This window comes from Python bivittatus, unplaced genomic scaffold (genome assembly GCF_059951505.1).
Source record: "Python bivittatus isolate LINGU-HERP-01145 unplaced genomic scaffold, Pbiv_v1 ctg000340_np1212, whole genome shotgun sequence".
NCBI classification, from domain to species: domain Eukaryota; kingdom Metazoa; phylum Chordata; class Lepidosauria; order Squamata; family Pythonidae; genus Python; species Python bivittatus.
The window spans coordinates 24,493,897-25,018,801 of NW_028277056.1; the positions used below are offsets into that span (position 1 = coordinate 24,493,897).

The 524,905-nt window shown below is 36.4% G+C and overlaps 2 protein-coding genes across 4 annotated transcripts; one reads left to right on the plus strand and one right to left on the minus strand.

Moving 5' to 3' along the window:
- Positions 1–23,750: 23,750 nt before the first annotated feature.
- Positions 23,751–464,946, plus strand: NBEA (neurobeachin). 3 transcript variants are annotated; one of them, XM_088140729.1, is made up of 59 exons: positions 23,751–24,487; positions 59,513–59,744; positions 63,294–63,394; positions 63,851–63,946; positions 64,463–64,584; positions 72,465–72,591; positions 74,959–75,078; positions 76,613–76,759; positions 78,883–79,080; positions 79,634–79,767; positions 97,977–98,085; positions 101,658–101,810; positions 102,632–102,800; positions 103,321–103,400; positions 110,933–110,995; positions 111,165–111,262; positions 117,584–117,676; positions 118,312–118,420; positions 120,244–120,325; positions 121,284–121,407; positions 122,832–123,024; positions 123,216–124,229; positions 137,131–137,348; positions 144,151–144,304; positions 145,190–145,198; positions 147,301–147,481; positions 152,349–152,479; positions 154,301–154,408; positions 154,953–155,121; positions 157,865–157,960; positions 174,224–174,662; positions 181,389–181,543; positions 182,945–183,071; positions 195,139–195,266; positions 209,517–209,578; positions 219,430–219,494; positions 227,428–227,536; positions 241,040–241,206; positions 280,441–280,565; positions 293,731–293,874; positions 311,209–311,345; positions 366,222–366,339; positions 367,329–367,431; positions 374,276–374,391; positions 382,077–382,189; positions 394,116–394,256; positions 400,923–401,042; positions 408,647–408,799; positions 421,864–422,031; positions 440,946–441,008; positions 441,324–441,413; positions 446,225–446,417; positions 448,007–448,078; positions 448,435–448,590; positions 449,794–449,964; positions 458,133–458,234; positions 461,237–461,433; positions 462,123–462,274; positions 463,166–464,946. In XM_088140729.1, the coding sequence occupies exons 1-59, from the start codon at positions 24,173–24,175 to the stop codon at positions 463,254–463,256; spliced, it is 8,922 nt and encodes a 2,973-aa protein (XP_087996855.1). In that variant the 5' UTR covers positions 23,751–24,172; the 3' UTR covers positions 463,257–464,946. The 3 variants fall into 3 exon arrangements, with proteins under 3 accessions (XP_087996855.1, XP_087996856.1, XP_087996857.1); XM_088140730.1 differs by lacking the exon at positions 440,946–441,008; XM_088140731.1 differs by lacking the exons at positions 157,865–157,960; positions 440,946–441,008.
- Positions 311,376–315,444, minus strand: MAB21L1 (mab-21 like 1). The gene has a single exon (XM_007425968.4). The coding sequence runs from the start codon at positions 314,643–314,645 to the stop codon at positions 313,566–313,568; it is 1,080 nt and encodes a 359-aa protein (XP_007426030.1). The 5' UTR covers positions 314,646–315,444; the 3' UTR covers positions 311,376–313,565.
- Positions 464,947–524,905: the final 59,959 nt, after the last annotated feature.

Here is a 524,905-nt window from a genome sequence, read left to right on the forward strand (position 1 = left end):
AGAAATTGCACATAGGAAAAGCCTCCTTTGGACTATTTTGTGCACAGATAAAGGGTATATCATAGATAAATGTATATCAAATAAATCATAGAATGGAAAAGATGGATTAAAAGTGTTTTTCTCCCTGACAAATCGAACTTGGGACCATCAACTGAAACTAAATGCAGGGAGATTCAGGGCGGAAAAAAGAAATGCTGATACAATTTTACACAATGCATAGTTAATTTGCCACCACCAGTAAATCATAGCTGCCACTAGTTCAGGTGGATTAAAAAAAAGGAGAGGGGACAATAAATAGAGCTATCAAGGACTGCTAATCTTTTTATTTCTATGCTACCACCAGAATAAAAGAAAAAAAACCCCTGTTCCTATGAAATGCAAAAGAATGTTACCCTAATGCCCTAATTTTGAGTTTTGCATCTAAGCAACTACTGCATGATACAGAATGTTGGATTACATGGAACATTGGCTTGATCCAGCAGGGTCTTCTTATTGTCTTACACAATTTGTATTGTTATTGCTAAAGGAGTTTAGGAATTCCAATAGGTAATAGGATAGGGAGAGCAAAAGGAGGTTTTGTTCTGAGATCAATTTGCAAATTAAATATCACATGAAAGTTATTAAAATATTTAATTACATAATGTTTTCATCTTTGAAATGTAATATTTGCTTTTGTTTTGAAGAAAGAAAATCAGGTTTAATTAGAAATCCACAGAGAGCAGAACCTCTGCAGTGCCTCAGGGATCTTAGGACTGCTTATAGCCAGGAAGACAGTTATAGTTGGGGAGATAAAAGTGAGAGCACTGAGATGTTAAAGAGCAGCAACTGGAAGATTTGCTATGCAAAATTATCTCTACAAGTAGTCCCCTTGAGAATATCAGATGTCAGCAGGAGCATCTTTAACGTTTCACAATCATTCTTTGCTTTAACCAGAACTATTCTTGGATGTGAAGTGATGAACAGTTGTGACCTAACCTCAAGAACAGAAATGATGTGAAAAGAAGGTGCATATAAGTAGTTTATTTCAATTGCTCTCTAAGGTTCCAAGCTTTCTAACCCTCTGAAGTGGGCTGGGGATTAAAATTGGGATCTGTTGCACACAAAGCATATGCTCTATGATTGAATTAATGTTTCCCAGACTCCTGAAGAATCACTGCTATCCAGAATAACAGACTAATACCCTTGGACTTGAAATCTTTGTTAAAATTTATTATGAGAATTTTATCCTGTCTTTCCTCTCTGAACCCAAAGTGCTCAAGGCAGAACTAAAATATTTTATAACTTGAATAGGCTAAAACTGGTGAAGATAAGAGAGTGGGTTTAATCTGTTTCATTACAGAGTCCCAAACTTTCATTCTATAATTTAAGCACTGAAAAATACAAAAACACGTGAGGCAAGCACATTAACATGCTGTGGTTAAGTCCCTTAAAACTAATTCACTCTGAGTCCTCTGTCTTTCCTCCTAACTTACTAGAAAGTCATGTGCTATAGAGGAAGCCAGCTTTTTTTAAAAGCAGAACCTCCTTTTTATTGTCAATGGGGAAAAATATATTACTTTCCTAATCCTAATCTCCATTAACACAGTTCTTTGAACCAGTCTTCCATATCTAGACGGCACAAGATGGAACCTGCCTTGAACAATTCTGTTTCTCTTTTGTATAATTAAGGCTATATACATTTTGCTGGAATGGTCATGCATATTATTCAGTATTAAGTTTAGAGCAGTATAGGATTCTACTGAAAAAGACACAATTGGAGGAGAAATCATATTATTTAATCAGTCATTATAATCTAGATTACACAGAGTAAAATCAATAGTTTCTTTTCAAAAACGAAGACATTCAGTGACTTCCGTGCTCAAGGAATGTTTCTTCCTGTTAGCTCTGTTACTGTGGGATAATTTTCTCAGCCTGTAAGTGTACATATGCATCTAGGCAATGTGCCTTTTTGGTAAACACTGCAAACTTAAAGTTGGATTAAATAGTGATATGTATTACAACCTAATATTTGCTTTTGTGGAACATAGGTTCAAGAATGGAGAGTCAATTACTTTTCCATTATCATGTAGATTTGAAAAGAGTTTTATTCTCTGCTTACAAAACAAAAACATCAATGTAACTCATCTATAAAAAGGATTGCTGTTAATAAAAGTGGTGAAATTGCTTAGAAGCAGATGGTTTTCTGTGAGGTTTTGACTTATATCGCATTCCATGTCCGGTGTCTTATATTGACAATTGCAGCAAAAGTTTTCTAGACTGGGAGACTTCTGATTTCAGTCTCAGCAAAGCTAATTCATATAGCTACTTTATATTGGTTTTGAAGCTTGGCCTGAAATTTGAGCACTGCTTCAGAATTGCAATTCAGAGAGCACATCCATTTCTTTTTGCAATACTTAAATAGTGGGAGAATGCATTAGCACTTTCCTCCCTGCCCTTTCTTCCCCAGGTGCATTAAAGCCACATTTTCTTAAAAAGACAGTGACAGAGCACTAGTTTTACATGCAAAAGATCTCAAGTCCAGGGAAAAAAAAAAAAGAGCCAGCCACTCCCAACAATTATTGGAACAGCACACAGCAATCTGTGATCCTCAGGAAAGGGATTGGATACAGAAAGAAACAGTGCAAGAAACAAATGGGTATAGCCCCTCCCATAGTTTATTTACTGTCAACCAATCTAATTTCCAGATACATCATTCAGACTTTTCAGCAAAGTTTACTCATTCACTGTAATGCAACATATGCCCAAGACCTATCTGCTGGGTTTTGCCTTTTCTCAGTCAATAGCATTGTGCTCTAGGAAACACAATCTTTCACAATTTTGGTTTTCTCCTTTCCTTAGCAAGCTCTTTTCTTTAACAATCTATCAAATTTTGGCAGGCTCTCAAAAAAAGTAATTTCCAAGCCATGTTAAACTGTTGTTATCATCATCATCATCATCATCATCATCATCATCATCATCATCATCATCATCCCCCCACCTTTTTTTTAATATATACATCCACTCCTCATTTAGCGACCAAATGCTGTTCCAACGATCAGGTTGTTCAACAAAATGGTTGCTAACTGAATATGTGACTGAGAGAGGAAAGAAACAAATGCTGTGAAGGCCATTGATTGCTGCCATTTCATTCAGATAAAGTTCTCTCATGCCACAACACCAGTGTTACTCTTACTCTGGCCTGTGTTGTTTTCAGGTGCACAAAATTTGGTCATAAGTGCATGCATTGGTTGGAATTTTTTTTTTAAATTATTGTCATATTTACAAATGGTGGCTAATCCAGGTAGTCACTAAATGAGAAGTGGGTGTATATAACTCAAGGTGATGAACATACTTAGTACTTCTGCCTCCTATTTCCTCACAACAATCCTGTGATGTGGGTTAGGCTGGCCCAAAGTCATCCAGCCAGCTTTCATGCTTAAGGGAGGCCTAGAACTCACAAAGGTAATTTCTAATGTTGCTTTTCCCCCCCCCCCCATTTTCACATGTGTACTTCTAAGCATTTTAGTGTTAGTCTACTGGAGTTGGAACTAAAGAACCTTGTGACATTTGAAGACTAACAAATTATTATATTAACAAATTATTATTATAGCATCATACTTTTATTCATTTTTAAGATACAAGCATGTATTTGATTTGCAGTAGATCCAGCCTACCTTTCCTTTGCTTGTCTTTACCAACAGGTGCTACCACTGTTGAGTGCAAGCTTGGAGGCATGATGGAGAATTAGCCTTTCCAATTAAAAAAAAATCACAGGACAGGAGGCATGTGTATTCCTCCAGATGCAGAAGTATGGGGGAGGAAACCAACCTTGTTTCTTGAGCTTGCAAAATCTCAGAAATGTTTGTCATCTTGCAGTGCCCCAGTGCTGGATTATTGTTGCTATGTGAACAGATGTGGAGTATAACTCCTATGAGATAGGGTGCAAAACCATAGGCTAAGCAACTACAATGCACTGGAAAAATTGGGATAAGATTAAAGAGGTAATTGAAAAGATCACTGAGATAATGCTTCCACTAAAGCTATTACTGTTCTTGTTATTTGTCAAGGTTGAGATAATTAATTTGGCAGTTATCCAGATGAAACAGAAGCTGAGAACCAAGACTTAAACCAGGGACTCAAAACCTAAGAAAAAGTCAGAGTCAGAACTGGAAAGCAGAAGCCAAGAATGGAGCAAAGAGTAAGTGGAAGTTGAAACTACTATAGAAAGCGAGGCAAAGAACACACCAGACCTAGGAAGATCTTACTGCTCAGCCCAAACAGAAAGCTTTTATAGAAATGCTAGAAAGCCCCACTGAATACATAGCTGAATATACAATTGAATGAATTGAGTTGAATGAGTTTACTGAAAACTATTACTGGGTTTTCATGTGAAACAACTGAACCATCCCACTGGAGATCAGCTAGAGCAAATACCTTCAAAACGCCATCCCTTGTGCTCCCATATGCCAAAGTTATAAGCAAGTATGTGTGTGTACACTCGTAGAGCGCTTTCAAATCAAGACTACTGCAAAGTCAGTATGTCATCATACATATACCATAAATGGCAGCAACATCAAGTATAGATAGATAACTTCTATATTTTTTGTGTTTAAGTCTGAATAAGCAAGAGACTAGCATCGGAAATACAAACACGAAAGAGACTGGCAACCTAATTACAATAAAAGTAATTTAAACAATATACCTGAGAATGATTATGAACATTTTATTTCCATATCTTTATGTCCATATTTTTTAGACCATAAAAAGGCAGCACATGGCCCTCTAGATGTTGTTGGACTGCAATGATTTTAGTTATATTGATTTAAAATTTTATTTTAACTATATTGATTTTATTATGTTCTATATTTTGTATGTTTTTAATTATTGTGACTTGTTATAAAGAAAAAAAACAGTCTAAATTTAACAGTAAATAAATATTCCACTAGTTTCCCCACCATGCTGGCTATGGCTATGAGGAACTTAAATCTCTGTGTTACGGGTTTGAACTAGGCTGCTTCTTAATGAGCACTGCTAAATATGTTGATTTATAATCACCTGTTTGTAAGTGTAAAAAGTTTCTAAAGGATGAATAGACAACATATTTGGTTTGATTTACTTTTCATAACAGCATTGTCAAATGTATGCATAAGTGACAGTGTACAGGTGAGAAACACAGAAAATTGGAATATATATACATGCACCCACATACACCTTATACTACTTCCTTTTCAGATAACCAACTATGCAAATCAGAAAAAGATTAAAAAATAGTGAACAAAATGAATTACAGGCAGAAGATAAAAGGAAATCTATCCTTGTAAACCATTTTAGTTTCTACCACATCTGTACATCAGTACATATATTTCCTTTTGCTCTTTAACTTTTCACTTTCTCATTCTGAGGATCTCATCAACTTCACTGAAACTTGTAATTATTTACTTTGTTTTTACTGCCAAACAACTTGATCTTTGAGATATTAATTTTCAGATCCATAGTTCTTATTGCATCATACAATCTATCTAATATTTGCTGCTAATCATTTGATTGTCAGCCAACAACACAGGATACTTTGCATGGAAAGAAAGAAAGAAAGAAAGAAAGAAAGAAAGAAAGAAAGAAAGAAAGAAAGAAAGAAAGAAAGAAAGAAAGAGAAAGCATTCTTACCCCCAACCACTACATCTCTAATACAATCACAAGCATTTCTTCTACATTTATCCATAAATACATTAAACAACAAATGGACCTCAGGCATTCTGCTCTTTTTCCCTGGATAATATTAAACTATTTACTAAGTATTTGTGCATGCTTTATTTCTACTATATAATGTTCTTATTGCATTCATTAACCAGCCTTCCATTCTGTATTCACATAGAATGTTCCATAATTTAAGCCTCCTCTGTTGAAACAACTGTACAATACAAAATATAATACAACAGTCATAAATTTTCTTTCTCACATTCATACAGTTTTCACTGACCAACTGAAAAGTAAAATCTGGTTTGTGCATCCTCTGCTTTGCTTGTACCTGCACCGCACTTGCTAAATTTTGCTCATTATTGACTCCTGTACCCTTTTGGGAATTCTGTTATGCACCTTCCCAGGCACACTTAACTAATCCAATTGCAACTGCAGTGACACAAGCATGGTCCAAAACATATGTGCTGCCATGATGCACTTGAGTCCTGATATCTGAAGCAGGTACATAAGCTATAGCATTTGTGTAATGTCATCATGGAGAGAGAGAGAGAGAGAGGGAGAGGGAGAGAGGGAGAGAGGGAGAGAGAATGAGAATCTGCTGCCCCCTTGCCTCTCCACTGATACCCATTGAATAACAACATTCTTTCAATTGTCAGGCACTTATGTAGCCTTAACACACATGCTAAACGAGTAGCATAGCTATGGGGATAAGCAAAGCATCTCCATATTTTAATATTTCTCCAGTTTCATCATTTATTCTGCAGCCTTAACATTTTTCAATATTTTACCATTCACCTTTCATCCATTTTTGGAGGGCACTAACATTTATAGGAGAGCCAGTTTGGTGCAGTGGTTAAAGTATCAGGCTAGAAACCGGGAGACCATGAGTTCTAGCTGGACAAAGCTAGCTGGGTGACCTTGGGCCAGTCACTTACTCTCAGCTCTAGGAAGGAGGCAATGGCAAACCACTTCTGAAAAACCTTGCAAATGAAAACTGCAGGGACTTGTCCAGGCAGTTCAATCAGACATGATTGAATGAAAAAAAAAAAAAAGCATTCATTTCAATTCAAGTGTGTGACATATTACTCTACTTCCCATAGAAATATCTAAAATATACCTTCTAGCATTCATTTCAGTACCTTTACAAACCATTTCATCATTTTATTCTTAATTCCATTCATTCCAAGATTCCTTGTTCAGCTGTTTTCACCCACTTCCAAAGCAATTGAAGATTGCCACCCCATCCATCTCTGAAGACTGATTAAATGGACAAAGAAAAAGACTGGGAAGACAATATTAACTAAAGTATTTGGTTAATGGAAAGAAGACCATTGTTTTTATAGAATTAACATGTTTAGGTAACATCTGTTTCTAGAAAGACAATCCTATTTTGTGTATTCCTTAAGCTTAAGATAAACATAGAGAAATATTAGTTATTTCAGACTAGTTTCCAACACATTCTTGTACATTCAGGATTGCATTAAGAAGTGTTTTCACTGGGTTGTTACTATCTATGTTACAGTGAGTTGCTCAATAAATCTGTGACCTTTTTAATCCAAATTTTCTGGTTCTTACCATTAAGAGGGGCATCTTATATATCAACTTTACCATTTCTTTTCTTTCAAGTTCAAATGATTTTTTTTTTTTTGGCAATGAAGCTTAGCACTGGCTGTGATGGCTGGATAACCTTAATTAGCAACTCTTACATTGCACAGAAAATGTTTTTTTCTCCTCTTTCTCTTGTAAATAATTCACTATTGCTACTTGCAATTTCTTTGAACAATAAAAGCAATAAAATCTTAAAATAATTTGACTTGTTTATACAAAGCAGATTACTCATGTATTTAAATCTTCCAGTTATATTTTATTTCAGTCTGATGTGGTGTTGTATCATCTTTTCTGAAATATTTATCATGGACCATAGATGATAATTATGATGATGATAATAATGATAATAATAATAATTTTATTTCAGTGTAGTTGTAATTTCATGCTAGATGTTGGGAAGAAAGGGATCAAACAACTTTAATAATGAATTGGTTGCAAACTGACATAATGCCATTGTAATAATGGTCAAAGTCAATCATGTTTAGTGGATCTGTTTTAAGTATAATGAAGTTTGACTTCAAGACATTGTCTTTGACTGTTCACCATCTCATAACAGCTAAGGAAAGAATAATGGCAGTCTAAATAAGCAGTCAAAATAACTTTTTATAACTAAGTGTACCAATGTAGTTGTTTACAGCATATTCAATAGTGTATTCAGGGCTGTTTCAGATTTTTCAAACTGAGGATAGTTTTATCACAAATGGAATTTTTATCAGAACACACTAATTTCTGTAATAATGTTCAAATTATTCCTAATTGCATGTTATTCTTCAGCAAAGTATGTTTACATTTGTTTCTGCACTGAACCTTAATGATCATAGATTCATATTATAGGCTTCATGTCTTCAGTCCTAAAAAGTAGATAAAATGTAGCAGAGGTGACATCAATTACTCTAGCCTTACTCCCTGATGCCATCCTGTTATATGCTACCTGCATTAAGACTGCAGATCTGAAGCAGGGATCATGCTATGTGCTTATAATCATGTGACAGGGGAAGATTTGTGCTTTTTGGAATTTGCTGGTTAGTACAGCAGTCCTTAATACTTTCAGCAATTAAATCTAATCCTTACTTATTCATACTTCATTGCACAAGGAACAATGCCATTTGTGTCCTGTGGATTCAGAACATAGGGGAATCTGTATGTATTCAACACTGCTGATTTTTCCAAGTTCCTACTTTGGAAATTCAGATTATGCACCTGACCTGTGTGTATGTTTGTGTCTCTGTTTTCTGGAGGCAAATTTGATCCTGAACTATCGACTTGCAGTTAATATCATCCTTATGAATTTTTGAATTAAGATGTATAAGATTTATTAAAATAATAGTGATAAGAAATTTGTTGCAAAGTAATCTCTAGCTTCTCTAACTGTAAATATAATACATTTTCTGATCATTTGACCAGGTTATTCATTTATATTGTTCAGTTCTTGAATAAACCAAGTTAATGAAATGTTTCTGGAGAGCTGTATTCGAGCTTGGACTTCGGTGTTTAATGGCAACTTATTTATAGTTATTCACATAATTTCTATAAATCTTAGTATTATCTGTAGCTATATAGACATTTTATTACAGCTATTTATGCATGCTTACATATTTTCAAATACAAATAAAAATTATAATAACTAGCAATGATAATAATCAGTGATTCCTGAGAAAGTGGACAGGGTCCTCTGTGCTAGCAGCTCGGGCACTTTATTAATGGGACTCAGGCCCCTCCTGGGTTGTGAAAATGTTGAAGGAGGTGGCTTGTGGTTGGGTCCAAGCAGCTGTGGTGTTAGCCTCTTTGAGGGAGGTGTGTTACCTTCTGCCTTGCAGGAGAGAGTGATGTGCCCTCTCCTCAGAAGGCAGTCCTTGAATCTAACAATTTTAAGTAACAATTTTCCTGTCTCCCACTTCTCATTTCAGATGGGTTTCATGCTGGGATTTAGCCTTGGTTGTGCTTGTTGATGACTTGTGGCAGAGTTGAGATGAGGATGATGAATCCATCCTTGTGCTTCTTGATCCTTTAGTGGCTTTTGATATTCACCACCACAGTATCCTTCTGGGCTGGCTCCAGGAGTTAGGGATAGGGGGCATCATTTTATGTGGCTCTTTTCCTTCCTCTGGGGCTGGTTTCGGTCAGCACTGGTTAGATAGAGGTCGTTACCTAGGTCCCTCCTTTTTGGGATCCACTTCCTCTCCCCTTTAATTCAACATCTATAGTAAACAGCTGAGTGAGTTTATCCAGTGGTTTGGGGTTTGGTATCATCAGTACACTAATGATATCTAATTATATCTTTTGACCACAGACTGGCCAAGTGAGGCTGTTGAGGTTCTGTCCCAATGCCTAGAAGCTGTGCAGGCCTGGATGGGGAGGAACTAACTCCAACTCAGTCCTACCAAGACTGAGTGCTGTGGGTATTAGGGCCACATAGATCTGGAGATTTTCCATCTTCAACCTCAAATGGGATAGCACTTCCCGATTCAAGAGTGGTGTACATTCTGGGGATCTTCTTGGACTCACAGCTCCTGCTTCTTGAACAGGTGGCAGCTGTGGCCAGGAAACCCTATGCACAGCTCCATCTGGTATGCTAGTTGTGCTGTTTTCTAGATCAGGAGGCCCTTCAGACACCCCTCATGCCCTAGTCACCTCATGACATGACTACTGCAACACTGGGCTGTACATTTGGCTGCTCTCATGAGCTGCACTGGTTGCCAGTTTGCTTCTGGGTGCAGCTCAGGTTCTGGTTATGACCCATAAAACCCTACATGCATAGGACCACGTTACTTGAGGACCTGCCTGTCTCCTGTGGTATCAGCTGGCCAGCTCAATCCAACAGGCTTGATGAGCTCTGGTTTCCTTCAATCAAGCAGTGCCATCTATCAGGACCCCAGGAGTGTGCCTTCTCTGCCATGGCACCTGCCCCCTTGAATGAGATTCCCCCTGAGATCCTGGGGCTCCTACCCTGATGGCATTTTGGACTCCATTAAAGACCTGGCTCTTCTCCCGGGCATTGTCTAGGGTGGTTAGAATCTCTTGTAGATTTATGACATGTTTGTCTTGTTGACTTGTTCTGCCATCCTGTTATTGTTGTTGCTTTTTGTATATTTGTTGTTTATTTTTATGTTTTGTGAGCCACCCAGTTTGAGTTGGGTGGTGTCCAATTGAATAAAATAAATAAATGTTGATTGTTCAGTGCTACTCCTGGATTTTTATTATTTATAAATGGTGGTTATACATAACTCAGCCAGTTTGGTGTAGTAGTTAAGGCATCGGCTAGAAACTGGGAGGCTATGTGTTCTAGTCCCACATTAGGCACAAGACCAGCTGGGTGACCTTGGGCCAGTCACTCTCTCTCAGCCCTAGGAAGGAGGCAATGGCAAACCACTTCTGAAATCTTGCCAAGAAAATGGCAGGGACTTGTCCAGGCAGGCACCAGGAGTTAACACTGACTCAAAGACACACACACACACACACACACACACACACACCCCTCAAGGGTTGGGTTTACATATCAATAAGCCCAATTTTGAATCATGATTCACTGAATAAACTCTAAATGATAAAACATGATTTACAAACTACAATGACTGGATTTACATAATACACTCAACTAAAACCAAACAACCCACATCATAGTTAAATGCAATGTGTTATTTCATCATACTTTTATACCTCACTCAGATAGAATTGTTATTTCAGTGTGTCTGTCTGTCTGTCTGTCTGTCTGTCTGTCTGTCTGTCTGTCTCTATCTATCTATCTATCTATCTATCTATCTATCTATCTATCTATCTATCTATCTATCTATCGGAGGGAGACAGAAAGAGAGTGCATCAAATGTCTGAATATCTGAAAATGATCACTAGATATCATTCCCAAAAGTTAGAATTTGAGGTTTATTACTATGCCATTTTCTTTCATTTACTGACATCAAACAATTGCCTTGTTTTTTTTTACATTTTTTCCTTTAGTGTTCACTTTGACCCAACAATTTTCTTGTTCTTGAGTGGGTGCCTGCTTCGTAACAAATCTTTTCATGCTAATCTGGTATACAGTACGTTTCCAGAGCTGGTGTAATTTTAGATTTCAAACCTTTAAGTGAGATTATAGGCATTTCAGTCTTTGTAGAAATTCACTGTATAGGAATATCTGGCTATTGTTATAAGATATCTGATGTTATATTACCAACTTATTTCATAGAAGAAAGAGCATTTAGATTTCAAAAGAAGTTAGCTACTGCACTAGTGATTAACAGAAAAGCCCCAGAATGTGAAGATTTTTAAAATATGCAATTATGTTAGTGGATAGAATCCAAAACAAAACTCCAAAGCATTATGTAACTGCTGTTATTTTACAGTTTTTCTTCCTTACAGACTTGGTAGTAAAAAACCAACACTGTATTTATGGTAAAATGGCTCTGCCAGCTCGGGTGGGGCTCAAGGAGGGGTAATCATCTGATCCCATCAGATCTGGCAGCGAAGGCATGCTACGGATCCCGTCTACTAGAGAATTACACTTGGTGGTTCCCAGGAGGTGGCCTTCGCTGCCGTGGGGACCCCCTTGTGGAAACTTCTCCCCCCAGAAGTGAGATTAGCTCCATCCCTCTTAACATTCTGTAAGTCCCTCAAGACCTGGCTATGTGATCAGGCCTGGGGCTATGTGATCTTCGATACCATCCAAGATTGCATTGGCCTTTTTATAGGATGCATCACACTGCTTGCTCATGATCATCCAGTGGTTGATTGGAGCCTCTAAATTCTTTTCATGTGTTCAACTGCCTACTTCAGTCAATCCTATCCTTTGATTTTTCCTACCCAGATGTTTAACCTTAAACGTGTCATTATTGAACATCATCTTATTGTATTTGGCTCAATATCCAGGCATGTCAAGATCATTCTGAATTGTAATTTTATCCTTTAAGATATTAGAGGATATAAGGTATATCCCTCCCATTCCAATTTAGGTCATTTATATAAAGATGTTGAATAGGGCCAGGAATGGAACCTTGTGGGACCTTACTCAAGGATGCTGCTGAATCATTTACAAGCAGCCTTTAAGTGCAGGTTTTCAATGACCTGCAAATCCAGTTGACTTTTATACCGGAAGTAATCTTTAAACAGGAGAGTCAGAAGAAAATGAAATGCAGGATATAGGCAATGCTAATTACCAAATGAGTATAGTCCGTTTACAAAATAGCAGGTGATAATGCATGTTAGGGCTGTGCAGCACTTTGGATTAAAAGGCAAAACGGTCTTCAACTCCTTTTCCCAGGATGGTGCTGCAGATGCACTATCCTGGGAAAAGATATACCTGTTTTAAGGAGTTGCTGTGCAAGCCCGAGTGCTCACTTTGAATCCTAAGTGCTGCAGAATCCTACTAATCTGATAAAAAAAGTATTTATTTGTCTTCAAGTCACAGAAAACAGAGTTGCCTGTCTTGGTCAATTGTGGCTTTTGTTGAGTTGAAATTAGCTTTTGCTCCATTGCTCAAGACTGGCCATATTAATGTCAGCACTGGAGTATCTGGGAAGTGGAAATAATCTCTTATTATTGATTGCATAGTGCCATTTCTGATATCACCTTTATGGCCTATTATTTTATAGCACGCAGCACGCAGGGATAGGGAATGACTCTTGGGGCCAGGGGGTCTGAGAACAGTCTCAAGATTCTTTGTCTCACCTAAGTTTAATTTAAAAATATGTCAGTTGGAAAGTATGAAGGAAAGGAAAGGAAAGGAAAGGAAAGGAAAGGAAAGGAAAGGAAAGGAAAGGAAAGGAAAGGAAAGGAAAGGAAAGGAAAGGAAAGGAAAGGAAAGGAAAGGAAAGGAAAGGAATAATCTTTTTTGTTTTAGCAGGAATGTAACTGGACACCAAAAAAACGGGTGACTGTAATTAGGATAAGTTATTTTGTTTTGATGGTTTATTTTGTAAGAATGTCTACAACACATTCTAAACATCCCAAATATACCCATGGGTTAAAAAAAAAATGCAATCTTTGGCAGAGAGACAAACTTGCTTTTTTGTTCAGTGCCTGTTATAATAGCGAAACAATATTAAGACCTACTGTTCAAGGCCTGTAAGAGATAGTCATGGAGGTTATATTTAAGTAGTTAATCACTGTGGTTTCTCTTTGTTGGGAAATTGCATCTTTTCATGTTACCTCAAATGGTTTATGGACAGGGAGGGTGTAAAGACAAAATGCATGATTGAAACTTGAAAAACAGCTTGGGGAATTGTTTTTAATACAATGTATGCGTATGCCAATGTATGTGTACCTTCCCTCTGATCCTTTTATGTACTCGGACAGAAAGGGATATTACTACTGCAATCTAGGCTTATGATAATAAAGACTACATTACATGTCTTATAAACAGCATAGTCACATGAACAATACATATTTATTATTGTAGGAGAATGTTTAAGAGTTCATTCTGAACAGGAGACAAGAATTTCCACTGAAGCACAAATTGGTACCAGAGGTGAAAGACAAGGCGAATGCAATCCCTCCATATAGACATATGCAAATGATAATATACATTTAATCAGTACAACAGATATTTGATTGGGTTATGTCATGTGTGTGTTAATGAGGTCAAGTGGTGAGTCGATGGGGATGAATACGGTGACTTTTTGAGTTGAACAAAGGGATTTAAGCATGTGTCTGTTAAAGATGTTGCTTTTACCTAGGTTTTATCAAATTCCCTTGCTTCCCAGCACTACTACAATGCTTTAGTATCTGACAGACCTTTGAGGTAGGCCAAGTCAAGAAACAGACACTGAAGGGATTCCAGGAATGCTATTTTATTATTGTAGGGTACAATAACAGACCCCTTCATGGATCACTGCCTTGTTGTGGCGAAAGGGCTTGCGTAACTCAGTGAAGCCATGAGCTATACCGTGCAGGGCCACCCAAGACGGACAAGTAATGACAGAGAGTTCTGACCAAATGTGGTCCACTGGAGAAGGAAATGGCAACCCACTCCAGTATCCTTGCCAAGAAAATCCCATGGACAATGTCAAAAGGCTAAAAGATATGACGCCGGAAGATGAGCCCCTCAGGTCAGAAGGTGTCCAGTGTGCTACTGGGGAAGAGCGGAGGGCATTTCCAAGTAGCTCCAGAAAGAGTGAAGCGGCTGGGCCAAAGCCGAAAGGATGTTCCGCTGTGGATGTATCTGGAAGTGAAAAGAAGGTCTGATGCTATAAAGAACAATATTGTATAGGTACTTGGAATGTAAGATCTATGAACCAAGGTAAGCTGGATGTGGTCAAAAATGAGATGACAAGATTGAACATCGACATCTTGGGAATCAGCGAATTAAAATGGATGGGAATAGGTGAATTTAATTCAGGTGACCATTATATCTACTACTGTGGGCAAGAAACCCTTAGAAGAAATGGAGTAGCACTCATAGTCAATAAGAGAGCGGGAAAGGCAGTAATGGGGTACAACCCCCAAAATGACAGAATGATCTCAGTGCGAATCCAAGGCAAACCATTCAACATCACAGTAATCCAAGTCTATGCCCCAGCCACTGATGCCGAAGAAGCTGAAGTTGACCAGTTCTATGAAGACCTACAACACCTTCTAGAACTAGCACCAAAAAAAGATGTCCTTTTCATCATAGGGGATTGGAATGCTAAAGTAGGAAGTCAAGGAGTAATCAGAATAACAGGCAAGTTTGGCCTTGGAGTACAAAATGAAGCAGGGCCAAAGCCAATAGAGTTCTGTCAAGAGAACAAGCTGGTCATAGCAAACATTCTTTTCCAACAACACAAGAGATGACTCTACACATGGACATCACCAGATGGTCAATACCGAAACCAGATTGATTATATACTTTGCAGCCAAAGATGGAGAAGCTCCATACAGACAGCAAAAACAAGACCAGGAGCTGACTGTGACTGAGCTTCTTACTGTAAAATTTAGGCTTAAATTGAAGAACGTAGGGAAAACCACTAGACCACTCAGGTATGACTTAGATCATATTCCTTGTGAGTACACAGTGAAGGTGATGAATAGATTTAGGGGATTAGATTTGGTAGACAGAGTGCCTGAAGAACTATGGACGGAGGTCCGTAACATTGTACAGGAGGCAGCAACTACAACCATCCCAAAAAAAAAGAAATGCAAGAAAGCAAAATGGCTGTCTGATGAGGCTTTACAAATAGCTGTGGAAAGAAGGAATGAGAAAAGCAAGGGTGAAAGGGAAAGATATAACCAACTGAATGCAGATTTCCAGAGAATAGCAAGGAGAGATAAGAAGGCCTTCTTAAATGAACAATGCAAAGAAATCGAGGAAAACAATAGAATGGGGAAGACTAGAGATCTCTTCAAGAAAATTGTAGATATCAAAGGAACATTTAGTGCAAAGATGGGCATGATAAAGGACAAAAAAGGCAGGGACCTAACAGAAGCAGAAGAGATTAAGAAGAGGTGGCAAGAATACACAGAAGAACTATACAAGATCTTAATGTCCCTGATGTCCATGCTGGTGTGATCACTGACCTTGAGTCGGATATCTTAGAGAGTGAAGTCAAGTGGGCCTTAGGAAGCACTACTAACAACAAAGCTAGTGGAGATGACAGTATTCCAGCTGAGTTATTTAAAATACTAAAAGATGATGCTGTTAAAGTGCTGCACTCAATATGCCAGCAAGTTTGGAAAACCCAACAGTGGCCACGGGATTGGAAAAGGTCAGTTTACGTTCCAATTCCAAAGAAGGGCAATGCCAAAGAAAGCTCAGACTATCGCACAACTGCGCTCATTTCACATGCTAGCATGGTTATGCTCAAAATCCTACAAGCTAGGCTTCAGCAGTATGTGAACCGAGAACTACCAGATGTACAAGCTGGGTTTCAAAGAGGCAGGGGAACTAGAGATCAAATTGCCAACATTTGCTGGGTCACGGAGAAAGCACGAGAGTTCCAGAAAAACATCTACTTCTGCTTCATTGACTATGCAAAAGCCTTTGATTGTGTGGATCACAACAAACTGTGGCAAATTCTTAAAGAGATGGGGTACCAGACCACCTTACCTATCTCCTGAGAAATCTGTATGTGGGCCAAGAAGCAACAGTTAGAACTGGTCATGGAACAACCAATTGGTTCAAAATAGGGAAAGGAGTACAAGACTGTATACTGTCACCCTGCTTATTTAACTTATATGCAGAGTACATTATGAGAAATGCCAGGCTGGAAGAACCACAAACCAGAATTAAGATTACAGGGAGAAACATCAACAATCTCAGATATGCAGACGATACCACCCTAATGGCAGAAAGTGAAGAAGAACTAAAGAGCCTCTTGATGAGGGTGAAAGAGGAGAGTGCGAAAGCTGGCTTGAAACTCAACATTAGGAAAACTAAGATCATGGCATCTGGACCCATCAATTCCTGGCAAATAGAAGGGGTAGAAATGGAAGCAGTAACAGACTTCATTTATTTGGGTGCCAAGATCACTGCAGACGGAGACTGCAGCCATGAAATTAAAAGACGCTTGTTCCTTGGGAGGAAAGCTATGGCAAACCTAGACAGCATATTAAAAAGCAGAGACATCACCTTGCTGACAAAGATCCGCATAATCAAAGCTATGGTTTTTCCAGTAGTAATGTATGGCTGTGAGAGCTGGACCATAAAGAAGGCTGAGCGCCGAAGAATTGATGCCTTTGAACTGTGGTGCTGGAGAAGACTCTTAAGAGTTCCCTGGACTGTTAGGAGGTCAGACCAGTCAATCTTAAAGAAATCAACCCTGACTGCTCATTGGAAGGATTGATAATGAAGCTCAAGCTCAGATACTCTGGTCACCTGATGCGAAGAGAGGACTCCTTGGAAAAGACCCTGATGCTGGGAAAGATTGAAGGCAAAAGGAGAAGGGGACGGCAGAGGGTGAGATGGTTAGATAGCATCACTGAAGCAATGAGCATGAAACTGAGCAAACCCAGGGAGGTAGTGAAGGACAGGAAGGCCTGGCGCGATATGGTTCATGGGGTCACAAAGAGTCGGACACGACTTAACGACTAAACAACAACAACAGCACAATAACAGAATCTTGAAAGTTGTCATTTCTCTCTACTCCATCTTATTTATTTATTTATTTGTTTGTTTGTTTATTTATTTATTAGATTGATATGGCTTCCCAGCTTGTAAAACACAACTTTGGGTGGCTTGCCACAATAATAATATCAAAAACAGGAAACAACAAGAAAAACAGGCACCTGATACACCATCTCCAATCCATCAGTCCGTATTATCCTTCGGCTCTAACCTTACCCTATCCAGTGCCTGGGGGAAAAGTCAGCCCTTTACAGTTTTCCAGAAGGCTAAAAGGGTGGAGGCCTGCCAGATCCTGGGGGAAGAGTGTTCTACAGGACAGGGGCTGCTACAGAAAAGGCATGCTTTCTAGCTCCCACTGGATGGAAGCATTTAAGGGACAGAATCTTATACGAGACAAAATCAAGGCAGGGCTATTTTCTTTCTGAGGACTGATTTGTCATTTCTCTTTCTTTAATAGTTCATGCATTCCTTCTCCAATGTCATCTCTACATTGCTTTATACAACTTCCCCTTCAGAATCATTCTTTGCCCCCACATGTGAAGATGGGCCAGGCAAATCTCTAAGGGAAATTGCTCCAGATTAAAATGTCTCCCTTCCTTTGTTAAAGCTTGGAGGAGAGCAGGCCCCAAGTTCAAGTCTGAGGCATCTGTTTGCACAACAAAAGAATGAGGGAGGTTCAGATATTTATCAGCAATGGCTAGGAAGAGAAAAGAATGTTCAAGTCCTGAAATGCTGCTTACTTTTGGGTGGACTATTTGAAGTTATGTTATTTCTTTGGAAGTTGTGAGAGTAGTTTTGTGTACTCCACAAAATTAGGTATTAAATTTCTATAGAAATTGGCAACCCCCCCAAAAGACTGAACATCCTTCACTTTTCTAGATGCCTGCAATGAAAGAATGGATTGCACTTTTGCTGGATCCACTTGTATTGCATCTGCTTTGTTCTGGTGATCCAAATAGTTCAACTGGGGAAGATCAAGCAAACATTTTTTTTCAACTTGTTTGTGCTTGTCCCCTAAGAGATTTCTGATATGTATCTTGTGCAAAGCTGGGTCTTCTGAAAGAATCATTATGTCATCCAAGTACACTACAAAATATTTGTCCTAAATATCAAGAATCTGGAGAAGACTGTGGAGCAATTAACCAATCCATAGGGCATTACTGTATATTCAAATTTGCAATACCTAATGTCAAAGGCAGTTAAATAACCATGTCCCTTTTTAATTCTGAATAAATTGTGACTCCGAAGTCCAATTTTGTAAAAGTCTATATCTATTGAAGGTGGTCTAGCAGATCTGTAATAAGTGAGTAGGGAGTCCGCAGAGTTAAAAAGGCTATAACCACGAACCCAAAGAATTATCTTTCCTTTTAATATATAAAAAAAGGGTGCAGATGCAAATAAGGACAAAAGGCAAACAACCTTTCTTTAGATTGTCACCCCAAAGCGCTTTAAACTGGCTAACTCTTAAAGGGCTAACTTTTGTGTACACCTAGGTTAATGTCTTTTAGCTAAGATTTGGGCTCCCAGTTTATAATACAGTCACATGGTTGATGAATAGACAATCTAGTTGCTTCCTTCTCCGCCCAAACATCAGCAGTAAAAATACAGCTATGTATTTTTCTCGCAAGGAAAAGGATTCAAAGCACTGTGATGGAGAAAGAGAGGTGGTTAAGAGTGGGAGGCTTGCAAATGGTGCTGCTGACACTTTGGAGATGGAAAAGAAATTGTCTCTTGTTCCCAGTGGACAGCTGGACCATGAGTTTGCTGCCAAACAATGCCTAGCACAATGGAGGCATGTAAGGAAGCTCTTGCATAATGTAGCAATTATTCTGCATGATCATTTATTATTGGTTGCACAGGTACTGCACTTTACACAATAGGATCAGTTGCTTGCCTGTCAATAATTTCCATAACTATATATTTCTGTAGTAACTGTGTGGGCAATTTAAACTGAAATAGTCTCATTTATGAAGTTACTCTATGTACAAAGAGTAACAGGGACAATAAAATGCACTTGTCTGTTGGCTTCTTCAGCTCTTCTTGTGTCAGGCCTTCCCTGCTGAGCTCTTGTGAAGGGACCCTGATACATTTTCTGAAGATGAAGCTCTGGAGCAATCTGGGCACCTGCTTGCTATGTGGCTTGCAGTTCCACAGATGAAACACTTAGCAAATTCAGAGGTCTGTACTTTAGCACTGCAAGCCTTGACTAGGAATCCACAGGAGAAACACAAACCAAGATATTTCCTCTGTTTCTCTGCTGAGGACAGGGGTTTCTTTACTGGTCCTGTTTGCATGGGGTCTCTGGTGTTGGTGTCTGAGAAGACCACAAGGAAGGGGATAGGAGTGAAGAGAGGATGCAAAACTTCCTCTGCTTATGATTTCCTCTGTGCCTCAACTCCTCCAATCACTCATTAACGCACAATTTTGGAACCAAATTATCTGGTGTGCCTTGTCTTTACTAATTCATTTCTCAGTTCATCAGCAAGTCCTTCTGAAAACTGGTCAGAGCAAGGTAAGTCCACCCCACATATCTGGCTTATAATTAAAAATCTGAATCTGCAGTTCCTCTGTTTCAGCTTGCAAATCTCTTAATTTGTTGTCGGTCTTTTACATGAATTGCTAAATATTTGCATGAAGATTTGGTAACTACCCAGTAATGGATCATTGCCCTAAATGAGGGGCACAGCCCACTTAGTTTCCCATTCTTCCAGCAGACTCAAAAGTCACCCTGGGGTGATCTGGAGGAAATTCTCTTGATCACCTTATCATAAACAATTCACACTGAGTTGTGAAAGTCAGAAATTGATTCTGGGGTCCTCCAAACCTCTCTGACAAACTTCCATGATGTGAAGAAATATTAGTTGGGCTTGTCCCAAATACTGTTAGTTGTACTATGGCATTGTGCAGCTTTGTTATTTATATATCAACCTATTATTGATGTAAACTATGCTTCAGCAAGTTCTTCTATGGACAGTGGATGCCCCAAGGATCTTATGCCATTGTCATGATCAAGGCAAAGTTCAATGCATCTCTGAATAGAGAGCAGTGAGCCTTTTTGAAACTCTCAGTCTTCAGAGTAGGCCATGTCAGATAATAGATGCTACAAGGACTATTAGAATTCTACTCTATTGTTGAAGGGTATAATAACAGAATCTTGAAATCTGTCCCCTCATAGTAAAGAAAATCATGGTGGAGTATCTTGAGTTTCTTCTCCCTGCTTACTTCCCGAAAGTAAGTGAAAGTGTACCAAACCATTTCTGCATTGCTTTTCAAGGTTAGTTCTGTACATCTCTCTAATACTATAAGAATACCTTGGCAACTTGTTCTACAGACCCCAGGGTGTGCTGAAGATCAGTTGCCATCTTCAAGATCTAATGGCAAGGTTCGATGCCTCTCTGATAAGAGACTAGTGAGGCTTTAAAGATTGATGTCAGCCCTTTGAGGTAAGCCAGATCAAGAAACAGACACCACAGGGATTCTAGGAATGCTATTTTATTGTTATATATTATAATAAAATCTTGAAAGCCTGTGAAGAGTTCTTCTCTTCCCCCTCTTATACAGACAAAATCAAGGCAGGATTATTTTGAATTTCTCACACTTTCCATTTTTTCAGGATTGAGCTGCCATTTCTCCTCCCTCACCGGTTCATGCATTTCTTCTCCAAGGCTATCTCTACATTCCTTTACAGTATCTGAATCAGCATTCCTTTGTGTCTGTTTTATGGCTGAGCTGACAGTTTATTTTCCCTGTGAAAAGTATATTTGAGGGAGTCTTCTGTTTACCTAAGTTGATGCCGTATTTTCTTCTTCACTAGAGCTCTGCATGCTTTGAAAACAATTCAGAAAAAGTGCTTTGAAACATGCAGGAATGTGAATGCAGCATTACTTTAAAGCAAGTATGCCTTTTTTCAGGCTTGCATGGAATCCTGAAAAACAACTTGGCTTTAATGAGCCATGTTAAAGATCCAGCTACTTTAATAAGTCTACTCATTAAATCAGCAATGTCTTTTGGGGGCTCAACTGAAGTCTAAAAAATGCAAGCATTTAAAGAGGTGCTACGCTCATGTTCCTCGGCATTCTTAAACAATTTTTCTGAATATTTTTGCAGCATAGCACTCATCATCCTAACATATTAGCATGGGACCAGGTTACCTAAGGGACTGCCCCTTCCCCATGACTTCAACCCATCCCACCCGATCACACAGAGAGGGCATGCTTCAGACCCCCTCAGTAAAAGAGCTCCGATTAGCAGTGGCCAGAAAGTGGGCCTTCTCGGCTGTGGCCTCCGCCGTTTGGAATATCCTGCCCCCGGAGTTGAGACTGGCCCCTTCACTCCTGGCCTTCCGGAGGGATTTGAAGACCTGGCTCTGCCACATGGCCTGGGGTGAGGAGGGAAGACATCAAGTGTGGAGATGACTAGTCTCTTAGAAGGCTTTCATCTGCAGCTCTGGAAACCATCAGCCTCTTGGACTTTTTCTTTTTTGGTAATGCTTGGTATAGTTTTTGTTTTTTGTAATTTTATATATATTTATTGTTTTAATGGATTATGTGAGCCCCCCAGAGTCCCCCATTAGGGGGAGATGGGCGGAGACAAATCTAATAAATAAATAAAATAAACAAATAAATAAATATTCAGATTACTATATGGATGACAGTGAACATGCTAAAATTAAAATCAGACAATTAAAAGCAATTTTTAGACTTGGGCATTGGAGTCAAATCTTTTCTGAAAGTGGTAATCTTTACTGCTGAAAGAACAGGCTCATAGCTTGAGAGTTCCTTGACATGACATTGTTCTTAGACTTCTAAGTAGCAGTGCTGGTAAAGAACACATTTGCACAATTAACATTAAGTGTAATGTTTGTGATTATACCTGAGCTGTTGCAGTATGTTGAAGAGAACCCTAAAGCTTTAATTGATGCAAAATGCAGCAGGCTGCTAACTGGTGCACAGTTGTGATTACATCATGTCTGTACTGACAGATTTGCACTGGTTGCCAACTGTTTTCTGGGCTCAATTCAAGGTGTTAGTTTTAATTTTAATGCTTTAAGCTGGGCCAAGATATATTTGCCTACCTAACTAATTTTACTGGTAGGCATATGAGCGGAGTTAGAAAGGGAATTTATTTAAATATGTTACCACTTTTCACTTATTTACTATCTATGTATCCATCCTAAACAATATGATGGATTAGATATGCTTCTGTGGAAAAATAATGAAGATCCATACCTCACATCCAAGTATTTGCACCCCGGATGTATAAAAGCAATGAATTTATGATGTTCCGAGTGAAAACCGGAGGTTTTTGAGTTGTGATTTGGTAGATTTAGAAAAATACCCCCATATGCTTAAAATCCATTTTTTTAGAGTGATGATGATCACTCTATGTAGCCATGTTGGAGATCTTTTAAAACACACACACACACACACACACAGACACACACACAGGGATTTGTGTTTCTAGATTAACCACCTCCAATATTTTTATGCTGGAACTAGAATCTGGACAGGGGATTCATACTAAAATCTTGGGAGTCTGACATCATCTGTGCCTCACATGGATGTGCCAATGCCACAGCTGGATCTATTGTTTCTATCCCATCATCCACAAGTTACGTGGAGAGGTGATGGGGAATCCTATGCTAAAACCTCTGAAGATCGTGCCAGCAAAGCTATGGATTTGTTATTTTTAAGACAGGCAGGGAGATGAGAAATGGTTTGGGCAAATCATCACGCACGGGAGCCATTCTAAAAATCCGTATTTGTTTTCGCGACCAACAGTGATTTTTGTATTGCGGGTCACGGCCATAGGTGCCAACTGTCCTTCAATCCTTCCCCTCAACCAATACAAATGTTGTAAAATGATTCAAAACGCGGGGAGTTCTCCGCCACTTTTATTCTCCTCCTCCCCCGTACAGGCCAGAAGCGCGAGCTCCTGGCTGGCAGCTGGACCCCCTCGCGCGGTCACCCGGCTCTCCCCCAGGCAGGCGAGAGCGGAGGGGGCAGCCGCCGGCCGCAGACACCTGCCGCTCCCGCCACGGTCGCCGCCTGGGGGCCGTAATAAGCTGGCCCCGCCGACCTCCTTTCCCTCACGCCGTCGTCTTCTCGCGCTGCCGCTGCAACCGTGAAAGGTGGAACGAGGTCTCGCCGGTCGACGAAGCAAAACCCGAACCCGTTATGTCATCCGCTCTCCGCTGCAGCTACCTGGGGGAGCCGGCTGCTGCTGCTGCTGCTGCTTCTGGCCGGCCGGGAGGGGAAGTCAGGCAGCCCAGCCACGAGGAGCGCAGGCTACCCTGCCTCGTCCTGCTCTCCCGGCGAATGTGCGGGACTCGGCGAAAGGAGGAGGGGTAAAAGGGGCTGCTGAGGGAGCCGAGCCACTCCTCCGCGGGCTCCGCAGCGCAGGCGCCCTGGCAGCTACCGCAGGCAGGGGGCGGCAACATGGCGGAGTGAGCGGCGGCGGCGGCGGCGGCGGCGGCGGTTCTGGCTCCACAACAACAGCGGGGGCTGCGGAGCGGCTCCCTGGCCCCCGTCGCCTTCGCCGGTTCCCTCCCTCAGCCGCCGGCTGGTAATTCCGCGGAGGCTCTTCCCGTCGCTGTCGGAGGGGAGCGGGCGAGAAGCCGCTCCGGCTAACGGGGCAGCAGAGCCCATAATAACCTCATTATAGAGTCCAGCGGGGGAGCGGCTCCTGGGACGGTCTTCGGCGAGGCGGCGGCGGCGGCAGCTCGGTCCGGTTCCTGCGGCCCCGCCGGCGCTGTTGCTGCTGCCGCTGCCGTGGTCTTGCCGCTGCGGTGGATGCGCAGCTTCTCGCTCAGGGAGGAGCGCGGCGGCAGGCAGGGTCGGCGGCAGCCGAGGCTAGATGGCGAGCGAGAAGCCCGGGTCGGGGCCGGAGCCGCAGCCCGCGGGTCTCATCCCTGTCGGGGCCAGCAGCGCCGGGGGAGCTTCAGCCCCATCGCCCGCTGTAGCAGCGGCGGCGGGAGGCGGCGGCGGCGGCTCTGCGGCCGTGATGGGGGAGCTGAGGGCGTCGGGCTCCGGCTCTGTCGTGCTGCCCGCGGGGATGATTAATCCGTCCGTGCCCATCCGCAACATCCGCATGAAATTTGCCGTGCTGATCGGACTCATTCAAGTCGGAGAGGTCAGCAACCGGGACATCGTGGAGACCGTATTGAACCTGGTAAGGGGGCTCCACCCCATCAGCGGGGGCACGAGCAGCCTTCCACCCTTTCCCCACAGAGGGGAGAGAAAGTGCTGCCGCGCGCGAGGCTTCCTTCGGGTTCTCTTTGCTTTGCCCAGGCAAAAGTCTCTAGCTCTGGAAGTCCCTAACTCCACTTGTGCCCTCTAAGTGCTCTGTCATCTTCTACCTACTTTTCCTCCCTTTCCTTCTTTCCTCATTTTGACACATCCTTCCACCAGCCCATAGACGAGGGGAGGAGTTAGGAGGTCCTCTTGAGCTACTTGGAGGCTTACCTAGGAAGTCTTTTCTCTTCCACTGGTCCACAGAGAGCTCCTATAGCTCGCACGGGCCTGCTTTGCCCTTAACTTGCTTCTTGCCATACTGGTGTTCTCCTAACTGCCTTTTCTGTCAAGTTTTTCAGCTCGTCCTTGATCTTGATCAGGCCTGAGGCAGCTAAATCCCTTACATCCAGAAGTGAGAGGCTTTTTTCACTGTGAATTAGTAGCGACTGCTGTTCCAGCATTGATTTCCTCTTTTGTACAGATGAAGTTTGATTCTTTTCATCCCTTCCCAACTTTTATGCTCAAACTCCCTTCAGATTCCATCCAGCCCTATGATTTCAGTATGAACAGTGAACCAAAAAGAGATTATAAATGAAGTTGAGTTGCCCTGTTTAGAATACTGTATGGGATGTTGCTCTATCACATAAAATTGTATAGCTCTATCTGTTGCTTTTCCAAATACAATTTTTTTTATTAAACATAGATTTAATGTTATTCTCAGTTTTAATGGATCATAAATAGCTTTATTGTTAAGAAGAGGATTTGATATTAATTTCTTTTTTAATTGTGCAAGATTAAAGTACAGCTACAGATAGCATTTCTCCTCTGTAGTTGACATGTGAATATTTAACCTTATTACCTTACTAGCAGTTGGGTTTGACATGTTGAAGAGAGGCTGTGTCTCTTACAAAGTGTTGATGTGATGGTCTTCTGTTACTTCATTGCACTGGGAATGAATTGTCTGATTATTTAGAATAGATTTTTTAAAAAATCACTTTAATCTCTAAATTATGCTGAAATTCCCCCCCCCCAGTAACATTTTATATGTAGCTCTTATTCTATTCATGGTGTACAAGAGTTAATGCAGAGGTGTATGGCAATGTTCAGCTCTGTCTGTACCAGAAGTTTAGTAGCTTAATATAGGGAAACAATAAGAACTAAGAAATGAATGACTTCCAATTATAGATGATTTGGTGCCTCTCCTGAATGAAAGATTTGCTGCGGCAAAACTGATGAAATAGCTGAATAAATGAGAATATTCTATCTTGGTGGGAAAGTCAGTAACATAGCACAAAATATTGGGTGTTTTTGTGACTAAGTTTTAAACATTCTATGCTAGTTTATTACTACAGCAGAAGCTGAAATAATCACTTGGATATCTTGTATTGTCTTGATTTTTAATAAATGTTATCTAGTTTTACAGAACGACAGTGCTGTTAACACAGTCAGAAATGGGATATTTAACATTTATAGTTTATGGATGAGTGAAAGTTAAAGCTCTGTTGGTTTTATGAGGTTTGTGAATCTAAGATAAACTATTTACAGTTCTTCAACATTCACATCTGTTTGTCAGTTTTCAAAGGTGTCTTTTAAAATAAACACCTGTTGTTTAAGTTGTTACATTTGTTGCATTTGTGTTAAAGATACCGTTTATTTATTTCAATAAGGCAGTGGAATAATGTTATCAAAATAAAGCAGCTTTCATTCATTAAGCAGATCATGTCCTGGAGATAAAGTGTTTAATTCATTTTCTGAACTTTTCCTTATTCATTGTTTTGGCATTGTAGAAGCTTAAACCCCCATGAACCTGTTGATGTGTCAGGTGATACTTTATCCATTCATAAGCTTGTCTCTAGTTTTGTTGGGGTGTCTTCTACTGCACATAAATATGTAGAATTCAAATGCATTTGCTTCTTTAATGATTTTGGTGATAAACTGCTGTGATGGTTTTACATTAGAATTGTTTACTGAAATATGCACAGAATTAAGTTATGAAAAAATTAGGTAAAATTTTTTACGATGGTTAATACTTGCTGAGAGCATAAGTTTCAATCTGATATAAAAACATACTTGCATACTTGTGGAAAGAACACATGGTAGTTAAAAACTAGAAAGCAGAATCATAATGGTCTAGCACTGATGATGTTACCTAGTCAGGTAGTGAAATGTCTGCAAGCAAACAACCAAGCTCAGAGAGCACCAAGGACTCCACAATTCAATCCTGAGCTATGTATATTCTCTTCTGTCTCCAGCTACACAAAGGGCCATTACTACAGGTTTCTTGATTCAAATTGCAATCAGTTTACTTTATAATTGTGTAAGGAACATAGGATAGGTAGAAGCCTAAGACTGGGAGTTAGAATGTATGAATTTCCTGCCATTTAAATTGTTATGCAAAAACTGAATAACTATCATGTGCATTATGGGATTTTAGATGACACAATTTGGTCTTCATATTAAATTGCTATATGGGAAAGCATCTCCCAAGAACTGAAATACAGAATAAGAATTAGAAGTGACAAAGCTGATATAGAATACATGTATAAGGACATAAGTATAAGATTCAACAGCCCCCTTAAAACGAAATGTTCAGTTTCTTCTTAAAATAAAATAAAAGGTAGCCTTTTGATTAATCTTAAAACTGACAGTTCAAGGAAAACTAATGATTTAATGTGTTTAAACACCTTCTAACAAATCAGTTTTACTGTATTATAGAAAATTGTCTATTGAATTGAAAAATCATTGAATTGATTTGAATTCGGTTTGATTTGGAAAGTTGGTTTGATTCTCAATCATAAAATAAATTTGGAGATCCAATTTGATTTAATGATTCATTGATGCAATGTGAAAAATTGATTAGATTCAGAGATTTAGTTGAATCACTTTCAATCACATATCTATCTTGAAAGGTTATATAACCAAATTCATATTTGCAGTGGGGAAATCTTATGGAACAAAAGCATTGTTAAACATGTAAAGCTCTTTGGGTAGTTCCTTATTAGTGGTTTTGTAATGAATAATTATATGGGGGCGAACAGTATTTCACAGGTTATTTGTGCTGACAGATATTGCTAATTTACAGGTGAAGATGCAAAGTTGGGAGCAAATATATGTGAAATTTCATATTTAGCTTTTGTAATAGCTATTCTGGGAAATTATAATCAGAATATTATATTTACTTTAAATGGGAATGAAATAACTAGGACAAGTGTGAAGGACAAGCACAGAGATTCTAAACTTCTAAAAGTTTTTCTTGTTGTATTGCAAAACATTTTGATAATGTTATTACTGGTGTGAAAAGTTCTTTTATATAGAAACTCCTAGAGTTATTTTTAATATTTTTTAGTAGAGAAGTCAATATATTGTAGTTCAGAGATGGATATCTGTGGCTGTCCATGTTTTGTTAGACAGACTCCTATTAATCCAAGCCAATATGGCAATTGTCAGAAGAGTTGTAATTCAACACCTAGAGAGGTACAAATAGCACAGTCCAAATGTAATGGATAGAGTATCAGATGAGGATTGTTTAAAGTCAGGTTGAAATGTTTAGCAGCTACAGCAACTGCAGAAACTGTAGTTGAAATAATATGTAGAGGGGAAAAAACCTGAATGAATCATATATACTGCTTATGCTTCTAGGTGGAATATTAATAAAATAACTAAAGGCAATTTGATTACTTTTAATGAAACAAATATAATTATGGGTGGGCAGTAGCTTTAAATACAGGTAGTCCTCATTTAGTGGCTGCCCCATACAGCAACCATTCGCAGTTACAACAGTGATGAAAAAGTAACTTTGTGGCCAATCCTCGCATTTACGTCGTTCACAGATCTGTAAAGCAAAGGAAAGCTGAAGTAAGATCATAAACACAGTCTCAGTTTTACTTAGCAACTGCTTTGCTTAATGACTGAGCTGCCAGTCTCAGTTGTGAATGGTTTGCCGCCCTCAAGCCTAGATTTTTTGTAGACATATATTAGCTCAGACAATTTTGTTTATAGGTTCTTAATATATAGATAAAATAAGTAATGACAATCTTGTAAGTAGCTCATCAAAGGCTATATGTCCATGGATTTTTAAAAGTCATCTTGCTCACATATTACTAAGTTTTTGGTGTATTAACAGTATCTTGATTTACTTCAGCTCATTTACAGGCCACATTTTGACAGAGCAACATGCAGTAAATATAAAATAAATTTTAAAATGTTGATAATTCAAAAGGCCAGGTCATATAAAGGCAGTTCTGCTAATCACAGAGTAAATTAAGTGTCAGAGTACTAGACAGAATGCTAGATTGCCTGTTTAATAGAATTGTGTAGTGCTTTGGATTTGATGTGGAGGAAGTGCTTCAAAATGCATGTACCTGTCTATACCTCATAAAGCGGGACAGCATTTTCTAGGATCACGTGGCAGCTGAAGCGAGGTTACTGCATTGCACACCTCTGTTAATTAATATGATAAAACAAAGAACCAGCAGTATAACTGCTAGGAGAAGGAGCTTCCTGATTGATTGGCCTAGCCAAATTTTAAAAAAGTATAGATGAAATGTCACCAAAATGAGTGTATACTCTTATAGGAGTACCATAGATATTGAGGTCACCATAGGGAGAAAATGGAGACTGGGACATGACCGAAAAGATAACGTTTTTTATGATAGCGTCTGCCATACCATGTATGGAGAATATACTTAGATGCCCTAAGTTAAAAATGCAAGTTATTCCTTTTAAGCCCGTTATCATAAACTCTTGTCCAAACTCATGTCTGAAGTCAAATGTAATAATGGCACAAACTGAGGACGTTTTGAATATTAAGCACTTTTAATCTGTATAGATAAGTTTATATCATTATCATCATTAATCACGGACAAGATGCCCATTACATTTCAGCATGACCATGGAGAGGCTTAGACTTCCTGACTTTCTTCCAGCTCAACTTACATGTTTATCTATAAGTATAGAATGTGCGTTAATAACATTTTAATATTCTTAAACAAATTCTTGAAAACTTTAATCAGGAACATTGTTGAAATCTGGAAGTTTTAGTCTTTGGACTTAATCGTCCCATGGATTCAGAACTTTTAGGTTATCATATGTTTTAAATGTGGTAATTCCTCCTTGCTGGCTTTGGTATTCTCTTCTTCATTCTGTTAGGTGGCCCTAGCTTTTAGTCCCCTCCCCCTATCCTGGTGGGAATACTGGCTGGAGATTGTTTTAAAAGGAATATTAAAGAAATCTTTTACTTAACATTTTTGCTGTTAGTTTATGACATTACTTTCTTAATTTAGCATTAATAGTTTTTTCCTTAGTGGAAATGGTGAAAAGAAGCAAATACTTTCTGTCTTGATTAATCTTACCAACTGGGTGCCCTTCAGAATGTGTTGAAGTACAACATCTTTCATTCCTGGTCTGTTATTTATTAAAACAAAATCTAGGTGAAAGAAGTGGAGGTGTAGTTGTTTATATATAAAAGTTATGCCTTAATGAACAATCAGGGAAGTTGTTATCTTGACTTGTGAATGAATATACGAACACTGAAACAAGATGATTTTGTATATAATAAATAACTTTGATTAAACTATTTGTTTATAATTTTTCCCTAACATACATTTGACCACTAACTTATTGGTGTAATGATTTTTTAAAAATTGTTGCTGATTCCTTTCTTGATTTTCAGGAAAACTGCCTCGAATAGTTCTAAGAAAGGTCAGAGTAAAATGTTGAAGATAAATGTTCTGTTTTTATAAATGCTAAACGTGTCAGTTAATCAAATTATGTCCTGTTAAAATTAAATGAAATTCTCTGGACTAGATTTGTGTAGGTTATTAAATCATTCATAACATATATTGAATTTGTATGCATAGTTAGAAAAAAATAAGTTGATAGGGAACAAGACACAGAATGTTCCAGGTTAGAATAGATTCTATGTTATTTTTTCCTCCTGCAGCATATGTTGTGGGCACTGTCTCTTGTTTTCGTCATATTCATTATGCATACAAACATGTTTTCAAATCATATTAAGAGCATTACGGAAGAGTCACACTATACTTACCATAGCTAGTATCCTTTATTTTTAGGAATTGCTTTCAGGAAGTGTGTACAGGTAGTCCTTGACTTATGACCACAATAGGGACCAGAAAATTCATCATTAAGTGGTGCGGTTGTTAAGTGAGGCATTACATGGCCACATCCAACTTTACTACTTTTTTGTGGCAGTCATAAAACGAATCACATGGTCATTAAGTGAATCACGTGGTTCCCTATTGATTTTGCTTGTCGGAAGCTGGCTGGGAAGGTCACAAATGGCAATCACATGACCCTGGGATGCTGCAACTGTTGTAGATACATGCCAGCTACCAAGTGCCTGGATTTTGATTATGTGACCGTGAGGAATGCTGCGACGGTCATAAGTGCGAGGACTGGTTATAAGTCACTTTTTTCAGCACGATTGTAATTTCGTTGTTGCTAAACAAATGGTCGTAAGTCGAGGACTACCTGTATATTACTTTTGTTATAAATGGTAGATTACTATCAGCCCTAGGAAGAAGGCAATGGCAAACCACTTCTGAAAAATCTTGCCAAGAAAACTGCAGGGATTTGTTTAGGCAGTCTCCAGGAGTCAAAAAACTGACTTGAAGGCACAAAATCAAATAAAAAAAACAACAACCAAAAACCAGAACCCCAGAAAACCTAAAAAAACCCACAACCCTTTCATTAGTTTGTTTTCTTTCTCTTTGTGCCTAGGATAATTTCCCATGAAATCATTTGCAGGTGGTGTGCAATATATCTTGAAAGCAAAGAAAATCCAGAGATGCATGTACACTTGCTCTTATACAAATAGCTCTCTGCAATACTTCACTTGTTATGTAAAGTACAGTTTTATTAGTTTAAGACAGTTTCTGAACAGCATTTTTTCACATCTGAGTTGAAATTCAGAGCAAGATTTTGAAGATGAGACTGGGTTAAATGTTTAATGGTTATCTCTGTATTCTGTGATTAAATCAGTGAGCTGGAATACTGCGTAACTTGAAAGTTAATTTATTAACATACAAGTTAATAAAACATTCTAAAATCTCTCAAATTGCCAATTTCATATATGATAGGTGTATATTAAAAATAAATATAGGGAAAAGATAAGATGATAGAATAGGGTTACTGTATTGGACATTATTGTATTTATACAATCAGATTGATGGTAATTCTATATGTTCCATGCTTATGTCACTTGTGAGAAATTCAGGGGCATGAGAAATGGTTTATGTAGAAGTCTTAAACCATACTGAACAAAATTGATACTGTTTCCAAATATGCATAGGATTGAACTGACAATTTTCTTTGGATGAATATGAAAGACTTGCAATGTATCTGTAATAACTGCTTACTTACAAGGATGCAGCTGAAATAGTTTTGAAAATAAAAAGACTATTTTAACGGACAATAAAACCCATATATTTTATATTGGATTCTGTATAGAGTGTGAATTTTATGGTCCTCATGCGTTTCCTGTTCAGCTGCCACTTTTCTGTCTGACTTTTAGCATGAAATTCAAACTGCATGTTCTGTCCTCCAAGAGAATGCTTATGACAAAGACTGTTTGACTTGACTAAGTTTGGGGAACACACATAGTCTGTTCATGCAAAATTGATAAGCAAAAGAGTGACCCAACTCAGTATTTGAGGCAAAAGAAATGATACATTATCCAAGAGAGTCAGATGAGAAACTTGATCAAGTCATAGGTGAAGTTGAGCATCCGGAGAAACAAGCAGGATTGTTCTTTCTGGAAACAAAGTGCAGAGCTTGCTTTAAAAACATGTTCTAGCAATTGCATTAGTTTGCTGCATAAACTCTTATTCTGCAGGTAACTTACCCCATCCTGGGCTCACCTGGCAGCAGTTCTTGAAAAAACAACTATGCCAAAAAAGAATATCCTTGTGTTCTGATCCTTCAATACTGTTTATTTTCTTGCTGTTCTACCTGTTTAGGGTGATACCTTAGAAATGACTCTGAAATGTTTGTCTATATAGAGTTGGAAGGAATAGAGTCCAGTCTAGGCCCTATGCCAGGGCTTGGTTCCCCTGTCAAGAGAGGTTGATAAGAGAAGCTGGTAAGAGAGACTTAATAGGTTCAACTTTCTTGCTTGCCAATGCTGCTACTTCCCTCTCTGAATTGATTATCAGAGTCACCTGTTGGGGGAGACAGGCGGCATACAAATTTAATCAATCAATCATGGCACTGTAGTAACTCCCTTTGCCTAATTCTACTGGATGAAGAATGTTTTCTTCCAAAGCACTAGGGAGAGAGTTCCAGTTATTAAGTAGCTGTTTCAATGAGGTCAACTGATAATTCCTAATAACTAATAACCATTTATTTTAATCCAGGCACCATAATTGTATAAATTAGTAAAATTGCAGACCTCTGACAATGGCCTCAGTGCAGATAACATTTATTTCTGCCCTAATATATATGTGACTTTTGACTGAACAGTTTTATAGCCAGCAAAACTTGCATCTAGAAAATCACATCTGAAACACTGGGGATTTCCCCATAGTTAAGGAGTGTATCTGTGGTGACTTTATAGAATCATATAATGAAAAAGACCTAAGAGAAGAGACCTAAGACATCATGTAGTCCTAGAGCAGGAATCCACAACTAAAGCACCCTGACAGATAGCCATCCAGCCTCTCTGTTTAAACACCTCCATTGAAGGAGAGTTCGTACAATCTGTTCCACTGCTGAACACTTGTAACATTAGGAAGTTTTTCTGATGGCCAGTGAAATCTGCCTTCTTGGAATTTAAACCCATTCTTTCATGTCCTGTCTTCTGAAACAGTTCTGAACAATTCTGCATAACAGCCTTTGAAGACAGCTACTGTGCCTCCGTGCAGTCTTCTTTTCTTCAGGCTAAACATTCCCAAAAGCATTCTTCACAGATTTTTCCTTGTAGACTCCTTATCATTTTGGCTGCTTTCTTCTGAACATATTCCAATTTGTCAATGTCCTTCCTGAAATATAGTACCTAAACCTGAAGTAGTATTCTAGGTTTGGTCTGACCAATGCAGAATAGAGAGGAACAATTACTTGCTACTTGCTTGATCTTGACCTGTTGATACAGCCTAGATTTGCATTTGCTTTGGGGGGGTTTTTGTAGCCACATTACACTGCCTGCCTGCACTCAGAGTTGTGAGAAGTGGAGTTATCCCACTTGCTTCAATAAGTCAAGGATATGCAAATCTTATTTGCATTTCTGTATAGTTTTCTGTGTGGTAGAGATATTTCAATCTTTCAGTCAAGGAATTAGGATGTTATCGGAACTCAGTTTTGCCTTAAAAAAGAGAAGCTGTAAAGATAGAAAGCAGGATATGGATACTGCAGCTGTGATATTTCGATCCAAGTCTGAAAGACCTACATAATTGCCTGATTCCTTGGAATCCTTTCCTTGAAGGACTGGAAACATTGGCATATGGGGTTGTGCTCCTAAAAGTCCATTGTCCAAGGAACATGATGCACTTTTAGCAGCTGACTGTCATTTCATTACATCATGTGTGATGATGAAGACCATTCTATCAAATAATTGGTCTGTGCCATTTTTTTTTTTTTTTTTTGCCCTGTTGCATTGTGGGCTGATGTGCTATGCTGTTTCAATGATTTTAATCTTCTTTTTATATTCTTCAATTTTATGGCATTGTTTCATTTTGAAATTTTAAGTATAACCTTTTTCTAGGTCTGAGAATTGGGGTGTAAAACTTTAACGTTCATAATATAAAGATATTTGTGAAATTGTGAGAGTTACTGTTCAAAGAAAAAGTAAATGTCCTAATATGGTCAGCAAGGGAATATAGCTGATGTATCAGATATGTTGTACTGTTTCTAGTATTTTTCTAGAATGAGTATAATTCTGATACACTATTGCTGTATTGTTGTCTGATATTCTGACAGATGGCTGTGTATGGTATATCTTGACAACTGTATCTCCCAATACATATAGACTGAGTGTATTATCTGCAACTGAAACAAAAATAGCTGTTTGATCAGCCTTCTGTCCATATTCCTATTTATGCCATAGATAACTAGTACTGAGCTGGATCTGGTATAAGAAAGCAAGAAACTGGGTATATTCTACTGTTTCTTCCTGTTCCTAAATTTCAGTGCACACCTGTATATTTCTGCTGTACTCTCGATAGGTGTGAAGAGATTTATGGAGAGCAGAATTTCTTTCACTTGGGCTGAGATTTTAAAAATGTAACAGTAATAAAGACTTCCAGTGTTTCTTATTTTATCCAAACCAGGATTAGTGAGAAAGTTGCTATAAAAGTTCTCCCCCAAAAAAAGAGTGTAGAGAAGGGGAAAAAAGTAGAGTTTCTCACATTGTTCCTTATTTAAATTCCTTTCAGGCAAAATGACTCTTTTTCTCCATTGCAAGATTTTGTTTTTTTTGGGGGGGGGTGTCTCTCTTTTCTGATTCAAACATAGGTCTGATTTTAAATGTATTAATAAATAGTACATTAGCAGTATTTGTGAAATAGCTTCTACTTCCCTCTCTTTCTGCCATGAATGAGGAGGAAATTGGAAGTGTTTACTTCCATTTTCAATTGTTATTTCATCTGAACAGAAATAAAATTGTGAATAGCTTAAATGGTGGTTATGAGCAATCCTGGTCAGGAGCTGCACTTTGAATGTCTCGTCTCCATTTATATGGAAAGGAAAATTGAATATTTAAAAATGGAAGCAAATGCTTATAGCCTCTTCATAACTGAAACAGAGGAGACAGCAGGAGGGAGGAGTTGGCATGAAGCTTGAAGTTAGTTCACAGAATTCTGAAGTATGTTTTAGTGGGGTATGCAGTGCTTCAAATTTGATTATGAGAAGGTTCTTCTGCAATACTTTGAAATAGCTTCACTCTTTAATGGGATTTTGTGACAGCAGGCATACCATCCTGGAAAGATCTAGCTACTTTTAAGCTGTTGCAACCTCATGTACTCTGAAGTGCTTTTGGGAAATCTTTCAATTGGAAGCAGATTCTTGATCTTAAACCAGAATCAAACTGACATTTAAAAACTTACTTTGATTGAAATGGCAAACCAGCTTTTTTTTGGAAAAATGTTTTTGCTTTTATAAATGGAATACAATATATAAATAAAATAAACAGTGCACAGAATTATAAAGAAAGAAAATAAAGCGAAAGTTATATCAGTGGATGGCAAAAAGGTCTTTGACAAAAATTATAGACACTATATGTTTAGTACTATAATTAAATTTGGATTTCCTGAAGAAACCAAGTTTTGGCTGGTCTACAATCTGGGTTCCTACTTGAACTGAGATAACTTAACCTCAGTAAACCCTGCCCTCATGACTTCTCAATAATTTCAGTACGCTCTACATGGGGCTTCCCTTGAAGATGATCCAGAAGCTGCAGCTGTACAGTATACAACTGTCCAGTTGTTTAGAGGAGTTCCTAAATGGAATCATATAATACCAGTTTTGAAAGCACTGCATCAGTTCTCTGTGAGGTTTCAGTTTAAGGTGCTGACATTATGTACTTAAAATACTACTTCCTGTAGTACAATGAAATCATAAATGGGACCTTCCTATTTTATCCTAATGCATGAATTGAAAGGTCCCTCAATGGAACCATAAGTAGGATCTTCCAATTCATGAATTAGGATGAAATAGGAAAGTCCTGCTTGTGTTACCATTGCAGTAGCCAGGAATTGGACCTTCAGAGTGACAGTCTCCCAATTATGAGAGAGAATTAGCTGATTCTGGTGTCATTTTCTTTCAGAAACAATTGAAGAATCCTATTTTTCCAGGCATTTATGAGATGATGACTCAGCCAATCTTTAAAAATATCTTTAAGTTTGCTTATTTTGTTTTTAAAATAATGTTTGATTAAATTTTCTATTTATTTTTAACAACTGTTGGTGTCATCGTGATAGTTTTTTTAAAAAAACATTCTTGTAAACTGCTTTGCTTTCTTCTGAAGGAAGACGGAGATGATGATGATGATGACGATCATCTGATGATGACAGTTTGGATATTTTTCAAAATTAAAAAGCAGGAAATTAATATTTTATAAGAAATAAAATATGTTTATTTGGAAGGCTACAGTGGTTTATTGTTATTAGGCCAATAGCTAGGGAAAGTTTAATGATTCAATATGTTTTGAGGTAACTAGATTTTAATAGAAATCTTTCAGTTGTTTTTTTTTAAGTTGTTACCAAGGTAAATTAATGTGTTGGATGGACTATATAATGGATTGAAAAACAAATGCGTGTATAAGAAAATACAACTTTTTAGGTGACGAAGGTGAAAACTAAGATTCCCATGTAGAGAGCCAGTTTGGTGCTTCAGTTGTGCTTTCCCCTCTCCCAAAATAGGTTCATTGTCACAAACTGTCCTGAGGGAAGAGTCCTTGAAGAGAAAAGGAGGAAGCAGGTGCGAACTATCCCCAACACCTGCTCCAGTTGGATTTTCTGCACTCTTCTCTATTAATTCCAGTAGTAATGTATGGCTGTGAGAGCTGGACCTTAAAAAAGGCCGAGCGCCGAAGAATTGATGCCTTTGAACTGTGGTGCTGGAGAAGACTCTTGAGAGTCCCCTGGACTGCTAGGAGGTCAAACCAGTCAATCTTAAAGGAATTAAAGAATTAATTTTAATTAATTAAAGAATTAATTGCTTAAAGGAAGCAATGAGCATGAAACTGAGCAAACTCAGGGAGGCAGTGAAGGACAGGAAGGCCTGGCGCAATATGGTTCATGGGGTCACGAAGAGTCGGACACGACTTAACGACTAAACAACAACAACCATGTAGGTTTTCATTTAGAGTGTGGTGTGTTGATAGGATCTGTTCACTGAAAAGCAGGGTAGAAATAAATGTAATACTTAATGTAATACTTAAATTAATAAATCTGCTTTCCTGCTGGTAATTTTAACTATCAGGAATCAATAAAGCATATTTTTTAAAATTTAAATAAATAAGCTTTTATTCTCTAGTTTCTCTTCAGATCATATAAATCTTTTGCCTTTTACCTAATTTTATTAACAACAAAACTAGCTAAATTAATAAACCCAAATTGGAAAAGCAAAATAATTTCTCAACTTAATTGTTTGAATAAGGAACAATCAAAACAAATGTATTCTTTTAATGAGGTGAACCATTAGTTATTGTATACGTATAAAAAACATACTCATCTTTAAAGATGGTAGTTTTGTGTTGTTTGTATGTTAAGTTATACAAAAGAATCAATATTATGGACTATGCAAAACAATGAGGTCCATAACATAACGTTTTTAAAAGTTAAATTGTTTTTATACAGAAATGTAATTTGCAAAACTGCAGCTAAATAAAAAGAAATAATACAGGATAAAACCTATTTTAATGTAAGTTACAGGAAGACTAATGTAACTGTCAGCCTGCCATATTTCTGTTACAAGCTTTTTCATAACATATGGGAAGGCTCTTCTGGAGGACATGTTCTCTTTCTCTTCCTTCCTTTTTTTTTTTTAACACTTGTGCTAATTAAATCTCAGGATACTTTAAAACATCATTGATGGTTATGTGGCTCTCCTTGACAAATTCCCATTTGGATAATTATATTGTCTATGTAAACTCCCCCTGTAATTTTTGGTTGATAAAGGAATCTTCCTTCATTTTCTTTAAGGAAGTATGGAACTTTGCATATTGTTTAAAGTAGTAGTTGAATTTCTATTACAATTATGGTATATATTTAATTGGTTTAACATCATAAAAAGATTTAGAGATTTCCAAGATAAAATGTTTAAAATCTTGGGAATGATAAGACATCATTAACATTTAAATTCTGAGCTTGGATTTGGGATTTATGCATATATAGTTAGCAACATTTATTTGTAGTATTTAATCAAAGCTGCACATATTTTTAATTACATCTTGGAGCCTGGAAAAACACATTTAATTTTAATAATATAATAAAATATGATTAGTGTATTTTCTAATAATCTAGATTACAATCACACACATACTTGTTCTAAGACATTCCCTGTTGAACTTAATGAATGCTGGATTGCTGCTATAAGAATTTTTAGTTAGGATGAACTGATCCACGAAGTCTGTGTCAGTGGCTCCACATCAAACTTTAGGGAAGTGTTGAGTGAGGTACCACAGGGCTCTGTTGTAGGCCCTGTGCTGTATATATAAATTACATGAATGAATGATTAGAAGGTGTTATATCCCTGCAGTTTGCAAGGTTTTCCAAGCTAAGGCAGTCCCAGCATTTTTATGGCTCCCAAATGTGTTCTTCTGCAAAGTTTAATATTCTTGAAACTATTCAAAATAAGTTTATTAGAGTCATACTGATGGTTCCAAAAAGTATCAGAAATGCTGTCTTGTAGTTAGAGACAGGTATAGTCTCACTGGATGTTAGAGCATGTTTTTTTCTTATAACCTTTTGGCTGAAGTTTATCCTACTTCCAATAGGTTTGGCCCCATTAGTACTTAGAGATCGTTTTAAATCATGACTTAAAAAAGCCCTAGGTAAAATTCATTTACTGGGCTTCTGTATGGAAAGTCTGTGCTAGAACTGCCCTCAGATAATGAATCTGAGATATAGATCTCCAGACAAATTTAACCAAGGTGGCACACCCCTTTTTTTATCAGATTCTTCTGAAAGGGTTCACTCCAGCCTCTTTTTTTTATCATCCATTATGATTCTGAAAATTTGTAAGGCCTTCACTTTAGCCAGGCTGGATGCAGTGCCCTCAGCTGTCTTTTTTGGATTTTTTAAGGGTACTCCCATGTCTCTCTGGTTATGTCCATATAGTGATGGCTCAAAAGAAACTGTAAGTCATAAGCTACTATGCTGCTCACTATATAAAGACTCTAGACAGACCTTCATTTATACTGTCTTGAAAAAATTACTGTGATTTTTACTTACTGTTAATTCTCTCTAGTCACCCAGTTTTGTGCTCCCATCTGTATAATATGTCACATCATTAATTACGTTTGGATACTCATTTATTCATCATTTTCATATTATACTATTTTTATTTTATTTCATTATATATGCTCTTATTATTTTTAAATACTATTTTACTCATTGTTTTTCTGTTATATAGAGAGATGTACATAACAGTTCTACTATTAGATATTTTACTGTATCTAGCCTTATGGCTATGATAAACTGATTTGATTTGATTATTATCAGATTTGCAGAGAATCTGGATCATCTGAGCAGAGAATCTAGAACATTTGGTCGAAAATCAGCAAAAGAAATTTCAACATAGAATAATGCAAAATCCTTTATTTGGGTAGGAAAAATCAAAAGCATGATCTAGGATCGGGAACCACAGTAGATGGAAAATGGATGGGTATCTTGATGGATCACAAACTGAGTAATGTGATACAGCTATAAAAAAACAAATGGAATTCTGTAGTGCATCAACAAAAGCATAATTCATCAAAGAAGTAATAGTTTCTCTCTATTCTACTTTGGTTATATTGCAACTAGAATATTATATCCAGTTATAGAAACTGCATTTTAGGGAGGATATTGATGCGTTTCAGAGGAGGGCAGCCAAAATGATAAGGGAACAGGAAGGAACAGGAAGGTTGGAGATACTGGGTATATTTAGGCTGAACAAAAGAAGACTAGGAAGACAAGATTGCAGTCTTTAAATGTCTGTTATGTAGAAGATGGAGAGGAATTTTCCAGAGTGGTTCCAAAAGACAGATAAGAAACAATGGGTTCCAAGGAATAAATTTTGATTGAAAATCAGAAAAAAAAATCCTGATGTAAAAGCTGTAACAGAGTGCCTATGGTGGTCTCTCCATCGGAGGTGTGTTTAAACACAGCTAGATGGCCATATATTGGGGATGCTGTAGTACTAGATTCCTGCACTGGGCATGGGGTTTAGACTAGATGTTGTCAATGGTTCCTTCCAATTCTTATATTCTATCCATTGGAAAAAGCCTCTGTTAATCAAGTTCAAATTGTTATACATGTCCATGTTGCATAAGCTCCTAAATATTATGTAATGTAATACTGTAATTGTTAAATCAGTATAAAACCATGTGAGATTGTTAAGTTTACCATATTTAATAATGAAAGTGTTCCATTGTTAAAGATTGATTAAATTGTAACTATAATAAAATTAATTTGTTCTAACATTTACTATCTGTCAATCTCTCTTACATAGCCTTTTCTGAAGTACTAGAGTAGTAGAAATTGCAATGCTAATGTTAAGATTTATTTCCTGGCTTATTCAAAAATGAATAATATAATGTTTCAGTTGGCATTTTACGCCTTTTTTTTTTTATGTGCTTCCATCTTCATTTTCATCCAAATTCCAGGATTGATAGATCTGTAAGACTGAAAACAACCGAAAATTCTATGATTTTAAAAAAATGTGCATCAGACTTTTCATAGTTAAAAAATCAGGTTTTATTCTTTTTATATTATTAAAATAAACTATTAAAAGAAATAAAAATCTGCTGTTGGTTATGATTCAGTTTTATGATAAGAGACTTTTTCAGGGTTTTTATTTATTTATTACATTTTTAAATCAGCCATCAGCAGGAGTTCTCTGGGTGATGTACATATCTTTAAAAACAATAAAATGTAACATAATATCTAAAAATACAGTATTAAAATATATAATAACACAGCATAGACAGTAAACCAGCAACATAACATAAAACAATAACAGCTACATTAAAAATAATCCTGTTAGAATAGCGAATAAGATCTTAGTAAAACCAGAAATTGAATAATTTCTTTGGCGATAAAAACACATTTCCCTGTCACTGAAAGGACCTTTAATGCAGGTAATTAACACAGGTAGCAGATTAACTTTTCTGGGGAGGGTGTTCTACAAACAGGACACTAGTATGGAAATCCGCCTTTTTTCTTGTATCTGTAAGGTTTATCCTGTTCACCTCAGAGAAACTCTCGTGACACTTGTGTTCAGGAAAGAAGTTTACTCAAGTGTAACGTAAATAAGTACAGACAAAGCCAGGGTTGGCTTGGCATAGCTTACATGGTATTTTATAGCTTCCCCATTCCCGCGCTTTACCTGTTGCTTAGTTACAGATTACCCGCAGTAATCCCCCCTCACCAAATGGCAGATTCAGTCCCTGCTTTTGTCTTTCTGATTGCAGTCTATGGGTTGTGCTGTTGTTGCCTTTGTTGGGTTTGCCTGTTTGCGTGCAAAGCCGGGAGTTCTTGATCGCTCTTGATTGCTTTGCTTCTTCTGCGCTTTCCTTTGTTTGCAGCGCCCCCCGAGGGAAGGCTGCGCTGATACAAAGTATCCGCTTGCGGTTTGAGCCACCTGTCAGCAATCAGTTCGCAGTTTCACTTCCCCTTTTTCTCTGCTAGCGCCTGGGTGGTGAAATTGACTAGGCGAAGCTGATACTACTTCATTATGTAGGGTATACTTTAATAGGGTCTCTGATGAAGATCTTAATATCCAGCTAGAAAAATGTGGGAGGAGATGTTTATTTAGGTAACTTCTTCCTAAGTTGTTAAGTATGCTTATATGCAGAGTATGTCATTTAAATTATGTTCTGTGTGGGTTTCTTAGTGGATTCAGTGGTAAGTAACTACAAATATTAGGATTTAGATACTGCATTTTACATATTGTAATTATCTATACTGTTCATAAGCTTTTACAGGCTCCAAAGTAAGAGTTCTTGAGTTCGACTATATATTCAGTTCTCAAATAATGTAAAATAGGTTTCTGGATATATCCAAAGTAGCAACTTAAAAAATAAATCCTGTTATTTGAACTTTGCACCTAATCATATATGGGTGTCAGAAAGTTTCTCATAGTATATTTCCCTTGCTAGATTAGAGAAAAGGGTGTAAGGGCTGAAGCTGATGAGATGAGAAGCAGAGATTCTGAAACCAGACGAATTTATGAAGCATAGAATATTTATTTACAATTTTTATATACTGCCATGGTTCAGAACTTTACATAGATAACAACATTAATATTAGTGGTTTTTATATTTTACTAAGTTAAATGTTACAAGACTTTGTTTATGAAACAATGAAATAACCATCAACTGTGGTGTTATTTGTTGACTCTGATTCTGTTTATATATCACTAGGACGCACATGAAACTTTGATAACAGTCAAGGGGAAAGGTACACAGAACTTCAGATAATCTGAAAAGGGAGAATACTGTCTCCCAGTACTGTAGTTACTGAATGCTGGGTGAATTTTTTTTGAACTGCAGTTTATTGCCATGTCTTCTGTGAAATCTGACAATTGGCATGTAAAAAAAATTACTCGATTATTAGTTTGGTGGCTACAAAAAAGGCAAATACCCTTGTAGACTCTATAAACAGAACTATAGTTTCCAAACCCCTAAGAATTGATAAACCACTTCATTCTGCACTAGTCAAGCCCTCTTCAAGTATTGCATGCATTGTACAGTTCTGGACATCACACTTTAAGCATTCAGACAAACTGCAACAGATTCAGATTGCAATGATGATTAGGAGGTTAGAAACTAAGAGATAAGAAGTCAGATTGAATGAGCTGGGCTTATTTAGCCTTTAGAAGAATTGGTACTGGAATTTCCATTGCTAAGTGATGTGGTCATAAAGCTCGATGTCACGTGAGCACATTGTTTAGCAGTGGCACTCCTGGCACTCCCCGTTGCTGTCATTAACCAAATTCCACTGGTTATTAGCTGAAGACCCACATAAATCCAAGCCATTTTGGCCTTGGTTCCTCCCATCCCTGAGCCTGCAAGAAGCCCCTGAGTTGCAGCCAGCATGAAGCTGCAGTCTCTCCAGGAATTCCCAGCCGCCCCAGCAGAGTGGCGCAAAGCTGCAGCTGCCCCAGCTCAGTCCCAGCTGCAGTCATCCTTGCCACCCTGCACTCCAAGACCCCTGCTGCCCTGCATTCTGCCACCCCAGCTGACCTTCACCATCTTCTTGCTCCTGCTGCTGACAAGGTGTGCCCACCCTGGCCCTTCGCGAGGCAGCTGCTGGCCATGTGAGGCCATCTTCCCCAGGTCTTGTGAGGAAACCTCCTTGTGCATGCTTGGGAAGAAAGCTTTGTGCAGCTGCTTTGTGAAGGGCCAGGGCAAGCATACTTGTTCAGCAGCGGGAGCAAGAAGACAATGAAGTTCAGCTAGGGTGGGAGGGGCCGCAGAGTGCAGGGGGCCAAAAGAGCATAGATGGGGGAGATAGACTGGTGAGGGGAGTTGAAGTGCCCCTGCAGTCATAAGTGCAGGTGAGCTGCCAAGCACCTGAATTTTGATCAAGTGACCGCAGGGGTGCTGCAATGGCTATAACTTTGGGGACCAGTTGTAAGTCCCTTTATTCAGCACCACCATAACTTTGAACAGTCTCTGAATGAATGGTCATTAAGCGAGGACTACCTGTACATAACTTCAGCAGTGTTTGGTATATATATTATGTCCTGAAGTTGAAAAAATAATTGAAGATCAGCCAGCCAGCAACTATTCCATTAGGGCCTGAGCCAAGGAAGAAAAGAGAATTTGACTAAATGACCATCTGCATTTGGTTTTCCAACCATCACTTTGTGGCAGTAATTCCAAGGGGCAGTGCAGTGAAAGTACAGAAGAAATTCCATTGCCTTTGCTGGGTGGTTAGCTGTTTTTATCTTCCTTCCACTAGCAACTAGCTGGCAGCCCATCCTGTTACATTTTCTGAACTGTTTTTCATCCCACTTGGTTGTGATAATTGTGAGTGTCTGTGGGATTTTTGCCAAAATCTGCAAGTCTCACCTCTTTTATAAGCACGTGTAACATTAATGCATATATGAATGGAGCATGGTTTGGGTTGTGACATCCCTCCATCTGACTCTTCTTGTGATGAGAGTTGTAATTTAAAAACTGTTTTCCTCCTTTCTCCCTCCCAATACCTTTTTCTTGAGTCTCACCTCTTTTGTGAGGTAAGCCGGAGGGCAGGGAGTTTCTCACTATTACTGACTTTTTTACCTGTCAGCAGGTAAAAAATAAAATAAATATATAATATAAATCAATAAAATATGGTATTTGGACAAAGTAAGTGTATAACTAATAAAGGTTTAGTAACACTTCCTAAATATAACTATAACACATTGTACATTTATCAAAGAAAATTGTGAAATAGAAAGCTTGCAGATGCTTAAAATATTTCTGAACTTTTTGAACAGGCTGAAAATATTATTTATTCACTGAAATCATTACTTTGGATGAATGGTGAGGCTAGCACTTGGACTTAAAGTCTGTCAGTATAAAATCAGCAAATAAGATCAAAGTGCAGAATTCAGAGAAAAAATATTACTTTTATGGCATTCTGTTTATTGATACTTTCGTCATAGACAATTATATAACTACATAACATTTGAAGATACTATATGTTATTTTAAAAATAAAATAACACATATGTTGGACATTCAAATAAATGAAATCTTACCATATCAACTTGATAACAACTTAGTGTTTCTTGGATTAATGAATTAGAGATGTAATAGTTTGTTTTTGTAGTTAAAAATACATTGGATGCTAAAAATATCCCCATTTTATATTAATGATAATGAACTTTAATATTCCTTAAAGTTTCCAATTTCAGCTCCATTTTTATACCTTCTATATATTTTCACTGTTAGATAATTGAGGCATTGCAGAATTAAGGGGTACTGGGACTTTTGGACACTGCAATGCTATATGGGGGAAGTAGAGACAGAGCACTGCTTGACATGCCTTTTTATTTATATTTTTGACTGAATTAGTTTTTAGTCTTCCCCAGTTGTTACTTAGAATATATTGTATACCTGAAAAGCTCCTTAATTGTCATATAAATTCATACTATTACATGTAATAGTTCCTGTTAGTTCCTTAATATCATCTGATCTCAGACATCTCAGGAGAGTTGCATCATCATGCTGTGGGATTTCAACCATTATTTGCTTAAACAAAAGCATGAACCCAAACAGCTTTTAACAGTTCTTTCATTTTCTTATTTCCATGCTTCTATTAATATAGTAGAATATTGTTTACATTAAACACTTGCTTGACATATTCTGCAAGATACCAAAGAAGTTTTGTTATACAACATGCTGTTGCAAAAATAGCCTTAGTACAAACTGTGTAATGTTTATCCACTATTCTATAGTAATTCTGTTAATTGATACCAACATTACAAAAGCAGAGATTCCCCAGAGTAGAGGCAGCCTATAATACTATAAATACGAGTCCCACATTAACAGTGATTGGTATTTTTGAGTTTTGACATCAGTTTGCTCAATGTTTCCAGACAAAAATGGTGTATTTAACTTATAATTTTCATCTGATAAACGAAGAGTTAGAAATGTGAAGTTTCAGAAAGAAATAAACAACACCTTGACTGTCCCCAGTTTGTGGAAACACTGAAAATTTTTGGAAAGAGTTTAAAAAAGCCCAAGGAACTGTGTTCTTTTAGAATACAGAGTAAGTAGGCCAGGGTGCTTATATGTTTCTGTCTTATATTCATTCCAGATATTTCTAATAGCTTGTAATAGGCAGACTGTATCAGAACATTACAGTTCCTCTACATAGAACACTAATATATGAAAGAGTAGAGAGGCTTGTCTCAGTCTGAGCAGACTTTCAGTTTTCAGAAATAGAAGTCGATTGAAGTCAGAAATAAGTCAATTGAAGTATCAGCCTTAGAATAAGCAGAAATGGTGATATTAGTGATAGGTCAGAAAATGATACTGAATTGATATTGTGTAAATGCAAAATCTTTAGGTAATAAGTCTTCTTGTTTTCTGTTTTCCTCAGTTCTTTTTCTAATATGTGAACATGTGGAAGAGTTTAAGGCTAGAATATATAATTGTTTCATTATTGACATATTGAAAGGTTTTTATCTGTCTTGTCTTTGTTCTTGCCAATTTGTCAAATTGACAAGATTAAGAGATCCAATTTTTTTTACAGTTACATAGCGTTACATAACCACTACTGCTAACAAATTTTAGTTTTTTTATATAATATACCAAACATGGTAATGATTGTTTATAGTTTATGATATAGAGTTGGCTTTTATTTTGAATGGAAGCTCAACATTTCAAAATTTGTATCAGGCATATCTTGGATTAGATTATAGTACCAAATCAATAGAGTGAAAAAGCAGTTTGATACTCAGGTATAACTGTTGAAAAACAGACCTGGAAAAAAAATGAAAGAACTCTATTTATGATTAAATACTTACCTTGTGAATGCTTACACTCATCCTAAAGCCTTTTTTTTTTTTTTTTTGGAAACAGCAAGGGATACGGGATGAGATACAGGCATTTTTGAGTAGTTGTGGATGGATGAGGGAGTGTGACTAGTGTGAGAGTGTAACATCCTGGGAAACTACTGTAAGGTGTTGCCATTAACAATTTTTTCCACTTAATTTCGTTCCATCATGATCATTTTTATTATGATCATTTGACCAGAAACCACTGAAATTATACATTATAAGCATAAAGCACATTGCAGACATATGAAAGTGTAAGTCCTACATTTTGTTTTAGGCCTCCAATAAAATATATAATAAAATCTGCCAAACTTTATCTTAATCCTATTTTTACTAACTACAGCCAAACTTCCATTGTTCAAAGTGAAGCAAGTTCCTTAGTAGGTAGATACACTTCCAAGGAACTGAGTTACTATTGTGAGGGTGGTCCCCTCCTAGCCCATCTCTGCCAGACTTCTCAGACAGGGAAAAGAATCAGCATTCCATCTCAGATGCGTTCCTGCTCATGTAGGCAATAATGAGAACCCCCTCAATAGTTCCTTGGTAAAATTAAAAAAAAACACATTACCTATTGAAATGGGAGAGTTTCATAAGTAAATCAAGCAGCAAGTGTGTGTATTGTGATTGAGAGAAGGAAAAGGCAAAAACTCTTCTTTATTCAGTTTCAGATTAAGTTTAGAAATTTCCAGAAACCAGAAAGCAGATAAAATTGAATTAGAAATGAAATTCTAGTTCAAGGAACTGTTAGTTGGGATACATAGGTAAATGTCTAATTAGAATTTTAAAGGTTATTTTTTTAGTTTCTGTATACTTAAATTTTCTTTATTGACTCTGGTATCCATTGTCTGTGTAAGTTCAGATGATTTGATCAATTTCGGATCTGTATGCAGCAAAGTTTCCCAAATTTCTTAGAGAGCAATACTTCTATTTCCAGAATCTTATGAAGTTCCTATTTACTTCTCTATCCTGTGTAATTATAGGAGCTCTGGTTTAATGATAAAAGAGATTATCATTAGTTGTTTTTGAATGTGGAAATTATGTTTTATGTTACTCTTTTTCTTATTTTTAAGATAGTTGATTTTGAATTATATATTGTACTTTTTATTCAGTTTCCAAAGAGCAGTGACTGTCAGTTTCCTATTCACACACTCTAACAGCTGAAAACCGGTGCTATAGAGCTTATTTTCTATTATTGTTGTTATTATTCCCTTTCTACTGGCAAAAAGGACATAGGATGTGAAATTCCTGTCTTTTGGTCCTTTGAGCTTGACCAGTTCAGGAAACAGAATCCAAAAGTTGATCAGAACAGAATCTTGCACGCCTGTGTTTTCCCTTTTCCCCCTCTAATACCCCAGAGGGTTAGGGCACAGCCAGTCTGAGTCTCTTACTAAGACTTTCCCTGTTTCTGGGGCTTAAAGCATGTTGTAACCTTCTCTGAATAGTTTGTCAGAGGTCATCTCCATGGCTCTTTATATAGTGCCACACAACAGGTGAAAGGGGGAGGGCACCAGATAAAGGCATTGCAGAAAATAAAGGAGTTGACCTTGGCAGAAATACACAAGAACTGTTACATAAACAAAGAGAGAAGCATGATAGTATTCAGAAGGGTCATTCAAATGTTAAGTTTCTTTGCAAAGACTATAACTTTCATTTTCTAATAATTAATAGTAGAAAGTTCTGCTTTGCTATAGGTATTAAATATGTATGAAGTTATTGGAAATGTGATGGGACATAAAAAATATTGCAGTAGCATCTACACATAGGAGTAAAGCAAGAGATCTCTTAGGATAGTGTCAAATCCAACCCTCTGCTCAGTGCAGGAAACTAAAAGCATCTGAGACAGTTGTTGGGCCTCTGAAACCATCCAGCAAAGGGAAGCCTATTATTTCTCTAGGTAATATCTGTTCTATTGTTAAACTGCTCTTAATGATAAGTAGGTTTTTCTAATATTATAATAAGGTGCTGGTTGTTACCTATAAAGCCCTTCATGGCATAGGGTCTGGTTATCTGAGAGACCACCTATTGTTTCTGCCCACCCAATATGTTCGGTCAGAGTGGACGTTCTCCACATCCCCTCAATTAAACATTGTCTTGTGGGGCTGAGGAACCTTGCCTTCTCTATCAGTGCTCCTACCCTCTGGAACAGCATCCTCCCAGGTATACATATGATACATATATATACATATATGATATGGTGTCAATTCTTCTGTGATTTTGGAAGGCCCTTAAGACCTGGCTCTGTTTCCAGGGCTGGGGGTAGTATGTCTGTAGAGCCGCTGTTGTGTTTTTATGTGTGTGGTTATTTTTTTTTAATGTGTTTTGTTTATTTTTAGTCTGGGCTGCCATATTTAGTTTCATGTTTTTAACTGGTTTAATTGTATTGGATATTGAATATTGTAAGCCTTCTGAAGTGGGCAGCCATAATACATTTAATAAAATAAATTTTAAAAAATACAGTTGGAATCTGCCTTTCTGTAACTTAAATCCATTATTCTGGGTCTTGTACTCAGATCAGATCTTGACCTTCTTCTATATGACCACTTTTCTGATTTTTGAAGGATACTATCTTATCCCCATCTCAGTTGTCTTTTCTCATAGTTAATCAAATTTAGCTCCTTCAGTCTTCCATTGTAGGACAGTTTCTAGTTTCCTATTCAGTCGTGTGCACATTATTGAACCTGTATGCGTTTTTCTGAATCCTTTTTAGCGTGGTGGTCAAAACTAGACATAGTACTTGAGGTGGGGTCTCACCCAAGCAAAATAAAGTGGAATGAGTTTGTCAGTTTGAAATTATACCTCTGTTGATTCAGCCTAATTGTCATTTGGTATATTTGCAGCTACATCATTTTGTTAGTTTATACTCAGTTTGCAATCAAGTACTTGTCCAAGGCCTTTTTCATAAGTAATGTTACATGCATGGATTGTCCATCTGTTCATTTGATTTTTCGGTTCATTTGATTTTTGTTTTCTAAATGGAGAGCTTTGGTCTTACCTCTGTTGAATTTCATGTTGTTACTTTGTGGCCATTTCTCTAACCTATCAAGATAGATTTGAATTTTATTTTTGTCTTCTATTATGTTAAGTATCCCACCTAATTTTGTGTCATTCATCTTTTTTATCCAGGTTATTAGTAAAAACATTGAAAATCCTTGTGGCACTTTACTTGATTCCACTTTCCAATAATGAGTAGCCATTTATGAGTATGCTTTTCAAGATGGCTATAGTCATTAAGAGTCAGGCAGTGAACAAGTTCAATAAATTGTTGTTATTATTATTATCTACTTAATTGTTGTTCCATTTAGCCCACACTTAATTTGTATGCTAATCAAAGCGTGTAGTGTCACTGAGGAAGAAATGATAAGGAGATGTAGTTTTCCCTCTGCACATATAAATACCTGACACCCATTATTAGAAAGGGTTACTTAACAAATTGTTGCAATTTGTTATGTAATCACCCTCACTAGTGAGCTTTTTATCTGTATTGCTACTTATAACAATCAAGATAAATATAACAGCACAAGTTTCTAATAAAAGAGAGAGAGAACACCAAGAACTCTACAGCATGAGCTTCCTAATCTGATATCTGCAGAGGGGAAGGTAAGCACTAGAAACAATGTCTTGTGTAAAATATTTTTGGCAGTGGGTCAGTTGTCTGAGCTCCCAAGTTATTAACAGGATTTGTCATCAGATTATCTCTAGGTGTTGAAAACTAGAGAACATGTCTTACTTAAAAGCATCTTTGGAATTAGGTCACCTGTTTGAGTTATGACCAAGTCACTGATATAATGTGCCACCGAGCTATCCCTGGTATATCTATATTCTCTGTCCTTTGGGGGGGGGAGGTGGCCAGAGATCCCAGACACTTTGAACCTTGGGGTAGACCGAAAGACCTGGGAAGGTCCTATCCAGCTGCCAGCTGACTCGAAAGGTTCCTGACAAGCTGAAAAGGTATAGACTGGTATACTTTCTTTTTCCTCTGTAGCTCTCTTAATCAATACTTAATAAAATCACTTTCATATTCACCATAGTTTGGGTCTAGTGTTTTGGAATTCTAGAATGTATTGGTTACTGACACTCTACCAGTTCCAACACAGCCTATCATGGGATACTTTTTCAAATGCTTTGGTGAATTCAGGTTATAGTATGTCTAGAGTTTTCCTTCAATCTACTATGGAAATTACCCTGTCAAAAAATGAGATAAGATTGGTCTGTTCAATTTGTTCCTGACAAATTCATTCTACAATACTGTATTGTTTTTAAGGTGCTTATTGATCAATCTTTTTATGGTTTGCTGTAGAACAGTGTTTCTCAACCTCAGCAACTTTAAGATGCGTGGACTTCAACTCCCAGAATTCCCCAGCCAGCATGGCTGGCTGGGGAATTCTGGGAGTTGAAGTCCACACATCTTAAAGTTGCTGAGGTTGAGAAACACTGCTGTAGAATCTTCTCACCATCAAGAAAATTAACTGATCTGCAGTTTGTTGGATCTTCCTTATTGCTGTTTTTGAAGATAGGGACAGTATTTGTTTTCCTCCAGTCATCTGACACTTCACCAGTTCTGTGGGCTTTAAGTAATCATTAAGGATTCAGCCAGCTAGTTCCTTTAGTGCCATAGGATGCAATTAATATAGCGTTGGAAATTTATATTAATTAAAGCCGTATTCTGTTACCACATTTCTACCCATTTCAGGCTTCAGTCCTGCCCCTTCCTGTAGCTTTTTTGATGGACCAGATACTTGTTGGAGAAGATTAAACTAAAATAAGAGTTCAGTAGCTCGCTCTGTATTTCTTTTGTTATCTGTTAGCATTTTGCCATATGTATTGAGTAGCTGGTATAATTACTCTTATTTTTTCCCCTTTGATTCTGAACATTACTAAAGAAGCTCAGTTTGTTGATCTTAGTGGCTTTCACTTACCTCTGCTTATTCTGAACTTTTACTTCCCTAAGAAAAGCTCTCTAATCCCAAGCTACCTATCTATACTCTTCCTTTGTAACCTTTTCATTTCTTATATATGGCTTTTTTATTTTCAGCTCTCCATTAAGCTTTTGAGTGTAGCCACACTAGCTTCTTCTGCATTCCTCCATTTTTTTCCTCATTTGAATTCTTGGAATTGCCCTTTTTGTTATCTCTTTCATTAGGAACTGCCATCCATCTTGAATTACTTTTCCCATTAGGCTCTTTTCCCTGGGACCCTACTTATTGTTCTTATTAAAATGTGCTATTTTGAAGTACTGATATATATTTGGCTATGGTCAGGTTTAGTCTTCTGTAGAATGAAGAACTCCAGCATTTCTTCCAATGTTCCTGCTACTTCTTCAAGTAAATCTTCCCTATTAATTAGTAATCAAGTTAAGGATATCTGATTCCTTTGTTCCTTTGTCCACTCAGTGAAAGAGAAAATTGAACAGAACTCAACCAAATGTGATGTGTGGGGAGAAGCTGGTAAAATAAATTAACTTCAAACAAGGGTTGAATAAGGTTATGAGTGGCAGAGAAAAATTTCCAGAAAAATTCCCTGAGTGCACCGCTGTGGAAGAGACAGTTGTGCATCATCCCTGAATGCTGCTGACTCCTCTATTGCCTTGATTCCTGCAGTGTGCAATACAAATTCAGTTCCAAATCAACTGAACGAATTTTCTAGTGATTTGTGTCATCACCATCAGATTGTACCTACCAATTTGGGAGAAAGTAAATGCTTACTTCCTGCAGCACTGTTGTCCCTATTTTTCATAAGGATAAAACTTATCATAGAACAGGAGTAGGAACAATAACAACGTCAACAATAGTAATAATATAATTTTAAAAACGTGTTGATCTATAGATCAGTAATCTTGAATGTTTCATGAGGAAATAATTAAATTGAGCTTGTTTTGAACCTAGTGCTCTGTTGCTAGTGGTTAACAAGTTGCACAGCTATCTGTATGCAGCATGGGACTTCCATGCAGAACTTGAGAATGGAAAACATTGTCCATGATGGGGTATAAATTACTGATAATAATTTGAATGTGTTTTGAACAGTAATAATAGTGTGTGATGTTCTAATATATAATGCCACAGGGAAACAGATATAGGAACCAAATCCTGTGGCAAATCCAGATGACAACTATGCTTTTATATATATTGTGAAAACACTACTACAGGATCTGTAACATCAATCATAACTTCAGGGAAATGTATATTTGCTTCTTCTCCAGTGTTTGTTTATATGTCACATTTATATAGTTTTTGCTGGTCTATGACTGTAATAAAGATTTGATGTGATTCGACTTCTCCAGTGTAGTATATGCCATCAACTGTTGGCAATGCCCATGACACTTTACATTAAATAAACTGGGCAGTGTCTGTGTAGAAGGATAAATCAATACAAATTTGACATCAGAAATAATATCCAAAACCAGCGGGAAACATTTCAGCCATCTAGGATACTCTTAAAATGGCATTCTTGAATAAAAGATAATAAGAGATACTGATTTCATTATGAAAGTGTTTAACTAGAATTAAGATTTATCACTATTTCTTAGGAATTAGAGACCAAGTTTTCTTATTACACCATATTACTGAGAAAGCAATGGTTATGCTTGGTTATTTTGTTAAACTATTCTGTGTCTCACATCTCCTTTCAACTTCTTTCTCAAAGTACTCTCTTTCTTTCACAATTATACATTTTGCGTCCGATAAAGAGAGCTGTGACATGCCAAAGCTTTGTTTGTTTTTTGTTGTTTTTGCTGGAAAGACTAACACCTACTAAATACTTATGACCAAGTCCATTTGCAAATACTACCAAAGGTGCTTCTAAAAATCTTATAAGGTGAGGAACTTCAGTTGAAGGAAGAGGAAAAGGCTCTGGACATATAAATAGCAAAGAATGTAGAGCTACCTCTTTCTCTCCAGCTTCCCCAAAGATACTGGGTTGTACTGTGTTTAGGAACTGGTATCAGTTGTGTGGATTTGCTTGTAGATGGGGACATAGTTTTTCAAGGAGAGGAAAGGGCTTTGAATTAAAAGGATGAAGACTGGTGTTGAAGGCAAATGTGAAACATAGAACAACATCCAATATCACATTGTGGTTCTTTACTTACTACAAGCACAGCTATATACAGATTTGAAAATGAAGATCACAGTTAAAACCTTGGGAAATGAAAGTTAATCAAGCCTATTTCATGCAAAGCATTGAAGTGTTAAAATCACTCTTTAAAGAGAGTGATAAAGACAGATAATAATGAACAACTTAGTTTCTTGCTTTCAGGTTTTATTGTTGCTGGAGTTTTATTCTTCTGAGTTGATTAAAAAAATATGCTAAGATATGTGAAAGTTGCTTGAAAATTAAAACACTATCTCGTTTAAGCCCAAGCTTTTATAAAATAAAAAAAGCAATTGTATTGACAGTCTTGCTGTAAGGATATACATTAATATATGTGCCACTGGAGACTGTTGTGAAATGCTCATGGCACCATTTTTTCTGTGACAGTATTAATACCTGTGGATGGATTCTGTGTGGTGACTGTTTTATTTGTACATAAACCAGTATAGATAGTTAACCAATAAAATTGCTTCTGGATGCTATCATTATTTTTAATAATTGAGGTAAGCCCTTGAAAAATGTATCTCATGGCTTATTATGCTCAACACCTTCTTTATAAATAGGAGAGTTGGGCTACCAAGCTTCATTCTAAATAGTGGGTTAGATAGGATTTGGAGATGAAAAAATACTTTATTTCTGTCATTTATATATCATCATAATCTGCATGGGCTCCTGATAAACTACAACAATAAAACAATATTAAAACCAAGACAACAATGTAGTAATAATACATTAGGTAATACAGATGGCATGAACTTATCCTGCCTCTTATGCTTTCTACAAAAGCTGTGTTGTTACTAGCTTTTGGTCGCACTATATACAGTGGTACCTCGGGATACAAACTTAATGCGTTCCGTGACTCTGGAGGTATCCCGAGTTGGTTGTAACCTGACGCAAATTTCCCTATAGGGCTCAATGTAAATCCGGTTAATCCGTTCCGCCCTCCGAATTTGGTTGCACCCCAAAGCAAATTTTCCCATAAGGTTCAATGTAATTACCGTTAATCCGTTCTGGCGGCCGTGGACCACGCGTCAGGGGCGGGAGAACAGCTGCGCGCGGCGCGGCGGGAGAACGGCCGGGCGCAGCGCGGCGGGAGAACGGCCGGGCACAACGCGGTGGGAGAACGGCCGGGCGTGGCGCAGCAGGAGAACAGCCGCAGACCATGTGTCAGGGGCGGAAAAATGGCCGCGGATCACGTGTCAGGGCGGAAAAATGACCATACCCCGAGGCGGAGTTCGCACATCAAGGTAAATTTTTGCGGCCGGAGCTGGTCATAACCCGAAAAGTTCATTAGTAGAGGCGTTCGTATCCCGAGGTACCACTGTACAGTTCTCTTAATTAAGGTCCTAGTGATATATAAAGAATCTCTGAGTGAACAAATAATGCCAAAATTTGGTGGCTGTTTATTTCATAAACAGTCAGTTCTGATTTGGGCCTGATTTATCCCTATATAAATCTTACCAAATTTGGTTCCCTTCATCACAATGGATTTCTTACCACACAGGGTCTATAGACACTTCTTTCCGTGCTCAAAATAAATTTCTAAAAAAAGTCATAGAAAAAATTAGAAAACGATTTCTAAAGCCCTGGAGCTTCAGCAATACATAGTCATAGATGAAATCTTGAAACTGAGAGGATTTTAGACAAGAGTAAATCTTCCCAAAAGTGACTGTCCTGTCAAAATCACTGCAAGGGCACAGTGTAAATTCCTCTAGGAAATCACAATGAATCTCAAACCAACATCCAGGGATCTTCAGACTTCTTTCACATTGGCTACAGTCAGTGTTCAATGACTGCATTGTTAGCAATCTGGTTGAAAATGGGATTCATGTGAGAGTTAAGAAGATAAACATATAAAATTTGCCAAAAGGCATTTTCTGACTTCTGGAGGAAAGTTCTACGGACAGATAAGTCAACAGTAGAACTTTCCAGGCTATATGTACATTGTTATATCTGGCATAAAACACTGCATTCCACAATAAGAATCTCATACCACCTTTCAAGTATGGACATGGTAGTATCACCATTTGGAGATGCTTTGCTGCCTCAGACTTGCCATCACTGAAGAAAGCATGAATTAGGTTTTCTATCAGATAATTCTATAGAAGATTGTCAGGCCACCTGTCAGCTGAAACATAATTGAAAGTGGATCGCGTAGACAATACTCCCAAACATTCAACCAAGTCTACAAGACAATCAATCATGACAAACTATTCACTTATTTTGGAAGGGCCAAGTTACTGTGAAGATCTGAACTCTAATTTTCTCTAAGCATAATATTGGGTGTATGTGTAATATTCTTCCATTCTGTATCCATTTAATCATACAGTCTTTGATTTGTTTGGTTTTTGAGTCATACTTCACCAGCAATTTATAAATATGTCCCAGCAGATGTTCATAATTACATATTATAAGATTTTTAAATTCAGTCAAGTCTCTAACTGTTCCCCCTAATTTCTGCAATTCTTTTAATATGCTGCTTGTTTGAAGATATTGTTACCAGTTAGGTGGACTAAGCCATTGTGAAATAAGTCTCAAAAGATTTTATCTTTGTCTTATTAATAATCAAATTATGCAATCTGAACAAATTATTATCTTTCCATTAAGCAATTTTCTTTGTGCTTTCCTCTTCATAAAAATAAGCATTTAATAGTGAAGCAAGAGAGAGGTTTTTTTTTCCTATTACCCTTTTTAACGATATTTTTCTTTGATTTTTTGTGTTTTTTTCCCCTGTGACTTTCCAATTTTCTTTGATTTTTCCATTTATTTTAATGATCATAAGATTTTTGATGCATGTTCTTGTGGACATCCGGAGTTTAACAGCTATCAGCACCAGAGCACCCGAAGTCTCTTGGAGAATATTCACTAGTTGGGAAAAAATGGGTCAGAAAAGGCAGCTGTAAAGGCTTCTCTGTTTTATAAACCTAATCACAGAATTCCAGGTTAAGTGAGATCCAGAGTGTTTCACTGCTCCAGAAAAAGCAGGGCCTGTGTTTCATCCATAATCATGGCATATAATAACATTTTGCTGCTTTAAAGTGTTGCACCTATCCTGATTCTGATGCTTTTCTTATTGTGAGTGATTCTGGGCTGGAGGAGCCTATCATTTATTTCTCTTCAGTGGAAAAAGATTATGGTCTCTAAATATAACTCTAAAGGAAAGGAGGATAATAGGTAAAGGATATTGTGCTGGGTCTCTTGTAAAGAGTGGTAAGACTACACTTTTTTATTTAATTTGATTCAGGATTTGGAAATTAAGTTTTGCTCATTTCTTTTTACCATTGGGTTTATGAAGGCTCAGGTTAGGTTTATGGGTTTTATTTTAATGTTTCTTAAAATTGTTTTGGAATGACATTCCAAATGGAATGTTTATGATTTTTATGACAATTATTATTTTATTAAAGTTACTTTGAGCTTGGTAAGATACAAGCTTGAAAATAAAAACTACAAACAAGTAAAATGGGTACCTCAATAAGTGAATATATAGAAGTTTTTTCTCTGATAACAAAAGCTCCTTTAATTAAAAGAAGAAAATGTATTAAGTGTAAATAATAGTTTACAGAGTTTATTGGCATCTAAAATTTGCCATTGAGGAAGTTACATTAAGTCAGCTTCCTTAGGAATATTCTAGGCATATCTAATTGGCTGGTGTGGGTCTTCTGGGCTGTGTGGCCGTGTTCTGGAAGTTTTGTTTCCTAACGTTTCGCCAGCACCTGTGACTGGCATCTTCAGAGTGCAGGAGCACAGACAGGAGCAGTTCTCTCTGTGCCCAGGGTGATGTGACCCTTTTGTGGATATTTATAGAGATCTGGGGGGGGAAGGGGGATTGGGGGTGTATGGGGGAGTTGGGTTACTGAGTGGCTGCTTGTTTTGGTGTCAGAATTGTGTGTATCTTCCTGGGGATTAGGCAGGGTTTTTTCTTCTATTGAATTGTTAACGAGGGGCTGCTGGGGGTGATTAGCAAGTTCATTGTGTGAATTGTTCACATGTCCTGGTGGATGAGCTGAGTTCATTGACCTTTTGCAGGCTGTATTTTTCAGGATTGGTAGCCAGGTTTTGTTGATTTTTAGACTCTCCTCTTTTTTATTGAAACTGTGCTGGTATTTGTGAATCTCAATGGCTTCCTGGTATAGCCTGGTATAGTGGCTGTTGGTGTTGTCCAGTATCTCTGTGTTTTCAAATAGGATTTTGTGTCCAGTGTGCTTGAGAGTATGTTCAGCTACTGCAGATTTTTCTGGTTGCTGTAGTCTGCAGTGTCTTTCGTGTTCTTTTATCCTGGTATGGATGCTGCGTTTTGTGGTCCTGATGTATATTTGCCCGCAACTGCATGGTATGCGGTATACTCCTGCGGCGGTGAGGGGATCCCTTTTGTCTTTTGCTGATTTTAGCACTTCTTGTACTTTTCTGGTGGGTCTGAAGATTGTTTGGAAATTGTGTTTTTCCATCAGTTTTCCATGCGGTCTGTGACCTCTTTGATGTAGGGCAGAAATACTTTGTTGGCGGGTGGCTGTTTTTCTTCTTCAGTCACATGTTGTTTTCTTGGTTTGATGGCTCTTTTTATTTCATTCTTGGAGTAGCCATTCACTTGTAGGACCCAATTAAGGTGGTTAAGTTCAGAGTTTAGGAATTGGGTTTCGCAGATCCGATTGGCACGATCCATGAGGGTTTTGATAATGCCTCTTTTCTGACGTGGGTGGTGATTGGAGTTTTTGTGTAGGTACCGGTCTGTGTGGGTGGGTTTTCTGTAGACTTTGTGTCCTAATTTGAGGTCTGGTTTGCGTATGACCAACCTGTCTAGAAATGGAATTGGCCATCCACTTCTTTTTCCATGGTGAATTGTATATTGGGGTGGACGCTGTTTAGGTGGTTCAGGAACTTCTCTAGGTCTTCTTCATCCTGACTCCAAATTGTGCAGGTGTCATCCACAAATCGGAACCAGACTGTTGGGGTAACGGGTGCGGTTTCTAAAGCCCGTTTTTCAAAATGTTCCATGTAGAAATTTGCTACGACTGGGCTCAGGGGGCTTCCCATAGCGACACCGTCCATCTGTTCGTAGTACTCATTATCCCATAGGAAGTAACTGGTATAAATACCCACAAAAGGGTCACATCACCCTGGGCACAGAGAGAACTGCTCCTGTCTGTGCTCCTGCACTCTGAAGTTGCCAGTCACAGGTGCTGGCAAAACGTTAGGAAACAAAACTTCCAGAACACGGCCACATAGCCCGGAAGACCCACACCAGCCATCATATGCCAGCCGTGAAAGCCTTCGACAATACATATCTAATTCTTTTCTTTTGTTTTAGTCTGAAAATGCTGGCATAGGAAGGGTGAGAAATTGAATTATGTTTAAAAATTTCTTTAGCCTTTGTCACACATTCTAGAGTATATATGATCATAGATATACACATTATGCTCTTAAAATATAATTTGTCATTATGCTATTAATTTACCATCATATATTTTAATTAATATCAGACTATTTTACAAGTAAGCATCTAGGTTGCAACTCTTGAAAGACAGTGTATAAAGAAAATCTTGAAGATAATACCTTAAGAATACATTCATTTTCATAGATCACAAAGTATTCTATAAGCATCAATAATGAGTTAGTTTGCCTGAATCTTGTAAAGATTTAGTAAATTAACATTCTTTTTTTCTTTTTTTAATTTTCAGTTGGTTGGTGGAGAATTTGATCTAGAGATGAACTTTATAATCCAAGATGCAGAAAGTATAACATGCATGTCAGAACTTTTAGAGCACTGTGATGTAACATGTCAAGCAGAAATTTGGAGTATGTTCACTGCCATCCTTCGTAAAAGTGTCCGGAATTTACAGACCAGCACAGAAGTTGGTTTAATTGAACAAGTGCTATTGAAGATGAGTACTGTGGATGATATGATTGCAGGTATAAATCATATAATAGATTATCATAATCCAGATTATGTTTGGAACATTGTGTATGGACTAATTAATTATTAAAGTACATTATCTACACACGTGGAGGAAATATAGTTTGAGGATTAAAAAAACCCAGATTCATAATAGTTTGCAATTCATGAAATTATATATTTTAAAGAAATATGTCTGTAGATTATGACTATTGCTGAGATCATTTTCTCAGACTCTTTTTAAAAATTTTTATCTTCTCAAAAATATAATTTTGGAAGTTTGTATTCAGTTTATTTTTAGTCAGAAAAAAGTTTGTCAATCTGAATTTGGAGTTGTAATCAAAGTAAATCAAACTTTTAACTCTGCAGATGCTTAAAAAATTGCTCCCTCAGGATTATTTGAATGAAAATTATAATGTTGTGAGGGACTTAGTATTTATCAAAAATCTCCCCCACCAAACAAAAAACAAAATTAAAATGCAGATTTAGCTGGTATATTATAAGCTTTTAATGTGTAAATATATATGTGATCCAGAAGTTTCCACAATGTCTTACACCATGAAATGTAGATATTGAACTGTGTCCTAAAGAACAAGGATCCCAACGTTTGTCAGGATTTCAGTAGGGGTCTGATAATAACTCTTGATTTGAACCAAGAAACTGAATATGACATTCCTGTTCTAGCCACTAATTTTCACAGTGAACACTTATAGGATGCAGTTCTCAAATGTATTTCGTGTGTTGTAAAGTTGTTTAAAATGATGAATGACATAAAAATAGGAAGGTAAATCAATCTTGGTGTTAAATTAATCTTTACATTTATCTTACCATGAATACTAAGAGGAGTTCTAGAGCATCTAGTGAGATCTTCTTTAATTTGCATCAAAACAGGGAATATTTTTATATTTACCAGTTGAGAAAGCTTCCTGGAAATTCTTATGCCAGCATAAAGGAGTCCTTATGCTTTTCTAAATTATTACTATGACCCGTTGGCATTGAATCTGATTTACTCTGACTTACAGAATAACTATAACTGTTGGGACTTGTCTATATTAATTTAAACCAAAAACATGAATTAAAAATGTGAGATTCTCATCTTCTGTTAATGAAGAATTGATACTATAGTGTTTAGAATAAAATTTAAACATTTTTGATTAATGATGTCTGTACTCTATGCTTATTCCAATTTTATCGCCAATAGATGCTACCATATTACATTGTGAAATTCTGAAGTATGAAGACAAATAATGTACTGGACTTCCTTTCTCCAGTATAATTTCTATATGTACCATAATAAAAATTAGAAGCATAAAATTTGTTAAGCTCATATTTTGTAAAGAACAAAGATCTAAATTTCTAAGAAATAGATGCTATGCCTAAAGAGTTAAAAAAATTAATTTTAGCCACTTTTTGCTTCTTTTATATGAGGAACTTATAATTGAGTAAATGCGATAATGCTGTCCAGTAGCAAAGAGATATAACTAAGTCCCTTTTAATATGAAAAATAAAATCCTATGCCATTTTCTGTTCTACCTCCCTAATAACATTTTTATCATTCAGCAAATATACATTCAAGGACCACTTAAAGTATATATTTAGATTTTTACCAATAAAACAATAAGCTTCATAAGACCATGGTCTGAAATTAAAGTATTTCCATCATATGCTTTAACTACACAAAATGAGATATCAGGAAATAATCTAGTTGAAAACAGTTTTTCAGTGGAGAAGAAAGGAAGGTATATTCTTGTTGAGAAGGAGCAAGAAAATGCTCAGTATCCACTCAGTTAAATTCAGAAATGCTTCTTGGAAAGTGTTATGGATTTAACAATATTATTTGGGTGATGGAGTGTTATGTTTTCAAAAATAATCCAAAATTTGATTCAAAGCATTCCCAACTATTATATATTCAACTTTCTTTGTGTTCAGCTGTTAAAAACAATTGCATGTTTGTTCTGGAAAATCTGTAGTAATCTATATACATTTTGAAGTACTAGACATTGAACATTAGTCTGGAGATCTTCAACAATCATCTTAGAACATTTACTAATTAAAGTTGCAACACATCTTGTAAATTTAGAGTTACTACTTACATAAACCCTTCTTCCCCACCATTCCTCACCACCAGCTTTCTATAAAATTGCTTGCCTTTAGGAAAAATATGTATTTCCTACAAAATAGCAATTTCAATTCCCATATTTTTCAACTCAGTTTAGTTTGAGAACCCAGCTCTTTCACATTCCATGTTTCAGAGAAGAGTGCCATTAGACTTAATAAATTATAAATTTATCTGGATCATACTGAAGACAAAGTGAGTGAGTGAGACTAGGTGTCTCCCCCAAAAAATAAATAAAAAAATAAAAAATCTATAAATGCCAAGTAGCAGTAATCAAAGATTATGCGATGCATCCCTGCTGCTCCTTCCCAAATTAATAAACTACTGTTGATTGTTATTATTTGATCCAGTGGGATGGAAGAAATTTTAATGAAGAGAATCATCTTTAATAAAGTCTAATTTAGAAAAGAAGGAAAAGCAAGGAATTGTGGTGGGGGGAGGAAACAGGCACAGCTGTGGATGAAAAGCTACACATTATATCCTTTCCCTATAATCATTAGATGTAAGAATCAAATGTGTAATTCAGAGCCAGAGATAAGGATAACTGCCTGAATATAAGTACAGGTAGTCCTTGCTTAACAATGGTAATTGGGACTGGAATTTCCATACTAAGTGACAGTTGTAAAGCACAACATGACATGACTGCACTGCTTAGCAATGGCAGTTCCAGCACATCTGGTTGCTGTTGTTAAGTGAATCCCGCGATGTCACATAGTTGCCATTTGTGACCTGCTGCTAGCTTCCCCATTGATTTTGCTTGTCAGAAACTGGCAGTGAAGGTTGCAAATGGTGATCGTGTGACCATGGGACACTGCAATGTTGTAATTGCGAACCGGTTGCCAAGCGCCTGGATCACAATCATGCAACCACAGGGACACTGCAATGGCTGCAACTATGAGGCCGGATGTAAGTACCACCCATTCAGTTCTGTTGTAACTTTGAATGGTCACTGAACAAGTGGTCGTTAAGTGAGGACTACGTGTAAGTATAATAGCAAAAAATAAGAGTAAAAAAATAATATTCCTACTTCAAGTTAGGGTTAATGGTGATAATTTTCAGCTTCCATATAGTTACAAAATGATCATTTGAGAAACCTGATAAAGTAGTGAAGATTCTTCTTTTGAACAATATTTCTTGCATTATTGAAAACCTTTCTATGCTGCTGAAGTTGTTTAGTGAAAAGAACAGAAAAGCTCATAATATGAAATTTTCATCTGCCCAAATAATTGCACTAGTGGTTTGGGCTTTCTGTCATGGCACATCTGAGAAACCTCAGAATGAATTGTTGGGGCTTATCATGATTCCTCTGAGTTTTGCAAGACACGGTATTAATTGCTGGGAAACCTAGCATTCAGAATTGTTAGTTTTTACAGTGAATCCAGTTTGTACTTGTGAAATATTACTTATATTACTTAAGGAAGCATTAGAGTAATTTTATTTTTCTTTGAAGATCTTCTCGTTGATATGTTGGGGGTTCTTGCCAGCTACAGCATTACCGTTAAGGAACTGAAGCTTTTGTTCAGCATGCTTCGTGGTGAAAATGGAATCTGGGTAAGCTGTAGCTAATGCAAATATAGTTATGACTTGCTTAATTAAGGCACAACATTGTGTGAAATTAAACATTTAGCAAATTGTGTTTTTTTTTTTTAATTTTAAGTCAGCTTCTGATAACTTCTTTAAAATGAATTTCTACTCTATTTGGAAAATTAGATACTAGCTTCATTGTAAAGTGATTAAAATTAACATCTAACTATAATTACAGATACTGGTGGCATAGTGGTTATAGTGTTGGACTAGGACTGGGGAGACCCAGGTTCAAACATATCAGGGAAATTCACCGGTAACTTTAAGCCTATAACTTTCAGCCCAATTTAGTTCTCAGAGTGGTTCTTCTGGGGGAAATTGGAGGAGGGAGTTTTATGTATGCTGTCTTGAATTCTTGAAGGAGAGGTGGGATATAAATCTAACAAATGCAATAAAATAATTGTACAATTTTGTTTTTGATAGCCTAGACATGCAGTCAAGCTATTGTCAGTCCTTAATCAGATGCCACAGAGGCATGGCCCTGACACTTTTTTCAACTTTCCAGGCTGCAGTGCTGCAGTAAGTTTTAAGCAATAATTTATTGTTCATAATAAAAATGAATTCCACTTCTGCTGTATAAATGTACTTCTAGAAGCCAAGTGGAAATACCGTGTTTAATACTTTTACTTACATAGAATTAGTTTGAATACATTTGGAGCTTTAATGTCTGAGAAAGGAATTGATTTAAGATGGTAAATCAATTTTGGTAAAATAGTTACTAGGTAATAACTTGGTAAATCTTGGTAAAATAGTTACTAGGTGGATTCTGCTGCATTTTTCATCCCATTCAACACTGAGGGAGGTGCATTATCTACCCTAAAGAAAGAAATGGAAAGTGGGCAGAAAAAAACAAGCTCAGAGAGATTTTGTATTCTCATCTGTCTTCCAAATTCTAGTCTCCTTATGTGAATTATGATGGGGTGATATGGAATAGTGTGTAAAACTGTACTGAGATTGCAAATTACTTATTTTTTTTTGCAAAACTTCTTTAGTATTATAAGCCAATAGCTAACTTTGCTTTTATTTTTTCCATAGGCAATTGCATTGCCTCCTATTGCCAAGTGGCCTTATCAAAATGGGTTTACGCTTAACACTTGGTTTCGCATGGATCCATTGAATAATATTAATGTAGATAAGGATAAACCATACCTTTATTGGTAAGTATGATTGTGATATTTTAGCCTTGTTCTATATTTTAATTAAATAATTGCTTGCTTACTTCTTTCAGTAAAGAAAATTATCTATAGGACATAGGACTTTTCAGATCTTCTTGTAACCAGATGGAAATATCCTAAGAAAAGAGAAAATCTTTATACCATAGTTATCATGAGCTACAATTCAGTCTCACTCTGAATTTGACTCTGAGGATGTTACTTCAGCTGAGTCTGTGGAATGTCAGCCTCAGGAATAATTAAGTCATCTGAGGCTAATCAGCCACAGGCATCTCCTAATCAGCTGGAGCAGTCAGATGACAAGGCACACCCCAAGCCCCAGATACAGACACACTCAGAGGTGAGCAGAGCAGCGTCAATCAAGGAGACTCCTTGCAAGGCAAAGGGTGAGGCCTGAATAATTGCAGCCAGCTGCTGGTGAAGAGATTTATGTAGCTTGCTTTGCCTTTACTCTCTGTTGGAAAACAACTGTTTGAAAACCTAGCTTGTGTCTTGTGTGGATCCTCTTCTTGAATTCCTGATTTCTGGACTGGCCGACTACCTGATTGGGCTTTGTGACTTTTGGCAATTGCTTCTCGGACTGCAAACAGTACTTTACTTTGCTAAGTCTTTGATTTACCACTTGTCTGCTGTTATCTGCTTCTGCTCCTTGGCAACTGTGTCTGCTACTTTGAAATAGAACAATAGTCTTCTTCATGTCTGCTCACTATCACCCAGTCCAACCTACCTCACAGGGTTGCTGTTATAGGAAGAATTGGAGGACAGAATGCTGTGTGTTTATGGAGGAAAGGCTAACATAAACCAAACTATTAAAAAAGTAACCTTATTCCAAGATAGCATATAGGATTCCTATATAATATATTAATAAACTGATGCTGTGCTCCTATGTACATTTCCTAGGAATCAGTGGTACTAAGCATAGTGGGAATTTCATTTGAATAAACACAAGATTGTGCTTTTGAATAAATGCAGTTTGGATTTGATCATTTCCACCTGGATTGAGATAGGCAGCTACAGAAATTGCATAAATAAATATATATTTTTTCCATATCCATCATTAAAATCTGTAGGGCTTGGAAATGTACTGTATTACATAGGGCTGAGATGGCCAACTCAAACAGGCTGGATTTACTCTGTACATAATTTTATATCTACCTCCATTTATAAAAATTAATCTAATTAAGCTGGAGTCACTATTATTATTATAATAAAAATGTGAGATGTAGAGTCATTTTGCACTTCGGCTTTACTTAGAATTTCCAAATGTCTGAAATTAACAAACAATAAATTGCTCTAGTTTTCTTTTGGTAACCTAAACATCTTTGGCATAGGGTTTAGGAATGGGAAAATGGGAAAAAAATGATAGATATGGTAGCCCTGCATTGCATGACTGGCACTGTGTTCTTAAATAGATTAGACTTGTGTAAAGACAATTTATGTCCTGTATAGTTTTCACATAGTGGATATGCCACACCAATCGGGTGAGCCTTGTGTGAATTCAGTAGGAAAATCATTGCTTTCACTGATACTCATTTCTGTCACATCCTTTCTCCCCACCCACCTGATAGGCTAAAAGAAGGGAAGCGTCTTCATCTTTCTGCTAATTAAAAAAAAGGGGGGGCGGAATGATAGTTATAGCCCAGGAATTGATAGTCAATCTGCAGAATCCTAAGCCCTCTGTAGCGTGTTAACAGATTTGTTGTTGTTTAGTCGTTAAGTCGTGTCCGACTCTTCGTGACCCCATGAACCATACTGCGCCAGGCCTTCCTGTCCTTCACTGCCTCCCTGAGTTTGCTCAGTTTCATGCTCATTGCTTCAGTGATGCTATCTAACCATCTCATCCTCTGCCGTCCTCTTCTCCTTTTGCCTTCAATCTTTCCCAGCATCAGGGTCTTCTCCAAAGAGATCTCTCTTCGCATTAGGTGGCCAAAATATCTGAGCTTGAGCTTCATTATCGATCCTTCCAATGAGCAATCAGGGTTGATTTCCTTTAAGATTGACTGGTTTGACCTCCTAGCAGTCCAGGGAACTCTTAAGAGTCTTCTCCAGCACCACAGTTCAAAGGCATCAATTCTTCGGCGCTCGGCCTTTTTTATGGTCCAGCTCTCACAGCCATACATTACTACTGGAAAAACCATAGCTTTGACTATGCGGATCTTTGTCGGCAAGGTGACGTCTCTGCTTTTTAATATGCTATCTAGGCTTGCCATAGCTTTCCTCCCAAGGAGCAAGCGTCTTTTAATTTCATGGCTGCAGTCTCCGTCTGCGGTGATCTTGGAGCCCAAATAAATGAAGTCTGTTACTGCTTCCATTTCTACCCCTTCTATCTGCCAGGAATTGATGGGTCCAGATGCCATGATCTTAGTTTTTTTAATGTTGAGTTTCAAGCCAGCTTTTGCACTCTCCTCTTTCACCCTCATCAAGAGGCTCTTTAGTTCTTCTTCACTTTCTGCCATTAGGGTGGTATCGTCCGCATATCTGAGGTTGTTGATGATTCTCCCTGCAATCTTAATTCCGGCTTGTGATTCTTCCAGCCTGGCATTTCTCATGATGTACTCTGCATATAGGTTAAATAAGCAGGGTGACAGTATACAGCCTTGTCGTACACCTTTCCCTATTTTGAACCAATCGGTTGTTCCATGACCGGTTCTAACTGTTGCTTCTTGGCCCGCATACAGATTTCTCAGGAGACAGGTAAGGTGGTCTGGTATTCCCATCTCTTTAAGAATTTGCCACAGTTTGTTGTGATCCACACAATCAAAGGCTTTTGCATAGTCAATGAAGCAGAAGTAGATATTTTTCTGGAACTCTCGTGCTTTCTCCATGATCCAGCGAATGTTGGCGATTTGATCTCTAGTTCCTCTGCCTCTTCGAAACCCAGCTTGTACATCCGGTAGTTCTCGGTTCATATATTGCTGAAGCCTAGCTTGTAGGATTTTGAGCATAACCTTGCTAGCATGTGAAATGAGTGCAATTGTGCGATAGTTTGAGCATTCTTTGGCGTTGCCCTTCTTTGGAATTGGAACGTAAACTGACCTTTTCCAATCCCGTGGCCACTGTTGCGTTTTCCAAACTTGCTGGCATATTGAGTGCAGCACTTTAACACCATCATCTTTTAGTATTTTAAATAACTCAGCTGGAATCCTGTCATCTCCACTAGCTTTGTTGTTAGCAATGCTTCCTAAGGCCCACTTGACTTCACTCTCTAGGATGTCTGGCTCAAGGTCAGTGATCACACCAGCGTGGACATCAGGGACATTAAGATCTTTCTTGTATAGTTCTTCTGTGTATTCTTGCCACCTCTTCTTAATCTCTTCTGCCTCTGTTAGGTCCCTGCCTTTTTTGTCCTTTATCATGCCCATCTTTGCACTAAACGTTCCTTTCATATCTCCAATTTTCTTGAAGAGATCTCTAGTCTTCCCCATTCTATTGTTTTCCTCAATTTCTTTGCATTGTTCATTTAAGAAGGCCTTCTTATCTCTCCTGGCTATTCTCTGGAAATCTGCATTCAGTTGCTTATATCTTTCCCTTTCACCCTTGCTTTTCGCATTCCTTCTTTCCACAGCTATTTGTAAAGCCTCATCAGACAGCCATTTTGCTTTCTTGCATTTCTTTTTCTTTGGGATGGTTTTAGTTGCTGCCTCCTGTACAATGTTACGGACCTCCGTCCATAGTTCTTCAGGCACTCTGTCTACCAAATCTAATCCTCTAAATCTATTCATCACCTTCACTGTGTACTCACAAGGAATGTGATCTAAGTCATACCTGAGTGGTCTAGTGGTTTTCCCTACATTCTTCAATTTAAGCCTAAATTTTGCAGTAAGAAGCTCATGATCTGAGCCACAGTCAGCTCCTGGTCTTGTTTTTGCTGTCTGTATAGAGCTTCTCCATCTTTGGCTGCAAAGTATATAATCAATCTGGTTTCGGTATTGACCATCTGGTGATGTCCATGTATAGAGTCGTCTCTTGTGTTGTTGGAAAAGAGTGTTTGCTATGACTAGCTTGTTCTCTTGACAGAACTCTATTAGCCTTTGCCCTGCTTCATTTTGTACTCCAAGGCCAAATTTGCCTGTTATTCCGATTACTCCTTGACTTCCTACTTTAGCATTCCAATCCCCTATGATGAAAAGGACATCTTTTTTGGTGCTAGTTCTAGAAGGTGTTGTAGGTCTTCATAGAAGCGGTCAACTTCAGCTTCTTCAGCATCAGTGGTTGGGGCATAGACTTGGATGACTGTGATATTGAATGGTTTGCCTTGGATACGCACTGAGATCATTCTGTCGTTTTTGAGGTTGTACCCCATTACTGCCTTTCCCACTCTCTTATTCACTATGAGTGCAACTCCATTTCTTCTAAGGGTTTCTTGCCCACAGTAGTAGATATAATGGTCACCCGAATTAAATTCACCCATTCCCGTCCATTTCAGTTCGCTGATTCCCAAGATGTCGACGTTCAATCTTGTCATCTCATGTTTGACCACATCCAGCTTGCCTTGGTTCATAGATCTTACATTCCAGGTACCTATACAATATTGTTCTTTACAGCATCGGACCTTCTTTTCGCTTCCAGATACATCCACAGCTGAACGTCCTTTCGGCTTTGGCCCAGCCGCTTCACTCTTTCTGGAGCTACTTGGAAATGCCCTCCGCTCTTCCCCAGTAGCATATTGGACACCTTCCGACCTGAGGGGCTCATCTTCCGGCGTCATATCTTTTAGCCTTTTAACATTGTCCATGGGGTTTTCTTGGCAAGGATACTGGAGTGGGTTGCCATTTCCTTCTCCAGTGGACCACATTTTGTCAGAACTCTCTGTCATGACCTGTCCGTCTTGGGTGGCCCTGCACGGTATAGCTCATGGCTTCACTGAGTTACGCAAGCCCCTTCGCCACGACAAGGCAGTCCCCAAAACTTTTGGCACCAAAAATACATCTTTAAAATAGTGCTGACTTTATTAGAAAGCACAGAACAATAAATAAATAGCGAAAGGTGTTGGGCTTAGAGAAAGAAGATTGATTTCACAGAGTAAGTATAAACAAAAGAAAATAAGTTCACCCAAAATGGAGAATTATTATTATTAGATTTTTTTATCTTACCCTTTTTTGTGTGTATATGTAAATAGAATATGTAGAAAATGTATAGAAAAATGTATGTGTGTGTATGTATGTGCGCACACACAAACATATATACAGAGAGAGAAAATTATTCTGTATTACAGAATGTGGTTAATGGAAAATTTATTGGGAAAGATATTAGGCAAGACTCTGAGCACATCGAAAAATAAAATAACAATTCTTAATTATATAATTGATTTTTTACTGCCTAGGAATAATTGACAAGTGATTAATTTCTGACATGAGTTCTGGAAAATTCTCATGTATAGCCTGAAATATGCTCTATCTTCCCTTTTACCTTGTATGATAAACAGCCCCCATCGAAGTCCCCCCTTGTCATTTAACTTTGAGAGATATTCGGCTTACTAAAGATAGAGAGACCATTCCACAGGTCAGCTATGTGTAATTGCTGATCCAATGGGAACCTGTAAACCTAAACTTCTGGAGGTTCCTTTTACAATCTGAATTTGTGACCCACAAAAGTGTCAGAGAAAAAAACAGAAGGGTAGTTATATAGAATTGCCTATTACTTTAAAACTTTGTCTTGTGATTTATAGTATTTTAAAATAATTAAATCTGAGTTGTTAAGTGAGTACTACCTGTATATGTATTTACTTTCATCAATGTAATGGATTAATATTCTGCATGGTCAAGTTTAAATGGCATATTTAAAAACTTTGCCTTTCAAATATGTACAGTATTATAAGGTGCTTTGTTTTGTTTTTTGTTTATTTTTCTTCATTTATCTTTGTATATTAACAAAAACAGTGTTAAAAATCATAATGAAGATAACATTTATTTGTAGCATTTGAAATACTGCAAAACATATATGGTGATTTAAGAAAAGAAGCAGTAACAAATTCTCTCTCGGGAAGAATCTGAGTATTCTTTAAAAAAAAACACAAACTGGAAGAATGTTCCAAGAAGTTTGATAAGAGTTCAGATATTTCTTCTTCTGTGTACTGTAGTGCATATAGCAATAGTCAAATTGTTAAAACTTAGTTTCAGTTTCCCCTTCATGGATCTCTGCCTTGTCGTGGCGAAGGGGCTTGTGTAACTCAGTGAAGCCATGAGCTATACCATGCAGGGCCACCCAAGACGGACAGGTCATGACAGAGAGTTCTGACCAAATGTGGTCCACTGGAGAAGGAAATGGCAACCCACTCCAGTATCCTTGCCAAGAAAACCCCATGGACAATGTCAAGCAGAGGAATTAGAGATCAAATTGCCAACATTCACTGGATCATGGAGAAAGCACGAGAGTTCCAGAAAAACATCTACTTCTGCTTCATTGACTATACAAAAGCCTTCGATTGTGTGGATCACAGCAAACTATGGCAAATTCTTAAAGAGATGGGGGTACCAGACCATCTTACCTGTCTCCTGAGAAATCTGTATGTGGGCCAAGAAGCAACAGTTAGAACCGGTCATGGCACAACCGATTGATTCAAAATAGGGAAAGGAGTACGACAAGGCTGTATACTGTCACCCTGCTTATTTAACCTATACGCAGAGTACATCATGAGAAATGCCAGGCTGGAAGAATCTCAAGGCGGAATTAAGATTGCAGGGAGAAACATCAACAACCTCAGATATGCAGATGATACCACCCTAATGGCAGAAAGTGAAGAAGAACTAAAGAGCCTCTTGATGAGGGTGAAAGAGGAGAGTGCGAAAGCTGGCTTGAAACTCAACATTAAAAAAACTGAGATCATGGCATCTGGACCCATCAATTCCTGGCAAATAGAAGGGGTAGAAATGGAAGCAGTAACAGACTTCATTTATTTGGGCTCCAAGATCACCGCAGACGGAGACTGCAGCCATGAAATTAAAAGACGCTTGTTCCTTGGGAGGAAAACTATGGCAAACCTAGACAGCATATTAAAAAGCAGAGACATTACCTTGCTGACAAAGATCCACATAGTCAAAGCTATGGTTTTTCCAGTAGTAATGTATGGCTGTGAGAGCTGGACCATAAAGAAGGCTGAGCACCGAAGAATTGATGCCTTTGAACTGTGGTGCTGGAGAAGACTCTTAAAGAGTCCCCTGGAGTGCTAGGAGATCAAACCAGTCAGTCTTAAAAGAAATCAACCCTGATTGCTCATTGGAAGGATTGATAATGAAGCTCAAGCTCAGATACTCTGGTCACCTAAGGCGAAGAGAGGACTCTTTGGAAAAGACCCTGATGCTGGGAAAGATTGAAGGCAAAAGGAGAAGAGGATGGCAGAGGATGAGATGGTTAGATAGCATCATTGAAGCAATGAACATGAAACTGGGCAAATTCAGGGAGGCAGTGAAGAACAGGAAGGCCTGGCGCAATATGGTTCATGGGGTCACGAAGAGTCGGACACGACTTAACGACTGAACAACAACAACAAAGTTTCGGTTTGTGACATGTAAAAGGAGCAAGTATTGATATAGGTCAGAACAGATAATCATAACAAAATGCTTCTGAATGTTCATCAAAATTTAGGGGCTACATAAACATTTTGGAAAAAAAGTGAATTTACATTATGCAGAGTGGCAAAATGTTACAGAGCATTTTTCATTATTAAAGAATTCAGTATTTAGACATTAATATGAAAATAATTAAAACAACTTGGTCTTATTCTCACCTATTTGAAATATTTTTCCTAATTCTGTGGAGGAACTCTATTGATTAAGATTAATTTAAAATAAATGTATAACATTATTTTTCTAAAAAGTTTATTTTCTTGGAAAGCTTTTTAAAAATATATTTTTATAATTTTTCAGTTTTCGCACCAGCAAAGGTGTTGGCTATTCTGCACATTTTGTTGGTAACTGTTTAATAGTCACATCATTGAAGTCAAAAGGCAAAGGTTTTCAACACTGTGTGAAGTATGATTTTCAGCCTCGCAAGGTAAGCACAAAATGCTTATATAAGTAATTGTAAAGAATTATCAGATACTGATGCTGTCAGCCTATCATATAATTATGATTAAAGTCATAGAGGTCAAATTATTAGTTTTATTCTTAACTTTTTGGACAATTCTGAAATCGCCATAATAAATGCATGCAAAAGATGAATTGTCAGAACAAATATATGTGGCTGAACAAAGTTCCTATGTGCTGATAGTTTTATAAGTTTTCAGAGAAAAAAAAATTAAGAAGATGCTTTAACTTGTACAACAGGCAAAACAAAGTGTCAGTTTTTTCTCATTTAGATTTAAATAGCTTTTATAAATTCTTTGATAGTTGACTCTATCTTTTGCAGTCACATAGAGATCAGATTGCCCAGTTTACACTGAATGCTTTTACAAAATCCTGCAACACTATCTTGAAAGAATTGCTTACAAAATTTTATTTCTGGACACCTTCAAAATAGTTTCAGATTCAGCAGTGTGCTCTTTTCTTAACTGTCAACATTACTGGGAAACTTTTAAACATAATCCTAGATTTTCTACTTTAATATAGATACTAGTGCCCTTTTGAAGTCAAATGATCTGCCTTACTAAAATTCATAAAAAGTATTTAGTATCTCTGTATATGTTTGTCTTTGCTATTCAGTGATGCTTCCATTTTTTCCTATGTTTCTTTTTTTCTTTTAATTCCTCTTAATGCCTCAGTGCCTTTGTGCTGGAATGGTATGAGTATAATTTGTCCTAGGGAGCTTCTATGGGGCCTCCTACTAATTAAGTGTTTTACTTGCTGGGAATGGATAAGTAGTTTATATAAACAGGAAAAAAAGTCCGAAAACACGTTTGCCTTTTATGTACATTCCAGAATCCTTTCAGTTTGAGATTTACATTTAATTTTATTTTTTGCACAAGAATGGACTTTAAGGAAATTCCTTTAAGAATTTAAGAAAACTTTAAATTTCTTTGGAACTGGGAGGGGGTTTTTTTGGCAATTGCTTGCAGTATAGAGTTTTTATAGATTTTCTCACTAAACAAATGGAACTGGGAGGGTTTTTTTGGCAACAGAATATCACTAAATTGCTTGCAGTATAGAGTTTTTATACAAATAACATTTTTATACCAAATAATAAATGTACATCCACTATTCACACTATAGCTGGTCTTACTATGTACAACCACATAGATAGATTTTCTCCATGACAATCTATTCCTAACCTGGTTTTTCAGGTCTTCCAGTGGTGCACTCATCACCACTGTAATTGACTACAGCCACCTTGCTGCTGGTCATCCACTTCTTCTCTTTCCTTCTACTTTTCCCAGCATTAGAGCCTTTTCCAGAGAGCTAGGTATTCGTGTAATGTGTTTGAAGTAAGATATTTTGAGCCTGGTCATTTGTGCCTTGTGTGAGAACTCTGGGTTGATTTGTTTGGTGATCCATTTGTTTGTTGTCTTGGCTGTCCACGGTATTCTCAGGAGTCTTCTCCCATACCAAAGTTCAGAAGCGTCAATACTCTTCCTGTCCTGTTCCTTCAAAGTTCAACTTTCACTTTAATAGGGTGTCACAGGGAATACCATGACTTGCATGATTCTCATCTTTGTAGGTATAGAGACTCCACAGTATTTGAATATTTTTTTCAAGGTCTTCATGGCTTCTGCACCAAATGCTAGTGTGCAGTGTATTTGTTGATTGCTTACTCCTTTACCATTGACGGTTGATTTTAAAAGACAGAAGCTATCTATCTTTTTGATATTTCACTGCCAATTCTAAGGCTGGCTGTTGTACCTGTTATCATTAATTTAGTCTTCATATTTAATTTTAGTCACATTTTTTTCACTTTTTCTTAACTTTTATTATTAGAGCTTGCAAATGTTTTGCATTTTCAGCTGTCAGCTGTCAACTTGTTATTATATATTAGGTTCAAGTAAGGGAATCCTGGATAAGGTAGGGTACAAGTTCCTAGTTTAGGTAATGGAGAGTAACTGTTACAATGCTATGACTGAAAGAGATACCTAAGCATGCCTATGGCCAGTCTATTTTTCATTAAATTAGAAGATGCAAGCTATAGACATACTGTTTATTGGAACTTTTCACTAAACTGATTACTGTTTCTCATGGAGGTTGTTTGATAGACTTATAATTTGGAAACTGATGCTTTGAATTTTCAGTTTAAACTGCATTATGGATTGTTTGATGTTTAAAATATATTTTTCAATAAAATTTTCATAAAACTTGAGTTATTAATTTTGAATTTTAAGGAAAGCACTATTCTACTGTATTATATTTTAAAATACCATAATTGTTGGAAAGTAATGATAATTAAAATGTAATGCTGCATATAAATTATTATATATTTTGCTTTTCTTTTTAGTGGTACATGATCAGCATTGTACACATCTACAATCGCTGGAGAAATAGTGAAATTCGCTGTTATGTTAATGGTCAGCTAGTATCCTATGGTGACATGGCTTGGCATGTGAACACAAATGATGTATGTTTTTAAAAAATTCTTGTAGTTCTTAATATATGCAGAAAATGATAGTATTTATTTATCGTTTACTTATTTAACATTTTGATTTATAAGGCCACCCCAACAGAAAACTGACTCTGGATGGTATGCATTAAAAAACTATAGTACCTAAAAAAGCAAACAAAATTAAAAAGGATATTATGTATCAGGGAAAATACATCCCATGGCCCAAACAAGCTAATATTCATCAAACAGATATACCACCAAGTTATCCAAGAGCCACATTTTTAAAGATTAATAAATATATGTCCTTTCCAGAAACTGCTGAGAAGGAAATAACGGACAATGATAGTCCCCAAGTCCAGAGAACTCTCTTTAAAAACAACTGGGAACAGATCTGTTAGTGGGCCATCTCTTTTCTAAGCCAAATTATAAGTTATTGGAGTCCTGTGATATTTTATTTTATTTTTTAAGCTGTCATGGAGGATTCCTATTTTTGTAAGAGCAACAGCACTCAGGAAGGAAACACTTCCTTGAGCACCATATTCCCAATCTATGCTGTTGTTTAAAAACACAATTTTACTTTTATTACAGTGGAACAAATTGCTCCTATATAATTTGGAGGAAGGGGCTTTGACTGTCTAAGGAAAATAAAGATCTGGAAAGACTGAGCCATAAATCTCCCAAATAATATATATTTTGACAGCAGTGAATCAGATTCAAATTGAAGTGTACATCTTGCCTTTTGCTAGTCCCCTACAGTGTTTATTCCCCACTCTTCTTTGTTTCTTAATATAGGTAGTCCTTGACTTATGACCATTCATTTAGTGACCATTTGAAGTTACAACGGTGCTGAAAAAAGTGACTTATGACCAGTCCTTGCACTTACGACCATTGTAACATCCCCATGGTCATATGATCAAAATTTGGGTGCTTGGCAACTGGCATGTGTTTACGATGGTTGCAGCATCCCAGGGTCATATAATCGCCATTTGCGACCTTCCCAGCTGGCTTCCAACAAGCAAAATCAGTGGGGAACTGTGTGATTCATTTAATGACCAGGGTGATTTGCTTAACGACCGCTGCAAAAAAGTCATAAAATTGGGTGTGGTCATATGATGCCTTGCTTAATGACCACACCACTTAATGATGAATTTTCTAGTCCCTATTGTGGTCATAAGTCGAGGACTGCCTGTGATGTCAAACAATAAGAGATCATAGCTTTATCATAGTTTCAGATTAGATTATGTGCAAGTAGTATACTATGAACATTTTCATCTTTTAATATACCAACAGATTGATCATTTTAGTTATATTACCAAAGAATCTCCTAATAGATTGGCTTTATTTGTGTAACTTTCTTTCTGAATATAAACTATGAATGTGGATGTTTGTATTTCTCCTTAATGTTTCATATTCATTCAGTAGTTATCTGCAAATTTTTAAAAACTTCTTAAGTAATTGAAATAGCTTGCATCTTTTTTTCCATGCATTTATGTGTTTTTTATTGTCTAATGTCCTAAATCTTTCTCCTTTGGTCCCTCTTTTTATATAGAGCTATGACAAATGTTTTTTGGGATCATCTGAAACTGCTGATGCAAATAGAGTCTTCTGTGGTCAACTGGGGGCAGTCTATGTATTCACCGAAGCTCTTAACCCAGCGCAGATATTTGCTGTACATCAGTTAGGACCTGGATATAAAGTAAAGTTTTATTACAATTCCAGTTCAGAAAAAAACCCATTGCATTAAATTATAATGAGCTACCCTGATGTTATTTGGGCACCTTTTAAATAGTCTTTAAATTATAATTGTTATTTTATAGAATATGCTTTCAGATATATATCCACACGTATCTAACCATTGTACCAAAGCAAATCTAACAGATGTCCGTAATAAAAAAAATGAATAGAATATTGATTGTTTTTAAGATTGCATTGTATTAGGCTCTATAATACATTCATTTCCAAAAACATTGTGAATACGTAACAGTAGAAATTTGTCTTCCATTGTCAAATAATGTAACAAGTCAGCAAATTCTCTCTTACATATTGAAATAAACTCATATTTGCTAACTCTAATATGATCTGTCATATGATTCTGCATGGCAGAAATATTTACAAGTGCTTTATTTGTTATGACATTGGCTGGAATGCCTTCTTTTTGCAAACAATTTATTTGCATCTGTGAGAGTAACTCTGTGTTCCTCTTGGCCCTTCTCTGCTTACAAAAGTGCATTAAATTCAGGAAAGAGTTTGCAGTATTTTAGAAATTCTTGTAGTATCTTTTATTAAAAGAGAAGGAAAAAATGCTAGATTTTGCACTTAGATAATTCCTGTTGGAATAAGGGAACTTGTCCCTCATGGTGTATATTATAAATTGGGTAGATGTTTGAAACAGTTACCTCAATAGATAAAATACTTATTTTTATTTTTGTTATTCTTCAGTCAGGTAGACCTTGACTTACGACCACATTTGGGACTGGAATTTCTGTTGCTAAGTGATACGGCCATAAAGCGAGATGTCACATGACTGCATTGCTTAGCGACTGCAATCCTGGCAGTCCCAGTTGCCAGCATTAACCAAGAATCTCAGGTCCTTAAGCAAGTACCCACCCTAATCTAAGCCATTCTGGGCTTGGTCCCTTGCAGCCCTGAGCCTCAGTAAGGTAAGGGACTGCCTCCAACTCCCCACATCTCCTATCTTCATCCCATCTCTGCCCTTCTGGCCACCCTGCACCCTGCCTTGTGGAGTGGCAAGCAGCCCCAGAATGGTGTCATTCTGGGACTGCTTACTATACCCTGGGAAGCCACAGCTGACCCAGCCTAGGCCCAGCTGTAGTTGCCCTCACCACCCTGCACTCCGAGACCCCTGCTGCCCTGTGCTCTACTGAACCAGCTGACCTTCGCTGTCGTCTTGCTCCTGCTGCTGCTAAGGTGTGCCCAGCCTGGCTGCTTGACCAGGCTGGCCTGGGCATTAGTGTGGAAAAAAAAAAAAAAACCTCAAAAGCAGTCCCAGAGCTGCAGCATGCCAAAAATGCCCCTTGGCAAAAAGCTCCTGAGGTGTAGTGCGCCAAAATGCACATTTGCACCATGCTCCTGGAGTGTGGCGCAAAGGGGCATTTTGGCGCACTGCTGCTCAGGGGCTGCTTTTGGCTTTTTTTTTTTTTTTTTGCAGCATGAAGCAACAGCCCAGCCCAGCTCTGCCAAGGAGCACAGCGCACAGACTGGGTTTTGGCGCACCATGCTCCAGGAGTTTTTTTTTGCAAAGAGGCTTTTTGGCATGCTGTGGCTCTTTTGCTTCTTTTTTTTTCCTGCAGTTGAAGCCCAGCCCAGTAGCCAGGCTGGGCATGCCTCATCAGCAGTGGGAGCAAGAACATGGCAAAGGTCAGTGGGGCGGTGGAGCGCAGGTGGGCAGGAGGCAAAAGGGCATAAATGGGGAGGAGATAGGTAGGTGGGAGAGTTGAAGCACCCCTGCGGTCATAAGTGCAGGCGGGCTGCCAAGTACCTGAATTTTGATCACATGACTGCAGCAGGGGCACTGCAATGGCAGTAACTTCAGGCACCGGTCATAAGTCACTTTTTTCAGTGCGTTTGTAACTTTGAATGGTCGCTGAATGAATAGTTGTAAGTTGAGGACTATTTGTAAGAATATTTTAGGTCTATTCAGAGGGGAAATAACATGCCTGATTTTAGTAATATGTAAGGAAGTGGCCATATCTTGATTATTCATTATGGCATAATTGTTTGTCCTTCCATGTTTTATAAGGGCTGTACTTTTGTAAATATAGTGATTGTCTGCTTTAACATTCTTCCTTTCTTCTGCAGAGTACTTTCAAATTTAAGTCTGAAAGTGATATTCACCTTGCTGAACACCATAAGCAAGTTCTGTATGATGGGAAACTTGCAAATAGTATTGCTTTCACCTACAATGCTAAGGCTACAGATGCTCAACTATGCCTTGAATCCTCACCAAAGGAAAATCCTTCAATTTTTGTACATTCTCCACATGCTCTTATGCTTCAGGTTTGTATAACAATAGATTTATTGTTTTCGGTGCACTGTTTTATAAATGGCCTATAAAGCCAAGTTTGAAAGCTACTAAATTTTAAATAAATCTTGAAAAATAATTTTTATAAACTATTGATTTGTGCAGTGTATACAAATTGTTTTCTTTTCTCTGTGTTGATTAATTTTGTGTTATTATTATCATTATCTTTATTCTGTAATTTATTTATTATAACGTGTGAATTCATGATCTTGGTTTTGGTAATGGTAATTCTTGGATTATTGATGAAATGGTGGCCTTAATTATTTATTATAAATGAAATCTTTGTATGTATCTTTGTATGTGTGTATGTGTGTGTGCTTTTTTGTTTATTTATTTACTTGAAGTGAGATAAAAAGTTTCAAATTATGTTTTTTAGAAGAGAAACAATCCAGTCTTAAGTATCTTAAATAAAGAAATGAACCTAAAGCAGATTAACTTTGGGTGGATTGTACTCCCTCTGAGTAGCACATATCTGACCCTGGCCCAATACAAAGAGAACTGCTTCCTTTCCTTTTTTTTTTAATGCAGGATGTGAAAGCAATTGTGACACATTCTATCCACAGTGCGATTCATTCAATAGGAGGAATCCAAGTCCTTTTCCCTCTCTTTGCTCAATTAGACAATCGGCAACTCCATGACAGTCAAGTGGAAACCACTGTCTGGTAAGTTTTTGTTAGAAAACCCTGTTGTTGGAAATTCTGGTAGTTTTGAATAATATTTGATAAATGTGTTGAAGTCTATTTCTTCTCTGTACCATGTTCTGTCATTTTTCTTTTCAACTCCTTTTTTCGTGGTATTTATAGACTGCTTTATATACCACATTAATCCATGGTTTGCTTAAACACAGTTTGCTGAATAAGTACAGTTGTCTGGGCTTGCACAATATGCTGAACTATAAACCATAGTTTATGAACATTGACTGGATTCACCCAATACGTACGGAAGATCAAAAACATCACATTATGACTTAGGACAAATATGTTAATCTAGTTATACTATGATCTAAGAGGAGGAAAATTATTCAACTTGAATCTAAGAACAAGAAATCATATAACCCAGCAACATCTGCAGGGGGAGTCAACATTGGCAAAATGGTGGATGGAATGTCATGAAGCATGTCCCAGCTCCACATGCAAAGCGGGGAGTGCTTGCGTTGCAATGTCCAATCTACTATCTTGATTCCCAGCCCTGACAAACACTCCGACATAGTCTGTGGTGGTATAGATGGGATAGGATAATTAAAAGAACTGAATTTTTTTTTAAACCACCTGATTCATATTTGGGTTACAAAATTTCTGGTTCATAACCACATTTAGCAGTGGTTTGATTAACCATGGTTTGTTCACCTGCACAGTGTCTGGGTTCATAATAAAGTAAAGCTGTGAAGTATGACCAGTATGCTATAATGCTGAGTACAGGTAATCCTTGCTTAAAGACCACAATAGGGACCGGAAAACTGGCTGTTAAATGAAGCGGTCATTAAGTGAGTCAGCACATGACTTGACCTGATTTTACGACCATTTTTATGACAGTCATTAAGCGAATCCAGCTTCCCCAGTGGACTTTTTTTGCCAGAATTTGCTTATTGACCATGTGATTTGCTTAATGACCAAGTGATTCACTTAATGACTGTGATGATTCTCTTAACGACCGTTGTAAAAGTAGCAAATTGTGATCATGTGACTACGGGGGTTGGTGTGATGGTTTATGACAGTCGTAAGTGCAAGTACAGGTCATAAAGAACTTTTTCTGAGGCCATTGTAACTTTGAATCATTGTTAAACGAACGGCCATTAAGCAAGGACTACTTGTACACACTAAACCAAAATCAAAATCACATTAGACTTTACACAAAGTGGGAACTCGGTCCTTATCTTTCAATAAAACTCTTTTCTTTCCATGCTATCATAACTGAAAAATAAATCCTTTCTGAAGGAATTAAAGTGAAGGAATTAATATTAGGCATTTCCAAGCCTATCCTGTAAATGCCAATGTCTGTTAAAAATAGATTCCCCAGCAAGTGACAACACCTGGCTAACCTATTAAGGGCTCAGAAGTTTAGCAAGATTGAGCCTCGTTAGTCCTTGAATGGGAGACCATTTATGGAATATTAGACCTCCTAGGCTAGACCATGTGAACCTTTTAGGCTTGGCATATCAGAAATTCGGAAAATGCCTAACTTGACTCTGCTGGTGTGTCACACATCCGCCCTGAACGAAAGAGAAACAATTCTTTACATATTCATTTATTTAAAAAAATACAGTCCAATCATGTGTGGCGCTGTGTATTATATAAAGAAACGTTAATTCAAAATGAAATACGAGTAACTCAAACAGGAAGAATAGTTGTTAGGTGTTGAATGCTGGCGTGTCACCTAAAACATTGTGGTGTGTCACCTTTGACAAGCGTGTCATAGGTTCGCCATCACTGTGAATTGAAGAATGGAATGGCAAACCATGTCCATACCATTGTCAGGAAAATTATGAAGTCACCAAGAATTAAGCTTGAGTTAAGGCAGATTTTACCTTTTTGCCACTAAATGGTTACAAAGGTGAAATATGAATCGCTCATAGTAAGAGAATTTGCTGTTTTATTTAACATTTATAAATATATACCCCAAATTGTTTTAGAGCACTTACACTGGATATTTTTCATTTTGATTTTTTCTTAATTAATCAGAAGTAAATGCTACTATGTGAATTGCTTGAGTAAACATTAATGACATGCTGGAATGATATTTGGGGAGTTTGCTACTTCATAGCATTAAATGACATCTAATATATAAAAATTCACAAAAGCTAGCAAATGAAAACTAGTAGTAGTAGTGAAAACACTGCAATTAATTGTTTCCAATTATATTCCTGGAGCTAAATAAATATTTTATATTGGAGTGAGACACTCTACGTTTAGTAAATAACTCCTGACTGTTACTGAAATTTGCTTTTCAGTTGCTCTCATTAGATATAGATATTAGGAATGCACATTTTAAAAATGTTTGGGAAGAAGTCGTTTGGACCACTAACTTTAACTTCATTAAATAAAGGGTGCTATTAATTAAACACCCCATCTTTTCTCAGGTTTCTGTGCAGAGATCCTAAAAAGGTAGCCTGCTTTAATGAATAACTTTGTGTGAAGTTCAAAATACCTTCCAAATTATTTTTGGAGTGTGCACATCTGAGAAAAAGTGAATGTACATAGTTATTTGTGCTCTGATAAAACAGCAGAAAAATTTCTAATGTAGTTCAAAGTATCACCTGAGCATTCATTCTCCATTTGTACTAAAAGTGCTCTTCAAGTCCTACTTCTGGCGGCATGAAGATGTCTCTTAGTAACAAGTTTTGAGTGACACGTTTATATATTTATTTAAAGCATTTATATAGCTGCCCATCTTGAACCAAACTCTGGGCGGCTCAAAACCCCAAAATAAAAACAGTATCTTTCTACAATAAAATAAAAACATTAAAACAAAAAGACCTGAAACCACAGCTAAACTTTCCTATGCAGCCCACAACAAGTTTGTCCCATGTCAAACTCATCCTTTCCCAGCTCTTGGGCAAAAGGTCAGGTCTAAAGTGCTTTTTGGAAAGTTAAAAGGATGGGGGCCTGCTGGACCTCAGGAGAAGGATGCTCCATAGGGCAGGGGGTGCCACAGAAAAGGCATGCTTCCTAGGTCCCATAAGTTGACAACATTTAAGGGAAGGGACAAGGAACGTGCCTATCCTGTCTGTTCTGGTAGGATGGGCAGATGTCCTTAGGAAGAGGCAGTCCTGCAAATAACTTGGTCCTGTGCCATGTAGGGGCTTAAAGGTAATAAGCAGTACCTTGAATTGCACCTGGAAGGAAACTGGGAGCCAGTGCAGCTCATGCAGCAGGGATGTAATATGGGTGAACCTAGGGGTGCCCAACATTGCATGTGCTGCTGCATTCTGGACCAGTTGTAACTTCCAGGTAGTCTTCAAGGGGAGCCCCATGTAGAGCACCTTATAATATCCTCATAATATCACCCTATGTCATGCCTATTCTACTGCTGACATCCATCTTTTATTTTTTTTATTATTAGATTTATATCCCACCTTTATTTTGTAGAACTCAAGGTAGCATACATAATGCTCTCTCCTTGAATTTTCCCCACAACAACCCTGTGACGACTAGCCCAAAGTCAACCAGCTGGCTTCTCTGATTAGAGCTCATAATCTTCCACTTTCTAGTCCAGCAGCTTAACCACTGCATCAAACTGGTTCTTAGTTGTTCCAGTTTGTAAATGATGTTTTATCTTTCTCTCAAAACAAAACTGTCTTTGTGGACAATCTACATACCTCAGGGATGAACCCAGGCATGATATAATCAGGAAGAACAATCTACTCATCTCCAAATGTTCCAGCAAGTCTGTGGCAGAAACATTCCTTCACTATCTGGTTGCCCAGCAGTATACCTGCATAGCCATTTTGGCTTTGGTTGTAAGAAAAGACAGGATATCTGATCCTTTAGTCTTTATACTGGAATACTGAATTGTCAGCTAATAACTTTTGTTTGCTTTTTTAATGTGGGAATGTTGATAATCCAATCACAATTCTTTTACTGGGAATGATCACTGCTGCTGCAGCTGGGCTCTTGCTATTTGATATGTGTATATTATGTGTTATTTGGGGAGAAATGTGCTAGGGAGATTGTACAGTAGGGAAAGCACATGAAGTGCATGTGCACTCACATACTTACAAATGTGGAATGGGGGACAATGGGAAATAGAAGAGATCTTTGCTTGACTGAAGATGATTTGCAGGGGAAATTCATCTCAAGAGGGAGAAAAGAAAGTTTCTCCCAATAGTATTGAGAAGTCTCTGGCTTGGGCTGCTCTACTTTGTATTTCAAATCAACTTTTCTGATCACTCAGGAAGATTTTGTGTGTGAGGATTATTTGACATAGATATATTAATCTTCTCTTTCTCTGGCAGGAAACCAGTAGTCTTACGAAACAGTTTTAAAGATGATGCCATCTAGAAGTTGCTCAGAGTACTGCCAGTTGGAATCAGAAATAAAAAAAAGTAGTAAGAAGGTTGGGAAGGAGAGAGATACCCCAATGCTTTAATCCTTTCTTGACACTCTTATGTTGCCTGCTTGTTGCTTTGAAGAAGTTCTGAATGCTTCTTCCTCTCTCCCACCCTCTACCCTGTATGAATAAAAATGGCAACAAAGCCTTTCTCCTTTTTACATGTTTGAGGATTAAATAACATTTTTCTTCCCATCATAAATATTATTTATTTTAGAAGCATTTTGGGGTGAGAAATTAGCAAGTCTCCATATCTGATCTGCATTTCCTCTCAGGTTCTCAAAAACCTAACAGCAATTTCTCCACGTGGCCATTGTGGGATAAGATTTTTCTATTATGAATGATCAGAGAGTTGGCATTCTTGGGCCCAGTGTTCTGAGATATTTTAATTTCTCTATACTTTGGAAGTGTTATTACTTCAGTTAACATATTGTTGTGGGAAGTGACAAGGGTGTAGATTGTTCCTATTCTGTTAGCAATTCTTAGACATTTGCAAACATCCCTGTTACTGCATGCTGAATATGCTGAATATTTTAAATAAAGATAGAGACCATAAGGATTGCTTTTGAAGCTACTTTTTAAAAATGGATTTCTGGTTTCTCCCCTTCTTTCTTCTTCCATCCACTGGTTTTTTTTCTTTTCTTCCGGTGTTATTCATAGAGCCTTTCCTAATTCTGTGGTGACTTTCTTTTTCTCCTTTACCCACTTTTCTTTATATCCTAGCTTAGAGTCACATACAAGTTTGTTTAATTTTCTATTTTTTTCATGTGTTATTACATGTGTTAGCTGTTGCTAAAGACAGTTGATGCTACAGGCTATCTAGAGACAATTTGGTCAGGCTTCTTGACTAATCTGGAAATGGTCTTGGTTGCCTAATGGGCAATAATGCTGGGAAATGTACAAAAGGGATGTCATTATGTTGATTTTGCTAAACCCTCCATCACCAAACATATCCTTGGATGTCTAACTGGAGCTTGAGGATTTTGTTATGGTCACCAGGTACTTCTTAAATAAATTCCCAAAGACAGTACTGTGAAACTGCATCATGGCTTGATTGACTCTGGTTTATTTTAGTCTTTCAATCTATCTCCCATTGTTTTTAATAGCTACACAGAATCACTGGAATAGTTCGTCTGTGTATTTGCAGTTTATGTCATCAGTATGTAGATGATAGCCTGCTATATCTTTCCATCTCATTCTAGGAAAGCTATGCAAGTCATGAAATAGTGCCTGAAACAAATAATGGACTGGATGTCTGCTGAGGACCAAAACCATATATTCTAATAGAACTCCTAGTGCAGTCATGGTTTTTAGCTCGTTTTGGATATGTTAATCTTACCTTTGAATAATAAGGCTTATAATTTGGATGTGCTCCTTGTGTCAGTTTTGCTCCTGGATTTCTAGATTGCAACTGTAACCAAAAGTATTTTGTCCAGTTTAGGTTGGGTGCTAACCACTGTATCCATGACCATGATTATGCATGTCATAGTTACATCACGAATGGGTTACTGTGATATGATGTAAATGAAAATACATTTGAATGGATGATGGAAACTTAAGCTAGTTTAGATAGCAGGCATTGTCAGCCTACTGGATGTGGATATTACTATTTGTTTCCTTTTCATTTATGAACATGTTCATACTTTAAAGATCTTAGAACAAGAATGTGATTATTTCTTTAGTCACGAGTTTCTCCATGGAGAAGCTCAAGTGATCTGTGTGATAGTTCATTTATTGGCACAGCTCTGAAATAGTATGTCAGAGAAGGCCCATTTTGTCTAATCTTTCCTAGTATTCCACTATAATTTGAAGTTGTTACTGAAAGTTGTTACATATGTTTATGTTCTGCTTGTTTTACTAGGAAAGGGCTGGGATTTTTAGATCTAAATAACCTAAAAAAAAAAAAGCTGGGTAGATCAGATACCAAAAGATGTGCTTTATCCACATTGTACACTCACAGGTATCAACCTGCACTAGCCTTTTTTTTTACTGCACATTTATTTAATATTAGAAAATAAAATTTGGTTCAAATAAAATGAATGTAATTAGTAATTTTGTGTAGCTACTTAATGGAGATATGGGAAAGAATGGGAATAATATTCAATGTTTTAATAATTTCAGATATTAGAATGCTTCATGCTTTGTGTTTGCTACCATTGAGAATGCCTAGATTTTAGCAGCCTTTTTAATGTACTAATTTACTATAATTTAATTTACTATAGCTGTTTTAAATATATAACAGTTCATGAAATAACCCTTTGTGATCAATGTTATACATATTTTTAAACTTAACATTATAACTATATTTTTGTAAACTTCCATAACATCTGTTTAATGACAACAGAATTATTAAATTCAGTATTTCTATTTAGAAGAAATTCTTGTAATCCATTGAGATTTTGTACATATTAAGAATGTCATTTATATTTTATTTTTCTTTTACTATATGCAGTTTATGATGGAAGCATTTAGGCTCTTAATATTTCATGAATATTAAGAGCCTAAATGTACAGAACAAATAAGGATTATTTTTCCTAGTTGCTGTCTAATGCCAAAAAACAAAACAAGAACATTTTATGTTTGAATTTGCAATTTGCATTTTTAATTTTCCAAGATAAAAATCAAATATTATTTCCTCTATATTTCCTTTGTCTCTCTATCCATCCTTCTATCCACCCATCCATCCACACATTCTGTATCAATAGAATGGATATTATATCAAAAGACATGGCAGGAGATTTAATAGAATCATGACTGAAGTGAGGATGTTGGGCTAAATTGAGTTCTCTTTAAGGTTTATATGACTGAATCAGTTGAGGATTTAAGAGATACATCATTCCTGCACTGACAATATTCAGCTCTATTTCCTGTTCCCATTGCTGTCAAGGGAAGCTTTGCAATTCCTACATTGTTATCTGGATTATAAGATACTAGATGTTGATGAAGAATTTGAAACTCAATTCTGACATAATAAAAGTGCTTTGAATCTTACATTTGGGAGGTTGGTGTTTATCCCATTTTCAGCAAGGTTGTAATATGGGATTGATTGATCCAGCATTGTTACTGAAGGTACCAATAGCCTTGGCAGAACAAGGTATATTTTTCAGCTTAAGTTAGTTTAGCAACTGAAGTATTCTTGGATAGGTATAGCTTAGGTCTAGAGATCCATGCTCTGGTAACCTCCTGATTGGATTACTGTAATATATGAAGTTGCCCTTGAAGATGATTCTGAGTGTTCAGTTCAGAACTTGTCTGCTAAGATTTAGCTAAATGAACCATAGTACCCCAGCTCTTAAAGAATTACATTGGCTCCTTCTTCATTTCTGAGCCTAATTCCAGCTCCTAGTTGTTATCATTTAGGGCCTTCAGTAGCTTGGATTGAAATACCTGAAAATGCGCCCATCTTGCATTGTGACTCTGGATGGTGAACACAAGATTAAAAATCAAAGGAATAAAAACAAAACAAGCAACAGTAACACAATAATAGCACAATAGTACGTGAGGACAATGAAACTCAAGCCATATAATCCCAGTCACATCAGAAAAAACTGCAATAATGGGTCCATCCAACCTACAGACCAATATCCCTGGGCTTGAGGCCTGTAGGATTTATGAAACACCAGCAGGGTCAGGGCCAAGCAAATCTTTTTTTGGGGGGGGGGGATTATGATGTTATAAAGGGCAGCTCCCATGACAGAGAAGGCACACTGGACAGGACCAGGAGCATTCTCACACTGATGGATCTAGTGGGCTGGATAGAAACAGCTGGAGGGAAGTGGTCCTGCAAATAACCCAGTCCCTTGAAGGGCTATAAAGCCCTTGAAGGGCTTTATATGTGGTAACCAGGACCTTGAATTGTACCTGGAAATCTACTAGGAGCCAGTGCAGCTCATAGAGCAGTGGTGTAATTGGTGTAAGGAGATATACCCATAACTGCCCATGCCGCTGTATTCTGGACTAGCTGCAGCTTCTGAGTGTTTTTCAAAGGCATATTGCATTAATCCATGTGGGACATGACCAATGCATGCGTGACTCTGAGCACGGTCTCCTGATCCAGGAAAGAGCTCAATTGGTGCACAAGGTGAATCTGTGCAAAAGCCCTCCTTAGCAATGTCTGCCACCTATTTCTTGAATAGGAACTGCAAATCCAGAAAAAGCCCCAGAATTGTATACCAGTTCTGTCTGGAGTTGTGCCACCCAATCAAGAACTAAAGATGGAAAAGCTCTGGATCCAGGGGCCTTTGAAACCTAAAGCTATTTAGTTTTCCAAACCCCCATGGCTTCCAGAAGAGAACTTCAACAGCATCACTTGGTTGGGCCAAGGAAGAGATGTATAATTGAGTATCATCAGCATACTGGTGATACCAAACCCCATGCTGTCAAATGACCTTACCTAGTGGCTTCATGTAAACGTTAAACAGGAGTATGGAGACAACAGAACCTTGAGGGACCTCACAAAAAAGCTGTTTCGGGTCAAATCTCTTCCCTCCTAACATCAGTAACTACAACTGGCCCTGGAGAAAGGAAGGTTCCAGATAATCATATTCCTTTAGGGCCTTCTGAAGCTGCAGTGCAACCACCTTCTCAGCTACCTTCCCTAAGAAGAGAAGGTTGGATGCAGGATCAAAATTGTCCAGCATAGTTAGGTCACCCTTCATCAGCACTCTAAGCATCTCTTCTGACATTTCATCACTCGGAGCTCTTCTGTAAACCAAGGGCAGCCCTGAGCTCCATGAACAGAGAGAAGTCCCATAGATGCAATGTGATCCAAGTCTGTAATTGCTCACTCATTCCAGGTGGCACCGGAAGGGTTTGATCAAATTGTGCACCTGACCTTCAGGAACAAACCCAACCTCCCTCTAAAACCCAACTGGGTCCATCAGCCACCTGGGGCAGACTGATAGAATAGGTCCTATCTTCTTTGGGCTCCTCAAAACCAACCCATGTCACTGCTGCCCCAACACAAAAACCAGACTTGGGTTCCATGGTTGCCATGGTATCCTGAACTCCCAAGCTGCATCAGAATCTGTGTCCAAAGAAAGCTGGTGGAAATCCCCCAGGGCCATATGCCTGTGGAACTCCACTGCCAACTGAGCCACAGAGTTGAGAAGCTTAGACAGGGAAGTTGCTACTGATGGAAGAATTTCTTCCCTATGGTTTGCTCCTTGCTCAGGTCAAAATGCCAGATGCTGTAATTCAGAGTTCAAAAATTTATTTAGTACACAAGTCAAGAGCACTGAGTGTTGAATGTGGCCAGGGCCCTATGCAAGGGGTGCAACACCATTTTATAGTCAAGTATAAACAACCAGTTTGCACATGCCTAATTCTAAAATCTTCAAGTTTTACTTTGCTAATACAGCATAACCTGATTTCTCACTGTTCTAAGTGGTATACTTTATCTCTGTTGCCAGGAGTCTAACCGTTTCTCCTAATCCTTTCTTTATTTGCCTATGTGACTGTCTCACTTCTGTATACTGGCAAAGTACTAACTTTCTTTCTAAAATGGTGTTAGTTTAGCTTTCTAATAATTACTTTCCACACTAAGCAACAATCCCAAATGATTGCTAGAGCCCAACTTTACAAATAGGTTCTCGCATCCAGTCATCTGCAGAACACCTCTGAAGGCCTCAAGACTATTTTGGATGTCAACAGCTAGTCTAGCACCCCTGTTCTGGGGTCTCAGCTGTTTCAGCCCTTCAGGATAGATCAGACTAGGAAACCAGTACCATGTAGGTCAGTACTACTTTTATTGTAAACCTATAGTAATAGAATCTTGCAAATCTGAAGGCATTTCCCCCTCCCTTTCCTTATCTTTGTATGAACTTGGGAGGGGCTTGCATTCTTGTCCTGGACTCAGGGCCCTTTTATCTGACTATTGACTTGGTAGCAGCTCTTCCTCTTTTCCCTTAAGGCCATTCCCTCTGCCCTCTATAGGCTGATGCTATACCCCAAACCTGGATGGGGATATTTTTGAGAGGGTAAAACTCCCCTCTGTGCCATCCAGGTCTTGATGATCCAAGTTGGTCACAGATGAGAGGAGCTTTATTACAAGCTGTCCTGGCATTCATTAGCAACAGCCAAAAGCCTGGTCCTCTTAATGTCTGGTGACAAACACTGGGGAAAAGATCAGGGGCCTGGAATGCAGAATCAGTATAAGAAACCGAGAGCGCATTCCTTGAATGTGGCCTGCCCCCATCTCCTGCCCCCCATCTCTCTGTGACCGTAGCTCCTGCCCCCACCTCCAAAACCAGATTTCCTTTTCCCCAACCTCAGGTAGCCCTCCCCAGAACAAAGGACCCTAGTTCAAACATCTTCCTAACACCCTCACCATGGGGTGACCTGATTCTGCAGAAGGACTCAGATCCCAGATAACACTCCCCAACAAACTGTACAACTACAGATATTTTTGCAACCATGAGCCACCTGCAGAAACCAACCATGATTCGTATTTTCACTAAGGTTATGTGATTACAGTAAGTGTTTTTCAAAGTCACATCATACATGCACAAAAACATGTACACATACAGACACAAACACACATTCAGAAATGACAGCACAAATTGGAATACTGTCCATTTAAAGTGGAATAGGTATTACAATATTTTTAGGCATGAGATGAAGGAATTTATTTCACAGCTGTTTAAATAATCTTGCTTTTTGTTTGCAGTTTGTGGTTTTGATCCCAGTTATGAAGGATATATAAAGAATGTTGTTAGATTTTGTTTTAAATATATATACCCTGAAATCCTTCAGTATGAAGAGCTATCTAAAATCTTTAAAATACTTATTTTCAAAAGAATTGCTAGAGAACACTATTTCTTAATTTCTTGAACTAGATTTTGTATTTGTTCTTATTTGCAGCTTATCATAACTTACAGTGTATTTTAGAATGTGATACATTGAAAAATATTTTTTCCTGAAATAATTGATTTATTGAACATCTGTTCATCTTTAGCTATTTATCTTTATTTGTTTCCACACTTTTATTTTTTTCAAGTAACTATTTTTGCCAGAAAAGATTAAGCAATAACCATTTAAATATATTAGAAATAACAGCTCAAAAGAATTGAAAAAATATATAAAGCTCTTTAAGAATTACCTTTTCATTATGTACAAACTATCTGGAGGATTGTTTTTCCAATGAACTTGCTTTTGGATAATGTCTCCCATATTCCATAATAATGGGTAGGCAAGCTAGTGCCATCCAGTTGTTTTGGGATAAAGTCCCAAAAACAACCTCTGACCATTGAAGATACTACCTGATAGAAGTCCAAAGAAGATGAAGGTTCTGGGTTCCCTCTCCTTAGGAAACTGATAGTGATTAAGGAAAACACCAATGAAATCTGGATTCATCACTTCATTTTAGATTAAATCAGTTGATAAATGTGCCTGTCAAACTTGTGTATAATGCCATATTTCTATCTCCTATAATTTTTAGTCACTCTCATCTTATCTCAGAAGTATCCATTCAAATCTCTTAAAATGTATTCAATTTTTGCCCACAACAGTGTTAATGAATGTAATGTTGAGAGGCATACATAAATCATATCTGGCAGGGCTCAAACAGACTGAACATGAATGCCTACATGTGAATGTCTAGGAGGACTATGCTGGCCTATATTGAAAGAATGCTGAATTGATACAGACTAGTAACTAGTCCCAGGCCGCAAATGCAAGATGGAGTGAGTTTTGAATTCTCAAAGACCAAGCCACATTTTTGATTCTACGTTCAAAGCTTCATCTTAATTAGCAAAGTAATGTTTTATAACTATAAATGAAATATGTTACCTAACAAATGGATGAAATCCCACAGATCTGTCTCAGTGTAGCTCAGTCTTGGCTATATGTTAAGGCTATATGTTAAGGCTATATGTTAAGGCTGCCATAAGTTCTTGTTGGGTTTAAAAAAATCACAAAAGCAGTTTATTGAGAGTAACAAAGCATGGTGAGAATGGAATGTATTTTCATATGTTAATTCTAAAGCGTCTTCACTGAAAACTGGCAAGTTTCATTTTATCCTCATTTCCTTATGACTAGCATTATTAAGAATGCGATTGTATATGTACAGATGAGTTAACTAAGGCATGGTGTTTTATCATAAAACTTGTTTCATTTAGTATGGAAATGACAAACTTTCTAGTCCTTATCTCCATTGTTGCTAAGCTTAATTTCAGGTCTAATGATATTTAGGTAGATATCAGGCAGCTTTTCCTGCCAATCTTCTGCTTCTGAAGCTAGAGAGGATAAGAACTGGTGGCAGGAAAGAACTGGTGACAGATACTTACTTTGAGGCTTATTTTTAGGCCTTTGATAATGCTGAATATACTCAAGAGTTTCCAATTTTAGATGGAAATTACAAGGATTCTTCTGTTGTAGCAGTTTTTCCTCCTCCTGGTCTTCTCTGCTTCTCAAGGATAACTTTGGTTAATATAGGATTGACAGAGAGGAACCAGGTTTTTCTGAGACTTCTAAATTTGGAAAACTCAATCATAGGTGGGCAGTTGGGTTGGTTCATCTAATGCTGTTACTGATGAACTTGAGTAGTATTGGCCATTGTATTGTTTATATATTACTATTTTATGGATACTGTTGTATACTAGATGGGACATGGTATAGTGAAGATCTAGGAATGGCCTGAAGTATCCTTTATATTTGCCTTTATATCTAGGGGAGTTGGAAATAGGCAACAATGGAGAGAAATTTTTATGGCAATGCACAGAATTTTGCAAGTTTAATGTGAATCCTGCACCAGTCCAATGCAGTTTAGTTCCTGGTAAGTTATTTTCAAACAGAATTTAATGTCCATCTTGAAAGATTACTTTCTTATAAATGTTACTCCCCCTCTGTTCAATAATGATTTTTTATAAAGATTTTCATGGAGTATACCCTGGAATAAATTTTATATTTAAGTAATGCAAACTAACTTGCTTACACTGGCCACCATGTCAAATATTAAGCTGTACTAAGAATTCTTTTAGAATTGAACAGTTGGATATAAATATATGTAAATAAATAGTCCTTATTTATTTATGTATGTATTTTTGTGTAGGATTGGCACTTTGACATACGAGTCCTAGACTTCAGGCGAGATATTGCCAAAGTAGAGCTTTCATTCCTAAGTGTACATGTAAAAATGGATTCTAAGAAAGAAAAGCCACATATTAATGACATATTGTCCATGCAAAGGTCCAAATCAAATCTCTAACCTCTCCTGAAAGAATTGGGATTTTTCAATCAAAATTCTGGAGTGTGACTGGCAGTCAATACTGAGCTAGAAGAAACAATAAGGGTATTTGTTCTTATACTGTATGCTGTGGTAGAAGAACATATAAATTAGATGAAAAACTAGAAAGATGTTAAGAATCATACTCTATTAGTATATTTAATTTTTGTTAACTATCATTCACAAAAATGTAATTCTGTATTTTGAATTTATATATATACACCCCCCCCCCATAGAAGAGAATATGTGTAGCTCAGGGTTGAACTGTGGAGTCCTTGGGGTTCTCTGAGCTTGGTTGTTTTCTTGCAAATGTTTTGTTACCTGGGTAGGTAGCATCTTCAGTGCTAGAATAGCACTGAAGATGTTACCTAGCACTGAAGATGTTACCTAGCCAGATAACGAAACATTTGCAAGAAAACAACCAAGCTCAGAGAATCCCAGAGACCATATATATATACATAGAACCCCAAAGACCACACACACACACACACCATACATACATACATACATACAATTTTAGCATTATAAATAATATCTACAAAATATGGGATCAGTGATTGAAGAAGCTTCTTACTGTACCTAAGGAAGATAATTCAGAATTGCATTGATAATTTCTCTTTGGATGGTAGTTTTTCATATGTTCCAAAAAAAAAAAAAAAGGAAGGAAGGAAGGAAGGAAGGAAGGAAGGAAGGAAGGAAGGAAGGAAGGAAAATATTTAAGGTGTATATCATGTTGTTAAAAGCTAGCTGTTTAGGAATATATTAGTTGCATTTGCAACATACAACAGTGAGGAAGTATACTGCTATACAATGATGGTTTGCTCTCTTGGTTATCTTGCCAGTGGGAGTGGATGAACAACCCAATGTTTGCTTCGTTTAGAAAGCCTATCTTCAAAGAAGATAGGAATTCAGTGCCAACAACAGATTATATCTTCAGATTTTTTTTTTGTTAGGAAAATAAATAAAACAATGGGATTTACTTTCATAGTGCAAAACAAACCATGGATGGAGTTTCTGCTTTACTGAAGCATTCCTGCTGGGACAAATAACCAAACAGTATGCACACCAAACTTGAGAAGCCATCTTTTTTTAAAGTCAGACTAGCATAGAAGCATAGCTATTGATTTTAATCTACAAATAAAATGGTCAACTGTTATAAAAGTTGTATTGGTCACTTTCAATCCATGTTATCCTTATCAGCATCCTTTGTTATTTTCATTTGATAGAGTGGAGGTGTGAATTATTTTAGCAGTGATTTCCCCATCTTTGTTCTTTATTAATTATGTTTTTCCATAAAGGGCATTGTGATTTTATTGTCCTATAATTCATTTTTATGTAACAGTCATTTGGGTATCTACTGTGTTTGTTTTTCTGAACAGAGAAAAAGGTGTTTTCATAAATTATTGTTGTAAAGTAAGTAATCTGTCCTGACTATTAATATTTAAAACAGAAGTTGAATATGAATGGATTCTATTTCATTGTTTTTTAAAAATGTTTTTAAGCATCCAGCAATTTGTTTTATTATGATAGATTTCGGAAGACAGGCAGATTTGTACAGAACTGTATTTTGAATTTAATGCTGACAGAGGGGGAAAGAGTTGAACAAAACATAACTGCAGGAAGAAATATCAAGGATGTTTCATCTATCTTCAGTCATTTTTATTATGCATAAAGCATCATTATGACCTTTAAAAAGAGGATGAGAATGACTCCAGTACTGTGACAGATCTGTCAACTACTATTGATTATGTTGTATTTCCAGGCTAATTAGGTACAAGAGTAATATAAAGCTAAATTGATTAATCATATTGACAAATTGTTGAAATCATTTTAGTTATTGAGTTGTACCAAAATAGTTATATTTAGAGTACGTAGATGATTTATCTATATGAAAATTAAATTAGCTATAAAATAGATCTAAATCCTTTATGTTTTTGAATGTTTATGGCAATGTATTTAGGTTCAGTCTTGTGGGAGAAATGTAGTAAGTACATTTCTATTCCTATGGTTCCTAAGATTTGAAGAGTATACTGTTTGTTAGTAGAAAAATTAGGGACATGTGATCTTGTTCCTTTTGTAGACTTGATTAGATAAAGTAGTTTGATTATACTGTTTTATATAGCCCAAAGACTTTGGTAGAGATGGTTGGGAAACAGCTGCACATATGCATACGATCTAGGCCTTAACTGTGCGGATGACACTGAATGTGTGCTAGTTTTACTTAATTAATTTTTAAACAAACAAACAAAAAGAAACAGCAAGGGTGAATCCAGAGAAATATAAGCAATATTCTGCTCACAGAGCAAAATATTTGCAACCAGCAGCATTAGCCTAAAAAAGCTGATCTTGAAATGTTGTGCAGCATATTGCTGGTAGAGGGAGAGTTGGCAGAAATACATGTATCCATTTTAGTGGCAAAATCACCTTTCCACTTGTGCAATGAACCTCTAAATCATCTAATCATAGAACACTATGGTTAAATTTAAAAACAACACATTCCAGAACAAGGCAATGTATGGTTGCCAGGAAAACAACATGGAGGTATCCTTGAAACCACCAAGAATCAAGCTTGATGCAAAAGAGATTTACCTTTTTTTTAAAAAGATGGGGGAAGAGGTGGAAATTAGCACTGTATTGTTTTTCCCTTTTTTAGTTTATCTAGTTAAGTCTCTGCATCAGTGAAACAATTTATTTTGGTAGGGTTCTTCATATCATAAGGTATAAAATTTAGAATTACATTGATGCATGTATTTCTTTAACACCTGCGAGCATGTACTTACTGTTCGTTCATGCAGCCCTCTGAGGATTGGATTTGGCTATAAATATTGAATTATTTCTGTCAATACATTTTGGAGCATGTAAATTATATGTGAATCTTGTTTATTGTGATATGCTATGCATAGCCTAGGGCAGTTATTTTGAATTTAAAACACAGGGCAGATGGAATTAGAGTGCACAGTGTCATTTTTAGATAATCAAAGAAGACTTGCTCAAAGATTTAAATCATATAATAGAGAATGATTGAACTTGCATATTGTTGAAAACGTTCCAAGAGAACATTTACTTATTTACTTAGCTTATTGTAAGTAATCTTCTTTGGCCAACAACACATAAGGTGACTTATAAAATATCTTAAAGCTATGAAAATAAATGATTAAAATCACTTGAATTACAGGTACCTTTAATTACAGGTACCCTATAATCCGCCCCCCCAAGTGAGTAGATTTTTTACTGTATTCTGATATGCTAGTGTATGTGCTTATTTATGATTTTAAAAACAATATCATAAGGATATGTTCATATAGTTTTAAGAAAAAATGCTATAGATTACAGTCCTATCTCCACTATTCTCCGGGGGCAAGCCCCACAGAAATTAATGGACTTCTGAGTAGTCATGTATAGGATTGCTTTTTTCATCTCACCTCAGGGCCATTTGTATGGTTAGATTGAGACCAAGGTGGCAGCTGATTAACGAATGTTGCTTTGTGGCTCTAAAAGGTTGATCGACAACGTTCATGGTAAGCTGGGTCTTCCTCATAAGAATAGATGGGAGAGACATGATAGCTGATTTAGAAGAGCTGATTCATCAATATACTAACTAAATAAGACATTTTCTTTATTTTTTCAATGTAAATATATATTTACTTTCTTTGGTGTAAATATATTTTACAGTTACAGTGCTTTCATTTTCTGGCTCTTTCATATTTTTATTTCAGCTAATATTAAATTGCTTTCAGATAACTATTTTCTCCATATAATTCATATAACTGAAACTTTCACTCCATATTACATTTTTTAAAAAAGCTATTAAATCAAGGACTGTTAAGATTTCAAGTTAGTTTTGTCACTTATCTATGTATTCAGATACCTTTTCTTATTTAACAGCTGAGCCATTTTTGACCTTATGGAAGTTGCTTTCTTCTCCTTCCCATTGTGCTAGAGTTTGCTGCTAGTTCTAAATCACATAAAAACATGGTTTGCAAAAGCAACACCCATTGTCATCTGTGGTCTCTGAGTTGGGGCTAGTGTAGAATTGATGGCAAAGGATTTTTAGCCCAATCTGGAACTGGAAAAGCAGCACAAACCATAGGTTTGGTAACTCATGTGAAATCTTAAGATAAACATGGATGGTAGTTCTATATTCTACAAATCTTTTTTCCTTGTCACTTGTAAGAATTGCACTGATTTTTGTTTTGTTACTGTGTATTTGACAGAATTGACTTCTTGTACCTTGATTCTTATGCTGAATCTTCTCTATAAGAAGAATTAAGCCAAAATTACCCGTTACTGTTGTTGAAACCATATAATTTTTCCTTGCATATACACGCTGTTATATATCAGTGACACTGTTTATAAACCTGAGCTGATTTTGCAGTTAAATTTATAAACTTATTTGCTTTGATATCCTGAAACATGATATATTTATCAACTCTTACTTTTAATTAACTATGAAGTTAATTAATAAGCTTAAATCTTCACATACAAATTACACTATTTTTTGTTCTTGTGTAATTGTTCTGAAGTGGTTCGTTTTAGAATTTATACCATAAAATCAAATATACAATATTTTATATCTCATTGGTATCTGTATTTTATGTGCAGTGCTACACTTTTGGCTTTCTTGGTGGAGCTCCTTAAGAGTTCAGTAGCCATGCAAGAACAAATGCTGGGTGGAAAAGGATTCCTAGTGATTGGTTATCTTCTTGAAAAAGTAAGTGATGCTAATATTGTCGGCATGTCTGAATATTTTGATATAATTTATTTGACCTAATTCCCTGTTGTACTATTTGAATATTATGGTAGCTAGCATTAATATCTCCCCTCCCTGGAATATAAATTCCTCCAAGAGATCCAACATACTTTCCCATTAGCAGTGAAGAAAAGCAAAATGGGTGCATTAAATCATCTTATTTCTTTGTATTCAATCCTGCTGGATTCTTGCTTAACATGCGTATTATCACAAAGAGGGTGAAATCTGATCATACAGAAAAAAGCTACCAAGATCAAGAAAACATTAATTTTATTAGGAAAGGTTTCAATATTTGGAAATAAATAAAAGGCAAATAAAGGAAATGTGTAAGCACATACAAAATCGGAGAAGACTGATAGTCTTCTGTCAGAAGTACTTTGTACAACCGTCTTGTTAAATTGTGAAATTTGCTGCCACAAGAGATAAAGCTCATTCACATAGGACACAAACGTGTATGTTGCTGTTAGCTTTAGAGTGAAGTCTATTCCTGGACTTTGCCTGAGGTTCTAGTTAATAATCTGAATCACAATCTAAAAATATAGTTTGTTTTTAGTATACATAGCTAAGCATGGGTTCACATGTTATCTGAATCTAGAATGGGTAGTTGAGGTAAACAATACTTAACTTCATTTTTGGACTTTTGGACATAGAATGGAATGGCGGGAGCATCTCTACCATTGCAGTTACTTACTTACTTAGGTTCTTTTCATTTATTTTATTTATTTAGTCAAATTTGTTATAGCCACCCAACTCCAGTGAACTCTTGGCAGTGTACAACACCCGCCCAGCAAAATCCATAAAACAGGTAAAACCTAAAAAAAACACCCCACAGACAACCCAGACTAAAATGATCTTAAAAGTAACACAATTTTTTTTAAAAAAAAAAAAGAGTCTAAAAATACATGAATACATTAACCCCAGGCCTGGGATCAAAGCTAGATTTTAAGAGCTTCCTGGAACCCTGGGAGATGGGGGACTGTCCTTATCTCTGTTCCAGAGGGTATCTATCTCTTCATCCCATATCCCATCTCTTATCTATAATCAAATCTATAAAACATCATCTTTTCCGTCCTGGTGTCAGCAGAAAGTCCGTAAAGGGTTACCAGAGGTAACAACATATCTTGTTTTAATGTTAATCAAATAAACCAATGTTATATTCCTTCCTTTTACTTCTAACAGTCTTAATCTTTAGTTCATTCAAATATGGTCATAAGATTTGATTTCTCTTCATTTGTTCTTTGTCCCATTGCACAGAGTTCTTCTAGATTTTAACAAGTCTCTTTTGTAAATCCAGTAGGAAAAAAATTATCCAGGTCACTCTCTTGGTTTGTCATTTGTATTTTCTCTTTTAAATTTTAAAGCTTCAACCAGTTTCTTTTGTAGATCTTGTGAACCATCCTTTTCTAAGTCATTCAGTTGTAAATCCACTTTCAGTACCATTTCTATCTTGTCATCTAAAATTTGTTCTACACCTGTCATTTCTTCAATAACATTTTTTTGGACATAGTCTGTCCATAGAAGCAGATACCATTACTGACATTGTTGATATTATGGCTACTATTTTCTGATTCCATTATTCAAAAGTCTCCTTCAGTATTTTCATTGTTAGAACGTTTTACAACATTTTGCAGGTTTGTAAATCTTTCCTCTACTTAAAAAACTTTAGTTAGTCCTCTCTAGTGTCCCATTTTTGAAATCATGAAATTGCTTATCTTTGTTTTGTCTTGTAAAAAACAAAACAAAATCTATTTCCCATGAGAAGCTGTTTGTTCTTTGTAATTAATTCCAAAATCTTATTTAAAAGTTTCAATATTCCAATTTTATCTGGTCTCTTAGTTTGTTTATAACATTCTAAGATCAAAATCTTATTTAGCTTTTTGCTATTTATTTCAGATTCTTTAAATTTTTAAGATTATGGTTAAAATTTTCGTTCAGGATTAAAGGCAGACTCACCTGGTGTTTTCAGACTTGTCTGTCCGAAGGTCTCTAATAGCTTAGAAGTAGTTAATGAGCAATTTCCAAAAGTGATTAGGAAGTGAAGTTTGCAAACTTAGTGTTCTTTAAAAGTCTCTGCCCCGGTTGCAACCAAGATGGCTAATACCATCATCTCCCAGCATTCAAACCTGTGGAAAACTGCTGTCCTGTGGTCTTCTTGCGAGGAGCAGCTATCAGAGCACATGTGGGCAATCTCACATCCTCTCTTTACCAGAGAAGTTGCAAGGAACCACTCTACTCACTGGTTCCTTGGTCTTTGCTGTGGTCGTCGGCTCCACTTTCACACAGTCATCTTCAGTTTGCCATACCTCCCCTGTAAGTATCTGCAGATCCTCCATTGTATGGACTCATAAACACTAATATTAAGTCTCCTTTAAAGGAAGGCTTGCTTATTGAATCTCTCTTTTTCTAACTTTAGATATTTTGTTGACTTCATTTTCTAATTTCTTTAGGATTGGCTTTTGGTGGCAAGAGTCCAAGTCATTTGATCTTAATAAGAATCTGCATATATATTTCTAATAATTCTATCCTATAAAGATGCCTTTTTGAACTTATTTTGAAGTTATACTACCTTAGGACAGTAAATTTACTCCAGTCTTACCTACCTGACTTAATGTTACTTAGTATTTGAAATTTTCTAGATGCACCAGGCTACAAGTTCTTTTATTCCTAGTGATCATACTGGGTGAGAATGATGGAGTTAAAGGGTAGTAAATTAGGAAAAGCTGATTTAGGAAGTTTCATTTTTAATTGTTTTGACATTTAATGGTATTTAAATAAATTTTGTTGTTGCTCAGTATTATTACTCAGTGCTCCTATATTGACTATTGGATTTTGGTTTTTTCCCCTATGTATTTAAATGACTGTGCAAAATTAAATAACATTGCAGAAATATGTAGAAGTTCATAAACTAAATGAACAATAAATTTGGCAGTAAACCAGCTTTAAAATTAGGCAATAATTTTTATTACTTCCAACATGAGAGGTAGTTGGACAGAAATTATGTAAAGGGGAATTGGAAATCTGTCTCTGTCTTTGTCTCTATTCATCTTCAGGATAACTTCCCCAGAACTGAGCAAACCAGGACCAAATTTTGTGTGTGGGGGCAGAAGCCACAGAAAAATAGATCAAGTTTAAAAATGCACCTGATCAGGCCAGGGGCTGCAGAAAAAAAAAAGTCCAGAAAAGTTGCCCCAGTGCATCCCAGTGTGAGAGTCAGTTAGACAGCTTCTCAACATACTTGGTGACTGCTTCATTCTAAGCCCTACTTCCTAAACCCTGTCACATGACTCAGAGCAGAGCTATTTTTAACAAGCTGGAAGAATTCCAGAAGTTGTGCTCTGAATGCTTCCCCTAACTTCTTTAATAGTCAGTTATAAATACATTCCAAAAACATGTTTATACTTGTCCAGCAGTTGTTTTATCGGCTGTACAGCAACTCTTTCATAAAAACAATCCTTTCTCAATTTTTATCTCTTCAATGTAATATTCATATTTGAATATCTACTGGTATGATATGTAATATTAATTTTTTTCAGTCATCCAGAGTTCATATAACAAGAGCTGTGCTGGAACAATTTCTGTCTTTTGCAAAATACCTTGATGGGCTCTCACATGGAGCACCTTTACTAAAGCAATTATGCGACCATATCCTTTTTAATCCTGCTATTTGGATTCATACTCCTGCAAAGGTCAGTGAACCATATATTTTTACTGTGTTATTAGCACTAGTAAACACAGATATTGTATTTTTAAATTAATAAAAACTAATGCATTGGTTTTAGTGCTTTATTTGCATTTTGTAAATTTTTCTTTTGTTATTGTAAGCTGTGTTTATTATTAGTTATAGTAGAAGTAGTAGAAGGATATAAATTAAATATATTCATATATTTAATAAATGAATTATTAATAAAAGTGAAGAATGTGGGACTTTCTTAGTATCCATGCTGGCAAACCTGAGATTGTCTGGAAGTTATAGCTGTTTTGACAATCAGAAAATAGACTTGAAAATGTGAGAACTAGACCATTTTTCCTGCATCACCTAACTCATGTGTTCAGATTAGCTGGAGCAGCTTAGTTTGTAGTTCCTTCTATTACTATAAATAGGGCTTTCTTGCCTTTCATATGGAGTCTCTCTGGATGAAGTATGGTTGGCCTTACTCTGTCTAACTTCACATGACAGTGAACATGCTTGTTCATTGGAACATCTGCAGGGTAACAATGTTTCCAGGATAAAACATTCTTCAAATACATTGTTCTATTCATATATTTTGTTCTAAGTTCTTGTATAGCTCTCTGCTTCATTTATTATTTTTTAATAATTTCATTTCATTTCATTTTATTATTGTCTCATACTGGGCTACCATGTTTATGTAATGAATATTAATAACCTTTCATAACCTGGAAATAAAACCTGAAAGGAGTAAATATTTGTTTTGTTTACATGTTTATCATCAAAATTATAACTAAAACTTGGATAAATTAACATCATATATTTTATAATGTTCTTTAGGTGCAACTATCACTATATACCTACTTGTCTGCTGAATTCATTGGTACTGCTACTATCTACAATACGATACGTAGAGTAGGAACAGTATTACAACTAATGCACACACTAAAATACTACTACTGGGTGGTTAATCCTGCAGATAGCAGTGGCATTACTCCTAAAGGTTTGGGTAAGTATAAGAAAAAAATGTATTGTTATAAAATGCATTTTCATAGTTCAAAATATGTGTGTCATTATCTTATAACAAGTCTATTTCAAGCTGATGTCTTACTTTAAATTATTTGTGGAGTACTTTGAACAAAATGTTTTTATCTGGTAGTAAATTCCTTTGAACTCAATTGGATTTTCTTCTAATAGACCTGGATCTTGTCCCACTGTACAGATTTGTTTTTTCTAACAGATAGTCCTCTACAATTAATTTAGAGTCCAGTGCAATTAGAAAAATGTGAAGTGAAACAAGTAAGGAAAGATGCATGTTTTAAAATAATAATTGACACTAAATAAGGAAATAAATACATCGTTAACTTGATTTTAAAGTAGAGTAAGTTATCTGCATGCAGGATTTTCTGCAAGACACAACTAGTAAAATATTCATTTATTTATTTAATTGTATGCTGCCTGACTCCCAGTGACTCTGGGTGATATAAAGTATAAGCTGAAATCATGCAACTCTTTTTCATTTATTTCAGAAGGTCCTCGGCCATCACAGAAGGAAATCATATCTCTGCGAGCATTCATGCTTCTATTTTTGAAGCAGCTTATTTTGAAGGTAACTTAAGATATAAAGATTAGTGAGTATTGCCAAGTCTGAAATAAGGCAATCAGATATAGGTTGTCCTTTGTGGTCTCTATAAATCACAGATATGAATTTGTTCTTGGAGCCCTGTTCAGGAATCTAGAACTGAAGGATTTTTGGCGTGAACTGCTTGCATTCAAGGGTGCATGCTCAAATTAGAGCTTGTTTTTCTCATATAGCTATTCTTCACCTGCCATAGCAGCTGGCACATACAGTGGGGCAAAAGAGTATTTAGTCAGCCACCAATTGTGCAAGTTCTCCCACTTAAAAAGATGAGAGAGGCCTGTAATTTTCATCATAGGTATACCTCAACTATGAGAGACAAAATGGGGGAAAAAATCCAGAAAATCACATTGTCTGATTTTTAAAGAATTTATTTGCAAATCATGGTGGAAAATAAGTATTTGGTCAATATCAAAAGTTCATCTCAATACTTTGTTATATATCCTTTGTTGGCAATGACAGAGGTAAAACGTTTTCTGTAAGTCTTCACAAGGTTTTCACACACTTGCTGGTATTTTGGCCCATTCCTCCATGCAGATCTCCTCTAGAGCAGTGATGTTTTGGGGCTGTCGCTGGGCAACACGGACTTTCAACTCCCTCCAAAGGTTTTCCATGGGGTTGAGATCTGGAGACTGGCTAGGCCACTCCAGGACCTTGAAATGCTTCTTACGAAGCCACTCCTTCATTGCCCGGGCAGTGTGTTTGGGATCATTGTCATGCTGAAAGACCCAGCCACGTTTCATCTTCAATGCCCTTGCTGATGGAAGGAGGTGTTCACTCAAAATCTCACGATACATGGCCCCATTCATTCTTTCCTTTACAAGGATCAGTCGTCCTGGTCCCTTTGCAGAAAAACAGCCCCAAAGCATGATGTTTCCACCCCCATGCTTCACAGTAGGTATGGTGTTCTTTGGATACAACTCAGCATTCTCTCTCCTCCAAACACGACAAGTTGAGTTTAGACCAAAACGTTCTACTTTGGTTTCATCTGACATTCTCCCAATCTTCTTCTGGATTATCCAAATGCTCTCTAGCAAACTTCAGATGGGCCCAGACATGTACTGACTTAAGCAGGGGGACACATCTGGCACTGCAGGATTTGAGTCCCTGGCGGCGTAGTGTGTTACTGATGGTAGCCTTTGTTACTTTGGTCCCAGCTCTCTACAGGTCATTCACTAGGTCCCCCATGTGGTTCTGGGATTCTTGCTCACCATTCTTGTGATCATTTTGACCCCACGGGGTGAGATCTTGCATGGAGCCCCAGATCAAGGGAGATTATCAGTGGTCTTGTATGTCTTCCATTTTCTAATTATTGCTCCCACAGTTGATTTCTTCACACCAAGCTGCTTGCCTATTGCAGATTCAGCCTTCCCAGCCTGGTGCAGGTCTACAATTTTGTTTCTGGTGTCCTTCAACAGCTCTTTGGTCTTGGCCATAGTGGAGTTTGGAGTGTGACTGTTTGAGGTTGTGGACAGGTGTCTTTTATACTGATAACAAGGTCAAACAGGTGCCATTACTACAGGTAACGAGTGGAGGACAGAGGAGCCTCTTAAAGTAGTAGTTACAGATCTGTGAGAGCCAGACATCTTGCTTGTTTGTAGGTGACCAAATACTTATTTTCCACCATGATTTGCAAATAAATTCTTTAAAAATCAGACAATGTGATTTTCTGGATTTTTTTTCTCATTTTGTCTCTCATAGTTGAGGTATACCTATGATGAAAATTACAGGCCTCTCTCATCTTTTTAAGTGGGAGAACTTGCACAATTGGTGGCTGACTTTTTTGCTCCACTGTAGGAGCATTTGCTGCTTCTGTTTTTCCAAGAGAATGAAACTGAATCTAAACTTGATCTTTTTTCTTTTGACCTATTCACTATTCTATTTAGAAGTTTTCTGTCTCTTCCATTTGTGTTTTTGTTTGTGTCTTTTCTTAATGAACTTAATTTTGATTTTTGGATTTATACACTAACATTCCTTTCAGGACATGCTTTTGTATTCTACTTTCGCTTTATTTTACCTTTGCCTCTTGCTCCATTTGTGCTTTTATTATACAAACCATTTGGAATAATTCCTCAGGGCACTACACATTCCTTTTAGAGGATACTCTTCAAACACTTTGTTTAGGAATGAAATCACAGGCATTTCTACCTATTGCTGTCTCTACAACCCAACTTATGGTATTATTGATCCTGAATCCTGAATAGTATGTTTGATCACTTCTGAACTCTTGTCTCTCAGAATGCTTTGGCATTCTCAACACACACATATGTGCAACTGCTGAGTTTGGAACTTCCATATTCTGATTTTTAATAAAATGTGTCAATGACTTGATCTCTAAGCTTTTAACTTCTTGATTCAAGATCAAAGAAGAAAGGCAGATACTGTAGCCCATATTTATCAGTGGAGATGTTATTCCTACTATATCTTAACACAGAAATGCTGTTCAGTGAGGCTGTGGATTCATATAGAATCCCTTTGGTATTGTTACTCCAGATTCTCTTTATCTGTAGATTTATGGTTCTCCATAGAAACTGGCGTATTCATTCTGACAAGAGGATATATTACAAGCCCTGTTTCCACTGATAAGAGACAGGCTTTCTTTATATTCAAGCTGTCGTCATCAAAGAAGGATTATAATGTTCATTAGTATGAAGTTTCTGTGATACTTTCAAAACTATATAAAGTGAATTCTGCTGTACTTGACACTACTATTGAATTTTATTAGTTTCTGTGTGCTCAGTTGAATGGAGTTTAGGCATTCCAGTCAAATTGTATATTTCCACCAATTCCTAAGTGGACAGAAGCTTACATAGCTCTGCATAGTACAAAATAACATCTTTGGGTAAATGGGTGCATATTTACTATTTATTTTGAGTTGTTTACAGACTCAAAATAAGAAAGTAGTGAATGTGACATATACAAAAGTTTGGACTTTCTTCCAATCAGTACTTTGGGACACTTCGTTTGACAGAAATAAACATTTCCTGTAACCAACTAAGAATCTTTATGTTATTTCTTTTGGAGTTTTTCCCTATTCTCCCTTGCAGAAGTCTTTTAGCTAGATAAATCTTCTTACGATTCATTGCATGCACTGCATGTTTGAGATCACCCTATAAATTTTCAACAATATTCAAATCTGGGAGTGTGAAAGCCATTCCAAAACCTTAAATCTTTGTTTCCTATAAGCATTTCATAGTTGAACAGGATGTATGTTTTGTTTTGCTGAAATATCCAATCTATTGAAATTCACATAAATTGATTTTGAAGCAGTCATGCATTGAAATGGTCCTGCGTTACTGTTATATGTAACTTAACGGTTTATAGTTTTGCTTTGTGCAATTTGTAGGCTTAATTTCATACTCTTAAAAATGAAGCAAACTATTGACTGCGGAGAAAGCAAAGCTATAAAGCTAGATCCTATAGATGCAGTCTGCTCAATTACAACTTTTTTCATATTGCTCCAAAACCTTTATCAAACTATTTGACCACAAAGATACCATTTGTCTGCAAAGATACCATAATTACAAAGAATCTGAAAAGAAAATAGTAGAAAAATGCAATTTAGTTAATTTTTACTTCTCCAGAACCTACATCAAATTATTTGACTGCAAGGAAAGCAAAGCTATAAAACTTGGATCTAGTATAATTTTTATCTAAGATCCAGAACCTTCATTCTGCTCTATCAAACAGGAGTTTCTACCTCTTAGTGTCGGATGTTCTTATTCAAGTCGTTTATTCATTTTAATTGTTACTTTTGGAGTTCACATTCTTAGTGTGGTTACATTGGACTATGAGTTTTGCACACTGCTTGAATAATCTTCAAAATTAGGGCCTTCATTCAGATGTAATATTTTTGCAAAAGTTATGTCTGTGTATGATGTTAATAAAGATTCTGGGTTTCTAGTATTTCCTTCATTTTGTGTGTGTGTGTGTGTCATATATTGTCATATATTAATGACAATAGGTATAGAAACCAGTCTTAGAATTGACACTAAAGGTTTTGAAGTGAACTTAGGTTTGATTTTGAACAGTAAAAGAACAAGCAGTCAAGCAATATATCACAGACCAGCACTTAGTAAGGTAGCAATAAGGGCCTTGGAAGAGATATTCAGTGCTGTGATGTGTCTTTACTTAAAAATCTCAGAATCATACAGGCAATGGTTTTCCTTGTGATACTAATGCCAGCAAAAGCTGGACTCTTAAGAAGCAGGATAGAAGAACAAACGTTTGACCTATGGAGTTAAAGAAGACTCCTGAGAATACATAGATTGCCAAGAAAATGAACAAATAGACCACAGAACAATAAATTCAGAATTCTCACTCAAGGCACCAATGATCAGGCTCAAGTTGTTATATTTTGGACACATTATCTAAAGTCCTAGCTCTTTTGAGAAGTCTGGTGAAGATGGAAGGAAAGAGAAGAAGAAGAAGATGACCAACAACAAGGTGAATGGACTTGATTACAGCAGTGATGTGTGCATTGTTGGAAGATCTGACGGGCTGAGTTGAGGACAGATCACTCCTGGAGAATATCTATCCTTGTGGTCGCCAAGAGTTGAAACTCACTTGTTGGCACATAGTCCATCAATAATTGGAGTCTGTTTTGCTTTTGTTAGATTTTCATAGAGCAATTACTTTATCCAAGAAACATGTGTTGTGCTTCAGCTAAGCAAAATCTTCTTTGTATATTATGATTATCCATGAAAAGGCTTAGCTGAATCCATGCAGTGTTTCTTGGCTTAGGTGACTTAACACAATTAATTAACAATTAATTTGTCAAGCAATCTTTAGCTTAAATTATTAAACTCCATTCTATGAAAGCAGTTTCAGCCTTCACTACTTTTTTCCCAATGAATTTTTGGTATGTAGTGTGTACCTGCTGTCATAAATCAGTATGTTCATCATTCATATGTGTGAAGCAGATTGCATATCTGTACAAGTGATCATTTCTGCATTCATAAAACTTACGTTTTCCTTCACTGTCAGTGCCACAGTATATTTTCATCCTTCTCTATCTAGGATTGCTCTGATTGACTGGGAAACTTCATTGACATAGTCTTTGAAATATGTGGGACCTTGCTTTCTAGAGAGCCACTGTGCTGTAGTGCTTAAGGTGTTTGGTTGGCATCAGGGAGGCCCAAGTTCTGTTTATCCTTCAGCATGGAAGCTGTTGGGGTAATATCGGGCCAATCACTGCCTATCAGCCCAACTTACCTTACAGGGCTGTTCTGGAGAAGAATAGGAGGAGGGAACTATAGGTGCACTGCGTTCAGCTGCTATATGAAAGGTACGATAAAAATCTAATAAACTACATTACATAAATAGAATGCTATAGAGAATAAGGAAGATGACCTTGATGGAAATATGCAAGAACTGTTACCTAGGCAAAAGGAGCTGAAACATTTTTTAAATCCTGAGAATCAAGGAAATATTTGGAAGTGGCTCAGGCAGACACCTCCTGATTCACTGATATATAAGAAAGATGGTGGTACAGCACAATCAGACATTCAAGATTCTGTAATTCTAGCAAATCTCAGTAAAGGTAGTTTTAGCCTTCCTGTGGAGTTGATTTCCTGGTCTAGTCTACTTGGTGGGGCTTTCAAATGCAGTGGGCTCTCTTTAAAAATTATGTAGAAAATTCCTGAACAGGGCTCTGTCAAGTCACAGAACTCCAGTATATAAATGCCCCAAATGTTACCTAAAGAAATACAAATAAGCAACTTGTTTCTATAGATATTGCTATGAGGCAATAACATATTTGTTAATTATCCAGTTGTATTTTTTAAGTTAAGGACAGTGATGGTAGAACTAAAAAGTATTGATTTTTTAAAAAAATATTCATATATCAGTTTGCCTTAATTTCCTGTTAATTAGCTAAAATCAGAAAGAAAATCCTCAGCTTCCTCTTATGACCATAGGAAGTTCATATTCTGTGATTCAGCTTACATAGCCCATTGTTTGCTGCAATGTATACTCGCACCCAAAGGTTTTAGCAGAAATCTGTCCTAGATGCTGGGGTGTACCTTGGTTTTAAAAGAAACAAAACAGAACAGTATGAATCATAAACACAAAGCAGATGCTACTACTTATATAGTCATCTGATTTTCTTCTTACTACTTCCAATAATCTAGATCTAGGATCCCCAGCATGATGCCTATAAGGACCAGAGTATCCATGAACACTTTCCTTCCTTGGTGCCTTCTAGGCTCTAGGCCTCAGTTGACATTATTTGTTTATTTCAGTTCTTCTAATTAACAACAAGCACCACCACCAGGAAGCTTGTTCTCTGAAAAGCAAAATCAACTTCAAGCATAATCTTTATTTTCAGATTACTTCTGGACTTTGCATATACCACAGAGGCATTCTTAAATAAAATAAAAATGATGGAACTGCAACCCATTATTTATCTTGAAGGGTATCCCTTTGCCCAGAAAATAGAGAGTTATAAACTGAGAGATACTCCTGGGAAACTAGATTAAGTGATGTGGAGAAACCTCAGATTGCCTTCTGCTACATGGGTAGCAGTAGGTAATTCTAGAATTACCCACTGACCAAAACAATATTGGGGATCCTGCTCAAAATCACTTCTATAAATTATATGAACAATATTCCTAAATATTTTGAAATTAACATTTTAAATATCTAAGCTTCCTGGACATAGTGATTCACTAAATTATAATTTGTAATTCAAATACGAATCTTAAAATTGGGAATATGTGATAGAAAACCATATAAAACATGAGACTTGGGAAAAAAGGTTACCATAAAGTTTTGTGTATTTCCTATAAGATATGTCACCAAAGAAGTAAATGCTAATTCCAGTTGCAGTATGAGGGTCTCACCTTTATTGTTTAATGGATTGGAACTTTATTCTTAACCATATGAAATCATGTGCTGTATTTGTATAAAATATGAAGGTAATCCCAACAATTCATGTGAGTTATATTTTTTCTTACACAAATATTTAATAAGCAATTAATTTCCTTAATTAATTATCAGATTCAAGAATAACTATCTTTTTCTCTTCCTCTTTGGTTAGATGAAGATGTCTTCTGTAGTAACAGAGAACATAATCAAGCTAGTAAAGAGTAAAAAGAGCCAAATTAGTTTGTAAGTTAGTAAGGTCTAAAATAAAATAATTAAATGTTTAAATTATATTTAAATTTCAATCAGTTTTTATTCCTTACAATATATAAGATAAAGTGAAGAACAGCAGTGGTTCTGTAGTACAGTTTTGCATCTAGTCCCAGGGTCAGTCCTTGGTCTTTTCTTTTAAACAGAAGTTGAGTAGCATAAAACCTTGGGCTGCTTCTGCTACCTTGACTGAGCAATAATAGACTACATGGACAACAGTCTAATGTGGTATAATGCATATTTTAAATAAACTTTTCATTTTGAAGTTTAATCTAATATATTTAAATGATTAAATGTAATGTAATGTAATGTAATCATTGAAAATTTTCAATGTAAAATTTAATGGTCCATTAAATAAATTTCTGTAGGATCGAGGAGTAAAAGAAGATGAACTACAAAGTATACTGAATTACTTACTAACTATGCATGAGGTAAGTTGGTAATAGTTATATATACAGATCTTTTAATTTTAATCTATTACTGTATGCCATTCTGAGATCTTTCAAGCTGAGGACCTGGGTATAAATTCTGAACATTTAAATATTAATATAAAAAGTTCATGAAATAAGTATTTCTCTAACATTATAATGTGTTATGTAGGATGAAAATATTCATGATGTGCTTCAGTTGCTAGTGGCTTTAATGTCTGAACATCCAGCATCTATGATACCTGCCTTTGATCAAAGAAACGGAATACGGTAAGATTAAGTAGAAATAATAATTCTGTAGCGCTCATTTTTTTGGTAGATGAATACGTTGGAAAATGGCAGTATCCTTATGAAAGAGAGGGGATTTTGGCATTTAATGTTGCTATAATGCATTAAAGATATAATTCAGAATTGAAAGAGATGTCAGTATTTAAACATAAACAATGCCTTGTTTTCTGTTATTTTATTTTAGACGTAATGTGCAAATAGTCATATTTTTTTCAAAATACCAAGTGATTAGAACATTTAATATAACTGCTTATGTGTTTCATATGTAACAAAAGCATAACAACAACAACAACAACAACAACTTACTAAATTTATATGCTACCTGACTCCCAATGACTCTGGACTTCTTTTTCTTTCTATACTGAACAAAATATGGTATACAAAGACAAACTTGCTGCACAAAGCAGTGTTTAAATAGTTAAATATGTTGAATGATGATTTTTTAATATTGATACATACATATTCATCATGCTATTCCCTTTAGGGCTAAGCAACATTATGCAAAGCACAGAAGAATAAAAAGTACAGATAGTCCTCACTTAATGACCATTCATTTAATGATGGTCCAGAGTTACAACAGCCCTGGAAAAGTGCTTTATGACCCCCGCGGTCATGTAATTACGATTTGCAAACTTTTTTATGACAGTCATTAAGTGAATTACCACAGTTGTTAAGGAAATCATATGGTCATTAAGCAAATTGCATGGTCATTTTGCTGAATTCCAGCAAAAAAGTCAATTGGGGAAGCTGGATTTACCTAACGAGCACATAATTTGCTTTACGAACATGGTGTTTTGCTTAATGATCGTCATAAAAAAGGTAGTAAAATCAGCTCTGATTCGTTTAATGACCAAATTGCTTAGTGACCTAAATTCCAATCCCTATTGTGGTCAGTATTAAGTGAGGACTGCCTGTAGTAAACAAAAAAAATTAAATGCAAGTGATAATATAAGAGAAAAAGATACCTAATTAAACCTAGATTGCATCAACAACATTTGCTTAGCTCAACACTCCTTTCTATCATACAAATCATACAGTACTTCTATCCTCCATATCTACACACTGATTCATACATTGGCTTTTGTTCATTAAGGCTCTCACCCTTCCCTTTTGGAGGATCTCAAATTTCACCAATCATGACTTTTTCAGATCTCACCTCTGTCTCAACCCATTCATTTTGCATTATATACTTGTTTTGCAATTAGGTCCTTATTCATTTTCTCTGTATGAACAAAGGACAACTCCCCTTGCTCCCTGTTTTACCACTTCTTGAATAACCCCTTTTTACTGCATTACTTTTTATTTCTTCTGACATAGCATAACTCTCTTCCACAAAGTGGGCGTCTGAATTGTCTTGTACATAGCCATTTTTGCTTCTTTTAATAAGCTTTGATTCTTTGCAACAGACCACTTAATTCCCACTGTCTGTCTTTCTTTTTTAATAATATTTTATTGAAATTTTAAAATTACAAAGTCAAAAGTTAGAAATGAGAAAGAAAATGAAAACTACAAATTATAAGGAAAAGGAAAAGAAAACGTGAGTTAAAGTAAAAGAAAAAGAAGAAAGACATGAAAAATAGATAGCTTCCAATCTATCTCTGGTCTTGAGAATAATAAGAGTGTCATAGGTGCTAGTTTTTAATGCATTAAGTAGGAATAATTCTTTGTCAAAACATATCCCATTACATTTATAATCTAATCTTCAAATCCCCATGTAAGCTTCGCCCCGCCTGCCTTTTGCAAATAGTCCATCAATGGTTTAATTGGTTCCATTAAGGTAATAATTATTTGATTTTTCTTTTAATAAACAAGTCAGTTTATCATTTTCTGCCATTTCCATCAGTTTTAGCAACCATTCTTGTATTGTTGGTAGTGTCTGGGTTTTCCAAAATTGTGCATACAAAAGTCTTGCTGCGGTAATCATGTATTGAGTAATTCTGATAAGATGCTTTCCGATTTGAAAGTCCATTATACCCAACAGGAATAATTCTGGTTTAAATGGAACCTGTATTTGTAGTATGCTCTGCATCAAAGATTGTATTTGAGTCCAAAATTTCTTTGCAATTTTACATGTCCACCACATATAGTAGAACGACCCTTCTTGTTGGTTACATTTCCAACAAACGTTGGAAATTGTCCCATACATCTTTGATAATCTTTGGGGTGTCATGTACCACCGATACAACATTTTATAGAAGTTTTCTTTCAAATTATAACAAAGTAAATTTTAATCCTTTAGACCACATATTTTCTCATTGCTGCATATGTATATTATGTCCAATATTTTTTGCCCATTTAATCATGCATTCTTTAACTTGTTCTTCAACCATTTCTTCTCTCAACAATAATTTATACATTTTTGCTATTAAGTGCTCATCTGTTTCACATAGTTGAATTTCAAATTCCGATTTATTCTGTTCAAATCCAAATTCTTTTTTTATCAATTTTGAATTTTTCTTTATATTGCATATAAGAAAGCCATTGAAAAGTATGTCCTTCTAAAACCAATTGCTTTGATTTGATTTTATATTCTCCTTGTTCTTTTTCTAAGAAGTCTTTATATCTCATCCATTTATTTTTACGGTGGGGCAAAAAAGTATTTAGTCAGCCACCAATTGTGCAAGTTCTCCCACTTAAAAAGATGAGAGAGGCCTGTAATTTTCATCATAGGTATACCTCAACTATGAGAGACAAAGTGGGGGAAAAAATCCAGAAAATCACATTGTCTGATTTTTAAAGAATTTATTTGCAAATCATGGTGGAAAATAAGTATTTGGTCACCTACAAACAAGCAAGATGTCTGGCTCTCACAGACCTGTAACTACTTCTTTAAGAGGCTCCTCTGTCCTCCACTCGTTACCTGTAGTAATGGCACCTGTTTGACCTTGTTATCAGTATAAAAGACACCTGTCCACAACCTCAAACAGTCACACTCCAAACTCCACTATGGCCAAGACCAAAGAGCTGTCGAAGGACACCAGAAACAAAATTGTAGACCTGCACCAGGCTGGGAAGACTGAATCTGCAATAGGCAAGCAGCTTGGTGTGAAGAAATCAACTGTGGGAGCAATAATTAGAAAATGGAAGACATACAAGACCACTGATAATCTCCCTCGATCTGGGGATCCATGCAAGATCTCACCCCGTGGGGTCAAAATGATCACAAGAATGGTGAGCAAAAATCCCAGAACCACACGGGGGGACCTAGTGAATGACCTGCAGAGAGCTGGGACCAAAGTAACAAAGGCTACCATCAGTAACACACTACGCCGCCAGGGACTCAAATCCTGCAGTGCCAGATGTGTCCCCCTGCTTAAAGCAGTACATGTCTGGGCCTGTCTGAAGTTTGCTAGAGAGCATTTGGATGATCCAGAAGAGGATTGGGAGAATGTCATATGGTCAGATGAAACCAAAGTAGAATGTTTTGGTCTAAACTCGTCATGTTTGGAGGAGAGAAAATGCTGAGTTGTATCCAAAGAACACCATGCCTACTGTGAAGCATGTGGGTGGAAACATCATGCTTTGGGGCTGTTTTTATGCAAAGGGACCAGGATGACTGATCCGTGTAAAGGAAAGAATGAATGGGGCCATGTATCGTGAGATTTTGAGTGAACACCTCCTTCCATCAGCAAGGGCATTGAAGATGAAACGTGGCTGGGTCTTTCAGCATGACAATGATCCCAAACACACCTCCCGGGCAAGGAAGCAGTGCCTTCGCAAGAAGCATTTCAAGGTCCTGGAGTGGCCTAGCCAGTCTCCAGATCTCAACCCCATGAAAACCTTTGGAGGGAGTTGAAAGTCCGTGTTGCCCAGCGACAGCCCTAAAACATGGATGCTCTAGAGGAGATCAGCATGGAGGAATGGGCCAAAATACCAGCAACAGTGTGTGAAAACCTTGTGAAGACTTACAGAAAATGTTTGACCTCTGTCATTGCCCACAAAGGATATATAACAAAGTATTGAGATGAACTTTTGATATTGACCAAATACTTATTTTCCACCATGATTTGCAAATAAATTCTTTAAAAATCAGACAATGTGATTTTCTGGATTTTTTCCCCCATTTTGTCTCTCATAGTTGAGGTATACCTATGATGAAAATTACAGGCCTCTCTCATCTTTTTAAGTGGGAGAACTTGCACAATTGGTGGCTGACTAAATACTCTTTTGCCCCACTGTATCTCTTGTTTCAGTTCTATAAAATGCTTCTTGTATAGAAGTCCACATCAGCATCTTAGGGCATAAAAGTGGTCTGCACTTAGTCCAAACTTTTAATAAAGATCTTCTAATATAGTGGTTTTTAAAGTCCACATTAACTTTGACTGTATCATACCACAAATATCCGTGCCATCCAAATCTCAAATTATAACCTTCCAAATTTAATAGTTTTTCATTTCTCAAGGTAATCCATTCTTTAAGCCATAGTAAACAGCAAGCTACATAGTACAATTTCAAATCAGGAAAACCCAAACCACCTCTTCCTTTCACATCTTGCAAAACTTTATATTTTATTCTTGGTTTTTTCCCTTGCCATATAAACTTAAAAATGTCGCGTTGCCATTGTTTAAAGGGTGCTTCTGAAGTCAATATTGGAATTGTCTGGAAAAGATATAAGATTCGCGGCAAAATATTCATTTTAATCCCCAATATTCTTCCTAATAATGACAATTGTAACTTTTCCCATCGGTCTAAATCTTTTTTAATATCTGTCCAGAGTGGAACATAATTATTCTGAAATAAACCAGCATTCTTAGATGTCAAATATACTCCCAGGTATTTTATTTTTTTCTCTATTGTAAATCCAGTTAGTTCATTCAGTTTCTTCTGTTGATAAAAATCCATATTTTTAGTTAAAACCATTGTTTTTTGTATGTTTACTTTGAACCCTGCTAGTGACCCAAAGTCTCTCAATTTTTGCATTAACGATTTGACCCCCTAATTCCAACTGTCTTTCTGTAGCATGTGTATACCTTATCATTTGTCCATGAAGTTTTCCAAGTTACAGAAATTAATCTACTTTTGCTAATTTTTCACCATTCATGTATAACTTATAATTTGTTCATTCAGTTTTCTTTGTCAAACACAACTATCTTCTTTGATACATTAATTTTCAAATCCATACTGTTTGTTGCACTGTGTAACCTATCTAACACTCATTGCCAATCAGTCAAATTTTCAGCCAACACAGAATGGTATTCCCTCGATACAAAAATATAGACACGCTAACATCCCCAACCAACGCACTTCTAATATGTGACAACCATTCCTTATGCATTTATCCATGAATATATTGAACGTCCAATGGAGCATATCATACCCTGGTCTTATTTGGTGCTCAGTGATGGACCACTTGCTAAATATTAATGTTCTGATATGCTTTACTTCCATCATGTAACACTGTTCATCACATTCAGCGACCAACCTACAATTCCATACATATTTACTCAGAGTGTTTCTTCATTCAATCTATTCACTTTATCTTACCTTCTCTCTGAGATCATCTTGAGTTTCCTCTTACCACCTATAAGATAGCTCTGTGTTATTAACTTACCTCTTTTTTCTGCTCAGGTAGTTATATTTCCTTCAGAGCAATGCTCAGTACCTCCATCATTTTTATTTTCTAAAATGTCTGTGGAGCTCATGTGGGTTCATAGCAATGACTGTATATACTTTGAGAACAGTTTGGAAAAATTGTTTCAGACCTTGTCCTAGCATGAGCCCAGCAACCCTCTGTAATGCGCAAAAGCAGCCAACCATTTCCAGGCTTCTGTGTGAACTTTGGGGGGGGTGGGGGGGAAGCATGTCCAGGTCATATTGGTGCCCAAAGGCTTCATATTGCCTGTGACAATATTACTGCATACAGGCACTGGTCTACTACTATGTCATCTGGTTCAGATAAAAAAAAGGAATAGTTGGATATTGTTTTCATATTGATAACAATGTACCACATAGCCCAGTGTTTCTCAACCTTATCAGCTGTAAGATATGTGGACTTCAACTCGCAGAACTCATGCTGGCTGGGGAATTCTGGGAGTTGAAGTCTACATATCCTAAAGTTGCTAAGATTGAGAAACACTGCCATAGCCACCAGTTATTTCACTTGGCAATTTCATGTAAATATTAAATGGCTTCAGATAGATCAGAGAGAGATGCAGATACTCTGCAGGATGTAAAGCATAAATGCTCAGAAAGAGGCACTTTGAATATGAGCAGAAGAAGCAGAATGACTTGATTTTCTTTTACCCGTTTAAAACGTTTTGCTAAGTGCCAAATTTTACATTGTCTTATACTTCCTTCCTTCAGGGTGATTTATAAATTATTGGCTTCAAAAAGTGAGAGTATTTGGGTTCAGGCTCTGAAGGTGCTAGGATATTTTCTCAAACATCTGGGTCATAAGTAAGTAAACTGTTTCAGTTGCTAATGTGTAATTTCAAACCCTCTTGCTTTTTAGTTACATAATTGCCCTTTTATTTTTTCCCTTTTGCCTATTAAAAAAAGACTGTAGAAAGCAGGAGCTAGATTTGATCATACTTTGAGGTATCCATTGAAATCAGTGGATTGTTAGGCCTAATTGGTCCCACTGGTTTCAGTGGGCATTATTCTATTATAACTAAGTCTTGCTCCAAACTCGAATAAATATTTATTTATTTATTTATTTCTTAGTTGATTGTTTTATGAGTTTTATTTATATTTCATTTTTTTCTAAAGATGTGGTCACAGTTGTTTTGGTTCAAAATATTTCAGTAGTTCTGATCTGGCAAGCTTAATGTATGTATTAGAATTCTGTAGTGGATTTGTCAGATTCTGAAATGATTTTGTCTATATAGTTATGAAAAAAACAAAACTGATATTTCTTTGAAATATATATGTTAAAGATATATGCATATTGTATCATGTGTGATTGGAACTATGGAATCCCACAAGATTGAAAGATTCTTCAATATTACATTTCTTCTAGATAATGTTAATTCTTATCTTTTATTGTGAAAATCTGCTTAAATTTTAGTACATTCCATACTTTTGTCCTTCAGGCGAAAAGTTGAAATCATGCATACACATAGTCTGTTCACTCTTCTTGGAGAGAGGCTGATGTTACATACAAATACTTTGACGATTACAACTTACAACACTCTGTATGAGGTATATTATATTAACCTCTTAACTGAAATATCCTTTGTGAAAATATTAATCAATTTAAAAGATGGCTTGTTTCAGTAATTATTAGATTCAGTCTACAAATAATCAATAAAAATATTTGTTTCATCTCTATTAATCATTCATTTACATTAATATTACATTGTGGCATGAGTAAAACCTGTTCCCTATGATTAATCTATGCTTATTTTTAATGTAATTTTAATGTATATTTCATTATTCTGTGCTTTTGTTTTATAAATATAATGATTAGCATGTTATTTGAATGTTCTGATCCTGAAATGAGCATCTTTATCCTCAGCATAGGCAGCTCAGATTTTGGAACAGGCCATTCTGAGTGTTGTGGAAATGGACCAACCTTAGGATTGGCTGGGTTGGACCAGTTCTGGACCATATGGAACAGCTTGTTCTGAGATTAGACTGGCCCCTTTTCAGACCATTTCTAGGACCCTCAGAGTGGTTCTTTCCAAGGTCAGAACAGAAGGCTTGCACATTCCTACTTCTGTCTTTCTTAAACTCATAATAGCAGCTGATGCTTGAACAATTATGTTTGTACCTGCTAAATGAGTATGAGGAATTGAAATGTAGTTATATATTAGAATCCATTTTAAAATGTATGTCCTGAGTGAAAAACATTTTTGCAAGGCTAAAAAAGGTAGGGTATAAATTGCAATAATAATAATAGAAAGTCAAGGATTGCATAAACTGAGAGGAAAATAAGTTAAAATGTGTATTTATGCATGCAACTAAATGTATCATTTATTGGGAAAACAAAAAGGGATAAAAATAAGGACTAGAAATATAATTAAAGCATTTTAATTTTAATTAAAATATGACATAGCATATAAGACTATCAGTATATGAAGTATATGACATACAGTGCTGGAGATAGTATCCATCTCAATAATACTTGTTGAAAAACACAAGGAAGCAATCGTACTGTCCTGTATGTGGGATTCCAGTGAGCCATCTCGCTTGTCCTTGTGTTTCATCACAGTTCTTTTGTATAAGTATTTCAAGAAAAAAAGTGAAATTCAAAACAATGCATAATTCATAAAAGTTATATCATACATCAAGGTATAAATATCACAATTATGATTTAAATATCAAGATTTTCATTCCATACCACACATAATTGTTGTCTGCGTAAGTCAATTCAGTTAAATCAGTAACTTAATGTGTTTAAAGGCATATACAGTGTCTTTGCCATTGTGATAAACAATGCCACCTGTTAAGTAATATAACTTAAGTTATCTATTAATAGTCTAGAAATCTGGAGGTAATGTTTGTAGCAAAAGTGAACATTTTAGTATATTTTTTTCCTTCAAAACTAATTTGATATAACTGAAATTATTGGTTATGTTCAAAACAGTTCATTTGCTAATTTAGTTCTGGAACTAATTCAAGAAATTTGAACATAACTTTGACATTCTGGTTCAGTGGTAGCATCTAATAGATCCAGTTTGCATACTTTTAAATTCAAATATAATATGGTTATTTCCATTTTTTCCATTTTTAATTTTTTTGGTTCCATTGTTGCCTTCTAATAATCTGATTATTATTTTCTTTAATAATATGGATATGTTATACAGTTTTAAAGGCTTTTAACTATGTGCTTTTAAAAACATGAATACATTTGCACAAAGTAAATTAAAGCTAAGAATGAATCACCCAAGTTTACTGCATTTAGTTTTTAAAGAGGAATTGAAATGGAGGTCACTTCGTTTTAGTTCCAGTATCATTTTAGTGCAATCCATTTTTTCGCAAATGATTTGAAATACAGTGAATGGAGTATTTTTCTGTTATAGATCTTGACTGAACAAGTCTGCACACAGGTTGTTCATAAACCACATCCAGAACCAGATTCTACTGTGAAAATTCAAAATCCAAGTAAGAATTTATCTTTTTAATTTTGAGAGATGGTTGTACTAAATTTCAAACTTTCTGCTAACTGAACTGAACACCTCAGTACTGACAGTCCACAGGTCCTATCACACTACAAAATGCTTTTTGGTTCCAGAGTTGCTGCATTCCTGATGAAATGTAAGATGGACACCAGAGTGCAGTGGCATTCATGGGTGGAGAGAGGGCAAGGGGGAGCAGAAAGAAAGCAGCATAACAGTGTCACAGTGGAAACCCCACCCCTTTGGTATGTGTGTTATGACACCACAACCTACATACAAAAGAAATGGAGCTTGCAGCGCCACAACACTGCTATTCTTATTTTGGCAAAAGCAGGAAGCTCCTGCAGATGTGTATTATTAGATAAGGATTCCTCCTTGTTCTCTCTTGTTTTCTGCATCTCTTTATCTCATGTAAACTTTCTCAAGAGGTATAGGAAAAAAGAGAGAAAGAGCAGGGTTGCACACACAAGAGGAACATTCTTTCTTTTATTTATGTATTCTGATATATCCCTGCCTATTTATTCAGAGTTGGACAAAAGATGGAGAGAAAGGATAAATTAACACATGAAGAGATTTTTATGGGCTCTGAACTGTTACTGAAATAAGTCAGGGTAAAGAAGTGTATTCCTCTGATACACTTTAGCTTTTTCTACTTTGCCCCTGTAAAGAAGGTCTAGTGTTGTTTATTATTGTAAAAATCACGGTTAATACAATTATTAGAAATAGTTTGGAACTGATAGTAGGGAAATGTTACTGAGTTGCCTGTTACCCAGTTAATTTTATTATACTGTAATGCTCCATTTCAATGAATGAATGAATGAATGAATGAATGAATGAATGAATGAATGAATGAAGGTTAGACATTGTGAAAAGCCATGTTTGCAGTTTTATAATGATTAAAACAATTGCTTGTAAACATATGGTGTATATTTGCTCTTTTAAAGTGATCCTGAAAGTGGTGGCAACATTGTTAAAGAATTCTGCACCAAGTGCAGAACTCATGGAGGTTCGGCGTTTGTTTTTATCAGATATGATCAAACTTTTCAGTAATAGCCGTGAAAATAGGAGGTATGTAAAGAATTGTCATATTCAGTAATACAGCTGTTCTTATGCAAATACTACAAAATAAGGGAAGGTTTTGTGTGATTAGGAGGGAAATAGTTTTCGTTTCTGTTTTGTATCACAAGATAAAGTTGTCAGGATTGTCCTTCACAAGGATGCCTTGTGTTTAATTCATGCTGATACCCAGCATACCTGATGTATATGATTAGCGCTTATGGTGCCAATGTCCACAACAGTATTTCTCAACCTTGACAACTTTAATATGGGTGGACTTCAACTCCCAGAATTCCCCAGCCAGCCATGCTGGCTGAGAATTTCTGGGACTTAAAGTCCATCCATCTTAAAGTTGCCAAGGTTGAGAAACACTGGTCTACAACAACCTCCCCAAACGTTGTGTCCTTCAGATGTGTTCGATTTCCACTACCCATAACAGCATATCCTTGATCTACCACTTCAGGGATATGGCTTTCTAAGGATATTATAACTATATGTCTGTATCGCCCTGTTTGGGCACAGATCATCACTGAATAGTGTTTCCTCACACTTTTTTTGTTTCTGAATATATTTTATTAATACATCATTTCCTGTTTTCTTTATGTGAAAAATAAAGTTAAAAACAGGTAGTTAAAAATAGCCTACCATAATTGCTGTTAAGTTTGGTGAAGTCTCTTTTTGTCCTGTATTCTGAATCCTGATCCTGTTACTGGAGGTTATAGTTTTAGCACAATTTTAAAATTGTACACACTGTTTTCTTCTATTTCTGAATGTGTAATGAATACATATTGTTTACTTATGGTTGCAAATCAATTGAAAAATACTGTTTTTTCATTAATGTTTAGAATAGAGACTTCTATTTTTCTGTTTTGTTTTATCTATCTATCTATCTATCTATCTATCTATCTATCTATCTATCTATCTATCTATCTATCAAATAAATTTATATAGCCATTCATCTCAGAAGAAGTGACTCTGGGCAGTTTACAGCAAAAATATTAAATCAGTAAACATGTCAAAAAACAGTCAAATTAAAAAGTAAAAAAAAAATAACATAAAACACACAAGAGATTAGATCAGCCAGGGAGCCACCTCAGCATTTAACCAGCTCGAGATTCACAAGCCAGATGATATAGCCAGGCCTTGAGGGACTTCTGGAAAATAAGTAGGGATGGAGATGACCTCACTTTGGGGCAGAGAATGTTCCCTAAGGCGGGTACCACAGCAAAGAAGGCCTACCTCCTTGGGCCCACCAACTGCGGTTCCCTGACTGACAGGACCTGTAGCATGTCTCTCTTGCTAAATCTGATGGGACTGGCAGAAGTAACCAGGGAGAGGCAGTCCCACAAATAACCCAGGGTTTTCTCTTTTTTATCTATATGTACAATTAAAAAGTTCAAATGCCACGGAATCTTACTGTAACTATTTTATTTTAGGTGCTTACTTCAGTGTTCAGTATGGCAAGATTGGATGTTTTCTTTGGGATATATTAATCCTAAGAACTCTGAAGAACAGAAAATTACTGAGATGGTGTATAACATCTTTCGTATTCTTTTGTATCATGCAATAAAATATGAATGGGGAGGATGGAGGGTCTGGGTTGATACACTTTCCATTGCCCATTCTAAGGTAAGAATCTGAAGTTTAGTTAATATCATATATCATAGATAAAGTTTAGTGCCATCTTGTGGTCAGCATGCAAAATGGCATGTTGTAATTGTTTCTGAATTATTTTATTACAGTTCTTTTTCCAGCTCCATTTTTAATCTGGTTAAATTACAGTTATTATTTTTCTGACATTGTAATTTGCTTGTGTTAAGGTTACCTATGAAGCTCACAAGGAGTACCTAGCAAAAATGTATGAGGAATACCAAAGACAGGAAGAGGAGAATATCAAGAAGGGGAAAAAGGGGAATGTGAGCACTATCTCGGGCCTTTCATCTCAGACAACTGGAGCAAAAGGTGCAATGGAGATTCGTGAAATTGAAGATCTTTCACAAAGCCAAAGCCCAGAAAGTGAAACAGACTACCCTGTCAGCACAGATACCAGGGATTTACTCATTGCAACGAAAGTATGTGATGATGTGCTTGGAAGTTCAGATAGACCAGGGAGTGGTGTACATGTAGAGGTTCATGATTTGTTAGTTGATATAAAAGCAGAAAAGGTAGAAGCCACAGAAGTAAAGCTGGATGATATGGATCTATCACCAGAGACGCTGGTAACCAGAGAAAATGGTACCCTTGTGGAAGTTGAATCGTTATTAGACAATGTATATAGTGCTGCAGTTGAAAAACTTCAGAACAATGTTCATGGGAGTGTTGGCATAATTAAGAAAAGCGAAGAGAAGGACAACGGTCCCTTGATTACACTTGCTGATGATAAAGATGAACCTCCTAACAGCACCTCATTCCTCTTTGATAAAATATCCAGCCAAGAAGACAAGCTGCTCCCTGAATTGTCTAGCAATCACATCACTATTGCCAATATTCAAGAGACTCAGATACATCTTGGTGTAAATAATGACCTTGGGCTTCTTTCTCATATGCCTAGCAGTACTGAAATAGCATGTGGTTCAAGCATAATAGAAGATAAAGAATTTAAAATTCATACTTCTGTTGATACAATGGACTCACTATCTGAGAGAGAGCTGGCTTCATCATCTAAAGGATTAGAATATACTGAAATGGCAGCTACAACCCTTGAAACTGAGTCTTCTGGGAAAACTGTACCAAATGTAGATGGAGGGAGTATCATATCAGATACAGAAAGATCTGATGATGGAAAAGAAGTAGGGAAGGAAATAAGAAAAATACAGACAACTACTACAACTCAAGTAAGTTTTTTAACACATAATTGTATAAAAGTTACTATATTATTAAACATACATATTAATACTTTATTGATTAGCCATTAAGCCATATCAGAACAAAATATAAAATACAGAATAATAATAAGACTATATGTTAAAAAATAGAGTAAAAGACATGAATAAAAGAAAATGCAAATCATATTTCTGTGTCACCCCTACAATTGACCCCAATCAGATCCACGTATGCAGTTCTCAATTGTATTGTTTTGTTGAAATAAAGGGACGTATTATGAAATAACATATACATTAAAATAACATAACTATCTCAATAGGTCATCTGTCTAATGTACGGTCCAAGATACTGATCTCTCTCTTTTTATACAGTTGACACTCAGATAATATATATGTTCTGTCCTGTTTCTGGGGCTCCGCAAATACAAGTATGTTCATCATAAGGACTTGGTTAAACTTTCCATATTTAACCATTGTGTCCAGCTGCTCAAATCTTGCTTGGGTAAATATCCCCCTAAGATATTTGAGCATTTCTGTGTTTAAATGTTTGGCAATTTGGATGGTGTGTTTGTAGCAGCTCATCCATTTCAATGTGCCAGCCTTACAGAGGGTGGCTATATCCCTCTGAGCTTCAATATCCAAAAGTCTTTGTGCTGCAATCTTTTTAACTTGTTTTCCAGTTGGACAAGAAACAGGAAGCTCCTGATATTATTTGTCAGTTGTACAATCCAAGAGGTCTCTAACTTAGATTTTCTCTGTTCTAACAGATACAATTTTGGGAGTCTGCCAGTTTCTAGTAAACATATATATTGTATAGTACCTAACATAGTATGTATATTTTAATACTTTTAACTAGGCATCTTGTTTCAAATTATTTCCTGTGATATTGTGTTCTGCATTAATTTGTTTGGTTGCTATTCCAACAGATAAACCAACATTACACAGATATATATATAATAATATAATATCTATTATAATACAATAATTAAGACAGTTTTTCCTAAACTGAGGTAGATTCTTGGTTTTCAAATTTAATGGATAATGGAATTACATAGAATATGGAAATTTATACACAAAAATTTAAGAAAGCATTTAACTGCTTCAGAATAGCAAGTGTCAGTTTGGCATTTGTTATAAAATATACTGCATAGGAAATGCTCATTGATTCAGAGAAAATGCAGATGATCCATATACAAATTATATATATTTCTTTATTCTCCTAATATGGGTAAGTTCAAAAAGTTGAGGTGGCTTGTGTTCTCTCTCAAATGAATGTGGCTAATGCTTCCTTTCCATTCAACAAAGCCATTGCTTAAATTTTGGAGGAACAGGTGGATAAATCACAGTGAAATTCACAAGCCCTACACTTGTATAGCTAGCAAATCATTATCAACCTTGTAGTAATCTAAAAATAATATCTGATTGATGTTGTATGTGATACATAGGATGAACATCTGTGATTTCTCATGGGTGTTTCATTAGGACCCTTTCACACAAAAGTTTTCCCTGCTCACTCCTATGTTTGAATTCAAGAATATTTTTATCTTACACTCATGTTTCCTTTGGATCTTAACATTGCCTCAAGTGCAGAGAATTTAGTGAAGCTGTTCCACTTGGCTGGAATGTTCCCAGTTTATTGATTCATTATATCTCCTTTCTTCTTGGTGTTCAAGGGCATGCATAGTATTTCATCCTCTATCTTTCTTTCAGAACAAAAACCCTATGAGGTATAGTGGGCATAAAGTAACTCAGTGAAAATTTTACGTCTGAGGATGGATTTAAATCTGGAATTTGCCAATCCTAATCTAGTTTTTTATCCACTATACATCATAACTGTCTTCTTGCACATCTGGGAGCTTTGAGGAGTGGTATCAAAATGTAATTGATAGGAGGGGAATCAGTAATGGGGTAGGAATCTACAGCCAATGGACCACAAGTGTTTTTCAGTAGGAGATGCATGGGATCAGCGATGGTTGTCCAAGCACCACTATCCAGAACAGGTCCTGCAGTTAAAAAGGCAAAACAGTATCATTTTGTTTCCAGTTTCCATCCAATGAGTCAAAATCTTACCTTAAATTTTGAAGCAGATGCAATAGAGACTCTTTTGAGGTTTGTTTGTTTGTTTGTTTTGTTCTCTGTCCCACATTTTAAATTGATTGATAATCTGCCATCAAGTTGGTGTCTACTCTTAGCGACCACATAAATACATTTTCTCCAAGTCAGTCTGTCTTTAATCTGGTCCTTAGATCTTTCAACAGTGCATCTATTATCACTATAATTAGGTCCATCTGCCTGAGTGCTGATTATTGTCTTTTTTCTCATTCCTTCCATCTTTCCAGGAATTATGGACTCCTCAAGAGAGCCAGGTCTTTGTATAATGTGTCCAAAATGATAATATGACTTTGGTTATTTGTGCCTCAAGTGAGAACTCTGATTTGTTTTAATCTTTCTAAGTATTCATCCATCCTGGCATCCTAAATCCTGGCATCCAATCCTAAAAGGCAGAAGCTATCCATCATTCCAGTATCTTCATTATCCATTCTAAGGCTGGTTGCTGTATCTCTTGTTAATAGTTTGTCTATATTTACTTTTAGTCCCTTTTTCCCCATTGGTTCTTTGACTTTCATTACTAGAGTTAGTAGATCATTTTACTTTTTCAGCTGTCAAGATAATGTCGTCAGCATGGTGCAGTTTATTGATGTTTCTTCCTCTCATTTTATTAAAAAATGTGTTATAAACAAAGGTCTGAACAAAAAGTTTGCCAATCATAAATCTGAAGATCTATCTGTAGATTAACACTATTCAGCAAAGAAAGCATACTGACATATACTTCCCCATAAAAACATTATCATGTCATTCACTCGCCTTTAAAAGGGTAATGTGGTGACTAAAAAAATGAATTGATTAGACATTTCCCAATATGTGACATGAGTTAACCAGCTGATACTAAATAAGCTATGCTGTCTCAGCCTCAGCCCCACATTTGCAATATATTGATCATAATATGTGCTTTTACCAGGTAGCTAAAACATTACAAGAAGATAATGCAGCACTTATCACATACAGTACTTTATGTTTGACAATATAAAATGGTGTATAAATACCAATTTTATTATTGATTCCCCTCTACATTAATGGGCTGGTTGTTTCAGTTCAGTAAATGCTAGAAGCTAAAGATCTATTATTTACAAATTTTATTCATGTATTTACACTCAGAGACCAAAGGAAAAGCAACAGTATAATAATAGCCAATAAAACAATACAAGGAGGACATCAGCAGGACAGATTTCATTGCCTTGCTCGGTCCCATAGATAATTCCTTTTTCTCACATTTTAATATGGTAGACCCTATCATTTTAAGGACAAAGAGATTAATACTGAAGGACAGAAGTTGGCTAAACTGGCCTTTAATTTGATCTTTTGATTTTAGACCAACAGCCCAATGTCTGGCAGTTCAGTGGGTGGACTCACATTCTAGGGAAGAAGGGGCACAGTATGATTAATGATATTTATTTGTTTGTTTGTTTTGTTGTGGGAAAAATGCCCAATTTGAACAAGGAGCCAAAGTATTTGGAGATAAATGCAATGAAGTATCTTTTATTGGCATGTTCAACTACAGTGATAATTGGGCTTTTGGCCCAAAAAATGCAAACGAGTCCCGAACTAAACAAGATTAGGGGTTACATAGCCCCAAAAATATTACATAGGAATGATAAATAAAGCCATGTAAATCATACCTTTACAGCTGGAAATGTAACATTTAATAATGCTATGGGATGCCCTTGCTGTGGTTTAACCAAGTGCTTCTAAATTCTACATTCCTACAAAGGCCAAAGCCCTTTATACTAGTACCTTCAAACATAAACAATGTCCTTTATTGTACTCATGTAGTGTCTCCTTTCACACCAGAGAAAGGGCAACAATCTGGTTTTTCTTATGTGTCTTCTTCCCTTTCAGGGTCATCAGGTTGTTTCAGTTCTTCTGCTCTAATACATACTGCAGAACCATAAGGAAAGGGTAGAATATTATTTATCCCCCACAATTTACTTACTTTATTTGTATGCTGCCCATTCCTGAAGGCTCTGGTAATGATAATTTCATATAAATTGCCCAGCAGTTGTACTGATTTTAAAGTGGTTTTCTGTCCTGATTGTGATCATTTCTCACTTACTGCATATTTGCTTTTAACACTTTGATATGTAGGCAGGACCACAAGTATGTGGAAGAGACTGTCTAAGCTCAGAGCCCTCCAATAAAATGGATAAGTAGTGAGTAGTTTGATAGTTCTTTAATATACCCAAAACATTAAACAGTCTATATTAAAATGCTTTAATATACCCAAAGCATTAAACAATCTATGGGAGATGGAAAGGATGTTTGTGAGTTGTAAGCATTTACTACCTAATGTAGGAACTCTTAAAGTCAAGTGTTACTCCTGTTCAGAAATCTACCACTAAGTTCTCCAAGTCTTGGATAGACAACAATGCACCCTAGCCAAGGCTTAGTTTATGCATGTGGGACTCCTAGATGTAATTCTTAGAATGTATTGTGTGTTCTGGGGGGGAAAAGAAAAAGAAAAGAAGACTATAAGGCCATACTAAAAATGAAGGAACTGATGTTGCAAATGACCAATTTGATGCAGATATGAGCAACCCTGGATGAAAATTCTACTGCCTTCTAATGCCTTGTTGGCATTTCAGTTCCAAAATCTGATTCTGAAATTGGGAGTTTAATCCTTCCAGGGAAATGGATGAAGTATTTTAATGAGATACTGTACATAGCAGCTAGTGAATTGCATGTTCCATGTAATTGGATTTTGGATCCTTTCCCTGACTGATCAAATTTACTGTACAGCTGAAAAATAGGAAAGCTACTGGGGGAGACTCAATTCCTATAGAATTCCTAAAATAAAATCCTGACTGGTTATCTCCAGTGCTGGCCATGTTTATAATCTTTTATAGATGTCTAAATAGTGGGGTCTTTCTAAAACAAACCCAATCCTTAAAAAAAGCTAACTCAGCTATATTGCAACTAGTCAGCTTTTAAATAAATTCTAAGGGCCAGGTTGAGGGCAGATCATCCTGGAAAAAGTCTATCTTTGTAGTCACTAAGAGTTGACACCAACTTGATGACATATAATCAACCATTCTTGCATCTTTATGTGAAACTAGCAGATTAGATGATCCAAGAGAAAGTGCTAGCTGAGTAACAAGTTGGTTTTAGACCTGAATAATCAAGATTTGATCAAAGTATTATTCAGTGTATGATTTGGCAGAAAAAACCTCTAACATAAAATTGTCTAACAGAGGAACTCTGTGGGCCATTTATACTGATTTGAAAGAAGCTTTTGATTTGTTCCCCTGAAAGAGGCTGTGGAGGAAATTGCTAGCCACAACTATAGATTACCCTAACTTGTCATGATGCTGCCTGAGGACCCTTATAAGCAGATAAAAGTGCTGCCATTGGAGGTATTTCTCCATCAATCCCCACTCTGAATAGAATTAAGCAGGGTTTTAGCTTTAACCCGTACAATTATATTTGATTCCATAGTACAGGCACTCTCAAAACATGAGTTCTAGCTTCAATAATCCTACATCCATCCTACTTCACATTTATTGTTTAGAAGCAACATAGTTGAGAAACTGTAGCCAATGCTGAGAAGGGTTCCAATGCTAAAATTAGATTTGCTGGTTGTAGTCATAACCTATTCTTGGAGAAATGGTATAGCTTCAGAGTTGTCTCACTGCAGCTTCTCAGCTCAGTCCCTGCTAATACCTGGATGAGAGAAAACCATTCTAGAGGTCAAACAGAAATTTCTTGATTATCAGCCCATTACTGTGGAGAAGCTCAGTAGCAGATCTTTTTCTGTTCCAATTAACTTTATACCATTTTCTCTATTGCACCCATGAAAGCATTTACATTAGAAGGGTTAATATTTACTTTGAAGTAAATTGTATGAGAGGTTCCCACACTCAGACTACCTCTGCCCATGTTCAGATGAGCCTGTTGAGACAGTTCTGCATGCCTTGTTGTGCTGTGATCTATATCATATCTGAGTTAATACTCCTCCTCCTTGCTAAATTGAGGTTGGCCTGAAATTGAGGATGTGTGAGGATTAGTGGATTAGTCTACTGAGGTTTCTTTGAGACTTGCCAAAATCTTTTCAGTCGCAATTGGCAATTGAGATGCTGGGTTTGAATGATATTCAAGCTTGGATGATTTAGCTAATTATACCTTGTGTAGAAGAATTTAATGTGTGTCAATAATTTCCATTATTTTTTTTTACCTTGTTTTGACTTATACTGTATTATTTTCCTTTTAGTTTTTATCCTGCAAAACATTCAAGTACTTTTCTACACCTGTATTAAACATTTTCTACTTTTCCTGTCCTTAGCTTTGCTCAATATCTCTCTTCTCTTGTCCAACATATTTCTTCTGACAGAGGTTGGAATTAATCGGTTGAATATATTTGTTTGCAGGTCTCAGTCAGATGTAGAGTTAATCAACATTGTTTTTTCTTGGACTGCCAACTCTCTACCATTGTCTACTCATATATCAAAAGTAAAATGGAAAGACTTCTATCAGTCATATACCTTGAAAAAATTGTAGAATTTTCTCATTCTTGCTAATATTATAGTTAGCCCTGGGCACTATTTCTCTTATCTAGCTATAGATACCTCTCTAGTAAAAATGCTTACTTTTCTCTCTTTACCTAGAGAGTTATCTGTCTATCTTAACAGTACTGGTTTTAGCTGAGAACTAGTCAGAAATTCAAGCATATATTACTTTGGTACAAATACTTTGGGGAACTGAATAAATTAGGTGTTAAAAATAAGACAAGTACTCATTGCACTTTGCAAAATGCAATTTTTTTTTCCATTGGAGCTGCCAGTCAATTTTTTCTAACAACTGCAGGTTTCCTACATGAAGAATAGATAAGTCAGGTTTTTGTGAGAATTACTTTCAGTACTTGCAAAAATCCTATATGCTATATTAATTGTAGAGAGCAAGGAGAAGACTGCTGCTTATAAATATTTCCGTTTACCCTATTAAACAGATTGGACAATGAGGGTTTTTTAGCTCATATAATTTCCCGTGAATGGGGATGGGGGGTGGTATCTAGAATTCCACTGAAGAAATTAGAGAAAGCTGTTGGAAATAATGGAACAGATGGGATATTCAAATGACTGCAGACTTCCCTCCAGAAAAGCTGGATGCCTATGAAGTTTAGCCTAAAGATTAGCCATTGCTTGGATGGAGTTGTTTGCTTAGTGGATATAATCTTTTTAAAAATACATAAATAGGGGTGTTCTCCCCTTTTTCCCCCTCCTTCCCTATCCAGTTTAACTTTCCACTGTTCATGTCCTCCTGGTTTTGTTCTCTTCCCAACCCCTCTTCCCAAGACTAGGTTACCCTAAACAGGGCTGCTAGATGCTATCTAGTGATAAAGGTGAAAAAAATAAGGTTTGGCCACACTTATCGCCTCAAGATAGTCCTTAATAGAGGCTCAAACAAATGTTCAGTCTGATGATCCCTTCATAGTCGTCTAGCAGCACTTTTGGTAGCTCTTCTGCTGCTTCATCATCTGGAGTTTCTCTGTAAACGAGGGGAACACCAGATTCCAATATTCCATATTAAAAAGGATTATTCCGTTCAGGTTTACAGAGTAATCTTTTTGGCTATCCTTCATATTTGATTGAACCATAATTCATGATATAGTAATAAGTTCTAGGTATAGAAATTTTGGTATTACCATATTAGGTTTTTTATTTGTAAGAACAAACATATGGATATTAAATCAAAAGAGAGCAATAATGAAGCAATTGAATTTAAGTAAGCCATTGAAGCTATATGATTTGAGTAAATTGCCCTTCATTTATTTTACTCATCCAACATATTTGGTTGATATTGGTTGATAACCAATTTTTAAAAACATTCTCTGGGATGTCTAATATTTAGTTGAACTAACCTTATCTTAATATAATAAGAAACACACTTAATATTCTTTAACTCCCTTAGCTATTAATATGGAATATTCCAACACTTTATTCCAGAGTTCTTGCAAACCAAATGGTATGAAATATTTGATTACACTATAAATATATTAATATGTTGAAGGATGAGAAGTGATAGTTATAGACGATGCATAGTGATGTTCTGGTAAGTGAAGTGAATTTTATTGTTACTCAGCGACCAGCATAGTGAATAATTTGTGCTGCCGGTGTTCAACTGTACTATCTTTATATATTCCATATGTGTGCATGTGTGATTTCTTAATTGCAAGCCTAATTTAAGAATATCTAACTTAAATTTATTTACAAAGCTTCCTTAAAGTTTTTCAAGTACTTTAACTCCCTTCCTTATCTATACCTTATGTTAACTATCTATTCTATATAACGTAGCTTAACGTTCTTTTTCCTGTTTCCTAGTGTTTTCTAAGTTAAAGAGGAGAGGGAAGGGGGGGGGGGAAACCTTTTTCAAGCCCTTTTGAGAAATTGACACCTGGATTATACTTCTCTACTCCATTATAGCTCTCAAGCTATCTTTCCAATGTGGCTCCTCCTCAGCATGATTCAGTCTCTTCCCCAGCTAGTTCACTTGCATGTCCTTCCTTGTAGACTCTACTGCTGCTGCTACTGGAGAACTGCATAAATCCATCATACATCCCTCATTCTCTACTGATCTTTTTTCCAAGTCCATCATCTCTTCTCTTTTGATGTTTTTAGTTGCCCAGCTTCCTGGAGGCATGTCTGCATTTTAGTGCAAGACTTATAAGGGGCAGTTTGTCAGAAGAAGTTAGGAAAGTTTTGGATTTCTACGTGGTCCATGCATCCCAGCTGCCTGAGACTCCCTTCTTGCTTATGGCAGTTGGACAAAAATCCAGCCTTGAGACTTCAGAGAAGCAAAAACAGTACAGATCCAGCTATGGCAGCTCACCCTATCACACCTTATTTGTCCATGATTTCAGAAAAGAAAAAAATATATATCAATATCCAAGATCATTTTTAAAATAAGGGGGAATAAAGGATACCTTCAATTTCCATGAAACTTTTTTTAAAAAATAAGAGATAATTTCATTTTAATAACTGCAGCAAAAGGAGTAGAGTACCACATAAGGTATAAATCCATAGAAACTAGTTTCAGAAATTTATAATGCACCATGCCAAAGGCCATTTCGGCATCTAGCAAGGCTACCCTACCAGTTTCAGTTGTTTTGATTATTTATTTATTTATTTATTTATTTATTTATTTATTTATTTATTCAGTTTATAAGCTGCCCATCTCACTTTTCCAAGCAACTCTGGGTGTTGTACAACAAAGTTATAAAATAGTCAATAAATACATTAAAAAGTATTTATATATATATATATCAAACTAAAACAGAAAATAATAGACAAAAGGATGTTAAAAATAATTGAGCCACCTCACTAGTTCTGAATATACATTCAGAATGTCAATTAGTAATTTAATAAACTTGAAAAACTTTTATCAAACCACATTGTATAAAATGGATAGTCAGAGGAACAATTTTTTGGAATCTACATGCCAGGTCAGGGTTGTCAGTAGTTTTGCATTTAAAAGGAAGTTGGAAAAATCACTAAAGAGGGTAGCAAAAGCCTTGTTTTAAAAAGCATAATTATAAATTACCAATAAAAAGGGGCAAAGTAGTACATGTCTTATGGCACACAGTGGAAAACGATCGGTACTGGGAACTTTTCTGGCTTTAATAGATTTATAGATACCTATCATTTCCTGGAGACACAAAAGTACAGCTAAATATGCAACTTGATCAAGTGTAATCTTAAGAAGAGATATAGTATATAGACATTTATACAACTGGGAATAAAAACCTATTCTGTTGAGTCAAAATCATTATGTTCTTTGTCATGGATGGACTTAATAATAGAGATAATGCTACACTGTTGCAACTATTTCAGCTGTGAGGCTAGATACAGTAAGGCCTCACTTACTGACCACTTGTTCAGCAATTGTTCGAAGTTACGATAGTGCTGAAAAACACGACTTATGATTAGTCCTCAAAGTTGCAGCTGTTGCAGTGTCCCTGCGGTCATGTCATTGCGATTTGGGCGCTTGGAAACTGGTGTGCATTTACAACAGTTGTAGCATCCCATGGTCATGTGATCACTATTTGCGACCTTCACAGTAAGCTTTTGAGAAGCAAAGTCAATGGGGAAGCCAGCAGGAAATTGCAAGTCGCAGTCATGTGACATCACACTTAACTACCTGCAGTGATTTGCTTAATTACCACAGCCAGAACTGACATCGTAAGTTAGCACAGTCACATGATATTGTGCTTGATGACCGCACCACTTAGCGATGGAGTTTCCAGTCCCAGTTGTGGCCGGTAAGTGAGGACTGCCTGTAGTTGTTTATTCCTGTGTTTGGTCATCAACTTCAGAAGTATCTTGAGTAGTCTCAACACTAGGAAATTATTGTACTGATTATATTACCTTACCTTACCAAACCTTAAATAGAGATAAATCAGGAAAATAAAACAAGAGATGAAATAAGAAGATGAAAATAGCATATATAAATAGTAGACATAGTATAGACAAATTGGTTACAGGGAGTACCCGAGTTAGAAACACCCAGGTTACAGATGACGCATAGTTAAGAATGGAGCTTACTGTAGCAGATTTGAGTTAAATGCACAATGATTTGAGTGAATTACACAGTGGATCAAGTTCATTACACAATACTACTTATACAGTATTATATAATATATTTTGTTCCGGCTTACATACAAATTAGACTTAAGGACAGACCTTTGGAACAGAGCTCATTCTTAAACTGGGACTACCTGTATAAATAAGAAAGTGATACATTGTTTCTTTTATAATAAAAGCAAACTGTTTTTATAATAAAAATACTTTTCTAAAATAATTGGTATGCGTACATTCTGCTTGGATCTATACTATTCTTAAACCAATAATAATGACTGATGAATGTAGATTAATGTTCACTGGTGAACCTGTCAGAACCTGACCTTTACCCTTCATTTTGATTCCATTGTAGTTGTAGTAGCAGTAGTAGTAATTTTATTGTCTTGCATATTTCCTCCTGTGATACCCTGGAGCAACCTTCTATTGATTGTTTTCCCAATTCTGACATGAATGTCAGCTGGAAGAAAAACAAAATCACTAACCAAATGAGATTGATGGCATATATGAAGAGAGTTACTGTGAACAGAACCTTGTGATTTTAAAACAGAATTAAAACATTTTTTTAAAATGTTTATTAAAATATAATCCAGACTGTTAACATATAGACATACTGAAAAGACTATTTCCTTGGATAAAATATCTCTATAGAAAGGTTATTGATATTTTTGTTTTATTTGTGCATGTACTTATATTCCATAATATTTTAAGGAAAATACTCTTCTAAACAAAAATGCTGATTTCATTATTTTAAAAGGAAATTAAATCAAATTAGTGGTCATATAGAAAGTAAAATACTGTGAATATTGCTGATATTGTTGATAGAAGATACATAGTCTTAGCAATCAAACGCTAACAGTGGAAAGCCTGATTCCGTATAGTTTCTGAGGAAAATTGAGGACCTAAATAAAAGAAATAATGGTATATAATATGCTGTTATATAATTAGGCCTCAGGACTTTAGATGCTATCTCTTCTTAACCTAAAACCTTGAAAAATGTTTATTTTTTAATCTTAAAATTTGTGTATGTCATGTAAACCATACCAATTTTTCACTGTTACTCTACATTTTTAAGAAAAAATATTTCAATCCATTGTGAATCCCAGTCAGACAGTTTGAACCATTTGAGGCCTATGTTGGAAAAAAATGATATAATATCAAACTGTTAAACTGATTGGATGCAAAAAAGTGATTTAAAGCTGTTTAAATATGTCTGATAGAAAAACTGTAAGAAATTCTAAAGAGACCTTTGAACTAAAACCTTGGCGTTTAACAAGGACAAAGTATCTTGAATTAAATAAGCAAATATATAACTATGCAGGTGGTACAGTGGCCACAACACAATAATTGCAAATAACATCTAGGTCATTATGATACATTGGTCTCTGCAGTTGCTTTTGAGAGGTTTGCCCTCTGTTGGAAGGAACTATTCCATGATTTGGAGGCCATTCTGGAAAATGGCTCCTGGTGAAACAAAGATGGCAGCTTTGCCTGGGAAGCGTTTGCCCACCTTTGGCTGGCAGATCAGTTATATCCTACCTACACTGGGAGGTCTTGGCAATTTTGATTCACGCCCTTATGATCGCATTACTATTTTACTGTAAAGCATCCTACTTGGAATGAAGGCATCTCAAAAGATAAATTTTTCTAAGAATATAACAGCCAGATTACTAGCAGGAGATAATCATTATTGTACGGTAATGCCTGTTTTTCAGTTGCCGTACTGGTTATTAGTAGGCTGTTGGGTCCAACTGAAGTCTTGGGATAGGGGGATATAAATGGCTCTGAAATAAATTAAAAAATGACCTAATGTAGCTGGTAAAATCCTTCAGGCAATTAACATTTACTTCCACTAAGAACCATGTAAACAAGCTTGTAAATTTTTTATCTTGCATTTGAACTGTTTCTGTGGCAAATGAAAACATGTATTATCCTTTACCATTTCTCACCATTTTACTTCTTCACATGCTGGTAAAACAAAATAGGCATTTTCACTTATACAATCTGTGTAATTCATAACACTTCTGTACTCTGTTTCATATAGCATAGTATTAAAATATGCAAATTTAAACAACTTTACCTAACAAGACATGTGGAAGTAGGACAAAGTTTCCTTAATAAGATTTGCTAATTTTCCTGTATGTGCTTAATTGAATGCACTTGAATTGCAGTTTGTGCCAGATTTCACATTGCATATTTTAAATGAAAACAAATATTTACTGCTTATGTAGGCTGTGCAAGGTCGTTCTATTGCACAACAGGATAGAGACTTGCGTGTTGATTTGGGATTTCGAGGAATGCCAATGACAGAAGAACAGAGGCGACAATTCAGCCCAGGTCCACGAACAACAATGTTCCGTATTCCAGAGTTTAAATGGTCCCCCATGCACCAGAGATTACTGACTGATTTACTGTTTGCTTTAGAAACTGATGTGCATGTTTGGAGAAGGTAAGAGATCATTTATTTTTCTAGTAATGGACAGGCATGATAAAACATGTAGAGAATTATTTAATATCTTCATATTATAAGATTCTCATATTTGATGTAGTCTAGATACCAGTTGGGCAGAACCACATGATGAAAACGAGGCAAGGTCTTACATAGTGAATTGGGATTTTTTTGAGATTGTGGAACCTGACAAAATGGATGGGTTGTTCTGTGGTGTAAGCTTTGACACCTGTGGGCTAACTTCATATCCCACCTGGCTCCTTTGGATGATGAGTGCCTTGATAGAGCAGTGCTGCACATTTTCTTGAAGAGGCCACCTCTCCATTCTGCTGTATTTGAGATTTCTGGCCAGCCTCCAACCTTCCTTTAGGAGGGAAGGTTGTGGGAAATAAGCTACACAGGATCATAAAAAAGTAGATTATCTAGATCAGTGTCTCTCAACCTCAGCAACTTTAAGATGTGTGGACTTCAACTCCCAAAATTTCCCAGCCAGCCACACATCTTAAAGTTGTCAAGGTTGAGAAACACTGATCTAGAATCAGGCTCCATCATGAGACGGGAAGTTATCTGTACTGCAGATAACTCTCATTGAAAGCTGAATAGAAGGAATGCACCCCTCTTGGTCCTATTAAGCTTCCTAGCAGCATTCAGTACCATCCTTCTGGGCAGCCAGCAAGGGGTGGGAGAACATTTTATAGTGGTTCCACTCCTATCTAAGCAGACAGTTTTAGTTGGTAGCCATGGGATGGGAGTAGTTGCAGGTACTGGAGGGCTCGGTTCTCATGCTTTTTAACATGTACATGAACTGTATTGACTGAGGTGTCATCAGCTTTATTCACCTGCATTTTGCCATCACAGTCTTAAATGGAAATGCTATGGAAGTCTTCAACCATATTCTGGAAACTGTGAGCAGTTAGGGGCATTATGACAGTATGTTTGCTGCCCTGGTTAACGTTAGGCTTCTGGGTGCTGGTTGTCATCTATAAAAACCATGGCATAGGGCACTGTTATTTGAGGGATGCCTTTCTCCTGTGATGTCTGCCTGTCCTGTAAGATCTGACAAAGTCAGCATGCTTCAGGTCCCATCTTTCAAACAATGTCATCTAATGGAACTTTTGAGGTGTGCCTTCTTTAGTTGTGGTACCTACCACCTGGAACAGTATCTCTCCAAGCCCTGACTCTACTCTCTTTTAGATGAACCTTTAAGGATTCTTTCCACAGGCTCTGGGCTCAATATGTGTTGGTTTTGTTGTTATAGTGTTTGCTGTTTCCCTGTTCAGCATCTTTTCTCCTTTTATGGTTTTGATTGTGGTTTGAATATTTATGTTTTTAATATATACACTGCTGAAAATGTGTTTAGATATTACCTTGAGGAAGGTATGAAAGAGCTGTTAAGAGGAGAGGGAAGGAACAAGCTTTAACAGTCCAGAGATCAAAGCATGCTTGAGAATGAAACTCAAAACAAAATACCCCATCTTGATTTTGTTTAATATAAAATGGGACACAGAGAAACTTGGTCAGGCTTTCAAGATTCTGTTATTATACACTACAACAATAAAGTTGAATCCCTGGAATCCCTGTGGCATCTGTTTCTTGGCATGGCCTACCTCAAAGGATTGACATCAATCTTGAAAGCCTCACAAGTCTCTCATGACAGAGGCATCAGACCTTGCTTTTAGCTCTTGGAGATGGCAACAGATCCTTGGATCATCCCACCGTCTGTAGAACAAGTTGTCATGACATTACAACCAACAGTAAGTGAACATACAAATCATGGACTTGCACAATGCCATGCTACATCTAATATAGCAACTGGGGCAAAGCTTGCCTCAACCAGAAGCAGCTCCACAACTTGTGGCCCAGCCAGTGTTGCTTCATTTTCATGGAAGTTTCTGGAGAACGTATGGGAGAAGGGGAGTTGCTCAGGATCAATTTCTGACTTTCACAACCCAGCATTAATTGTTTATGGAGAGTTGGCCAGGGGAATTTCTCACAAATCGCTCTAAGTTTGCCCTTATTCTTAGTCTACTGAAAGAGGGGACTGCTAAATAGATTGTGCCCCTCATTGGGGGTAATTATATACCATTGGATAATTGTCATCTTCATGCAAAGATTTAGAACTGCTCATCCAAGAGATCAACAGCAAATTGGAGGATTCACAGGGTGAGCCAGAAAATATCTGAATTCATAAACATGTAGTTGATTTTCAGCTGTATGCCAGAGATGTGGACTGGAATGATCTTGCTCTGACTAACCAGGAAACTTGCTGGTGAACTGATGCACACCAGAACATTTGGAAGAATTGTTTCAACATTGTGTGTTAATCGATGGGTGATTGGAGGAATTGAGGCAAAGAGGAAATCATTTTATATCCTCTCTTCACTCCAGTTTCCTTCCCTGTGGTCTTCTCAGTTATCAGGGGAGGAGGTTTTACAGCCTTTCTTTGACCCAACCACCTTCCCTCTAGCCTCTTTGGCCTCCAGTTCTGGAGAACCCATACAAATAGAAGCAGTGAAGAGATCCCTGTTCTCAGCAGAGAAACGGAGAAGGTGAGATCTCAGTTTATATTTCTACTGTAGAACCTTAGGACACCTAGCCAAGATGTACATGGTTAAAGTACAGACCTCTGAGCCAGTTATGCAGTGCTGCACCTGTGGAACTGTAGGCCACATAGCAAGCTAGTTTCAGAATCTCTCCAGAGATTCATCTTCAGGAAACCTCTCAGCCTCCACTCCCATGAGCTTGTTATGGAAGCCCTCAGACAATTAAGAAGTTGCAGAACTGATAAAAGGCAAGTGCATTTTATTATTCCTGTTAATCTTTGCACCCCCTCAGGCATAGAAATACAGCTGTCCACTCTTTCAGGCTCTGGTGTAACAGCTAAATTCATATTAATTGCTCACACAGTTATTAGAAAAAACCAAGCTTGTGGAAACAATTGGCAGGCAATTGTTTTGACCTGGCCCCATTTTGCAATATACAGTTCCTCTACAGCTGAAAATAAATCATATGGAATTCTTGCCATTCTGTATCACAGGTTCCATCCATGTCTAGTACTGGGCATAGATTGGATGAAGACTTGTAATACATATGTCCATGGGGAGCAAGGCACAATTTCTTTCCATCTCAAAAGTGTCAGTAGCACTGTTTACAGGTATCCCACCCTTTTCCTTGTCACTCTTCTGAACCTATACTATTATAGATCACACTACCTCTTCAGAACGGCTAGACTACCTTAAGAAGGCATGCATTTTTACTAAATTGGATTTGAGAGGTGCTACAATTTGATCAGAATGAAAAAGGGCCATGAATATTTAATAGCTTTTTATATGAGTATAGCAAATTTGAATAAACAGTAATGCCATTTGGACTGATTAATTGTTCATCAATCTTCTTTAGATTTGTGAATATTTTTTGATGTTTTGGACAAATATGTAGTTATATCTTAGATGATATACTGACTTTTTTTCAGAAGACCCACTTTGTACAAGACCCATATCAGAAATGTTTTAGAGCAATTCTACACATACTTTTTGCTAAATTGGAAAAATGTGGATTTGATCTTCACAGTTGGATTCTTTGGGTTATTGGATCTCTACAATCAGGATACAAATGGATCCTACAAAAGTACAATATGTGCTTTTGTAGCAGACACCTAGAAATGTGAATGATGTCCAGTGTTTTCTGGGCTTTGATAATTTCTGTAGAACTGAATACCTAAGACCATGTTCTTAACTTCTAAAGAAAAGAAATTCAGATGGTCTGTTTAAGAGCATGCAGCTTTTTAAAAGTTGAAAATCCTCTTCCCAGCCCTTTATTGTGCAAACTGATGCCTTGGACTTGCCCTTGGGAGCTGTTCTCCAACTTTAATCAAAGGAAAGGGAGATCTCTTGCCTTATGCATTTTATTCCAGACTGCTTCTTCCATTTGAAGAAATTATGACACTTTCAGTAGAGTTGCTTGTTATAAAAGCAGTATTCCAACATTGGAGGTATTTCTTGGATAGAATATCCAGTACAGGTATGCATAGGTCATAAAAATTTGGAGCACGTGCAGAAAGCCCTATGCCACATCAGATCAGATGGTGCACTTTTTCTTCCATTTCAATTTTTATATCATTTATATTACTGGCTCACAGAACAAGCTACCAAATGCACACATAAGCAATGAATATGATTTTCCACGCCCATTCCTCTCTACCATGATTCTGCATCCAAGAAACATTGCCCCTCTCCTGCGTATAGGCCTTCCAGAAAGTTTGGGGGCAGAAAGTAGATCTGATGATTGGATTAGATTGCAACAACTACAGGATCCACGTGTCAGGGCTTGCTTGGATGAACCATAGATTAATTCTTCCCTTTCTCAGTGACTAACAGATAGTTCCTTCACAATGGCCATTTATACAACTCTGCTATGATAATACAACTGAAGAACATGAGGGTTTAAAACTCTGCATTGGGTGTTCAGAGAGTTTTGGTGACTTAAGGTAAGAGCAGATATCAAAGACTATGCCTCCTCCTGATATCTCTCAGTGGGCCAATGCTGTACTTGCTAAACTGGCAGGTTTCCTTCAGCCATTTCCCTCCTCTCTTGGGCCCTAGGACAGGTATCTATGGATTTTATTACTGATATTCCACCTGTAAAGGGTTACATAATCATTTGTGATAGTGGACTTGTTTACCAAAATGGTTCATTTCATTCCTTACAAGGGCCTCCTGTGGGTTTATGAAACTACACAATTATTTCTAGACCACTTTTTAGATATATGGGCTTAGTCAATCATGTGATTCCATAGCATGGCTCTCAATTTACATCCAGGTTTTGGAAGGCCCTCTTCCATTCAGATTCACTGTTGTGTTTTCATCATCTGGCCTCTAATGGGTCATCAGAGAAGATGAATCAATTACTAAAACAATGCTTGAAGTGTTAGGCCTTTTATCAGCAGGACAAGTGGGTTGAACTGTTGCCTCTTGCAGAATTTGCTTATACAGGTAGTCCTCAGGTTATGTCCATTCATCCAGTGACTGTTCAAAGTTATGACGGTGCTGAAAAAATGGACTTACAACAGGTCCTTGAATTTGCGGCCATCTCAGCATCTCCGTAGTCATGTGATCAAAATTCAGGCGCTTGGTGAATGACCTGCATTTATGACCGTCACAGTGTTCCATGGTCATGTTTTCCTGCCCTGCACAAATTGCCTCTGCTTCAACTCTCCGCACCCGCTTATCTCCTTTCCATCTCTGCTCTTTTGGCTGCCCTGAACAGCATGGCCTAGATGAAGAGGCTGCTGTATTCTGATGCCACCATCCCCCCTTCACTGCCTCCCCCAGCTGACCTTCATTGTCTTTGCTTTACCTTCCCTCCACTGGGTTCGCTTCCCTGGCTGCCAGGCTCCTGGTGGGCCTGCCCTGCTTCAGCAGTTTCAGCCCACCAGTGGCTGTCATGCCTTTCCTGCAGGAAGCGGTTTGCGCCAGCCTGCCCCAGACCTGCCTGGTCCCTGTGTATTTATATGGTCACTTTTGTTCTAAAGGTTTTGCTACTTCCCTTCCACAGCAAAGTCTTCCCTCTTGATTGGCATCAAGTCAAGGATAATTGATCCTCTGATGCCTTCCTCTACCCTTTCAAGGGTTGGAACATTTTCAGTTTGCTTTTTAGGAGCATCATTGACACCCTCTCCTTGGTTGGGTGTAACACCATTGCTTTTGTTTGCTCCTCCATTTATTTTTAACCAGATGTTCTCTGTGATGTTGCCAAGCTCATTCACCTGGATTTCTGAGCAGGTGCAGGTATCTTTAACATATAGAATTACTCCTCTTCCCTTTTGATTGCTTCCTTTGAACAGATGTACCTTTCAGATGTTACATTCCCAAAATGGGTGGGGGAGGAGGAGGAGTTGTACCAATATCTACTATACCTATTAAATCATATTTGACTTTTTGTAGTATGAGTTCAAGCCCATTTTGTTTATTTCCCATACTCTGATATATTGTATAGCCACTATCTTTTGTAGAGGATTGCAGAGATAACTTTGGCAAAGGAATGCAAGAAATGTTAGCAGTACTGTTAAAGAATGTCTTTTATTAAGACAGTTCATCCCTGGGAAAGTGGGAGTGTGAGAAAGAGACTCAAAATAAACCTACGTTGATTCTGCAAGGTATAAGTGGATGCAGATGAGAACTGCAGGCTCTTAAGATGTTGTTATTATACCCAACAACGATAGAGTTCCAGTACTTCTTGCAGTATCAGTTTCTTGTTGTAGCCTACCTTGAAGGGCTGACAGCTTTGAACTGTACTAGCCTGGTTCTCTTTCTGATTTCTCATAGAATCTTTTTCATAGGCTCCTTTACAGCAACATTCCCACATTCTTCTACAGTGTGCAGGATTTTATCTAAGGTCATAACTTCAGGGGTTTTGTCTCCAGCCCCCACAGCATTAAGTTTAAAGCCCTCTTGATCAAGTTTGGCATGCTTTGGCCAAACATAATTTTTACCAATCACGTGAGGTGCAGTCCATGTCGTAGCAGCAGTCCATCATCCAGATTGGATAACAGCAGTTCATATCTCAGTTTCCTCTCTCAAATGGTCTTTGGTCAATTTGTGAGACTTGTTAGGCCAATATATGCTTATAACTTGATATCACAAGGGAGATAAATTTTATATATGGGTGTGTGTGTTGCTTATTGTTTTTCAATAGTTTCCAATTTGATTTATTCCTGTTAACTAATTTTCAGTTGGTTTTGATCTTTGCAGTAGCAATTGACGTTATAGTTTTACTTACCGACTTTTTTCTTTTCTTTTTATAGTCATTCTACAAAGTCAGTCATGGACTTTGTAAATAGCAATGAAAATATTATTTTTGTACATAATACAATCCACCTCATTTCTCAAATGGTAGACAATATTATTATTGCTTGCGGAGGAATTCTGCCACTGTTGTCTGCAGCAACATCCCCAACTGTAAGTACAATATTTCCATCTAATGGATATGCTGTGAATTGCATTTCAGTGTATTAGTAACATTCTGTTTTGGGCATGGTTTTCTGTATAAGAAGAAAATAGTCACATTTTTAAGTTTTTTAATCTCTAGGATGTAAGTTTCATGCAATTTAGCAAATTTGTATACAAAACTTATTTTATATATATATATATATAAATTATTATTTATATATATATATATATATATATATATATATATATATATATATATATATATATATATATATAAACATTACAACTATATGGGTGTTTCAGCTAGGTATACTGAGAAAATCAGTGGCCAAACAGCCTCCCAAATTATATTGCTCCATTTCTATATCGTAATGGTTTACACATTCCTATTCTCATCTAGCACAGTTTTAAATGCAGACTTGACATAACAGCTATTGGATATTTAAAAGTCAGTCATAAAATAGCATATTCAACTGAACATGCAGAAAGGAGTTTGTTTAACATGAAATAAGATACAATTGCAGTGTCTTCTCTTTAAATTTTGAAAGGAGAGTAAAATGAAAGAATGTTATTAACATCATTTAAAATTGTAATTGTTTAGGTATCCGCAGTGAAATTAATAGCCTTACAATCTTTTATGTATCTAATGAGTACTTTATTAATGCTATACTAATTCTTTATCAATTTGGATTACAGCGATGCCATACAATTGAAGTTAAAATTTAGAAAACAAGTTTTCAAAAGTTCACTTTTTAAAGTAAATTATTCAAATTGTGAATTAATACATGATTTAAAAATATTACTTTCTGTTTTGCATTGTATTTTCATTTGACTGTAACATTTCTTTTTCTTTTTGTTGTGATCTGTTGTCTGCTTTGTCTATTGCATGTCCAGGGTTCTAAGGTTAGTATTACTGTTACAAGTTTCAGTTTTTAGCTTTTAGAATTAGGTTTATTTTTTTTTTTCTGTGTGTATTTTTAAATTATTCAGCCTCTTTCCATAAAAAAGTAAATACATTATGAACTGGTTTTGATTGTATAATCTAACTAAATAAGAGTAAAAGCCACATTCAAAGGACATCACTTCCAATATTTTTATTTAAATATACCATGACATGAGAGAACAGACTTTGATTTTGCATTTCCTTTTTGCTGCTTCTTGCATCTTTTTTGGGTCCTGTGAGGTCCCATAGGACATTTGAACATGGTGATACAACTGTTCTCTGCCTTACCACATGGACAGCAATTTCTGAACTAGGGGTCTTGGCTCAATAAATGTGTCACTTTAAAGGAAAAAAATGAATTGGAGCAGTATTTAAGAAGAAAACTCAAGAAAGCGCTGATTTTGTTTCTTAATCTTTCCAGAGTTTATAAATATATTCAATACTAATGTTAGAAAAGGCTAAATATTTTTTCTCTTTCAAAAGCACACATCATTTGGGGGCCCAGAATATATCTTGAATGGAAATAGCATGTTTCCATTGCTGTAACTCCAGCTGTAGATGAACACATGCTGTTATAATTTATAAAATACTCATTTTTATGAAACCAAAATTTAGAGAACTCTAAAAGCCTGTAGAAGCTCAAACAACTTTGGGAGCTCCCCCCCCCCCCATAACTATCCTGTGGACCCTGAGCATGAAGGAACACTGATGCTGACTAATTACTGGAGGTGGATGGGGAAGGGGGGGGGGTGAATGAAATGTCTGGAAATAGGAAATGGAATTGCAACACTGTGTTGCAGAACACAATAATACATTCAAATGTGCATCCTGAATAACATTTTCTAATATGAATAAACAGTATCTGCATCTTTAACTTCAGAGGGTTAGCAGCAAAAGAGCAAATAATCTTATGATACTTTACAACAAAGAGGTTTATTATGGCATTAGCTTTCATGGATTTCACTTAATGAAGTTTCTGTAGCCAACAAAAGCTTTTAACATAATAAATCTTGCAGTCTTTAATATGTTCGTAAGTTACCGGTAAGGCACTTTGTTGATTTTTCTGTTATCTGGAGTGCATTGAAGATGTTCTCTACAAAACTCTGTTTTTATACTGAACATTACAACAGAATGTTCTATGGTCTTGTTGCTAAAATAGTTGTTTAGTTAGCATGAAAAAACCTGTCTGATTGGTGAATAAATTGTTTAACTGGAGAGTAATGATAGCTTTCTACAGAACCATGCACCATTTTTTCCTATATTTTAATGAGCATAGAGCCCTATTTCAGTGTTTGCAGAATGTTTCCCAATGAAAATAGATTTTTCTATTTTGGTTTTATTTAGTGAAGACTAAAATATAAATATAAAACCTAATGGGTTTGAATAAATTAGAAGAAAGGTGTGATTCTGAGATTTCATATGTATAATATGCGCAAGTCAGTCTCTCTCTCTCTCTCTCACATACACACACATACACACACACACACACAAACAGACAATACATAGTATGTCTGTGTACAATAGTTTTATACCCAAATTACTAATAGAATATTTTTGCAGAAGTTATTGCAAAATTGTTTCTTTTAAAAGTGATACTGTAGCTTCTGAAACACGGAAAAGAATGGATTTTTAAAAATATTTTTAAAATCTGTTTAATTATATTATTACAAGACATAAGTAATACATTCTGGTCAAAGTCTTAGTTCTACATAACATGCCATGTTTATGGTATTTTACTCTTAATTTCCCAGTGAGGAGAAAGGTATAGCTGATTTATGCAATTTCTTATTCTCTTGTATTCCTTTAACAGAGAAAATGAGAATCCATTCTGCCTTAACTTATATGCCCACTTTATTGAAGTTGGTTCATAAAAATAGTTTTTGTTCTAGGGGTTTCATATTATATAATATGCATGCATGTAAAATTTTCATATTTGTTGCTATCCTATTTATTCTGTGTTTCCCCATAGTCAACATGCAAAGACGAAATGAAATAAATGTGCATTTAATGCATTCACATGTGTGCTACATTAGGAGTCTAATGTTATGACTTTCTTTTCAAGACGGAATTGGAGAATATAGAAGTAACTCAGGGTATGTCCGCAGAGACAGCAGTAACGTTCCTCAGCCGGCTGATGGCTATGGTTGACGTACTAGTATTTGCCAGTTCACTAAATTTTAGTGAAATTGAAGCCGAAAAAAACATGTCTTCTGGAGGCTTAATGCGACAGTGCCTAAGGCTTGGTAAGTTTCCGCAGAAGAGCTCAGTGCATTAAGTAATTACATATAGACCAATTAAATTTGGTTTTAGTGTGGGGAAAGAAAAAAAAAAAGCCATATGTGGAAGCTCACTTGATTTTGACTCAGAAGGAATATTTTATGGGACATTAATGGGATGTTAACTTTTTTTTTTAACCTTTGGATATAAGAAACTTTTGATTTAATATTTGAATTCTAACAGAGACAAATTTTTAATGAAAAATAAAATTTATCATTCAATCATGAAGTGTGTTAATGGTTTTGCTTCTTTTGAGGATATTTCTGCTTTTCTTCACCTTTAGGAGAAATATTTTTTTCTACCAATTAGAGATTCCCCAAATCTAGAAATCAGTTGTCAGTATCTGTACATCCTGTTTTATACCATCATTTATTTTTCTTCTGATAATTATAACACAGCTGTAGGAGAAACACATTTCAAATATATATTTTAAGCAAGCAACTGACAACATGAACTGCTGTAAAGTATTATATCTACATTACCATTTTCCCTAGTGCTGGAGTATACAAGCTATTGTAGTTGTGTTAGCCATAAAGAAAAACATATAAAATCTGAAGAGGCAATATCTTTATTACCTGAAGTTCTACAAAATTGTTGCAAACTGTCAAGCACCTAAGAATTCATCATCAGGCAAGTTGGTTCAAAACTAGGGAGGAAAAATAGAGGAAATTTGGCTGATCTTCCAACTCCTGTTGATTGTCTTAAATAATTTAGGTGGTATTATGGAAATAAAGGTTGGGCTTTGAAGAAGCAGGATAGAAAGAGCATTGATGCTTTTGAACTTTGGTGTTGGAGAAGACTCTTAAAAATACTGTGGACAGCCAAGAAAACAAACGGATCAACAAATCAACCCAGAGTTTTCACTCAAGGCAAAAATGACCAGGCTCAAATTATCTGGCTTTGGACACATTATGTGAAGACCTAGCTCTCTGGAGAACACTAATGCTGGGAAGGGTGGACGGAAAGTCTGTACCCTATTTATACATATTAAAATCTTAAAATAAACTTTCAATGCTGTCATTCTTTATGCTAGAAGTCCAAGCATTCCAAATGTCTTAGTTTAAGTTTTGTTTCAAAATTAAAAGCTCAAGTAGACATTCCTTATGTCAGAGCTCCCTCTTGTGGTTCTAAATATCTCATGAAGTTCATAGAAAGAAGAAAGCATAAAAGCACCAAATAATGTGTAGACTAAACAAAGCTGGTTGCAGGAAAATAAATTCAGGTAAGGGAAACAAAGTGGCAATCATCATCATCATCATCATCATCATCATTTATGATTGTTCTTATCCCTCTTATAAACCAATATGTAGTTATAAAACTATTATAAAACGACTAAACTATTGACCATTCAAAAGGAAATAATAAGCAGTTGGAAAAATTAATTAGGCTGTCTTGGATCACAAAAGCATATGCTCCTAAATCCCAAAATTAAAGAAAAGAATGAAAAGGAGATATAATGAAAAAGAAGGATTATTAAGTGAATTTAAATTAAAACTTGAAAGTTCTACTTGGCTGGGTCGCATTGTTCACTGCCTGCATAAAATTCTAATTTGGATGATACCTCCTTTAAAGAAATTCTGTGTCTCTTAATGAGCTACCATCTAGAATTGAATTTGTAAGTAAAATTAGATTCTTCTAAGGCTTACTTTAATGATAAACATGACAAATTAATGACCAAATTAGGACACCAGGGGGAAAAAAATTGCAGACAAAACACCAGGAGTTACCTTCAGTTCAATCATCCCAAAAGACAACTAAACAAGTTGGAAGTTAAACTACTTTCCTGGATATCTGAAACAGAATTACATTAAAATAACCTGAAGTTTAGAAATATATCTGAGGATTTGAGGAAATAAGATTTAGAAAGAGAAATGAAAAACGTATTCAAAACTTACCTTGACTTGGATGTAGAAGAAACTTTGGAAATTCAAGATATTCTGGGACAGCACAAAAAAGAAAATTGCCCTGTGCTATATGTATTAATTTTACATATGCTATATTTTTACTGGAATTTTAATTCTAGTGCTGGAATTTTAATTCTAGTACTAGAATTAAAAAGAAGTAATACTCCCTTAAAATTTGGGGACACAGTAATTGAGATTCTATCAGATGCATATTCATACATTCTTAGAGGACAAACCTGAAATTTCTGACAACTGTTGTTTAAAAAAAAAGTCAGATACAGGAGAACTATTACACTCCATCCAGAGGATAAAGATTTTGTATATTCCACTGATGATGCCAATAGAATGCTCATTGCCTGTGAAAGAACAAGGGAATGAAGACTGAGAAGGGACAGAAGTCCAAAAATTGGACCCAAAGGTTTCTATTTCTTCATAAATTATCTTGATAATTGACATAATGGATCAAATTAAAATATTCCTCAACTATTATTAATGGGATTAATTGCCCATTTCAAATTAAAAAAATCATCCCAAAAAAGAAAATGCACATATAATATGTCTTCAAGAGCCATGTATTTAAAAAGGTAATATAAACTTGTTGGAATGTAGATATTTTGTGGCCTGAGGCAGATGGAAAAAAAATGGAGTGGCTATAAACATGAAAAAATGTACTATGGAATTTGGAAAAGCAAATCCAAGATTAAGATGGGTCATTTGAAATGTTAGATTTTCAAACTGAATTTGGGGAAATAATAGTTGGCTCAATTTATGACTCAAATGACAATGAAATAAAGCTCTGTGAAACATTTTTCTCGACATCTTGATATTATAGAGGGAGATATTATGATTTTTGGAGATATAATTTTTTTCCTTCAAACAAATATGATTTATTTAAAAGGCAATTTGGTAAACTCCCACAAAATTTCTTAGACTTATGCCCTTATTATTTCATTTTAATGCACAGAGATAAAAATAAACTGCAGAGAAAAAATATATACTTATTGTTCTTCAGTTCACAAAAGTTCCTTAAGAATAGATATACGACTAACAAATTTAACTGCTAGAACAGAACATCATATTTGAAGTGCTAACAGGAATTAAAGAGCTTCTTCCAAATCAGTTTAACCTCTGATGTTAAACTGATATGACTCTAGCAAAGCATCCATGAGACAATTGTTTATTTTTCTAGCAGTTACTGGGCCTTATTTATATATTTTTGGTGAAATATGATTCAGAAACCAGAATAAAGCAAGTTTGTTTCTGAACATTCAAAAGCTTAAAACTTTATTTGGTGTCCTAATAAATATATTGCCTTTAAGGATTTTGGAATTCATTTTGTCTTCTTGTTTCAATAATTACCTTATTTACATGTTGTTGTTCAGTCGTTAAGCCGTGTCCGACTCTTTGTGACCCCATGAACCATATTGCGCCAGGCCTTCCTGTCCTTCACTGCCTCCCTGAGTTTGCTCAGTTTCATGCTCATTGCTTCAGTGATGCTATCTAACCATCTCATCCTCTGCCGTCCTCTTCTCCTTTTGCCTTCAATCTTTCCCAGCATCAGGGTCTTCTCCAAAGAGATCTCTCTTCGCATTAGGTGGCCAAAATATCTGAGCTTGAGCTTCATTATCAATCCTTCCAATGAGCAATCAGGGTTGATTTCCTTTAAGATTGACTGGTCTGACCTCCTAGCAGTCCAGGGGACTCTCAAGAGTCTTCTCCAGCACCACAGTTCAAAGGCATCAATTCTTCGGCGCTCGGCCTTTTTTATGGTCCAGCTCTCACAGCCATACATTACTACTGGAACCTTATTTACATGAGATTGCCTGATAGTTAGATGAAAGACAGGCAGTGCTCTAGTCTTCCCCATTTTTTTTTTCTGTATCATGAGGCTGATCAATCAAGTGGGTGGCTCCCAACTCGACTTTTTTGACCCCTACAGATAGTTCTAGTTCCAGTTTCTTTTTGTACTTCTTGCCATCTTTCAGGATTGTACTCCCTAATTTGGTTGAAAAATGCTAAATAACAGCGGAACATTTTCCACTTCTCAGTAGAAATAAAATAAACAGATGCATTAGGCATCTATTACATCTTATATGTGGTTAACACATAAAACAGAACATCTTCTTTCTTCCAAAAGAAGAAAAAGAACTTAAACTTTCTCTCCTCCCCCCCCCCCGCTTTCAGATATTATAGCATCATTCACTGTGGCTCTCAGGTGACAAAATAATTATAGTTTTCAAAATATTTAGCTTCCAGCTGCAAGAAGTTTGTCTACTTCTGAGTTCAGCATTGTATACTTTGATCATCAGTTGGTCTCAAAATCTTAACAGAAGTGTAATTATTAATTTGCCAAAAATTGAGCCTTACACCTTTTGTATGTTAAAGATACACTCTGTCATTGTTACATTCCCTCTGTAGTCACTAATTTGTCATTTATAGGCTTTGTGTCATGCATTTCCTTATGTGCCAAATTCCCTTTTTTCTGCTTTTTGTTTTTCTTCTGTTATTTTTGAACCACCTTAGTTTTGAACCACCTTGCCTGCTTATCCTCTTTTGTATGACATTCCTGGACCTCACCAAGTAATTTACATATTGGTCCTAAATTTCTTCTCCCTTCCTATTTTAAATTGAACATACCTAAATGTGTTCAGTTATACAATTTGTCCTATTGCTCCTAAATAAATGTTTAGCAATATCACAATTTTTGAATAAATACATACGATTAAGAGACACACCTAATACTAACCTTAATTTATCTGTTCATAAATACACTCTAAAATAAAATTAAGACATACTATAATAATTCATTTTGATAGAACTTGCGTTTTGATATATTTGTTTCATTGGCATTTTAATGACTTTATTACTGAATAGTAGTTGCAATTAATATATGTAATAACATATGTGTATATATATTTCAATTATTTAGTTTGTTGTGTTGCTGTGAGAAACTGTTTGGAATGTCGACAAAGGCAAAGAGAGAAAGTAAACAAATCTTCACTAATTTGCAGTAAAACACAAGAGACTCTTCAGGGCATAAGTGCAACTACTACTACCAAGGTAAAATATTTTCTTTTAATATATAACAGTCCATTAAAAATGAATAGGGAAACTTCACAGTTTGGTAATACCAAAATTATTTTCTTCTGTGCTTCCAGAAAGGCACCTTTACAACTTTCACAGTCTTGAGACAGCATCTGGATTTACTAGGAATGGTTGCATTTCATTTATTTATTACCAGTGCTTTTCATCCCTTCAGACAAGTGAATCTAAGAAGCTTACAAAGCTACCAAGAGTAATACTGACAAAACAAAAGAGAAAAAAATGTATATATCAAACAATTCAACATCAGTTATAGCAGTACAATATTTTATTTATTTATTTATTCAAATTTGTTATAGCCGCCCAACTCCAATGGACTCTGGGTGGCTTACAAAACCAAAAAAAGTTATAAAAACAGATAAAACATAAAACCACACAGACAGTCCAGACTAAAATGATCTTAAAAGTGACAGAAAGCAGAGTCCCCCAAAATACAATAATACAACGCCAGGCCTGGGACCAAAGCCAGGTTTTAAAAGCTTTCTGGAAACCTAGGAGAGAGGGCAGTGTCCTTATCTTGAGGGGATGCTGTTCCAGAAGGTGGGAACAGCTTCCTTGGTCCTGCAAGATGCAACATTTCATAGAGGGGACCTGGAGTGCTCCTCCTCTGCTGGAACATACTGTGTGGGCAGAAATGATTGAGACAATTGGTCCCTTATAAGGCCTAAAAAGAAGGTGTCTTATATATTCCACATATCTTCTTCATCAGTTCCTCAAGTCTTCACAAGCTTTCTGAATGTTACTAGTAACCATATGTGTTTTTTTCTGGGGAAGTTGTTTCAACAGAAGGGGAACTCTAGCAAACAACGTTTGGTTCTGAGTCTGTCCTGCTGTAGTTCCTGGGGAATGGTGATTTTCTTTAGGCATGCCTCAGGCAAGCAGTCTCCCAGATTCCCAGGTCCCATGCCATGTAAGACTTTATAAGTTATTAATGGCACCCTAAATTGCACCCAGAAACAAATGGACAACCAGCATAACTCCCACAGTATTGCTGTTGGTTGATGATATGGGGTGATGATAGTTTGTACCAGCTGAAATTTCTGGGTGGTCTTCAAAGGCTGTCTCATGTAGAGCAAATTACAGTAGTCCAGTCAATAAGTTACAAAGGCATGAGTCTTGCCAGTGCTTTTAGTTCTATAATATGGATAATTTAAAATGCAACATTATATGAACTTCCCTTTTTTTTTCCTCTTAGACTTTTTTTTTAACAGAATATCAGAGAAGATAAAAGGATTGGATATGAAATTTTCTTTTAAAATAACATAGTCAATGAAATAGTTATCTCTGGTATTCATAATCAGTATTTACATTGATGAAGCCTCCAGTAAACTTATTTTATTTAAGTAGATATGGAGAGAACTTATTATATAAAACAAATGAATCATTGTGTTAGAGGAGCTTATATTGATCTTTAAGATGTGAAACTGACATACTGTATATGATAGGCACTTTAAAAGTTTTTGATGATAGTTGCCTGTGTCCATTTTTTAAAATATGTTTATAATTTGTTGTATAGAAATGCAATGTAAAGAATTTTAATTGACAACATTAAAATTTAAATTTGTGTCATATAGAAGCCAACTGAAACATAAACTGATTGTACAATATTGGTTTTAGCACTGTTCTAGTAACAACCAGATTGGGGTGCCAAATTTTAAATCTGAAACCAACTTCACATACTGTATTTGAAACCAATAAAATACAAACTGCCTGACTGGTTGATAACTTCAAAAGCTGACTCTACAATTTGCTGAAACTCTGCAACTATTGCATTTTTAGGCTCCATTGGAAAATGTTCCCGGTAACCTATCCCCAATTAAAGACCCAGATAGGCTTCTTCAAGATGTTGATATTAATCGACTGCGAGCGGTTGTATTTCGTGATGTGGTAAGTATTATTGTGCTGCAGCTTTTAAAGAAAATATTGCCCCACTGGGTACATAGGCAAAGTGGGGAGCAAAGTCCAAACTGAGTGTTGATGACTTTCCTGTTTTGTCTACACAAGTCTGATTAACTAGTAAAAAAGTTTTATGGCTTCCTTCTAAGTTCTCCTCTGGGAGGAGTCACAAACTGGTTTGAGAATCTCTGAGTTAACATACATGGTATGATTAGAGTGATGTATTTGATTTTATTTCCCAACATTGCGATAGTTCTCATGTGTACATGTCTCAACCTTCTATAAGATGATAATTAAAGTACGTAGACCCAGTCATACCCTCTCTCACAGTCTACATTTTGGGAAGGTGAAAGAAATGTTCACATAAGTACCAGTCAAGGAAATGTCTAAAATGACTGTCATATAATAGCTTGTTTGTTTCCTTTTAATTTTAGTAATTTGCTCTACAACATTAAGACAGAAATGATAACTCTATCGTGTATTTTAATTGTATTTTATTTTGTGTGTGTGTGTATGTTTTTCTTTTCTCCAACAGGATGATAGCAAACAGGCACAATTTTTAGCTTTGGCTGTAGTTTACTTCATTTCTGTTTTAATGGTCTCCAAGTATCGGGATATTCTTGAACCACAACGAGAAACTGCAAGGTCTGGAAGCCAGGCAGGTAGAAATATCAGGCAAGAAATAAATTCACCAACAAGTACAGGTACTGCTGTTTTTCAGTTAATGCTGAGGAACTGTTGGGACACTTGATATTTGAATGTAGAAATTGAAGAATAAAGAATGCCTATTGACTTTTGAAAATATTTCTGCTTTTTCTACCATTGTAGTTAGGATGGTCTTAAGGACTAATTCTGAGTAAAGTTTTATTGGCAACAGATAGGACACTTTCTTCTAAGGCATGTAATTAATTGCAGGACACCAGCTAATTACTTACCCATTTTTTTTCATGAAAAATCAATTTTTATGTTTATTATATGATTTGAATTCAGATCATAAGTTATGTGATTCCGTTACTTTATGACAGTTTAGCAGCTGGGTATTTTTACACCATAATAGAATCTATATTTTGCCTGCACAAAATCCCAGATTTAATTTTTACTTATCAACATCTCTAAGGAGAGCCCCTGTCATGGCAAACTAGAGCAAATAATCTTATTTGGGATATGGTGTCATTTGAACATTAACAGTAACAACCATGGATGCAATATAATATATGTGCACTAGAAGAGAGAGACAGACATTTTATATTAATAAAATAAAAATATACTGGTTTATTTTTACTTATAAGCACCTATCTTGAAATACTCCTACTGTCTGAAAGGTGGTGTTTTGCCATTTGGCAAATACTGCCACCAGTCCATATTGCCAGTAGAGCAATCATTCAAAATTATCATCTAATCAATGAAAGTAAACAAAAACATATTTTGCGTAGATAAAATCTAATTATCCATAAAAGGGGAATAGTACTATATTTAGACAGAACTGAAGATTTTATAAACATTTAGGTGAATTTTAGATACAATACATGGCATGAAGGCATTTGTTCTCCTTAACAAAAACTGGATTAAATTTACTTTTTAGAGGCCTGAAAAGCTAGTGGAAATTTCGTTGTTGGAAAATATGTCTAACTACATGTCCTAACTTTGCTAGTTAAGTTAATAGTTGTTTGGGAATTCTAGTGTAACAGTGTATTTTCAGAAACTGTACTTGCTTTTAGTCCTCTAATTCACTAGGATTGTTGATTCAGCTTTTATGGAAGTGATTTAGGTGCTGTTTGTTTCAAGAGAGCTGGATTAAAACCAGCTTTGCCCTGGGTCATACTGCAAGGTCATAAAACTTTGTTTTCTCTGATGTACATTCCTTTGGGAAGACGATATCTTAAAGTGCGTGTGAATTCTTACCTATGAAACCTCTTTCTTCAGAGGCAGAGGTTCTTTGGATGAGACTCTTTAAAGATTGCCTCATTGGCATATTTTGTTTATATTGCAAACATACTGGAAAGAGAGTCAAAATTAATGGCAGATCCTTCCTTGTATTTTGCCTTCCCTTCATCCTCCTCCTCCTCCTCCTCCTCTTCATCTTTCTTTTTCTTCATCTTTTAATATTTTTGTAAGTAGCTCCCTGACCCTCTATCTTTTTCTCACTCTCTGCAAATGGAGGAATAAGAATATTCTTATGACATGAAATACAGTGAGCATTCTAATATTAGTTTGGATCAAGTTCCATTTGTTTAAATTTAAGCATAATTTAAAAAGAGAAATCTTGTCAGAGTCCAGTTCCTGGAATGTTTAACTTGTTTGTTAGAAGTACCTATTGTATGTAATGAGAACAGCTGTATCTTTGTTTACAATATAATCCTAGGCATGCTTATTCATGTGTCTTCTTTCCAAGTATATAGGAATAGGATTGGTGCCTAAAGACATTTTTAAAGTAACTAGAATAGTGCAATTAAACACAGTGACTTCATTTCAGATCCTTTGTTTGCTGTTTGTTTAAGGCTACTGAATCTTTCAAGATTTTCAGTATCATTAAGTGTAAGATTTGAAAATGAAATTGGTAGCAGTATATATGCTTTTTTTTTTTTTTAGCTCTTGGGGGGTTACAAATACCTTATTGATACTTTGATTATTAAATGACAAAATTGATTCATGAAAATCTGTCCTATGCTAAAATAGACAACATTACCATCAGTTCACCTAATTAAAATAAATGTTTCTGGCTCCTTAAATGCTTGAAGGATTTTGACTTAGGGTTTTTTTTTTAAAAAAATCAAACATATCTGTGTGAGAATCATATCTTTAAAATATGTATGGCTGTGCCATGTAAGCCCAATCCTTTCTTCCCAGAGAAGGTTGTTTAAAAATCAGTGGCCAAATCAGTACATGTTGTAATACTGTATATATATATATATAGGAGTTTGTTCTTACTTATTTTCTGACATATTTTTAATTACTAGTCTTCATGTTGTTTATATTATTGTGAACTATTTTCATTTTAGAATAAAACTATTGATTTCCATTGTTTATGCATGTAGAGTTCATGATATATTTCCTTTATTCAAACCATAATCAAGTAATTAACTATTCCTGCATTAATTTTTTTTAAATAAAAATAAAAATTATATTGCCTATTTTTAGATGATTTGCCTTAGAATTCAGCTACCTTTTGTGGCTGTGCTACAGTTAATGTATTTTTCTGTTTGTATGTTATTCCATATATAAAACTATTCCAACTGTTTCTGTCTTATATATGTGTATCCGTCTTTCCATATAAATGTTTCTCTGTATGTTGTATTATTTGCAAGTATGTTGTTTTTCTAGATTTCTCCCTGATAAATTGTTAGTGCCTTTGCGTGTTTCAGTAAGCTTCTGACATGGATCCTCAGTGGACTAAACTACCGGCAATAAGTAGCTGGCTCACAATTGACTCCATGATTTTCTTCACAGTTGTGGTTATACCATCTATCCCACACCCAAGTTTGAACCATGGATTCCTTGCCAAGTTAATACCTGAACAGAGCTTTACCCACTCATTTTACAAAGGTAATATTAACATCACCTCCTATTGTTTGGCACACTTATTTCATATTATATAATTCAAGAAGTTAATTATAATACAAAGTTTTGATCAAGAAGATGATATTTTGGGTTACATACAGATCAGAGTTTCTGGCAATGATACTGTGAACATTTTGTGCCTTGTTCATTAACAGTGTTATAGGAGATAATTAAAATTTAATAGTGTAAAGAAGTCTATTTCAACCCTTTAAAATAATACTGCAGTATAAGGAAGTTATATAGTACTATGTTCCTGAAACAGTTTGCTACCTTTTTTAAACCCTTTGTTTCTTTTGATTTAGAAACATGTCTTTTTCTATATAGCTTCCAATTCTTTTTACTTCCAGTAAGCAGACAGTATGATTGGAGATACCACTGAGGACAAAAAATTTGATGTCATTTCTAGGAGCAGTCACTTGGTCCCCTCCGTTTTATGCTATTACAGCAAAAAATGATGCAGAATTTTCTTCTTTTTTCTTCCATATAGCATGACATTTCTTTACCAGCTGACATACAATACATGGTTTTGCAGATATGTATAACTATACAATTTCTTATCTATCCTTTTTTTCTATGCACTGTGCAATATTAGCTGTATTTTAATTTAAATTGAATGGATAGATAGATAGATAGATAGATAGATAGATAGATAGATAGATAGATAGATAGATAAAAATTCCATAGAGACAGCCCAAAATGCTTAAGTTAGTCATACAAAGAAATAAAGGAATATTAATTTAGAATGGAGATCAGAAGACAGATGCCTTGGGCTTAGGGCAATGAGAACATTTACTGCTGCAGCAAAATAACAATTTCATAAAAAGGCAGTCTAGTGAGACTACAAACCAAACTCTTTTGAAGCCACAATTTTCTAGCTGAAAACTGTTTCAGATAAAGGTATACTTTCCCTGGAATATGTAAGAATTATAAAATCCTCACATACTTCACATTGCCAACACCACACATCTACACACAATACAAAGAAATGTCACCTTATATCGCCAGAGCCAAAAACTAACCTGTCTCCAAAAACATGTACACCCACCCTCTGGATTAAACCTAAAATTACACATATACATATTCATCATTTCTTAGCACATAGTCAGACAGTTTATATATCCATTCAAAAACACTCATTCTTATCCCAGAAGCCTTTCTCAAGGTTGCACCGCTAACTTTCCATAGGCTTTCCCAAATTCCTTACTAGTGCACATCTGTGGTCCCTAGTTCTGTTCTCCCTAGCCTTTCTTAGAAACTACTCCTGGCTAGCTTTATTAACCCTTCAATGTCTTCCATTTATTTCCAAATCCCCAGATAACATTTTGGTGCTCTCCCCAGACCCTAAAATTTATGTGGCAGCAGATTTTCCCACTGTGTTTTGTTTTGTTATCCTTTCATTTTTATCTAGTTAGTAGAATGCCAAGTTTTAGTTGCCTTGTCTTTGTTCTTTTCTTTGAAAAATGATTTTGATCCATATTATAGAACTAGGAGGCATTGTAAATAAGAAAAATGAAGAGTGAAGACCAGCTGGTAGTCATAGCACTGCTAGTTTTTAGCTAACCTCATTTTTTAAAACATTTTTTATAAATGGACAGGGAGATGAGTAGATGTCAGGATATTTTAGTTTTTCCACATAGCCTCAGGTTGTAGTCACATAACTGTAAATTAGAGACTAAACTATAACTAGAATATATTATTGGAATAAATAGGAATGGTATTGGAATTAGATCGTTGAGGTATGAGAAGAAACTCCTCTGCATTCCTGGTGTGGTGCCTATGGGTATCCTTCTGTCTTTCATATATCTCAGAGGCATTGTTAGAAAGCAAAAAATAAAAGGAGCTTGCAACATACAGCTCTGTGCCCTCCTCACAAATAGAGTTGATCTGAGATGATAGAGAGCCTGAAAAACTAACTAAAGATCCTTCAATTTTCTCCAAAAAGATACAAATGCATCAAGATTATTATTAGAATGTTTTCTGTATAAACTAGCAATAGGAATAGGCAGCATCCTAATGATATTCAACAATATTAGAATATACAAAGAACAATATTTCTTTTTCTGAATTATCTCGTCCTAATGGATTATTGCTAGTCTTCACTAGCAAAAATTAGGCAATAAATTATGTTGTATATGAAATTTTGGACTCGGATAATGATGGATTTATGTTGATCATTATCAAACTAATACAGCTTTAGACTGATTCTACAAGAAATTATTCATTCTTAAAAGAGGGCAGTTTTCCATTTTCCTTAATTCTATATTATTATTACTACAGGTGATCCTTGCTCGCAGTTATGAGGTTGCAACATTCCATGGTCACATGATTGCCATTTGCAATCTTCCCTGCTAGCTTCCAACAAACAAAGTCAATGGGGAAGCTGGCAGGAGATTGCAAATGGTGACCACGTGACATTGCACTTAATGATGGCATGGTATTCACTTAACAACAACAATCAGAAGTGCCAGAACTGCTGTCACTCAGTGGTGCGGTCACATGACGTTGCGTTTTATGACCATATTGCTTAACGACAAAAATTACCGTTGTTGACTGAGGACTACCTGTATTATTATAGTAGAATTTTGAAAAGCATTTCTGTTAATAAATGCCACAGTTGGTAATAAGAAATACCCTGGTAATAATAAACAATAAATCCATTTAGTAAAATAATTAGCCATATTATTAACCAATAATTAATAGCACAAAAATAACATCAACATAATTTATATCGGTGATTGGCATCACGTAGACTATATGCAACAGTAATTAGTGGCTATTGTAATCTTCCATGCTATGATTCAGCAGTGTGATTACTCAATGATTTTAGATAAGTTATACATTCTCAGTAATGTCAGTCTGGCTTTTTGCCTGCTTTTGGAATAGAAATGACTGCAGCAGCCCTGCGGGTAATCTGTGTCTGAAAATAATACAGAAGATATGACCCTGTTGATCTTCAAGGATTACTTAGTGACTTTCAACATGATAGTCTATGAACTTCTTTCAGATTTACTATAGTATTTGGAAGAATATGAGATGGAGTTATGGTTCACATCTTTTTTTAATAGATGCTTACAGAATGGATTGGTAGTCTTGTTGGCAGAAAAAAAAAGTTTTTTTTTTTTAAATTTTGTGGTTCTCCTCACAAATCATTTCTACTTTTAGCAATTTGAAACTGTTGAAGAAAATAATCCCCCCACATTTATGTGAATTTATTAATATAAGTTTACCAATTCTATATTTTATGTACAAATTGAAGAAATGAATAATTGACAGCTGCGACTAAACACACATTTAACTAACAAAAATGAATCCAGCCAAAATTAGGGGTGAGTTGATGGGTGATATCCTTTGGTTTGGGAGAAAACAGGCATGACCATGATTTGTGGTGTTTCACCACCTCTAAAATATATATGTTACAGCCTGTGTGTTTTCCAGGAAGCAGCAATAACTCAGAGGGTGCTTTTTTCCCCCTGTTAACTCCTTGTAGCTTTATAGCTGAGACCTTTCCAGGGTAGTGATGACTTTGCAGTAATTAGTTAGTAATTAGTAATTAGTTAGAAAGTAATTTTTGCCCTGTGAACTACAAGAGGCTGGATTTAAAGCTGCAGAAAAAAAATCCACTGGGTGCAGGCAGTCCTACAATTATTTAATGAAGCACCTAATTTCTGATGAATTATTTAAAATTGAGGCGAGGTTTAATTAGGGTTGGAGATACCATAGTTACTTAGGTGTGAGGCATTCAAATCACTTTGGCTTCATTATTATTTTCTTTCCTATATCTAAGTCATGCTACATTTTGAAAAGTATAACTTTCCCATTTCCATTTACAGTGGTACCTTGGTTCACGAACTTAATTCGTTCCGCGACTCTGGTCGCGAACTGAATTGGTTGTGAACCGAATCAAATTTTCCCATAAGGTTCAATGTAAATATGGTTAATCCGTTCTGACCCCTCCGAATTTGGTCGCCAACCGATTTTTGATCGCGTCCCGAATCAAATTTCCCCATAAGGTTCAATGTAATTACGGTTAATCCGTTCTGAACCATATGTTGTTGTTTTTTTTAAACCGCAAAAATATGTCACAAAGTACAGCACGAAGAGAGAGAAAGCTAACCTTGCGCGATGCAGCTTCTGGCGTGGAGGACAGGAAGGCGGGTGGGGAGGTGGATATTGCTTGGAGGGAGAGTCCCCCTCCCTACAGGAAGCCGCAACCACGTGTCACGGGAGGGCAAATGGCCACGGATCCTATTCGTAACCCGATCCGGCGTTTGCGAACGGAGGCAAAATTTTGCGAACAGAGCTGTTCATGAACCGAATTGTTCGTGAACAGAAGCGTTCGTGAACCGAGGTACCACTGTATTTCTAAACAATGGGTTGTGACTTGTTCAACTCTTATCCAAAATACTTTAATTTCTATAATACTTCCATTTCTTATTTATTCATTCATTTGAGAATGCCCCTATTATTCACATTTTTTCACTTCTGCAAGTAGAATTCTATCTCTTGTAATCTGATGCTGAACCCCGCTTCCTCTCTTGCAATGTCAGTTGCAGGCTATTCAGGACACTCCCCACCTCTGTCTCCTTCATTTCCCATTATGCTACCTCTGCTCAACACATACACATATGAGTTGAGAGCTCCTTTCATGCTGTGAGTTGTCACATTGTCTATATTCATCATTGCAATTTTACTCTCAAACTGATGCTGTCTAACTATTTTTAGTGATCATTTCACAAACTCTTCTGGTCATTACAGGCTCTTCATTTGCCTCTCTAGTTTATCCTCACTACTAATAATCCTTGCTTTTCTTCTTTTTCTGTCTCTTAAACATTGCTTGTGCCTATCTAAGGGGAATCATATTTATTCTGGAAAGGAGGAGTGGCTGAGCCTTTGGTTACATTGAAGAGTTTGTAATACCTTCCAGATTAAAATTGCTACTATGGTACAAGCTAATGTGGATCACTGTCTGTTCCATCTAATGACGTAGACAGTGACTCATGAAAGCTCATGCTATATAGATATTAGTCTTCTAGGTGTCATAATACTCTTTGTTATTGTTTCAAAGTAAATTAGTTATTTATCAGAACAGTATGGATCTGTATGGCATAATTGTATGCATTTGTCAAATTTGAAGAACTGTGCCAAGGTATTGGGTGTCTGTACATATATTTCTGTGCAATTTTCTTGCCAACAACAAAGAAGTGGCTTGATTTTTTTCAGGATTTTGGGTTTTTTGTTTTTTGTTTTACTTCCCGGTAAAGCATTCAGCCCTGAAATTCCCTGTTGGTCTTTCATTCAAGTTCCATGCAGATCCAAACCTGCTTAGCTTCTGAGCCCAGGCAAGTTCATCCAGGTTTTGCCAATTGCTGGGATCAAATTATTGGTGACTTCCTGGATATATCTATGAATGTACTTTTCCTGACAACAGTATGGAAGCTGTTTGCTATGACCTTCTCCCAGGATTTTTTTTTTTTTTACCCAGAGCCCAGCTATTTTCTAGATCCTGTATATAACTTCTAGTCAGATCCAATTATATTTAGCTTTTCAAGATCAGTAAAGGTTAGTTAGATGCTTAGAGCTCACTCTAGTCCACTGTATATTTTAGTATGCATACTTTTATAATTATATAGTTTGCATTATAACAGACATTATGTGCAAGACAGCATTAAAACATAATTTGACTGTTTTTAAAAATGTTGAAACTGCTGGACTGGCATTGAGATGACCCAGGCATTGGGATGACCCAGCCAAAGAAGACTATTGGATGACTTTTGACCAGTTACTCTCTAGCCCAGCCTATGACACAGGGATGCTGTTGTGAGGGAAAATGGAAGGAGGGAGCCCTCTGTGAACCACCTTCAGCTTCTGAATGAAAAAGAGGATATAATAAATAAACAAACAATCAATGTAACCTCATATCATCTGTTATAGGAACTGATTCACCTCAGCTTTCTATCTTAGAAAATGTTTTATCAATTTCAGCTATATTGAGTTTATTCTAAATATATTTTTTCCCTTTGGTGGTAATAAATAACGCTATTTCTAAGTACTACAGTGGTGCTTAAAAGTTTGTAAACCTTTTGAATTTTCAATATTTCTGCATAAATATAACCTAAAACATAATCTGTTCTCCACACAAGAGGTAAAACTAGATAAAGAGAACCTAATTAAACAAATGAGCCAAAAACATTATACTTGTTCATCTATTCATTGAGGAAAATGATCCAAAGCTACATATTTGTGTGTGTTAATCAAAACTTGATTCAGGCAAGTGCATCTGGGCCTGTAGTCTAAGTCTACTGCATTCATCAGCTCCTGATGAGCTTTCCAAAGTCACACATGCTTTATTCTTGAGTGTGAGATACTTTTTGCACATTTAGATATTTTCTGAGTCTCTAATTATGTAACACTTACATGGCAGCTAAGCTTCAATTGCTGTGTAGGAAAAGATTTATGATTATTATTAGCCCTTCCTTCTCCAGCAACAACTTTGTTCTGAAATGCCTCTCTTCAGAGCAGTTTGTTTATATTGACTTCAGTGGAGACTATTTTACAGCCATATTTCCATGTGTAGATTTTGTGTGCGTGTGTGTGCGTGTATGTATGCATGTATTTATTGGTTTGTTCTGGGGTATTTTGAAGGGAGAAATCACAACATGGCAGAAGGGAAATGCTTCCTGCACAATAACCGCTTTTGTAAATAGTATTTGTTGATGAATGGTTTTTAAAATAATTGCCAGGCTCCAGTTCACTGCTTGGACATTCTCTGTATCGGATTAACAGAAATGTAGAGTTCCTGATCTTCAGTCATTTGTTTCATATTAGCATGTTACTTTTGTATGATTAAACGATTTTCAGTAATAACTAAGGTAATTATTGTTTAATTCTTAGGCACCTGCTTCATGCCACCCCTTTACATTCAGTGTAACTTTTGGTTGTGGTAGTGACATTTCTTGCATGACTTTCATGTTTCTGGGGTAGATAGCTTATATATGTGATGTATGCTTGTAGCTGCAGTTCTGAATTTACCAAGAAAGCAGTCTTTGCTGAACTCTGGGTACTGATTGTCAGCACTGGAATGCTGGAAAACAAATGATGGTATGACCTTAACAACAGAAGAACCTGTCAGCGTAATAATCTGCTCTTGTAATGTACCTTATATTAGCATTTTATCCAAACACTCTTTAAATTATTACCATTTATCCCTGACATTCTTCTAATGTTGTGTACTATCACTGTAAATAGTTTTAAATTGAATTTTAACTTATTTTTTTATATAATCTTAGAGCTGGAAAGAGCATTTAAACTTTGCTCAGTTCAGGAAGTTGTTTTACAGGAGTTTGATCTCCCATCCTTTTGGCCTCTGCTTTAATAAGCCTCAGTATATTTACCCTAGAGGAAGAGGTCTCCCCCCCCACAATAATTTATTGTGAATTGGGCAAGTTGATAAGAATAGAAAAAGATTTAGTGAATCAAGAAATGAGCAAGAGATACAGTGAGCCACAGACATCTATGCTGCAAAGCTTAGATGCTTTGCAGATTAGCCTTTAGATACAGTAAGCTGCTACTTGAGAGGGCCTGTTCATCTGGTGAATTAAACTCTTATTGTAACCCCTAAATAAAACTTTACTCACTTTTCTTTCCTCCCTTCCCCGTCCAGTTATCTCTTTTCCTTACCTCATCTCCACCTAGTTTTGTTCTTTCTCTTTCTTTCCCTTCCCAGCATAGCTAACTCTTTGCTTTATCCCATCTCCACCCTGTTTTTTCCATATACCTGTATATTTGTATATGTGAAGTTGGTGTGTTTGAGAGCTGGTTGTTGTATGCAATCTGTTTTGTTAATACCTTAGTTTACATGCAATTATTAATGTAATATTTATTAAATCAATTAATGTAAATTCTTTTTGGGGAGGGTCATAGCCCTCTCCTTTGTTTAGAGTGTGCCCTGTAGGTATATACTGGATTTTTATCTATGTTCATATTGTTTCTCTTGGTGGAGGTGGTGATAGTGGTTGTCATAACTTTCAAAGTCTTTATTTTGGGTGAATCCTATATAACTTGCATAAAAGATTAAGAGATAAGAATTATTAGCTGTACATACACTTTAAATAGCTAAAGTATAAAAGTTTGGAATTGCCAAGTAGTGGAAACTGTAGCTTACATGGATTTTTAGAATGCATAGTACCTATTGTATTTGTCAAAAATGGATTAAATACTTCAAAATCACAGTAAAATATGGCTTGGTAAAAAGAAATATCAGGACACTACATATGCACTATTACTTAACTAAGCTTCAGAGAGATAACTTGTGTTAGTCTCCTGCAGCAAAACTAGAGTGTCTTGGTGTACTATCTTAATACATTGATTATGTTACAGTATTGCAACTGACTGACTTTTGCTGATCTCAGAAACCTAAACAGGGTCACACCTGGTAAGTACTTGAATGAGAGACTACTAGGAAATACCAAGGTTTTAGGCTAGACTAAGAATTAAACACACACACCCCAACACACACACATCCCAGGAGAAAGTAATGAATTGAGTTTGACGTAAAGAGACTTTGCTTTAATTTAAAGACTAAAGTATACTTTCTTGAAGGGAAGACATAAAAGTTGTTATTTCAAAACATGCTCGTTATTTATATTATATTTCATTCATTTACTAAATTAATGGTTTCTATGGGAAATAGTGGGAAAAAAGGTATCTGCTGTCCAACTCCCAGGCAAGCTTAAAATATCGGTTCAACATTATTTCTTTGTTATGTGTTTTAAATAATACAGAATTGAACTGATAAGAATTGCTGAATATTTTGAAAGCAGACTCTTAATTATGAATACATGAAGTCATTGTTTGGTTGCTGCCAATGTTTCTTTTGACTAAAGTAATTGAGTGTAAAAAAGTTAACAGTGCTAAAATTTATGATAAAATGTATATGCTTTTAGGAAGCAGATGAAATTGGTATTTAATTCTATAATTTTAAAGAGTTAAATGAATTAATTAAGTTACATTAATTGATGTTCCTCTTCTTCAATTCTACATTTATGTGTGTCCAAACAAGCACATATATAGCTGTGAGTACAAAGCAAAGAGACGCTTCCTCTTCTAAACTGCTAGTAGATTTCTGATTTGTCACTGTGGAAAACCGGGGTTTGTCAGCTGGTGTTGCTAGGAAAGTAGGTGAATGGGAAGTTACGTCCATCCACTCACCCCTTAAATCACACCCCATCTCTTAGGAAACTTTCACATGAGGATTATGTGCCAGTATGAAACAAATCTGAACCTCTTGATTCCTTAGCAGTAGCTGTGTTCAACTGGCTCACCTGTAATGTATTTGAAACTTATGAAACCAACCTCCCCTTTTTTTAATGCTATAGTCCATGATGCTTGTGGGCAGATCTCGCAGGAGAATAATGTGCCTTGAACCTCAGAGGAATTGCTTTTAGTTTTTGCTTTTGTTGCATATGACAACATAAATGCATACAACATAAAAAAGGATGTGGTTAGAGGTAGTGGTGGCGAAGGCAATTTATTTTATTTAGCTTTTCAAGCTAAATAAAATAAACCTTTATTTCCCTTTTTGCACAGAATAGGAGTGAAGGGATTAGTATTACTGCAGTACCTGTGGCAGCTCAAAGAAGGGAAATAACTTTTGGTCTATATTGTCAACATTTTAAGGTTCAAACTGCTTGTGAGTGGGGAGTGGAAACAGTAGTGGCCGTGCTTTTAGTGATCATAGAGTACAGTATCTGTTTTACTTTATGATCACTAGACAGCAAACCTTTTCATTTTGTCCTCCTGTCAGAAATCAAAGAGAAGCCAACTTCATAGAGTTTAGATAAAAGAGGGAATAGGAAGCTGGAACAGAACAGAGAGAAAGAATTAAAAAAAAAATAAAATAAAAAATGGAGAGAGGAAGATCATAAATTTTAGCACTGTTAACTTTTTTATACTCAGTTACTTCAGATAAAAGAAATGTTGACAGCAACCAAACATTGTTAGATTTCAAGCAACTGGAGAAAATCTTAGATCTCAAGCAACTGGAGAAAATGAGGCTAGAGCAGATAGGTACAGAGAAAAGAGAAGAAAAATGCAATAATATTAGGTGACAGGAAAGGGTAAGGCGGGAAGAGAAGAAGATTGAGTGAAAGAAAGTAAGCAATTAATGGCATGGAACTTGTACAGTTGGGGCCGTGAGGAAGAGCTCTTATTTATTTTATTTTATTTTATTTTATTTTTTAAATTTATTTGTTTGTTTGTTTGTTTGGATTTAGAGGCTGCCTGGCTCACAGATGACTCTGGGCAGCTTACATTTTAAAAGTAAGAAACAAACAATAAAAATAAGAGGAAAAACATGTATAGTTGGAAGAAAAAACCTCAACACGCCAGGAAAAAAAAATGTCAGAGGCTCAACAACCACCCTACCCCCAGACCTGGAGCAAAGTCAGGTTTTACTTTTGGAATAAATATAGTGTGAAAGCCATATGGATCTCTGGGAGGAAGCTCTTCCTGAGGACAGATGTTGTGACAGAGAAGTTGCACTTCCTAGATTCTGATAGATGACATTGTTTGAAGAGACCTGGGGCGCACCCACTCTGCCCAATCTTATTGGGTGAGCAGAAATGATGGGAGATAGGTGGACCTTCAAATAACCAGACTCTATTCCATGGAGGGCTATATAAGTAATAACAAGCACATTGATTTGCTCCAGGAAGCCAACTGGCAACCAGTACAGCTTGTGAAACAGCGTCATATGGATATACTGTGGTGCACCCATCATTCTTCTTCAGAAGGTTCTGCTTCTGTGTTTCAACTGACACATTCTTGAGTCTGAAAGTCAAACAACCACCACTGACAATGTAGAATCCAGTTTTCCTGCTGGTACAAGTCTCAAACAATTCTGCAGCCCTAATTTGAGTGTTTGCCATCTTGCTGAAGACAGCTTCAGCAGTAAACTAGCCACCATGCTACCAACTTCTCACAACACAGAAAATGCAGACTAAAGGAGGATCGAAGCTGATTTCTGTTCTATCCCATTCTATTATAGTTGAGGCATATCAGTCAAGTTTCCACTTCCAGTGGAACATTCCTTGCCCGTGAATAAGAAAACCAAATTGAAGTCTGAATAGGCACTAACAAATCTAAATAGTGAAGTACCATCATTTTTTTGCGTGCATGTGGAGAAGTTATCTCTAATTTTATCCTATTTGCTGGAGAACAAACATCATATATTCTAGGTTTTCCAAGCTGAAGTAGTGCAGTTGGCAAAGCTGAAGCTGATGCAGCATGTCACAGAGCAGAGTTGTCAACCTAGGTCATGGTGAGATTGAAGACCAAAGTTAGAACTGAAGATTTCTGTTTGGATGAGGATGGCTATTCAGTACTAAATCTGAAAATACCCTAGTCAGGGACCCAGATCAGCTATCACAACTTTTATTCCAGCTTATCTGGTTCATAGGTGTAGCCACAAAAAAAAACTGCCTTCCTCTTGCTTCCAAGGATGTATGCTACAGGATCTCAGGGGCTAAGTATCCACCACTGTAATCTTGAGGGCCCCTGTAATTCTTCAGCTGCTATTTCAAATAGGAGCCACAACCTCTGTTATTCTTACCTGACCTCTGGAAGCTCCCTTTGCAAATGTGATAGCTCCATCAGGTAATTCTTCCACTCAGCAAAGGTATTGCTTTTATACTCCTTTCATGATGCAGTTTTTCACCACTGATGAATTCCTGCCTGGGTATTGATCACAGCTCTGATCCCTTGACATCTAAGGAACTTGGACTGTACTAGAAACATTGTGGCATATTAAAAAATTGAAGCTTTTGGCAGCTTCTTCCAAAGCCAAACTGTCCAGATTGCAATAGACAGCAGTGTGGAATATATCTCCAATTTCTAGGGATGCCTTCCTGTTTTCATGGAAAGGACCTCTTCTGCAGCTTTCTGCAGTTATTCCTCTGCTGATCAAGATTTTTGCAAAGATCTGCAGGGTCTTATTACTTAACAGTGACTTCAACAGCCATTTTTTTCTCCATTCTTGAAGCTGGTTCACCAAGTGACTCCCAGATAATAAAGCTGTACAACCCAGATCTTTTTCTCCACATCACAGTTGGTGGATGTGATCCCAGCTTCTCTTAGAGATAGGGCAGATGAGCTCTTCCTAAATTCTGTACCTCCTTTCCAGCTATATACAGATCTTTTGTGGATTTCTTGGAAGCCTGTCTCAAGAACTTCTTAATCAGTGTGTATTATCCATACAGAAAGGGAGCCTTTTGATATTCTTCACCATGTTTTTGCATTTGTCTTACATTGGAAAGAATGTGCCTGGCACTTTGTTCTATAAATGACTATTTTGCAGCTTTTCACATTCTATTTAGATCAGTGTTCCATATCTTTTTTCTTCAGTTTCCATCCTCTTGATTTTTGAATAGTGCTAATTTACTACTTGCATTGTTTCAAAGAGACCAATGTCCAAGTTTGGTTTTTCAAGTTCCTTCTGAAGGGATAGGACTTCTCTTGTCTTTTTCCAAATGGATAATTCTATCCATAAAACTTTGTTTTGAACTAGCTAGCCAACAGTGTCCTCTTGAGTTCCATGATAATGGTTCAAGAGCTACAGCAACATATGGGACTCTGCTATGCAGGATTCATGTACCAGAATTATGCTGGGTTGCTACTTGGGCTTAGTCTTCTTTTGTTAAGATGATCTGGATTTTCATTCTCAAACGGATGCAACTTTTGGAAGAGTAGTTCTTTCTTTGGTCATTAGAGGCTTCAGTTTCTGTTTTGATAATAAGTTAGCAAATCAACCATAAGTATGAATCACAGAGATCATGATGAAGAACTAATTATTTACTTGTAACTGAAGTTTTTTGAATGATCAGGTGTGAATTCAATCTATCCATACTCCTATCCTGTTTGGTGTCAGATGACCTCAAAATAACTCTTCAGATGTAGTGTCTAAGTCTCAGGAAGGAAAGAGTATCCTTCATATTTGGTAATATGCACCAAAAAGGAGACTCTTAATACGAAACCTATAAGTTCTAGAGGATAACCTATATGTGTGAATTTGCAGATGATTCCAGTTACAGGTAAGTACTGTATATACTAGTGGATCAGCCAAGAATTTCAGGTGCCAAAATACACCCAAAAAAATTATCCAAGGATGGGCTTATCCACAAATATATACAGTAGGTAGGTATAACGGTAGGCTTTTCCCTCAATATTTTTAAAGTACCCATTTATCCTGTATATACTTGCTTATAAGCCCAGATCCTTGAATTTTTAACCAAAATACCATGAAAAATAAGCAGGCAAGCCAATTGTGAAAATTAAAACATATGAAAATTTCGAGGTCAGTTTATCCATGGGTAGCACATTTTTAATGGTGCTTTGGTTAAAAATTTGAGGGTCAGTTTATCTGCGGGTGGCCTTATATGCAAGTAATGAATACTGTAATGAATTCCTATGCATGGTATTAAGAAACCTATCTGTAATAAAGCTAGAACTTGGGATCATTTAGTAAAATTAATGATGACAAATAATAAAAAAAACAGTTCTTCACAAAATACATAATTCAGTTATGGAATTTATTGCCATAACTTGTAGTAATAGTTTCAGTTTGCAAAGTTTTTAAAGATGATTAGTTAAATTCATGATGGATGACATTATCAACAGTTACTAGTCATGTGTATGTATTTATTTGATATGCCTTTCAATAACAGACTTGGAGAATAGGGCAAAAGGAGGGTGCTATTGTGTTTTTTTCCTGCTCATGGGCTTCCTGTCAGCATGTGATATCTGTATGCAAACAGAATGCAGAACCTAAATACATTTAGTCTGGTCCAACAGGGCTTTTCGTACATTACACTTATCCTAGGTAATGAGGTAGCTTGATTCTCTGTTATTCTAAGCTGTTTGTTTGTTTTTTATATATCAAATTTATATCACCGCCCAACTCCCCCACAAGGAGGGACTCTGGGCGGTTAGATTTATTCCTACTGAAATCAAAAGAAACAATTCCATTTGTAATATTGAGTTCTTCATTCTACAGATCTTGTAGTTGGAAAACCACTATTATTAGAAAAGAACTTTAGGTAGAAACCATGTCCACAATTTCATTCTTGGCAGTGAATTTCATGTATAGGTAAAGTTATAGGAAGAACTTTTGAGTATTATGAATTCTTTAATTAGGAAAGAAACTACTTTTCATAAAAATCATGTTTTTGTATGGTGTTTTCAGAAACTGAAATTAACAAAAATAAAGTTTACAGTTTGATACGGTTCCTAAGATTTATGAAAACTGTTATAAAATATCAAATATTTGAAAAATTGACAATAAACAGAACTTTAAGAACTTTAAGGTTAAGTTATTTTTGAGAAAGGAAGTATGTATTGTATATAGGGGCCTAGATTTTGGGTTAAGTCATACAGTAATACAGCCCACTTATTCCTGTAAGAAAATGGAGCTAAGAACTTCATATGTTTAGCCTAAATAAGACAAGAGTAAGGGGAGATATGATAGCAGTCTTCCAGTTCTTCACTTCATCCACTTGAAGGGCTGTCAAAGGGAAGAGGGTGTGGATTTATTTTCTATAATGCCTGAGAATAGGACAAGGACCAATGGAAACTTTACAGAGAGATATCCAAACTCAGAAAGAGGAAGAAATTCCTGACCATGGGAACTATTCAATAATGGGACAGCCTGCCTCTTCGAGTTCCAAGTGTTTTACCATTGGATGTTTTCAAACAAAGGTTTGACAGCCACTTATCTGGAATAATCTGAAGATTCTTGCCTGGAGATTGAACTAGAAGACCCAAAGGTCCCTTCCAACCCTATGATTCTATTTTAAAATGAACAAAACATCATTAAAATAATACATAAAATAGTTGAATAGAAAATGGGACGATTTAAACACATCATAGATGACCAGACATTTTATACTCCTGAACAGCAAATGTCTATACTATGTCAAATGTTTGCCAAAAGAATTTTTATCAGCAGAAATGACATTATGAGTGAAAAGGATTTTTATTCACCCTGCAGCTCATATGAATTTAGTAAATACAATAAATTTGCATTTATTTATTAAATTTACTATGGCCACCCAGCAGTCTTTTTTAAATCCAAAAACCAAATCATTTATCTCAGACCTCTATACATAATCTTTCTATTTTTTAAAAAAACCTTTCCTTTTCCTGTTTAAAATTAATTTCAGAAATAGGAACAAGAACAGCAATGTCTCAAGAAATCTGAAGTTGATTACAAGAAATGTAATGCAACTTCCATGACAATTGTACTAATATTAGGCAGCAGTGATCATTATGACAGCGTGCTCCATTTTTAATTACAAAAAGAAATATCTGTATTCTGGCTGATTTCTAGTAATAGGTGTATTGCATTCAAAATGTAGTTTCTAAAAATTGGAATGATGTACTGAACCAGCTGAGCACATTAACTAGAATCTGAAGATTTCCTATGTCCAAAAAGTACCAGAGGAAAAAGCTAGGAATACCAAAATATGTAGACATCTTGAGACATTGATTCAAGTTTCTTGTCAAAGTGCAATATACCTGTGCCTTCAAAATTCAGGTTGGGTCATCTGCTGCCTTCTCTGTTTGATTGTCAAAAGTTGGTGAAACATGCCTTTATTTGGGCAGGTTGTATGAAACAGTATAGGAAATTAGCAGATCAGACTGTTTTTTTAAAAAAATCTTTGCTGCTAAATAAATTATGGAATAGATACAGAATGTTAAGAAGGAATTGGACTAGGACCAAGGAGACCTCGGTTCATAGCTATCTTCAACCATGGAAGCTCACTCTCAGTGCAACCCTTCCTTACAGGATTACTGTGTGGAGAAAAATTGGAGGGGGAACGTTATGTGCTTGGCCTTGGGTCCCAGGAGGAAAGGCAAGATATAAACAAACACGTATATGCAAAATAATTTGTTGTATTCTGCTATCAGTTACTTTGTTTCCATAAGTTTGAAAGTACCCAAGTAGGCATTTCTGAAGCATTATTCTTCCAATCCCGCATTGAAGCCTTGCAATGTTGGCTGGACCAGTAAATGTATGAGTCATGGCTGCTGTGAAATTCCAGAATAAGAATGTATCACTAAGTGCCTCTTATATATTTTGGAGGGTTTTTCACCTATATTTTTATGCCTTATTTTGAGCTGACATCTGTATTAATTTTGGGGATATAATACTACTAATTTACAAACTTGAACATTTCTCTACTTTTTCTGTTGCAGAAACTCCTGCTGTATTTCCAGATAATATCAAAGAAAAAGAAACTCCAACAGCAATTGAAGATATTCCACTAGAAAGCTCCATTCCTCATACTGATTCTGGAATTGAAGAGGAACAAATACCCAGTATTTTAAATGGGACAGATTTAGAAACAAGCCCTGGTCCAGATGCTATGAGTGAATTGCTGTCTACTTTGTCATCTGAGGTGAAGAAATCTCAGGAAAGTTTAACGGAAAGTCCCAGTGAAATTCTGAAGCCTGCATCTTCAATATCAAGTATTAGCCAAAGCAAGGGTATTAATGTTAAAGAAATATTGAAAAGTCTGGTAGCAGCCCCTGTTGAAATTCCAGAATGTGGTCCTGATCCTATTCCATATCCTGATCCTGCACTGAAAAGAGAAGCTCAGCCTATTCTCCCAATGCAATTTCACTCTTTTGACAGGTATGTGACACAGTTCACTATTCTGTCTGTCTGTCTGTCCGTCCGTCCATCCATCCATCCATCCATCCATCCATCCATCCATCCATCCATCCATCCATCCATCCCCCTCCCACACATTACTCTTGATACTGGAGTCTTTAATTTGTTATGTTCATACATAACACAAAACTAACATTTTAACCATGGTTTGGTGAATAAACCAGAAATATTGGGAATATTCAGATGACATTATTTTTGCCAGCCAGTTTAGTTCTCAAGCTGCTTTATTGACTCCTCTTCCTAAGGAATGAGACAGCAACACTGCTCAGGGTGAAAGAGTCAATAGGAATGTGTGTAGCTAAAAATGGTTAATAGCAACTGGGTCATGTGAATGCAATTACTTTCACAGATGTGCACAATAATCATAGCTCATATGGTCAACTCAAAGGATAGTTTATTTTAGGTTGTAGTTTACTTGGGTGAATATTTGTTAGTTTTACTTGAATGTTTGTGGTGTATATTTATATGTGTGAATGCCTGTGGCAGTATTTGTGGAAGGATACAGCAAATGTTTGTGTGCCTATACATGTAGAGTCTGGATTTCTGTAACAATTCCAGTGCTGAAAAGAAAAAAGAGAACAACACAAGACACTACTGTGGTTGCACAAAAAGTTTAGTGAATATCTGAAAGCAAAAGAAGACAGATATGGGAGGTGTAAAGAGAGTTGGGACACCATGAAGATTATAAACAGATACCAAATAATTGTACAGGCAGTGTCAGAAAAACTAAAACCCAGTCATGCTGAAGTCAACAGGATGTTAAGAACAGCAAAACAGGTTTCATGAGACATGTTTGAAATAAAAGGAAGAGAAAAGAATAAATATACCAGCATATTCAGCTGAAGAAAGCAAAATGCCAATGGTAACCAAAAAAAAAAAAAAATCTATTTAGTCAATCATGATTTTGGCTTAGTCTTAGTAAAGGGCACTTATTTACTGTGGATGAATTTAAATCTCCAGGGCATATCTCCAGAGAGTGATCTGTTAGCACTTTGAAAACCAAATTTCAAAATAAACACAATTTACTAAGGAAGTTAACCCATTTTTAAAATATGATATAAAGCCAGAAATCAGAATGAGCAAATCATGGTGGCTTTATATCATATTTTAAAAATGGGTTAACTTCCTTAGTAAATTGTGTGAATGCTATTGGCAAATATTTGACAAAGTATCTCATGATATTTTGATTATCACACCGACTAAATGTGGGATTGATGGCAATTCCGTTAGGTGGTTTCACAGTTGACTTGACCATCATATTCAAAAAGTGCTGTTCAGTTGAATACTCATACAAACACAAAGTTTTAAGGAAGTTGCCACAGTCTCTGATCAAGAAGGCATATTCTAATTGAATGTTATAAAAAATTCCCAAGAGTAAGGAAGTAATAGTATCAGTTTGACAGGAACTAATTACTCAGAGAAGTGGTGGGCTTCCCTTTGTTCAATGGGTTGAATTAGCACATGGAGAGTCATCTGTCAGGGATGCTTTAACTTGGATTAATCAAGGGGTTGAACTACTTTTAAATGGTTCCTCCAATTTTGTTGTCCTAATTTGTATTTTGCTATTGCTACTGTGCAGGAGAGATTGTTGTTGTATGGGTTGTATGCTTTTGTTTGTGGGATAATGCTTGTAGGTTCCTTTTTTGTGGATATTATGTGTTGAGTGTTTTGTTTGTGCAGTACAGATGAACAGATTTATGAGGACCAGAGGTGGGAGGATAATTCTAGGAGTAAGAACCTTGGGGGGGAAAGGTGGGCAAATTTTGCAGTTTTTCAATTTCTTATCCAATTCTAACATATTTGAGACTGAATTTGTTTCTAAACCCATGTAGTTATTCTTCAAATGTTAGAGAAGGGTTGTAATCAGTTAATACAGTCTATGTAAATGTAAAAAGGTATAGAAGAAACTTTTTAAAATCTATTATTAATGCTTAGATAATATTCATTTTTTCATATTTTACTATATTTTCAAATCTCTTATTTTCACTTTTAATTTTCAGTGTTTTAGTTCTAATACTAGGTGCCCAATATAAACAAAGTTAAAGCCATATTGCTATTATGAAAATAAGCCATGCTGAGCCTTGATCAAACTTTTGTGATAAATACTGTACGATAAACTGTAAAATAAACAGAATATGTCAGATTTGATGTTACAGGAGACTGCAGCTTATTTGTGGATGAAAACAAACTCTTTCAATCCCTTCCTGAAACACAAAGGAGGAAACAGAAGTAGTGTTAGCACTATCATGTATGTGTTGCAAAAACTGGATGGCTAGTTGATGATGGCAAGGAGATATGGGAAACTTAACTCTTTGCTGCCATCTAATCCAGATTTTTACACCCAGATACTGTCGCCATAGGTAGCAGAAGCCCAAGTCTTGCTACACTACTTTCTTATACTTTCTTATGCTGCATGGAAACAGTTTTAAATCTGAACTAGTCCGAGATAATGTGTATTATTTTCTTAAGAAATATTATAAATTTGTTTTTTCTTCTATTTTGCATAACTATGAATGTAACCCATGAACTGAATGTCAGGGTATGCTTGTGCAATTCTTTGTACTATTGCCATATTTATTTAAAATATTTTTATTAGCATTCTAAAAGATACTCATTTCTTTGCAGGATTGTTCTGCTTCTTATAAATATATTCTAGTTGATGTTATTTTTAATAAATAGTTTTATAAGATCTTCTAAAGTAGCTAAAGATTATTAAAGATTTACTGGGGAATCTTAAAACCCATTTAAAATAAGATGTCTGTTAAAAAAAACATTTAAATGCCCAGCTTCACATAGAAAATAAACACGTACTATGCATTTACTCGTTACAAATAAACCAAAGAATGATACAATTCTACAGAACTGTCTTATAGGGCGTACTACAATTCTTTTTAAAACACACAGAATTGTAAATGAAATGTAAAAATAATATATATATATATATATATATATATATATATATGCGTATATATACTATATATACTATATATATATATATATATATATATTATTTATATATATAAAATACTCAAGTAGATCTTCTGTGTAGTTAATGTATTCAGCAGTTCAAGTACTATCGAATGTAAATGATGAGGTGATATTGATGAAAGGAGGGATTGAGGTCTCGGGGGGCGCTGATGACGGATTGAACAGAAGCGCCCTTGCACTGCACGTAACTCAAGTCTGTCGTCTTCACTACTCAAAGCCATAATGGAAGGTGGCAGTCTGAAATGAGTTGCCACGGCAAAGAGTATTATTTTTGAAATGCTTTCACACAAATCACTAGGCCCTGCATACAACTTAGTTTCATGCTTTAATGTCATCAGGAGGCACAAATTGGTGTGTCTAATTGTTTGCCACCTGCCAGCAAAATGAGCTGCCAGCTAGCCAGACGGGTTTGATTGTCTGTCAGCTTTTCAATAGATTGAGAGTGACAACATCAAAAATTTCACTTCAAACTCTGAAGCTCTGAGCAGCTTTTCAGAGACCTCTTCCCCACAAGTGCTTCTGGACAACTGCATTTTTCAATCAGTTTCAATATATTCCTGCTTTCTGCCTCATCTGTCTTAAGGTAGCTGTAATTACATTAAAAACTATATAAACAGATTTCTTTGGCCCTGGAGTCTTGACTCAAAGTTATGACTCCAATATCACATGAAAAACAAAAAAATGTAGTGGCATTTGCAGCAGCACAAGCAAGTGATTATTTGCTAGAGGCTATGACAATTCTAGAGTGAATGTGACAAATTTTCATTTATACTTTATTTTATATGTGACAGATATTTTGCAGTATATTCAAACACACGCAAATGCATTCATGGATTAAATATTTTATTTTTACTCATTTAAAGCAGTGCTTATTTGCAAATAAATCTGTAGTATGTTAATACATTGACTGTAACGTTCTGAAAATTTGTGAGATTTGAAATCTTCATTACACAGCGGTGGGAATCTAATAAATTACTTAATGTGAGCTATCCTAAAAAAAAGTAGGACTGCAGGGTCTGTACATATAAAAGCAGGCTAAATTCACAATCTAAAAGCATGAACCCTAAATTTGGTTTTTAAAATTATGCTTTCTCCCGGCCCCCAACCACCTTTTGAAACTCATATCAATTTAGAAAATAGATTGGTTGATTACTCCAAAGAAACATACAGAAGAAATAGTATGTGGTTTCTGAAAACAGTTTCTTTTTGGTAACTGTTGCCTAAATGCTCAAAATACTGCTTCTAGCAGAACAGAAGATGGAGAAGCTGTCCATGGTGAATATACTAGCTTTTACATGAAGCAAATGTTAGAAATGTTTTTTTGCTTTGTTTTTTAGTATTTAAGCTCTATGGTTTGATGTATGTTGATTGAAATGTGCATTCCCGTTTTAAACCAAAACTTGATATTCTGTAAATTTCATGCTATTAACATTAAAATTGTTTTAAATTACAGACACTGAGGACAGTCTAGTTAAATGACCAACTGTTATTCTGTTTTAGTTTCACTTGGAACTTGCATGTGAGCCACTAGTGATCTTTTCCACTGTCAGCCACTGGCTCTTTGCTGTTAACTGTGCTTTTCTACCTCCTGGTACCAATAATACAATTTCATTTCTTTGTGCTCCATTGGGTGATGCCCATGTATATAGGCACCATTTTGTTTGTTTGAAAATTGTGTTAGCAATGAAGAAATCATTGGATCAGAAATTGTTGTCTTTCTCATGCTCCTCCCCCCCCCCCGTTTCCTTTGACCATATAGTCTAACTAGGTTTTCTTCCTACTATTTCCAATTTTGGCTTTCTAGTTTCCAAGCACAAGCAACACACCTTGCTTGCATTTCTCTTGATTTCAGATTGAACTTGACCATAAAACCCATCAATCTCCTCTTCTTCTGCATCAATGGTTAGAGCCCAAAGTTGGATAATCATGATATTAAATGGTTGTCCATGAAATTTAATTGATATTATTCAGTCACTGACTGCATTATACCTAAGTAGCACCTTTGCTATAACCTTCCAAGCAACACTGTTCATTCTTTCTTTTTCATGTCCTGAGTAGTAAACGGTATGATCTTCCAGTTCCAGCCCATTTCAATTTGCTTATGCCCAAGATGTCAGCGTATAGTCCAATTCATTTCATCTTTCACTGTGTGGAGCTTTCCCATGTTTATGCTTCTTATATTCTATGTCCCCACTGTAATTGCGTTTTTGCAACTTTGGATTTTCCTTTTCTTGCATGGCAACATTAGCAACTAGACATCTGGAAGGCTTTAATCTAGCTGCATCAATAAACACCAGTACTCTCAGATACACAGCTCTCCCTCAGTACTATGTTGAGCGCCATCCGACCTAAGGGGCTCACCATGAAGTACTATATGGTTAATCGCTTAATTTTGCCTATCCATTTAGGTTTTTTGGGTAAAATACAGAAGTGATTTGCCTTTGCCTTCTCCTGCACAATATGAAATTATGCCTTTCCCATTGTCACTAAAGTGATCATCTGCCTCCAGCATTTTCCTATATTGTTGCTGCCTGATATAGGTGCTTGCTTGCTTTAGCTGGGCAGCTGGGATGACTTTCGTACCTTGGAAAATTCTGCTGGGAGTATATACTCTTGGTGTACACTCCTGTTGTTCTTTGCTCATCCCTCCTGGAGACACTCCCCACCCCCACTCCTGATGATACAACATAGAGATGGGCGTTCTTCTAGGCTTCTCTGTTATTCCTGGAACTCTTCATTAAATGCATGTCTCAGACCCTTTCCTTGAATCCACTATGTCTATAAAACCTTTAACTTAATAATTTAGTTCTACACTTTGCCTACGTTGTCTATTGAATTTTCTCTTTGTTACATCATACTCCATCAAAATGTATACTGTAATTATCTCTAGTTGTAAACCTTTCTGTATCCATTTACCACACATAATGCACAAGGCACATTAAAGATGTTATAGTAATATAATACTATGGTTATGGCACTGCTGGAATGAATAATTTTAATTAACTAATTCTACGTAAATGTATTATTGTTGTATTTGGAGATATGAGCAGCAACGCCATAAGCGGAAGTAACAACATAAGGCTATGAGATCTGAGCCGCAAAAATCTGGACCATCCCTAAACAGCAGCAAAGAGTTAAGAGCTTTTTTGTTCTTTTGCTGTCTTCTAGTGGTCATCTGGATTTTTTGCAGCCCAGATCAGGTAGCCCTAAATCAAGTTACTGATTGTTGAGATCATTTCAAAGTTAAAGAAAGTTAAAGATACATTTTCATCAAAATATCAAAATGTTTTTATCATTTTAATGGACATGAGTTGAAAGATGAAATGTGGCTAATTTCAGAAATGGTTAAAAAAATTAAAGCTATTTATGCACTATATTTATAATGTTTTAAAATATATTACCTTTCTCTCTACAAATGTCCTTCTAGGTACACATTTTTAATATTGATGTTTAAAATGTTTTTAATCACTCCTTCAAATCTTATATGTGTTCCCACAAGTGCTTTAATTTTTTAAAATTGCTTTTGTCCCTGTTTTCTTTCTTTTTAACATCCTATAAGTTTTATGTTTGTTTTGATGTTTTATTTCTGTAATAATAATACATTGATTTCTTCCTCCTATGTATGTGTAGGGGAGGGAAAAGGCATTTTTTTTCTCAGTGAAATTTCCTGATTTTGCACTGATTTTTTTTCCTCTGTAGAAGTGTTGTAGTTCCAGTGAAAAAGCCTCCTCCTGGAAGTCTAGCAGTCACCACAGTTGGAACGGCCACAGCTGGAGGTGGACTACCCCCAAGCAGTACACCAAATATATTTGCTGCCACAGGAGCTACCCCAAAAAGTATGATAAATACAACAGGTATTGTCTTTAGATATTTTTGTGAATTTTGTCTTTTTCTTTCTGCTTGTGTTTGTTTGCTTTTGGTATCTTTCTTACAACTGAAATCCTGATGTAATAAACACCTTTAAGCATTCTCACTCCCTAATGAGCAGACAACTGAAAAGATCATTTTCACCCAAAACATTTTCTTAAGAACATGTTATCTTCTAAATTAAGCAATTCAGTTAGTGGTTGGAAAAAGGGGGAAAAAATTGTTGAGGAATGTAAACATTATAAGCTGAATCTGCTATGTGAAAATGCCCTTAATGTATCTCAGCAGTCCTTGACTTTTTTTTTTTTTAAATCAGTTCATAGGTTTTCCCCGCTTGAATCCACCTGAGTAGACATTAATTTAAAATATCTTGGAAGAGATATTTAAAAGCTTTTATGAAAAATTTCCCAGTGGAAATGCTTACTGAAATGAGTGTATTCTAAAAAAAACTGTACAGCATGGCCAAATGCTTAATAATAGGATCACTAATCAAGGGCACTGCACATCGATTTCATTATAACGGTAGATTATTCCTTTCTGAATGCCAGCTGCATTGGTGCAAATGGTATCATTTGGGTTCACATATTTTCATTTTCTCTGTATCTCCAGTATTTGCCACAAACATAGACCAACATCTGTTTATAGTAATTTTAAACACATATTTTCAGAGCATCCAGTTTATAATATTTCTTAGGGATTTTAACTAGATGTAACCAGAGTAGTGGCTAATTTACTGAAGGGTATAGTTGTCATCTTATTGGTTTATGGAGACCAGATACCTCCACATGTTCATTTTTATTTTCATTAGCACTAGATGATACTAAAAATGCTTATTGCTGTTTTTATGGTGGTAATTTTTAAAACGATAATATCTTAGCCTTGAGTTTTATAATTAATGTTTGTTTAAATCACTGAAATGGGTTTGACACTTTGTTCAAAAGTGGTATGTGTGTTTGTGTCTCTGTGTAATATAGTTATAGTATAGTTATAACACTTTTTAAACATTTGGATTATAAATTGGATATGGGCAAGATATTCTAGATGATTTTCTAGATGATAATTTAAATAATTTTGTCTCAGAGTCTTTTCCATACATAATTGTGAGAGTACTTGAAAGTACGTATCTATAATATAGAATATTAGTCTATACTTAAGAAAAGAATTAATGATTTAAACTGATTTTTGGAGTACCCTCTGATTGAATAAATTATTTAAATTTATCCAATTCGATTTTTAATTATTAGTTGCCAGCTCTTTGTGACAGAGAAATGTTGTCTATAAATAATAGTGTCCCAGAGTTACAGTGCTTAGAAAATAGATGCATTATGATTTACTGTGAAGTTGATGCATTGTTTTTCAGACTAAATACACTCTATTTTGGTGGATAGGTGCAGTGGATTCGGGATCTTCATCATCATCATCGTCATCTAGTTTTGTGAATGGTGCTACTAGTAAGAATCTTCCTGCTGTTCAAACTGTTGCACCAATGCCAGAGGATTCAGCTGAAAACATGAGGTATATTTTATAGATTAGTCTAGAGGTGGATAGAAGGTAGATGGTTTAGAACTTGCTAGCAGTGGATATCTTTGCAAAGTCTTCTAGGTCTTTGAAATAAAATGGACTTCCTTGAGAACTCACTGAAGTACAAATGTGGGCTGTAATCATGATTCTAATTAATTAATCAACCAGTTAATTGGACAACATTTCATGCTGTTAAAAAGTATTGGTTGTGCATTTTCCCTTGAATTAAAGTAATGTGTGGGAGGGAGGATAGAAGGAAGGAAGGAGGCACAAGATCAAAACAATCTTCTTTCTGCTTAGGTCTTTTCTCATATAGCTAACATTGCTGATGTAAATATATAAATTTGTAAATGTTTATATATAAAGGCCCTGCTGGCATGGGGACCAGGAAATGTGGCACAGCTGGCACAGTGGTTGTACTGAATGTTAATGTTAGATGTGATTATCTCAGCTATGAATTTTATGATGATTTTTATATGCTTTTATATTGTTTTTTCTTGTTTTTTAAATTGTTCTGTTCTTTTTTGTTTTTTTTAATATTTGTTTTAATTGTTTGTAAGCTGCCCAGAGTCATATATATGAGATGGGCGGCTATATACATTTGATAAATAAATAAATGTAAATTTTGAAATAAAGAAAATATACTATAGAGGATACTTTAATTTTTTTAAAATTAAAGGATTTAATTTCCTGGATTCACAAATTTCCTGAGAAAATTTTATCTCAAATGTTACTTTCCGCTTATAAGCTTTTCTTTTATCGGAAATATTAACTTCCAAGTTTTCAACTTTAAGTTCCTTAAGTTACAGTAGCAGCAACAAAGTTAATTGTTAGAGTTGTCTCTTGATGACTTCAGACTTACACAGAATCACTAATTATACCTTAGATAGTACTTACAAAAAGAAATACAATTGATCCAGTTTTCATTTTAAATGAGTTTCAAAGATAGATCCTTTATTTATGTTTTGTTTTCTCACAACCTACAACATTTTCTCCTCTGCTTGTTTGTAAGGCTGCATTTTAGGGCAGAACATGGAAGGAAGGTAAAAGTCATTCTATTTAGGTTAGGAGAAAAAGTTATGGACTGAGTCACTTATTAGGGTACTTATGATAGTCCTTGATATAAACAATGGATCATATTGGCAACCAATTACAGGATTGTCTGCATTAAATAATTGTAATATGCTGGATAAATATTTTGCTAGAGTTATTTAATGTAAGGAATAATGACTTGATTTATAGGAGACTGAGTTAAGATAAATGTCCCTAAGTTCTACCTTTAATTGAATGATGTGATACATAGAAAAAGGGGATTATTTTTCCACTCAGTAAATTGTATCTGTATTGAGATTTAGAGACGTTGTTAATCATGTTGCAAACAGATGGAATTTGTTCTGCATCTTATATTATTTCGGCAATGTGAGAAATCTGATTGCATTTTTCCCTAAGATATAATAATGAACATAAACCTTTGCTTATTACATGCTGTTCTTGTGGTTTGTAGTAGAACACCAGCTGTTACCTATCTGCGCTTCAACTCTGCAAAGAGTATGAATGGATCGCATATCCAAGTTTGTTGTTGCTTGATGTCATTTATAATAGGCCTGAGATGCATGACTGGCTTTTTTCAGTTATCTTATTTATGTTAATTTTATTTTGCAATTTTATAACTATATTTATTTAAACATTATTACAAAAGATGAAATGGTATTGTATAGTTCCTCTATGATTCACAGTGTGACCTTTATATTTCTGCTTAGAAAAAAGACCATTGAATTCAGTGTAAGATGTTAGTCTTGGAATGTTCTCTGTGGTTGCCAGTGTTTCAGAAACTGAATTATATATGAAGTATTATTTTTCATAAAAGGACTTCCATTTTCTTGCAGTTTCTATAATGCAGTTACATGTAGTTTAAACAGTAAAATAAGAAATTACTAATTCCCTAATGCTAATTTTTTTCCGTGTTTCCAGAGATAATTTAAATCTGTTGAACAATATACTGTGGGCAGAAAACCTCTTCTCTACAAGAAGAGTTTTAGGAAAACCTTCATTTTTAAAAATGTCACATCTATATTAAGAACATACGTAACCTTCTAAAATATGTGCTATGGGATGTCAGGAGTCAGCATAATTCTTTCTACTCTCCTTCACGACTGCTTTGTGGTACTTCTTGTTAAAATGACAGAATGATTTTGCAAGAGCATTACTATGAAATAAATGCCATAAGAGGAAAAATCAAATGCTAGTAATGGCCAGTGTTATATATGTGCTTTTGACCTATATAACACTGGCCATTACTAGCATTTGATTATTGGAACTTTCCCCCTGAAAGGCAAGGGGAGAGTTCCAATAATTACAAAGAGTAGAAGTTTTTCTCTATTCTTTCTTTTGGGTTGCTAATATATTTTATAGCTTTGGAGTAGGAGAATAGCATTTTTTTCGGGGGGGGGGGGAATAACTGAAAAGGAAATGGTTGGTTGAACTGGACAAAATGCAACTTCTTAACAGTTTGGAACAGTGATCTTGTAAGGCTGCATAGTATCATGGGGCTTTTGGAAGAGATTAAACAAGAGAAAAACAGTTTAAAGGAAGATACAGCAACTCAATGTTTCCTCTGCCTGGTTGGCAGTGCAATAGAGTGACAGCTTCAGTGCCTCTTTTACCACCTAGATAGCTTGCATTAGAGATTGGCTGTATCATATGAACAGGGAGGCCTGATTTTGCAGTTCATTTAGCCCTATAATTTACTGATAGAAAATCTACTGAAAGAAATAAGTCAACTCTGGGCTATAACACTGTAATCCCCTCTCTTTCCCTAGTCCGTGTTTCGAACCTCTGTATTCTTAATAGTGGTTCTAACTGTTCTAACTATTTAGAACTGCAAACTGGCGTCTGCATACAAATCTAAACAGAAACAGCAGAGTCTCGAGGCACCAAAAAGATTAACTAATGAATTATAGCATAAACATTCTTGGATTACAATTTGCTTAATCCAAATATTTTGCTAGAATGATTTATGCCAATGTAATTCCTTTCTACCAGTAATCTAATATGTTAGCCCAGAGGTTCTCAGGCTGACACCTAGCTTGCCAAGCAGAGCAAGAAAGAAACCCTGGAGCTTAGTCTAATAAGGATCAGGCTGTGCATGTGCTTGTCTACCCCATGAAATTCACCTCTGGGCTCCTGGCACAAATAGGTATTTCTTTTCTGAGCTGCCAGACCCAGTTGCATACTGCATGGACAAGGCCAGGTCCTTTATACCACATCCCATCAACTCTGGGCACCACAAACTTTCACCTAGCTAGGCAGGTGTGTGACCAATCTTAGCCTGTGCCAACAGTTTGACAGAATGGGCCCTAAACTAAGCACTCTTGGTCGCAGCCTTGGATTCAGAGATGGTGTAGGGGAGGAGTTGATAGGTGTGTTATATACACAGTAGGGCATGGCAGACAGCATACTTAGGACAAACAACAGAAAACAACAAATATATTTTCACCTCTATCAAATAAACCAAATTTATATTCCTTCCCTTTACTTTATGGCTTTCTCTAAAACTACAACAAAGAATCTTTTTTCCAAATCTTTAAAGCTTTGTCATTCGGTCCTAGTCAGCAAAAATCCATTAAGGGTTACCAGAAACAGCAACATGCATATTTTAATCTTGATCAAATTAACCAACTTTATATTCCTTCCTTTTGATTTAACAATCATGATCTTTAATCTCTTTAAATAATATCCCAGAATTTGATTTCTTTTCTTTTTCTCTTTGTCTTTTCTCAGCAAATCCTTCAAAACTTTGACAAGTCTCTTTTGTAAATCCAGAATCAGAAATCCTTAGTGGACTTTTGTTGACTAGGACTGAATGATAAGGCTTTAAGAATTTGTTTATAGATAAGAGATGAGATATGGGAAGAAGAGATTTTTTGTTTTATTAGAGAAGGTGATAAGTTACTAAATTGTTTGTACTTGTGAAGAAGGGGAAGTCATTTCTTTATAAATTTCTTTTCTTTTCCGTTACTATATTCTTATTTTTTCCTTCTATTCTTCTTTATATTTTTTTCTGCACTTTCTATCCCCTTTTTCATTCTTTTATACTTTTTTTAGTTTGTATTAGTCTTTTATCTTTGTAACTGCAAATTTTAATAAAATTATTATTTATATAAAAAGGACAAACCACTGAAGCATAGTGATTTTGAAGGTGCCTGGTGATGCCAGTCTATAAATACCAGGAACTAAGCACTTTGTGGTTCTCCATGTCTACCACTCAGATTGCTGAGCAGGAATGATCAATACACTGTGAGATACCACAGCTTATTGATCCTACTAGTCCTGCCTCCTGCTGCTTATCGTGCCCTATCTCTTATCTGCTTAGGAATTGGTTATTACTTAATTTAAATAATGTCCTCAGTCATGAGCTCTTTCTGAGCCTGTATATTGCTCAACATGAATTTGCTGAGCTGACTGGGAATAAAGGGCAGCTGAAAAGGGACACTTTTTGACAGTGGTTCAAGGTGAAAAAGAGGTGCATTGGATGGGAACAGGCAGCAGCCTCATGATAAATTTTGTGACACTAACAGGAAAGGGGAGATTAATGTGGCCACATCTGGATGCCCAAAGAGAAATCCAAGGAACTTGTGGGTGCTGAGGGAAGGGAGATGGTGATACTACTGGCCCTACAAACTGAGTCAGGAAAGCAGAAGAGGGCTGCAGGACAGGGCAGGGGGCTGCAGGACAGGGCAGCTGCCATACTTCAAATTCCAACAGAAGCTCCAGACCAACAGTCTTAGCCACATTGCCCAGAACACTGCCAGGGACAAAGAAATTGTGAATGAGGATGGAGTGTTATAGTTGCACCTCTTGTTTGAAGATCCTTAGAACTCCATTCTGTCCTTTCCTACAGTTTAAGTTGACAGCACACCACACTGGCAGCTCCTTTGTCCCATAATAAGACTGGCCTTATCTTATTCCCCACCCAAGATTGTGTTGATCTTTTGGTGCTGAAAAATGCACCTTCTCAAGGCATTAGGGTCAAGTAGCCTGTTTTAGGGTGCCATCATAAGTGTGCCTTGGATGAATAAAAACATGTCATCACAATCCCTGTCCCTTAGGCCATTAGGTATGGGGCGGTGGGGAAGGGGCATATCAGGAATGCTGAGTATTAACATCACAGGTGTGAAAATAGGTGCAGCTTCTTTATGAGGATATGGTGTTTAGATGGCAAAGAACTATGAGTAGAGGAAGGGGGCTACAATCTGGACACCCCAATTTTTGTGGCCGTTCCTTTGAAGACCCGAGTGGAACTTTTTTTATCTTGCCTGCCAAAGATGGAATGGGGTAGGTACGTTTGTGGCCAATGGCAGCTAGAAAGGTTATACAAGAGATACATGTGAGTACAGAGTTGTCCCAGAACTCATAGTGGTGTAGTGGTAAAGTGATAAGGAACCCATTTTATGCCATACTGATAGCTGGTATAGTCACTACCGAAGAAGAACTCATGAATTATATTAATTTGAAGGGGTGGGAGATAGAATAACACATTCATACATTATTTGGGAAGGGTGAATCATAGCACTACAGAGTTTGGGAATGTCTGTACAGTAGTAGCCTATTTTATCTTTGATGAAAACATTTGGAACAGTGTGGAAACAGGACATAGCATATTTTCTGGCCATTGTCAAGTGTCAGAAAACTTAAAACTATACTTTGCAGTACAATGTTTGGGTAGTTTATTGTACCCAATTTAAGAATCATTGAATGATAGGACTGGAAAGACCATTTAGTTTAGTTCTGTCTTCTAATACTTGAAATGTCAAAAGATTTAGAAATTCCTAAAAGTTGTTCAATCCAGATTAAAATATATGGTTAACTAAATGTTTATCAACAAATTATAACTGTAATAAAAATACCTTTGCTGATTATTCAGTATTAAGTGGTGATCAATAATGTGTTTAAGCTGAGTTTCCAGTTACAGAGTATAGTTCTTTAAATATGATTATATCTTTATCACCTGGACCAATTGATCTATCTATATGAAATGATACAGTACTCTTCCCCACTCACACAATTCAAGTTGGTTTTGGCAGATAACATGCACTCATCATGTCTTTCTGATTCTTAAATATTCAGTAGTTAAATTCTGTTTTTATGTTAGGTTTCACAAATATTAAATATACCTCTTTATGCAGATCTCTTATACAAGTGGTAGAAATCTATTTCCATTTCCACAAACATAAAACCTTGCCCTTTACATATGAACACAGAGTTCAGAAATTTCCTGAAGGACATAGTGGACAACATCATTTCTGATCTAAGCCAAGCCAGAGGTCTATTTGTTCCAGCCATGAAACTGCCCACCCTGTGTAATATTTAAACAGACTATGCATTGCTAAATCACTATGTTTTATGGTTTATTATTTTCTGCTTCTGACCAGTGTCCAATTAAAAAAATATATTAAGCTCTATGGCCTAAAAGAGTACAACAACTCAGGCTTAGTTATGGGACAGACACTGCTTTGGTCACTTTGATGTATGATATATGCCAGGAACTAGAGAGCGTATATCCTTTATTTGTCCTTTTGACTGTCTCAGCTGCTTTTGATAACAGTAGCAGCCTTATGAATTGCCTAGGTTGGATGGGATTTTGACAATCTATTTAATGGTAGCTCCACCCCATAGAGGGATAGTTGAGAGAAGTGCTGGGAGTCTTCAGTATCATTGGCCTATGATGTTCCTTAGGATTTCAGCTGGTACCCATATGCTATTTTAGATACAGAGGAAAATGCAGAGGAAGATTGTGTGTTATTTTAATAGTTTGATGTTATCAATATGAAGGTGACATTAAACTTTATCTTGCCTTTCTATCAAATCCCTGAAAGTTTATATATTGCTAATGGACTAGATAAGAACATTCAAATTGCTTAATTTAGACAAGACAATTAAACAATGAAATTAAATTAATTTCATTGTTTAATTGTCTTGTCTAAATTAAATTAAAATCAGGAAATAGGAATAGGAGCAGTCTCCATTTAGGCAAACTTTTGAATTCAGAAACAAGATGTCCACATCACAGTGGTGGCAGAAACTATGTTTCCACAGCTAAGGCTTGTGTCCTAAATAATCTATTCCTGGTCTGATCAGAGATACATATTATTTGGACTACTGTACAGGTACTCCTCAACTTACAACCACAATTGGGACTGGAATTTCCATTGCTAAGTGATGCAGTTGTAAAGTGCAACGTCATGTGAGTGCATTGCTTAGCGATGGCAATCTGGGTGCCCCTGGTTGCCATTGTAACCCCAAGATGCACAGGTTATTAAGTGGGAAGAGGCAGGAGTCCCAAGTAAGGAGCCCAGGGGTGGAGGAGGCCTGGGAGGGCTGACAAAGCTGTGCCCAAGTTCGGGGAGGGGGCGCTGAGGTGTGGCATGAGCTCAGGAAGGCTAGGGAAGGAATACACTGTGGCTCAGGGACTTCCTAGTGTGCTGTGGCTCTGGGGCTACAAAAAGCCACAGAGCCACAGAGAGCCAGGAAGCCCCCCTGTGCCATGAGAAGCCCAGCCCAGCTCCAGCCCAGCCCAGCCCAGCAGCACTCCATGGCTGCCCCAGGAAGCCCCAGCAGCATCGCACAAAGCCACCACCCAGCAGTGCAGTGCAAGCCACTGCCCCAGGAAGCCCAGCACTCCACCACCCCAGCTGACCTTCTCCATCTTCTTGCTCCCACTGCTGATGAGGTGTGCCTGCCCTGGCCCTTTGCGAGGCAACTGCTGGCCACATGAGGCCATCTCCCCCAGCTCTTGCAAAGGGCCAGGCCAGGCATGCTTGGTTAGCAGTGGGAACAAGAAGATGGTGAAGGTCAGCTAGGGCGGCAGGGGACAAAAGGCCATAGATGGGGGGAGATAGGTAGGTAGAGGAGTTGAAGCACCCCTGCGGTCATAAGTCCGGGTGGGCTGACAAGTACCCGAATTTTCATCAGGTGACCACAGGGGTGCCAACGGCCATAACTTCAGGCACCAGTTGTAAGTCCTTTTGTTCAGCACTGTTGTAACTTTGAACAGTCACTGAACAAATGGTTGTAAGTTGAGGACTACCTTCTATGTGGTACACCCTTCAAAAAGTATTTGAAACTGTCTATTCATTCAGGAAGCTATAATCAGACTATTGACTAGGTTCAGTTATAAGAGGCACATACTCCACTGACAGAATAGTTTCTCTCCCTACTTTCTGTTTCTTGGGACTGTTCACAGTATAGATTTTGGTCAGTAAAGTTCTTTCTACTTTGGGTTCAGGTTATACTTATCATAATTATCTTAAAACTTTCTATACCTTCATTAGAAATACATTTATGGACATGTGAGAAAGGGTCTTTACAGTCACTGTTACAAGGCACTGGAACTTCTCCAGTGGAGTAAGGCCAAATTCTCTGTGATGTTTTTTCCAGCAGACAAAAATATTTTTATTTAGGCAGATCTTTTGTAGAAAAGCTGTATTAGTTGTAAAGTTTGTTTTTAATTAGCCAGATATGGTTTATTTTGATTATTTTGATTGTTTTGATTTCTAATGATTTGTTCTGTTTTAAAGAGTGTTTATAAGTTTCTTTGTTTTGTTGGTGCCTTCTGGAAGCTAAGAACAATGTTCTGTGTGGATAATATGAACCATGACACAAGACATTTATAGATCAAGATACACTTGTAGGGATTAATAATTGAAGTTAAATGCAATTTAAAATTTCTAGAGTTGTTTGAAGTTTAAATAAGGGTTCTAGATTGATTTTAAACAGTCCTGAATAATTACATACAGTCAGGTCCAGAAATATTGGGACATCAACACAATTCTAACATCTTTGGCTCTATACACCACCACAATGGATTTGGAATGAAACAAACACAATGTGCCTTAACTGCAGACTGTCAGCTTTAATTTGAGGGTATGTACATCCAACTCAGTTGAACGGCGTAGGAATTACAACAGTTTGCATATGTGCCTCCCACTTGTTAAGGGACCAAAAGTAATGGGACAGAATAATAATCATACATCAAACTTTCCCTTTTTAATACTTGGTTGCAAATCCGTTGCAGTCAATCACAGCCTGAAGTCTGGAACGCATAGACATCACCAGACGCTGGGTTTCATCCCTGGTGATGCTCTGCCAGGCCTCTACTGCAACTGTCTTCAGTTCCTGCTTGTTCCTGGGGCATTTTCCCTTCAGTTTTGTCTTCAGCAAGTGAAATGCATGCTCAATGGGATTCAGGTCAGGTGATTGACTTGGCCATTGCATAACATTCCACTTCTGTCCCTTCAAAAACTCTTTGGTTGCTTTTGCAGTATGCTTTGGGTCATTGTCCATCTGTACTGTGAAGCGCCATCCAATGAGTTCTGCAGCATTTGGCTGAATGTGAGCAGATAATATTGCCCGAAACAGTGCAGAATTCATCCTGCTGCTTTTGTCAGCAGTCACATCATCAATAAATACAAGAGAACCAGTTCCATTGGCAGCCATACATGCCCACGCCATGACACTACCACCACCATGCTTCACTGATGAGGTGGTATGCTTAGGATCATGAGCAGTTCCTTTCCTTCTCCATACTCTTCTCTTCCCATCACTCTGGTACAAGTTGATCTTGGTCTCATCTGTCCATAGGATGTTGTTCCAGAACTGTGAAGGCTTTTTTAGATGTCATTTGGCAAACTCTAATCTGGCCTTCCTGTTTTTGAGGCTCACCAATGGTTTAGATCTTGTGGTGAACCCTCTGTATTCACTCTGGTGAAGTCTTCTTTTGATTGTTGACTTTGACACACATACACCTACCTCCTGGAGAGTGTTCTTGATCTGGCCAACTGTTGTGAAGGGTATTTTCTTCACCAGGGAACGAATTCTTCGGTCATCCACCACAGTTGTTTTCCGTTGTCTCCCGGGTATTTTGGTGTTGCTGAGCTCACCGGTGCGTTCCTTCTTTTTGAGAATGTTCCAAACAGTTGTTTTGACCACGCCTAATGTTCTTGCTATCTCTCTGATGGGTTTGTTTTGTTTCTTCAGCCTAATGATGGCTTGCTTCACTGATAGTGACAGCTCTTTGGATCTCATCTTGAGAGTTGACAGCAACAGATTCCAAATGCAAATAGAACACTTGAAATGAACTCTGGGCCTTTTATCTGCACATTGTAATTGGGGTACTGAGGGAATATCACACACCTGGCCATGGAACAGCTGAGAAGCCAATTACTTTTGGTCCCTTCACAAGTGGGAGGCACATATGCAAACTGTTGTAATTCCTACACCGTTCACCTGAGTTGGATGTACATACCCTCAAATTAAAGCTGACAGTCTGCAGTTAACGCACATTGTGTTTGTTTCATTCCAAATCCATTGTGGTGGTGTATAGAGCCAAAGATGTTAGAATTGTGTCGATGTCCCAATATTTCTGGACCTGACTGTATATATAGTTGATTGCCCTAGATTTGCAGATTTTATAACAGTTCACAGCAGCAATGTGGTGGCAGAAAAGGTAAGGAGAAATGAGTATAGTTGATGCCTTGTTTCATTCCTCCAGTGGGAAAACTCCACTGGATCTTAATTCACCAATGGAACAAACCCTTCCATTGATGAACAGTTGATTCTCAATCCAGTTTATTCTGTCAGATGTTTTGCTGATTTTAGAAGTACAAGATACTAGATATATCAGGTATATGTATCCCACTCTGTTGACTTCAACTTTAAACCTAGCTGAATCTTCATTAATCTTTCTCTCATTAGAATATGTAGCAACAGAGAATACTCTATGAAAATATAAAGCCTGCATTAAGCTACATTATTAATTTACTATAAATTTGGAGTCTGGTAACCACCATAGACTAACACATTCTATAGTAGTCTGCTATAAATACATTTATTTTAAAGGTAGTTGGTTAGAAGATAGACTCTTGCTGACCTTAGCTGATTTCAGAAGGCAGGCAAGGCAGACGAGCATTAATACTTGAATGGGAGACTACAGGAAATCTCAGAGATACAGGTAGTTCTCAATTTATGATCACTTGTTCAGCAACCATTCAGAGATATGACAGCGCTGAAGGAGTGGTACTTATGCCTGGTTCTTGAAGTTCTGGCCGTTGCAGCACCCCCACAATCATGTGATCATGATTTGGATGCTTGACAATTGGCTCATACTTACAACAGTTGCAGCATCCCATGGTCATGTGGTCACCGTTTGCAAACTTCCTTGTCAGCTTCTCAGAAGCAAAGTCAATGGGGAAACCAGCAGGGAAGGTCGCAGATCATTCCTGTAAGTTGTTCCCACTGCTTTTTCTCCTGAGGAGTCCTGCTATGAAGTATGATATCCCAGGGTTCTCATATTCCATAGCAACCCCCACCCACCTGCCCACAGGTAGCACATGCCCACACCACTCCCCCGCCCACCCAAGCTCCCTAGCGCCTGCCTTCAGCCCTTGCTGGCCCACCTACAGCCCCCGCCAGCCCACCTGCACCCCCTAGCACCTGCCCACAGTCCCTATCAGCTCACCTGTGGCCCTCACCAGCCCACCTGCAGCACCCCCACACTCCACTCCTTATCTGGGTCTCCCACCTCTTTCCGCTTAACAACCCACACAGTCCTGGGGTTACGACAGTAACTGGAACTACTGGGATTGCCATCGCTAAGTGATGCAGTCATGCTTTATGTCTGCATTGCTTAGCGATGGAAATTCCGGTCCCAATTACCATTGTAACCTGAGGACTATCTCTATAGGCTAAATAGGAACTAGGCAGTGGCAAACCCAGAGTGTGCCAAAAAACTATATGGATATGTCCATGAGATCACCAAGAGGCAAAATCATTTTAAAGGAGACTTTATCTTCATATTATGTTTTTTTGTGAGAGATATGTTATCCTTATGTAATCTATGAAAACTGGGTATACCTTTTCTGATTGATTCATTAAATACAAAGTATTAGGACGCTGTCCTAATTTAAAATATATTACTAATTATTTTATTCACCTATTTTAAAAAGCATTAGACTGCTTTATGATTGCATTGTTTATATCACCTACTGTGCTCTACTTTCAACAGCATAACCGCAAAGCTTGAAAGAGCTTTGGAAAAAGTGGCTCCTCTTCTTCGGGAAATCTTTGTGGATTTTGCTCCATTCCTATCTCGCACATTGTTGGGCAGTCATGGACAAGAGCTTCTAATAGAAGGTAATGCATATTCAATAATTATTTTGTTATTTCTTTAAATTTCAAATTAATTTTTATGACAGTCAAAGGCCATCTATATTAACTGTTTACAAACAGATTAAACGTATACATGTAACTCCACTACCACTAATTAATATACTCCTATAAAAAAATTAAGGTATATTCATGTAGCATGCAGTCAACAATAACAGTTTGTATAGATGTTCTCTCTGACATTGCAAGCTATTGCATGGAATTTTGCCACATTGTGGTTGATATGGCATCTGATAAAAATACAGAATAAAATAGTGTATTTCAATGGCATTGGAGTAATATATTTAAGCTGAGTATCTCTTTAAACTTACAATATAAAGGCATAAAGATAACATTCTCAATTGCTCTTGATCCATAGAGGAAGAGATAGTCCATATATGAAATACAGAATACTCTATATGTGCCCTGTGGAACTGCCAGTGGTAACATAGCAAATCTTGATTTTGTAAATACCCTCCTTTGTTTAGATAATATAAAAAAAAACTGATATGGAGCAAGTTTCCCTCTAGGGCAAATCACTTGGTCTCTGATTCAGCCAAACAGGAAAGCAATAACTTGCTTTTGCTTTGCCAATGTTACATGTTCCATCTGTGATTCATACTACCTGAGGAATGGAATAGTGTATCACCTCCTAGGTATTTGAAGCATTTAAGCTATTTACCGATGATGTCTTACTTGTGCAACTTCGGTCTTTGGGCAAATATCATTATTTTAATCTCTTGGTAATGGATGTGTAAATGTTCTTCACTACTGTAATGAGCTAACATCCCCAAAGTCCCCCTAAGGCCAATAAAATTTGTAGAGAGAAGGATTGTATCGTTGGCATAAATAATACTGGAATGCTTAAATCGGCTTGCTGATTAGGATGCTGCTGCACTTTATCTACTTTAATTATTTTGTATTTATTGCTGCTTTAATTTTGTAAGATACTAAGAGTCATCTGGAATGGTGTGTCCTACAAATCCAATAAATAAATAAATACCTAAATGATTTAAGTGTTGCTATAAAGATTGAAAAGTAAAGGCATAAAAATACTGTCATTGTCTTACATCTTTTTTACACATATTTGGAAGTGCCCCATTCAGATTACATCTAACTGTCACATAGGTATTGGTATATAATCTGGTGATAAGCAAAAGCAGCCATTTGTTAATGTCAGTGTACCTGAGTTTATCCCAAAGTTTCTCTTTAGAGATGGAATCAAAAATATTTCCATCATCCACATGTGTGGTGTGGCATATAGAGATGATTTTGACTCCAAGCAATATTTATTGATTAGGTGTTGGAGCACAATTCTATGACCTATAGGGAACACCTATCAGCTCCACTAGGTAGACCAGACCAAGAAATCAATTCCACAGGAAAGCTAAAACTACTTTTATTGAGATTGATCATAATAACAGAATTGTGCAAATCTCATTATGCTGTACATCCTCCTTCTGATAGTTCAGTGAATTAGGAAGGTGTCTGTTTAAGCTGTTTCCAAATGTTATCTTCTTCTAGACTTAAAAATGCTTTAGCTCCTTTTGCCGAGGCAACAGATCCTTCATATCTGTGTATTCCTTACTCTCTACAACACCTGCCATAAGCCCTGTTCGCTTTTCACTTAAAATTGATTCACTTTCTATCCAATCCAATAGTTTCCATTATAAACTGCTTGGCACAGAGTTTACTTATACAGATAGTCCTCGCTTAACGACTGTTCAATTAACGATGGTTCAAAGTTACGACAGCCTTGGAAAAAGTGCTTTACAACCTGTACTCACACTTATGACCATCACAAACCACTGCACCACCTCCGTGGTCACATGATCACGATTGGCAACCATTTTCATGACGGTCGTTAAGTGAATCACCGTGGTTGTTAAACGAATCAGTGCTGTCGTTAAGTGAATCACATATCATTAAGCCAATTCCAGCAAAAAACATCCATTGGAGAAGCTGGATTTGTTTAATGACCACCATTTGCTTAATGACTGCAGTAATTTGCTTAATGACCCTTGTAAAAATGGTTGTAAAATTGGGTCCAGTCACATGGTGACTCACTTAATGACCACCCCACTTAACAACCAATTTTCCAGTCCCTATTGTGGTCATTAAGTGAGAACTACCTGTAATACTCAACAAATGGAATGGCCTATGATTGCTAGTCTAATTTTCAGAACCTTTATAAAAATGGGAAATATAATAGCCAATTCCCAGTTACTGTGTACCACTGCTGAGTTATCAATACATCAGTTGCCTTCTGAGTGCAGTTCAAGGTACTGGTCACTACTTACATGGTATAGGGCCTAGCTATCTAAAGGACACCTATCTCTCCTAAAGGTTGCTTGTCCAATGCATTTTGATGGGATTGGGTTGCTTTGGGCTCCTCAATTAAACAATATCATCAAATGGAGCCCAGGAGGTCGACCTTCTCTATTATAGCACTTGCTCTTTGGAAAATATCCTCCCTGGACATCCGAATGGCTCTCAACGTTACAGCCTTCAAGTGCTCTTTAAAAATTTTTCAAGCAGGTTAGACATGCTCCAGGAGTTTTGAGGAATTTGAACAGGGTTTTTTGCCTCTTGAATTGACACTGTTTTATCGCTGGAGTCATTTTGTATTTATTGCTGTTTTAATTTTGTAAGATACTAAGAGTCATCTAGAATGATGTGTCCTGTGTATCCAGTAAATAAATAAATACATCTGAAGATAGAAGCCAAAAATTGATCTACATTCTACATTTGTCTTAATTGACTCTGGTATAACATGATCACTTCCTCTCCCTTTACCTACCTTTAGCTGTTCTATCAGTTTTTTCAAGTCAGAAATTAAAACTGGGGCCAATGGGAAAGTCTGTGAGCAAGAAAATAATGGGCAGGCTGAACTGTGTTATTGATTACTTCTATAAAGAACTTTAAACTGGTATTCTTAGCTCTCTACCTGGATATTACTAGTTATTCTAGGATGAGTGTTACTGGGCACCCAAGCTGACTGTCACTAAAAGACAGCTGATAACATATATTTATTTTGTCCTCTCAAAGTGTTAGGGTTGTGTCTATAGCTGTGGATCTGTAATCCACACTAAACAAGTCTCAACAATCTACTCGGGAGATGGTGGCAGCCTTTTTTACTAAGCTAAGTGAGGCCCCAGTGAAAGCTGGGATTGTTGAGCTCCAGCAATTAAGTATATACAGAGAAGAGATGCCACAATCAAGTCAGTGAAGTGGCTTGTGTAAGTTGTGAGAGTAAAAGTAAGACTGCATTTACTTTTGCTATAGCATTTTCTTTTGTTGCAGTTAATCATAGGAATCTCAAATATTACTGTTTGATTGAAGCAAAAGCAGTGTAGATGGTTATTATCAGTCATGGCACATAGTCTTATTCTTGAGTCAAATCTCCAAGTCCGCATGCACTTTTGGGCTATTCTCCCTCTTTTTATAACTATGTTTATTAGTTTTATTGTCTTCCATCTTAATTGAATTGAAGAAATTCTTACAAATTTCTTCTGTTTCTTCTTCTAACTGCCTAATGCATTCTTGACCTTAAATTTTAAATCATCAATTTTGTCTGTTTTGTTTTTGACTGCTCAGATTGAAATCACTCTACAGCAGGGTTCTTCAGCCTTGGCAACTTTGAGATGGGTGGACTTCAACTCCCAGAACTCCCCAGCCAACAAGGCTGGCTGGGGAATTCTGAGAGTTGAAATCCACCCGTCTTAAAGTTGCCAAGGTTGAGGAACCCTGCTCTACGGGCAGTGATAAGTTTTTTGCTATTACCTCGATATGGAGTGACTGTTGGACTCCCATTGTCCTGAGATTCTACATGAACTGTATTGGGCCCTCCCCATTAACTAAATGACTTCTCACCAAAATTTAAAGTAGCAGACTGGAGGATAGCAAATTTATTAAATATAAAATATGATTCCAAGATGTTTACCCATTCTCTCGGCTTTCTCTAGTTTCTGTGTGAAGATAATCATTCACATGTTTACCAGAGCTTTTCCTGTGCCTCTTCTTGCTGTTTAATTCTTTCCTTCTCCTAACTACAGTAGGCTTTTTAAGTAGCTTTGATTATTTAGTTGTGTTGAATGCCTATACCCTTTTTTAAAATGGTTGTGTGTGTGTATGTGTGTATAGTATTATTAACAGCCAAAAGACCCAAATAGCAAAATACAAATATAATCTAAAATTTGGCATTACATAAAACAGTTTAACAAATAAAATATATTGAAAAATATTACATAAAACATCTATAACTCAAATTTATTGATGTGTTACTTGTTTGATCTTGGTTTGACCAATAGTTAAAAATTTGACTGTTGCCACTGTAATTTTATCATCTGTGAGTAAAATGTTAACATATTCAGAAATATCTCTTCCTGGTATTGATTTTAAAATAGGCCAGATAGTATCTTGCCAAAAATTCTTGTAAAAATTAACAGTGCAATAAAATATGATCCACTGTTTCAAGGTCAATACCATTATAAGGACAAGATCTTTGAAAGATGGGGATCTTTTGAAATCTATCATATAGAATATTTGATGGCAGCACATTTAATCTGTCTGTTGAAAAGGCTATTGTGTATTTGCCTAAATGTAAATTACTAAGATTTATAGGGAGTTAAAAAGTATCTCCTTTCTTTAAAACAATAACACAAGTAAATACATCTAATTTTTCAGTTTCATCATATTGTATGTTTGATATGTAGTATTTTATATTACAACATAGTAATCGATCTGCTAAATGAACAGATAGATATAAAGTCACTAAGCCATTATAAAACCATATTAGCTTTAAACAGGATTGTAACCATTCATTTATTTATTAATGATACACAGTACAGGATATCAAAATATATATCTTTTCCTCCTTCTGCCTATAAGCTTCTTGCAACATTTCTACAGAGGCCCAGATATCTTAAATAGTTTGGTAAATATATAACATATAGCATGCATGTGTCATATACATATAAATATTTATCTTTTGATTTTAGCTTCTAAACCATTTAAGGACACTAGTTTACACTGCTCACTCATCAGGGTGAGTGATTACTGTTACTGCCTTTAGTCTTTGTGTAAGTGAAAAGATGAAACTTTTACGACTCAAGACCTTGTGCTGTTGGCATTCTTGTCTCTCCAGGTAACATGATATACACACATATTTACACATATCTTCCTTTTCACCTCTACCAGCATTCTTCCCAGTCCTCCCACTCCTCTGCTCTCCTTCTCTCCTACCCTTCCTTCATGCTCAGCCCATCCATGACAGTTCTTTCAAATCTGATTCAGATTGAGTAATCTCTAAATGAGATTCACAGATAAACCCTTTCCTTGATCTAACATATGAGGGCTATGCTGCATTTCAATGTCCTTTCATCCAGCAGATCAAATTAAAATGTTTTTATAACTTCTGATAACTGTTTTCTTATCAGTGTCTAATCTTTCTTAGACTAAAGAAACAGCTGTTATGTTGTGAATAATTATACAAATATTTCAAATTTTTGGAAAAAAATTATTCTTGATTGTTTTTGTTGGCATGTTTCTCTTTTTATATTCTTGCTCTGCAGCTGCATCCCATCATCAGAAGTCTTAAGATCTTTTTTTTCTCTATAGAAAAAATCCAGAACTGTTTGCATGTCATGAAAGGCAGAAATTACTTTCATACCTATCTGATTTATAAGTGATTAATTTGAAGGGGAACACTCCTTTTGTAACAAATTCCAAGTTCAATTAATTGTTCAATTAGGTGGTTGAACGTGCTCCATTTCTGCAAAATAACCAGGCTAATCTCTTGATAGCACTGAGCTTTTTCACCTTCTGAATGTATTTCTTCCAACTCACGTGCTTTTTGAAGAATGTTATTTATAGTATGTGTATTAACAACCCTATTGGTAAACTAACTCTTGGTTTTTATTGCCTTGTAAGTCAGGATGGACATTCCGTGTACACATTCTGTTTTCTTAACAGATAAAGAAAACCGAGGGAATAATTCATTCACCATATAGCAACAAATCTAGAATATCAACCTTCTAAATACTTTCTTTGGCCCCTCTTACCCGAAGATTTCTTCTTATGTTTCAGTTCTCAGGATCAGTCAAACATGTTCTAGTGTCCACAAGTTCTATATATTAAAAGCCCTATATATATTCTGATAACTTAAATCATAACCTTGACTGGTGACATATTTCCTGTTCCATATATCTTTAATAAATATATGTCCCCTTTGTTTCTTAATTTCTTGCTTCAATTGTTCAATTTTTAGACGTGATCAGTCAGGATCCCCTCTAGAACTCTGAGATGTTTGGGTGCCACATTTTGCTTATTTTCTTCCTCCTCTACTACAAGAGAGATTGTTTGATCTGGACTGCTCATCAACACATACTTTAACCCTTTGGGGATTATGAGAAATAGCTCCTTGAGATAGCTCTTTAAGACATATATGGGATTAATCCAATTTGTTAATCCAATATTATCAGGGAAAGGAATTTGGCTTAATTAAATAATTGAGGCAAGTCAAATTATTGAGCTAAAGGAAGCATGAGAGATTCAGCATGTCATCATTTCTCCTCTCCCCTACTTTAAAATACATTTTTGAAGGAATACTTCAGGAGATTAAAATGTTGCATATTATTACCATTGCTGTTGACTTCAGTTGAGCATACTTAATTGGTCAGTACCTAATACCTAATATTGGCATGGAAGCAATTTCTCAGCTTTTAAAAAAGAATTAAGTTTATTTTAAATATAAGAACAAAACAAAAATTGGAGAATTCACTGCATATTTTTAAATGGCTCATTTTCATTTCTTTAAAAAAATACAGAATTTTACACTGAAATCAAAATAGTGTCCAGCTAATTGTATAAGTCAAGGTTCAGATTTAATTTTTTGTACCCGGAGCCACATTTTTTAAAATCAGTTTCTATTGCTAAAGGGACTTTTCTTTCTTTTTGTACAGAAATACAGTATATTTAAAGCATTTTAAATATGTGGAATAAATTTCACTGGATATTGGCCCTTTTAATAGTCAGTATAAACAGATTGGAAAGATTGGAATTAGTTCCTTGGGTACATAAGAAACAAAATGGCACACCGACATAATTGCATAGGAATATTAAAATAATAAAATATTTTGGATTGTGTTTCATTTTGAACTACATTGATGTTTCATCTTAGAATTCAATTAAAATTATTTTAAAAGGGTTTTTACACAAAACTGGCTTCCCTATATAATTCTTTGAATTTAATAAAAATTATTTTTCATGGAAATTATGAACATTTTATATCAAAATAATTTCAACACAATTGTAAAAAAATGTGTACATATTAAAATAATTCACTTTCACTCTGAGTTGTTTTTTTCTTCCAAATTGTTATGTGCAGTTTTATACTAAATACTTTTTACTTACTATTTTGCAATATTTTAAAATATGGGATTGTGTGGTCTTTATATATTTCTAATGTAAGGAAGATTTTATATTAAATGGAGCTGGAAGAACGCCTGGTGAGATTTGAGGTCCCAGTTTTTCAGCTAAATAAATTAGTGTAGATGGGTGGGAAGAAAAAGCAAGGTTTCTAATGCCAGTGCTGACTTATAAGTGGGCCTTGATTCCTGTTTTTTTCATTAGGCAGATCTCTCTCTCTCTCTCTCTGTGTATGTGTGTGTGTGTGCATGTAAATATATATATCTCAATGAGTGACTTCTTTCTTGTTTGAAATAAAACAATTTTTCTAATCATGCCAAGCCTATGAAGCTTTTTCTTTTGATGCTGAAAGCAGGGTTCAATTTTTGGAGAGTCAGTCCTTATTACCCTGTTTGATAAAGCGGTGACAGTTAGTTAGAAATGAGGAGCTTTTGGTTTCTTGCTTCTTCAGTCAAAGCTTGTTGGAAATATGTATCCTGTTGCATAGATGTTTAAATATTTACATATATTGATAGATACTACATTCCATGTACGTCGTCTCTCTTCCAGCTACTCCCCCGTTCTCTCCCACTCACCCTGGAACCTGTGATGCTGATGTTTGAAAGCTTACCAAACAACTTAGCAAAGAAAAAACAATTCTAATATCCGTATCTCATGTTCTAAAGTTACTATATCTCTTCCATTCATTTATTCATACACACACATACACACATACATACATACACAAACATATACATAGGCTTTCATGTGCAAACAGATTATAGAATGAAAGAGTTTGTTCTTGGAACAGTTTTATGTACAGTACAGTATTCAACTGTTGGCCTCACTAGGTAGACCAGACCAGGAAATCAACTCCACAGGAAGACTAAAACCACTTTTATTGATATTGCCTATAATAACAGAATCCAGATTATTTGGACCCTTTTCAGTCTGGATTCAGGCCAGGGTACAGTATTGAGATAGCATTAGTTATGTTTGTAAATTACCTTTGAAGGGATTGGGATGAGTGGTTCAACTCTCCTGGCCATCCTGGATCTCTCAGCAGCTTTCAGTACTATCAACCATGCTATCCTTCTGAACCAGGTTTGGGGACTGGGAATGGGACTGTTTTGTGGTGGATCTCCTCCTTTTTTTGTGACCAGTTTGAGTTGGTGTTGGTGGGAGGAGAGAGGTTGAGCCCTAGGTGCCTGCAATGGGGGGTGCCTCAGGGCTAAGATCTCTCTTGTCTCCTCTTTAACATCTACATGAAACCACTGGGTGAGGTCATTCACCAGCATGCTGATAATACCACCCTGGATTGGACAGATGATGCTGTCATGGTGTTGATCAACTGCTTGGAGGCTATGAGGATCTGGATGGGGAGGAACCAAGTTCAACTAAACCCTAGCAAGATGGAGTGGCTTTGGAGTTTTGGCCCCCAGGGTCTGGGGATGCGTGGTCTTTGCACTTCTCTGGGGTTGGACTTCAGATGGAGCTTGTAAGCAAAGATGTGGGCTTTATTGCTTGGAGGTCCTCCTGGATTCACAGCTACTGCTAAATTATCAGGTGGTAGCTGTGGCTAGGGGGGCCTTTGCACAGATTCATCTTGTGCACCAGTTGCACCTTTTTGTGGCCTGGGAGGCCTGGCTTATGGTCATTCATGTCCCATGATGTAATCCCATTTGGATTACTGCAATACATCTATGTGGGGCTGCCCTTAAAAACTACTTAGAAGTTAAAATAGGTCCAGAATGCAGCAGTGCACAGAGTGTTGGGTGTCCCTAGGTTCATTCGTATTACACCCCTATTGGGGATCTGCACCGGCTCCCAGTTTTCTTCTGGGTGCAATTCAAGGTGCTGGTTATTCCCTTTAAAGCCGTGGGATTGGGTTATCTGCAGGACCACCTCTCCTTGAGAACATATGTCAGTCCCACAAGAGCAGATAGGAATGACGTGTTCCAGGTCCCTTCCCTTAAACATTGCCATCTTGTGGGTCCTCAGAAGCATGCCTTTTCCATTGTAGTCCCTGCCCTATGGAACACCCTCCTCCCTGAGATCCAATAGGCCCCTACTGTTCTATCCTTCTGGAGAGTACTTAAAAAACTGGCTGGGATAGGACTAGTTCGGGGTGGGGCAAGTATATGGGTGCATCAAAGAAGTTTGGCTGTGGCAAACTTTTTAGTTTTATGGCTATTGGTTTTATACATTGATTTATATTGTTTTATTGGTTGTAAGCTGCCCAGAGTTGTTTTAAGATGGGTGGCGATACAAATGTTTTAAATAAATAAATAAATCTTGCAAGTCTGATTGTGCTGTACCTCCTCCTTTTCCTCATCCTTATAGTTCAGTGAATGAGGGAGGTACCTGCCTGAACCACTTCCATATGTTATCTCATTCTGGATTTTAAAAATCCTTCAGCCCCTTTTGCATAGGCAATGGAGCCTGCATATATCCAGCAAGGTCATATTTCTTATTCTCTACATCAACAAAGTGTGAAATTGATACTTTAACAGTGGAAATTATTTGCTCAGTTATCTATTCATGTTCAAAGTTATGTATGTTATTTTTTAGCTTACATATTACCCATCCATGGTCCAATGGATTTTCTGTTGCTTTGAAGGGCTAGAACCAATGGGTTAGAACTATAAGGAAGGAAGTTCAGGTTACACTTAGGAGGAACTTCCTGAAAGGTCAAGCTGTCAGCCAGTGGAACTAGTCCTTACTTGATGTGGTGAGATCTCCTTGGCCAAGGGTCTATCAAACACAGGTTGATAGTGATCTGTCAGAGAAGTTCTAGTGAATCCTGCATTGAACAGAGTACTGTTCAATAGACAACCTTTAAAATCCCTTCCAATTCCATGATTCTATAAAAATAGGTGCTTAGAATAAGTGATGACACTCAGTTCCAGACTTTATTGGTTCAAGCTTTTTCTGGTTCAAGATGAAACCAGAGTCAGGCCTACTTTGGACGTGGGCTTTATTGCCTTAGTGAATGAGCAGCAGCAACAACAACAAAATCCATAGAAATAGTGATATATTAGATCTTTTAGTGGAACTGAACCGGTTATTCCTCTAGAATGTTTAACTGATCTGTTATTTGTTTTGTAGTTTTTGTGGTCCTAAATGGCTGAGTGTTCGCAGGAAATGATGCTAGTGGACTGACTAAATTCCTAAATGAAATTATGACGTGGGGTTAGAGATTACATGGAGTTTCACATTGGGTCCTATCACTGTTCTGAGAATATCCAGTTTTATATATGTATTGTGAACACAAAGCAGGGAAGCAAACTGAGCTAAGTTTTAAAAGATGGAAATTCTTTTCATTAGTAAAAAAGTCAGCCCTGGATTGGAGAGGAACCTTGTTCTGGATGGAATTATATTTTGTCTGAATTTCCAGTTATACTACCTGGAATGTTCCAATATTCTCTTGGAAAATCAGTTGACTGTGCCTTTTCCAACTTCTGGTGCTGTAGCTTCCTGGAGAAGACATATACGATTGTGGTCCCCCATGCCTTAAGGATTTATTGCAGTGCACTATATGCGGAAATCCTTTTTTCTGCTGTTTGTTTCTAACTGGAAGGTTGCTGTAGCCTGCCATTATATATTGCAAAACTCTGTGCTGGCAGATTCTGAACTTAGAACAACTTTAAATGAAATTGCCATTTTAATTTATCCTGTTTTCCCTGAAGAAAAAGCAGTAGAACCTTAGATGATCAAATCCTGCTATTTGTGGAGTGCAGCCAATAAGTGAACTTACTGAGAGGGCAGTGGGGCTCAAACCATTGCCTTGCTACTCCGGTGCCCTTACTGCCAGGTTTCTGACTGATGTTACTCTCTTGTTTTTGCTTTGCTCTCATTTAAAATGTTACAAGGCTTCAGTCTCGGATGTTAGTGCAGTTCTGTCTTGCTAGTACACAAGGGTTGCTGCCCCCTCCTTGGAGTTGCCTTGGGTGTCCTCCACATTGTCATTGTGTGATAATATATATCTATTGTGATTAGTTTAAAGCCCATAGTGCCTTGGAGACTACAGCACAGCACCTAATTCTTTGTCATACAGAATAAAGAAAAGTACCAAGTTTGTTATAAAGTTGTTCAAGAAGCAGTTAACTCAGTAGTAATATTTTACAGCTCCTTCTCTTCAACTTATCAATGGAGTCATGTCTGTATCACCCTGTAGCTTTCATTGTGTTGCTTGTAATCCCAAACTCTGGAGTTTCCCCAGAATGCGCGAAAAACCTCTAAAACAAGAAGTATGTTTATATGAGTAGTGTGTCTTTGCACAGGATAGCAGTTTTCTATGGTAAGAAGGCTGAACTGCAAGGTATCCAAGATTAGAAAAGAAGAGCTGGATATTAATATTTATAGCTGTGATCATTTTAATTATGGGAATTTGACTATGCTCCCTTCTGTTTAGCTCCTTTTTTGACAGTTAATAGTTGAAGTGGTTTGGAGGTGATAAAGTGTCCCATTAATCTTTTTTATTTTCTTTTTTGAGAATGCAAAAAAACCCTGATCAACTATACCAATTGTCTTTTTAAATAAGATTTTTACATCTATCTCTTATTTCATTAATTAATTGTCTGCTTGTAAATCTAAAAGAATGGAATTATGATATCTTTCTGTAGCTTGTTCTGCTTACTGTACAATAATATGGGATTGTTAGCAAAAGAGTTTTTATCCATTATTTGCAATAAATATACATATAATTGTATAAGGCTACTTTTATCTCTAGTGGTTCTTTCTCCATGTCTGTTTAAAATCAGTTTGCCTTTTCAGCATGTGTATTTGAAGCTATACATAGCTACAAGCAATTATTTTCATTGAAGGAATTTATTTAATTTCCAGAAAAGTATCTATGTATTTGTCTGACTATAATTCTAAATGACATTTTGTTTACTTTTATCTTTGAAAAGTATTCATTTAAAGATCAAATTTAACATTGCTTATACTAAATCAAACATTATTTTGAATACACATGGGGTATTAAGACTACTCTGCTTTTTATTATTACAGAAACCTAAAGAACTGAAATTGAAAAACAATTTTGGCAATTTTTATGAAGTATCATTTCATTGATGTCTGCATATTTAACAAAGGATGTTACATTTAGTATTGTTGATGAAACTCATCAAGCTTATGTCCATATATGACCCTTGAAAAATTGTAACATGCAAATTTTTCACTCTCAAATTCTACTCCACTCTCAGATTAAACTCTAATTCAGAGGAGAATTGGCTTACCTTCACATACACCCATCCTGCCTTAACAAGCCCATATGGCAGTTTTGCTCAGCAAAGAGAAACCCTATTGAGACATCCCCTGATTGTGCAAAACGTAATAGATTCAGCTTCCCATAATCTCCAGCTGACTTTGGCAAAAAACATTTGTGAAAAGTATTGGTGAGCAAAATGTTTTGACTGCCAACAACCATCTTCACTTCATCAGTTTCCTAGCAAGCAGTTGTTATTTGTGTATCAGCCTTTTTTATATGAATGTTCTCTTTACTTCAAATGTTTTGCATTTCTGTGATGTGACAGCTATCAGTTGGGGAGGTTTATAAGTCAATTTTGACTTTTTAAGAGAGAAGGATCAGATCTGTATCGATTCAGAAATGAGCTGAAACTTCCTTTGTTCCATCTATCCATCCATCCATTGTTGAATGATTCAGCTTATTTTCAGCCTAACTGAAGCATGGTATCTCTAATTAATATATAAATCACCCTATTGGACATTTAACTATCAGAAGTATACAGGGAAAATGCTCTCTTCTACTTAATATACAGTAAATAGACATTTATATTAACTGAGGGAGGAAATATGAATGTAATTGAGAAAAAATATTGGCCACTGTGTGATAATTTCTGTCAAAAAGTTTGCATGTTATTTATCTTTATATATGTTTAAAATAGGACTTGTATCTGCAAAGTAGGAAACTAAAATATTCTTCAGAATAGCTATGTTACTTCTACAGTATCTTCCAAACTGAAAGAGGGTACATGCATAGCCTAAAGCAGGCTAATTATTAGTACAGTTTTTTTTTTAATTGAAGATAGGGCATGGCATTTATATTGGTGAAATCTCCGGGACAGAATGGGGCATAACATGAATTTAAAATGTTAAAAGACACATGTTTTAATCATCCCAAGACATATTTGAGTACCAGGCACAAATATATCTCTGAAAATGTATGTGTGGGCATTTGAACATCTCAGAGGAGGAATGCTATTCCAATATTAACTAGAAAGATTCATTTTTACATAGGGGTTATATCTAAATGTTCGAGGGACTTCCTTAGAATAAAGAAAGGAAGCATTTTCAAACATTCACCTCAAGACACTTGATTATTAGAAATGTTTTATAGTGTGACACTTTTAAATTTAAAAGTTAAAACTCAAGAAGTTTGCTTTGAGATTAGAGTTCAGCTGTCATTATATACCAGTTGCCTTGAATGTTCAAATTAAAGAACAAGGTGGGATATCAATCAATCAATCAAATAGATAAATAATCTTCTTTGTGTATGCTGAATTGAGCAAATAACATGGATTTATATTTTAAAATGCATGTTTCTTTTCTTGTGCCAGTTTGTGGCTTTTTCCACATTCCACATAATTTAAGGTAGAATTTACTATTGAGTGAAAAATATGTATAATTGGGTCACAAATGGTTTCTAATTTAAGGTAATTGGAAATTATTGCTGAGAAATGTTTGCTTCGTATACCCCACTGAAATGTTACAGGTTCTGACTACGTAACTATTTCAAAAAACAACTTAAACATTGAATTTTATACTTACTGCTTTGCAGGATTAATCCTTGTTTTCACTTTTTTACAGGACTGGTTTGCATGAAATCAAGCACCTCAGTGGTTGAACTTGTTATGCTTCTTTGTTCACAAGTAAGGTGATTCCTAGTTTTTACAAATAGTGCTTTCATTTGTTTTCTTTGGAGAAACATAATTAGATGCATGCAGTTCCATCTGTATTAAAGAAGTAACTATTTGATACTGTGCTCTCTTATAGAGCTACAGAACTGATACTACAAAATAAACTTCAATATAGACACCTTTATTTTTCTTTGCTTAAATAAACAAATATGACTTCAAGAATATGTTCTAATATTTAATTGATAAAGCCTTAATAAAATAATTCATAATTAATTGAATGAGTAGTAATTCTGATATCAATAACAGATAATTCAGCACTGTGCACCGCCAAAATTTATTAGCAATTTGTTTGATTATTTGGTTTATTTAAATATATTTCTTGTTGACAATATTGCTTGTGCAAGCCAGTTAGAATAAGACATGACATCTGAAAAATATGATATTGATAAGTAGCAATATATTACATAGTAGACAATTGGAAGCATGTGATTAAAATGCAATGCAGATATGCACATGGATAAGAATGGTGTGCATGGTCGGGAGTAGTAAGGGTCAATTGCTGTAGGACAGGCATAAAACATGTTCAGGATAAATGACCATCTAAAGTAGAAATCTGGATATGAGGCTTTGTTTTTGTTGTAATGGATAATAAATCTAAATTTAAGAATTACTCTGAAATGTCAAAGGACCAACTATCATTTTAATCTGATAAGTATATTATGCTTTCTGCAAATAATAATCTAATATCAGCTTTTGAATAAAGTTATTTCTTTCAACAGTTGTTTGTATTCCATTAAACGTGATATAAAGTAGTATTTAAGGCGATTATTCTTATAAATATGGCAAATTCCCAGTAGCTGTATGCTTGCTATTAATAGTCTCAGTAGAGCCAGGTTTTAATAATAAAATTACATTTGCAGATGTTCAAAATGTGTAATGCAGTCATAAATGAAAATTAACTCATGTAACTTACTTTAGGTATTGTACTTTACTTACCCACATTTTGATGATCCACAAGCTGTGATTCTTCAGTGGACACCATAAAAAAAAAGGGGGGGAGACTTTTTGTTGTAGGAATCAGAAAAGACTAAGTAAAAGATGTCTGTATCTGGAATCTTCACTGTGGCTCAGCTTCAAAACTTTTCTTGCAGAAAACTTTTTAAAACTTGTTACATAATGATTAAGTCCTTGGCTCAAGAAACTGCAAAATATACATTTAAGTCCACTGAATTCTCTCACCAGCTGTTCATAGGCAGATTCTTAGATGGACTAATACAATATATTCTTCCCTGCTCCTTGTTTGAACTGCAGCTCGCAGAGATAAAGTCGAATGCTGCATTACAGCTTAGTGTGTTTTGATGGTCTCATCATCTAATCATAGGTTTAACATTACTCATTTGCTGGCTCCAGGAATTCCTGCCATTAAGGACTCTAGAGATGTAATGTGCCTCAAATATTGATTGTGGGAAGAGTGAGAAATTCAAGCTTCTTTGCTTTTCCCCCTTCCTTTTCAGCCTTATATAGAAGCTGTGCAGTAAACAAAACAGTTGTTTTTAAACTTGAAATATTGTCCTGGAATATATATTTAGATGAAGGTGTGGTTTATAGATACTCTAACTAAATGCATTATTTTTAAAGGGCAGTGTTAGATGGGCTTATAATAAACTTTCACTTCAGCCCCTCCCCCAAATATCAAATTAGATATTTTGTTTGTAATTTCACAAAATAAAGGAAACATTCAACTTTTTAAATTCTAGAACTGATAAATAGTCTATTGTAGAGCTGTGCAGAGCTGACCTCCAAATGGTGCCTTGGAATAATTTTGCAAACCTTTCTATAATACTTTAAAGCAGTTGTGTCTTTTTCCCAAGTTCACATGCTTGCCCTCCTCAGCAGCCCCACAATCCTGAGAAAGGGCATGGCTGATTGAAGATGCTGCACTTTTTGAAGAGGAAATCCAAAGAGCTGTGCATCAGTGTTTCAAAAGAAATTTATGAATTCTCCTGTTAACAGGAGGAAGATCCAATTGATTTCTAATTAGCAGGACATCAGATGCTTAACTTTTATTTGCACCTTCTAGAAATAGTTAAGAATTTATGATCACCTGAGGAAGGAATTCTTAATTGATTAAAAGTATAAGAAAAAAAAAAAGAATATTTGAAGCTGATGCACACATGTTCCAACAATATCTTAAAAGACATGTCTTTTCTAACACATAGAATATCAGAGATAGAAGGAGTATTTACATCTAGTAGAACCCTCACATTCACATACTGTACACATATAACTCGCTACATTTTTCTAATGATTTCATTGTCCTTTAGGAAATATATCACCTTATTGCTGCAGTTCTAGTTAGGACATGGAGAACCATGATGGCTCTCTTCCAGCGTACTGTCCTCCATGTCCTAGAGGCCAAGGGTAATTGGAACATACCTTAGAGATAATCTAATCCATTTTTTCTCAGCTGGTAGTACACAGAAGCAGTCTACGTGGGAAATAGGCTGCCTGTTTACTACAAAAGAATAAAGAATGACAGTTTTGAGCTAGTAGGCAAGAACTGCATTATTTCATTCTGTGGAGGAGAAAGAAGGTTCTTAAAATGTTTCTCTTTTGAAGGTAAAAATAAATGTACCTGTATGTAGCAGAGCAAAAAAGTAGTTAAGCATGATCTTCGTGAGACATACATGTAAATTGGAATGCAGCTAATTGCATGAATAATGCTCAGTCTGCAATATAAACAGACTCTCCTTTGCAAGAAAGAGGCAAGAAGTCCCTGTTGGAGTTGCAGATGCCAAAGAGATGCTGTCCCATGCTCCCACACTGATTATTTTGAACAGCCTGTCATATATTATATTGTCCCAGGACAATATGGTGTGGCTGTTTGCTGTTTTCTGTAGTATTTTTAATCATCTTTTTGATAATCCTGGGCACCAGCTTCTTTTTCAGTTGTGAGTTCAATAACATCAAGGACTAATTCACACCCCTCCCTGGCCTGGCCAGTGCACTTCCCAGCTAACAAGGCCAAATGCTTTTCTACCCAGAAGCTGAGCACTGAGTGTGTCTTTGTCTCCTTAATAGCGATAGCTGCCAAAGAGGGCAGCGTGTTTATCCCAAAGCAGAGTGCTGGATCATGACTACCAGTGGGTTCTTGGATGGCCTTTGAATGTGCAGCCACAGTTTCTGTTGGAGTGCCAACCCACTTCTCTGCGCCCATTGAAAATGACCCAGGGAGGATCAAGGCATTGTAGACTAAGCTCATCTTCCCTGTCTTCTAAATATAGCTTTTCATGGGCTTCAGATTTGTCCAGCTCTCTACTTAAAGAAGGTTAGGGAGTAGGAAAAAATTGAGGGAGCAAATTAGAATGGGCAGTGGTGAATAAGAGAGTGTTTTGCTTATGCTGCAATTTGGTGTGAAATTTTCTAATGTTGTGTTAGCTGTTTGTTACCTTTATTAGATGAAATGAATGAGGCATTTGGTGTCTGGATTTTACTATATTTTTCAGTTTGGACTCAGGCTGTATATATTTTTTTAAGAGTTCTAATATTTGTCATTAATAACAAGCACAAATCAGTTATGTTGATAGCGGGACAAAAATACCTATTGATACATTATTTTTCAAGATTCAAAAAAATATGTATCATCCAAACTAATGATAAAAACTATAATGGGTGTTCAAACATGCCTGCATAAAATACAGGCTTAAATGAAATATGAAAAGGGCTGCAGATAAGTAGCTTGTTGGATCTACCATTTGGGATCTGGGAAACAGTACATGCTGAAAAATGGGGAAGATATGTAAATAAACAATATTTTGTGCCATACATGGTACATTATATAACCAGGTCACTATTCTGTTCCTGACACATGGCAGGTACCTATAGAATTTTCATAAAATATCCCATTAATAATAAATATAACAGCAGATTCCTGTAAACATATGACTGTTTTTCGCAGAAAAAGCGGGCGTTTGGTTCTTATCATGATGGGAACCATTTGTTTTGAAAGAGTTGTGGGATAAAAAGTAAGATATGAAAGATTGGCAACCACTGATCAAATCCCATTTCCAGCACTGTGCAAGATTTGCAGTATAGCATTCAATTACATAATCTGACCAGAGATGGTCAGCCAGCCCTTCTTAAAGGCTTGTAAAGAGCAGAGAATGTCATATACCTGAGAATCACCCATATTAAATTTAGTGTGGCCTGGTTTCTGAGTAAACTGCATTGTCTTGTATTACAGTTAGTCCTTGTTTAGCAACTGCCTTGTTTAGCAACCATTCACAGTGATGAAAAAATAACTTTACAACCAGTCCTCACTTTACAACTGTCTCAGGTCTATAAAGCAAAGGAAAGCTGAAGTAAGACCATAAGCATAGGTGCAGTTTCACTTAGCAACTGCTTCACTTAATGACCAAGTTGCCAGTCCCAACTGTGGTTGCTAAATGAGGACTACCTGTATGCCTACAAAAATATTTAAAAAGATCAATCTAATCAAACTAAAAAGCAGCAGTAGGAACCAGTAATTGTTATTATTAAGAGTAAAATAAAGCTGGAGACTTGAAAAACCTGAGATTTTTCTAACATTAGATTCCAGATTAAAACATTTCATTGATGTTTTAATTTTATTTTTGACATTTTTAATCTTCTGTACTGCATTCAGTGGGTTTTTCTATGATTGAAGCCTATCCTATTGACTGAAGCCTGTTTCATCACACTTCATTCAGTAAAAGGATTGATTTTTGCCAGTTCACTCCTTTGTACCCCTTTTCCCCACAGCTGAAGTTTCCTCCAAGCATCATGGGACATTTGGAGGGAATGTGACATGTGATAAGCAAAATATCACCTCTATTTCCTTTACATTGATAGAAGCCTCCTGTATAAGAAAAAGCCTTTTGTCAGTAGAGTAACAAAATGCCTACAATTCACAGTGTTATTTTCCCTTCACCCCAAACCTGGTAATACTGGCTATATAGTGTTTGAGATTTTGAATTTTTGTTCAAAATTAATTGCACTTTTCAGTCTGTTCTTGCAGTCTGTTTTGAAGACAAATGTATCTTCAAAAAGATAGATGATTGAGAAGGCTTTTGAAGACTTTTATTTACATAAACTAGGGTAATAGTAGACACTGAAAAAGGAAAGGGAAATGCAAAGTTTGTTTTCCTTTCATTTGCTACAGCAAATTAGATGCTTTTATGCTCTTTATTTGGAAATTCCATGTTAACGACTACAGATTAGCAAGGATGTCAATTTTTTTTTCTTATCTGAGCTCCTGAGTAAACTTAACATTGCCAGCGGCTCATGTCCAAGGTATGGTCTAAATTTACATGAAATATCACATTACAAACGTCTGAAGGTACATGTCATGGATAATTCAGTTCATATGGGCAGGTTTTTAGACTCTGAAGGATATGCAATCAAGTCTGTTCCCCAGAGGAATTCCGTCTTTGTGAAAAATTTGCTTTAAGCTTTACAGGAACTCCTATAGGGATACCGCATTATTCGACACTGAGAAACCACTTTTTTTCTTTTTGTATTTTGGTTATTATTGTCCTTTTACAATAGCTTTCTTTCATGTGTGCTAACAATTTGCGATTCCCAAATATGAGCCTGAGGTTATACTTAGATTGATTTTGGTCTACAGTGTTCTTAGAAAATTTATAATAAATAACAACATATTCAATGCACTTGAACTGGGTTAATTTTCAGGGGTGGGTGAGATTAAGATGGTGATTTTGACAAGATCTGTCCTTTATTAGCTAGTCTTTGTTCACTGTATTCTAGTTTTATATGTCACAGCTGTTATACTGTTTTGTAGTAGATTTCTCAAATAAACCATGACGTTTTTCCTAAAGTTTGGTTTTCCTTTTTAAAAGCATGTTTGATATTCATTAATATTTCCTTCTTCTTTTGCTTCAAGAACTACAATAGATTCTAAGTATTTCCAGATTGTTATAAAATTTCCCTGTTCAGAGCAGTAATATATTCAAACATAATTATGCTATTTCAAGTGGGTCTTCACCTTTGTATTGTAAATAAAATTTTTAAAATAACACTTTCATTCCTCTGTTAGATCCATTAGTGACAGAAAGAAAGGAGGTATCAGTACTAAATATAAATCATTACTTAATATAGCAGATATTAAACCATAGAGTGAAAATACTTCTTGACTCTGTTCCAAGATTCTAAAATACATTTATAACATTTTATACCTGTTCTTCTGATTAACCAAAATGGACTTTCTTGCTGTGGTGGTGTAACTTTAGTGAGATCCATAATCTTTTATTTTGAGTGAAGATTTTAAATAAAGAGACAGCACTGAAGGGAGAAAAAGGCTGTTCCAATTTTAGAATAAATTTACAGTACTTTCATATATACTTTGAATGTAAAATCACTCTTGAGATGCTACTTGGGGATTTGTGAAGAAGTATTTAATTTCTAACAAGCAAAAAGTTTTAATAGGTAAGAGTCACTATGAGATTCACAAGGAGAAGAGAATGTAAAAGAGTTCTACTGTACTATATTTTGGAACTCTTGTCTTAAAGTGGAGAATAATGAAAGAAATTACACATGTAAACAATCTATTTTCATAGAGACTTTAATATATTGATAGTTAATTTGAGACAGGTGCTGGTTTGATATAATTTTTTTAAAAGTTATTCAAGGTTATCTTAATCTTGAAAATTAAAAATAGATTAATTCTGAAATTGGCAGCAGGCTATTGACTGGTCCAACCTTCAGGCAACATATGTACTATTTTAAGCAATGAAACTATTAGTTGACATCTGAACCGAGTACAGAGTTTACTGCCCCTTTTTTTCTCATGATATCTCAAGAATTCTCCTGAGATGAAAACAGTGACCAGGGTAGACATCCCAAGAGCCATATGCAATACTTAGGAATGCCAGCAACTATGCTGAACCTGCAACAAATTCCACCATCCCTGCCCAGACAAGAAGTCTACAGCATCCAGACCTCAAGAATACCATCAAATGGGGGTAAAACAGAGATGTATAGGAGTGCTTGGCTACACTGAAAGACAGCTGAACCAAGAAGGGTACTCTGGAGTGAGGGAGATCAGGACCAGCTGTACAGAGGCTGAACTGGTCAGGGTCTACTAATGTTTAGGGAGAAGGCTGGGTAACATAAAGCTGTGAAGGTCTGTCTTAATTTTCAGCTTGTCCATCTCATTGTGTCCAGACTTCCTCTGAGAAGAGGAGTTGGAAACCATGCAGATACATCTTCAGAACCAGAAATAGAATCGCAGTCACCAGTCAGGGAAAAACTGGAGCTGAATTCTTCTCATGAGCTGGAGAAGAGAAGCTGCTAGAATCAACACCCAGTTTCCTAGTGCTAGAGAGTAGAGACAACTCGGGCTGCAAGAGCAGAAATATTGTAAATGGGTAAGATTACCCCAGCTGCCTAGTTAAACAGCACATGGGGAAGATGCCATATTTGGCAGATTTAAGCAAGCTCACTGTTTGCTCTGTTGCTGGCAACTGAAGAACATGCCTAGCCCATTTTTTAATCTTCTTTGACTCCAAAACCACATGTCCCAAACCTTTAGATCATCTAAGACTTCTTCTGCTCAGCTGACCCTTGGACTTGACTGCTCTTCAAAGAATTTTAACACAATCTGGCTATAGAAAACCAAGTATAAACTGCTGACGATACTGTATATCTTGTAAGCTTATTTTCTTTTCCAGACTTTTAGTCTATTGTTTTTTGGGGGGGCTTACCTCAACTCCTGACTAGCTGCTTCCCTGTAAGAGGGATTTGTAACTATTGTGGCTAAAAACAAGACAATGTGAAAGAAGTCTCTGGCATTTGACTGTAACTTGTCTTTGGACTTCCCTATTCCCTTACTCTTTGGACACTGTTTGTCAGTGAACTTGCATTTGGTTCTAACCTTGGACTATATTTATGACTATGAAATTAGCTTGACATATTTAGTGTGCTAATAACCCAGATAATGAGCTGCTGTTCATGAGGCCAGGACACACATAAACCTATCTGTCACGACGAATTGCAGTGATGGAGCTGGCTCCTGATCTACTAGCATAGATCTATTACTCTGTTTTAAGTGATGTTGTGGGGAAAAAAACCAGTTTGGAGATGACATATTTGAAATGCTTTTAGGAATGCCATTGGGGGTTAGCAGGTCAGTTAAAAATATGGGATCAAACAATTACTACCTCTTCTTGCATCAGATGGAATATTCTCCATCCCGTTGTCCAGTAATCATTCTAACTGCAAACAGAAATACTTGGAGCTGGTGTTGAGGTAACCAGCCTGAGACAGCAGGAGCTAGGATTATTCATGTTGTGTTTTTTTAAATCCAAGATAGAAGAAAGATGACCTATTTTGTATGTTCTGCCTTAGGAACTTGAGATAAACACTTTGCTCCCTTGTTTTTCATACTATGCCAGAATCTACTGACATACTTTTTGGAGAACTTAAAAATATGGTTAGAAGAACCCATGTTATGGCTAGTCTTCTAGATTATGCTTTAGGAAGATTGCAAATACCAATTGACTAAAACAGAGCTTTAGGAAGAGCTAGGTGAAGAGCAATTATTCTCATATCTTTACTAGAAATCTAACAATTTAGGAAGATTCCTGTAATATGAAGTTTATTAGGTAGTTGTCTTAGTATTGTAGATACTGACATGACACTAAACATTATCAGCTGATTTACACATTTTATTTATTTATCAAATTTATATGGCCGCCCATCTCACAAAAAGTGACTGTGGGTGGCGTACAACAATTAATTAAAACAATAAATATGTAAAAGCAGTCATTATTAAAGAATAAAAATATTTATTTATCAAATTTATATGACAGGCCATTACATTAAACTATAAGAGGTACTAGAAATATCTGGCTTATGTGTTCCACTCTCGTGTTTCTCTCAGGGGTTACAATGAGAAAATCAGAACATTCCAGTTCCATTTTAGATTAACCACAATTTAGGGGTTAACTGAGTCCTAAACCGTGGTTAAATTTAAGTATGATTAGTTGGTTGGTTTGTATCAACTATACAGCAACACTTTGTTGGGATCAAATGACATGACTAGCTTGCAAACAATGTCTGCGCTAGAGGATGACTCATAGCACTAATCTATAATTCAAATAACCTTATATGTTATAGTTCTCTTGTCAAAGTGTTATAAGAGAGGAAAGCAGTTGAGGAGAAAGCTATGGTTCCTAAGCCAAAGAGAATAGATATTCAGACATTTCCCCCCTGCTTTCCAAGGACAGCAAGAAGCCAGCAAAATATCCATTGAATCAAGACGGCAGGAGGACAAAGCCTAGAGTTTAAATATTGGAGCGTGGTTATACGTGTAAGCCCTGACTTTGTCAGCATTAAAGTCTATACTCTAGATGAGTCATATTTGACAGTCTTGTGCCATGTCTAATCAAGTGCTGAGGAAGAGATTACATTTTTGGAGAACCATCATTTACTGCTGAGCCTAGATATGGAAACTGACAAGAGTGTAACTTTATCATTTTTAGAATTTCATCCAAAACTTAAGTATAAAAGAAATCTAATAAAATGTATTTATTTTTAAAAATATTTATAAACTGTGTGGTTTAGAAATGTATTATTATTTGCAAATTCACCAGCAAAGTTTTTAATGATAAAGGAAAACTTCACGAGTGGGTCTATTACTTTGGACTATTGGAATATCTGATGCCCTCGAACAATGCACTGTACCGCATTACAGTTCAATAAACTACAATGGCCAGAAAAAAATCATGTCAAAGCTCAGACTATTTTTAATTAATAAAAAATTGTTATATTTTCAGAAGTAATTGCCACTGTCTAAAACCTGTGGATTTTTTCCCCCTCTCCTTTAGGAATGGCAAAATTCTATTCAGAAGAATGCTGGACTTGCTTTTATTGAGCTCATCAATGAAGGAAGGTAATTAATTTTAAAGCTTTGGACCAGTAGTCGTTTTGTGTGTAATTCCATTAGACAATAATACTTTCACCATCTGCTATAGGAATATTAGAGAATGAAATATTTTAATTAAACAGTTTTACAGTAGAGATGTTTTGCATAAAAATACTCAACATGTTTATACATAAAATGTTGAAATGGTGAACTCTATGTTTGTTTTCTGAGAATACCTATGCAATAGTTGTAAGATTTATCTGAGAACTGAACATCATCTTCCAAGGACGGCACAGCTTTTTTTTCAGACAGAATCTAAGAAACCCAATCTATAATCCATCTGTCACTCCATCTGCTTTGGAGCATCCTTAGTACAATAAAGTGTTTTTATGCAGTAATGAGGAAGTGCTATTTTTATCATAATTCCCAATGCTATTTTGAGGTACTTTAACATAAAATAGAAATTTTATGTGTGCTAGGGTATTATGGAAGGAGTTAAGATACTGGATGTAGTGCTGTTGTTTTTATTTGGAATACTGTGGCATTATACTCTCAACTAATAGTAATTTTAATGCTGATGCTATTATTAAGGGAATAACAAGATTGGCCTTTTTTGAGCTTAGGGAGAACTATTTAAATATTAGTACTTCTCTACAGCATTTTTTATGTGTATTTGTTGCACTAATACATTATTTGGATCCTTAAGGCTGTATGTAGAAGTGAAAAAATGGTCACAGCTTTTTTGAGAGTTTTTAAAAATCTCTGCTTTCAAGTTTATTCTGTTACTGTCAAAATACTATTTGCAATTATAAAATTATAAGATTCAAATTTATGTAACAATATTCTGTTCAAGAAATCTGTTAATTTACGACAGTCTTTTTGATAGTATATTTTGTAGTACATTTGCAGAATTCACTCAGAAAGAAATACGCATTTCTTTTATTTTAATTTTGTGGAAATATGAGTAACCTTTTTGAGCAAATGTTTTTAATTTGATTTTTGTTTGAAGATGTAGTACAGCTTTCCTGTGCTAATACCTATATGAATTAAATAGTAATATTTGTGGTAGAAGTCAGCAGCCACAGCTGAGGTTAACATGATTAAGAATAGTTCGATATAAGAGCAGAATCTAGATTAACTACATAAAGAAAACTGTTTTTCTTGTTCCTAAAATTTTCTTGTTCTAACATTTGTTAGACAGACATCATTCTTTTCTGACTATGGGAGCATATATGTTGGTAGGCTTGATCACAATTTTATATGCACTGAACAAATCAGTTTTGTGTTCCTTTTTTAAAATGCTAGTAGTGCTCTTCTTCTGATCAATAAGTTTCCAGCAATAATGTTCCTTCTTTTGCTGACTTTTCTGAGGTGAATAAAAATGAGCATGCTTTATCTATAGATAGATATAGAAAGATATCGATAAAAATATAGATGTGTGTGTGTGTGTGTGTGTGTGTGTATATATATATATATATATCTCACATGCTTATATTGTTAAAACACATGCTTTTTTCTGTCCTAAGTTTTGATTTTACTCTGCTAATAGCAAAAAGCAAATTATTATAAATATTTATTCTTCTTAATAGGTAAAGTTTGAATGCAGTTCATCAATCATAGCTAGAGAATGCAATTGTGCTGTTGTCAACAATTAACAGGACATAAACAGTTGATGAATGTGTACTTGAATTAAAGTGCTCCCTTGAACAGCCTGAAATTATAAAGCAGATCATTTATAGGAATCTAACAAAGGAGCTTTATAATTAAAACAAAACAAGCTTAATGGATTGTAAAATTGCTTATAATTACTATGCAATTATGATTGAATTTTAAATTGTGAATTGAAGAACAGTGCAAAAGAATTTGAGAACTAGATTAAGACTACATTTTTCTTTTTAAAAAACTGAAAGAAGTTTCCGTAATTCATGACAATTATTGAAAAAAAATAAAATTAATTTTATTAAACACAATGTCCAGAGTTGTGTTTAAGATGGGTGGCAATACAAATCTTTTAAATAAATAAATTAAATTAAATTAAAAATCATTATAAAGAATGCTAGTAATAGATAAATAAGGGTTTAAAGCATATAATTAATATGAAATCACTCCCATGGCTAGCATTAAAAAAAAATTAACTGTCCCCAAACTTTTCAACATGCATAATGGAATTTCTTTACTGCAAGTTTCAATGCCATTTTTAAAATTGCTCTCCATCTTCAGTTTCAAAACAGGTTATAGTCATGTATCATGAGAGCCAGTTTGATATAGTATTAAGGCATCAGGCTAGAAACTGGGAGACTGTGAGTTCTAGTCCCACCTTAGGTATGAAGCCAGTTGGGTGACTTTGGGCCTGTCACTCTCTCTCAGCCCTCAGCAGGAGGCATTGGTAAACCACTTCTGAAAATGTTGCCAAGAAAACTGCAGGAACTTATCCAGGCAGTCACCAGGCAGTCACCAACATTGACTCGACAGCACATGCACACATGTTTCATGGGACATTGCAGTTTGACCAAAACACATATCCAAATCTTCCTATGTGAGTGTGTGAGCAAGGTGCATAGTTTCATAACTTAAGGGTTTTATAAATGGATAAGTATTGTTCAACCAGTATGGATGTATAGTATCTAAAGAACTATTTACAGTGCAGTCCTACACAAATGGAAATCTCTCAAAATTCAGTGATTCTTACTCCCAGCTCTGAGATGTTGCAAGGTCTGGACTTTGAGAATGGGGAAGATCTAGATGAGAGCCAGTGCTAGACTTCACGTCTCTCAGTTTCGTGAGGGTAGTTCTCACCAGTTCTGTCCCTGGTGAGAGCAGGGGAAGCAGCTGGGGAGTGAGAGGCCAAGCAGGTAGTGTATGTTGTCTGGGTAATAATTTGTTGACCAGGATGCCTGAGGGACTGTTTAAGCCTGATAGCTCAGTTGAAAGTCCCTATTTCAGATGGTTCAGGTTCTTCCTGAGCAGGAGACCCTGCTTAGGAGAGCAAGGGGCATGTAGAGGAATAGGATATCAGCTGTGAAGGGCAAAGGGAGGTGTGGCAGGAAATCAAGAGCAGGCCACACTTAGGGAACACGGGATTCAACATCTTCATGTGATCCCTCATTCTGGTTCTTAGTTCTTTTACCATGAGCCAGGGTTTCAGATCCTTAGAAACCAACAGCTCCACCTACGACTATTTAATGCAGTAATAAGATTTTCTTGTTCCATAATTTAATAATGGATGGATCAGCAGACCTAGCCTGTATGTGTTCAAGGCTGCCCTGATAAGTATGGACTTGACCCAACATATTGAGAACCTGACACGCATAAGAGGTAACATGTTAGATCCATTTTTTGACTCAAGTTTGATACAGTGTGATTTGAAAGTAGGGGCATCAAACTTTACTCTTTGTTATGGGTGGATCAATTTCTGATTGCCACGAAGCTCTGTAGTACAATTCCCTTCTGCGTTGGGGAAGGACATATTAGATTGGTTTACTCCTGGTGCATGATGGATTCTGTTGGTTTTTAGAGGATTCTTGGCGAGTTTCCTGAGGATCTGGTAGGCAGTTCAGCTGAGACTCTGGTCACCCAATAAATTAAGTGGACACCTGTGACACTGGACCTGATTGCTTCAAAGCTCCCTCACACTGTTCATAGATCCACTGCACCCCTTCATTTACTGAAGAGCTCAGGAAGATGAAGTGACAGGAAATGTCTAAAGGTCCCTGGAAGAATACAGGAATCTATCTGGACATGGGTCCAAGTTCAAGCTTGAGTCTATAAATCAAGTAGCAAAAATGAAATATTTTGCCACCCTTATTATATGTACCAAGAGCTGCCCGTTATCCCTTTCTAAGGTGACTTGTTCACTTTAAGGAAGGATGTTCACCAAGACCATCTGAAGGAAGAATTTTTACAGCATTCAGCAGACAAAACTCCTCAGATATGAGAAAAGGTAGACTGCAGCTGAACAATACCAAAGATGATGATGAGACCCTTGTCTTGTAAAGTGAGTCTCAAAGTGTTGGTTCTACCATCTCTCATTTGGATCCCTACCATTCATAGTTGGTTAATGCTTCCTGTGATTTACCCAAAGACCTCTATTTTTTGGAAGCCTCAAGGAACTCTTCTTTCTCTTCTGCTTTTTAACATTTACATAAAGCCAATGGGTAAGGTCATCCATCAGTGTGGTAGTTAGTATCATCAGTATGATATCCAATTATATATCTCATCCTGGGGCCGAAGAAGTGATGTGGTACAAGTGGTAATCTGATGTCTACATCTGAATGGAGAGGAACTGACTTCACCTGAATGGAGTGGCTTTGGGCTGTGGCCCCCCTGATTCCAGAGAAATTCAGGAAAACTCTGAAGACCTACCTGTTCCATCTTGCAAAAGAGAGAGTGTTCTTTGACTGAAAAGGAATCACTGATATGTGGTATTTGTATTTCTTGGTGTTTATTTTTTGTTTTTATCCTTCCATGTTAAATTGGCCATTTTCTGGCTCTGCGATGCTTTATTTGAAACTGAAACAACATAGGCAATTTCTTTTACTGTGCAAGGTTGGAATTGCTCTCTATTTTCTCATTGGCAGAAACTCGTACCTTTCCCCAAGATTTAGCTCTTAGTTCAAGCAAAGCATTTCTTTTTGAGACAGTAGCTAAAAAAAGAAGCAGCAGCAGCAGCCACCTGGCACTTGTGGAAAACGAAAAAGAAACTAGAAAATATTCCTGTCAATTTCATCCCTGCTTGCTTTGTCTGAGCTATACTGTGCATGGGAAGAATCACAAGTATGTATAGTCAAAATTGTCGCTGTATTTTAAAGTGGAATTCCTGGAATCTGTCAGCATTGTTTGGGACTTACTTCCTTGTTCTGGTTACCAGATATGGTTAAAACCATGGTTCAGTTTTTAAACAAAATCCTAATTTATAGAGGGATCTTTAAATGCTGCCAAAGATATATTTGGGTGAATTGAATCCATACATACAGTGGTATTTTCCAATTAAATACCAGTTAACACAGGTAAAGTACACAAAGAATTCAGATAATTTCTTTGCAGAATTAATATAACAAATCTAATTATTTTCGTTGGGAAAATTAGTAAAGTACAAAATAAAGAATAAAATACAAAGTCAAAAAGGGGCATATACATTCACTTCAAGAAAATTTAAGAATGGTGCAGCTCCAATTTCATGACAGAAATCCTCCCTGGAGACAGAAGACAGGGATCAAAAGATTGCATTTTCTAAATACCCACTTGGGCTAATCTAGAAAGTAGTTGGAGAGCATAAGTAAATTGGATTTAAGTTACAATATAATAAAAAAAGCTCAAATGGATGACTGCAGCATCACAAGATACACAGAAGCTTAGCATTTTGAAAGTATCTGGGAAACTTAGCATTTTGCCTCTGTCTGGGAAAATCAAGAAAAAAATTCTGTCTGGTCTACAAGAATCTTATCTTTCTGAAACTGCCCACGCTACTATGAATACAGTGGTCTGGGACTTCTCTCTCTAAGTGTATAATGTCTCCAGGTTTCTTTGGAAAGTTTGATAGGAAGGACAGCAGTTTCATTCTATATTTCTTTCTGCTTGGCTAAGTTTATAGGACTACCCAAACAGAATAAATGGGTAAATGTGCATTTGCTGGGCTTGGAAGATTGTGGTTACAAAATTGTAAAACTCACAAAAATGAAACAAGGACTAGATCATAAATCGATTGGCTTTAGCCCACTAGAACAAAAATACGTAACGGAACGATGATGATATTGTGGGGAAAATCAAAAAAGAAATATCATTCAAAAATAGCTTAGCTTGATTAACCTAGTACCTCAGAAATTTACTATTGCCTGAATTAGCATATGACTAAGAATAAAGTCAGTCTTTGAGACTGACATGTTATCATACCTAGGTATTCCGCAAACTTCACAAATTCAATTAAGATTTAGAAGCATTAAATCTTTCCTTTTCCAGAACATTCATTCATATATTTATGTTTAGTGAGAAATTACTTTTTAAACTCCAAGCCTCACACTTAGAATCAGTTCTTTGATTTTGTTTTCTACCCGAAGATCACCTCAAACAGCTTGGCCAAGGGAGGAAGACTGTGTTGTTGGTACTAAATTTCTTTATGGGACTGGGTTTGAAATTCACAGTGATACTGTAGAGGTCTTTTCACATTTGATCATTTTAGCTGCCCAGAATCATTGGGAGTTGGATGGCATATAAATTTGAATAATAAATAAATAGTTAATTGGACTATATGGACTGTATTAGAGATACTGATGACTATCTAGTATGTTTCACATGATTCTTATATAGAACCTGTCTCCAGAATTAACCATACCCTGTTTAATATCTACTCAGGTTGAAATGCCATGTTCTAAAGCAGTGATGGAAAATCTGTCCCTGTGGTCAAATGCAGCTTTTGAAGCTCTTTTTGTGGTCTTTGAATCCCTCTCCCACTAAACTTACAGAAAATAAGGGATCCTGTTTTTCTTTGTTTTGTTTTGTTGTTTTTTTAGGTGGAAGCTCATGAAATGAAAACTATTGTATAAATCATAATGTAGGATTTCTGTAGTTTAGAAAAACAAAGAGAATCATATCTTATCCCAACCCAGGACAAAAGAAATAGAAACCCTGGTTGGTCACATATATGACATTTCATATAATCAGTACACCTACTTTGGCTCTCCATCTCCTAAACATTCATTATGGTTTCAGCCACCATGCTTTTAAAAAAAAAATAATAACAATATATCTTGGGTTCAGTCTGTCTGCAAAGCTGTGTCAAATCACTGAGATATAAATATTCTTCTATACCATCAACTACAATAAAAACTAGGTATTTTACTTTAAAGAATTCTGGAAGACACATTGCAGTTTGTGTGTCATAACTAATTTGATGGTAAAATATCTGACACCCTCTCTTGATGAAATAACACACAACTGAGTAATTTGCCTTTCCGTCTCTGTGAGGGGAAATTCCCCATTAGGAGTTGGTATGATTCATTACGGTAGTCAATACATATTAAAAAGGAGGAAAAAAATTCCAAATAGAGAACAAAACTCCAAATAGATCCACAACTAAGAAGAATTTCTAAAACTATTTGTCTCTGAAGAAATATAAAAATGAGACTTCTAAAACAGTTATTTAAAATCTGCTGAAGTTGTAATAACATGTTTATTATATTCAGTTAGATCAGACTTACTCTAATATTAGCTCCTTACATTTCATCTAAGTAATAGTGTTTTTTAAAAAAAAAACATAAAGAATAATTATTTGTTGATTAGATTATGCTTTTTATGTATGTGGACTTTTCACAAAGTTTTTACAGATCAATTTGTTGCTAATAACACTGGATGTAAGTTAGGAAACTAAAAAGTGCATAGTAGTGGTCCTAAACTTTTTGGGGTTAGTGGGAGCAATTAGAAGTTTGAGAGTGTGTTTTTGGCACTCTAGCAAATGGTTTCCATTTGGTGGATGTGGCCACTGAGAAAACATCCACCATTTTATTTTCTAAAAATGTTTCCTGGATCTCAGTGGAACCTAAGTGCATTGTTAGAAATGTAGTTTATTTTCAGGCAGAAGCTTAGCTCTGTGGCATGGTACCTTCCCATAATTTTTTTTTTTTAAATCTATATTATCCTAAAAATAAAATTGAGGGAAGACCTTGATGAGGGCCAAGTAATATGCTGGTGGGCCATTTTCACTATTGTGTGCTATTTTAGAAGTGAAGGGTAATTTGGTTGTTTTCTTGGGATAAAAAGATGCAAAGGAAAGTTTATAAACTTCTTAAATATGCCACTAGGATGAATATGGATGAAAAATTGCTCTTGGACATTTTTTGCTGATTTTACAAAGCTGTTAATGTATTGTTTTGTAATGTAATGAGGTTTAAAATGGTGATGAATACAATATATAATATTCTTTAATGAAATTGTATCATGACTGAGATCAGTTCACTTTTTCCTCTAGATTATTGTGTCATGCAATGAAGGATCATATTGTACGTGTTGCAAATGAGGCAGAGTTTATTTTGAACAGACAAAGAGCTGAAGATGTACACAAGCATGCAGAATTTGAGGTAAGCCTGGCAGTTGTTGAATCCCTGGATTTCTGTTTTCATCCATTTTGTCACCATCCTGAGAAATAGATTTTGAAAGGAAAACTTAGATTATTGGCATTCAAAATCAATATTAAACGTTTTTATAGAAATAACATATATTATTATTTTGTTCATTAAAACCTTATAGAAATAAATAGAATTATATTTGGAACACTCTTTATTCACATTTTAAAAAGTCACAATATTATTCTGATATTTCTGATGTAAGTTACTAGTTCAATTACATTTTTATATGTAAAATATGTTATCTGGATTGTCTGAAGTTTCAGAGCAAGCTGATAGGTAATATAATTTATTTTTTTCTGGTTTAGTTAAGTTAGAAACACTTTTCTAGATGGCAGAGCACACTTTTGGAATTTTTTATTCCCCCCCCCCCCCCACCAAGTCCTGCTGTGCTGCCTTAACATGGCGGGGGGGGGGAGATGTTACTGGGAGGGATGAGCAGAGAATTTCAGGAGTGTATGCTGGGAGTATATACTCTCAGCGGAATCATCCAAGGTGTGAAGGTCATCCTAGCTACCCACTTCAGGCAAGGAGGCCTCTATATTGGGCATCAGTCATATAGGAGGATACTAGAGGTGGAAGATATGGCAAAGGTATCATTTTAGACTACGTGGGAAAGGCAGTGGTAAACCGCTCCTGTATTTTACCAAGAAAACCACATGAATAGAAAGTATAACAAGACTGGCATGCTACTGAGGAAAAGCTGAGGATCTTTCAGAGTATAATGGTGTTTATGATGTGGCTAGCTTAAAGCCTTCCAGATGTCTAGTTGCTGATGTTGCCATGCAGGAAAAGAAAATCCAAAGCTGCAAAGATAGAATTACAGTGGGAACACAAAACATAAGAAGCATAAACTTGAGAAAGCTCAACACAGTGAAAGGTGAAATGAATTGAATACACATTGACATCTTAGGTAGTAGTAAATTGAAATGGACATTGGACACTTTCAGTATCACACTGTTTACTACTCAGGAGATGAAAAACAAGGAACGGTGTTGCTTTCATAGTTAGGAGGGATACAGCAAGAACAGTACTTGGCTACAATGCAGTCAATAACTGAACAATAACAATTAGACTTCATGGACAATACTTTGATATGTCAGTTATCCAAATTTATGCTCCAACCACTGATACAGAAGAACAGGAAGTTGATGAGTTTTATGAACAAGTTCAAGTTGAAATTGACAGAACATGCAAACAAGAATGACAAAGTTGGAAATGTTAAGGAGGAAAACGTAGTTGAACTGTATGGCCTATTAACTGAAATGAAGCAAGAGAATGACTTATCAGTTTCTGCCAATCCAGTCATTTCTTCATTGCTAATACAACCTTCAAACAACTAGAATGATGCCTGTATACATGGACATCACCAGATGGAGAACACAAAAATCAAGCTAAAGCAGAAGAAGAAAGCCAACTAGTTCCATGGTATATATGATCTTGAGGATATACCCACCATTTTCAAGCAGAACCTCAGGCATCACTTTGAAGTCCTGAACCTTATTGATCAAGTGCTGTGGATTTAACTTAAAGAAATAGTTAAGGATGAATGTGAACAGACACTGCTGAAAACTAAGAAACTGAAGAAAGCAAACCAGGGATTAGAACAAACTGTGGAAATTGCCAAGAAGAAAAGAGACACCAAAGCCAAGAAAGTCAAAGCTTTCAGAGAGCTTTTCAGTAAATAATTTCAGAGAGCTGTTGGAAGAGACAAGAAGCGGTATTACAACAACATTTGTAATGATGCTGAAGATGGGAACAGTTACAGAAAAACAAGGCAAGCATCTCAAAAGATCTCTGAACTCAGAAGGAGATTCCAACCTCATATTGGTATGCTAAAGAATGCTAATAGACAGATAGTAACAGATTCAAAGGAGATCAAAGAAAGATGGAAGGAATGTATTGAAATAGTGTACAGTAGAGTTTTCAACATCCAAGATACCTTAGAAGATATTCCCTAATTACAAGAAGATGTACTGGAAGATGAAGTTAGATCAACACTCCAGTTACTACCAAGTTGTAAGGCTGCAGGAATTGATGGCGTAGCCACAGAAATATGGCAAGCAACAGAAGAAGAACAATTAAGGTCCTAATCAAGTTATGCCAGCAAATCAGTAGGATGACACCACGGCCAACAGATTGAAAGAGGTAAATCTGCATACCTGTACCAAAGAAAGGATACTTAACAGAGTGTGTGAACTATTATACAATATCCTTAATTTCACACACTGACCAAATAATGCTTAATGCTTATCTCCAACACTGCTTAGATCCCTACATGGAAAGGGCAATGCCAGATGTTCAAGCTGGCTTTAGGAAAGACTGAAGAACACAATGCATTATTGCTGATGCACACTGGATAATTGAGAAAGCCATAGAATACCAAAAAAAATAATAATAATAAATTAGTATGTTTTTTATTAATTACAGGAAGCTTTTGATTTTGTTGATCATGTCAAGCTGTAGAATGTGCTTATTGCTTGCCATTTACATGATATGAAAAGATCATGAAGGCAAAGAAATTGCTTTTCTGTCATAGTGCTTCCTAAGATGCTGAGCAATGGTCTTGAGAAACTCAAAAGGATATGTGGGAACCACAGTCAGAGCTATGTGCTCTGGGAGCATGTTCTCTCCTCCACAAGATTCCTACGTGGTTTCACAGAGGCACACATCACCCAGACTCTGACTGGGCAAGTCCAAGTGAGATGCCTGGAGTTGTGAGGTTATCTGGACTGAATTTGATTCTGTGACTCCTGATTTTGTGTCATCTAATCATCCAGGCCTTTTGGTTAAAGCTCTTTCCCTATATAACTGCACTGGATGATAGTTTCCCCAATTATTAAAATGTGCATACCAGTTTTTATTATGCAAATAGGGCAGAAATCTCTCTTTTCCACAACAGACAATATCCATTTTTGACCAGATCCTCAATATTTGAGAAAAACAGCAGTTGAATCCAAGCTACGTTATTTGAAGCTGGGTCTGATTGAAATCAACAGAATAAGTTATAATTTCAATGAAAACTATGCATTTGTGTGTATATTTCTATATTTTTTCTTTGAAAGTGTTTCCTATGGATTTGCATATAAAGTACACAGTTTTGTGTAATGTAACCTGGGGATGGGAGCTTAGAATGAAACAGTCAGCAACATTCCAATATACTGCCTCTCCTATAGAATTGATTTGGATTTTTTTTTTTTCTGGAATGTTTTTCCCCACACACCCCTGGCTTAATCTGTGTTTCAAATTGCTTTCCTAGCTTTTCCCCACCACCACCTCAGTTTTGGTCCCATTCCATTGGTCTGGGGAAAAAATTGTATAATTTATATTTAAATGTCTCATGATGCAATCTTAACTTACATTAAGGTTGAGACAGAGAGGAACTCTATCAATGAGAGCTATGTTTGTGGAAATTATTTTACTACTGATGGGATTTTGTCTCATATCTATTATTTTTCTAATAGATATTAGAAGAGCCAGAAATGAAAGAGTTGAGGCATAGTTTTGCTAGAGTTAAAGTCTTTCCAGTCATTAGAGAATCCTTACTATTTAAGCTCCTGTCTGTTCATCTTTGGGAGCTGGCACAACATATATTGTATTTTGACTTCTTTCCTCATTTGTATTGTAGATTGCCCAATAGCAATTTATTCACTTCATTATCATGGTAGGTAAGATGGAAGAAGAAGAATTCTGTGTGTGTGAGTGTGGGTGTGTTTTGCTATTTCTTGAACTACAGTTCAATCCTGCTATTTTTATTTTTATTGCTTTGGCAGAGATTAAAAACAGGTATTTGACTTATATTTCAGATACACACACACACATATACACACTGTATATATAACCTTTACTTCATTCTGTCACCTGAAACAGCATTCACTTCTCTTACAGGCTTGCAACAAATTTATTACCAAACGTATTCTGGATATTTTGACTTTAAATTAAAAAATATCACATTTGCAATTAAGTGTATGTCACACTGAAGTTTCATACAGCTTCAGTGGTGAATAACATTTGATATTTATCAGAGCATTCTGCAGTAAACTTAAGATGACAGTAGAAGATTGAGTTATCTGCCCTTTGAAGAATTTATTGCAGTATAAGATCTGTCAGAATCGTAGACAAAATGAGAATATTCAATTAGATTCCAGCTTCAGTTAGCAAACACAATTTAGAATATTAAGCAAATTCCCTTAAGGGGAAACCTTAAGCCGATTTTCTAGTAAACAAATCAAGACATTTCTGAAACATGGGTTTCTTTAAAGAGGTAAGATCTTTTAAAAATATTACTTTTGCATAAGTAAAAAAGAGTTTTTAAAAAAATTAAAAATAGAATTTCAGTATATGTATACCAGATCTTCTGAATCACTGATCACACCTTGGCCTCAAAAAAACTGCTCCAGAAAAACAGACTGGTCCTATTGGGCTTCCAGGTCTTTGATACATTGTTTAAATATGCTGAGTGCACACTCATAACTCCATCATTTGGAACGCCTCACTGGAAAAGCTAAGATGTTTTGGGGAGATTGTCCTGAACCATATTGATTTGTAATTTTCCTCAATAAGGAAAGAGCTCAAACCTGTGGGAAAGAACAGTAACTTTAACCAATGTTCTATGATACAGGTGTGAGACTAGGCTGGAGCTGCCATAACTAAAAGATGAAGCAGGCAGATAAGGAGAGAGGACAAAAGCCAGGAATCTTTTCTAAAAGTTCCCTTCAGGGAGATAGATAAGAAGAAAACAAATTGTTAAGGAAACAAAGAAAAAATGTCACCTGAAGCAGACAAAGGAAGTTGGGCCTTAGCACTTGGAAACCTCTCCCCAATCCCATCAACAGCTACCAGGCTTGTAAATTAACAAGGCAAGAGTAGCTGCCAGCCTTGTGAATCAACAAAGCAAGGACTTTTGGGGATAAAAGGGGTCCTGAAGCCCACCCACTCCTTGACTCATCTTTGAGATGTCTTTGGATCCAGACTTAGTGGCTTCCATCCCTGTAACTAGTGCCTGGCAGCCTAGTTGAGAAGGACATGGGTAAGTGTGGATGAGTATGTATGTGTGTGTAAGAGCAAATGTTCATTGTAACCAGTAAAGTTTTGCTGTTACTTTAAATTCACTGGGTCTCCGTGTATTCCAAAGAACCTGCTGTGCCTCAGTGTTCAGTTGAAAGTGATATGTGCATGTCCCTAATTACTTCCCCAATTACTGTTGCCCAGGGCTGTGTGTCTTTCTGCTCCAGCCGCACCTATCTGGAAAACCCAGCTAGAAAGTGTGTGGGGGGCTTACAAGAACCGTGTGCCTCAGCAGGCTGTGAGTGAGCAACCATAAACTGAACCTGGGAGTCCCTGTAACACAGGTCCATGCACCTGTTTCAGCTTTAGATTGCCCTGCCTCCCTCCTTGGTACTACATGTGGAATGCAGGGAGCTGCCTGGAATATAGCCCTTAAGAATTCAGATTAGATTCTTTCAAGAGAAGTAAATGAAGTGTAAGGTCCTAGCTGGGCACCAAAAAGCAGCTGTGCATGAGCCTTAGCTGAGTATAGCTTCAGTGCTGCTGGGACATGCTGTGCTCCTCTGGTGAAGTGAAAAGATTGAATTGCGGCCACTGTTTTTTGAGCATTTTGTATGACATAATTTTGGTGTGCGCTGCATTTGGTGGAGCTATGGAAAACCATGCCGAAATATTTAAAAGATTTCACTTGATCAGTAGTCTGACCGTTTATCCTTCAGGCACACAGTTTAGGTCTCTTTGCAAAGATAAGACTCTTAGTTTTAGTGTAGTTGATTTCAAGTGCTCCCTCAGAGCAGTAATTGGCCAGAGCATTCAGAGCTCATTTAAGGCCAGTTACATCTTTGATAAACGTACTATGTCATCTACACACAACAAAGTTGCAATATGTCCATTTGCTAGTTTTGTGGGGGTGATGTTTTAGTTGATTTATTTTGGCCACGACTGGATTTATGTACAGATTAAACAGGGGAGATAAAAGACCTCCCTGCCTCACTCTTCTGTAGGTTGGAATATCATTAGTGTGGTGGCCTTGCATACTACATCGAACTTTGATTCTAGAATTCTTATAAAGGTTATGCATAAGCAAAAGTAGCTTATCAATGGTAGTATCAGTGGTAGTAAAAGTATCAGTGGTAGTATTCATAAGCTTAGTCCATAGTCTTGCTCTGGCAACCAGATCAAATGTGGACCTAAAACCCATAAATGAGTATGTAACATCGAGCCTATTTTTGATGTATAATTTTTCGCCAGGTGTTGAAGCATAAGGGCATGTCCATAGATAGAATGTCCAGTCCTGAAACCCACTTGCTCACCTGCCAATATATGCTCTAGGTCGATCCAGTCAACTAATTCATTGTATAGGTGTCTGTCATAGAGCTTACTTATTATACTTAAAAGGCTAATAGGCCTCTAATTAGGAGGCAGGTCTCAGGTGCCCTTTTTGTCAATTGGCACTATGATGGCTAGGCCCCAGTCCTCTGGGGTTTGTGCAGTATGATCAATATAAGTAAACAGGGAAGCAAGACTGGGGTCCACCATTCCAAATTATTACATATATTTCGGGAGTAATAAAATCATTGCCTGGAGCTTTAGCAGTCTTTAGCTGATTTATAAGCATCTTCATTTCAGCACTTGAAACTGGGGCCCCATTAGGGAGCAGGTTAGCATTAAGATTTAAGTCAAATTTTGGAGACTCTTCTTGTGAATATAATGCTCTAAAGTGGTCCTCCCACAAAGATGCAGGTAAGAGGTGGGGAAGTGAAAAGGGCTTGTCAATTGGGTGGGAAGCTATCAGGCACTACAATAAAATGGGATTTCTGGCTTGATATGCTGTTATCAGTTGCTGTCAGGAAACCCTAGTGAATTCACTTTTCTTGTTTTAGATGTTAGAAAATAGATGTTTTATTGTTTTTTTCAGGAGCATACAGTCCTGGATGGAGTGCTCAGCTCGGTTCTCTTTATATAAATTGAATTTCCTAAACAGTTTACTCTTGGCCTCAAAACATTCCATGTCAAACCAGGGCTGAGAGGGATAAGCCTTGTCCCCATGATTTTCTCTCTTCCACAATATCTGGGTAGAGAACACTGGCTGGAGTAACTGAATCAGTTGGATGAATGTCTGCAGAAGGGAATTCTCAGACCTATCTTTAACTATAGTAAAATGGAATTGCAATGCTGCTTCAGGCAGAAGCAGGTGAGAAGTTTGCTCATTGAGTTGCAGAGTCCATCTGGCATGGACCAACCCTGGCTCTAGATCTGTTTCCAAAATTGGAGTAGGTTGTTTCCAAAAAGCAATTGTTGAATGCTTTTATAACTGTGATATCTGCAAATCAGTCACTATCAGGTCAATTGTTTAAATAAAATTTTTGTACAAGAGTAATCAAATTCCATGAGCATAAAGTATAATCAATCAGGGAAGGTCTTGAGCCAACTCAGTGGGAGAATTTGCCAGGGAAATCACTACTGTTAGATCCATTCAATAGGTATAAATTTAGTTTGTGTTTGTAATAAACACAGCCCCTTATAATCTCCCTTTTAATCTTTAGATTACCAGGTTGATGGGGGGGGATTGTAACTAGTTCTCAAGGGTATTGATGGAACTGAATAAAAAGTGTCTTAACATTTGCCCCTGCCCTTGCATTTAGGTCACCAGAAACTATTACATAAGCAGAGGGGTTATTAAACATAAGGGGTACTTACGTTCGCTTCAAATTTGGTTCATTATTTGTTAAATGGGGATCTATTTTGAGAAGGTGGAACACAGACATTGATCAATAGTAATAGCATTGTTAAATTTTAGCAGCACAGACATTGCATAGTGCTCCATTGGGTCTAACTGTATAATGTTTGAACATAGATTAGTTGAAATTTGTATACTTAAGCCACCACACAATCTGCCTCATCCTGCTCCAGGAACTTCTGCAAGTGAGAAAGACTTATACCCACTTATAAACAAGCTGTTATCTAGCCACGTTTCTTGAAGTGGGAGTAAGTCCAATTCAGCAGCATAATTCATGAAAGTGGAATCTTTGGATTTAGCATTCCAGCCTGCAATATTCCATGAAAGAATTGTTAGGGTTTTAGAGGTATCCAAATGTCAATCTGAGTTCCCAGTAGTGGCTGTTGTGAGAGGTAGATCCTCAAGAATGATGGGAACATAAGTTGGTACATACGTTTGGTGTTAATCTTAACTGTCAGAAAAATGGGTGTATTTTGGGTATCAGAGAAAACAATATCAGTATTAGAAGAGCCAATTCCAGGGATGGCATGAGATCCAAAACCAGACTTCTGTCTCTAAATGGTTGCTAATCGCTGGGATAAGAATTCTCCTTTGTCAGTTTGATCTTCAGCATCCCCATCGAGCCCCCACAATGATTTCTAAGTATTTTCAGCAGGATACAATTGGGGAGTTACACTATAGGAGAGTATTGGTGTTAAAAGCATGCCTGGATCCAAAGAAGGCAAGAAATGAGCCTTTTTCTCAGGGTCTGTGTACTTTAGATTCTCTAATTGATGTAGCATTTTGTCAAGCTGCACACTATCAGGGACTGGCTTAGACATTCAAGGTTCTCCAGTGGTGGCCTGTGTGCATGGACTTTGTATGGCTATGGCAGCATAGGCAATTTGCTGATTGAGTTTACTGCCATAGTTCTGAGTACATGGTAAGACCAGATTAATTAATGGTTTCTCTGTGGTGCATATTGTCACCAATGTTTCTCTTAATTCATCCAATATCTGTATGGTGTCTGCTTGCTCTGAATCTGGCAATGCACCAAATGAGTCAATCAACTTTACTTCCATTGAGTCCTCGGCAGGCTCTGTAGTTGTAGATAACGCAGTTTGTTGATTAGAGCTCCTCTTTCTCAAGGCCGTTGCTAGTGAAACATTCCTGAGGTTATCTGAATTCACATTGTTACACTTAGATTTTAAAATGGTAATACCTTCTTGGGAAAACTGATTCACAAGCAGGCTTTTTGAACAGAAGACATGTACTGGGAATATGGAGAAGGTGCTCAGGAAGGGCTTCATTTTGAAAAACATACTAGGGACTGTAGATTGCTTAAATGTTAGCAGAATTCGCATGCAGCCTCTTTTAGATGGCAGCCATTTGGCATGTAATAGATTGTCAAAAAGCTTTCACAGCAGAGCAACTTGCTCAAGGACAGAATAACTGCCTTTTTGAAGTCCCATCGCCCTCTGTTCACTCTATTGTTGGAAGTCTGCAGAGTGATCTGATTGGTCTGTAAGGAATAATTGCAGTTATCTTGCCTCTGTCCTTTTTCTACTTGAGAGTTAAACCCTCCACAGTTATTTCTTTCTGTCCTAGTAGATTCAGGAGTGGAGTCAGCTCTAAATTCCCTGTTAGCTGCTTGTTGGTGTGAGCAGCAGGTGTCATTACAGCTTCTGCTGTTTTATTTGGGTGACTCTTCAGTATATTTTACAAAGGACTCCTTTAGTAGGTCAACCTTATTTTTGACTGAAGTCAAAAGTTTGAAGATTGAGATCACCGTTTGCGCTGTAATCAGGCATTACCTAGTTATGAAGTCTGTTACATTCTCCCTTTTTAAGCTCATGTCTTGCATAAGCAATGCAGCTGCTGAACAAACAGCAGCAGTTTGAGGAGGGGAGTATCCTCTACCAAGGAAGAAGAAAGTTCTATAAGCTGTTGACTTTCCATTTCTATCTGTAGATCCCATTCCAAAGAGTTATAAATGTCATGTCTATCTGGAAAGTAGGGTCAGAGTTACTTACTGAAATTTCTTGTTTCTTGTACATTGTTTCTTGTATATTCATCCATTTTCTGTTGCTTCAAAAGCTTGGGTGGTATCTATGTTGTGGAGTGAACACACTGTCTCTTCTTCCTTCTTCCCATTCTTGAGTCCTGTTTTTTAGTTTATTGAGATGTAGCTGGAACAAATAGATGACCTCCCAGGTATTACAATTTATAAAAAGTAAATTAAAAGTATATAAAAATGAAAGTAGCAAGTTGAAAGATAGAACAGAATAAAACAGAGAGCATAGATTCAGAGCTGCTCACCCATCGCCATCTTGAAGCCACCCTCCCTGTAATTAAAAACAGTGAAATCATAGATAATTCTTGTTTAATACTGAATTAGATACAAATATATAAAATTTCTCTCTGTGTTTCTACTGTATGGTTGAAGAAACTTTATTTCATCATTAGTCCAGTTACTCTAGAAAGCCTATTTCACAGTTAATATCCATTCATCTGTTAACTTCTATAATTGCTCAGAATGAAAAATGAAAATTTGATTTAACTGTCCAATAAGCTGATGAAATATTAACCTCATTACTGAAGAGTATTATTGTACTAATTGGTGTTTCTTTGTACAAGTAGCTAAATTGAAAAAATAATTAACCCCATAATGTCTATGGACTTAAAATACATTTAACTAAAACATGTACATTTCATGATGGTGAAATGTGCAATGTTTTTACATTATGCAAACATGCAGTTTTTATGCCTTTTCATATTAGAAAACCAAATAAACTACAAATTATTATGAAAACCCTCCCAAGTGATATAAAACAGATGGGGAATCTTTTGAGACATATTCTCAAAAGGTCCAGATGCTGATAATAACCTCTTTTCCTTTCTGTCACCTCTTCCTTTACACATACACCCTTTCCCCCTCAAATTCTTGCATGTCCATTTGAGTACGGTTTATTCTTCTATATATTTGAAATGTAATGGCACAATATCTTTTAAATTAGATCAGGAGCTACTTGTATCACCTAGAATACAATTTTCCCACCCCGATTCTCAAATCTATACATTATAATGTTAATTCATACTATGTGATGCACAAAGCTGCAAGAATTGATGAAATACTAGCACAACTGTTAAAAATGCAACAAGATGATAAAGTTAAATTGCTAACATATGGTTGGTAAGCAGGTACAAAAAATCATAGCTGTGGCCAAGATCAATTTATATTCCAATTCCAGTAAAAGGGCAAGGCTAAAGAATGCTCCAACTACTGAATAATTGCACTTATTTTACATGTTAGTAACATAACATTTAAGATTTTGAAGTCCAGACTTCAACAGTCTGGGGAACAGAAACTGACAGATGTATAAGCTGGACTCGGAAGAGACATGGCATCTAAAATCGCATTGTTAATATCCAAATGACATAGAAAAGGCAAGGAAGTTCCAAAATGATATAAATCTTTGCTTTATTGACCGTACATTGCTTCTGACAATATAGACTATGGCAAATTGTGGTTATTTCTTAAAAACATGAGTGTATTAAAAATTGTTATAAGGACCAGGAAACAATAGTTCAGATAGAATATGGAGCAACTTAATGGTTCAGAATTGGATAAGTAGTAAGCCAGAGTTGTGTACCTAACCTTATCCATTTAACTTATATGTAGCATATATCATGAGAAATGCTCAAGTAGAAGAAATAAAAACTGGAATTATAACTGCGGGAGAGACATCAACAACCTCAGATATGCTGATGATACCATGCAAGGAAGACTTTAACAGCTTTCTTGTTGAAAGTGAAAAGAAAGTGCAGAAGCTGATCTGCTGCTGAAGATTACAAAAACAGCAACAATCTAAGATTTTGTCAATAGACAATAGCAACCCAATGTACTGTATATATGTGGTTAAGAAGTTGAAATAGTAACAGACTTCATTTTTCTATTCTCAGAGATTCACTGGGATGGTGACTGTAGCCATGTATTAAAAAGTTCTTTGCTACTTTGGAGAAAGACAGTAACAGTAGCTAAATAAAATATTAAAGTGCAAAAATACATATTGCAAAAGTATGGTTATCCTAGCTATAACATATGGTTGTGAAAACAGGACCATCTATAAAGTTGAATTAAGAAAAAACGATGCCTTTGAATTGTGGTTCTGGTGAAGACTGTTAATAATATCTTGGACCACAAATAAAACAATATTAGTTCAAGTAAACCAGACTATTCATTAAAAGTACTAATAATGATGCTAACTTTAAATATACAGTCGTGTGAAAAAGAAAGTACACTCTCTTTGATTCTATGGTTTTACGTATCAGGACATAATAAAAATCATCTAGTCCATAGCAGTTCTCAAAAGTAGGTAAATACAACCTCATATGAACAATAACACATGACATATTATACTATGTTATCATTTATTTTACAAAAAGAAAGCCAAATGGAGAAGCCATGTGTGAAAAAGTAAGTACACCTTATGATTCAATAGCTTGTAGAAGCTTTAGCAGCAATAACTTGAAGTCATTGCCACCTTTAGCAGCAATAACTTGAAGTCATCGTTTTCTGTATGACTTTATCAGTCTCTCACATCGTTGCAGAGGGATTTTGACCCACTCTTCCTTACAACATTGCTTCAGTTCATTGAGGTTTGCAGGCATTTGTTTATGCACAGCTCTCTTGAGGTCCCACCACAGCATTTCAATTGGGTTGAGGTCTGGACTTTGACTGGGCCATTGCAACACCTTGATTCTTTTCTTTTTCAGCCATTCTTTTGAAGATTTGCTGGTGTCCTTGGGATCATTGTCCTGTTGCATGACCCAGTCGGCCAAGGTTTAGCTGTCAGTCAGATGGCCTCACATTTGACTCTAGAATACTTTGGTATACAGAGGAATTAATGTACTACCATCTGTAAGCACCATATTGCTTGATGGGATTTAGAAGGAAAGGATATAATATACTGATTGCATTCCAGATTCTCATTGAAATATTATGTACATCATAATTTTACCTTCATTTTCAGTGTTCTAGTAGAAACTTTCTGAATTTTGATGCAAAAATATGAGAGAATGGGGTTAGCATGTAATAAAAATGAAGAATCAGTTTATAAGGAAGCATGACTTTTCCATTAATGACTTCTAGGTCCCATAATATTTTTCTCTCAGATCTGTTGTTCTTCATGGCATAAGCTCTGGATTTTCATTTTCTAAGAAAATTATTATCTTCTAGTAACAAAAGGAAAAAACAAGAGGCTTGTATTTTGCTTAACTAATCAATGAGTTATAGGAATCCATGCCCTGAAGTTCAGTAAAATATATTTTATTTAAAGTATTTAATAAAATACTTTTTGCACATGTGTTTGGAATTGTGTCTGTGTGTATATTTTAGCAACAGTGCTCCCCTCTGTGTTGCTTTCTTTCTGAGTCCTCTCTATCTGGCAAAAAGCATCTTTCAAGAGTCATAGGGGCCATCAGGGATTGCGTGCAGTGTTGCTAGCACAGAACCTTTTTGGGCAAGCATGAATCTCTTTCACTTGCACCCATTTTTGGACCTATTTACAGTATATGTTTAGGGATAAACCGATTGAATTAATTGTATTTTATTGCACACGGTGCATAGGCTTAATTGATTATTTTTTAAAAAACGAAGAAAGGTTTAGCAAAACAAAAACAAGCTTAAGATATTTGCCTTGTGAAATTATAAACGTGATTTCTCTTTTTAGTCACAGTGTGCCCAATACGCCGCTGATAGAAGAGAAGAGGAGAAGATGTGTGATCACCTTATCAGTGCAGCCAAGCATCGTGATCATGTTACAGCAAATCAGCTGAAGCAGAAAATATTGAATATTCTTACTAATAAGCATGGTGCTTGGGGAGCTGTTTCATACAGGTATGTTGTTAATTACTATAACCAATTATATGCTTCTGATCAGCTATTTTGAATGGTTGTGAGCATTTATGATACAAATAACCTGAATCCATTGTGATCATACAGTTATTATGTTGTAAGCATAATCTGGTACTCAACTGAAATTTTACAATAAAATGTACTATTACCTCATGAAAATACTGTTATTAGGTGCTAGGTTCTGCATTTAGAATCCTAGTTTTCTTTCTTTTCTTGCTTGATTTTGAAATTCATTTGTAGCACACGCTTGATAGCAGATATTTCCCAAGTACTGTTTGTTAATGGCCTACCATTAATGTACATGGAATTATAAAGGAAAAAAAAACATGTTAAAGGTTCTCATTCCAAGTCATTTACAATATTGAAAAAAATAATAAAAAGGCAGAAGAGGGACAGATAGAGGCAGGGAAAGCAAGAAAGAATCAGTCCTTTATTATCAGTCACAGTTTGGCTTAGCTATAATGCTGGATTTAGCAGGATTGAGATTAATGAAAATTTTCAAAGATTTTCTAAGAAATACTGGTGTTGAGGATGAAGTTTTAAAAAGTAATGCATTTAATGGAAACAGCTTCAGACTTGAGTAATAATAAGAGAGAAAATAATAGTGTTGTCTCAGGCAGTAGGCCTATGGACTGGAGCCGGGTGAGCGAAACTCATGGAAGAGATATATTTGGATATAAGAACAAGGAGGAAAAAACACTGAGAGGTCTGAAGTTGAGAGAAAGGGACTTTGGAGAACTGTTGAACAGTTACATTGATAAAGAAAGATGTTAATGAAGGGAAGACCAAACAGAAGATTGCAGCAATGAAGGCAAAAGGTGGCTAGTGCATAATCAAGAGCTTTTACTTGACAAAGAAAAAGGGCTATATGTAATGCATTTTAAAAAATTAACAATAAGCTTAATTTTGCTATTTAAAAATTGTAAAAAAATAAAAACCGAACTTCATTCTGGGATGGTGGGGAGGGACTGCTATATACTAGCTGCCCTGTTGTCCAATAGTATCCTTCCTTGGCCTTCTCAATCTTGTATCTGGGTTGTGGTTGATTCCCTGGAGCTTTTAGTATTGTGTGATTTCAGTCTCCATTCCAGAGTGACAGGCTGAGGAGAGGCCCGGTGGTTATGGCCACATGGCCATTGGTGGCTTGTCCCAAATCATAATCATCTTGATTCATGCAGATGACATATACTTGTTCTGGTTTTTATTTTGGAGAAATTGGTTCGTGATCTGAAGGAGAGGACATTTCCATCCCTCCTTTGTCATGGTCAGATTACTTTCTACTCACTCTGAAGTCTTATGGCATTGCCAACTGCCACATGGCAGTGGGATCAGTTAGGATCATCTGCTCCTCTGCACCTTATGGATCCAGTGCATTTCCAGCAGGCACATGGAGAATTACCCAGTTTGACAGACAATTCAAACAATTGGATTTCAGTTAGGGCATTGGGTGTGATTTCCCTTGAGTGACCTATTCCTGTCCATTGATCCAGGGGTGCTCCTTGGTTCACCAAACATCTCAGGGAGATGAAGTGGCAAAGAGGTGCCTATAATGCCAGTGATGAAAAATGAGTGAACATGACTGATCACAGGTACATGCTTATGTTTGATCACAGGTACATGCTCATTTTGATCCCATATTGACAATAAGAGTGGCAAGGGATCAGTACTTTTCTACCTTTGCCATCCAGTGACCCATTTAAGGTAATATGCTCTCTTTTGGGTATTAGCAGACAGGCCAGTCTCCCTGTGCCCACTGTGATTTTTTGAGAACCGTTGTAAAAATGAAATCACTCTTTTTCACTCAATACTTTTCATGCAGAGTCAAATTTCTGAATGATTAACTGGGATTCATTTGACCATGTGGACAATAGGAAAATGGACAGCGTCCTTTGCAGTATGAACTAGGCCACTTTAGGCTCGACCCTTGCCTTTCCTGGTTTATTTGATCTGCCAGGGAGGGGACTAGGAGCTGGATCAGAGAGACTGTGAATACTACTTCAAGGGAGAGGGTAATTAAGGAGACTATAATATACCCCTTCCTGAAGAGGCCATCCTTGGACCTGGCAATATTAGAACTTCCCATCTCCAATCTCGCCTTTCTGAGCAAGAGTTTGGAAAAAACTAGTTGGGGCTTAGTTCAAAGGATTGTAGAAGAATCAGATTACCTGGATCCTAGCTATTCTAGCTTCAGACTTGGTCAAGGAACAGAAGCTTCATTAATTGCTGTTGTAAACGATTTACAATAGAACATAGATGTGGGGAGTACAGGCCTACTGTTAGACTTCTCAACAGCTGTTTATTACAATTGTTCATGGTTGTGAGAGCTATTTCTCACACAGTCAAAAGTAAACAGCATGATATTAGATTTGTCTATTACCAGAACAGAAGACAAATTAAACCAGGCCTTCTACCCAAAGGGAATTAATTGCCAAGTAGCTTGATACATCATCCATATGGAAAAAAGAGGAGCAACAATGTTGAACCTTGATTTCATTATAAATAGTGCTCATATTTAATACACAGTTGCTAGAATTCTTTTGTAATTGTTTCATAGCTTTTCTACACTAAACCTCCTTGTCTGAGTTTTTGTCTATTTGGAAATATGTTTTTGAATGTTTTTTTGGCATTGCCAACCCAGGGAAAACTGATAATGCTATTTGGAGTCATTGTTTTACAGTAGTTTCACTCCTTCATGCATGGGCAGTTTCAGTTGGTAGTAAAGGGCAAGAGAGTTTGAAAGTCCTGACACTGCAATATGAGGCACTCCAAGATTTGGTCTTCTCACCCATCTTGTTTAACATCTATATGAAGCTCCTGGCAGAGGTCATCTACCAACAAAATAAGGAATAATCAGTATGCTGATGATATACAGCTGTATATCTCTGTTCTGGGTTAAAGAAGGTATATAGATGTCACTGAAGGATCAGCTCTATGATTTGTGGATTCTGTTGGATGGCTCCTGCTGGAACTGGAGGTGGAGGCTGTGGTCAGGAGAACCTTAACTCAGTTAACTCTTGCATTAGATGCAGCCAATTTGGAATTTGATGTTCTGGCCATAGTCACTCATGCCCTCATCACCTCATATTTGGACTACTGAAGTATGGTCTAGTTAAGGTTGCTTTTCAATACACTTTGGAAAATTAGTCTTTCAAAGTGGCATATTCCAATTGATTATAGTGGCCCACATGCTGAGAAATGAAAGCTGATTTAGCAAGGTAGCACTCCTCCTTTGGTTGCTACCCAGTCCCTATAGATTTCCTGGTACAAGTGCTGGGTGTGGGTCAGGCTATCTTTAGGACTATCTCATGTAGAATCTGCTCATCATGCAACTCATGAAACCATGCTGAATATCTCCACATCCATGAAGCTAAAGCTGGGGTGAGGTTGTAGAATTGGGACCAGAAAACCTCAATTCTTTGTGGCTGCCCTAGATTTTTGGAACAGTCTATCCTCCACTGGGCAGTGCCTCTCTGGAAATAAAAACAATCTTATTTTACTAAGTGCTTGGATTATAATTTATAGGAGGATTGCTGTTACCATGTATCGCTGCCTGGGATTATTTTATTTTATTTTATTTTATTTTATTTTATTTTATTTTATTTTATTTTATTTTAATATATATATATATATATATATATATATATATATATATATATCCCACCTTTATTATTTTTATAAATAATTCAAGGCAGCAAACATACCTAATATTCCTCCCTCCTCCTATTTTTCCCACAACAACAACCCTGTGAGGTGAGTTGGGCTGAGAGACAATGACTGGCCCAAAGTCACCCAACTGGCTTTCATACCTAACTCAGGACTAGAACTTATTCTTTTAATATTGTTTTTATGGTTTGTTTTATTTTTTATAAGCTTCCTTTTGTCTTACAATAAGATAGCATATAATATTCTATAAAATATTATAGAAATATGAGAATTTAGTCTTGGCTGTAGTAATCCTGGGGTGCACATTGGTTTACCAAGGGGCTTTTGGAAATGAAACACCAGAAGAGATGCCTGGAGCATCATTGGAAGGCGGGAGTTTGACCAGACATGAGTAAAAGCCCATATTAGGGATTACCTCATGGTGATAAGGATGGCAAAACGTCAATATTTCTCCACTATTATTGCATCCACTGCTAGCTGTCCAGAGGCTCTGTTTAGGTAATATCTTGGAATATCTATTGGGCTGCTATGAGGATTATTCAGGCTATCTGATGGATAAAGTCACTCAGATTTGCTCTGACTGGGACTCTTGACTGAGCAGACCAGGCTGAAGTGCCTGGGGCACGGTCTGAGGATGTGATCGGATGCGTTTGAGCTTGTGACTCCTGAGGAAGTGAACAGGGATCTCTGTGCTGTCAGTTTGGCCACCTATTTACTGGATCCAAGCCACTCCTTGATCGTAAAAGCAGCCAAGGAGGTGACCTATGGTTGAGTCCATGCCATGGTGCCTCCTGCCTTGAAAGAGGCACTAGTACGCCTCATCCTCAAGAGGCCATCCTTGGACCCAACAACCTTTAACATCTATCAACCAGTCTCTAACCTTCCCTTTTTCGGGAATGTTGTAGAGTAGGTGGTTGGTTTGCAGCTGATGAGAACCCTGGAGGAAATGGATTATCTAGACCTATTTTAGTTGGGTTTTAGGCTAGGAATACTGAGACAGCCTTGGTCATGCTTGTTGATGACCTGTGGCAGAGCTGGGATGGCAGTACAGTATCCATCCTTGTGCTCTTTGATCTCTCATCGGCTTTCGATACCATCAATCATGGTATCTTGAGCTGGATCCCTGAGTTGAGGATTGGGGGCACCGTTTTACAGGGGTTCTCTTCATTTGTCTGTGGTTGCTTCCAGTGAGTATTGATTGGGGGTAGAGATCACTCCCTAGGCCCCTCCTGTGTGAGGTACCACAGGGTTCTATGCACTCTCCTCTCCTTTTCAACATCTACATGAAACTGCTGAGTGAGGTCATCCGCAGGTTTGGGATTTGGTATCATCAGTATGTTGATGATATCCAATTATATCTTTCAACCCTGAGCCAGTCAAGTGAAGCTGTCAAGGTTCTGTCTCAGTGCCAGGAGGCTGTGCAGGTTTGGATAGGGAAGAACCATCTCTGACTCAATCCTACCAAGATCAAGTGGCTGTACTGTAGGTGTTTGAACCACCCAGATCAGGGGATATTCCACCTTTGACTATGGATGGGATAGCACTTTCCTCTTCAAGGTTGGTATGCAATCTAGGGGTCTTCCTGGACTTGCAGCTCCTACTTGAAGAGCAGGTGTCAGCTGAGGCTATGAAGGCCTTTGCACAACTCCATCTGGTGTGCCAGTTGCACCCTTTCCTAGATCAGGGGCCCTTCAGACAGTCACTCATTCCCTAGTCACCTCATGGATTGACTACTGCAGTGCGCTTTACCTGGTTGATTCGATCCTGCGGGATTGATGTGCTCCAGGTTCCTTCTATTAGACAATGTCATTTCTAGAACCCCAGAAGCATTGGCTTCTCTGGAACGCCTGCCCTCTGGAACAAGGTTCCCCTCAAGATCCACACAACCCCGACTCTGCTTTTGTTTAGAAGAGCCGTATAAACCTGGCTCTTCACCCAGGCCTTTGGTGAGGGAGAATAAAACACCTCACTTCAACGTGCTTACCATCTTTTATCTTTATTTTGTATGTTTTATAGTAATTTATTTGATTGTTATGAGCCACCCAGAGTTGGGCAGCATACAAATTTAATTTGTTGTTGTTGTTATTATTTTGAGACACAAAATAAGTGTCTCAAGTTAAGTTAAAAGTCACAACAGGATGAACAGAATATTAAAAGGCTTGGGAGAAGAAAAATGTATTTGGTACCAAAAAGATGGCACAAGGTCTACCTTACTGGAGTGGGCATTCCAAAGTTGGTGGTATGCTGAAAAAGCCTGCTTCTAGGTGGCTACTCACTTGTCTCACCTTGAGAGGTGCACTACAGAGCAGACCCTCTGTAGATAGCCTTAAGGTATAGGTATGAATGTGATAAAGAGGTGTTCCTTCAGATACTGTGCTCCCAACTAGTGAAAGGATATGTAGGGTACATGGCTTTTTCATGTATGTTTGGTTACCCAGTTATATAACTCTGTAGCATATAGCCTGTAAAGTTCCTTTATTATTTTTTTTAACACTGTTGCTAGGCTCATTTCATTATAATTAAGATAAATTAAAAGGACTAGAATTACATCAGCCTTTTTTTCCTCAATAATATTTTAATAATGCTTCTAAAAATTGTGAATGATGCATCTGTACTCAAAGATTTATGGAAGGTTAATGTATTATTTGGGATAGTAACCATTTACCAGGAATAGCTAGTGTGTATCTCTATACATACAATGAAAGGAACATGATTAGAAGGAAATGCTTAAAGATAACCCAGATGACAGATAAAGAAGTATATAGATAAGAAAAGTTTGAATGAGTAGTTATCCAAAATATGCAATTAAATTAAAGCAGGAGTCAAAGCCATCCTCAACATTATAATAGAGTAAATGGAACAAGGCTGTGAGATGAAACACATCCTGTCAAAATAAAAAGGAAAAATAAAATCTAAGACTCTAACAAATCATAGGGTTTAAGTAAATCCCAAGTAAAACTGAAACAGAATATTGAATGGAAGATCTGAGAAATAAGTCTATAAAAAAATGACAGCAGTGGGGTATGGGATAGAGAAAAGAGGTATAAAATAATTAAGTGAAGAACCTTTGGTAGAAGTGATCGAAACAGCTCTTCTAAGTCAAAGAAAAAAAATGCTAAGATGTCAAGGACATAAAAATGCTTCAAATGTCAAGGACATAAAAACTGATTATAAATTTTTGATTATTGAGATTATAAATGAATATTTAAGATAATGAAGACATAATGTGGAATGATAGGAGCAGTCTTCTAAAGCACTCTTTTGCAAATTCACTTTTTCTATTGCTATTTAAACCACTTTCAGGAATGCTTACAGAATGCATCTGGTAGATATTAAAACAAAAATTCAAGCAAATTACTTCAGCAGAAAAGCATACAGTACTTTAACTCAGCTTTTATTGATTTCAGAAGGAACTTGTATTCCTTTTGTCAATGACAAAACAAGGATATTATTAAGACAAATGATTCACAGAAGCAAAAAAAAAAAAATCAGTAAGGTCAGGTAAGTAAGGTATTTTTAAAAATTTTTGTTATATGAGTTATTACATATCCACAGATTTTAATTTTTTCAAGAAACTCAGAAAGAATTTGTGCTTTCTTCCAAGCCATGTCATTGATTAAATTCAATTCTTACAATTTCAAAGGGAATACCAAAGACCAACAATACAGAGGGGAAAAAAAATATAATATTGTATAAGTGAAGAGTTTTAGTGCTTTATGACTATGGTTTATTAAATTCAGAGAATGGTTTATACATAGGTCTGACTAGACTAGTACGTGGGACCCTTTTGCTGCTGAGGTCAGCATTCACCAGAGGTACTACCACTGATGCACAGACCAGGACAAACAACACTTTTTTCTATTCCCTCTTTCACCTTTCTCCACTTCCCCTTTCTCTGTCTGCTGTCTGTCTTCTTTCTCAGTCTTTGTACCAACCCAATTAGCTCTTTTCTTCTTTCTTTCTTACTTGCCTAGTGAGTGGCCAGGATAGATCACTCTTTTGGACTTCTAAATTGATTTGCTTATAGAGAACTTTTGAAATTTGTTCCCTAAATTTCCCAGCCTTGATTTAGAACCATTGATGTTTAGTAATATTGACAAAAAAGTGTTATAATAACATCCAGTTGCATCATATAGTTGGAAATAATATAGAAGGAATGCTAACTACTAACATGTATTGCATTCTATGAAAGCAATTTAAAAAAAAGAACCTTGGGCCATGTGAGCTGCTGTTGGTTGGGGCCTTTCCCCCCCCCCCTACACATGTATTTATTTATATTTACTAAGAGTTTTCATTTAATAAAAGGCAAATAAAGAGAGAGAGAGAGAGAAAGAAAAGAAAGAAAAACAAAAAAGTGCAAGAAAAGAAAAAGAAGACTAAAGTGAAGAAATATATAAATATTTCTTAACCTTGGTAAAAGAGCTCCGATTAGCAGGGTCCAGAAGGCGGGCCTTCTCTGCTGTAGCCCCCACCCTTTGGAATATCTTGCCCCCGAAGGTGAGATTGGCCCCTTCACTCCTGGCCTTCCGGAGAGATCTGAAAACCTGGCTCTGCCACTTGGCCTGCGGTGGGGAGGGAAGACACCAAGTGTGGGGATGGCTAGTCCCTTAGAAGCCTTTCGTCTGCAGCTCTGGGAACCATCAGCCTCTTGGACTTTTTCTTTTCTTTTGGTAATGTTTTGTATAGTTTTCATGTTTTATGTAATTTGGATATATTTATTATTTTACCGGATTTTGTGAGCTGCCCAGAGTCCCCCATTAGGGGATGATGGGCAGAGATAAATCAAACAAACAAACAAACAAATAAATGGCTTCCAACCTTCTTTTCAACATATAATTACAATCTTATTGTCCTTCCTCCCTCTTAAATATCTTGCAAATCTCTTCACCCCCTCATTTAATCTACACATTTTTCTTAATCTTCAAATCCATAAATCATCAATTCATTTTTTTTCTTCTTTCACCAAAAAGTCCATATAAGGTTTCCAGTCTTTCAAAAAATTTTTGTTGTTCTCTGACCAAATAAATCAGTTTCACCATTTCTGCAAATTCTGACATTTTCACAATCCATTCCTCCACTCTTGAGAGTATCATTTTTCTTCCATTGTTTTGCATACAATAATCTTGCTGCAGATACCATATACAATATCAGTCTACCATGAGTTTTTTCTAATTCATTGTCCATAAGTCCCAATAAAAAGAGTTACGGTTTCTTAGTAATATTAGTTCTTAAGATCCTTTGCATCATTATGTGAATTTGTATCCAAAATTTCTTAGCTTTCTCACAAACCATCATGCGTGATAAAATGTCCCCTCGTGCTTTTCACATTTCCAACACCTGCTTGAAATACTTTTGTACATTTTTGATAGTTTCCCTGGTGACACACACCAACAATTCATCATTTTATAAAAACATTTTCTTAAATTATGACACAGTATAAATTTAATACCAATTACCCACATTATCTCCCAAGTGTCCATCTCTATGTTATATCCAAAATTAGTAGCCCATTTCGTCATGCAGTCTTCAATCTGTTCTTGTTCTGTTTTGAATCTTTAAAAAAGTTTATACGTTTTTGCTATTACACATTCATCATTTGTACATTTTCCTACACATATAGCTCATGAAAGGAGCACACGTAATACCTCATACTTTGTGAAGTATCAGTCTGGAGTTACATGGACTGCTAATTACATCTGTTGACCGAACTGTAATAGCCCTGGAGGGAAATCACCAGCAACCAGAGGGGTAGGCGATTGCTTGCAGCAGCCGAAAGTGGCCAATAGGAGTTGGGCAGATTCATGTCTTGCCATCATCATGGTCACTGTTGAAGTGCCTATATACTTTTGCATATAGTAAAGCTTGTGTTGGAAAAAGGTAGGAAATACAGCTTTAACAATGATCAGCAAAATAAGAAGTTACGCGACAACAATGACTCACTGCCTACATTTGAGAGAAATATCAAATTATTTTTCTTACATCTTCAGTTCTCTGAGTAAAGCAATCAGGACTACATTTTCTAATCTTTCTTATGAAGAAATAGCATCCGATCAAGGAAATTTTTCATAGGATGAAAACTTTTTTCTGTCAGTCTTCTTTTCCAGAACCACTCAATTATTCCTCAAGGGTTTAAAATTAACTTCAGTTTAATTGTAGCATTTAGAACAGATTCCTGAACTTGTGATAGTAATTTGATAAGAAAGGTTAGTGTTATTTGAAATTTTCAAGGGTCATGGCAGTACGAAGTTTGATAACTCTTGCCTTACTGGCATTGTTGTGATTCACTATTTATTTTAGCTTTGTTGAAATAATACAGTGTTTTAAAAATATGCATTGGTATATCCTATTGTTAATTATTTTGATATTTCTCATTTCGAAGGGCTAATATTACAAATTCTTGTTGGAACTGGTTGCCCAATTCAGATAAGGTCCGTGAGCAGTGATATTTGTTGGTGATTATGATGATGATGCAGCCACAAGGGAATTGTGTGTTCTTTATATAAATAAAAGCAGTCCTTAAGATATCCAAGGCCAAAACTATTTACGATTGTAAGTTGAATTGAATCCTAAAATGCTTTGAACTGAACCCAAAATTGTAAAACTTAAAATTTTATGCAAAGTTTATTGAGGCTAGTCCTTTTATCTTACCCATGCATGATAAAGAATTAGTGATTGTAATTGAAATATAGTATAGAGCATATGCTGAAATAAAACTGACATAAGGTATCCTGTTATATTAAATATCCTAGCAAATGATATATATTTAAAATTCTTATACAGTGTCTATATTTCGAAGTCATTGTAAAATGTATTATGTGCCATCTGTAAAACTATAAAAATAATCCATGACTGCTTTCTTTCTGTTGTATAAAAATTACATTCATATTTTACACATTTTCACCTCAGATATGTGCAACATCTATGCTGGATCATAGTCCATTTGTGTTATATGTGTTTGTTTTTGAAACTGTGGGATGAGAATATGAGATAAGCTTCTTTTGTAAATTTAAACAGAAGGAACCAGGATTTGCTTCAGACTTGAGGATATTTACAAAATCTTGTGAGCAGCTCCAATAGAACTAGTGAGCCCAAAGTCTCACAGGTTGACCCTAATCAGAAAAGGACAGCCATAACCATAGTGGCATGTGTCAATCTGGAGTAAAATTGAATTCACTTTCTTTACAGATTTGGATCCACTGCCATGGAGATAGATGAGGAAAAATAATGGTAGTTCTGTAATAAAAAACTAAAGATACCCTTGAGTTGAGCTCAGTTCCTTGTGATTGCATCCATGTAGTGTCCCTAGTAGCATTCTTCCACATTGCCTTGTTTTTCCAGGATTTTTTCCCCCAACTTCCTAGGCTAGCCAATAGCCTTGGAATGCTCAGGTGGTCACTTCAGATATTAACCAGTGCTGGCCTTGCTTAGTTTTCAGTCAAAATTGTCTAGGGGGTGCTACCTCCTGAGATCCAACTCTATAATCATATATGGAAAACTAGATTGATTATTGAAGATGTTTTGAAAAAGTGTCAGATTTCTTTAAAATGGTGATCATCCATGGACTTGGTTGAAATGTGATCTACTAATCCATTAGCTTCTTACATTGAAGCTTGCTCTTCATTGCATAAATTTGTGGAAATTTGCCCAGGGGGCAGGTGGAGAATACCTTCTTAATTATACCAACCAAATTTTGTAATTTTTTTCAAAGGGAAGCTTATCTACTCTTCATATTAAGGAAGTAAGCAAAGTCTCCCTTGTTTTAACAAGTTTTCAGGAACAGTTAGCTGAAATTTTATTTTGTATTTAGTTACTATTTAGCTGTTTTAAAGAACACTATTTTTATATAATTATTTTCATTAATTTAATAAAAAAGGGAAGATGAAATGCCTGGTCACACATAATTGGTAGACATGAGATTGATTGGACCGACCAGGCAATTAGCAGTTGTTTACTACAGGATATGACAAACTTCGTATGGTTTCATGTTTTCATATGAATGGACATAATTCACATTTTCTAAACTAATATCTGAACCAATATGCAGTGATCTTCTATTTTTTGCACTTCTTCAATATTGTGATTTTTTGCACTTCTTCAAATAACATTTCCATAAGAATAACATATAAAAATATATGTGTTAAGGGTCGAAAGCTGAGTAAATACTTTAATGGAATGTGTTGATTTTTTAAAGAAAATTTCATTAACTTTTTAAAATACCAATGTTGAAGTTTTAATATATTCCTCAAAAATCTTAAACTTCCTGACAATGAAATATCTTCACCCACCCCTAGTGTTAAACAAAGCTTTCTGAAATATAACTGCCTCAATGGCAGCCTTTAGGTTTTGGCAAGGACAAATCCAACTTTGATTGATTGCCTTTAAAAGATTATAGTTCTTTATTTATTGTGCTGTAGAAATAATCAGACAGCTGCAGCCTAATCAGATTCTGTGGTACTTTAACATTTCTTAATTAGTATCATCTTTCTTCCTATAGATTTCTGAAATATTTTGTTGTGATATTTTATTTCTTTGTAAATAAACAAGCAAAAAAAGAAAGTTATATTAATCGTGTATACTTCTGGTGAGAGAAAGGGGGGATTAGAAAAGTGGAAAAGTTTTGATGATGATGGTAATAATAATGCCCTCAATATGCAGAAAGAAGTTATACTTTCTGTTGTAAAGCAGAACTATTCTTTTGTTATTGTTAGTTATTGTTAGTTATAATTTATAAGTGCGTGGAGAAAAAAATGTTGTATTAATACCTTCTCAATAAACCTGACATGGTCTTTGCTGACTCAGTCAGGATCATATCCCCAACAAATTTTCTCCATAAATAACAGAAGCTATAGATATAGTATCATTTTCTGGGAAGTGTAAGACCTATAACAAGCCAATAGAATATATACCCAGAACTCTGGAAATATGAAGCCTCATCTAACCATTAACTCTGAGATAAAAGAATGGACTCATCCATTCTGTTAATCTACCAAGGAAGAGTAATCTGTTACTCTTCTCCGTTTGATGTTTAGTATAACTGAAACAGTTATTTTTTTAACTGTCTTGATGTGATCATTCTATTGAAAGTTATTTTCTCACTTTTTATATTTGTTCATGTATTTGATAAATGAGATTTTATACAGTAAGGTATCTTCTACACTTTTACTGACTTTTACTGTATCTGTAAATCTAATTCCTTTTGGCCATAGGTGGAACCTTTATAGCCTTAGATACTATATGTCTAGGGCAACATTTTTTCTGATTGCAGACACTAACATGTGAATAAAATTTAGAGTGTCATTGCTTCTGTTGCACTGTTGCTACTCAGAAGTAATAGGTAGGATTAGAATCACAGTAGTAAGATGCTGTAATAAGCCGTAATAATTTTAAGCTTATTTAAGCAGTATTTATTCATTTATTTGTTGAATTAATTATTGTAAACCATAATATTATTACAACAATAACAAAATGTACTTGACCAAGAAATGAATTTCAGATTGGTCAGAGAATTGAGCTTTAAAACCGGTATTGAGCCAAACCATACAAGAAATATATATTTCATTTCTTATATAATTTCTTAAAAAATAAATAGCATATGGAAGGCAGGGCATATCAAGATCAGAGTCATTATCTGGCTATGTGATAGTGCTTGAATAAAATATTTCTCCTTATCTACTAGCAAGCTCTCATCAGTACTGATTATGGCATTCTTGCCTGAGCAAATAAAAATAGGTTGGGGATTCATTGTGGCTGAGGCAAAATGAAACTATCCTTCCCAGTCATCAAGCAACTATTCTGTCATGCTTCCCCTGCCCCATTTGACATCCATGCCCTTGGTCCAACATGTAATAGAAATGTTAATAACCTTGATTCTATCTGACAAGTGCTTCACATCTGCATGCTGATCTCTGTTCACTGAGAGCAACATGTATGGAAAATTCTCAGTCCCTACAGTTTTATGTACTCATATGTGGATGCTGTCTCCGCTCCACTTATTTTAGTGAAAAAATGTTTCTGGACGTACATCCATCTAACTCCGCTGAAAGCAATTTATTATGGATAAACTTCATCTAAGCTGCTGCACATCTAATATATGTTCACAGCAACATGGTAGTCTCTTTCTACATGGAGATCTTTTGAAATGTATTGAAGTGAGGAAATACAGGTAGGGTGGGAAAGGAGAAGTATATAAAACAACATGTCTCTCTCTCTGTCTTGCAATAATTCTTATCTTTTAAAAAATTGTTATTTGTTGATAGTGTTGTTATAAAGATGTACAAATACATATTTTTGTACAATAAATGTATACTTTTGTATGGTAACTAGAGAATAGGAAATTAAATTACTTCATAGTCTTAGGACATTAATGAGAGTCCTATAATTTATAATGAAATGGGTGATTTTATTATAGTTTTTATAATTACTTTTAAATTTTAGTATTTCTGCTTATTGGTGTCATTCTAAGGCTCTCAAGTTCAGAGGCCCCAGTTACAGGCAAAGAACAAAGAACAGTTCTGGCATCAACACCTGGAATTATTTATTTCTTATTTAAAATAGTTATATACTGCTTCCTATTTTTAAAAAACCCAAAGCAGTTTTTAAAAAATCAGCAACAAAAACTTATTTAGAAAATATATTTAAAACACACATTAAAGCATTATAGAAAATATATCATACTCACCATCTTTATGTTAGTATCTTTTTTCTTCAGCAAATTATGGTTATTTTTAAGCAAATATGTTAAAGTGATTCTCAAGCACGGAATGATGGACTGGGGGAGAGAGAAAAAGAAATATTAGATGGATGCTTCACAACTGAAGCAGTATACATGTCCAATTAAAATGGGACAGACGGGGGAGAAAATAAAATCTCAAAACTCAGCATCTGGAATACACAACTATTTTTATTCACAGTTTAAAATAGCAGGTATTCTATTCTATTTTAGCAGTGATTCTTTCTCTTACACACCTTACTGTATTTCACATATCTTTTAATAACCTTTTTGAATGAAAGTTTATGAAATAAATTTCAAGATTATTTTCTGTAAGCTGATGATGTATGTTCTTTTCCTGAAGTTATATCAGAAAATCAATATTTGTAAAATTGAAACAGTATAGGTTTGTATTGATCTATGTGGCTAAATCAAAACTACAGGCTTTGTAGCAGCTTTCTCAGACAGCTACCTACCTACCAGTGGCAACTATCAATTTTAGCTTTCTACTGATAAATCAGCTTGAAAATTGGATGTCAGATTTTTTCAGTGAAGTAGTGATTTTTTGTATGCCCTTTAACCTTTTCTTATATATTAGATTGGTTTATAAGGCTAAGCTTACCTTCTGTAGCCAATTTGTTATAAAGAGAGATGGCGGGGTGGGGGGAAGAGAAAGAGAGAAAAATTTTTCAGTGGAAATATTTGCAGGAATAAAGTTCTTACAAATAAATTTTATTTCCCAATTTTATATTTGCTTGTTGACTTAAGTATTTTCAGATTTTCTTTCAAAAATGAATGTAATGTTTTAGATAGATTTGTATTTGATTCCTGTTGTTTAAAATAAATTCTACTTTAAGGTGGCAGGAAACATTGCTTTAATAAATGAGGACATCTTGAATTGTTTTTGTGATATTTAACAATTATTCTAACTACCAGTTACAATTATGAAACAACAGATTCATTTGTTAGATTCATATGTGTTCTTTCCACTCCCTTTTTTTAAAATAAGGCAAATGACTCTATCTGTCTGTCTATCCATCCATCTATCTTATGACTGTTAGAAATACAGACTTCTTCTGAAAGTAGTTATACAATACTTGTTAACTCTACTCCAAATCATAAGTTAACTTAGGAGAGAATATTGATTGAGAATTCTTCTGTTGGATAATTACTTCTTGCTGGAGAAAAATGTGGCATGTATTGATCTAGATAGAAGCATTTCAGTAACAGTTTCCCTTGGTTAATAGTGAGTGTCATCTTTCAGTCATGATAAATAGTAACACAGAGGCGCAGTGTAATTATTTTGTAATGAAATTAACCACTTGTATTCTTTTCTGAACCACCTTCACTCATGTAAAGGGGTTACCATGATTTACTACACTAAATAGCCTTCTCTCAATAGAACAACCTTCTGTATTGCATTCCTGGTATACATTTAAATGCCTAGCTTCTACTCTTCCTTCTGGAAAGAGAAAGGCAAACTTTGTTTTCATTTGTGTTTTTGTTTTTTGTTTTTTTACTGCCTCTTGCAATAATAGTGTGTTTAGTTTTTCTTTATTAACACAAAAATAAAAACTGTGCTATTAGGTTATTTATCACTGTATTCTTTTGACTTACATCCTACCTTTTTTGTGAGAGCTGAAAGCAGCATACATAGTATTCTGTCCTTCAGGTTTTTCCCATGATAGCAACCTATGAGGTAGGTTAGGTTAAATAAAAATGACTGACCGAAAGCCATCAGAGAGCTGCCATAGCAGAGAATGGGCTTCACTTGGGATTCCATGGTCTTTATGGAAATAATACTCTCTTGTGACAATAGCTTCAATAATACTGCATTGTGAAGTAATCCTTGTATTTCCTAAAGGTACATATCATGTCAGATCTAATATTACTTTGTTAAAGTTACTGAAGGATTGAGATAGTTCCCTAGATTTCATTCTAAAAATATTGTTATATTGCTAGTTCATATACCAGCACAGATTGTATACCAAGAAAGCATATATTTTACCACCAATTAGTCTCACTGTTAATTTTTTCTTAATGCTTGAAGCTATAGTTCTTTCTTCTGTTTTTAGCTGACTGAATAATACAGATGATATATTGTTAGTAAGATATTTATAGACTGTACTGTGACCTCTTGCCTTTCAGCTTATAGTCTAAATTTAGCTAATTCAGCTACTTTCATAAATCATCCTTCATTCTGTATAGTTCTTTGATTGCTATTGGCACATTCTCCATGTTTCTCCATAGTCTCTAGACTGTTTCAGATAGTGTTGTAAGAAGCCCTTCATAGCTTAAAATGTTCTACACAATTTAATATGTACATTAAAAACAATGCGGAATTTTTTTGGTTGGCACAGAGAGATCATGTTACATTTCAGTTTTACTGCCTCAGAAATGTTGCAGGTACATGTAAAATAATAAAAGTAAAACAATGTCTGGTTGAGCTGATGTCTGGTTTTGACTGGACTGATGGCAGAAGCATTTGTTTAATTGCTAATGTTACAATATTATTTTGCTTCTGAAAGTGTAGTGGTACCTGTCAAAGAGGTAAAGGATATGTTACATAGAAAGGCAATAATTTAAACAATCTTGGTAGGATAAATTAAAGTCATATGAAAAATGTAATTGATGATCTTGAGTATTATTGGCCACAAGAGATATCAAAAGTAATTTTTCTGGGGATGTTGACATCAAGAGAGGTGTAACTGTCTTAAGCACAGTATTTTATCAAGTTTAATAATGCTAATGGATGATACTTAAAAACAATGACCTTTGACCTGAAATCTGTTGTACTTACCCATACATACAAAATAATTATACTATGCAGTATTTTAAGACCTAAGCTATAGCGTTTGTTAACTAATGTTCCAATTCTAAAAGCAACAGCATGGAAAAATAATTAATGATGTTTAATTTTAGCAGAAAAAAGATGATCTATGCTACAGTAAAAATACATTATTTGGTTTATGCTACTAACACTGTGTAACTGTACTGTTTTCTCGGTTTTTCTGCTAAAAGACTTACTAAGCTGGTACCACGTGTTGAATGTGGAAACTTATAAACTTCCCTTGTTCAGATATTCATGACAGCTGCTGTAGGCTTGTTTCTTCTTTCAACACATTGTTAGATATCTTTATATAAGGCACAGTAATCAACAGACAATCTATGAAAGAGTTTGAAAAGGTCATTACAAAATCACTGCTTACAATAAGGTATCAAACAGGCTGAGGAAAGAATGGAAAGATCATATCAATGTAAAATAAAAGGTAAGGTATTTTCTGAACTTCCTAGGGGTGGAGCTAGGATATTCATATATGCACTCTTTTTAATGTTTTATTTATCTAAATTCAATATTAAATTTGATGGAATTATATAAACAATAGGTAATTAATTATTTGAATCTATAAAAGTCTTGTTCTGATTTTAAACCATATAGCAATAATACTTCATTTTAATGCAATTGTGAGCCATAAAAAACAAAATTAGTTGAAACAAAACAAGCATATTTAGCAAGCAATGGATCCATTTGTAGAGGGGACTACTTTATCTGTTCTGTTCTCCTACAAAACCCAATAAACCGCTGTTACACCCATTTTAAATGGTTCCATTACTACAATTCTAGAACAGTCTCTTGGTAATTATAATAAACGCCTATAATCAAAGCAGGAACCATTTAAAATAGGAAATACTGTTTTCTATCAACACTTTCTTGTTCTCTCACCTTTAGAGCATTAAACTACAACATAAGTCAGAAAAATAGCTTTACCAACATAGCTTCCTCAAATAAAAGTTAAGTGGCTGAAGTCAATGAATATATAGATTGGCATATTAAGTGCTTTTTTTCCCCCTTTCAAGCTTTATACAAAATAGGAAAACAAATAGATAATAACACTAGCTTCTCACTGGTTACAAAATCTGTGGAATGTAGTTCACAACCTTGTAATTTAGTTAGAATGTTAATCCTGCTTTAAAACAAAGTGATACATTAGAAAACTTTAACTGAGCTGCACAAACGCTGCTGAGCTTTATAAAAGTTTTTTAAAAACATAAAAACTAATATTGTATTTAGATGAACAACCAATCATTTCCAGAGATCATGTAAATAACTGTAGGCTGATAAAATTACGGGAAATGACTATATGTGATCAGAATGGCTTTCATCTGCATTTTGTTAGAACAGGCATTGATTTCACTTTTCAGCTGTGAACAGCAAGAGGCCAGCTGTGGCCAAAGAAGGAAGCAAGCAATGAACTAATGTCAGACTGAGCTGTCAGAAGATACAGCCCTGAAATCATTAGAAAGAAAGAGAGAAAGAGAGAGCTTCAAGTTACAACTGTTTAAAAATTATATCCAGTGGATTTAAATTAAGGCAAATTAAACTTTTGAACTGTGGGTAAGAAAGTAAATAGGAAAAACACAAACAAGTTTAGCCAAATATAACTAAAGCAGGAACAACTATATTTTATTGCAAGCTGGGTTCTTGGACCTTGGCTGGGTTCAAAATCTAAGCAGGGTCAGGCTTGGATAATACTTGGGTGGGAGACCTCCAGGGAATATCAAAGCTGTAAACTACACTGGAAAGTTTTTTAAAAAGTCCTGAAAGAAGGCAGTGGCAAACCACAACTGTATTTCTGCCATGAAGACTACCCAGACATGTCTACATGAGCACAACTTTAAGGGGATATTCACTATTTCTTATTAGTGTCATGTATCTTTTAGTAAAATAATCCAAAAAGCCAATCTGCATTTGAAAACTTTTCACAGGCAAATCAATAAAATTAATGTTTATCTAAATTCTTTACAGTTGCCCTAAAATGTTTTATTGCCAGATATGTTTTTAAACAGCATTACATTAAAAAAGTCATTCTTCAGGGCCGTGATACATTGCTGCTGAACAAACACGAGTCCATTACTGAAATACTTATAAGCCATTAATCATAGTATTTGAAATGCTATATATCAATGTATAGAATATCAGTATGGGCTAATTTTTCTTTTTAGGCATATTTGTACTATCTAGTTAAACATTAAGTAAAGAATGTCGTGTTTTTTTTCTTCCTCTTCTGAATTTCCTTGGGAGGAGCCGCTGACTCTGCACACATATCCAAATTGTGGAGTGAAATCTTCCTGGGCACAGGAAGGAATCTAACCCATCTAAGTTTCGTGAGGAAACAGACAAGAACTATATAATGGCGTTAGGGTTTGTTTTTATTTTACATATGCTCAAGGCAGTTTTCTTTAAAGTTACTTTTCTCTGGAGCCTAATCATTATCTTAGACAGGCCTGTCCATTGTTCCTTTGTTCACGTTTGCTCTTTGGAAGCAGACAACCTGTCCTTGTTTTATTTTGCTGTCGCATATCCTTATATAACTACTGTATCCACGTGGTTTCCTTCTAGATCAGCAAAATACAGAAATGCACAGTACACAAAAGGAGTAAGACGGAATAAGCTAAAGAATTTGGTGATAGATTTGCTTTCTTTTTCTCTTATCTTCTAACTAAACCTAGTTAAGACCAACACTAGTCACTGTACATTTACAAACCATCCTTGCTTCCACTGAGCCATACACTGATTCATTCCTTACTTTTCTTGCAGTTTTTCCCCTCTCTTTAGCTCCATCCAGCCACAGCTCTCATGGTCTTCCGCTTCCTTTTTACCAACTTACTTTTCCTTCATATATTTATTTTGTGATCCAGTCCTCATTAAGTCTCTCTATATAACACCTTGACATACTTCTTTCATATTGGTTATTCATATTTGCATTCAATCCATTTTCACTCATTTTTATCCTATCTCATTTTTTTACCACACACTTTTCTTAAGTGCCACATTCCCACAGCAGTCTACTTTTATTTTTCTCCTAAAATAACCAACTCTCACTTCCACATAACAAAGTTCATAGACCTACAGTCTTATACACAATCATTTTTGCTTTTTTCAAGACCAATTTATTCCTTGAAAGTACCTCCCTACTATCTATTACCTTTCTGCCAGCATTTGCATTCTTAAAAACTACCCATCCTGTTTTTGTCTCGGTAAATATTTTCCTGAAATACACAAATTCATTTGCTTGCTGTAGGAATTTTTTTTGGGGGGGTGGGAGGGACATAGTTCTGTTCTAACTTATTGTTCACACCATTTCTCCTATCAAGCAAAAGTATCTTAGTTTTATATATTATTTTTCAGATCTGTATGTCTTGTTGTATCATATATAGTCTATCTAACATTTCCTGAAAATTATTTAGATTGTCAGCTAGCAATACAGCATCTCTGCATAAAAAAGTACATTAATGGCTCAAATTAATAAACATTATGTAGTCTTACCCAAGGAAATATCACACATCTTTGTCTTACTCCATTTTTGTATTTTGTTCTTTGTTTGCCTATTTATTTATATAAATTTATATGGCTACCTATCTCACCAATGCGACTCTGAGTGGCTAACAAGAATTAAAATACAATATAAGCATTATGTATATTTAAATTAAAAATATCATTCCCAGCTAACTAACACTAAGTGGCTCCTGAAAACACCATTCACCAATAGCGTAGGCTTGATTACTCTTCTGGCTCCCGTGCCTGTGTAAACAGCCAGATCTTCAAGGCTTTCCAAAAGGTGAGCAGAGTTGAGGTCAGCCAAACATTGGACTCTGTGATGTATCAGAGGGCAAGTGCTGTTATGAAAAAAACACACGTTTTGGGTCCCGCTAGATTAGAATCTCTAGTAGACAGGACCCAGAGCATGTCCCTCCTGCCTGACCTAATGGGACAGGTAGAGATGTTGGGAGTAATTACCCTAGTCCCATGCCATGTAGTCCCATGCACCTTTGATTACCCAGAAGCAAACAGGAAGCTCGCCAGAGCAAAGGTGTAGCATGGCCAAAGCAAGACACAGTTATAATTGCTCAGGCTGCCATATTCCGGGCCAGTTCAAACTTCCAGATGTTCTTCAAGGGGAGCTCATGTAGAGTGCATTACAGTAACCTACTAAAGCATGAGTGACCAAACAGAGTGCCTCCTGGTCCAGGAAAGGGTGCAATTGGTGCACAACACAAAGCTGTGCAAAGGCATGCCCTGGCCATAGCTGCCACCTGCTCTTCAAATAGGAGCTGTGAGTCCAGGAAGACCCCCCTATTCTGTCTGGAGTAGTGTAACCCTATTCAGAACTAAGGATGGAAAATCACCAGATCCAGAAAGCCATAACACCCTAAACTACTCTATCTTGCTAGGGTTGAGCTGAAGCCTGTTGATCCCCATCCAGACTCCCATAGCCTCAGGCACTGAAACAGAACTACCACAGCATCATCTGACCAGCCAGAGAGAGAGATACACAACTGAGTATCATAAGCATATTGATAATACCTCATCCCACAGTCAAATGACCTTAACTAGTGGCTTTCTGTAAATGTTAAACAGGAGCAGGGAAAGAGACAAGCCATGAGGTATCCCACATAAGAGAGGCCATGGGGCAGACCCCATAAACCATAATTATAATTCCCCCCATAAACCATAATTATTCTGATTTGGAAAAAGTTTATTCTACCTGATTGTACACTTCTTTGCTGCTCCACTGAAAAGGTCTAAATAATTTTGAGTCATCTATCAGGCTTGCTCTGTGGTAAATATTATTTAAAATTGTGATTATTTAAGTATAAACAACAGTGAGGAGAATTTTATTCAGCTTGCATTTCCAAAGCAGAGAGCCAGTTTGGTATAGTGGTTAAGGCATTGGGATAGAAACCAAGAGACTGAGTTCTAGTCCTGCCTTAGGTACAAAGTCACCCAAGGGTGACCTTGGCCCAGTCACTCTCTCAGCTCTAGGAAGCAGGCAGTGGCAAACTACTTTCAAAGTCTTGCCAAGAAAGCTTCAGGGGCTTGTCCAGGCAGTAATCAGGAATCAACACTGACTCAAAGGGATTAAAAAAAAAAAATCAAAGCAGTACGCTAACTAAACATGCTTATACTTTATAACCTCAATTTTTGCATTCTCCTTACAATTTTCCTATTATACAATGTAAGCAAGAATATGTATTTTAGGGGAAAGTGTAGTAGAGATAATAGCAGACAAAATGTATCATATGAGAACATTTAAGTATTAGGTGAAGTTGCATATAAAATAATTGGGGAAAATACAAATTTTATATAGACTTATGACAATTGAACTCATAGATGGAAAAATGAGAAATTAAGAAAGTTTGTTCCCTTTAAACAATTTGTCTAACCTGTTTAGAAATGCCAAATATATATTACTTCCAATTACGAAGAGCTTTAAAATACTAAAATTGTATTTTAGGGTGTGGATTAGAATTCTTGCATTGTCATTCCTCCTTCCTTTTTCTTTTTTCTTTTTGCAGTAGGCAGACCTTTTCATGATCTTCTACGAAATTTCTAATCATGGCAAAATTGTGGATAATTCCAGTGTGTTTTTATTTCATGTTCATCAAAATCTATAGTTGTGTCCAGTATTAATCCTGACTCTCCTCACCAAGTAAAAACATTTTGAGTTCAATCATTTCCATATACATCTGTTAGCAATATTTTCTTTTCTTATGCTTCCTTTCTATAGGAGAAGATTTATTTGTGCTCAAGGTTTTTTTTTTCCTTATGGCAAAGTTCAGTGTTCATCTTTTGAACAGTGGCAGTTTCAGCAGTGTTGCCTCTTTAAATTTCCTTAATGTTTACATTTAAAGTAATTTTAACAGCTTCCAGTAGTTATATCTCCTTAGAGAATAAACTGTTAAAACAATCAGCTTACAGTGGCACTGACTATCAACTTCATTACTTACTTAGAAAATTCTAATTTTAATGGCATTTTTCTATTATGCAATTAATTACAGTGATTCCGAACAGTTTAATCTTTAAACTGTGTTAGGCAGGGATCTTTTTTCTCATATAATTAACTTCAGTAGTACCATTCCTAATGTATTGATTTTTCTGATTCTCCACTTCAAGATTTTAAAGTATCATTATCTACTATTTTACAGGTCATTCGTGTTATGTAATATGAAGATTGAAATTGCTGAGTGTTGTTCTAATAGAAAGATTGGAAATTTTTAATTTCCTGATTCGATTTTTTCTGAAATCAATGGATCACTTTGTTTCATAGAATTCACAATGGTTTAGATTCTCTCTTGAGAGTCCAGAGGCTTAATAATTCTTAGAAATGTGAGATGATATCATTTATCAGAATAGCAGATTTTTAGCCAAGGTTTCATAGATAAATATGGTTGCAATAACATTTAATAAAAAAGGTTGTTGACATTACAGTAATTATGATTATTTTTTTCTGTACCATGACTCCACAATGTCATTACTATATTGTAGCCTGGTGTAGAATAAGGCAATTTTGTGTGCAAAGTAATTTTGTTTTGGGGAAGGTGGAGTGAAGAAGATTAAGAAGACCCTCAAGGTTCACTAGTTTTTTGGCAGCTTTGAAGGCTAGACAGTTTTTTAGTGCCAGGAAAGTAGGAGGTAGAAACTGCAGAAATGCCAGAAGGAAATGAAAAGAAACAGAAGAGTGGAGAAGAGTGTGGAAGCTAGAAGATAAGTTTTTCATGAAGAAGCTGAGAATACATGAAAGGAAAATGAGTTGGCAGACATGAATGTGGGTAAATGGAACAGGAGGGAAGAGAGGAGGAAAGAAGAGAAAAGAAGGTACAGTGTGAATGTGATAGAAGAGAGGGGGAGAAGGAGAAAAAACTGGTGACTTAGAATTGCCAGAAAATGCAACATATTGGAAAACTACAGAGAGATATTTATTTATTTTTGTACCCCACATTCTTCTTCTTGGAGTTTTTATTGATACTGTGGGTAACAAGGAAGGAAAGATATGGCAATTCATCACCACTGCTGATTGGGGAAGAGATGCCATTATTGCCATTGCTGTTTGGAAACAGGATGGTTTTACAAAGGAAGAAGATGAAGAATTGGTTCTGAATATGACCAAACAAGCTCTAATTGAGATCTACTCTTTCCTAAGTGGCGAGTTCCAGTTTGTAGGAATGGGAGATAACTGATTAAGGCCATATCCGCTCAATTGAGGGATGCCACAGAGTTCAGCTCTCCTGCAATGTTAATATAATCTATATTAAACTGTTGGAAGTTGTCATTCACTGATTCAGTGTGAGCTTATCACAAGTACATATTATATCCAGGTATATATCTCTATAACAGGCTGAGCTAGAGATGCAATGGGAGTCTTCACCCAGTAAGGTTATGAGGGATTGAAGATGATGAAACAAGCTAAAACTGAATCCTAATAAGGTGAAGTTACTGTTCATTTAGAAACCATCTGGCCTCTGATTGTCTCTGTATTTGCTCTGGATGGGTTGTAGGTTCCCTGAAGGAGCTGGTCTTCTCCTAGATCAGAACTTCTGCTTGATTGATCAGGGCCAGGGAATCTTTGCCCAACTTGTTTTGTGGCCCTTTTTAGGGCAAGAAGTCTTAGTGACAATCACTTATCTCTTCATCACTTGAAGACTATACTTTTGCAATGCACTTTACCTGGGGTTGCCTTTGAAGACACTTAGTACATTGGTGCAGTACTATACTTTACTTTACTATATACAGTATAGTACTGTACCAATGTACCAAGTGTCTTCAAAGGTAGCCCCAGATAAGGTAGCCCCAGTACTGCTTCAAAGTACTATACTGTGCTATATACAGTATAGTATATAATAACCCTCATGCTGACAGATGTCACTTCAGCAGTGTAACAACTATATTGTAGATATATTGTAGATGTTGCCTTGATTTCCAGTATGTTTCGAAGTATACTTGGTGACGGAGTATTTATCAGATTTTCAGATGACTCAAAAACTGAGAGGGCAGCTAATCCTGAGGAAAAGAGAAATAAAATTGATGTTAAAGAAATGGGCTGAAATAAAATATAATACAAACTGTCAGGGTTGAAACTGGTGAGGCAGAGAATCAACAATGGTCAGGCCAGACAGGGCCATCATATATTGTGTTCAGTAGGTGCCTCCCAATTTCAAGACTAGGAAAATAATAATCCAAAGTCCATTGACTCAAAGGACTGTATGGAAAAGGCTTAAGTTTAAACCTTGAGGCTGACATATAGGGGTTGATTTTTGTGTTTTGCAGCAGAGATTTCCTTTTTGGCTGTTATAAAGTAACTTTTAAAAGTTGTGTGAGTCAGTGCAGCTTTTGTAATTAACAAGGTACTGAATGCAAGGTTGAGTTCTGAAGAGCCGAGATTTATTGTGTCTAATGTGAAGTCTAACACCAATACAAAGTTCTTCATCTGAGGAACAAAAACCAAACAGATAAAAGATGAGGGATACCAGGCTTGGTAATAGTATTTGTGACAAAGCAAAAAAGTTGGAATAGTAGCTGATTGTAAACTCAAGATTGCAAATGCAATTTTAAGATGCATCAAAGTAATGGACATAATTGTTCCACTTTATTTTCTTTGATAAACCCCATCTCAAGTACTGTTCCAAGTTTTGGGCACCATAGTATATTGAAGATTCTGTGGGAGATCAAGGCTATCAGGAGGGAGGGGGTGCATTCCAGGAGGGGAAAGGAGACAAGAGACAATATAGTCTGCAGGGGGAGGGTGGGAAGTGAAAGAGGTTCAGGATAGCCACTCCCTAGAATCTCACAGGGTATATCCACTAGTTGCTGTAGTATTGATTTAGTTTGGCAAGATTCTGTCTATAAGATATAAGCAAGTAAAGGAACTGGACTAGACTGGACTGTTTCATCAGTGTTCTTGGGCTGGGCCTGACAGATTCAGAGAAATTAGAACTGGTTCAAAAAAGATGATCAATGGACTAGAAACTAAGCCCTATAAAAGAAAGACTGAAGGAGTTGAGTATGTTTAGCTTTGAAAAAATATGGTAGGACAGGACAGATGGTGGAATATGAAAGCACTCTTCAGATACTTAAAGGATGTCACATAGAAGAATGATAAGGCTTGTTCATCTTGTTCTAGAGTACAGGATATGAAATAATGGATTTAAATTTTGGGGAGACAGATTCTGACTGAATGTTAACAACTTTCTAAGAGTAAGAGTTAGGGTTATGGTAGTGTGCTCTCCTTTGTTAGATGGTTCAAGCTGAGGTAAACAGTCACTTTGTCTGGAATGTTTTACAAGTAGTCCTCACTTACCAACCACTCATTCAGCAACTGTTTGAAGTTACAACAGTGCTGAAAAAGGAGATTTATGACTGGTCCTCAAAGTTGCAGCCATTGCAGGTCCCCGCAATCATATGATCACAATTCAGGCGCTTAGCAACCGGTGCGTATTTACAATGGTCACAGCATCCCATGGTCACCTGATTGCCCTTTGTGACCTTCACAGTCAGCTTCCAACAAGCAAAGTCAATGAGAAAGCCAGCAGGAAGTCACAAGTTGTGATCATGTGACATTGCGCTTAATAACTGCAGGTGATTTGCTTAAGGACCACAGCCAGAATTTATGTCGTAAGTCGGCACTATCACGTGACATTTCACTTTGTGATCACATTGCTTAGTGGTGGAGTTACCAGTCCCAATTGTGGTCAGTAAGTGTGGACTACCTGTATTTGAATTCCTGCACTGAGACTCAATGGCCCAAGTAGCCTCTCCTAATTATATGATTCTACACTAATTGCTAACAATTTAACTTAACATATAATTAAATAAAAACGGTGCAACTTAAAAGACTTGGCTGAATCAAAAAATTTTTAACTCTTTTTTTGAAAGTAGAAAAAGTGAAGGCCAACTCCAACTGTTGCGGGACTATCAGGAGCAATGTAGGAGAAGCCAGTTTCTCATAGGCAGGTAGAGTTACTTATAAAATTATTACCTTTCCACATTCATGATTATGTTTACGAAGAACATTAAATTGAAAGACTTTCATAGAGCAGAATTAGCCTGTTGAGGCTCTCCATTTAATGTTGAAGCAAAAAGAATGGTAAGAATTAAAGAATTGTAAGTATGTTATTAGCTGATAAGACTGTATAGGTTTTCTAAAAGAATATTAAACCCTCATGCTTCAGTGCATAAGACAACTGCTAACTGATGGACGTTAAGTGCAGCCCTATCCCTGGTGTGACATTTATTGCATAAATGTCAACTATAAAGTTTTTTGCACCTTCCTTGGAAACATTCAGGTCTTGCTGTTCTCAGGTTTACCCAGCTGAAACAGTTGTCTCTCTCGCACTTAGGGAAATAGTTCCTTTATAAGGTACTAGGTACAATATTTCATTATTGGAAGAAACAGACATTATTTTTTGTAATTTGATATAATGCTGATATTTGCACAAAGGAAAACATCTGAGCTAGGTTTTCCTCAAATGGGACTTCCAAATTTTCTCACTTCCACATCAATACCTTTAAAATCTCTGCCAACAGCATAAAGTTTACTGTTCTTTTGCTTACAAGTAACTATATACAGTCAGGTCCAGAAATATTGGGACATCGACACAATTCTAACATCTTTGGCTCTATACACCACCACAATGGATTTGGAATGAAACAAACACAATGTGCGTTAACTGCAGACTGTCAGCTTTAATTTGAGGGTATGTACATCCAACTCAGGTGAACGGTGTAGGAATTACAACAGTTTGCATATGTGCCTCCCACTTGTTAAGGGACCAAAAGTAATGGGACAATTGGCTTCTCAGCTGTTCCATGGCCAGGTGTGTGATATCCCCTCAGTACCCCAATTACAATGTGCAGATAAAAGGCCCAGAGTTCATTTCAAGTGTGCTATTTGCATGTGGAATCTGTTGCTGTCAACTCTCAAGATGAGATCCAAAGAGCTGTCACTATCAGTGAAGCAAGCCATCATTAGGCTGAAGAAACAAAACAAACCCATCAGAGAGATAGCAAGAACATTAGGCGTGGCCAAAACAACTGTTTGGAACATTCTCAAAAAGAAGGAACGCACCGGTGAGCTCAGCAATACCAAAAGACCCGGGAGACAACGGACAACAACTGTAGTGGATGACCGAAGAATCCTTTCCCTGGTGAAGAAAACACCCTTTACAACAGTTGGCCAGATCAAGAACACTCCTCAGGAGGTAGGTGTATGTGTGTCAAAGTCAACAATCAAAAGAAGACTTCACCAGAGTGAATACAGAGGGTTCACCACAAGATCTAAACCATTGGTGAGCCTCAAAAACAGGAAGGCCAGATTAGAGTTTGCCAAACGACATCTAAAAAAGCCTTCACAGTTCTGGAACAACATCCTATGGACAGATGAGACCAAGATCAACTTGTACCAGAGTGATGGGAAGAGAAGAGTATGGAGAAGGAAAGGAACGGCTCATGATCCTAAGCATACCACCTCATCAGTGAAGCATGGTGGTGGTAGTGTCATGGCGTGGGCATGTATGGCTGCTAATGGAACTGGTTCTCTTGTATTTATTGATGATGTGACTGCTGACAAAAGTAGCAGGATGAATTCTGCAGTGTTTCGGGCAATATTATCTGCTCACATTCAGCCAAATGCTGCAGAACTCATTGGACGGCGCTTCACAGTACAGATGGACAATGACCCAAAGCATACTGCAAAAGCAACCAAAGAGTTTTTGAAGGGACAGAAGTGGAATGTTATGCAATGGCCAAGTCAGTCACCTGACCTGAATCCCATTGAGCATGCATTTCACTTGCTGAAGACAAAACTGAAGGGAAAATGCCCCAAGAACAAGCAGGAACTGAAGACAGTTGCAGTAGAGGCCTGGCAGAGCATCACCAGGGATGAAACCCAGCGTCTGGTGATGTCTATGCGTTCCAGACTTCAGGCTCTGATTGACTGCAACGGATTTGCAACCAAGTATTAAAAAGGGAAAGTTTGATGTATGATTATTATTCTGTCCCATTACTTTTGGTCCCTTAACAAGTGGGAGGCACATATGCAAACTGTTGTAATTCCTACACCGTTCACCTGAGTTGGATGTACATACCCTCAAATTAAAGCTGACAGTCTGCAGTTAACGCACATTGTGTTTGTTTCATCCCAAATCCATTGTGGTGGTGTATAGAGCCAAAGATGTTAGAATTGTGTCGATGTCCTAATATTTCTGGACCTGACTGTATGTCATGTAATAAATAATTAAGGAAAAGGTTATTCTTTATTATTGTTTCACAATCTGAGACCAGACCAACATACAGTAAAACATACACAAGAATTAAAATGCATGCTTAAAATTACATGAAGCCAAGACAGTAGAAGCTGTGAGGAAGACATCAATCAATTTCTATAGGCTACAGGTACAGGGAGAAATTTTGCCACTGTTCTTAATAATCTAAAAATTGATCACTTAAAAGAAAAGCAATGATCTCTTCATGATGAGGCAGGTTAAAATTCATAAGGGCGGTAAGGGTAAAAAAGCATCAGTATTTCTCTGCTCCTGCAGATAGCCATCTGGTGACCCTGTTTAAGGTGACCCAAGGCTTCCAGAGTAAGGGGGACTCAGAGGTTTACTTACAAGCTCATGCAGAGGCGTATGCACCGCATCTGGCAGATAAAGGCAGTCAGATTCATCTCAGTTGAATGCCAGCCTTAGTACAGGTCCCTTAGAGGTGCCCAGGATGCAGTCTTCCTTTGTTATCTGGGATGAGTTTGATCCTCTTGGGCCTGAGGAAGTGGACAGGGTCCTCAGGACTGTAAGCTCAGCCCCTCCTGGTTGGTGAAGCCACCTGGGAGGTGACACATGGCTGGGTTCTAACAGTGGTCAATTCTTTCTTGAGAGAAGGGGTTGTCCCTTCACCTCTTAAAGAGGCATTGGTTCATCCCCTTCTCAAGAAACCATCACTAGGCCCAACCATACTGGACAACTTGCATACAGTTTCCAACCTTCTCTTTCTAGGTAAGGTTGTTGAGAAGGTGGTCACACAACAGCTTCAGAGTACCTTGGATTAATCAGTTTATCTGTATCCCTTTCAGTCGGGTTTCAAACCTGGGCATGGGACTGAAACAGCATTGGTCTCATTTTTGGACAACCTCTGGCATGAGTGGGATGGGAGTAGTGCATCCATCCTCGCTCTTGACTTCTCAGTGGCATTTGATACCATCAGCCATGGTATCCTTCTGGACTGGCTCTGGGAGTTGGGGGTGGGTGGCACTGTTGGTTCTCCTCCTTCTTCTGGGCTTGGTTTCAGTTGGTGTAATCGGGAGCGAGAGGTCCCACCCTCAACCCCTGTTTTGTGAGGCTCCACAGGGTTTAGTTCTCTCTCCTGTTTAATATCCACATTAAATCTTTGGGTGAGGTCATCCATCATCATGGGATAAGGTATCATTATACACTGATGATACCCAGTTTTATATCTCCACCCCAGGCAAATTAAGCAATGCTGTTCAAATCCTGTCCCGGTGTCTGGAGGCTGTAGGGGTCTGGTGGAGATCAACAGGCTTTGGCTCAACCATAGCAAGATTGAGTGGCTTTGGGTTTGGGGGCCTGCTGGTCCCAGGGACTTACCGCCTTTGGTTCTGGATGAGGTAGCACTGCACCAAACAGACCCAGTGTACAATCTAGAGGTTCTCCTGGACTCATGGCTCCTGCATGAAGAGCAGGTGGTAGCCATGGCTGGGGGAGCCTTTGCACCTGTTCCTGGGCTGGGAGGCTCTGCTCATAGTCACTCATGCTCTGGTCACCTCTCAAATGGATTATTGTAATGTGCTGTACATGGAGTTGCCCTTGAAGAGCATCCAGAAGCTGCAGCTGGTACAGAATGCGGTGGTGTGGACAGTTGTGTGCACTCCTCAATCAGCACATCTCTGTGAGTTGCATTGGTTGCCAGTATGCTTCCTGGTTCAATTCAAGTTGCTGGTTATGACCTATAAAGCCCTATATGGCTTTACCTCTCCCTGGTTACATCTGCCTGTCCCATCAGGACAGAAGAGGCATGCTATGGGTCCAGTCCATTTTCTGTCATCTGGTGGGACCCAGAAAGAGAGTCTTTTCTGCTGTCGTGCCTGCCCTGTGGAATATCATCCCATTGGACCTTAGATTGGCCGCAACCGTCCCAGCCTTTAGGAAGGTCCTGAAGACATGGCCCTGCTGCTGTGCCTGGGGGTCTAGCAATGACAGGGAGCTTTTACAATGGCTCTGTTAAGCTGATGTAAGGATGGATTCCACTGCTGATCATGATGCTTTGTTTTAAATTGATTATGGATAGTTTTTATATGTTTGTATATTGGTTTTTAACTTGTTTGTATTGGATTGTTTTTTATTTGTTGTGAGCTGCCCAGAGTCGCTTAGATGAGATGGGTGGCCATACAAAATGAATGAATGAATGAATGAATGAATGAATGAATGAATGAATGAATGAATGATAATTTGGGTTATGAATTCTGATTGTCAATGTATATAGAATAGACATTTTAATAAGACATGAGATACAGTTCAGTCTCTGTGCTTGGACGCATACAATTTTCATATGCAAGATTGAATATTTTCTGTTGTTGACCTGATGGGTAATGCATTGACTTGGGACAGAGAAAAAAGTTCCTATGTAGAGCATGCATGATCTTGAAAAAAACATTAGAAAGAGTCCAAAGAGGGGGGTGATTTTAATATAAGAAAGATGGGAAATTTTAGCCATATCCACCTGGATATCTTAGTCCCAGACCCTCTGCTTAAATTCTGCTAGGATTTTATCAGGGCATAGCATACATAAGGCTGGTTAAATCAAACCACAATATACAGTATCTGATCTTGGTCAATTTGTCTTTGCAGTATGGATTCAAATCTATTTTCAGGGTAAGATGAACCATGAATGTCCCCTAAAGGATTTTCTTTGCCCAAGATCTTATGTGGAATAGTCTTGCACAAACCCCAGAAGAGATGCTGCTCAGCTCTAATTGTGTTAGAGCATTAGAGGTCGAATGAAGAAATGTGTACTATTGTTTTTAGAAATTTAGATTTTATAGAATACAGGGTTGAGATCTTGTAGATACACAATTGAGTTGCATAAGGCAACATACCTGCAACTTTGGCTTTAAATAATTTTATACAGGTATGACAACATTTCCCAGATCTAGTAAAATGGGCATGCTCCAGGTTCCATCTTTAAAATTATGTCATTTTGTGGGACTTCAGAGACAAAGTATCTCTGTTGTCCTTGTTGTGTGGAATAGATCCCCCCTGAAGTCTGCATGGCCCTGATCCTGTTGTCATCTAGGTAAGTCCTAAAAATATGGGTTTTTCAAAAGGCCCTGGGGCAGGGTGATTTGTTGAACCCACATTGTTATGGGAATATTTTTCCTTGGTGTTCTTGGTGTTTCCTTCCCCAATATAGTAACATAGTACTCTATACAATTTTGGACAGCTTTTAATCTGAATAAGCAAATAAATTAACATTATTATTACTATATTTTTATTATACATATTTGTAAACTACCTAGAGTCTGACTGGAGAACTGGTTTATAAATTTCATAGATAGATAGATAGATAGATAGATAGATAGATAGATAGATAGATAGAGTGATTTGATTAAATTGAAAAGAAAATATTAGGATCACTAGTTTTTATTTTAGGATTTTTAAAACTTTAATAATTTTGAATTATTATTTAACTTTTATTTATTTATATGATTTATATGTATCATCTCACACAAGTGACTCTGGGCAGCTTACAAGGATTAAAAGAGAAAAACCCACAACATATTTTTCATAAAATAGTTTTAGTACCTGGAAATATGTAAGTTTTGTTTTCTATCTCTTTTCTTGTGTTAGTATACTAATATTTCCATCATGCTGGGTATCAATTTACATTAATTATCACTTTTAGAAATATAGCAAATAATCATATGGGACAGAAGATGCAGGGACAGAGATGCAGGAGGAAAGGGGATTACTCTGTTCCATCTGCCATTGTCAGTCATGAAATATTTGAGCTTGATCTGGCTTTATACTCAGGAATTGACATTGTCTTGTCTCCAGCGTATATGATATTTAATATGAACTTGTGCCTGTATTTTAAATGCCAATATAATCTACCTACCAGAAAACAAAACAAATAAAAAACAAAAAAACTGGCAGATTCTATAAGTGCAATATACTCATATAAGCAGCTATGCCCATGACACCCAGTTCATTTTAAAGTATGCTGGGGGCAGTATTTCTGTATCTACCATTACACTTAATACTAAATTGTCGCAATCAAAGTAGTTCAGCATAAAAGGAGGACAACAGAATTTTAACTTGTCCTATAAGCTGGTCAAATTCCTCCATAAAAATATGTTCCTGAAAGTCTTCATTGAAAGAACCAAATAATACACAAAACAGTTGCAATGGAGTTTTGGACAATAGTATGTACTTTTTAGGTGCCTGTGAAAACTTATCTCTTCACACAGGTCTTTCCTGTGTGACTGTTACAGATGAATGTGTGAAGGGAACATTCTCCTTCCTTCTTTTCTCTCATCATCTTAATAACTGTTACTAATTTGTTGTAAGTTTACTGTTCTATTTAGTAATTATTGTTCTGCTATTTGAATATTGCTTTGAGATGATATATAGAAGCATGATATAAAATGTATTAAGTAAAAATATAATAAAATATAAGTGTGTTTGTATGGCACCTGTTTCAAAGGTAAATAAAACTTAGGTCACAGCAAGAGTACATTCTGGAGTAACAAAGAAGAAGCCTTTCCCTATGTGCCCACTAATTAAACCTCTGAAAATAGGAGTACCTTTGAAAGGGCTGATCTTAGTTTTAGATACAAAGTGAGAAGGGTGGTCTCCCAGTCCAACCCCAAAAGGCACATTTTTCCCCCAAAGGGTCATATACAGTTTGAAGTAATATGCTAGAGCCAGCACTTCAAAAAATTAGATAGGAAAGACTAAATGAGATGTAATTTATATTTAAATTAAATTAAAATTTGATTAATAGTCTCTTTCTGTCAAATTACAAATTACAATTTGATGGCAACTTTGGGGTGGGGGGCTTTATGGATAGTATCTAAACTTCTAGGGTCCATATCAGCCATACAGCCTCATGTTCTTCATTCCTTACTTAGGACTTTCAAGGAAGATGTCAGTCATAAAGTTTTATTGATGCAGTTTTTGTTCAAAAGTTATTTACCCTGTGCTTTTAAAATGCTAAATGAGCTGTTAGACAAAGGATTTGGAACAAGGACCATCAAAGAAATAGAGGCCAGATTCCTAATCATTTATATGCTGAGTTTTTAACAGCTGAATCCCCACATACTCTCTCTTCTTATTAATGCAGAAAGTTCAGGTGGTCCTATTATTTACAGGACTTTCATTCCTCCCTAGAACCATACATAACAAAAATGGAAATGATAAGATCTTGTGTTTATGGGAATTGGGAAGGTAGTGAATCACTGGAAAAAGGTAGCCAGTCAGAGATTCTACATTTTATACATCTTACATTTTATAAGACCAAAAACTAAGCATTTTCTGTAATGTAACTAAGGTTTGTGCTACCATCTATTCCAAAGATAATATATGGTCAAAGACAAATTAATGCTTAAGAAAGGGTGATATACCAACAGGTTTTTAACTATCATTTTATTTTTAAATGTGTTTTGAAATGCATGTAACTGCAAAATTATGTTCATAGATGTGTATTCCAGCATTCTTCACTCATCCCTCCCGGGAACACACACACCACCACCATAATGAGGCAGCACAGAAGACTTTAGGAGGAATTAAAAAGACTACTAATCTCTTAGGGTTAGCATTTTATAGTTCAGTCAGAAAATCATATTGTATACTTCTTAGGACATGAAAACAAATAAGGAATGGCATTGCTTTCATAGTCAGAAGGATATAGCAAGGACAGTATGTGGGTACAATGCAATAATGACCAAATAATATAAATTTAAATTTCACAGATAACCTTTTAATATGACAATTATCCAAGTTTATGCTTCAACCACTAATGGAGAAGAAGAGGAAGTTGGTGAATTTTATTGTAAAGTTCAATTTGAAGTTGACAGAACGAGCAAGCAAGATGTGCTGCTTGTGGTTGGAGATTTGAATGCTATAGTTGGAAATATTAAGGAGGAAAACATACTTGGACTATATGGCCTAGGAAATAGAAATCAATCAGAACAACTTACAAATTTCTGCCAATCCAATTATTTTTCATTGCTAATAGTAATAATAATTAGCAATATAATTATAATAATAATTCCAACAACCAAAACAATGCCTATATACATGGACATCACCAGATGGAGTACATAGAAATCAAATTCACTATATTATTGGGCTATAAAGGTAGAAGAGCTCAGTTATAACAACAGAGATGTGGCCAGGGTCTGACTGTGAAACAGACTGTGAACTGTTCATATGCAAACTCTTCCAAATCAACTGTTCCAAATCAAGGTAAGCAGTAGAAGAAAGCCAACCAGCTTCCACAATATGATCTTGAACATATACCTACTGTTTTCAAAGAGAACATCAGGAATGGCTTTGAAATCCTAAGCCTCCTTGATAAGGAAGCAGAGGAACTGTGGAATGAAATCAAGAAGTTGCTGAGGATGCATGTGAAAAGAGACTACAAAGACCAAGAATCAGAACAAAGCAAACTAGATGTCCGAACAAACAGCGAAAATTGCCAAGAAGAGAAGAGAAGCCAGAACCAAAAAAGACAAAGCACTCAGGAAGAAACTAAAAAGGAATTTCAGAGAGCTATTAGAAAACACAAGAATCAGTATTAAAAAACTGTAAAGACATTGAAGATGAAAACAAACACAGACAAGAAAAGTCTTCCAAAGTCCCTCCAAACTCAGGAGGTTCCAACCTCAAATGGGTATGCTAAAGGATGCCAGTGAATACATAGTATGGTAGCTAATTCAAAGAAGATCAAGCAAAGATGGAAAGAATATACTAAAATTATGTACAATAGAGATGTAAACATCCAATATACCTTAGGCGATATGGGAATCCAAGAGCATCTCATTGTCTTCATGTGAAATCTATATGCAAGTCAAGAAGCCACAGACCAGGCAGAACATGACAAAACAGATTGGCTCCCAGTTGGCAAAAGAGTGAGACAAGATTATTTTCATTCATTCATTCATTCATTCATTCATTCATTCATTCATTCATTCATTCATCCAATGTACTGTGAATATACATTGAGGGAACCTGGACTGGAAGAAGATGGTTTTAAAAATGGAGAAAGAAACATCTGTGCTATATTGATGAGACCTGTTAGCTGAAATGCTATAGTAAGGAAAGTCATGGAGCACAGTGAAAAAAATAAATATAAAGACCAAACTAATAACAACAGGTATAACAACCAGCCTTAGAAATGACAAGATAATGCAGTAGTAGATATTTTCTGCCTTTTAGGGTCAATCATCAACAGTAATGCCACAAGCAGTCAAGGAATATGCTGCAGACCAGTTCTTGGTATAGTAGCAATGAAGTCCTTGGAAAAGTTAATCAGATGCTGGGATATGTCTAACATCTACAAAGATCAGAATCAAGCAGGCAGTGATCTTCCTGTGACATTCTATGGAAGGAAAAGTTGAACTTTGAAGAAGCACAATAGAAACAATATTGATGCTTTTGAACTTGGGGTTGGAGAAGACTCCTGAGAATGTCATGGATAACCAAGAAAACAAACAAATAGATCATTGAACAAATCAATTTAGAGTTCTCATTCAAGGCACAAGTGACCAGGCCCAAATTATCATCTTTTAGACACATTATGTGAAGACCTAGCTCTTTTCAGAAGTCTATAATGTTGGAAAAGATGGAAGGAAAGAGAGAAAGAGGACAATCATCCTTGGATGAGCCAATGTAACCATGCCAGGGTAAGGCAGATTCAAACTGCACAACATTCTAGTGACTCACATCATTACAGCCCAGTGCATATTGGATCAGCCACTTCTTTAAGCAATTCCAAAAGACCACCAGGGTTGATGGGAATTACTTATATTGACCCAATATTATGTATTGATTAAAAATCTAGCTTCTGATTTTCTACCAGCTTAAAGTTCTACATGCTCCACAGATTAAATTGTCTAATTTTTATGTAAGATCTATTACCAGAACCAACTAGCTCAGAAACAGTCAGGACTGACTCATTAGAGATAAGTTTTGCAAATAATTTGAATTAGGTAATCTTAGATTCTGAAAATAAAGGCTTTATGGGGAGCCGTTTAATCAGCTATATGTCTGTCTTGGCAAAATGGACCATTTTATTGCAGAGAGTATCTGTATTTCAAGTAAACATAATAAAGTACACATCTATAACTATGTATGTATAGTTGATTTGTTACTCTGAAGATAATTAAAAGAGAAATAAATGGAGAGATTATTGTGACACTTAATCTCATAGGATTTCAACAATCACGCTACAGGCTATGCAGTGCACTCCCTCCAGAATTGTGTTCAACACAGTTCTTGCTTAAAAAAAAGAAAAGTAGCTAAGAAGATAATCTTGCAGGACAGAAAATCCCAGATAGAGGGTGCCAATAATAAGAAAACTCTTGCCTGTTATTATCAACATATTCCTAAAGGCAGTGGGATATTCAAGTAGGTTGTAATAGGTCATCTTAAATGGTGGTCCGGTTCATATGGAAGTGGATGGTCCACTATTTCTCACTTCATAATCATTGGGGAGACATGAAGGAACTGTCAGTTGGAAGTATACTTAACCTTGTGGCCCTGTGCCAGTTTCTCCTAACAAAAGTCTTCTCTGAATGTGGTCAAACATTTTCTTCAGCCTAGTTCTAAAAATAGAAGCTATTGGGTAAAAGGTCATTTGTATAAGAGGCAAAAGAGAGGGATATGCACCCTTCCATCCCCCAATTACCAATTATTCCCTACAATTATGTGCATAAATTTGTTTTCTTTATCACAGCAAATTAATTTCCCTTAATAATTTCTAGTGCCTGAGAAAAATACATATACCCTGTTCAAAGAAGAATATTTATTTAAAGGTTTTATATGGCCACCCAACAAGAGTACAATCTTGTCTTGATCATCCATCAACATCATAATCTTATTATGTAAAACAATAATTGTTTGCATTTTTGGTTAGTGTTGCAATGTTAATTTTTTTATTCTTGAAAGTCTCATGTATAGTAAAGAAAATTTAATTTTCTGTCAAATGAATGCATGCATTTGCATTTTCAGTAGGATACAGAATAACAATGGTTTCTGAATCATTATGTGGAAGTTTAATATAGATTCTGAATGTAAAACAGGCAATGTAACATGAACGTGGCCATGGTTGTTAATGGCTTGTTTTAGCTGGAAGCTATAAAATCATCCAAGGACTCTGTTGGTGTTGGAATAATAATTTACCTAGACAATTACCACATGGTGGATTTTTTGCAGCTCTAATTCTGTGTTATTAATAATGAATAAAATTGCAATTTTCTCAGGTTGCTGGGGGCAATGGGGAATTACTTCAATGAATATTTCAGTGCATTATTTTAATCATAGCTCCACAGAATTCAAGTGGCCAGTGTTTTATACTTTTAAGTTTACTCTTCTAAAGGACTATAGTAATTAAAGTGAAAAATATTTGCTCTTAGGTCCACTCTATGATTTACAGTTCTTTTTAAAAACACTGTAAAAGAAAGCAAGCTGTGTCATTAATACTTGTAATTTGATGCTGCATTTGTTAATGGGCTTCCTCTGATTAATGGCTCTTTTTTTCAGTAGACAGAATATTCTGAGACAGGGAGGCAGAATCTGTGAATATTTAAATGAAAGTAAAGAAGTTATTGAATAGTACTCATTTTAATAATTCATATATTTGTTATAGTTTTGTTTCTTTGTAATCACTGCAACAAACATGTGCTTTATAGAGTTTCCTTTCTAACAAATGGTACAGAAGGAATCTACATGTATGGTAGATGATGATTAGTTTCTTTTATGCTTTAATTCCTTAGCCAACTACATGATTTCTGGCGCTTAGATTACTGGGAAGATGATCTTCGTCGGCGGAGGCGGTTTGTTCGTAATGCTTTCGGCTCCACCCATTCTGATGCATTGCTCAAAGCGGCTGGGGAATATGGTCAGTATCACTGTAACACTCCTACAGTCTTAAATGCGGTTAGAATTGTTACTGGACTTCTTTTGAATGAAATCTGCCCATTTTTATTGTTTTCTCTTTTTTACATTTAGCACTTTATTTGTCTTGCAGATCTAAACACATTTCAATGTAGTTAACAGTTTTCAAGCTTGACCAGTTTATATCTTATCTAAATACAAACAGGGTTGGGGACATAGGAATAATGTACAGTATATGTGTAAAGGAGAAACTGTAAATAAAGTAACAATCCACTTAGTTTTAGAAAAACTATGGTTCATTGAGTTCAGAGAAGGAGTTTCTTTTTTGACCGAAGGTTAATATAAAAGAAGTTTCACGTTGCTCAATTTTATAATTCTCTTTTATTTAAGAGAATACTGAGACAAGCCCATTCTTGGAGGCTGAAAAATGAGAATATGATAAACCTTTCTGAAGAGTACTGTGCTCTTAAAGTATTTCTTATTGTATTGTATGATTATGGAGAGAGACTTATTGCACTGCTTAAAGCTGGCAGTGTGTATGGCGTGTGTGTGTGAACACATTCCTTCTCAGGGTGGGGCAATAAATTTGCAAGAAGCTAAGAACTGCATCTCTTAGAGGTGTAATTAGTCAAATTTAAATGGGAGAATTTACAATCTCATTGAATTTATTGGGAATGTAAATCAATCAAAAAAATTATCTGACAGTAGTAACCTCTGTAGTTTGGTTGAATTATGTAAATTCAGTAAGTTTGGGTGCACTCTCTCTGTCTCTGATTGGACAGTTAGTTGATTTCCTTTGACAAGATATGATTTAACTTTAAAAAATAACTAAAAAGGGGAAACTATGGAGAAAAGAGAAAAGACTTGCAATAGAATAGAATTATAAAGAAAGAACCTAGGAAATATTTGGTTCCTATATGCATAGTAATAGAAATCCTAGTTTGTGCCCCACAGGTCAGTCCATTTTAATTCTCATCTCTTCAGCTTCCTAACAATTTTTTTTTTTTAATGAAAACTGATCCTACTGAGAAGTAAGACAGACTGAATTTCATGGAACTCATATTTGAAGGGCATATAGGATTGCACTATTATAATTCTTGGAAGCTGCTACATTCAAAGCCTTTCTCCATACTCTGTAGTATAGTTCATGCTGTTTTCAGACCCCTTTGTATGTTTTTCTTTCTGGAAGTATAATTGAACAGTATAATGCTGCTTCAACCTAGTTTAGACTAGTAAAACAAATATTTTAAAGGTTTTGTATGGTATATTCTTAGATTTTATGTTACTGCTTCTCTAGAACATTGAAAAGTGCCTTGTATTAGGTCAGATTGGTCTGTGTACTTCAATAATGCATCATTAACTAGCAGCATCTCTCCATGCTTTCAAACAGGAATTTTTGTTAGTCTTGATGATAGTAGAATATGAACCTTATATCTTTTGACCTGCGAAACTGTACTTCTCACTAATCTTGATATGTCTGCAACCAAGAAATCAAAAAGCAAAATTGGATTACAGGTCATCTTAAGACACAACCACTATTTTATTTCATGTCTTTGTTATTTGTCTAATTTATTTAAAGAACAAGAGGAAATAGATGGCACAGGGAAAAAAATAGGACATTTTAAAAATAGGGGCATAGTAAAATATAAAGAGAAAAATAATGCCTGATTAGTTTTAAGTATTGATATAGACAAGATAGGTGTATCCTGCTGCTCTTAGCCCCTCTTTCCTTGGCCCTTGCAGCTCTACTCAACTACCCTATTGTACAGCTAATTAAGTAGTGATGTGGTAGTTGGAGGATCTTCTGGCACTTTTATTAGCAGAGCTGTGAACAATGGTTTTAATAGGGATTGCTACATGGGAGAGATTTTAACTTCCCTCCTCCAGTGAACTGAACCCTGTGTTTGCTGAGATGTGTGTGTGTGTGTGTGTGTGTGCATGCACGCATATGTGTATACGCCTGCTTGTATGCATAGCCAGCTCTGATACATCATGCCATCACAATTAAAAAGGCTTCCCATAATACAGACTACTATAAGACACCGTGTCTATGTTACTACATTCAGTCTTGCTTTATTTGTAGTCTGAAACTAACAGAGGGCAAGAGCAACAAGTCACGCTTATGTAGATGCACAGTCGAGTATATTCACTGAGTGCCAAAGACCATAAATGAGAGAGATGCGCTATTGGGTTTAAAAGGATTTTTTAAAAAGACCATTATCTAGCTTAATCATGAGAACTTCATATAGTTGGTCATTGACATTTCTCCTTATACATGTCACATTTATTTCCCATGATATCATGTATGAGGAGAAATGTAGATTGTGTTATCACTGTTTATGTTACAAATCATGGTGGAAAGATGTTATCTTTTGCAATTTTAAAGTGCTTTTTTCTAAAGCTTTCAGTATGAAAATTAAGAACAGACTTCTAGAAGAATTTAAAACAGCTTTCACTGAGATTAAGTCCAGAGAATTTTTACCTGATTTGGGGGTGGGGGGTGTAGTTTGGAAGCTTGTACTTATGGATTTTAATATTAAAACTTTTACTTGACCCTACTGTATAAGAAAACATCCTTAACACTGATGTTATTTTTATACTTCCCGGTGATACTAATTAGTTGAATAATTTATGAGGTTGTCATGTAAAAAGGATTTGGTGCAGTTTGATGTATTTTCAACCTCTGGTGCTGGAATGTGATTAATAAAGAGCTGGAGGCACAGCATTTTTTTTTTTTCCATGGGGGCTTAACTTTCCATTAGGGATTTTTCATCAGTTTTATTTTGATCATTTTATATCTCTCTTCTTTAATACCAGAATCACACATAAGAACTACTTTAGAGAAAGCCAATGATTTTTGTTATATAAAGAAGTCGCAAGTTACATAAGGCAATTCACAAATATCTTCATAGTGGAAATGACAAAAGAAAAAATGGATTACATGGATGAGTGGGGTTTTTTTTAAATCTTATTTCCAAAATAGTACCATAAATACTACTTTGGGTTTCTATAGAGAATGTACTGACAGTTGTCATTGAGGGGGGTTGTGATTAAATATTGCAGCACAGAAATGTTTAGTCAGAGCCTAAGTCAGCAAGCTCATCTGTGTCTGTGATCAAAGGCATCAGCTTAAATAGGTCTGATCAGGCATTGCAGACGAGGGCAGGCAGCCTCAGCTGAGCAAAAATCACAGAGCAAAGATGACAAAATTAATCAGTCAATTCTTTGGCAATAAATAACAAGATATGCTGAGGTCTGCAGATGAGAGAATTTCTAGGTTCTGTGGAGATGCATCTACTTAATGCCTGATTTATCTAAGCTTGCATAGCCATCAAGACATGACCTTGATGAATAAAAGAGCACTCTGTAACTAATCTAGACTTAAATCAGTATTGATAGTGAATGCATGGTATATAGTAGCAATATGATACTAACTGATCAAGGAATACAAAAGTTTATGAAAATGACAGGTCTCTCTATGGATTTTGTACCTGCTCAAGGGAGGAATGGCAGGTATTACCTAAAGAGGTAAAAAATAAAAATAAGGTGAAAATTATTCAGATAATTTGAGCGCCTGAGAACTATAGGTTTATTCATTTTCATTTGACTATTTGATGTTTCAGTTGTTTGTACAACATATTTTGTACAGAAAATATTTTAAAGCAGCATTCCTCATTAAATTCTCTTTTCATTGTACAGTATTTTGTATTACAGTTTCCATAGTAGTTTTGTTAATTATACAATTCTGTTATTGCCATAGGGAGTTTACATGGCCCAATCCATGTGGGCCACTGTTTATATAACTGACTGTGTGATTGCTTGACTCAGCCTGACATAAAACCGATCCAAATCACAAGGCTTGCAACTCAGAATCACAAGCTTCTTTAAAACTCAAACATTTGGAAAGAAAATTTGCAGTGTTGGCTTTCTGATACGTATACGTGCTACTAGAGCCACTTTATGCATTGGGATAGAGGAATTAGATGGAACACCTGAATTAGGGAATGGTTTAGAAACCTGAATACTCAATACCCCAGCCCTGATTCTGACTCTGCATGTTCATCCTCACATCTCTTTGTAAACTAATGGAATAAGTTTACATCTCCATTAACTAGTATGGAAATGAAAAAATGCTCCAAGGATGAAAGTAGAGGGCTGTTCCCCACTGATCCTTAGCACTTTTATCCATAGAGGATTTTGGATTTTGGCCTGGATTCTCCTTTTTACCATGCTTTGCCTCCAAAGGCTTCCAGGTTTCATCAAACAATTTCGTCTATTCTTCAGTCTAATAATGATGGTCTTAGAGGAAGCAATAAAAGAAAAGCATGTAAACCACTCTGTTTCACTTAAAAACATGGCTCCCCCCTTCCTAGTTCTTGTTTTTGTTTGCATGTTTGTTTGGGTTTCGGGTTTTGTATTGTTTTGATGCCACTTAGTACCAAAGTGATAAATAGAAAAGTGATAAATGGGAAAAAATGGGCGTGAGAGGGTATAAAAGTATTTTCCTTCCCGTATATTTAAATTAAACATTTTAAAGTTAACATTTTTCTTAAAATAAATGTTATCATTATTTTCCAAAGAATTTACTTTCTTATAGTACTTATTGTGATTGCATAATATGCAATCGCATTGTAATTGGTTATTACATATTCAGTAACATATTTTGGAAATAACTCTCTTAGTATAAACATTTTATAAGCTTTTTACCTTTAAAAATAAACTAGATTTCTGTTAAAATATTTTGAACTTGCATTTAGAAGAAGGAGGAAAATGCTGTGAAAATTAAATAGTGAAAATACTGCATGGCTTTGAAAGCCAGTACACTCTATTAGCAAAACTGTCAATATAAAAAGTGCATTCCATTTCCACCTCCTCCTCTAATAACCTTTTCTATGTTACTCACAGACAGTTCACATAATCAGAGTATATTGTCAGCTTACTGGAGTTGGGGAAGCATGAAATGAAAATCACGTTAATATTGATCCAATTCTTTCTTGCAAGTGTCCTTGATGTCCTTTTCTACTGAGCAGTAACTATTTGTTTTAGTTAGGGAAATAACTTGGTTATGACTGCTCTTTGCAAAATGTATGTCAGGGCAATTATTATTAAAAATAGTTTTTTGCAGCTTATTATTTTCCCATATAATTTTTTATAATAGAGTGGCACCAAATCACAAGTAGTCACTATCTACTTGTGAAAGATATGTATAGTATGGGTCAAATTATCTGAACATACCACTAATAAGACTTTCATTGACAAATGCAGCATATAAGGTCAAATGTCATTGTTCTGTCCAACCATTACGATACTCAATTTCCTTATGTGACTAACCCATGGGAAAGAAGATAACATCTAATGTTTTAGATGTTGTCTTTTTTTTTTTACAATAGCCTCCAAATTAAATTGTTTTTAAAATAAGTTGAATCCAGTATTTATTCTTAAATTTGGAATGCCACCTATATTTATCTGTTTGTTTTTATCTTTCGATTCAATAACAGGATCTTCCTTCCTTCCTTCCTTCCTTCCTTCCTTCCTTCCTTCCTTCCTTCCTTCCTTCCTTCCTTCCTTCCTTCCTTCCTTCCTTCCTTCCTTCCTTCCTCTCTCTCTCTCTCTCTCTCTCTCTCTCTCTCTCTCACACACACACACACACTAATGCAATTTACACAATTTAGCATATAAGAAAATAGGCCTCTTCTATTAAAGATAATTTCAGATATTTACCTTGGATAGACCTAGCTCCACCCTAACTCAGTTTCCTTAAAAATCTCTTTAAAAATAAATCAATTTCTTTTTGGTAATGCAGCAAATGATAGGATTTATAGAGCTTCATTTTGCTGAGCTCTCAGCAAAAAAAAGTTAAATGGACCTGAACATTTTTAGAGGCTATAATGGTTAAGTGATTTCTACTGATTATATTTGGGGCTTTATAAACCCAAAATGTTTTTAAATACGTGGAAATAAATATGTTGAAACTTTTAGAAAGGGTTGAATTGGATGTTAATAGATAGCTTAAAATTCCTTTAAGCCTGTGGGGCAAAGTTAATGTTATTAAAATTATTATTGTCCCTTGTTTTATTTAGAGATATTCCTGTGTTAACATCAAATAAATATTTCCTTTTGATTGATAAATTATTTAAGACATTTATTTGGGGTAGTGGACCACCAAGGTTTTCCTTAGCTAAATTGAGGAAGGTGGTTTTAATTTATCTGATTTGCATAAGTACCATTGGGCTAATGTTTTATCAGCCACCTGTTGGCAGAATAAAAATATAATGGAATATTATCCCTTATGGACTAAGTTGGAAAGTTATTATCAATTTCTTTTGTGATCACAAGTGCTTGGAACAACATATAGCGTAAGAGCTTTTATTTCCAGGAGCACGGGTGGTGAGAAGTCTGTGGGCCATATTGAGTTTTGTTAATGAGCTGAACTCTTTGGAAAAATTCTACTTTGAAAATTGGTAGTAAATCATTTTATTGGAAAGCATGGGCAGAAGCCAGAGTCATGACTTTAAATCAACTACTATGTAATGATTATTTTAAGGATTTTTCCCAACTTTGAATTGAATTTGGTCTTCCCAGTTCACAACTGTGGAGGTATCTTCAGCTTAAGCATATTCTAACAGATCGAAATGGACCAGATGCTTTGGCTGCCTCAAAGACACCTGAGTTGTTTTCTTGCAATAAAACTTATAACATATCTCTATCAAAAGCTCAAGAATATTTTTAAAGTGGACATATCTGGGATATTTCAAACATGGATTAAAGAACTGGAATTTCCAATAAAGCCACAGCAATGACTTCAGGTTCTTAAAAATGTTAAAATAGTATATACAGATTTGAGATTCATTAAAAATTTGTTTAGAGTGTATTGGACTCTCCAAAGAATGTATTTGATTTCATTTTTTTATTCTGGAGGTGTAAGAAATTTGAGGACTCACTGACCCATATGATATGGTCATGCAATCATTTAGTATCCTTTTGGGATGGTGTATTAATATATATTAGTAGATTTATGTGGAAATCTTTAAATGTTAAAGATGCTAATGTAATGTTGAATTATATACCAAAGCTTTAGAATGCTACTGTTTATAGGGAATTACGGTTACATCAAGAATGGGGAGTCAAAAATATTATATTAAGAAACTGAAAAAGTGATATTCCAGATGTCAAGGAATGTTTGTTGGAAATATGTGATCTATCTGTTTTGGAAAAGGGTGTAGCAATATGTGTTACTATGACAGAGATTCTGTGATATTTTACAATAATATCTTGCATTGTTCGTATTTTAGTAGTGAATTCATTGGTAAACCAGTGACTATTGCTAAGTATGAAATATAAGATTTTTTTCTTTTCCTTTTTCTTTTGTACTTTTTTTTAAATCCTTCTTTTTATTAAAGATTGTTTTGTTGCAAAAAATAAAGATAGAAAAAAGTGAGGGGTGGATATGAAATTTTGTTGAGGAACAAGGCTTGCAGTAATACTCATAGATAAGTGATAATCAGTAATAAGTGATAATAATAATAGTGCAGAACTAAACTGAGTATCACTATCTCAAGCCTGAAAATTGGCAGGTTTTTAAAAACTACCTTAAATTCATGGAGCATAAGGCGATCAAAGGTAGTTTAGTAGTTATGACGGCTACATAAATTGCTTCCACTTCAGGAGAGTCATGCCTCTTAATACCTCTTACTGGGAAATGCAAATGAGAAACTGTCCTTCTTTTGCATGTCCTATTGGCACCAGGTTATAATGGGAACAAAATACTGGATTGCGTAGAATTTGGGAATCCCAAAACCTAGTCACCTAGAACAGGAAAAAAATCTAATTATTTTGCCACCTAGTTTACCACTGTTTCCTTTAACTGACAATGAGTGATAGGCAGATATTTTTCATATCACCTTTTACATTTAATACAGAAGGAGAAACACTCAAGAAGTGAGAAATAATAATATGCTTTTATCTCCACATCTGAACAAGACTGTTGCATTAAACTTTTTGTAAAGTTCTTCTATGTGTTGACTCCTCTTCAGAAAGGAATTTTATTTTCTGCCAGTTTACCAAATGGAATTGTAATGCTCCATTTCCTCATCTTCTAATACAGAGGTAAAAATCTGCAACATCTTACATTCTTTGTTAGAAGAACAGCAATTTTATATAAAGTTATTCAAAGTCAGAAGACATTAAAAGATAGAAACTGTAGGAATCCAATCACATTCAATTCATTCTGTCAAGTATTCATGGAGAATTATGACTTCAGGATGGTTTTGAGTAAAGAATAAGCTAGGTATATTAATAAACATATAACTTAAAAATCATTAAATAGAATTTCACCATGGCCTACATGAGCTACTTTGAGTACTGATGACAGAAACTTATGAAAAGTAAAGGTTTTTGTGCTAAAGCCTTTACCTTCTTGATGTTTTAACTGTTTCTGATCACAGTAATATAGTACTGGTAAACTGGCAGAAAGGCTTAGAATGGATTTAGGTTTGCAGTTCAATAACGATGCAGTTACAACTTTCAAATCTTAGAGCAAGACCCATGGAATTTCAGGTGGAATGGAGCAAAGCAGAACTTAACTCTTAATTTCTTGAGAATTTGTAAAATTCTGGCTAGTGAAGAGCATCACACTGGGATCTTAGAGCCTGATATAGTTATGTAAGGTCATTACAGCTTCTGTTGTATTCTTAGATCATCTGACTCAGTTGACAAGATACCCTTTGCTTTTTTGCTAATACCAGAATGATGATGTGGATGGTAAGAATAGGCCAGAAGATTTTTGGCTTATGACACACCCAGCTGTAAAGTAATTAAAGTGGCTTCTTGCCATATCCCTTAGTTTGAGCCTGATAGTGTGTTGTAATCATATGATTATATTTTGAATGTCTTTATTTTACACTTATCTTACAATAATAATTTGAACAAAAAAAAATTCTGCTTAGGAAAAATATACCTTATCGCTTTTTTAGTTTCTTTTCAAATTTCAGTTAATAAAATACTGGTATTTTTAAAAAAACTACTAATGACTATGAAGAACTTATGATGGTATAGTAAAAGTTGTACACTGGCTAAGGTACTTTCAGAAAGAAGTAACAGGAGAGTAAAGTTTTACAAAAAACATCTTTATTGTGTAAAGTATTTTTTTTTTACTTGAATGCAATGTTTTATTGTGAATGGTACAGACTTTAGTTATGTTGAAACACTTTTAGAAGCCACATAAATCTGTAAAATATGGTATAAGAAAAGGCATTCTTTAAGAAAAGAAATCACCCCATGAAGCTGATTTCCAGATGTTTGGAAACATTAGAATTTCCTGTCAGTACATTTAGGTAACACTAAAATGAGTTAACTTTCCATTCTGCCAGCCCTCTTCAAAGATGAAAGAAAAATCACTGCATAAATTGCCTTATCTATAATTCACTGAAGTAAGCTGTGGAATGAATTCTGAAAGAAGCAGAATTCTCTTTTGGCTTGTATCACAGCTTCTAAACCAGCTGTACTTTTATTTCCACTCTACCTTTAAAATGAAATTAGTAACTTTAAAGTCAAATAGATGTTAATGAGTTATGATGTTGAGTAGTTTGTTTGAACCGAGTTGTGTGTTTGGTTTAGATTTGGATGTTTTGTTTTGTTTTTTTGCTTTTACTCTTCAGTCTACTCATGTCTAAAATCAGCCACATTCTGTCTGTGCATTTATTCAAGTAGCCTTGAACTGACTTCTTATAGTCATGGACACAGCAGGTAATCTTTGATGTTTAGCTTGCATACCTAGAACCAGCTGTGACCTGAAGAATCTAAATGAGAATTTACAAGTTTAAGTGACATTTGAGAGGAAAATATGGATGTTACCAAAATCAATGTTGATGTGTCAAATGCCTTTTTAAAAAGTTTCTCTATCTTTCTATTTTATGGTTCTTGCTGTTTTCTCATGCTTTATGAAATGTGCTCATGGAAAGAAAAAGAGGAAGGGAGGAATATGAATGAATATTATATATATATATATATATGTGTGTGTGTGTGTGTGTGTGTGTGTGTGTGTATGTATGTATGAAAGGCTCCTTATTGTATTGAATAAATGGCTAGGTTTTTCTGGTTTCATAAGAGCTTTGGTTTACTACTCGTTCATACTTTGCTCTGTCTACTAATAATACCTATTATTTCAGTGCATCTGAATTATTCAGTATTTCTTTTTTCTTACTGTTACTTCATTTTTAAAAAAATAATAATAATAAGTGATCGTCTGTGGACGTCATGTACCCTTCCCCTTTGCCTGATTAATTATATAAAAGGCCATACTTCGTTGTTGTTGTTGGGGGAGGTAGATAGTGTCTATAACCAGCCAAACTTCATCATTGACAAATGTGTCTTGAAAGTGAATGGTTATATGGGATCATATCTCATACATGGTAGTTTTATCTTGGACTAAAAAATTCTGAAAAGAGATCCTGGCTTGTATCAATAGAATTATTTAGTGTACAGTTCCTTTTGATAGTGTCTTTGATTCATAAGCCAAGGTATGGAAATATATCAGTATCCCTAAGGTTAGAAACTGGAATGAACAAGTACGAGATAATGTTTCTTAAGGCTTAAAAAAAGATAAATCCAAGTCAATCACATTTTTCAGGAGACCATTAGGGTTAATTCTGTTAATATAGCTAGTACAAGATATGCAGTTGTTTGAAGAGTGCCTTGTATATCTTCTTATTTCTCTATATTATGATTTTCTCAGAAGTTTCATTTTGATCCACACTATGGTATATTTTCCATCCATTATTTTTATTTCCTGTACTGAAGTCATTATTTAGAATATATACATTTCTGCATATTTATGTTTATGCTGAATTAATTCAGTTGTAGTCTGTAAGCAAATAAAATAATAAAGTCTGATAAAGTTCAGCTGGATCAACATGTCCTAAATCTTAATTGTTAATTGTAATAGGAGTGTAGTATTGTGTTCCATTGTATCAGGTACAAAAACATTAGAAAATCATATATTGTTATTTTAGAAATGTAAAATGTTCAGAAGATGGGAGGGAGGGGGGAGGGAGGGGATATAAATATATCTAAAATTGCATACAACTTTCCACAAGACCAAGAGATTTCTTTGTTGCTACACAAGAAAAAGAGATTTGTGAATTTTCCTTAAATTCATTTATTTAACAGGAAATTTGAATGTTGTTCCCTGAGTTTCTAAAAAAGTATATAGGCCAGATTTTGAGGCTAGAGTAAAATAAGATGAACCAGCATCTGCAGTCATTTAAGTACACCAAATTTATAATGAAAATGTAAGTGATTTTTTTTTTGTCTATGACTCTAGACTTTTTTTATTTAGAATTGTCTCTCAATTCTAAAAACACAAAGAGAGATAAATATTTTCATGTCACACTTTGATGAATTGCTTAGCTGTGGCCTGAAATAAAAAATAACTAAAATACTGCCATTAATATTAAAATTCAGTCAAGGCACACCCATAGGTGCTATACTACAAAACATAGTGTATGTTTAAAGAATATTTTTGATTAAATATTGAATGTGGAACACAACAACTACATTCTAAATGAAATATATAAAAGAAAATGTATTACTTTTAATGAGATGTTTATGCAATGTGTTAAAATAAAGTTATAAAATATTGAAAATATTTTATTAAAGCCAGGACTTTTTAATATCTTAATACTAAGGCTGACTACCTTATACCAATTAAGTAACATTGCTTATTATTTGGTATACTTTTACAACACTTAAAATAACCTTATTAAAAGAGTGGTTTTATTTTAAACTGTGCTATTTCTGTTGGTAATTGTAATAGAGAAGTTCCAAGAGGTTGTCCAGTTTGAATATTCAATAGTGGAGACTCTTGGGATGTTTAAATACTATTTAAAAAAAAAAAAATCCAGTATATAAGTCCAGTCCCACTTTTGATTCCAAAATGCACTTTGGACCCTGGCCAATGTTTTATGAAATAAAAATAAGGGTCCAAAATCTTGCAACACTGGTAGAATTCATCGTAATCAGGGAACTTTATTATTAGCAGTATTCCTTCATAAAATGCTAATGGTAAAATATATATATATTTTTCCTGGTTGCCTCATCACACAGAGATCATCTTTGTCAAAGTTATTTTCAATTTTTAATCTGAATGCTTAGATATAAAAATGTTAAATAGTCATAGTAATGTTGGCCTTTCTATCTTGTTCAATGTTAGGATTATTAGCTATCAGTAATTGAAAGCAAATGCATCTTCAAACTGTATTTGTGCCCTTCTGTTTCAAAAGAGAAAAATATTGATCTGTTTTTTGAGAACCTTTATATACCTCTTTAGAAATATCTAACTAGAGCATCTGTAACAAATCTCCTCAGAACATATTGTGTATTTCAGAATACAAGGTGATCTGGTAGTTTATAGAAGCTGCTTGTTAATTTCTTGATGAATGTGTAGTGAGGCCAAAAAGTCCATTCAGTGTAGCATGTTTTCTGAAGATAGATGATCTCAAATAAATGCAATGCCCAATCAATATTTGATTTGTTAGGTGTTAAACCATTTCTTTGCAAGGACAGTGTTTATAAGCCTTGTAATGAGAGAGCCCCCTGTGACATTATAGTTCTTTCTGTAATTTTGATAAATGAAATTCTAATTCATAAATGATTCATTGATTGAAGGGCAAACCTATGCTTTCATTTAGATAAATGTTTATTTCATTGTGGCAAACTGAATGATAAATTTAGAGAATGGTAAAAAAGCTGCAGTTTCAATCATACTAAAGAAGCCAAGCCAACTCTTTAAAAAAAATGTATATTTCGTATTGTAAAACAAAATTAATTTCAAAAAGATTTATATAAATTGTTAAACTGCACATTGGCCAAATTCATCTAAATGTCTAGTGTATTTCTAGTGCATATGCTTCATCAGGTTGCGATAACAGAGTAACTGCCATCAATGTGACACTTTAGTTTTTTAAGGTGGGATTCTATCTTCTATTTTGAAGTTTACTCCAATATTTACATAATAATCCTAACCCATCTTGTCTAAAACATATAGTCTCTTTTTTGTAAAGTTTTGAAAGCATATTTTGAAGTATGAATTGATTCCATTAATTTTGCATTTGAAAACAGTTAATGGATGTTCAGACTGAACCAAAATGAAGATAATTTTTGTTTGTTTACAGGCACTGAGGAAGATGTAGTGAAGTCCAAGAAAACCTTCCGAAGTCAAGCTGTAGTCAACCAGAATGCTGAAACTGAACTCATGCTAGAAGGAGATGATGATGCTGTCAGTCTGCTGCAAGAGAAAGAGATTGATAATCTTGCAGGTATCAAAAACTTGTTGTTATATATCTAATTAGAATACTTGACCTAAAAAGTCAACTTTTGGGGGGGGGGGAAGTTGTCATCTGTCTCCTGTATTTGCATTCATTTGTGATAAGGAGTTCTGTGATTTTGGAAAGATTTTGCAGCCTATAGAATTTGTAACAGTTGCTATTTAAGATACTGGCTAGTGTAATGTTTTCTGTTGAATCTGGATCACTCATCGCTACATTCATCATACCATATATTGCATTAAACTATTATCTAGCACAAAAATAAAATTGCTACATATTATAAATAAATATGGATAGATCAGTCTGACTAGTAACACTTTAAAATACTTTCATACAAAACCTAGTGTGAATGCTTTGTTTCATTCCAAGCAACTATTGCTAGATAGATTCAACAGCTGTAATTACATGTTAATTCTAGCAGGGCAATTGGCGGTAAGACAATAACAATATTAAAAATTGATTCCTTATATTTTATTTAAATACAGAATTCTATAACCATGGTATTTAACCCTGTCATTATCCTTTTAACTTAAAAATAGGTTGCTTCCACATGTGTACCCAAAATGCTATGAGAAACTGAGCTGATTTACCTTATGGTTCAGTTCCTTCTCCAAAGGACAATTTTGTAGTATTTTTTTTTTTAATTACAGCATGAACAGCTTCCCATAGGATATGGATACTCACCATATCCTACCTCCCATGAGCAGTTGGAGAGATAACCTTGTTCTTCTCCCTTTCCACAGTCATTGGTTTCCTTGTTTTCTCACTCACTGCAAAAATAAACACGGCAAGAAAATGGGAAAGATAAAAGTGAGGTTCAGGTCCAGGCTGGAGGACTGATTTTTATGCTCCTCTATTTTTTTCTCACCCCTCTTCATCTGCCAAAACCCCAAGGATGTGAACACTTATGTGAGAATATAAAAATGGAATAGGAATAGAGTGGAAGAAGCATAAGGCTGATGGCTGTATGGAAATGGCCAGAGTTTATTTAGGGCGTTAGTTATGATTTCCTAATAACATAACTAGAATATGATTGACGATGTCTTTTTCTTCTTAGCCATTCTCTTCCTTTCGTAACTTTCAGTAACTTGTTATATAATTATAATTTTCTATAGTTTTCTATCAGTTAATTTATAAGAAATAATAGTAACAACAATAATTTATTAAATTTATATGCTGCCTGACTCCCAAATTGTTTACAAATTGTTAAAAACATTTAAAAACAAATAACAATACAAGAAACACAAGCCAAAGAAACAAAGATGGCAGAGAAAACAAACTGGAATGGAAACAAGGAAAAGGTAGAAAAGGGGCATCAGTTGTCCTCACCAAAGACCTGGGCAAAGAGCTACATCTTCAGGGCCCTTCGAAATACCAGTAGAGTGGAGGCTGTCTGAACCTTGGGGGAACTTCATTCCAGAGGGTGGGTGCTCCTACAGAGAAGGCACCCTTCTGGGGTTCTGAAAGATGGCATTGTTTAATCAATGTAACCTGGAGCACACCAACCCTGCCAGATCAAACTGATTGGATAGTATGGGAGAAAGTAACCAGGCCCCACATGCCATGTAGAATTTTACGGCCAGTTTGACTTTCTCAAAGATTTCAGCAAAATAATACCAGAGACATCTGACACTTCAACATGTGACTGAATAGCAAAGTAGCACATCAGACTGAAATAGGAAAAAAAAAAAGTGTTCTGCTGTCTCATTTTGTATACATATAGATAATTAATTATACATTATAAGAATTTGAACTGAAAATAAATCTTGTAGAACTTCTGTGCTATCAGCATATCATACTTGGTTAGCCTAAAAATATTACCTAATATTATTTATTCCCTTTATCCCTTCTGATAATCTAAAGGGATGAATCTATACAGTATAACCATTGGCATGTATGTCTCTATAGAAAGACATGTTCTTTAAAAGTATTTTTGTTAAAGAACATCACACAACAACGAAGTCTTCATAGTTAATGCAAAAGGTTCATAAATAGTTCCCGACAGATAAATTAGATAATAATTCCTAATATAGTTAATAGTATTGTCTGTACCACACTGAGGTTTTAGTCATTTTTCTGTGAATAGTATAGTGGCATAACTCATGACATTATACCAAGGACCAATTCTAAATAGCTACATCTAAGAAATCTTCAGCTGACTAAATACCACAAAACACACAGCTGGTACTGTTACTCAATCTCTAATTTTTTCCCATATAGGCTTTACTCCTTCTTTTACCAATATTTCCTCTGTGGTCCTGGGATTCCCCACCCCACTCCTATCCACTGTTTTCCCAAGCCCCCATTACCATCCCTCGTACCACAACTATGGCAGCTACTACTTCCTGCCTCATCTTCCAACAGTTATTAATTTGATAAGTATTAATTTTCTATGTCTCTTGTCCGGGATTTCTGTTGGAGACCTACTGCAAAGTTTTCTAGTTGCTATTGTTACTTCATAGGTTCATATTTTTTCTGCTTTGCATCTGGGAAAAACTGGGAAACACTGTGGAGATTTTCTGGACTCTTGCAAGGATCCCAACTTCCTACTTTTTCGATATAATTGAAGTGCATATAAATTACTTTAAATAACTTAAAAGTGTTAGAATTTCAATTGCACCTAATCCTATCACAGTTAAATGATCTTTAACTGGTAAATGGTTTTAAGATTTTAAGAACCACAATAATGTAGCTGGCTAAGAAAGTATGGCCAATTTAAAGCAGAAATCAATTTCAGTGTCTTATTTTAATATTAACAAATGTTTCACAATTTTCCGTTCCAGTTTTAGCTCCTAAGTTCCTTCCCAGACTGTTCATTTCAAGAGGCAAGTTTTTATTGATAAATTACAGACAGAAAGATCAATACCTAGTAGCAGTTTCTGATAGCTAACTCTGTAAATCAGCAATATCCTATTTGCACAATTGTACTGAACTGATCATCATTAACCCTCTTTTTTATTTTCTAATCCATCAATTTTTAGACATGATTTTCAGTAATTTTTCTGACCATTAATTATACTAACTTGCAAGTGTAAGAGGTAAGTTTTCTATTATAAAAGAATTGTATTATGTAACAATCATTTAGTAATAATATTAGAATAACCCACTTTTTATATTAATATTGGGCTGAATGTTAATTAAATAATGAGTAAAATGTATTTTTAATACAGCAACATACTACTTCAAAATTTATTTCTGAAGAACAGAGATATGGGCAGGACAAACACCAACCATGGTAACTTAAAGAACACATACGAGTGTATAAAACTGTTATGCAATCAAGCCGTAGACCTGTTTCATCTGCCTATTTCAACTGGCAATGGCAATCCCAGCTCTCATGTATTCTTTTGAATGGCTTCATGCCCATTCAATGCATTTATCCCCTATCACTTCTCTTCTTGGCTCCACCTATTCCAAGCTCATCTTTTCTGCGTAAATTCCTCACATCAGTTATGCAATGAAACCTTCATATTGTTTGGAAAGATGCCTCTGAGTTCTTTGGACTGGAAACAAGCCACAGGAGATATTGTTAGGCATGTGTTGTGCTTGTACAAGAAAGAAGAAAGAGAGAGAGTGATTAATAATGCCCAAGGAGCTAAATTAAACACAAATCAGAAGCCCCAAGTAGTAAACACAAACTGTCTGCAAACTATTTTCTTTTTCAAAAATTATCATTCTTCATATAGGGAAAAGGCTGCCCCACAAGTATGCTCCATACAAAATTTTTCACATTCATTAACTCAACTTTTGAATTTATTGCTGCAGATGTGATGATTGACAGTTTAAGAACGAGTTCCAATCCCAAGGTCTATTCTTAAGTCGAATTTGTATGTAAGCCAGAACAGTATTATTGTATAATACTGTTAAGTAGTATTGTGTAATTAACTCAAACCATTCAAAATTGAATTTTGCTACAATAGGCTCCATTCTTAACTATGGGTCATTTGTAAACCAGGCATTCTTAACCCAGGGACTACCTCTGTGTGTGTGTGTGTGCGCACGCATAATTATTTAAAGATTAAATCAAGTTAGTTACCAACAGTTACTAACAGTGATAGCTAAATGTATCTTCTCTATGTTCAGAAGAATATACCGTATTTTTCCGACTATAAGACGATACTTTTTTCTAAAATCCTTATGCTCAAAATTGAAGGGCGTCTTATTCAAGGAAGTCAGCCAAAAAGAGAACCACGCAGTGGCAAAACTGCCCATACCTTGTCTCTGCGAACGGGCTTCCTCCTATTGCTAGCCTCTAACCACGAGTGAAATTGCCCATACCTTGCCTCTGCGAACGGGCTTCCTCCAATCACAAGCCTCCAACCACAAGTGAAACTGCCCATACTTTGTCTCTGCGACAGGCTTCCTCCAGTCACAAGCTTCCAACCACGAGTGAACCTGCCCAAACTTTGTGCCTGCGAACGGGCTTCCTCCAATCAGGAGCCTTATGTAACTGATGTCAGCTGATGCTGAACAAACCAATTGGAACGCATCCCATTGGAAGTGGATGGGATGTGGAAGTGGACATAAAGATGTCAGAAAATAAAAATATAAATAAGGGAATGTCTTACTGTGCAAAATTTAAACTGAATGTAATCAGTTTTGCAAAACAGCATGGAAACAGAGCTGCAGAGAGACAGTTTGGACCTCCTCCCACTGAGTGTATCAGGTAAATATTACCTAATTACTAAATAAAAATGTGCTCTGCTTTATCTTTAAAATATTGATTTCTTAATTTTGGGTTGGAAAAATGGGGGGCGTCTTGTACATGGGGGCGTCTTATAGTCAGAAAAATACGGTACTTCCAAAGAGCAAGTGTAGGAGACAAGTGACTCTCTTCTTATAGTATCATTGAACTTCCATGGCTGATCCATATTTACCTAAACTCTTTGCAAAATTCATTTCTGCAAATGTCCACACAGTGGCCCCAATTCATTTTTCAGTCTGCTGCCTCTCACAGAATGATTTTTTTAAAGAATTATCAAATCATACTTGCTTTAATTTTCAACTTTCTACAACATACATAGCTTAATCTGGTCCCCATTTTTCTCACTCTCTTCAAAATCAGTCAGCAAGAGCATTTCTTTTGTTCAATTTTATTCCTGAGAAAACAGCCCAGTCCCCATCTGGCTGTGGCTGATAGGCAATAATAAATTATTGATCTTTAACAGTTATCTCCTTTTGTAATACTACTGTGCCTGGAATAAGTTAGAGATCTTTATTTTGGAATTAACTTTACTGTATCCAGATGGAGGCACTTTAAGGGCAGAGATTTAATGTTAGATTAGATTACCGGATCCAACAATTTCCCTCCAGGCAACTCTTTATCCCTACTCCTTCCCTGATGTTCCAGAGGCAGAGTTAGTTCCAATTGGCCATGAAATTTCTCATTGGCATCCTAAATGGATCTATCAAAGGGGACTGAGAAGGAGAGCTCACATATTTTTATTTCAATATTTGGGGCAGGATTTTCCCCTAGTTTTGACTAGTATATTTTTCAGTATTACCTCCTTCTCAGTCACTACACTACCTGATAGTAATCACTTCCAAGCTACTGTGAAACTAGAAGCCAATGCCCAAACTTGCAGGAAAACCACATTTTCCCCAAAGAACAAGCTCAGATATTTGGTGGACTAAGAGTTGTACTGCACTATTTTATACTTTCTAAACTCAGTCAGTGCCCTTCACCTTTGACAAGCTGCCTATTTGAAATGTCTTGAGTAATGTCCATATGCTAAAAAGTAACATCCAGGAAGTCCTAAGACCTTGCATAAGACCCAGGAACTAAGGCCTCCCATAAGCCATGGTTTGAATGTGTTAAAGATAGGCCTAGGAAATAAACACATGGCAAATTATATTCAGCAATAAAAAAAAATTTCTTAAATGGAACGCTCCTTCCTCAAATGGAATTGAGCTAAGCTGTCATATAGCTTGTGGAACGAGTGGGGCTATCACCTAAATGTCAAGGCTGAGAATGTTCTAAATTATACTTTGTAGAAGCAAAGAAAGAATCCTTACATGTGTAGACCATAGAGTAGGAATAGAACTTAGTGACCTGTACACACACACACACACACACACACATACACACACACTGTGTCCTTGAGTCAGTGTTAACTCCTGGCAATGGCCTGGACAAGTCTCTGCAGCTTTCTTGGGAAGATTTCAGAAGTGGTTTGTCATTACCTCCTTCCTAGGGCTGAGAGAGAGTGACTGCCCAAAAGCACCCAGCTGGCTTTGTGCCCTAGGTGGGAATAGAACTCACTGTCTCCTGGTTTCTAGCCTGGTGCCTTAACCACTACCCCAAACTGGCTCTCGGTTTATTTGTATGGATGTCTGTACACTAAAATCTGTGTCACTGCCATTAAGATCTGTTAGGCTAGCATGGATCTTCTCAACAGTAGCCAAAATACTTTGGAACCCTATTCCTATTGAGACACAGTTTGTACATGTGGTGCACATATTTAGGAGACCTGACTTCAGTTTAATTACAATTTACTTTCATGCATAAAGAAGTGATGTATTAAGCTTCTACATGATTCCTAGTGCTGTTTTGTATGTTGCTTTTTATCTTCTAAATACACTCTTGTATGGAAGAACACAATTTCGTGAACTTTCTAAAAATGCTATTTATCTGACTAAACAACAATAGTAGCAGCAACAAAGCAGAGGTAATCCAATATTAATATGCAAAGACCTCCCCAAAGGCATTTTCCCTTAAAGCTTGAGGTTGCTCCCAATGGGTAGGTTTTAAAAAAGTTCCTATATTTCTTGGGAAGGATGATGTTGAATTTAATGATAAAGTCCAGCAAGGAAGGATCTTTTCTTTTTGATTGCAATCTGTCTATATTCCAGGAGAAACTTTCTCTTTCTAATGGGCACTGGTGAATTCTTGTTTCTATTGGCAAGAGCCCTGTTCTTCCTACTTAAGAGGCATTGGTAGGTGCTCAAGGCATCTAATACAGTCACTTCAGATAAATCTTCCATGAAATCAGCTATGTCAGGATTTGGGAGCAAAACAAGAATTTAGTAATATGCTGATTGCCTGGACCAGACTCTGTCCCAATTGCCATTCTGTTAGTACCCTCTTTCCAAAAATAATAATTAGATGGAGGGTTTGGCTATACTATTCTATCCTTGTGAGTAGGATTGTTGTTTCTATCATTGTCCTTGATACCAACTACAAGAAGCAGATTGTGAATGATTGCTGCCATTTCCAGACCTCTTTTGACTGTTGTAACTACTGTGGTACATTGCATCTTCTTTACGAACTAAAATCTCTTCATATGATTTCTACTGCTACCACAGTGTTGAGTTCACTCTGATGGTGACTGGGGTCATTGTTTATCGGGCACAGAAGGTTATGTGTCGTTGTTGTTGTTGTTCAGTCGTTAAGTTGTCCGACTCTTCATGACCCCATGAACCATATTGCGACAGGCCTTCCTGTCCTTATGTGTGGTAGGTTTGTGTGTTTTAATCCTGTAAGCCCCCCCAGAGTTACATGTGTTTATATATGGCAAAGCTGATCAGAATGTTAATTATAAGCCAGTTATTTTTCAAACACATTATTTATTAATGGACAATGCATAGGTGATATTCTATATTGAAAGATGATGCTATAATATTAACAAGATTTTTATTACATTAATCATTACGACACATACTTCTAATTTGAATCCACATAGATTTGAAGAGCATTCCATTTCTATATATTAAAGTAAAAAAAAAAATACCACCCATACATTTTAAACATTATAAGTCATTAGGTATTATATATTTATAGATTCTTTCCTAATGATGTTACAAAATACATTTGGAACCAGGGCATTTCAGAGGGAAGTGAATTATTTTTAGTTTACTACCAACACAAGCAGAAGTGTCTTCTCACTGATAAGGGAGATTTTTATTAATGCAATATGCTGAGCTTACATTTTATACACTGGAATAAGTTTAATATCACACAGTTCTTTGCTTGTATCGTAAACATGTATCGTAAAACATTTCCAAACTTACCTTGGCTGTATCAGTTGTAATCTCTCCTGTGCTGTGGCACTCTGTTCATGTTTTCTGTAAAGAGGAATTGTTTCTAACAAAGGAGCTACTTAACATACTTGCCAGCTCCATCTTTTATTCCCCTCATCATAATGAATCATCATTATCAACAGCCTCAATATCCTTGGTAAGAGCATCATACTGACTTTTAATACCATATAAACTAGCTCAAAGAATTGACCATATCACTTCTCCATAATGATAAATATGATATAGATTTGATTGGGGGATCATCTATTCCCCATCAGTTGCTTCGATTTGTAGAATCATAAACTTGGAAACAACCTGAGACATTATAAGTACTTCCTTCACATAATGTGCTTGCCTGCCTGCCTGCCTGCCTGCCTGCCTGCCTGCCTGCCTGCCTTTTTTTTTTTTTTTTGGTAGCTTAATGTTTTGGGTGAACCGTAACCTGTTTGAAAAGATTGTAGTTTGCAATATTGTGCCATCCTTGAAAAAAAGTCGAGAATGATATGTGTGTATGCATATGTATATGTGTGTGTATTTGTATACGTGTGTGTGTGTGTGTGTATGTGTGTAGTTTTGAGAATGGCAAATGATATTTGGAAATGAGGTACTCTTCTTTAGATTGTGTACCCTGCTACAAATTCTGGCATCTATACTTCAAGGTGTACTATGAGTCATAAAACATTTATGGCAAAAGCCATTACTTACACTTCTAACTTTCAAACGTATTGAAAAGTGTATGAGGAAATCTGAGAATCCCTTGCTAGATGTGGTCAGAAAGACTGTAATGCTGCAGCTAAAAAAAAGTACTAGAAAAGAAGATTGAAAGACTGATGTTATAGCATAAGAGCTCTGTGCTACCAATACCTTATATATAAAAGGAGCAAGTTGTCAGATATGTATGGCTTAATATTTCCTATGACAGAAGATTGCACCTAAGTTGATTAACTTATTTAATGACCAGCATGCAAAGACTACATTTTTCAGGAAAACGCCCGTTGGCATACCAGAACTCAGTAGTGCCCATCATTCTGCAGATGTACTTTCAAATTTTAACAAGAACAATCACATAATGTAGATATGTATAACTGAGATCTAAAGGCATCAAGAACTGTATTTAGGTTTTCAATTTGGTAGTGAGAGACTTTTCCACATTGAATCAGATGATGAGATAGAGTAATTTAAAAGTTGTACCAAACAGGTATGTCTACTGCCTGAACCTTTTTATCCTGAGCACATCAGTGAATAAAACTTTTTTTTCCCCCTCAGCAAATTCTGAAATCTCTTTCCCTTTATAGTTAAAGCAAACCTCCAGAGGTCACCCTTCCCCATACTTTTTTTTTCCCCACACATGCCCAGTGGATTCATGCCCGGTGAATTCAAGTAGGTCTTCACAATAATCAAGGCATTATTTTTTGTACATGCATACAACTTTTCTGTAGATACCAAACTTTGGGAAATCAATTATTCCATTTCATAGGTGTTTAGACAGTTGGTCTGCTGAATCCAACTTTTGTTTGTTGGAGATATGCTGTTGTGTCCAGTCATGTACTACCACCTCTGCACTTTATACCTATAGCTCTTCTATTCTTTTACTAGAGAAGGTCAATTTTCTACTTTCTCAGGGATCAACTAAGTAGATATCCATCTTGAAGCAAAGAAGAAGATGTTATTTCCATTCTTTTACTACCATGAAAAAGCATGGATGACTTAATGCAGTGGTAGACTTAACACAACTCAACAGTTTGTTAACTTGTGATACCTTTGAATGGTAGACTGACATTGATCCTCCTTTTCTTATCTGCGGAAAAGAAGAATGAGCGTTTCACATCTTGATCTGAACATATCATCAATTTCTAATAGAAGAACAGATTCAGTTTCACATCTTTGCTTTTGGCTTCTTTGCAGTTCTCAGCATCTTCACTAAGTAGTAGTTACAGTAACCCTCTTACATATAAGGGATGTGCTGTTTTTTTCTTATATCTATAACATTAATTCCTAGTGGCCCCATAAAAAAAGACTTTGAAAAACTGTGTTTCTTCTAAACCTTCTGGTTTTATGCATCAATATAGTACATTTTAATTCTTCGTTTTGAACCTTACAGTTTATTGGGTTGAAGCTGGTCTATTATGCTTTTCTGTCTCTGGACTCATGCCAACTATTATCAATTTTGTCTACTGGCTTTCAGAAATAAAGGTAGTCAGCCATGAATATGTAACCATTCGTGGGTTTTGTTATATAAATTTATAGTATTGTATACAAGTCTTCAAGAACTAGTTCCTCTGCAAATTCCCATCCCTTTGTCTTCTTCAATGAGCCCTTCAGAAATCCAAACCTCCCTTGCTTGCTGGTATATGATCAGCAACTTATACAGTGGCATCTCCTTTTGTGCCCAAACTCCAGATTAGATTCTAGCAACAGATGCATCCAAGTCAAGCTGTGTGTTGCAGTGTGTAGTATACACAGGGAATGTGTTGCAGTATATACTGTACACAGGCCTGATGGCAAAACAAGAAGCAGAGTCTTCATGGCAGCTTGTTAGAAATTTTAGCCACATTTAAGATGCTTTGAGCATCCAAGGAAATCTTCTCAGGTCATGTGATCCAATTCCAAATTCTGACTTTCAGATGACCACCAATTTTTTATAAAAACAAACAGGTATTTGCAGTACATCTTCATTCTCAAAGCACCAATATTTATGTGTAATTGTATGTGTCTAGAAGTTCTCTACTGTGTATGAAATGTCTGCCGCCCAGTAAAGCCTGCACCTTCTTAAGTATTCTCTTGGCTTATTCCATCTCTTTTTCTCATAGTTGTTCTTAAATGCTGGTGGCAGGTATATAGAATTACTGCAACCAGATCCAGCTTTTCTGTGAAAGGTGTGTCTTCTCTTCCTCACGCCTGTTGTCCAACTAACTTGCCCCAAGTTTGACAGATCTTTCTGTGTCTGTTACATCAGTAACTGAACTCTTTGTTCTAAATGGGGCATACCACCTATGCTGAGAACATTGTACTACATAGTTGAGGGGTATGTCTGTGTGTGTGCGAGAGAGAGAGAGAGGGAGAACTCCATAATGTGACTGATTTTGTCTGAGATTTCTTGTGCAAGGATAACAAAAAGGGAAATGAAAAATAGGGAGAACATGGGGATTTCACTTAATTACAGTTTACTACCATTACTTTTTTAAAATTTTTATATGTATGTATGTCCCCTTCATGGATCACTGCCTTGTCGTGGCGAAGGGGCTTGCATAACTCAGTGAAGCCATGAGCTATACCATGCAGGGCCACCCAAGATGGACAGGTCATGACAGAGAGTTCTGACAAAATGTGGTCCACTGGAGAAGGAAATGGCAAACCACTCCAGTATCCTTGCCAAGAAAACCCCATGGACAATGTTTGAGCATGAAACTGAGCAAACTCAGGGAGGCAGTGAAGGACAGGAAGGCCTGGCGCAATATGGTTCATGGGGTCACGAAGAATCGGACACGACTTAACGACTAAACAACAACAACAAATGTATGTATGTATGTACATATATTTTCAGCTAGAAGCAGAATGAAACTGTAGGAACTGTAGTTGCATTGCATGGTGCAGTGGTATTGTCTTTCCTAGAAGCAGATGGAAGAAAGAAGACCTAATATACTTTAATTATTTAAAATGAAAGTGTATTCATTTATCCACACATGTAGCTCTAACATGTGGACCAGAAAAACTAGTCACAATTTATAGATATTGAGGAAGTTAGCATTTTTAAATAAGGTATTCAAGAGTTATTATGGAAAAGGCAAGAAGAGTTGTGATAGGCCAGGAAAGCCTGAATGTATATAAAAATAACAAATCATAAGAATGTATTGAGAAGATTTAAAGAAGCTTCTGCTAACCTTCTGTGCTGACTGACTACAAAAATAAAATATTTGCTTTGCTTGCAGCGATATAAACCCATAAGCATCAAGCTTTTATATAATTGCACTAACCATATTAAATATGTTGTTAGGAATATCAAAATGCAGTTATGCTTCGAGCTGCCTTCCATTTTAAATAATTGTGATTAGGAAAGAATTAAGTCCCTCCATAAGGAGCTAACTATATATGAAATAAATGCTCTTTATATCTTTATATCTCCAAAGCGAATTCACTATCACACTTTACTTTTTGTGGTATTAAATTTTTGTGGTATTAAATTAGGCACTAGATTCTTAATTTAAATATAAACATTTTAATTTTATATAAAAAAGGGATCAGCTTATTACTTATTTCTTTTCAGTTGTTATGTTATAGTGGGACTGTTAAAGGTAAAGTCTCCTTGGTGTTGATTTGGAAGATGTTTTCCATACAACAGCATGGGAGGAATTTATCACTGTCTTCTCCCAGGATGTCTTAGTCTTCAGCCCTGAGATTTCCTGGTAGGGTTACGTCCAGGTACTTGTCAGGTCCTGCTTAGCTTCTGAGCCAAGACAAAAACAGCCAGGTGCTGCTTCCTGCTGAAGTATTACAGTGGAACATTACAAAGTGTTAATTTTAAAAACTGGCAACCTGGACTGCTGAATTAACTGTTATCAGTGATTTGTGCAGTTTATCTGCATAAATACCAAAGGGCCAAATACTTCAGTTTAATTCTTTTACTAGTCTGTCTTCCAGATACTTTCACTTAAATTAGTGCTTTTCTAGTAGCCACAAAAACCTGATTAATAACCCAGCACAGAAGGCTAATGACCTAACAAAGTGTAATTTGCATTCTCTACTCCCAGTTGTTCTGGATGGGGCACATGTGATTGTACCCCAAATGCTGTGGTACAGTTCACCCAGAAACAGATTTCAAAAGAAAGTTGTCCTGAATATGCACCCACTATTTCAATTTTTTTAAAAAAATCTGAGGAGAGTTAATAGTGTTTAATGATGATCCAAGTAGGGAATTTGTTTGAAAAGCAAGCCATCCGACCTGTAATGTCATCCTGCAGATGTTTCTTTTTGCATATCTGCTGATAATTCCTAGGCTACAGTCATTTCTTGAGAAGTAATTCCCAACGGGTTCAGCAGGATGTGTCCCCCCATTTGAAAGCCTTGGGCTACAGAGCCACAGAGGATTGGTGCTCGGAAATTGGATGGGACAGAAGCAGTGGAAAAGCTGCTTCTGGATTTTATTATTAACTTACATCCTTGCTCCAAAGCTAATTTGCATCGACGGACTTTTGGTATACTTTAAACTATCCAAACAAAATCCATCTTTTTTTTTCTTTTTTCCTTCCACTACCTGCACCTTTTTCACCATTTGTTTGAGCACTAATCTTGCAGCTCCTTTTCGAAATGTATTACACGTGTTCCGCAGAGGCAACTCAGCTCGATCGATGATCCACCTCGGAGCCTTTTCGTTATTATGTGATTCTGCTTGTAAGTGAGGGCAGGCCGCCGCTCTGTCGCGTTCCCGCGTTCTTCCTTGTGCGAGAGGCTGGCGACGCCCACGAGGGAGACCTGCTTACAGACCCACGGCTGCTGGCCGCCTCCTTTGCCTTTTGTTAGCAGGCGGGCTAGGGACAACAAAGGGGGTGTCCTCTGGACAAGTGGAGGCGAGCGCAGGTGGGAGCATCTTGGGCGCCTCCTGAGCCAAACAGCGAGATTTCGCACGGTCCCGATTTCAGTGGAAAGAGGCTCCTGGCTCCCCTGCGCCTGTGAGATGGGCTTTGTTCGACTTTCACACGTTTAACGAACTCCAACATTTCTTGCCCAACTCTTAACATCTCAGGGGCTCCTAGGAATCGAGGTCTCTCTTCCGCGCTCTTCTTTGGGGTATCAGGTGCGTGATCCTGGGTGGGGGGAAGCAGAACGCTGGCTGGCCGGCCGCCTGTCTCGGGGCCATATGGAAAAGCTGCACTATTTTGATTATGCCTTGTGTAAACAGTTTAATGTCGGATCCTTAAAATCCAGAGCCTGTCCCAAAGGGGATTAAATCATAATCCTCCTGCTCTATAGCTGTAGTGGATTAATTTGGTATTCTCCCAGTGGCTGCTTCGCTCCCTGAAGGCTGTAACAAAAAGACTCAGCGCTCCTTAAATGTGCCGTGGTATTGGAAGTTGTAATTGGAGATTTCCAAAGGAAAAGTGTTAAAAATGACATACCATTAAGAGTGCATGTTTCATTTGCGCCTTTTCTAGGGTTTGGGAGAGGGGGGGAGATGTTCAATGACAGGAACTCTGAGTGAGACAGAAGGTAAACAGGTTATGGAGAGGTGGCATTCCGCCGGTAGACCCGATCCTAGAGGGGCCGAGTCGCTCCTTCCCTACTGTCCGCAGAGAGAATCCCTGCAGCCCCTCTGAGTAGCGCAGCGGTGAAGCTCGGGCATCGAAGCGGGACGGGCGGAGCTAACCAGCAGGTACTTTGCGCCTTGTTCTCATTGTGGATGAAGCCCGTTCGCTGAGTTCACCAGGGAGGACGAGAGGCTGGAGTCAGTGTTTCTTCTGGCCCTGGTTTCAGGGGTAGGAATGCTCTCTAGAAATAGGAACACTGTTTCGTTGGTATGTGTGATAAACATGTTAATGGAAACATCATGTGATACCATAAAAATGCCGGGTTTAGTAATACCGCGGCTGTTTTTGTTTGGTTCAGGCCTGTATTGGGTTTCACAAGGTTCAGTCTTTTTTAAGGGTGCCGTTACTTGCCTGCCTTGTGCATGGCAATCTTCCTGATTAATTTATTTCCAGCAGCAGTTTCAGAAATTATATCCTCTTAAACACTGAACCGTTCATTCATGGTTCCTTTCCCCCTGTGGTGCTCACGAGTCGCCCACAAAAGACTTAAACCTTCTCTCGGAAAAGATTTCGTGTTATAGGCTTTGGCCTTCTGACCACCAACTACCAACTGCTTCGTTTTTATTTGGTTCATATAACAAGCGGAGAACTGGGAGGTAATTGGGTTAAGTACCCGATCTTTCTTCTGGGAACGAGAGAGGCCCACTAAACGCCTTCTTATAATGATGGACTATCAGGCGGCTCCCGAACTGTATCATCTTTAGCGCCCTTTTATTTTAGCGCCGTGGCCTGAAAAGCCGGAGCTCTGGGAGAGGCAGCCGGGCAGGAAGGGTTAAAGAGCCCCGGGAAGAGGAACCGGCGCGGCTGCCGGGGAAGGGCGGCGAATTGCCGCGGGAGGGCAGGGCAGGGCAGGGCGCTGCTGTCTGGAGAGCTCCTCTTACCGTTAAACACAAAGGAAGGAGCCCAGGGAATCGAAACCCAAATCCACTTGTAATCGCACGAGAGAATCGCGCATAATTACTTGAGCAACCTAGATTAAGATTGATGAGCCTTTAAAGCGCCGTTTCGGATCGATCCCCTGCCCCTAGCAGGAGCCCGGCCGTTACGCCAGCCTGCCCAGCGGCGCGCCAGGACAGCGCTCCGCCGAGCGCGGGGAGGAGAAAGCAGGAGGCGGCGCAGGGGGAGAGCGAGCTGAGCCCGGCGCATGTGATCCGGATCAGCTGACTGGGGTCAAGAGGCCAGGGTGGCCTATTAGGAGGGAGAAAAACAAGAAAATGAAAGAAAATAGAGTTTGTATCAATATTATCCAGCCCCTGGTGGGCTTGCCTGAAAGCTGTCATAGGCGACAAACCGAGCGTTGCTTTGGACTCTGAAAAGGGACGCGGGGGGAGAGGCGATGCCTGCCGCAGGGAGGGAAGTTAGCACGGAAATCAGGGCTGAACCACGCACGTCTAGCAGCTAGAGGGTACATGCGAGTTAAGTGGGTGGTGGGAAGTTGGCCTCCAGAAATCCGTGCGTGCGTGGAGAGGGAGCGCTGCATTGCGGCTCCGAGCCCGGGTCACCATCTTTCGCCAGAAAAGAAGGGCGAAGGGGTGGCTGGCAACTTACCCTGGCGGCTGGCAGAGGGACCCAGATTTGAAGGGAGCCCTTTAGAGAATTGATTTTCCGCACTCCTCAGACTCAGTAAACTGGACTCGGTGGGAAGGGGTGGTTTCATTTTCTAAATTGGGCAATGCTTAGTTCCTCTAGCTTCTAGAAGGTGCCAACTAGGTATTATATTTCACGTTTCTTGAATGGGCATCTCGATTTATTTCATCTTAGGACTACATCTTGATTTCTATCTTGATTTTAAACCTCCCATTTTTTAAATATGGTCCGCATGGATGGAACTTACCATAAAATATATTTAGATTCCGAAATCCACAGGGCTTGATTGTCTCTTGCTGTCATCCTAAATTCACATCTTATTGGTAGCAATAACCTTTGCTACCTTATCTCAGAATAATTCTGTAATGTGTTTCCCTATTCTTACCATTGTTAGAAATATACCATTACTGTAGTTTCAGGATTCACTTGCCAAGATGAAAACGTGATTGCATTTTGCTCACATATACTTGGAAACAAGACTAAGCAAAATCCGTACATATTTATGTCAAAATCATCTTTTACGTTCAGGAAATCAAAATAATTCTGTTTAACTCACTCAATTACATTTCTTTGACATACTGTTTTAAAAACATTGCTGCCAGAAACCAGGTTTTAATGCTCAGCTTTCCTTTTTACTCAGTTGTAAGTGCTGTTAGGTTCAGTAGGACTTACTCCCAGGAAAGGTTGCAGCCTAAGACAGTCTGATTAGAGATCAAATGGCGGTAGACAAGAGAATATTTCTGGCATCATTTCTGACATTTTTTTCACAATGCATTATAACAGCTACTTTCTTACAAATATGCGTGCACGCCCACACAAACAAAACAGCATCAGGGGCCTTGCAGATGGTTTTATAGTGTGGAAAATAAGCCTTGACTAATGTCATGGATAATAATAATAATAATAAAGATGAAATTAAAATGTCTCATTGCTCATTCGATATTGTAAAGAACTGATTTTAGAACTAAAAGTACTTGGAGGGAAAGAAGCGCCATTAAAGGCAGTCCTGGTTCCACTGTAGTTTTCTTCAATGGGACGTATTCCCAATTCATGTTGATAGGATTCCTACATATCCACGATAGATAAAATATTTTCAGTTATGATTTTCTTCCCCTGGTGACCAACCACAGTTCCAACCAGATCCCTCCGTCTTGGAGAGCTCAGGGTCTCGGGTTGAGCTGCAATTAGAAGACCCAGGCAATCTTGTTTCTCCTACCGCCGTCCCTGAGCGACCACCCTTAGGCAGGTCCTTTGGTGCAGCGCAGGGTCCTGCTTTAGGAAACACGCAGCACCAGCCTCCTGGCACCTTGTCCTTCAGAGTGCAAAGGCTTTGCTTTCGTTCTCGGCAAAGGAAGGGAAGCAGGGCACATTTGCCTCCGAATTGCCACATCCTGATGTCGCCGCTCTTATCTTGCAGGGCCCGTGGTCCTCAGCACACCGGCTCAGCTTATCGCCCCAGTGGTAGTGGCCAAGGGGACACTCTCCATCACCACGACTGAAATCTACTTCGAGGTGGACGAGGATGATTCGGCCTTCAAGAAAATCGATGCAAAAGTGAGTAAACTGCCGGGAAGGGGGAGCGGCGGGTGGTTTGCTGCAACTCTTATTTGAAGAAGGCTCAACGTCTGTTCCTTCTCTTTCCCATTCCCTCCCCCTGGCTCCGTTACAGCTTTAATTATATAAAATCAGCTATTACTCCGGCCTCTCCTTTTATCAATCTCCCCCCACCCGCTGTCCTGCCAGCCCGAGGGTCTTTGTGTGAACGTGGACAGATTTGGTTGTTAAGCCAATTGTTTGGAAATCCCTGGAGGTAATGGCGGGCCCACATTGCAGACCCAGTCCTTGGGCATACAACTGCAGGCCAGGCGCCTCCTTTGGAACTGAGTGAAAATAAACCGCCCCATTTCAAGGACTTGATTTTCAGGGGTGGGTGCTCCGGAGGGAGGGGAGGGGTTGTTGGATGGTGCTTAGTCTGAAAGTGGAGCCAGGAACACGCTCCATTTTCCGAGTGCGGAAGCAGAGGCACCTCTCCATTACGCCGACCAGCAGCATTGATGCCGTAAAGCACGATCCTTGTTCGTCCCCCTCCCCTCCCCTCCCCTCCCTCCCCATACATGCGCATGAACAGCGTGAAAGGAGGAATTATGTGTCTGGAAGTCAGATCCGTAAAATGCTGCCTAAAATTAATACTGATTTAAAAGAAAAAACGTGCCTGACTCTGATAGTACCATTGTAGGCAGTGTTTCTGATGAGATTTGTTGTCCACCTTTGATTCTTGAAAGCGGAGTCAGGTTTAAAAGATGCATTCCGGTTCACTTCGCAGCGAGTTGCGCCCTCTAATTTTGGCCCTTGGGCTTAAGCATGGTCTACCTCCGGAGGAAAGGCCCGTCTCCCTGTCTGTCGGCCGACGAGGGCAGCCCTGAAGCACTGGTGGACATGTCCTGTGCACTTCTTCCTGATGGACGTCCGGAGAAGCCGGCACTTGTTTTGCAACTGGCTGATGGCCAGAGTGATGACCTCTAAGTCCAGTGGAACGCAAACCCTAACCTAAGTACCGTTAGCTCGATTTTTGCCATAGATAAATTTCACAGATTTCCCTCCCTTTTCCTGAAGTGTTAATTTTGTGGCCAACTAGGGCTCCAGAGCTACAGATCCTGACAAAAACAGGCAGCCAAATTAACGCAATCTAGTAAATCCTTGATGGGTAGATTTATTTCCTAGAGGTTGTAAAAATGTTACTCAGTTAATTAAGGCACCGTCCTGTGTGGCAGATGTTGACAGGGTCTGAGACCCGTTTGGGGGGCTGTTATCCCTTTTAAAAAATCCTTAAGTAAACCGGCCGCCAATGATTTAACTGATGTAGGTTGTAAAATGCAGCACCAGCCCAAATTGAATCCAGCACTGAAACCTTTGACCATATTTCTTTTACTTGTATTTATTAGTTTGTAATTAAATAAAATCAACAACAGAAATTTAAATCACAAAAAGTAATTATCCAGTGTATCTCAAGTGCATTTTTCCAATATATAATTCCAATATTCACAATTATATAGACAAAATTCAATTTCTTCTGAATATATTTAAATAACATTTCAAGTATATTTATGGAATGTTAGAAATAGAACAAGCAATATATTTGAAACAAAAATGTAAACTTTTAAGTTTAGACACTTCAAAAGACAAGAAACATAAGTACCATGATAAAATCTACCTTTTGAAAGGGTATCTTCTTGAGCAGAAAATGTCTTGAAGTATCCAACAATGGCAATTTAACTTTTTCACCAAATCACAAAACACTAACATCCACAATTTCAAAGACAATGTGAGATCACAATATTCCATACAATGTTTTAAAATGTACATGCGTGGGAGGGGAGGGGAGAAAACCGCGGTAGGCTTCTTTGCTTTTCTTTGTTCGGGTGGCCTCTCCAGATCAGCATTTCCTCACGCAAAAATACTGGCCTGGTTAATATAATCCCCTGGTCTGGTTTCTGTTCCGCGATGGTCGCAGCAGGCTGCAGGATAGCCGCTATTGCCTCTCCCCAGGTGATAATCACGCTCTTTGTTTTGTTTTTCCGAGCGGGAGGTGGACGCCGGGTTGGTGACAAGTCGTAATCCTTGCGGTGCGGTGCGGTTCGCCTGCGGGGACGGCCTCTTCCTTCTGTGCAGGCTGGCGTTTGCGTGGTCGGCTGGCAGCACCTGAGTTTTCCCCACAGAATCCTCGGAAGAGAAGGAGGCTGCGTGAATAGTTGACGGCAGCGTCGCCTCGGCCTCCTAAAGTTTTTCCAAACTTTTGGGGTTGGTGAGTATTTCCCTCGCCAGCCGCCACGTTTGTTTGGCTGCGTTTTCCAGGGCGGAGTGAGGTTTGCCTTGGAAGAGGTCTAAGTTGGGCAAGAAGTAATGCGGGCACCGCCTGCACTGAAGGCAGGAGATGAGCTGCAGTAAAATCCCGTTCAGGCGATCGCCCAGGCAGGACTCGTCCCAGTCCGATTCCCGCGGGTGCTTTTCGCACTCGTAGGAAACCAGCGTCTTCATGTGGTAGTTGTTCAGGGGCTGCCCGGGTAGCTCCAGGTGGCGATCCCGCAGCGTTTTGAGGATCGAGAGGCATTTCTTTCGGCAACCGCCCATTTGTAGTCTGTTCTCGGCCTCGGCGAACTGCAGGACCCAGGCATCGCTCTCGGCCGAGCTCTGCTTGCCTGCAAGCGAGTGGCATTCCTTGGACAGGAGGTTGAAGCCTTCGGCTTTGACCTCGGCCACGCGGTTCGGCCCCGGCCAGGGAATGTGGGGCAGGGGCCAGTGGGCAGCGCTTCTGGGCCAGATCCCGGTGCATTTAAACGCCGGCGTGATCTGCACCACGTATCTATCCCGGATCCGCAGCTTCACCTCGCTGGTGTCCGCCACCATTTTCACGACGTCTCGGTAGCTGCATTTGTCCACGGCTTGGGCTACCAGCGTCTGGAACCGGGAGCGAATTTTGCGGGCTGAGAGGTAACCCGAGGCCGTGATGAACTCCACCCAGAGGGACATGCTCCTCTTGCGCCCATCGCTCAACTTGAGCACCGCGCAGCCGGGCAGCGAGCCGTCGTCCACGAAATTGAAAACGCCCATCTGGTTCAGGTAAAGGACCACTTCGAACTCGGTGGGCGAAATGACTTCCAGGCCCTCGTAGCGGTTGTCCATTTCGTTCAAGGAGCTGATGAAGCGGGGTTCCTGCACTTCCACTTCCTTCAGCACGTCCGAGACCACTTTGCAGACTTCGCGGATAGTTTTCGCGATGGCCGCTTTCCTGGCTTGGCATTTCTCATTGTAGTATTTATTGAGATGGTAAACCAGCTTGGCCTGCGCTGCGATCATGTTGGGGCAGAGATCCGGATTGTAGACCGGAGTCTCGCAGTATGCTGTGGGATCCAATGCGGCTGCTAAGGCTGGAGCCAACTTCAGAGGAGAATCAGACTGCCTTACGCTTGGAAACGTAACCAGAAGCTTATAAAAGGCGCTAGGCGGCGGCGGCGGCGGCGTTTCTGCTCCTTTCCAGCCCAGATGCTTTCTCTTGCTGCTGCTGGATGGACCGTTTAGCTCTGGACAGATTTCGGGTCCTTATCAAACACACACCCTGTTTCGATGTGCTCAAATGGGTGCCGTTAGAGGATCTTTGAGTGAGCAGCGGAACGCATGGAGATCTGCTGTTAAAAAAAAAGTTGAAAAAAAGTTTGAACCGATTTAGCAAGGCTCCCAACAGTCTGAATTACACCTCTATATATATTTATTTGAGCTTCTCTCGGAGTAGCAAGCATGTGTGTTGGGTGGCTAGACTGCAAGGGAAGTGCCGGTGTTTCTCTCTCTCAGTGTGTGTATGTAGCAGAAGAAGCTGGCTGTTGGTTTGTATAAGAACCCAGATGCACTCGTGTGGAAATTATAAAGGCAGGGCCAGGCAGGCGGGCGGCCAATCGCCACTGGGCTCGTCACGGCAGCCTCTTTCAGCTCCAGCCCGGTTAATTAATCCCTCTCTTGGCGGTAGAGAGAGAAACACACAAAGTAAAGGTAGGGGGCTGATGGCACAGAACGACCAGCCAGGCCTATCCATGGGGAATGATGGAGAGGGCACTTAAAAGCGGTGCCACTAGGAAAAGACTTCGCGGAACTCGAGAGGCGCAGTCAGAGCCGCTTTCTGGCGCAAACGGGACTGCAGGTGTCACAAGCCCGCCATCCTTCGACCAGCAGACTGAAGAAGAGGTTCGCTGACGGAGAAAGGAAACGGGGACCCTCTGTCTTTCTGAACGGGACTTCAACTGGCGCTGCCTCATAGCCATTGGAAACCGCCAGGACAGTTTTCCACTGGTCAGCTGGCCAGCCTAGTGTTAGGAAGTCTCCGATCCTTGACCGTAAATGCCAGGAGAAGGCTCCCCTCCTCCTCCGACACAGTTAAATAGCATGAAGGGCGATCTGACGGGTCTTAATCGATCGGATGCAAATGTTGTCTTCACAGATTGCTAGCAGACGAACGAGGTATCCCGTTGACGACCGGGTTTGTCAGTTTTCCGGACTGAGTTTCCGAAGCCATGCAGCTGGTGGTCAGCATCAATTGTGTTTGTTAGTGATTAGGTGCATTGTTGCCTTCTTTGCGTCACATCCGTGTAACAGAGGTATCTGCGGGAAACGCTGAGTGTTCTGGACATACTTGCAAAAATAAATGTCTCTTAACGATCCGAAGTGGGCAGTCTACCCTCGTGTGAATTCCGTTCGCAGTCTATTCGGGATTAAATAAAAGGGCACGTGTGGCAGAGGGGGCGGGCCGGATCAGCGGAGCTCATACTGGCGCTGGCCGGCAGCATTTTTCTCCGCATGGAGCACCCCAGGAAGGGCTGAAGTGGGCGCAGATTTTGTGGGGCGCCTCCCGGCAGAGCTGCTCATTGCGGGGCGCTGGCCCCAGAAAACCGGTTCCCGAGGAGGGGGAAGTGACCTGCAGGAGCGCCCCGTTCTTGGAGGGGCCTTCCGAAGCCCCGAGCGGCCTCTTAAGGTTAACCTTACTTGAGTGCCATCCGGAAAGCGCGAGGCGTGCACGCATCAGCGAGATTTAAGCCCTCGAAATCAGTGGTACCTTCTTCCACATTGTAAAGTGGGGGCTCCCCCAGGCAAACGGGTCTTGCCTTTGGCCTTCAGGTTCCATTTAATTCTCATGGATGTTGGTGGTTTTAAACAGGCGGGTTTACTATGCGCTGAGACTGTTTCAGGGACTTTTTTCCCTCCCTCAAATTTCATCCATTTCCCCGCTAGTGTAATTATGTAGGATCTGGGGGTCAAGATTCACCCCTCAGACGCACTGCTTAAGCCCTCTCCTTGAGCAATATTCTCCCCCTTTCCCAAGCGCCCCGCGTTCGAAATCAGGCGCCCCTGAACGTGGAACTCGCCTGAGGCCAGTCGGCGTCGAGCTCCCCGAACGGACCGAGGCGAGTCCGTGTGGGCAGGCGTTTCATGGGACGGCGGTGAAGATGCGGCCCCTCTAACCGCTGCGGAGAGGGCGCCGGTCTGAAAGTGCCTCCGGCGGCCGCCTCGGCGGGGTCGCTGATCGCCGGGCGGGAGCTGAGGGAGTCGCGTTTTCCGGGAGTCGGCGCTTCTGATCTGTCAGCGCCCTTCCCCGCTGGTAGCGGGCGGCTGCATAGGAAATGGCAACAGGGCACTTCCAGATCAAGCCGGAGCTTTGAGAACGACTTTCCACCAGGGCCGGAGAACTGCACAGGCAGGCGTTTCGATTGGCGATGCATCGCCCCCGTGCTTCTTTCCCCCCAAAGTTGGGGCTTCGGGGCGGAAAGGGAGTGGGCCAGGAGCCGCTTCAGCGCTTGACTTTTTCGGCTGCCCCAGGCGGCAGGGACTGCCAACAGGTGAAGGCGTGCTTCGGGAGACGTTTCTCGCCTAAGAATTGCGCCCTACGTTTGCCCCGTTGGTCTAGCGCGACAGGCCTCCTATTTCCCTCACCCAGGAAGACGCCTTTGCCTTCCGAGCCGAGGACCGACTGGCCGGGGCGGGGCGGGGCTGAGCTGGCCGACGGACACAGCCCTCTCCTCTGGGGGCCGCCGTGAAGGGCGATTCGCGCTGGAACGCCGTGCAGAGCCGGCGCTGACGCTGCGGGAGAAGCGACCCGGCCTGCGGAACCCGAGGGAGGTGTCTGGAGCGCGCTTCTGCAGTTGCCTCCGCTGTCTGACGTATCAGGGCTTTCCGATTGTCTTCTCCAATCGCCAGCTTTTAGCTGAAAACATAAACTGAGTTATGAATTACCTGGTACATGGCACCAGCCGGGCATTTAGATTCTCTTCTCAGAGGAGATGCAGCACTAAGCTACAACTGAAAGCATAAGACAACAGGAATCGTCCTCCCTTCCTTCGCTGTCTACTGAGAGAAGACGCATACTGTGAAGCATTTAGTTACATTGACCTTGTTTCTATGATAGCAAGATGCAGACCTAAACAACGGAGTATAATTAAGTCCCACTAAAATCGGAGGGTTTTGATTTGGACTAAAATGATTGTCAGGATGGGGCTTAAGAATGTCCTGTTATACTTCCTGGAGGTAAATATTTCTTGCAGAATATATTCTGTAAATACATTACTATTACTTAACATAGAAAAAGCTAACAATAATTTGTAGGCCTGGACGGTCAAACTGGATTGCTAAGACCTTGATAGTTTAGACTGCAGTCTTTACATGCTGAACAGCATTTTGTCCCCAGTGGGCCTTACTTCTGGCTAAACACACACATCCCATCGCTGTTGCTATATCCTCCTGAGATCACTGAGACAAGTTGTGTAGATCAGGTTTATCTTCTCTTAGGATACTACTACTACTACTACTACTACTACTACTACTATTATTATTATTATTATTATTATTATTATTATTATTATTATTTCAGCAGTTGCCACTACTGATTCAAATGGCTTTGGCATATTGAAGTGTACTATAGGAGCCATGCAGTTAATAAAATAAATATGAGTTATAAAATACACTAGTTTATTTCGATTTATATGAAATGGAAATTAGCATATTAGTTTTAAACTAAATTTCAAACATTTTAGAAGACATACAAATGAATTGTAAAATGTTCAGGAAAAAAAGAGACTATACTTGAAATTGGTAGAGTCGCCAAGCTCAGTGTGAACTCAGTCATTTATTATTTAAAAATCAGTCTAACCAACTAGTCAAACTTCATTGACTTTACCTTGATTTTAATTTCATGCAATCAAAAGAGAAACATACTGACAAGAATCCCAGTACTTTTCTAAGTAGGTGGTGGATTGGACTGAATATTAATAAATGCCTTCCCAAATACATTGTCATAAAATAATGGTGCATTAGATAAAAGATTGAGATGATTGTTTGGGGTTGATATGCTCACAAATTTAAAGCATTGCACTTTCTACTTTTCTTTGTTCCAGATACCAACTGGATACTAGTTTCAGTTTTAGTGTCATGTTTTGTTGGGAAGCAAAACAGAAATAATTTGATCAAATTTATTATTGTGCAAAGAACAAAAGGGGATAGGAAGTATAATGAAATGTTATATCCTTTATTTTTTCCTCTCCAGTTGCTTAGATCTGCCCACTTTTACATTATTTGTTGCAGTTAGAATTTCCAGACATCCATATAAAATATTATGTCAAAAATCATTCCTGTATTATTTTAGAAGCCAAATTTAGTTAAAGATACATGTTGATGAAAATATTTTGTGTTCCAGTAAATGACTGCATGACTTCAGGTTTAACATTTCATTAAGCAGCCCTTATAAGCATATTGATAACGGGTTAGATTGCATATATTAGCACAAGTGCTTATATTTATAACACATTTTGCATATTGTGTAGTTGTGATTCTACACACCCCCTACTCATGAAGTTTTATTTTTTAATAACTGTCTATAGCACTGAGGAGGCAGCACATGAAGTGAGTTTTTATTAAATTATTTATCCCAGTTGGTGCAGTGGATTTGAAAGCTCATTGAATGTATCTGATATTTAACTGTGTTTTCTTCTTTTCATAATACATTCTCCTGCCACCCCAATAAATTTATTTTTGCACTAAATTAAACAAACACACACATCTATAGACCATTCATTTTATTGACTTCTTTTTCAAAATAAAATAAACAGAAGTCTATTTTCCAAGCACATCTGGAGATACTTGTGATTTTTTAAAAAAATATTTTAATTATGGTGGCTTTTTTAAACAGAGCCCAGATCAATGGGTGAAAAAGCAATTTTAAAAGGCTATTTTTTCCTCAGTGCTTTTTGGTTTATAATATTAAAAGATGTATACCCTATATGCAATGAATATGCATAATTATATTACAGATGGCTTCTTCATACATATATGCATTTGGTGTCTAAAACAGTTCAGGTTGGGTTATTTAAACAGGAGCACTTCAATGTTCTGGTATAGATTAAGATACTGTATAATTATACTTGTTCTGCTTCAGGACTTTGCTACATATACAGCCTAGAAAGAAACCTTCTCCCATTCCCCAAAGATTAAGGCATAGCAAATCTTTCAGGCATGCCATTCATCTTTGGAAATAAGGATTACTCAGCTTTCTACATTGTGACTCTGTTTAAGTTAAGTGATGGAAAGGGTGCTCCAGTCCCATGCCTGCCTTGCTGCCTATTCACTCTGGCTGAGAAGAATCCTCAACCTTCTCTACCCCAGTTGCAATATGGTAATGAATCTCAGGACTAGCTGTTGCTTTTTGTCTCCCTCCTTTACCTCATGTTGTGATGACTCTTACAGTGTAGCCAAGAAGAGAAAAATAATCATAGACCCCACCTTGTACACATTTAGAAAGAACCAGTCTCAGGTAATCTGAATTCCTATATACAGATTAATAGGAATCTATCAGAGGAAACACCATTGAAAGCAATGATAAGAGTAGACACATGCAAAATTACATTGTCAGTCTGTAGTTCTGAAGCAACTATAGAGCTGTTTTTATGGGCTATAGCAATATCCTTTCCTGTATTTTTGAAAAGCAGGTTTTGTTTTTTTTCCAACCACCAAAATCCTGATTCTAACTGTCTTTTCTCAGATGATCCTTGAAAAAAGCAAATACTACATTTCTTTTGTGGACCATGTGTAGTCAAAAACTCACATCACTTAAATCCAATATGTATAGATAGTCCAAAGTAATTGTGCTGCTTCAATTCTTACAAGTTAGCTATGGCCCTGTACCAAAATTCATAAAATTATCTCATTATAATTCCAAGATGGCATTTATATCATGCTAGGTGCACATTGGGAACAATCACTAGAGTTTCTCTTATATACATTCTTATTCTTATTTGAAATAAAAAATTAGTATGCATTGTTTGAAGAATTTTTAACATAAACACTTTTTTGCACAAAGTTACACTCAAAATAAATAATAAAAATGATGAAAATAAAATGTATCAGAGAAAAATATGGCATATTTACATGTCAGGTTTTAGTGAAGCAGTCCAACAACAACATTTTAAGAATCCTACTTTGAGAATGTTCTTTCTTTCTGAAGCTCAAATGGTCAGTAAGGGATTAGTTCTCTTTAATCTACTACATCTGCAGTGGGTCACTTAATAAAACTCTCACTACTATTTTATATATGATTAATCAACTAAAATATACTGTGTTGACCTTGAAAATATAGCAATGTGTATTGGATGAACAGCTTTGAAAGCTTAAAGTAATCTCTTTTGTAAAGAAGATTTCTAAAATGTATTCTTTAATGCAGGGAATAGAATTTCTAGAAATGCTTTCTGTCATACCTGAAATTAGAAGTTTCTAATAATTCTATTCTCTCCATTAGGCAGAAGTAGACAGAAGTAACAGTTAACCCGAAGTTAATATATAAGAGCACATTACTAACTGATGTCATTTAATTATTGCAAAGACTAGATATTTGATACCAGGGGATTCTTTTCCTTCAGTAGCTTGTATTCTTCAGGGGCCACTGCTGGTATTCAAAGACATAAATTGTAAACAGGATTTGTAGGTGTAACATTAGTTATTTTGCATTTGACCACCATCTCCAATACTTGTCTTTTGAATTAGGAGTATGTGACAAAGCTACAAGATTAACTAATGAAAAATAAACTCATTGCTTTTGAAATCACTAGCATATGGGCATAATCTGAAAGCAGTTAGGTGTACGTGAAGCCCCACTGAAACCTGTTATATTCATTCAGGTGTTGCCCTTTTAAAATCTTGAATAGATGGAATATCCATCTTTGAAGAATTCTCCACTTATAAATCATCTACAGAGGTTTGACCATAATTCTATTGTAATCTGTGGAATTATCCACCCCCCCAAATAAATATAAATATATATATAATATATATATACACACATACACACACACAAAAGTCTATTGACGTATTCTGGTAGTCTTTCACATTCAAATACAGATACTTAATAACTCTATGACTATTTAATTTTATATATTATAAGCAGTCTTGATTTTATTACATAAAATGCAAGACAGAAGGAAGGACAAACAATAAAGCACTGCTATTAAAGTTACCTGTATCATTTTTTATTCAGTATTTATAACAAGGTAATAGTTTTATTTTCTTAAACAGAAATTCCCCTCCCATTTTCAGTTTGTTGCTACATGGTAACTATTTTTTAAATGTAGGAACATTCCTAATGTATGTGAGATAATAGAAATATATTTACTTGTTAAAGTACAGACTGAAATTCCACAAGACTAGTGAAATCAACTTGTGTGTACCTTTGCAGCTCTGAGGCATCTATAATTCTTATGGCTGAGTACAGAGAAAATCAGCAAGGATGGTAAGGGGCTTGGAGGCTAAATCCTATGAAAAGTGGTTAAAGGAATTTGGTGTGTTTAGCCGAAAGAAAAAAAGGCTAAGGGGAGACATAATAGCAGTTTTCCAATATATGAAGGGATGTCACAGGTCAGAGCGTGTGAATGAATTCTCTATAGCACCCAAGGCTAAGACAAGGACCAATTGGTGGTATCTTAATGGAGACAAATCCAAATTTGAGATAAGGAGGAATTTCCTGTGAGACTTATTAAACAGTGGAACAGCCTGCCCCCTGAAGCTCTGGGTGCTCCATCATTAGAGATTTTCAAGAAACTATGGGTAGCCACTTGTCTATGGTACGCGGATGGTATGAGAATTCCTGCACTACACAGGGTGCTGGGCTAGATAATATCCAAGGTCCCTTCCAACCCTATGATTCTATAACTCTTGTATCCTAGCCCGGGTTGTTAACAAAATAAATGGAATGATTGCCATTAATTCTAAAACAAAATCCCCCATAATTGCCTATTTTTTTAATCTCAGATATTTTAATTCAAAAGCCCATACAATTGTTTCATATCACAAAGCATTTGGGTTTCAAGTGAAAAGCTATTTTGACTCCTGTTGAAAATGTTGAGTTGTATAATGAAATGTAAGGTTTTCAGCATGAAATCTATAAAAGTTTTTTCAAGATTTATCCCACACATGTTATATTTCCATTGAACTCAGTAACACTTATTCCTGAGTGTATAGGATTATGCCATCGATCTCTAAAATTCACCAGTTCTGAAAAGTTGCAAGGTAGGAAAACCTTATTTAAATTATTTTAGAAGTTTTCGGTATTAATGGACTTAGTGTACATTTCAAAGAAAATTCAAAAGCAGTTCATCACTAGATACCTTCATACTGCTGTTCCATATAGATATAACTCACAAAACTGTTGTGTTGACAAACCAAGCTAAAGAACAGGGGTTGTCAACCATACATGCTCTGGAATTATAAACCCTGGAGCGTACTTTTTTAAACTGAAAGTTGTTGCATCTTCCAAATCTCAATAGCACTTGTTATTATATAAATAAATATAATAAATAAATAAATAAACATTTATTGGACACTAGTAGACATTTATTGATAGAGATGCTATTGGCTGCCTTTAAAATACTGGCAAGAGAAAGTGCCAATGGGTCACACCCTATGCTGACACTATATATGTTATTTATTAGGAATTAATATAAAAACAAACACTTTCTTTTAAATGATTTTCATATACTATGATGTAGTCTTGGTTAAATACAGAGAACAAAGGGACTGAGATTATTTTAATAATCTTTTTTTTCATCTTTGAAGGTGAATTGTCACCAGCCATAACAAATCTTGCTTAGTAGACAGTTCTAGTATATCAACTGTAAAGGATGATATACAGTGAATATTCTTCTCCAAAAGACATTTTCTTCTTCTTCTTTACTCAGGAGTGAGCCCTGCTGGGATCCAGAGAAAATTATTCCCAGATAAATGAGTATAGGATTGCAGCTTTAATGCCTTTTAAAAATACCCTAGATTTTTGTAAGTACTTCTAGATTTAAATTTATTGCAGCATTGACAATGTGATGAAGAACCTCAACAGCTAAAAGAAAGTTCATTAAAATTCTGGGAGGCAGTCTTGTGCCAGAACAGTTCTCATGCTTCAAATATCATGCTTGGATTTCAGGAACATTTTTTTTTAGAAAATATCATTTAATCTTTTTATTAAGATCATTTCCTCAAAAACAAACATGCCAAATTACAACCAGAAAGACATGTTTTTTGATAATACATATAGCAAATGTACCACACAAACTCTTTCCAAACAGCTTTTAAAGTAGGTCAATAAGCAGTTAAAATAAGGAATGTCATCTCCATAACCCCTCTTTTACTAACTGGATGAACTAGTAGTCAACCCTGAATTTCAGGGTGTCAGAGTAACATAGCAAGTGGATTGGGGGCTGCTCGTTTCCTGTTTATTATCTCTAGGAATTTGATACATGAGCTTAGAATGTCATCTAAACAATTATGCTTAAAATCTAAAGTATTTATTTAAAGTATAAGCAGGTATAATTCTTCCTGTTAGGTAAGTTGGAAAGGGATGTAGGATGCAATCCTTTTTCTCGAGATGTGGGAAAACGATGCAGTTTTCAAAGAATGCTTTAAAACTTCCTCAAGACAAGGATAGGTGCTGGTTTTGACCTTTAAAGCCCTGCATGGCATGGGACTGGATTATCTGAGGGACTTGCATTTGGTGGGTCCCAGGAGGTGGACCTTCTCTGGTGTGGCTCCCTCCTTGTGGAACATTCTCCCTCCTGAAGTTAGGCTCGCCCCTTCCCTGCTATTGTTTAGGAAGTCCCTCAAGACCTGGTTATGCCATCAGACCTGAGGGGTTTTTTGGACCCGGAGATATTCTTAGATGGCTCCACTATAATTGATATTCTGCTCTCTCTGTGGGGTTTGTATATTTTAAAATTTAAATTTTTTTAAATTTTTGATAATGTTTTCATTTTAATAATCACTTTTTATATTTTTATAATGATTGTTTTTATCTATTTGCTATTTTATTTAATTGTTGTATGCCTCCCAGAGTCACTTTGTGTGAGATGGGTGGCTATATAAATGTGATCAATCAATCAATCAATCAATCAATCAATCAATCAATCAGGCAGTGTGAAGAAGTTGCCTTTCCTTATCCAAAGATAATGCAATCTTGAACTGCTTTAAATAACCACTAATTTTCAAAATAAAATATAGTGGGCATGTCTTGTTTGGTAAGTACCTTGTCAAAACTTTGTCTAGGAATTGTGTTCAGTTGTTATTGTTTATTTTTATTGATATCTTGGCTTTTCTGGTTATATAAGTAATAAAAAAATACAACTGTGAATGTATGCTTTGCTTTCTTAGTTGTATTTTTAAAGTATGAAAAATTAAATTGAGGAAACCATGATAGACCTGCATGTATTATGAATATAAAGAATTTAAATATTTTTCTCAAGACTCTAAAACTTGGAGTCATCCAATACATTCCTGGTTAAAAGCATAGGACAAATAACATAACATAATAATCAGTTAAATAACTGCTATAAAACTAAGCTGCCCAATGCAGTAGCTGGTCTAGCTAGACTTTGGCTTCCTCCAGAACGACTATTTGAGAGCAAGTTTCTGTTTCTTTGATACTCCAGATAAAGTTACCATTAGTGTCAATGTCAGGAAGAGAGGCTGAGTTCTCATTCTTTGCATCATATAAAAATAGATTCGTAGTTTTAGAATCAACACTGTATTTAAGATATATCACAAAGTACAAATAGAGAAAAAAACTTATAAACAGAGACAAATATTCTGTGCAGTGCTCACCTTTCCCATGTTGTTATCCTAGAGTGGCTAACTGAAATCCATTCTGGAGATTCTCCCTCCCCAATAAATACATGTACATGACACACCAGTGTATGCAAGTACATGTATGTATCCAAATAGATATTCCTGCCAGACTGAAGCCACCGTCTAAAAAAGTCAGGACCAGGATAAAAAATGTATTACTTGAATTAATTGCTAATTAAAATTAATTGCCTGTAACATTTAACAAAATTAACTGATGGGCATCTGCATTATCATTCATACATAAACCATTTTCAACAATAGAAACATATTGGTAAATACACACACAGTATTCCCTCTCTCCTTCCAGCTGAAACATCACAGGAAGGAAGGAGGGGGATGAGGTAAAGAGGAAGGGGGACATAATGAACAAGTAGTCAGACAGAAAAGAAAAGGGAGAAGTACTGCTTGGGGATTACAAAAAAGGGTTAAATTCACCAGGCAAACAGCTCCTCCAAAAAGGAGTTAATTTCCATAGTATTCTTAAACACATGAATCTTTTTTTATCAGCAAAGCAGCTGGGGGCTGCAAGCATTTACACCTCTTATTCTTTTAAACAAATGCCAAACAATCCCAGTTACAATTCCCAGGAAATTATTTGGAGAAAAATATTTTCCTATTAAATAAACATGGTATTACTCCCTTTTGATACAGTGTTAAATTCTAGACATCTTTAAAACTTCAAAATGGTCAATGAACCATTAATCTTGCCACAAGATTATTTATCTTGTAAACTGCTGTTGGCTTTGGTTTTGGGGGGAGAAAGAACACCTGTAGCAGTTTCTCTCCTCCCACTCCCCAAATAAAATGTTCTTTATCCTTTAAAATATTTCTTAATGCCATCATTGACATATTTAGCTCTGGGCTGGGTCAATTTCTTACATTTTCAATCTTCCTGCCAAATTTGAACTCTGATGTGTACTAAATCCCATATATTTAATAGATTGTTAAGTACTAAGAGACAAGAACCTGGTACAGATGAAATGAATAGATGACATCTTATTGGTGTCTGTAGCAGTTAAGAAATTGCATGGCACCATTAAGTGGAAAGATTTTGAACAATTGGAATGACCATTTTTCCATTACACAGTAATGTTCAAGCAGTCCTCTTATAAATAGCTGCCCAGAACCCAAGATGGTGTATCACATGCAAACCTACCATCACAGCACACTGTGTTACATAATTCCTGGCAAAAATAGACATAGATATTATCACATTTACTATTTTTCTACGATGGGATAATTTTTGAAATTATGTACTTGATAGTAAATACCTAAATGAGGTTCAGTTTAGTGAACCTCACTCAAATCATGTTAATATCACATTGAACTCCTAGCCGAACATATTTTGACCTTGGACAAAAAAAAGTTGACTTTTATCCTTTATTCAATAAAATTGCTTAGTTTAATTTTAATGAGAGTAGTCATCTGTTCTATTAAGAGGGTAAAAATAATTGCAGGAACTAACATTTCAAATGAGAATATATTTTAGAAATCTTTACAATGTCTCTGTGTAACAATTGCAGAATCAGATCTATAATAAGAATAAATGTTGTATCATATCTGATAATGCATAACAAAGCACAGAAATATGTTTCAGTTTTGGAAATCAAACACTGTTCAATGTTGATTATTCATAGAGCTATTCTGCATGGTCCTAGTTCTGGAAGCAATCTCTTCTATGAAAAAGAAGTTTTCATCATATACAAAACAAATAATTATGTGAGTGTGGAAAGAATTTCCTTTATTTAAAAGAATAGGGAACTTAAAATGACATCTAAAGCACATTTGGGGTTTAATACGCTATCAAAAATTAGATTAATTTCAAGTGAAGACACAAATATTCCAAAAATTTTCAGGGTTGGAAAGGCCAGGTGTGGACGGGGGTTCCCTGTTTCTGAAAGTGGGCTTAAGACAGGAAATAGACTTGAAGTTTGAAATATAAAGAAAGTTCATTTATACAGTCAATTGGACCTTCTCCTCAAAGAGTTGTTTTGATTATTAATATTTTTTCATCTCCTTTGTTTATACTTCTAAATAAAAAATGTGATAATGCTTGTTCCTGCTTTAATGTTATATGCTACTTATTTAATGTATAATTTGCACTCTTAGAGTAAATATACACTTCTTTGTTAGGAATATATATTTCTACATGAAAACATATATCTTTATGTGGTGTACATATACAATGCTTTGTTTATCTATTGTTTATAAATTGTTTGTAAAGTTAAAGCAGAACTTCTTAGATGTTTTTGGAATATAATGTGACATCACAAAATATTTTGTATCAGTTTTGCTTGCATAATGTGGTCTAGAAATACTAGAATTCTGCCAGCAGAGTGCAAGCAGTAAATTAAATATATAATTTATTTTAGTCTTAATACAATAATTGAAAGACATATTGCAAGTCATTTTTTTGCCTGTTTACAGAACTTTTAAAAGAAAAGTTAGTTTGATAAATAATACTGAATAATTTTTAACAAATATTCTACTAAAGGCACATTTTCTTTCCTGCAAATCATTTCTCAAATATATCAAAGGCTAACTTAGGCCTTTACATGTTGTTTTAATAACTCTGTAAAACAAAACAGTTAATAAATATAGGCTTCTCATTGGCAGTAGGAAGTATATGTAAGTAATATCACATTTACTAGATTGTCCCTTAATGTTTGTAATTTTCAGCTGCACCTCAAGAGATTTCCCTTTAGTAAGGTAAAATAACAGAACATGCAAAGAACACAGTTGCCTCATTGTACTCATTAAACATGTTCATTGTTTGTGAGAATAAAGCTGTGTTGATAATTTATTTTGGCAAAGCAGCTCTATGTCCCTTACGGTTGTTGCTTGTAATTCTACATTTTTATTTGTTTTTGCACAACATTTCTTGCCTTTATTTTTAAGGAAATAACATGGAATATTTATTGTATACAACTTACTACTCTCCTAATTTGCACTTCATGAACAAATGGCATACTTTAATAGATGGGAAGATTCCCCCCGCCCTACCAAAATTCAGTTCTTCATTTGTTTTGCTCACCATGCCGCATTAGCACAGTTTTCCCTTGTGTCCATCTGCCCGTGTACAATTTAGCCATGGGCATCTGTAGACCTTGTGGTGATCAGTATTGCAGCAAAAAGCCATATGTGTTTAAATAAAAAAACCTCCTTATTTCATTTGCTGTTTTAACTGGATGGATAACTTTTGTGCCTTAAGTCAGAGGAAGAGAAAATACAAAAATAATTGCTTCTATTCTTTAGGCAGTTTCATTTTCCCTTTCCAATATGGAATGCTTGTCAGCTTTCCTGATAAATGACGGCATGTATTTGCATAGATTTTACATTAGCAGAAAAATTAGTTTATTTGTGAAAAAGTAGTTTACATAATAATGCAAAGAATGGTATAAATCATGTTTATTAAGCTAAGGAAAGAAACTGTAGAAGCCTTTGCAGTAAAGGAAATATTGCCCCCTCCCCCACCTTCGCTTATTTTAAACTTTATTTTAAATGCATATGTGTTAGAGAACTTTGTAGTCCACTGACCAGATATTTCTAAAAGCAACCTTTTTTTAGAACAGGAATTCCACTTCTATTATTTAAATATGGAAATCTATTTACTAAAAGCTCTCAATAAACTTAATTTATACTTTATGAATTTTATTTACAAGCTTCAATAGAAAACTGTTGTTGCTTATAGATTATGCATAAAAGACACATTTAACACTTCTGATTCCTCTATTGATGTATTGTTGTCTGAAGTGTTTCTTTGAAAGATTTCAGTTGCTGTATCATCATTTAGCATAGCCATGAAAATAAGTGGTGTGGGATTTTTCCTATAGTTTGAATATATTCTTTTAAATCTGAACATTACTAGTTTCAAAACACATTTTAAACACTGGAATTTAGTCACACTTTGAATTATTACAGCATTCTTCATACAGAAGCGCAATGCCTTTCTTTGGGTGAAAAATGTCCAGAAATTTTTCAGGGAAAAATGTCCAGTTGTATCTTGTGGCCTAGGGGCAAACATTGTGTGCAAAGTATTGGGCATTTTTATGCTGTGGAAAACGCAGCTGTATTCAGAGCTGTTGTCTCATCCAGTTTTGCAAAATATCCTGTTGCTGATGGAACTTGCCATGCTACCGAAGTGCTTTAAAAAGTGTGCCTTTGCCACTTCTCGAATCTGGGGCGCCCTGGGTACCAGCTGTCATAGCTCAGCTAATGATGACAAATATCCCTCTTCATGCAGATTGCGAGTTTGCTGGCTGCTATGATCAGGCAGCCAGATTACCTTTCTCAGACACTAACTTAACCTTTTAAACTCAAATTCAGAATGGGATTATCTAAATGATTTTCTTTCTCTTTTAAGTGAATACATAAATATATTCCAAAACAGTTTTCATTCCTGTTGCACTAAAAGAATGGGGAACTGATCTGATCATGCCCATAAGCAGTAAATACACTTTGCAGGTTAAAACAACCTCTCTGTGCTGTTTGAAATCAGGGCTGATTTCCCCACCGGCATCAGAGAGCCTCATAACATCTATTTGTTAACAATGTGATTGTGTAAGATTTGCCTGAAGTTTTAGAATAATATTCAAATTTATTGGATATTAATACTGTGACCATGTCTGGGAGCCTTCAGTCTAATTCATATTTCATTTACTCATTTGAACCAAGCCTTAGGCCTCAGCTCAACGTGATCTCTAAAATTTCCCTAGTGTTATATGTACAAATGTTTGCAGTTAATTCGTGGGATTGAGTAAGCATTACAGGAGTAATTGTTTTTTCAATGTTTTGTTCTTAATAGAAGCTTTCAAATATGAACCATTTTGTACAGTTTATGTTGCTGTGCATTGCTCTCTTGTATACTAATACTGAATTCATTCTCTGAATGTGAATCATTCTGAACCCATACAAAGCCTACCTGCACACAAGAAGATGACTTGGCTTTGAAAAAGTAACATAACAATCTTTATGGCTTTTTTTTTTACAGAGAAAAGCCACAAATAGCCCAATGAAGACTAAACATAGATCAGAATATGCTGATAAAATCTTGGGAGGGAGAACTGGAGGTGGAGAGTAGAATGGAGTAATCTGAAACCTTCAGTAAGAGCACTCCACAGTGTAACTCCATGTTGCAGTTCCTAATTTTCCTATTATTATTTATCACAAGGCATGATTGCGTAGAAAGATTTAAAAATAAAGGGAAAGGATGCAAATTGAAATCCAGTTATTTATTTTTACTCTAGTACTTCTTTTTTGCCAAGAAGCTGCCAAGGCAGTGTTCAATAAATAAAATTTTAAAAATGTAACAATATATTTAAACAGCAATTATTCTTATTATTTAATATAGACTGAGATGTAGCTGAAGAGGCAGAGTGCTTTTTCAATAGAGGATGAAGAAGTCCTAAGAGGTCTATGTTGTGCTTATATGCTTTCACCTGAAATAATGAGCTATTTCAGTACTTAATTAATGTTGGGGGAGTCACTCTAATCAGAAGCTTCATGAAGAAAGCCATTCACTACCTCAGATCACTAACAGCTAAAGGAGAATTTTCACAGTTCCTCTCAGCAGTCCATTTATAAGCCCAGAAAAATTGTTCTAATAAAAATTGTTCTATCTAGAAGTGGTTTTGCTAACTTGAATGTATGGGATGTTCTGGTAGTTCTAGAGAGATCCCAGCCAGAGAATTCTGTGTCAGCTCTGATATGAGAAGGATGCTCCAAGATTATATGCTAAATAATCTTTACTGGACAAAAATCTCCCAACTGATTTCACTATTTGGAAAACTTGCTATTCTTAATGGTTTCTGACCCTGTGCACCTTCACATAACTTTAACCAAAAACTTTCTATAGATAAGATTTTAGTGAGAAACCCACTCCTCAAATGTACAAGGTTTTCCCCCACTTTTTTTTTTTTTAACCATTGCAGCAATAGTAACAATAAATTTATCTAATTTTATGCTTTATGTTTGGGAATGGAAGATCCAGGAAACAATTAAATCAAAATACTGTTAAAACTGTAATTATTCCAATGCATGGCTTCATGTAAAGGGTAGGGAAACATAAAGCAGTATCAAGGATGCTGGCTTTCCAAGGACTGCCTTTCAGTTTGAAAAAGGAAGAGGTAGACTTGGTCTTGATGGTGATGTATCCGCATGCTGATATGAGAGCAGGTCAGGGAGATTAAATTTCCTCTCTTGTCTATCCCACATGTGATGTTGAATATTGCAGCTGTCAAATTCTCTACTCACCCTTCCCAAAGTTATATATGATTGGCTATAGACAATTGCTGGTTGCTGTGATTGCCTGAAGAAAAAAATGTATTCTCCTATGTGATTGGCCTAAACATCATGTCTTCCCCATACCACTTGGATGGCATTTTAGTAGGCTTATATTTTATTATTTTTTCACAACCTGGTGATGATGGAGGCATTGACTGGTCCATTGCACAGATAAGCAGACAATTGTTCTGCTCAAATTCCTAAAAAGGAGATATCTAAGGTCCAGCACAAAGGCTAGCATATAGCAATAGTCCTCACACACATGCAGTTACTCCAGGCTGCACACCGAGTGATGAATTGCCAGCAGTTAGGTTGCCAAATTATCCCTGTCCTGTCCTGTCCTCTGTGAAACATATGTAAATTGCATCAAATAAAACCTGGTTCTTGGTGTATGTTGTTATACATTCTAAGGTCTGGATGGAATAGAATAAACCATACTTAGGGTCAAAACAGAAAAAAAATCTGGCTATACAGTAAAAGTATATTAAAGTATACAGTATACATATCACAAATAAGGAAATAAGAGGAATTATCTGTAATTTGTCATAAAAATTAATAGTAATATAATACTTGTAATAACCAAACCAGAGTCAAGAAATTGGAGCATCACTTCAAACTGAATAGACAAGAATCAGTGGATTTTACCACTTAGCAGGGTTGTATGCTAGAAACAAAACTGTTATGAAAGCTGTCCAGTTTGTAGGGTAAATGTTGTAGATGCAAATAGAAATTTCTAGCCAGTCAAGGAAAAAGTACAAATAGCCATTTAAAAATGGAACATGACACTGAAAAGCTGTTAGTCTATAGTTTGACCCAAGTAATTCTGTAGCCTCATAGCTAAAAGTGCAGCCATTTTTTTTTCTAGGCTAGCATTGCTGTTTTATAAACTGCTCCTGATTGTCGCATACCACAAAGTGGTATGAAGTGAAATGGCTGTGCCTGCACACACTGAAGCAATAGATTCCAAGGTAGCTGCATGAGCTGCTTTAATGATTGGAAATAGGTGTTCTGTACAAGATCTCACACATTCTGAACCACTTCTTGCAAAGTAGTTATACAGCTCTAATAACTAATATTGCATCTACTAGGAAGCAAAGCTGGGGGCAATTGCTAAGACTCCAGAAGACAGGCTGAATATTCAAAAGGATCCTGATAGATCCATTGAGTCCTATTCAACAAAATGTCGTTCAATGGCGAGAACGCATTTCAGCAGAAAACAACAGATGCACAGGTACAAGACAGGCAGTACCTGGCTTCGCATTAGTCCTTGTGAGAAGGATCGGGGTGTCTTGGTAGACCACAGATTAAGCATGAGCCAGCAATGTGCTGCAACTGCTAAAAGAATCTATGCAATTTGGGGCTGCATCAACAGAAGTATCAAATGATAGTGCCATTCTATGCTGCACTGGTCAGACCACACCTGCAATACTGTGTCCAGTTTTGGTCATCATAATACAAAAAGGATGCTGAAGAACTTGAAAGAGTGCAGAGAAGAGGGACAAAGATAGTAAGGGGCTTGGAGGCTAAATCTTACGAAGAGCAGTTAAAGGAACTTGGTATAAAGAAAAGAAGATTAAGGGGATATGTGATAGTGGTCTTCCAATACATGAAGGCATGTCATAGGGCAGATAGTATGGATTTATTCTCCAAACCACTTGAAGGTAAGACAAGAATCAATGGGTGGAAGCTTAACAAAGAGAGATCCAAACTTGAAAAAAAGGAGGAATTGCCTGTCTATGAGAGCTAGCCTCATAGCCTGCCTCCTGAAGTCATGAGTGATCCATCACTGGAAGTTTCAAGAAAAGATTGGATAGCCCAGGATGGTATGAGGATTACTGCATTGGGCATGGGGTTGGACAAGAAGATCTTCAAGATCCTTTCCAACCCTATGATTCTACCTTAGTGAATGTTTTTTATTGTCAAGCATATGCAATTTTAGTATGTTATTTTAATTAAATTAATTAAACTTAAATATTTGAAATGGCAGCTTGTGCACACTTTTAAGTGCTTCAGAACCATGTCCAAAATCATTAATTTTGATAAGGCATTCTACTCGAATACCTTTGTAATACATAAACATAAATTGGCAATTACAATTTGTTTAAAAGCTTCACAAGCATCAAGGGTAGTGCAACACATTATTTTATGCAACAGTTATACTGTCTGAGAAGTAAAAAGAGCAAAGATGCAACACTTGGTCCACAGTATTCTGCAGTTTGTTGCTTGAATAGATATCAGTGCTGAAACAAAAGAAGCTTTTTCATGTTTGAATTTGTCCCATCTGTGTGATCTGGTGGCTGTGTGGGAGGAGGTGTTATCACATGAATCCAAATGCACAAAGTCAGTTGTTTTATAGACTCTTTTCTGTGCTTGAAGGAGTTTATAGGTTGCCTGCTCTATTGTGTGTCACTTGCAGCTGACATGTGTGCATTGTCCTGAGCATATTTGAGGTGTAATTACAACTAATGAAGCCTAGAACACAGCTCTTTCACTGAGTATTGCATTCATTTTTCTCTGATTTTTCAAAAGTTGCTATATAATTTTTATATGATGTACAATATTTGAACCTGCCTGGAGGTATTTGACACTATTCCATTTCCTTATGCATGTGGAAGTCAGCTTCATTTTTAGAACTCTGACAATTATGCATTCCATCTGCTAGGTATGTGCCTTAAATATTTACCCAAATGGGTTGAGATGTGGATCCTTCAGAAGTAAAACAAAATAATAAGAGTGTATGAAAGCTCAATTTCTTATTAAATTAGATGTACAGAAGAATATGTAAACATTAATTTTTAAATCAAACAACAGATATGCAGTATAAGTTATAATTAAAGACGATATATCAGCTCCCCCCAAAAAAATAATGACTAAATTTTTCCCTTCCAAAGTTCGTGGCTCAGTAAGAGTCTATAAGAGCTGTACACTATCAGTGTACAGAATGTTAAAAAAATCAAAACCAATAAAATTTTATATTTTATTAAATTTTGGTTTGTGATCAGGGGAATATTATTTTGTGTCTGGTTTGAAATCTGAAAGTTTTGCTTCACCTTAGTGAAACAGATGTGATAGATTTTCATTTTTGGAGGATAAGATTCAAGTTACAGGGAGTTACACCTGTTATACAGGTGTCTAAGAACAGGGAAGTCTTCAGAAGGCGAAGTAGTTTGTATTACAAAGTGAATCAGTAAATTAGTAGTATATGAATACCTATATTATCTTAACTATACTATTTAGATTTTAAAAGTTTAAAATTTTAACTTTCTGGGGAACTATACTAAAGTTTTATAATCACTTTCACCAGTTTACTCTCTAAGATTTGCTCTTGTTCAGTTTTTCTGTTGAGAATCTCAGCTTAACCCTTCTATTCAGTTGCTAGATAAAGATAGTTGGTATTTAATATGTCATAATAATCCGGGGGGGAGAGGGGGGGAGGGAGGGAGGGGAAGAGAGAGAGAGAGAGAGAGAGGTCAACCCAAATTAATCCACTGTAAAATGAAGGCCTCTTCTTGAAGGTAATGGACATTTAACTAACTGCTGTACCTCACTGGTCCATTGTGAGTTGGTAGCTATATGTTTTTGACTTCCCAATTTAGGACTGAGAGTAACTAGGTTTTCAAGAGTTTAATATTTAGATCTAAATATTAAAAACTTGTTTAAAGCTGAACTGCAGTCAGGTCCAGAAATATTGGGACATCAATACAATTCTAGCATCTTTGGCTCTATACACCACCACAATGGATTTGGAATTAAACAAACACAATGTGCCTTAACTGCAGACTGTCAGCTTTAATTTGAGGGTATGTACATCCAACTCAGGTGAACGGTGTAGGAATTACAACAGTTTGCATATGTGCCTCCCACTTGTTAAGGGACCAAAAGTAATGGGACAATTGGCTTCTCAGCTGTTCCATGGCCAGGTGTGTGATATCCCCTCAGTACCCCAATTACAATGTGCAGATAAAAGGCCCAGAGTTCATTTCAAGTGTGCTATTTGCATGTGGAATCTGTTGCTGTCAACTCTCAAGATGAGATCCAAAGAGCTGTCACTATCAGTGAAGCAAGCCATCGTTAGGCTGAAGAAACAAAACAAACCCATCAGAGAGATAGCAAGAACATTAGGCGTGGCCAAAACAACTGTTTGGAACATTCTCAAAAAGAAGGAACGCACCGGTGAGCTCAGCAACACCAAAAGATCCGGGAGACAACGGAAAACAACTGTGGTGGATGACCGAAGAATCCTTTCCCTGGTGAAGAAAACACCCTTCACAACAGTTGGCCAGATCAGGAACACTCTCCAGGAGGTAGGTGTATGTGTGTCAAAGTCAACAGTCAAAAGAAGACTTCACCAGAGTGAATACAGAGGGTTCACCACAAGATGTAAACCATTGGTGAGCCTCAAAAACAGGAAGGCCAGATTAGAGTTTGCCAAACAACATCTAAAAGCCTTCACAGTTCTGGAACAACATCCTATGGACAGCTGAGACCAAGATCAACTTGTACCAGAGTGATGGGAAGAGAAGAGTATGGAGAAGGAAAGGAACTGCTCATGATCCTAAGCATACCACCTCATCAGTGAAGCATGATGGTGGTAGTGTCATGGCGTGGGCATGCATGGCTGCCAATGGAACTGGTTCTCTTGTATTTATTGATGATGTGACTGCTGACAAAAGCAGCAGGATGAATTCTGCAGTGTTTCGGGCAATATTATCTGCTCACATTCAGCCAAATGCTGCAGAACTCATTGGATGGCGCTTCACAGTACAGATAGACAATGACCCAAAGCATACTGCAAAAGCAACCAAAGAGTTTTTGAAGGGACAGAAGTGGAATGTTATGCAATGGCCAAGTCAATTACCTGACCTGAATCCCATTGAGCATGCATTTCACTTGCTGAAGACAAAACTGAAGGGAAAATGCCCCAAGAACAAGCAGGAACTGAAGACAGTTGCAGTAGAGGCCTGGCAGAGCATCACCAGGGATGAAACCCAGCGTCTGGTGATGTCTATGCGTTCCAGACTTCAGGCTGTGATTGACTCCAACGGATTTGCAACCAAGTATTAAAAAGGGAAAGTTTGATGTATGATTATTATTCTGTCCCATTACTTTTGGTCCCTTAACAAGTGGGAAGCACATATGCAAACTGTTGTAATTCCTACACCGTTGGATCATCCAACACCTGAGTTGGATGTACATACCCTCAAATTAAAGCTGACAGTCTGCAGTCAACACACATTGTGTTTGTTTCATTCCAAATCCATTGTGGTGGTGTATAGAGCCAAAGATGTTAGAATTGTGTCGATGTCCCAATATTTCTGGACCTGACTGTATTTCCATAGGTCTGTGAAATCTGAATTTCAATTAGGAAATCAGATTTGCCTAAATACAATAAATTATAGTATGCAATTCAATACAAAAAGATTGTCTACCGGGTTTAGAATGTTATCTAGATACTAATCTGAGCCTGGAAATAAACCAGATTCATAAACAATCATTCAAAAAAGCATATTTTAAAATGTGAATATTAACTCAGTTTATAATATTCAGATGACATGAGAAGACAAAGGCTATTTTTGTGACAGTGCTGGAAGAGGAAAGAGGGAAACAACCAAGAAATTATGATGTAGCAAAACTCATTCTTTGATGTCTTTATTGTGAAACTAAGATAGTACATTAAAAATATTAAAACAGCAACAGATTTAGGGTAGAATTTCAACACAAAAGATGCTGAATTCTCCAAAATAATAATACAAATGGCTGTACTATACAAGTCTATAGTAGGTTGCATTAGGAATCACAGAGTAAATATAGCTCTGGGTAGGAGGCGTGTAATGAGTTAAGAAGAAGAGAGGAATATATTCACGTAGAAGCAATTTAATCCTGAAGTATTAAGGATTAAAATCCCTAAATCTTGTTTTTCTTTTCCCTCTCCACTCCATCTTGCTTACATGCCTTGTCTATTTATAGTATAAACCTTATGATAGAGTTTTTTATTTATGTGTTGAAACTCTGAGATTCTGGGTTTTTTAACATATTTTTGCTAATACAAATATTTATAATATAAAGAATATTTTGTTAATGAGAGGGTTTTTTAAATTAAATCTTCCTTGGAGATTTTAAAATAAGAAATGGACAATATGCAAGAAATATAACTCAAACATATAAACTCTTAGCACAGCCTACTACTGTGATTTTTGCATAGCAATCTGTGATCAAAAATGTAGATTTTGAGATGTCTTTCAGGTTTTCTTTTAAACTCTAAATCCTGTTTAGTGATTCTGCTTTTGAGTTTAATTCAAGCAGTCTGTTCTGGATTTAGCACATACTAAAGTAGGAGAGATCAAAGGTGAGTGTGGTACTTTGCCTCTCTTCCATTCATTTCATCCCCCTCCTTGGGTGAGGTCAACTTCTGAAGCAGGTTCCCCACACAGTTCAGAAGCTAGATTTTCAAGAGTCCTAGACATCTAAATATCAAGCACTTGTTTTCAGCAAACAATCTCCATAGCTCTATGAAATCTGCATCTTAATTAACTTAACTGTTACCCAGGGTAATTAATAACTGTTTACTGAATCCTAAGATTTTTATGCAATACTACTACAGTGTTATGCATTGGGGTATATATGTTTACAAAATGAAGCACTTCATACCTTATGCAAACTAGCACCTCTCTGCTATTCCTTAAAGCAAATTATCTTTTTTCTCACCCTGTATGATATGAACCTGAAAATTTTACAGCTACTTTAAGTAGTCAAATCATTAACATTAATGTGACTTTTAAAGCAGATGCCATCTAGAAGCCAGTAGAAAAGTTTTATGAACTATGTATATTGCTGTCTCATTTAATAAATGTATTGCTGTATTTTGCATGAACAGTTTCCAAAGATTTATCACAGATAGCCTTGTATATTGTTCATTGCAATGCAACTGAGACTTATTAGATGACAAATAATTGTATCCAGAAGCGTCCTTTCAGGAGGGTTTGCTGATAAAGTACCAACCTACATTTCTGGCAAATCAAGATCTGCAGATACCTAAAATATAATGTAAAATTATTGTTTTATCTATCGATAGTTGTAGAGTCTTTTTGTTGCCATTTAGTGGTCATCTCGGTTTTTTCTGCCTGGATGTGGTAGCTCCATGGAGTACTATCATTTTTGTGCAGATTCAAAGAAATATGAGCAGCATTCTATTCATAGTTCTAACAGTTTTCCTTGGTTTTCTTTCCCACTGAAGACACTGCATGTATCAAAAAATGATGTTGAATTCCACCCAGAAAGCCAGTCCCGAAAGCTGTGAGGTCCTTTAGAGAAGTAATGAAAATAAAGTATATGATTCCACCTAGAACTGGTAATAGAAACAGGAGACATTTCCTTCTGCAAATGTATATGCCTTCTGTTCATGAAGGTTTTCCAGATTCTGTGCTTTATGTCTTCTCTAAAGTTAGTGGTCATTTCAACAACTTTACCTACTCAATTGGAAAAAAAGATTGGATTACCAAATAAATGAATAAGGTCTGATGATACAGCAATTAAAAGGCTTATTCATTCTCTTGTCAGCATGACTTACATCAACCACATGTCCTATAAAAATCAGCTTTTGAACTGCTTGTTTCAGCTTTTCCTAAAACAATCTTTTTCTTGCCTAGATACTTTTTAAAATTGTATATTCCATTTAAATATCCGATGGACATATATTGTGTTGAGCAGTTGCCTCATTAATCCTGACCTTACATCTTGTTTATTGTAAATCATATTAACTATCTACCATTATATTTTCTAATAGTCTTACAGTGTGAAAAATAGAACTCTCGTAGTCTTAAATCAGAGAAAATGGATGTGTTATGGTACATTGTCCTTTCTTTATTTTATTTTTTTAACAGAAAGTCTAGTATTTACCTGGTTGAAATTCAGATTGTTTTATTATGGTGTCAATTCTTTGGTTTTGGCAGCACTTCTAAAAGTGCCTATCCACAAAAGGACTACCACAAGGAATGAATGCAAGTGTTGACACCACCTAACAAGCAAGGATTATATGTTTACAGAAGGAGTAATATGATAGGTCAAGTCTAAGAGGCACTTCTCAAGAGCACTTCGCCACATAATGAGTGACTGACTAGCAAGCGCACCGCTGCCACTCTTTGGCTTCATTTCAGTGCTGATGCCTGCCTCTCTCCTCCAAAGCCCTCTTGATCATGTTCAGCTGCTCTGTTCTCATGTGGGGAATAATAGTAGAGTAAAGCTGCTTTTCTGTCTCATTTTTCTTGCTAATTTACACATTCAAGCCATTTTTTCTTTGCTATCCTTATTTGCTATTCCCTTTTGTCAAGGCACTGTTCTCTTTTTTGCCTCAGGCCTAGGAACTAATTTGAGCTTCTATAATTACTTCATGTTTTACACCTGTCTGCATATCATGCACCCCTTGTCTCTGCACTTAAGCTGTATATTTCCTTGCAAATAATAAGGAAAAAAGGCTAGTTTTCACAGGAGAAGAATCCTCAGGTTTTTCTCCCCTCCCTCTCCACTTCCAGAAGAAACACAATCAAACTGCTGAGATGTTTTCAGCAGTGCAGCTGACCTTTGGGGTTCATGAAGGACGAATGAATGCTGCCCGTTCAGACAGTTTGTGTTAAGACATTGCTGAGGAAAGAGCTCTAAGCATTATGCCTCTTGAATGAAGTACTGGTTGTAATCATTTTAAAATAATTAAGACACTGAACACACTAGTATCATTCCATGAGGCTGCTGTTCAGCTGTTCTTCTGCTTTAATAATAGCTTATTAAATCTGGGTCAAACACACTCCAAAGACTTCCACAATGAATGAGCTATTCAAAAAGTTATGTTTCTTTTTTTTTATGCAGCTGATTAGATTTTTAACTTAAGTGACAGCTGCAGTTCATTGCTTGCTCTATAGTGTCCTGCAGCCAAAGTAGAAGCCTTTTGTAAATTGTTCTTCGGTTGGCAAAAGCATTCTTAAATAAAGCTGGGTTGCTTTCCTCTTAGAGCTTGCCCCAATCCAATTAGGAGTTTAACAAGGGTCAAATTAAGGAGACTTTGCACTTCATGTTTGCATCATTAGCCATAAGACTGTTTTCTGAGTGTATGACCATCAAGGGGTGGGCTGGCAGATTGGATGGGGGGAGGGAAGGCAGCAAGGCAGAATGGACACAAAGCTGTCATCCACCATGTGGTGCATCTCCTGAATGAATGGAGGCCCAGCAGGCTAGGAACAACACTTCCAGTTGTCTTTGGGGGTTTGTTGTCTTGTAAGTTTCAGCTGGTAGATAGTTGTTTGAAGGCTACAGGTGTGAGTCAGAGCTGATGAAGAAGCGTGTGCTCTGTGCCAACTCATTTCTTTCCTAGTAGCCTATTGTTATTGGACAAATGACTGGGAAGACATGAAGTTAGAAATCTCTTGAGAATTCATTATTTTTGATGAGATGACAACTATCCAGCTTCATTGTACTCATTGCTCATGCTGTTTCTTGGCATTAATTTTTTTCTGCACATTAAGGATATCATAAAATCCAATTTTTTTTAAATAACAGTATTTGAGAGAAGGTGAGGGGGGGAAGAGACAAGAACCAGACTGATAGAGACTATGTATTTAATTAGCCAACTTTGTTGGTAGCAGAATGGGATAATGCAGGAAATCAGAATATCTATCTGATACTTCCACTCTGTAACATCTTTGTCTTGAAATGAATATTTACATTGTCTTACTTTATTTATGTCTTGCCTAAAAACATAACTGAAATTCTTAAAATTTTCATTGGAGGAAGAAAGGGGAAGAATAGGTAAGACCCTATTTCACACGTAACTTTTAACAGCAAGAAAAAGCCTCCTGCTAATTAGTGTTAAGATGTGTGGGATATTGCCAGAAAACTGTTGCGGTATCTCCTTAGTAAATTCTTTGTGCTTCCACACAGAATAATTATTTATCTAAAAATAGCACTTTCATTGTTCCTCCCCCACCACAAACCCATTAAAAGGTGCTTTAATATCATGTGAGTTTTTATAGCTTAATCCCTTTTCAAAAAGCTTTTCAGAATAAAAGCTCTGAATGGTTCTCAGTATTAATTTGATGTGACTTCTGTACAATATGATTTGAAATTCTTAGAAGTGTGAGTGTGTTTTGCAGCTTATTCTTTGAGCTTGAGTGTGTAGACAATACCAGCTAAATGTTCAATAGAATCTAGGTTACAAGCCTTTATACAAAGTCCTATTTTGCTGCTTTTTTTCTATTTTTATATAATTTACTTGATTCCAGAATGAATTAAACATGCACTAATCACTGATTTCTAGATATATGCATTGCTATATGAAACTTTATTTCTTAAGTTTCATACAAATGTGAGAAATTTAAAATAGGATTTCAAAAACTGAAATAATGTTGAATATATTTAAATATATTTCACATATCTTGAAATAATGTTCACTTATTGATCTGATTTGATAATGATTTGAATCTACAAATATTTTTACACTTGAAATTTAATCATTTTCTATCATCCTAGACTTAAAAAAAACATTACTTTGTCTTTTGCTTTTGCTTTAACAAGGTTGGAGTGAATTTATCTTTGTGGTTTCTCTAAAAAAAATCATGTCCTGATTAATGTGTCTCAACACATTTTGTCCAGTGAATGCAGATAGAGAATTTAGTGAGTTTGAATAAATAAAATAATATTTAATTACAGGTTCAAAATACTGTTACTGCTCACCCAACAGTAATCATTCAAAACAATGGTATATTCAAATTTACATTTACTCTGCAGTTCCCATTAAAATCTTCAATGGATATTTTTATGCTATGATAGATCTGTAATCTGGAAGGTATAAGCATTTGACTAATAATGACAGTAAATCCTGTGAAATTTATTAAAAGCGACATGTTTTCCTGAACAAAGCATCCCAGAGTCTGTCATAGTCATAATCGGAAAATATTTTAGAAATGTTTAGAAATAATATATTTTACAAATGCTGCCTTTTTACTATTGAACTGAATACAGAGAAGGTCTGTCAGTCAAGTGCCATTAATAAAAGAATAGGTTATAAAAATGAATGGTTCTTACTAATTAAAAATACCACACTTTTCTATTTGCTATTAGTAGTTCTGATAAAATCAGAAATATCCAGGGGCTAGTTTATTTATTAAATAAATATAGGCATACCTTTTTACAGGCACTATTGTTGGAAGCATAGGCATCAGCAGTGGGAAGCAAAGGAGGGCAAGGAATGAAACATGCATAACAACGTTGAAGTGCAAACTCCACTCCTTAAGCATACGTGTGACATGGCAACACAAGTCGGAAATAATTGAGGTTACATTGTGAGTCACAATGCACATTTCATCATTTTAGCATCATTGTGGTCAGGAACAGACATCTGTGGCTAGAAGATGAATGATACACTACTATACAGAAATAATCCCTTCAGTTAAACTTGAAACTTAATCCCCTTGTGCTTTTCTCTTGATAAAGAAATTGAGAAAGAGAACCCAACATCCACAGTGATGTGTTTAGTATCCCGTGTCTAAATCCAGACATTTGCTTTCCATAGACTGCATTACCCATGTGAATTGGCACCCATGTTTTATTTGCATAAGCAGAATATCTTTAAATGTATTTACTTTTTCTTCTATTTTTTCCTCATATAGATTTTTTTTCACATAGATATTGATGCCTAGTATAGAGTGTTAAAGATCTGTTTTGAAGCAAAGGACTTTTTCCAGGCTTGTTGCATAGTGCTAAGTAAATGTAAATGTATTATAAAAAAAACTGACTGGCATTACAATAGAGATGGGCAGACTTCAAATGCTGCTGAACCTCAACAAGCCACAATCCCAGCCAAGATAGTCAATGAGTGACTGGAGTTGTACTTCAGCAATAATTGGAAGGCCACAGGTTGCCCTTTCCTGTGATAAAATTACTGAAACAGTTACCATTAGATAATGCAGTGTTGACTTGACAATGTCATACAGATGTTGCTTAGCGTTTATTATCTTTAATGCATTATAATCTGTCTATATAAATTGTGAATTTGGCTTATTTATGCTAATCTAAGAAGATCCAGTATAGATTTTTAAATAACTGAATACAATTTTGGGGAAAATATTTATTTGTTTAAATTAATATTTTTTGCGCCCATCTCATAGCAATGATTCATGTAAAATGAAGGATACTCTTTAGTTAGTTTGGATAATATTCTCTTGCTAGAATCTCTACACAATTTTTAAAAGAAATGTATGATTGCATGTATCATTTTCATTGGAAAACAGTTCTTAATATATATTATATGTGTAATCAATATTATCTTGTAAAAGGAATGTTGTGCAAAAAGTAGGAGGATTATGCAATTTGTAGAATTGCTATCAGTATTCTGTGCTGCTAACAACTATTGTATATCTTTCTGTTCAGTATATTTTTATACATAAATAAGATATTAAAAATAGATCCTATAACTTCTGTGGAAATAGATAGCATTTATTTTATTACTTTGACAGAACTTTTTCATTAGTTTTAGGGTTATCCCCCCCCCCCATTTGTAGTAATGGCATTCCTTTTTTTATGCTTTATGTGTGTGGAAGAGACAGAGATAGGAATAATTTAGATCTGGATTGACAGCCCTGAAAACTAAAGGCCTTTATTTATGCATGAGCACTAGCAAGGCAGGCTTTCTAACCCTACTTCACCCTTCCTTGACCTGAAGAACCAAAGTCTGCTCTAGGGATAAATGCCAAGTTGCAGTCTTGAACCCAGACAAGAATAAGTCCCACTGCAATTACGTTTAATTTAAGGGTGCATCCAGAAGAGCAGTCTTAACATATTTCATTTCAATGTACTTTTACCTTTTTGTTTACTTGAAAAAGTGGGTCCATATTTTCTACACAAGTGTTTCTTCCAGTTGCAATTCTGAGCCCTGCATATTTTTGTCTTACAAATGTGAGTTTTGCTAGATTGCATCCATTTGGTACAATTGTATCAATAAAGCTATCTCAAAACAAAGCATTGAGCCTTTCCAGCAGATTAAAGAAGGAGATCTTGATTAATGGATACATAGTAAAAATGGCTTATAGTCATTGATAAAACCATAAATATGTATAGTAACACTTGGAAGCATACAGCCTGTGTTGAATTAATAGAAAAATGTAAGTGAATTAAAATTAGCAGCAGCAGTATTTACTTAAGAGATTTGTATGGCCACCCATCTTAAAGCACAACTCTGGGCAGCTCACAGCAACAAAACCACGGAACCATAAAAACATAAAACAAAAACCTGGCACTTCAGTCAGCTCCCTGGGATGCCACAATAACCAACCCTAGACACCCTACCTCAGCACCTAGGTAAAAAGCCAGGTCTTGATGGCCTTCCAGAAGGCTAAAAAGATGGAGGCCTGCCAGATCACTGGGAGGAGGGTATTCTACAAGGTAGGGGCAGCCATGAAAAAGGCATGCTTCCAAGGTCCCACTAGATGGCAGCATTTCAGGGAACAGACCTGGAGCATACCTGCCCTATCTAACCTGGTGGACCAGGCAGATATATTGAGGGAGAGGGTCCTGGTCCTGTGTCATGTAGGGCTTTAAATGTGATAACCCAGCACCTTGAATTGCACCCAGAAGGGAACTTTGAGCCAGTGCAGCTTGCACAACAGAGATGTAAACCTAGAAGCACCCAACACTGTGCGAGCCACTACATTCTGGACCAGTTATAGCTGGTCTTGAAGAGTGGTCTTTAAGGGTAGCCCAATGTAGCGCATTGCAGTATTCCAAATAGGAAGTGACCAAGCCATGAGTGACCGTAAGTGACCATGAGTAAGGCCTCTCAGTCCAGGAAAGGGCGTAATTGGCACACAAGATGAATCTGCGCAAAGCCCCAACACCCCCAGGCACGGCTTCTACCTGCTCCTTGAGCAGGAACTATGAATCCAGGAGGACCCCCAAATTGAGCACCAGCTCAGTCAGGGAAAGTGCAACTCCATCCAGAGTCAAAGATGTCACCAGACCCTGCAGGGCCAAAAACCCAAAGCCACTCCATCTTCCCCAGGGTTGAATCAAAGTCAGTTCCTCCCTATCCAGACCCTCACAGCCTCCAGGCACTCAGTCAGCACTGCAACAGTATCACTTGCCCGGCCAGGGTTGGAGATGTATAGCTGCGTTTCACCAGCGTACTGATGACACCAAGCCCCTTCCATTGAATGACCTCGCCCAGTGGTTTCATGTTATAAGTAATAAATTTCCATCTCTGCTATTAAAGGGAATGGAATATTTTTAAAGGAATAGTTTCAAAATTACACTGAATATATTTACATTTGCTTTTGTATTATAGCATTTCAGGAGCAACTTTAAACAAATACATTTCCCTTGGTAATGTAAACCAAATTAATTTCAGAGTCTGCAATTCCAGAATCTCTATCAATCTTACGAGCTCTTACTTCTATTGTAGAAGTTCGAGTCAAGATAGTTCAAACTCAGGAGTAATACTGTAGTGCCTCGTATTTTCATTTTGTCTGTCTTATTTTGGGTTCAGGAAGTATTAGGGTAGGAAATTCATGGAAAGAACATAGAGGGCATAGAGGAGATAAACAGGAAGGCGTGAGTTGTAATTTAACTCAAGTGGACATAAGGAATGCCCACTTACCTTCTTTCATGCTATTGCATATGTCTGTTTCTCATTTCCCATGGCTCAATTTTCTGTTAGCTTCAGTAATATCACTAGGGAGGTGCCTCCATGAGTTATACAAAATGTAACAAACATAAAGTATTAAAAATATATATATTTGGAATGCTTTATAGGATCAAAAGGATGTAGCAGGTATATTATACTTTTCCTTAAAACAGTATCCACTTTTAGCAGATGTTTGCTGTGTCTGTCCTGGAAATCACTACAGAAAGAGATGGTTCAACTTCCTTGGGCACTGATAAATGACCATCATTTATTCTGAATAATTAGCCAGACATAAGTTCCATTGTGTAATTTTGTATAATTAGCCAAATATGAATCCCATTGTTTTCCATAATGCATTGATAGTTTGAACATAAGAACATAGGCTGCCTTGTGCCATGTCAGACTATTTCTTCATCTAGCTGAATATTGTCTGCTAGAGCAAGCAGAATTCTCCTAGGTCTCAGGCAAAGTTCTTACATTGCTTGCTACTTGATCCTGTATATTCAGAGTGGGGAATTTATTTTGGTCTGGGAGATAAAGAAACTGGAATCAAGTAATTAAGAAATTATGTGGAAGTAGTAAATTGGATGACAGCCATAAGTAGGCAAGGATGGAAACTAAATGGGTCACCTCACTGGGCCATGCAAACTCCATCCAAACCTGCTGGCATTTAGAAAAGCTGTTAAGACCTGGCTATTTCCAAAATTATTTGGGACTGGTAAAATGGGGGTTTCTGCCTTGTGCTAGGTGATTGGCTGTTATTGAGGTCATCATTCCTTGGTACAATGATGAATCGGAAGATTGTTGTTGTTGTTAGTATTGTCTGGTTTATGTTATCTGTACAGTATATTGCTGTTTTTATTCTATTGTTTGTATTATTTGGTAAACAGCTGACAGCCTTTAGTTGCATATCAATTGTAATTTAAAAAATGTAAACGCATACTCCTATTTGCACGGGACAATATGACCCATCACTGTTTTTCAGTGAGAATCACAGCTTCATGAAGGGAAAGGCTAGCCTGTCCCCAAAAATATCTCATCCCCAAAATATATACACATAGACAATGAAGTACAGTAATACCCCGGTTCACGAACGCTTCTGTTCACGAACAATTCGGTTCACAAACAGCAGCGTTTGCAAAAGTTTGCTTCTGTTCGCAAACTCCGCATCGGGTGATGAACCCGACCCGCGGCCATCTTCCCTGCTCTGACACATGGTCGTGGCTTCCTCTAGGTGAGATTGCCTGTACTTTGTTTCATATTTTTGTGGTTTAAAAAAAAAATACATATGGTTCAGAACGGATTAACCTTATTTACATTGAACCTTATGGGGAAATTTGATTCGGTTGGCGACCAATTCTGTTCACGACCACGTTCGTAGGGGTCAGAACGGATTAACCTTATTTACACTGAACTTTATGGGGAAATTTGATTCGGTTAGCGACCAATTCGGTTCACGACCACATTTGTAGGGGTCAGAACGGATTAACCTTATTTACACTGAACCTTATGGAGAAATTTGATTCGGTTCACGACCAATTCAGTTCGCGACCAGAATTGTGGAACAAATTAAGTTTGTGAACCAAAGTACCACTGTACTAAAATGCCACTGGAAGCTGTATTAAAAATTTACAGATAGGAAATCTACTTCTCTTTGATCAGCTTTTTCCCCATTCTGGAAGAGAGGCAGACCTGGCAGGAAGAGAGAGCTTGTGAGCTACACATTCTTTATGTCTGTTTTAACTGGAAGTGCCAAGAATCTGGAATGCTGTGGAAGGAAATAGATATTCTATAACTGAGATACAAACTTCTCCAAAATGAATCTTTCTCATAAAGCTGAATTTTTTTATCCTGGATTTCAACATTTCCTCATATGATTTGCCTTTTACCGACACAGCTTTGATGTGAATCCTTTCTAACTTGTTAGGCTTCAAGTATTTTATAGAGTAAGGATTGTACATTGAATAAGTCCTGGAAAATAAAAAGGAAGGCATGGTGTATTTAGATTAATAGCGAAATATCTTAGTTCTACCCAGGTCATGGAATGATTCATGATTTTGAGGAAGTGGGCAATGAGAAATAATAACTCTGTATGTTAGCAGCCAAGAGTTAAGGTTGCAAGCTTTTCAACAGAAGAAGTCAACAAAAGTACCCATAATCACTCTAAAATTTAGATTTAGTGATTATTTTAGGAGTATATGAATGCTGTATCATTGAACTATGTATCAATTATATTATTCAATATTACCAGGGACCACCCCACATGCCACCACTATTTGAGTTTACTTCTTTAGCCCTGCAGAGATATTTTCTTGAATGTTCTAAGATAGAAAAAGGAAGAAGATACATTATTTCTTCCCCCTGTATTATTTAATAAATATGGAAAGCAAAGATCATTTGCTTTCCATGTTTTTCTCCTCTCTAACCAGTATGATTAATGTGTTTGTGATAGAATAAATGCTTGCCTGCATCTTTTTATGAAGCATTTATTAAAATGGTCAATAAACATACAAATGCACAAATACAAAGCAATTAATATCAAAAAAGTAATATTTCTTTATTGTATAATTTTTCACTTTGGAACTAAATAACATACAACCTTGGAAAGCTCTTAAAAGGAGGTACACTATTGATTTTAAAAGTTTAAAGGAGTATTTACAGGGGAAACTCGAAAAATTAGAATATCGTGCAAATGTTCATTTATGTCAGTAAGGCAACTCAAAAGGTGAAACCAATATATGAGATAGACGATTATGGCGTACAGCTTATGAAAACCCTGCGGCAGTCATTGCTGCAAAAGGGGCCCAAACCAAGTACTGAGTACATATGCGTGCTTATACTTTGCAGAGGTCCGATATTGTTCTATTTCCAATCCTTGTGTTATTGATGTCATGTAATATTCTAATTTTCTGAGATTGTGAATTTGGGGTTTTCATAAGCTGTACGCCATAATCATCACAATTATACCAAAGTAAGGCTTGACATATCTCGCTTTGCATGTAATGTGTCTATCTGATCTATTGGTTTCACCTTTTGAGTTGCCTTACTGACATAAATGAACATTTGCACGATATTCTAATTTTTCGAGTTTCACCTGTATATTTTAAAAAATGTGTTTATAGTAATACTCAATGTATTTGTATGGTTAAATGGATAAGAAAACAACAAAGATAGGAAAATCTACCACCAGTGGCAAGTTAGAACAAAATGTTTGAACGGAAAACAGGCAAATTATAAACAGGCATTTTATATCCTTGTAGGTATACACTTTATCTTTGAGATCCTTACAAAAGTTTTATTGCACAGTCTTCCTTTTTCTTTTTTTTTAGTAAATGTAAACCTATGCAAGTTGTGGCCAGAGGTGTATGTCAGCTCTCCAGGACAATTTCCCAGGAAAGTGCCAAAACTAAAAGAAAACTAGTAAAAGGGGCGGGGGGGGGCATCTCCCCAGAGGGTGACTTTGGGCAGCTTACAATTAAAAACCAAGACAATAAAATGTTAAAAATATAAATATCCTCCCGATTAAGACACAAACAACAAATCTATAAAAAAACATAAAATACATAGCTAGTTAGCAGTACTTAATTTTATGGGTCTCAAATATTGCAAACCTGCCTTAATATCTAGCCGCCACAACATAATTTGTCTCTAATGGTATTAAGATTTAACAGTGCAGACCACTCCTTTTGAACAATTGAATCCACCCTTTCTCTTTCCCACAGGTGATCAGTACTCTTAAAGCTAGCCAGAAAACCAAGGTTTTAATGAAGATACATCTGCATAATTTAATGTGTACGGATTAATTTTAATCAGTAAAACAGTTATTTAAATATCAAGAGATGGGGTTAGCACCAAGTATGTTTTTAATAATTAGAGTCAGATATGCTGAAGCAGCCTATAAGCTAAGTAATAAATAAATACATTTATCTTATTTTCATTTAAATTATTTCTGTCATTTGCTTCCTAAAATCTTAGAAATATTAAACAATAAATACACTAGTATAGAGGAGCACAGAGCTGTCCTTGGAAAAACTATGTGGTGAACATTAGTAAAAAGAAGAAAGCATGAGAAAGAAACTAAAGATTGCCCTGCTTTGACTGTCTTTAGTATAAGAGGGAGAGAAGAGGAAACAATGTCAGGCTTTCAAGATTATGTTGTTATGCCCTACATCATTAAATATAGTTCTAACATTTCTTAGGGTGTTTGTTTCTTGACTTGTCCTACCTTGAAGGTCTGATAGCATGAACATTCCTAGCATTGTGCTATTGAGTATATTATAAATTATCAACAGGCTACAAAGAGTTCACCTCAAAGCCAAGAAAAATCACAACTAGAAATAATACATTAAAAAGGAACAATAAGAAACTAAATTGATATGATAATTGAAAAGGCCATTTCTTTGCTGAGTGATATATCTAGGTAACAGATTCATACTGTGTTTTATGATTACTGCGTAAATGAAAAGTATAGATCAAGGCTAATCACACAGATGTTTAATACTGCCCTCTAGTTATTTTCTGTCTGCATTCAAAATACTTCTCTGTTTGTTTAACTGGAAACAAAATTCTAGAAAGAAGTTTCTTCCTGCTTCTGGACAGTGTTTATCAAGCCTATGGAAAGCAGATTTTAATTCTACATCAAAGAACCCCTTGAGGTGGAAAGTTAGGGGAGGATACATGAGTATGTAGCAGACAAAATGTCACTTGCATTTTGCTGCTCAGTAGTTTGATATAGTCATTTGCTGATGTGAAATGACGAGGGCTTAGAAAGCAAGGTTTTGTTTTTTATCTGTCTGTAGACCTAGTGGGGCCTTACAGAACCCAGTCAGCAGGTCATTAACTTTGTAGAAAACAGCTTGCATTAATATGCTCTAATCCAGTATAATTAGTCAAATTACTGCATGCCGACCAGCTTGTCATGTTTGTCAGATTTGGCATGCATGCTGGATAGTCTTGGTCCCTCTGGAATGCCACCCTGGACCTAGGCAAACTGCTTGCTTGTAGTATGGAGAAGCCTGTAGTAGTTGTGTGCTGAGAAAAGGAAGGCATATGAGGGGGGGGAAAGTGTATATCTCTCCTGCTTATTTTAGAAAGGAAAACTGAATTAGTGCAACAATTTCTCCTTAACTGCAGCAAGAACTTTAGGTACAGGAGATACAAGCTAGTTGTTCTTTATCACTTCCCCATATCTAATAGAATTAGCAATCTGTTATAAGAGATTAGCATTCATAAAAAGATTTGCAATAAATAATTACAAGAGGATCATCTACGAATTACCTACTGTGCTATGACACAGATTATCAAACAACCAATGTCTGTGTGAAACAAACATAAACACACACTTATGCATATCCAGCAATACTTTTTTCCACTAGGGGAGGAGGTTATTAAACTGTAAAAGGGCCATATTAGCATAAATTCGCAAGAGCTCTTGTTCTGGCGGCATGATAAAAACCTGTGTTACCTTTGCATTAACACTGAATTGCTTGTTGTGCTTTTGGCAATGACAGATAAGTCAGTGTAATTCCCCATCGCGACGGAAATGATGCTCCAGATTCCAAACGCATCCTCAAGATGTCACTGACAATAATCTTCAAAGAACGGCCAGTGAAAGTGGGCTGTATGTTTGTAGGATGATATACTGCAAATGACAGGAAGAATTATGTGAGTGAAGACGAATCTGTAACATATTATTAAGCAATTTCACGAGAATAACAGGGATAAAAGGATAATGGATGAGGGTGTCATTATTACCTTCATGTAGAGGGAAAGCAAAAGCAAAGGTAGAAAGACAAGATTAATTGAGGAAGGGTGAAGCATTCATTGCTCATCAGCTCTTTTGTACTCTGTGTTCTTGAAATTTCAGGCAAAAAAAATTGCCCAGAGCCGCATTTTAATGCAGCTGGCAAAAGGGAGCATAAAACTGACAGGGCAGTTTTTAGACACCACTCAGTTTCTATCAATCCACTCTCTAGCATCCTCATAAAGCTATTTGTAGGTTTGTTTTTTGTTGTAAATAGGCTATTGTATGAAACTCCTCTACTTATATTTTGCAAAAGATGAAGAAATGCCCTTTTGCTGGACTCTTGTGAATGTTGTTCCAAAGTCTATGCCAGCTACTGCTTAACTTACTTTAGTTTCAGAATAGTATTGCTAATGATATTTGAAAGAATTGAAGAACAATAATATTCCTTATTTGTTTTCAGGTTAATAACCATGATATGAAATAGCTACTGAAGAATTACAAGGAATGTAGGTATAAATGTAGGTATCAACTGAACTCATCAAAGTAGAAAGTTCCAGGATCAATTCTTTCCATCTCTAGAAAGAATTGAAAAAAGCTGTCTCCAAATTTGTAGAACAGCTACTAGATAATATAGACAAGAGTCGTTCAGAGTCAGGCAGCATACAAGTTTAAATAATAATAATAATAATAATAATAATAATTATTATTATTATTATTATGGTTATTATTATTATTATGGTTGGTCTCACAGTCAACCAGATGTTTACACTGGCTTTGTCATTTTTGTCCACCTATCAAGTCCTTCCCAAGCACCTGGGATAGGCAGATGTTGTTTAATAATATTAAAGGTATTGCCACAGGATGTAAGCTGTTCCAAGTTAAGATGCCTTTTGCAATTGACTGATGGTGATTTTGTCAATGCTGATGGTGCTCAAGTGGTGCCCCAGATGTTTTGGAATTGCACTTAAGGCGCTTATAACTATTGGCAGTATCCTTGCTTTATTTTGCCATAGTCATTCTATATCTATTTGCAGGTCTTTGTATTTTGTGATTTTCTCTCATTCTTTCTCTTCTATTCTGCTGTCTCCAGGTATTGCAATGTCCACTATCCAGACTTTTTTGTCTTTCTTATCAACAGTTGTTAAGTCTGGGGTGTTGTGTGGCAGGTGCTTGTCTGTCTGAATTCTAAAGTCCTGGAGCACTTTAGCTTCTTCATTTTCCATTACTTTGTCTGTTTTGTGGTCCAACCAGTTCTTGCTTGAAGGCAAATGGTATTTCTTGCAGATATTCCAATGCACCATTGTTGCTGCTTTGTCATGTCGTTGTTTGTAGTCAGTCTGTGCAATCCTCTTGCAGCAGCTGACTCGGTGGCTTCTGTTTCTTCAGCTTCTTCGCAGAGGCAGCATTTGGTGTTGCTGTCTTCTCAATTCTGTCTTCTCAATTCTGGCTTTGTATGAAATTTGTAGAAAATTTGTAGAAAATTCTACAATTAATTCTTGGTCTTGTGCAGCCATAATTAGCCCCTCTGTCTCTTTCTTCAGTTTCCTGCTCTTAACCATTGCCAGGTCTTGCCACAGGATCTGCTTTGCCTGCTAGTTTTTTTGCGTACTGGCCATGTAATACTTTGCCTTGCCATGTCTCTTTTCTATTCTTCATTTGGTCTTTCTTGTAGGCCAGTTTGATCTCTTCAGTATTCAGTAAGCCTTCATGATGTACTACAGTGCATTTTCTTCACTGTCCTTCAGAGATTCTTCCAATGCCCTTTTTTCTTCTTCAACAGTCTGGTGTACTTGTAATATTCCATGACCACCTATGCTCCTTGGTAAGTAGAGTCTGTCAATGTCTATGCGTAATGAAGGCATGATTCATTGACATTATTTTTCTGGTCTTCCTGTTCAGGGCTTCTAGTTCTGCTTGAGTCCAGTCCACTATTCCAGCTGTGCATCTAATGATGGAATTCCCCAGGGGTTAATTGCCTTGATTATATGTGTTTGGACTTAAAATCTTCTTCACTCTCATGATGTATTCATTACTAACCTTCTTCTTGACTTCAGTGTGCTTAATGTTGTCAGCTTGAAGGATGCACAAGTATTTGTAGTGATCTTCTTCATCCAGACTCTTGATGTTATTTCCATAGGGTATCTTGATTCCTTCAGTTTTCATATTTTTCCCCTGTCGATGGTAAGGATGGCACATTTGTCCAGTCCAAACTCCATTGCAATATCTTGGCTATATATTCAGACAATGTTGAGCAGCGATTCTATTTCAGATGGTGTTTTTCCATACAGCTTCAGATCGTCCATGTAAAAGAGGTGGGATAGCCTGGCAGATGTTTTTGATGTTTGGTAGCCATGGACTGACTTGTTCAGTATTGTTGATAGAGGAATCAATGCAATGACAAACAGTAGTGGTGATAGTGAGTGTTAGACTTCTAGGCACTTGATTATCCAATCACGTGGCAGAGAATCGAATGCCTTCTTGTAATCAATCTAAGCTACATTCAAGTTGGTCTTCCTTCTCTTGCAGTTTTGAGTTTTCCAAAATCATTTGTCAATTAAGAGCTGATCTTTTGTTCCTTTGCTGTTTGGGCAGTTTCCTTTATGTTCAGGTGGAAAGAGCTTGTTTTCAACTAGAAGCTGTTGGACTGTATTAGCTACAATACCAGTTAGCAACTTGAAAGTTGTTGGTAAGCAGGTAATTGGCCTGTAGTTGCCGGGTGCTGTCCCTTTTGTTGGATTTTTCATTATCATTATAGGTTTTGCCAGATGTTCACCAATCTGTAATTTCACCTTCTTGCAGTATGTTGTTAAACTGCTTGACAGTGAGTGGGTGCAAAGTAGTCAGATGTTTCAACCAAAAACCATGCAGTTCATCTTCACCTGATGCTGACCAATTCTTGATCTTCCTCGCTCTTTTCTCTACCATTTCTGGTGTTATTATTACACGGTCTTTCATTTCAGCTTCTTTTTTTTATTCTTATCCGCATCCTTTATCCAAGCTGCATTCTTGTTGTATTTGGGTTGTCCCATAAGAACTTTATTCTGTTCTTTTTGTGCTAGATGTTCAGTTATTCTTTCTTTCAATTCCTCTTGTTTTTTAGTTAAAGAACTTTGTTCTTTCTGAGGAGAAGGCAGAGGAGAGGGGGCCTGGTTTGGGAATGAAAACTATTCAGTAGCTATGCTGGCTTCCTCTACTGCCAACTCCCCCTGGTTTGCCTCTACAGTCTGAGGTACTTCTGGCATGGCTTCGATTTCTTTACCCTGGGTAGACCTTTGTAGTTCTTCCAATTCTGCTTCTGTGAATACTTTATTTTGTATTATAAATTGACATTGATCTCCTAGTCTCTGTTCTGTTATTTCTGATTCTAGATGTTGTTCTTTCCAGAACTGGTGCATTCTTTTCAGATATCCTCTTCTCATTGGACTTAATTTGTAATAGCAGATCATTATTTCTTTGTTTTCAGTTTTCTTTTATATGCGGTAGATAAACAACTTTTCTTCCAGTAGTCCTGCAGCTGCTGGCCCTGGTTGCTCACCCAATAGTCCTGAGTCCTGTAGCCCACTTGTCCATTATGGTTGAACTGCTGGCATAGCTTTCATTCTCCTTGGAGCACTCAAGACCCACAACCACATCAAGGTAGTGCCTCACTGGGGATGATGATGATGATGATGATGATGATGATGATGATGATGATGATGATTTTTGTATGGATCAAGGATCTGATGTAAAAAAGCAACCCCCTAAATTCATATATAGAGTTAATAAAAAAGAGTAAAAATTAATAATTATTAGAAAGTTTAAAGCTGAGAATTTATTAGTATTGTTTAACCCTGGAGTTTAACTTGGTAGTGAACTTCAAATCCAATTTAGGGGATTTCATTTTCAGTGAACTAGAACTGAACTCAAGGATCCCTGAAATAAAAAGATTATAGAAGTGATTCCAAATAAAAGGCCCATTATCAGAGATTTCATAATTGGGTACTATCAGTTAATTATTTTGAGGTGGTAGGAAAAGGCCTTTTTTCCCCCTCTAAAGAGACAACTATGCTATATTTCCAATAAAGGCTGTGAAGAAGAAAAAGGCAATAAGATAGAATGTTCTGAGACTAGTCAATCTCCTGTATCCTATACTTACCTTGATGAAGGAACGGAGTATCTATAGATCTATTTGCTAAAATGCACAAGTGTGGGATATCTGAAATGTCTAACATTTTATATTGTACATGGAGAAGTTGTAACCTTCTGTCAATTTACCTGGGATTAAGCCCTGTTGAACTCACCAGGAATTACTTCTAAGAATACCCTATAAGATTGGACTGCTAGTTGTATAGTTTGTGGATTGTTGTATAGATTGTGGTCCCAGGGTTGAAAAAGGCTTTTTATTAGAAAGACATAAAAATAAAGTTATACCTTCACAATGAGATTTATACTGTTGCAAGGAACACTAGGTTACTGAAATGTTTCTAAGTTCTGATGAAATACTTTTGTTGTATAGTAATTGCTAAATAAAATGAGAGTAATTTTTTCAACAGATTATTAAGTAGAGATTAATGCTAAATTTGTGCAGTAGAAACCTGATTGCTTACTATAATGGGGGAAAAGTTAATATTTTAAAGCAAGGCTAAAGGTTGACAGGAGATAAATTGAATTTGTTTGCAAAAAGAAATTTGTTTCTTTAAGTGAAAATTGGGGTCAGCAGGTCAGAGCTTTCTTTGCTTCTAGATGAATGAAATGAATTGAATAATGCCACTGTTAGATAGCAATATGTAAGCTAATGACAAAACAGTACAAGTTTGAATATGTCAAAATTATACAATTATATTATGATACTTTATGCTGGTTATTCTATAACCTGGTTCATCTTTGAAAAACAATATATAAAATAAATTATCTCATTATTTTTGGTTCCTTATACTCCTTGTTTCCATTTTGTTTTGCACGACTGAATTTTATTATTCATTGGGGGTGAAAAAACACTGAGGGCTAGTTTCAGTGGGTCATATATATCAAAACTCAGATAAGGGCAGACTATACAATCCTGCAATCCAAAAGGAAGAGGGGTATAAAACAAATAAAAACCACAATCCAAGAACCAGTTAAGCATTCTTAACCTAATTGGTTTTGGTGCATACTTCATTCTGTGTTGGACTCTGATCTAAGAGAGGACCAGTGCTGTCCTAAATGAGCACAGTGATGTCAGTAGAGAGGTTCTGCAATAGCATGAAAAAGCTTTCTAAATTTGTCAGTGGTCTGCAACAACATCTCATGTATACTGTCTGTGCCAAAAAACGTTTGTGCTACATTTACAATGCACTCCTATAAATCTTACATCCAGCTAGCAATTTTCCATTGACCTTAGTTTCAACAAAGCAGCTGTATCATGTACCTTCAGGTCACACTATGGCCTCTTTTACAAAATTCTTCTCTCCATTACCCAGCTTGATTACTGCTGTTATTTTTCAGAGGTTGGCTAAGCAGAAATTGCCTGAGAGACCTGCACTATAGTGATATGGCCTGGGCATACATGCCTGCACATTCTACTTTCTACTCTTGATGAAATATATACCCACATTGCATTTTAGATTATGGTATATGCATTTTTCCTATATAAATGTTATTTTTCTGCAGGGTACCAATGTTACATATTCACCAATCAGTCTTACCATTCAATGGTGGATTCTTAATCAGTTTTTCAATCACATTCATTGATTTTACAACTATAGACAGATATCATGAGTAGTTTTGGAATATAAAAAATAATGTTTCTCATTTGTCCAGAAGATTTCTGAAATGCCTTATGCTTTGTGCCTCAGTAAGTACAGTCTATTTTGTACTTTTTTGTTTCCTTTCTCCTATTCTTAATTCTCACTTTTAAATTAATTTAAACATAAATCACAGGCATATATCTGATAGAAGTAGACTATTGCCTGTGCAAATATGTGTCATGTTTAGTAAGACGCAGCAATGATACTTCTGCTGCTGTAGACTAACAGTATTTTTTTTTTTCAAACTGTTACTTCACTTGTTGTTTTCATCAGTTTATAGCTTTGAATCTCAGAAATGGACCGGATGGAATTTTCTAAATTAGTTGTAAATCATCTGCCAGCAGCAAGAATTTTATCATGCCAACTTTGTTAAGAGTTTATGCATTATTTCCATAGTTGAAATCCTTAGGATATATGATTGAGAATGACCTGGAAATAGTACTTTATCCTTCTAGACTGAATCTACCAATGCTTATCCACTTATAATTACTGCAGCTAAATCTGCAGGGGACGTTTTTAAATTGTTATCATTGCTATTATAGCAGTACATAGCAAGGTGAAAAAAGTCTGAGTCTTTCATCAGCACTACCCCCTCCAAGCTGTGATGAGCTCTTCTTTTGGGAAAAACATACAGTACATAGCAATAGCATAGCATAGTCCCCTCCTCTCATTAGCAGGGCTCATAGCAGTATGGGAAAAGAGTGAATTCAGTTAGGAAAAATAGTGTGAAGGAATGTGTTAACAAATATCTCCTCAAGGGTCAGTTCTCCATTCCCTTTTCCTCATAGCTGCTTTAGAAAAAACAAAACTGGAAGAACCAACAGATTGCATCTGTTTGGTCTCAACAAACTCATTAAAATTTATATGCCTAAATCATGTACAGACATACACAAAGCTAAAGTTGGGCATTTTGGTGAATCTGCCTCAGTATTTGATAGGGCAGGATCAACATTCTTGAAAGATAATTCCTTAATTACATTGGAAACATTTGTAAGGATGTGGCTTGCTAACTGCTTCATGCTTATGTATGGTATAATTATCATCATAGAACATTGTTCTAGGAGTGTAATTTGGGTTGTACTTTGTAAAAAAAGGTAAATACTCATTTAAGTTCAGCATATACCCTGGTGACTTCATGGACATATCCACGAAGTTTTCTTGTCAACACTATGTATTTTGTCATTGCTTTCCTCCCATTTAGCCTATAACCCTGGTATTTCTTGATGCTCTCAAATATCATTCAAATATTAACCAGCTCCAACCATGCTTAGTTTTTTGGGATTACCCAAGTGTTCATACATTAAGAGTTTGCAGTTTACTACTAATATTTGGGTATGTAATTCTGCAGATTATGCAGGCTTTTTTTTTTCTTTTTTCTTTTTGGCTTTTTGTTCTAAACTAAACTATTCTTTGTCCTTAAGCTATCTTTCTGGAAACGTACTAGAGGTAGTACATTCTACCATAATATATAGTCTTAATCCAATTAAAAGCAAGACAGAGTAAAACGCTTTGTGAATACATAATGCAATTTAATAATTAACATTTATTTTGTCGAGATAATTTTTAAAATAAAGTACAGTGGAACAGACATTTTCATGCCATTTTCATTGATTTTCAATAAATCAATTCCCACTTATTACTATTTTATTAAATAGGGTAGCCATAATCTGTAATACTCTCCAGATGTATTGAACTATAAATCCCATGAGTACCAGTTTGGGAATAATGTGAATTGGCATCTAAGAATCAGTTTGGTGGGAAGCTGTCTTGTTATTTTGGTCAACCTTTACAACTATCCTAGAAAAATCTACAACTATCTTAGTTCAAAATTCGATTAATCTTGAATAGCATGGAATATATTCAGCTATGCTTCCTTTTAACATTTCTCACCAGAGAACAATTTGTAATTAAATGACATAGCATTGTTTCAGCTTCTGACACTATTTCTTTTTTCATTGAGCCCATCTTTTCAGGTTGAAAGCATAGAAAGTTATTTTCTGGTGGTGTGATTAGATTGGGGTTGAACTCTCCAGCTGGCAGGCCTGTCTATGACTGGCGGCGGACTGTCCCCAGTGCTTGTCATTTCCTGACATGCCTGACAGGATGGGGACAGCAGCCCCAGACAGGTTCATTAGATGGTGTTTTCTACAGCTGGGCTTAAAATAAAATAAATAAAAAGCTGCTGGGGCCTTTCTTGTTGGTTTAAACCTAGTCCTTGTTTTGACAAATTTTGATCTGTGCACTTTTTAGATTTTGTGACACATTTTTGTTTCTTTCCCCTTTGGCCTGCACTTTGTGCTGTTTGCCTTGTTGCTGCTTCAAAATCCTAACATAGCTTCCCCCATGAGAGCATGGAACATGCTTATCAGACCCATAAAGAAAAATAGAGCCGTACAGTAAGCTAGGAATAACTGTTCATTTCCATGGTGATCAGCACAATGACCAGGGTTCTCAATAAGCCAATTAAAAAAAAAAGTTGGAAATTTTTTTGATGCCAAAAATGTGCCATTTACCAGAGAACGTTATATCATTACTAGCAAGCTGCACTGAGAAATGTATAGCTCTGTGGTGCTGCCAGAAGTTTAAACTGACTTCATAAGGGTACTTTACTTTTCTGGAAAGAGCCATAATTTTTCTATTAATTATAAGCTTTGAGACAATATGAAATTCGTCAAAAGCATTAGTTTACTATTATTTAGAAATGATAATTTATATAGAGATGATCAGCATTGTCTTATTTGAATAAGATGGTAATTGAACTGAGTTTAAGGAATAGGCCAGACATAATCTCAAATATATAAAATAAGCTACTGTAAAAGCTTCTTAATTCTCATGCACAGATTATTAATAAAATTATTAAAATGGATCTAGGTATTGTTGTATCGCAATTTCCATGCAATTCTACAAAGGCATTTCCATTTTATGCATTCATACCCATGCAAATTTTTCCTCTATTTATTAAATAATAATCCCTTATTGAAATGCTGGATCCAGTAATTTCAATAGAAATTATATCCAGTAATAGAAATCATATTAAGCTGGTAATTAAAAAATAATTATTGACTTTTTTAATTTACTGGTGGCTGATTATATATATCCTAGTCGCTATACTAGGTTTGGTACTGATCCATAAAGAGAGTTTATTCATTCTGAATAATTTAGATAGTGGAAAAATGGTCACATACAAAACACTTGTCAGGTATGGGTGTCTATCAAGATACAAATGAAATTCCTTGCTGGAATCATTTACTTTGCTTGTTTCCACCGAGCTGCTTGGCATATTACAGCCTTTTATGCTGGCTGGGTTTAATGGCTTGTATATATCTAGTGCAGCTGAAAACCAACCCCTCCATTCATAGAAATCTGAGCACTTACCTTTCCTTTGTATTGTTAGTTACTGCTGCTTTAGTTTGTGGTCTCTATGACAACTGTTTAAATTGGGATGGCCAACTGTCATCTGGAGTATTACGGAAAGAAAAGTGTTAGTGAGCCCGTAGTCCCACAGATAGAGCATTTCAATATAATCCAATTTTAATTGAGCTCCAGAGACTTTGATGTGCTGCAGAAGGTTGGGAGAGAGCTATTCCAGGGAGAAATTAAAGCAGCACAGCAAGGCTTCACTACTCCAGACTGTCACCATTTTAAAGAAGCATTAGCATCAAACTTAACCTTCCCCTATGGAACATCTCTTTCAGCCTTTCCTGCTTTTTTTTTTTTTCCATGCCATATGTTACAAAGGCAAAGGTACTTTCATCTTTCTATATACATTTTTACACCCTCTTGATTAGGTTTGAAAGGCATGTACTGGACTTGAGACGCATCAGAGGCTGCCTCTTGGACCTTGCTTTGCAATTCATAGAAAGAAATAAAAAGCAGGAAAGGGATTAGTTTACAATTGTCATCTGGCATGTGCTGGATTTTTCTCTGAAAGATTGCTGAGAAAGCAATCCAGCCTGGTGTTAGAAAGTTAAAGATTAGATATCACAATTATTTTTAGCTTGGTTTTAGCATTTCCCATGAGTGTGTGAATCCTACTTTATTTGAGGATGTGTACATCAGGTAAGAAACCCCTCTTTAGCCATTTCCACAAAATACTCTTATTTTACCAACAGCTGAAAATACTCACAGGGGAATGAAAATCAGCAATGAAACTGATATTGACTAATAATAATTGGAGAGGAGGGAATGCAGACTCTTTAACTGATCATAAATACGAAATAATTTCTAGTTTTATTTCATTGTTAGGTGCTAAGTGATTTCAGTGGTTCCATAAACTTGCAGCAGTGCATGCAGATTTAGATAAAATCAAAAAAGCAATTTCTTTACTTTTGGGGCCTTAACTTTCAAGTCTGCTATTGATACATAAAATGTAGTCATTAAAACATTGAGAGCACAGTGTGTCAGAAGTCTTAAGAAAGAAATGAATGAAACAATGGTTAGGACTGATGCTTCCTCTTTATCAGAAGTGATAAATAGATACTACTGTTAAGTGGAAATATCAGTCTTAAAGCCATACTATTTAAGAATACATTTATTCATATGTGCATACCATCCTATCCCTTAAAAGGCTTAGAATGGTTCATAGTGATAATATTTTATCTGTTATTTGATGACAGTAGATGTACCAACTGGATCTGCAATCAAAAGTTGCAGGAATAGTCCTGCACTATGTTCTAGATAGCCAGTCTAGCCTTCTTAAGGATATTCCATTCCATTTTCCCTCTCATCAGTTGTTTACTCACCAATTTCTACAGACTTAACTATCATTTCATTCTATTTAAGTACTATTAGTAATATATTAATAATGAACGAGCTTTGTGGAACCAGCAGATCATTCTGTGAGCTGTCTTGATAGACACAATTGAGAAAAATGCCTAGCAGATGCCATCCAAACACAAACCAAATAGTGATTAAATGCTGTTTCCTCTTTTAGCTGTTTCCGGCAGATAACGTGCAGAGACAAATGTTGGGCTTTGAAATGGTTAAAAGAGCTGTTACACAAAGGATTGTAGACATTGATCTTCAAGGGTGGTATCTTTACCAGCTGTACCCTACTACCTATTTCCTCCATACTAGCACCTGGACATATTGTCATGCCTTTATACTGGCTTAGTTCAGTGCATGACCATTTGCATTATTGTTGGGCATTATGTTACCATCTATTTCACATGTAGTATATGGTCAGAGATGAAAAGGTGATGTCAGAGCAGGTTTTTAGACTAGCATATTATTTGGATATATACTTTCTGTTGCATCTACATAACTGGGAAACTGTGAATACATATCAGTCCCTGTCGCTAGTCTTTTTGACATAATAAAATTGCTTGCTTACTTAGTAGAGACTTAGGTAAAGGGGGTTAAAGGGGGTAAAAAGTAATAATGATACAACTAAACTTTTCTTCTGTTCACTCATTCCCTAATCTGCCACTGTTTTATGGACTCTTGCTTGTCATTCTTAGTTCAATTGTACTATTCAAATGCAATTTAAATTCAAACAGCAGGAAAGTACATCGATACCAGTTAATGTATAAAGATGTATATTACAATATCATGGAAGCTACTTTCCTGGGTTGTACAAACAAGATCAAGATTCCAGGCCAAGGGGAAACCCCACTTACCATGAATAGTGGTTTTCAGTGGCAATGTCTTTCTTAATAATGCAAAGTGAAGAGGGCAGCATTCAGCTGAAGGAAGAAGCATGTGTATTTCTCCATCAGACTCCTCCCAACTTGAGAACTGTACTCAGAGAAGTAAAACCTAAGCTGGTAAATTTGACTTGATAAATACAAGTGGAAAACTCCCATAACTGGAAAGTAGTACTTGCTCAAAACATGTTCCAAAATGTATACTGTACTGTACATTCAAGAGAGTGAAAAGAATATCCCTGTGGAGATTAGAAATAAATGGAGGAAGAAGTAAAAACATTTTTCAGTTTACATTTACTACAGATTGTCCAAACAAATAAAGACTGTTGATGCTATTTTCCTGATAAAAATTACAGAGATTTCAGAAAGCAATGATTAGTAGTCATGGAGCACATCAACTATTCTGATATTTCCTGGGAGGAAACTCCACTCAGCATGGAATCTTCAAGTAATTACTGTCAAGTATTGCTACAACTTTCTCTTAGAAGATAAGGTTATCAGCTATCCTTGATTTGATTTAATCAGTAGGAAATAATTGGTCACTGAGATTGAAACAGTAGCAAGTTGAGGGAAATGATAGGGTAAGGCTGGAATTCATGATATTAAAGAAAGCTAACGGTGAATGTAGCCCTTTGCATCTTACATTTTAGGCAAGGCATTTTAATAACTTCAGGTAAAATTAGATAGGAATATAAAACTGATTGAACAGTTATGAAAAAGAATCCAAGATATGTATAAATCCTGAACGAAAAGAGTTATTTAATAGCATAACAACAAAAAATCCAGTAAAGGTAAAATTATGAGAAATCTAAAATTCTGAGAGGTAGGTATTTTCCAAGCAACACCATTATGGATAAGGCATAACACCTTGCTAGCAGAAAAGTTTGGTAGATTGTTATACTAGAAAAATTAGTTAGCTGGCTTCAGAGAATAGTTAATTCTATCCAAGTTAATGTTTGGATCAGTGACCAATTCAGAGATATACTTTGTATCTTTTTGTTTGATGTAGATCTGGCAATCCCTAATCAAATGCCTAGAGTGTTCTTGGAGAAAAGCCATACAATTGAAACCTAGCCCCCATTCAGCAAATCCAAGGAGTTCGATAGGATTCTGGAAGTATATAAAGGCAATAATTCAATTAATTAATTTTAACCTATAATAACCAGATCTTTGTCACCACTTTCATAAGTCCAACCTCAAATTGCAAAATGCTGTTGGGGAGCACAGGAACTTGAAAGATTGAAAATATACTGATATTTTTGCTAATAAGATCTTCCATACACTCCATACCATACACTCTTAGATTCGTGTTATTATCATTTGCAATCCATTAATATATATTTCTTCTAAAAAGGTTAATTACATAGAATCTACAAAAATACCTTTTACAGAAATTGGTACAAGCCCAAGAATACTTATTTTGGGTTAACTCAACTTTTGTGTTAAAGATATTTGATATTAAGTTACTATATATTAAAGGGGAAACTAAAGCTCTGTTAAGAAATATTATGAGGTGCCTTTGTCAGTATATAATTATGTTCATGGGAGAAGTTATTTGATTCTAGAAAGCTCTTTAATACAATAAAGGCCTTCTACAATAAAGATCTAGTAATTATATGTTCAGTTGGGCAAGTTTGTTTAAAAATAGCTTAAAGTCATCAGAGTATCATGGAAATATTGGTTACTGAAATACGTCTAGCATTTTTTGTTCTATGAAGGCTTTAGCACAAGGAATATTATATATAATGCACAGTAAGTGAAAATGTTGCCCAGCAATCTTCATTTACACATAAATACAAACTCCCATCTGGGCATGTGTGGCCAAATGTGAAAATGAGGGATCTTTTCACAGAATTGCAACAGATCTATGCACTGTTTTACTAATTAAGGAAATGGTTACTTCTAATTGTAAATGGGAAACTTACTCAGAAATAATAAGGAATGTGTAGCTCAAACAGGCTCTCAGTCTGAATGATTAGCTTAAAAAAACATGTCAAGTTAAAAGGCACATAAATTCATTTTACACCCCCCCCCCCATACACCCAGAGTGGCAAGAAATGCCAATCATTTATATTACAGGAAAGAAGAATGGGTTAATTCAGGGATGGGCAACTTTTTTCTCCCAGCAGATCCACTTTCTTTAAAGTTTTGTCTTCAAAAGATTACAGGGGGAGGGAGTGATGATGCTGTGTCATTTGCCGAGTTGGCTAAAAGCAATTTGTTGTTGATTCTGAAAGAGTTTGTGAATTTGTATCTATTTTAGAACATCACTGAGTCTTTCCCCAAAGTCAACATGATACTACAAAATATTGCAATATTGCTTATGATATTCACCAGCAGGATCCTAAAGAGCTTTGGGAGCCACAAAAATGGGTCATGCTGTTTTTCGGTTGTAGGGTACCTATCCCTGGGTTAACTGTTTTGTTCATATCCATGTAATAGTTTTAATCATATTAATTACACGATAGCACAGTTGAGAGACTGTGTGAAGTCAGAAGAAAATACAATGGAAATGGATTTGGATTATCATATGGCCCAATGGAGCTTGGGTGTCACAGCAAGCCATTTCCTTAGAAAATTAAAATGTTGTTCATATTGTTACACACAAAACAGCAGTCAATATGTGTCCTTTTTATTGTAAAGGTTCTTGCTTATACAGAAGGCCTTCATGGAAAATGGATGTTCAGTGAAATTCGAGCTGTTTTCTCAAGACGTTACCTTCTTCAGAATACAGCCTTGGAAGTATTCATGGCAAACAGAAGTATGTTTATTACATCTTTAATATAAAGCAAGATTTTTAAAACATTAAAAATAGTACCAACTGAAAATGTGCATCTAGATTAAGCATTTCTCTTTTAGTATATTCACATTTCCTATAAGGAAGTAATTTGTGGAGGGTCTTGAAGAATAATTAGTACTGGCTTCTATTCTGAGAAGGGTAGCTATTCAAGACCTAACAAAGGTGGGATAAAGAGACTACCGAGTAAAGTGCAGTGGGATGGATCATATTTTAATTATGGATCCTTATTAAGTAATGATGGTCCTGAATTTGCTATGCTGTATTATCCTCATAGCAGCATAAGAATTGACAATTATACATTCCAGACCAAAACACAATGAGAGGGAAATGGAGAGAGAGATCTAATTCTGTCCCTAGTTTAAGAAAACTTCCTCCATACTTCCATGAACCTCCATTTTTTTTCCTCATCTAATGATAAAGCTCAAATGTTGGGAAGGGAAGGATTGTAAATATATTATCAGGGAGATCTAAGTGAAATCACATTTTCCTCTTCAAAATTAAAGCTGTCTTTTTTATCTGGGAAAGGAAATTTCAGTCTGCAAATATGACTGAAATTAATGGAATTACTGTTATATAAAGTAAATTCATTTAGCCTGCAATCCTGTGACCCTAAAACTGTTTCACTGATGCAACTCCAGATCAGAAGATCTTGGGTTTTGTTTTGTTTTTTCATTGAATAGTCCCCATTGTTAATAGGTAGCATGCATATTGTGGCTTTTGTAGGCATCAGATTCCCACAGAACCTTTAAGATGACTATATATGTCTCTGTGTGCAAAATATGAGAATCCCTTGCCTTTTAATTTCCTAGAAAAATAAAAATATAGTTGGATTATATCTCAGGTTATGTTCTTGTTTTGTTTTGTTTGTTTTTGAGCACATATTCTGAGTGTTGTACATAAAACACTTTCTCTAGCAATTCTCTAACCTTTCAATTCTCTTTGTACTGCAGCTTCTGTAATGTTTAATTTTCCTGATCAAGCAACAGTGAAAAAAGTTGTATACAGCTTACCTCGTGTCGGAGTGGGAACCAGCTATGGCTTACCACAAGCAAGGTATCTTTCAGTATTTGATTTTCTGTTTGGAAATTCATGGAACAGTGCAATGTGATGGTAATACATAAAAGGGCAATTATGTTGAACATCTGTTATGTAAATTATCTTTATATTACTTTAAAGTGGATTTGAATTCATCCTCACATGACTTCCTTTTCAGAACTGTTTCATTGTGATTGCTAAGTAGGAATGCGTATTTGTTTATAGTTATTTCTAGATACCCACACACCAAAGGACTCAAGGCAGTTTACAATCTAACCTAACTAATTAGGTTAATTAACTATCATCAGCACCCTAGGAATGCTGGGGAGGAAGGGTTATGATTTTTAGGATCCTAACATCTCCCATAATGCCCTTTCCAAACTAATTCCAATATCGCTGTTTTTGGTCTTTCTGAAAATGGAATTTCCTGGGCTCAGAAAAACTCTGCCAAGAAACTGGTGGAGAGGCAGGAGAGGATCCCTTATCAGACCATTTTTTCTCCTGGAACAGGGCCTTATACATGTCTCCTTTTTTTAGTTTATTTAGAAAATTCCTAAGCAAAGATAATCAATATTGTTGGGTACCTTTACGGCAGTTACATGAGTCATGCATTTAGGGATATAGAGTGGATTATATAGATAAATATTTTCCTTTTGAATTTAATTGGGGTAGAAAAACACCATAAACTTTATTATCAGTAAAGATGCTTATAGCAATAAGAACTCTGCTGGAAGATTTTCTGAATGCCACACCTTCATAAGACATGGTTCACCCATTAGTGCTTTCCTAGTGAAATATATATGGAGTCCTTGGTGCTCTCTAAGCTTGGTTGTTTGTTTGCAGACATATCATGATGATATTACCTAATTGGGTAATGAAACATCTGCAAGCAACCAGTTGGGCTCAGAGAGCACCAAGGACTCCACAGATCAACCCAGATCTACACATATTCTCTCTCTCATATATATGTATGTGTATATGTGTATGTGTATGCATGTATGTGTATAAACACACACATACACATGCACACATACACACCAGATCCATAGAAGCAGGGGTCTACCACACTAGGCAGGATCCAAGGTGCAGACTGTGCAAAGAGACCTCAGAGACAGTCCAACACATAGTGGCAGGGTGTAAGATGCAGGCAGGAACAGCATACACTGAACAGCACAACCAAGTAGCTGGCATTGTATATAGGAACATCTGCACAGTGTATGGGCTAGGCCTTCCCACGTCCAGATGGGAGATTCTACAGTAGGTTGTAGAGAATAACAGAGCTAAAATCCTATGGAACTTCCAGATCCAGACAGACAGGCAGGTACTGGCCAATCAACCAGACATTGTGGTAGTAGACAAAGACCAGAAGACAGCGGTAGTGATAGATGTAGTGACAAGTGACAATTGTCACTTATTAATTAATTAATTAAATAAATAAATAAAATTAATTAATTAATTTAATTAATTAATTAATTAAATAGAATTAGTTAATTAATTAATTAATTAATGCTGTCTCCAAGTGACAGCAACATCAGGAAGAAGGAGCATGAGAAGCTGGAGAAGTACAAGGGCCTGAAGGAGGAAATAGAGAGGATGTGGAAAGTAAAGGCCAAAGTGGTCCCAGTGGTGGTAGGAGCACTTGGGGCTGCGACTCCTCAGCTGGGAGAGTGGCTCCAACAGATCCCAGGAACAACAACAGAGCTCTCTGTCCAGAAGAGTGCAGTGCTAGGAACAGCTAAGGTACTGCACAGCACCCTCAAACTCCCAGGCCTCTGGTAGAGGACCCGAGATTGAGGAAGACACAGACCACCCATAGGGGTGAGAAGGGATTTTATAAGTATATATGTATGCATGCATGCATGTATGTATAAAAGCTGTGATACCAAATGAGTGTAGGGAATTTCTTGCTTCGTTGGTCTGTTAAAATGTTGCCACTCTCCAATTAATAAAGAGATTATTCCATATATACCTTTAGGTTAGTATATTCAAAAAATAATCTTGATCAAAGCTGGGCAGATTTAGCAAAACACTATAGTGATATGTCTTTCCACCATTACCTGAACCATACATGCATCATTTATTTGATTCTGCTACAGTAATATTTCTATGAATCTCTTTTGTTACTCCCTTAAAGAAAGCAAGTTATGCCTAAAAATAAGATTACTCTAATACCTTTATGTTGTGAATAAAACAACATTCATTATTTTCTACATTACAGCTGTAAAGTTGTGTACAATTAAATATTTTTGTGGTACAGTTCTTTTGAATAAAATATAATTATTTTAACAATTAATTAATATAAAGTAATTTGGATTCCATTGGTAATGATAGCATGGCATGCAAGCAGTTGCAAATGCTGGACACATCAAAAGAATAAGGAGTTTGATTCGATTTATTCACACCTGTACCTTTAAGCTCTCAGGGACAGGGCTTTAAAACAAATACAGTCTCCTTTGAAGCTTCAGTCTGTCAAACTATTAAATCAAATCAAAATGTCCAATTAAAAAGATAAGCCAGCTTAGAGTAGCAATTTATGTCCTTTTACCTTTCTCTCCCCAACAGGTAAGTCTGGAATATCAGCCTCAGCTGAGGAAGTGTAGGCAGCCCTTTTTTTGGACAGCTCCCTTTCTTCCCATCTGGCATTATTCTTTGATGGAACATCTCAGTTCTCTGCCAGGGAAGTGAGCTATGTCACAAACAGGCCTCTTTGAAGTCCAGCAGCACTTTCTTTTGACAGTCGGTTTGCTGTCTGCCTTATCTTTCCTTTTTCTCCCTCCTCAAAAGCTCTGTTCTCTCACAACTTTTAAGATCATCAAGCACTGAGTCTAAAAATACTCACACCCTGATGATGAGGCTTACTGTCAAAGAGGCTGGTTTTTTTCCCTTCAAAGAAACATTAGCAATTGTTTTCCATTGCAATTGCTTCATGGAGTTTGTTAGTGTTTGGATTTACCCACCATGCTCATTACAACTGTATGTTACCTGTGGAAATTATTCATGGATGTGGCTGAACTGTCCTCAGTGTTCAGATGATGTCCAGCATTATTTCTCCTTTCATCTTTCTTTAAACTGAAGGTTGAATAGGCTAATAATTTGAATGAGGGCCAATCAATTGAAGCTCAATCCAGAACAGATAGAGTTATTGTCCAGTGAGTAGTTCTTAACCTGTTCTTGAGGAGGTTTGGGAATGTTCTTGGATCCCTCACTGTCAGTAATTGCACATCCGGCCTTAGAGGATAGGATCATATTACATCAACTCAGGCAGATATACCAGTTGAAACCCTGTTTGTTCAGAGTTAACCATCAGACACTCTGGACTAAGACTCAGCTATAAATCTCCATCCCCAACTGCTAGGCTCAAACTTGGCAAAAATCTATCAGTTAATAAACAGACTGTTCTGAAGCTGTATTAAAGTTGTATGTGCTCTATTAGCACAAGGATGCCATTCCCTCCTGTACCCACAGTAGTTTGAACCTTGCTGTTTTTTCCTGTCTTTCCCACATTCTAAAGAATTGGAATGAGCTTGATAGCATAAAAACTGAGCAGTTGTTCGTTGCTGGCATAATTGACATCTCTGCCCTGGAACCCCTGGTTTTCTGAAATCTGATTTCAATTATCTAAACTGTAGTAACCAATTCAGTTGGATTTTTACAATGCATTGTGCGTAGGGCTGTCTCTGAATTGCTATTTTGTCTGGCTGATGTGTTAATGTAATTCTTTGTCAGTGCCTTTCCTATGGAAGCTTCCCAGATTGCATCCTGTTGTCTTTATAGTTGTAGGCAAATATGTTTCCCATCTCTACTGCATTTCATATTATGCAGTCTCTTAGCCCACTACTGCATCATCTCAAGACTAATGTTTCTTTCCTTTCTTTTGATGTACAGACTGTACATCAAAGACACTTCAATAAATTTTTGAAGGTTTAAAGTGCATACTATCTAAATACGCTTTTAGTAGCATTGTAACAAAATAAAAAGAAAATTAAATATAAAATATAAACTTGTTCAGTTATAGGATACCAATTGATAGTTTACTAATCAGTTAATTATTGGTGTAATATTCTTAAATTTTCTGTAATACAGAAAGAAACTAGATGTAGAATTAATTGACAGATGGGTCCCAAACAAGTGAGTCAATTTATTGGCTGAAAAATACTGCTCTGCAAGAAATCCATATATGAATGGGGACATTTAACATTATATAAGTAAAATAAAAGTGAATTAGAAGAATACTAACAGATCTCTCAGCTATAAATCTCCATCCCGAACTGCTAGGCTCAAACTTGGCAAAAATCTATCTACAGACTATTCTGAAGCTCTATGTATGTGCTCTATTAGTCTATTTTCCCCTGCATTCCAAAAAAAAAACCAAACATACCTCTCTACATGGGAATAGCATGCAGTAAAAGAATGTCAAGAGTGCGTGTTTAGGGTGTAGAAATCAAAATACAATTTTCTTGACATATTTTGTTATAGCAAGGTGCCTTTAAAGCCCTACATGGCATGGGAGTAGGATAGGGTAGGCACATTCTAGGTCCCTTCCCTGAAAAGCTGCCATCCAGTGGGACCTAGAAAGCATGCCTTTTCCATGACTGCCCCTATCTTGTGAAACACCCTCTCCCCAGTGATTTGGCAGGCCCCCACCCTTTTAGCCTTCTGGAAGGCCATCAAGACCCAGCTCTTTACCCAGGCTCTAGTGTACAGTGATGGGAGCCTGTGGGTGGTTGTTCGGACATCTTAGGAGGATGACTGAGGCACTGGGTTTTTAGTTTTTGTTTTATGATATTATGGTATTTATAGTTTTGTAGTTTTATTGTTGTGAGCCATCCAAAGTTGTGCTCTATGATAGGAAGCCATACAAATCTTTTAAATAAATAAAATATAGCTGTCGTGAATTCTTGTTTTGTAGCATAGTGTGTCTAAGAGTGATTAGGTGCTTATAGAAAATCACAAAACAATTGTCATGGTTTAAGATCTCCCCTCTTTGTCCACATAAGATTACCATATATTTGCTCATCTTAGCTTTTCATAGCAATTTATTCATGCCTGAGCTGTCATGTTGGCAGGTGAAAACTGCTTCTCTTAACTAATTACTCTTTATTTTGTTTTAGTTGTCCAAGTAACTAAAAAGAATGAATAGAGAGGCTCTTAACATTCTCAATGTCAGTAATCTTTTGTATGATAAACACTTGTGAGATACCTTACAGATATTTATAATATTCTACTAACCTTACTGAAGAGAAAGCTAGAACAATAAAAATTAGAAACAGAGAAGGTGTTATAAGTTAACTTTTATAATGTTGTCTCTGGAGATAGATAGATAGATAGATAGATAGACAGATAGACAGATAGATAGATAGATAGATAGATAGATAGATAGATAGATAGATAGATAGATAGATAGATAGATATTCATTCATTCATTCATTCATTCATTCTTTATTTATGTATTTATGTATTTATGTATTTATGTATTTATGTATTTATTTATTTAACTTAGTTTATATGCCACACAAGTTATTGACCAACTCTGAGTAGCTTCCAATCCCACCACACCTAAATAGGATTAAAACAACACAAGTGCAACACAAATAATTAAGAGAACTTAACATTAACAAATTAATAGTGAAATATTATGTGCCAAGGAACCATAAAAACGTATATAATCAATATGCTTACACAGGAGGAATTTGTCTCTATTTATCTTCTGAACAAAGGCGTGCGGAAATAATCAGGTTCTTATTAATTTCCCAAACCTCAGCAAAGTTGGGCCAAGTTGAATTTCTAGGTGGGTATTGTTCCAGGAAAGGGGGATAGCAGTCAAGAAAGTCTACTTCCACGAACACTTTAAGAGAAAAAAAACGGGGAGTCTACTCTTCATGATCTAATTGGGTGGACAGAAACTGTTGGAAGCAGGTGGTACTCTAGATATCCAAGTCCTAGGCCTTGAAGGCAGCCCACCTTGAACTGCACCCAGAGCTGAGAATGCAGCTCTCGAAGTATATGGGCAAACTAGGACACATCCATAACTACTCAAGTTGCTGCATTCTGGACCAGCTGTAGCTTTCAAGTGGTATTCAAGGGCAGCCCCATGTGGAGCTCACTGCAAGTCTAAATAGGAGGTAACTAAGGTTGTAATTGGCACACCAAATGAAATTGCGTGAAGGCCATCTTGGACAGAGCTCCTGCCTATCCCAGATATGCCTCATTTCATATACATAATTGTGTATAATACCCATATAATTATACTGATTTTTATTTCTGATGCTTCATGATTTATTCTGTAAAAATCATGAAAATCTGTATTGTGAAGTGGATAGAGAAGTATTTAAATATTTTGCTTCAGGAAGTGAAAGCCTTGTACTGCCCATAGTTCACATGACTAGACCACTTCTGTGAAAAATTAATTAATATGGTAGTCAGAGTCAGGGCATTATGGTGTTCAACCTCCATACCCTTGGACAGCAATGAAGATAATAGGGAAAGATAGGTTAGCTTATTATCAAATCAGTTTTGATTTTCCTTGATCACATTCTCAGAACCCAATTCTGCACAAACTCTGTCCAGTTAAATTATCCATGAATTGAAAAGCTTTAAATGTATTAGTCTGTATTGGATAGATGATCTATTATTTAATTTTAGTTTTTCTATAAATGTGATTTTATATTTATAGATATGTTCATAATTTTACATAGGTATGTTCTTAAGTTTAATTGTCTCTGATAATTTGCTAGTAATGGTAAGTTTTTTTCAATAAGACTGTTACTTTTCAACAAAGGATAGATTATTTTGAGATTGAAAACATGAATAATTGTCAGTAGAGAAGCAGATCTTTGACTTATATTTTAATTATAATTTCTAGACGAATTTCTCTAGCTACTCCCCGTCAACTTTATAAATCTTCCAACATGACTCAGCGGTGGCAGCGAAGGGAGATTTCAAATTTTGAATACCTGATGTTTCTCAATACTATAGCTGGTGAGTCTTCTGTATTTTAATTCTTCATAATATATTTTAATTTGTCAAAGTTTTTAGTACTATGAATGGATGGAGTACAATATTCCTCTGTGATGTAAATGCAACTTTATGATTAGTTCTGAAAAAGTGTATAATTTGTTATTTATTAAATTTATTGGAAAAATAATTTATCACTCTTCAGATTTATTTTTTGTGGTAGTAAGTTTTTTCTTTCTACCATTTACTCTAGGGACAGCATGAAGCTTTGCTGAAGCTTTATTAGAGTCAACAAACCATTGTTAATGTGAGACTGGATATAATTATGGAAAAATGTAATTTTGCTGTGTTGTAATTCTTAGCAGTAACAAGATAGTAAAATAACAGTATTCTGCTTAGTTCAGAAGGTATTTTAAGTCCTGTGGACAGTATGTGATCATAATTAGCCTAAAATTTATCTATAGTAATTAAAACAATGTTATTAATGCATATCTAATTAACATATTATACTACATTGATATTTATATTGATATGGTATCTGATTATTCCTCTGATTATTCCTTTGATTGATATGGTAACAGATTATTCTCTGATATTGAGAGACTCAACTTATTCAAGTCTTCAGTATTTTATAGAAATCCTTTTGTGCAACCATTTTACTACAAGTAATTTTTTTTCCTGATGGAACTGAAATTCAGTTGATTTACCAGAAAGCTTTATTTGTTTTGTCTCACATCCAATAAATGAGTGGCTTGTAAGTCATGTGGACGCTTCAGCAAGCGGAAGATGAAATGATTGGTTTGTTGAATGGTAGTAAAGGATTTACAAGTGCTAGTCCAGTATTAATTTATTTCTATATTTTTTAATTAGATTTCTATCTCGCCTTTCATTCTGGAGCTCAATACTATTATGTATAATATATATCCATGAATCTCATTTAATGTATTTTTGATATTTGTATCTTCTGATATAATAGTGTATTATTATATGACATAAACTTTCTTTATTTTCTTACAATTCTCTTACATTACAATGATAATGGCCAGCATCCCTCTCAATAGTCCTAGGCTAAATGACTCAGTATAAAGCAGATTACTACATAATTTAGATTACACACCCGTTTTGGTAACTTATTATTATTGCAGATTTCTCTTTTCTTAACCTCTTTCTATTATCTCCACTAATTTCCTTTCTGTCCTTTTTTCAGTAGCAATAATTTCTTTCTTTTTCTTTTTCTTTTCCTTTTTCCGTTTTACTTTTCCCTAATCTAAATAGGGAAATACCCCTTGGTTTTCATCAGAGTCTCTGTATAACATACATATGTGGAGTCTGGTGCTCTCTGAGCTTGATTGTTTGCTTGCAGACATTTCATTGCCCAACTAGTTTACATCATCAGTAGTATTAGTGTGGGGTTTGCTCCCTGTTTATATACAGTAGCTTTCCCCAGGCCCCACACTCACTAGCATTGATGATGTTACCTAGTTGGGTAATAAAACATCTGCAAGCAAACAGCCAAGCTCAGAGAGCACCAAGGACTCCACAGTTCAACCCTGAGCTACATATATTCTCTTCTATTGGAACATACATATGGTTTTTATGTTCTACACCTGCATAGAAACCCTCATCAAAAACTACCATGGTTGTGTTTTTGACCAGTTGGCCTACAACTTTGCATACACCTAGAGATCCAGTCCCTCTATTTCTTTGAATGCCTGGAAAAGTATATAACTTCAGGATGTACCATTGAAATGTTGTAAGTTGCCTCCTGAACAATACCATTGCATCTCCAAGTTACCTCCAGTTCTCAGAGAAGACAGCCAAGTTCTTAGTGAAGGGCACATTAAACCCATACTATCAGCAGAAGATCTTATCCTGGACCATTAGGTCTTCAAAAATGCATCTAATCTGAAAGGACAGTAGTACTTCGGAATAACTTACTACTATTGAGGCAGGGATACTTACTGGATCTAAGAGGGGGTAAAAAATATACATCCACATCATAGTATATTCTCAGTTTAAAAATTTGAATTTGCAGTAGAGGTAGAAGCATTCTAGTTCAGCATCCTCCCTTGGACTGTCAACCAACCTAGGGATTTTAAGAAATAAATGTATGGCAGTAGTAGTAGTAGTTCATTTAAAGCTACAAGGTGCCCAGATAATTGGCTAGTGGTTATTGATTCTAATTTTTACCTCCTCAGCCATTTAATCATAACCTCTTAAAAATGCCTGCTGTTCATCTCCATAACAGAAAATCCTCTCTGTATTTGTATTATATATAAGCCTAACTAGTTTTCCTTGAGTACCCTCAAACATGGTATTCTTATGCACCATCTCTGGACATTTAGAGATCTCTGGGAGGAACTGTTCTGCAGTGATTCTGAAGGGGTAGTTCCATTCTGTGGTGGTGGGAGAGGAGAGTTCTACTCAGAGATTTCTGTTCAGTGGAGTGCCTCAGGAATCTTTCCTCTTTCAACTCCATTTTAGCATCCACATGAAACCACTGCAGGAAGCCATCTGTCAGCATGAAGTTCAGTATCATTAATATCCTGATGACATCCAATTATGCATCTCATCCCCAGCATGAACAGGTGGTGCTGGAAGTGCTGACCCAGTGCCTAGAGGTTGTCAGGGTTTGTATGTAGAGGAACACACTTCAGTTGGATCCCTCCAAGAGAGAAGGATTCTTTGATTCCAGGGAAATTCTATCCCTGACTCTGATCAGGGTTGTTCTCCCCCAATTAGAATAGTAAAACTCCCAAAATGAAGATCACCTCTAACAGCTTGTGTTTGAAGAGCAGATGGCAGCTGTGACTAGGAGGGCTTTATGCAGCTATATTTTGTGTGCCAGTTATGACCATTCCTGGACCAGGAAACTCATTCACAGTCAGTTATACCCTAGTCACCTCCCACTTGGACTATAACATGCTCTACATGGAACTGCCATTGAAGAACATTCAGGAACAACAGCTGATACAGAATGTCACAGCCCAGGCAGTGGTGGGCATATCCCAATATACTTGAATAATCTGTCTGCTTCAGGAGCTACATTAATTGCTAGCTGGCTCTGGAGTAATGCAGGGTGCTGGTTGTCACTTTTAAGGCCCTATATGGCTCCTGATTATCTGAGGTCCCACCTTTTCCTGTATTCATCAGCCTGTCCAACAAGATCAAATAGCTCAGTTCCCTCCAGCTCCCATCCCTAAGGGATTATCACCTGCCGGAATCTCAGAAGCAGGTATTTTCAGTAGCTGCTTCCATTCTTTGAAATTCCCTTCCAGCAGAGATTTGGTCAGCTTTATCCTTTTTTGCTTTAGGGTAATTGTGAAGACCTACCTGTTCTGTCTTGCATAGGAGAATAATTTGTTGTATTTGAAATTGGTTTTGCAGGCACATGGGATTGTTATTTATCTTTTTTCCTTTTTAAAATGTTATATGTATTTGAGGTCATTATATGTTGGCATTATCAACTGCCCAATGCCTTCAGGATTAGGCAACATACAAACAAATGAGTGAGTAAATAAATAAATAAGAATCAAGGGCTCAGTTGGTAGACCTAGAAGTAGCTGCAAACAGACATAAATTGGAATGTGGCGGAATAATTCCAAATAAATAAATAAAATAAAAAGTCCAACGGAAATAGTGAAAGAAGTTGTTCTGGAGCAATTCCTTCAAGTTGTTCCTGCTCCAGTGAGATTTTGGTATGAAAACATCACGCAGAAACAGGATGGATTGGCAAATTAACAAATTTACCCTCATGGAGTTATGCATTCACTCTTGTTACTGTGCTCTATGCATGGAACAGTATTTTAACAACATTCTTCCAGACATCAGGCACAGATGCAGTCTGCAAAATTACATGTTAAACAAGTAATTCAGCTATTCCATAAGCAAGCCACTTCCATATTTTAACATTTTTCCATTTACACCATCTACACTTGTAGCCTTACTGCTTTTAAACATTCACACAAGTTTATGTCTTCCTTTTCATCAACTTTTTCTTTGACATTCATAGCATTCATTTCAATGTCATGCTTGATTAATATCACTATTCCCTCCCATATACTTCTCTCATATACTTCTCCCCACATTCCCTCCATTCAATTTCATTTCAGGTCATTTCATCACATTTACTTTTAATTACATTCACTTAACTGGAGCTCCCTTGTTTAGGACAGCACCCATCAACAAGCCTCATTAACAAAGAAACTTTCCTAAATTATAATCAAGTCTAATCCTGATTCTTTCTACACTTTCTTTGGTTATGTACAGTACATTACTAATATTTCTTATTTAAGTGTTTGTTATCTTCTGTTTTAACCATGTTGGCATGGTTGCACAGATGAGAGAAAGAGTTGGGGCCCAGAGTCCCTGCAAATGATGGGGTCTTTGATTTTCCTACTGTTGGCCTCTATCTTGCTCTGTGATATTGGCAACCAAATAATTGTTTCTTTAGAGGATAGCAACAGGACTTCCAACATGACTCATTCCCAAGTTCCATAAATCTTTATATTAAAAAGTAATAAGTTAGGGAGAATCTGCTTTAAATTTGCTGAATGGAAATTATTGATGAATAAATTTTCATTGCAAAATAACTTCTAATAGATGGACAATATAGAGCAGAAATAGTGCATTTATAGATTATATTAAATATTAATTAGAAAACTAATTTACATTTCTGTCTTGTTTAGTAGTGTTATGAGTTCTTCCATAGTGGTCCTGTTCTCATATATCTTTTCCACTTTGGGGGAAAATTATAATTTCTTGCTGAGATGTCAACTTCAAAATTTCTGAAACATGTTTGCAATATTTCTTACTGTCCTGGACTTGCAAATATTCCTCTGAAGTTACTTTCATCTGCACTTTTTAAGAAATCCCAAATCAAAGACTGTCAATGTTCTATTCAGTAATAAAATTATACTTATCTATAAAAGATGGGTTGTTAATGTGAAATTCTCTTCATTTGCCTAACTAGATCTGAAGCTTAGAATCTGTTTAGACTTCTGAATCTGAGAACTCTCATTCTGACAAGCAGTTGCCTTCTCACTTCATTCTGCTTCTAAGGCTTTGCCTCTTTCCTACCATTCTTGTCACTGAACATATTTCATCATGTTTACAGCTCTGTGTGTTTTTTTCCAAAGGTAAACACAGCACTCTGTTACTTATCAATCATGCTAAGTTTTATACTCTGCCTGCCCTGGTTTTTGTCTTTATTTTGTAGACTTAAGACTTCCTGACTGGATTATATTATGCTATGGTCAGTTCCCAGAGATCCTTTGATTTATATAGTGCAGAAGGAAAGATCGCTATTTTACTTTTCTCACTGAGTAGTAAAATATAATATATAGAACAGAAACTCTGCTTTTCAAACAGTAAGCATTCGCTACTTATTATTTTTCTGAACTCAGGAACAATATAGAAAAGCATAATATTTGAAGTAAATTGTTCATTACAGTACTGGTCACTACAATATTTATAGTTAGCAGGCTTATTGCATTACATACCAGAATGCATTTAATGTTAAGTTTAAAATCAATATACCTAATATATCATAAGTGAAAATACTGAAGACAGAAAAGCAATCTAAATACTTTGTTAGAAAGTATTCCCTAGAAAAGATGGAAAGTATTGCTTAAGTAGAGCATATAACATGAGAAAGCTTTAATAAATAAAAGAGACTATTTGTATTAAAAAGGATGAGGAATATTCCACCCTTATTTAGGATGGAAAGTATCTTTACATTTTAGTCTAAAACTGACATGTTCAGGTAATGAATTCAGCGTCATTTCTCCCCCTTGTTCCCCCCTCCCATCCTTTTTAGCATTTTCCACATTTTTACTCTGTAATGTACAAGCCCTCACTGGTTAATTATGTATATATTTAGGTACTGCATGTGTTGGGCTTATTATTGTCATCTAATTAGATGTAACTTGAACTGCTTGCTTCGAGAAAAACCATTAAAAATTCTTTCCTAATGACCTAGAGATGACAAAATGTCTGTAAAGTGTGAAGAAGCAGACAAGCACAGGAACATCGCTTTTAAAGAGTGTTAATCCAGATGCTGCAATCATCTAATTAAACAATATTTTGCTGTCATTAACATTTTCACCAAGGAATTGCAGTTATAATTTCTTTGTCAGCTGTCTCTGTATCACTTTCCTTCAAAACTAAAGTGCCATATAAAAACATCAAATTGGATGGTTTAATTAAAAAGTTACTTTAATGAAGAAACATTGAAGATATTTCTGAAATTTCATTTTTTCTGTGCCTTAGGTTTTATTGTTCAAGTAGTTTAGTGTTATAGGCTTGCAGTATTTAATATTCAGGGTTTAATCTTAATCTGTATAAACCTAGCTGGGAGAAATTCTGATCCTTCAGGATGAGTAAATCATATGCCAATAAAAGCATGTCTTTATGTAGTTCATTCTGTAGCTAAAAAAGTAGCAGAAATCTTTGTGTGTCAGTTATCAGGGACAGTGTAACAAATAAAATAGGCCTCAGCCTTTTTGGCCTCCTGACTACCATTGTGCTGCTAACTATAACTGGAAATGTAAGATGTCTCCTGGGGAAAAGCAAGTATCTGTTATACGTGGAGGTGTAAATATCCAAGCAGGCACACAGAGGAATGTGAGAAGTAACCTGTGCAGATCACACTGAGCCTTCCAGTGGCAGACACCATTGGAAGTTAAATCAGCATGCATTGGGTCAAGCATTCTAAAATAGCTATAATCATTTGCTTAGAACATGAATTAAAGTTATGAGATGTTGCTTACGTTAGAAAAAGTTTATGTATGGTGGTGCCTTTTTAACAAACCTGGGCACATTTTGTTATAGATAAAATGTGTGATCTATCTGTTTTGGAAAAGGCAATATTTTCTACTAATCAAAGGATGCAGCAATATGTGCTACTATGGCAGAGATTCAGTCATATTTTACAACAATATTTTATACTGGTTATATTATCGTACTGTATTTATTAGTAAATGTTTGTCTATTGATAAGTATATAACATAAGTTAGATTTTTTTTCTTTGTATTTTTTATTTGTATGGAGTTGTCTCTTTTCTAATTTTTTAATGTTCTTTTTTAAGTTTAAATATTGTTTTGTTAACTGCGTGTATATATATATATATATATATATATTTTTTTTTTTTTTTTAAAGCCAGACACTTCATATATGGTAGTCCGCCCAATGCAAAAAGCATAGGTGGGGGAGAGTACAGTTAACGAACCTGACAGGCTGCAGTTAATTCATTCTGAAGCAAGGCATATGCCTAGAATTTACATTTCAGCCCTTTGTGTATGATCAAGTATAATAGATTCGATGCATATTAAAGGAAAATAAAATCATAGGTAGGTGCCACCATGATGTATATGTATTAATTGCTTATTCTGTTGTACACATACAGACTCTTTCATTATCAGTTAACCTTGCATACCTAGATAATCCCAGTATGCTCCTTACATAATAGAAGTTTGGGGTTGAATCTGCCACTTCCTATCTTTTTGGCCATAGGAGAAGAGTTTGAATACAAACAGACATCATGTTGTTGGCAGTTTGCTCAAACTTATAGTTTGATATAGTTGTTTAGTTCCATCAGATGAAATGCAGTATGTGTCATAGTGATATAAGGAGCATTATATCTTGATTGGTGTTTTGGTAAAGCTATTAGTTTAAACAAACATTCCATAATTTTTGTAATATTTTATCAGGACGTACCTATAATGATCTCAATCAGTATCCTGTGTTTCCATGGGTATTAACAAATTATGAATCAGAGGAGTTGGATCTAACCTTGCCAGGAAACTTCAGAGATCTTTCAAAGGTATGTTTCAGTTGTTTATTTATTGAAAATAATTAAGCTTATTTCTGTTCTGTGAAAGAAAACATGCATTCTGGCTGTTGCAAAAGTAATTTTAATTATTGTAGCATAAGGCAGGATCTCTATTATTAGTGATCTTTTTGAAAGTACTACTATACTGCATAAGAATATTGCCACCATGTGTATATAGTGTAATGCTACAAATTCTAGCAAAGATCCTCAGTATAAAGCAAGTTTTCAGAGAGACTTTCTGAGTTTTTCAGAATTACCACTTTTTGTTCACTACTATAGATTTAGTTCTGTTTAATTTGCAGGGTAAAAAGGAAATCAGATTTTATATTCATTTCTTCTTATAAATTGTAATGTTGTTGTTAGCAACAACAACAACAATAATTGTGTGCCACCAACACCAGTCTGGCTCAGTGAGGCTCATAACACAACATACAACATCACGCATTACAATACAATATATAATAGTTCCATGGTACAAAATTCATTATGTACCAAAATAGCAACAATTAAATTACAAGAGCAATAATACTAAATAATAATGTAACAACATATTTAAAAGAGCAGAGCATATCTAATAATTACTTTTAAACTTGAATCTCAAACAGGTTTGCTTGGACAGCAAATATTTAGTTGCAATAAAACTTGTAATTAAGTTAATGTAATCTATTGTTCACATAAGTATCATGCTCCAGTGTGGCCAAAAATATTCCATTCATTTCTTTGAAGAGAAATGAGAGATTTCTGAATGCTTAAGGCCATACTGAGTTAGACTGAACACTGAGATACTCAGCGCATATGCTATATTGAGGTCGAAAACTGTGACTGTATGTCATACAAAAATAAAGTATTTTCTCATTACACATTCATCTCACATGTTTTCAGATTTTGAAACATTGATGTCTTCAAATCATATGGTTAAAAACTGGCATATGCCAAGAATCCACTTTATTTGTTGCAGTTTATTTAGTATACCACCCAACTCTTAGAAGAAAACATGAGAACTATAAAACTTTATTGCTACATTGTTTTACTTTCTATTTTGCTTTATTAAGGAAAGATACAAGGCTGTCTTACATGTAGATCATCAGTCTTGTCTATTCTGACTGGCAGCTGCTTAACTAGAGGCACTATGGATTTTACCACAGATGCATCTACACATAAAGCAACTACAAAATCCTCCATAAAAATACAGGCTTAGCTTCTTTGGTATAGAGAGCCACAAGTTCTTCTACCTTTAGCTACCAAAACAGAGGGCCCAATACTTTCTCCTACCTGGTTCTCTCCATGGAGCTCCACTATCTTCCTTTGCATTATTAGCACCACAATCTGATAAGCAAGATTTCTGACATCTTTGTATTGAATATGACTTGAAGTATTAATAACTTCCTATGTACAAAAGAAAAAAGAAAAACTACTGCCCAAAGAGGACCTACCAATTAACTATATGAATTATATTTAATTTAAACTATTGCTCAGAAATACTGTTTGTATTCATGGAAGGGATTTTTGGATTAGATAATGTCACTTTATATTAACAGTTGAGCTGGTCTTATACATTTATAAATGTGTAATTCACTTGTCAGCCACCTGTTTGATCCTTAAATGAAAGATAATTAAATATCTGAGAAGAATTATGCAATAGCGGTGTATAGGGAACTGTTTATAGCAGAACCTTCTGTACCTCAAGACACGTTGTCATTATCTACATCTCAAGCTTTTCCTTCCATTGGAAGAGGGTACTTAACTTCTGTCTGATCGTAATATTGTCAACCCATTTACCATTCTTTTCTAATATATTGAATTAATTCTGTGGCCATATTAGAATTGTATAATACCTTTCAAACTTTTGCCATATAAAATAAATCAGTTCGACTGAGTAAAGCCCTAATTTCAATTCAATTTACTTGAAAACACAAATCATACACTATATAACAATTTTTACATCTATCAGTGTAGCACATCAGGTTTGTTTTGTTATATTTTAGAATATAGGAAAAACTTCTCAGAAAATTTTAAACATCTACTCTTTGATATATTCAATTACTTTTATAAGCTGAAAAAGACACTATATTAAATGATGTATTTTAAAAGTATCCTTTTTCATACTTTTTAATCTATTGCAATGTTATCGACACAAACCACAACACATTTAAATTAAGCAAAGTAATGTATGCATTTGTACATATCTAGCACTAGTTTCATTGTTGCAAAATCTTATCTCTGTTACTACGTATTAAGCCTTACTGACTTCAGCTGACATATTTCCAGGGAAGTAGGAATAAGACTATAGCTTTATTAGAAATAATATAGTGCAAAAAATTATGAAGGATCCACTCCAATATTTCTCATTAAAATGTCTTTTAACTAAATCTTCAGGGATAGGAGGGTGGGTGGATATATGGATGGATGGATGGATGGATGGATGGATGGATGGATGGATGGATGGATAGATATTGTACTGTACACGTACATACAATATTATTAAAAACCAATAGTAATAGAATGTGTAACCAAAGCTAAGAGATCAGTTTCTTCTAGAACCAGTAGTACATTGACTAAATGGTGCTTTTGCTTGTGCTGCTAATATTCTGCATTATCCTAAGTCCAGAAAGCCCACTTTTCTATTCCACGCTCTGTTGAATCCTCTTACTTTCAAAATTAATTTGCAGGGTAACAAAATGTATGGTTATTCAAAAAGTACAAGTACAAGCTGAGGTATCCCTGAGTACATGGAATTGGACACAATTCTTCTTCATGTCTCTAGAAAGTATTTGTATATATATAATCAATTAATAGTTAATTAATTGTCCTTTTTGCTTGTCTGTTTCAATGAACAACTAGAATCATAAATCAAGATTTTACAAAATGATTTAATTATATCTAAGTGTTTTAGGAGTTTTCTGTAAATGAATTATTTATTGTTGAAACTCAGTAAGTAACTTTAAAAGCAGCAAATATTTAATAATTAAATTGTCAATTGAAAATGTGGTCAGAAAATATAGTTTGGTCTGTGATTCAAATAGGTTGCACACATTCGTCTTTGCCCATACATAAATATTCTATTTCTGCTCTTTTGCCCTTAAATAAGGCATTTCCTTTCCCTTTTTCTAGGAAATGGCCTACAAAGGTACTTTTAAAGTACATAATTAGTTCTGTAATTATTCAAAATAGCCCCAGGAACAGTTCTTGGAAGTCTGGTCTTAGAAATCAGGATAATTTTGTGTGTCATTGTAAAGATACAGCTTTATATTACCAGTGTTAAAGCTTGGTTTCTGCTTTTGTTCGTTGCCCAGTTGAACAGGAAATGTTATGAGTGGGCAACTCTTGCAGTGTTTTTTTTTTAAAATGTAGCATTTGTCTTCATATTTCATTATATATTTTAATTGGAAGTTTGAAAAACAAGGTAAAGTATTTGTCAAGGTGTTTTATCAGTTAGACATTTGAAACTTCAAGTTATATTCAAGACATACAAAAGGTCAGAGGTTACATTTATTGTTTGACAAGTTGAAAAGCTAATGAAAGAGACTGTCATAGATCCATAGATTATCTTGGCATGAACAAGCCATCAGGAGATCTGCTTATTTTCAACTTGATTGGATCTTCCTGTAAGAATACCACTAAACATTCATATAAGAAATATTTTTGCAATTTTTATTTCATGCTGGATTTCCTCTAAGAAAAATAGTTTAATATGGTTTTCCTATATAAAATTGTGTAATACTTATTACTAAGGTGTTATGAGTATATGACTTTGGCATCCTATAAGGTCTCTGCTCATTAAATTATAAATAGGCTTTTCCCTCATTACTTCCAATCATGCAACCTACATAGGATATAGCTCTATCACTGACAAATTCTTCTAGTATTAACCAATGTGAAACACATCACACATGCCCATCTGCCAAAAGGATTTTTTAATTATTATTAACCACAAAGTTCTTTACTGGCAGGTGATAAGCATAATCAATTATTTACATTATTGCTTCAATTTACAGAAAAGGAAGTAATAATGCCTTGAGGTTTATAAATGAATTAATGAATACATGGAAGTGTGATTCTTTTTCAAGCATGAAATTCTTCATATAACCAAGTATTTTGGTTAAGCAATTATCTGACTAAAGCAATGCTAAAGTCTTTCCATTTCCATTATATGTAACTTTTTATTTAATTGGGAGCTAAACAAAACTAATTTATTTCCCATGCAAAATTCAATTCCTTTTTTTCTTAATCAGTTTATGTTAACTTGCTAGCTATAAAGTTATTGGAATTCTCCTGCTACCATATCTGTTTGTAATTGTGCTGAAAGAAACAGTAATCAGTTAGATGCTAGGAACATTTAAGTCATTAAACAAATATTTGGCAAACCTGTATGAGAGAACTATACATTTATCAAAGAAAGTGTATGTTTAAATATCAGATTCTTGGATCAAACAATATATGAAAAGAATTATTTGGATGCCTTGCTTTTATCTATAAAAATGGTACTTTAGTACAATATGGATTAGATGGGCTATAGCTGGATCCTGCTATAAATCTGTGAACTTGTAAATATTCCAATAGAAGAGAATATATGTAGCTCAGGATTGAACTGTGGAGTCCTTGGTGCTCTTTGAGCTTGGTTGTTTGCTTGCAGACGTTTCATTACCTGCCTAGGTAACATCATCAGTGTTGCAAACCCCACACTTATTAGCGCTAGTGATGTTACCTAGGCGGGTAATGAAACGCCTGCAAACAAAAACTAAGCTCAGAGAGCACCAAGAACTCCACTTGTAAATATGTTAATAAAGCAAATCTCCAAGATGATCTTTATTTCAGAGAACATTAGCAAGTGAAATGTCAACTAATAAATAATATTTTTCTTCAGATGTCATATCAACTGTTTTTCTTCCAGAAAAAAAGTTAACCATCATTTCAACAATAATATTTAATAACAACATTTTGCGTTCATATAAACTGACTCTATATTACATAGAACCTCAAATTTTGGGGAAGAAATAAGTATCTTAATATGGTAATAGTATATTTTAGAAAGCTTTTTCCAAAACTAAATAAATAGTTAATAAGTTCCATGTGGGTTCTACATTATCCAGCTGTGGCACTCTTGGAGTTCTTCAGGGCAATGCTATTCTACAATAAACTCACAAGCACAACATAAAGACAATAGCAGCCTCCCATTTATGTTCCTCAACAACTAATATTGGGAGGCATACTGAGTATTAGGGAGCAGACGTCACATTACTACAGATAATCTCAAAGATATCTTCAGATTAGAAGACAAAACAAAAAACTCATGAGATCTGCAAAAAGACTACCGTATGTTCACAGGCATCTGAGGAGAGACAAGGCAGGCAAATACTAATCTGAATTTCATAACATCTTTATTCCAATGATGCAGTTTACTTGCATCAGATATTATGGTTTCATCACACAATCAATTTGCATGATGCTTGTGTCATCATTTTGACATTGTGGGTTGTTAAGATGCCACTAGTTCTTATGGATATGAGCTGGCATTTATGGATTTGATCAGCTTGGCCAATGATTCTACTCAGAATAAACATTACGTTATGTCCTACTACTGCTTATTTCTGGGAATCCTGTGTCAGCAGAATTAATTTCTAATTCTCATATAGAACTGGAGCTAGCATCAGTTTCTGATTCTGTAAACTGTAGCATATTATAAACATACAAAATGTTTGGTTAAAATAAATACATATACCTAGCCTTTTATGTGCGTACATTCAGCTTCTTCTGCAATTGTTTCTTTTGAATGCACAAAAGTTCTTGTAATGACAATATTTTGTGGCACTTTAAAATTACACCAAGCATCCATGCTGTTTTAGAACAGGTTACCTGTGAAGGGAACCACACATTTCCCTTATTGATTGACTGTGTAGAGTTATAGTTTAAAAGAACTGGGTGGTTGTGTTTTCAAAAAAGTAATATTCAGGAGCAGAATTCAAATGTAAAATTATTTGAATTTGAAAGCTTGCTGAAATCAGAAGCTCATGCTCTTTGGTTTAAATGAAAATAGGTGAACATGTTATGGATGAACTATCAAAATCATACTAGGATATGTCCTGTTGGCATCAGATATTGAACAGAAGCCTTTAAATCAGTTATTCATACATCTCCCTTACAGTATTCCTCCACATGCCTAATGAGAAATAATTTCCATTGAGTGCAGTGAGGTTTACTCCTATGTAATTTGCTATAGGCTTGCAGTCTCAATCTTCTGTTATAAATCTCAGTAATTTATGGAGAAACTACCATTTATTTGAATGGCTTTGTTTTGGAACAATTATGTTGTGCTTTTCAGGCAAAACAATTCCCAGAACAGTTTTCAAATAATATATAAAATAGTCATGCCAAGAAAATGCATCACAATAAAAGCAGCAATTAAAATCAGCAGGCAAAACCATAAGTACTTATTTCTATTTTAGAAGTCATGAAAGAGAAAGAGAAATACATTATTCTTTTAATGAAGGATTATGTGCCATTAACAACTGAAGTAAAACTCCCAATTTCAGTCCCTGCTGTGATTACTACACAACATTCCTTTCCTTTCAAGTCTGATCACAAACATACTTAAAATAAAACGATTTTTTCAATGCCTATTATTGTAACCTCAACAGCTATTCTGGCAGTTGTATCAAATGTTGCATCAATCTTTGCAGTATGAAAATTACCAAATCCTCTCACATCAGTTCAAGGCTATGCTGTATCTTGTTGAATAATCAAGAAGGCAAAGCAGAAGGCAAAAGAAATAATTATTTAACTGTTAAGTAATACTAAAGGTATAATTTATATTTGAAGGACTGCTTTTGTTGTACAGAATGGTGAACCAGAAAAGGTTAAAAAGGGTTGAGTAGCCTGTGAAACCTGAATAAAATGAAAAATCTAAATATTTATTTTATTGTTCTTCCAGTAGTTGGAAGATGCCTGGAAAAGATTAAGAAATGGGTCATGCTTTCCTTTCAAGAATGTTTAGTGAGGTCTTGCAGTGCAATCTGCATCAGATAAGCTTGATCCTAAGGGATTACTAAAATATTTTGCACACATGAGAAAGCTATTAGCATACCCTTGACACAGCAAAGTATTAAACAATCAGGATGTTTAAGGAAACCAAAATTCTGGTTTAACATTAACTGTAATTATATGCAAGATAGAACCTGTGAAAAACATTTGTTTTGTTAGTTTGTTTATTTGTTTTAAATCTGAAATAATTTAAGTATAGCTTGCTTCATATTTACCAAACATTTATTGACAACCTAGAACTAATTCTGTAAGAATCTGCAATGTATAGTCAATATATTCCATGCTTTATTTTGATTATGTTTATAACTTAAGTTGGTAGTATACTGTGTTTACTTCAAAGTTATAGTAGATATGTTTATAATTTCTGGACTTACTCTTTCTAAATATATAGTACTGTGCAAAAGTTTTCGGCAGGTGTGAAAAAATGCTGTAAAGTAAGAATGCTTTCAAAAATATATATTGTAATTGTTTATGTTTATCAGTTTACAAAATGCAAAGTGAGCAAACAAGAAAAACCCAAATCAAATCAATATTTGGTGTGACCACCCTTTGCCTTTAAAACAGCATCAATTCTTCTAGGTACACTTGCACACAGTTTTTGAAGGAACTCGGCAGGTAGGTTCCAAACATCTTGGAGAACTAACCACAGATCTCCTGTGGATGTAGGCTGCCTCAGAACCTTCTGTCTCTTCATGTAATCCCAGACAGACTCAATGATGTTGAGATCAGGGCTCTGTGGGGGCCAAACCATCACTTCCAGGACTCCTTGTTCTTCTTTACGCTGAAAATAGTTCTTAATGACATTGGCTGTATGTTTGGGGTCGTTGTCCTGTTGCAGAATAAAGTTGGGGCCAATCACATGCCTCCCTGATGGTATGGCATGATGGATAAGTATCTGCCTGTATTTCTTAGCACTGAGGACAACATTGATCCTGACCAAATCTCCAACTCCATTTGCAGAAATGCAGCCCCAAACTTGCAAGGAACCTCCACCATGCTTCACTGTTGCCTGCAGACACTCATTATTGTACTGCTCTCCAGCAAACAAACTGCCTCCTGCTATAGCCCAATGTTTCAGATTTGGACTCATCAGTCCAGAGCACCTGCTGCCATTTTTCTGCACCCCCGTTCCTATGTTTTCATGTGTAGTTGAGTCGCTTAGCCTTGTTTCCACATCGGAGGTATAACTTTTTGGCCGTAATTCTTCCATGAAGACTACTTCTGGCCAGACTTCTCTGGACAGTAGATGGGTGTACCTGGGTCCCACTGGTTTCTGCCATTTCTGTGCTGATGGCACTGCTGGACATCTTCCAATGTCAAAGGGAAGTAAGCATGAAGTGTCTTCCATCTGCTGCATTAAGTTTCCTTGGCCAACCACTGCATCTGCAGTCCTCAGTGTTGCCCATTTCTTTGCACTTCTTCAAAAGAGTTTGAACAGCACATCTTAAAACCCCAGTCTGCTTTGAAATTTTTGCCTGGGAGAGACCTTGCTGGTACAGTATAACTATCTTGTGTCTTGTTGCTGTGCTCAGTCTTGCCATGGTGTATAACCTGTGACATGAAGCTGTCTTCCACAACCTCACCTTCATAGCAGAATTTGGCTGTTCCTCACCCAGTTTTAAGCCTCCTACACAGCTGTTTCTGTTTCAGTTAATGACTGTGTTTCAACCTACATATGAAATTGATGATCATTAGCACCTGCTTGGTATAATTGGTTCATCATACACCTGACTCTAATCCTACAGGATCCCTGACTTTGTGCAAGTGTAAGAATTGATGCTGGTTTGAAGCCAAAGGATAGTCAAATATTGATTTGATTCAGATTTTTCTTCTGTTTGCTCACTTTGCATTTTGTAAATTGATAAACATAAACAATTGCAATATAGATTTTTAAAAGCATTCTTACTTTACAGCATTTTTTCACACCTGCCTAAAACTTTTGCACAGTACTATATATTTAAAATGAATGTAATAAATGATATGTTAGATTATAGAATAAAGCAAGGATTGTATGCAAGTTTGGATGATTGTTTTAACATTTAATTTTGGGTTAACTAATAAATATATATCTGAAATTTATTGTAGCTTAAGTTCTTTAAAATGTTCAGAATATTTTGCTTTTTTATTGATTTTACCAATGGCAATGAACTGAACTGAGCTGAGCTACCTGCTGTACAGTGTGAGCTGAGATTTCAAATGTTCCTGGGTATGATCTCACTTCTGTGTCATTTACAGGAGAAACAGTACAAAAAATGTGTGAGCTATGGGGCACTGTCAGTCATTTTTCCTTGTGATGTCCCTTTAAAGGGAATAGAAATGGCATCATTTTTGAACTGAAAACTTACACTGTGGAGTAGATTGCCTTTGGCTGGCTTAATGATTTAAGAAAAAGAAGAGAAAATCAGGTCAGCCACTGATCTGCCCATCTGGTTTCCTCATCTCATAATATGAAATCCACCATTCAGAAGGAAACGGCACTGGAGACCCCATTGATTATGAATTTAATATGATTTAAGAGTAATAAGGATGTGGATGATTGGACTGAATGGGGTAAATTGATTTTGAAGCAGGATTTGTATTATCTAGGTTAAAGTAAATGGATAAAAGAACTGGTCTGGATGGGTTCAGTGAGGTGGAAATTAAAGAACAATGTTGTTGACTGATTTGGTTCAATAGTTATTTATCTTCTGGTAAATTTAAAGTCTTTTGAAATGTGCACATATATACATAAATTTATATATGGAAATTCTATCAAAATTTGTGTTCTCTATTTCCATGATATATGAAAAAAGTTGAACTGGTCATTCTAGGTATGATAGTTAAAATAAAATAAATAAATAAATTGAGGAGAATTATCAATTTCCACTGGAAACCAAATGTTTCTTTTCAGGTAAAATTGTGGATAAATTACGAGAGAAGCAAAAGAGTTTGATAAGGTTACTAGATTTTCCTAGAATATGATAAGACAAAGTGACAGATTTTCCTGAGTTTTCTTTAGTGTGGTACTACAAGCTTTCATAGTGTATCATTGTTCACCATTCATAGCACATTAAGGGGACCAATTAGTGGAACAAACTTAAAATAATTCTTTTTCAGTGTACTAAATAGGCCAAAAAGGGGGGGAGGGTCTGTTCTGTTTTCTCTTTCTAAAGAACATATCGTTATATGACAACTGGTTGTATTTATGAAAGGTTCTTATTTTTTCAAACTGTATACATATTCAAGGTTTTCACCAAATACCACAAGCCCTTGGGTATCTTTTTCATCATGAAATAAGTACTCTTAAATTACAAGGTACGCTTCTTAAACTGTAGTCACATTTCATTAATGGAGTCATTACCATGAATGACACAGAACAATGTTAGCTGTAGTTTGAAAGCATTTGAAATGTAGGTTTAGATGTGTATTTCAAAAATAATATTGCAGAATTAACTGAAAAACCGGTAAGGGAATTGGTTTGGATTTATTTTATCAAGAGCTCAATAATTTACATCACTACCCTCAGTCAGCCTTAGCCTCAACCTATGCTCCGAATAAATCCACTTCCTTGATGTCACAGTAAAACTATACAATGGACACATAACAGCATGTTATACAGAAAATCTATAGATCACTATGCATATCTGCATGCTTCCATCTTCTACTCAGAACACACCACTAAATCTGTTATCTATATTCAGGCTCCATACTACAACTGAATGTGTTCTGACCTACTTGACAGAGATGTTTATCATCCATGGAATAGAACCGCACATTCAGGAGACTGAATTACTCATTCAATAAGATCAGTAGGCAAATCAATAGAGCCAGGTTGATTTTCAGGGAGGACCAATTAAAAAAACAGACCACAAAAAGCAGAAACCACAAAAGCAGAAAAAACACCACTGGTTGTCACAACTCAAACCACTCAAACACATTAATATACTACAACCCATACTGGACAGTGACACTGCACTTTATTAGGTACTGGGTGATAAGTCCTTACTTGTATACAGACCCAACACGAAGAAGACTCTCACATGCAACAAGCAACAACAGAACAGTGATGCTAACATAGAATCATACCCTTTAACAAATTCAGATGTTTACTTTGTCCTACACTTACACCAATAGCACCACCAATAGCAACAGGCCCAGCAACTTCACACACAAGATTGGAGGTCCCTTTACATGCTCTTCCCCTAATGTGATATATACTATGATCGGCCTGCAGAGTCCCCCAGGATTCTATGTAGGACAAGCAATGGACAGATGTAGGGCAAAAGAATTAATGGATGCAATATTGACATCAGGACACAAAATGAGGACCAACAGAACATTTTAACTTCCCCAGATACTCCATTACAGATCTCAGAGTAACTGTTTTGGAACAAGGAAACATTAAATTTCAGGCTATCTTAGAAGGTATCAGCAAACACAATGGGTTTTAACACATTACAAGTGTTAATTGAAAATATACTTGTGTGCCTCACCTGTATCCTGTATCTGCAAAATTACCATCTTCCTATTGCTTCTCTCCCTGTCTTATCCCAATTTAAATCCTACATGAATTTAGCCACTCATGAAGTGAGCTGGAGTTCACAAAAACTTGTCTTTAATAAAATATGTTAGTTTGAAAAGATACTACCAGACTCCTGATTTTTGCTTTGAAATGATCATGTTTGTAGCTGTATATCATGCAGAAGAAATAATGTGTTTAGTAATTCAAGCTTCTCACATGAAATTCCCACTCTATCTCAAGCAGTCCGACCATATTACAGTAAAAGGGAATGAGTTATCAGTGTTGGGCTGCTGAATGTCATATACTGTGAATATTAAAGAATGTAGAAGAAAAATGGGATGCAGATTTATAAAGCTTACTTATTTATTCTCTTTACAGCCCATTGGTGCTTTAAATCCAAAGAGAGCAGTCTTTTATGCAGAACGCTATGAGACGTGGGAAAATGATCAAACTCCACCTTATCATTATAACACTCATTATTCCACATCTACTTGTACATTATCCTGGCTTGTTCGCATTGTAAGTATTTTTGCCATCTTTACCTTTAGTATCTTGATACTATTACTGATAAAGCTGTCTTCTGTCTTTTATATTAAAAAATAATGTTGTTTAATAATAGAACTGAAATTTCAGGGAAACAGGATAAGTCAGCCTTAAGGACAGAAGCATCCTAATGTTCCAGTGCAACTATTATCTCATTACAATTATCTACAGAGAGAGAAGGCTAATGGTAGGAGTTAGTGTAGTGAGGCAGTATCATTACTTACATTACAAGGAATTACAGTATTTGGGATAACAGTTACATTACTGGTAAAAGTGAAGACATTTTTGACCTGAGAAGTACATGCAAGTGTCCTTTGCATGTGAACTGACAATTTCAGGGAAGCATACTCTAGGGGAGATGGGTGGCATATAAATTTAAGTAATTAATTAATTAATTAATCATTGCAACGGATCCAAGGTTACCCTTTGTCATTGTACAGTTCAACTGCTTGGGACTCAAAATATCTTCAATAATCTAGTTAATGATCTTACTTTTTTTGGAAAAATTTTCAGAATGAACCAGTATGGAAACTGATTTTACTAGAATATTCATTACAGGAGTAAAAATAATATATTTACGTATTATCATCATGCCTTTCAATAAGTTGCATGAAAAGCAACCAGTTCAAAAATAATGGAAACATCAGGATGTCAATCAGCAAATGCCAGTCTTTGCACAATAAATGTATACAAATATCATAATAAACCAACCAATTTACAATAATCAAAAGCAATTCCTTGCTCTTTCAAAATTATCAGTAAGTGAATTCAGTTAAAGAAAAGAATCCATAAACAATAACATGTAAAAGTCATTATGTTTCCTACTTGGCTAAGGATGAGATTTTGCTGTAATGCCCAGACTGTTGTCAATTTCTTCCACTGCATCCTAGAGTAAAATAAATATCTTTTTGAACAGTTCTTAAATATATTAACATTGATTGTTGTTCTAAGATTTATTTGGTGAGTACTTTCTCTAGAATCAGGTCCATGTCCTGGAAAGTGGGGCACCAAGGGACCTCCAAAAGTTCTGCAAGGTGGCAAGAGTCACTGGAGGAGCACACAAGAAATAAAAGAAGAAAGATAAAATGGAGCATTGCCCAATTTCAGGGCCCAAAGACCAAAATCATAAGTTTATATTAGGTCATTACTCTTAGAGGGAACAATGAAGGGTCTTACAGTGCAGGGACTGAAAACCCAGATTAAGGAGGAAAGAGGGAACACCTGCCAGTAGATGCTTGCAGTCTGGCATGAAACTATCAGATCCTGCACCAGAAGTATCATTGCATCCATTTTCAGGAAGCAGTGGACTAGCAAATATTCATTACATAGGCATTACAGGCTTTATCCATTCTACAACAAAAAAAGTTTGTGTGTACCACTATCACCAAGACCAGAGACTGAGGCCATTCAACAACCCTAGATACAAGGACTCAGAAAGGAGGAGGAGGGAAGGACAGCTGAGCTTGTGACAGTGTGAATTAGAAAGTTGTAATGGATTTCCAAACACATCATCATGCTAAGCATAGGTCTGATAAACTGAATGTTATATCCATAAATATAATACTGAAAACCCAAGATAGAAATCAACTGACTATATATATATAATTTTTTGGGTGTGTACATCAGTGAATATAAAAAGCAGAACAAAATAAAAATTTAGACTGAAAAAAATTAGGATTATTGAAGAATTTGGTCCACATTTGTATGTGAGCAAATCTACTTTGCACATCCTTGACAAATACATGGATTGAAATACCATTATCATTTGAACTACGCTGTTCTTCAAATTGTATGATTTCAGCTTGGATTCTAATCTCTTTCTTGATAACTTAAAACCACTTAAATATATATTTCACATTAAGGGAAATAAAAATAGATATTTTTAGGTTAAAATATTTTGGAATTTAATGCAGGATAATGGATGTATTTTGTTAAATCCATTATCATGCATTAAATTCCACAATATTTTAATCTAAAAATTATTATGATAAAATTAAAGAAAACAAGGGGAATAATTTTTGAAGATAAGAGGAGATGATGATGGCGATGATTATGATTTCATATTTATATTCAACTCTTCGATGTACAATGCTTTTTAATAATGTGTAAGCTATGTGATAATTGTAGATGAGTCTGTATAGTGCTGTTAAGGATTAAAAATCCAAAAGATAGACACATTACTTTGGTATAATAGCCCCCCCTGTGGAGTTCAACTATGGGAGGTTTAATCCTTCAATCTGAATCTTCTTACTTTCTGTGTTTGTCTGACTCTTAAATAATTTTGTCATGGATATTATAATTAAGTTTTAACATAATTTGCTATAATTACCTTTCCTACTTTTTTAATCATCTTCACTTCATATTTAGAATCTCTGCTTCTACTAATAAGCAGCTTCAAAAACCATCTTATTTAAAACTCAAAATAAAGATACACAGTGGTGTGCTGTGCTTTTAAAATTCCAACTTCAGGGTTTTTAAAAAAAAAACCAAGTATTTTATTCATACTAATAGAATTACATTTGACACTATCAAATTGTTTACTGAAAGATTACCACTGATTTTATATACAAAATTCTTTAATTAAAAGGCAATATAATAGAACTGTGTAAAATCATTCAGAGGTGTTTTGCTTTGGTGTCAGTCCAGTGAAAATGTCAGCTACACAAGGACACACACGTTCAGCAACATGAGGAGGCCCTTGAAATGTATTTGCTGAGCTTCTGAGAGGTTGTGGCACTTTGAGCCACACTTCAGGGGACGTGGAATGGAATATTCTGGAGAAGGAGTGGCCTAAATAGGAACTCACCTGCTGAGAAATATTTTGTTGCAGCTCCCCACGTTATTTATTATTTACTCATTACAGTATATCCACTCCTCTATCCATTTATAGAAAATGCTGCATTTTGTTTTAGTATATGCAAATTCATATACATAATATTATCTATACCTACCTACCATATAGATGAAAACAAAATAGATGACATGGACTTGGCTTATATCGATACTGTCTGAAATAAAACAATAATTTGGAGTAACTACTTATCCCTCTTGGTAACATGAAAGGAAACCAGTGAAGCTAACTGAATATGTTGCTAATTGTATTTTGGTGAGACCTGACCTCTGAGCAAGGTCTGGAGTCTTTTAGAGCTTGGAAGGTCCATATTCGAGAATTATTCTGCTAATAAGGCACCAGAGATAGTATCTTGGAGTACCTTTTGCAAGCTCAGGAGACAATCAGCAAAGGTTTTTGCTTGTTCGTTTCTACCATCAATCTCATTAATCATGTGCTCCTTTAAATGATGTGAAAGGCACAGACCTTTCTCTGTTTTGCTTGGTCAAGCAAAAGAAAAATATGATTCAAGTTCTCCCTTTCCAACTAAAATATATTCCAATCCTTCAGACTTACATATGGCTTTAGTAACGTACTTAATGCCTTGATTACAGTACCAACACATAGTATTTTCCTAACAGATTGTTATCCTCCTCTGCCACTTACATAAGAATACAGATACAAATGCCATCCTGATGAAAAAAGCAGAATGGGAAGGGTAAACTAGGGCTGCCATAGTTGGAATGTAAAAATCTTGACAACCAAAGAAGTTGGTTAGCAGGAAAGAAGTTCTTCCCAAAGCCTGTTGTTTGCTGTCACCTATTAGTCACCTCTGCTTCTGCAGCCTAGATATGGAAGCCCTAGCTAAATATAGGTAGTCCCCCGGTAAAGAACACCCAGCTTACAGACAACCCATAGTTAGGAACAGAGCCTATTGTAGCAAAATTTGAGTTAAATACACAATGATTCAAGTTAAATGGTTTGAGTTAATTACACCATACTATTTATACAGTATTATACCATAATACTATTCCAGCTTATGTACAAATTCGACTTAAGGACAGATCTTGGGAACGGAACTTGGTCTTAAACTGGGGACTACCTGTACCTTTCCTTTCTTGTTCTTCTCCTCTGTCTAGTGCAAGTTATTCAATCTCAACAGGCAATATTTGCCAGAAACAGATAAGTAGGGCATGACAAGAAAAAGGAGTTTGCTTGCAGGCCTCTCCCTTCCTTTGTCATCCTGCCGTGCAGTTGTACAGGCAAGATAACGTGGGAGGGGAGGCTTCTCATGCTTTGGTATAATGGATCATGGCTTTGGCCTTAATATTAAAAAGAAAGATGTGTGCTGTTTATAAGCTAAATAAATTTCTGAATAATTGTTGTTCTTTACATTGCGTAAGTAACATTTTCACAGCCTTAAACAGTATTTGCAATTGGTTGGCAGGTTATTTACAACCCACAGATGAAAAAAGTGTGACGATAAATTATTTTATTTAACAAACTGGAGTCTTCTGCTAGATACACTGCGTTCAGACATTATGTCCTCTGTAACTGTATTTTTTGAATGGCATTGTTTCACATCCATAAAGCTTTCTTTCCAGACTATACATTTTTTTCCCATTGTTGCTGCCAGACACTGGATTTTAGGAGACATTTTATATATACGTACTTACTTTTTTAGTGACCATAGCTGTTATTAACAGAATTTTAAAATTCCCACAGCATGTAATCTAATGATGCAAACAGTTATAATTATCCAATCCCCCTAACCCTGCTTTTAATACTAGGCATGTTCTGTAATACATCATTAATATAGTATTCACATAACTAAACATACAACTAAATGTATTTCTAATGTATTTTAAACCTATTCCATGCTATTTTAATATTTTATGTTTTTTAATGCTGCTAAGGGTGTTCAAGAATCAGACCTTCCTGACTCCATCAAAGCTCTTCAAACATTCCTACTTCAAGGACCTAAGAAAAAGTACAGAACAGACTTAAGCAAGTCTTTAGAAATGAGTCATTAGTTCTTCTCCTAGGCAGAGTGATTGGAAACTCCTCACTCTGGCATTTTCTATGTAAGGAAAAGTGAAAACAAGTGCAGGTTGTTTTGTCTTTCTGTAATCTTTTGAAGCACCAAGGCTCTCATACAGATTCAGGAAGGTCTGCATTTAATTCTGTTCATGTCCCACTTTGCCTCAAACTGAGAGCCACTTTATCAAGCAACCAAACTCAGTTTTTTAGATTTAGCCAAATCAGTTGACCTTCTATGTGCATTTATCTGGGACTAAGTCCTAATGAATTCGGGAAGTTTTTTCTTTTGAAAAGACAATTAGGCTTGCACTGCAAGTGGTTTTATACTAAGGATATTATTCTATACATTTTAAAGGACTGTGGCACAAATTACGGAAACATTTTGGACTTAAATTTAAGTGTGAATTCCATTAAAGTACCTTGGCCAGATGGATTTGCAAACAAATCCAGCATAGTCTGCTAGGACATTGCTACAATTCAGAATAGTATTGAGACATCTGGACCCTTTAAAGTAGTGGTGAACAATATTTTCATAGCCAGGAACCGCACTTAGTAGACAGGAAGAATGAGGGCTGATGTGATGATGTGAAATGGGAAGAGCCAGTGACATTAAATGTGTGGGTTTATATTACAAATGGGTTGCCAGCATTTTCTTTTTAATTGTAGTTTGGGGGATATACAGTAAAAGTGATTTTTTTGTTTTCTTATTTCAATACATTCAGTTTTTCTAGACTCACACAACAGCTTTATTGTGCTTCTCACTGAAAAACAGTGAGAAATCACAGTGACAATTTGGAACTGCAGACTGCACTGCTGATAGTGGGTGACCAGCTCTGGTAGCAATGAAGTTATCTACCTTGCTTTAAAGCCTGGAAAATTAGAACCACGGCTACATTGGTTTGTAATAATATCAGCTGATAGTTCAAATATGAGTTCTGATCCTTTGCTGAAGAATTTATTCTTTGATTCTACACCATGATAAGAGTATATCCTAGTCCTCCTCGGCATCTTTTTTTGCCTTGTGACTACCACAAGAGTTTCTCACCAACAACTTTTGCAGTTAACTGGCTAAAGATTAAGTGTCATTGACTCCTGGTGACTTCATGGACATGTGCCGCATATGAAAAGTAAGATTATTTACTTTCACCAGAAGCATTTTGAAATGATTACTAACAGAACAGATTTTTCCTTTCTTATTAAAAGTCTGAAACCAAAGTACTGAGCTTACATTTGAAACTGCATTTCATGACAGATTTAGTTTCAGCAGAATTCTCCAAAATTAAAGACTTTCATATCTCTTTCAGTGGGAGACAACCTCATTCTTAAACCGCTTTCACTGAAATCATAGAAATTATTCATTTTTGCTGCTTAATTTCATTGTTTAAAACTTGAAATATTGGACATACATAACACATTTCAGCAAAAACGATGGGTATTCTCCAAAGGTCTTATAAAAACTATAAAAATATTGTTAGGTCACTTAGAATACTTATGTGTGTGAAATAGATTAAATAGAGGAAATCATTTGAAAACAGTATTGTACAAGCAGCATGTCATTTTATAGGAATCTTTCCATACTCTGATTCAGATATTGTTTTTTATTGTACTTTATTACTCACATCAAAAAATGAAATATGCAATGATTTGATATAAAGTGCTTATTAATTTTTTATTAATTCTTTAATTAATTTTAAAATTTAATCATATTGCTTATTATATCACTTGGCTTCTTACAGTATATTTCCTCTTTGCCTTCTTTTTTTTAATGGTAGGAGCCTTTTACAACATTCTTTCTCAATGCAAATGATGGCAAATTTGATCATCCGGATCGAACTTTTTCTTCAGTGGCAAGATCATGGAGAAATAGCCAAAGAGACACTTCGGATGTCAAAGTAGGAATAATATTTTGTATATGCAAGTAACTGGGGAGCTGTCCACATGATTACATGCTATAAATGCAGAATGGGGGGAAGGGGAGGGTTGTGTTTCACATACCCAGAAAAGAAAGTTGCATTGGTATCATCATTTTTAAAAGCCTATTTTACATACAGTGATAAATACAGGCTTTTCCAATATTTAAGCTATTAAAAGGTCTTTTGTTCCTGCCAAAATAAATAAATAATCCTATCCCAATTTAAATCAAATAATCACAGAATGGAGAAAAGCCCAATAAATTGTTCTTTCCTGCTGTTAACTCAATATTTGGCCCATTCCATAAACACAGCAAGATTGGATTTGACCTTAAAGTGTTATATTGTTATAGCTTTTCTAGCATGGGTTTTCCATCGCCTGGGGCAATTAATAAAGCATTAATGACAAGATACATTTAAAATGTATGCTTTCTGTAAGCCTTAGCTTTTTCTTCATTGTGCCTCAGGATATTATGCAACAGTACACATTAGATTAAACCTATATCTACATAATACATAGAAACAACCAGAGAACAGGATGATTTTTGAAGTATTACCCTGCACTCATTCTTGTATAAAAGGTTTTTATAAGTTTTATTGAACTGTGAAACCCGTATTCTTGCTTTATATTAAAAAATAAGATCCTCTCCTGATTTTCAGTTAGTTGGCAGCCTAGAAATCCTATAAAAATACATACATACTTACATACACAGCATTTTTAAGAATTAATAAATAAATATCTTTATTCATTCAATTTTATCATTACATGCTTGCTTGAAATCAGAAGATATATCTGAAATTGTTTACAATTATTGTAAACCCTTTCTAGGCTTTTTTAAAAAATGTATATTGCTAGAATTGTTTTTACAGGCTCTTATAACCTAGAAGTCCATTCATACTAATGCTACTAGGAGTTACATTATTTATGTATTGAATTTCTGCTCTGACTTAGGAGAAAGGAATAATTGGTTGAACAAAAGAAAGATAAACTCATAAAACTGTTACCAGGTTCTTTCATGATTTGGATTCCATTGGAAATCTATGCCACCTGATATATAATCAGCATAACATGAAAGTGATGGTTTTTGGCCTGCAATCATCAATACCAATATGTGCATTAATGCACTTACATTTTCAAATGAAAAATAAACAGCATAAAGCAGAAGAATAATATAGCCCCCCAGTTTAGTAGAAAGAACTTTGCACGTGGAGGGGAGAATCTATGCATATTTCTGAAAACTGAAATCCCTGTTCTGTTCATATCTTGCGAAATGTGTTGGTTGGCCATGAAACGTTGATTTAATATTGCAATCTTTTAGAAAGACCAAGTGCAAGATTTTCTTATCAGGAGCCTTTGTTTGGCCATCTATTTTTGCCACTAAGATTCACTCTGCATATATAAAGTAGATATTAAGATGAAGCATCTATCTGGTTTATGAAGGCTGTTTTCCCAGGCAAAAGCTGCATGTAACAGTTTATTTTGTAATGGCTTATTAGAAATACTATAAGCCTAGTTCTCTCTATATAAATCTTTAATACATTTGCAAACTTAGCTTAACAAGGCCAGAATAAATAAAGTACTATTAAATTACTGTTATTCCTTTTGCTTTCTCCCCTGCTCCCTATATATATGTATATACTGGCTTCTGTTAACTGCCATAACCTTACGATCAACATCATTTTATTTGTATATGCTGAAGATAAAAAACTCTAATGAATGTTAATCATAAACTATGACTGATTTTTCTGCCTTAGTATTAATCAGATGCCTTCATGAAGTACTCACTCACTAAAATATAATTATAAACCTAATTGGGTAGTTTTATACTGATTGGAGGTACAACCATCCATTTGGGCAATACTCCCACCTCATTTTATTTAAGATATAGGTTTCTGTGTATGAAAAGTAAACCACTCAAACATCCAGTCCAACCATGATTTGCTGTTTTAAGAACAAGCAGACATGGGCCTCAGTTTCACATATCCCCTCTTCTCCTCTAATGCAATGAGAAAAGATAAGGAGGTTTTTGTTATGGATTTCCAGCAAGGCTGGCCATATGTCCTATATAAAAGGACAGTCTGCTACTTAAATAGCCATTGAAGTTTGTGTTGAAATAGTACTCTGTTTGAATTCTGCTTTAAAAAGAAATATAAAAAAGAAAGATTTGGGGACATTAAGGTTGCCTATCATGAATGAAAACCTGAGCAGATGACTAAACATTATCTGGTCAAGTCTTTCACTATTATATTAAATGAAACATTTTATAAATTTAAATTATGATTTTAATTTTGCACCTAGGCAGGCATAAAAATTCACATGTAAATCTGAACTCTCTTGGTTTGTGTATTTCCTTGTTGATAGTTATAGAAGCCACCTTAAACAGTTTTGAATTTTGTGTCTGAAGCCATGTTTTTTCTTAAACCAGGATTGTTTGATATCCTGATATAAACTGAATGACTTGAGTTTTGCCATTTGCAAAACAGCAAATTACAATTTGTTGCAGATTGCAATTGTAATGTATTAATTTGATTCCCTTAAATTTCAAGACTAAGGTTTAGTCATATTGTCTAAAAAAAGTTACATATAAATTTGGAAAATATGTTTATTTTTCAAAAGCAGAAAATCACTTAGGAGCAAAAGACATATACTGCCATAATTGATAAATTAGCATAATGAGTACCCTGCATGAAAAAAAGTATTTTAAAAAAAATTACTTGTAGAGGTCCTGCATAGAGTAATAAAGAAACTGTAGTGTAATGATCCTTTAGTAAAGACACCACTCTAAAGTGCAAAAAATACAGTGTTCAAAAACTAATTTTTTTGAATGCCTGTCAAACATATTATATTGCTCTTGGACAAGACTATAGAAATCAGAAAAGGTAGCTATAACAAGATGTCATTAAGGTGACATATTGTAAATTAATATGGTTAATGGACATTCTTATAACTGAATGACACTCCCACCCACCCCCCACTAAGGTGAATGTCGAAATAATGGTTACCAAAGGATCAGCTCGAGTTGGGGGAAGAAAAAAAGTGTAAAGAGAATAGAGGCCTGAAAACCTTGCATGGAATTATATTAACTGAAAATGTCTGCATTAGGTTTGATTTCAGGATATAAAATGGTATATTGCAGACATATTAAAGTGAAATACTGAAGTTGAGTCTTATGGTACACAATTACAACTGAGTTAATAGTAGTCTTCTATAACATCAAGACATATCTAAGCCTAATTTTTGATACATTGAATTAATCCCAACTTTATAAATTAGAAAATGTCCTTTGGCATTTCCTTCCCCTCATTCAAAGACATAATACAAGTAATACTATTAATAATACTTTTGGATTGTAACATAGCTAGTAAAATAAACTAGAGATCACATTTAAATTTGATCATATAAATTTGGCCTTATAAATTTGATAAATAAGTAAAATTTAAAGATATAAAATGTCTGCTTTAATATTCCTTTTTATCCTTTTAAGACTCCCTTGTATCTTTGTTATTCTTTAATTTAAAAAAAACTAAGTCACATGAAAAGTAGCTGCTTATTAAATATTACAAATCTGCACTCTCTTACTATATAGCAGAAGTAAGAAAGGTGACAACTTAAAAATAAGATAGAATTATTGGGTTTATTTATTTTAGAAACTTCTACAATTTTCCAAACTAAATTGAAGATGATAGCAAAACAAAACACTGTATAATACGTAAAAGATATAAACTACAGAACGTAACAGCAGCAAGGCCACATTAACGCTGTATAAGAAGCCAAGGGACTATATAAAGACAGTTCCTTAAAAAGATACTCATAAAGGGTTATGGTGAAGAATTTATACTGTTCTACTAACCATGCAAAATATGAAAGGCTATTGTTAAGGAATTTATATTATTCCATGCAGTTTTGAATCCTCAAGTACTCTGTCTAACTCTGTGCACATTTTAAGAAAGATTAAAAAAAAACTGGATCAGGTGCAAGAGAAGGATGGGAGGTATGATCAGGGAATTGGAAACCAAGTCCTCTGAAGAGAGGCTGAAGGAATTGACATGTTTAGCCTTGAAAAATGGGGAGATATAATAGCATTTTTCATATATCAAATTTGTATAGAAAAATATCTGTCATCTCAAACATAGGACATGGAATAATGTTACAGGAATGCAAATTCTAGTTGAATGTTAGAATTAACTTCCTAACAGTCAAAATAGTCTAATAGTGATAGATAATTACCAACTCAATTACCAACTACCACATGGTGGGCAACCATGTACCAATAGAGGTGAATATGTATAGCTCAGAGTTGAACTGTGGAGTCCTTGAGGTTCTCTGGCTTGGTTCTTTTCTTGCAAACGTTTCATTACCCGGCTAGGTAACATCTTCAGTGCTAAAATAGGATGGGGTTTGCTCTCTATTATATGCTGTGGCCTGCCTTGCCAGTGCTGGTGGGGGTGGGGGGTTTTGTTTTGCGCCTCTGGTAGTTCCTTGATTAGCATATGTTTACTGCTTGATTGTGTGCCTGGTGGTGACCTTTGCTTATCTGGGTGATGATTGCTGGTGATTGATTGCTGGTGAGATGATCTTCTGGTCTTCTGTCTCTTTTGAATAGTATGTAGGTGCTGTTTATCTCTATGTGTCTGTTAATTGCTGCCTTGTCTGAATACCAGGCTTCCAATATTCTTGCATATTTGGATTTAGCTTGGTCTAAAATGCTGACAAGTTCCCAGTTAAAACTATGGTTGAGTCTGTCCATGTGTTGTGAGATTAAGGAATTTTCATCATGTCTTCTGACTGCTAGTTGGTGCTCGTGGATGCACTCTGCTAGTCTTCTGCCTATCTGTCCTACGTAGTGTTTGTTACAGTCCTTACACTGTATGTTGTAGATGACTCCTGTTTTTTCTTCTTGGGTTACTGGGTCTTTTGGTTTACTTAAGATATTTTGGAGTGATTTTGTTGGTTTATGTGCTACAGAGATGCCATATGGTTGTAATAGTCTGTTGGTGGTTTCTGAGATGTTTCTGATGTATGGCAGTGTTATCCTTTTCATTGCTTGTGTAGGTTGTGTTGTAGTAGGTTGAGTGGTCAGGCGCTTTTTGATAAAATTCCGCGGATATCCATTTTGTTGGAAGATGTTCTATAGGCGGTCTTTTTCCTTTTTCTGCTGTTCTCGGTTGCTGCAATGCGTTTGTGCTCGCTTGAATAATGTTCTTACACAGCTCCTCTTGTGGGAGGTTGGGTTGTTACTTTGCTAGTGGAGTATTTGATTGGTGTGGGTTGTCTTCCGATAAATTTGGGTTTCTAATTTACTGTTGTTTCCTCTGCTGATGAGGATATCCAGGAAGGGTAGCGTGTTGTTGTTTTCTTCCTCTCTGGTGAATTTTATTCCTTTGAAGATGTTGTTAATGGTTTCATGTGTCTTCTCTAGTTGTTTCTTTTTTATTATAACAAATGTGTCATCTACATACCAGATCCATACTTTAGGTTGTATGTGAGGAAGTGCTATAGCTCTCAGAGAACCTCAAGGACTCCACTGGACAACCATGTGTTGTGAACGGGCAAAGAGTTCAAAGTGGAATGTATTTTGGATTCCAGATTCTGACAGGGATTCACTGAAAAGTCTATTCTGACAGGTTTGGAGTTGCTGCTGCTGACCTTCTCTCCAGTACCTGATATTATCCTACAGTCTTCTCCAAAGCCAGATCCTCTTCCTCTTACCACTGACATAACCAAAAAAACCAAAACAAAGCATACTTTTACTGATTTTAGCTTTCCTTGCAAGCCCAAGTTTCTTTTGCACCTCAGTTTTTCTGACATACTTTCAGTAGTTATTAGATACTTACTGAAGCACATTCTTGATCATTATACTCAACTTCCATTCCTATGCAGGTTCTTTTAAACTCCTAGCTTAGTCAAAAACTCACTATGTGTCCACACATTACCTAAGCTGCGTTCCCTTCATTTTTCCTCCATTGGAAAGGTATGTAATTATACTTCCAGGATCTATTTTGAGAGCTTCCCAACTCTCCTGCACACCATTGGACACTGAGAATTTCTGTCCATGACATCTTGCCTACTAATTCTCTAAGACTGCCGTAATTGGATCTCCTGAACCCTAGTGTGCTATTTGATAGTGTTTCAATTTCTCTTGTAGTATCACGAACCCCAGTATTACATGGTCACTTCCTCCTAAGATTCCTACTACTTTTACCTTGGAACCAGTTCTTTTCCATTGTTTAGAATCAGATCAATGAGAGCCAATCCCCTTTTCTCTTCTTCAACCTTCTGGAAGATAAAACAGTCAACAAGACCACTGAAAAACATTTGGGAGTGGTTGAGTTGGTTTTGTAACAGATGTCTGGATAAATTTTATTAGATTTTACCATTATTGTGATGTCTTTCCTCCTGAAAGTTTGTAATCTGATCCAGAATGACATAATCAGATCTTTGGTGGTCTATAGTACGGCCCCATATAGTGTCCTTGTTGTTTTCCCTTCTTTGTATTATTACACAAATGCTCTCAAATAGATTTTCATGCTCAAATTTCTGGATATACACTTTTTTCACATACATTCCTCCTTCACTTTTAGGTGACCTATTCCCTTGAATAAGTAATGCCCTACCACATTATATTCACCTGGAAGATTCTCCATGCAGAAAGAGTCAGAGGGAGAATGTCTTTCAACTGCTCTTACATGAGAGATTTTCATGTGTGGAAAAAGTTGGCAAGCTATTGCTTCAGGTTATATAGGCTGCCTTTTCCCATAAGAGGTGTCTGTAGGGAGAACAGTAGTGTAATCACACAGGAATTTTGGGGGGAACTTCAATCCATACAGGGCATTAAAGAGTGACTGCCTCTTCATAAAGTTGTATCTCAAAGTCATCCAGCCTTTGAATCAAAATCAGTTCTCCAATTCCTAGTATGGATTAAAGTATCTGAAGAAGTCTGGGATCCATTCGGATATGACTAGAGATAAGGGTGATGATGTTAGGTAGAATCCTTGTGTATTGCCAAAGGAGTTTGCTTCTTCAAATGGCAAAAATGTACCTTAAACCTAGTTTGTCTCCCTAAATGTTAGCTTCAAGGCTAAGCCAATCAAATACAATATAAGGCATTTGAGAAAGCACGAGTTTACCACAGGCAGGGCCATCCACAGCAAGCTGAATTTTTTTTCAGAATGGTATGATAAAATGTTATGATGTTAGAATCTCCTGTACTTGCATTTAATGTTATGACACACATACAACAGGGCTGGAATTTGCACTGCAATGTTATAACACATTACTTATCACGCACCCCACCCAGATGCCCATGACCATAGGATAAAAGCAAATATTGTAACCCGAAGATATAACTTTTTATACTATTTATTTTAGTGAGGATGTCTAAATGATTGTCTCTCTGGTAGACTGGAATATAGTGCTTTGTTTATTAATACAGAAATTACTTAGATGTTTTAAAAATGTAATGTAATAAGAAAGTTGATACTCAAAATTAAATGCAACAATATAATAAGACTTTCTGAATAATTTTTGTCTATGCAAAAACTGCAGATGTTGCACAATAAATAATGTTTGTTTCTTCCACAAACAGGAACTAATTCCAGAGTTTTACTACCTACCGGAAATGTTTGTCAACAGTAATGGATATAATCTTGGAGCCAGGGAAGATGAGACTATTGTGAATGATGTTGAGCTTCCCCCTTGGGCCAAGAAACCTGAAGACTTTGTCCGTATCAATCGAATGGTAAGATGTGTTTTTAATCAAGCTTGCTAACAAGTTCACAGAATGTATAAGCTAAGATATTCCTGTTTGTATTCACTATAAAGCAACAACTGAAAATATAAGGAAGAAAAACCACACAAAGGAGTTAGTTGATTGCATCTACCCTGTATTTAACACTGTTGAACTTTCCTTAGTGGAGGGTTATGATAAAACCATAAGTCCTTTAATACAGGTGAAACTCGAAAAATTAGAATATCATGCAAATGTTCATTTATGTCAGTAAGGCAACTCAAAAGGTGGAACCAATATATGAGATAGACGTATTACATGCAAAGCGAGATATGTCAAGCCTTACTTTGGTATAATTGTGATGATTATGGCATACAGCTTATGAAAACCCCAAATTCACAATCTCAGAAAATTAGAATAGTGTGAAAAGGTTCAATATTCTAGGCTCAAAGTGTCCCACTCTAATCAGCTAATGAATCCATAACACCTGCAAAGGGTTCCTGAGCCTTTAAATGGTCTCTCAGGCTGGTTCAGTAGGAATCACAAGCATGGGAAAGACTGCTGACCTGACAGTTGTGCAGAAAACCATCATTGACACTCTCCATAAGGAGGGAAAGCCCCAAAAGGTAATTGCAAAAGAAGTTGGATGTTCCCAAAGTGCTGTATCAAAGCACATCAATAGAAAGTTATGTGGAAGGGAAAAGTGTGGTAGAAAAAGGTGCACAAGCAGCAGGGATGACCGCAGCCTGGAGAGGATTGTCAGGAAAAGGCCATTCAAAAGTGTTGGGGACTTTCACAAGGAGTGGACTGAGGCTGGAGTTAGTGCATCAAGAGCCACCACACACAGACGGATCCTGGACATGGGCTTCAAATGTCATATTCCTCTTGTCAAGCCGCTCCTGAACAACAAACAACGTCAGAAGCGTCTTACCTGGGCTACAGAAAAAAAGAACTGGTCTGTTGCCCACTGGTCCAAAGTCCTCTTTTCTGATGAGAGCAACTTTTGCATCTCATTTGGGAACCAAGGACCCAGAGTCTGGAGGAAGAATGGAGAGGCACACAATGCACGATGCTTGAAGTCCAGTGTGAAGTTTCCACAGTCTGTGTTGATTTGGGAAGCCATGTCATCTCCTGATGTTGGTCCACTGTGCTTCATTAAGTCCAGGGTCAACGCAGCCGTCTACCAGGAGATTTTGGAGCACTTCATGCTTCCTTCCGCAGACGAGCTTTATGGGGATGCTGACTTCATTTTCCAGCAGGACTTGGCACCTGCCCACACTGCCAAAAGTACCAAAACCTGGTTCAGTGACCATGGGATTACTGTGCTTGATTGGCCAGCAAATCGCCTGACCTGAACCCCATAGAGAATCTATGGGCCATTGCCAAGAGAAAGATGAGGGACATGAGACCGAACAATGCAGCAGAGCTGAAGGCCGCTATTGAAGCATCCTGGTCTTCCATAACACATCAGCAGTGCCACAGGCTGACAGCATCCATGCCACACCGCATTGCGGCAGTCATTGCTGCAAAAGGGGCCAGACCAAGTACTGAGTACATATGCGTGCTTATACTTTGCAGAGGTCCGATATTGTTCTATTTCCAATCCTTGTGTTATTGATGTCATGTAATATTCTAATTTTCTGAGATTGTAAATTTGGGGTTTTCATAAGCTGTACACCATAATCATCACAATTATATCAAAGTAAGGCTTGACATATCTCGCTTTGCATGTAATGCGTCTATCTCATATATTGGTTTCACCTTTTGAGTTGCCTTAAACATAAGGCATAAATGAACATTTGCACAATATTCTAATTTTTCGAGTTTCACCTGTAAATTTAATTATTTAGCTCAACCTGATAAAGGTTCCTGCAATCCTCAATAAAGATATCATTGAGTTCCTGAAAAAACAAAATCAAATAGATGTATTATGGGCTAGGAGTAGTGTAGAAAAGTGTTAATATTATATGCACAAATATCTAATTCAGTCTCAGATTAATAAACAACTGGAACACTTATATATCAAAATCCATATCTTTCTGAATATTGTGATGAAATCTTCTAACCAAAGTAGCTCACAGGAAAATGTGTTTATTAGAAAAATTATAGTAGGAAAAGATGGAAAAAAGTGACAATACAAATATTACATTTGGAAAGGTGAATATAAAAATGCACATATTCAGGGGAATAAACTGATTCAAATGCTTTCCTTATGTACGTGCAGCTGTTTTGTTGGCATTCCCAGCTGAAATGTTCTCTCTGTATGAACAGACACCCATAAAATTATATATATTTTTTTAATCTTAAGAGTGCCACAAGACTTTTATTTTTGCTGCAAAAAATTAATACAGATACACCTCTGGAAACTGTTGTTTGGGATACAACATTATTTGCTAGCTACTGGTTTTGTACAATATAAAACAATACTTTCCTAGCCCGTGTGGTGTAGTGGTGAAGGAAAGACTGGAAAGACCAGGTTCTAGTCCTTCTCAGCCACAGAAGCTCATTAGTAACTTTAAGCCAGTCACACTCTCTCAGTCCATCCTGTCTCACCAGTGTGTTGTGGTAGGGAAAAATGGGAGGAGGAAGCACTGTATTACATTTTGAGGTCCTGAAGGAAAGTCATGATATAAATTTAACAAACAAACAAATAAATATTTGACAAATGTTAACTATATAAAGGATACAGTTCAGTGCACCTTTTCCCAGGAGTAAGCTTAACTATACACAATAGGACCTGCTGCTGAATAGGCATGCGTTATAAATATTGAAAGTAAATTTTATATATATTTTATACATTTATTTATACATTCAATCCCATTATTAAAATAACAAAAATAGCAAGAGTTAATAGCATATGTTTAAAATCTATGTAAATCTATCCATACAACCCAGATGGCCAAATGTAATGCTTTTATGTCCATTATATTTTATAATCTAAATTAGAATTTATGGGTGCTGAATGTAATAAGACTATTTAAAGATTACTTGTTAAAGTGCATTTCCCAGAGCTGCCTTTTCTCTGCATAAATCAACACATTAGAGAGGCTCTTCACAATTTATCCAGTACTATAACCCATAGTAGCACACATTCTGTTTTTTAAAAGAAAGTGCTTTCTTAAGCGTCTTTATGTCAGTATTAGATTTCTATAAAAATATTACACATGGTTCCTGTCTCACCTATCTCACTTCATTCATAAAAGGCCTCTTGCAAGATGACTAGAAATTTTACTCCAGCAATAGGGTTTATCCCTTTTCTGTCAGCTAGCAAGTCTACTTAGATACTTCTCTCTGTCTGGGTCCCTGGAGCAGTCTTCCTCAACCTTGGCAACTTTAAGAAGTATGGACTTCAACTCCCAGAATTCCCTAACCAACTTGCTGCCTTGGGAATTCTGGGAGTTGAAGTCCACACATCTTAAAGTTGCTAAGGTTGAGAAGCACTTCCCTGGAGAGATGCAGCTAATCAAAATAGAAAATAAATATGTGGATAGTCAAATAATATGATTTGGTATAAGTCTCAGTCTTTCTAAACTGCAAGTGCTGAGTGTAGTTCTATATTTTACTTTGCAATGCAGTGCATAACTCAGAATGAGTTAAGCTATAACTCATTTTCATAAGTAGCAGTAGTTTCAGCTGATAGAAGATAAGGGGGAAATGATTTTCCCCTCCCTCCTGCAGTTCCCCAGGCTTTCCCAAAGTCTCCTCTGGAAGGTTCCCTGGATTGTGAGAGTGTTAGAGACTGGACTGCAGGAGAAAAAGTTCCAATCTGGTACTGGGAGACTTCTAGTATGATGATGCATTCCATCTATGTTTATTAAGTAAAACCGTGCACACAAAATGTGTATTGTATTGTGAAGTATACAAAAATACATCAGGATAAATTATTTACAAAAAAATGTAAAACTAAGTGCGTGTGTGTATCTAGAGAAATAATCAGAAATGGATATAAATTTTCATGCAAGAACATTTACAAAGTGATTTAAGAAGTTTACAAACTGATGTAAAAATGAGAAATTTTATGAAACAAATATGTAATCTAGAAACTGAAAAACTGCACTAAAAGAAAACTAAATAAAAGAGGAGTTCTGACTTCAAATATGGGTTGATCTTCTGTATAAAGCATCCCATTTAGTTTTTATCTACAGCCTGAGATGGTATAGTTTGGACTATGCATTTCAAAAATAGAAATTTGCATTTGTGCCTTTCATATTTTGAAAAGATTTTGGACATGTGGGCCAGCTGGTTATTTTTTTTCAGTTATTGTATCTGCTAGCTCATAATAGTAACTATCGCAACAATAACAATCATAGTTGCTACAGAAAATATTAGAGCATAAGAAAAACCCTTCTGGATTTGGCCATGGCCCATTTTAATCCAGAGCCGTGTTTCTCACAATGGCTAACTAGATATCTGTGGAGTGCTTACAATCAGGAAATATGCCTGTTGATTCCCATGCTGCGTCCAATCCAGAGGTAGCATAGTATATGATAAATCTCTCCTCTAACAGACTATCTTAGGGTTTTTTTCAATCCCATTTTAAAGGCATCTATTACCATGTTTCCTGCTAATGAATTCCATAGGTTTCATTATGCATTATATAAAGAAGAGTTTTCTTTTCTCTCTTTTAAATCTTCTTCCAACTACTTCACGGCATTCCTTTTCTCCTTTCAGCAAGATATAGCCTTGGTCCTCCATTACTTCCTTCTCCAGCCAAAACCAGACACATCCTATGCCACATCCTCTCATTTCCATATTTGCATTTCCCCATCTTCCCACTTTCTAATACTTTCTCCTTATCACCTACCACTAACAGTTTGCTGTCCCCCCAAAGCAAAACTTTGCATTATTGTCCTTGAAAATTACACTACATTAGATATTCTCTGAACAAAAAAGAACAATAGTCCACATATTTAACCAACTCATTGCTTACCCCTACATCAAGATCATTAATGAATGAAAAGCACTGATCCCAACATAGGTTCTTGAGTGATTCCACTTCTTACTTACCTCCGTTGAGGAAACAGACCATTTATTCTTACTCTTTTTTAAAAAACCAGTTAACAATCCATGAAAGGAAGGGTCTTTCTTTCTAATATTTCCTTCCCATCAGGCTTAAATCATGTTTTCCTAACTGTCCACAGATAGTTTCTCCAAGGTAATCTCTGTGGTTCTCTACACTTAAGTATCTATTCATTGTTTTCTGTAGAAAAGACAGTTTCAAAGCATTCATTTTTTCTGTAATCTCCATCTCTTTCAGTCCTTTGTTGTTTAACAGCCCAATCTCTTTCCCTGCTGCTTTTTATTTTGAATATATTTAAAGAAGTTCTTACTAAAAAAAAGTTCTCTCTTTTTGCGGTATGCTCCTTAAATTCTTTTTTATTATTATTTCCTTAGTATAACTTACACTTTTCCCCCACACTTCATGCTTCTTTTTGTCCTCATAACAACAGGCTTTCCATTTCCTGCAGAGATGCTTCTTGGCTTTTATAGCTTCCTGAACACTATAGAAAGTCCTATTGGTTCTTACTAAATTATATTGAGTCTTTCTTAAATTACGGAATATATTCTAGGTGAATCTCAGTTGGTTGGTTGGTTGATTGATTGATTGATTGATTGATTATGTCGCCATCCAGTCAGCATCAACTTTTAATGATCACATAGATTTTCCCCTGACAATCTGTTCCTAACTTAGTTTTTCAGGTCTTCCAACAGTACGCTCATAACCACTGTAACTGAATCCATCCATCTTGCTGCTAGTAATCCTCTTCTCTTTGCTTCCACATTTCCCAGCATTAGACCTTTTCCAGAGGTGAATCTCAATTTCAGAGGTTTAAAATAATCTTCAGATACTGTGAAGAGGTTTGGCTCTCTTGACATTTCTTTTCAGTCTCTTTTTCACCAACCTTCTCATTTTTAGTGATTTCTTCTTTTGTAGTCAAATGTGATTGTGTAGGGCCACCATACATTTGCATATATGCTAAATATAATAGCATTATAATCACTGTTCCCTATTGTTTCCATAATGATTACATCATGGTCACTACTTAGGATTAAATTTAAGGTCACCTCTCCTTTGGTTAGTTCCAAAACCCAATTCTAAAGCACATTAATTCAGGTTATTTCCAAATTTGGTTTCTTTGTCATGGCTAGGGCATGAATGTACCCAATCTATGTGAAGTCCCCCATTATTAAATAACTTATTTGCACACCTGGTTTCATTCAACATCTCAAGATTGCCCTTCTTATTTTGATCACTGGATGATGATATATCCCTAGATCTAATATACATTTGTGGACAGATATTGCCACCCATAGTGATTCTATGGAGGAATCTGCTCTTTTTTTTTTTTTTTGGTATGTTAGATTTTATACATGTTTTGGTATGTTAGATTTTATACATTTTTCGGTATGTTAGATCTTATACATCCTTGCTATAAAGAGCAACACTTTCCCCAGCGGGACCTTCCCTCTTCTGGTATAAAATTTGCATCCCAAAAACAGTAGCATTTCACTGGTTCTGTTTATTCCTCTATATCTATGTTTTCTTTCACAAGCAAGAATTCTTAATTCTTGACTTACTGTAGTTTGGAACCTTCGATACATCATGTCCTCTCTCAAATATTGTTGGCACTCTCTTTTTCTTTTCACTGATACGATAACCCCAGTAAACATTGGTCCTACCCCTTGTAGTATTTCCACACTTTTCCAGCACCTGTCAGGTTTTCTCCTCCTTTCTACCAAGTTTTTCATGTTATGCACCAGCAGCCTGTCTCCATTTCACTTCAAGTGGAATCTGTTGCTCTTATACAGGTTTGGCTTCCTCACAATGCTTTCCAAATGAATCTAAACACCTCCATTTGATACCATAGTGTCATCAGTACCTAGATGGCCCTGCACATAGATCAGGTAGCATACCTTCCTTGGCTCTTCTGGATTTCAATCTTATATCTAGAATCCAATCTTCTTTCCCCAAGATCATAATGACATCATGATGAAAATGGTATAATTCATCACATTTGCATGATAACATGATGATACACATGACAGCTTTTCCCACATGTATCACCCATACCAGTGGCTAACTTAGCTTAAAGCTTAGTCCCTGGAGATGGACAATGTGCTCCTCCCTACTTTCCTCTCCTGCTAAACTCCATTGCATAAGTCCCCATTTGCCCTCTGTTCATTTGCTGTGATTGCCAACTGCAATTGTTTTTATAATCAATCCTTGATTATAAATCAATGATTCTCAGAATATTTTCCAAAAAATAAAAGTCAATTACATTTGTTTTAAAATAGAGAAAATTGTTGTAAATTTTAAGGATAAAAACATGGTAAAAGTCCACAATTATTAATATATTTTGTATCATATGCATCTTTTAGTTATGCTTCTTTTATACAAAGCTTTCATGTGTTCTTTGTACCTAACTGCCAGATTTTTTAATTACATTTTAGTGCTAAAAATACTGAGATATTTGGCAAATCAGGTTATCTCATTTGAAAATAAAATATTTACCAGGTTTCTTTTATATTTGTTGCTGGGTATCCTGATATTTATAAGTGCTGTTGCATTTTTAACAAGAGTTTAAATATTAAAAATCAAGCTATATAGAGGTTTTTCAAAAAATCTTTATTCAAGACTTTCCTAATTATGCAGATAATCACTTGTGAAAATTAGTGGACGCTGATGATTACTGATTTGTTACATTCATTCATAAATTAATGGTATATTTGTGTTTAGCAGTACGTGCATATATGTTACACGTTATTTTGTGTGCAAGTGTGAGGTGTATGTCAGGAACCCCCATTCTGTTTGTATATGTTAATGGATGCTATACATGATAGGGATACTATAATACTGCATAATAACTTGGTCCCATCTAATCTAGAAAGTATTTTACAAACTAGATAAGAATATTTTATATGTTTTAACTGAGAAAGAATCTCTTATTGAAAGAAATTCCTGTACAGATTGCTCTCATTAAAAAGGCTAGAGGAGTGATTACATTCAGTAACTTTTAGGATGTGTTTCAATGGATTTTAAGAGCATTCAATTTATACATCAGTGATTGTTGGCTCAGTTTAATTTATCCATAGCAAGCTGGACTGATTACTACTGACATAGCCATGAAACATTAATAAAGCATTGTGTTCAATGCTAACATGATTATGGCCTGACCTCAGTGATGTCACAGAGGACAGAAACAGTAAGTGTTCCTGCTAACATTACCCTAATGCTGGGTTCATCAATCATAATCTACCAGTTTACAAAAAAAAAAAAAAAAAGGAAAAAGCTTTTCACAGATGTGACTTCGTAGTCTTGCTGAGCTTTTTGATCCCAGAAGACTTGTGGTGGCCATGAGAGTCTGAAATAAAACAGGTTCAGGAACAAGCCAAGCATGTTAAATCAAGGTAAGAAACTGTAATGTAAAACACACACAGACACAGTATAGCCTTTAAAGCAAGCATTTTGTAATTTCAAGACATGACCTGTTGTAATCCAAGACTAATTATGACAATATTTTGATTATTGGGAGCACAGATTGTAGTATATTACAAATTGCAGTGCTGAGTATAGCAAACTGAAAATATACTTTCAGATTCAGGAAATGGCTTTCTCTACCAATATACTAGTTTGTTATTTAGAAAAACAGAGTATACAGATATTTTATTCAAGCCCAAAATCGTGTCCATATTCAATTGTTGTCTCCTTTCTAATTCGTTTCTTATACAAATGCATACTATTTATGTATGTTATTCATATTCTGTCTTTCACATTTTCCATATTCCCCTTCTATTTTATCTTCACAAGGACATTTGAATGTGACACTTGGATCACCACAGTGATTTGATTAAGTGAGGCTGAATGGTTGTAGGTAATCCAGTAGTTCTTTTGTACAGTAATGACTTAAATCAGGACAATCCTAATATAGGATATAATCTTATGGATGATCTCTGGTGGGAGCGGGATGGTGGAAGTGCGACCATCCTTGCTCTCCTTGATCTCTCAGCGGCTTTCAATACCGTCAACAATGGTATCCTGTTGGGATGACTCAGGGAATTGGGGGTGGGCGACACAGTATTGTGCTGGTTCACCTCCTTTCTTCAGGGCCGATCCCAATTGGTGTTGATAGGGAGCAAGAGGTCCCATCCTCGGCCCCTCCTTTGCGGGCTGCCGCAGGGTTCAGTTCTTTCCCCACTCCTTTTCAACATCTACATGAAACTGCTGGGTGAGATCATCCGTCACCATGGGATGAGGTATCATCAGTACGCTGATGATACGCAATTATACATCTCCATCCCTGGTGAAGTAAGTGATGCCATGGCTGCCCTTTCTTGGTGCCTAGAGGCTGTAAGGGTCTGGATGGGGAGCAACAGGCTTCGGCTGAACCCTGGTAAGATGGAGTGGCTATGGGTTAATGGCTCCTCTGTATCTGGGACTTTGTCATCTTTGGTGCTCGATGGGGTGGCACTACCCCAGACAGACCCAGTGCGTAATCTGGGGGTCCTCCTAGACTCACGGCTCCTGCTTGAAGAGCAGGTGGCAGCCGTGGCAAGGAGGGCCTTTGCACAACTTCGGGTTGTGCATCAGTTACGCCCTTTCCTGGATCGGGATGCCCTTCAAACAGTCACTCATGCCCTTGTTATCTCCCAGATAGACTACTGCAATGCGGTCTACATGGGGCTACCCTTGAAGAGTATCTGGAAGCTACAGCTGGTCCATAATGCGGCCGCGCGGGCTATTTTTAGAGCCCCGAGAAGGGCCCATGTAACACCATTGCTCCACGAGCTGCATTGGGTACCAGTTTTCTTCCAGGTCCAATTCAAGATGTTGGTTATTACCTTTAAAGCCCTACATGGCATGGGGCCAGGTTACCTAAGGGACTGCCTCTTCCCTATGACTTCAACCCGTCCCACCCGTTCACAGAGAGAGGGCATGCTTCGGACCCCCTCAGTAAAAGAACTCCATCTAGCGGGGTCCAGAAGGCGGGCCTTCTCTGCGATAGCCCCCGCTCTTTGGAACATTCTGCCTCCGGAGGTGTGATTGGCCCCCTCACTCCTGGCCTTCTGAAGGACCTTGAAGACCTGGCTCTGTCACTTGGCCTGGGGCAGGGAGGGAATATCTCAAGCAGGGAGATGGCTAGCCCCATAGTGGCCAGCTGTCCTCGGCCCAATTTTCCATCTTCTTGGATTTTCCTTTTTTAGTATTGTTTTAATTCTATATATATTATGTATTTTATATATATTTATAGTTTTAATGTCTTTGTAAGCCGCCCAGAGTCCCCTATTGTGGGGGAGATGGGCGGGGGAGAAATCCAATCAATAATAATAATAATAGTACTTAGGCTCTATATTTGCCAAAACCTTGGATGTGATCCTCAAAGATTCCTTCAAAAGTTGCTATAACACTGTAATTTTTCGTATAATAGAAGATAAAATTAATAAATACATAGGGAGTACTTGATTAAACTATATTTAAATAAGAATTTCATGAATTTAGTGTAATTTTAATTGAAATAAAAATAAGGTTTAGTTTAGGGTCATCCACAAAGTAGGCCAGCTTACCCCGTATCTCTAATAACAAATGAACAAATTTAAAAAATCAGTTGCTATACAGTTGAATTCCATATAAATCTGCCTAATGATTATAAACTTTTGAGGACCTCTTTCTCAGTCCAAAGAGATTTGGTAGTAACATGTACAGAGTCTTTTCTGTGACAGCACCCTAAGAGAAAATATCATTAATAATATACAGTGAAAGTTTCATCTAATGAACTAATTATGGGGAAGAGGTATCTGTTATTCCCAATTGTCTGTTCAATCAGAGAGTATATTACCTGCAGTAATATAATTACACAAATTACACAACTTGCATCATTTATGTCTTTTCTAAAATTATATAAATACAACAGAGAATCTGTCTGTTACATCTGAAGTCTGTTGCATCAAGGTCTGCTAAATCAAGATTTTATTGTATATAATCAGTACATATTGCCAAGCTTAATTTTGTGGCATCCTTCTGCTCTCAGCTTTAATGTTTACAGAGAGCTTTTACACACACACACACACACATACACACATACAATACACAAACATATTATAAACACATCTACAATTGCTTCCATTCTCGTCGTCCTATACTTGTTTACTCTGAAGTAAAATTTACTGAATGCAATTGGGCTAGCTTCCATTTACTAGAGCATAGGATTGTGGCATTAATGATTTAAGAAGAAAAATGATTGTAAGTTTTTTACTGTTTTTGGTTAATTTTTTGAAGAATGTATTTTTCTTAACTGATATTTAGCTAGTAACATTATTGTCTGACTAATTTAGAAGATTAATGCCAGATAAATTCATTCAGCTCTGACTCAGTGGAAGCTATATTTCTACTGCTAAACTGAACATGTGTTATTATTCTAAATAATTTCCATCTGAAGCCTCTGCATGCTCATGTTCTATGTATAGAATGGTTAATGTTAGAAATATTGAAAAAACGGCTGAGGCAGGAATAAAACATAAGACTTCAAAATCTTGCTGTCCAATATCCACCCAAGTTTCCTTTTATGAAATTCATAACATACTGGTACTGTTTAAAATTCTATATAAAGTTTAAAGATTTTGTGTATAATAAATCAGGGCTTGGTTTACATACACAGCTATGCCATTCTTTAAGAGTAGAAAAATGATATAGAAAACACAGTGGAAATTTTAGTCTGTAATTGGAATAAAAGAGTCAGAATTTTACAGTTTGCTCTACATTCCAGTTAATCTGGTATACTAGGTTTTAAACTGATTGAACTCCATTGCTTCACAAGGTTGATTTTAACTAATATTCTAATGAATTAATATGGATTAAATGGATGACTGGGAACAAAGGCTTTTGCTGCTTTTGAAGGATTACATAGCAACTAAGAAGCCACAAACCTCATTGGTATTCTTAATTTTATAACCTGCCTTTATTTTAATTTGAGAATAGACAGGGATAGGAATATGTTTTGTCAAAGTAGTATATGAATGTGACAGAAGGAAATTTAGCAAGAGACAAATGCAGAGTTCTTCACTTTGGAAGAAAAATCAGGTACAGTTATGTGATGAAAGAATCCTGATTTGATTATAATCCTTGTGAAAAAGATCTTGGTATAGTAATTGATTGTAAACTTCATATGAATCAACAGAATGACATGGCTGCAAAAAAGGCAACTGTAATTTTATTTCATTTATTTATTTAGACTGCATCAATCCAAGTGCATGTTCCAAACCATAGGAAATAATAGTTCCATTTTATTTTGCTTTGGTCAGATCCCACGTCAAATATGTATCCAAGTCTTGACATAAGTTTTTAAAACGTTTCAGAGAAAATGGAACAGATTCCAAGAATGGTACCAAGGATGATCAGATAACCGAAAACTAGTCCTCCAAAGAGACATTGAAAGACCTGAGCGTGTTTAACCTTGACAATGAAAAGACTGAAAGGACATATGATAGTGTTCTTCAAATACCTCAATGGATGTTATACCCCTTGTCATTCCAGGATTCAGAAGACAGCAGAAAGAATCTAAGTTAAAAGAAGCAGATATGAATTTTAAAAAAAAAAGTATAGTGTGACAGTTGAACCAAATAGGCACAGAAGTGGTGGGCTCCTCTTAACTGGTTCCTATCAAGCTGAGGTGATCAGAGATGCTTTAATTTGGATGACTACACTAGATTCAATTGCCTAAATGGCCCATTCCAACTCTATGAAATACTGTAAATAGAGAAATATAGAAAACCATTTTGAAACATTCATAAAAAAGCAGAATACAAACCTTAAAAATAGCATGAAATAAATATTTTTAGTACTTCTATTGTGGTTTTTCATCAAGGTCTCAATAGAACTAACAGCACATAAGAAGAACTGAATGCCAATAAAAGCTCACAATAGCAGTGTATTTACCAAGTTCATAGCAAATGTATTAGGAATTTTAAAGGAAGTTCTGAGAAGGCTATCATATTATGCCATTGACTTTGTAAAAGAAATAGAAAATGATACTTGTATGGGAAGCATATTTCCTCTTTCATCCTCTCAATTTCATTTCTAGGCTCTGGAAAGTGAATTTGTGTCTTGTCAGCTTCACCAGTGGATTGATCTGATATTTGGCTATAAGCAACGAGGACCAGAAGCTGTGCGGGCACTTAATGTTTTCCATTACTTGACATACGAAGGTTCAGTAAACCTTGACAGTATCACTGATCCTGTTCTCAGAGAAGTAAGTACCTTTGGCTCCCACTTTTTTTTCCTTCAATCATTGCTAAATGTTTCTTAATATTAGGTTTTTCACTTGAAAAAAATGGATTATTTTGTTATTCTTCAAAACAAAAAGGGGTTTGTGCACATGCCCTTGGTCAAGCTTATTTGTCATATCATAAATTGTTGGGAGTATCATCTGCATCTTGGATATTGATTTGTGAAAGATGGAAACCTGGCTTAAAAATTTACCTCTCTTCTGAGGCAAACTGAATCCACATATATGTTTCTAAGATAGATGTGGGAGAACCTCGCTGACATTACAAATATTCCTTTGGATTTTTCGCAATTATATTGTATTAATCAACAAGTGAGGTTAAAATAGGTTATGTGTTTGTGCTAATGTATTATATTTACTGAATTACTAACTAGAAGAGTTGGACATGTTGAAATCCATACATATGTACATTTCTTATATTTATACTGCTTACAAAATCATGTTTGATTTTGTTTGTTTATGTATCAATAAGTCAAATAGACACAGAATAAAATAACCCAAACATGAATGAAGATGCTGGTTTCTTTTAGCATGTGTGTGTGGTGTCTTATAGCACTTTTTCAAAAATTTGGTTTCTGCAGAATGTGCTTCCATGTATTGTCTCCTAACTTGTCAACTCATCTTAGTAAAATTATTATTAGATTATTGCTCTAATATTAAAGCATTCTGTAAAATAATTCAGTTTGGTTGAAAAGTGTGAAGATGCAGCAGCTGCAAGATGAGTATTGTTGTGTTGAGGCTGCATACATAAGCTTCTATGCCCCATGATATCTGCCATCTGTTGTATGCAAAACAAGCAATAATTTATACAAGGGCAGCAGAGTACTTGTGGCATTTTTTTCCTGAAAAGTGAGAATCTGAAAATTTACAGTTAATTACTTAATTATCTCACAAACTAGATATTAATTTATATTTCCATAATATTTCTACAGTTTAGGCTGAGTTGCACATTCTGAGATATTAGAATCCTATTTCATGGTACTAGCAGAAATGCATGAACTATATCTAATTTCATGCAATCATTGGAAAAGTTGACATATTTTTGATTTTCACTTCAATATTGGAAAGACAGGATATGAATCTAACAAATACTTCAGATAGTTTGGATCTAAATTTAATTCATCATCCAAACAGACTCAGTGAAATCAATGCAACTTAGTCTCATTTATTTCAGGAAGTCCAGTAAATTAACTATGAAAATATCAAGAAAGAAACTTCTTGACAAAATGTTTGTGGGCAAGATTTAGGGTAGCATTTATTCATTCCCAATGGCCCTCTCTAAAATTTTTAGGATTTCTGTGTGTTTGTGTGTGTGGTGGGTATATATTCTTCTGCTTCATCCTGATAGTCAGGCTTGCAACTTCAGACTAAATACAGGATAATAAATTCTACCTCCCCTCCTACATTCAGATATTTAAGAGGATTTTTAAAAAATTAAATGTTTTTGTCATTTAGATAAGTAGAAGAACGTGTTGGGATTCTTGCTAGACAACTGTTTGATTAATTGTAAAGAATGCACCTTTCTTTCTAATTTGGATTCTTATATACTTCAATTCCTAAGAGCTACAAGCATCATAAGAATAGAAATACAGTTGAAGGAAGTCAGCCTGGCATTCTCCAGGTGTATTGGAAAATGCAGCCTCAGAATTCCCAAGTAGTAGGATCATTGGCTAGAGATTTTAATCCCAGTATATCTGGAGGGTACCAGGTTGGGTAATGCTGGTGTAGCTTTGCATCTTATGAACTATGTTAAACTATTGTACATGCATATCATATTTTTCAAATTCGTAGATGCTTCAAGTCACTTCCAGTTTCATTTCTTCATTTATTAGAAACTTCCTTCAGATTTTTATCTTAAAAGGTTGAGATATGTTTAATGTGAGATGCTCTAAAAAGAGAGAGAAAGAGAGAGAGAGAGAATATTTTTGCTGACAGTAAATATGTACCAAGTTATGATTTTCCTATTTTTTCCTATAAATTATTAACAGATCTAGTTAAACTGTAAGAATGACGTACTGTATCATGAGACTAGGAGCAGGGAAAAAAATAATCTTCCTTTTGGAAGAGGACTCATATTTCATCTTGCCTCCTTATGCCTTCCAACAGTTCATTTTTGCCATACAATTCACATATTATTTCATGTAGTGTGGGATGATGATACTTGGCTGTTTTTATAAGGTATTAAGTAGTTCATATCAGTTAACTCGGTAATATTTGCAATAGCTCTAAAGTGTAGGCCAGTGGTTACTCTCCCAAATTTCTGCAGTCTTACATTAACTGAATTGACGTTTTTCAGGATCCTATTACAAATAAGGTATGTGTTCACATTTGATCTCTCTCTCTTTCTCTCTCATTCTCTCTCTCTCTCTCTCTCTCACACACACACACACACACACACACCCACACACACACGTTTCTAAAAGGCTAGTTTAATACTTAGTTTTTCTTCATTAGGATTGTATTCCAAGGCAACCCCCAGAGCAAACCAAACCACTTTTTTAAAATTATTATATCTATGTCCAAACATTATTTATAGTCTAATGAAACAGTGCATTGGTGGGGAAGGGGGGAACTATTGCTATAGATGCACACAAATTGGAAACATAGCAAGCTCTAGTTTCATCAGATAACATTTGCAAGAATGCTGATGTAGTGCTAGTTTCCCTTTTTTCTTTTTTCAAAACCAAGAAATTTAGTAAAGTGAAAGATAAAATTTAATAAACAGCTCAAGAATATTGATTCGTTTTTTCCTTGACAGGTGAAATCATAGTTACAGCACTAACCACAGCAATTATTGCATTAAAATGTCACAAAATTAGAGGTCAGAATAAGAGATAATTTTCTTCTGTGTGTCAGATTAAAAATTGACATTCTTTGACAGTACAGGATCTCTAGCTGAGAAAATTATGACAGCTTAACTCATCTTGCACTTGTACAGCAGTAATTGATAATGAACTTTTCCATGACAGCCTTCTCCTGTGGAGAAACATGACAGAACATCCCTGCTACAAAGCCTGTATCTCTGTTTAATATGTAAACAGCAGTTACATTGGACACTGGATGTTGCTTGGGATTGTCTTTACTATTGGTGTACATTATAAACCCAACCAATTCTTCTAGCCTGCTTCAGCTGTCATCAGAGCGCTGGTGGTAAAAATGCTAATTCATAGAATTAGTGGACACATCATATGTAGACTTATAATGTAGTACTCCCCAAATTTTTGTATTCAATTTCCTGATTATTTTCATTGATTTTAGGCACAATGCCATTTGTACAAAGAACTATCCTTTGTAGTACTTTCATTATCGTTCATGAGCTTTGTGCAAGCTTCCATATGGAAATGTGCCAACAAAGAACTATCTGTGGAGCCCTCTGAGCTTAGTTGTTTGCTTGCAGATGTTTCATTACCCAGCTAGGTAATATAATCAGTGCAAGTGAGTGTGGGGTTTGCTCCCTGTTTATATACAGTAGTTTGCCCTGCCAGTGTTGGTGGGGATGTGGTTTTGTCCTTGGCAGTTCCTTGATTAGGGTATTGTTTTCTGCTTGATTGTTTATCCAGTGTTAATCCCTACTTATCTAGGTGTTGGCTGCTGGAGAGGATGTGTTCTGATCTTTTTGTTTGTTCTTAACTTTTGTTGCCTCTTTTGAATAGTGTGTAAATATGGTTTATTTCTATGTGTTGATTTGTTTGATTTGTCTGAATGCCAAGCTTCCAGGAATTCCCTAGTGTTTTTGGATTTGGCTTGGTCTAGGATGCTCACAGTTTCCCAGATGAAATTGTGGTTGAGTCTGTCCATGTGTTGTGAGATTAAGGAGTTTTCATCGTGTCTTCTGATTGCTAGTTGGTGTTCATGGATGCACTCTGCTAGTCTTCTGCCTGGCTGTCCTACATAGTGGCTGTTATAGTCCTTACACTGTATATTGTAGATAACTCCTGGTTTTTGTTTTTGTTTTTTTCTTCTTAGGCTACTGGCTCTTTTGGTTTACTTAAGATGTTTTGGAGGGCTTTAGTTGGTTTGTGTGCTATGGTGATTCCGTGTGGTTATAGTAGTCTGTTGGTTGTTTCTGAGATGTTTTTGATGTATGGCAGTGTTATCCTTTTCATACCTTGTGTTGGTTGTGCTGTAATAGGTTGAGTGGTCAGGCACTTTTTGACAAAATTGTGTAGGTATCCATTTTCTTGGAAGATGTTGTATAGGTGGTCAGTTTCATTTTTCTGCTGTTCTGGGTTGCTGTAGTGTGTTTGTGCTTGTCTGAATAAAGTTCTTACACAGCTCCTTTTGTGGGAGGTAGGCTTGTTACTTTGGTAATGGAGCACTTGATTAGTGTGGGTTGTTTTTCGTTAGACTTGCATTTCTAATTTGCCATCATTTCCTCTGCTGATGAGGATATCCAGGAAGGGTAGTGTGTTGTTTTCTTCTTCCTTGTGAATTTTATTCCTTTGAAGATGTTGTTGATTGTTTCATGTGTCTTCTCTAGTTGTTCCTTTTTTATTATGATGAAGGTGTCGTCTACATACTAAATCCATACTTTTGGTTGTATGTGTGGGAGTGCTATAGTTTCTAGACGCTGCATTAGAATCTCTGCTATGAGTCCTGAGAGTGGTGATCCCATGGGTGTCCCTCTGATTTCTTGATATATTTGTCCATCAGACTGAAAGTAGGTAGTGAGGCAGGGAGCATATATAAACAGGAAGCAAACCCCACACTCACTAGCACTGATGACACCTAGTTGGGTAATGAAACTTCTGCAAGAAAACAACCAAACTCAGGCAGCACCAAGGACTCCACAGTTCAACCCCAAGCTACATATATTGTCTTCTATTGGAAAGAACTGTCTAGTGCAGGTATCCCAGATCTTTTAAAGACAATGGCTTCATTTGACATTTTCAAAGCATGTTTTTGATGCTCAAAGAAGATGATTACCATAAGGAGTTTGCCAACTCCTTATGGAGTGGGAGGCAAATTAGTAAGGTTGCTCATTGCCACTCAGACCCCCAGCTTACCTTTGTTTTTGTTTGTTTGTTTTGGACATGTGAGTGTATTTACAAACAAAGCATTTGGCTGCAATCTTTCACCATTTCTATTTTCCAAAAATGGCTACAGATTCTACATAGAATCCAAGGACATTCTTGAAAATAAAGATGATTATGGAAGCTAGTGCTTTGCTTTGCAACATGACACCTACTCTTCTCATTTTGTTTAAAATCTTCCTTAATGTAAAATACAAACCCACTGAAGGGAACTTTGATTTGCTGCTTTAGTGGAGATCCTTGATTTAAAATTCTCTTTTTATAAATTGAGCTACAAGAAATGGAGTGGTAGCTTTTCAAGCTTTTTAAGCTATGTTTGCAAAAATTACACCTATTCTTATGATACATAAATTGTACTGTTAGTTTTTCTTCTGGAAAAAACAGGCATGACATGTGTTTATAGAAAACTAATTTAACACAGTGATGTCAATACATCACTAATGTTTTGCTACTCCAGCACAACATGAAATTAAAATGGCTAAATAGCAATCATTGGCTTGATGCCCCAAATGTAATTACATTTGTCAGATGCACCATTGAAAGCAGGCCTTTTCTGTGTATGTTTGCAGGAGTTAGTATTTCAAATGTAATGTTTATTTTATTACTTCTTGTTTCACGTATTTGCCAAATCCTCATTTACATTTCTTAGGTGCAGTTGGTTTATGCTTAGTATTATTTTTAAAAGTTAGTGAAGGATTATATTTGACAATTGATCCTTGTATATTCTTTCTAGACTGTCCTCTTTGTATCCAGTTCTATATAGTATATGCTGTACAATTTCAAATTGTGGTATGCTGCTGATTCAATAAATGTAACTGTTTTCCACCTGAATATGTATCCATGTATGCCTACTGCAGCCTAAGAATATTGTGGCACTGGTCAAATATGCTCTGAAATGAATGAAAGGAGAAAATTGCTAGTTCAGACCACAGACCTAGCTACTCCAATGATTTGTTTCCATACTGACCAACCTGATGTATAACAAAAGTTTAAGAGTTATGTCCTGTTTTGTTCCTCAGCAGACAGTAATGAGGAATGAAATATAATTGAGGGTAATATACAACTACCATTAATAGTACTACTCATATTTTTATAATCTATAAAATCATATAAACTCCTTTAGAACCACCCAAGTCATTGGCCATCACTACATCTTGTAAAAGTAGGTATGCTCTTGCATACCTCCCATGGTGTAATAAAATGTTGCATTTTGATTGTGAGTTAGATTCAGTTATGAACGCTCACAGGGTCACTTTGCTCCATATATTATCTCTCAACCCATTTAACTCACAGGGTGCTGTTGTGAGTTTAAAATGGGAAAAAGTATTATTTATGCCACTTAGAACTCTTGGAACCTAATAAATGTTGGAAATGTCATCTTTTATTTGTTGCCTAACAAAAAAATCCAGCCACACTAGCAATGGAAGTGGGTGGGAGAGAGTTACTCAGTAAATGAGTAACATTTGACAGTTGGTTTTCATAGTCATCTTGCAGCCTCTCAGCTAGCAAAGCACATATTCTGTGCAGTATTCATTTATTTTGAAGATGCTTGATATTCACTACATTTCAATTATTTTAAGTAGCATAATGTTTTGGCCTGAATGGGTTTTGGGTTTTTTATTTTTTTCCAGCTGCACCTATTTTTGGTTTTCATATTTTATTTTCTTCTCCTATCTCTTTGTTTGATCTGAAGAAATAACAAATGATCCCCCAGGATCTACCATAGTAAAATATACCCACAGGAAGCATAGTTTTATACTTATTCTTCTCCTTGTTGAAAATTATGCTACTGCAGAAAGTTGACATGATAAGGCTGTCAAGGACCATCAAGATATCTCTAACAAAATAGATGGAATGCTACCATTTTGCAGTTGTGGGCAGTTCCTGGAAAATAACTTTAGAAAAGACAAACATGCTATATTGTTAGAAAATTATAAAGTGTTTGTTTGCATTCAAGTTTTTTAAAGTTATTCTTCTTATCAACATTTATCTTGTGCATCCAAATTTCCTATGTTAAAAGATCTGTAGATTTGATCATTTAAATATTTATTGTTGTCCACATGCCTTTATAAACAGATACGCACTTTCCCTCAAAGAGTAGTCACTCTAATAAGATCATTTATAATATTTGAAATGCATTTGGGAGATTATCAGACCTCTTTTCATGTGAAGGAACATGCATAACATGGCAAAAAGATCATCTTACAGGTCTGTAGTTTTTGTTGCCAATCAGATTTATTTTTAGAATTTTATAAATCATGTTACATTTTCCCAGTTACATATTGAAACTAGTAGCATCTACAGGGGAATCAAAATAGGCAAGATAACAGTCACAGGAGTGCAATTGAAGCCCCAACCCTTGTTTACATGTGTTATACAAAAGGGGATTACTTTGATATAACTATGACCACCATCTTGCCTCTTTGAAACCTCCACTGTGGACACCACTGATTGAAACTATGATATATACTGAGATATGATTTAAAATATTACTTCAGACTTTACTTTTACTAGGTGCATCAAAAGAGTTTAAAACAGAAATATTTCTGTAGTCCTTAAAGCCTACAGATACTACTGACAGTTATTACTGCTTCTTCATCCATTACTTGATAAATCAGGAATACTATATTGTTTGTGAAAGATGACTGTTTTATTTGCTTCTGCTTTCTGCATACAGGTAATGATTGTTGATTTTCAGAACTTAAGAGCAAACGTTTTAGCATTTAATTTGAAGTACCATTTTATTCTAGCAAACATAAGTACGACTTCACTTCTGGTTACAGCAGAAATATAGCAGGTGAGGTTGGCTCCACCACTTCTGAGCTTCCACAGGTCCTTCAAGACCTGGTTGTACCATCAGACCTGGGGACCCCAGAGGACTGGTGAACTAGTGATATGGCTTCATTATTATTAACATCCCTTCACCTACCATTTCTTTGTCTGAGCTTTGTTTTTTACAGTTTTTAATGTTTTTAGTAATAGTAATTGATAACTGTTTTAGGTATTTATTAATTGTTTTAGCTTTGCTGTATATCACCGAGAGTCACTTGTTGCAAGATGGGTGGCTATATAAATTGGATAAATAAATAAATAGATCAAAGTCTTTTTTTATTTTATTAACCCAGGTTTCAGCTATATTACAGTCAATGCCTGTTTAGAGTAAAATATTCAACAATGTTTTCCATTTGTCAGCTTCTTGCAGTGATTATTGCTGAGACAGTTAAATATTTATCTTACAAAATAACATTTTCAGCTTATAGGTAAGAGTCTTTAATGTTCTTGTAAAAGGCTACACAGTATGTTTGTGATATTTTTGTCATAATATCCAAAAGTATATTCTAAGATTTAAAGTAATTGAAACTATTTTGAATTTATTTTCAAAATACAGTTATCTGAAAGATTGAAAAGTTTTCTTAATCCTTCATCATACAAGATTGACTTGTCCTTTGTTAGAATTGTAATTACTGGATATTAAAATATTCAGTTCAGGGTCTTATTTTGGTCCCTGAACTATCAAATTACTCTTTGCTAGTAGAAAATAAAATATAAGTCTTCACCATCTAAGTCAGTTTTAGCTGACTTAGCTGAGGAGATTCTGTTTTTATTGTGCTTTCAAATCAAGTTTATTTCTTTTTAAACTCTATTTTGAAGAAATTGGCTTTTTCATACTGTTAGACACCAGAAGCACCATTTGTTGGCAGAAAGACAGGATATGAATCCAATAAATAATTGGATATAGGAAAGTGGTGGTTCAGAGTTGCATAAGCAATATCCTCTCTTGTTTCTTTTCCTGTAGTCAGTTCCGATAGTTACATTACTCCTCCTCTCTTGGTACTTTCCTTAAGAGAAAAACAAAGGAATTACAGATGCAGGGCCGGACCAAAATATATATCTGGAAGACAATCAATAGAAGTAGAGATGACTATTGAAGTAATAGAGTAGAGATGACTGTGTAATGACTTCACATAGTTGCCAGTAATTTTAAGAAAAACTTTACCAAGATGTTTGTTTGCTTTCGAATTAGCATGCTATGAGTTGGGACAATAGAGCAGTAATATCTGGTATTACACCAAGAAAGACTAACTGTGACTGAGCACTCTTCCTTGGCCTATTGCTTGCTTGCTTGTTTCTTTGCTTGTTTACAAATAACTTACATCCAGTGGTACAATAAAATGCAAATTAAGGTATCCTCACAAACATAAAACCTAATCCTAATCCCAGATCATGAGCCCCAATTTAGCAATTGCTTCCAATCAGATGTCACTCAGTGCTCCAAGTGCTCTTTGGAAGAGCACTGTCTTAACACTGTACTGAAATGACAATAGGGAAAGAACTGCCAGTGTTCTTTGACCTGCTTTGCTGGGGAGGGGGGACAGCAGGGAGAGGGACAAGCTGTTCTAGAACAAGAGGGCTACAGCTGAGAAGGCCTGCTTTTGGGCCCCTACCACCTTCACAACCTGGACAGGGAATCTGAATCATGTTCTCCCAACCACCACATAGGGAGAAGATGACCCCAGAGTTAACAAGAAGACAATAGAGTACTTTATTTGTTTATGTATTCAATTTATATTCTGCCTTTTGTTCAGGATCTCAAGGTGGTATACATAATGCTCGTGTCCCCATAACAATGTGAGGTATGTTGGCTGAAGCTGGATTGAAACCTGGGTCCCCCTACTCCTAGTCCAACACCATTACTATTATACCATACTGGCTTTCATGAAATAAAAATTGAGTTTAGCCTGGGTGCTTTGCATGTACTGAGCATATGAAAGGAGGGGGAATCCACATGTTCCAAGAAATGTGTTTTGCAGCTGAATATTCAGAATTCCTAAGCCAGTTACTTATAGTCTCACCAGTTTCTAATGAATTGGAGGGAAAAAAACTCTAAGTTTATGTGAGTTGGTATGTGTTCTAACTCTTTATTCAGAATTGTGATAAGCTTGCTTATCTTCATCAGCTTGCCTTTCTCTTAAACTCACCAGTTTGTGAATTAACAATCTGAATTGTAGCCATTTTGTGACAGCACTCATGACATTTTGTGTAAGTGTTTGGTTCCAGACTTATGCTCAACAGGGTTCCATTGACATTAGAAGAAGTGAAGCAGGGGGCAGGCATTCTTCCCTTTCAGCAGCATCCTCCGCTTTCTTCTGGAAGATGGAGTTGAGAAGGCTGAAACTTCAGGGGCAAGGGAGAGTTAGCAACAACACTGACACACCCACTTTATTCCAGTGGAAGCCTCCACTGGATCCACCTTTCTTCCAAGAAGGAAGAGACTCTTTAACTTGTAAATGGACATGTTCAGATCAAGCCCAGTATGATTATTAGAATATTGTATGTTGAGTCTCAAATTAATAAGAAACATTGACTAAAACTGTAAGCTAATAAAAAGTGGACACTACCTTGTCTCAGCAGATATTTCATTTCTGTGTAATATAAATTGAGAAGATAGGAAACTTAGCGCTGAATCTGGTAGAACAATGACAGAAATTTCATTTTGATTTAGTAGTTTTCTACTATATAGCCAAATGTTTTTCTAATGTGTTCTACAGACTGATTGAACATAAAAACATATTTAAATATTTAATATAGTCCTGTGTAATATAAACTAAGAAAATGTAGATATTATATTCATTGATTTACTAAACATGTCTGCTTTTTATTTGAGGCATTAAAAATAATGCTTTATATGCTTATGTTTTATTTCTATAATAAGCCAGAACAACAAAAAAAACCTCCATTAAAATACATTCCTTCATGATCAAGTATCATTGCAGGATTTGTCTGATTAATTCCAACCCCCACCCATCATTCCTGCTGTGACCTGTTCCACAGAAAGAATCCGTAGCTGCAATAAATAAGGGGAATACAATACCAAATTTTGTTTATTTGCTATATTATTGTTTCTATGTGTAATTTATACAGGAAAAGAAAATTAGAGCACATGTTACCAATTTGAGAGTGATTTCATCTGTTAATGGAAATGTCTGTTTCTCTCTACTCTTTGTTATTCATGCAAAAGAAGATGGCACAGGTTTTCATGCTTCTGCTTGGAGAAAGGTTACAGGATAAAGGCGAATTGTTTGCATCTAATGGCTAACCTTTTTTATTTTTAATTAACATTAAAATGTTATTTTCTAATTTCTTTTCATATTTGTAAGTTATGAATAATTAATATTTTATCAATACAACTGTAATATATTGCTCTGTAGTGGGAAAACTATGACCAGAAGATAAATTTTTGCCTGCTCAGTGTGCCAGATATAAAAAAGTTACTTCATGTTCACCTAGGGACTTTCAACCAAACTTGGACAAGACTGCCCTTCAACAATAGGATTATTATTTCTAAAACTGGACACAGGGCTACCCAAAAAAAGGTGATAAATATACTGTAGTTGCCTTTCAGAGATGTTGTTTTAAGAAGGCAATAGATTGTTCATGCCTTTGACAGTTCTTGTCTTGTTTAGCCTTCAGGTATGATAATTTTAAAGAAATGGATATGGATTTTCTGTCCTTAGCTTTCTTTAGAACTAGGCAGTGACATAAGGGGAAAAAAGTTCTGGAACTGTAATCCTAGCTTCTAAAAAATTCATTTATACTCAGTCCATTTATAGAAGGCTTACTTGAAAATCTGACAGTTGGATAACTCTCCAGTTTCTGATGAAGTTAGTTCTTTTGTGAGGCAATAGTGGTATGAGAAGCACTTCGCCAAGTTTATAATTGTAAAAAGTGAGAAGTGACGATGACAATATTCTAGAACTGATTTTCTGAAAGGCTAAATGAGAAGCCATCACGGAACTTTCTTAGGGAATCAAATCAGAAATAAAGGGTATAGGACAGTTAGAATTTGTTAGCCGTGACAAGCTGTGTAGAATTCTGTAAGTCTTCTCTGAGTATGATTAGATCTGAATCCAATTTTGCGAGATGTTTACATATCTTCATAAATGTTGCATTATAATACAATCTTAAATATGAGTAACTGTTGAAGGTAAGTACTGCAGGCTACTCTGTTATAGCTTGTAAAATATTTCATTTTTATTTTATTTTAAAACAACAGCAAACTGTGTAAACTTCATTATAGTCCCTTGCCATGATCTAAACCCATGCCTAGGCTTCCAACAGCACTGAATATAAGGAGTGTAAGTATTTACCATGTGTAAGTAAAACTAAAACAAACAAGCAAAAATTACCGAAACTTTGAGTGAATGTATGGTGATAAAGTTATATCCTCACAAATAAATGTAGTATTCTTTAGTGTATGGTACAGTCCTAATTTTAAAAGCTCACTATTGAGTTCTTTAAATAAAAAGTTAACTAGGCAGCTGTAAGCAATTGCTGTCAAATTTCACGAGCACCAAAAAGCATTTTTTATCATGAGAGAAGGGATAGTTTCAAATTCACAGTAAAGCTTTCTCCTATCAAGTTATTCAAAACTGCATTTTGCAATTTTAGCATTTAATTTTGAAGGGAGTAAGATTTCTTTCAGCCAATGGTCTCCAGGCGCCTTAAACATATAATGAAATCCAATGTTGCTTCTTATACAAATAAAAAGTGAAATTAGCTGAGCACATGGTGGGTGGGCAAAAGGGAATATGTGAGACCCATTCACGAGAAACAGTTCCATTAGTAACTCCAGACAAACATGTTGGGAAAACTCTGTGACTTGCCCTAAGGCATACACTCTGATAAATACACTTTATTTTAAGTTTTCTGGCATGTCTGAAGACAAATAAAACTAAGTGGAAAGAAACAGTCATTGTACCTCATTTATTTTTAGCCAGTGTACCAAATGTAATCAAAGACATACTCATTTCACACACAGCCCATACACATAATGCTGTTTCAATAGAGTTAGTTTAAATTTACTAATGTGACATCATTTAAAGCATAAGGGCATCAAGACTCAAATTAACTATAACAATATTCATCCTCTATTCTTCCTCACTGTCTCATTCTAGTCGTACAGGGAGACCCAAAGGGCCTTTGATCCCTTTTTACTCTGCTAGGTTATTCTATCTGCCCTGATGCCTTTTTATGTACATTTACATAACAATTTGCTGGTGAATTACTTTTTAATGGTTTGGTAAAGGATATAACATATATAATGTTGTAATCAAAATATCCAGGAAAGAATCGCACAGTAGATGGCAAGAAAGAAAAGAGTTTTTGCGGAAGACTTAAATACATTACAACCCTTTTATTAGATGAACTCTTGGACTGACATAGATAATTTCTGATAACTGCAGGTCACAGCTAAAGAGGATAAGCTAGAGGAGTTGGAGCAAGTGTCTAATGGCTAACTGCTGGGTATTGCTAAATATCTGGATGAATAACTGAATATGGATACTCCATTTAAACAGTTACATCCTGGAATAAATATTAAAAAGGAATTAGCATTTACATATTGCTCAGAGGTGTAATATTTCACCACTGCTATTGTAGAAGAGTAGAAAGAAAATCAAGTGCCACCCTTGGCCTGCCTTAAGAAGCAGACTAGTCACACTTCTGGCAAGAGTAATCTGACTTTTTTTCCCAGCAGCCTGCAATGTAAGGGGGAAGAGAGAGGGAAAAAGAGGAGGTTAGAAAAAGAAAGAAAAGGTGCTGCCAGAAAGAGAGAGATTGGGCGACTCTATAAACTTTTGATGCTACCTCTCCCCCTCACTGACATGATGTATTCCCATCACTGTTCTGTGGGAATACAGCTCTCAGCAGAAAAAGAGTTGCTCAGCCATGATACACAGTTAAATTTAAACAGGAATTGAAGAAAACAATATTTTTCTTTGTTCTAGTATTCTTATGAAATAGACAAAGATTTTTGTCTGCTTATTCTATAACCGAGGATTTACAACAGTTATTGCTTCTTTTAAAAAAAACTCTTCTAAGCTTTTACGTGCATAAATGTCAAGCTGAAATCAATAATCTTCAGCTATCTTCTCACGGTTTCTGAAGATTTTAATGCAATTTAACAGCTATAAACACAAATAAAAAAGCAATATCTCATACCATTAGTATGAAACAATAACATTTCAGGCTGTATGTGCTATATACCCAGTGTGCTGTCAGTCATTTCTGCTCTAAACAACAATACAATCAAGCTGAATTTGTATAAGAAAGTAAGAAAATTATTCTGCCCCTGTTATTGAGTGGAAGAAAAATAAAATAGAAATACAGGTAGTCCCCAATTCAAAAACAAGTTCCATTCCCAAGGTCTGTCCTTAAGTTGAATTTGTATATAAACTGGAACAGTATTATTGTATAATACTGTGTAAGCAGAATTGTGTAATAAACTCGAACCATTGTGTATATAACTCGAATCATTGTGTATTTAACTTGAATTTTGCTACAGTAGGCTCCATTCTTAACTATGGGTCATCTGTATCCCGGGTGTTTTTAACCTGTACAATAAAGAGAACTTAATTTATCTTTGTTGACAATTTGTTTTCATGTAGGCATTACCCTAGATTTAAAGGTATTATCATGCATCTGGTATTTGAATTTGTTGGATTAATGCCTAATCTTTAGGCATTCCTTTAAGCCAGGGGTTCCTAAACTTCTTGCCATCACAGCTCCCTTTAGTGTAACCCTAATGTGCACACCTCCCCTAAAAATCCAGACACCAACGTGAACAATGAAAATCATACAATGCAACTTTGGGAAAGGTGGATTTATTGTAACAAGGTAGCTAAAATGTTCTTCACACTTCCCCTGGACTCTGTCTGCACCTTCCCAAGGGAAGTACATCCCCCAGTTTGGGAAACCCTGCTTTAAATCTTTTATATGGAAAAAAGAATCGGGGCCACTTCATCCTTGCTGCTATGAATGTAAATGTCACCTAACATATAGTCAAACAATATATTCTGTGTTTGTATAGATCAGTGTTTCTCAACCTTGGCAACTTTAAGATGTGTAAACTTCAACTCCCAGAATTCCCCAGCCACCATCCCTGGCTGAGGAATTCTGGGAGTTGAAGTCCACACATCTTAAAATTGCCAAGGTTGAGAAACACTGGTATAGATGGATCCATTGTGGATTTTCCATCAGTTGGGCTTGTGTGGAATAAAAAGGAGGAGAAGGAGAATCAGAATCTGGTCATGCCCAGCACTACAGAGTTACAAAGGAAATGGCAACATCAAGACTTCAAAATGGTTTCATCTGGTCCAGAAATAGGAAGTTGCCTTATGCAAGTTAAGCTCTTAGACTGTCTGTCTTGGGATTATTTTCCGTACTGATTGGCAGTAGCAATCCTGATTTTCAGCATTACAAGGAAAGCTCCAGGACTGCCCCTTGGCCCTCTAAATTATGGGCATGAGCAGTATTCCTCCTCTAGCATATTAGATGAAACGCTCAGCAGGCCACAGTAGTGTCTTCAGACACCTAATTAACATAAGAAGGCTCTGTTTATGCTTATAAAATGGGAAACAGCAGCAGTTAGTTGTTTTTCTCTATGCGATGGAGGAAGTCTAGCTGCCTCAAAAAAGAAAAGACTCACCTGCCAACTTGGGATAATAGTTCATGCACCTGAGGAAATGAGCTCTAGACCACGAAAGCTCGTGCCAATATAAACTTATTAGAATCTGAAACTACCACAAAAGAGAGATTCTTCCTGTTGTGACAGAAAGGCCCTGTGTGTGTGGTGAGATGCTGCTGATGCACAGTGCTGTTTTGTTGCGGTTGTTACAAGGTTATGATTGCTTTGACCATTTGTTTGATGATTACTGACTTGTTATTACAGTATTAGTATTTTGCTGCTTAGAACCCAAATAGCATAAAAAGCATTCATAATAAATAAATAAATATCATGTGCACCCTTCTGGAAACAATCTATTTTTAGCATTCCTTTGTGGCCTAGTTTTTCTAGGTGGGATGGATCGTCATCAAATATGCTGATAGTACAAAGGATCCTATACTATATGCTATAAGCAGTATACACTATATAGTATAGTATACTATATACCATAAGCACTATATACTATAAACAGGGGGAGTGGACTAGATTATTTTTATAACCCTTTCCAAGTTTATGATTCTTTGTATATTGAACATAAATTTAACTTGTGAGCATAAGGTTATTCATTCGTAGTTTAGGATAATGGCTTTAATTTATGTTTTATTGTGTGAATGTCATGGTGAAAACTGGCAATCCTAAAAGAATTTTGTCATTTTCTGACATTCCCTTCACATTTTAAACATATATCAGTGAAAGACTTGTGACTGTATTTCATTGGCATGAATTTCCAGATAGACACTAAATTTGCATAACAATGTCAAGCTTCACATCCTAATTTTGAGATTTTTCCAAATTTTGGCTATTCTTTTTAAGGTAAAAAAACGTGAATCCTTATTTTCTCCTTTTCCACCCCATCTACCCCAGTGAAGATATTCTTACTACTACTACTACTATTACTACTACTACTATTATTATTATTAAAATTCTGAGCTTGCTGCTGCAATGCTTGGATGTCTTTGAAATTTAGTCTGAAAAATAGTTTCTGCTTGGGAGAGGTTGTTTGCCTGGTAACTTTAACTCTTTTGTAACACCCAAGCAGGGCTTCTCTCTTTTTCCCTCCTTATTCAGCTACCTCTTTCACTAACCAGTTTTGTTTCCCTTTCCCCTTTTTTCTTCTCTTCCCAATGCAGTGTTCTCTTCCTCTTACCACATTTCCATCCTAGGATTTTTTTGTTTTTGTTTTTGTTTTTGTTTTTGTTGTTTTTTGTTTTTTGTTTTTGTTTGTTTGTTTGTTTTTTGCTGTTCCTACTGGAATAAGGGAGAGGAACATGTGCTTGTATTTACATGTGTTTCTGTGTGACAGTAGTTTGTATGTTTGATCATGAGTATATGCAGCTGGAGTCACTCAATTTTGTAATGAAATACCTTATTTTTTTGTCCTGGTGCTGTCCTTTTCTTGAAATATAGCTTCTGGTAGTGTATATTACAAACATACACAAACATATTTATATGCATCCCCACACAAATGTTGCACACATTTATTGGGTGGAAGAATATGCAGGATTGGTTTCAGCTGGAGCAGTCAACTATTGCTGGGGGAAGGAGGTGCACTGCACAGGATTTGTGTGTATGTGTATGTATGTATTTATGTATTATTCTGGAGTAGAACAAAAAGAGTACCGTTGTGTATAAGCGGGAAAAAACAACATATGATGAAGGAGGTCATCAGGAAATCTCAGCCGTAGGAGACCAAAATGTAGGAGACCAAAGAGAGTATTTTTTTTCTTCAGGTAAAGCAAATTCTTCAGGTTTGAGTACAGATCTTGCTTGTACATAGTTTGTTTTTGAAGTATTAGGACTGTTTTGTTTATCAGAGCATTTCCTGGTATCTGTTTTTAAATAACACTGCCTGTACAATTTGATGGATGTCTGTTCAGAAATCATTGAATTTAATGAGCTTACACAATGGTAAGTGGACATGGGATTGCAGTATTAGATTCAATTATGATCTAGTTTCAAGGCTGAATGTGATTTGTGGGGATTTTCTTGATAGCTTTGTATGAGGTTCAGGACTGATATTTTGTGCCAAGTACTCACTAGGCCTTTCAAATGACAAAAAGAAGGGATAAATAAATATTTGAATCAAGGGGAAAATAACCTGAAACAATATACATAACCTAATATGCATGTGTTATAGTTTAAGACATACCTATAGAATGTTTTTACATGCATATCTAAAATGTAGGTGGACTCTGGCTGTCCATGCAGGAGATGGGGTCAAGTGATAAACATAACAAAATGTGTTACAACAATGTACAAATACTCTGTCCTTCTGCAGCTATTATCTTTGCTTTTGCATTTAATTTTTTCTTCGACACATTCTAGTTGCATGTAATACTCTTATTTTAGAACACATTGGGTAAACAGATGGAATCCAAACTACTGGAAACAGGAGTGTATTTTTTCTGCTTAGACTAATTCTCTAGTGACATTGTTCCTTAGAGAACAACTAAGCATTAGTCACTTATACCATAGTCACATCCTAATCATTTGAATATGCTCTATGTTTGACTGTATCTTAAGAAAAATTTGAGTGTAGCCAGGTTTAATGTAGATTTTGTAAGCAGAGCAGGATAGAGGGTAGTAAATACAGTTCACCACTGCTGCCTCTACCACAGCTGTTCACAACTCTGCCTCATGAGGGAATTTCTTCTACAGGTTGTTTCAAAACCACTTCATTTTCATTATAAGCAGTCAAAACTGAAAATATTTTCCATATCTTAACACTTTAAGGGGTGGTGGTATCCATTCTATACTGCTGGATGGGACACTGTATTGTGGGCGGGAAATGGGCAATATTCCCTCTCCGCCTTCGAAAGGTGGGAACTTGCATTGCTAGCCACTTCATTAATTGCTTCACACAGTAAGGTTTTTTTTCCGACAACGTATATTCAACACCAGCACCAAATCAACTTGTAACTTTCAACTGTGCCAGTTTTTGCTCTTGGTTAGTTTATCTTTTTAATGTTGCTGTTAGTACAATTTTTGATGTGCAGAAAATGTGCAGAAAAAAGTAAGGAAATTGTTGGGAGGGATAATACTAGAAAAATTCAAATTCTTGATATTATGTGTACCTGCAATAAAATATGACTGAATGAGCCATGAAATAGTACATGCTAGTCTGAAGAAGACTGAGTAAGAAAATGCCTATGTATTGAGGAAAATGGCATTAAAATGTAATAAAGTTGCATTTGGGGTAGTTACTTTATCTACAAGTAGACCAGATACATTTAGCAACATAATTATCTCCTTTGGGCCTAGTTAATCTGATAGAAACTGTGATTATGTTTTTTTTTTATATTTGTATTCTCCATGAATTATATTTCTCTTTCTAATTCAAGATCCCAGATGCTTATTTTATTAGAGATCCTCATACTTTCCTCCTTACAAAGGACTTCATTAAGGTATATGCTGCATTTAGTGCAGAGAACTCTCACAAGATCTTAAGTTGCATGTCCTCACAGGTTAACATGTTCACATGCATTTCCAGCTACTTGAAATAGCAATGATTAGTGGAGTAACTGAAGCATGCTTGAAAGAACCAACACTTGTCTACAAAATACTAACACTTGGATGAGTCTACAGCCTGGGAGAGCACCCAGTGAATTTTCTGGACTTTTTTCATGGCTGACTTGGGATATGCTTGTATTGTCAAGGAGTGTGTTGACCTATATTTTTGATGCACATTGATTATGACAATCACTCTGCTTTCCCTGCAGGCGATGGAGGCACAGATACAGAACTTTGGACAGACGCCATCTCAGTTGCTTATTGAGCCACATCCTCCTCGGAGCTCTGCTATGCATCTGGTGAGATAAAACTGCTTGTTGAGAATTTATTTCCTCTGAATCCAAGAATCCTATATTGGTCATAAATGCCAATTTAAGTAACACTTTCTCTTTATGAGTTCTGAGTTCCCTACAAGCACAGACTTAGTATGTATGTGTTTGTGCAGGAAAATAGTATGCTGAAAGAGAGATAGAGATAGGGCAATTACTAAGTGATTTGTCAAATATTTGATTCTTTAAATCAGCTTCTACTACAGTAAATATGTATATGATTAATATTATGTTGCAAAATTAAAAAGCCTGCGTTGTTATGACAAAGATCATTATTGCACAGACCATTGCTTGAAGAAATGATTTATGTGATTCATGAATGTTGACTGCTTATCCAAAATGAGGAATTGTAGTTAATCTCCTGCTGTCTCTCCAGAGAAGAGATACTGAATACTTCAGTTTGAACTCGGAATGATTCCTAATCCATTTTTCTGTATTTATTCCAGAGGAATATACAATATGTGTATTGTTCAGCTATATTAGATTTATTTCCTTTTTGTTTCTATTTTAAACCTCTAACTTTTGAGGATTTTCTATAAAGTTTTAGCAAAAGTCCAGAACATTTTTTTAATGCTTCTCTTCGGCTGCCATTAAATATTAAGGGCAAAATTGTTTAAGCAATACTTTTTCTTGCATTTGATTATATTTTCATTTATTAGATTTATATTCCTTTTTTTCCCCAGCAGCAAAAGGCAATGTATGTAGCATTCATTCCTCCCATTTTAATCTCAAATCAACAATCCAGTAAAACAGGTTGTATTGAGTAACAGTTCAAATTCACCCAGAAAGTTTTTATGCTGAGGGTGGACATGAACCTGGATCCCCATTCCTAGTCCAAGAGTAGCAAAAACCCTATTCTTTAAAATATGGCAAAGAAAATGCTTAAAACCTTAAGGGATACAAAATTACAGCAAGCAAAATATATTCTTAGACATTTCTTGAATATTCTAGAATGGTAACCTATTGACTGGGGTAAGATATCATTCGGATATACATCACCGTTCCATGCTGGTACAGAGATACAGTGGATATTCTTATTCAGTGTCTGGAAGCTGTGATAGACTAAAACAAGCTCAAAAACAAGCAAATGGAAAAGAAACCCTTTGTCCAGCTTTGGCTGGTATGCCAGTTGTGGCCCTTCCTGGACCAGGCAGACCTTTTGAAAGTGACTCATGCTACACAGCTGAACACTTTTTACCTGGGACTGCCCTTGAAAATGGCTTGGAAACTTTGTACAAAATGTGGCAGCCTAGCTGCTGGTTGGGTTGAGCTGCTTCAACAATGTAACAGTGCTGCAATCACTGCATGGGTACCCAATAAGTTTCTGGGTCCAATTCAAAGTGATGGTTTTAACTTATAAAGCCCTGTATGATTTGGCTTCCCTATTTCTTCAGAACCAAGTCCTTCCGCTCATATTATACATGCATCTGAGGAAAGGATGCTTAGAGTCCTTACCCTATATGAGGTAAAGGGGAATGGAGGCAGTCTTTCTCCATGGAATAGCTTAGCCTGAAGTTTATTTTTCCCTCAACCTTGGCATTCTGAAAGCCCATCAAAGCCATCTTGTTCCAACAAGTATTTGAGCAGTTGCGGTGGTAACTGCATTCTGGAAGAGGATTAGAAAGAGAAGATGTTGCAGGTGAATGAAAGACTACTTAAATGTTGATGAAGAGATTTGTATTCTAGGACCATTCTTTTAGTACCATCTCCTTCTGGAGGACAGCAACCACTAAATACTATTTGCTCATTTCATGTTATTATCTGAAATATAAGGACATGTATTTTTGCCAAATTGAATACATGGATTTTTTTTCAACCACATTGAATATATTCCAGTGCTGCAGTTCTCTTTAATTATTCATTGTATAAGGGTTAAATGAAAATAAATGCCTTCAGTATTATAAGGCACCAACAGATGGCAGTACTGATGCAATAGAAGTTCTAATCTCAGGTGTTCTTTGGGAGCCAGTTTGGTGTAGTGGTTAAGGCATCAGGCTAGAAACCAGAAGACCATGAGTTCTAGTCCCACCTTAGGCACAAAGCCAGCTGGGTGGCCTTGGGCCAGTCACACTCTCTCAGCCCTTGGAAGGAGGCAATGGCAAACCACTTCTGAAATGCCAAGAAAACTGTGAGGACTTGTCTAGGCAGTCACCAGGAGTCAACACTGACTTGAAGGCACACACACAAAAAGTGCTCTGTTCTTTCACTTCAATTGTCAGAAAGTTGCTGTAAGGAAAGGTTGTGTTGCATTGTTTGTGAAATGGAAGCCTGCAGTTTACTCAGTAGTGCATTTTAAGTTATTTGGACTGCACTGAAAGAAGTAATTCTGCAACCTCTCTTGAAAAGGCCTGCCTTGAAATTTTGGACAATTATCCAGTTCTATTTTTTTTTTTCCTTTTGGGGGCAAGATGCTAAAGAAATATAAAGCCATCCAATTACAAGTGTGCTTGAAAGAAAGCAATCTGACTTGAGATATGGATAAATAATTGAAATAGCCTTGGTTGCCATTATCAAAAGAGCTAGAGAAGTGCTTCTTTTGGAATTTTCAGCATCTTGTCACTTCACTGATTATTTGATATGCTAGAATATCTTAGTGGCTTGGGATTTGGGGGCACAATATTGTGTTGGTTCTATTCATCCTTACAGAATCACCAGCAGAGAGTGTCAATGGAATTTTTTTGTTCAGCCTATGGTGAATGTGCTTTGAGATTATACAGAGTACTACTTTTTCTCCTTGCTATTCAGTATCTATATGAAACTGCTGGAAAAGATCATCTGAAAATGTGGAATATGATCTCACCATTATTCTGAGTATATTGAGTACTTTCTTTCCAACTGAATCAGGTGTTGTTGTTATGATCTTTGACAGTTGTCTGGATGGACTGGATGAGGTCCAGTAAACTGAAGGTTTTTCATGTTAAAATGAAGATACTGTGGATCAGAGGTTCTCAGTTCTGGGAATTAGGAATGTACACTGTTCAGGATGTGTGTAGAGAGTATAGAGGATGACCTTGATGGAGACAGGGAAGATCTATTACCAATGCAACAAACAGATAAATGTGGCTTGAGCCCCATACAAAGAGAGAAATTAAAAAAATATCTCAGACAGGCACCCTCTAATTCTCAAGAAAATAAAATAAGGAGGAGGGGAAGCACATTTAAACTTGCAAGATTTTGTTAATATAGCCATTCTAATAAAGCAGTTTTAAGCCTTTGTGGTGTCTGTTTCTTGGTCTGGTCTACTTTGTAGGGTTGATAATGTATTAGCACTCCCGCCCAATGAAACAGTTGTACTGCTTCAGGGCTGTCTTGATTCCAGTCTATCACTAGGAAAACAGATTGCAAAGAGGGCCTGTGCCCAGCTTCAGCAAGGCTAGGGTATTGGCAGACATTGTGCCTAATTGGGATAGCCCAACTTCAGTAATACATGTAGTCAAAACATCACAATTCGATTATTGTAATGCAGATCAGTGATGTAGGGGAAGATTGTTCAGAAGGTGCAAGCAATGTACAATACAATTGCCTGATTGTTAAGTGGAGTGATTAAATGGGACCACATAATACCAGCCCTGAAGCACTACAATGGGTGCTAAGAGCTACCAGGCTCAGTTTAAGGTGTTGTCAGTAGCATAAGAGATTGTTATGAGAAAGAAATGGGAAGAACTCTGCAACTGATGGGAGAAGATTTCAGTGGTAGCTTTAAATGCAGAAGTGACAGCTCAGTCCAGGTTTTACAAAGCCAAGGAATAAAATATTCAAAACCTTCAAAGAGTCCACTTTAATGGATTTAATGATTCCATTAATAACAGGGGGTGTAGGTTCCCAGGTTCTGTTCCTTACCCCTTATTCTTTTATTAAAACTTCTTATTGAGTTCTGTGTGATTCCTGTTTCCTTTATTGTGTCCTGTGATACAGGGCTTGACATTTAGCCCATGGATTCCTAACATTACTTCTCCTAGTGTCTTCCAACATGTGCCCTAAAATCAGTTGGGACCTCCCAGCTTGTAGTTCTATGAATGGGTTTGGCTCACAGTGTTGTGGCCAGTAGTAGGACCTTTTCAGTGGTGGTGTCTCCTACTTTAGGGAGGTTACATGCCCTTGTGCTGTCTTCTACTAGACAACAACTGAAGACATGCCCGTTCACTCAAGCATTGTAGAATGACAATTGCTGCATGACTAGATTGCTTTTTTAGGTTACAGTACATTGAGTACTTCCCCACTCTGTTCTACATCACTAAAAATCACCAGCATAACATTAGATAAGGGTAATACATTTTATTAAGGAGCGTGTTTTCCATGGTCTTGCCATTTTCAGCTTAGCTCAGTGTTTCTTCTTTCTGTTAATGACGTTACATTTAGTTTTGCTATTGGCTTTTATAGAACTCCTAAGTCAATTCCTCCAGTTTATGTTTCTTCAGCTTGTGTATTATGTAAGCCTAATGGATGACTAAGCTACTGCTTCTGTTTGACATCTTTACTGAATAAACAACTATAAGCATTTTAGTGAGATTTTCTATCTGTTAATGTTGACTGTATCATTACATGTCCTGTAATGACAACCAAATAGACATTTGCCATGACTTTTCCGTATTTGCCTTAGTGTAATGCTCTAGTAACCACTTCTCTAATTTTGTTGTCTTGTAATTGTAGTGGTAGCTGTACAAATAACATTTTTCCCCTGGATGTGTAAGTACTTCCTGACTCTCTTAACCTTATTTTTCCCTCAGACCTCCTCACTAATTGTGTTATTCGTTCTGTTCTCTTCTCCTTCTACTCAACAGTGTTTCCTTCCACAGAGTCCACTTATGTTTAAAGATCAGATGCAGCAAGATGTTATAATGGTGCTCAAATTTCCATCAAATTCTCCTGTCACACATGTGGCAGCCAATACACTTCCCCACCTTACAATTCCTGCCGTGGTAACTGTGACTTGCAGCCGGCTTTTTGCAGTGAATAGATGGCACAATACAGTAGGTATGTGTTTCAAGAGGGGTTTTGTGCTGAGTTCATGTTTCACAAATAGCTTGGGTTGGGTTTGTATTAAACGTCATTACACAAATAAGTGCAAATAGTATATGCAAACCCAAGGAGGGTTTTTAAAAATGTTTCCTAGAACTTAATCCACCTCTAAAGATATCACTAGGGAAATTAGTTGTCACCTCAAAACTATACACACACATTTACATATATACACACATATACATACATACATACACACACGCACACATATACACACACACTTAAATAACCTGTCTGGTATTGTTTTAAATGCTAGTTTATATCCTCCCAATTTAAGTAGTAGTAATACTTATTACACTGGATTGCATGTGGATAGCACTGCATTTCTAGGGCCAAGCTAGATACATGTTCACCATGTTTGTTTTTTAATGCGTTAAAGTATGCAGTGGAGGTGAGAGAGAGGGTTTTGTTTTTGTTTTTTATTTTAAAACATCAAGGGAGAGGCAGGGATGAAAAACAGCTGAAGTCTAACTTTGTCACTGCTGCTTCAGGCAATTTGCTTCCCTACCTAGTGCAGTCCCCATATTAGAAGCAGGGCAGTTGGAAAGCACTGGAAGTTACTGGAGGGTAGGAAGGATTCAGCTGCGAACACTTCTTTTATACACATTCATTCCTGATATTGGCACATTAGATAAACATATCCTATTTAATGCAGAAAAAAGTGGTACCAATAAACAAGCCAGTCTCCATCTAATTTTGTTCAGACACAAATGAAAACTTTTATGAAACAAACCGTAATAAACGGAGGAAATTAATGGGAAATTGAGAAAAAGATTAAGAACACAGGTTTAGGAAATGCACACAGTAGAGAATGAGTGGAAATAGTTGAAGAGATGTACAGCAAAATGAAAAAGGAGTCCAAACTTCGGTGTCCGAAACAAATGCCCTCATACAGATCTTACCTTGGGCCCACCACTTATCTTTTTGCTCTCCTGCTGGAAATTTATATTCAGCTGTAATTCTGATATGTGAAAACAAAAAGTTTACTATGAAAAGTGTCACACCTCATCACTTGAACAGAGCAGAACTGATAGTAATACCAGCCCACTTTTCCTCTAATCGGAACATGCCTGGGTTAGAGAGCCCAGGAGTTGTTTTTCATGAGGTGTGAAGACTTGCTCCTTTTGAGATCCAGATGAATGGAAAACTACATCCCACTAATGTACAATATCAGAATGTTTTCCAGTATTGTCTGCCATTCCTACATACACTGAATTTGTCAATACAGTAAAAGTATGCAAACCAAAAAAAAAAAGGTAAGAAAAAAAGAAAAAGGGATTTTTTTTTTCATTTTCAAAAGAAAACATACAATTATACCATTATCATCTTAATGTTTTCCCTATCCTCCTTGTCCCTTTTTAATCCCAGATCCTAAAATCATCAATTAGATATTTTTTTCTATCAACAAAAAGTATATATAAGGTTTCCAGTTTTTCAAAAAAAATCTTTATCATTTTGCAATGTGGCAACCGGAAAAAAGAATCCCATAGTACAAACCTAATTTCATATAGCCATTATTGACATTTTTTTTTCCTATTCCTTAGGTCTCAGGGGAGCACCAGGATATTCTCTAGATCAAGCTCATCACCTTCCTATAGAAATGGATCCATTGATTGGTATGCTATGTTAGATGGAAAATAAAAAAGAAATATTAAGAAATAGTTCCAGTAATAATTTATTATTTTTTCATGAAATAGAAGATAGAGAAAAATAGCTATAGCCAACTTTAATTTTATACTATGAAGGAAGCAAAACCAACCCCCCCCCAAAATGCATTATATTAGGGGGAAATTGCTTGCAAGCAGTGTACATTAGGAAAACTTTGGCTCTTATTATGAGACTTGACATATGGGATTGAAGGTATATTAATTCTACTATAATGCATGCTCACTCACATCCAAAGTTCAATGAAAAGTTTATTTGCATGATATAAAGTTGCTGAAAGAATTTGTTTTTTTCCTATTCCACACAGCCAATAACTCTGGTGTGAATAAACGGCAGATCACAGACCTTGTGGATCAAAGCATTCAAATCAATGCTCATTGTTTTGTGGTCACAGCAGATAATCGCTACATTCTTATCTGTGGTTTCTGGGACAAGAGCTTTCGAGTTTATTCAACAGAAACAGGTGGAATTTTCACATGGAAATTCATATTCTTATATCATTCACAGTATATCAAAATAGAAATATTTTTTAAAAATTAAATAAAGTAGTATAGAAAATGCTAATTTTTTCCAGATTAGAGAAGGAATTGAAATAAGGGTTAGCAACTTTTACAAATCCCAGGAGCTAATTTAAAACCATGTTTGAAATTTTGGAGATTTTTGCCCTCATTTATCATCCAGCCTCAGGTGAGAATGAAGCCTTAACAAGATTTCAGGGTCCGCAGATGGAATCCTGCAATATCTTTTGAGAGAATACTCATTTAGGATGTTCTGATGAGGGGCGAGTTGAAATGTTTGTGTGGTTTTTTTCCTTTGGGGTAGGATGAATCTGTTACTTATCAATGGCAGATTCTCGTACTATTCAAATCCCCATTTCCCCCCAAATTGTTTAAATTTTCAAGATTTAAACTATTCAGAATCCCAGTGGCAGCAACTGCAATGAGAATTCTCAGAGAGGCTTGTAATCCAGCATCTGGCTTGGCTGTGATGGTTTTGTGACAGGAGGAGATCAGAAGAGTAAAAAAATGTAATCCAATCATACAACAAATACTTTGCATAGAGAAGGTCACAGGTTCAGTTCCTAGCATTTCCAGTGAAGAATGATCACTTGTAGGTGAAAGGCAAGATATCTGCTTGAGACTCTGGAGAGCCATTACCATTCAAGAATAGACAGTTTTCTATGTTTTTCTGATGAACAACAAGTCAATGTTATATCACCTTGACACCTGGGAATGCAGAAGGCTCTTCAGCCTTTAGGATACAGGGTGAGAACTCTGGAGGGAACTGCTGTTTTTACATTCATACATGTTAAAGCTGCAGTCCATTTAGTGCAAATGACATAGCATCTGTTGTCTGAAATGCCATATCATACATCAAAAAGAAGTAATAACACATCTGCATGGTGATTACATCCAACGAGAGGAAATGTTATGCCTTTGTCCTGTCTAATACTTGGTACAGCCTGCATACAACATGTTCAAACTGAATACCTTTTCTCTTGCTGCCTGGGATCAGTGAAGACAATAACTGATACCTGTTTTATAGCCCACTGTTGAAAATGTCTTTTATTTGTGCTTTGTCTTTAAATTTGTTTGCCATTTGTATTCATAATACACTGCAGCATGGGGGGGAAAAAAACCAGTCGAGCAACCTGTCTTTGTTGTAGGCAAACTAACACAGATCGTATTTGGCCATTGGGATGTAGTCACTTGTCTTGCCAGATCAGAGTCTTATATCGGTGGGGACTGCTACATAGTCTCTGGCTCTCGCGATGCTACTTTGCTGTTGTGGTATTGGAGTGGCCGACATCATATCATTGGTGACAATCCAAATAGCAGTAAGTTATTATCATTTTTATCTATCTATGTAATGTTTATCCTTTATATTTTCAATTCTGACTGTACAGACCTCCCTGGTGGGCCCTCATTCCATTTTCTTCTCCAGGAAGGCAGCTGCTGCCTTAGTTGCGAAGCCCTCAGCAATTCACTTAAAAATACCAGAGATGTATATATAATGGTCTTCATTTGCCCAGCCAAAGTGCCAGCAAAGTGGGTGGCTACTTTATGAAGTGCCAAATGATTCCCTGTAACCTTCTGGTACCACCTTTACTGACTTATGGATGATTGCTCTCAAGGTTTTTCTGCTTATTTTGCCACTGGAGGCTGTTCATCATTCATGGGCTTCCTAATTTACTGGAAGAATAGTTTTCTACCAAAAGTTATAGAAAGGAATATTTTTATAATATCTACAATTCCTGTACTTTACTGCCAGGAGATTAGGGCTTACCTTGTAAGGAAAATGAAAGTGAGGAGTATAGGGTAGGTTAAATCCAATTAGTTAACATCTTTAAAATGAATCTCTAGGAAGATATGGATGATATTTTTCAGAAAAGGATTAGTTTCTCAAAAGCTGTCATCTGGAGATGTAGATAAGATATTTTATATTACAGAACATAAGGAGATAAGGAACTCAAGAGAAAAATGTCAGGTTATGGTAATTATGTGGCTAGGTGTTTGACTTTCTAATGATCCTTTAAGCTGAAAGATAGTTAATTATCAATTTCAGCTTCAGTGCATCCAATTATCAAAAGGAACTTCAGTTGTTTCAGAAAATCATATAGAGCAGGATCTCTTCTTTATTTTTTTTTCATCAACACCACTAATCATACATCTGATATGCTACATTCATATGCATATACACATGCTCTCACACACTTCATCACTCTCTTGTGTTACTTATTAATAAAATGACTAAGTAAGCTGAAAAGCATTATTGATGTGGCCCTTGCTAGCATCACCCTTGCTAGTTTTCATACCTAAATACACGTATATAAATACTTTAATATACTCATTTCCTATCAGCTACCTAATATTGTCTCACACCATATTGGTACATTTGATCTATTGCACTTTTTATTTCCTTTCTTTTCATGCTGGTCACTGACCAAAATCAATAAATTCTATCTAATCTATTTTTAATACTTCCAAATTTACAGCAGAAAAGGGTTTATTTTTACAGTGACATTTAACAAATTAAACATTCTGAATAAATAATCCATTGTAAAAATTTGGCAGCTCTCCTATTTGTTACTGCACCTGAAGGGAGCTGAAGGTACACGTGGCTCACAAGCTGTATGGTCCAATCAGGATTTTCTGTTGGCTGCTACGCTGCAATTTAAAAATCTCTTACAACTTTGAGTTGTAGACTAACAAATGTTGTGCTGCTCAAATTTTCACTAGCATCCCTGCATTGGTCCTTTCAGTTTTATCTAATATAGTGACTGCAACCTTGAAGTTGTTCAGACAGAAGACTTATAGAAGGTTCTATGAGTTCAGAAACTGGGGTGCATAAAATGCTGGCATTTGGATTTATAGTTGGAGAAAGTTTTTTTTTTTAATTATACCAATTACTTTTCTTTAACTTAAACAATCCTGCCTTGGCTATGCATAAATTTACATAGTTTTTTCTGTAACTCAGCTCATAAAACTGGCTACTTGCTTTTTTTTTTTCATTAGTACATTTTAGGTAGCATTAGTTCCTTTTTCTAATTAGGATTGGGTGGAAAATATGACTCTTGGAACAAATGAGTGAGAGAAGAGGGAGGGAAGGAAGGAAGGAAGGAAGGAAGGAAGGAAGGAAGGAAGGAAGGAAGGAAGGAAGGAAGGAAGGAAGGAAGGAAGGAAGGAAGGATTTTTTTTTTCTGAAGTGGATACAAATCCAGAAACTAATTCAGAAGTGATAAAAATTAATTTGCACACTTTAATTGGAACCAGCTCACTGCAAAAAAGGAGGCGAATGGAGCCAGCAGCTTGTGTTAAGACATGATTGAATTTTTTGTCATTTAGGTATAGTGGACTTGGCTGCTTATCCTCCTGAGTCTATCTGTGCAATATATTGCATTCAGCCTTTGACTGGTTTCTTTAAAGCAATCAATGCTATTCCTGTTGTGTCCCCGGGGTCTGAAATTTCATTGATCTTGGGACTTGACATTTCTCATTATATAGCAGCAAGTTGCCAGAGGTGTGAGTTGCTTTTCCTAGCCATGTTTGCATTGAACACTATATGAGCACATTGTGTCAACTGGCCCAAACCTCAGTTTGTGGACCAATTATAGTAAATAGCCCTTAAAGGCACTAAAGTGCCTTTTGTCTCACTTGACACATTTTACATATACTTAAAGGGAATGTTCAGTACTTCAATAAATGAGTGTGGTAAACTGCCTGTACACTAAACATACTAAATGTCTCTATAAAGAATTCCAGGGAGAGAGTAGCATTGATTTTATGAATAATACTTCTGAAGGCCTTTTGAGTCATTTGCATGTAAATATTTCAGATTTAAAAGACTCTCTAAATTAATTGGGAGGAGATAATTAGTTTAAAGTATTAACTGTATGTGTACATATTACTTCGTTAAATGGCAAATTATGAAACCTTATAGAGAAGAGTATACTAAGGGCTTTGATACCAAATCCTTTATTTCATATTAAAATTGTGTTAGCCAAAAAAGAGATTCTGATTGTTTAGATGCCAGTTAGTTTAAGAAAGCATGCAGAATTGTATTTCCCAAAATCTAGAGATACCTTGTGGAAAAAATTCTTGCAGTTACAGCTGTTAATGACTTTATTTGTTATCAAGCTTCTCATCTACTGTCACGTAGGTACACTCACTTTATTTGAAGTCTGTATTCAGTTGTACTTCTTGTTTCTATGTACAGATTTAAAGATTAGGTGTCATTTTGACCATTTGACTATACTGCATGCTTATATCCAATCACGCTTTGGAGCTTGTAGAGATTATATGATTCGAATCTCTTCAGAATAGTGTGGGAAGGAAAGAGTGCTATGTCTGTGACACATACATACAGTGGGGCAAAAAAGTATTTAGTCAGCCACCAATTGTGCAAGTTCTCCCACTTAAAAAGATGAGAGAGGCCTGTAATTTTCATCATAGGTATACCTCAACTATGAGAGACAAAATGGGGGGAAAAATCCAGAAAATCACATTCTCTGATTTTTAAAGAATTTATTTGCAAATCATGGTGAAAAATAAGTATTTGGTCAATATCAAAAGTTCATCTCAATACTTTGTTATATATCCTTTGTTGGCAATGACAGAGGTCAAACGTTTTCTGTAAGTCTTCACAAGGTTTTCACACACTGTTGCTGGTATTTTGGCCCATTCCTCCATGCAGATCTCTAGAGCAGTGATGTTTTGGGGCTGTCTCTGGGCAACACAGACTTTCAACTCCCTCCAAAGGTTTTCCATGGGGTTGAGATCTAGAGACTGGCTAGGCCACTCCAGGACCTTGAAATGCTTCTTACGAAGCCACTCCTTCGTTGCCCAGGCGGTGTGTTTGGGATCATTGTCATGCTGAAAGACCCAGCCATGTTTCATCTTCAATGCCTTTGCTGATGGAAGGAGGTGTTCACTCAAAATCTCACGATACATGGCCCCATTCATTCTTTCCTTTACACGGATCAGTCGTCCTGGTCCCTTTGCAGAAAAACAGCCCCAAAGCATGATGTTTCCACCCCCATGCTTCACAGTAGGTATGGTGTTCTTTGGATGCAACTCAGCATTCTCTCTCCTCCAAACACGACCAGTTGAGTTTAGACCAAAACGTTCTACTTTGGTTTCATCTGACCATATAACATTCTCCCAATCCTCTTCTGGATCATCCAAATGCTCTCTAGCAAACTTCAGACGGGCCCGGACATGTACTGGCTTAAGCAGGGGGACACGTCTGGCACTGCAGGATTTGAGTCCCTGGCGGCGTAGTGTGTTACTGATGGTAGCCTTTGTTACTTTGGTCCCAGCTCTCTGCAGGTCATTCACTAGGTCCCCCTGTGTGGTTCTGGGATTTTTGCTCACCATTCTTGTGATCATTTTGACCCCACGGGGTGAGATCTTGTGTGGAGCCCCAGATCAAGGGAGATTATCAGTGGTTTTGTATGTCTTCCATTTTCTAATTATTGCTCCCACAGTTGATTTCTTCACACCAAGCTGCTTGCCTATTGCAGATTCAGTCTTCCCAGCCTGGTGCAGGTCTACAATTTTGTTTCTGGTGTCCTTCGACAGCTCTTTGGTCTTGGCCATAGTGGAGTTTGGAGTGTGACTGTTTGAGGTTGTGGACAGGTGTCTTTTATACTGATAACAAGGTCAAACAGGTGCCATTACTACAGGTAACGAGTGGAGGACAGAGGAGCCTCTTAAAGAAGTAGTTACAGGTGAGAGCCAGACATCTTGCTTGTTTGTAGGTGACCAAATACTTATTTTCCACCATGATTTGCAAATAAATTCTTTAAAAATCAGACAATGTGATTTTCTGGATTTTTTCCCCCATTTTGTCTCTCATAGTTGAGGTATACCTATGATGAAAATTACAGGCCTCTCTCATCTTTTTAAGTGGGAGAACTTGCACAATTGGTGGCTGACTAAATACTTTTTTGCCCCACTGTGTATGAGCCTATAGCTGCCAGTCAAGCACAGGGATTTAAGAAACATCATAAAGATGTTTGAGAATCTAAGGGACTACCAGAACCCAAGCAGGTGTAAACCTAGTTGACACAGTGGTCTCTAGCAATAAACAAGTTAATGCTTATAACCAGAAACAAAACAGTATTCCCAGCACTCCTTGCTAGATTTTATTTCAAAAAACTCCTTTCAGGTTATACCTGCCTCCTAGCTGATGATGTGGGCAACAGTATGTTGTCTTACAAGATAGACTTTAAGAGGAGATCCCAGCTTGCATAAAATAGTATGAGCATGCTTGGGATAAAACTGAGTTTTGATTGCCCTTTGTGTATTTGTGAGGCCCAAAGAAAGAAGAAAAATGTAATAGTTCTCAGTTAAAGTGGTCTAATCTTGTGGAGAAAAGTTGATGAATACATGCAGGTAGTACATGCATTATAAGCGAAAAGGCTAAAATGTATATCAGAAAGTATGAAGTAATGTCATCTAGATAGTTTTGGGTGCATATGAAATTATAAATTTATTATTTGCATGATATTCTCCAGTGAATGGTGATAATGAAAGAACCAGCAATCAGTTTGGAGGGAATTTCCTACAGTCTTGGAGATGGGCAGTATAAGAATCAAAAGACAGACAAGAAATAAAGCGTGTAACATTCTGAATGAATCCCTGATTGGGGGTGGGGGGGTGAATTATTTTGTAGGAGAAAGGTGCAAACAAGATGACAGAATTCAGAAAATGTGATTAGACTCTTTAGAGACTCAAGAATGACTGAGAAGATGGTGATGGAGAATTAATAAGGACTGAATTACAAAACAAGTTAATAATATCTTCAAAAAGAGAGAGGTGGAGCTTTTAAAGAACAGAAGGCAATGTATGAATTGATATATATGTTGAAAGTAAGGATAAAAATTATGCATTAAAAATTAAAGGTATTAGGGTAAATTAGATTTAGCTAGTTTCTTGTTTTCCCTTTCTTTCTCTTATCTTCTGCCTCCAATCTCTTTACTTACTAGGTCTTACTCTTTTTCTGTGTTTTCTATAATACTGCTTATCCCAAAAGGAAGCATGATGGATATGTATGTGGATGTATGGTCTTTCAGTTTCAATGCTCAGAATGAAAGTAGGAAAGAATCTCCAAATACATTGTAGTAGAAAGTGTTGCTGAGGAAGTAGAGTGCAAGGAATTCTCTCCAAGTGTGGAAGATATAGGAATACATTATACAGTAACAGCAACTTGCCATTAGCCAAGCAGTAGAAAGAGAAGGAGAAGCATAAAGCACACAGACTACTCTTTCCTGTGACTTTGTCTCCATGCCTTTTAAGATGCTTTGTCTATTATTTAGGATACAATTATCAACATAAATCCTGTTGCCTTTCAATGCTCTTTTGTTGGCCTAGCTAGGACCTTACCACATGTAGCTTTGTTGTAGGGAAAAATGAAAAATAACATTTCCAGGAAGCTGCCCTTTGGGGTTTGATGTTCAGGATATTTTATTGATGCTTATTTTGCAATATTCTTATTGCTCTTCAGGTAGGAAAACAATTCTGCCAAAGATTAGATGCTTTCATGTCTTCCACTTTTCAAATGACTAACCTTTAGACTATTAGTATTTCTCTTTCACTCAAGATCTTCTGTACAATTAATTGCATATTATGTCTTTTGTGGGAAGCAAAAGCTAGCTTCTTATTTATTACTACACTGAGGTCGCTCTGTCTGGTAGATTTTACTATTTTGCCCTAAAGTGATTCAGCTACACAGATATAGAAGTACAATGTTGGGAAATTACTGTGAGTTCAACGTGACAGTGTTTCAATTCACAGCGGTCATGTTTCACCTGCAGTTCCCTTAGTATCTTAGCTTTTAATCTTTCACTGCATCTATCAGTATGCTATTAGGGTGACAGAATTTTGTTAGATTTTGAATAATTGCTACAGTCCTTGACATTCCATTTTTTGCAGTGAAATGTGGTATGTGAAATTCTCTTTCCCATTTAGCAGGTTTGCTCTAATAATATAACACTGATTAAAATGTTATTTTCTTTTCATTTGCTCCAAAGAATGAACTGTTACTGCCAAGCCACAATTGATTCTAAGTATATTACAGTTAGGACTTGCTTAAAAATCTGCTTTCAGAGACAATACCAAATAAAGTAGAACACAGTACAGATTCACTTTAATTATAGATAACCTGCAGTTGAGTGTATTAAGCTTGATACTCCAGAATTATGTGTAATGTAGATAATAGTTCCTTTTCCCTTTCTTTGCTTTCTTTTCAACTGTCATGAAAAACTCTCAAGGTTTTTCAAGAGCTAAGTCAGGTAATTTACACTTGAGAATAGCAATTTCAAAATGAGAATATTGTAAAATAAGTTCAAGCCCTCTGCCAGCTATACTTTAGCATCCTCCAGAAATTTAGCCAAACCCTTTCACCTCCTGATACATTTCCTATACAGCCCTTTGTGCTGGAATAGTTGCCTATTTCTAATCTAATGTTTCATTCTGTGCAGAAAATAACATATTTTTAAAATTGCAGTGATACGTTGCAACAGGTGGTTATGAAAGGATACAAAAATCATTTAGAGGATTAAATGATTTGTTTAAATAATTTTTATTTGATACCTCCATCTCCTACATTCCTTCAGTACAGACAGATTTACAAAATATGGAGTATAAATAAATAACCTATTGATATCTAAACATCCCACCCAGAAGCATAGAAGATATATTACTGAGTTCTTCCCAGCTCTTTCTCTGTTTACTTTTCACAATATAATGCACCTGTTACTTATGTAAACATCTTTCAAAGCAGAAAAACTATCTCTAATATTATTCAGCATTTCTATTTCAATCAAAACAGGTATATCCCATATTTTATAGGTATTCTGTCTTCCCAACCAGATGTCCTCCAGATGCATTGGCATTATGGCTGGCTGTTTCCTAGCTAGCATACGCACTGAAATCTAAATAATTAGGGCTGTGCAGCTCTTAATTCAAAAAAGGTATTTCAGAATGTACATGTACCACCTGTCTGTGGAAAGCAACAGTGCAAACCCAAGAAAAGACACAGCTACTTTAAAGAGTTGCAGAGAGAGAGTATATTTTTACAATGAAGCACCATTTCTTGTTTTAGATTGTTATGCCATTTTAAGTCTTTGTTCACCTCTTAGTCATTTGTGAGTGGGCAGACTTAAAAGTTGAAATTATAAATATCAAATACAAAGCATTACACAGCCTAATGACATTTTGTTCAAACAAAAACAACAGCAAAGGTTACATTTCCAAACCCAGTCAAAGCATCTAAATATATATTACATTACTATGACTAGTATAGACATGCTTAGTGTTTCATGAAGAAATATAATATATGAATCAAGAAATTCCGTATACTAGAGACAGTCTAAAACAGAACCCTCCCCCCCAAGATAAAAAGTAGAAACACTCCCAAAGTGAAGTTCAAGCCAGTTTAAGTATATATATGTGTGTGTATGCATGTATATATATCTACAGTATGGTTCTTTCTTTCTTTTAGGTGACTATCCTGCTCCCAGAGCTGTTCTAACTGGTCATGATCATGAAGTTGTCTGTGTATCAGTATGTGCTGAGCTGGGACTTGTCATAAGTGGTGCTAAAGGTCAGTTGCTAAAGGTTATTTTTAGTTTAAAACCTTACCTCAAAATAAGTATTATTTTTTCATTCCATCATTAACCTACAAACAGAAAATACAGGTAGTCCTCGTTTAGCTACCACAATTGGGACAGGCAACTCAGTTGTTAAGCGAAGGAGTTGCTAAGTGGAAAATCATGTGACTGTGCTTATGATTTTACTTCAGCTTTCCTTTGCTTCACAGCATCAGAAGGATACAGCCCCAAACAGCTAGGTGAGCTCAAACAGCGGGGAAGGTTTCTGGAACTTGACTCATGAGGAAGCCAGGTAAAAGGGCAAATCTTACAGCCCTTTTTCCCCACTCCCCTGCCCTTTGGAACGCTCACCCCGGCACTGGAATAATTAGCAAGAAGGGAATCAGTGTCTGTATTTACAGTCATTGGAGAGGAAGGGACTACAAGAGAGTAAGCAGGCACACAGTGGGGAATACACATTGAAAGGAATGTGCTGGCACCAGCAAGCCACAAGCAGCTTAAGAGGCAAACAAAAGCCTTTAGCGTGAAACTGATTAGGATCTTGTCAATTTTAGGCAGCAGCTGTGAGCTGGTAGGAGGGTTCTAATCAACTAATTAAGGTTGCAGAGCTGAGCTTGTAAATTGCCTTTAGCACTTTTTAAGGACCCTGAAGTGCAGAGAGAAGCAGCTCAGGAAGAGATAGCTTGTTAAAGCAATCTCTCCATTCTGCAAAGAGGGGAAAAAACAGGTCAGGCAACATGTACTAACTGACTGTAATAGCAAATAGATGACTGAGAGAAAGATGCTGTGAAGATTGTAAACACTGGTCACAAAGTTACTTTTTCATCACCATTGTAACTGCGAACAGTTGTTTTCTGAGGCAGTTGCTAGATGAGGACTATCTTTAGCTGCAAGAGCTAATATCAACAATTGAATTAGCCCAACAACTGAATTAGCCTTCAGAGCACCGCCAGCATAAGCATTACTACCAAAATTCAAATCTATAGATAATTAATATTGCCAAAGTTTCTATATGATCCAGAATCCTGGAGCTTGCTTTGAAATTATTTGAAAAAAACTTGAAGTTTCCCAAATGCGCTGCCTGCGCTGAATATTAAGGATTTCAACCTTTCTGAGATTTAACTTTCCTGACCCCAGTTCTACACTTCCAGCCTACAGTACCTGTCTGAACTCTTCCTTTGTGAACACTTCATTGCTTATATGTGTCCTTTCCATTTTCAGATCTTAAGTAAACCTTTTTTGTAGTCACACAGGCTTCTTTTACTGTTGTCCATTTTTTATCCTTTTGGAACTGTTTGCAGTCATGCTTTTAATATTTCCTTCTTTAAGAACTCCCACCTCTCTTGAGCATCTTTTCCCTGTAGCTTCTTCTGCCATGAGATCATACCTATAATTGCTCTGAGTTTATTAAATTACACTTTTTGGAAGTCAAGATGCATGTATGATTATGTTTCAGAATTACATGGTCACTTTCCTCCAACATCTCTGCTACTTCTGCTTCCTGAACTCAGTCTTCCCTTTGATAAGACTGACTTAAGTAATTCAATTCCTATGGATTTTGGTGGTTCTGTTGAAATCTAGACTGAACAAAAAGGGTCCCGAACCAAAAGTAGCTATTAAAGACCTTTGACCTCTGGGAGATAGTTTCAGAAATTTAAAAAATGGAGAATGAGCAACCCTCTTCATGAACACATAGATGTACCAGTGCTTCAAAGAAATTCTCTGTTTAATTTTTTTCAACTTCTTTGACATGACACATTCAGTACCTGAAGCACATAGTCCTCCCACCTGTATCTTTCATGGCTTATATTGCCTTTATATGTTTGGGGTTTTATTTACTGATGTAATCAGAATCAATTCTTCAAATTTTACAAACATTAAAACAAACTCACAATAACATCTAAAAATAAACAGTAAATAATAAACATTGCAATAAAAACAAGTGTCACAAAAACAACCCTGGCATGAATTCCAGTTAAGTCTCAAGGACTGTCCAAAGAAGCTCTGTCTTGACAGTCTTATGGAGACATTGAAGGTAGATGTTGACCAGATATATCACTGTCAACCCTACAAGATAGATCAGATTCAAACACCAAAGTTAAGAATACTAAAATGACTTTTATTATAGTGTTACAGTAACAGAATCTTGCAGGTCTGAATGTGCCTCTCCTCTCCCTGCCTTTATCCTAAAGAGAACTAGAGAGGGTTAAGTCTGAGATCCTTTTTCAAATCCCAGTCCTGCTTTGGGCTCAGATTTATCTGACCTTTGCCTTGGCTGCAGCTCTTCCTCTTCTTCCTCAAGGTTATTGTTACAGCCCACCACAACCATTTCTATGTATTTTGAATTGAAAAAAGACTATTCACTTATAAAAGGAGGATGGGATGGGAGTGGGGGGCTAGAATAAGTATTAAAGTAAAGGGAAGGACCCTCCTCTCTTTCTAAATTCAATTAGTTCACCCTAGTGAGAATTATTTGGGTAAAGTCCCTCTGCTGGCCTTTCCAGCCAATTATAACTTACTTTTCATTTCACTCAGGAGGGAGAATTATCCATGGGAATTCAAAGTTATGTGGTTATAAAGGCCAACTATTACCTCAATGGAGCAGAAATCCACCATCAGTTTTACTCCAAACCTGACCTGCCCCTGTTATGGCCTCCTGCTGCTAAAACCTCTACTAAGAATAGATATAAGCTTTTAAAGATTTCCTTGGGTATAGCAGGTAGCCTGGAGATCAAATGTACTCTCTTTGATAGTGGAGTTTTTCTCCATCAGTAGAGAGATATTTTATACCATCTTAACCCTTTGGTAGGTTAGGATTCCACTTTAGTTCATGTTGAAATCATTAGGACTTAAATAATGAGTAACATTTCTCAGAAATTGTAGTAGAATCTCTGTTAAGCTAACTTAGTCTGTATCCAATCCACTGTGAATTATTGACTGAAATTATATGAATTTCCATTTCTGTAATATGCTGTTATTAATTTGTAATATACAGAAGGACCTTGTCTGGTGCACACAATTACTGGAGATTTGCTGAGAGCACTAGAAGGAACAGAAAATTGTTTGTATCCCCGCCTAATATCCGTGTCTAGTGAAGGCCACTGTATCATCTATTATGAACGAGGAAGATTCAGCAATTTCAGCATTAATGGAAAACTTTTGGCCCAGATGGAAATTAATGATTCAACCAGGGTAATTTTTTATCTTATATTTTAATAGAGGGCATTAACATTAGTTCAGTGTCACCTGAAAAAAGTTACATTTATAGAAAAAACTTTTCAGCTCCAACTCAAGTTAGAATTATTCTTAAAAAGTACACCAAGACATTGCTTAATATACACTGTTTCCTGGATATCTGTTGCTTAATCATCTGATGGTGCTTAAAACCTTAAATAGCTTGACCTTTGTTGTCCTTTAAATACAGCATACTCAGAGGCATCAACGTGTGGGGGGGGGGGGAGATAATGAAGGTATTCTATGCCAGCACAGCACAAATGATGACCCTTTCCTATGTGTTGTAATGTTAACACGCTATATCCTGTGGAGGCATCTGGGCATCATCATGAATACAGGGCCCTGAGGAACGAAATCTACCAGCAGCAACAGCTCAAGGAAATTAAAGGGATGCATAACTCGAACTGTTCAGAGTGGTATATACCAATGCAAAGGTTGAAGTGATGTGTGCAAACTCCAAGGCAAACCTTCTTCACTTTTGCTTAGAATAAAAAAGTCATTTTATTCAGCATTTTGCAGCTCATGGTTAGGCTTTACTACTATAAGGAAAATGTGTTAAATAAGGAAGTGCTCTGTTCATTATAACTGTGCTACTCTATACAGCAATTTCTTAATTATAGTTGCTTCTGTCTTTGACTTTTATGTAGGCTATCCTTCTGAGCAGTGATGGGCAGAATCTGGTTACAGGTGGTGATAATGGAGTAGTAGAAGTATGGCAGGCTTGTGACTTCAAACAACTCTACATTTATCCTGGCTGTGATGCTGGCATTAGGGCAATGGACCTATCCCATGATCAGAGGTAAGCTGAAACCTAAAAAAATAGCAATAAAGTGTGATGTGCATTTAACATTCAATTTAGTAATCCTTCCCTTAGTTAAATGCATAGCACAACTGCATTATTTGGGCATTAAATCATGAGTCAGTAACATTTTCCAGCCCAAAACACACATACCTGCAAAAAGATCATTTCAAAAATTTAGATAACATCTTCTAAATTTAAATATTCTTGTGAAAGGTCTCTCAAGATTTTATGAACTTCTAAATTTTGATTTTTTAAAAAATTATGCTATTTAAAGCAAGGTAGTTTTGAGTAGGACAGTGTGTACCACATTCCTGACCCTTGAATTAAATTAGATACGTAGCTGTATTTAGGAAGATTTTTCATAGTGCACTTTGGACTGTGCTTCTACTAACTTGTATTTCAAAGAAAGAATAATATAATACATTGAATAATAATCCTGTGACATGGGCTATAGAGATCAAATCCCTGTTCAGCCTCAATTCTGTAGGGGTGAGCCAGTCATTAGGGTTGCTATGAGAATAAAATGAGATATCCATAGAACACTTTGGGGAAAATGCAATTATTTTTGTAGATGCCCTGCACTCATCATTTTTCATTGTTGATTTTTTTCATTTAATCCAGTCAACCTGTATGTCCTTCACACTTCTTTGTAGAACGCTGCTGGAGAAGTGAAGCAGCCATTTTCCGAAGACAGCCCCAAATTTAAGCCATTTGTTATCTTACAATAAAATATGCAAAGCATCATAGACCCTTACATTCCTATTATTGTAGTCCATTTTGGCTAGTGTTTTCAAATGATTACTGTCCTTCAAACTGGCTAAGTGTAGTTTAGTGTAAACAGTAAATCGTCTCAGATATTTACAAGCCAGTTCTCTGTTTCTGTTTCAGGACTCTAATTACCGGCATGGCGTCTGGTAGCATTGTAGCTTTTAATATAGATTTTAATCGCTGGCATTATGAGCATCAGAATAGATACTAAACCAGAGTGAAGAACTGAAAGCAAAGATTAAACTGAGAGCACAAGTGCTACTGAGAAAGGTATCTCTGGTGGAAAAAGAAATCTGCATTGACCTCCGTTGTACATTCCATTACACCCAGCAATAGCTGTACATTGTAGTCAGCAACCATTTTATTTTGTGTGTTTTTTCACAACTGAACACCAGCTGCTGCAGAAGCGAGCTTGTATCATGTAAATTATAATGACTTAATAGATGTTTTGGTAATTATTTCATATACTTTTGTTTACTGAGAAAAGGTAGAAGAACACATCACAAGAGACTTTTGAATATTCTGAGGAACTTGTGTCTGGCTGTTATATGGTTTGGGCCATGATCCTAGCATCCATTTCCCATTTCCAGCCTCTTTTCAAGCTGATAAATTAAAAGGAAAAAACCCTACGTTTGATACTTTGTACATCAGATGCACATCTTAACTTTAAAGGGATACTTTTGTAAAAGTAAAACCTTGTATAAAAAACAAAAACTGTTTCTTAATTTTATTGTGGAGTTACAACTTGCATGTACTTTAAGCCTGATGTCTTGAAATCACATCCACAAGTTGAACTGAACAGCTGTCCAAGGCCCAGATTGTATTTAAAGGTTGAAATGGGGTGCAAGCTGCAATGTTGCCATTGCCACTGAAACATGATCTGCATATTTCAGTCTAAAGCCACCCCTTCTAAATGAAGTTTTGCTCATTACATGAAGCATTTGGATATGAAGCCATTGTTTGCCATAGTTATGCATTATAAAAATAAAATAATTTTCCCTTAAAAATTAATAATGTGATAGACAGACAGGAGCATGGTTAAGATGCTATGCTACAATGCTTTATGATTCCCACCAAAGCAAGATTGCTAGACTTCTAGATTCATCACATTTGGCATACTATACATTGCAGGGAGAGAGCATTTAAGATTTTCTCTTCAATTCCTTGGGAATAAAGCTTGGTTAAAAGCAAACTTAGCTTCATTGGGGTTATTCTTTTAAATAATTTTAAAACTCATATGTTTAACACACATTTTCCATTGAAGGCACTTCATGTTTGACAGTACTGTAACAATGACTATCAGGATAATTTTCTGCACATTCTCCAAATCAAGTAACATACCCAGGGGTATATACACTTTTCTTCACGTTTCTTCTTTGTATATTTGGTGACTGTATTGTCATAGATGTACATATTGTGTCGGTAGGGCTATGAGGCATGTAACAGGAATGTAATTTTCTCAGAATTTACACTCACTCACAGTCATTTATTTAAAAAAGATAAAACAAGATAATGGATTCTTTGTACTGGCACTTTGGCACCAGAAACATATTATTTATTGACGTGGTTCTTATTTGTTACTCACCTTGTATTAGTAAGTTTTAGCACTAAATACCTTCTTCATTGTTGTTTGTATTTATAAGATTCTGAAATCATGGGGAATCAATGTAATGATTAAGTTATTCATCATTGGTCTGTAAGCAATATCTTGAGTTTGTAGCTTAGAATTGGGAGAATACTGAACATCTGGAAGATAAGTTCATTTCATCTCAAGATCATGGTGAAATATTTTGGCTATATAAATTCCTTAAGCTATTGTAACCATGTTTTATTGCAAAAATGTAAAATATGCCAGATGTGCGTGAGTTGGAAATCAAAAAAGAAAAATAAAATATGCAAAGAATTCATGAATTGTTTCTCATTTTATCAAACATCTGACTCAAATGTTTTTTTTAAGTAAAAAAAATACTTTATAATGATTTATAAACATTAGAAAAACTTAATTGACAATCACAGTGCCTATAAGGTTAGGTCAAGATATACAGGTGAAACTCGAAAAATTAAAATATCGTGCAAATGTTCATTTATGTCAGTAAGGCAACTCACAAGGTGAAACCAATATATGAGATAGATGCATTACATGCAAAGCGAGATATGTCAAGCCTTACTTTGGTATACTTGTGATGATTATGGCGTACAGCTTATGAAAACCCCAAATTCACAATCTCAGAAAATTAGAATATTACATGACATCAATAACACAAGGATTGGAAATAGAACAATATCGGACCTCTGCAAAGTATAAGCACGCATATGTACTCAGTACTTGGTTTGGGCCCCTTTTGCAGCAATGACTGCCACAATGCGGCGTGGCATGGATGCTATCAGCCTGTGGCACTGCTGAGGTATTATGGAAGACCAGGATGCTTCAATAGCGGCCTTCAGCTCCACTGCATTGTTCGGTCTCATGTCCCTCATCTTTCTCTTGGCAATGCCCCATAGATTCTCTATGGGGTTCAGGTCAGGCAAGTTTGCTGGCCAATCAAGCACAGTAATCCCATGGTCATTGAACCAGGTTTTGGTACTTTAGGCAGTGTGGGCAGGTGCCAAGTCCTGCTGGAAAATGAAGTCAGCATCTCCATAAAGCTCGTCTGCGGAAGGAAGCATGAAGTGCTCCAAAATCTCCTGCGTTGACCTTGGACTTAATGAAGCACAGTGGACCAACACCAGCAGATGACATGGCTCCCCAAATCAACACAACTGTGGAAACTTCACACTGGACTTCAAGCATCGTGCATTGTGTGCCTCTCCATTCTTCCTCCAGACTCTGGGTCCTTGGTTCCCAAATGAGATGCAAAAGTTGCTCTCATCAGAAAAGAGGACTTTGGACCACTGGACAACAGACCAGTTCTTTTTTTCTGTAGCCCAGGTAAGACGCTTCTGACGTTGTTTGTTGTTCAGGAGCGGCTTGACAAGAGGAATACGACATTGGAAGCCCATGTCCAGGATCCGTCTGTGTGTGGTGGCTCTTGATGCACTAACTCCAGCCTCAGTCCACTCCTTGTGAAAGTCCCCAATACTTTTGAATGGCCTTTTCCTGACAATCCTCTCCAGGCTGCGGTCATCCCTGCTGCTTGTGCACCTTTTTCTACCACACTTTTCCCTTCCACATAACCTTCTATTGATGTGCTTTGATACAGCACTTTGGGAACATCCAACTTCTTTTGCAATTACTTTTTGGGGCTTTCCCTCCTTATGGAGGGTGTCAATGATGGTTTTCTGCACAACTGTCAGGTCAGCAGTCTTTCCCATGCTTGTGATTCCTACTGAACCAGCCTGAGAGACCATTAAAGGCTCAGGAACCCTTTGCAGGTGTTATGGATTCATTAGCTGATTAGAGTGGGACACTTTGAGCCTAGAATATTGAACCTTTTCACACTATTCTAATTTTCTGAGATTGTGAATTTGGGGTTTTCATAAGCTGTACGCCATAATCATCACAGGTATACCAAAGTAAGGCTTGACATATCTCGCTTTGCATGTAATGCATCTATCTCATATATTGGTTTCACCTTGTGAGTTGCCTTACTGACATAAATGAACATTTGCACGATATTCTAATTTTTCGAGTTTCACCTGTACAACACATCCATATCTCAGTGGTTGATTTACATGCACAACGTTCCACAAACTTTTGTGCTCTAGCCATATTATACTACATTTTTATAATTCCTAATCAGCATGTTTATTGAAATTATGATATTAATTCATCTAGACAGCGTCAGGTTGGGGAAGGTTCCTTTTGCTTAAAAAAATTAGGGAGAAACTACCACTGCTAATCAGTGATTCAAATGGATAATTTATGGCAACATAAATAACCTGACCTGGGTACAGAATTTTCTATGAGCCTAACTTATAACTCAAAGTTACACTACTCATTTGAGAAGTATTTGGTGACAAGAAGGCAATTTACTGTATTTTTCCATCTATAAGAAGCCCCCATGTATAAGACCCCCACTTTTCCAACCCAAAATTAAGAAATCAATATTGTAAAGATAAAGCAGAACACATTTTTATTTAGTAATGAGGTAACATTACATGATACACTCAGTGGGAGGAGGTCCAAACTGTCTCTCTGCAACTCTATTTCCATGCTCTTTTGCATAACTGATTACATTCAATCACGAGTGAAACTGCCAATAGCTTGTCTCTGCAAACAGACTTCCTCCAATTGGTTTGTTCAGCATCAGCTGACATCAGTTACATAAGGCTCGTGATTGGAGGAAGTCTGTTTGCAGAGACAAGCTATTTCACTCATGATCGGAGGCTCGTGATAGGAGGAAGCCTGTTGCAGAGACAAAGTACGGGCAGTTTTGCAACCGTGTGGTTCTCTCCTCAGCTTACTTCCTTGCATAAGATGCTCTTCAATTTTTAGTGTAACGATTTTAGAAAAAAGTATCGTCTTATAGATGGAAAAATACAGTATTTTCAACTATTACTGAACATCAATATTTCTATAAGAACAGGTATATTAATACAGGACTTTCATTCTTTCCACTAATTCACACCAAAATCTATTGATTATGCTTTTGATATAATAGTCTGAGGAGTATAGAGATAACAATGAGAGATCACATGTCAGATGTTTTTGCCTTAAGATACCTTAAGGTGTCTGCCATGGCAAAGAAGCATATTGTAGCAATGTATCATTTCAATTTGTGGGGAAGCATGAATAATTATGATCAAACTTTTGAACTTGTAAAATAGAACACCTACCCAGCAGGTGACCGTGCAAGCTTACCTCAGTTGATCTCCAAAGCTAAGTAGATCAGACCTGATTAGTATTTAGATAGATCATCTATAGGCTAAACCAGAGATTTGAAAAAATCCCAGAAGTCAATGGCAAATCATTTCCACCCCACTATAAGAAAACTGAATCGATGCAGTCACCAAGCAGTGAGCTTAACTTGCAAGAGCCTTTTCCCCCCTTTCTCTCCCCACTTTCTTCTCCAGGGTATCTTCCATGCAAGAGAGAGAGAGAGACCTTCAGCTTGTGGCAGACAGATTCTAATTAGGCCCAGTTTACTAAAACACCTATTACAGAAGTATGTAATACAGTATCTTGCAAGTCATACATTGTAAGATTACGAATCCCTGTGAAAAATTGTTATGGAGTATGCTTGTTATTACATATTACATCAGTCCTGCTGGCCAGAAAACAGAATGTTTGAAGCAAACTCTTATGTTACAGAAATAGTATCAAAATCTCTGAGATAAGGAGACTTGATATCTTCAAGAGATGTTTCTCCTCCTGTAAGAAAACACACATAATCACACATATAGCATATAACTGAACCTCTTAACACTTTATAGGATAAAACTGAACATTATATTCAGGAATGTGTTTAAATTATGAATTGTATATTACAAAATGTAAACTTTGAGGGAATCTTGGAGATTGTGTAGTCCAGCACCCTGATCAGTAGTGAAAGCTACTAAAACAGTATCCTTGGTATATGACTGCCCAGTCTTTGTTTAAATTCCTCCAGTGAAGGAGAGTCCGTCAATTTTAACCTCCACTGATTTCCAAAGGGATGTGCTTCATGGACTCCCACTGAAGTCACTGGGACTTTGAGAAAGTGTTAAATGTTCATATATTTCATATATTTCTGTAGTCTATTTTTCATTAATTAAACAATCCAAGTTTGGTGGCCAAATTGTGCATCTCCTTTTGTCCTCTCTCAAACCTGCCGAGTAGAATCTGAGATTCACCAGAACAGTCCATTTCAATACAGATTTTGAAACCACTCCTATTAATAAAAATACCCCAAAGATTTCTCAAAGACAGAAAATTGTTTTTTCTCTATTTAGTTATTCCCATTTTTTCATCTATATTCACCATGATACTGATATTGAAAGATTTTTAGGACTATTTTATATACCATGGCACCTTGGTGCATTGGCATCCTCAGGATCACAGAATTAAAATTAATTTATAAAAACAAATGGCCAAAACCTTATGGGATGTCAGTGGTCTCATCTGAAATTCTGAGGAATAATGCCAAAATCTCTCATAAGATCTTGCTTATATGTAGAAATGCACCACGGATTACTTACAATATCTTTACAGACCATCACTGACCCATAGTCCACAGGTTAGAGGCCACTGTGCTAATCTCTAACCATATCATTGTTAGAGCAGTATATGAAGAAATCAGTCACTGGCACCAGGAAGTTGAACACATCTACTTAGATTGTGTTGGGGTAAAATGGTGTTTCAATAAAACTGTATGCAGGATGGGCAGAGTTCAATATAGTTCAATACATGCTGACTAATTACTGCCTAGAAAAATCCATGGTATGGAATAGAACAGTAATAGGCACATTATAAATTTAAGAAGTAGGCTATAGAAGTCCACAAAATTCCATACATGGAAGATACCTTCCAAATGTAATATGCATGGTCAGAAAGTATCAGTTTACCAGTAGAGAAATTGCTCCCTCCCAGCACTTCTAACCCACACTAACCCACAACAGTACCCTATTATTACTTTCTTTTCTGAGCAGGTGCATATACGTTCAAACAAGTTCTCCCTTGGGAGAAGACCCAAGCATAGTAAGAGCTGTGGAGCTCTGCATTCCCCATCCTGCAATCTTCTCCAAGCAGAGGAGCTCCTTCTGTTTCTTTCTCTTACTACTGTCATAGCCAAATAAATCCCATTTTGTTGCTTGTAGCTTCCCTTGCTTCTGTGCTTTAGTATTTAGCAATTCTATCTTTCTGCAGATATTAGTTTCTTGCTGATATATCTCTTTTGTAATTATACCCATCTTCCATTTCCTATATAAATCCCTTTTACTTCAGTCAAAAGCTTTCTATGCAACCCCAATGGTTTCCTAATCTATCTCTCACTTTTTTTATTTTTCACTGGAATTGTGTAATTGTATATCCACCTTCTTATTTTTCTGATTTTCCCATGTACACTCTATTTGTCTTGAACAGAGGATTTCTGTCCAGGGGTTCTCACCTAGTATTTCTCTAAAATGATTGAAATGGGATCTCCTGAAATCTAGTATGTATGTCTATGTTCCAAATTCCCTTTCTATAATAACTTGAACTAAAAAACAATATGGTTGCTTCTTCCTGAGGTTCCCACTGCTTCTACCTCTTTAACCAGCTGTTCCCTATTGGATAATATCAGATCTAGGAGAGCCTATCCAGTTACCTCTTCAATCTTCTAGAAAATGAAGGAAGACCACTAAGGAATTTCTGGGATCTTTCAGTCTTAGCTTAGCTGGTTACCTAAAAGATGTCTGGTCAATTGACATCTCCTTTTGTTATTCAGCCTCTCCCCTCTGAAAGTTCTGTAATCAGGTTCCGGAAGGCATTATCTTGATATTCTGCTTGACTACACAACCTATAGCATACCCAAAAATATAACTGTGTAATAATACAAGGAAGAGAAAACCATATACACTTTCACCTTAGCCCTTATGTTCAAATTCCTCAATCTCTGAACAAGTGTGCATTTCCTTTTCATATAATGCCACTTCTCCCCTTATGTATGACCTATTCCTTTTGAATAAGTTACAACCTTCAATCCTTGCATTTCAAACATGAGTTTCATTCCATCAGATTTCAGTAATGTACACCAAAATAGATTTGTCTTTCTACATTAAGATTTATGGTTCTTCCTTTTAAAAAAAAAAAATCCATGCATTTGTGTAGAAGCACTGGAAACCTTGGGTCATATAATTTTACTTCTTTCCTGTATTTACATGCTCATTACTGGTTGCCTTCACATCCTGTGTATCACTTCCAGTCCAGTTTTTCAACACTTAGTGTCACATTTTTGTGGGCTCTCTTCTCCCTCCACCACAGCATTCAGTTTAAAGCCCACTTGATCAGGATTGCAAGGAGCCTTCCAAACATATTTTCCCCAACTCTTGTGAAGTATACCGCATCTCTTGCCAGGTGTGCCTCATTTGAAAATCCATCTCACGATCAAAGAATCCAAAGTGGTCCTTTAGCACCATCTCAGCAACTAGTTGTTCGTTTCCAGTATTCCTGGGCCATAATATTCAACAAGAAGGAACAAAGAAAATGACACCAGGTCCTCCAATGCTTCCATTCTTCTACTCAGGGTTTCACAGCACCTTGCTATGTCTTCAAGGCTGTGTCTAGCCATATCATTTGTTCCCACATAGATGACAGAAAGGGATATTTGTCAGTAGGTTTAAAAAGTCTTGGGAGCCTTTTCCCGATCAAGACTGTGAGCTTCAAGGAAACAAAATGTAGACTGTCAGGCTGAAAAGCCACTGTTTTAGTACCTTTCAGTATGGAGTCCCCCAAGACTATTAACAGCCACTTCTTCCTCTTCTGGGCAGAGATAGGACTCTTCTTTTTCAAGAATCTATATTCTCTTTTTCAGTTCCTGGGGCTTGTGACAGCTGTTTTTCATCTAGAGGTCCAAATACATAGGGAGGCTCTAAAGACTATTCTGAAGCTCCAAGGAAGAAGTCTCTTCTTGACAGGGTTGATCCTTTGTGTCACATTTCCCCATCTTGGCTGACTTCTAAGTGGCTGACATCTAACTTCTGGGTTGTTTCCTGGTGTTGTTTTCTATCCACACACATTTCCTTTGTCCAGTCCTAGAATTTCTCATTTTGTCTAATAATCTGGATGTTGGACAGGTTCACCTCTATGAGCGTTTTATCAATGGATGTCTTCCCCAACATATTAGTTAGGCTGATGATACACACACACATGGGGTTTATCAATGTGGGGGAAAGTGGGCATTATAGTTAAACAACATTTAGAAGGCCACAGCCATAATCAATAAAGTGGTTTATGTAATTCTTTTCAGCACACAAACATAAGCAAATTAAAATATGATTTCAGATTATTCCCTCTGGATAGACCAATTAAGTGCTGTAGCAATTTAAATCTGTCAGAATACACTGAGAATAAAACATAGCATTTGCAAAACAAATTAAAAATAAATAAATAGGAATGTTCATTGAAGCAGCCCTAATTAGTGTTTGGAGCAATGAATCAAGGTCTCAAACATTCTAATCAACATTCACCATTGTCTCACTGTTAGCTGTGTTCCCTAACAACACATGATATATATAAAGTGATTTGGCTGTTAATTCTAGACAGAAGACCCACATAATCCTCACGCCATGAAAATCTGCATACTGAAAATGTACAGATCATTCTTAGGCACCCTATATTATGTTTAGACAAACTAGAATGCCCCTTCATAACAACCAAACATTCCTTACACCTATCATAAATCCTGTTACAGGCCACTGAACAATGCATAGTATAGCTTTTTTTTTTTTTAACTTAATGAAACATTCAACTCTCTTTCAAAATACATAATTACTGCAGGGATAACTCTTGTTTTAAATATCAAATACTTAGTTTTGTAATGTTTTACCGCAGGTAAGTGGAGATGCTACCTCAGCTTTTTGCAAAGTTTGCTTGTACAGAATATTAGCTAACAAATTCCAGATATGTAGCCTGCAGTCTAGGAGATGATTTATGAAGCTACGTATATGAGGCCTCCATTACAATTATACATGCACTCCAGTCCTAGATGAAGATATGGTAAACTGTCCATCAGTTCTAGATACTTCTGCAGGAGAAGTTGCTTGCACTTGTGTGTGTGTGTGTATGTGTGTAATGTTCATGTGTATGGTTGTTCATGGTGAGGTTCTTACATGAGGGGAGGGAGAAGCAATTTCATGTGCATCTCTAGATGGATAGGTTCTCTGAGTATAGGAAAACAAGATTGCTAATTGGTGTTCTAGCTGTGGCCTTTAATGCTACATATACCATCCTTTCTTTGCAATCCCTTGGAAATGTTTCTTTGGATGGGGATAGACATGAATTCAGAAAAGAAGGTAGGAGATGGTAAAGAGTGGTATAAATTTATCTGAACCTGACTACCTATTTCAAAATCAGTTGAGGTCAACTAGATGATGCAAGCTTAACTTTTAAATTGTAAATTAAATTTAATATAATTCTGAAAAGTCTATTTTGTAGATGGGAATAGAAAATAAATCCATGTTACAAGACAGAGGAAGATGTCTATTATTATTGTTGTCAAAATGCAAGCACAAAATGAATGTAATTATTTTAATATTGGTTACCTTATTTAATTTGGATTAAAGTTAATCAGTCTTACAAATGCCATGCCCTCATGATAGATGTTTGCAGTTGGGCTTGTCTCACTGCTTCAGAATGCCAAATCAAGCAGTAAAGTATTGCCCATCCCTTCTGGAGGATGATAGGGTTCAAATAATCCAGCATTGCCGCTTAATCAGGTCAAAAGAGTCAAAATGATGGCTGCAAGCATACGTTTGAAGCCCTGCTCCCTTTTAATCTGTGATGATGCTTCAATTGCATGTTCACAGTCATCATCTTGATTTTGATGATCCACCCTCCCCAGATCCCTCTGCAAATATATTGCACCATTTGTTGTTGTTGTTGTTCAGTTGTTAAGTCGTGTCCGACTCTTCGTGACCCCATGAACCATATCGCGCCAGGCCTTCCTGTCCCTCACTGCCTCCCTGAGTTTGCTCAGTTTCATGCTCATTGCTTCAGTGGTGCTATCTAACCATCTCATCCTCTGCCGTCCCCTTCTCCTTTTGCCTTCCATCTTTCCCAGCATCAGGGTCTTTTCCAAAGAGTCCTCTCTTCGCAATATTGCACCATACATTTTATTACATTACAGCGATGATAAATGACGCAATGGTTGTGACCAGAAGCAACTGCACAAGTATTAAAACTGTTAACAAAGTATTGTGCTATAAATTTCATGACCTCTCCAAACTCATTAAACCATTCTGTTTAATATTTAAATTAAAACTGGATATACTCCTCAGGCTTTAACGTTCAGAATATAGGGAAATTAACACTGTTCACAGATTTAACTGAGCACATTCATAAAAACTTTGACAGGCAAGCATTTTACTTGCTAATTTCTGGCTTGGTTATGATTATAAATGGGCCTGAAGTGTAATCCTTCAATAAAGGGAAGGGGAAACAGTATACCCATATTCCTTTAACCACTGTGCTTGGCAAATATTTAGACCATCTCTTTCATGAGTTTGCAGATTGCTCCAGAAACAACAGCCAAATAAAAAGCTACAGAGAAAATATATTTCAGAATTAGCTTGAAAGTAGAACGCTTAAGAGAAAACACTAAATATATAAAAGGCAGAGTTATAAAAGTGAATCAGAAAAGATATTACAGTATTTTTCCCCAAACTGCTGTTTTCTGGCCCAATATAACTTTCTGAACTATTTATGGGTGGAATCCTATAGTCATTCAGCCAAAGATAAATTGCACTGAATTTATTAACTCTGAGTCAAATTTACTCAGGCTTATTTATCAGTAAGTGTTTTTAGGATTAGATTTCAAAATGAAACTTAAAATGATATATAGTAGAATAATAAGAGCAACTGCTAATAGCAGGTTTATTTACTGCATTTAAAAAATTCTGCCCTTTCTTCAAGGATCTCAAGATTAAGCTCAAGGTTCTCCAACTTTCCTTCTTATCTTCGCAATACAGTACCCTAATGAGGAAGATAAGCATGAGAATGTGTATGACTGTCCCAAGGTTAGCAGCTGAATACAGTAGCTAAACAAGCCTGACACAAACCAGGCACTATATATTTCACATGGTAATGAAGAATGATTTGAACTCCATATCTCATTGCTTTAAGAAGCACTGGTTGGGGTGGGGAGTGTTGGGTTGAAAGGCAAATGGGACAAAGCTATGCTTTTTAGTCCTATTTGTCAAGCACTGTATTTAACAGCAGAAAAAGTAAGCATGCAGGATTGTACATTAGTGAAGTCCACTGTATGGTACATTCAGAAATACTATGTACAGTTCTGGATTTCCAATCTTAAAATATACTACATCTATAGAATTGCTATCCCTCACCTAGTCTTCTACAGATGGGTTGGGACTGTAGCTTCCAGAATTCCCAGCCCTTTGAAGAAGACCAGGTAGGTCTTAGAATTACAATAAGGTTCATTAATTAAATTGATTGGCAAGAGATTTGAAGCAGTTTTAAAAAGTCATCATAGAATGCTTTACAGATTACAAAATTTACTAATTATGGCCAGATTCTGAAAAGAGATAAAGGAGGATTTTGCAAATTTTAGAAGAAAGGAATATCAGATCTTTGAGCCACAACAACTAAATAGAACCCCAGGTTTAGAGACAGTGTGCAAAATCCATAGTTTAGATACAGAATTGGAGAAGTCCGATTGTCTTAATGCTTTCCTTGTTGGCTTCCAAAAAACTAGTTGGTTGTGAATCCAACACTGAATTTGATCTTTGATCTGGCCCAGTAGTAATAATTTTGAAAAGATGAAGACATGCTCAGAGCAAATTTGATATTCCCATGGATATCCATGTAGATGTATTGATACATGTATTACTGAGACTTGTGCTACTGCAGACTATTACTGCAGACTTATTACTGTGCTAGTGCAGACAAATGACTCTAAGCAGCTTATACAGTCTAATACAATATCAATAAACAAAAACACTACCCTCCAATCAGCAACTAAAAAAATATCCATAACTATTAAATAACCCCACATTCCATTGAGCACCGTCTTCTCTCAACACAGGAAAAACATTCTCATAATTAAGCATGCAATCCTTCAGTCCTCAAATTCTCAGTGAAAAGCTTTCCAAAAAGTTATGTGGGATGGGAATAATCTCACTTCAGGGGGCAACTGTTGCAAAGGAAGGGAGCCCTAACTGAGAATACTTGTGTCATGACCCTTTCCTATCACATCCTCAGCAGGTGGAATTCCTAATATGCCCTCTCTGCTAGCACATATCAGTTTGCAATTTCTACCTGAAGGTCCCAAGCCATATAGGGCAATACAGATAATAATCAGTCCACTGTTGTGCACATAGAAGCAAACAAGCAACCAAGGGAACGTCTGCCACAAAGGTGTTTTGCAACTGCAGCATTTCACACTCCTTATAAAACATGTAGCTTCATTTTTTATAAACTGAGGCTTCAAGAGCAGCCCTAGTAGAGCAATTTATAGTAGTCCAGCATGAGTGACTATTTTTAGTGTCTCCCATTCCAGGAAAGGCCACAACTGGTGCACTAGCCAAGGTTAGACAAAGGGCCTCCTGACTACAGCTTCCACCTGTCTTCAAGCAGGAACCGTAAATCCAGGAGTAGCCCCAAATTGCAAGCCTGCCATTTCAGGGGAAGCATTACCCTGTTCCACACCAAAGTTGGAATCACCTGTAATCAGCTGGCTCCTGAATTAACAGCCACTACATCTTGCTGGAATTACTTTGCTGTTTTTTCCCATCCAGACCCTAACACAGAGGCTAAACCTTGTTACAAACCTTTCCAAATACTCAGAAGAGCTGAATAGCACCACAAGATCAAAACAAGAAGACTATATAAAAAATATATATCTTTATATCAGGATTATATCAAAACATCGGTGGCTAAACAGGGGCCTCATTCTGGAAAGTGCGAGAGAAATAATCTAATATGTGTGAGAGTCTTCTTGTTTTTTGTTAAATGTTAATTGATCTTAAAGCAGAAACTAGCCACAAGAGAGCTTTTGTGATATAAATATCCCCTACTTAACATGTTTCTGATATACAATGGTGTACAGATTCAAGGAATAGGGAAGATAAGGAGCTGTTACCTCAATCACATAAGCAGATCAGAAACGTCTGTATCGTCATTGTAATAGCGGCTGTCATATAATTAGGCTTGACAGATTATAATTTCATGGAAATATTACAACAGAGATACTCTCATCAATCTCCTACATTTGTGTTACACTCTTGAGGCTATTTACCCACTGCTAATGCAACTAAATTCACTGAATCTAATCCAGTATAGCATTGTGGTCTTAATATATCATCAACAAGCAATAATTCATCAACATTACACAAAATGGCTTGACTCATACAACTTACCTTTTATTAAATGAACCCAGCTAGTAAGCTCTTGGTCGATTAGGCAGGATGAGAACCTTTTATTAGTTATAGCTTAGGAAAAACAATTTGGCTCTTCCATCTGAGAATTACCTCAGGCGCTCACTAAAGCAAATTCTTTGTCTGACAGCAAAGCCACATAATACAGCCTATTTCTAACTCCAAATTTATAAGAGCACAGGGCATAACACCAGTCACCAGAGGCACTCATAAAGCTTCCTTCCTAACATAACAAACCATCAATATTTGCACAGCCAAGAGGTCTTCTGCTGAAGGCACAGTTTTGCCATTCCCTGTGGCCTAAGAGCTCTAATGCCAGAATGGTAGGGTTTGCTTGTGAAAAAAGTGGCAATAGATATTGAGGTATGACAGACTTCAGAGGCAATTTTATGCTGTTGATATATGAATGTAATAAAGGCTTTCATTTAGGAGCTTGACTAAAAGGTAAATCTCCCTCCAGCTTTTCCCTCTCATCCGCCCCCTCTTCTGTGTTTATTTTGGCTGTGCAAAGCATTTGAAAAAGATACCTCATATTATGCAGCAACATGACTAAATCACCTTCTTTGAATCATTAAAGCAGCAGTATCTTTTTCAGGGCTCACACAGCTGTTTCAGAAGCTGGTGTTAAGTGACAGCGTACACATATGTTTGTGGGGTTCCTCTTCTATATTTCTTTCCTGGTCTTTTCTTGGATTATCAATATATGATGTGATGTCACACTGGACTGCCCATTGCTGCCAACCAAAGATGTGAGAATGGAGGCACAACTATATATTTTATTTTTATTTATTTATTAAATTTTTCAACCGCCCATCTCCCCCCAACGGGGGAACTCTGGGCTATTCACAATAAACATTAGAACATAAAATATATAAACACATAAAACCTTAAATTAAATTAACATAACTAAAAAGAAGGAGAGACCAAGGGGATGAAAACCTGAGGCTGAAGGACGAGGCCTCTATGGGGCTAGCCATCCCCATGGTTGAGGAATTCTCGCCTCACCCCTGGCAGAACCAGGTCTTCAAAGCCTTATGGAAGGCCAGGAGTGTGGGGGATAAACGCACCTCCGGGGGCAGGATGTTCCAAAAAGCAGGGGCTACCGCAGAGAAGTCCCGCCTTCTGGAACCCGCCAGTCAAAGTTCTTTCACTGAGGGGGTCCGAAGCATGCCCTCTCTGTGTGATCGGGGGGGATGGGTTGGGTTATGAGGAAGAGTTGGAGAAAGATAGTCAACTTTGATTCCAAATGCAATCAGCACATTAGTTACTCTTTGTGCTCAATTAACCAGACCAATTATGGCATTTCAAGATGATTTTAACAGTCACAATGATAATTGGGTTCAATCTTGACTGTGGACATTCCACTGGGATTATAGCAATAATGCTACTCAGCAACCACCATGGCCCATCCTCTGGAAAACCTAACCTAAAAAGTAGTCAATTGAGATTCCAGATTATAGAAAGACAATGTAAATAGTAGCATCCCACAGAAGTTCCTACTCAAAAGGACAGGGCAGTGTAAAGGTTAAGCTATTGGATTTGCACCAAGGAGCTCCAGGTTTCAGTCCACCCTTAGCCATGGATTGATTGAGTGACTTGGGATAATCACTCTTTCAGCCCAACCTCACAAGGATATTTTTGTGAAAAAAATGGGAAGGTAGAGAGCTATACATACTACCTTGAACCCCTGAAACAAAGGTGGGATATAACTCTAACAAATAAATAAAAAGGGAGACATTAGGAATATTAGGAAATTACAGGCATGTGCAGATCTGCCCTGGAACTAAACTGGATTTGGAATCTCATGTTCCCAATGAAATGTCCCACCATGAAGGAAAAAAACCTTACATTCTACACTAAGGATTAGTTATAAAGAAAAAACAACATAAAATACATAGTCTTTTTATATAGAATTATTTTTAGCTAATTTAATATGGATATTTATATTTTTACTGTTTTTATCGGTTAGATTTTAATTGTGAGCCACCCTCTGGGGAGATGCGGGGCATATAAATTTAATAAACAAACATAAAACAGTGGACGAAGCTGAGGTTTATTAAAAAATAACAATCATGTTGTTTGTTATGGTAAGTTTTACCTTCTCAACTTTAGGGACCTAATATAAATTACTTCTAAAGAACTGTTGGAAATCTCAGCCTGTGGAGTTACAAGTTCTCTAGTTGCAAAGGACTGGTAACTAGGGATGGGCAATGTGTTTCTATGTCAAAGGAGCTTTTCAAGTACCATCGTTTCTAATATTACAAATGTTTCAACAGCTGCAATTTCACTATTGTTCTGTGACTTCTGACCGGATTGCTTTTTTAAAAACAAAATTATTTTTTTCTCTCAGACAAGCTAATAAAACTGCAGAAGTCAGTCATGCCTTTGCATTAGACCAGGTGATGTGGGAAAGGAGTGTTACGAGAAAAAAAAGCAGTTAAGTACATGGCCAGACAAAAATGAAGACTGGTCATAGTTATATGTTTGCCATCCTGCCTAGTTAGTTTCTCTCTTTCTCTCTCATCTTGTAGGAGGCAGGTTTCACTTAGTGTATGTGGGTGGAAATGAATGGGTGGCACCGTGCGCTATGCTTTCTTTTGCAGAAAGCTAATGGAGAGGTGAGTGTGTGCACGCATTATTGGGCTTCATATACAAGTGTATGAAATCTGCAGAGGGTGTATAAATGCACAGATCAATGTTACAATGGTACAATGTTGATTTGGTTGGTCTGTGCACTCTGCAACCTCTTATGTCCTACAGATGTTGAACTTCAAGGTACATTTAAAAAATGCAAAGACTTTATGTTCACTTGGGATGAACATTTGGGTTGAGTTTCGGATTATGTATATGCCAGCCCCACCAGATAGACCATATCAGGAAATCAACTCCACAGGAAGACTAAAACTACTTCTATTGAGGTTGGCTATAATAACAGAATCTTCCAAGTTTGCTTGTGCTGTATCTTGTCCTCTTTTTAATATTTTAGTGAATTAGAGAGGCCTCTGTCTAAGCTGCTTCTGAATGTTATCTTGTCATTCTGGACTTCAAATATATATATATATTTCAGTCCCTTTTGCCTGGGTAACGGTTCCCACTTATTTCCATCAAGGTCATCTTCCTTACTCATTATAGTTATGTGAACTTTGTGCCCTACTGAGTTTGATCATCTGAGAGACTGATTTTCTATCTTAGAATGTTAATGTTTATTCATGCAATTAAGAAGCTTTAGGAGCCATACCTATTCCTATCTACATGCAAAAATATTAGCAAAGAACAACACAAGTGATTTTGTTAGGTATGGATATATATATGCCACATCTGCTGCTTGAGCTTGCTAGGTAGATGGCATAGCCAAGATGATGATGATGATGATGATGATGATGATGATGATGATGATGATGATGATGATGATGATGATGATTTTAAATAAGAAACCTCATAGAAGAAAGCACATTTCTAACTGAAGAGCTTGCACATTATCAGGTTGGGAATGGTGCTAATTAAAAAGAATGTTAAAGGATTACCCCTTTTCAGCTAGTAAATGTGTGAACTCAGCACCTCATGGTTTACTTTAAAAACTAAAAAGACGTATCTGTTGAAATAAGAGCCTTTCCTGATAATAGTATTTAGTACAATAAATTAACAGATTTTTCAGTGGGTGACAGAACAGCTGATTCCCACTGTTTCTTAAGGAAACCTGCTAGTATTATTGTTGTTGTTACTACTACTACTACTATTACTATTATTATATTATTTATTAAATTTATATGCCACCCATCTCCCCCATGTCTTTAAAAATATTTTTAAAAATAATTCCTTGGACTAATTTTTCTGCAAGTTGGTTAGTTGGTATCACTCAGCATAGCTCTGGGTAAAAAAGAAGGAAGTAAAGATATTGTTTCATGTTCCTATTGTTTTCTATGTGTAGAACATTGAAAACATTTGAGTTTTATTGCATCAACACTTGAGCCATTTTGATTTTTGTCCCAGAGGAATGCAGTTAACTTAGAGGATTCAAGCAGAACACTTTGAATTTCATTTTACACTTGAAACAGAAGCCATTTTCCATTTCATGTATTCATCTATTCTTAATTTTATGGCCAATTCTATTAAAAAAATCAAAACTCGGGATGAGTTAAAATATATGGAATATTGTAACATTTAAAATAGATATTGAAATATCAGATCCAATTTTCTGTCTTTCAAATGCCATCTGCATTATGATTCTCTCTCATGTTAAACTAATGCCAGGTGTGGTTAGCAAAGGATTATCAACCTGCTCTTCTAGTTTACAGGGGTATGATCGGAGTACTTAATCAGTTAATCAAAATTCTAGCATTCAAATGCCCTATTTGAAGCTTTTTCCCTCCAAACTGACATTGTCCTGAACGATGGAGCTAACGTCACTTGACAGATTCCCAGGAGCCATTAATTTAAACTTTCAGTTTTGTCTCATGGCCTGTTAATTCTATTATGCCTTCAGGACTAAGGGGAAGCCAAGAAACAACCCTGTGCCTTATTGTGTATTTTCCCTTCCAAATAAAAAAGGTAATTTGCAATTTTTTCCCAATTCCACCCCAGTTCCTTCCTTGGTTTACACAAATTCTTTCAAAAGTGAGTAAAATGAAATTAGACCTGTATTTATACTTTTTTTTGCACTACTTCAGGATTTATTTTTGAAAGTTGGTAAACTCTTCTTTCAATTTATATTGAATAAGTAGGCACAGCTGAATAAATGCATTGGGGTGGAGGTTGATCTTCCCTCGTATGTTTAAAATTATAAGGAAAATAACGTGAGAGTAAGCAGAATAGACACTGGGAATAAGGCAGCCATTTATAAAGACTTCTAAAATATGTTTCTGATCAAAGATTCCCAAAGTCAATTTTTGATGCTACATATTTGCAGAAAAACTTAATGGTAAGAGAGAAACCCCACCCATTCTTCCAAGCTTTGTATTGTATTAAAGACATAAGGCATTTTATAGATTTGCAAAGGCAAACTAGTCACTAGGAAAAAATGGTTTCACCAGAAATGAAGAGTTTGCAGCCATTATATTTCTATTTTTTAAAAAATAAAAACACTTGTGACACTGCTATTTTTTTAAAAATCAATATATCCAATCCAGCTAACATGCAATATCTGTTTTTTAAACAAGGGAATCCTATTTCCATTAATTCATTCATAAATGTGAGAAATGTATATTTTTTGATGTAGAGAAACATGAAGTGAATAGCCTTGAGTTATGAAATTACGAATACGTAACTGAAGGTTGATTGCTGAATTCAATAGAAGCAGTGTATGATAAATAAATAAAACATGCATGAGAATAAATGGAATGCTCAGCAAATGGCTTAATACTGGGCAGGGAGAAAGATAAGGATGTGTGATATCCCCTTAGTTGTTTAGCATATTTACAAATAACTGTGTAAGGAAACCTTATGGTGACAGCAGAGGTGTGTTCTTTGGGGACATGAATGGATGAGTATTTTGCATGCAAATGTTGCCATGTTTTCAACTGAGAAGCCAAATGACTTGCAATGAATTTCTGTAGAAATATGGATCTAAAAGTGAGTGCGTTAGAGGCCAACAAGGTTGTCTGAGAGGGAAAATGTGTTGAATGACTGCATATTTATTTATTTATTTATTTACTTACTTTATTTGATTTTTAAACTCCTCCAATCATTTTACTCTTAGCAGTATATTATGGAAAACATCCATAATATAATACAAGTTAATAACAACAATCATAATTTTTTTCTGAGTTGCTCATATGGGAAAGTTGATCCTGGCTGAACCAGGCCATCCTGCAGATACTATGGCACTGAGCCATATAGGGCTCTATGGGTTAAAACCAACACTTAGAAACCTATGGTAGTCAGTGAAGGGCTTGCAGAGCAGATGTAATATGTTTAGTGATGTCAAGTGCCACTTAGCACATGAACTGCTGCATTTTAAATCAAGTGCAGTTTGTGAGCTGTCTTTAAGGTAGTTCAACTGGTTGGTGATGAAAGCATGTTTTTTAAACCCATTCAAAGCCAGCCTACCTTACACACAAATAAGCAAAGATGGAACCAAGCTCATTAGAAAACTTCTATAACTGTTGCATCAGCGAGCATGCCCCTTGTTAATCCAATCTCTTTGGAATGTGGAATGAATAATAGTATCTACCAAAAAAAGAAAAGAAAACTCTGGATGCACTGATTCAGACAGAGGAAGTAATCATTCAGATACCCAAGCACAAAATATTTAAGGCTTTCTAGAAAAGAACCAGGAGCAAAACTTACACACAGTGTTAACCAAGGGTTCGTTTTGTCAACGGTTTGTGGAACATATTGTAATTACTTGGTCCACATATAACACTAAATCATAAATCACAAATAAAGTTCAAAAGGGCAAGCATAAACATGGACTAGTTGAAGCAGAAGGCCAATGATCTAGGAACAAAATGTAATACATTTTGAGACCCAAAAGAATTGACTGTAACAGGACATTTTCCAATACCTAATAGCACTTAGTTAAAGCTTTAAAACACATGCTTTTACCTTTCAAGCACAGACAGGTCTATCAGACCTAATTATAAGATCTGCACTTCAATGCCACATTATTTTATGAATAATACTACTGATGTTAAGAGCTTCTTCCCTCAAAGATGTCCTCTTCTCCTCTTCTTTTCTACCTTCTGGCTCTCTACTTGAAACTAATAATATTCCTATGGGCAGGCAGTCTGCACCTAATTCAAGATAATCATTTGTGGGAGCCGGGGACTAAAGTGTGTCCAATAGCCTTTTCAAGTCACGTTGGGGTCTGGGCCCCCTGTATCAGCACTGCTAGTGTGGCTGGAATTAATTGTATCAATCTAGCTAGAAACCCTCTCCTGTTGGTCCTTCTCATCTAGGGAGGAGTTATGGCTAGCATATAACAGATATTACCTGACCGTATTATGTAGTCTACAAAGTAGACACCAGAAAGAAATCTGGCGATTGCTGCAGTTTCCAAATATTCCTCAAGAAAAGCCTCATAGAGAACATGCCGCAATCATCTCAAGGTGGGGCGATTCAGGCACAGACCACTGCATGCATATGATCCACTTTCTGTGGATGCAGTCAATCTTCCATCAACTCCCTGTCATCGCCGCCAAACAGTTTCCTTTGTGCTTTCATACAGTAGTGCTGTTGGGGAAGGATGTGTCGCTGTTGGTTTCTGCCTCCCAAATACTACAAAGCAACTTCCTAGCCATTACCTCCCACTGAAACATTTGTCAGCCGTTAACAAACAAACCATTGTTTGGCTGGCAAGCTTTTAGAGCAGAAGATATTCTTTTGTGAGTCGCCTAGAGTCGCTTATGTAGCGAGATGGGTGGCATATAAATTTGAGTTATAAATAAATAAATAGATAGATAGATTTAGAATTTGATGGTGATTATAACCCCCCTGCTTCCCAAACCTACAACAATTGAAATTACTAATATATATTATCAGTACACTTGGTGCCAAGGAATAATAATATTGGTGGTTTAGGATCAGTTCACACTTTATCTGAAAGCCCAAGAATTATCCAAACGTATCAGGTACAGAGTTTGCATCACAGTGGCACAATGCACATGTTGTCACTTACCTCTCACCTCCTATCCCATGGATATCTATGCCATCATGAACAATGACCAGAAAAGTGTCTTTAGTAAACACTTGTGAGTACTATACAAAAAAAATCATTGGGAAGTCTGGAGATGTAGAAAGACTGGTAGATTAGCAATAACTTAATGTTAACAAGGTGTCGGAATCCCAACACTGCATTGCTAGTGTAAAGCATGGAAGGGCACTTCAAATTCCCACAATTATCCAAGTCTTTCCCAAACAATCTTTGTATCACTCTTATAGCTCCCTTTGTCTCCAAAGGCATCTAAACAGGTCTTTAGCTTTTATCCAGAGAACATAAAGCCTTTTAAGAAAGTCCATCCATCTCTTATTTCTTGTGACACCAGCACATTAGGGCTGCCTGTGTCCAAGAGAACTATATTAAAATGGTTGTCTTCCTGCATTTTTCATGCTGTTCCCTGTAGAATTGTCACTTGAGGGTCAAATTGGAACTCATTCAACCAAAGCTGCAGTAGTGACAGCATCCAGAGTCAGGTCAGTTTTACTCCAGAGGTTTTCAAGGCAGACATTTAGAGTTTAAGATACAGTCTTACTAATCTGCATTCCCTACACTGTGCATTACTGCAGTATTCTTAATTTAGCTCTGTTCTGACCGAGCTCTAGTCGATTATATTTAATGTTATCTATACAACAGTTAAATTTTGAGTAGACCTGTCTGATGCTTACAACTGCAATCTTATATGCATCCAATCAGAAGAAATCCCATTTAATTCAATGGGACATAATGTCTGGTAAGTATAGAATTGATGCTTTCATTTACTCATTGCTATTAGAGAGCCTTAAATTTAAGACTGAACTGAATAGTTGGAAAAATTGCAGAGTTTACTGACTACATAATTCACATAATAGTAAAAGTTCTGATGTAATCTCCTCATTTCTTGCTACAACATTTTAAAAAATACATGATTTGTTTTAATTTACTATTTAAAACAGGATTAGAAGACAAGGAATGGAATAATGCCTTGCAGTTTTCTGATACTTTGTCCCCAAGAATTCAATTGAAATTACAGTTTTAGGGCTGAAAAAAATTGCTTCAGAATATAAAAAATTAAGAGTAAGAACTGTCCATGCTCAGAGACACATGCCTTCTGAGTTTCATTGTGAGTTGTTATTTGCATGGAAAGAGACAAATCTGAAAGCATCAGTTCATTCAGAGATTCAGTAGTTAGCAGTGTGGCCACATGTCACCGGTGCAGAAAAGAGGTCTCAAAAGATGCAAGGGAAGAGGCTGTCTAATTGGAAGAATATGAATGATTTATTTAATTGATAGAATAACAAATTACCAACAATGCTTATACATCAGCGGCAGGAGAGTATATCTATCCAACACTAGGCAGTTCCAACTTTAATTTCACATAATACCCCCAATATTACATTGGTCTGTGGCACTGTTGGAAATTGGTAGAAAATACTTAAGTGGAAGAAGAAAAACTATTGCTGTGGACTCCATTGCCTCAAATGCCACTTAGTGACCTTAGGCAAAGATTCTGCTTCAGGAATGACTGAATAATCTTTATCACCTTTTATTAAAAGGATGGAAATGGTGTTTACACAAAAAGAATAACTGAAAAGAGATGAGGCTGGGACAAGGTACGGTTCGCTTTCCTCTATGGATGGATGCTTTGGATTCCCATCAGCCTTTAGATACTGAATCCATGTTTTTCTCATACTGTTCCCATGTAGTCTGGTATAATGCACACATAGTAATACTCAAAATAATAATAATAATAACAACAACAACAACAACAACAACAACTTAAAGTCCAAACTCAGTGGCAGAAATACCATCAAGGCGATTAACACCTGGGCAATTCCAGTCATTAGACACATAGCTGGAATAGTGAACTGGACTTAAGCTGAACTAAACGCCCTGGATAGGAAGACCAGAAAAATAATGACAATGAATCGTGCCCTTCGCCCACGCAGGGATGTTGAAGAGTCTACTTACCAAGGAACATAGGTGGATGTGGAATGTTGCAAGTACACCAGACTGCTGAAGAAAAAAAAAGGGCATTGGAAGAATCTCTGAAGGACAGTGAAGAAGGTGCAATGAAGCTAGTACACCATGAAGGCTTATTGAATACTGAAGAGACCAAACTGCCTACAAGAAAGACCAAATGAAGAATAGAAAAGAGACATGGCAAGGCAAAATATTACATGGCCAGTACACAAAAAAGCTAGCAGGCAAAGCAGATAACAAGACCTGGCAATGGCTAAGAGCAGGAAAGTTGAAGAAAGAGACAGAGGGGCTAATTCTGGCTGCACAAGACCAAGCCGTAAGAGCAAATGCATACAAAGCCAGAATTGAGAAGACAGCGACAGACAGCAAATGCCACATCTGCAAAGAAGCTGAAGAAACAGTGGACCACCTAGTCAGCTGCTGCAAGAAGATCACATAGACTGACTACAAACAACAGCATGACAAATAGCAGCAATGGTGCATTGGAATATCTGCAAGAAATACCATTTGCCTGCAAGCAAGAACTGGTGGACCACAAAACAGACAAAAAGAAAATGAAGAAGCTAAAGTACTCTGGGACTTCAGAATTCAGACAGACAAGCATCTGCCACACAACACCCCAGACCTAACAACTGTTGATAAGAAAGACAAAAAATCTGGATAGTGGACATTGCAATACCTGGAGACAGAAGAATAGAAGAGAAAGAACTGAAGAAAATCACAAAATACAAAGACCTGCAAATAGAAATAGAATGACTGTGGCAAAAGAAAGCAAAGATAGTACCAATAGTAATAGGTGCCTAGGGTGCAATCCCAAAACATCTGGAGCACCACTTGACCACCATGGGCATTGACAAAATCACCATCAGTCAATTTCAAAAGGCGGTTTAACTTGGATCAGCTTACATCCTGCAATGATACCTTTAACACCATCAAACAACAACATCTGCCTATCCCAGGTCCTTGGGAAGGACTCGATAGGTGGATAAAAATGCCAAATCCAGTCTAAACAACTGGCTGACTGTGCAACCAACATTAATAAATTAAACTCTAATGCTGGGAAAGGTGGAAGGAAAGAGAGGAAAAGGATGACAAATAGCAGGGTGGATGGACTTAGTTACCATATTGATGGGTACATCATTGAGAGACCTGAAAGAACAGGTTAAGGACAGATCATCATAGAGAAGATCTATCTGTGTGGTTGCTTGGAGTCGAAAACAATTTGAAGACACATAATCAATCAATCAATCAATATCCCCCAACTCTCAATGACTCTGGGCTGCTTACAACAATCAAACAAATAAATTACAATAAAAATCAATAAAACAGAAAAGACAAAGATAAAAGATGGCAAGCACGATGAAGCAAGGGGTCTCAGTCTCCCTTGCCAAAGAGAGAGGTCTTCGCAGTTTTCTAAACAACATCAGAGTGGGTGCCATCTGGATCAATTACCACTGCTTCCTGCCAGTGCTCAAAGTTGACTAGGCAACTTTTTGCAAACTAACCTATCTGACTAGACTGAGTCTTAATTGGACTATCTCCAAGTTGAGGCTATTATGCTTCCAAGCACTCTTTTTTTTTCCTCTTTCAGCTTTGCATTTCAAATTGTGTGTACCTAAAGCTCAACACACATAAAAATGCCGTCCTTTTTATTTCTCATATTTGTTTCTCTCTTGTATCTATATGTAAGTGGCCACCTAGTCTATAAGCATTCAGTATGCTTCTCAAGGCCAGGCAGTAATTTTAGGTTATATATTGAAAGGGTTGTTCTCAATGTATTCTTAAGGAATAAGCCCACTGGAACTTAGATATCAATGTGCACAAGATTGTGATTGTGCTGTTATCAGAATTGTTAAAAAAATTCCTAGGTGGCTGAAACTTCACTAAGCCGTCCAAGTAAAGAGGTCTGATAAAGGAGAATTATTACTAGTGGAAGAATCCCTTTTCTTCTCCTGCTACTTTCTTCTCCATTCCTGGTTAATCTCTCATTTTCTCCAATTTCATTTCTCACAGATACTATATTTAAGACATAATTTGGGTGTAGTTATAATGATTATATATGTATCTCTGTGTGTACAAAAACAACTCACACTGATTTTCCTGAAGCACCTTACTTTACTTCCCAAAATGGCTTAGTATAATTTTATGTAAATTCCACCACTTGAATTCTATTAATCCTGTAATTTCTGTTTTCTATAATGGTAGACAGTCTTATATCAAGCAAAGCAAATTCTTATTTTATATGCAAGCCAATACCCATGGAATAAAATTGGGCAGAAATGTATGTTTTTTAAAGCTGGAATCTTGTACTAGACCATAATAATATAATGTTGAAAACTTAACCCCCAATGATCTGTACACTGCCTATGTTCTATTGAACCTTAACTATGCCATTGAAGTTTCATACAGGTAGTGGCTGAAGTACCAGTTGGCTTATTAAGTGACCTCTTTGCCATTGGTCAGTTTAGGCCTTTGCATACTGCTTTCTAGCAAGATAAAGAGTACGCTAGATGACAGTCTTAGTTATACTCATGCCATCTGCAGCATTCCCAGCTAGCGATTCAGATGACAATGACAACAGTTCTTTCAGTGTGTTGGCTAGTACGTCCCAAGTCAAAGAAAGCCAGGTTTTACCCCAGGTATTCTCACAATCCTCTATGCTAGTTAGAATCTAAAAACCACCTTGTGAGCCAATATACTGTTGTCCACATCCCACTGATGAAGAGATTTATAATGAAAAAAGAGGGATAACTTATAATGAATAAACACATTTTAAATGAATATATTCTAACCGTTTTTCTGTTAGGTGACTTGAATGGATGGGTAGGCTTTAGACAAGAGGGTACAGAAAAAGTGATTAGGCCATTTGAAGATCCAAGAAGGAATGATAATGGTGATCTTAGAAAAATGTATGAGTTCAGCAGGAATCTATTCATGTGTACACATGGCAAACTAAAAGCAAAGGTATGAATGAAACAAGAATGAAAGTAAAAGATGGTGTAATTGAAGAAATGATAAAATATAGATATGGTTTGCATATGGATGACTTGTTCAATGTGTGTGAAGACTACAAGTATGCTTAACAATTGGAAAAATGGCATTATTGTTCCTTACAGAAACACAGCAAGAATGAATGCAAAAGCTATTGGGGATTAATTTGTTAAATGTGCCTGAAAGTTTTGAATTATGGAATGTTTTGCTCAAATAAGGAACTGAAAGTTGGTTATGGAATGTGATTATAGTATATAATGAAAATAAAACATGTACAAGAATAAATGGAACGGTTAGGAAATAGTTCGGTATTGAGCAGGGAGGAAGACAAGAGTGTGTAATGTGTGATCTCTCCCTTTTTATTGTTCCTACTTTTTTAAAGTGTAAACCACCCAGAGCCATTGAAGTTAGGTGGCCTTAAATTGTATTAAATAAATAAATATTCCCTTGATTGTTTAATATATTTTTGTGTAATTGTATAAGGAATGCTTGTGGTGACATTAGAGTTGCATTCGTTAGAGATGTGAACACATGTACCCTATTGTTTGCAGATGGTTCCATATTTTTGGCTGAGAACTCAAAAGATTTGCAGTATGTTAGGCTATATCATGTAACAAAGAATTAATTCATCAAAGACCAAGACATTTGTGTCTGACAGATAAAAATGGAGTGAATTATTGCAAATCTTACATAAATAGTGAAACGTTAGACCACGTAGATTGATCTGTATACTTTTATAGAATTTTTAATAAAGATGGGGAAAAGAGATGGAGACATTTTAAAATGGGTACGTTCTGAAGAAAGAGAGTAGGTGGTGTGTGCTCTGTTGACAGAATGAATTTTTGTGGGAATAAGTGGAAATTTACTTATTTGTTTTTTTACAGGGCTTACAGGATACTTCAATCAGCTGAGTCTGAGTGCATACAACTTCCCAATATCTAATTGTGTTAAAACAGATACAAATCAAATTAAAAGCACACCATACACTGTAATCACTAAAACTAAGAGCCATGATCAAAACAATCAAAGTCAATCCATCATCACAACCCATCCCCACTGGCTTGGTGAAAGAAATCTCTCATCAAGGGGCCACACAGAGAGCATATCTTATTAGATCTTATTGGGCAGGTAGTTATTATTTGGATAAGAAAGTCCCATATGTCCCCAGGCCCTGAACCAGGGAGAGCCTTAAAGGTGACAACCAGCATCTGGAATTGCACCTGGAAGCCAACTGGCAACCAGTGCAGCTTTCAACATAAAGGTGTTACATGTGTACCTCGAGGTTATACAAATCTACCAAGCCATTATATTCTGGATTAGCTGTAGCTTCTGAATACTTTTCCAGGGCAGCATATTGCAACAGTCTAATTAAGAGGCGGCTAAGTCATGAAGGACAGCGAGTAATGCTTCCCATTGCAGGAAAGGACACAACTGGTACACAAGGAAGGACTATGCAAAAATGCCCTTAGCCATAGGTGTTGCCTACTCCTTGAGCAGGAGCTGAAAGTCCAAAAGTTAATAACTTGTTCAGAGATAATAATGGAATCTCAGCAGAACTGGTGGGCCTTCAAACCCAAAGCCATGTTGCTAAGACTGAATCTCAACTGTACCTCTTCAACCAGACCTGGATAGCACTTCAACAGCACTGGGTATGTATAAGAGCAAGCTTTTTATGTTGCTGTATGGAAGAGGTATATCAGGAGAAATACAAAACTAAGAAGAATGTAGTGGGACATACCACCCATAGGGACGAGAGGGGATTTTTTAAAATATATACATATACCAATATATAAATAAATAAAATAGCAGCATAACACATATGCACCATAGAAAGCTATGTTTTTCTGCATTAATGCAAAGGAAGAGGTTAGAGCAATCTCAGTGGATACCATAGTGTGAGTACCATCATTCCTCCCCATCCCTGATATCCTTCAGGAAATCCCTTGAAACTTGGTTATGTCAACAAGCTTGGGGGTCTCAAGACTGAGGCGAATTAGTGAGATGGCTTTATTGTCCATAACAGTAACTCTCTCTGCTACTCCATTATTAGTAACTTTGTGTTTTAATTGTTAGTTTTTATTATTATTTTTTTATTGTACACTGCCCAGAATCACAAATCTGTGAGATGGGCAGCTATATAAATATGATGTATAAATAAAATAAAATAAAATAAAATAAAATAAGCAATTTTATAATGCAGGTGCCAGCCATTTCTCTGCACACGCATTAGTATTCAGCATTTTCTCTTCACTCAAAACATACTCATTAATATTTCCATTTCTCCCCTTGAAAGGGATTTAAATATAGATCATCATAAAGTACCTTTTAAAACACTTTGGATGATTTTTCAAAAAAGTGAGAATTAAGGGAAAGTAGTTCAGTCAGTTGGCAATTGTAACTATACATTATCAGCAAAACCAGCAAAAGAGCATATTGTACCTGCTCATTGCTGTCCATAGTAGGCATATATTTAAAATATAATCATTATTATGAGTTCTAATTTACATCCCATCTGTAGTTCTTGGGGTTTCAGATAAAGCTTGATCACAAGTTTTCTTTTTTGCAAGTTTTAAGATAGATTTATAGGCCGCTAGCAGACAATGTCAAAGCCTTTGTTTCACAACTCAAAAGGCAGCTGCAGCTCTTATATCTGAGTCTCTAATTTTTGTCCAGTTGGCACGTTTGGAGTGTGAGATCATGACTGCCATGGATTGTTATCCATTCAGAAAGTGATGATATGGCCAGACGCAAAACAAAGATCCAAAGAGCCACTGCAGACACGGTGGTGCTCATGTGCATCACGCTGGGGATCCCAAATTATGTCGTAAAGTCTGCCCAATTAATGCCTATGAAGGTGGCTTTTTTTATGAGACTCTGGCTCTCCCTCCTTAAAGAGTAACCCTAATGTTTCTAAACATTCATTGTAAACTGCCTAAGCAGGAATTGTAACCTGAGACACAGGAAGTACATAAGTAAAAACAGGTAACGGAGAAGAAACATGTGGTTTGTTTGTTTGTTTGTTTGTTTTTCTATCTATCTATCCATCCACCCACCCATCCAATTTATATGGCCAGAGAGAATGTTCCACAAGGTGGGCACTACAGCAGAAAAGGCATGTCTTCTAGGCCCTGCCAACTGGCATTCTTTGGCCAATGGGATCCGAAGCATGTCCATCCTGCCTAACCGGATCAGACGGGTAGAAACAACTGGAGAGAGACAGTCCCTTAAGTCACCTGGTCCTAAACCAGGAAGGGCTTTAAAGGTGACGACCAGCACCTTGAATTGCACCTGGAAGCACACTGGCAACCAGTGTAGCTCACGGAGTGGTGGTGTTACATGTACCACATAACTGGTGCCATTTATTACCCATGCTGCCACATTACCATCAACCTCTTGGAAGTATTAGATAGGAAGTTTGTTACTGCAGTATATTTTAATCAATTAATTACTATTTATCTATTTTAATTCATGTTTATTCTGTTTTTGCTGTAAACCACCCAGAGCCACTCTGTAGTGAAATGGGCAGAGACAAATTTGAAGTATAAATAAATAAAATAAATAAATTCTGCACCAGTTGAAGCTTAGACAAAGTCTGCTTTTTATCCATGCTCACCAACGCTCAACCAGACATTGTGACACTTCCTTGGGTACAAATATGCGTAGGTTGTGTTCAGAAGTCACGTTTACCTTTTGGCTTAGCATAAACAATCAGTGTGTTGGTGAACAGGTGCTCTGTTGCTCCCCTTGGTTTCTCCTCCCCATTGAAGAGGCTAAATTAACAATGGAAGACCAATCAGAGCATCTGGTTTGTTTCTGTTCTAACTAATCAGTGGGAAGCCATGATTTTTGGTTCCTCAGTGAGACACAGAGTCAGCCATAATCTCAAGAGAGAACAGTTGTCAGTGATGTCAAACACTGGGCGGAGAAAGGTGGAGCAGGTATAGATTCTGCTGGCTTCCCACAGATTTTAAATGCTGACTGTGAGCAATTTGTAATATTTCCTTGCTGGTATTGGCTTACTTAAGTGATATAATCCTAGACATATTTACCTGGGGATAAACCCTACTAAAAATGGATGGTAAATGTCCTCTCCCTAAGGCTGTTTCAGTATTTCATCTGATTCAAAATACCAAACTACAGCAAATCCTCTCCAAGTATTTCTTTTGATGCTTGGAAGATAAGATATCATTCTAGTGATGGGAAATACAATACAGACTCACTAATATTCAGACTGATTTCACACTTTACTTCTTCCAATCCTTAAATGAATACCATACAGTTTACAATTCCTGGCAATTTACTGCTCTTTACTTTCTTGAATTAATTCCTCCACAGAGATTTTGGTTTCTAATTCAAGGTCATGCACTGATTTCTCACAAGAATGTGCCCTTGAAAAATGATTTTTTACAAAGCTCTCCAAGAAGCACAGATGCAGGGAATAACTTTTATTTATTTCCTACTAGAGTAGGGTTTTCATATTTGGCTTGCAAAAATCAGGTCAAAAATGAAATGGCAGCAGAGAGATACATTATACTGATTCTCTGATTTCTAGTTGCTGCTGAGCTATCTGGATATCATCATTTTTCTTACATAAAAGTTATGTCACTTGATTTTGGTGATCTGTAAACCTTTGAGAATTTGCTTTGTCATTGTTTTGTTTTGTTTTTATCTTGTTCAATGAAATTTTTAATTTTCTACCATTAGCAATACAATTGATACATATTTCATCTACTTATTCCCAGTTGAATGTATGTAGGATGCAGCCTGAATTTCACACAAAAAGTGAATGTATTTATTCAGTTGTGTTAATGTAAAATTGTAATTTTGTAAAAATGTAATTCTATTGAACAAATATATACATTTTCATATTTCCCCCTGTTCTATTTGTCACTGATCTCCAAAGAGGGGTGTGGAGTCTAGTTCGTTTTCAGACCATTGATATATACACTTACTCAGAAGCCCCATATCTCTGGATATTAATATAATATTGAGAAAATATGTTCCTATGGGAGAGGTTGCCTTTTTTTTTTCAAATTTAGATTGCAAATTAATATAAATCAGAGTTGTGTTGTGTTTATCAAGAAATTTTTCTTTTAATTTGCTTACCCCTTCCTGCTAATCACACATGCTTTTGTTAAGTTGAATCTCAGACTTGCAACTGATCCAACTTCCAGTCAGAGGGAGTGTCTATGAGTAACACTTTATTTACCTTCTGACCCACCTCTTTTTGCATACGTCAACTGTTGAATTTGAAACTTTTTATTTCCCTAAAGATAATAAACACTAGAAAGTGTTTTGCAGAGGAACACTACATGAAATAAAAGGAATCCAAAATAGTTACAAAGAGTCAGAAGCAGATGAACTTCAAATGGAGAGGAGGTACAAAGCATGGCTTTTACATATTTTCATTGTGACAATTAAATAGTTAATTAAACAATTTACACAAAATATTAAAAAGGAATTGGAGAAGTCTGTCACTCCAATAAGAACAAATCTTTCAGATACGTTTAAGCAATTTACTAAACAATTCAAGGAAATGCCTGATATAGCTTGAAAAACCAGTTGAGCACATGATTCTAGTGTTCAGAATGCATCTAATAATTTTTAAAAATCCAAAAGACTTTACAGACTTTGGCAGATTTAGAGGACTACAGCAAAGAGAGCAATCTTTGGAGAAAAAGCAGAGGAATCTGATGAGATTACTTTTGTTGTGGCAAGGCTTAATGAATTATTTCCTGAGCTTGCCAGGAATGTCACACAAACATACAGGCTCATAATCCTAGGCTCGCAAGAATGCAGAAACCTGGGGATATTTTCAGTGCTGCTGTGAGAGACAAAATTATTTGGAAAATATATGAGTCAAAAAAGCTAAACTGGGAAGGAAATAAAATATATTTATTTTCAAGGTATTATTAGGCAAGCTGCTTTATTTACATTAAAAAAAATAAATTTAAACACCTCACAGACCAATTAATTAAATCAGGGACAAAGCATAATGGTGGGGGTACATTCACACTAATCACAAGCTAATCAATTTTAAAACATAAGTTATAGAAACAATTTTGGGATGTCAGAGGCTTCATCACAACAATAAAAATTAGAAGATAAGAAGAAAGAAACAAATACAAAGAGAATGAATGTGAATACCTGAACTTTTTGTTGTTGTTTTTTCTTTATCCATTTTGTTAACAGTTAATGCTATAATGTTAATATAAATCGTTAACTTTGTATTTGCATTATGCTGATACAGTGAAACTAAGACAGTTAAAGAAAAGTTAGATAAGTATGAATATTAACAAATTAATTAGATTAGCTGGGTTGAAAGAAGAGTGGGAACAGTATTGCATACCCTCATTAGATCAAGTATGGAATTCTATTTGGGAACTTAATGATTTACTGAGATTTAACTATGGCCTAACTTAGCGTAAAGGGATTGGCAATGCATGATGGAATGTGAGGGTGACCTTGAAAGATGGGGGGAAGAGATGCCACCTAGGGAATGATCAGATAAAAGAGAAACAAGTCTGCACCAGAGTAACGGCCAGAAAAAGAAACTTAGGAAGGGCCCGCCTTAATTACTCAGGCAGTAAATAGAGAGGGTGGAAGATTTGTACTTTCAGACTTGCAAGATTCTGTTAATATAATCTTACAATAAACCAGCATTAGGTCATCTAGTCGTGTTTCCTGTCTGGTTTACCTGGGAGGGCTAACACTAAGAGAAGACAAAGGGCACATCTGGGAATAGGGAGGATTAAGGGATGTGAAGGGAAGAGTGGAGTGTAGAAGGAAAGTTGGGGCAATCAATATGTATGATGTATTTTTTTTTAATTTCAGTTAGAAATATAAGTTTATTAGTAGTACATTCAGCACAGAGCCTGGGGATGAAAGGTTTTAGCATTGTATATTATATGCAGAGTAAGATAATAACATTTATAGGGAATTCTTGATAAATGACTGTTGTAAACTAGTTTCCCTGCATGTGAAGGGTTTAAATGATGCAATTTTTAGGTGTATAAGATGGTTCTATCAGTTGTAATGCTACAGGAAAAGTACAGAACATTGTCTCTAAAATGATCATCTTCCTGTATTGCTACTACTGGATATAGATACCTCCTTGCTTTAGCTGGCACCGGAATGACCTTGCTTGGGATATATACTCTTGGCGCCCACTTCCAGTGTTCTTCACTCATCCTTCCCAGAACACCCCCACACCAGGATCAGGAAGCATAGCAGGACATGTAGCCTGCTCCAACATTAGAGGAGGTTAATGATTACTTAGCTAATTGCAATTGCCAGAACACAGGATGCTCAATTTTTACTCTGCAGATTTCAGCAACTCAGAAATTATTGAAAGCTTGAAAAATAGAAAATCACACAGTCCAGATGACGTCTGAAGATAATTTTATAAATGATATAAAGACATTTAAATCCCAGAGTTCTTATTGATATATAATCTATTGCAGCAGGGGTAAGATCTTCTAACTTGGAAGGTTACATTTATGAGGCAAGGTTCATAAGACGTTGCTTCTTGCAGACCAGTTTTATTACTTAATGTAGTCTATAAATTATACACTAAAACAGCCTTTCTCAACAGATTCTGTAGAACCCTAGGTTTCTGTGAGAGGTCATTAGGGGTTCTGCGAGAGATCATGATTGAAAAGAAATAAACATTGTTTTTTTAATTTTGCACACCATGCATTGCTAACACTAACAATAGTGGGAATTTTTATGCACCATGACTAGATGCTGGCCTGCTGCTTTTCTGTTGCTGTAAACATTGTAAAACATGGATTGTGTAGGTTAGATATGAATTGTATTGTGAAGTTTTTGTATTTTTTTGTGATTTTTATGCAGGGATTCCCTGAAACCTGAAAATTATTTCAAGGGTTTCTCTAGAATAAAAAGCTGTACTAAACTATTGACTAACCATCTTATATTAATTAGAGATAGAATTATACATCCAGATCAATCCAGAGTAAAGCATAGCTAGTATAGAAATCATTAAATACAATTTATTTTTGCAAAAGTAATTTAATTTTCTCATCTACATACTCTCTGGATGTACTGAAAGCATTTGATTGTGTGATAGATTATTTCAGATGTATAAATTTACACAAGGACAAGTAATAATTAATAATTTTGATTCTTTGGAATTTCTTCTTTTAGAAGCACTAAACAGGGATATCAATTATCCTCCCTTCTATTCAATTTACTTCTAAAAATATTAGCAATGGCATTACAGAAAAATAGTCACATCAAAATTCATTTATTTAGCATATGGCATCTCATACATGGACTTACATTAAATACTAACATTTAGACTAAGTTAAAAGCACTTTAAAATATGAATATTAAAAAGATCTAAATTCAAATACCAATGTCTAGGCCATCTAACCATTGAAGCACAGCATCATTTATATAAAAAAAAATCAGATATTGGGCCATTATATACGCTCAGCTTACAGCTGGTCACAATGTGATTTATAGTTTGACATGTGGCCCGGCAGTCACACTGAGGTGATGATGCCATACGCTATTTATGAAGTGAATCCTGGCAGACACCATGTAAGGTGCAAATCTTGTTCAAGGTCATCCATTGCTGGTGAGATAGATCAAAACCTGGCACCTTTTGAGTAGGGTCATCTATATGTCTTCCTGTATCTGGGCATTCAACGACCCATTTAACTTTCCACTGGGAGTCGATGTTGAAGTTGTTATGCAGATGTTGTGCAAGTACCAATGAGGGCTTCCTAGATTTAGGAATTTCCAAGTGATAAATAGCAGTAGCAGCACCTACTTCCAAGTGATAAGTAGCAGCAGTCAGCATGCAGCAGACGAAGTGGGTTGTTCATGGTTTTTCTATATTCTCTCACTAGTGCATCTTGCCTTTGCAAAACTGGCAGTGCTATATGGCTCAGAACAGGAAGCCAACAGATGGGAGTGGTTTTAATGCATCTGGTTATAATCCTCATGGTGTCATTAAGTCTGGCATCTATCTTGCTAATATGGCAACTGTTAAGCCATACAGGGCACAGTATTCTGCTGTGGAGTAGACCAACCCTAGTGCTGATGTCCTGAGAGTGGCGGCTAAAGCTCCCCATTTTGTTCCGCCTAATTTTTGCGGCCATGTTCTCCAGAGGTATCTGATAAGAAAGAGTCTGATTCAATGTTACCCAGAGGTATTTAGGATAAGGGTTGTAGGGAGGTAAGTTGTTATTCAGGTAAACCTTAGGGGCTTTATTTGCTAGTTTATTATTAAGGTGGAAACACATAGTCATCACTAATTAATTTACATCAAGGGTAAATTACTCTTTTGTTTAATAAACAAAAGCTGTTTATTATATTTATTTGCAGATTTCTTATTCTTTCAAGTTCAGTACCTTCATCTAAAGATATTTTTAAAAAGAGTTCAAAATTTTGCTGGAGCATTGGACCTATCAATTAATTATTAAAAATTTCAGTTGATTTACATCCATACCTCCTACACAAAATAAATAGATTAAAATATAATAAAAAACATAGCACTTTAGAAATCCCTTTAGTATAGAAATATTTTAAATATCTAGGTATAAATATATCAAACAAACTTAGGAATATATTTAACATTAACTATATTGTAACCCAATAAGGGGAAAAAATGAGCAAAGAAATAATAGATTTTTTTATATTCACTACAGAATAGGAAGGATGGGGGAATGGCATACTTGAAGCTACATACCTAAGCAGCAGTGGTATATTATTCCATTTATTTTGGGAGATTTAACAAACAGTGAATATAAATATGAACTATTTGGGTATACATTTAAGGTCTATCTTCTTCTCGCTGCAAGATCTCTGTAAAATGAAGAAATAGCACACTTGAAATTGTGTAGTTGAAGAATTTATAGGATTCTTATAAAGATTTGGTAACTTACAGCAAAGAAGAGGCAGAACGATTAGGCTATAAAATGCTGTGGCTGTTTGGTCTCAACTAAGAGAACGGGGAAGAGAACACAATACAATGTTTTTCATTTTTCTTCCAGTTATTTCCACTAGTGGGCAATGATTGACTTTGCTGCTAGAACTCAATAAACCATGCTTCTTGCTTTGTAACTTTTTATTCCTTCAAGGAAATATATGTAATAACCTGCATTTGCTAAGAATTCAGTCTTTTTTTTGGTTATTTCACTTCCCTTCCCAGCACCTATTCATCTACTCTATTCCAGTAGGTTAGAACATCTTTATTCATTTAATTGCATTCTTTCCCATTCTCTTAGTTTACAGACACAGCTATATTCTTTTCTTTCATTTCATTTCTGCTTTTCTACTCTTTACCATAAAACCTCTTACATTCCAAGTTACAATCATCCATATAACATGGTAGTCACCAGATTGGTTTAGAAATATTGACCCCACCACCATCAGTTCAAGGAATATACTAGTTTACCATCTTCTGTACCACATGAAGTATTCCTTGCTAAATTGACAGGTACTGCCCTTGCTAAAAGTAAGAATTTCCATCAGTTTGGGCTCATTTTGGCCCTATGTGCAACCAAAGTAGTTTTTACCCCAAGTGGACTCACAATTTACTAGGTACACTAGGATTTCTACTCTCTGATGAAATACTGATGCTTTTGCACCCTTCATGTGCACTTTTCAAGGATATTTGGCTGGACATTTCTGGAAACAATGCTGGATTAACAGATGTTAATCAGTGCTGTTATGCTGTTATGTTCTTATGTCAAGTTCCATATGATCCAGAAAATGTAAGTGTTACTATAACCCAGGTTATTATTTCAACCTTTCAGCAGATATGGAGAAGCAATATTCTGAATAAAAGACTGTGTCTCATGATCAACTGTTACCAGCAGCTATTGATGGTCCTGCTCTTTATATAACAAAATATTTTTTTTTCTGAAACTGATGAGCTAAAACATTATAAATAGAAAAGCAATATTCACTGTCAACTGTTTCTTCAGAAAAAGCCTAGATAAATATGGAAAATAGATGAACTTTATGACAGATCTGAAGTGTATTAATTAACTCTGTGGCAGGGCAGAACACATCTCTAGGGTGAATGACAAAGCTGTTCTTAGACTGATTTTGTTATCACATCCTGATATCCAATACCTTTTAAAATTTTAGAAAAAATATGAAATCCTTTAGTCTGTGTCAGAAGAGAAACATCACAATGTTCCAAGTTGCATATTGTACAAAAGGCATTTTATAAGGTCTGATAAGTAACTATTTTTCATTTCAATGATGCTCACTTTATACTATATTAGATGACACATTAACATGTCAGGATAATACTTTCTTATTTGAAAAGCATTCTGTTGATAAAGAGAGGTGAAATAGAATAATTTAGTAAAATATCATCTCTCATTTGAGTTTTAAACCCCTCCCCCCCATTGAATTTTTAAATTGTAGTATTTAAAGATTGTGTTAGGATTAAAAAAGAGTTTCCATGAAGTAGGAAAGTGATCCTATAAATAAAAATGGATAAAATTCAGAGCAAGTTAGGAGACCTATGTATCTCATAAATGAAAGGTAGATGTATTTATGTTGATTTATTTAATCAATATACAAGCCACTTCAATCTCTGAAGCAATTCTAAATAAATAACATATTTATTGCCCATCTTTTTCCCATGCCAGAGTTTAAAGTGGAATAGATTCCCCACTGTTGATCTGTCAGGATTGTGCAGCATATAGAGTTGATAAACAAATAAGTAAATAATTAGTACCTGATGTAATTGTTTAAAGATGTGGTGACCTACTGTATGCTCCATACAACCATGCCAGCTGCTATATTTTGTATCAGTTAAAGTTTCTAAGGAGACTTTAAAATCGGGATTGCATTGTATGTAGAGCCAAGTGTTTAATGCCCTCCTGTTTTTGTTCCCTTCCAAAACACAGGAGGACATTTTTAATGTTTTAGTTCTTTTCTCGGAAGTAGGAAAAAATTCAGCAAAATTTCACAGAAAAATCTTTCTATGATGATTTAATTCTTATTGTACAAATTCATAACATTCAAATCTCTTGTAAAATGATAATCATAAAAGGTAGCGTAGGGGGAAAATGATAATATTTTAGGGGAGTTTTTTCCTTAAAAAAAAGTTAACAGCATTGCTTATGAATGTGTACTTGATTTGAAAAAGCTAGGGATTACCTCAGGATCTTCCAAATCTTAAATGCAGGAATGGATAAGGCTGATTTGAAAAGATGCAGGAGTTGTCTGATTCAAGTCAAGGCTCCATGAAAGCAGATGAAATCAATGCCTATTTGCAATTTTGAGATTTGCAGGGACAAGGAATGCAGCAGCTGGGTACATGCAACCTAGCTGACCCAATCTGTCTGTTTTTGCAGACAAAAAGCTAAACATCCTGGTTAAACCAGGGGCTGATATCTTGGCTGATATCCCAGACTCTTTGCAATGGATGGGCAGATGCTTTTTTATTTATTTGGTTTTTTAATTTCACAGTTTGGGGAAAACAGATGTCTGTTGCTGCCTGATTGCAAATGGAATCACCACAGACAGGTTGGAGAGGATATTTTTCCTGCTCCCACCCCACTTTATGCCCTGTTTCATCTCTTTCCAGGCACTCATGGAAACACAACCCAGTTGGCTGCAGAAAGTTTGAGAAATAAAGTTAGTGCAAGCCAGAAAAAGCTTAAAGTGTTAGGCTAAATCACTGGATGCAGGAAATAAGGAAATAGACTGCCTTGCCTCTAGACCTTCTGGAATCCAGGATTACAATTTAGCTGGCTCCCAAGTGGAGTGGCAGTGGAACGGGAATACAATGGAGGGAAAAGGCTAATTTGGAAGGAGGTGGAGACTTAGTTCAGAACACATGAAAGACCCCAGGGTTGGACGTGGCAGGGCAGGAGGGATAGAAAGAGAGAAAGTGCAAACTTTTCTTCCCTACAGCACTCTGCCCAGCTGAGATCACACTCCATGCTGCTCAAAAGGCAAGAGGAGCTGTGCAAAAGACTCAGGAAGTTTGGCTGGCAGATAGAGCAAGGCTGCAGTTTCATCAATGAGCAAATAGCCCAGTGGTTCAACTGCAGGAGGATCAAGGTTTGAAGAACTGAGAGGAAGAAAAGAGAATTGGAGAAGGCAGGTTCAAGCAGCCAGAAGACTAGCTACACAATAGATTTGCAAAGACAGTTACAATAAGCAGTGGTTGCAGAATGAAAAATTATTAAAAAGTTCACAAGTGATGAGATATGTTTTCTTATTGGATATCCCAGAAAGGAAAGGAAATTAGATGCTGCATTGTTGGTGTAAGACTTCATAGCAGTGTTTAAAACAAATCCTAAAAGAGCTGAATGGGATCGTGTTAGCAGATCTCATGTAAAATCTGCTCCTTAAACTCAGGACCAGCTTCTGTGTTACACCAAATATTTCTGCAGAAATATGGCAATGGAAAAAAACAAAAGCATAGCAAGAACTTCTAGCTTAACCCAGATTTGCTGGACTACTCTAAGCTCTTGACCTTGTGCCAAGCAGCCAGATGAGATGATTAATTGTATGGTAAACTATGGTAAGCTATGGTAAACCTCTCTTCTGTGCTTAGATGATGCCATTGACTAGGATGGCTGTTTTAATCCCCAAATAAACCTGGAGCTCTTTAGGTTAAAATTAATCTTCCTCAATTCTAGTGCTGACTGGTTTTTGAATTCACAGCATGCTAACCCTGCTCTTCATCCATTTAAGCATATTGTGCGAACAGTGTATGTACAATACCTAAATGATTTACACCCAAGCATTTCATATAAAGATAATTCCAAAGTAAGTTGAATCAGAAAAGGTGTACTAGATGTAGCTCCTAATTACAACTGAAATAACATTTTGCATTACTATTCAGGTATTCAGTGTCCTTTAGTACTTTTTTCCCCCCAGAATTAGGACTGTTAAAAGTATTTTGATGGAATATGTGGGATCTAGGAAGATGTAGCATTGGGTGCTTGCATATAAAAGCTAAAAATGCCTTGATGCATTTAGTGAAAATTACAGAACACAAAAATACTTCCTAAAATTATTTCTCATTCATCACAACTCCTACGTTCTGTGTCTATCACTTGTTTAATTTTTATATAAATTATCAAAAGCTAATAAGTGCACAGACATGAGAAATTTCCTCCTCCAACCGAAGACTCCCCTAAGCTAAAAGAAGTTGTATCTGTTCTTCCAAAAATTTGGACGTTTCTTAGAGCCGCCTTTCTGTCAGATCACCTTCCTACAACTCCCACTCCCCTAAAAAAAAGAGAAGAACAAGGAAAATAAAAAGGCCATAAACAAGCATTTCTGTGTGTGAGGATCTTCAACATCTAAAAATGTCCAGCCAACTTGGGTTGGTTTCTGAAATGAAATCTTCATAGTAATGCATACACAGGTAGGTGGTGGGGGGAATGTTGTTTGATAAACTTTACACAAAGGTTTTTAACTTAATATTTGAATTCAGAACATTTTTATTCCTAAATCCACAAACATCAACAGTTTTTAAAGTCATTTTAGTGTTTAACCCAATTTTGAATAGTAAGCTGATTATATCAAGTCAATTCCATTATTACAGTGTGTTCTACACTGACTGAACCTTCAGTGTTGACAGAACTTCCCTCTGAGGGCAGAGGAAGGAATCCTGGTGGATTCATCTTTGGAGGCTTCCTCTCAGCCAGTGGATTTCTCATTCTGTACATCAAATTTTGGAGAAGTGAAAAGGAATTGCACCAAAGGTTCTGCTTGAAGTGCTCCTAGCCTGCAGAATTCTCTGCTATTCAGTTCTGCAAACATATTCTAAACCAAGTGAAATATGTTTTTAAAGACACTGCCCCAGCATGTAATACTGTTTTGCTGTTGTAGATTCAAATCAAGAGAATTCAGAAGTTGAAAAGTCCATTGCTACTCTTAACTCATTCCAGATTATACCATTCACTTCCCCTGTTATTGTATATGAGCCAAGTTCTACTGGTGAACATTCTTTTTGAGGATTGTGCTGTGAAACTCCTCTTGTCTTGATACACTAAAAAAGAAAAAGAAAAAGAAAAGAAAGAACGGTGAAGAGAATAGGTGGATTGAATTAACTTGCTCTTCTGAGTAAACCTTTCTTCCATTAGTGAGATGTTTCTAATATAGGCAGAAAAGAACCTTAAGGTTTTAATTTATGAAGCTGTAGGATGCATAAAATTATTAGGACCAAGCAAAATGCTTTGTAGTAACACTGGGTGAAATTTTTGCTGTGTTTTAGAAATGGGTAAGGAAGATGGACAATATTTTATTTTAAAAAAGTTTTTAACTGATATCAATGAGGTTGTCAATGTAAGTTTTTTTAAAAAATGTGATTGTTACAAGAGACAGATAATTTTCTCAAAGATGTATTAGGAGTGTAAAACTGATAGGCAAAAAGTTCAAACTTTCCAAAAGATGCATTTTTTCAGGCATCAATTTGCCCTGCAAATAATGCTGTTTGGAACTCATGGGAAATCTAAGACTTAAACTAGATAGACCTAGAACTCCTTTATTTCAGGCACATCAACCTAAATGAGATGAAGAACAGCTTCTGCCAGGTTAAAGAGCCCAGTCAAATATAAGGCAAAATGATGGATTAAAACATGGACTTCTTTCTCCCACTGTTACATCACAAAGGATTGGTAGTTCTTCTTTTCTCAGGCTTGTGTATTATGGCTACCTATGTAATGTTTTTGTAATGGGATTCTCTATTTCTTACCCCTTCCTGCCTTCCCCCTAACTTCAATCTTGATACTAGATGGCTACTTTATTTAACTATAGTACTAGATATATCTACTGAACTAAGAGCAAGGCTCAAATATTTGGGCTGCATTGTCTCAGAATGACAGGGAGGTGGCTGGTGAGAAAAGAAACTGACCAAGGTTTGGAACAGAACTTTTAAAAAGAACCAGAGTAACAAGCTGGAGCTCATATTCAGTTGGCTGCCAAAGGAAGTTCAGCCAAATAAATTATCCAAATAACATAATATACTCATACGATCCTTTGAGGATGCCTAATACATTTGCTCATCCAGAAAATGTTCCATAGGGTGTGAGGCTGACAAGCCAGTAACATGGCTCCTTTCCCTTTCCTTATTCTCCCCGCCCCCATGTTAAAAATTCCTTATGTTCACTAATTTCCCATAAAGAAGAACATTTTTTTTCTATGTAAGTACTACAAAATTCATGTATTCATATAACAAGCAAAGTTTATGGAGGCAGGTATGTCACTGTTATTTATCGTGCATCATTAAAAGTCTTACAGGCAAAATTGTCCCAGCCAAGCTTAATGAGCAAGTTTGAATTGCTTTCCTGATCTGGGAGCAAAAATTAGATATCACTTTCTCCTGCCATATGGCTTAAGGGGACAAGCAGCTTGGCTGTGTAGTGTCATTTATTAGATGGAGTATCTTTTTCCAAATGACTCTTCATGAAGATTTGGAAATTGGTTTGTTTTTCTTCCTAAGTATGTGTGGATTATTTTTAAATCTGCCTGAAGTATTCTCTTTAAGAAACAATTATTAGAAGTATTTTTCCTGGCAAGTAAGTTTTAAGCATGGCTTGGCAAGATTTCATTTCACATTGTAAGGTTCACCCAATGCAGATTGTCACAACTCTAAGTTCTCAGAGGTAACCACTGTTTTTTTTTTTTTTTTAAGGATGTTATACAAAGAATATGCAGTACATGCAATCTGATACAAATGTGGCTTTTGAAATAATCTGGAGAGCTTATTTTCAAAGATAATAATGGTAAAACTATTTTTGAGATGAAGTATATCATAATGAAGGCCACCAAAATTCTGTCTTCTGTCTCTTATCCCTGCTCCCCATTTTTGAGAGCCATAATGGCTGTGTTGCACATTACACTAAATTATGAAACTTGGGTGTAAACCACACTGCCTCTGTCTAACCCAGAACCAACCAAACACATGGCTAATTATGATGTGTGAACCCATTAATGCCTGCCTTGACTATTCTTTGGGGTGCTTTGTGAAGGGACTAGATCTTTCCCTCTTTTCTTTCATTAGTTTGGAAAACTAATTTGTAGAAATAATGTGGTTTGGTTCAATATAAACAAATCTTTTAAAGAAGCCTTATATATGATAATGGTGATTACCCTCACCATTCTTAAATTATGTGAATTATCTAGTTTATATTACAAAGTAACTTCATGACTCGAATTCACACTATAAGCAATTTGATTGCTCTTGTGTATAATTTATGCAGGAAAACAGGGGAGGATGATCACGCTCTTTTCTTTTGGAATTCTTTATGTGATTTTGCATCTGCAACATCTAGCTAAAAAATGGGATAGTAACATAGTTTGGCATTCTTATCTTGCATAGAAGGTTATTTCAAAATTCTACTGATTAACTATTCCTGAGAACCAGTGGTTAAGATGCTGAACTAGGAGCAGGGACACCCAACATCTAGACGTCCCTTAGGCATGGAAGCCAGCTGGATGATCTTGGGCCAGTAACTCCATCTCAGCCATAGTCAGCATCAGTGTGAAAAGAGAGCACAGTGCAAAACAAGTAAACCTTGCAACTAAGTGGGAGAAATCCTAGGGACACCTACAACAGCTGAGGAACTATTCCAACCTTTAACTAATATTCAGTAGAGCATTTGAGGAAATACTTAAGATATTTTTATTGGCAAGTTAGGTATGTATGAACTGGATAGCATGTCTCTTAGATGGAACACCCATTGGCTTGAAAATACTCCAATGCACCAGCTCCTTATAAATATGGAGTGAGATATGATATAGGGTTTCAAAGAGTTTAACCCTAGACCCTGTACATTTTCATTAAGACAATGAAGAGATGTAGTGCACGCTTATCAGATTTATTGATAACATCAAACTGAAATAGCTCATAGAAACAAAATTCAAAATTAACTGGATAGGTTAGTTAATTAGGCATAAAATTACAGAATGATATTCAATAGATAAATGAAAAGTTGCTCACTTAGGTCAGGAATACCTGAAATACTTCTTCAACTCCACGTGCTACCCTATGGGGAATTGAATATGGCCCTCCAGAGCCCCCAAAACCCACCTAAAGTGAAGGGCATGAAACATTTTGGACTGATTTGTGCATTTTGGGGATTGGGGAGGATTAAGGGGCAAAATGGGTGCTTTAACCTTTGCAGAGGCTTAGGACACCCATTTTATCTGTTTTAAATCTCTCCAATCTTGAAAGATTTTACCAATTTTTCCCATTTTTCCTTTAACTATCTCCCCAAGCTCCAGAAAATGCAAAAAAGACCTTCTCTCCTATCTACTCTACCAGTTTCCTTTTCTACTTGCTCTTCTGCCTGTTTTTTTTTTAAAGAATGAAAAAGAAAGGCTGCAATGTTGTCTCTTTATCAGTAGAGAGAGCTATAATGCTGAAAAATGATGACTCCACTGATGAAGAAAAATGTAGCTTATTTGGGGGGCATATTACTAGCATCAACCCCCCAAGTAATAAAACAGTATCTTTTTGCTATGTTTTGTATCATAATTTGGGGAGCTACTCTTACATTGGCTGTCTTAATTTATTACTCCTTCATCCTATAGCTTTTATTATTGTGCTGTTTTATTTTATATTTGCTGTTTTTATTTTTGTATGACTGCATGAGTATGCATTTTATGACTGGGGCAGCATAGAAATGTTGTGAAATAAATAAATGAAATGAAATGAAGGGGAAATAATTAAAGAAAATAATTAAATGGGAGAAAAATAAAAGTAGTCCTGCTTACTTTTGCATGACCTTTGGTATGTCATGCAAAGCCTGGTGTGGCCCTAATAGAAACTATACGTAAAGAAAAACAGATCTAATATGCAGGTACAGGATGGGAAATACTTGGATTCAAATAGTACACATGAACAGATTTTTGAACTGTGGTTAATCAAAAGTTGGATATGACTTAGCAATATGAAGTAGTTGCTAAAAAGGCAAATTACATTCTATCAAGGGAATAATAGTTTCTAAAACATGAGAAATAATAATTTGACTATATTCTGTGTTGTTCAGATGTGATCTCGAAACTTGAGAAATGTTCACAGAATCTGAAACAGGTGCAGAGAAATATAGTTAGGAAACTAAGTCTTATTAGGAGACAATGAGGAAACTGGGTATGTTTAGCACTGAGAAAAGGTAATTGAGGATGGATAAGTACCCGAAGGAGTGGCACATAAAGAAAGACCAAGATATATTCTCCGCTGTGCCAGACAGCAAAAGACATAAACATGGACTTAGGTTACAAGAAAGCAGGTTTCAGTTTAATATTTGGAAAACCCTTAAAACTCTAACTGCATCTTAACAATAGAATATTGAATGAAGTGTTGAATTCTTTGTCGCTTCACTGGATGTGTTCAAGTGGAACTAGACAGACTTCAGTTGAGGATACTTTAATTTGGATTTCTGCAGTGGCAGCAGACTGGTCTAAATAGCCCTTTCAAACTCTATGAGAGCACTCAAAATATCTAAGAATGAAAACACTCCAAAAGATTAAAATTATTAAAATCAATTCAACTGAAAAAAGCATGGCTAAAGAGCAAAGTAATTATTCTTTTCCTGAATATGGAAAGAATGGGGGTTAGCTGCAACGGCTGAGGGCATATATTCTATAGCTTAAACAGAATAAAAGAAGGACTTCTTTTGTGTGCTCAGTGAATGGGCATCAAAAATTAGGGCTTGTTTAAGACTTCCAAAAGTGAGTTCATATTTAAGAGGGCTAATCTCAATAGATTTATACCATATCAAAATAAATGGCCCTTCAGATTATCAGGTCTTGAGCTGTTTAGTACTTTAAAAGTTAAAACCACACCTTAAATAGCACCTAAATGATGTCTTCTAACTCTGTAATACTGTGTGTCCATGTCATAGCTCTTTTGTATCTGCATGAAGCACTTGAGAGAGGTCATGTGGAGATTTAGAGTGAAATAAGAAAACTATGAAACCCCTACCCACAAAACAGGACATAGACTTCTCTAACTATTGCAAAAGCTAATTTAAGAGGTTAAAGTGGTTCCTGTAATTTAAACAAAAATATAACACATCTCAGTTAATGAAGAAGGTTGTGACTATATGATTCCATGCCGGCTAAATCTGGTATCTGAGTGCTAGCTATTGTTGAGCAACCTTAAGAGATGTTTGAGGAAGCAATTTGAGTATGTTCCTGGAGAGTAGGAATATAACCTGAGAAAGAATGAGTGAAGTAGCTCTTTCCAAAAAGATTTATTACAAGAAATAAATAGAGGAAATAGGAAAAGCCCAGTTCCTAGCTAGCTACATCCTATCAGAGAGCAAATAAACTGGTAAGAGAGGAAAAAGTAGGAAGGAAGTACTTTGAACTTAGCAACCTTACAGATAAAGATCAAGCAGAAAGACAGATAAAGAGGGAACACAGAAAATATCTATCTACACTCCACTGCTTCTTTTGGTCAGTAGCTGATGAGATACTGAACAGTCGGTGCAGCTGAAGTCCTAGTTCCAACATGTGTCAGGGGAGACACTAGAACACATTTCTCTTTACACTGACAGAGAGGGAGGAAGGGTGGGAGAGAGAGGGAGATGCCCCTATTTTCTGAACTGAAACTGAAAATCTTCTGAAACTGAAAGGATACAAGTTATGCTTTAGTTTCTGAAAATAAAAGATGATTTGGGCCCTAGGTTGGTCTTAGAGATGCTTCTTCACTTAACTAGTATTTTCTTCACTAATAAATGTCAAAGTAATTTTCACAAAAGATGGGGAGGAACACTGTTTGAAGTGCCACTAGATATTACCTTGCTCCACAATCAGTGATTGCCATTTTTAAAAAATGCATGCTTTACCAATAATTGTTTTCCTGCCCCAAAACAGTGTGTCTACTTCCACCCTTTGATTCCACTAGGAATCAAATGAAAAATGTGAGATCCTGTTGAGTAAGGAAAACGCAGATGAATATAAATATCATTCAGTGGTGAAACTGGAACTAATGGCTCCCAGGCCTCTGAGTCCAATCTGAAGAAAGATATCAGCACAGTGTGCTATGGAATATGGTTTTGTTTAACCCTGTAACATACCATGAAATGCAAGTCACATGAGTGCCCTATATGAATCCTCTTGAGATTCCTTTAACCACTTATTTAGATGTCTTAGGTATAATTAAATATGATGTTAGTAAATCTTATGGGGTCAAGTTCATCTTAAATGTGGTTCTTTTTTGCACTATTTCACTAGCTTCCAAATGCAAACCACTCAACTAACTAAGCAAGGAAAAAAAAAACCAGCCCGAAGCAACACCCTTGATGAACAGAAAAAAAGAATAGTAATGAAGAAGCAAAAGTGAGGTAGCTTGCAATATTAAGAGAGATGAAGATGGACAGGAGGGATCATTGTTAAATATCTACTTTTCTAAAATGGTATATTTGCAAATGCAATCCTTATATTCAAAAGGCAGTGGGTAACTCAATATCTCATGGTTGCATGCGGTTCCCACTATCATCTTTTGAACATACTTCAGCCACAATTGCCAAAAATCAGTGGCACTCTTTTCTGTCATTCTAAGATGGGATATATACAGAAAGTGTAATAAAAGCTCTGAAACACACTTAATGTAATTAATATAAAAACACTCCTCTTCCCATACTCCCAAATGTAGTAAAAAATAAACACTTTGGAATCCTTGGGGTTCTCTGAGCTCGGCTGTTTTCTTGCAAACGTTTTGTTACCCAGCTAGGTAACATCTTCAGTGCTAGAAGGGAGGGGGTTTGCTGTCTGTTCATATACAGTAGCTTGCCCTGCCAGTGTTGGGGGGGGGGGTGTTTCTTGGTAGTTCCTTGATTAGGGTATTGTTTACTGCTTGATTGTTTGTCTGGTGTTAATCTTGGTGTTACTCTCTGCTTATCTGGGTGATGATTGCTGGCAAGGAGATGTTCTGGTCTTTTTGTTTCCTTTTCATGGTCTCTTTTGTATAGTGTGTAAATGTTGCTTATCTCTGTGTGCCTGTTGATGGCTTGCTCCTGCCCATGTGTGTTAAATGCAGTTAACCATTTTTATTTCAGGCATGTTCAGCAATCTCCCCACTGGATCGCATTAAAATTACATCTATTTTTAGAGGGACTCCAGAAGAAATGTTGAAAGTGGTCTGTGATATGGCTGGCCAGTGGCCAATGTACATGGAACCCTTTTCCACTGACAGATTTTGTGGAAAGAAACTTAGCCTACTTTATTATTAGAAAATAACCTAAATTTTATTGTTTTCAATGAGAATTAATTTTAACAGCTTTTATCAGCTGCCTTAAGAGAGCAAACACTCTAAAAAGTGGAAGAAATCTATTAAAGAAAACAATACATACTGTAATGAGTGCTGGATGAGAGGCTTTGGACTGATGTGTGTGGCAACATTCTTGTGATTCTGCAAGCTAACACACATATAATCTAACAAATAAAACATTTAAAAAAGAAATGCAATGTGTTCATTATTATAATTATAAGGTCAACCCCCACCCCCAAATATTAGTATATTATAGCAACTGATATAGCAGATCAGATTTGAAATCATTAAAATATGTGAGTCAGAGAGCATTTCTGTGAGTAATAGAAACTGCCCTGCAAAACAAGGGAGATAATATGGAAGCCTGGAATTTCATCAGCAGTTTGCAGTTTGTTTCGACTTGCTTTCCTTCCTCTGCTTTCTGAGTTTGTTGAATACATTCCTTTGATTCCTGTGATCAAAATGAATCTGTGTCATCTGGTTCTTGGTGGCTTCGCTCCCCTTCATTGCATATACTGATGTTCTTCTCCTCTCGTAGTTTAATTAGTCAAAGGTTTTGTTCACTTGATTCTTCTGGTGACTCTTACAAAACCAAAATACTGTTTATCTGATGTGATTGTCCATCAGAGAAAATGCAGGTATGTCCATCTATGATATGCAAACAGAAGTGCAAAAGTGTAAAAGTAGCTTTGGATTCTCAAAGAATCCAGAAGTCCCAGATGGATATACTGCTAAAGCAGCACTGTTTTGATGGCCAGGAGCAACACCATTTCAGGGAGGGAGTTCTACGTTAGAGCTTCTTGTTTTTGTGTTTCCTTCTTAAAAATGACAAGAAACCATGCCTCTGAAATTCGGCTCTGCAGTCAGAGGGGGCTTCAGGGTTTGTGTGCAACTGTGTTCTGGAGGCTGCAGGTTGCACATCTCTGCATTTAAAAAACGAGAAGAATGGTTCTTGTATTATATAGTTTGAATATATGGTTATACCATCGTGTGCCTGCAGTTCTATATTCAGGCACCCTAAAAAGACTGAGTTTTCAATTTCTAGGGGAACAGGCATCAGCCGTGTTGGCTGTAGCTAATCCTTCAAATGAACACATGGAAGCTGGGCATGAGGACAGCATGTGTGATCTTATAGCTGCCTCCCCCAACTTTCAGTAGTCTGAAGGTCTGAAAGGACTGAAAATTCCTTTTCTTTAACAATCTGAGTGAGACCCTAGCAAGTACAAGCAAAGCTTACAATTTCCCTGGCTCATAATGAAAACAGGATGATACTGTCTAATCTGCAGAGACACAATCTTGGATTCGTTTATTATAATGAAGCACCCCACAGATGTTTTGTAGTGTTTTCAATTAAAAAACACATTGTAAAGAGAAAGAACCATACTGCAATCATCTAAAGATAAAAGTGGAAACAGCAGAATATCTTCCTGACACATTTTTGAAGGAAAGGAACATCTCTGACAACACAGGAAGCTAGGAAGCATATTATTAAGACTGAGAACACTGTACAGAAGGATTTCTCTATGGTAGATAATAATTTAGAATTTGGGGGAGAAAATCTGGAAAACAATTGTTAAGGCTGTACAGGGTAGGTAGGTAGGGTCTTTTCACCCTATGGCCAGTGGGCATCCTGGCACAAGATTCAAGACACCACTTTCCAGAGACAGCTTGATCAAAGCTAAAATAGATGTGACCGAGTTATACTCTCAGTATTTTTCCCATTCTTTCTCTGGTTTTGCACATTTCTGTTGCTTTTTTTAAAACTGACTGGGCTGCTGGGAGCTAAAGTCACAACATCTGAAAACACCAGGTTCTACCTTGTCTCAAATTATTTTTAAAAATTATACATTTATTTATTTATTGTTTCTTACTTTTCCAATCAAGCTTGAGTATAAGAAGACAATGTACTATACATTTCTATGCATTGTTACTCAGAAGTAAGCTATATTATATCCAGTTCCAAAGGAAATGTGGCTAAATTTGCACTTAGAAGGATACCATATGCAAAAGTATTTTTTTTAGACCTTAACGTGATAACATAGGTGCAAGATATTTAATATTCTTAACAAGAAACCGATATTGTCAAATATATTACTTAATCAGGACAATTTAATAAATTAGTAGGTAATTTAAAGAGAATAACAAAACCTCTCAGGTGGCACATTAATTATGGACTTACATTTCACTGATCAAGAATAATTGGATTATGAATATGGCCAGAAATAATAGATCTATTTTCAGGTTCAGTGGATTTATCTTTCTACAAATGAGAATAATGTCTTTTAGTTTGCATATCCAAACTAGCTTCCACTTCAGAAGTCTGAAACTATTCAGGTGGCTATTTTGGAAAAAGAGCCAAGTTGTGCTTTCCCTGCTAACATTCATGTGGGCAGAGAATAAAAGGAGTTCCTATATGGTAAAAGTATTTTTTGCATCCTAAAAATCCATAGAAAAGGACAAGATGTATCCATTTATGTTTTTGAATCGACTACATAATGACTCAACCTTCAGAAGCTGTTCAATAAATCACCGTTTCTTTCATTTCAAGGTTGTCAAAGGAAAAAAGGGACTTACAACATAGAGCATCTACTGCTGCCTTTTTCCATCAGTTGTTGGCTGGACACTAATGATGGGATATAGGTTGATATGCCAGGGACTCCTTGGCAATATGGGGGTTGTCTCCTTGGTGGACCTCCTATTATCACTGTATCCACAGGTCTTTTGGCACTCCTTCCATGGTATAAAATTGTTTTCCTTTCTGCAGTGCCTATTTTTCCAACAGGAAAAGGTGAATTATTTTTCATTTGCATAAAATAGCTATAAACTATGGAAATTTAAAATTACCTATTGGCCAACATTAGTGCATTTATTAAGGAAAAGGGCTAATCAACACTTTCAACCCATCACTCAGTTACTCAGCTGATAAATGTGCAGAAATGCACTCTTTTTTCACATCTATGCAATCACATACACACACTTCTTCCATCCCTCCCCTATATACATAGCTCTCTGAGCTGAAAAACACAGGAAATAGGAATTAACCTGGCACGCTGATTGTGAACAGTGGGAAGATGCAGATGGTATAATGGTCTGGGCCTTGTTTCACTTGCTGGTTTAGTGCAAGGAGATAAGTAGAGAAAGCCTTTCCATAGCATATTTTTGTTGGAGCACTTAAAAGCAACCCTCCGTGCATCAGGCTGTGCTTAAATTCAGATTATAATCCCACATCACTCATCTTTTACACAGGTTTCTTTAGATCACCATGTAAAGGATACCTCAATGATTAAAAGGTTTTAAATTGTCTTACTGATGTCACAGTTGCGGAAGAAAACTGAACAAGACATGGACCAACACAGAGAAATTTACCATATTAAATTTACCACCTTATTCATATAGTGCTGTAAGATTAGGCCAACTGTCTTGAAAAATCAGAAGAATTACATGCCAGTGGTTAGAGCTGGACTCAACTGTAGCTTGAATAAAGCAAAGAAAGGTTGTGAAACTACTACATTCATCACTGAATTTCAAAGTTTGGGGGACTCTGCTGATTGCTAATGAAAATGCAGCTGATGCAAAAGTGGTCAGGAATGCTGAGGTTTAGCAAAGGATCACAGCTCAGAAGGAGAAGATATGCTTTGCTTGGGAGCAGCTCAGAGCCACAGAATTACAGAGTTGAAGAAGGCCATTTAATCCATCAAGTCTTACCACCTGCTCAGTTTAGGAATACAAATTAAAGTACCCTCAAGATATAGGTATTTAACTGCTATTTAAACTCACCTAGTTGTAATTGGTTCTGCTGTCAAATTGCTTTGTTATATTATTTTCTTAACCTTAGTAGTGAACCTACTAGCATCCATTATTTCATGGTGTGTACTCTATGATGATAGAGAATGGTTTATCATACCCCTCAGTCTTCTTTTCTCCAACTCTTCAATCTTTCTTTATAGGGCTTAGTTTCTAGTCCCCTGATCAGCTCGTTGCAATGCATTGACTCTGTTCCAGTTTCTCTGAATCTTTCTTTTAAGTGTGGTTTTGGGACCAGATTAAATTCCTGGAGACATTCTGCCAGTCAGTGCAGGTAAAACTAGGTTAAATTAACAATGTTCTGAGGTGGTGGTAGGGGGAGTTGTGAACAGTTCACTTCTGAGGGAAACAAGTTCTTATATTTCTGCAGGCATTCTAAGGGATTATTCATTAGCAATAATGAGGCATGGTAGCATTTAAGATGCAATGTTATAGAAGTTTCATGGAGAAAATCTACTTATGTAGTTGCTAAGACTCGACAATGACTTGATGGCCCATAATCAATCAATCAATCAATCAATCAATCAATCAATCCTAAAAGTTACTGACACACTAAGAAGAGTAGTAAGAGATCATGGGAAACAAACCAGATACCATGAACATATTCACCCCTTCCAGATGCAGATTTTACAGTTGTTCCAAAAAAACAACTTGAACTATACACCAGCAGATGTAAAGGCTGAAGCTTTGGATCTGCATCCATTTCCTGTGAGCTCAAAGCTCTGAAATTCCACTTCATGTAGTGTATGCATTTGATCTATTGTTTTGGCCAGTTAATATTTTAGTAAGGCCCATAATCAGAAACTAGAAAATATAAAAGAAATCTGTCGCAGGTTTAAATTTACAAGATTCTCCAAAATGGATTCCACATCCACACCCCTGTAGCATAAATGGTGAAAGTGATGAAATTTGATAGAGTTGTTTTTCTCTTGTCAAAAATTCTCATATGAAAAACATTTGCTTTTGAGAAATATGACTAGGGAAAAACATGTATTTAACAGTTTTGTATAAAAAATGGATAAGAGTGCTAGAATGAATGTACTTAAGAGCTTACACTGGGAATATTTCCATAACAAAAATGACATAGAGTAATTCTGTCCTTTAAAATAATGTTTCTTGGGGAATTTAATAATTACATTATTAGAAGAAGATATAAACAAAAACTTTGTAGGGTAGGGATAGCTGTACACAAACATGTAAATTGTGTAAGCTGTACACAAACTATTTTAAATAGTGTTTTAAAAGGCCATCTTTTAAAACATGGTAGAGCACAGAATTGTTCTACTAAAACAGACAGTAAAACTGACCACACTGATGCTGACATGCACACAATGTTTTTAGGCAAAAATCCCTTTAAAATTATTCTAAATCTTTAGCATTTTCCTCTCAGGTGAGAAAGCACGACTCCTAATCTGCACTTGCAAAGGGAAGAGGCACACAGCCCAACTCACTCATCAACCGGGATTATGTCTTCCATATCCAGATGGTCAGGCTGAAATTTTAGCATGCTTACAAATCTAATTTCCTGTGAGGTACATGAGAACTGTAATATGAGAAGATCCTTTGCCACAAATGCTATCCTGAACTTAGTCAAAAACACAATTTCATCCTCAGCAAACTGGGTGTAGAAGATGGAGGCCAATTTTGTTCCTGCTGTTTCCTTGTTGGCAAGCTAATATAAAAGCTTTGTGTTTTCCTACACTTACAGGGATGCAGGTAATGTGCTGATAAAAGGAAAACTGCAGCATTAGAAAGACAAAAAGCACACCATAATGGATAGAATGCAAGTCAAGTTGAAAAGTGTGGTTTCTAAGCTTGGTTTTCGCTTGCAGACGTTTCATTACCAAAGCATATTCTCCACTATTGTAAGTTGAAATGTGCAGGCAGAGGGCTCCTAATCTTCTTTTTTCTCAAATAGCCATTTCCTCACCCAGGGTATGCAATAATTACTTTTCATGTTTCACATTCTGAAAACATGCTTTCCCAAAGTGGAGAGCATTTTCAATTTTTGTTCAGCAAATATCTATGTTTTGGTAATTGATGGCTTGACTGAAGGTGTTTTTTTAAAGGAAAATAACTACTTAAAACACCCACACGCAAATACTTAATTAAAAAATTGCTCTGACCTGGTAAGCTTTTTAAAATTTTGAACTAAGTTTAGTTTTCTGTACCTTTACACATATCATTTTGAAAGTTACTTTAACCTTCTATTATTTAAGCTACATTGGTAATGCAAGGAAAGGCTGATTTTTTTCTGCCTGTTGTCTTCTTTTTTAAACAATTGGATTCATTTTCTTGTACAAAATCAAAACCACTCAAAAGCTTGTTTCAATTCAGGCATTTCTTCTGCAGATTCTTTAACATGCAGCAAAAAAATGCTATTTAATTTCACACTCAACTAATCCTTTAATTATTTTCTTTCATACAGAATAGAAAAGTCTATCAGTTCCATAATAAAATAAAATTAAAAAGTTAGATTGTTATTCTGAACTTTGGACTATCTTCTTTTCTCCCCTCCCCATAGCCCCAGCCCCCAGCCCCAACTGGGAATATAATCAAATATCAGTGTTGATGGTTAGTGATAAATTATCCTTGGGGGTTATTTTCCATTCTTATATCACTTGTAGTGGAAATGAATCCGCAGGATTGGGTGTACCTTTTCATTCATTCAACAGATTTTTTTCAGCTTCTAATAAATGGGCTTTTGGGCAAAACAATATTAAGTGGTTTTCATTTAAGATTTAAAATAAAGAGGCAATGTTTATTTCACAGTAAACTAAAGGGGGAAAAAAGGCCTAACTCAATATAAGTGATACTGTGTGGGTGCTGAGGCCATAGAAATTAACCACACATTATTGGAAAGGTCAGAGAGTGGAAATTTAACTTTTTGCTTCCTGGGTTCATTTATTAAAAAGTACTATTGGTAAAGCCCTCTTGAGTAAAAAAATGTTGGTTTAAGATAAGCAGCCTTTGTCCTCATAGGTCAGAGAGAGCAGTGTATATCCAGACATTATGGCCAGTCATCAGAGATGATGGAGGTTGTAATCCAACATCATCTAGAGAACATTTTTTTCTCAATTTTGTTCCAAAAACTGTAATTAGTGGGCGGGGGGGGCATACCTTATTTTTGTATGAGCAGATGTAGGTGAGGCTCAGAAGAAGCTGCTTGAATAATATGCTCAGGTAATCCAATTTATTATCCAACTTCAATTAACGCTTTAAAATAAAACAAACAATCAAACATGCTTCCTTGATTGGCTTGTACTAGGATTGTGCATGTTTTTTTTGTTTTTTTTTCAGAAGTTGTCCAAACATAGGCATGCAAGGACCACAACTCTTTAAAGCAGCTAATAGAAGAGAATATACATAGCTCAGGGTTGAACTGTGGAGTCCTTGGGGTTCTCCGAACTTGGTTGTTTTCTTGCAGACATTTTATTACCCAACTAGGTAACATCATCTGTACTAGTGAGTGTGGGGTTTGCTCCCTGTTTATATACAGTAGCTTGCCCTACCAGTGTTTGTGGTGGTATGATTTTCTTCTTGGTAGTTCTTTGATTAGCATATTGTTTTCTGCTTGATTGTTTGTCTGAGTTGGTAGTTCCTTGATTAGGGTATTGTTTACTGCTTGATTGTTTGTCTGGTGCTAATCCTGGTGTTAGTCCCTGCTTATCTAGATGTTGATTGCTGGTGAGGAGGTGTTCTGGTGTTTTTGTTTCCTTTTTATTGTCTCTTTTGAATAGTGTGTAAATGTTGTTTATCTCTGTGTGCCTGTTGATGGCTGACTTGTCTGAATACCAAGCATCCAGGAATTCCCTCCCCTTTTTGCATTTAGCTTGGTCTAAGATGCTGATGGTTTCCCAGTTGAAACTATGGTTAAGTCTGTTCATGTTGTGAGATTAAGGAGTTTCCATCATGTCTTCTTACTGCTAGTAGGTGTTCATGGATGTGCTCTGCTAGTCTTCTGCCTGTCTGTCCTACATAGTGGCTGTCATACTCCTTACACTGCATGTTGTAGAGGATGCCTACTTTTTCTTCGTGGGCTACTGGGTCTTTTGGTTTACTTAAGATGTTTCGGAAGGCTTTAGTTGGTTTGTGCTATGGTAATGCGATGTGGTTGTAATAGTCTGTGGGTTGTTTCTGAGATGTTTCTGATGTATAGCAGTGTTATCTGCTTCATAGCTTGTGTTGGTTGTGCTGTAGTGGGTTGAGTGGTCAGGCACTTTTTGATAAAGTTGCATGGGTATCCATTTTGTTGGAAGATGTTGTATAGATGGTCTGTTTCCTTTTTCTGCTGTTCTGGGTTGCTGCAGTGTGTTCATGGTCATCTGAATAATGTTCTTAACAGCTCTTCTTCTGGGAGGTTGCATTGTTACATTGGTAATGGAGCACTTGGTTAGTGTGGGTTGTTTTTCGATAGACTTGTGTTTCTAATTTGCCATCATTTCCTCTGCTGATCTGGATATCCAGGAAGGGTAGTGTGTTGTTGTATTCTTCATCCCTTGTGGATTTTATTCCTTTGAAGATGTTGATTGCTTCATGTGTCTTCTCTAGTACTTTTTATATTATGATGCAGGTGTCATCTACATACCTGATCCATACTTTTGGTTGAATGCGTGGGAGTACTATAGTTTCTAGACGCCGCATTACAATCTCTGCTATGAGTCCTGAGGGTGGTGATCCTATGGGTGTTCCTCTGATTACATTTGTCCATCATACTAAAAAGCAAGCTACTGTATACATAGGGCAAACTACTGTATATATACAGAGAGCAAACCCCACTCCCTTCTAGCACTGAAGATGTTACCTAGGTGGGTAATGAAATGTCTGCAAGAAAACAACCAAGCTCAGAGAACCCCAAGGATTCCACATCTTTAAAGTAGCATCTCCTTTTAAAAAGTGCTGCATTTTGCTTCCCCATGTATCAAATGGTATCTTCCAATAATATTTTTATAGCCCTAGTTTACATATATGGACTGTAACTGTAATCCAGAGGATCAATGCAGTATTGATTTTTTTTGAGGAGTGCTGTAAAGTGTAGGAATATTTCAGAAGCATTAGCAATTCATCAATAAATGGTTTTATAATGTTTTTCAGTGACCAATTTATTTAATCTTGCTAAGATTCATAAATTACTTATTTTGGGGAGCTGTTTTACATTGGCCTTACAATGTTCTCTCTGTGTGTATGTGTGTGTATGTGTGAGCATGTATCCAATTTGCCATGAATTTCATGAAAAGTATCACATTGAACTGAGAGATTACATGCCAGACATTTGTCTGTGACACATTTTTACTCTATTTAAAACTGGGGATGGAGGGTAACAACAGTTTGAGAACCAGAATTTATAACTTTTTGATAAAGTGAAATACCAACAGACGAAAGCCATCTTGGCAGCAATTAATATGAAGAACGCTCCATCAGACCATCCAGACAAAATAAAAGAGACAAACATACGACAGGCTCCACAGTTTAATGTACTTGACCTGTGGTCATAGGGGAGTATTATTACCCTTCAGAGCCAATTTTTCTTTAACCACAAAAGCATTTTGCTTTCTTTTTAATGGCTTTCCCATCTATTTTTTATTTGTTGGAATGCCTTCTTGCTATTCCAATGTTTCAGTGAATATGGAACCACCAGATTTTTTCCCTGTTTGTTTATTGATGGGTTTGGTTTTGCAAGTGCTTTATGCCCCACAATGAAATTAGATTCAGTGTCCAGTAATAAAGTTAACAGTGATTTGAGTCTTTTTTTTCCTCTTTAACAGCTTGGATATTAGGTTCTGCTTCAGCATCAGGGAAAGAGAAAATGTTAATGAAATATGAAGTTTGAGTAGTTCTCATTTGTAAGGATGATTTACAGAATGCATGCTATGATATAGCTGTTACTAATGATTAGTACTTTACCCAATCAAAATGTTGATTTCTTAGGATGTTTATCACAAAAATCCAGATCATTGTTCATTTATCAGTATGAAAAGGCAGCCTCAGGCTGCAATCTTATTTACTCATGAGGAGTTCCATAAAATGCACTGAAACTCACTTCTAAGTAAACATGCAGAGGATGAGATCACCAATAATCCATGCCATCACAGTAATCTTTGTTTTTAAATTTAAATGGCTCTTACAGACAAGCACCAACCAACTCATAGTTAGTAAATTGATTCACTACTTGATACTCATGAGCTTTTTTACTGTTAAAGCTAACTTGGAATGTACAGCCCTCAATATTGATTTACTTCGGAAGTTATGATATTGTGAAATGGAACACTGGGCCAAAGTTGATGTGTTATACATTTTCGGTTCAGACCTTTTTAAAATAGTGTTCACTTATCACCAATGTAACATGCTACTTAGTGTTGCTTTAGCTGTTCATACATATCAATTGATCACTCATGATTTGATTCACATTGGACTAAACTGTGCTGAGAAGTATTCAGTTGGATAAACTCTAATTTGGATCTAGTGACTTGAGTTTCATGTTATATGAATATATATATCTGGATTTGTTTTATTAGAGGTCCTCTAGATGTAGAATCATAGAACCATAGCGTTGGAAGCAACCTCAGAGGTCATCTAGGCTAAGCCCCTACTGAGGGTAGCAATCCTCAGACCATCCCAGACAAACTGCTGTACAATCTTTGCTTGAAAGCCCCCAGTGATGGAGCACCCATGACTCTAGGAGGCAAGCTGTTCCACTGCTTAATAGCTCTCTTGGGCAGGAAGTCCTCCTCCTTTCAAGTTTGACTCTCCCTCTGTAAAGCTTTTACTCATTGGTTCTTATCCTACCCTTGGAGAATCAATCCACATCCTCTTTCCTGTGACAGCTCTTCAGCTATTGGACGACTGCTATCATCTTGCTCCCCAAGTTTTCTCTTTTTAGGCTAAACACACCAGTTGCTTTAACTGTTCTTCACAGGACAGGTTCATTTCATTTCAGTTATCAAATATCAAACCAAAAAAAAAAAAAAAGAGTTTATAACATATAACTTAAGTTGTGACTTGTGTTTAGCTCATCTGTACATTAGCAATAGTAATTAGCAATAATTCTGATCTGCCAGTGACTGAATCCTGTTTAACTTTAGCTAATGATGTTAAATAAAACATTCTAGTTAAATTTTCATTTTGTACATCTGTGTTACAAACGTTGGACATTAGAAAAACTCATTGACTTTATTATGAATTTCATAGTGAAGGAAATAAGCTGAATTTTAAAAGAGTTTTCAATAGGCATTTTAGCTATTCACTTTGAAAACTTTGGAACCTCTCAGTTAAAGGATTTTAAAATACAAAGCCCATCCTATCACAATCCAAGAATGACTTCTGAAAGGTTTTACAGAGTTAATGCCAGTAAAACATAAGCCAATAATCAAGCAGTTGGTTGGCAAGGAACAGGAAGGGACAGCCGTAATTGGTATAATATGGCACAAGGATGAAAGAGATTTAGACATCTTTTTTTAATGCTATTCCCGGATTGTAAGAGAAAAATAGAGGCAATGTAAAGCTGCAGAGCTGATGCAGCATAACCATAATGGGCCCAGTTTCTCTACTTTACTTCCTCTAATCAAGACAAAGGAATCACTTTGCTTTTAAGTGCTACTTTTCTACCAGGAATCAAGAAATCTGTATTATTAATGGGCATTTTACAATACAGGATTGCATTTATTATTATGAAGGAATATTACATGACTTGTTATAAGAATACTTGTTCAGCCTGATGTGTTATGTTGATTTATGACCAAGCGGTGTATCTTTCAATCATCAGTCTACCCAAAGTCCATATTGTTTCATAGATTCAATATATTCTAGCTATTTTCTAAACCCTATTAACCATTCAGTAGGAAAAAGATGCAGTGGTAAAAATGTTTCCTTTGGCTAAAATCAAGCAACAAAACCCTAAAATGAATAGCTATAGGATAAGTCAATTAATTATAAATATGAATAATTTGTAACTCGACTTCTAGGATTAAAAACATTTTCATATCATGGAACATAATGCTATATTCCTGAGATTCTGAAGGAAGTGTAAGATTACTGAACGAAAGTGACAATGCACCTTTTATTTTTTCCTTTTTTGTTACAACAGCACCATGAGGCAAAGAGTAGTTCCAAAATAAACCAATCTCCATTTACTTCTTTGACCACTGACTGGAATTTGTATCTACCAGTAAATGATTAGTTGATTTCTGCTCTTGGAAAATATTACAAATTAGGTACCATATAGGAAAAATAATATATATTTCAGCATGTTTTAAGGAAGTAATAAAGAACTGAAAAAAAACAACAACTGAAGCCAGTATAAAAAAGTAGAAATTGTAGATTTGTGGGTATAATGTATTTTAAATAATTTTATTGCATTTTTAAAAAGTTTTATTATTAAGTACAGGTCTATGTATTTTATTGTTGTGCTTTCTGGCCCAAAGGTTTGATTTGATTGATTTGTGAGTTCATCTGTACTTGTTCTGCCATTGAGTATTTGTTAACTAATCACATTCCCCAGTTTTTTTCCCCCTTTAAAACAATCTAACACACAAAAACCACAGTAAATAAAAAACAGTTCAGAGTTTCAAGTTTGACAAATAATTGTGAAACATTTCCCTTTCATACCAACTTTGTAATAGCCATCAGCTGATTATGGATTTTTATTACCCAAGCATGGATTTTTAGCCTCTTTTACTTTACTTTCAAGGATTGTCTTGATTACTGATATTGTAATCTACTCAGGATTCTGTTATTTTTTACCAGTCTAGATTTGGAATAAATGTATGCTATATGTTGAAGTCTCAATGTTGAACATAAAAAAAGAAAAGTATAGAAAATAGATTCTTCTCTCTTAAAATCATGTGTGTTTGAAACCAGCGTTCTTTAAGTAGGCAACGCACAAGAAAAGAAAAATAAATTGATATTTGTTCTAGAATTATTAATTAGTATATTTGATCAGTTCTTTGCCAGTGCTGGAAACAAAGTTTCAACCTTTTCGTAGCTCATTTCTCACGTGTCATTGCATAAAAATAATATTGCACAAGAAATCCTTTGCAGTATGTTGACTTTTTTTTTTTTTTTGCCACTGAAACACAGTGGTTGTCAATGGTTTTACAGCAACAGTTGAGGGTACTGCTTAAACAGCTTGAAGCTCAGCAGGAGTCAGCAGGAGAGGTCCTCTTAATGAGGTCATCACTATTTGAGACCTGCTTTAAAGATACACTCATTT

What these genes read in the sequence shown, in the direction of transcription:
- NBEA (XM_088140729.1), top strand. Translation starts at nt 24,173, where the DNA reads ATGGCGAGCGAGAAGCCCGGGTCGGGGCCGGAGCCGCAGCCCGCGGGT. An exon ending in AATAGCCGTGAAAATAGGAG is followed by an intron (nt 121,408 to 122,831) that starts GTATGTAAAGAA and finishes ATTTTATTTTAG; the next exon opens with GTGCTTACTTCAGTGTTCAG. An exon ending in ACTTCAGAGATCTTTCAAAG is followed by an intron (nt 382,190 to 394,115) that starts GTATGTTTCAGT and finishes TTCTCTTTACAG; the next exon opens with CCCATTGGTGCTTTAAATCC.
- MAB21L1 (XM_007425968.4), bottom strand. Translation starts at nt 314,645, where the DNA reads ATGATCGCAGCGCAGGCCAAGCTGGTTTACCATCTCAATAAATACTAC.